This window comes from Mesoplodon bidens, assembly GCF_964165515.1.
Source record: "Mesoplodon bidens genome assembly, chromosome: X".
Lineage (NCBI taxonomy): Eukaryota > Metazoa > Chordata > Mammalia > Artiodactyla > Ziphiidae > Mesoplodon > Mesoplodon bidens.
This window is the reverse complement of record NC_138163.1, coordinates 82,778,233-83,323,088: the sequence shown is the minus strand read 5'-3', so window position 1 is coordinate 83,323,088 and position 544,856 is coordinate 82,778,233. Positions and strand designations below refer to the sequence as shown.

Sequence of the window (544,856 nt, the reverse complement as noted above, 5' to 3'; positions counted from 1 at the left end):
CGAGAGGCTTGTCTGCTCACCCGCCGGGGCGGGCAGGGGCTGGGAGCTGAGGCTCCGGCTTCGGAGGTCGGATCCCAGGGAGAGGACTGGTGTTGGCGGCATGAACACAGCCTGAAGGGGTTAGTGCACCAGGGCTAGCCGGGAGGGAGTCAGGGGAAAAGTCTGGATCTGCTGAAGAGGCAAGAGACTTTTTCTTCCCTCTTTGTTTCCTGGTGCGCGAGGAGAGGGGATTAAGAGCGCTGCTTAAAGGAGCTCCAGAGATGGGCGTGAGCCGCGGCTAACAGTGCAGACCCCAGAGACGGGCATGAGACGCTAAGGCCGCTGCTGCCGCCACCAAGAAGCCTGTGTGCAAGCACAGGTCACTATCCACACCTCCCCTCCCGGGAGCCTGTGCAGCCCGCCACTGCCAGGGTCCCATGATCCAGGGACAACTTTCCCGGGAGAACACACAGCACACATCAGGCTGGTGCAATGTCATGCTGGCCTCAGCCGCCACAGGCTCGCCCCACATTATGTACCCCTCCTTCCCCCTGGCTTGAGTGAGCCAGAGTCCCCGAGTCAGCTGCTCCTTTAACCCCATCCTCTCTGAGCGAAGAACAGGCGCCCTCAGGCGACCTACACGCAGAGGCGGGTCCAAATCCAAAGCTGAACTACGGGAACTGTGCGAACAAGGAAGAGAAAGGGAAATCTCTCCCAGCAGCCTCAGGAGCAGCAGATTAAATCTCCACAATCAACTTGATGTATCCTGCTTCTGTGGAATACCTGAAAAGACAACGAATCATCCCAAAATTGAGGAGATGGATTTTGGAAGCAACGATATATATACTTTTTTCCCTTTTTCTGTTTTTGTGAGTGTGTATGTGTATGCTTCTGTGTGTGATTTTGTCTGTATAGCTTTGCTTTTACCATTTGTCCTAGGGTTCTTTCTGTCCGGTTTTTTTTGTTTGTTTTTGTTTTTGTTTTTTTAGTATAGTTTTTAGCTCTTGTTATCATTGGTGGATTTGTTTTTTGGCTTTTTGCTCTCTTCTTTCTTTCTTTTGTTTTAATTACTTAAAAAAATTTTAATAATTATTTTTATTTTAATAACTTTATTTATTTTATCTTTTTCTTTCTTTCCTTCTTTCTTCCTTCCTTCTTTCCTTCCTCTCTTTCTTTCTTTCTTTCTTTCTTTCTTTCTTTCTTTCTTTCTTTCTTTCTTTCTTTTTCTCCCTTGTATTCTGAGCCATGGGGATGACAGGCTCGTGGTGCTCCTGCCAGTCGTCAGGCCTGTGCCTCTGAGGTGGGAGAGCCAACTTCAGGACACTGGTCCACAAGAGACCTCGCAGCTCCACATAATATCAAACGGCGAAAATCTCCCAGAGATCTCCATCTCAACACCAACACCCAGCTTCACTCAACGACCAGCAAGCTACAGTGCCAGACACCCTATGCCAAACAACTAGCAAGACAGGAACACAAGCCCACGCATTAGCAGAAAGGCTCCCTAAAATCATAATAAGGCCACAGACACCCCAAAACACACCACCAGACGTGGACCTGCCCACCAGAAAGACAAAATCCAGCCTCATCCACCAGACCACAGGCACTAGTCCCCTGCACCAGGAAGCCTACACAACCCAGTGAACCAACCTTAACCACTGGGGACAGACACCTAAAACAATGGGAACTACAATCCTGCAGGCTGCGAAAAGGGGACCCCAAACACAGTAAGTTAAGCAAAATGAGAAGACAGAGAAACACACAGCAGATGAAGGAGCAAGGTAAAAACCCACCAGACCTAACAAATGAAGAGGAAATAGGCAGTCTACCTGAAAAAGAATTCAGAATAGTGATAGTAAAGATGATCCAAAATCTTGGAAATAGAATGGAGAAAATACAGGAAACATTTAACAAGGACGTAGAAGAACTGAAGAGCAAACAAACACGGATGAACAACACAATAAATGAAACTAAAAATTCTCTAGGTCTTCCCTGGTGGCGCAGTGGTTGAGAGTCCGGCTGCTGATGCAGGGGACACAGGTTCGTGCCCCGGTCCGGGAGGATCCCACATGCCACGGAGTGGCTGGGCCCGTGAGCCATGGCCGCTGAGCCTGCACATCCAGAGCCTGTGCTCCAGAACGGGAGAGGCCACAACAGTGAGAGACCCGCGTACCACAAAAAAAAAAAAAAAAAAAAAAAAAAAATTCTCTAGAAGGGGTCAAAGCAGAATAACTGAGGCAGAAGAACAGATAAGTTACCTGGAAGATAAAATAGTGGAAATAACTACTGCAGAGCAGAATAAAGAAAAAAGAATGAAAAGAATTGAGGACAGTCTCAGAGACCTCTGGGACAACATTAAACACACCAACATTCGAATTATAGGGGTCCCAGAAGAAGAAGAGAAAAAGAAAGGGACTGAGAAAATATTTGAAGAGATTATAGTTGAAAACTTCCCTAATATGGGAAAGGAAATAGTTAATCAAGTCCAGGAAGCACAGGGAGTCCCCTACAGGATAAATCCAAGGAGAAACACACCAAGACACATATTAATCAAACTATCAAAAATTAAATACAATGAAAAAATATTAAAAGCAGCAAGGAAAAAACAACAAATAACACACAAGGGAATCTGCATAAGGTTAACAGCTGATCTTTCAGCAGAAACTGCAAGCCAGGAGGGAGTGGCAGGACATATTTAAAGTGATGAAGGGGGAAAACCTACACATGTGTATGATGGAATATTACTCAACCATAAAAAGAAACGAAACTGAGTTATTTATAGAGAGGTGGATAGACCTAGAGTCTGTCATACAGAATGAAGTAAGCCAGAAAGAGAAAAACAAATACCGTATGCTAACACATATATATGGAATCTAAAAAACAAACAAAAAAATGGTCATGAAGAACCTAGGGGCAAGACGGGAATAAAGATGCAGACCTACTAGAGAATGGACTTGAGGATACGGGGAGGGGGAAGGGTAAGCTGGGACAAAGTGAGAGTGGCATCAACATATGTACACTACCAAATGTAAAATAGATAGCTAGTGGGAAGCAGCCACATAGCACAGGGAGATCAGCTCAGTGCTTTGTGACCACCTAGAGGGGTGGGATAGGGAGTCTGGGAGGGAGGGAGACGCAAGAGGGAAGGGATATGAAGATATGTGTATATGTATAACTGATTCACTTTGTTATAAAGCAGAAACTAACACACCATTGTAAAGCAATTATACTCCAATAGAGATGCTAAAAAATATATAAATAAATAAGTTAATTTTTTTAAAAAAGAAATAATACAGGGAAACACTATGTACTCTTCATCTAGTTTCTCCCAAAGGCAACATCTTGCAAATGATAGTACAAATCACAACCAGGATACTGACATTGATACAGTTCATCTATTTGATTCAGATTTCTCCAGTTTTACTTATGCTCATTTGTGTATGTGTGTGTATTTACCTCTATGCAGTTTATCATGTGTAGGTTTGTGTATCCACCACAGTAGTCAGGATAGAAAATAGTTCCAACACCACAAGGATCCCTTGTGTTGCCTTTTTAACCACACCTTCTCACCTCACTAAGGAAGGGGATTGGCTTTTTTCACTCCACATAGTTTCCCGAATATCTATCCAAGTTATTGTATCAACAGTCTGTTCCTTTTATTGCTAAGTAGTATTCCATGGTATGGATGTACCACAGTTTGTTTAAGCATTCGCCTGTTGAAGAACATCTGGGTTTTTTCTAGTTTGGGGCTATTATGAGCAAGGCTTCTAGGGTACATTCGTGCACAGGTTTTTGTGTGAATATAAGTTTTCATTTCTCTGGGATAAATGCCCAAGACTGCAATTGCTGCTCCATATGGATTTAATCTCTTGTTTGCATACTATATTTCTTCCCTTTTCTCCTCTGGTTGTGGTGGTATGTTGGCATGGTAGCCATGCCATTTCTTTTCCCTTTGCTAATGCTTAACATGGCCAGGTCTGGCCAGAGCTTTTATTTGTTTTCATATAATTTGGTTGAATTCTCCACAACAGCCTTCCTAGCGTATCTATGATCTTTTCATATTCCTTTCCAAGGTCTTGTTCGAAAGCAGAATGTTCTGTTCAATCCATTATTCTGGAGCTAAAGCTCTGCCTCTCTTGCTGAGGGACCTGACTCTGATCTCTGTCTCCTGATGTCTTATTAAATATCCACACATGGCCCATTTCTACCTGGAGGGGTATATTCCACTCCCAAAGCTTTTGTTCAATACTCCTAAGAAATAGGGAAGTAAGGAACCTCCATAAAATGACAAGCTCTGGCAGCACCCACTGCCTTGGCTGTGATCCTGCAATAATATGTTGGGACTCTCCTCCTGGAGGTATTCTCTGGACTCTTCCCCAACTGCTCTGTTCTTCAACCCCTCCCCCCATCCCCTGCCCATTCCAAACCCCTGTTGACTACTCTCCAAATTGCTGGGGTTTAGTGATAACTTACAGGATTTTGTTGACTTGCCTTTTCCCCTAAGTGCTGCTTCTGGGGGTGGGAACAGAGTTAGGAACCTTGTAACACTGTCCCAAGGTCTTCAATTTCCATCCTTGGCTGTCACTTTGGGCAATTTATAGTTTGAAGTTTTACTCTCTGTTTGCTGCTATTCAAATGGTTAGTGGTTTTTTTAAAATTATGATTTAGTTTTGTTCACTTTGTTAGGTATTTGGCAGCAGTGGTAGTGGATTAAGAGTCTGTAGGTCAGCTTTATTCTATCAGCTTTCCCAGGAAATCTCAGATGGCATTTTTAAAAAAAAATCCTGTTTGTGCTGAAGGGCCTGAGGCTGGATTTTTAGGAAAGCAAGAAAATATAACAGAGTTGGGAAGTCACTGCATCCAGAACCAGGAAGGGAGGACATAAGTTGGCAGGACACACCCAAACATGGAGCTCACCTGGGACCCCTAACTGAGTACGAACCTTCCTTTCCTTCATCGCCCTTACCCAACTCTTTCCTAGTTCTGTCAATTTGCCTCCAAATTCTTTCTCATGTGTGTCCCTTCCTCTCTATCTTATTGTCACTGGCTTTAGTCAAGCCCTCCTCTTTCTCCTGGATTTCTGCAATATTCTCCTAACACAAGTTCATGCCTCTAGTTTCTTTCCCATGGAGGCCATCCTCCCCACACTGTCACTGAGTCAATTTCTCTAAAGCACCATTTTGTGTATACCCTCTCCATTCAAAGGCCATCAGAGAACTCCCAATTGAAAAAAAAAAAAGAAAGAAAAGAAAAGAAAAAAAATTAAGTTCAAACTTATTAACATGGTCTACAATAGTCAGAGGAGCTAACATTTATATGGTACTTCCTAATTCTGAGGGCACTCTAATTGATTTTTACATATTGAATGATTTTATCTTCAAACCTTTGAGGTAGATGTTGTAATTATGCTCATTTTGCATATGAGGAAACTGAGGCAAGGAGGTCCCATAATTTCCCTAAGACCATACAGTTAGTAAATGGGAGAAATGGGATTCAAATGCTGGTAATGTGGCTCCAGAGTCCATGCTGTTAAACTACCTCATGACATTGCATCCCTACAATGCCCTTCATCATCTGCCTTTGTAGCCTTATGACTGTCTCATTACCATGCATACACCAACATTCTGAGCAAACGACTTGCTGTTCCCCAAGCACACCATATACTTTCACACCTCTGTCCCTTTTCACATGCTGTTCTCTCCATGGACCACTCTCACTACCTTCTGCCAAACCTACTTGGTAAACCCCCTTCATCATTTTTTCTCCTGCTGTTTTTTACTAAAGTGCAAATCTAATTTTGCAGTTGCTGCTTTGCCCTTCAGCGAGGCCCCATTGCCACTAGGATACCCCCAACTTTCTCAGCACAGAAGATAAGGCCCCGCCCGATCTAGCCCTTACCTATCCTGTAAGTATCATCTTTCCATTTTTCCCTTCATGCCTCACACTCCACCCATACCAAACTACTTGAAGTTTCCTGAACACACCATTCTGTTCCATGCCTCTATGTTTTTGTCCCCCGTTCTTCCTTCTGATTGGAATCCCTGTCTGCCTGAAAGACTCCTACATATACTTCAAGACTCAGTGCAATCATCTTCTGTGTGGTGAAGCTTTCCCTGCCCTTCCCTTCCCCTGCCCTCTCCTCCTTTATTCTCTTCCAGCAGAACTGGCTATTCTCTTCTCAGTGTCACCCATGCACTTTGTACATTACTTCGATTGTAGTATTTATCACACCATTGTACAATTTTTTTTTACACAGTTGTCAGCTATCTCCTTTATAAACCTTCTTGAGGGGAATGGCAGGTTGCTTTATTTCTTTAAAGTTTACTCTAACTTGTACTTAGCACACAACAGACACTCCCAAAATATGTGTCAAATGAGTGAATTTTAATAGCACCAGCATCTAGCACAGTGCTAGGACACAGTAGGTGCTCAATAAATATTTGTTTAGTTAACAAATACATGCCTAAGCCCTTTTCTCACTGTTATGTGCTTTCCTTCTAAGTACTTTCCCTCTTCTTCAAACAGATCCTTTAGTAGGAGCCCCCAGTGCCTCTGAGCCAGCTTGTGGGTCTATTTTCCAGAGCAAAAGGTTACCTTGAAGGAAATAGCATGACCTGTGGAAGCATGGCTAGAAGAGAGAGACTGTCAAGCTGGCAGGAGCAAAGAGGGGTAGAATATCTGCCAGCACCTAACAGGCTTGGTGCAAAGGTAGCCCTGAAGATAATGGCTAAATCTTTCTAGGGCAGTGATTCCCAAACTTCAGTGGGCATCAGAATTACTGGAAAATATTTCTCCATGGGTCTCCGCATGTGTTGTGAGTAGAGGCACTGACTTTTAAAGGGTGATTGCACAGTGAAAAGTCTTGGAAGATAGAGACAGTATATCCCTCCAGAAAAAAAGACAAGTTTATTTCTCCCCTGTATAATAAAGATAATCTCTCCTTCTAAAGCTCAGGCATGCTTATTGCCCATTATAAAAGATTCAGCTTCCCTAAGCTTGGTGTTCTTCTGTAACACAACCCACTGCATGTGTTTGCATCGCTTAGCCCTCTTCGTGTCATCTGTGAGAATTAGGGCATGGGAAACTGACACGGATGCTAACACTCTGGCAACTGGTACTGCTGAGTAGTAATGATACTAACCATATAATCTAATAATAACAATAATAACAACAACAATAACAACTCTTGACTCTGACTCAGGAATTTCATGTCTTCTGCCAGAATCCATGAAACCATGACAGACAAGCTTGTTAACATGCAAGTAGAGTAAAATCTCACACCCTTCACAGTTCTTGACAAGAATCACGTGAATAGCTTGCTTAAAATGTAGGTTCCTGGTTCTCCCCCAGACCATGATATGATGATTCTAGAATGAGGCCCAGTAATATGCATGTTTGATAAGTAATTCTGATGTCAGAGATCTTTAGAACTCCCTTGAGAAATACTGTTTTTAGGATTATGCTAGCCTAGATTTGACTACAGACAAGAGACATCACTTTCTTCTTGCACAGCTAGAGGTCATCATAGATTAGCACTGGCAGATCTTAGGTTCAAATGAAACTGTTGAAATAGAAAATATCTACTCACTATAAGAAATATATAAGAGAAAGTTAGCTACTGGCTAGAGTACAGTTGAAAGAAATGGAAACACAAGAATAAACTCATACATGTGTCATTAAGCTCAATTATTTAATCACTGTGTAAGTTAAGCTTGAGCTTTTCTTTGTCCTCTGAGAAAAAGTGGGAAGTGGTTCTTACATTCACACTTAATTCTTTATTAGGTTCGTTCCTCCAGCCTGAGTTTCAACAAATATTTATTGAATAACTGTTGTGTGTCCAGCACTGTTCTAGGTGTCAGAAATACAGAGATGAATAAGACAAAGTCCCAACTTTTGTGGCATTTATATTCTAGTGGAGGGACACAGACACTGAACCCATAGACAAGTACCTCACATTTTTCAGATGGCAAAGAAACTAAAACAGAGTAAAGGGATAAAAACTTGGTGAGTGTTGAGGGACATTTTAGCTATTGTGTCAGAGAAGGCCTGCCTGAGGAGGTAGCTTCTGAGCTATGTTTTTTTTTAATAAATTTATTTATTTTATTTATTTATTATTTTTGGCTGCGTTGGGTCTTTGTTGCCGTGCACGGGCTTTCTCTAGCTGCGGCGAACAGAGGCTACTCTTCGTTGCAGTACGCGGGCTTCTCATTGCAGTGGCTTCTCTTGTTGTGGGGCACGGGCTCTAGGTGTGCGGGCTTCAGTAACTGTGGCTCGTGGGCTTCAGTAGTTGTGGTTTGTGGGCTCTGGAGCGCAGGCTCAGTAGTTGTGGTGCACGGGCTTAGTTGCTCTGTGGCATGTGGGATCTTCCTGGACCAGGGCTTGAACCCATGTCCCCTGCATCGGCAGGCAGATTCTTAACCACTGCACCACCAGGGAAACCCTGAGATATGTTTAAAGGAGACTTTGTAGCTCTAGCTGTCAGTTTCTGCCTGCTAGAGACTTGCCCATTTTGTAGGAACTGAAACCCTTTAGCCTTCATGGTAAGCCTCACCTAGTTCCTGCCAAGCTTGAAAACATATCAGGGGCTTCTTCTCGCTTGTGGTTGAAGTTCGGAATTAGCCTGCTGCCTGGGCTAATTCATTTTGCACGTATTTATGGAACAGATACCTTGTCAAGACTTATTCTAGGCACTGGGAATAGAGCAGTAAATAAGAGAGACCCTAAATTTCCTGGCACTTCTAGTGGCTTCTACGGCAGTTGCTAGCTTGAACTACCCCCTACATACACACATCAGCCTAGACCTTGCCTAGTTAAAAGGGGAACTGGATCATGTCATGATTCTCCAGCTGTGGGCTTGAATCCTCTTCAAACCAGATCAACCCCTGGAATCCAGACATTTCCACACAAATTTCTGCGATTATCACCACTATGCAAATACTACTGTTCCTGGTCATCAGACTCCAAATTCGCTCTCAAAACCAGTGCAAATAAGACCTGAATTAGCCCCATCCTCTTTGATAGGGATAGAGTAGGATAATTAAATAGTTAGTTTAGAAATCCCACTCGGGGATTAAAGATAGAAAGGGAATTTTAAAAGAGTCTGGGAGACTGTTGTAAGCTAACGACCACTCAGGAAAAGAATCCAGTAATGAATTACCACCCTTCTGCTAATATATATATGATTTAAATAGAGCCATGAGAGTCCCGGTTAGACCATATATGGTCAAAGGAAGAACAAATGATGTAAGCCTTGACATCTACACAAGAAAGAGGAAGAAAGTGGTTTTCTTCCCTCCCCTCTTTTTCTTTGATTATAAAAAATGTAGCCCCCTTTGTTTCCGGGACTCCCTTCTGTGCTCCCTTTCCTGCCCCTTTGTATCTCTCACAAGTGTCCTATGCTAATAAGCTCACACTATGCCTCTTGCTGAATTCTTTCTGCACCAAGACAAAAGAACCTGAGCTTCACTAAGTCCTGAGAACTAGTGTGTGGTTTCGATCAAAAGATGGCAAGTTTGAGTCCCCTCCTAAGTCAGGGATTATGGGTTCAAGTCCCAACTGAAGTGCGGTTAGGTTTGAGTCCCATTGGAGGAGTGCGGTTTCACCTTGAACCCTGCAACTTGGACTTTTGGTCAACTCCCTTCTTCAGGTTGTGCCCTGTACCCTAGAGGTTCCCATCTCCCCATCGCTGCCTGCCACTTTACTCTTTCCTCTCTCCCTGTCAAGGTTCCAACAAGCCTGTTGCTTTGGTTATGACACTGACTCCTAGAAAGGCTTCTAGTTGGCTTGCTCATTGCCTGATGATTGAAGCTAAATGAAAACAAAGATAAGTGCTTGCAGTGCTTGTCTCATCAGCTCCTCTCAAGTGAAGGGTTCTTTCCAACCAGGAAGAGGTTGCTCTGGCAACCAGACTTCTCACTTACTCTAATCCCTCTCTTATTAATTTCTGTTACAACGGAATGCGTTTTCTTTCCTGAGACAAGTTTCTCAACCATTTTTACAACCTGCTTTGTGGCACCAATTTGTCTTTTCTTAAGGGGAACAAGTCCATTCTCTTTCTGAATGCTTCCCAACAATTATCTCAGTGCTTATTATATGTAAGGCAGCATGCTGGACCTTGGTGGTAGATACAAAGATGGAAATATATTTATGATGTACGAGAAAGAGCACTGGATTTTGGAGTCAGAATACCTGGTATTGTTAAATAACTTCTTAAATTTATAGAAGTCATACAAACACATGACCAACAGCTAGAACAACACAGAGAAGCATAAAGTGAAGAATAAAAGTATTCACCTCTCATTCCCATTTCTCACATATAAGTAATATTTTTTTCTTGTGTTCTAGTAATTTTCTGGACATATATACGCATATACGCTTTTCTTGTTTCCCCTCACAAATGGGATTGATATTGTACATATGATCCTGCTATTTGACTTTTTGCTTCCTCTTTATTGAGCATTTTCTCTATCATCAAGAATCTATCACATTCTTTTTAATGGCTATATAGTATTCCATTGTATGGATGTACAGTCCCCTTTTGATGATCATTTATTTGTTTGAATAGTTTTTATTATAATGAATTTACAATAAACATCTTACTGCACATATTCTGGTAGAAGACATAGTATTTGTGCTGGGTAAATTCCTAGATGTGAAACTGCTGGGTCATAGGTGTGCACATTTTAAAATGTATTGCCAACTTGTTCTCCAAAACAATTGTACCAATTTAGTCTCTTGACAACAATAAATGAGAGTGGCTATTTCCCAAGAAAATCTGGTTTTGAATTTTTTCTGGCAGCAATGACTTTGAACAAATTACTTAAACTGGTTAAATTTCCATGCCTCCTCTGTATAACGGAGATGATAATGCCATCCTTACAGAATTTTGAGAATTAAACTTAAACAAGATAGTCTCAAAAGGTTAGCACAGAGTTACCAAGTGACCCAATAATTCCATTTCTAGGTATATACCCAAGAGAAATGAAAGCACGTGACCACACAAAAATTTGCAAATGAATACTCATAGAAGCATTATTCATACTAGCCCAAAAGTAAAAACAACCCAAATGTTCATCAGTTGATGAATTAATAAATAATATGTATATCCATGCAATGGAAAGTTATTTGGCAATAAAAAATAATGAAGTACTGATACATGCTACAACACAGATGAATCTTGAAAATATTATACCATGTAAAGAACTAGTCACAAAAGACCACTTATTGTATACAACCAATTATATGAAATGGCCAGAATAAGCACATTTATAGAGACAGAAAGTAGATTAATGATTGTCTAGGGCTGGGGAGGGGGTGGGGGGAAATGCAGAGTGATTGCTAATGGGTAGGATATTTCTTTTTGGCATGGTGAAAATGTTCTAGAATTGATAAAGGTCATGGTTGCACAGCTCTGTGATATACTAAAAACCATTGATTTGTACACTTTAAATAGATAAGCTGTATGGTCAGTGAATTATATCTCAATAGAGCTCTTATATAAAAAATATTAAATAACATAATACTTCTGCTTCCAGCCAAGATGGAATAAGAGGTAACGAATTTACCCTTCCACTTGAAACATCACTGCCCCCAAAAAATCCAGACAAAATATACAAAACTAGTGTTTTCAAGACACTAGCTATCAAACAGTGAACAATAGTGATCCCTGAGAAATGGGGAAAAAAATAAATGAGCCCTAATGTTGCCAGCTTACTGCTAGAAGAGAGTTTTCAGGTCATGACACAATGAGGGGAAGTCCAGGTGGATCCCAGCACACTTCAAGTTGAGATGGAGCTGACAGTCCAGGGAGACTAAAGTGGCTAGTGTTCATAGGTCAGAGTACTGAAGAGAACAGAGTTGCACAAAAAGAGACCCTGGAAGATCTTGAAGAGGTTCTCCCTTGAGTATTCAGCAGAGTACTGATCAATGCATGCATGTGAGGAAACTACCCAAAGCCACGGAAAAAGCCATAAAAAAGGATTAAAGGGAGTATAACATTCATATGGGGCCAAGAATAGTGCCTGTTCCCACCAGCCAGAATAGAATAACTCGTAATTCACAAGGCATTCGATAGAGTACTCAGGAAGGTCTTATCTCAGTAATGGGAAATAATTAGCCTTAGATTGAGTACTATTCCAGACTCACATAACAAATCATAAAAGCAAGACCTTTAAGGGTCTAAGTTTTTCCAAGTAACATAACTGTATTCCAGAGTAAACTGCAAGATTTATAAGAATACAAAAATATCTAGCACATGACAAGGTGAAATTAACAATACCTGGCATCCATCAAAGCTTATTGGGCATGCAAACAAGCAGGAAAACACAAACCACAATGAGGATAATGATCAGTCAACTGAAACTGACCCTGAACTGACACAGATGTTACAATTAGCAAAGAAGTGCACACGAAAATGTTTATTATAACTGTATTAAATATGTTTAAAGAATTAATTACTGATATAGAAAATGTAAAATAAACCCTAATTGAACTTTAAGAGATGAAAACTACAATCTGTGAGATGAAAAATACACTGGATGGGGGTAACAACAAAGTGGACTTGGCACAAAAATAGATCGGTGAACCTGAGGGGATAGCAATAGAAAATATCCAAAATTAATCATAGAGAAGAGGATTTTAAAGAGTTAAAAGAACATCAGTGAACTGTGGGACAACTTTAAGCAATTTAACACACATGTAATTGGAGTCCCTGAAATCATAAGGGGGAAGGGGTACAGAAAAATATTTGAAAAAATGATAGCCAAAATTTTCGAAATTTGATGAAAAATATAAACCCACAGAATAAGAAGCTCAAAGAACTTCAAGAAATATGAAGAAAACTAAGCCAAAACGCATCATAATTAACTCACTGAAAAACAACCAGAGGGGGGAAATAAACAAATTAAATGCTGAGGAAAATGTTAACAGCACCCAGAGGAAAAAAGACACATTATATTCAAAAGAACAGAGAATGAGAACCGACTTGTTATCATAAAAATGCAAACAAGTAGATAGTGGAGCAACATCTTTAAAAGACTAAAAGAAAAAAAAAACTCTCAATCTAGAAATCTGTGCCCAATGAAAATATCTTTCAAAAATGAAGATGAAATAAAGAATTTTCAGACATACAAGAGCCAAACTAATTCAGCACCAGCAGAACTGGACTATAAGAAATGTTTATTTTTATTTAATTGTAGTGGGGTTTTTTGGTTGTTGTAGTTGTTGTTTTTTGCGGTACGCGGGCCTCTCACTGTCGTGGCCTCTCCTGTTGCAGAGCACAGGCTCCGGACCACAGGCTCAGCGGCCATGGCCCACAGGCTCAGCCGCTCCACAGCATGTGGGATCCTCCTGGACCGGGGCACAAACCCGCGTCCCCTGCATTGGCAGGCAGACTCTCAACCACTGCACCACCAGGAAAGCCCTAATTTTAGTTTTTTATACAGCAGGTTCTTATTAGTTATACATTTTATACACATTAGTGTATACACGTCAATCCCAATCTCCCAATTCATCACACCACCACCACTCCCCCACCACTATGCCCCCCTTGGTATCCATACGTGTGTTCTCTACATCTGTCTCTCTATTTCTGCCCTGCAACTCGGTTCACCTCATTCACTTTTCTAGGTTCCACATATATGCGTTAATATACGATATTTCTTTTTCTCTTTCTGAATTACTGCACTCTGTATGGCAGTCTCTAGATCCATCCACGTCTCTACAAAGGACCAATTTCATTCCTTTTTATGGCTGAGTAAGCTTCCATTGTATATATATACCACACCTTCTTTACCCATTCATCTGTCAGTGGGGATTTAGGTTGCTTCCATCACCTGACTACTGTAATACTGCTGCAATGAACATTGGGGTGCATGTGTCTTTTTGAATTATGGTTTTCTCTGGGCATATGCCCAGTAGTGGGATTGCTGGATCATATGGTAATTCTATTTTTAGTTTTATAAGGAAACTCCATACTGTTCTCCATAGTGGCTGTATCAATTTACATTCCCACCAACAGTGCAAGAGGGTTCCCTTTTCTCCACACCCTCTCCAGCATTTGTTGTTTGTAGATTTTCTGATGATGCCCATTCTAACGGGTGTGAGGTGATACCTCATTGTAGTTTTGATTTGCATTTCTCTAATAATTAGTGATGTTGAGCAGCTTTTCATGTGCTTTTTGGCCATCTGTATGTCTTATTTGGAGAAATGTCTATTTAGGTCTTCTGGCCATTTATATATTGGGTTGTTTGTTTTTTTAATATTGAACTACATGAGCTGTTTATATATTTTGGAGATTAATCCTTTGTCCGCTGATTCATTTGCAAATATCTTCTCCCATTCTGAGGGTTGTCTTTTCATCTTGTTTATGTTTTCCTTTGCTGCGCAAAAGTTTTTAAGTTTCATTAGGTCCCATTTGTTTGTTTTTATTTCCATTTCTATAAGAGGTGGGTCAAAAAAGATCTTGCTGTGATTTATGTCAAAGAGTGTTCATCCTATGTTTTCCTCTTAGGGTTTTATAGTGTCTGGTATTACATTTAGGTGTCTAATCCATTTTGAGTTTATTTTTGTGTATGGTGTTAGGGAGTGTTCTAATTTCATTCTTTTACATGTAGCTGTCCAGTTTTCCCAGCACCACTTATTGAAGAGAGTGTCTTTTCTCCATTGTACATCCTTGCCTTCTTTGTCATAGATGAGTTGACCATAGGTGCGTGGGTTGATCTCTGGGTTTTCTAGCCTGTTCCACTGATGTATATTTCTTGTTTTCTGCCAATACCATACTGTCTTGATTACTGTAGCTTTGTAGTATAGTCTGAAGTCAGGGAGCCTGATTCCTCCAGCTCTGTTTTTCTTTCCCAAGATTGCTTTGGCTACTCGGGGTCTTTTGTGTTTCCACACAGATTGTAAAATTTTTTATTCCAGATCTGTGAAGAACACCATTGCTAATTTAATAGGGATTCCACTGAATCTGTAGATTGTTTTGTATAATATAGTCATTTCACAATGTTGATTTTTCCAATCAAAAAACATGGTGTATCTCTCGATCTGTTTGTATAATCTTTAATTTCTTTCATCAGTGTCTTACAGTTTTCTGCATACAGGTCTTTTGTCTCCTTAGGTAGGTTTATTCCTAGGTATTTTATTCTTTTCCTTGAATTGTAAATGGGAGTGTTTCCTTAATTTCTCTTTCAGATTTTTCATCCTTAGTGTATAGGAATGCAAGAGATTTCTGTGCATTAATTTTGTATCCTCAACTTTACCAAATTCATTGATTAGCTCTAGTGGTTTTCTGGTGGCATCTTTAGGATTCTTGATGTAGAGTATCATGTCATCTGCAAACAGTAGCAGTTTTATTTCTCCTTTTCCAATTTGTATTCCTTTTATTTCCTTTTCTTCTCTGATTGACTTCGAAAACTATGTTGAATTATAGTGGCAAGAGTGGACATCCATGTGTAGTTCCTGATCTTAGAGGAAATGCTTTCAGTTTCTCACCCTTGAGAATGATGTTTGCCGTGGGTTTGTCATATATGGCCTTTATTATGTTGAGGTAGGTTCCCTCTATGCCCACTTTCTGGAGAGTTTTTATCGTGCATGGGTATTGAATTCTGTCAAAAGTTTTTCTACATCTATTGAGATGATCATATGGTTTTCATTCTTCAATTTGTTACTATGGTGTATCACATTGAATGATTTGCATATATTGAAAAATCCTTGCACCCCTGGGATAAATCCCACTTGATCATGGTGTATGATCCTTTTAATGTGTTGTTGGATTCTGTTTCCTAGTATTTCATTGAGGATTTTTGAATCTATATTCCTCAGTGATATTGGTCTGTAATTTCCTTTTTTTTTTTTTTGTAGTATCTTTGTCTGCTTTTTCTATCAGGGTGATGGTGGCCTCACAGAGTGAGTTTGGTAGTGTACCTTCCTCTGCAATTTTTTAGAAGAGTTTGAGAAGGACGGGTGTCAGCTCTTTTCTAAATATTTGATAGAATTCACCTGTGAAGCCACCTGGTCCTGGGCTTTTGTTTGTTGGAAGATACTTAATCACAGTTTCAATTCCATTACTTGTGATTGGTGTCTTCATATTTTCGATTTCTTCCTGGTTCAGTCTTGGAATATTATACCCATCTACGAATTTGTCCATTTCTTCCAGGTCGTCCATTTTATTGGCATAGAGTTTCTTGTAGTAGTCTCTTAGGATGCTATGTATTTCTGCGGTGTCTGTTGTAATTTCTCCTTTTCCATTTCTAATTTTATTGATTTGAGTCCTCTCCCTCTGTTTCTTGATGAGTCTGGCTAATGGTTTATCAATTTTGTTTATCTTCTTAAAGAACCAGCTTTTAGTTTTATTGATCTTTGCTATTGTTTTCTTTGTTTCTATTTCATTTATTTCTGCTCTGATCTTTGTGATTTATTTCCTTCTACTAACTTCGGGTTTTGTTTGTTCTTCTTTCTCTACTTCCTTTAGGTGTAAGGTTAGGTTCTTTATTTGAAATTTTTCTTGTTTCTTGGGGTAGGCTTGTATTGATATAAACTTCCCTCTTATAACTGCTTTTGCTGCATCCCATGGGTTTTGGATCATCGTGTTTTCATTGTAATTTGTCTCTACATATTTTCTTTATTTCCTCTTTGATTTCTTCAGTGATCTCTTGATTATTTAGTAATGTACAGTTTAACCTCCATGCATTTGTGTTTTTTACATTTTTTCCCTATAATTGATTTCTAATCTCATAGCATTGTGGTCAGAAAAGATGCTTGATATGATTTCAATTTTCTGAAATTTACTGAGGCTTGATTTGTGACCCAAGATGTGATCTATCCTGGAGAATGTTCCGTGTGCACTTGAGAAAAAAGCGTAATCTGCTCTTTTTAGGTGGAATATCCTATAAATGTCAATTAAGTCTATCTTCTCTATTGTGTCATTTAAGTTTGTGTTTCCTTATTAATTTTCTGTTTGGATGATCTGTCCATTGGTATAAGTGAGGTGTTAAATTCCCCCACTATTTTTGTGTTACTGTCGATTTCATGTTTTAGAGCTGTTAGCAGTTGCCTTATGTAGTGAAGTGCTCCTATGTTGGGTGCATATATATTTATAAGTGTTATATCTTCTTCTTGGATTGATCGCTTGATCATTATGTACTGTCCTTCCTTGTCTCTTGTAACATTCTTTATGTCTCTTGTAGGTAGCATATATATGGGTCTTGTTTTTGTATCCATTCAGCGAGCCTGTGTCTTTTGGTTGGAGCATTTAATCCATTCACGTTTAAGGTAATTAATGATATATATATTCCTATTACCATTTTCTTAATTGTTATGGGTTTGTTTTGGTAGGTCCTTTTCTTATCTTCTGTTTCCCACTTAAAGAAGTTCCTTTAGCATTTGTTGTAGAGCTGGTTTGGTGGTGCTGAATGCTCTTAGCTTTTGCTTGTCTGTAAAGCCTTTGATTTCTCCGTTGAACCTTAATGACATCCTTGCTGGGTAGAGTAATCTTGGTTGTAGGTTCTTCCCTTTCATCACTTTAAATATATCATGCCACTCCTGTCTGTCTTATAGAGTTTCTGCTGAGAAATCAGCTGTTAACCTTATGGGAGTTCCCTTGTATGTTATTTGTCATTTCCCTTGTTATTTTCAATAATTTTTCTTTCTCTTTAATTTTTGTCAATTTGATTACTATGTGTCTCAGCATGTTTCTCCTTGGGTTTATCCTGCCTGAGACTCTCTGCACTTCCTGCACTTGGGTGGCTGTTTCCTTTCCATGTTAGGGAAGTTTTTGACTATAATCTCTTCAAATACTTTCTTGGGTCCTTTCTCTCTCTCTTCTCCTTCTGGGACCCCTATAACACGAATGTTGTTGTGTTTAATGTTGTCCCAGAGGTCTCTTAGGCTGTCTTCATTTCTTTTCATTCTTTTTTCTTTATTCTGTTCCACAGCAGTGAATTCCACCATTCTGTCTTCCAGGTCACTTATTCGTTATTCTGCCTCAGTTATTCTGCTGTTGTTTCCTTTTAGTGTATTTTTTTAACATCTTTACTATAGTATAATTACTTTACAGTTGTGTGTTAGTTTCTGCTTTATCCTTCTAATGTATTTTTCATTTCAGTTATTGTATTGTTCATCTCTGTTTGTTTCTTCTTTAATTCTTCTAGGTCTTTGTTAAACGTTTCTTGCATCTTCTCGATCTTTGCCTCAATTCTTTTTCCGAGGTCCTGTATTGTCTTCACTATCATTATTCTGAATTGTTTTTCTGGAAGGTTGCCTATCTCCATTTCATTTAGTTGTTTTTCTGGAGTTTTATCTTGTTCCTTCATCTGGTACATAGCCCTATGCCTTTTCATCTTGTCTATCTTTCTGTGAATGTGGCTTTTATTCCACAGGCTGCAGGATTTTCGTTCTTCTTGCTTCTGCTGTCTGCCCTCTGGTGGATGAGGCTATTAAGTTGCTTGTGGTCTATAAAAAATATTAAAGGAAGTCCTTTACCAAGAAGGAAAATGATACAAAATGGAAATATGGAATGAAAAAAAAGAAATAAATAGCACCAGATAAGGTAAATACATGAATTAATATGTAATATTTTCCTTATTACTTAATTCTATTTGAAAGACAATTGAGTGTTTAAACAAAAATAATAACAGTGTACTGTGGAATTTATACTTAAAAACAATATGTGTGACAATAATGCAGAAGTTAAGAAGGGAGAGATAAAAATATACTATTTTAAGGTTCTTATAGTATCTGTGAGGTGGTATAACATCCTTTAAAGGTAGATTGTGAAACGTTAAAGATGTATAAAACAACCAGTAGCATAACAAAACAAAGAATTATAGCTAATAACCTCTCAAAGCAGGTAAAATGGAACAATTTAATGTACTCAATCCAAAAGGAGGCAGAAAAAGAGGAACAAAAACTAGATGGAACAAACAGAAAACAACCAGATGATAGATTTAATCCTAGTTATATCACCTAATTACATTATATATAAATAGTTTAAAAGCCCCAATTAAAAGTCAGATAATGTCAGATTGGATAAAATACCAAAACCCAGTTGTGATTACTATTTATTAATGTTAATTTTTTTCTAAACTGCCATTCTTTATTACATGTTTGAAATCCTTAATTTTTATGATTAGTTATTAGTTGTTCTTATTAGTTTTTCTACCTTTTAGAGCTCACATTTCTTTTTAAAATTTTTAATTTGTTTAGAACACAACATGAGATCTATCCTCTTAACAGATTTTGTTGACAAATATAAATTGTGTAGATTTAAGTTGTACAATGTGATGATTTAATATATGTATACACTGTGAAATGATTACCACAATCAAGTTACCTGTTTTTTTGGTGGTGCGAACACTTACGTTTATTTTCTTAGCAGATTTCAAGTGTACAATACATTTTTATTAACTATAGTCACCATGCTGTATATCAGATGTCCTGAACATATTTATCTTATAACTGAAATATTTTACCCTTTGACCAACATCTCCCCATTTCCCCCTCTCCCCAGCTCCTGCCAAACACCATTCTACTCTCTGCCTTTATGAGTTTGACTTTTTTAGATTCCACATATAAGTGAGAGCATATAGTATTTTTCCCTGTCTGGCTTATTTCACTTAGCATAATGTCCTCCAGGCTCATCCACGTTGTTGCATAATGACACAATTTCTTTCTTTTTATGACTGAATGATATTCCATTATATATATATATATATGTGTGTGTGTGTGTGTGTGTGTGTGTATCACATTTTCTTTATCTATTCATCCCTTGATAGACATGATGTTGTTTCCATATCTTGGCTATAGTGCTTCAATAAACATATAAGGGCAAATTTCTCTTTAAGGGAGTGATTTTATTTCCTTTGGGTATATATCCAGGAGCTGGATTATTGAATCATATGGTAATTCTATTTTTAAATTCTCAAAGAACATCTATTCTGCTTTCCTTAATAACTGTGACAATTTACATTCCCACCAACAGTGTATGAGGGTTCCCTTTTCTCCACATCCTTGGCATACTTATTACTTGTTGTCTTTCTGACAATAGCCATTCTGACAAGTGTGAGGTGCTATCTCATTGATTTACATTTTCCTGGTGATTAGTGATGCTGAGCACCTTTTCGTACACATTTTGGTCATTTGTATGTCTTCTTTGGAGAAATGTCTATTCAGGTCCTTTGCCCATTTTTTAATCATTTTTATTATCATCATCATTATTATTGCAATTGAGTTATAGGAGTTCCTTATATGTCTTGATATTAACCCCTTGTCACATATACAGTTTGCAAATATCTTCTCCTATTCTGTACATTGCCTTTTTAAAAATAAATTTATTTATTTAATTTTGGCTGTGTTGGGTCTTCGTTGCTGCACATGGGCTTTCTCTAGTTGTGGTGAGCAGGTGCTACTCTATGTTGCAGTGCGCAGACATCTCATTGCCATTGCGTCTATTGTTACCTCACAGGCTCTAGGCATGCGGGCTTCAGTAGTTGTGGCACGTGGACTCAGTAGTTGTGGCTTGTGGGCTCTCAATCACAGGCTCAGTAGCTGTGGTGCATGGGCTTAACTGCTCCATGGCCTGTAGGATATTCCCTGACCAGGGCTCGAACCTGGGTCCCTTGCATTGGCAGGTGGATTCCTAACCCCTACACCACCAGAGAAGTCCCTGTACATTACCTTTTAATTTTTTTTATTTCACTGTGCAGAAGATTTTTAGTTTGATGTAGTACTTTTTATTGATGGACTGATTGATTGATTGACTGATTGATTACCTGTGCTTTTGATATCATTACCAAGGAATCACGGCCAAGACCCTTGTAAAGAAGACTTTCCCTAATGTTTTCTTCTTGGAGTCTTAGAGTTTCAGGGATTATATTTAAGTCTTTAATCCATTTTAGTTAATTTTCATATATGGTGTAAGATAAGGGTCCAATTGCATTTCTATGTATGTGGGCATCCAGTTTTCCCAACCCCTTTTATTGAAGAGATGATCCTTCCCTACTGTGCATTATTGCCACCCTTGTCAAAGTTCAGTTCACCATATATGTGTTGGTTTACTTCCGGGCTCTCAATTCTGTTCCATTGGTCTATGTGTCTCTTTGTATGCCGGTACCATACTGTTTTGATTAATATAGCTTTGTAGCATAATTAAAAATAAGAAGTGTGATGCCTTCATCTTTGTCTTTTTTCAAGACTGCTATGGCTATCCATGGTCTTTTGTGGTTTCATGCAAACTTTTGGATTTTTTTTATTTTGGGGAAAAATACCAATGGAATTTTGATAGAGATTGCACTGAATCTGAAGGCATCCAAATTGAAAAGGAAGAAGTTGAATTTCTATTTTTGCAGATGACATAATCTTATATATAGAAAATCCTAAAGACTCCACCAAAAAACTGTTAGAAGCAACAAACAAATTCAACAAACATACAGTATACAAAATTAACATACAAAAATCAGTTGCATTTCTATACACTAACAAAGATCTATTCAAAAAAAAAATTAAGAAAACAATCCAAAGATGGCGGCGGAGAAGGACGTGCTCTCACTCCCTTTTGTGAGAACACCAGATCACAACTAACTGCTGGACAATCATCTACAGGAAGACACTGGAACTCATCAAAAAAGATACCCTACATCCAAAGACAAAGGAGAAGCCACAATGAGACGGTAGGAGGGGCGCAATCACAATAAAATCAAATCCCATAACTGCTCGGTGGGTGACACACAGACTGGAGAACACTTTTACCACAGAAGTGAACCCACTGGAGTGAAGGTTCTGAGCCCCACGTCAGGCTTTCCAACCTGGGGGTCTGGCAAAGGGAGGAGGAATTCCTAGAAAATCAGATGTTGAAGCCTAGTGGGATTTGATTGCAGGACTTCAACAGGAGTGGGGGAAAGAGACTCCACTCTTGGGGGCACACACAAAGTAGTGTGCACATCAGGACCCAGGGAAAGGAGCAGTGACCCCAGGGGAGACTGAACCAGACCCACCAGCTAGTGTTGGAGGGTCTCCAGCAGTGGGGGGGGGTGGCTGTGGCTCACCATGGGGACAAGGACACTGGCAGCAGAAGTTCTGGGAAGTACACCTTGGCGTGAGCCATCCAAGAGTCTGTCATTAGTTCCAACAAAGAGCCCAGGTAGGCTGCAGTGTTGGGTCGGCTCAGGCCAAACAACCAACAGGGAGGGAACCCAGCTCCACCCATCAACAGTCAAGCAGATTAAAGTTTTACTGATATCTGCCCACCAGAGCAACAGACAGCTCTACCCACCACCAGTCCCTCCCATCAGGAAACTTCCACAAGCTGCTTAGATAACCTCATCCACCAGAGAGCAGACAACAGAAGCAAGAGGAACTACAATCCTACAGCCTGGGGAACAAAAACTACATTCACAGAAAGATAGACAAGATGAAAAGGCAGAGGGCTATGTACCAGATGAAGGAACAACATAAAACCCAAGAAAAACAACTAAATGAAGTGGAGATAGGCAACCTTCCAGAAAAAGAATTCAGAATAATGATAGTGAAGATGATCCAGACCTAGAAAAAACAATGGAGGCAAAGATCAAGAAGAAGCAAGAAATGTTTAACAAAAACCTAGAAGAATTAAAGAACAAACAGAGATGAACATTACAATAAGTGAAACGAAAACTACACTAGAAGGAATCAATGGCAGAATAACTGAGGCAGAAGAACAGATAAGTGACCTGGAAGACAGAATGGTGGAATTCACTGCTGCAGAACAGAATAAAGAAAAAAGAATAAAAAGAAATGAAGACAGCCTAAGAGACCTCTGGGACAACATTGAATACAACAACTTTTGCATTATAGGGGTCCCAGAAGGAGAAGAGAGAGAGAAAGCACCCGAGAAAGTATTTGAAGAGATTATAGTCGAAAACTTCCCTCACATGGGAAAGGAAATACCCAGCCAAGTCCAGGAAGCACAACGAGTGCCATACAGGATAAACCCAAGGAGAAATATGCTGGGACACATTGTAATCAAATTGGCAAAAATTAAAGACAAAGAAAAATTACTGAAAGCAGCAAAGGAAAAATGACAAATAACATACAAGGGAACTCCCATAAGGTGAACAGCTGATTGCTCAGCAGAAACTCTACAAGCCAGAAGGGAGTGGCATGATATACTTAAAGTGATGAATGGGAAGAAACTACAACCAAGATTACTCTACCCAGCAAGAACCTCATTCAGACTAGATGGAGGAATCCAAAGCTTTACAGACAAGCAAAAGCTAAGAGCATTCAGCACCACCAAACCAGCTCTACAACAAATGCTAAAGGAAGTTCTGTAAGTGGGAAACACAGGAGAAGAAAAGGACCTACAAAATCAAACCCAAAACTATTAAGAAAATGGTCATAGGAACATAAATATCGATAATACCCTTAAACGTGAATGGATTAAATGCTCCCACCAAAAGACACAGACTCACTGAATGGATAGAAAAACGAGACCCATATATGTGCTGTCTACAACAGACTGACTTAGATCTAGGGACACATAGAGACTGAAGGTGAGGGGATGGAAAAAGATATTCCATGCAAATGGAAATCAAAACAAAGCTTAAGTAGCAATACTCATTTCAGATAAAATAGACTTTAAAATAAGGAAAGTTACAAGAGACAAGGAAAGACACTACATAATGAACAAGGGATCAATTCAGGAAGAAGATATAACAATTATAAATATATATGCACCCAACATAGGAGCACCTCAATACATAAGGCAACTGCAACAGCTAAAAAAGAAGAAATCGACAGTAACACAGTAATAGTGGGGGACTTTAGCACATCACTTACACCAATGGACAGATCATCCAAACAGAAAATTAATAAGGAAACACAAGCTTTAAATGACACAGTAAACAAGATAGATTTAACTGATATTTATAGGACATTCCATCCAAAAACAACAGATTACACTTTCTTCCCAAGTGCACACGGAACATTCTCGAGGATAGATCACATCTTTGGTCACAAATCAAGCCTCAGTAAATTTAAGAAAATTGAAATCATATCAAGCATCTTCTCTGACCACAATGCTATGAGATCAGAAATGAATTACAGGGAAAAAAACCTAAAAGACACAAACACATGGAGGCTAAACAATACGTTACTAAATAACCAGGAGGTAACTGAAGAAATCAAAGAGGAAATAAAAAAATACCTAGAGAAATATGGCAATGAAAACACGATGATCCAAAACCTATGGGCTGCAGCAAAAGCTGTCCTAAGAGAGAAGTTTATAGCTATACAAGCCTACCTCAAGGAACAAGAAAAATCTGAAATATACAATCTAACCTTATACCTAAAGGAACTAGAGAAAGAAGAACAAACAAAACCCAAAGTTAGCAGAAGGAAAGAAATATTAAAGATCAGAGCAGAAATAAATGAAATAGAAACAAAGAAAACAATAGCAAAGATCAGTAAAACTAAAATCTGGTTGGTTCTTGGAGAAGATAAACAAAATTGAAACCATTAGCCAGACTCATCGAGAAAATGAGGGAGAGGACTCAAATCAATAAAATTAGAAATGAAAAAGGAGAAGTTACACCAGACACCGCAGAAATACAAAGCATCCCAAGAGACTACTACAAGCAACTATATGCCAATAAAATGGACAATCTGGAAGAAATGGACAAATTCTTAGAAAGGTATAACCTTCCAAGACTGAACCAGGAAGAAATAGAAAATATGAACAGACCAATCACAAGTAATGAAATTTAAAATGTGATTAAAAATCTTCCAACACACAAAAGCCCAGGACCAGATGGCTTCACAGGCGAATTCTATCAAACATTTAGAAAAGAACTAACACGTATCCTTCTCAAACTCTTAGAAAATATAACAGAGGAAGGAACACTCCTAAACTCATTCTATGTGGCCACCATCACCCTGATACCAAAACCAGACAAAGATGTCATAAAAAAGAAAAAGTACAGGCCGTTATCACAGATGAATATAGATGCAAAAATCCTCAACAAAATACTAGCAAACAGAATCCAACAACGCATTAAAAGGATCATATGTCATGATCAAGCAGGGTTTATCCCAGGAATGCAAGGATTCTTCAATATACTCAAATCAATCAATGTGATACATCATATTAACAAATCAAAGGTCAAACACCATATGATCATCTCAATAGATGCAGAAAAAGCTTTTGAGAAAATTCAACACCCATTGATCTTAAATACTCTCCAGGAAGTAGGCACAGAGGGAACTTTCCTCAACATAATAAAGGCCATATATGACAAACCCACAGCCAACATCGTCCTCAATGTTGAAAAACTGAAACCATTTCCACTAAGATCAGGAACAAGACAAGGCTGCCCACTCTCACCAATCTTATTCAACCTAGTTTTGGAAGTTTTAGCCACAGCAATCAGAGAAGAAAAGGAAATAAAAGGAATCCAAATTGGAAAAGAAGAAGTAAAGCTGTCACTGTATGCAGATGACATGATACTATACATAGAGAATCCTAAAGATGCTACCAGAAAACTACTAGAGCTAATCAATGAATTTGGTAAAGTAGCAGGATACAAAATTAATGCACAGAAATCTCTGGCATTCCTGTACACTAATGATGAAAAATCTGAAAATGAAATCAAGAAAACACTCCCATTTACCATTGCAACAAAAAGAATAAAATATCTAGGAATAAACCTACCTAAGGAGACAAAAGACCTGTATGCAGAAACCTATAAGACACTGATGAAAGAATTTAAAGATGTTACAAACAGATGGAGAGATATACCATGTCCTTGGATTGTAAGAATCAACATTGTGAAAATGACTATACTACCCAAAGCAATCTACACATTCAATGCAATCCCTATCAAACTACCAGTGGCATTTTTCACAGAGCTAGAACAAAAACTTTCACAATTTGTATGGAAACACAAAAGACCCCAAATAGCCAAAGCAAACTTGAGAAAGAAAAACGGAGCTGCAGGAATCAGGCTCCCAGACTTCAGACTATACTACAAAGCTACAGTAATCAAGACAGTATTGTACTGGCACAAAAACAGAAATATAGATCAATGGAACAGGATAGAAAGCCCAGAGACAAACCCACGCACATATGGTCCACTTATCTTTGATAAAGGAGGCAAGAATATACAATGGAGAAAAGACAGCCTCTTCAAAAAGTGGTGCTGCAAAAACTGGACAGGTACATGTAAAAGAATGAAATTGGAACACATCCTAACACTATATAGCAAAATAAACTCAAAATGGATTAGAGACCTAAATTTAAGGCCAGACAATATAAAACTCTTAGAGGAAATCATAGGCAGAACACTCTATGACATAAATCACAGCATGATCCTTCTTGACCCACCTCCTAGAGAAATGGAAACAAAAACAAAAATAAACAAATGGGACCTAATAAATCTTAAAAGATTTTGCACAGCAAAGGAAACCATAAACAAGATGAAGAGACAACCCTCAGTTTGGGAGAAAATATTTGCAAATGAAGCAACTGACAAAGGATTAATCTCCAAAATTTACAAGCAGCTCATGCAGCTCAATATGAATAAAACGAACAACCCAATCCAGAAATGGGCAGAAAACCTAGACATTCCTCCAAAGAAGATATAGAGATTGCCAACAAACACATGAAAGGTTGCTCAACATCACTAATCGTTAGAGAAATGCAAATCAAAACTACAGTGAGGTATCACCTTACACTGTTCAGAATGGCCATCATCAAAAATCTACAAACAGTAAATGCTGCACAGGGTATGAAGAAAAGGGAACCCTCTTGCACTGTTGGTGGGAATGTAAATTGATACAGCCACTATGGAGTACAGCATGGAGGTTCCTTAAAAAACTAAAAACAGAACTACCATAGGACCCAGCAATCCCACTACTGGGCATGTACTCTGAGAAAACCATAATTCAAAAAGAGTCATGTACCAAAATGTTCATTGCAGCTCTATTTACAATAGCCAGGACATTGAAACAACCTAAGTGTCCATCAACAGATGAATGGGTAAAGAATATGTGGCACATATATACAACGGAATATTACTCAGGCATGAAAAGAAACAAAATTGAGTTTTTTGTAGTGAGGTGGATGGACCTAGAGTCTGTCATACAGAGTGAAATAAGTCAGAAAGAGAAAATGAATACCATATGCTAACACATATATAGGGAATGTAAAAAAAAAAAAAAAAAATATATATATATATATATATATATATATATATATATATATATATGGTTCTGAAGAACCTAGGGTCAGGACAGGAATAAAGATCCAGACGTAGAGAATGGACTTGAGGACATGGGGAGGGGGATGGTTAAGCTGGGACAAAGTGAGATAGTGGCACTGACATATATACACTACCAAATGTAAAATAGATAGCTCATGGGAAGCAACTGCATAGCACAGGGAGATCAGCTCTGTGCTTTGTGACCACCTAGAGTGGTGGGATATGGAGGCTGGAAGGGAGAAGCAAGGGGGAATGGATATGGAGATATATGTATACATATAGCTGATTCACTTTGTTATACAGCAGAAACTAGCACAACATTTTAAAGCAATTATACTGCAATAAAGATGTTAAGTTAAAGAAAAAAAGCAATACCCAACTATATTTGCTTCTTATAAGAAACACACATTAAATATAATGATACAAAGTGGTTAAAAGCAAAAGGATGGAAACAATGTACCATGGTAAACCTATTCAATAGGAATCTGGTATGGCTATTAATATCAGATAAAATAGATTACGTAGCAAAAGATATTAATAGGAATAAAGAAGTTCATTTCATAGTGATACAGGGTTCATTTCATCAGGAGGAAATAATATTCCTAAATGTTTATACATCTAGTAAGAGAACTTCAAAATACATCAAGCGAAAACTGATAGAACCATGAGAACAAATAGACAAATTCGAAATTTTGATTGCAGATTTCAATACCCTTCTCTCAACATTTGGACAAAAAAAATCAGTAAGTATATGGATTTGAACAACACCATCATGCAACTTGTTCTAATTAACATTTATGGAACACTCCACCCAATGACAAAAGAATACAAGTTCTTTTAATGTGTACATGGAATATTCATCAAGATTTACTAGGGCTTCCCTGGTGGTGCAGTTGTTGAGAGTCTGCCTGCCGATGCATAGGACACGGGTTCATGCTCCGGTCTGGGGAGATCCCACATGCCGTGGAGCAGCTGGGCCCATTAGCCATGGCCGCTGAGCCTGCGCATCCAGAGCCTGTGCTCCACAATGGGAGAGGCCACAACAGTGAGAGGCCCGCGTACCGCAAAAAAAAAAAAAAAAGATTTACTATATTCAAGGCAATAAAAGAAACCTTAAGAAAATTAAAAGGATTCAATTCATACAAAGTATGTATTCTTTTAATGGAATTAAATTTGAACTCAATAGCAAAGAGATACCTGGAAAATCTCCCAATATTTGAAAACAAAATAACACTTTTCCAAATAACCCATGAGCCAAAGAAAAAATTTTATGTTAATTAAAACATATTTTAATCTTAATGAAAAGGAAAACAAAACATAAAATTTCTGGGATGCTGCTAGAGCAGTAAGAAGTGGGAAATTTACAGTAATAAAATAGCTATATTAGAAAAGTCTAAAGTCAATGACCTCAGCTTCAACCTTAAGAAACTAGAAAAAGAAGAGCAAATTAAACCTAAAATAAGCAACAGAAAAGAATATAATAATGATCAGAGTACAAGTTAATGACAGGAAACAGGGGGAGACGAGAAAATCAATAAAACCAAAATCTCATCCTTCAAAAAGATCGATAAAATGGATAAACCTCTAGCCAGGCTAACCAGGAAAACAGACAGAAGACATGCATTACTAATACCAGAAATGAAAGAGGTGAAATTACTACAAGTTCACCAAATATTAAAATGATAGTGGAATATTATGAACAACTATATACCCATAAATTTGACAATTTAAATGAAGCACAAATTCTTTGAAAGAATACTAAAGCTCGTATAAGGAAAATTAGATAACCTGAATAGCCTTATATTAATGAAATTAAATTGATAGTTACAAACCTTCCCACCGAGGAGAGGTGGACAAGAAGATGGAGTATGAAGACCCTTAACTCACCTCCTCCCATGGACGCACCAACTTACAGAGCAACTATCTGTGAGAACAACCTGAAAACTAGCAGAAAAAAATTTCCATGAGTAAAGACATAAAAAAGGAAACACAACAAGACAAGTAGGAGAGGCAGAGATGCAGTATAGTCAGTAACCACACCTCCAGGTCAGCACCCCACAAACAAGAGGAATGTCACAAATGTAAAGGGCCTCCACAAGAAGCGAGGGGTCTGAACCCAACATTGAGCTCCCCAGTCCTAGGGTCCCACACCAGTCAAATGAGCCCCCAGAATGTCTGTCTTTGAATACTAGCAGGGCTTAGGTTTTGGAGAGGAAGAGGGCTGTAGAAAACAGAGACTCTGCTCTTAAAGGGTGTATACAAAATCTTGCATGCTCCAAGTCCCAGTGCAGAGACAGTAGTTTGAAAGGAGCCTGGATCAGACCCACTTACTGATCTTGGAGAGCCTCCCAGAGAGGTAGGAGGCAATTGGGACTTCCCCTGGGGACAGAAACACTGGTGACAGTCATTTTGGAGAGTGTTCTACCATGATAACACCAGCACTAACAAACACCATTTTGGAATCTTCCCTCTAGCCTATCAGTGCTAGGATATTGCCTGCCCACCAGCAGGCTGGCACCAACTCCAAGACCCCAGGCTATGCAGACAGTTGCACAGGGACCTGGACCCAATCTCCAGCAGGCCAACACCAGTCCCATGCCTCCACAGGCCATGTGGCAAACCACATTGGAAGCCTACCTCACACTCCAGCAGGGCCACAGTCACTGCAAAAACCAAGAGCTCACAGCCAACCAGGCTGAGGTCCAGTACTGCCCACCAGCATGCCCATGGTAGTCAGCACCACCATAAAAGAAAGGCTCACACAGCCCACATGGGGGCACTCCTAAAGCATATAGTTCTGGTGGCAAGAAGGGAACACGTTGCTGGACCTCATAGGACATCTTTGACATAAGGCCACTTCTTCAAAATCAGGAAATGTCACTGACCTACATAATACATAGACAAAAATACCCCCAAAAAATGGCAAAATGAGGAGACAGAGGAATATGTTCCAAATGAAGGAACAAAACAAAACCATGGAAAGAGGAGTAAATGAAGTAGAGGTAAGACATCTACTCATAAAGAGTTCAAGGTAATGATCATAAAGATGCACACTGAACTCAGGAGAAGATTGGATGAACACAGTGAGAATTTCAACAAAGAGTTAGAAAATATAAAGAAGAACCAAACATAGCTGAAGAACACAATAACTAAAATAAAAAATACACTAGAAGGAATCAACAGTAGATTGATTCCTTGATTCTGTTTCAACAGAAACAAATCAGTGAACCAGAAGACAAAGTAGTGGAAATCACCCAAACTAAGCAGACAAAACATAAAAGAATTTTTAAAAGGATAGTTTAAGAGACCTCTGAGACATCATCACACATACTAATATTTGCATCATAGAGGTTGCAGAAGGAGAAGAGAGAGAAAAAGGGACAGAGACTTATTTGAAGAAATAATAGCTGAAAACTTTCCTAACCTTTGGAAGGAAACAGACATCCAAGTTCAGGAAGCACAGAGAGTTCTAAACAAAATGAACTCAAAGGGGTCCATACCAAGATACATTACAATTAAAATGGTAAAAGATAAAGAGACAATCTGAAAAGCAGCAAGAGAAAAGCAACTTGTAACTACATTCAAGAACTCCCATAAGACTAGCAGCTTACTTTTCAGGAGAAACTGCAGGCCTGAAGCGAGTGGCACAATATATTCAAAATGATGAAAGGAAAAAACCTACAACCAAGAATATTCTACCTGGAAAAGCTATCATTCAGATTTGAAAGACAGATAAAGATTTTTACAGAAAAGCAAGACATAGATGGGTTCAGCATCACTAAACCAGCTTTATAAGAAATGTTAAAGGGACTACTCTAAACAGAAAAGAAAATGCCACAAATAGAAACATGAAAATTATGAAAGGACAAACCTCACTGGTGAAAGCAAACATACAGTACTGGTCGTAGATCAACCACATATAAAACTAGTAGGAAAGTTAAAAGACAAATGTAGTAAAATTATCTATATCCATAATACATAGTTAAGTGATACACAAAACAAAGTTGTAAAATATGATGGCAAAAACATTAAACATGGAGGGGAGGAGTAAAACTGTAGGGTTGTTAGAATGTGTTTGAACTTAAGAGATCATCACCTTAAAATATGTGGCTGAATGGATAAAAAAAAAAGACCCATATATATGCTGCCTACAAGATACTCACTTCCAATCTAAAGACACACACAGAGTGAAGAGATGGAAAAAGGTATTCCATGCAAATGGAAATGAAAAGAAAGCCAGGACAGCAATACCTATATCAGGGAAAATAGACTTTAAAACAAAGACTAACATGCAACAAAGAAGGAGATTACATGACGCTAAAGGGACCAATCCAACAAGAAGATATAACAGTTGTAAACATATATGTACCCAACATGAGCACCTATTACATAAAACAAATATTAACAAACATAAAGGGAGAAACTGACTGTAACAAAACAGAAGGGAACTTTAACACCACATTTGCATCAATACACATATCACCCAAACAGAAAACTACCAAGGAAACTCTGGCCTTCAAAGACACATTAGACTAGATAGACTTAATAGATATATACATAGAACATTACACCCAAAAGTAGTAGAATACACATTCTTTTTAAGTGCACCTGGAACATTCTCCAGGATAGATAACATGCTAGGCTACAAAACAAGCCTCAATAAATTTGAAGATTGAAATCATATGAATCATGTTTTATGGCCATAAGGATATAAGGCTAGAAATCAACTACAGGAAAAAAAACTGCAAGAAACACAAACATGTGGAGTCTGAACAACATGTTGTTCAACAGTCAATGGATCACTGAAGAATGCAAAGAGGGAATTAAAAAATACATGGAGACAAGTGAAACTAGAAACACAATGGTTCAAAACCTATAGGACACAGCAAAAACAATTCTAAGAGGGAAGTTCATAGGGATGCAAGCCTACCTCAGGAAACAAGAAAAATCTCAAACAATCTAATATCACACCTAAAGGAACAAGAAAAAGAAGAACAAACAAAACCTAAGTTAGTAGAAGAAAAAAAATAATGATCAAGTGGAAATAAGAGAAATAGAGACTAAAAAAATAGAAAATATCAATAAAACAGAACTGATTCTTTGAAAAGCTGAAAAAAATTGGTAAACCTTTAGCCAGACTCATCAAGAAAAATAGAAAAAGGGCCCAAATAAATAAAATCAGAAATGAAAGAGAAGTGACAACAGATATGACAGAAATACAACGCATCATAAGAGATTACTATGAAGAATTATACATCAATAAAATGGGCAACCTAGAAGAAATGGACAAATTCCTAGAAAAGTACAATCACCCAAGTCTGACTCAGGAAGAAACAAAATATTAACAGAACAATTACCAGTAATGAAATTGAATCAGTAATAAAAAGAACTCCCAACAAACAAACTACAGGACCAGATGGCTCCACAGGTGAATTCTACCAAACATTTTTTTTAAAGTTAAAAGAGAAATGAACACTTTTGAAATCATTCTACAAGGCCAGCATCTCCCTGATACAAAAACCAGTCAGAGGTGCCACAAGAAAAGAAAATTACAGACCATTATCACCAATGAACATACATCCAAAAATCCTCAACAAAATATTGGCAAATTGAATTCACCAATATATTAAAAGGATTGTACACCATGATCAAGTAGGGTTATCCCATGGATGCAAGGATGTTTCAATATCCACCAATCAATCAATGTGATACACCATATTAATATATTGAAAAATAAAAATTATATTATCATTTCCATAGATGCAGAAAAAGTTTTTGACAAGATTCAACATGTATATATGATTTAAAAAATCACTCAACAAAGCTGGTATAGAGAGAACTTACAAATGCCAAATATGACAAACTCGGATCCAATATTATACTACCAAGTGAAAACATGAAAACATTTCCTCTAAGTCAGGAACAAGACAAGGATGCCCACTCTTGTCACTTTTATTCAACATCATATTGGAAATCCTAGCCACAGCAATCAGAGAAGAAAAAGAAATAAAAGGAATCCAAATTTGAAAAGACTTAAAACTGTCACTGCTTGTAGATGACATGATACTATATATTGAAAGATGCTACCAAAAAAACTATTAGAACTAATCAATGTATTCAGTAAAGTTACATGATACAAAATTAATATACAGAAATCTGTTACATTTGTACACATTAATAAGGAACTTTCAGAAAGAGAAATTAAGAAAACAATCCCATTACAATTACATCAAAAATACTAAAATACCTCAGAATAAATCTAACCAAAGAAGTAAAGACATACTCTGAAAACTATAAGATTTTGATGAATGAAATTGAAGATGACACAAATAAATGGAGAGATATACTATGCTCAAGAATTGGAAGAATTAGTATTTTTAAAATGACCATACTCCTCAAGGCAATCTACAGATTCAATCAATCCCTATCAAAATACCAAAGGCATTTTTCACAGAATTTGAACAAATAATTCCAAAATTTGTATGGAGGCACAAAGACCCCGAATAGTTAAAGCAATCTTGAGAAAGAAGAACAAAGCTGAAGGCACCAAACTCCCTGATTTCAAACTATACTACAAAGTTACAGTAATCAGAACAGTATGGTACTGGCACATAAACATACATACATCAATGGAACAGAATAGAGAGCCCAGAAATAAACCCACACTTCCATGGCCAATTGATCAATGACAAAGGAGGGAAGAATATACTGGGGGGAAGACAGCCTCTTTGAAAAATGGTGTTGGGAAAACTGGACAGCTACATGCAAAATAATCAAAGTGGACTACTTTGTCACACCATATATACAAAAATAATTTCAAAATGGACTAAACACTAAAATGTAAGACCTGAAACCATAAAATTCCTGGAAGAAAATGTAGGCAGTACACCCTTTGACATTGGTCTTAGCAATATATTTTTGGCTATGTCTCTTCAGGCAGGAAGCAAGAGCAAAAATAAGCAGAAGGGACTACATCAAACTAAAAAGCTTTTGGACTGCAAAGAAAACCACCCATAAAATAAAAAGGCCATCTGCTGAATGAGAGAATAGATTTGCAAATGATATATCTGGTAAAGGGTTAATATCCAAAATGTAAAAAGAACATGTACAACTCAACATCAGAAAAACAAACAACCCAGTTAAAAAATAGAGGACTTGAATAGACATTTTGCCAAAGAAGACCTATAGATGGCTAACAGACACATGAAAATATGTTCAACATTACTAATCATCAGGGAAATGCAAATCAAAACCACAGTGAGGTACCACCTCACATCTTTCAGAAGGCTATCATAAAAGGAAAAAAAATAACAAGTGTTGGTGAGGAACTGGAGAAAAGAGAACCTTCAGGCACTATTCGTGGGAATGTAAATTGTAGCCACTAAGGAAAACAATATGAAGTTCTTAAAAAAATTAAAAATAAAATTACTGTATGATCCAGGAATTTGACTTCTGGGTATTGGACTGAAGAAAACAAAGACACTAAGCTGAAAAGATATATGCACTCCAATGTTCATTGCAGCATTATTTACAATAGCCAAGATTTGGAAGGAACTTTAGTGTCCATCAACAGATGAATGGAGGGACTTCCCTGGTGGTCCAGTGGTTGAGAATCCGCCTTCCAATGCAGTGGGCGTGGGTTTGATCCCTGGTCAGGGAACTAAGATCCCACATGCTGCAGAGCAACTAAGCCTGTGCACCACAACTACTGAGCTTGCATGCCACAATTACAGAGCCCACATGCCCTGGAGCCCATCTGCCACAAGTAGAGAGAAGCCCACACACTGCAACAAAAGATCCTGTGTGCCACAACTAAGACCAGATGTAGCCAAAAATAAATAAATATTAAAAAAACCAAAAACAGATGAATGGATAAAGACACTGCGAGATATATTGGGCTGGCCAAAAAGTTCGTTCGGGTGGCAAAATAGGTGATGGGGATTCAGAGGTATAAACATCCAGTTATAAAAAAAAAAATAAGCCATGGGGTCATACTACACAGCATAAGGGGTATGGTCAATAATATTGTAATAACTTTGTATGGGAACATATGGTTATTAGACTTATAGTGGTGACATTTCATAATGTATGCAAATGTCACATCACTATGTAGTATGCATCATTATTTAGAAACTAACGTAATATTGTCTCAAGTATATTTCAATTAAAAATAAATAAATGGACTATATAGTATTTTAATGATATTAGTAAAACACATGAAACCATTTTGAAATAAAACAAGACCAAAAAGTCTTCTCAGGAAAGAAGAAAAATATTTTACAAAGCAAACTTATTTAAAAAGAAGAAAAGATTCTTCAGAAGAAAAAAAAACCCTTCCCACAAAAAATGTCAGGCCCCAAATGACTTCACTGATGAATTAATTCTACCAAAAATTTCAGGAAGAAGCAATACCAATTCTATACTAACTCTTCCTAAAGAATGAAGCAGAGGGACTATTTCCCAACTCATAACAACTGATAACAAAATATTTTCTATGAGGTCAGCATTACCTTGATATAAAATTTTCTTAACAAAATTTCAGCAAATTGAATCCAGCAATATATAAAAGGATAATAAAACACCAAGATGAGTGGGGATTATCCCAGGAATGCAGAGATGGTTTAACATTGGAAAATCAGTCAATGTAATTCATTACATTAACAAACTAAAAAGGGAAAACCATACAATCATCTTAACAAATGCAGAAAAACACTTGACAAAATTCAATGTCCATTTCTGATAACAAATTTTCAGCAAAGTAGGAAGGTAAGGGAACCTCCCTCAACTTGATGAAAAGCTACCACAAAAGGCCTACAGTTAGTATCATACTTATTGGTGAAAGATGAGGATTAGGAAAAGGAATGTCTACTTTTACCCTTCTATTCAACACTGTATTGGACATTCTAGTCAGTGCAATCAGACAAGACAAAGAAATAAAAGACATCAAATTGGAAAAGGAGTAAAATTGTCCTTATTCACAGACATAATCACCTAAGTAGAAAATCTGATGGGATTTTCAGAAAATCTCCTTGAACCATTAAGTGTGTATATCAAGATTGCAGGATATAAGATCGATATATAAAAATTGTGGGGCTTCCCTGGTGGCGCAGTGGTTGAGAGTCCGCCTGCCGATGCAGGGGACGCGGGTTCGTGCCCCAGTCCAGGAAGATCCCACATGCCGCGGAGCGGCTGGGCCCGTGAGCCATGGCCGCTGAGCCTGCACATCTGCAGCCTGTGCTCCGCAGTGGGAGAGGCCACAACAGTGAGAGGCCCGCGTACTGAAAAAAAAAATTGTGTTTCTACATACCAGCAATGAAAATAACTTGATAATCAAAATTAAGAAAGCAGGGCTTCCCTGGTGGCGCAGTGGTTGAGAGTCTGCCTGCCGATGCAGGGGACATGGATTCATGCCCTGGTCCAGGAAGATCCCACATGCCGCGGAGTGGCTGGGCCCGTGATCCATGACTGTTGAGCCTGTGCGTCTGTAGCTTATGCTCCTCAACGGGAGAGGCCACAACAGTAAGAGGCCCGTGTACCACAAAAAAAAAAAAAAAAAAATTAAGAAAGCAATATCATTTAAAATAGCAATAAAATACTTAGTGATAACTAATCCAATAACTAATCCAAAATATTTAGGTATGAGTCTGACAAAAGTTGTGAAAGATTTGAACATTGAAAACTACAGAACATTGCTGTGAGAAACTGAAGAAGACCCAGAAAAACTGGGGAGTTATATCATGTTTATGCAACAGAAGACTTAACATTATTATTGTGTCAACTCTCCCTAAATTGATCTATAGATTCAAATGCAATTGCAACCAAAATCCCTGCAGGATCTTTTATAGAAATTGACAAGTTGATTCTAAACTTCATATGGAAATGCAAAGGACAAAGAATAGCTAAAAACAACTTTGAAGAAGAACAACATTAGAGGGCTAATATTACCTGATTTCAAGATTTAAAGTTACAGTAATATAGATATCATGATATTGATGCAAAACAGATAAATAGATCAATGAACAAAATATAAAGTTCAGACTTACAAGTATATGGACAATTGCTTTTTAACAAAGGCAAATAGGCAGTTCAGTGGAGATATAATAATCTTCTCAGTAAATGATGTTAGAAAAATTGGATGGATACCTGTATGTGAAAAAAGAACTTCCATCCATACCTTGCAACTGTAAAAAAATTAACTTAAAATGGATCATAGACCTAAATGTAATACTTTTAGATAGAATATCATAGACCTAAATATAAAACTTCTAGGAGAAAACAGGAAAAAGTTTGTGAACTTGGGTTAGGTAACAAATTTCTTAGACATGACACCACAATCATAATCCATAAAAAATAGATAAATTGGACTTCATAAAAATGAAAAATTTGTGTTCTTCAAAGACACAGTAAAGAAAATGGGTAGACAACCCATAGAATGAGAGAATATACGTGCAAAGCATATATTTGATAAAAGACTTGTACCAGAATATATAAAGAACTGTTGAAACTTATCACCAAGAACACAAACAACCCAATTTAAAAATGGGCAAAAGGTATGAACACACATTTCACCAAAAAAGATACATAGATGGCAAATAAGTACATGAAAAGATGCTCAACATCATTAGTCACTGGGGGAAGTATAAATAAAACTGCAATAAGATATACACTATCAGATTGGCTAAAATTTAAATTTTGACCATACCAAAAGTTGACAAGGATGTAGAGGAGCTGGAACTCTCATACATTGCTGATGGGAATGTACATGGTACAACCATTTTGGAAAACAGTTTAGCAGGTTCTTAAATAGTTAAAAATACATTTGCCATATGCTCTAGCCATACTACTCTTAGGTTTTTACCCATGAGAAATTAAAGCATGTGTCAAAATAAATACTTGAACATGAATGTTTATAGCAGCTTTATTTGTATTGGTGAAAAACTGGAAACAACTCAAATATCCTTCCATTAGGGTATGGTTAAACACACTGTGATATGTCCATACAATAGGACACCATTCAGCATTAAAAAGGAATAAACTATTCCATGTGATTACTTTTATATAAAACTCTAAGACATGCAAACTAATGTATAATGACAGAAATCAGATCAGTTGCCTTGAGACAAGGCCGAAGGTGGAGGGATTTACAAAGGAGCATGAGGAAGCTTTGGAGGGTGATACATATTTTCAATATCTTAATTGTGGTGGTGTGTATATATGTCAAATCTTATTAAACTCTATACTTTTAATATGTGCAATTTTATGATATGTCAATTATATCTCAATATAGCTATTAAATTAGATTATCCCAGAAAGCTTTTTTTGCAGACTTAGACAAGCTTAATCTAAAATTTAAATGGAAAGACACCGGACCTAGATTAACTAAAGCAACCTTGAAAAAGAAGAATAAAGTGGGAGGAATCACTCTACGCATTATTAAGGTATACCATATAGCTGTGGCAATCGAAACAGTGTCATATTGGAAGAAGGATAGACACATAGATTGATAGAACAGAATAGAGAACCTAGAAATAGAACCACATTGATTTTTGACAAAGGTGGAAAACCAATTCAATTTAGAAAGCACAGACTTTTCAACAAATGTTGCTGGAGTAAATGAACATCCATAGACAGAAAAATGAACCTCTATCTAAACCTCACAACTTATACAAAATTCACTGAAGATGGATCACAGACTTAAGTGTAAAATGTAAACCTATAAAAAGTTTAGAAGAAAACAATACAGAAAACCTCCAGGATATAGAACTAGTCAGAGTTCTTAACCTTTACACTGGATGCGTCATCCATAAAAATTTTTTTGATAAATTGGACTTTATCAAGGTTAAAAAAACTTTTTCTCTGTGAAAGATTATGTTAAGAGAATAAAAAGACAAGCTATAAACTGGGAGGAAATATTTGCAAACCACATACTTGAAAAAAGGACTTGTATCTAGAATATATAAAGAACTCTCAAAATTTAGTGAAAAAAAATCTAATTAAGAAATGGGTAAAAGACACCAAGAAGATATACAGATGGCAAAAAACTCGTGAAAATATGTCAATATCACTAGGAATTAGAGCAATTTTGCTCTAGGTTGTGGGCACAAGACATCACTACATACCTATCAGAATGGCTAAAATTAAAAAAAAAATAGTGACAAAACCAAGAACTGGTAAGGATACAGAGAAACTGGATAACTCAGACATTGCTAGTGGGAATGTAAAACAGTACAGCCACTCTGAAAAACAGTTTAAGACTTTCTTATAAAACTAAACATGTAACTACCATATGACTCAGCAATTGGACTCCTGGGCAATTTCTGTCCCAGAGAAATGAAAATTTATATTCACACCAAAACCTGTAAATGATATGATGACTATACTTAACAATATTGTATTGTATATTTAAAAGTTGCTAAGAGAGTACATCTTAAAAGTTCTCATCACAAGAAGAAAAATGTAACTATGTGAGGTGATGGGTGGTAACTAAACTTACTGTGTTATAATTTTTTGTTTGTTTCTTTTTTGAATTTTATTTTATTTATATTTTTAAACAGCAGGTTCTTATTAGTCATCCATTTTATACACATCAGTGTATACATGTCAATCCCAATCACCCAATTCATCACACCACCACAACAAGGCCAGCCACTTTCCCCCTTGGTGTCCATATGTTTGTCCTCTACATCTGTGTCTCAATTTCTGCCCTGCAAATTGGCTCATCTGTACCACTTTTCTAGGTTCCACATACATGCGTTAATATACGATATTTGTTTTTCTCTTTCTGACTTACTTCACTCTGTATGAGAGTCTCTGCATCTATCCACGACTCTACAAATGACCCAATTTCGTTCCTTTTTATGGCTGAGTAATATTCCATTGTATATATGTACCACAACTTCTTTATCCATTCATCTGTCAGTGGGCATTTAGGTTGCTTCCATGACCTGGCTATTGTAAATAGAGCTGCATTGAACACTGGGGTGCTTGTGTCTTTTTGAATTATGGTTTTCTCAGGGTACATGCCCAGGAGTGGGATTGCTGGGTCATATGGCAGTTCTATTTTTAGTTTTGAAGGAACCTCCATACTGTTCTCCATAGTGGCTGTATCAACTTACATTCCCACCAACAGTGCTAGAGGGTTCCCTTTTCTCCACACCTTCTTCAGCATTTTTTGTTTGTAGATTTTCTGATGATGCCCATTCTAACTGGTGTGAGGTAATATACCTCACTGTAGTTTTCATTTGCATTTCTCTAATAATTAGTGATGCTGAGCATCCTTTCATGTGTTTGTTGGCAATCTCTATGTCTTCTTTGGAGAAATGTCTATTTAGGTCGTCTGCCCATTTTTGGATTGGGTTGTTTGTTTCTTTAATATTGAGCTGCATGAGCTGTTTATATATTTTGGAGATTAATCCTTTGTCCGTTGACTCATTTGCAAATATTTTCTCCCATTCTGAGGGTTGTCTTTTCGTCTTGTTTATGTTTTCCTTCTCTGTGCAAAAGCTTTTAAGTTTCATTAGGTCCCATTTGTTTCTTTATGTTTTTATTTCCATTACTCTAGGAGGTGGATCAAAAAAGATCTTGCTGTGATTAATGGCAAAGAGTGTTCTTCCTATGTTTTCCTCTGAGAGATTTATAGTGTCCGGTCTTATGTTTAGGTCTCTAACCCATTTTGAGTTTATTTTTGTGTATGGTGTTAGGGAGTGTTCTAATTTCATTCTTTTACATGTAGCTGTCCAGTTTTCCCAACACCACTTATTGAAGAGACTGTCTTTTCTCCTTTGTATATCCTTGCCTCCTTTGTCATGGATTAGTTGACCATAGTTACCTGGGTTTATCTCTGGGCTTTCTACCTTGTTCCATTGATCTGTATCTCTGTTTTTGTGTCAGTACCATATTGTCTTGATTACTGTAGCTTTGTAGTATAGTCTGAAGTCAGTGAGTCTGATTCCTCAAGCTCCATTTTTTTCCCTCAAGACTGTATTGGCTATTCGGGGTCTTTTGTGTCTCCATACAAATTTTAAGATCTTTTGTTCTAGTTCTGTAAAAAATGCCACTAGTAATTTGGTAGGGATTGCATTGAATGTGTAGATTGCTTTGGGTAGTATAGTCATTTTCACAATACTGGTTCTTCCAATCCAGGAACATGGTATATCTCTCCATCTGTTCGCATCATCTTTAATTTCTTTCATCAGTGTCTTACAGTTTTCTGCATACAGGTCTTTTGTCTCCCTAGGTAGGTTTATTCCTAGGTATTTAATTCTTTTTGTTGCAATGGTAAATGGGAGTGTTTCCTTAATTTCTCTTTCAGATTTTTCATCAGTAGTGTATGGGAATGCAAGAGATTTCTGTGCATTAATTTTGTATCCTCAACTTTACTGAATTCATTGACTAGTTCTCATAGTTTTCTGGAGGCATCTTTAGGATTCTCTATGTAGAGTATCATGTCATCTGCAAACAGTGACAGTTTTACTTCTCCTTTTCCAATTTGTATTCCTTTTATTTCTTTTTCTTCTCTAATTGCCATGGTTAGGACTTCCCAAACTATATTGAATAATAGTGGTGAGAGTGGACATCCTTATCTTCTTCCTCACCTTAGAGGAAATGCTTTCAATTTGTCACCATTGAGAATGATGTTTGCTGTGGGTTTGTCATATATGGCCTTTATTACTTTGAGGTAGGTTCCCTGTGCCCACTTTATGGAGAGCTTTTATCATACATGGGTGTTGAATTTTGTCAAAAGCTTTTTCTGCATCTATTGACATGATCATATGGTTTTTATTCTTCAGTATGTTAATATTGTGTATCACCTTGATTGATTTGCATATATTGAAGAATCCTTGCATCTCTGGGATAAATCCCACTTCATCATGGTGTATGATCCTTTTAATGTCTTGTTGGATTCTGTTTGCTAGTATTTTGTTGAGGATTTTTGCATCTATATTCATCAGTGATATTGGTCTGTAATCTTCTTTTTTTGTAGTATCTTTGCCTGGTTTTGGTATCAGGGTGATGGTGGCCACATAGAATGAGTTTGGGAGTGTTCCTTCCTCTGCAATTTTTTGGAAGAGTTTTAGAAGGATGGCTGTTAGCTCTTCTCTAAATGTTTGATAGAATTCACCCGTGAAGCCATCTGGTCCTGGACTTTTGTTTGTTGGAAGATTTTTTTTTTTTTTTTTTGCGGTACGCGGGCCTCTCACTGTTGTGGCCTCTCCCGTTGTGGAGCACAGGCTCAGTGGCCATGGCTCACGGGACTAGCTGCTCCGCAGCATGTGGGACCTTCTCAGACCGGGGCACGAACCCATGTCCCCTGCATCGGCAGGTGGACTCTCAACCACTGCGCCACCAGGGAAGCCCCTGTTGGAAGATTTTTCATCACAGTTTCAATTTCATTATTTCTGATTGGTCTGTTCATATTTTCTGTTTCTGTTTCTTCCTGGTTCAGTCTTGGAAGGTTATACCTTTCTAAGAATTTGTCCATTTCTTCCAGGTTGTCCATTTTATTGGCATAGAGTTGCTTGTAGCAGTCAGGATGCTTTGTATTTCTGCGGTGTCTGTTGTAACTTCTCCTTTTTCATTTCTGACTTTATTGATTTGAGTTCTCTCCCTGTGTTTCTTGATGAGTCTGGCTAATGGTTTATCAATTTTGTTTATCTTCTCAAAGAACCAGCTTTTAGCTTTATTGATGTTTGCTATTGTTTTCTTTGTTTCTTTTTCATTTATTTCTGCTCTGATCTTTATGATACCTTTCTTTCTGCTAACTTTGGGTTTTGTTTGTTCTTCTTTCTCTAGTTCCTTTAGGTGTAACGTTAGATTGTGTATTGGGGATTTTTCTTATTTTTTGAGGTAGACTTGTATAGCTATAAACTTCCCACTTAGAACTGCCTTTGCTGCATCCCATAGGTTCTGGATCATCCTGTTTTTATTGTCCTTTGTCTCTAGGTATTTTTTCATTTCCTCTTTGTTTTCTTCAGTGATCTCTTGGTTATTTAGTAGAGTATTGTTTAGCTTCCATGTGTTTGTGTCTTTTACGTTTTTTTCCCCGTAATTCATTTCTAATCTCATAGTGTTGTGGTCAGAAAAGTTGCTTGATATGATTTCAATTTTCTTAACTTTACTGAGGCTTGATTTGTGACCAAAGATGTGATCTATCCTCGAGAATGTTCCGTGTGCACTTGGGAAGAAAGTGTAATCTGTTGTTTTTGGATGGAATGTCCTATAAATATCAATTAAATCTATCTTGTCTATTGTATCATTTAAAGCTTGTGTTTCCTTATTAATTTTCTGTTTGGATGATCTGTCCATTGGTGTAAGTGGGGTGTTAAAGTCCCCCACTATTACTGTGCTACTATCGATTTCTTCTTTTATAGCTGTTAGTAGTTGCCTTATGTATTGAGGTGCTCCTATGTTGGGTGCATATATATTTATAATTGTTGTATCTTCTTCCTGAATTGATCCCTTGTTCATTATATAGTGTCTTTCCTTGTCTCTTGTAACTTTCCTTATTTTAAAGTCTATTTTATCTGAAATGAGTATTGCTACTTAAGCTTTGTTTTGATTTCCATTTGCATGGAATATCTTTTTCCATCCCCTCACCTTCAGTCTCTATGTGTCCCTAGATCTAAGTCAGTCTGTTGTAGACAGCACATATATGGGTCTCGTTTTTCTATCCATTCAGTGAGTCTGTGTCTTTTGGTGGGAGCATTTAATCCATTCACGTTTAAGGGTATTATCGATATTTATGTTCCTATGACCATTTTCTTAATAGTTTTGGGTTTGATTTTGTAGGTCCTTTTCTTCTCCTGTGTTTCCCACTTACAGAACTTCCTTTAGCATTTGTTGTAGAGCTGGTTTGGTGGTGCTGAATGCTCTTAGCTTTTGCTTGTCTGTAAAGCTTTGGATTCCTCCATCTAGTCTGAATGAGGTTCTTGCTGGGTAGAGTAATCTTGGTTGTAGTTTCTTCCCATTCATCACTTTAAGTATATCATGCCACTCCCTTCTGGCTTGTAGAGTTTCTGCTGAGCAATCAGCTGTTCACCTTATGGGAGTTCCCTTGTATGTTATTTGTCATTTTTCCTTTGCTGCTTTCAGTAATTTTTCTTTGTCTTTAATTTTTGCCAATTTGATTACAATGTGTCCCAGCATATTTCTCCTTGGGTTTATCCTGTATGGCACTCGTTGTGCTTCCTGGACTTGGGTGGCTATTTCCTTTCCCATGTGAGGGAAGTTTTCCACTATAATCTCTTCAAATATTTTCTCAGGTCCTTTCTCTCTCTCTTCCTCTTCTCGGACCCCTATAATGCGAATGTTGTTGTGTTTAATGTTTTCCCAGAGGTCTCTTAGGTTGTCTTCATTTCTTTTCTTTCTTTTTTTTTTTTTAATTCTGTTTTGCATCAGTGAATTCCATCATTCTGTCTTCCAGGTCACTTATCCGTTCTTCTGCCTCAGTTATTCTGCTATTGATTCCTTCTAGTGTAGTTTTCATTTCACTTATTGTATTGCTCATCTCTGTTTGTCTGTTCTTTATTTCTTCTAGGCCTTTGTTAAACATTTCTTGCATCTTCTCGATCTTTGCCTCCATTCTTTTTCTGAGGTCCTGGATCATCTCCACTATCATTATTCTGAATTCTTTTTCTGGAAGGTGCCTATCTCCTCTCCATGTAGTTGTTTTTCTTGGGTTTTATGTTGTTCCTTCATCTGGTACATAGCCCTCTGCCTTTTCATCTTGTCTATCTTTCTGTGAATGTGGTTTTTGCTCCACAGGCTGCAGGATGTAGTTCTTGCTTCTGCTGTCTGCCCTCTGGTGGATGAGGCTATCTAAGCAGCTTGTGGAAGTTTCCTGATGGGAGGGACTGGTGGATGGTAGAGCTCACTGTTGCTCTGGTGGGCAGAGCTCAGTAAAACTTTAGTCTGCTTGTCTGCTGATGGGTGGCACTGAGTTCACTCCCTTTTGGTTGTTTGGCCTGAGGTGACCCAACCCTGGAGCCTACCTGGGCTCTTTGGTGAGGCTAATGGCAGATTCTGGGAGGGCTCACACCAAGGAGTCCTTCCCAGAACTTCTGCTGCCAGTGTCCTTGTCCTCGCGGTGAGACAGAGCTACCCCCCACCTCTTCAGGAGACCCTCCAACACTAGCAGGTAAGTCTGGTTCAGTCCCCTGTGGGGTCACTGTTCCTTCCCCTGGTTCCCGATGCACACACTGCTTTGTGTGTGTCCTCCAAGAGTGGAGTCTCTGTTTCCCCTATCCTGTCAAAGTCCTGTAATCAAATTCTGCTAGCCTTCAAAGTCTGATTGTCTATGAATTCCTCCTCTTGTTGCTGGACCCCCAGGTTCGGATGCCTGATGTGGGGCTCAGAACCTTCACTCCAGTGGGTGGACTTCTGTGGTATAAGTGTTCTCCAGTTTGTGAATCACCCACCCAACAGTTATGGGATTTGATCTTATTTTGATTGCGCCCCTCCTAGCATCTCATTGTGGCTTCTTCTTTGTATTTGTATGTGGTGTATCTTTTTTGGTGAGTTCCAGTGTCTTTTTGTTGATGATTGTTCAGCAGTTAGTTGTGATTCCGGTGTTCTCACAAGAGGGAGTGAGAACACGTCCTTCTACTCAGCCATCAAATCACAATTTGCATTTTAACAAGATCCCCTGGTGATTGGGGTTATTCATATAAACGTGAAAGTTTGAGAAGTCCTGCTTACAACTGCCATCCATAAAGCAAGCAGCTCTTTGTTGGTCAGTTGAGAACTGTTTATAAGGCACTGTCCAAGTGATGACAGAATCTGGCGGCTCCTCATACAGTTTCAGTGTCAGTCCGGACACCAAATCTGCTGACACCTTGATCTTGGACTTCCCAGGCTTCTGAAATTCGCTTATTCACTGTGGTATAATTTTGCAGTACATACATATATCAAATCATTATGTTATACACCTAAAACTATACATATTACATGTCAGTTATGTCTCAATTTTAAAAAACCCTGTATACATGTTCATGCAAGGCTCATAGCAGCTTTATTCCTAACAGAAAAAAGCTGGAAACAACCCAGATAGCCTTCAACAACGCAGAGAACATTCATGTGAATGATTAAACAAACTAGTAATCTATATCATGGAATACTACTCAGCAATAAAAAAGAGTGAACTATTGATACACACAACAACTTGGATAAATCTCTGTGTAATTATCCTGAATGAAAAGCTAACCCCACAAAGGTATACACTCTCTTACTCCTTTTGTATAATATTCTTGAAATGACAAAACTATAGAGGTGGAGAACAGATTTGTGGTTGCCAGGGGTTTGAGATGCGTTGCAGGAGGGCCGGTGTGGGAGGATAGTATGTATGTTTTTAAAGGGCTGACATGAAAGATGGATGTATTGATGGAACTGTTCTGTACCTTGACTTTGGTGATGGGTACAAGATCCTACACATGTGATGAAATTGCATAGAAGTAAATAGGCATGCATGCACACAACAGAGTCCACGTAAAACTGGAATATCTGCATAAATTTGGGGGATTGTATCAATGTCAATATCAAGGTTGCAATAGTGTACTATAGTTTTGCAGGACGTTGCCATTGGAGGAAACTGGGCGAAGGGTAAATGGGATCTCTGTATTATTTTCACAAGTGCGTGTCAATCTATGATTGTCTCAAAATTAAATTTTTAAATGTTTAATTTTAAAACACCTCTGCTTGGACTTCCCTGGTGGTCCAGTGGATAAAAATCAGACTGCCAATGTAGGAGACACAAGTTCAATCCCTGGTCCATGAAGATCCCACATGCCATGGAGCAACTAAGCCTGTGAGCCACAACTACTGAGCCCACATGCAGCAGCTACTGAACCACGCATGCCTAGAGCCCGTGCTCTGCAACAAGAGAAGCCACCACAATGAGAAGCCCACACACTGCAATGAAGAGTAGCCCCCACTCACCACAACTAGAGAAAGCTCGTGCACAGCAATGAAGACCCAGTGCAGCCAATAAATAAATAAATTAATTAATTAAATTAATTAATTAAATTTATAAAAATAAATTAAAAAATTAAACACCTCTGCTTAAAACACCTCCAGAAGAATTCAATGATATAATTTATGTAAAAGTGTCTGGCACATTTTATGTACTTAACAAACATTCAGGAAAAAATCACAATCATAATGTCATTCATTCAATCAATTATTTAACATATATTTGTTGAGGGTCTACTACATGTCAAGTACTGTTCCAGGCTCTGGGTTATATAGCAATGGACAAAATAAAAATGGTCTCCACTCTCTTAGAACTCGTAGTCCAGAGAAGGAGACAGACAGTAAACCAAAACGCAAATAAATAATTGAAACTACAAATTTTGAGAAGTGCTCTGAAGGAAACAGGGTGTTGTAATACAGAATAACATGAATGGGCCTCTTTTGACAGAGTGATCTGGGGAGGACTCTATAGGAGATAATTTGAGGCTGAGAGCTGAAGGATGAGAAGGAAGAAGCTATATTCTCTCATGTAGAAAGATGGGAGTGGAGGGTTGGGGGAGACTAAATGGCAGTCAAGGCAGAGGGAACAGCATGTGTCAGCCTCTAAGCAAGCGAGAAGTTGTAGGGGGTTGGGGGGAAGGGGTACAGAAAGAAGACAGTTCAAGCAGAAGACATCACCAGGAGGAGATGAGCTCAGAGATGCAGCTAAGGTCAAGATTATGTAGTGCCCTATAGGCAATGGTAAAGACTTTGGATTTTATTCTGATTGAGATGGAAATCATTAGAGAGTTTTATGGAAGGGAGTAACATAATCTGCTTCATATTTTAAGCAGATCATACACACAGGTATATGAACAGAATGAGGAAGAAAGTGGAAAGACCAACTAGAAGTTGCAGTTATACAGTTAAAGAATGGTGGCTTAGCTTAGGGTGAAAAGAACCTACCTGTTATATTTGGAGAGTGAAGAGATGGCCAATGTTATGGATATGTTAAGGTTTCTTACTAACATCTCAGATAGAAGGATGGTTTTGAATGTAAAATTGTAACAAGTCCCTCCAGATGGTACTTTCCAGCAGGTGGCTAGAAATCCAAGAGATCAGCAGGGACTAAAGATATAGATATGGGAGTTATTGTCATTGAGGGTATGATTGAATGCATAGGAATAGATGACATCACCAAGGGAGAAAGAGAGGCAAGAAAGGACAGAGAAGACCAAGGGTAGAATTGAGGATAGCACACATATTTATTTTATTTTTCTGTTAAAAACTACTTTTAGTTATAAAAGTAATATAACCATACTACAGGACATTTTGAAAGTAGAAAAGAAGAAATCTAACCACCTAAATCAACCATTTTATCATTTGTAAGTATTTCTTCTTCCTAAGCTTTCATGTACATCTTTTAACTAGTATGCATTTAATCTTATATCCTACTTCCTCACTTAACAGTATGTTTCAAAATAACCTACTATTGGAAGTGGGAGAAGAGTTTCCAGCAAAGCCAAGAGAAGTAGTAGTTAGCAGAGGAGAATAATTTAAGGGAATAAGTACCATTAGACTGTTATTGGTGACCTTGAAGAGGAAATACGAACATGTGTATGAATGACCACTTTTTACTTTGGTGGCAAAGGGATAGGGAAGGACAAAATTTTGAAGTGGTGACTGGCTCCAGGGATGGTATTTAGAGAAATATCTGAGAATGGTTATAGACAGAGGAAGGAAGCAGAAGAGAGGGAGAAATTTAAAATGTTGTTGACAGGATATAATTAATGGAGCACAGTCTCTATAGAAGTAGGAGGGGTTGGGATTAAAAGCAGGGAATGAGAAAAATTTCTTTCTCTAACATTGGAGAAAAGAGACTGGGTAAGGGAAGAAGCTGAAATAGCTCATGCTGGAAGATGACTAGAGAGACTCAGTCAAGTAGAAGGTGAGGTCAAGGTTATTGCCTGAGAGTGAGGGAGACAAAACTGGATCAGGGGCTTTGGAAAATGAATAATGTTTGAATTGGTTAAACAGGAAGTCAACAAGATTGCAGAGCAGACAAATGGATAACTAGTCATAGCATATCAGAATTAAGCAGGACCTCCAATATCATTGAGTCCAGTTTCTCATTTACACATGAGGGGTTGAGGCCCAGTTTAAGAAAGGTGTGCCAGGGACTCCCTGGTGGTCCAGTGGTTAGGACTCCATGCTCTCACTGCCAAGAGTCCAGGTTCAGTCCCTGGTGGGAGAACTAAGATCCCACAAGCCACACGGTGCGGCAGAAAAAAAAAAAGAGGTGTGCCAATTACACAGCTGGTAAGAGCTAGATCTAGCATGTGAACCTGCGTCTACCTAAATGCCTGTCCAGCCCAGGAAAACAAGCTTAATGCTTTCCTTCTGATCTATCCCGTGGGAGGGACTTTTCCCTATTTAGCCAGAGACAGAACAGGGCAAAACCAGCAGCAACTTTGTTCCAGCTGCCAGCACTCTCCCAAATCTGCATGTTGGCTACCCAGTCTCAGAGAGTCATCTTCATGGACAATCCCTGGCCTAGAATGTTGGAAAGCCAAGTACAGGCTTTCAAAAAAGGGTTGGAAGCCTTTTAGCTTAATCAATTAGACAATCCTCCTCAAAAGAGCTTCTTTCCTTTTCATCAGAATGGAATGGAGACTAGCAAAAATTTGAAAACAACCTAGAATGATCAACACTAGGGACAAGGTTTAACAAATGATCAATAAGGAATACTATGCAGTCATTAAAATAAGTGTGAAGACTATAGAAGTGAAAACATGCTTGCAGTTCAATGGTAAGAGAAAACATAGAATTCAAAATGGCATGTATTCCATAATTGCAATATGTAAAAGTCATTAATGCTCACTGAAGGTAATATTCAGAAAGGGAAACTGTTCACATGATGGAAATGTTATGACTTTTAAATGTCCTTTATTTTTGTTATAACATCTCTTCAGATAAACACTGAATAAATAAAAAGTAACTATTAAGTCCTCTGGAAAAGAAATATTTATTTTCATAGTTGCTGAAAATAATGTTTTCTATTGTTAAACAAGTTTAAATGGAGACACTGAGAAACCTAATGCATTGAAATGCTCAACTTCTTCAGCACAGTAAGCAGAGGCATTCAGCAGCAATAAATCTTCTGGCTGTCTCAGGCACATTTTCTTGGGTACCTCTCCTTTAGCGACACCCTTTTTTCTCCCTTTTCCTCCTCCAGCATTAGAAGCAGATGGCTGGTAGATCTCAAAGGGCAGCTCAGTGAGAGAAGAGATTCTAACATTAGACTCCTAGGTGTTAGGACAGCACTTGTTTCATTTATTTATTTGCTTTAACATTATTTTTAACTTATTTTAGAAACTGTACTTTATAAAAGGAAAAAAGAAATTATATTCATCTGTAACCCCATCATTAAACAATTGTTTCTGGAGATACATTTTTATAGAGTCACAATGAAAATGTCTATACAATTATGTGTTCTATTTGCCTCAACCTCTTAATGTTATTGTATTTAGGCTTTTCTATGTTTATTGCAGTCCTCAGAATTATGATGTTTATTGCCCACATAATATTCCATTCAATCTATGTGTCTTTTTTTTATGTATCTTAAATCACTTAACTACTCTGATTTTGTTGGACATTTAGCTATTACCAGTTTTTTTGAGATTATGCATAATGGCATGTAAAATGTATTTGCATATATAGTTATTTCCTGCTTTTGAAAGATTACCTTAACGACAAATTGCCACGAGTGGAATTACTATGTGAAAGAACATGAATATTTTTTACGACTTCTGATATGTATTGCCAACTTGCCTTTCAAAAAAATTGTCCTAATTTATCCTTCTCCTGAAGCAGTGTTGAGGATATCTTTCCATCCTCTCCCTCCAAGCCAAACCAACGTTGCATTTGATAATATTTGCAACTTTAATATGTATAAAATGGTTATTTTTCTTTAGTACCAGCATGGTTGAATGTGTTAAATCACACCATCTAAGATCCAGAAGGAATCTTAGATCGGGGGTTAGATGTGGGTGGCTCTTGAATCCTAGTCCAGTGCTTTTATTTCCCCTCTATTTTTGTGTGTGTATGAATTGCCTGTTTCATGCCTTTTCCAGCTTCCTAATGGTGTGGGTTGTTGCTGGAGAGGGATGAAGGGGAAAGGGGCAACTATAAAAGCATTCAGGTTATCCCATGCCATTGCTTTTCCACACAACATAAGGGATGCCAAGATGCCAGTTATCTCCAAGCTGGTCAATGAAGGGATGAGGAAAAAGGCAAGTTGATGAGTACTGCTGAAGAATGGAGAAAAGCACCAATGAAAAGACTCTGGCTTGCTTTTGATTTCTGGACCTCTACTCATTTTCAGGCATATATAAAACCCAAAGGTGTACAGGCACTTAATAGAAAATCTGTTACACAATACGTGAAGTGCTAGAAAAATTGGCAGAATTTTTCACAATCCTCCCTAATGTGTTCCTGAAGTTTCCCAGTGGGTCTGCTCATGGGGAGTATATTTACTTGTACTTTGTTGCCAGGCAAGAATCAAGGTGTTGTATTTCAACCAGATGTCCTGAGTTGGGCTCTGCAAGATAGAGTAGCAAAGGGAGACATGTGTTTTCCTTTACACAGACCTTCTCAGGCCATCACCAGCTGCTTTCAGTCTCATGGGTGGATCTCTCTACTTGTCAGATTTTCTAGCTCCTAAGGCTTTGGAAAAGCCACCAGTGGGTTTCTCTAATCCACCTTGGGCATTGCTAATTTTCTTTTAAGTGTCAAGTTACACGTCCAAGGGTTTTCTTAGGCCATCCCCCTGGCTGCCTCCTGACCTGGGCCCCCAAGGGTTATGGAGCTTGCTGACCTTAAAGCAGTCTGATTGCAACGGTTCTTTCTAGTGTCAAGGAAATTTGTGAGACTTTGAACGGGCAAAAAAGATTATTGGATGCCCTGACTTGTGCACTCTTCTGTGTTACGTGCCTTTCATTGGCTTTGAGCTATTTAACAACTCTATAAATTGTGGAAAACTAAGGGTAGTGCAAAATATTCTTATTCATAGAAATGCGAATGAATTTTGCCTGGTGTAATGCACTTGGTTACTGTCCCATGGATACTGACCAGTTTTGCATCTATTTGAAAATTCACTGCAGCATTCCTAATTGCCTATGGGAATCTATGTCCTTTGAATTCTCCTTTGAACTGGTTGTAACATCTTACTGCTTCCCTCATTAATTAATGAATTGACTACAATTGTGACATGTGTTCCTTTTATATTTGCATGAGAGTCATGATTTTACCTTTAAAAAATTATCGTAGCTTGCCTTTCCACAGGGACTTACAGGACCAAGTGGGTCGTTTTCTCTGAACTGAATTCATTCAGCTCTGTTCACCATAATATTTTCAATTTAACTTTTTCTTTTTAAGGAGAAGAATTGACATATATACCCTAATATGTATAAAATAGATAACTAATAAGAACCTGCTGTATAAAAAAATAAATAAAATTAACTTTAAAAAGAAAATCAAAACAGCAACTATATTAGTTATAACTTTAACCAATGCTAACTCCAGCCAGCTTTTCTCAGAATTCTGTTCTCCAGCTTCCCCAAAAGACATTTTTGGAAGAAGCAATTTACTTTGACAGTAAGTTTTTGGACCCATCAGAATCTGCAGAAAGAAGCTCCCTGGCTTGTCCAGAATAGGTCTGATCACCCCCTCAGATGTTGGGGCTTCTCATAAGTTAAGTGGTACTTTGTCAGTGGGTTTCGACCTTTCCAAAAGGGCAGTTTTGTGTAGAAACCACTTATACTAGAAACTTCTCATTTCTCCCTCAAATTTCAAAATTTTAAGAGTGTGTTTAAGCACAGCTTGCCAGCTGCTTCTTCAAAAAAGAAATGTTACTAATTAAATAACAAAGACAGTTGCACAGAGCCTTTTTTGGTGGTGGGATTCTGAAACAGTCAAGGTAAGATTAGTATTTGCACTCAGTTGAATACAGGAATGAGAAAATGGAAGAATACCTCAAGGCAAAGTACAAACCAGGAAAATTATTGGGTGTTCGTAGGGAATAAGACTAAGAGTCAGAAGCAAGGCCAGTGATTTCTAGTCAATTTCCTGTTTCATGCTTTTGGTTCAGAAGAAGTAAAATGGAAGTAATTCATGTGCTTTGAAAATGCCTTAAGATGGTCAGGTATGGATACATAAGCTAGTGGCTTGGGGGAGAAAGGGGGGGCAATTGGTTCTAGTCTAGTTAATTCATTAACCTGATGGGCGTGATTGTTGGCCTTTCTGGGCTTCAGTTTCTTCTGAAAAATGGATGGGTTGGACTAGGTAGTCTCCAAAGGGCCTTCTAGTTCTGACCTCTTTAAGTCAGCTGTAGAGGCTAAGAAAGAAAATGGCTGTGACTTTAGAAACTCTGGGGGTTAAACAAAGTGGAGCTCTGTGAAACTAACGGTGTCCCACCTGTTCTTGCAAGGCTAAGGCCTTTGGGCCTGAAAACAAGTCCCCCCTAAAACCAAGTTCCCCTGCTGAGTTTATGATTAACCTCTCTATCCAAAACTTTATTCCCTTTCTTATCCCTCCCCCATTCCCCTCAAGATTGAGAAGCATCAAAGAAAAGAGGAGATTGCAACCAAAAAGGACCCTGCAGGGCCTTCTCAAGTACAAAGGGCCCTCCATGTCCCCCGTTTCTTGTTTGTAGAGAAAGGCTTTAGTTTCCAGGCCTTCTCTGAGTTCCAAAGAGCAGGCACATGCAGTTATTAATTAGGGAAGTGAGGGAATGCAGAAACAAAGGAAAAGCAGTTAAGCAAGAAAAGTAATAATAATAGTTCAGTGATAAAACAGAATCCTAGTTCCTGCTCAAGGGATATACGTAACAATTTTACGCATATCTTTGAGTTGTTATGCAGAAACTAAGACCCCCCCACCCAGATGAAGGCGGGTGACTATGAAACAGGATAGAAGAGGGCAGGGCAAAACCTTTAAAGGAATGACATAGCCATAGGACATAAAAACTGGTTAGAATCAACTAGGTCCAAGATGGTGGAAGATTCTCGACTTCCAGTGGAACTTGAGCCTCATTATACATTCACTGTAATACATTAACATCTAAATGACACACCCACCAGCACCATGACAGTTCTGAGGCTAACCATAAAAGAACAAAAAGTGTGCAGTGGCCCAATTCCTGGAAATCCCCACCCCTTCCCCGAAATAGTTGGAATAATCCCCCCACTCATTAGCATATGAAATCACTCAGCCCATAAAAACTAACCACACCATATTTGGGGGCCTCTCGCCTTCTGAGATGGCCCACACTCTGTCTGTGGAGTGTGTTTCTCTCTAAATAAATCCACTTCTTACCTACCATTTTGTCTCTCACCGAATTCTTTCTGTGATGAGACATCAAGAACTTGAGATTTATCAAGTCCTGAGACCAGGTGTGTGATCTCAATTAAAAGACCATGGGTTCAAGTCCCAATCTGAGTTGCACAGTTTCCGCTACATGCTGACCACAGGCAGCCCAGATGATTAAGATTCCTGAAACATCATCCTGTTACCTCATTACCAACCAATCATGAACCGTGCAGTCCTTACCCCAGATGTTGCCTTTAAAAACTCTTTGCTGAAGTCCATTGGGGAGTTCAGGTCTTCTGAACATGAGCCACCCATACTCCTTGCTTGGTGCCCTGCAAATAAACGTAATAAATGTGGTACTTTGCTTCACCACAACCCGGTGTCAGAAAATTGGCTTTGCTGTGTGGTGGGTGAGCAGACCCAAGTTCAGTTCAGTAACAGGCCCAAGTGCGTAAGTGCTGGTGGGCAGTAGTGACACTTAGGCAACTTCTCTGGGCTGCCACCTTCTTCCCCCTCAGAGATCAGTCTTCTTTCTCAAGCAATTTCATACATTCCTAAGGGCAGCTCCTTTCCTTTAAGCACGGGCTTGGTCTCAACTCCATTTTCTATGGATCCCACTTTCTATTGCCAGGTAAAACTTAGCTTCCAGACTCCTCACAAAGGAGTAAGTTGATGGAAGCAAAACCTGCACTCCTGCAGTTAATTGGAGATAGGTTCCTACAAGAAAAATGAAATTCCTACATTAAAGGAATTGAACTTGTATGAAAAGAAGTGTTAAGTTGGTGGTCACGACTGCCACAGGCCTGTAGCCTGCTGGATCCGGCCTCCTGAGTATTCATTCCTTAGTTCCCACAGTTCATGGAAGTTCTGTGATCTATGTGTGCCTACAGCCAGTGCTCAATAACTCTTTGAAAAGTGGAGGGATAAATGAATGAAGTTACAAATGGACAAATGAAAGAATCAATACATTGCCTTCTGGGAAGTTTTTGCTGAGAATATTCTTTTGTAATAACACTTTGAAGACCCCCTCTGCCACCAGACACACCACCATTTCTCCTTGGCTCTATCTCATATAATCTCCTGGGTCTATATTTTCTACTGTTAGAATTTTCTTATTTGGTTTTGTTATTTTCAAGACCTAATTTGATTTGGCTTTAGTATTAGACCTTCCCATTAGACTGTAAGATCATATTGGAGTAAAGAAAGGGTACCACCATCTAATATCTAATAGATTTCAGCTTGAAAATTATGGAAGACTCCTTATTTCTTGGGTTCCTGTGTGTGCAAAATAAGCTGTTCATCATGGCATAATGGATAGAGTGTGGGCTTTTCAATTAGGACAGACCGTATATGAATCTTAGCACTACCAATTTACTAGCTGGGGGGTGTTAGGCATGTTACTTCACTTTTCTTTGGGACTGTTTTTTTTTTCTTTTTCTTTTTTTTTTAACCTGTAGGAAAATGAGCAATTTACCTCAAAAAGTTGTTCTGTAATTAAGCAGCACCCTATGGGTCCTTCCTGGGACAGACCCCTCCCCTGTATCCTCTGCTTTAGCTCCTCTCTGAAGTACCTAGATAATAGTATCTGATGCTCATTTTCTGAGTTGTTTTACAAATGTTAAAATCTCCACCAAATGGAAGATGTTAACTACTTGATGACCATGAGCACATGGCCCCCAGGCCTACTGGAGCCTAAGGATTGATAATGTTAACCCCTGTGACATAGCCCGGTTACCTCACTATCAACCAATTAGAGAATTGTGCATGAGCTGATCACACACCCTGGGATACCCCTCCCTCACCTTGCCTTTAAAAATGCTTTGCTGAAACCCATGGGGAGTTTGGGTGTTTTGAGCATGAGCTGCCCTGGACTCCTTGTTTTGTGCCCTGCAATAAACACTGAACTTTCCTTCACCACAATGTGGTATCAATAGATAGGCTTTACTGTGCATGGGCGAGGAGACCTGAATTTGGTTTGGTAACAGTTCCTGAAGATTAAGCGAGATAAATATATCTAACTTTGCCTAGCTTAGTGCCTGGCACATGGTAGGTACTCAATACAAGGTAGCTATTATCTTAATATCTTACATTTGCATAGCACATTCCATTTTACAAAGTATTCTGCCATACCTTCTCTTACTCTTTTCATATATATAAAATACACACACACACACACACACACACACACACACACACACAAGTATCTATCAGACATTGATGCCCTAAGACTCAAGTTGAACCAGAGCTTATCTTCAGGCCCTGACTCTTCACCTTGGACATAGGCTTCCATGCTTCCTGTCCTTCCAGGAGCCAGACTATTACCCATAGATTCCTGGACTTTTATTCAGTAAGTGCTAAGCAGGTAAGAGGGGTGCTTAAATTCTAACAATAGGCCGTTTCCTTAGCATTTCTTAGCTCAGGGCTGCATTTGCTAGTTTTCCTGAGTTATTTAGAGGAAAGCCTTTGAATTGGGGAAATCTGTACATTTGTTTAACTTTTGCAGACCCTGAAACTCTTAGGACAAGGCCCTTCCCAAAACCTAGGAGTGTTCCTGTGAGTCTGGCCTAGCTCAGAAGTGTAGGGGGAAGAGGGATAAGGCCATTTAAAGGCACTTTGCTGTTAAACTGTATTTGTGAAAGACAAAGTTCTTATTTTTCAAAACAATAATTGTAGGGCAGACAAAAAATGATGCCTGCCATTTCAGTAAATAACGAATGTTGCCTGCCATCAAGCCATCAGCCACTGCAGTCACCCCCGAGGGTGTACCCTGAGGGGAATTCAAGATGGAGGAAAACAGGAGACTGGACCTAGATAGTTAAGATGCATATCAAAGGAATAATTTCAATGAGCCCAGGCTCTTGCATCTTCCCATACATAGAAAAGCACTAAAACCATTAACTTGAGATGTCTGTATTGTGTGATTAGCAGTCATCTTTTGATGTTCCACTACATGTTTGTTTTTTTTTTTTTCTAGTCAAAAACACCTATATATCCTGGCTCCTCCTTTACCTCTTTGGAAAATTCCTCAGAGCTCTCTGAGAGGCTTTCTATAGGGCTCAGTAAGGTCCCAAAATAAAACATAACTCACAACTTTTAGGTTGTGGCTTTTTTTTTCAGTCGATAGTAGATTGTATTAACTGTAGATTGTATTAGTTGTTTTTTCCACTGGTGTATCCCCAGCACTTAGAATGGTGCCTGGCACATAGTAGACACTCTCTGAGTATTTGTATTTGTTGAATGAATATGATAGTTCAACCACTGAAAGCCAATAGTATTCCCTCAATATAATCTAGTGGGTGGGAGGGTGGGGTGGGGGGAGCTGGGGCAAGTTTGGGAAAGTTATTATAGCTCCAGAGTCTTCCAAGTCCTGTCACAGATTGCTTATCACAGAGCCAAGATCCGATCCCCAAAATGCCTGATTCTCTGGGTTTGAGCCCAGATCAGATTTAAGGATCTGAATTCCCTAACTCTCATTCTCAGGAAATGTATATTATGGGCAGAGTCAATAGATTCTTTGGCCAGATCAACCAGGCAAACATAAGTGTGATGAACAAATATGAAAGTTTAGTAAGAAAAGGAACCCTAGGCTAAAAGTCAGGTACCCTGACTGTATTACCTTGGAAAAGTCATTCTATCTCTATGGGCTTCAGTTTTCTCCCCTCTTAAATGAAGGCAAATGGCCACTCTGTCTACCACAAATAGTTGTTTGGAGGATGTGAGAACCTGTAAAGACACTGCCAAAGATTCTCTTAAAGCCCTACTCTGCCAAAAACTGAATCCGTGATCTCACAGTGGTCCTAATGTGCCATGTATCAATGGCTCTGTGGAATATGCAGTTTGTTTCTAGGCTTCTTGGTGGTCTGAATGGTGGGACTGACACAAATTGCAAGGGACATAGATGCAAATGACATTTTGCCAGCAACAAGATCTTCTATTTTTGAATGAAAAATTCCTCTCATGAAGTGAGAGCCTCCCCATATGCTCAGCCACCCTGTGAGTAGCCAAAGACTTTATTGCAAAAATGAATACTCCATGTTAATGTTGTGCCATCTTGCTCCCTTACAGCAAGAGGAATGTTTATCACCTTATCATTGCTTCATGGATTTCTGCAAACATTTCTATGCCAGTCATGGCTACAGTCATTTCCTCCATCACGTTAGAGGTCTGTTGCTCTTTCCCTTCTTCAGTGTGTGTTTTACATTTTTTTTCTAAATATTAAATGTGCTCAGCATTTTATTTTACTTTGCTTTCCATCTAGAACAGTTGTCTCCATCAAACCCAGACCCCTTCTGCCTTCAAAACTCTGCTTAAAATTCATCTCTGCAGAATCTTTAATCCATTAACAAAGATTGGGTAAGCACTTGCTCAAGGTAAGCCCTGCCGGGGTTTGAGACAAGGTCTTACCCTTTGAAGAGCATCGGCTGTAATCTGGGGGAAATGAGACCCTCACACAGAATGGGGGAAGAATTAGCAATTGTGAGTGGCATATTCTAAATGCCAGAGGAGTTGTATAGACAGAATGTGCCGGTGGAGAGCACTGTGGGCTGGCAGGGGTGGGTGGGGGAGGGGAACTTGAGCTGGGCCTTGAAGAATGTGCTGATTTTAAATAGGCAAAGGGGAAGGGACAGGATATTGGAAGGAGGAAGGGGAGTAATGTTAGCAAAAGGCAAAGAGGCAGGAGTGTAGGGTTTGTTCCTGGACAATGAGAGACACAGTAATGCAGACAGAATTTTGTCAAGGCCTAGCAACAGCACAGCTGGAATGGTAGTTTAGGTTCAAACTGAAGGGCTTTGGATGTCGGGCTAAGGAGTTATTTTACTATTCTATAGTCCATGGGAAGTTATTAAGGCTTACTGTACAGAAAGGTTACCTGATTGGGAACCAGATTTAAGCACATTCATCTAATCAGTACGCACAGTGGCCTTTGAGTTGGAGCAAAAGGGTGGTGGCTGTGCAGCCAGCCTGGTGGGAGAAGAAACTCTGACTTCCATCTGGTTTATAACTCTGCCACCCCAAGAATCTCACGGTCTCTGCAGGTCTAGCTCTATAAAGCTGAATTTTGAATCTATCTGCCAGTAGTCGGTGGGAGGTAAGGCTTAGAATGGAGTATGGAATTTTTGAGCCATTCAGACCTGGATTCAAATTCAGATTCTGCCACTTAGTTGCTATGCAAATTTGAGCTAGTCATTTGACCTGTCTGTTAAATGCCTCAGTTTCCTCATCTGTGAAATGTTCATAATACTAACTTCACACAGAAGTTAATGAGAAAGGCTGGCGCATAGGAGATAGATGTTCAACCAATTTTCCTTTCATTCCTGATCCCCTCTTTTAATTAGCTGTATGGCCCTTTGTGTCTCTTTCTCTGGGGGAGTTGCCTCACGTAAAATGAAAGAGATGTTCCTTCCTGCTTTACTATGCTGGAAGAAAAGTCCTTGGCTATCCACTAACCCATCTCACCAGTCCTCCTTTCTCCTTCCTCTTACTCTACCAGGGGAGGAATTCAACCATTCCATCAACAAATATTTATTGAGAGTCTATTGTGTGCCAGGTACTGCTCTTCATCTGGTAGATAAAACAGTGAACAAAACCAGACAAAAATCTCTGCCCTCCTGGAACTGATATTCTAATTGTGGTTGCAGGGGAGACACACAATAAACAAACACATAGATAATACGTCAGACGATGATAAGTGCTAAGAAGAAAAACACAACCAAGGGAGGGGATAGAGAGTGATGGGGAATTGGCCAGGGAAAGGTTCTCTGATAAGGTGACACCTAAGAAGAGACCGGAAGAAGTGAGGGAGAAGCCATGCAGTTAGCTGGGAGAATAGCATTCCAGGCAAAATGAAATGTAGGTTAAAAGACTCTTAAGTGGGGGCATGCTTTTCAAGTTCAAGGAACAGCAAAGGGGTCAACGTGTCTGGAGTAGAGGGCAAAGAGAATAGTAGTAGGAGAGGAGCCCAGGAGGTGGCCAGCAATCAGATCATGTAGGGCCTTGTAGGCCAAGGCAAAGACTCTGAGAGAAAAAGGGAACCATTGGAGGATTTGGGGCAAAGTGATAGGATCTGACTTGACATTTTAACAGAACGCCTCTGACTAGGGTAGGGTAGGGAATAGACTGCAGAGTGGCAAGGACAAAAGTAAAAAGCATGGAGGAGGCTAAAGTAGTAATCCCGTGAGAGAGCATGGGTGATTGGACTAGGGTGGTGACTAGGTGGTGGTAAGAAGTGGTCAGGTTCTGGGTATATTTTAAAGGCAGAACTGACAGGATTCACTGACAGATTGGATGTGGGGTATTCGAAAAAGAGAGGATTCAAGGATGACTTCAAAGTTTTTGTCTTGATCAATGAGAAGATGAAGTTGTCATTTGCTGAGACACAGAAGACCAAGGGATAAACACATTTGGAGAACTTTGGTTTTGGTCATATTGAGTTTAAGATGTCTACTAGACATCAAGTAGAAATGGAGAGGAGGAAGTTGGATACAAGTTGGAATCAAGAGTTGGTAAGAGGGTGGTGGGAACTTCCATAAGGGGTCTATGTCAAACTTTAAGAATACAAAATGGGGGCAGGCATTTGTCAAGGGCAAAGTATGTAGATGCTCTTCTGCATTTCTGCCATATTCTTGAGAACTGTTATATGTTTTTCCTCTCATCTCTTTTTGATGGAAGTCTCTTAGCAGAGACTAATGTTTACTGTGCATTTATTATGTGCCAGACACTTTGACATATAGCATCCCATTTCAGCACAGTTATCTTACAAAACATATGTTGTCATCTCCATTTTACAGATGGGCAAACTGAGGCTCTGTAAGACAGGCAAAAATCACTTGTCCTAAGTCACACAGCTGGTAAGTGAGGATCTTAAGTCCTAAGCCCACGTTGCTCCCAACTATATGCTTGTCACTAAGTGGGTCAGAGAGTCAACTCTGTGATCTCTATGTCAGTGATTTGTTCTGTGGATTAACCAGAGCTACAAGGTATTTAAAAAGCAGTCCCTGCCCAACTCCTTAGCATCTTCTGCCCAACTGGTGGGTGTTCAGAGGCTGTCAACTTATTTTGAACATTTATTCTTCATATATTGTCAACTAATATTTTTTTAATATTAGGACCAGACAAATAAAATTAGGAGGGGAAATTTGATGGGACAGAAAGCCAGTGAGGTATTACAAACCAATTATATTTGAATTCCTGAATTATCCACAACTCCAACAGTGGCACAAATAAGAGGATAATTGCACAACTGGTTCTATTTCCTTTATATCTTTCGATAGTGTGTTATACAGCTCTGCACACAGTAGGTGCTTCATAAGTGGTACTGACAGGCATCCTTTTGCTCAGTACCATTTTTGGAATTCTAGGCAGTCCAGGTTACCATAGCAGATTCATGCCCCATTCACTTGGCAAACAATACTGGTATCTACTATGTGGTAGATGCTATGCTTTGCACTGGGACTACCAAAATGGAAAGGACATGATTTTTACTATCACATTGTTCACAGGTTAATGGTAAGAAAGCTTGCAAATAAATACAAATACAATGTGGTCAGAGATATCACTGAGATATGTTCAGGGTGCAGTGAAAGCAAAAAGGGAAATCTGTTTGGAAGGAGTTGTGGGAACACATGATTTGATTCTTGAAGAATTTATCAGTTTTCCAAGGTGAGGGCATTCCTGGCAAAGAAACCAGCTTGTGCAAACACACGTAAGTGTGTGAAGTGTCAGTGACTTTAGGATTGTGGGAGTATGGGTTCCTTGTAGGGTGGCAGAAGATGAGGTTGGAAGGGCAGTTTATAGGTCATGCTAAGGAGCTGATATCTTGTCTCCTAGAGTACTTGGGGCCAGACAGGTAAGGGAAATGGGTGACAAGGACAGTAATGGAGACTAAAGGAAGGAGGTGGGGATGACTGTGTGGAACTTGATTGCTATGCTTGTCTCAAGGGGGCAATTCTAGCTGACTGTAGCCATATGGGAATGTGGATCCAGTGTTACAATGCTTTAAAGAAATAGGGATTTTTTTATGTGTAATCTCCTGATTTCTGGATCCTGGCAATTTTTTTTTTATCCAAAATTTTAGCCAACACTGCACCAAACACAACACATCTGTTGGCTGGATGTAACCTGCAGGCTGTCATTTTGAGACCTGTGCTGTAGAGGATGGGGTACTTATGGAAGTATAGAAGTGAACTGAATTAACACTTCAAAATACTTTTTAAAACTAACCATGTAGGGCTTCCCCAGTGGCGCAGTGGTTGGGAATCTGCCTGCCAATGCAGGGGTCACGGGTTCAAGCCCTGGTCCGGGAAGATCCCACATGCTGCAGAACAGCTAAGCCTGAGTGCCACAACTGCTGAGCCTGTGCTCTAGAGCCCGTGCCACAACTACTGAGCCCGCGTGCCTAGAGCCGGTGCTCTGCAACAAGAGAAGCCACTGTGATAGGACTGCGTGCTGCAACAAAGAGTAGCCCCCTGCTCACTGCAACTGGAGGAAAGCCCATGTACAGCAACGAAGACCCAATGCAGCCAAAAATAAATAAATAAATTTATAAACAACAACAACAAAAACAACTAACCATGTACATTCCTCACTGGATTACCCCATTCCAATATTTCTACTTCATATTAAGCCATATGTTCTTCCTCTCGGGAACCAAAGTGAGGTCCCAGATCAAATGCAATTTGCAGGACTTCTGAAGGCAATGGTGCAACCCAGGGTCTTCAGTCAAGCTGTGAAAAGCCTGGTAGAACATGGTAAGCTGAGACTAGTCAGGACCCTGAGCACCACCACCACTCCCAGGAGTGGCTGTTATTTGTTCCCTTTTCACTTTAGGGGAAGAAGAGGCAGCCTCTTTGAACCCTTTATGCAACCAAGTCAAAATAGTCAGTGATAACACAGATAAAACACAATATTATAAATGTTTACGTTCAAACTCGTCATTTTACAGTTGGAGAAACTAAGGTCCTCAAAAGCAGTGACTTTCTCAGAATGACCCAGCAAACCAGTGGCAGGGTCAGGTCTACTGACTCCTAGTCTAGCATTCTTTCTAATAATCCTGGGCTGTGATAATTAAGTTAAATCAGCCTGGCAGTTCCTCCAGCCAGCATCTAGAATTCTTTGACTGAATAAGCAGAATTTGAGATTAGCTAAGTGCCCCTTTTTATTTTCTTATTTGCATGATGATGATATTCTTTGCAAACTTTATATTTCATACATAAGGGCTAATGAGGAGACACAAAGATGTTTCTGAAGCACTGAGGCCATTCCCAAAGTGTCTGAAAGAAAAATTGGCTGTGGCTAATATATTTAAGGTTTATGACCTCTGTAATCTTTGGACTGACCTCCCCACCATATGCTTTGCTTTTGTTTTGTTGTTTCTCTTGTTTTGTCTTTTCTATTTCCCCCTATTTTTCTTCTTTTTCACCAGCCTAGGTCTTAGGCCTACCCTTTTCAAGTCAATAAAACTGCTAATTATTCATAACATGGGAATGGGAGTGCATAGTGACCAAGAAGCATACATATTTCCCCTGCTATGGTCATTTAGCTCTCTATAATCTCGGACTAGTAACTCTTGTCAATTTCGACTCAACTAATCCTTTCCATCTTTCATTTCAGGGTCTATTGTTCTGACATTTGCCACATTTTTTGTTTGTTTTTTTGCTCTGAACCCTTTTCAGAGGGTTGAAGATGCTGCGATTGCAGCAGTGTACATCTGGAACATTTGGCTGAGTTGTTGAACTTCCCCCAGGGACTACTCCAGGGAGAGGAGGAGAGGGGTGGAGAGGCCAGAACAGTTGCCTGCAAATAGAGATGCCAATACTGTCTGGCCATTCTGTGGATCACCCTTGTAAAAATCCACCTTATTCTGGCCCTCAGTTTCCCCATTTGCTCATTGAAGGCACTTGTTCTCCACTCAAAACTCCTGCTGCGGTGGAAGAAGAACTGGCTGTAGATTCTCTCGTACAGCACTTTCTACATGTAAAGGGATCAATACTTTGAATTAATTAATATACCAAGAAATCCTAGGGGACTGTTTTATCCTGCGTGAAGCAGCATCATTTCAGTTCCACCTGGCACAGATGGACTTCTTCGTCACTTAGATTGAGGCCCCAGACTCACTCCAGGAGTGGGACTGTCTCAGTCCCACCTCATTCTCACTCCCTTTGGCTCTCAGGCTACCGGGTCTCCTTTTCTTTTGGCGCGCCATTGGATTGCAAACCCAGCAGTCATGGTTTCATTCTAAACCCAAAACTGTTTTAATTAGTTTAACGTCTGTTAAACCCTTTGAAGATTGAAAGCAACAGATAAGTACTGGATGATGTTATTAACAACTGCAGTTAATTGCAAACATTTCTATTAATACTAGTTTCCGCCTCTTTTTCTTTGCTCTACTTTCCTTCCCAGGTTCCCCAATTCTTCTCAGCCTCCCCCTCCTTCCCTCCATTTCCCCCTCCCCCCCCACCCCGTACTGGCGCTCAAGGGTTAAATTGGGGCGGAGTCCAGGGATGAACGACAGCCGCAGTCACCAACTGGAACGGGGTGAGCGAGAAGAGCTGGGTGGGGCCACGGGGCAGAGGCGAACCCACACGCCCCCAGACCCCGCCCCGCAGCTGGAGGCCCCGGGTGGAAAGGCATGGGGCGGGGCGCCAAGGCTTGGCGGGCTCGGTGGTTGGGCATCCCGGCAGCCGCTTGAGGCACGGGGCGGGGTCGGCCGGGGCCTCCTCCCTCATTCCCTCCGCGGGGCCGAGCCGCCCGTTTTTGCCGCCCCTCCTCCTTCCTTTTCCACCCCTCGGAGTGGAGCTGCACTTGCGGCTGCTCCCTCCTCGGTCCCGCCCAGCCTCCGTCGCGCAGGAACGGGTCCCTGCAGTCCCCAGCCGATGGCAGGACGGTAGCCGCCTGTCAGGGGTCGCGAAGGGCTGAGACAGACGCGGAGGCTCCCGGGCCTCAGAGAGTGGGTTTCTCCGGAGGCCATGGGCTACCCCGAGGTGGAGCGCAGGGAACTCCAGCCCGCGGCATCGCCGCGGGAGCGCGGGAGCCAGGGCTGCGGCTGTCGCGGGGCCCCTGCCCGGGCTGGCGAAGGGAACAGTTGCCGGCTCTTCCTGGGTTTTTTTGGCCTCTCGCTGGCCCTCCACCTGCTGACGTTGTGCTGCTACCTAGAGTTGCGCTCCGAGTTGCGGCGGGAGCGGGGAGCCGAGTCCCGCCTCGGCGGTCCCGGTAACCTCGGCACCTCGGGCACCCTGAGCAGCCCCGGTGGCCTCGACCCCGACGGTTCCATCACCCGCCACTTCGGGCAGCCATCCCCGCAGCAGCAGCTGCTGGAACGGGAAGAAGCTACGCTCCCCCCAGACACCCAGGACGGACACCAGGTGAGTCACCCTGGAGGGGCAGGGCCCCCTCCCCATGTGCGCAGGGCGGGGGCCCGGGGAGAACTTTGCCACCTCGAGCCGAGTTCGACGGCGGTATCGGGGAGGGGGCGGGCGAGCTGGGGAGAGGTCGCCCCGGGGCAGGTTGTCCTCGGTCCCTGGCCCAGCTCACCCTGAGTCTCTCAGGACCCCCGGACTTGGGAACTGTGGCCGGCGCCCGCCGCCCCCAGCTCCGGCTGCCTCGGGAAAAGTTGGCGGCGCTCCCGGCCGAAGGTGCGGGCGCTGCCCCCCTGGCTGACTAACGGCAGCAGCCTGGCCCTTCTGCTCCCGGTGAGATTCTCCGCCCGCGGTGCTTGTTTTTTCGTGTCCAGAGCTGATGCCAGCACTAGCAGGCTCTCTTTTGGAGTTGGAGCTGTAAACAGCTGTAATAACTGCTCCACGCCCGTTGAAACAACTTTGAACCGTGTTTTCGGCGCCGGGGTGCTGGTGCACCGACCAGATCGTGGGCTTGTTCACACCTACCTGCAATTTGAGACGGATTGTCCTCGGTGTTCTAGTGAGGATCAGCGCCCCTGAGGAATTCTGGTAGAAATATGCCGTCTTGCTAGACAACTTCTGAAACAGCAGTTTAAAAAATCTTTGGAATAAAACTCACCCTTTGCATGCCGGTTCTGACTCTGTTTTGGGGAGTGGGGTGGGGGGGTTTGGTGTGAAGTGTCTTCACTCCTGCTTGCTTGTAAGCAGGAATCTACTGATGGAATAATGACTCAAGAATAGTCTCCCAGTTTTTTTTGTTTGTTTTTGTTTGTTTTTTGTTTCTTTTGTTTTTTAATACAATCTTTATGGTGTTTGTGCCCTGGTTAGCAAACTGTTAGCTTTGGTGTTTGTTTTCTACTTTTTCTAGCTCTTTATTAAGGAAATTTAGTGCCCTTAAACTAAGTATTCTCTTGTTTGCCATATTTTGTCTCACGTAAAACTTAAGAGAAGCAGCTGAGGATCCTTTTGAGGTGGTTAAAGAATAACAGTCAGTTTGTTCCTCTTGGGGACGAGGGCAAGTTGTACAAATAAGTTCCTTGAGGTGAGTGACCCAGGCCTTCTATATTTACTACCACATCCAGAGTCATTGTCATACTCTGTAAACATTGACTACCCATCCAAAGCTGGTGTCACATTCATGATAATGCTTTAATATTAGGGCCGACACTGTTGCTACATTTTGCGTTGGAAGGTTGTCCTGAGCCTTAAAATGTTTTGCTAGCACACTTCAACTTATATAACAGCTGATCAAAGAAGAGAATCAGTAGACATGCTTCTCATACTTGAAACTTTAAACAAAGTAGCTAAATGATAATTAACTAGGATTCTGGTTCCGTTTATCTATCCACCTCCCAACAACAACCCCCCGCCCCTGCCCCACGACTATGCCCAGTAGAAATACTTAGCAGCTGAACATTGGTTTTCTGTGAAAAGGTGAAGGAGTTGAACTTCCTTAGTCAAATGGTGGCAAGGCCTTTTGGCATTCAGAATGGACAGACCCCTGTTTGTAGGCTGAGGATTAGTAGAACAGCTGTATTCTGGGGCTTCTGTGATGGTATGGGATTCTCATAGGGTCTGTAATGGCATTTAGTTGCCTTTGCGTGGTGCTTCAAATAGTTCTGTCTAGGTTTAAATACAGCGCCCTATCTTCTGTCCTTTATTTTTTCCGTTTTAATCTTTTCGAGAAGTAATAACAAGCATACTGGCTTTTTACATTTGCTGACATCAATTGGAGTCAGAGTTTTTTAGAGTTACGAGGGGCCATGAATCCATTTGATCATTCCCCTTGGAGAACACATAGTTCCTATGGGGGAAATGACTTGTCCAAGGTCATACAACTCTGATCAAAATTAGAATGGAAGTTGGTCTCTTTACTCCCAGTTCAGTGCCCATTCCCCTATAATATTACTACTTCCTGGAGCCTTTTGTCTGGTAGCTGGGTAGAGCTATGGAATTTTTGCAAAGGAGAGGGCTCCGATCTGCATCATTTTCTTCTACTCTACCTGCATTTTGGTCAGACTACGTTTAACCATGTATTCCTTATTCTTCCTGAACTTCACTTTCAGAAGAATTAGAGTATGCTTTGAAGGAATTTTAGCCCAGATTCAACATAAGTTTTTCTTGAGGGTGTTAGTTTTAGTATACCAAGAAAAGAAAAAAAAAGGAAACATTGATTGGCTATTAAATTAATATGGCTACATCTTGGATAAAATTTCCAGTGCCCTGGTGCACCCTCTGCTGGCTTTGCAAGGACATTTAATTGCAGTATTGCTGACAGTCAAGATTCTAAGTTGTGCTGACAGAATCTGATTCATAAATAAGGAAGTAAACAGCCTGTGGGACTTGGCCACGTAGGTCATATTTTTATATTTTAGTTTTCAACACAAACAGCTGCTGTTACAGCAGCTCTTAGATGGAGAGGAAAAAAGATAAAAATATACACCCTTCAATGAGCAGAACATTCAGGTTTCTCACCAGTTTATCTGCAAGGAGTGAAGGCAAACTGATGAGAATAAATTACAGGAAGATCTCATGAGACCAAGTGGGCAGAATAGTCAGAGGCACTTCATTGTATAAGGTCATGCAAACCTATTCATGCTTATGAGATGATGGGCTCAGTTATGACTCAAGAAAGGGATCTAGAAGTCACTGAAGATGTATATATGTCATCCCTCAATTTAAAAACTTTACAAACAGAATACAGAAGGAAATTAGGGCAGTCAGGATGCATAGCAGAGAGATCAGCAAAGTTCTCCTAGGGGCTTATTAGAAAAGCCTTCCCAGTGGGGGCACAGTTGCTCATGATAAAAAAATGAAAGGGTTACTTTGGACCTTCTGGAATCATACCTGTCTCCTTCAGCTGGAGTAGCTGAGTATCTGTAGGTTTATCTGGATACTCACTGGAGATGATCTCAGGAGCTAAATACATCTCATCAGTCTCTGCGTTAGACAATACACAATGTTATTGTTAGAGTAAAAAAGATTAAAATAAAAATCACTGTTTATCTGTCTATGAAGAAGTTGGCCCAGTTGTGATTGTGGTCCTCAAAGCCGAGAATATGGTGGGCATTATCAGGAAGGGTGTTGAAAATAATGATGCAACAAAACTCTTATCTTTTCCATGTAAAAGACCAAAAGTGAATTTGCATTCACAATCATATAGGTAATTCTGGTGGCTGCTCATCAAGAAAAACTTAACAGCTGATACAAATCCCCAGAAAACAAATTAAATTGATCAAAAGGTTAGAGGGACTTTCTAGTTGTTTTTTCAGTCTGGAGAGAGAGGTTGAGAGAGGGTGATGATCAAACTCTACTAAACCATGAGAGAGATGAGTAAGGTTAATATACTGGTGTAATTTAACAATCTAGTTCAATAAATAGAAAGCCTGCTATGGGTCAGCCACTATATTAAGTATTAGATATCTTTTAATGGTTGAAAGATTATTTTGTGGGGGAGGCAAATAAAGGTAGTGTCTCATTCAGATGATTTCCCCAAGAGATACTCTAACTGAAACTGTAAGGTTTAAGTGTTTAGAAAAATATGTTTGTGTAGACTTATAAGGGCTTATTGGGGACTGTTAGCAATATTTGGAATATGTCCCTAATTATTTGAGGTGATGTCATAGAAGTCAACCTTAACTTTGCACAGAACATCTCTGGTTTAACTAGATAGGACATTAGTATATCTAGATTTGATGTTAATTATTAAGGGCTGTTGATCAAGAAAATGACTGGGAATCGCTAAATCCAAGAATTTTTTAGGGGAGTGGGATCCAGATAAGATCATTTTCTATAGGTTTAAATCTAGATTTTTTCAGTGTGACATTCAAGGCTTTTGATCAACTGGCTGCATTATACCTATCCCATTTTCTCTCTTAGCGATTCTACTCCTGCAACCCACCCACCATATCCTGTCTTGGAATCATTCTCCAGTTATTGTTGTTATTGTGTTTAATAAAACTTGTGCCTTTATATTAGAGCTCCTTGGAAATCTGCCTTCCTTTTTGTCTTTTTCCACAATACGTGGTACACAGTGCTGATTATAGTTAGGGTACTTAAACACTTGTTGGCTTGAATATTATTTGGGGCCTTTAGAGATGTTCATGTAAAACAAAGACATTTTTAACAGGCCTGTGTTCCTCAGGCCTTGCTAAGCCTGTGAGTTGTCAAGTGTGCTTAGGTGAGTAAATAGTTCCACTGGCAATGTTTCACTGGTTTCTAGAATCTTTAGATAGTAAAATGGAGAAAAGCCCTAACTACATTACCTCTATGATGGTGCAAAAAGTTTTTTTGTAATGTATTATTTGATGTTCTGTTTTATATGCATGTAGGTCTCATCTTTCTTTCTCTCTTAGATCTTGTGAAAAATAACTTGTACTTTATCTGTGATTACGTTATAGAGAAGATCTCTTTATACCAGAGAACTTCTGAAGCCATTTAATCCCCAAGAACATGACCAAGAGAAACCACTTGCGTTGCCTGCAGGGTGGCCCTCATAGAGGACCAGTTTTATCTGACTAGTCTATAAATACCCATCACTTAGCTCTTCATTTCTTTTTCCCCCACTTTTCTATTGAAGTGTAACATACATACAGAAAAGGTCACAAATCATAATTGTACAACTGGATGAATTACTCTAAAGTGAATACACTAATGTTACCAGAACTCAGGCAAGAAATAGAAATAGCATCTCAAAACCCCCACCTTATCACTATACCATCCTCCTCCAAAGTGAATGACTGTCCTGATGTCTAACATCACAGATTAGTTTTGCCCATTTTGAACTTGATATAAATGAAATCAAATATTATGTATTTTGGGGAGGAGCTTTTTTTTTTTTTGCTCGATGTTATGTTTTTTGATATCCATGATGTTGCATGCAGCTGTAGTTTTTTATTTGTATTTTTGTACATTATTCCGTTGTTTGAATATACCACAGTTTATTCATTCTACTGATAATGAATATTTGGATTGTTGATTGTTTGGGGTTATTATAAATAACAGTACTATGAATATTATTATACATGTCTTTTGGTTATATGTACTTGAATTTCTGTTGGGTATATACCTAGAATTGGAATTTCTGGGTCATAGGGAATGCATATTTTCAAATTTATGGATAATGACAGCTTTTCTCAGTGATTGAACCAATTTGCATTCCCACTGGCAATGTATGAGAATTCTAGTTGTTCTACATCCTTGATAATACTTGTTATTATCACTCGTTAAATTATAACCATTCTGGTGGGTGGGTTTGTAGTAATATCACATTGTGATTTTAACTGGCATTTCTCAGAAGACTAATGCAGTTGTACTTCTTTTCATATGTTTATTATCTATTTGGTTATCTTCTTTTGTGAAGTGCCTATACAAGTCTTTTGCACATTTTTATTGGGTTGTTTATTCTTATAGATTTGTAGGAATTTTTTATGTACTCTGGCTACGAACCACTTTTGAATTTTTTTGTTGCAAACCCTTCCCAAATCTCTTTATAGTATCCATTGATGAACAGAAGTTTTAAATTTTAATGTGTCTCGTTTTTCAGTATTTTCCTTTATGGCTAGTGTTTTTTGTGTGCCATTTAAGAAGTATTTTCCTACCCTGAGAGCATTTAGATATTCTCCCATATTATCATCTAGAAGCTTTATGCTTTTGCCATTCACATTTAGATCTGCTGTCCACCTGAAATTGATTTTTGTGTATGATGAGATACAGGGGCCAAGTTTTGTCTTTTCCATATAGATATTCAACCCAGTGCCATTTATTATAGGGAATGTCTTTTCCTCCCCATCTCTATTGTGTCATTTTTGTCATAAACCAAGTGTCTACATATGTGTCAGATTGTTTCTGAATTGTTTGTTCTGTTCTATTAGTCTATTTTAAAAATAAATTTATTTATTTATTTTTGGCTGCGTTTGGGTTTTTGTTGCTGCACGTGGGCTTTCTGTAGTTGCGGCGAGTGTGCTTCTCATTGTGGTGGCTTCTTGTTGCGGAGCACAGGCTCTAGGCGCACAGGCTTTAGTAGTTGTGGAATGTGGGCTCAGTAGTTGTGGCTCGTGAGCTCTAGAGTGAAGGCTTAGTAGTTGTGGTGCATGGGCTTAGTTGCTCCGCAGTATGTGGGATCTTCCCAGACCAGGGATCAAACCCGTGTCCCCTGCATTGGCAGGCAGATTCTTAACCACTGTGCCACCAGGGAAGTCCCCTACTAGTTTATTTGTCATTGCACAAATACCATAGTCTTAATTATTGGACTTTATAATAAGCTCTTGATATCCTTCTACCTTGTTCCTCTTCTTTAAAAGTATCTTGGATGTTCTTGGCTCTTTGCCTGTCTGTATCTGTTTTAGAATCAGCTAGTCACATCTGACCAAAAAAAAAAAAAAAAAAAGTAATTCTTAAGAGAATAACATCAGCAAGATGGTGGATTAGGAAGTCCTGGACCATCCTTTCCCCCACAAACACACCAATTCAGCAACAATTCATGGACAAATTTCCTTTGTGAGAAATCCAGGAACTAACTGAAAGGCTCCTGTACCCAGGGCAAACATGAAACCAGACACACTGAAGCCAGTAGGGAGATTTGAGACAGCCTCTCACCAGAGTCCCTGCCACCACCACAGCACCCTGTGATAAGGAAGACAGCCCCTAGCTTCCAGCTTCTCCTAGGGAGGGAAGGGATTGATTCACACATCTAGCACCCTAGTTTTCTGAGGAATGGTTTCTGTCCTGCCAGTCTTAGAAATCTGATGGATCTCCCTAGGGGAGAACAAAGATGGTGGCTTGGGCTGGTAGACACCATAGATCTTTCCTCCTGCTGAGCACAGAGCAAGAAGACAAAAAATCCTAGCTCTCAACATTCCGCTGGGGAAGGAAAGAGTTTATCTGTGCATCTAGTGCTCCAACTTCTCCAGGGCTGCCCAGAGAACTGGCATCTGACTTGCCAGTCTAGGAGCTTTAAGGGATCTAGCACATTCTAGCCTCCTGGGGGAGAACAAGACAATGGTTGGGGTGGGTAGATACCATATATCCTCCCCCCTGCTCAGTATAGAGTGAATGGATGAAACATTCCAGCTTTCAGCTTATTCCTGGAGATGAAAGAGTAGATCTGTGCATTCAGTGCGAAAATTTCTCTGGGACTTCCCAAAGAACTGGCATCTGTCTTGCCAGGCTTGGAGCTCTGATGCATCCAGCACAGTCCGGCCATGTGGAAGAGAATGGAAATGGCCTTTTGGACTGGTAAATGCCATAGCTCCTTCCCCCTCAGCACAGATTGAGTAGAAAGAAACCAAAGCTTCTTGCTTCTCCCTGGGGAGGGAAAGAGTTGTTAGAGGCCCTCAGAATCTCTGACTAGGCTAACTGGTGGAGATCTTCTCCAGTGCAAGCCTAGTCAGTCCATGAAGACTGGGAGAGGTACTTGCTTTGTGTAATATGCAGACACCAACATAGAGAGTAAAGGAAGATGAAAAATCAGCAAAGAAGTTCCAAATAAAGGAACACATTAAGTCTCCAGAAACTGACCCTAATGAAACAGTTATGAGATTTATCTGACAGAGAATTCAAAATAAGTGTTATAAAGATGCTCACCAAGATCAAGAGAACAATGCATGAACAAAGTGAGAATTTCAACAAAGATATAGAAAATATTTGAAAACTGCCAAACAGATGGAGCTAAAGAGCACAATAATCGAACTGAAAAACTCATGAGAGGGATACAACAGCAGACTAGATAAAGCAAGACAAAGTATCAGTGAACTAATGTCACTGGAAATAATTCAGTCAGAGGAACAAAAAGAAAAAAGAATGAAAAAGAGTGAAGAAGCTTAAGGGACACCATCAAGTGGACCAATAGAGGCAGTAGGGGAATCTCAAAAGAAGAGAGGGAAAACTAGAAAGCTTATTCAAAAAAATTAATGGCTGAACACAATCCAAATCTTGGGAAGGAAATGGACAACCAGATTCAAGAAGCCTAAAGGGCACTGCTAAATAAATAAACCCAGAGAAGTCCACACTAAGACATATTATAATTAAATTGTCAAAAGTTAAAGACAAAGAGAAAATCTGAAACTAGCCAGAGAAAAGGAATTTTTTCATATACAAGGGAACCCTCAAAAGACTATCAGCAAATTTTTCAGTAGAAACCTTGCAGGCCAGAAGGGAGTGGGATGATATACCAAGTGCTGAAAAAAAAAAAAAACCCTGCCAACCAAGAATACTATACCTGTCAAAAGTAAGGACAGATAAAGATATTCCTAGACAAATAAAAGTTGAGGAAGTTCATCACCACTAGACCTGCCTTACATGAAATGCTAGAGGGAGTATATCAACTTGAGATGAAAGGATATTAAACAGCTACATGATAGTATAAGAAAGTATGAAACTTGTTGGTAAAGATAAATATATAGACACATACAGAATACTATATTACTGTAGTGGTAGTGGATAAGTCACTTTTATTTCTAGCATAAAAGTTAAATGACAAAAGTATTAAAAGTAACTATAAAAATATGTTAAAAGACACAATCTAAATAGATGTAAGATGTGGGAAAAGTAGCACAGTGTGTATGGGGAAGAAGCTAGAATGTAGAGTTTTTGTATACAATTTAACTTGAGTTCTTATCAGATTAAAATAGACTGTTACAAGATATTTTAAATCCCAAGGTAACCACAAAAAATACCTATAGAAAAAAGAAAAAGAAAATAAAGCTTATCAATACAAAAAAATCAACAAAACACAAAGACAGCAAGAGAGGAAATACAATCAGAAGACTCTAAGACTAACAGGAAACAACAAAATGGCAATAGTAAATCCTTCCCTATCAATAATTACTTTAAATGTAAATAGATAAAACTCTCTCAGTCAAAGACATAGAGTGGCTAAAAAGATAAAAGCAAGACCCAACTATATACTTTCTACAAGAAACTCACTTTAGATTTAAGGACACAGGCTGAAAGTGAAAGAATGGAAAAAGATAGTCTATGCAAATGGTAATCAAAAGAGAGCAGGGGTGGCTATACTTATATCAGACAAAATAGACTTTAAGTCAAAAACTCAGACGAGACAAAGAAGGACATTATATAATAATAAAAGGGTCAATCCAACAGGAAGATATAACAATTATAAATATATATGCACCAACATCAAAGAACCTAAATATATAAAACAAATGTTGACAGAATCAAAGGGAGAAATAGACAGTAATACAATTATATGGGAGACTTCAATACCCCACTTTCAGTAATGGATAGACCATCTACACAGAAGAACAATAAGGAAACAGAGTACTTCAACAACAGTATAGAGTGAATGGACCTAACAAAAATATACAGAACATTCCATCCAACAGCAGCACAATGCACATCCTTTGCAAGCATACATATCTTTCTCCAGGAAAGATAACATGTTAGATCACAAAACAGGTCTTCACAAATTTAGAAAGATTAAAATCACACCAGGTATCTTTTCTGAACACAGTGGAATGAAACTAGAAATCAATAGCCAAAGGAAAACTGGAAAATTCACAAATATGTGGAAATTAAACACTACACTCTTTAACAAAGAAGAAATCAAAAAGGAAATTAGAAAATACCTTGAGACAAACAAAAACAAAAATACAGTATACCAAAACTTATGGGATGTGGCAAAAGCAGTACCAAGAGGGAAGTTAATAGCAGCAAATGTCTACATTTAAAAAGAAGAACAATCTCATATAAACAACCTAACTTTATACTTCAAGGAGCTAGGAAAAGAAGAACAATGTCCAAAGTTAGAAGAAGGAAGGAAATGACAAAGATTAGAGCAGAAATAAACAAAATAGAAGCTAGAAAAATCAACAAAATGAAGAATTGGATTTTTGAGAAGATAAACAAAACTGATAAACCCTTAGCTAGATTAAATACAAAAAAAGAGGACTCAAAATCAGTAATGAAAGAAAAGACATTAAGACTGATGGCAAAGATATAAGAAGGATCATAAGAGACTACTGTGAACAATTAATTGTATGTCAACAAATTTCTAGAAACATACAACCTACCAAGACTAAATCAGGAAGAGTTAGAAAGTCTGAACACACCTATAACTAGTATGGAGATTGATTTAGTAATCAAAAACCTCCCAACAAAGAAAATCACAGGACCAGATGGCTCCACTGGTGATTTCTACCAAACATATAAAGAAGAAATAGCACCAACATTTCTTAAACTCCTCCAAAAAAATTGAAGAGGAGGAGCACTTCCAAACTCACTTTATGAGATCTGCATTACCCTGATACCAAAGTAAGGCAAATACACCAAAAGAAAAGAAAGCTACCAATATCCAGGCCAATATCCGTGATGAATATAACTGTAGAAATCCTCAAAAAATACTAACAAACTGAATACAACAGCATATTAAAAGGATCATATACTATGACCAAATGGGATTTATTCCTGGATGTAAGGATGATTCGACATATGAAAGTCAATTGATGTGATAAACTACATTAACTGAATAGATGCAGGAAAAGCATTTGACAAAATTCAACACTCTTTCATGATAAAAACTCTCAACAAACCAGAAATAATAAGAAAGTACCTCAACATAATAAAGGCTATATAGGAAAAGCCCACAGGTAACATCATACTCAATGGTGAAAAACTGAAAGCTCTTTTTCTAAGATGAGGAACAAGGCAAGGATGCCACTCTCATCTGTTCTCTTCACTGATATAGAACAGATATAGTAGGAGTTGTTGCTTGAGCAATTAAGCAAGAAAAAGTAAAAGGCATCCAAATCAGAAAGGAAGAAGTTAAATTGTCCCTCTTTGCAGGTGACACGGACTGATAAACAAATTCAGTAAGGTTGCAGGATACAAAATCAGCGTAACAAAAATCAGTTGCATTTCTGGCTTCCCTGGTGGTGCAGTGGTTGAGAGTCCGCCTGCCGATGCAGGGGACACGGGTTCGTGCCCCGGTCCGGGAAGATCCCACATGCCGCGGAGCGCCTGGGCCCGTGAGCCATGGCCGCTGAGCCTGCACGTCCGGAGCCTGTGCTCCACAACGGGAGAGGCCACAACAGTGAGAGACCCGCGTACCACAAAAAAAAAAAAAAAAAAAAAAAGCAAAAATCAGTTGCATTTCTATATACTAACAATAAACTATCTGAAAAGGAATTAGGAAAACAATCCCATTTATAATAGCATGAAGAAGAATATCATACGTAGGAATAAACTTAACTAAGGAGGCAAAAGACATATATTGAAAACTACAAATATTGATGAAAGAAATTAAAGAAGATACAAACAAATGGAAAGACATATTCCATGTTCATGAATTGGAAGAATTAATATAGTTCAAATGTCCATGCTACCCAAAGCAATGTACATATTCAGTGAAATCCCTATCAAAGTTCCAATGGCATTTTTCAAAGAAATAGAACAAACAATTCTAAAATTTGTATGGAACCACAAAAGACCCCAAATATCTGAAGCAATCTTGAGAAAGAGGAACAAAGCTGGAGGCATCCCACTCCTGATATCAAACTATATTACAAAGCTATGATAATCAAAACAGTATGGTGCTGGCATAAAGACAGGCATATAGACCAATTGAACAGAACAGGGAGCCTAGAAATAAATCCATACATATACAGTCAACTGATCTTTGAAAAGAGTGCCAAGAATACAGTGGGGAATAGTCTCTTCAACAATTAGTGTTGGAAAAACTGGATATTCACATGCAAAAGAATGAAATTGGAACCTTATTCACAAAAATCAACTCAAACTGAATTAAAAACTTAAACATAAGACCTGAAGCTGTAAGACTCCTAGAAGAAAACATCAGGGATCTTGATCTTGGCAATGATTTCATGGGTATAACACCAAAAGCACAGGTGACAAAACCATACATAAACAAGTGGGACTACATCAAGCTACAAAGCTTATGTACAGCAAAGGAAACAATCCACAGAGGGAAAAGGCAACCTATAGAATGGGAGAAAATATTTTCAAACCATATATCTGAGAAGGGGTTAATCTCTGAAATATATAAGGAACTCCTACAACTCAATAGCAAAAAACAAGTCTCAATAACTTGATTGAAAGATGGGATAAAGACTTGAATAGATTATTTCTCCAAAGAAGACATATAAATGTTCAACACATATATGAAAAGATGCTCAGCATCACTTATCATCAGGAAAATGCATATCAAAACCACACTGAGATATTACCTTACACCTGCCAGGATAACAATGATCAAAAAACAAAAACAAAAACAAAAGACATTGTTGGTAAGCATATGGAAAAATTGTAACCCTTGTATACTATTGGGGGGCATGTAAAGTGATGCAGCCACTGTGTAAAACAGTATGGAGGTTCCTCAAAAAATTAAAAACAGAACTACCATGCAATTCAGAAACCTTAATTCTGGATGCTTATTCAAAAGCTTTGAAATCAGGATCTCAAAATGATATTTGCACTTCCATGTACATTACAGCATTATTCACAATAGCTAAGATGTGGAAACAATAGAAATGTCCACTGATACATAAATGGATATAGAAAATGTGGTATATACATACAATAGAATACTATTCAACTTTAAAAATGAAGGAAATTCTGCCACATGTGACAACATGGATGAACCTTGAGGATGTTATGCTAAGTGAAATAAGCCAGAAACAGAAAGGCAAATACTGCATGATTCCACTTATATGAGGTATCTAAAGTAGTCAGGTTTATAGAATCAAAGAGTGGCATGATGGTTTCCTAGAGCTGGGGGTGGGGAGAGAAAATGTAGAGTTACTAATCAACAGGCATTAAATTTCACTTAAACAATATAAGTTCTAGAGATCCGCTGTAGAACATATATATATAGTCAACAATAATGTATTGTACACTTAAAATTTTGTTAAGAGGGTAGGTCGCCTTTTAAGTGTTCTAACCAGAGTAAAATAAAATTAAGGGAAAAAACCCTCCTGGGATTTTGTTTTGATTGGATTGAATCTAAAAATCAGTTTAGGGAGAACTTATATCTTTATAATATTGAATCTTCCAATCTGTGAATATGGTATATATCTCCATTCATTTAGGTCTTTAATTTTTCTTGGTAATATTTTATAGTTTTGTGTGTAGAACTCTTGCACACCTTTCATTAGATTTATTCCAAGGTATTTGATATTTTTGAAGCCATTTAAAATGTTATCTGCAGTTGATGCTGTGATCCATTTCCTCAGTCCATGTCTTGGTTGAAGAAAATTGTCTCACCCAAGGAGATGCTTCCTTCCAGGGCATCCTGCATCCAGTCAGTGCCTGATTAATGAGGAGGTATAAAGGCTTGCCCCTTTCTCCCCAAATCCAGAAACTTTTGAAGGGCCATACCAGCTCCAGGGCTACCTATGAATTTGGCCAGGGTCTTTTGGGGATTGCTTTTTTCCTCTTACACATATGTTGATCCCAAAAGCACTTCCTAATAAAAGTAGTGCTTGATAATCTATGTCTCCCAGTCTGCTTCACAGGAAAACCAACCTGGGACCATATCATTTTAAAATCTCATTTTTAAATTGCTTCTGGCTGATGCTTAGAAATATAGTTTACATATTGACTTTGTATGCAGCATTGTGCTGAACTCATTTTTTTTTTTCTTTTGCGGTACGCGGGCCTCTCACTGTTGTGGCCTCTCCCGTTGTGGAGCACAGGCTCCAGACGCACAGGCTCAGTGGCCATGGCTCATGGGCCTAGCCGCTCCACAGCATGTGGGATCTTCCCAGACTGGGGCACGAATCCGTGTCCCCTGCATTGGCAGATGGACTCTCAACCACTGCACCACCAGGGAAGCCCTGAACTCATTTATTAATCCCAATAAATTATCTGTAGGTCTTGTGGATTTTCTACATACACTATCACACTGTTTGTGAAAAATGACAAGTTTTTTACTTTTTCCTTTCCAATATGTATACTTAAACATGTTTTTCTTACCTTATTGCACTGTCTTGAACCTTCAGAACTGTGTTGAATAGAAATAGTAATAGCAGGCATCTTTGTCCCATTCCCAATCTAAGAGGGATAAGTGCTTAACATTTTACCTTTAGGTATAATGTTTGCTGTAGTTTTTTGTTTAAGTTTTTTCTAGTTCTTTATCAATTTAAAAGTTCTTTTTTAGTCCTGGTTTACTGAGAGTTTTGTTTTAATCATGAATGGATATAGCATTATATCAGATGGTTTTTCTGCATCTATTGAGATAATTATATGATTTTTTTCCCTTTATTCTTTTAATGTGGTGTTAAACCAACTTTGCACTTGTGGGATAAACCATACTTAGTCTTGATGTTTTATTTATTTATTTATTTAGGACTTTCAGTTTATTTTATCATTAACTCAGATTGTCATATTTCTTCTCATGTACAAAATGCAAAGCCTAGAAATTAAGGCTTTGACATTCATATAGAATCACCTGTAATAATCCTCTTTGTTTAAAGAATATCCATTTGCAAACATTTACAGTGGGTGACAGTCTACATTATGTCCTATTTTTCACTACATTCAGCACTTACCTTAGCTCCATTCTAAGCATTGATATATAATTTCATAATTCTGTTTGAAATGCATACTGTTATTTCTTTTTCTTGATTTCATTTAGTTGTATACATTTCTGATCATCTGAATATTTATTTTCCTTATAAAACTATATCATCAACATAAAGAGATGCTTGAGATTGCCTCAGTGTTCAAGTTTGCTTGTTTTTCTTTTTCCTAGCTTTTCTTCAGTTGTCCTAAATTTAATGTATTATTTATTTTATATATTGCTGAGTTGGTTTGCTAAAATTTCATTTAGGATCTTTGCATCTATATACATGATTGAGATTAACATGTAATTTTCCTTCTTCATCAGGTTTGGACAAGGTCAAAATGTTCTTGTAAAATTAGTTGAAAGTGTTTCTTCTTTATGTTTTGTCTGTACGAGTTTATGTAATATTAGTAATATTTCTTCCTCAAATGTACTGAAACGTCTGGGCCTGGAATTTTTTGGGTGGAGGAAGGGGAGATTTTAAACTCTAGATGTGCTATCTTAATAGATGTAAGATTTTCTGATTTTCTGATTTTATTCAGTTTTGGTAAGTTTTGTGTCCTAGAAATATATTTAGCAAAAATTTTAAATTTATTCACATAAAGAGTTTCATGATATCCTCACTTATCTTTTGTTTAATTATGGTAAAATATACATAACATGAAACTTACCATTATAACCATTTTTAACTATACAGTTCAGTGGTATAGAGTACATTCATAATGTTGTGTACCCATCATCGCTATCTATTTTCAGAACTCTTTCAATCCTCCCAAACAAAATCCATACCCATTAAACAGTAAATCCCTATTTCCCCCTACCTGTGGTCACTGGTAGCCTCTATTCTACTTTCTGTCTCTTTGACTTTGCCCATCTTAGATACCTCATATAAGTGGAATCATACAATATTTCCTCTTTTGTGTCTGTGTTATTTCATCAATGTTGTAGTATGTATCAGAATTTTATTCCTTTTCAGTGGCTGAATAATATTCCACTGTGTTTTTTGTGTGTGTGTGTGTGTGTACACCATATTTTGTTTATCTGTTCATTTGTTGATGGACATTTTGCTTGTTTGTGTCTTTTGGCATTTGTGAATAATATTGCTATGAATATCGGTGTTCAAGTATATGTGTCCCTGCTTTTAGTTCTTTTGTGTGAAATTGGTGGATCATATGGTAATTCCGTTTAATTTTTTTTTTTTTTTTTGCGGTACGCGGGCCTCTCACTGTTGTGGCCTCTCCCGTTGCGTAGCACAGGCTCCAGACATGCAGGCTCAGCGGCCATGGCTCACGGGCCCAGCCGCTCCGCGGCATGTGGGATCCTCCCGAACCAGGGCACGAACCCACGTCCCCTGCATCGGCAGGCGGACTCTCAACCACTGCACCACCAGGGAAACCCCGTTTAATTTTTTTGAAGAGCCGTTAAATTGTTTTCCACAGTGGCTGCACTATTTTATATTCCCACAAGCAATGCACAGTTTATTCCATACCCTACCAACATGTGTTCCAATTTCTCCACATCCTCACCAACACTTGTTGTTTTATATATTTTTGAAAATAACTATCCTAATAGGTGTGAAGTCTTTTCTCATTGCAGTTATCATTACCTGTTTTAAAAACTGTGTCTTAAAATAATTATAGATTCAGAGGATTCTTACAGTGGTGTTACAAAGAGATCATGTGGATCCTTTAGCCAGTTTCCCCCTTTGGTTACATCTAATGTAACTATAGTACAATTTAAAAACCAGGAAATTTATGTAGATATAAAGTATGTGTATAGTTCTATCATTTTATCACATATAGATTTTTGTAGCCATCATTGCCAAATACAGAACTGTTTCAGCACTGCAGAGATATCCCTTGTGCTGTCCCTTCTATTCACATCTCCCACTCCCTATTATTTCTAACCCCTGACAACTAATCTCTTCTCCATCTCTGTAATTTTGTCATTTTGAGAATATTATATAAATGGAATACAGTATGTTAACATTTTGAGGTTGGCTTTTTTTCACTCAGTATAATGCCCTTGAGATCCATGCAAGTTGATATATGTATTGGCAGTTTGTGTACTATAGTGTGTTTAAATCATTAACCTCTAATCTGTATGATGTGTAGTGTTTTCCCCTTTTCATTCCTGATATTGATTATTAGTGTATGCTCTCTTTTTTCTTGGTTAGTCTTCCAGGAATTTATTGTTTTATTAGTTGATTCACATTATGGATTGTTTGATTTCTATTTCATTAATTTCTGCTATTATCTTTTTAAATTTTCTTATTTCTACTTTCTTTGGCTTTAATTTGCTGGTTTAAAAAACTCTAATTTCTTGAGAAGATGCCTACATCATTCTTCTTTTCTAATATATGCATTTTAGAATATAAATTTCTCTCTAAGCACAGTTTTAGCATGTCATATAAGTTTTGATATACTGTATTTTCATTATTCAGTACCAAAAATATTTTCTGATTTCCATTGTGGTTTCTTCTTTAGACTTTTTAAGTTTATTTATTGATTTCCAAACATGGAAATCTTTTTGTTATTGATTTTCAGCTTAATTCCACTGTGGTTAGAGGACACCTCTGTATGATTTAAAGTATTTGCTATTCATGGGAACTTCATGGCCCAGTATATCATCAATTTTTATAAATGCTCTGTGTGTAGTTGAAAGAATATATGTCCTATAGTATCAAACATGTATCAAAATGTATCAAACATTTGTCTACCTGTTCTATCAGTTGCTGAGATATTTGTGTTAAAAATCTCTCATGATATAAAAGTTGAGAAAACTCATAAGAGTAGATGGAAGAGAATTTTCTGAGATTTAAAAAAATTTAATCAGATTCAGCTGATATGTTTTCCTGATGCTTTTCTATTTTAATCCATTAAACCAAATACATGAAATAAAAATTTCTCATGATAATTATGTATTTATCCATGTCTTCTTTTAGTTCTGGTAATTTTTGATTCATATATTTAGAGATCATGTTATTAGGTGCATACAAATTTAGTACTGTTATATCTTCCTGTTGAATTGAACCTTTTATTATTATGAAATGTCCTTGTTTATCTCTAGTAATGCATATTACCTTAAAGTCTACATTGTTTGATATTAATATTGCTTCTTTCTTTTGGGTACCATTTGCATGATATATCTTCCATCTTTAAAATATTTAACCTTGGGCTTCCCTGGTGGCGCAGTGGTTGGGAGTCTGCCTGCCAATGCATGGGACACGGGTTCGTGCCCGGGTCCGGTAAGATCCCACATGCCACAGAGCAGCTGGGCCCGTGAGCCATGGCTGCTGAGCCTGCGCGTCCAGAGCCTGTGCTCTACAACAGGAGAGGCCACAACAGTGAGAGGCCCGCGTACCACCAAAAAAAAAAAAAAAAAAAAAAAAAAATTAACCTTTATGTATATTTTAAATGCATCTCTTGTAAACAGACATAATTTCCTTTTTTAATTCAGTCTGTCTCTTTTAACTGGCACATTTAATCAATTTTCATTTAGTGGAATTAATTATATATTATCTTTAAATATGCCACATACTGTTTGCATTCTATTTATCCTGCCTGTTCTATGAACCTTTTCTCTCCTTATTGCATTCTTTTGGATTTTTTTACTCACTTTTTAAAATCTTTTGTTAACTTTGTAGATATACATTCTTTTACTATTGGCTTAGTAAAGATTACAGCATGCATTCTTTTTTTTTTTTTTTTTTTGCGGTACGCGGGCCTCTCACTGTTGTGGCCTCTCCCGTTGCGGAGCACAGGCCCTGGACGTGCAGGCTCAGCGGCCATGGCTCACGGGCCCAGGTGCTCTGCGGCATGTGGGATCCTCCTGGACCAGGGCACGAAACCATGTCCCCTGCATCGGCAGGTAGACGCTCAACCACTGTGCCACCAGGGAAGCCCCACAACATGCATTCTTGACTTATTATACTCTGATATAAATTAGTTCTTTCACCTCTTCCTATAAAGTGAAAAGGCCTTATTTACCCCCTGCTAACTATATGCTACTGTTGTTTTGTAATTTAATTATCTATATAATTTAAACTGCACATAACAGTGTTGTTATTGTTTTATAGTCAATATTCATTTAGATTCCCCCTATGTCTACTCTTTTCCTTACTCTTCATTCCTTCTTGTCTTCCCAAGCTTCTGTTTGGGATAATTTCCTTCTGCCTAATAACACCCTTTAACATTCTTTTTTATGTGTTTCTGCTGTTGATTATTTTTTTGTTTTTGTTTGTCTGAAAGTATATCTTTATTTCATCTTCATTTTTGAATGACATTTTTACTGGGTATAGAATTCTAGGTTAACAGTTATTTTTATTTCAAAATTTTGAAGATACCCTGTCATTTCTTACTGGCTGCTATTATTTCTGCTGGGAAATCAGCTGAAAATTTTATATTTGCCTCTTTGAAGGTAATGTGCCCTTTTTCTTGTGCTGCTTTTGATGTTTCTATTTATCTTTGGGTTTTAGTCATTTTACCATGACATGCTTAAGTGTGATTTTCTTTATATTTATCTTCATTGGGGTTCAAAGAACTTGGATCTGTGGCTTTATTGTTTTTTGTCAGTTTGAAGCATTCTCAGTTATCATCTCTTCAAATGTTGTTCCTGCCTTATTCTCTTTTTACTCTTTTTAAGATTCAGTTACAGTCTCTTTAAGAAATTTTCTCTGTGTCTCTGATGTCTCTTAAACAATTTTTTTTCTAAATTCCATCCTTTCTTTTCTCTGTAGTTCATTCTGCATATTTTCTTCTGACTTACCTTCCAATTCATTGATTCATTAGCTTTGTCTAATCTCCTGTTAAACTCACCCACTGAATTCTTAATTTCACTTCTCACATATATTTTTTATTTCTAGAATTTCCATTTGGTTCTTTTAAAAAATACTGTTCATTTCTTTGCCATAATTTAATTTAGTCTTTTCTTTTTTTGAACTTGTTAAGCATAAGAATTTGAAATTCATCATTGGCACCTCTATTATCTCAATCCTTTAAGGTATATTTCTGTTGTCTATTGTTTCTCTTGATGGTCTATAACTTTTCCTTGTTTCCTCAAATGCCTGGTTAGTTTTGGTTGAGTGGCAGACACTTTATATGAAAAACTATAGTAGAGATGGTTTGAGGCCTCAGTTGTTTTAATTTTTATCCAGAAAGGATTGATGCTCACTTCTGGTAGGTGGTTATGGGTAGTAACAATCCCATATCACCTTAATCCAATTTGAGGCTGAGATAATTTGAAGCTGTCCTTTATTTTAGACTTCCTTTAAGTATCTTTCCTTTCTCAGTTGAAACTGAACATCTGAGGATTTTTCTATGGTTCCCCCTCATGATGGGCCCTGAATTCCTATTTTAGCTCCATGAGCCTATCAAAAGCTCTGCTGTCTCTCTAAGCTGACTCTTCTGTGATGAGCCAATGATCTGAGGAGAAAAACAGCCTCTCTGAGTTTTCCTTTTATCCTGACTCTTGGCTCCATAATATTTCATTGCTTTGTTAGAACTTGGATGCCTTTAAATATATGTATTATTTATATTTTATCCCTGTTTTCTTATTGTTTTCAGCAGGAAATTTGGTCTGAATTACTTAGTCTTCCATTACTAGAAGCAGAATCGGTTAATCATTCCTTCAATAGGTATTGATTATCTCCTATGTATCAGGCACTGTACAAAGCAGTGAAGAGGCAACTGTTGAACTTGTTAGAGAGGATTTTTGCTATCATAGAGTTTACAGTCAAGTGAACAGGCAATTATAATACAATATGATAATGCAATGGTAACGTTAATCATAAGATCTGGAGCACGAAGGAGGAGTACTTGACCCAGACTTTTGAAATCAAGCAATGATTTCTGGACAAAGCATTTTCTGAGCTTAGACCTGAAAAATTAAGTAAGTTATCTATGATAAGACTGTTTTAGGCAGAAGGATTAACATGTGCAAAGACTTGGAGGTGAGAAATAACATGGCATATTCAGGGAACAGAAAACTCAGCTTCTATAAGGCTACAGTTATCAAGACAGTGTAGTACTGGCATAAGGATAGGCATATAGACCAATGGAATAGAATTATTTGGTTAGAAACAACCCTTACATTTATGGTCAATTGATTTTTGACAAATGTACAAAGATTTCACTGGGAGAAAAGATACTCTGTTCAACAAATGGTCCTGGGACATTTGGACATCCACATGCAAAAAGATCATCTTAGACCCTCACTATGCACTGTACCCCCAAATTAATTCAAAATGTATGATAGGCTCACAGGTAAGTGCCAAAACAATAAAACTTTTAGAGGAAAATATAGGAGAAAATCTTTTAGACTTTGGACTGGACAAGGATTTCTTAGGTACAACACTGAAAACACAGTCCAAAAAAGACAGAAATTGATATACTGGACCTTATCAAAATATAAAAACTTCTGTTTTTCAAAAGAATCATTAGTACATAAATGTGACAGACTAGGAGAAAATGTTTGCAAAACAAATATTCAATAAAGAATTTGTATCCAGAATTTACAAAGGACTCTTAGAACACAATAATAAGAAGGTAACCCAAATTTTAAAAATGGGCAAAAGAAACAAATATTTCAGCACAAAAGATACTCAAATGGCTAAATAAAAAATACATGAAAAGATGCTCAGCATCATTAGCCATCAGGAAAGTGCAAATTAAAACCAGAATAAAAAAAAAAACAGAATGAAGATAAATACGTTGTGATCTCACTGCTATGTGGAATCCAAACAAAAACAAGCTCAAAGATACTGAGAACAGATTGGTGAGTGCCAGAGGCAGAGGGTGGGTGTGGGTGAAATGGATGAAGACAGTCAAAAGGTACAATCTTCCAGTTATAAAATATATAGGTCATGGGGGATGTAATGTACAGCATGGCAATTACAGTTCATAATACTGTGTTACATATTTGAAAGTTGCTAAGAGAGTAGATCTTAAAAGTTCTCATCACAAGAAAAGAATTTCTGTAACTATGTATGGTGACAGATGTTAGATAGACTTACTGGTGATGAACTCACAGTATATACAAATATTAAATCATTATGTTGTACAGCTGAAACTAATACAATGTTGTATGTCAATTATAACTCAATTAAAATTTTTTTTAAAAAAACCACAATGGAGTTACCATTTCACATTCACTAGAATGGCTATAATGAAAAAGACAGTAAGAAGTAGAGGTGTTGAGAAGTGGAAACCTTTATACACTGCTGGTGGAAATGTAAAATGATGCAGCTGTTTTGGAAAACAGTTTGGAAGTTACTCAATAAGTGAACATAGAGTTACCTCATGAGCCAGCAATTCTACTCCTAGGTATATAACAAAGATAATTGAAAACATATGTTCACACTAAAACCTCTACACAAATGGTCCTAGCAGCATTATTCATGATAGCCAAAAAGTGGATCAACTCAAATGTCTAATGGGTAAACAAAATGAGGCATAATATTCTCTACAATGGAATATTATTCAACTGTAAAAAGGAATGTAGTACAGATACATGCTACAACATGGATGAACCTCAAAAATATTAAACTAAGTGAAAGAAGCCAGCCACAAAAAAACATAATGTATGATTCCATTTATGTGACATGTCCAGAATAGGCAAATATGTAGAGATAAAAACTAAGTTTGGGGGCTTCCCTGGTGGCGCAGTGGTTGAGAGTCTGCCTGCCGATGCAGGGGACACGGGTTCGTGCCCCGGTCTGGGAAGATCCCACATGCCGCCGAGCGGCTAGGCCCGTGAGCCATGGCCGCTGAGCCTGCGCGTCTGGAGCCTGTGCTCCGCAATGGGAGAGGCCACAACAGTGAGAGGCCCGCGTACCACAAAAAAAAAAAAAAAAAAACTAAGTTTGTGGATACCTGGTGGAGGAAATGGGGATTAAGTGAATATAGGCATGAGAGGACTTATTGCGGGAGCTTGTTGGAGGGATGAAAATATTCTAAAACTGATTTACCACAGTCAGGGTGGTTGCAGTGGAACTGAAAGGAAAGGAAACGATGGAAGAGATAGCATGCTTATATAATTTGGTAAAGTTACTAAAAATCACTGAATCACTTAAAATGGGTAAATTCTATGGCACATGAATTATATCTCAATAAAGCTGTTATTTTAAAAAGTGTAAGGCACATAGAATATGGTCAATAAATGTGTAAGAGGTATTGGTTGTTTCTGATACCTATCTTTAGAGGAAGAGAATGTTCAAGACTGTTCACCCCAATTACCCTGAGATCTATCTCCCCGTAATCGATATGTCCAAGACCCCAACCCAGAATCAACTCGGTAAGGAGCTCCAGGGGTGGGGATTTGGTCATGTGTAATTTTAAAAAGCTCTATAGGTGATTCTGGTGTGCACTCTAGGGTGAGAATCTTTGACTCATGGAATTGTGTGCATGGCTTGGTATGGTTAGAAGCCAGAGTGCATATGGGCCCAATGGCTACTTGCATTAAGGTGGGCATACAGTAATCAGGAATCTTGGCACAGAATGACCTCTGTCTCTGTTTCTCTTTCTCTTACTCATTCTGTCTGAAATAGCTAGCTATTCCCAAGTTCTACTAAGAATCTTTTCCAGAATTGTAGGGCTAAAATATGTTATACAGATCATTTATTGCAGTGGTTCTTAACCAAGAGTGCATCTTAGTCTTACCTAGGGAACCTTTTCAAAATGCACATGTCCCTGACCACACTCAGACATATATCATCAGAATTTGTAGAGTGGGACCATGAGTATTTACTGTTTGGAAAAAAGGCTTTTCAGGTGATGCTGATGCTCATTTCATTTGAGAACTAAGGCTCTAAAGGAAGAAATGAAGGAAAGAGTATAAAGGAGATAACATTTGGTTCCCTGTGACTAACTTCAGCTCCCCTGTTATGGATCATTAGGTCTTTATCTGTGATACTACCTTTGAAGACTACTGGACCGTGAGCTTGGGTGGTAGTGAATGCTTAATGAACATCTCTCTGTAGAATACCATTTGGGAAATCAATTCATAAACTCTGTGTCTTTGGGGGAAGAGAGGGATCTCAGTTGCCAATTCCTCAGCTAGATAATAGTCCTGTGTGCTTGGAATAGCCAAGGGAGGAGGGTGGTTCCTTGTCTCTTATGGCTTCACGGGGACTCCCCTGCTGCTAGCTGCTGAAATTACTTTAAAATTATAGGCTGCTGAGTAAACTTCCCCATGCACATCCACCTGTCAATGGGCCTGCACTTCAGTGACGAAGAGTAATTTTTATTGGAGTGATGGCATACAGCAGGGGTTGAAACTAAACAGCCATAATGAAATTGATTTTCAAAAGACTACTTCTGAATTTTATTTTGTGGTTTGTGGGTCATTATTCATTTCATCCTGCCATGCCAGTGGTCTACAGGGGCAGCAATAGCTTGAACATTTGTAAGGTTTTGGATCAATCCACATGGCTCTGTGCCTAGAAGCATTACATGCTTCTAAAGCACTTTTGCTATGTAGTCTAAATGCTTAGTCTGGGGAAACTGAAGGTGTTTTTGTTTGTTTGTTTGTTTTTGTGGAAGAAGTTTCTTAACACTTGTCATGGTTAGTCAGACTGAGAGGAAGAAAGAAGAGGGGCAGAGTTCATGAGTTCCCTTGACTCAACCACGCCTTCACTGAGTTCGTATTATGTACAAGACACATTGCTAGTGGGGATTCTATTCCTTAAAGATGATTTAGCCAAGATGAGTCAACCAAGGAGTACAAACCTACATTGTTCTTAATAATATTAAACAATTCCTTTTGGTGCAGTTTGTTTCTGCCTGGATTTCCAGCTGACATCTCAAATTCAATAAGTTAAACTGGACTCATCTCCATTCTTCTCCTCTCTGCACTCCCCACCTCAGCACACTGAATTTTACAAAATTAAACCTCAGTTTCATTCTCTCAATCATTCAGGTGTGAAACTTTGGAGGCTTTTTTATTCACTTCCCTTTTTCCCTTGCTACTCGTATTTGGCAATCAATTGCTAAGTTGATTCATACTCTGTGGAGTTGATTTATACTGTTCATGATATCTCTTGATTACTCCCTTTCTTTCCAGTTACTCTGCCACTACTCTGGTTGTGTTTGGCATAGATGATCTTCAAGGTCCCTCCCAACCAAGAAAATTTGTGATTCTGCCTCAGTTCCTTATTACCTCACTCCTGCAGTGGTTGTCCAGATGAGAGCTGCTTTATTCTCTACTCCATATGCACACCTCAGCTAGATTACTTTTCTTCAAGTGCCACTTTGTCATGTCACGCCCTCCTCAGAAATCTTTTGTGTCTCCATACTGCCACTCTTCAAACTTCTTAACCTGGCATTCTAAGCCCCTCTGTATTCGGGCTTGAGCTGCTCTGCCACTCTTCTTGCTGCTCTGCATCTGAATCCTGTTCCATCCAGACTGGTCCATTCATAGGTCTCTCACATTCTGCCCTTTGTTTACCCATTCCCTAAAGTAGAATGTCCTTTCTTCCAACCTGCCTCTCCGATCCCTTCAGGTCCTTAACAGCTCAACTTAAACCTTACCACTAAAGTGAATTCTTCCTTGCCTACCCATCTCAGCACTTCTCTAAACCCCTCATTTGACACTACGTTATGTTGTAGGTTATCTTGTTCCCTCAAACAGATGGGAAGGTTTTCGAAGGCAGAGACTGAGTGTTATACTTCTTTGTATCTTCTACAATACTGATCTGTACTCCTTTAGTTAAATATGAAAGTAAATCTTAACATATTAAAACATTCTCCCTAATATTGGACTCTAAAACACAGTTGTACTCATTTATTGAGGGGAATATCATGCTACCTTAAGGATCGGGTGATTTTTTTTTTTTTTTTTTTTTGCAGTACGCGGGCCTTCTCACTGTTGTGGCCTCTCCCGTTGCGGAGCACAGGCACTGGACACGCAGGCTCAGCGGCCATGGCTCACGGGCCTAGCCGCTCGGCGGCATGTGGGATCTTCCCAGACCGGGGCACGAACCCGTGTCCCCTGCATCGGCAGGCGGACTCTCAACCACTGCGCCACCAGGGAAGCCCAGGATCGGGTGATTTTTAATGGGGTCTGTCACTAAGGCTTCTTTTCTTTTAGAGCCCTGCTTAAGGTTAAACACCCTCACAGAGGGCATATTGGACCCTAGAGCCTCCACCTGCAGTTCCTTTCCTTCCTTCAAATCTTTAAAAGCCTTCCATATAGCAGGCATTCATATTCCACTTTGACCTGCTATGTACTTCTTGATTTCCTCAACCCAGCAAGTTTTTGCCTTTACAATGGCTTTGGAATTAATCTTCCCCACTTACTAGTAAAGGTACCTCAATTTCTTGGCCTTCAGATTCTAACTGATTTGCCAGGTCATGGGAGGCTCCATACTGTATTTTCCTTTCAAGTCAAAGGCCCTTCTCCATCATATATCAGAGTTCCCTAACCTTGACCTTGTTTGTATTTTTAACAATATCTCATTTAATGTGTAAATATGGGTAAGCACTTAAGGCAAGGGCTCTCCATATCTTGTATAACATGAAATATACCAGTGTTCCCAATAATAAAGACCTAGGGAAAAGCCAGAGTTGTGGTTAGGTGCATGTGCACCTGTTGTGAGTGTATGTATGTGTGTGTATTTGTGTATGTGAGAGAGAGAGAGAGAGAGAGAGAGAGAGAGAGAGGAAGAGAGATTGATTGTGTTTGTGTGTGTATACATTTAACTATTAAACACTAGAATTCTATTCATTGGGAAACGTTGTGTTATATATCATAGCTGTGTAGTTAATATAATTTTGCCTTTTGACATCATGCCAGTAAAAGAAATTTCAGAGTTTTTCCCATCTTTTAGCAGGACTTACAAAGCATATGGTTTGTGACCTGAGGATAATGACATTATAACCAACCACAGACAATGTGTATATAGATTGAAATTTGTGCCATTAAATTATTTAATTAAACAAATAATTACTCGGTTCGTACGGATAAAAACATAAGACCAAGTAGTACTACTATTTCATAAAGTACTCTTTCACACTTTCAATGAACTCATTTTCTCCTCAGCCCCTGCCTTTATCTATTCATTCACAAAGTCTTGCTTCCACCTTCGAAACCAGAGTTGCCTCATGCTTGTTTTGGTCTGTTTTAGAGATTTGTATTGTCCGGGAACTTGTGGAAAGAGTACTGGAATGAATTCTGGCTCTTCATTTAGCCAGTTAGCACATTTCAATGTCCTTATTTGTAAAATGGGAAAGGTAATACCTTCCCTATCTCCTTCACAGTGTTTTTCTGAGGATCAAATACAAATATATGTAAAAAATATAAAACTGTCCAGTTATGATTTAAAGGGCTTATTGATAAATGTCTTTTTGTCTCCTTAATTGTGTAAAACTTTTATTCTGATTGTTACCTTATATATCCCATGTATTTGCCCCATCTGTTGACAAAAATTCACAAGAATTGTTGACGGCATTGCGATTCTTCAAGTTACATGCTTTTATTTGTACTTCCTTTTTATATTTGCAAATGCTTTCTTTCAGCCTGGTCATGTGACAGTTTCTTTCCGTATGTGGTAGAAGGAGGACTAGACTGGAAATTGGGAGGCAGGGGTTCTGGTCCCAGGTATGAGTCTAGTTGTTCTTCCCTAGTTAAGTTGGGTCACCTTAGGTAGGTCACTTTCCCTTTCTGGCTATCAATTTCCTTACCTGTAGAATGTTGGAAATTGAAGTTGGTGACCTATAAGATCTCTTCTAACACTAGCAATTTTATCACTGCAGCTAAATTGAATCCCCATTGCTCCCCCTCCCCATTTTTCTTACCCTGTTCCTCCCCCTTGAGAATCACTGGCATAATAAATATAGTCCAAATGCTTTAGCTAGCCATTCAAGACCCACATCAATGTTGGTTTGCCAGCATTATCTACTATTCATAATAGAAACCACCAGTTATATATAGATTGGTTTTCTTACTGCATATTCCTACTTTCACTGTCACTTGTGTCATCGCTCCTGTTAGAATTCTCTTTTTGATGGTAGAATACTCCTCATCTTTAAGGACAGGCTTAAATTTCACTTTCCTGTGAAGCCTTTCCTGATCACTCAGCCCTCAGTGATTTTTTTTCTATTTCATCTGACCTCAAATCAGCATTTATGACATGCCAGACACTCTACATGGCATTGTAGGAGATAGAAAGATAAAATAAGTCCCTGACATTAGAGAGAAGCTGAAATTGCAAATGAGCATTGTGAGCAGAGGGAACAGCATGAACAAAGACTTAGAGATAGTAGAGTGGAGGGTGTGTTTGGGTAGAAGCTTAGAGCCCGTTGACCTTACTTATTTGGTCTATATATTGTCTAACAACAGTTCTTGTGATAGTATGCCACCATATAATATGAAATTATGGTTCATTTGTTATTTATTGGCTACCCAGTTTCCATTTCCTTTTCTTAATAGTACTGCAGTTTCCTTTTGGAGTAGTCCGTCTCCATTATTGGACAGTTTTGGTGGTATGGGAAACCTCAGTGCCTGTATTCCACAAAAGAAGCCAAAAGGATCTCGTCTTTCTTCTTTATTACCCCAATAAAACTGAAGAGCAGTGGCCACATGATGTAAGGTCAACCAGCTTACATTCTCTTTTGGACCTGGCTTGACTTTTTATCTTACCTGTCTAGATCCTTTTACCTATCACTCCAATCACCCTCTTGAAATCACCCTCAAGTCTCTTGACTCCTTGTCCCTAGTTCTCCCTGCCTTGACAAAGCCCCCAAAACTGTAGGTGTTCTATTCCCCTCACTCACTGGAATGCCTACAGGCTGAACTCCATTTGCACCCACTCTTATTTTCCTGTCTCCATAGAGAAAGTATGTTCCTTTGGTCCAAGACCAGTCCTTTCACCTAGGCTTTGGATCCTCTCCCTCCCACTTTTTAAATAATCCTTTCTATATCAGTCATTTTCTTTCCCTCCTGTATCTTTGAACTCTCTCAAATGCCTTTTTCTTCTTAGTATATAATCATGTTCACATCTCGCCTTGGTAGGGAAGAACTTTCTTTGGTCTAACATCTCCCCAAAACTACTCTGTTTCTCACTTCTCTTAATAGTCAAGCTTCTGAAAGGAATGGAATAAACTTGCTGTCTACATGTTAACAAGCCATTGATTCTTTTTTTTTAATTGGGGTATAGTTGCTTTACAATGTTGTGCTAGCTCCTGCTGCACAGCGAAGTAAACCAGCCATGTGTATACACATATCCCCTCCTTTTTGGATTTCCTTCCCATTTAGGTCACCACAGAGCACCAAGTAGAGTTTCTTGTGCTATAGAGCAGGTCCTCATTAGTTATCTCTTTTATACCTAATGGTGTATATGTCAATCCCAATCTCCCAATTCATCCCACCACCCCCCTTTCCTGCCCTGGTGTCCAGACGTTTGTTCTCTATATCTGTGTCTCTATTTCTGCTTTGCAAATAGGTTCATCTGTACCATTTTTCTAGATTCCATATATATGCGTTAATATACGGTATTTGTTTTACTATTTCTGGCTTACTTCACTCTGTATGACAGTCTCTATGTCCACTTGTTTCTACAAATGACCCAATTTCGTTCCATTTTATGGCTGAGTAATATTCCATTGTATATATGTACTACATCTTCTTTATCCATTCATCTGTTGATGGACACTTAGGTTGCTTCCATGTCCTGGCTATTGTAAAAGTCATTGATTCTTCATTTTCCTATGTTTAGGTTTTTGTGCCCTCCGCATCACTGAATCTATTTTTCCTAAGGTCACTAATGACCTCCACATTGCATAATTTAATGGGGTTCTTGTAATCATGTTTCACTTTCTGTCATGTTTGATATTGTCCAAACCTTTATTCTCTTTTTTATTTGTTATTAAAAATTTTTTTTAATAATCAGAGAAAGTCATTTGACATTTTGAATTTACTGGTGATAAGATAGAGTTATTTCATTTATTAATGTTCCTCAGTGAATATTTATTGAATGTAAAGTTTTGTTTTAAAATTTTGTAATTGAGTTATAATTCACATACCATAAAATTCACCCCTTTAAAGTATACAATTTATTGTTTTTAAAGTGTAGTCACAGAACTGTGCAACCGTTACCACTATCTAATTCCAGAATCTTTTCATATCCTCAAAAAGAAGCCCTGTTCATTATCAGTTCCCCTTCCCCCTGGGTCCTATCAAATACTAATCTAGTTTCTGTCTGTATGGATTTGCCTGTTGTAGATAGTTCATATAAATGGACTCATATGTATCTGGCCTCTTTCACTTAACATAATTTTTTTTTTTTTTTTTTTTTTTTTTTGCGGTACGCAGGCCTCTCACTGTTGTGGCCTCTCCCATTGTGGAGCACAGGCTCCGGACGCGCATGCTCAGCGGCCTGGCTCACAGGCCCAGCTGCTCCGCGGCATGTGGGATCTTCCCAGACCGGGGCACGAACCCGTGTCCCCTGCATTGGCAGGTGGACTCTCAACCACTGCACCACCAGGGAAGCCCCTAACATAATATTTTCAATGTTCATCCTTATTGTAGCTTGTATTGATACTTTATTCCTTTTTATGGCTGAATAGTAGTCCACTATAACAACATACCATTTTTGTTTATCCATTCATCCATTGAGGGACATTTGGATCATTTCCACCAAATGGAATAATAACGAATAATTATTATAATCATTCATTATAATAATGAATAATTATTATAATCATTCATTATAATAATGAATAATGCTGCTATGAACAATAGTGTACAAGTTTTTGTTTGAACACCTGTTTTCACTTCTTTTGAGTATATACCTAAGAGTGAAATTGCTGGGTCATATGATAATTTTATGTTTAACTTTTTGCAGAACTGCCAAACTGTTTTCCACAGTTACTGAACCATTTTACATTCTCATTATCAGCGTATGAGAGAGAATTCCAGTTTCTTCACATCCTTACCAAAACTTGTCTTTTTGATTATATCCATCCTAATGGGTATGAAGTGGTATCTAATTGTTATTTTGATTTGCATTTCCCTAAAGACTAAGGACATTGAGCATCTTTTCATATGCTTATTGGTCATTTGTATATCTTCTTTGGAGAAATATCTATTCAAATCCTTTGCCCATTCTAAATTGCATTATATGTCTTTTTACTGTTGAATTGTAGGAGTTTTTGATGTTTTCTAGATACTGAACCCTTATCAGAGATGTGATTTGCAAATATCCCTTCCCATTCTCTGTGTCTTTTTTCCTTTTTAAATATTTATTTATTTATTTAATTGACTGCGCTGGGTCTTCGGTGTGGAATGCAGGTTCTTTAGCTGCGGCATGCAGGATCTTTAGTTGCGGCATGCAGGATCTTTAGTTGTGGCATGCAAACTCTTAGTTGCAGCATGTGGGATCTGGTTCCCTGACCAGGGATCAAACCCTGGCCCTCTGCATTGGGAGCACGGAGTCTTAGCCACTGGACCACCAGGGAAGTCCTGTAGTCTTTTATTCTTTAAACTCTCTCTTTTATTTCTATGGCAATGGGCTTTCTTGTTGGTTTTCCTACCTCTCTAGCTGTTCCTTCTCAGGTTCTTTTAGAAGATCCTATTTTCTGCTAATCTCTTTAAAAAATGTTGACATTCCCTAGGTCTCCATTCTTTTTTTTTGTTTTTTAATTTTTTTTATTAATTAGTTAATTAATTTTTTGGGGCTGTGTTGGGTCTTCGTTTCTGTGCGAGGGCTTTCTCTAGTTGCGGCAAGCGGGGGCCACTCTTCATCGCGGCGCGCGGGCCTCTCACTATCGCAGCCTCTCTTATTGCAGAGCACAGGCTCCAGACACGCAGGCTCAGTAGTTGTGGTTCACGGGCCTAGTTGCTCTGCAGCATGTGGGATCTTCCCAGACCAGGGCTTGAACCCGTGTCCTCTGCATTGGCAGGCAGATTCTCAACCACTGCGCCACCAGGGAAGCCCTAGGTCTTCATTCTTGGCCCCTTTCTCTTGTTATTCTATACATTCTCCCAGCGTGACCTCTTTAAAAATCATGGCTCTAATTACCACCATCTAAGTGGGAATGACTTTGAAATCAAGATTGCAGTCCATACCGTTTTGTTTTTACTCCATACCCACTGAGCTCCAGTATAATTTCTTTTGGAATTCCTTTTGGTTCCCAAAGGCAGTTTAAAATCAGCTTATCCAGGACTTCCTGGCGGTCCAGTGGTAAAGGGTCCGCCTTACAATGCAGGGGATGCGGGTTCGGTCCCTGGTCGGGGAACTAACATCCCACATGCCGCTTGGCAACTAGGCCCATGCGCCACAACTACTGAGCTCCTGTGCCTCAACTAGAGAGCCTGTGTGCTGCAAACTACAGAGCACACGTGCTCTGGAACCCACACGCCACAACCACAGAGCCCACGTGCCCTGGAGCCCACACGCCACAACTAGAGAGATAAAACCTGTGTGCCACAACTAGAGAGAAACCTGTGTGCCGCAATGAAGAGCCTGCATGCCTCAACAAAGATCCCACGTGTCATAACTAAGACCTGACGCAACCAAAAATAAATAAAATAAATAAAATAATAAATAAATCTTAAAAAAAAAATCAGCTTATCCCAAACTGCATGTATCTTCTTTCCATCCCAAACTTGCTCCTCCTCCCCTGTTTACTATCTCAGTGAGTAGCACTATTGTCTATTTATTTATCCAAGCCAGAAATGTGTGTTCTAAATTCCTCCTCTCACTCTTTCCCCACCCGAATTATAACGCCAAGTCCCATAGAGTCTCCCTTTAATGGTTCTTCAATCTCTCCTCTCATTTCTTACTGCCTCAAATGCCACCCTCACCCCAGTTTAGTTTAACTTCTACCTTTTTCCCCTGAAACTCAGTTTAAATGTCACCTACTCCAAAAAGTTTTCCCTGACTACTCATTGCCAAGTCTAAAATAGATGCTCTTTTGTGATCTCATAGAATTCTAGGCTTAGTCCTGTCACTGCACTTAACTATAATATACCATACACTATGAATGTTATTTAATCAATCTGCCTTTTCTACTAAACCCTGTCTTATATGACTTAAGATCTTTAGTGCCTAGAATGATGTTGTACACACAGTTGCACAGACTTGTTTTGTTGTTATTGCTCAAACTTTTGAAGGAAAGAATGAGAGTGTGATACTTTATTATGAATTCCTAGGCAAAATAATGTTCATCCCTGGGCAGAATAATGCTCAGGGAAATTGTTCTTTTTTGAGACTGTAGCTTTTTGTTACCATAGCTATTCATTTATTAAGAGGATTCTGTTCTTGGTGGGACCTGGGCTTGTGTGAGGTGAACGAAAGAAGATGAACTGTGCTCTGTCAGACATACCATCTCACTTTTCCCGTTTTGCTTTAATAGGCTGTTACAAGGTTGTGGCATTGTTACATGTGGGACAAGGGACTGGAAGGATGGGACAAACAAACTTTTCAATCAGCAACTTTTTAGTGTTGCCCCGGGAGATCACACAATAGTAGAACTGAGGATAATTTGAAGAGACTGTCTTGTCCAGGCCCTCTGCCTTGAAGCAGGTCAATTCTAAAGCATTAGTGACAAATGGTCGCTCAAGGATATTCAATGTGGATGGGATGAAAAAGTATAAAGAACATACAGTATACAAAAGCACAGAAATTATGCATGCCAAGTAGTCTACAGGTGTACTTCAACATAGAGAAGAAATAAACTAGGAAATGACTGACTAAGGGGCAATTCTATATGTAGAACGTTGTTTTCTCATTGCCTTCCATTAACACATGGGAGGTTTCATTCTTCAGAGAACTGAGCACTTTTTCTGGTGTGGAGTCAAAGAAAAGAAGGAATTAGAGAACAAAGACTCTTGAGTTGCTCCTAGGATCTGGGCTAAAGGAATGGTGAGCCAGCTGCTTTGGGAAAGACCCATATCAGATAGATGAGTTACACTGTTTCTGGCTGCTTAATTAATGAGCTTGAATTCTGTAATGGATTCGTGGATATAAAATCTGAAGACTGAGGTTGGAACATAATGTTGTAAAAAGATTTTTTCATTCTAAGTGGAGTATTGTGGGGAGGTAGTCTACATGGTACTTAGATACATGGGCTTGGCAGCCTGAAATCAGGATTTGAATCACAGCTCTGCCATTTACTACTAATCTACTACTCTTCTCCATTTCCTCATGTATAAAATAAAAAATAATAAGATATCTACTCTGTAAAGCTTTTATGGGAATCAAAGAGGAAATGCATTTCAACCTTATAGCACAGTGCCTGGCATATAGTAAGTGCTCACTAAATGTTAGCTAGCAGTAGTAGTAGTAGTGTTGTTTTAATTATCATTGTGCTGTACTAAAGAAACGGTGAAAAAGCAAAGGGGGAAAATCTTGGTCAGTCTTGATTAGATGAAATTTGGTAGTGGTTGTGGTGGTGGTGGTGATGGTGGTAATGAAAAAAGGCTACCAATAGTGTAAAGTGGCACATTTCCAACGTTAGACAACATTGGCCCGTAATATGATGGTTACAGCTATCACATGGGATTTAGCTTAAAAAACATTTCTATTGTCTTAGTACTTTAGGTTCTGCCTCTCCTTCCAAAAATCAATACAAACCAAAAAAAAATTTTTTTCTGAAAACTATTTCACTTTTGATTCTTAATTTAAGAAATACTGTAGTTCTCCCTCCCCACCACCAAAAAATGTTGACAGTTTGCCAATGAATTAAACAAAAAAGGAGAGAAGACAAAAAATAATCATGATGTACCAGAAACAGCCAGTGTTTCCATCTGATGGGTCTGTGGCTTACAAGCAAGAGAAGTTCATGAATAGTTCAGTATTTATAATAACTCATGTAATAGGTTTTTTTTTTTTTTTAAAGAAGATGTTGGGGGTAGGAGTTTATTAATCAACTTACTTATTTTTGCTGTGTTGGGTCTTCATTTCTGTGCGAGGGCTTTCTCTAGTTGTGGCAAGCGGGGGCCACTCTTCATCGAGGTGCGCGGGCCTCTCACTATCACGGCCTCTCTTGTTGCGGAGCACAGGCTCCAGATGCGCAGGCTCAGTAGCTGTGGCTCACGGGCCTAGTTGCTCCGCGGCATGTGGGATCCTCCCAGACCAGGGCTTGAACCTGTGTCCCCTGCATTAGCAGGCAGATTCTCAACCACTGCGCCACCAGGGAAGCCCTCATGTAATAGGTTTTAACCCCAGTTTGAGGGAATTGTTTTAAAAACAACTTCTGATAATCATTTACAGTCGAGTTAGCTGTTTTCCTATTTGCAGTAAGGGTTTTTATTCAGCTTGGCTCATTTAAAATTGGTTTTCAGTAATGCATTGGGGCTTGATAACGAAGTAAAATGATTTTCTCAAATAGTATTGTGATGATGCCAAGTGCTCTGTGTGCTTTTTATGGCTTCACCACAATTTTACATTTGAACCTGAATGTACTGAACCGAAAGTTCTCTGGACTAAGTCTAAGCAGCAACTACTGGGCATGGTACTATAGTAGATAAGATATAGGTAGAAGAGTTGTAGATCTGCTTTTTTGTTTATTTTTTTATTGTAGTAAAATATACATAACATAAAATTTACCATTCTAACCATTTTTAGGTATACAATCCAGTGGTGTTAAGTGCATTCACAATGTGCAACCATCATCACTATTCACTTCCAGAATGTCTTCATCCCCGCAAGTTGAAACTTTGGACCCATTAAACAATAGCTCCCCATTGTCCCCTCCTCCCAGACAACCATCATTCTACTTTCTTTCTGTGAGTTTGACTACTTTAGATACCTCTTATCAGTAGAATCATACAGTATTTGTCCCTTTGTGACTGGCTTATTTCACTTAGCATATTGTCCTCAAGGTTCATCCTTGTTGTAGTATGCATCAAAATTTTATTCCTTTTTAAGGCTGAATAATATTCTGTTGTATGTATATACTACATTTGTTTATTCATCCACTGATAGACACTTAGATTGCTTCCATCTTTAGGCTATTGTGAATAATGCTGCTATGAATATAGGTGTACAAATATTTATTTGAGTCCCTGCTTTTAATTCTTTTGGGTATATACCCAGAAGTGGAATTGCTGGATCATATGGTAATTCTACTTTTAATTTTTTGAGGGATTACCAAACGGTTTTCCCTAGCAGCTGCACTATTTTATATTCCTACCCCCAGTGCACAAGGGTTCCAATTTCTCTATATCTTTGCCAACATTTGTTACTTTCGTTTTCTTTTTCTCTCTTTTTTTTTTTTGACAGTAGTCATTCTAATGTGTGTGAAGTGGTATCTCCTTGTGGTTTCGATTTGCATTTCCTTAATTATTAGTGGCACATTGAGCCATCATCTCTTGTGCTTCTTGGTCACTTGTAATATTTTCATTGGAGAAATGTCTATTCAAGTTCTTTGGCCATTTTTTAATTGTTTTTTTGGTTTTTTTGGTTGTTAGTTGTAAGAATTCTTTATATATTTTGGATATTAACTCCTATAATCAGATATGTGATTTGCAAATATTTTTTCCCATTCTGTGGGTTGCCTTATTCTGTTGTTAGTGTCCTTTTATCAACAGTTTTTAATTTTGATGTAGTCTAATTTATCTATCTTTTTCTTTTGTTGACAGTGCTTTTGGTGTCATAGCCAAGAAATCATTGCCAAATCCAATGTCGTGAAACTTTTCTCCTATGTTTTCATCTAAAAGTTTTATAGTTTTAACTCTTACACTTAGGCCTTTGCTCCATTTTGAGTTAATTTTTTCTATATGCTATAAAGTAAGTGTCCAACTTCATTATTTTGTATATGGATATCCAGTTTTCCATTTTTTCCTTATAAATTTATTTTATTTATTTATTTATTTTTGGCTGCATTGGGTCTTCATTGCTGCACACGGGCTTTCTCTAGTTGTGGTGAGCGGGAGCTGCTCTTTGTTGCGGTGTGTGGGCTCCTCATTGCAGTGGTTTCTCTTGTTGTGGAGCATGGGCTCTAGGTGCACAGGCTTCAGTAGTTGAGGCGCACAGGCTCAGTAGTTGTGGCCCACGGGCTCTAGAGCACAGGCTCAGTAGTTGTGGTGCACAGGCATAGTTGCTCCATGGCATGTGGGATCTTCCCAGACCAGGGCTCGAGCCCATGTCCCCTGCATTGGCAGGCTGATTCTTAACCACTGTGCCACCAGGGAAGCCCCCAGTTTTCCATTTGTTAAAAAGACTGTCCTTTCCCCATTGGATAGTTTTGGCACCCTTGTCAAAAATCAGTTGACTCTATATGCTAGGATTTATTTCTAGGCATTCTATTTCATTTATAGATCTGCTTTTGAACCTTGGCTTTGTTACTTACTAGGTGATAATCAGTGGGTTACTCAAGCATTCTGATATCTCCCCACAGTAGAAAGTAAACTCCATGAGGGCAGAAATTTTAGTCCCTTTTTTTATTATTATATTCTTAGTATTTAGAACAATCAATCAATAATTAATTTATAATCAATAATATTCACTGTTGAATAAATAAGCAATAACTTCTTTCAGAAGACTTTTGAAGAATTCAATGAAATAATATATGTAAAACATTCAGCATACTGCCTGGCAAAAAGTGTGTGAGAAATGATAGTTATTTAAAATATTCATATTAATTGCATAACTCCTATGAATAAATTAAATGGTGAATATTAAACAGGTACTATAATTGGTTGGGTCTCTCTTCAGATACAAGCCACAGGTTGGTGTCAGTATGGAGTTACCTTGAATTGAATGGCTCTCAACTGGGGAACACACAAGAAAGCACAGCCATCTTCCCTACTCCTAAATTGTTGAGACTGGCTCCCTTATATCTGGCACCCCAGAGACAAAGGCTAGATGAACACTGTTCCTAGGATGTCAAAGGAGAAAATGAGGAGTTTATGGTAAAGTGGAGGGGGGAAAGCAGGCATCTGGCAGGCAGCTTCTTAGGTCTGAAAGGAGCAACATCAGTATCACCATGATTCTGTAACTACTCTGCACTAATACCAGGCCTGTCAGGGGGATTAGAGGGATTTGGATCATTGAGGGTCTACCATGTGCTAAGTGCCAACCATTGGACTAAGAGATTTACATATATTCTAATTCAGTCTTCACAATTTCCCTGCAAAGTAGATATCCCCATTTTACAGATGAGGAAACAAGCTCCGAGAGATTAAATAACAGACAGTAAATAGCAGGCCTGGGATTGGTGCCATCTTCATAGAAAGATAGGCTGTTGTTCAGATGTATGCACGTGTATCGATAATGGTGTAGAAAGAGTTATGGCAGGACTTCCATGGGTGCTTTCCATGTGGACTGTGAGAGGACAAGAGCTCAGACTTCAGAGCTGGACTGCATGGCTTTTGAATCCTTGTTCTGACACTAGCTTTGTGACCCTGAACAAGTTACTTAAGGAAACCTAGGCTTAAAGTTTATATGAAAAGTGGGAATAATAACAGGCTATCTACCTCATAAGGTAGTTATGAGAATAAAATAACACATGCAAAGCCCTTAGAAAAGTTCACAGAAAGTTCAATAAGTGTTAGCTGCTGTGGTTATTACTGTTGACTACTGTTATTATTGCTGTTAGTAGTAGTAGTAGTAGTATAGATCTGCCACAGACTGATAATGGGTGGGGAGGCAATACCATGTAACTGCAAAATTATAGTTTTTGAGACTAGATGGCCTAGGTTTGATTACTGATTTTACTATTTATCAGTTTTGTGAGTTAGAACTTACTTGGTTATTCCTTCATCATACTATGAATGTTTATTTATGTTACAGAATTATTGTGAAGACCAAATTGAAATCACATATGTTAAAGTACTTGGTAAGGGAAATACTATATGTTATGTATCTGTATTGCTATTTACCAGCTCTCTTGTAAAAAACCCAAGAGCATTGAGAATGACTTATTTAAAATGACAAAATGTAGATGCTGCCAAAATTCGTATAGTATAAAAGATAAGCCATGAGTAGAAAGCTTTGGATTATTACTTATACTATTTGTTGAGTATTTTCTTTGTGCTAAGTACTGTGATAGACATTTTATAAATCTTGCTTCATGTATTCCTTGTACCAGCTCTGTCAGTAGGAGGGTGAGGAAAGACCATCTCAGGGAGCCAAAACAACATGTGCAAAGGCCCTGGGGTAGGAGGGAGATGGCACATTTAAGTAGAATTGCAGATAAAATACTGAGTGCTCAGTTAACTTTGAATTTCAGGTAAACTGAATAATTTTTTAGTAGAAATTACAATATATCATATAATATTGAGGACATACTTCTACTAAAAAAAGTTGCTGTTTATCCAAAATTCATATTTAACTGGGCATTGTGTATTTTTATTTGCTAAGTCTGGTAACCCTAATGTAAGAGACTGAAAGAAGGTCAGAGTAGCTAGATGAGAGAAGGTAAGAGGTAACATGGTATGAGAAGAGGTCAGAGAGGTAGGCAGACAGGAGACTGCAGGGCCTTTGGAAGCCTTGAGGAGGGAGGACTTTGGTCGCCATTTTGAGGGTAATGGGAAAAACTATTGAAGGGTTTTTAGGTAAGGCAGGAGCTTGATCAAATTTGAGTTTTGAAATAATAAATAGTACTGTGGCTGCAGCATGAAGACCACACAGAAGAAGAAACTGAAGTTCTTAGAGGTTAACTTACCTGTGGCCACAAAGCTAATAAGCGACATAGCCGGGACTGAAATCTAGCCCTGATTCCAAAGCCTGTTCTCTTACCTGAAATTGGAAGATGGCAGTGGGAGGTGAAAGCTAGACATATACAGAATTATTGAAGATATTGTGATATTGGGATTTATCAAAAGAAATATATATTTGATCTTCACCTCCTTTCTGGCACACAGCTCCTAAAACCGTTGGAATTTCCTAAATGTTGAGCCAATCAGGTATCTTTTGTTATGTCAATGAGGTGACTTTTGGAAAGCCCCTAGGTAACATAAGGATGGGGGCTGGTTATCAGTGGGGCCAACCAAGTGATTAGAAAGAAGGTTGGCACTTTCAGGCCCACCTCCATGCCTCCTAGGAACGGAGAGGGGCTGGAGATTGAGTTCAATCACCAATGGCCAATGATTTAATCAACCATGACCATGTAATGAAGTCTCCATAAAAACCCAAAAAGGACAGGCTTCAGAGAGCTTCCAGAGTGGAGATTCTGAGAGTGTCTCAAAGAGGGCAAGGAAGCTCTTTGCCCTATAAATCTCTTCCATCTGGCTGTTCCTGAGCTATATACTTTAATATTTAAAAAAAAGAAAACAGGGCTTCCCTGGTGGCGCAACGGTTAAGAATCCGCCTGCCAATGCAGGGGACACGGGTTCGAGCCCTGGTCTGGGAAGATCCCACATGCTGCGGAGCAACTAAGCCTGTGTGCCACAGCTACTGAGCCCGTGTGCCACAACTACTGAAGCCCGCTCGCCCTACGGCCCGTGTGCCACAACTACTGAGCCTGCGTGCTGCAACTACTGAAGTCCATGTGCCTAGAGCCCGTGCTGTGCAACAAGAGAAGCCACCATAATGAGAAGCCCACACACCGCAACGAAGAGCAGCCCCCACTGGTCGCAACTAGAGAAAGCCCACAGGCAACAACGAAGATCTAATGTGGCCAAAAATAAATAAATAAATAAAATAAAACAAAAGAAAAACCCCACAAACAAACAAACAGACAAAAATGATAATCGAGTAAGTAAAGTGTTTCTCTGAGTTTTGTGAGCTAATGTAGGATATTAATCTAACCCAAGGAGGAGGTCCTTGGAATTGCCAATGTATAGCTGTTAGGGTTAGAAGTACAGGTGGGAACCTGAACTTATAATTGGCCTCTGAAAGGAGTGGGGGGCACAGTCTTATAGGACTGAGCCCTTAACGTGTGGCATCTGATGTTTTCTCCAGGTATAGTGTTAGAACTGAGTTAAATTATAGGGCACCCAGGTGGTGTCAGAAAGTTGCTTGGTTTGGAGAAAGAACCCATACACTCTGGTGTCAGAATTGTGGATACCCTTAATAAATGTCTTTCTCCTTCTGTTTTCAACCTTAGTAAAAATGTTATTGGGGAAAATCTAAAACCTAGTGAAGAACCTGGGGAAGCCAAAATATGTAAGTTTCAATGTGAGCAAGAACTATTCTTTTCCACTGTATCCCCTGTGCCTGTAATAATGCCTAGTACATAGTACGCTCTCAACAAATAATAGCTATTACTTTTTTGTATAAAATGCATCAAAACACATATGACAACACAAAGAGTCATATTTTGAATTCTTATGAAATAGAATATTAGATACTGCATACGATAGTTCCTGAAATGGTTTCAGTAAATTTTGAGTGCATGTAAATGTGAGCCTTTGTAAATTATATCCTGTCTTGTCTATTTAGTCCAATGGTCAGGGTCGATAGGAAACTGGTAACTCTATTAACTTGTATAAGCAATGCAATTCTAGTATCTATCTGGGGACTAGATACTGGGAACCTACTTACTGACAGATTTATAAGGTAGGGCTATTATTTCTTTACTTTTATTGGCTTATAGCAAGCTTCCCAGTAGAATCACGTTACATGCTATGAAATAAGCAAATGAATACCCAAACCTGTTTCCTTTGTCTCCTTGTACTACGTGAAATACAGTCTCCCCCCCTCCCCACCCTCCCCCCCGCAGGGTGAGGAAAGAGTAGTGCTTACGTCAGAGAAATTCTTAAAGTCAAAGATGTGGAGTTGAGGTTGCCACATCTTTATAGGAAATGTGACTTAATGAGTTTAGTATGGTATTTGTGTTCATAGGACAAAGAACACTCCCTATTTGATGAGGTAGTGTAATACAAGAGCATTGGATTTGGAGTAAGAAGACTTTGGTTTTACTACCTGCTGTGTGACTCTCCTTATTTCATAGGTTATTGGCAAGTTCAAAAGGAAATGATGAATGTTTATTCATTCAATTCCTTTCAAAGATGTTATTGAGTTACTAGTTTATATAAGGTATTGTGTATTAGATGCTGGGTATATGACAGTAAACAAATAGATAGTGTCCCGGCCCTGATGTAACTTATAGTCTAATGGCAGAGACAATCAGTATATAAGTAAGTGTATGTTTACAAAGAGCCATGAAGTGTGCTGTGAGAGAATAACAGGGGAGGATCTGCTTTAATTAGAATGAACGGAAAAAGAGAAGAGGATTGGAGGGTCCCATACCAGTAGTAAGAAAGCTTGGGTGGAGGTTGTAAAGCAAGGAAGATCTTGGAATGTTGAAGGAACTGAAAAAGGAGCAGTGTGACCTGGACATAGTGAGTAAGGTGGAAAGTCATGCAAGATGAGGTTGTAAAGGCAGGAAGGCAGGAAGATCCATGTCTTCCTGACCAAAGTTAGCAGCAGAGTTTGGATTCTGCAAACTCCTAAGACAGGAAAGAGTTTGGCATGTTCAGGTACAAGAGGATACCAGTGCGACTAGAGCATACTGTGAGTAAATGGGAGGTTGGTGGGGATAAGGAGTTTGGATTTTTATGTTAGTGTCTGAGATTAATTTACAGAGAAGGAGAGATTGATGATGTGGGGTAACCAAAGAGGTGAAGGTGGCATGGGGAGAAGAATGGGATACATAGTACAAGTGGAAGGTTTAGCCTTTGAGAGAGAGAGAACTTTATCTACTACAACAGGAAAAAGGAGAAAATGTGCTCAGATGTAGACCTGCTGATAAATTTAGTGGTGGGAAGAGGGGACATGCCCACCTCTGATGGTACTTTTTTCAATGAAGTATGGGGCAAGATCATTTTGAGGAGAGAAAAAAAGATGTAAAATAATTGTCCTGGAAAATAAGCTTAATTGAGAAAGGTAGTAGATTTCAAACAGGCAGCATTTAGTATTGTTTGAGGTCTGTGATCATGAATTTAAGTGCAACCTGTCAGCAGGATTGTGTGATTTCTTCTGTAAACATTCAGCTGCTCAGGTGCAAATCCAGAACTATTTACCAATAGTTGAATTTATCCAGGATCAAGGATTTGCCAGACTAGTTTACTGACCAGTTGAGAAAGGCAAGGACACTGAGGAAGTGATTATAATGGTAGGCCATTGAATATACTGGATAGGGAGGGACAAGAAGACAGGAAGAGGTGAGAACAGGCTCAATATACTGGAGTATTTTTATTTTATTTTTTTTGCCGTACGCGGGCCTCTCACTGTTGTGGCCTCTCCTGTTGCGGAGCACAGGCTCCGGACGCGCAGGCTCAGCGGCCATGGCTCATGGGCCCAGCTGCTTCGCGGCATGTGGGATCTTCCCGGACCGGGGCACGAACCCGTGTCCCCTGCATCGGCAGGCAGAGTCTCAATCACTGCGCCACCAGGGAAGCCCTATACTGGAGTCTTGATGAAGTTCATCCATTTATTCATTCAACAAAGAATTTGAGGGGTAATATATACAGTGTAAAGGTAAAGTTTTTAAATACGAAAATTAAGCTAAATGTAAAAATTTATTAAAATTAATATATAACTATACACGTAAAAGACTGATGGACCAGAGAAGACAGAAATTATAGTACATGATATTGACTGGAGCTAAAGGGCAAGTACAAAAGGTAAAGGGCTCATTAGGGACAGCAGGGAGATGTTTTTGGTGCAGGTAACGGAAAGAGCTTTTAAACTTCTCAATATATTTTATATGTGACTCCACAGTCCTTCCTCTTGCCTTTTTTAGCAGGCTTCCAGCTTAAATATTCTCAATAGAAAGTAGGTTCACTGTTGAAAAAGTTCATCATTCTTGTCTTTGACCTTTTGCCTCTGGCCTCCATGGAGCTGGTCCAGGAAATAATTTTAGAATTAACTGCTTAAACTTTCCAACTGTCCTTGCTGAGCTACTGCCAGTCCGTAGCTATCTCATAAGAAAGAAATAAGATATAGTGCTTAAAGATGTCATATCAAAATATTAGAGAATTTTATGTTGCTATAATCATAGAAACAGCTTTCATTTCATATGAATTATTGTTAAGAAGAAAAATCCATACTTGAGATTTGTGTAGAATTCTCAGATATAAAATCACTCTCCTATACTCATTCACTTAACAAATATTCATAAGCACCTGCTATGTGCCAGGTTAAGTGCTAGGTATACAGTATCAAACAAGACAGTAAAGGCCCCTGCCCTCAAGAATCTTACATTCCTATGCACAGACCTTATGATTGTGTAGGGAGGGTGTCATTTACCTTCTTTTACAGATGATGAAAGTGAAACTCAGATTGCTCAACTTGGACTAGCAGCCAGGTGTTCAGACACCCCAGTTTTGTCTTCTGTTCTGCACTGTTTCCTTGTTAGCATGATAATACCTACGTTTAGTGACCACTTTTGGATAAATTTGAAAATTTTTTGACCACATGCTTTCCTCATGTGTCTGAATTCATTCCAGCTGTGTGTATATGCCTGTGGGATATCTTAAGAAGGTTCACCATTATTTACATCACTAGAGTATATATTGCTCTTTGTGATTTAAATTATGCTGCAAAGTTTAGGGGGGTGAGAGGAAACAAGCATAATCACACACAATAAAATACTTGTTCCCTGACCCATGATTCCAGTCTTCATTACTGATCCTGTCCTAGGAGTCCATTCTGCTTTTCCATCTCATTGCTAGGTGATAATCTCCTCCACTGTCCACTGACCTCTTTGCCCACTGTCGAGGAAGAAGAAATTTTCCTCTACCCTTCTAGGTTCTTCTGGCTGGTCTAAGAATTAAAATTGACATGAGACATATTCACAGGAGAAAATCAAAGTTTAATAATATGTATACATGTGCGGACAACCATTTCTGTAAACAGAGAATGTTGCCTGCCATTCCAGCAAACAGTGAATGTTGCCCCCATCAAGCCAGCAGCCACTGCAGTCTGCACGCCCCCAGCTCCCCCCACGGTGTGCCTTGAGGGGAATTCAGATGGAGAAAAACAGGATACTGGCCCTAGATAGTTAAGATGCATATCAAAGGAAATTTTCAATGAGCCCAGACACTTGTATCTTCCCATACATAGAAAAGCACTAAAATCATTAACTTCAGTGTCTGGTTTTTGTGATTAGCAGTCATCTTTTGATGTTCGATTACATGTTTTTGTTTTTGTTTTCAGCAAAAACTCCTATACATCCTGGCTCCTCCCTTACTTCTTCAGAACAGTTCCTCAGAGCTATCTGAGAGGCTGTTTATAGTCCTCAGTAAAGTCCCCAAATAAAATGTAACTCACAACTTTTATGTTGTGCATTTTTCTTCAGTCACACATGGGAGAGACCTAGGCAAACAGATTAACTCACCAAAATGGCCAAAGCCCTCACCTTAAATACCATCCTCAGCTAAAGAAAATGTTGAAGGTGGGGAGAGTAAGTTATGGGAGGTTACCAGGAAAAGCACAGCAAACAAGGGTGATTGTGATGCAAACTTAAGTCCTGCTTTCTCCATTGATAAGAGTTTCTAGGGATTTGGTCGTCCTCCTCTTCCTGGAACTGCCAGGGAGATAACCTTGTAAGTGGAGATTTCCCTTACAAATGTAAATGTTGGGCTTCCCTGGTGGCGCAGTGGTTGCGAGTCCGCCTGCCAATGCAGGGGACACGGGTTCGTGCCCCGGTCCGGGAAGATCCCACATGCCACAGAGCGGCTGGGCCCGTGAGCCATGGCCGCTGAGCCTGCACGTCTGGAGCCTGTGCTCCACAGCGGGAGAGGCCACAGCAGTGAGAGGCCCACATACCGCAAAAAAAAAAAAAAAAAAAAAAAAAAACAACAAATGTAAATGTTTCTTACAAAAGGCTAACTCCTACTTGGTTTTCAGTTTTTCACTTCTGCTGTTTCTTAGAAAATAACCCACTGAAAATAATTAATATTCCGAAGAGACTTTGGGGTGGCAAATTCTGCTCCTTACACCACCATCAAACCTATTGCCAATTTAGGCAAAATTACTTTTGCCTTCCTCTCCTAATTTCCCTAGCCCACTGTTTGCCAGGTATATGCCTTGTCTGTGCATCTCAGGTAGCTCTGATCTACCTGAGGAAATTTAGACTACAGCTGAGCTCTAAAATCTCACCTGTGCAGTACTCTGTGCCCAGCAAGTGTTCAGATGCCATTGCCTGACTTAAACCTATATTGAGGCATTTTTGAGCCTCTTATGCTCCTTAGCTAAATCGTATTAATCTGATCTTCAGGAGATATCTCAGTCTTATCCTTTTCTGTTTCTAGTGCCACCACTCTAATTCAGGCCTCTGACATGCATATACCCTTAACTCCCTTTCCTCCTCTCACTTCTTTTTATGTACTTGGTAAAATCTCAGTCCTAGTAACTGCCTACTTGGTGCTTGTACCCATGCAGTTAAAGAAGCTAAGAAAAACACATGACCTGGTCTTACTTTAAATTCGTGACGACAGAGCTCAGGTTAGACCGTTAATGTTACCCTCCCAGTCCATTTCCTCCCTCCCTTTTCTAGATTTTTTTTCATATATTCTCTCTCCCTAAACCCCCAACACCACTGCCCCCATCCTCACTCTCTACTGAGAACTTTACCTCCTATATTTGCATAGTATTTAAGAGTTTACAAAGTACTTTGGCATGGCTTTTCTGACAATCTTTCTGTCTCTGCCCTAGGAAATGGCTTGTCTGAGCAGCATTCTTTAGAGCAAATAATTTTTGTTATTCAGTTGGTTCATGTATTTAGTTTACCGTCTGCAGTTCAGAAGTCCTCACCATTTAAGCTACACAGATCAACCTGTGCTTATATTTCTGATTCTGAAAAAGGAGGATCCTCACACCTGCCATTTTCAGTTACTCACAGGAACATTGTGTGAGCATTTGTCTGTGCTCTGATCCCTTTAAATCTTAGAGTACAAAGAAACAGACTTGCCATCCACATTCTTTGCTAGATTAATGCACCAACACTACAAAAGATAACCTCCTTGGACTGGAGATTCAGTGAGCTTTTGGCTCCAAAGTATATGATATGCAGTTTGATATTCAAGAGAAATACCATTTGTACTGTAGCCTGGACTAGCTTTTACTTAAACATTAGTGTGCCCTGTTTTAATATCTCTCCATGTATTAAATTGAAAATTTCAGAGCAAATAAAATAAGCTTTAAATTTCTAAAATTATTCCTTTCTTTACCAAAGAGTTCCTTTTATGTTAAGCAAATCCTTGATAGATTCTAAATGACTTGACTGATAGAAATTCAGTTTATACCACTTTTCAGGAACATACCTTTTCTGAAAACTGAGCTACACTTGTACAGGCAGGCCCTGATTTTTTACCACCATGATGTTCCTGGAAACTGTGTCATAAATGGATCATATTATCCTACAGGAACGATATTATAATTGGGGGCTGTGTACCTGACCAAAGTCTCCGCATCAAATAAATCATAGCAATAACCAACAGTGTGGCATAAAAGCAAAGTGATAGGAACTATAAATCTCTAATCATTTAAAGTAATTAAAAATTATGCTCCAAGTCTTAGAAAATGGACATGAGTGTTATATATGCAAGGGACACCAATGCATTATAAACTGTGCAGAAGTCACTTAAAGTACAACCCAATTGTATAGTAAATTTTATTTAAAAGTAACCTGCTAACCTCAAGAAATCTATTTTTAGCAATAAATCAATAAGTTATTTTGCTATTCTGTGAGACAGAAATTCTTGTGGGGTTGGGGGTAGTGAATGATCTAAATGATCTGACCTTGGTTCTCAAACCTGGCAGTGCATCAGAGTCTCCTGAGGAGCTTTGAAGATGCAAATTTCTGGGCTCAAACCCTGAGTAGGGCTGGGGTGGGGATGGGGGCCAGGACTATGTATTTTAAAACATTCCCTAGGGAGGGACTTCCCTGGCGGTCCAGTTGTTAAGTCTCCCTGTTCCCAATGAAGGGGGCTCAGGTTCGAGCCCTGGTCAGGGAACTAAGATCCCGCATGCTGCGTGGCGTGGCCAAAAAAAAAGGAAAAAAAAATTCCCTAGGTGGTTCGAATGCATGGTCAAGTTTAGAACCCTAAGCATGGATATTTCAGTACCTATTTTTCTTTCTCCTTCCTTCTCTTTTTTCGGCAAGCTGATACATTCAAAATCATTCCACTGACCATAAAATTTGTGCAGAGATAGGTTTAATAAATGTTTCCAAGGTGTTCCTTCCATTGAAAAACATTTTAAAAAGTATAGAATGTCGAAATTTGAAAAACATTTTAATAAGTCAGGACTAACTCCACATTTCTCTACTCACCCACTCCTAAATGTGGTTTTCAGGACTTTCAAGAAATGCATGTTGTTAAATCATATCTTAGGAAGTGACAGTTTCTTGACAGCCATCAGAGTTTTTCACAGTTGATTGGGAAGTAATAAGAATTGCTAGGTCATTAATCACTAGTCTTTTTATTTTTATTTATTTATTTGTTTTTACGGTACGCAGGCCTCTCACTGTTGTGGCCTCTCCCGTTGCAGAGCACAGGCTCCGGACGTGCAGGCTCAGCGGCCATGGCTCACGGGCCCAGCCGCTCCGCGGCATGTGGGATCCTCCCGGACCGGGGCACGAACCCGTGTCCCCTGCATCAGCAGGCGGACTCTCAACCACTGCGCCATCAGGAAGCCGAATCACTAGTCTTTTTAAAAGGAGCTGCACATGTCACCTAATAGAGATATTTATGTAAAGTCTTTCTTCCCCTTGTAGATTGAAAGCTCCATGAAGGCAAAGACTAGGTCTTACATAGCCTTTATTTTCCCCTGTAAATCTTTACACATAGAAGGTATTCAGTACAGTAGACCCTTGTACAACACGGGCATTAGGGGGGCTGACCCTCTGCTCATTCGAAAATCTGAGTAGAATTTATAGTTGGCCTTCTGTGTCCAAGGATGGTGTAGTACTGTAGTTTTACTTTTGAAAAAAAGATCCCAATATAAGTGGACCTGCTCCGTTCAAACCCATATTGTTCAAGGGCTAATAGTAAATATTTATGGAATAGTGAATTATAGCACCTACCCCAACTGGGATAAGATGCTATTTCCTGGCTACTGCTTGTGCACTTTTTTTTTTGACCTCGCTACGTGGCAAGTGGGATCTTAGTTCCCCGACCAGGGATTGAACCTGTGCCCCCTGCAGTGGAAGGGCGGAGTCTTAACCAGTAGACTGCCAAGGAAGTCCTGTGCTTGTGCACTTTTGAGAAAATCTTTCTCTGGACAGGTTGTACTCATAGGTCCTGACATGTGAGCCTAAATTTTATTACCATAGCATTTAGACCTGGGGGCCACTTAAATAATGTTAAATAATGTTATATACCTACCTCTTTTTTATAATGAGAAAACCGAGGCTTACAGAAAAGGAAGTGCTATGTTTAAGGTTACCATGCCAAGTTTTTTTTCTTTTCATGTTTTTGTCCTTTTTCCCCTCCATTTATCATATATTTGAGTACCTGCTATGTGCCAGCCTTAAGGAGATAACAGTCTGTTTCTTCTAGGAAAGAAGAAAGTCTGTTTCTTATTTTCTGAAAAGGGGTAATGCTGGGGGATAGTGCACTGGAGCTTTGAGGAGAGTGGAGAAAATTTGAAAAAGTTGTGATGGAGAGTGAAAAAGAGCATACTGACCAGAGAAACACAACAAGATTGGTAAGCAGTGTTCAGGGCCCTGCTGTAGGTAGTGATTTTGATTTTATGTACTAAAACCCATCTGCCTGTTGTGTGATTTGCCCCATACTTGGCCACTGGATACTGGTGCAGAGAAAGTAGATGGTAGGAGTGATCAATGGTTGGACTTTGGCTAGATGAGTACAAAAACATCATTATCCTTGTCAACAACAACATCAGAGTCAGGAGATTTGTGGTTTTAGCAATAGTGTTACTGCAGCGACGCACCATGGAATGGTTACTGAATGCAAGTGTGTGCGCCTGATGCATAGTGAGGCCAAACAAACTGAAATTTCGGAGTTTGGAGCAGGGAAAGGTATACTGCAGGGCCAACCCAGAGAACGGGTGGCTTGTGCTCGAAAAAACCCGAACCCCCCAATGGTTTTGGGGAAGATTTGGGGTGAGGGCTGCAGGGCATGCGACTTTCTTCTGATTGGTTGGTGGTGAGGTAACAAGGTGGTGTTCCAGGAATCTTGTGCTTAGCCTGAAGTTACCATCCTCCACCTGGGTGGAGGATGGAGAAAATTTGAAAAAGTTGTTCTTGCAGAAGAACTCAAAGATGTATATCCCTTGAGCAGGAACCAGGATCCTGCTTTAATGACTGCCACACTATTGTTTCTTGATTGCTCCTCCTTTGTTTTTGCATTCCCTTACTTCCCTGATTAGTAACTGTTTGAACCTGCCCTTCGGTACTCAGGAAGAGTCTAGGAGGCTAAGGCCTTTATCCTGCAAATAAGAAATGGGGGACCCGGTAGGGCCTTTGTGCCCAGGCGGGCCCAACAGAGTCCTGATCAGTTTCAGAACTTAAGCTGGAGAAGGAAAGAAATGAAGAAAATTCCGATGAATAGGGAGAAAATAGAGGAGGAGGGATCAGTGAACTGGAAATCTTGATGAGCTGAAAGAATAGTGATAGTGGAAGTAATTGAACCAGAAACCTGGAAGGTTGTGGTCAGATAATGTCATATTTGAATTAGTGATTTTGGAGGAGTGTTAACGAGTGATGATAACAAGGTGTGGGGAGTGGGTGGCTGACATAGAATGGAGATTGAAGATGAGGAGGTTAAGGAACTGAGAGGTTAGCGTATTAGATGTGCTATCCCACACTTTCATTAAATTATTTTCCTTTTAAGTGGTAATAAAAATATATCCCACTCCCAGCCAATTTTTGCTCTATTAAAAAAAATCATTTAGAAGCAAAGTTATTGGAATGAGGTGAATACATTCTGTAGTCTGAGGCAATTCCTGAGAGCTAATAATGTTCAGTAACTGTTTCCTCCATGTTCAGTACTTCTATGAAATTTATTGTCCGAATCAAGCTTTTTTGAAGTGGAGGGTGGGATCTTTATTAGTGTTCACAAGAGACATGTTTAAATGTCAGCCCTAGGACAGCTATTCTAGGCTATTCAAAGTCCATTCTCCAAGGAATTTGAAGAGCTCTCAGAATGGGTATGTTAAATTAGCTGTTGCAGTAAGAAAGACGTGTGAATTTTCAAGCTCTGCCTCTGTGCTATCTCCTTTGTCTTGGCACATGCTCAGGTTCCCAATTCTGGAAAACATTTCTTCAAACCCTGCTAACCTGTCAAGTCACCTCTCGTCTTTCTTTCATTGCTATAAAGATTTACTTTTCTCTTTATTTATTGGAAAGAGTTATTTTTCTTCAAATATATTGAGGAGAAAAGCCATAATCCTATCATCATAACATACAGCTTTTGTCATTTGAGGGTATACTTTTCTCTGTTTGCATACATGTATACTTTTTCTCACAGTTTTAATCACAGACTGTAAGTCTTATGCGGGTAAAAGTCCTGTCGGTTTTGTCTGCCACTGTATATCTAGTATGTGTATATCACATTAGGAGGGGCTCCATAATTAAATGTCAGATGAATGGATGGCATACATTTTAAATTCAATTTAAAATTCAATTTAAATTAAAATTTTTTCTATGTAACATATCAAACGTCCCTTTTTTCATATTCTTTATAATATTTAACAGGTATTTTATTGTTTTACTATATCATACATTGCTAAACTATTTTCCTTTGGTTGGACATTTCAAATAGTTTACACATTTTTATAATTACTGACAACAGTGAAATGTACATCTTCCTGCATTCATGTATTTGTTTACTTTTATTCTTTTGTTGAACCATTTTTTAGGATAAATTCCAAGGAATGGGATTATTAAGCAAAAGGGTATGAGCATTTTAATTCTGTTAAGCCTACTGACAGAACTGTACCTTTCTAAAATGCCTTGGAGTTCGGCTTCTGCCCCTGCCACTTCAATGAAACACCTCCCTCAAAGGTCACCAATGGCTTCCTAATTGCCAAATCAACCTGCTTGTTCTAAGAAGCCTTTTGACTCCTCTTCCAACATTTAATACGAATTTACCATCACCTTTTTGTAACTCTTTCCTCTCTTGGCTTGAGGACATGGCATTATTTTGGTTCTCTTTCTACCTCCCTGACTGATTTCCTTCCTTGGAACGCCCCCCACCTCCCCCGCCATGTAGCTTTTCCCAAGGTTCTGTCCTATTTGTTCTAACACTATTATCTCTATATTAATAATCCCCAAACCTATGTCTTTACCCCTGACCTCTTTCTTAAGCTCCAGGCTTGCATCGCTTGATCTCTCATTAGTGTCCATACCATATACTCATCATGTCTAAAAATGAATTAATTTTACCTCTCCAGTCAGTTTCCCCTTACTATTCTATTTCTGCTAATGCTACTTCCATTCCTGGAGTCTGGACACCATGAAGGCATTTTGATTCTTTTTCCTTCTTTGCTTCATCCATTCCATCAGTTGCCTTCTTATGTAAATTCTAATTCTTCAGTGTCCCTTGTTTCTTTCCCCTTGTTATTCCTGAATTCATTCATTCATTTATTCAGTAAATGTTTATTGAGAACTACCATGTGCCAGGCCCTATTTAAGGCACTGAGGATATAACAGCGAACACAACAGACAAAAATCCTGGCCATCTTAGAGCTGATACTGCAGTGGAAGAAGACACACAAGCAGATAAGTAAAATATATAGAATGTCAGATAACAAAAAGTTATATGGAGAAAAATTAGGGAAGTTGGATAGGGAATATGGTGACAGAGTTGTATGTGCCCACAATTTTAAATGGTATACTCCAGGAAAGCTAACTTTAGAAGGTGACATTTGAATAGAGATTTGAAGGAGTTCAGGAGAGAGCCAGGCAGATATGAGAAGAGACAAGTGGAACATTCCAGGCAGGACTAGCAAGTATAAAGACCCTGAGATGGGGGAGAACATAAATGTTCCAGAAATAGCAAAGTGGCATTCTGACTGAAGCAGAGTGAGTAAAAGGAAGAGTACTAGGAGGAGAGGTTAGAGACATGAGGGAAGAGGACCAAATCATGCAGGCTGTGTAGGCCATTGTAAAGTCTTTCACTTTTTATTGGGAGTGAAATAGGAAGCCAGTGCAGGGTTTTGTGAAAAGGAGCAAGCTGGCTTGCCTTTTTTTTTTTTTTTTTTTTTAGCAGGATAACTCTGGCAGCTGGGTTGAGGCTAGACTGTAGTGGGGCAAGGGTAGAAGCAGGGAGTAAGGAAGGAAGCTATTGCAGTAAGCCAGGCGAGAGTTCATGATGGCCTGGACTAGGGTAGTGGTAGTGAAAGTGCTGAAACATTGTTGGATTCTGGATTTGCTTTTTTTTTTTTTTTCCAACTTTATTGGAGTATAATTGCTTCACAATGGTGTATTAGTTTCTGCTTTATAACAAAGTGAATCAGTTATACATATACATCTGTTCCCATACCCCTTCCCTCTTGTGTCTCCCTCCCTCCCACCCTCCCCATCCTAGCCCTCCAGGTGGTCACAAAGCACCGATCTGATCTCCCTGTGCTATGCAGCTGCTTGCCACTAGCTATCTACCTTACGTTTGGTAGTGTATATATGTCCATGCCTCTCTCTCGCTTTTTCACAGCTTACCTTTCCCCCTCCCCATATCCTCAAGTCCATTTTCAAGTAGGTCTCTGTCTTTATTCCTGTTTTACCCCTAGGTTCTTCATGACATTTTTTTTCTTAAATTACATATATATGTGTTAGCATACGGTATTTGTCTTTCTCCTTCTGACTTACTTCACTCTGTATGACAGACTCTAGGTCCATCCACCTCACTACAAATAACTCAGTTTCGTTTCTTTTTATGGCTGAGTAATATTCCATTGTATATATGTGCCACATCTTCTTTATCCATTCATCTGATGATGGACACTTAGGTTGTTTCCATCTCCTGGCTATTGTAAATAGAGCTGAAATGAACATTTTGGTACATGACTCTTTTTGAATTATGGTTTTCTCAGGGAATATGCCCAGTATTGGGATTGCTGGGTCATATGGTAGTTCTATTTGTAGTTTTTTTAAGGAACCTCCATATTGTTCTCCGTAGTGGCTGTACCAATTCACATTCCCACCAGCAGTGCAAGAGTGTTCCCTTTTCTCCACACCCTCTCCAGCATTTATTGTTTCTAGACTTTTTGATGATGGGCATTCTGACTGGTGTGAGATGATATCTCATTGTAGTTTTGATTTGCATTTCTCTAATGATTAATGCCGTTGAGCATTCTTTCATGTGTTTGTTGGCAGTCTGTATATCTTCTTTGGAGAAATGTCTATTTAGGTCTTCTGCCCATTTTTGGATTGGGTTGTTTGTTTTTTTTGCTATTGAGCTGCATGAGCTGCTTGTAAATTTTGGAGATTAATTCTTTGTCAGTTGCTTCATTTGCAAATATTTTCTCCCATTTTGAGGGTTGTCTTTTGGTCTTGTTTATGGTTTCCTTTGCTGTGCAAAAGCTTTGAAGTTTCATTAGGTCCCATGTGTTTATTTTTGTTTTTATTTCCATTTCCCTAGGAGGTGTGTCAAAAAGGATCTTGCTGTGATTTATGTCATAGAGTGTTCTGCCTATGTATTCCTCTAAGAGTTTGATAGTTTCTGGCCTTACATTTAGGTCTTTAATCCATTTTGAGCTTATTTTTGTGTATGGTGTTAGGGAGTGATCTAATCTCATACTTTTACATGTCCCTGTCCAGTTTTCCCAGCACCACTTATTGAAGAGGCTGTCCTTTCTTCACTGTACATTCCTGCCTCCTTTATCAAAGATAAGGTGACCATATGTGCCTGGGTTTATCTCTGGGCTTTCTATCCTGTTCCATTGATCTGTCTTTCTGTTTTTGTGCCAGTACAATACTCTCTTGATTACTGTAGCTTGGTAGTATAGTCTGAAGTCAGGGAGCCTGCTTCCTCCAGCTCCATTTTTCATTCTCAAGATTGCTTTGGCTATTTGGGGTCTTTTGTGTTTCCATACAAATTGTGAAATTTTTTGTTTTAGTTCTGTGAAAAATGCCAGTGGTAGTTTGATAGGGATTGCACTGAATCTGTAGATTGCTTTCAGCAGTAGAGTCATTTGCACAATGTTGATTCTTCCAATCCAGGAACATGGTATATCTCTCCATCTATTTGTATCATCTTTAATTTCTTTCATCAGTGTCTTATAATTTTCTGCATACAGATCTTTTGTCTCCGTAGGTAGGTTTATTCCTAGATTTTTTTTTTGCGGTATGCGGGCCTCTCACTGATGTAGCCTCTCCCGTTGGGGAGCACAGGCTCCGGACGTGCAGGCTCAGCGGCCATGGCTCACGGGCCCAGCCGCTCCGCGGCATGCGGGATCCCCCCGGACCGCGGCACGAACCCGCGTCCCCTGCATCGGCAAGCAGACTCCCAAACACTGCGCCACCAGGGAAGCCACATACTCCTAGATATTTTATTCTTTTTGTTGCAATGGTAAATGGGAGAGTTTTCTTGATTTCACTTTGAGATTTTTCATCATTAGTGTACAGGAATGCCAGAGATTTCTGTGCATTAATTTTGTATCCTGCTACTTTACCAAATTCATTGATTAGCTGTAGTAGTTTTCTGGTAGCATCTTTAGGAATCTCTATGTATAGTATCATGTCATCTGCAAACAGTGACAGCTTTACTTCTTCTTTTCCGATTTGGATTCCTTTTATTTCCTTTTCTTCTCTGATTGCTGTGGCTAAAACTTCCAAAACTATGTTGAATAAGAGTGGTGAGAGTGGGCAGCCTTGTCTTGTTCCTGATCTTAGTAGAAACGGTTTCAGTTTTTCAACATTGAGGACGATGTTGGCTGTGGGTTTGTCATATATGGCCTTTATTATGTTGAGGAAACTTCCCTCTGTGCCTACTTTCTTCAGGGTTTTTATCATAAATGGGTGTTGAATTTTGTCGAAAGCTTTCTCTGCATCTATTGAGATGATCATACGGTTTTTCTCCTTCAATTTGTTAATATGGTGTACCACGTTGATTGATTTGCGTATATTGAAGAATCCTTGCATTCCTGGAATAAACCCCACTTGATCATGGTGTATGATCCTTTTAATGTGCTGTTGGATTCTGTTTGCTAGTATTTTGTTGAGGATTTTTGCATCTATGTTCATCAGTGATAGTGGCCTGTAGTTTTCTTTCTTTGTGACATCCTTGTCTGGTTTTGGTATCAAGGTGATGGTGGCCTCTTAGAATGAGTTTGGGAGTGTTCCTCCCTCTGCTATATTTTGGAAGAGTTTGAGAAGGATAGGTGTTAGCTCTTCTCTAAATGTTTGATAGAATTCGCCTGTGAAGCCATCTGGTCCTGGGCTTTTGTTTGTTGGAAGATTTTTAATCACAGGTTCAATTTCAGTGCTTGTGATTGGTCTGTTCATGTTTTCTATTTCTTCCTGATTCAGTCTTGGCAGGTAGTGCATTTCTAAGAATTTGTCCATTTCTTCCAGGTTGTCCATTTTATTGGCGTAGAGTTGCTTGTAGTAATCTCTCATGATCTTTTTTTTTTTTGCGGTATGCGGGCCTCTCACTGTTGTGGCCTCTCCCGTTGTGGAGCACAGGCTCCAGACGCGCAGGCTCAGTGGCCATGGCTTACGGGCCTAGCCGCTCCATGGCACGTGGGATCTTCCCGGACCCGGGCACGAACCCGTGTCCCCTGCATCGGCAGGCGGACTCTTAACCACTGCGCCACCAGGGAAGCCCTCTCATGATCTTTTGTATTTCTGCTGTGTCAGTTGTTACTTCTCCTTTTTCATTTCTAATTCTATTGATTTGATTCTTCTCCCTTTCTTTATTGATGAGTCTGGCTAATGGTTTATCAATTTTGTTTATCTTCTCAAAGAACCAGCTTTTAGTTTTATTGATCTTTGCTACCATTTCCTTCATTTCTTTTTCATTTATTTCTGATCTGATTTTTATGATTTCTTTCCTTCTGCTAACTTTGGGGTTTTTTTGTTCTTATATCTCTAATTGCTTTAGGTGCAAGGTCAGGTTGTTTACTCGAGATGTTTCCTGTTTCTTAAGGTGGGATTGTATTGCTACAAATTTCCCTCTTACAACTGCTTTTGCTGCATCCCATAGGTTTTGGGTTGTTGTGTCTCCATTGTCATTTGTTTCTAGGTATTTTTTGATTTCCTCTTTGATTTCTTCAGTGATCACTTCGTTATTAAGTAGTGTATTGTTTAGCCTCCATGTGTTTGTATTTTTTACAGATCTTTTCCTGTAATTGTTATCTAGTCTCATAGCGTTGTGGTCGGAAAAGATACTTGATACAATTTCAATTTTCTTAAATTGAATTTCTTGAATTGAATTAAATTTCTTAAACCAAGGCTTGATTTGTGACCCAAGATATGATCTATGCTGGAGAATGTTCCATGAGCGCTTGAGAAAAATGTATATTCTGTTGTTCTTGGCTGGAATGTCCTATAAATATCAATTAATTCCATGTTGTTTAATGTATCATTTAAAGCTTCTGTTTCCTTATTTATTTTTATTTTGGATGATCTGTCCATTGGTGAAAGTGGGGTGTTGAAGTCCCCTACTATGAGTGTGTTACTGTCGATTTCCCCTTTTATGGCTGTTACTATTTGCCTTATGTATTGAGCTGCTCCTACGTTGGGTGCATAAATATTTACAATTGTTATATCTTCTTCTTGGATCGATCCCTTGATCATTATGTAGTGTCCTTCTTTGTCTCTTCTAATAGTCTTTATTTTAAAGTCTATTTTGTCTGATATGACAATTGCTACTCCAGCTTTCTTTTGATTTCCATTTGCATGGAATATCTTTTTCCATCCACTTACTTTCAGTCTGTGTGTGTCTCTAGGTCTGAAGTGTGTCTCTTGTAGATAACATGTATATGGGTCTTGTTTTTGTATCCATTCAGCCAATCTGTGTCTTTTGGTGGGAGCATTTAGTCCATTTACATTTAAGGTAATTATCTATATCTATGTTCCTATTCTCATTTCCTTAATTGTTTTGGGTTCGTTATTGTAGGTCTTTTCCTTCTGTTTTGTTTCTTGCCTAGAGAAGTTCCTTTAGCATTTGTTGTAAAGCTGGTTTGGTGGTGCTGAACTCTCTCAGCTTTTGCTTGTCTGTAAAGTATTTAATCTCTCCATCAAATCTGAATGAGATCCTTGCTGGGTAGAGTAATCTTGGTTGCAGGTTTTTCTCCTTCATCACTTTAAATATGTCCTACCAGTCCCTTCTGGCTCGTAGAGTTTCTGCTGAAAGATCAGCTGTTAACCTGATGGGGATTCCCTTGTGTGTTATTTCTCCCTCCTGCTTTTCATATGTTTTCTTTGTGTTTAATTTTTGACAGTTTGATTAATATGTGTCTTGGTGTATTTCTCCTTGGATTTATTCTGTGTGGGACTCTCTGTGCCTCCTGGACTTGAATAACTATTTCCTTTCCCATATTAGGGAAGTTTTCAACTATAATCTCTTCAAATATTTTCTCAGTCCCTTTCTTTTTCTCTTCTTCTTCTGGAACCCCTACAATTCGAATGTTGGTGCGTTTAATGTTGTCCCAGAGGTCTCTGAGACTGTCCTCTGTTCTTTCCATTCTTTTTTCTTTATTTTGCTCTGCATCAGTTATTTCCACTATTTTATCTTCCACCTCACTTATTCGTTCTTCTGCCTCAGTTATTCTGGTACTGATCCCATCTAGAGTATTTTTCATTTCATTTATTGTGTTTTTAATCGATGCTTGATTCATCTTTAGTTCTTCTAGGTCTTTGTTAACTGTTTCTTGCATTTTGTCTATTCTATATCCAAGATTTTGGATCATCTTTACTATCATTATTCTGAATTCTTTTTCAGGTAGACTGCCTATTTCCTCTTCATTTGTTAGGTCTGGTGGGTTTTTATCTTGCTCCTTCACCTGCTGTGTGTTTTTCTGTCTTCTCATTTTGCTTATCTTACTGTGTTTGGGGTCTTCTTTTTGCAGGCTGCTGGTTCGTCGTTCCCATTGTTTTTGGTGTCTGTCCCCAGTGTCTAAGGTTGGTTCAGTGGGTTGTGTATGCTTCCCGGTGGAGGGGACTAGTGCCTGTGTTCTGGTGGATGAGGCTGGATCTTGTCTTTCTGGTGGACAGGTCCACGTCTGGTTGTGTGTTTTGGGGTGTCTGTGGCCTTATTATGATTTTAGGCAGCCTCTCTGCTAATGGGTGGGGTTGTGTTCCTGCCTTGCTAGTTGTTTGGCATAGGGTGTCCAGCACTGTAGCTTGCTGGTAGTTGAGTGAAGCTGGGTTCTGGTGTTGAGATGGAGATATGTGGGAGATTTTCGCCGTTTGATATTATGTGGAGCTGGGAGGTCTCTTGTGGACCAGTGTCCTGAAGTTGCCTCTCCCACCTCAGAGGCACAACACTGACTGCTGGCTGCAGCACCAAAAGCCTTTCATCCACACGGCTCAGAATAAAAGGGAGAAAAAGTAGAAAGAGAGAATTAGTAGAAGTAGAAAGACAGAAAGAAAGGAGGGAGGGAGGAAGGAGGGAAGGTAGGAAAAAAAGAAAGAGAGAAGATAAAATAAAAGAGAATAAAGTATGATAAAATATAATAAAGTTGTTAAAATAAAAAATAATTATTTAAAAAAAAAACGTATAGATTGAACCGTGGGACAAATGGTGGAAGCAAACCTATACAGACAAAATCTCTCACAGAAACATACACATACACACTCACAAAAAGAGGAAAAGGGAAAAAAATCATAAATGTTGTTCTCAAAGTCCACCTCCTCAATTTGGCATGATTCATTTTCTATTCATGTATTCCACAGATGCAGGGTACATTAAGTTGATTGTGGAGCTTTAATCCGCTGCTTCTGAGACTGTTGGGAGAGATTTCCCTTTCTCTTCTTTATTCTCACAGCTCCCGGGTCTCAGTTTTGGATTTGGCCCCGCCTCTGTGTGTAGATCGCTGGAGGGCGTCTGTTCTTCGCTCAGACAGGACGGGGTTAACGGAGCAGCCGCTTCAGGGACTCTGGCTCACTCAGGCCGGGGGGAGGGAGGGGTACGGAGTGCGGGGAGAGCCTGCGGCGGCAGAGGCCAGCGTGACGTTGCACCAGCCCGAGGCGCGCCATGCGCTCTCCCGGGGAAGCCGTCCCTGGATCCCGGGACCCTGGCAGTGGTAGGCTGCACAGGCTCCCCAGAAAGGGGGCGTGGACAGTGACCTGTGCTTAAACACAGGCCTCTTGGTGGCGGCAGCAGCAGCCCTAGCGTCCCATGCGTGTCTCTGGGGTCCGCGATTTCAGCCGCGGTTTTCGCCCGTCTCTGGAGCTCCTTTAAGCAGCCCTCTTAATCCCCTCTCCTCGCGCACCAGGAAACAAAGAGGGGTAAAAGGTCTCTTGCCTCTTCGGCAGATCCAGACTGTTTCCCGATCTCCCTCTCGGCTAGCCATGGCGCACTAGCCCCTTCAGGCTCTGTTCACGCTGCCAACCCCAGTTCTCTCCCTGTGCTCCGACCGAAGCCCGAGCCTCAGCTCCCAGCCCCGCCCGCCCCTGCGCGTGAGCAGACAAGCCTCTCGGGCTGGTGAGTGCAGGTCGGCACCGATCCTCCATGCGGGAATCTCCCCACTTTGCCCTCTGCACCCCTGTTGCTGTCCTCTCCTCCGCGACTTGGAAGCTTTCCCCCTCCGCCACCCGCAGTCTCTGCCCGTGAAGGGGCTTCCTGGTGTGTGGAAACCTTTCCTCCTTCTCGGCTCCCTCCCACTGGTGCAGGTTCCGTCCCTATCCTTTTGTCTCTGTTTATTCTTTTTTCTTTTGCCCTACCCAGGTACGTGGGCAGTTTCTTGCCTTTTGTGGGGTCTGAGGTCTTCTGCCAGCGTTCAGTAGGTGTTCTGTAGGAGTTGTTCCACGTGTAGATGTATTTCTGGTGTATCTGTGGGGAGGAAGGTGATCTCCATGTCTTACTCTTCTGCCATCTTCCCCGAGTCCGGATTTGCTATTGATTGGATATGAGATGTGAGAGGAAACAGAGGAGTCAAGAATGACTTCAAGGTTTTGCCCTGAACTGGAAAGAATGAGTTTTAAAATTACTGTTTGTATGTTTTATCTCTTGTTACTTGGAAATCCTATAATTTATATTATTTTGTATTTTATTATGTCATATCATATCATATTGTATTCTATTCCTTAATTACTTTTCACGTGTGCTCTGTCAGTAGTCTTAATAAATGTTCAGTGGTAAATCTGGACTCCTGGCCTCTCTCCTCACTCCAGTTCATCCTTTATAAAGTGAGGCACTATTTATATGACTATCTTCAATGGCTTCAAATTGCACTTAATTCAGCAGGCAGACTCCTGTCTTGTACTCAAGGCCCTCCATAGTATGAGCCCAACCTATTTCTTTAGCTCTATCCTCCACTATTCCCTTATGCGTTCCAGATAAATTGGCCTACCGCTCCTTGAATATAGTGTTTACATCAATAACATGTTACAGACCATGCTTATTTGCTGTAGCATAATGATTAAGAAAACAGAGTCTATAGCTTGGACACCCCAGGTTTGAATAATGCTTCCATTTCTCCTATGTGCTTTTGGGTAGTTTATTTAACCTCTGCTTTCAGTTTTCTATCTGTAAAATAGAGACAATAGTAATCCACTTCACAGAGATGTTTTGAAGCTGAAAGGAATTTATATGTTAGGCACTTAGTGCCTGACATGTTAAGTGAGCTAATGTGTTAGCTGTTGTTGTTATTACTGTTAGTATTTTTGTTTATTCCACGCCCCCACCACTGTAATATCAGCTCCTTGAGGACAGGGATTTTTGTCTTTTTGTTTACCGCTCTATGCACAGTAACTACAACAGTACCTGACACATGATAAACTCTCAGTAAATATTTGTGGAATGAATGATTGCAGTTTCCTCAGCCCCAGACGCCTACTACTGCTGCCTCTTCTACTCTCTTAAGAACCCATACAGCCTGTAAGGCTCATCATGAATGCCATTTATTCCATGGAATGCTTTGTGATTTTCTGATTCTTCTCTGCATACTAAATTTAATCTCTCATTTCTTTGAACTCCCATGATATCTTGTTTATGTTTTTCTTACATCCCTCACCTTTCTTTGCCTTTCGTCTTAGTCATTTGTATTCAGTCTTCCTTATTAGATATTAAGTTCTGAAAGCACGGACTGTGTATTACTCATTATTATATCCTCTGTGGTGTCTAGTATAATGCCTTGAACATTAGATGCTCACTAAACGTTTACTGATTAAAACTGAATTGAATTTGTTCTACTATTTATATAGTTAGTTTTATATGAATTTTCAGATTTCTAAGTCATGCTTCCAAAGTATTTATTCTCTATGCAATTTGTTTCTTAGGTTATTCTGAGTGTTCCAGCTTAGAAAGACTATACTTTTTTATCTGCAGTTGCCGAAGAAGTAGATTTGTCTTAATCCAACCTTGTTTTAATTGCCTAGGGACTTTGTACCAGATCGTAAGTTGTTCTGATGGTAAAGGAGGTTTTATCAAACCTCCCCAGCTGTGTGATACAGCTGTGTATCACACAGCTGGAATTCAGTGGTCTAGTAACCTCACCTAAGAACTAGGATGGAGAAAAAAGGCTTTTGTATAGATAAAGTATGTGTCACAAAATCCATACACTTAAGCTCGTACACTTTATAGGGTAAGCTCCTCAAATCTGTACTCATAATTCATTTACTTGTCATTATGCTTAAATCATGATTATCGGATTTCCCAGCCAGCAGCTGTGTAGAAGCAATTTAGAAATGTTAGAAAGGCTCATAGACAATAGTAGGAGGGAAGGACAGCTGATTATAAGGGTAGGGACAGAAAAAACAAAAACAGGCCAAGGACTCACAGCAATGTGGGACTAATAGCCCTATATAGCTTAAATAAGCCTTGAGGGCATCAGTGCATTATAATACAGTGCAGTAATTGTTGTTCATAATAAAGGCCCAAATTCATCAAAAATTGATTAAATTGTGATCATCCACCTTATTATGCTTATGAAGATAAGCAGTGAGTATTGTGTTTAGTTTCTAGTCAACAGATTAAATTAAAAATAGTTTGTTTCTGAAGTATGTTTAAACTGTTAACTAGCTGGACAGCTTGGCTAACTCATTCCTGAGAGGTTATGGATAATCAAGTTTTTCTGCATTCAGTGTATTCTTTCCCGTTCAAGTCCCTCTAACTGGAATTGAAATACAATGGTGAAGCAGCAAGAGGCAGTAAATCCATAAAAATGAATTGTTCATTCACACTACATTTATAACATAGGAGGTACGATTATAGAACAGATGTTGACTGATTGAAATGCTGTATGCTCAATCATGTTAGTGTTTATTTGATAAGGAATGCCATTTGTTTAGCTTTGCTCATTTATTCAGTGACTGTGGCCTGGAATTTTACTAAATGTTGTATACCTGTACATCTCTACCCACCAGAATGCTGAGAGAATGAGATTGGATAAGAACTTGGAACTTTTTAGTTTGGAGAGTGAAGATGGAACGAAGTATTTATTTTAGAAGATTTTCAATTTTAAACCTCTTGGGTTTGTCTTATTTCATTTATATATGGGTGCTGGAACAAAGAAACAGTAGTTTCGCAGTATTCATTACTTGCTTAACTTTTTTTCTGAAAACTTGCATCTTCCTGAAGGTCTTTTCAGGGATTCCCAGGGAGAGAGAGAACCAAGAAAATTTCCTGAAATGGAACTATTTACAACAGATATGTTTCTGAATAATGGAGGAAACTAAAATTTAATTTGAAAAGTACTGCAATACTTAGCAGCTCTTATATTTGAACTAAATTATTCAACTAATTTTTTATTGTCCCTTGGAGCCAGCTAGCAAATATCTTTTGTGTTGTAACAAGATTACAGCAAATGATTTCATGGGAACATTTATTCAAATATTGTATTTTATTTGCTGATAATATCTGGGCCTTTAGGATATAGAAACAAGTACAATAAATATTTGAATGAATAGATTTAGGACCTAGGTAATTTGGAAGAATCATGTTAAAATTTGTATTAACTATGACATCTAGAACTAGCATATTAGACCATATTACAACATATTGTACAGTTCAAGATACAGTGAAACAGATTTCAAAAATTAAGACCTTAAGCAACATGTTTTATAAAGAACTTTCTTCATTTTTAAGAATAAAATAAACAGGTTTCTAGCACCCTCACCCAAATACATTTGGGTATATTGTACCTCTTGAGAAAGGCAGAAGAGGATTTTTAATTATTGCTAACACAGATGAAGAGTTTTTAACCTCTACAAGCTACCTAACCAAACTAAAGTCAGTTGAGAAGGATGTGGTGTGTTATATTAATGTAGTATGTTATGGGCATTACAAGTTTCTTATAATTTCTATAGTCTTGAAAATTTTATTAATTTATTTAATAATCACAATAACAAACCCAATGCATATTAACATAAATAACAGTTAAATGAACAATAACTATAATTTCTACTGCTTCATCAAGAACATTCTTAAGTGAAATGGTATTTCTTTTCTCACAAGTTCATGGCAGTAAAGAATATAGCGGCCACTAGCATAGTTTGGTGCCCTGCCTTAATCCATGCCAAAGTGCCAGCAGTTTTACTCACCCCTGCTTTTATGTTAAACAACAGACTTATTAAGATAAAATTCACATACCATATACTTAACTCAGTCAAAGTGTACAATTCAATGATTTTTAGTATATGCACAGAATAGTGCAACTATTATCAAAATCAACTTTAGAGTCACAATAAGAAGCCCTGTATCCATAACCAGTGACTCCCCCATTTCTCCCTAATCTTCCTCTCCTCCAATCCCTAGAATCATTAATCTACTTCCTGTTTCTATAGATTGGACTATTCTGGACATTTCATATAAATGGAATCATATAATGTGTGTTTTTTAAGTATTGTCTTTTTCACTTATAATAATATCTTCAAGGTCATTCATGTTGTAGCATGAATCAGTATTTCATTCTTTTTATGGTTAAAGAATATTCCATTGTATGGTTTTTACATTTTGTTTATCCATTCATCAGTAGATGAACATTTGGGTTGTTTCCACTTTTTGGCTATTATGAATAATGCCGCTATGTACATTGATGTACATGCTTTTGTGTGGACATTTGTTTTCAGTTCTCTTGAGTATATACCTAGGAGTGGAATCTCTGGGTCATATGGTAACTCTATGTTTAACTGTTTGAGGGGCCGCCAGACCTTTTTAAAGTGACTGCACCATTTTATATTTCAACAAGGAATATATGAGGGTTCCAGTTTTTCAACATTCTTGCTAACACTTGTTATTATCTGTCATTGTTATTATATCCGTCCTAAAAGTCTGAAGTGGTATTTCAATTGTGGTTTTGATTTACATTTCCCTAAAGATTAGCAATATTGAACTGACTATGAAAAATCTATGTGAGGACACCAGCTGGAGCAGAGATGAGGAGCCTCACTCAGCCCTGTCCTCATCATAAATGTATGGCGGAGTAGAAGGAAGTGCTCGCATTCCCTCTTGTGAGAACACCAGACTCACAACTAGCTGCTGGACAATCATCGACAGGAAGACACTGGAACTAACCAAAAAAGATGCCCACATCCAAAGACAAAGGAGAAGCCACAATGAGACGGTAGGAGGGACACAATCACAGTAAAATCAAATCTCATAACTGCTGGATGGGTGACTCACAGATAGGGAACACTTATACCACAGTAGTCCACCCACTGGAGTGAAGGTTCTGAGCCCCACGTCAGGCTTCCCAACCTGGGGGTCCGGCAATGGGAGGAGGAATTCCTAGAGAATCAGACTTTGAAGCCTAGTAGGATTTGATTGCAGGACTTTGACAGGACTGGGGAAAACACAGATTCCACTCTTGGAGGGAACACACAAAGTAGTGTGCCCATTGGGACCCAGGGGAAGGAGGAGTGACCCCAGGGGAGACTGAACCAGACCTACCTGCTAGTGCTGGAGGGTGTCCTGCAGAGGAGGGGGGTGGCTGTGGCTCACCGTGGGGACAAGGACACTGGTAGCAGAAGTTCTGGGGAGTACTCCTTAGCATGAGCCTTCCCAAAATCTGTCATTAGCCCCACCAAAGAGCCTAGGTAGGCTCCAGTGTTGGATTGCTTCAGGCCAAACAACCAACAGGGAGGGGACCCAACCCCACCCATTAGCAGTCAGTCGGATTAAAGTTTTACTGAGCTCTGCCCACCAGAGCAACAGTCAGCTCTACCCACCACCAGTCCCTCACATCAGGAAACTTACACAAGCCTCTTAGATAGTCTCATCCACCAGAGGGCAGACAGCAGAAGCAAGAGGAACTACAGTCCTCCAGCCTGTAGAAGGCAAACCACATTCACAGAAAGATAGATGAGATGAAAAGGCAGAGGGCTATGTACCAGATGAAGGAACAAGATAAAACCCTAGAAAAACAACTAAATGAAGTGGAGATAGGCAACGTTCCAGAAAAAGAATTCAGAATAATGAGAGTGAAGATGATCCAGGACCTCAGAAAAAAATGGAGGCAAAGATCGAGAAGATGCAAGAAATGTTTAACAAAGAACTAGAAGAATTAAAGAACAAACAAACAGAGATGAACAAAACAATAACTGAAATGAAAACTACACTAGAAGGAATCAATAGCAGAATAACTGAGGCAGAAGAACGGATAAGTGACCTGGAAGACAGAGAGATGGAATTCACTGCTGCGGAACAGAATAAAGAAAAAAGAATGAAAAGAAATGAAGACAGTCTAAGAGACTTCTGGGAGAACATTAAACGCAACAACATTCGCATTATAGGGGTCCCAGAAGGAGAAGAGAGAGAGAAAGGACTCAAGAAAATATTTGAAGAGATTATAGTTGAAAAGTTCCCTAACATGGGAAAGGAAATAGCTACCCAAGTCCAGGAAGCGCAATGAGTCCCATACAGGATAAACCCAAGGAGAAACACGCCGAGACAAATAGTAATCAAATTGGTTAATTAAAGACAAAGAAAAATTGTTGAAAGCAGCAAGGGAAAAACGACAAATAACATACAAGGGAACTCCCAAAAGGTTAACAGCTGATTTCCCAGCAGAAACTCTACAAGCCAGAAGGGAGTGGCATGATATACTTAAAGTGATGAAAGGGAAGAAGCTACAACCAAGATTACTCTACTCGACAAGGATCTCATTCAGATTCCATGGAGAAATAAAAGCTTTACAGACAAGCAAAAGCTAAGAGCATTCAGCACCACCAAACCAGCTCTACAACAAATGCTAAAGGAACTTCTCTAAGTGGGAAACACAAGAGAAGAAAAGGACCTACAAAAACAAACCAAAAACAGTTAAGGAAATGATCATAGGAATATACATATCGATAATTACATTAAACATGAATGGATTAAATGCTCCAAAGAAAAGACACAGGCTTGCTGAATGGATACAAAAACAAGACCCATATATATGCTGTCTACAAGAGACACACGTCAGACCTAGGGACACATAGAGACTTCAAGTGAGGGGATGGAAAAAGATATTTCATATATTTCACCATATTAAATTGAAGAATAAACAGCATATGATCATGTCAATAGATGCAGAAAAAGCTTTTGACAAAATTCAACACCGATTTATGATAAAAACTCTCCAGAAAGTGGGCATAGAGGGAACCTACCTCAAAATAATAAAGGCCATATTCGACAAACCCACAGCACACATCATTCTCAGTGGTGAAAAACTGAAAGCATTTCCTCTAAGATCAGGAACAAGACAAGGATGTCCACTCTCACCACTATTATTCAACATAGTTTTGGATGTCCTAGCCATGGCAATCAGAGAAGCAAAAGAAATAAAAGAAATACAAGTTGGAAAAGGAGAAGTAAAACTGTCACTGTTTGCAGATGACATGGTACTATAAGTAGAGAATCCTTAAGATGCCACCACGAAACTACTAGAGCTAATTAATGAATTTGGTAAAGTTGCAGGATACAAAATTAATACACAGAAATCTCTTGCATTCCTATACACTAATGATGAAGAATCTGAAAGAGAAATTAAGGAAACACTCCCATTTATCACTGCAGCAAAAAGAATAAAATACCTAGGAATAAACCTACCTAGGGAGACAGAAGACCTGTCTGCAGAAAAGTATAAGACACTGATGAAAAATTAAAGATGGTACCAAGAGATGGAGAGATATACCATGTTCTTGGACTGGAAGAACCAATCTTGTGAAAATGACTATACTACCCAAAGCAATCTACAGATTCAATGCAATCCCTATCAAATTACATGTGGCATTTTTTATGGAACTAGAATAGAAAATCTTAAAACTTGTATGGAGATGGAAGAGACCCCGAATAGCCAAAGCAGTTTTGAGGGAGAAAACGGAGCTGGAGGAATCAGACACCCTGACTTCAGACTATACTACAAAGCTACAGTAATGGAGACAATATGGTACTGGCACAAAAACAGAAACATAGATCAATGGAACAAGTTAGAAAGCCCAGAGATAAGCCCATGCACCTATGGTCAACTAATCTATGACAAAGGAGGCAAGGATATACAATGGAGAAAAGACAGCCTCTTCAATAAGTGGTGCTGGGAAAACTGGACAGGTACATGTAAAAGAATGAAATTAGAACACTCCCTAACACCATACAGAAAAATAAACTGAAAATGCATTCGAGACCTAATTGTACGACCGGACACTATAAAACTCTTACAGGAAAACATAGGAAGAACACTCTTTGCCATTAATCACAGCAAGATCTTTTTTGATCCACCTCCTAGAGTAATGGAAATAAAACCAAAAATAAACAATTGGGACATAATGAAACTTCAAAGCTTTTGCACAGCAAAGGAAACCATAAACAAGACGAAAAGACAACCCTCAGAATGGGAGAAAATATTTGCAAATGAATCAACGCACAAAGGATTAATCTCCAAAATATATAAAGAGCTCATGCAGCTCAATATTAAAGAAAGAAACAACCCAATGCAAAAATGGGCAGAAGACCTAAATAGACATTTCTCCAAAGAAGATATACAGACTGCCAACAAACACATGAAAGAATGCTCAATGTCATTAATCATTAGAGAAATGCAAATCCAAACTACAATGAGGTATCACCTCACACCAGTTAGAATGGGCATCATCAGAAAATGTACAAAGAACAAATAAATGCTGGAGAGGGTGTGGAGAAAAGGGAACCCTCTTGCACTGTTGGTGGGAATGTAAATTGATACAGCCACCATGGAGAACAGTATGGAGGTTACAGAAAAAACTAAAAATAGAATTACCATATGATCCAGCAATCCCACTACTGGGCATATACCCAGAGAAAACCATAATTCAGAAAAGCACATGCACCCCAATGTTCATTGCAGCACTATTTACAATAGCCAGGTCATGCAAGCAACCTAAATGCCCATCAACAGATGAATGGATAGAGAAGAAATGTTACATATATACAATGGAATATTACTCTGCCCTAAAAAGCAGCGAATTTGGGTCATTTGTTGAGACGTCGATGGATCTAGAGACTGTCATACAGAGTGAAGTAAGCCAGAAAGAGAAAAATGAGTATCGTATATTAATGCATATATGTGGAACCTAAAAAAATGGTATAGATGAACTGGTTTGCAGGGCAGAAGTTGAGACACAGTTGTAGAGAACAAATGTATGGACACCAAGGGGAGAAAGCTACGGGGGGGTCGGGATGGTGGTGTGATGAATTGAGCGATTGAGATTGACATGTATACACTGATGTGTATAAAATTGATGACTAATAAGAACTTGCTGTATAAAAAAATAAATAAAATAAAATTTAAAAATTAAAAAAACCGACTAGCAATATTGAGCATCTGCTTTATGTGTTTACTGGCTAATTGTATATGTCCTTCGTAGAAATCTTTGTGCACATCCTTTGCCTATTGAGTTGTATGAGTTCTTTATATAGTCTGGATATGTGTTCCTTATCAGATATATGTATGACTTGCAAATATTGCCTCCAGTTTTGTGGGTTGTTTTTTTTTTCACTTTCTTAATGGTGTCCTTTGCAGCATAAAATGTTTTAATTTTGATAATGTCCAATTTATCTATTTTTTCATTTGTTGTTTGTTCTATTGGTGTCGTTTCTAGGAAATTATTGCCTAACCCAAGTTCACAAGTGTGTACTCCAGTATTTTCTTCTAAGGATTTTATAGTTTTAGCTCTTACACTGAAGACTGTGATCCATTTTGAGTTAATATTCCTGTATGTTATGAAGAAGGGGTCCAATTTCATTCTTTTGCACATGGGCATACAGTTGTCCCAGCACCATTTGTTTATAGACTATTATTTTCCCCCATTGAATAGAATTGTCTTGGCACCCTTGTGAAAAATCAGTTGATTGTAAGTGTAAGGGTTTATTTCTGGATTTTCAGTTCTCCTCCATTGATGTACATGTCTATCCTTAGGCCAGTTCCGCTGATAAATATGTCTATCCTTATGCCAGTAGCACACTGTCTTAATAACTTTGTAGCTTTGTAGTAAGTTTTGAAATCAGAAAGTGTGAGTCCTCTAACTTTGTTCTTTTTCAAGATTATTTTGGCTATTATATGTCCCTTGAATCTCCATATGAATTTTAAGATTAGCCTGTCCAATTTCTGCAAAGATTCTGGTTGGGATTTTCATAGGAATTATGTTTTTCCACCTTTATTGCAATATAATTGACATATAACGTTGTGTGAGTTTAAGGTATACAACTTATGACCTGATATATGTATATATCACAAAATGACTACCGTAGAAAGGTTAGTAAACACATCCATCACCTCACATAGTTTCCCTTTTTTGGGTGTGTATGTTAAGAACTTTTAAGATGTATTCTCTTGGCAGGTTTCAAGTATACAATATAGTATTGTTGACTAGAGCCACTATGCTATTCATTAGATACCCAGAACTTATTCATCTTACAACTGGAAGTTTGTACCCTTTGACTATGACTACCTCCACCTATTCCCCACCACCTGTTTCCCCGCTCCCCTTGCAACTACCAATCTACTCTCTGTTTCTATGAGTTCAGGATTTTTTCAAATTCTACATATAAGTGAGATCATAGGGTATTTATCTTTCTCTGTCTGATTTATTTCACTTAGGATAATTCCCTTCAAGTTTATTTATATTGTCACAAATGGCAGGATTTCCTTCTTTCTTATGGCTATATATATACACATATATATATAATTATCACATTTTCTTTATCCATTCATCCATTGAAGGATACTTAGCTTGTTTCCATGTCTTGGTTATTGTGAATAATGCTGCTATGAACATGGGGGTTCAGATATCTCTTTGAGATAGTGATTTCATTTCCTTTGGATATTGTGGGATTGCTGGATCATATGGTAGTTCTGTTTTTAATTTTTTGAAGAACCTCCATATTGTTTTTCATAGTGGCTATACTAATTTATATTCCCACCAATAGTGCGTAAGTGTTCCCTTTTCTCCACATCCTCACCAGCACTTGTTTATCTCTTGTTTTTTTATAATGTTACTGAATTGGTGGACCCCATGCAGGGTCCTAGCCTGGGCCAAGAGCCCCTGTCTCAGCCAGGGAGGTTCTTTTTCCAATTGGATTCATGCGGCCAATAACAAAATCGATGCTGAGACTGGAACAGCACAAGCTTTATTCAATGGCCAAAGAATGGAGAAGCAGGAACCTAGTTCATAACTCAACTTCTCAACCCAATTTGGGTGGAGACATGAAATATATAGGAGGGTCAAGGTAAAAGGGAGGGAATTGAAAAAAGTAGAAGGAATATATATTCATGACTTATCTGAGAACAGGGGAGTGATTTGGACCCGGAACTGATGCAACTGTCCTTTTCAGTCCTTGTATGGGCTTTTCTGATTGTTGTCATGGCAATCAGTCTACTGTCATGGCACAGCTGGGTGTCCCATTTAGCATGCTAAAGTATTACAATGAGCCTATAATGAGGCTCAAGGTCTACTGGAAGTCAGATCTTCCACCATCTTGGGCCTAGTTGGTTCTAACCAGTTCTTGTTTTGTCTCTTTGCAGCTTCCTCCTGAAACAGATAAGAGTAATTGGTTACTATTCGAGTGAGGGGCAGGGATATGATTCTGGGCAACAGCCTTGGTAACAATAATAGCCATTCTAACAAGTGTGAGGTGATATTTCATTGTGGTTTTGATTTGCATTTCCCTGATGATTAAAGATGCCGTACACCTTTTCCTGTATCTGTTGGCCATTTGTATATCTTCTTTGAAAAAATGTCTATTTCAGTTCCTTTGCCCACTTTTAAATAGGATTATTTATTTGTTTTTATTTTGTTTTTGATGCTATTGGAAGTGAAATTATTTTAAAATTTCATTTCCAATTGTTCGTTACAAGTATAAACATACAACTAATTTTTTTATATTGACTTTGCATCCTACAAACTTGCTGAACTCATTTATTAGCTCTAATAGTTTTTTTGTGGATTCCTTAGGGTTTTCCTTATAAAATATCATGTCATCTGCAGGTAGAGATAGTTTTACTTCTTCATTTCCGATATGGATCCTTTTTATTTCTTTATATTGCCTAATTTCATAGCTAGAACCTCCAGTACAATACTGAGAAGTGTTGAGGGCAGACAACCTTGACTTGTCTAGTCTCACCATTTAGTACAATATTAACTCTGGGTCTTTCCTTGATACCTTTTATCCAGTTGAGGAAGTTCCCTTCTATTCCTAATTTGTTGAATGTTTTCATTATGAAAGGGTGTTGAATTTTGTCAACATGTTTTTATGTCTTTTGAAATATTTATTTTTCCCTTTATTCATATGGTGTATTTCATTAATTGATTTTCTGATGTTAAACCTGAATTCCTGGGATAAATCCCAGTTGGTCATGGTGTATAATCCTTTCTCTATGTTGCTGGATTCAGTTTGCTAGTATCTGGTTGGGAATTTCATGCCTACATTCATGAGATATTGGTCTATAGTTTTCTTGTCTTGTGATGTCTTTGTCTGGTTTTGGCATCAGGGTAATACTGACTTCATAGAATAAGTGGGGAAGTGTTCCTTGCTCTTCTGTTTCATGGAAGAGTTTATGAAGGGTGGGTGTTAATTGTCCTATAAATGTTTATTAGAATTCACCGGTAAAGCTATCTGAGCCTAGGCTTTTTTTGTGAGTTGTTTTTTCATTACTAATTTAATTTCTTTACTTGTTATAGTTATATTCGGGTTTTCAATTTCTTCTTCAGTCAGTTTTGATAGTTTTTTTCTTTTTAGGTATTTGACCATTTCAGTTAAGTTATCTAATTTGTATACATACAGCTGTTCATAGTATTCCTTTATAATCCTTTATATATCTTTACAGTCAGTAGTATTGTCCCCTCTTTCATTCATGATTTTAGTAGTTTGAGTCTTCTTTATTTTTTGCTTCATCAGTCTAGCTAAAGGTTTGTCAATTTTGTTCATCTTTTCAAACAATATAAATAGCCTTTTGAGAAGGGAAACATCAAATTAATAATTAGAAGGTGGCTAAGTAACCTCTATATAATGGTCTCGCTGGCAGTGTGTTCTTGGCTAGTTGTTTCTTAACATCTTGGGGACTCAGTTGCCTTATTACAAAATGGGGTGATGAGGCTTGCCTCACAGATTTGACTTTAAGATTAGATGAAATAACATGTAAAATCTCTAGGACAATGCCTATTCATGGTAGACTTTCATGAAAGGCTCATATCCTTTTCTTCCACAACATTATCCTGACCCTAATTTTACTGCATTATTCTTTGGTTACCAGGTCTAACTTAATAAAGAAAACACTAGAGGTGACTTCTCTTTTAAAGTCTGAAAATATATTTTTCTGTGCTGTCTGCCTGCCATAGAACCAAAATGATAACACATCAACTTCTGAATGTAATCCTGTGAAACAATGATAGTTTAATATTAATAACCATAGCTTAGTCTATAAGCACAACTGAGATCCTATATAATAAATTACCATGCTCTGTATTATTTTCATCTTTTTCTCATCTCAGTTGTTACTTCATTTTCCCATCAAATCTCCATAGAGATAATTTCTCTCTTCTTGAAGGGGAGTGCTATCTCTAAGATAACTCTAACATTTTTGAGCAACAATTATGATCTTTTAATGAACTTTTATGAACTTTATGATAATTTCATAGTTACAAAAATTATCAAAATTCCTTTCAAATCATGGTATACAGTATTCAGGTAAAGAACTGTATCTCTGATCCAATTTTACTTTTTTTTTTTTTTTTTTTTTTGGCGGTATGCGGGCCTCTCACTGCTGTGGCCTCTCCCGTTGCGCAGCACAGGGTCTGGACACACAGGCTCAGTGGCCATGGCTCACGGGCCCAGCCGCTCTGTGGCATGTGGGATCCTTCCGGACTGGGGCATGAACCCGTGTCCCCTGCATCGGCAGGCAGACTCTCAACCACTGCGCCACCAGTAAGGCCCCCCAATTTTACTTTTTATTAAAAGTTTCTACATCCTGTTGTTATGATTTGCATTCACTCTTTCCTGAGTATCCTTTGGCCTAATCTCCTCCGTAGGTGTGCACCGTCATGGCTTGCTAATAATTTGGGGAAGTAAGAACATTTTTCTTGTAAACTTTGGGTCAGTGAAGAGTGACTCCTTTGGAAATAGGAATTGAATGTTATCATCGCATATATGAACTCAGTGTTTAGCCCATATATTTTCCATTCTTCTGAAGTGAGGCAGAATTGATAGTGCCTCATTTCACATGGAGGAAAAATTAAATTGCAGAGTTGGGGTTATGGTGTGGTTATGATATGATATCTGTGGCCCAGCCTGATACAAGTAGATCACACAACATCATGATTCTAACATGGATGATAGGAAAGCACTCCTTCCCCCCAAGGTGCATGTTAGTAGAGTTCTCAGGAGCAACCTCTTATCTCAATAAGTCCCTAACTCCAATCAGAAGACATTTTTTTTCCTATGGGATATGGACAGTGAAGACTGAATGGATATGAAGAATTCATTCTTAAGAGACCTGCCTTAGCTCATGTGCTTTACTAGCAATGTGATCTTAGGCAAATTATTCAGTTTCTCTGAGCTTCAGTTTCTATGTGCATAAAATGCTGATGGTGATAAAGAGTTGTTGTGAAGTTTTAGTAAGTAATGTGTGTAAGTACTTAACACAGTGCCCAGCTTATTGTAAGGAATCTTTATCAAAATAACTTCTTTCTTGTGACCCACCTGTGTGTTGCAACAGGCTCATTAAAGCTTTCTCTGCATTTAAAATTTTGGATTTTGGACTATTTGATCTTAAGTATTGTTTAATTTTTTTAGATTCATACAGTTTAAGTTACTACTGGTAACAAACCATGTTTGTTTACCCTATCCTATTATTGCACTAGCTCTGCCATTGCTGGTCTCTTATTTTGGTTTCTGTCCAGCCCATGCCTATACTAACTTATATATTGCCACCAGCTCTTATAATCCTGCTGTGTCCCAGACAGTGTTCCCTACTTGTCTGATATGGCTCAGGCCCCAATTCAGCCAGACCAAATGGTATCTTACCAGGAAAAGTAGACCCTGTTGGCTGGCATGTTGTTGTGATGGCAGGAAATGAATCTCAATAGATGAAGAGACTCTTGCATTATAACAGGCAGGAGATTTACATCTGCTTTGGTGATATTACCAAAGTTTGTTTATGGACCCATAGGCTCTTATAATTGGAAGATACTTTAAAGATTATCTAGTCCCATTCAATAATAATGGTATCAGACATCTATTGAGTTTTCATTGTATGTCAGGCACAGTGATAAATGCTTACCTGCAGTTTTTTACTTAATCTTTTCAACAACTCCTAGAAGTATCCTATTTTTGTCTGCATTTTTATAAATGAGGAATCAGATTCAGAGAGGTTAACTCACCTAGGTTTATATAGCTAAGAATCAACAGATCCAGGTGTCAAACTGAAGTCTGATTCTGGAATTGCATTCTTCAGTACATTATATAGTGACCCTCCTACACTGCAAGTAACCCTTCTAGAGTATTCCTGAAAGATTATTCTGTATTTTGCTTGAATATCTTCAAGGATGGTCACTTTACTCTTCTTTTGAGGCAGCTCCTTCCATTATTTGACAATTTTAGTGGCTTAGTGGGAAAGATGTTAAAATCTGATTCTTTCTAACAACAAAATCATAGACAGAGTAGGAGGGACTGGAAGATTGTCTCATTCATTCCCTTCATTTTACATTTACTTTTAATACTTAAGATAGGTTTTATGATTTCTCTTAATTTTACCTTTATGCTAAACATTCCCAGTTTTTTCATTCCTTCCTTGTATGAATGATTTGCAGGATTTTCATTATGCTGGAAACACTATTTGGAACCTACTCTTAGGTGTTTACTTCTCCTTTAAAATGGAGCACAAAGAACTGGACCTCATACTTTAGAGATTATTTGTCTGGCTCTGAGTATAGTGGAATTGTGCCTTTCTTTAATCCAGTCATTAGACTTCTCCTAGTATAGACTAACATTGCTCTAGGCTTTTCTTTTCAGCAGTCATGTCATGAACTTGTGGCCAGATCAAAGAAACCATTTTTGAGACAAGAGGCATTTCTGAAATCATAGTTCTGAACCACTGATTCAAGAATTATTTTTTTCAGCTCTGAATCTCTTCATGCTGGTTTCATCGGTAATCTGTTTGCTTAGAGATTGATTTACTGGACAAATGAAATGGCATTTGTAATTGCGTATTAAACCTTTTATTTTTATACTATATACCTACATTTGGTTAATTTATAAGCACCAACATTTTCCACATTTGCTGTTCAAATCTTAGATGGACTAGCTTATAGACCATTGACTTCAAATGGAATTGTGAAGCTAGTCCTTATCTGAAGCCTAGGTGACGAAAGGCTTTCTTTCCCAAGCAAAAGGAATGATACTCCTGTTGCCTTCTCAGTTCTGTACTCTTTCTCTGCTCTCTAGGAGAAAAGGAGAGGGCAGCATAGCCTGTGGGAAAAGAGTGCAGGAGTCAGAGCAGCCGACCTGTAGCTGACCTGAACAATATTGTTAAAGGAAAAAGAAATTGCAGAATGAAGAGAGGATCAGTTTTGATTGGAATTTAGACATCTTTACTAGTCCTTGGATGATTCAGGTCAGACTTTTAAAGGAGAAATCTTGGAGAATAGGAGGGAAGCACTAGGGATTGAACCTCTTTTTACCACACTTTAGATGACACCAGAATTATTTTGTTACATTAATGTTTTTAGGATGTAAATGCTTACCCATTGTAGTATATAGAAGGACTGTCATTTGCAAATATTTGAGGTTTTTTGCCTTTGAAAACCTCAACTCCCTAGACTATACTCTGTACCTCGATCTCCTTATCTATAAAGTGAGGATAAGAGTACTTACAGTGCTCCCTAGTTTCCCAATCACCCCATACAGAAAGTCCTCTGTCTCTCCACTTAACTTTTCTAGTGCTTTAAACTACTCTTCAGACCTAACATAAATTGTATAAATTGTGCTTACATATATAAGTGTTTTATGTCTCCTACTAAATTATAATCTTCTTGAGGTCAGGGGCTAGTTGAGTTTTCATCCTTTTTAACCTTCATAATTCCTGATCTAGTGCTTATATATTTAATACACTTAAATATTTATTGTAATAATTTTAGAGGCCTTCTTTAAATCATGATTTTGTCTCAACTTTTTCTGATAGAACAGTGAGAATTTATTTAGGCATGTGGAGAAGCATGCACAAGAAATAAGTAGAAAAAAGGAAAGGGGAACAAAATAAAGTATACTTGACATAAGAGAAGAGCCAAGTTAGGAAGCACACAAGGAATGAAAAATTATGTGGATGGTTTAAAATTTAAGCAGAAATGTGTCAGTGACTATTTAGAGAAATCAGTCATCAATGTGAGAAAGCATTCAAGTCATAGTTGTTTTTAATCTCTACTAGTTAATTAGTACTAGTTCTCAAGTGCTCTGAGTATGAGGAATCTAAGGAAGGCAAGTGCTTTGGAATCAAACAGCCTGGCTCTGCTGCTTACTAGCTGTATGAAGTTTGCCAAATGACTTAGCCTCAGTTTCCTCTGCTGTAAAATGAATTTTATAGTATCTATTTTAGGGGATTATTGTAAAAATCAGATGGAGGAGTATGTGTCAGTGTAATGGTATAAGCATTCAAAAAACATTAGCTGTTGCTGGTTTTGTCTTCATGAAGTTTGCTTACAGTGAGAAAGCAAAAAGGTGTGATTAAGTAGAAGGGTATAACTAGAGGTATTGTCAGAGAGCTGGACGACGTGGAAGATAATAAAGTTTGACTGGGAGGAGTTAGGTAGAATTATTATTAATAATGTATGTTTAGCACTTAATTTACAAAGTGTTTTCTAGTACAGTGTGTCATTTGGTCCATACTTCACTTCAACCCACTTAAACCATCCTCTGGAGATCTGATTGATTTTGGCATGTGTGTGGAAGAGCTGTTGTTTAGTCAGGTTCGTTAAGCAGCCAGAGAAAACAGAGTGGTGATTGTCAAACTTGTTACCTTCTCCCCCTCTCCCACTCCCCCGTATTTCCCCCATTGCTATTTCCCTAATCCCTTTGATTGGAAAGGGGTTGATGTTAGTCAATTTGCTTACCAAAGGACATGACAAACACATTCACCTTTCCCTTGCTCCCATTTTTGTCACCCCCACACAACCTTTACTCTTTTGAGCAACACTTAAATGGAGCAGTGTTTCAGAGTTTATTTGAGGAGCATAGTCTTTGAGGGATGGATTAAAAACTTCAGTGAAAGCACAAGAAAGTAATAGGGAGCATAACTGAGCAGGTGGAACAAATGTGTTAAACCTGTTTTGAGAAAACAACAACCGGTTTTAAAGTATTTAATAAATCAGCCTCAGGCTCACTGTTCCATAATTAGGGTGGGAATGAGGGAGGAAAGAATGTATAGGTTTCCTGAAGACATCTGAGAATGCAAGTGCTGCCTCTAATATGGCTGATTCCAGTAGGGAATGGAGGAACCTCTTCCTAGTCATGTCCAGAAAAATTGGGAAGCTTGTCATTAGCTCTATTGTGATGCAGATGTGACTTCAAAGAACCTGTTCACTTCATCTTGTATATGTTGTGGTAGACAGAAATATTTCAAACTACCACAAAACAAGGGATTTGGAGGATGAGATTAAAGATTAACATGTACTACGTGGAGACATAATTTCTGTTAAGTATTGATCTTTTACTTAAGACATTAGCTGGACAGGTATATTTAGTATAGGATTCTTGTATGAAAAGATCGATTATTTTCCCTCTCGCTAAAGCATAGGCCAAAAGTATCAGAGAATTTCTGAATTAGAATGGACACAAAGGTTATCCAGCTCAAGTCCTCATCTCCTCTGTTCATCACTTCAGCAATACCTCTGGGGCTTCCCTGGTGGTGCAGTGGTTGAGAGTCCGCCTGCCAATGCAGGAGACACGGGTTCGTGCCCCAGTACAGGAAGATCCCACATGCCGCAGAGCGACTGGGCCTGTGAGCCATGGCCACTGAGCCTATGCGTCTGGAGCCTGTGCTCCGCAACGCGAGAGGCCACAGCAGTGAGAGGCTTGCGTACGGCAAAAACAAACAAACAAACAAAACAAACAAAAAAAAAACAATACCTCTACCAAGTGGTCATCATCCTAGGCTTGAAATGTGTCAGTAATGGAGAACTTGCCCTCACTGGAGCCAACCCATGCCATTTGCAAGCCGACCTAATTGTTATAAAAATCTTTGTTATTTAATAGTGCAGTCAGCAGTCAGCTACTTCTGTCCCTCCCCTCTATGGAGTCATAGACTGTCTTCCACTTGATAGCCATTCAGGTGGAAGACAGAAATCACCCTGTCCTCCTGAATTGTCCCCCACCCCCCCAATCCCCCTCTCAGCTAAATATCTTCTTTCAACTGTTCCTATGTTACTTTGTTGCACTTTCCACACTGTGTGTTATGGTCATAATTTTGAAGCTATATTTTCACACATCTTCTGAGTTGTGAGCTCCTTGAGGGCATGGACTATATCTTATATTTGAATGTATCTCATATAACAAGTGTTTGAATAAGAAACATGGTATCAAATTTCTTCACTACCTAGGCTACTCTTGTTTGGACATTCTCTGAATTATCCTTCATTACACAGATATTTACTGAATGCCTTCTCTGTGTTAGATACTGTGCCAGCATTTAGGAATGTAACAGTGAAATAGACAGACATAGTCCCTGACTTCATGGAACTTAATATCTAGTGTGAGTTACAGACATGGGAACGGGTAGTACAAAACAAGGTGATAAGGCTGCAATACAGGAAAGACATAGCACATGGTTTTCAATCCAGGCTTTTGGGGTCAAAGAAGGCTTTTGTTTCCTATTGTTGAAGCAGGAGAAATATCCTAGATGTGGTCTGACCAGGCCTGATGATCACATTCTTCATCTGGATATATGTCTGTTATTGTACCTTCAGATGATACTAGCCTTTTTTATGCTACTACATTATTGTTCATTCATTCATTCAATAAGTTTTTATTGAACACCTACATGCATAAGGAACAGTGCTAGGAACTGGGGCTACAGCAGTGACTAAGAGGTAGATTTACTATAAAGGTAATGAAGATTAAGTTCCAAGGCCCCTCACTTGCAGGGACCCCTTCCAAGGCCCTGTAGCTAATTTTGTATTTATAATTTTGTATTATTTTTCTTAAAGAGAATCTTGCAATTTATACATACTTCAAGTCCAACAAAACCTGTATCTGCCTCTGACTAGCATTCCATGGCGTGGATGTACCATAGTTTGCATAAGCATTCACCTGTTGAAGGGCATCAAGGCTGATTCCAATTTTTGGCAGTCACAAATAAAGCTGCTATGAACATCCATGAACAGGTTTTTATATGAACATAAGTTTTCATTTTTTCTAGGATAAATGTCCAGGAGTGCAGTTGCTAGGTGATATGGTAGTTGTATGTTTAGGTTTTTTAAAAGAAACTGCCAAACTGTTTTCCAGAGTGGCTGCATTATTTTACAGTCCCACCAGCAAGGAATATGTGATCCTGTTTATTCACATCCTTGCCAGCTTTTGGTGTTGCACTGTTTTTTATTTTAGCTATTTGGATAGTATAGTGATATCTTAATGTGGTTTTGATTTTCTTTTTCCTAATAGCTAATGGTATTGGATATCTGTTAATGTACTTATTTGCCATCTTTATATCCTCTTTGTTAAATGTCTCTTCATGTCTTTTTCCATTATCTAATAGAATTATTTGCTTTTTAAACAAATTACTGTTGAGTTTTGAGAATTCCTTATATATTCTAATTATAAGTCCTTTTTCAAATATGTGGCTTGCAAATATTTTCTCCTAGTCTGTAAGCTTGTCTTTTTATTTGTTTACATAGGCTTTCATAGAGCAAAAGTTTCTAATTTTGGTGAGGTTCAGTTTACCAATCTTTCTTATTATGGAAAGGATCATGCTTTTGGTGACATGTCTGAGAACTCTTTGCCTAGCTCTAGGTCCCAAAGACCTTTCCTATGTTCTTTTCTAAAATTTTTATAATTTTGCTTTTATATTTAAGTCCACGATCTATTTTGAGTTAACTTTTATATAAGATGTAAGGATTAGGTCAAGGTTACTTTTCTTGCCTATGAATATTCATTGTTCCAGCACCACTTGTAAAAAACACTATGCTTCCTCCATTGAATTGATGCTGAATCTTTGTCAAAAATCAGTTGAACATATTTATGTGTTCCTATTTATGGGTTCTCTATTCTTTTACATAGATCTATGTTTATTCCTCCACCAACAGCACACTGTTTTGATTATGATAGCTATATACTAATGCTTAATATGTGGTAGAGTGATTCCTCCCACTTTTTTGTTCTTTTCAAAGATTGTTCTAGCTATTCTAGTGCCTGTGCTTTTCCATATAACTTTTAGAGTAAGTTTGCCTATGTCTACAAAAATTCTTGCTGAGATTTTGATAGGAATTACAATAAACCTGTGGATCAATATGGAGAGAATTGACATGTTTAATGTATATCTTCTATTCCATGAACACAGTATCTCTCCATCTATTTATGTCTTTGATTTCTTTTATCATCATTTTGTAATTTTCAACATTATGCATCCTGTACATGTTTTATTAAGTATATACCTAAGTATTCCATATTCTTTTTTTTTTTTTTAACTGATAACCCCATACCCTGGGGTTGCTCTTGCTTTCTTTTTTTTTTTTTTAGATGTTGGGGGTAGGAGTTTATTAATTTAATTTATTTATTTTTGCTGTGTTGCATCTTCGTTTCTGTGCGAGGGCTTTCTCTAGTTGTGGCAAGCGGGGGCCACTCTTCATCGCGGTGCGCAGGCCTCTCACTATGGCGGCCTCTTGTTGCAGAGCACAGGCTCCAGACGCGCAGGCTCAGTAGTTGTGGCTCACGGGCCCAGCTGCTCCGTGGCATGTGGGATCTTCCCAGACCAAGGCTCGAACCCGTGTCCCCTGCATTAGCAGGCAGATTCTCAACCACTGTGCCACCAGGGAAGCCCAGTATTCCATATTCTTCAGAGCAATTATAAGTGGTATTGTTTTTAATTTTGCTTTCTGCATGTTCATTGTTAGTATTTAGACAAGCAATTGAATATTTGTGTGTTGATCTTCTATGCTGTGAACCTTGGTGAACTCACTTATATCTTCTAAGAGTATTTCTATGGTTTCATTGGGATTTTCTACACATACATAGCATCTGAAGTAGAGATAATTTTATTTCTCTGTTCTAATCTACATGTCAATTAGGGTATCGAGAGCAGATATTTTAGCCATGTTTCTATCTTAGGGACAAAATTCAGTCTTTCACCATTAAGTATTATGTTAGCTGTAGAGTTTCTGTAGATGCTTTTTATCAAGTTGAGGTACCTTTATTCCAAATTACTGAGAGCTTTTTTCCCCCTGAATGAGTGTTGGATTTTGTCAAATACTCTTTCTGCATCAATTGTTATAATCATATGATTTTTCTTCTTCAGCTTTTTCATTATGATGGATTACGTTGATTGCTTTTTGAATGTTGAAAATGCCTTGTGTAGTTGGAATAAACCCCACTTGGTCATGGTGAACAATTATTTTTATATATTGTTGAATTCAATTTGTTAATATTTTGATGAGGAGTTTTGCATCTAAGTTCATAAGCAGTATGTGTTCTTAGTTTTCTTTCTTTTTTTGTATTTTGTCTGGTTTTGGTATGAAAGCAATATTGGCTTCATGAAATGAATTGGGTAGTATCACCTCCTTTCTATTTGAAAGAGATTTTGTAAAATTAGCATTAATTCTTACTTAAATGCTTGGTAGAATTCTCCAGTGAATCCAGCTGAGGCTAGAGATTTCTTTTTCAGGAAATTTTAAATTACAAATTGAATTTTTCTGTTGGTTATAAGGGTATTCAGATTGTCTATTTCATTTTGGTTGAGGCTCAGAAGTGTTTGTGGTTTTTGAGGAATTGGCCCACTTCTTCTCAGTTGTCAAATTTATGACCATAAAGTTTTTTGTAGTATTTCTTTATTGTCTTTTTAATGGCTGTAGGATTTAGTTTCATTATTGATATTGGTAATTTGTGTCTTCTCTAGTTTTATTTTTGTCATTCTTGCTAGAGTTTTGTCAATTTTACTGTTTTTTTTTCCCAACCAGATTTTTGCTTCATCGATTTTTCTATTTTGTTTTTCTATTTTCAGTATCATCGATTTCTGATCTTATCTTTATTTCCTTTCTTCTGCTTCCCCTGGGTGTATTTTGCTCTCCTTTCCCTAGTTTCTTGAGGTAGGAACATAGGTTATTGATTTGAGACCTTATTTCTAATGATGGCTTTTAGTGCTACAAGTTTGCCTCTCAGTACTACTTTAGCTGCATCCCAGATATTTTGCTATGCTGTATCTTCATTTTCACTCAGTTCTATGTATTTTTTATTTCCTTTGATGCTTCCTCTTTCACTCATGGATTATGTAGAACTGTGTTTTATAACTTCTATGTATTTAGAGATTTCCTTTTGCATTTTTTTTGATTTCTAGTTTTATTCCATTATGATCAGATAACACACTGTATGATTTTAATTCTTTTAAGTTGTTGAGGTTTGTTTTATAGGTCGTTCCATGAATACTTGAAAAAAAATGTGTGTTCTGCTGTTTAGTTAAGTAGAGAGTTTTGTATATGGAAATTAGATCCAATTGGTTGTGTTTTTCTGATCTTTTCTATCCTTGTTAATTTTCTCTTGTGGTTCTATCCGTTGCTGGAGGCAGGATGCTTAAGGCCCTAACTGTAATCCTTGATTTTCTATTACTACACTTAGTTCTATCAGTTTTTTTTTTTTTTTTTCAGTACACGGGCCTCTCACTGTTGTGGCCTCTCCCATTACAGAGCACAGGCTCCGGACACGCAGGCTCAGCAGCCATGGGTCACGGGCCTAGCTGCTCTGGGGCATGTGGGATCTTCCCGGACCAGGGCATGAACCTGTGTCCCCTGCATCGGCAGGCGGATTCTCAACCACTGCGCCACCAGGGAAGCCCTCTGTTTTTTGTCATGTGTTGTAAGGTTCTGTTGTTTGTTGTACACACATTTAGAATTGCTATATCTTCCTGGTGGATTGATCCTTTATCATTATGTAATATACCTGTTTGTTTGTAGTAATTTTCTTTGCTCTGCAGTCTACTTTATCTGATATTAATATAGTCATTCTTGCTTTTTTGTAAAGTAATGTTTATATGGTATATCTTTTTCAGTAATTCTACTTTAACTTACCTGTATTATTGAGTCCAAAGTGAGGTTTTTTTGTAAAGAATATATAGTTGGGTCATGTCTTTTTATTCACTCAGTAAATCTCTATCTTTTGGTATAATTTTTTAAATTGAAGGCTAGTTGATTTACAATATTATATTGGTTTCAGCTGTACAGCATAGTGATCAGTATTTTTACAGATTATATTCCATTAAATGTTATTACAAGATAATGGCTATACTTCCCTGTGCTATACAATATATCCTTGTTGTTTATTTTATACATAGTAGTTTGTATCTCTTAATCCCATACCCCTAACTTGCCCCTCCCCCCTTTCCTCTCCCCTCTGGGAACCACTAGTTTGTTTTCTATATTTGTGAGTTTATTTTTGTTTTGCTATATACATTTGTTTGTATTATTTTTTTAGATTTCATATATGAGCAATATTATACAGTATTTGTCTTTCTAAGTCTGACTTATTTCACCAAGCCTAATATTCTCTAGGTCTATTCACATTGCTGCAAGTGGCAGAATTTCATTCTTTTCATGGCTGAGTAATATATATATATCTCACATCTTTTTTATCCATTCGTCTGTTTATGGACACTTGGGTTGCTTCCATATCTTGGCTATTGTAAATAGTGCTGCTATGCATGTATCTTTTTGAATTAGTGTTTTTGTTTTTTCTGGATATATACCTAGTGCTGGATCATGTGGTTATTTTTAAGGAGCCTCCATACTGTTTTCTGTAGTGGCTGCATCAACTTATAGTCACACCAACAGTGCACAAGCGTTCCCTTTTCTCCACATCCTCACCAATATTTGTTATTTGTGGTCTTTTTGATGATAGCCATTCTGACAGATGTGAGGTGATATTTCATTGTTGTTTTGATTTGCATTTCTCTAATAATTAGCAATGTTGAGCATCTTTTCATGTGCCTGTTAGCCATCTGTATATCTTCTTTGGAAAAATGCCTATTCAGGTCTTCTGCCCATTTTTTGATTGGGTTGTTTGTTTTTTGATTTGATTGGTATATTTAGACCATTTACATTTAAGATTATATATATATATATACATATATATGTATATATATGTATATATGGTACCACCAGTTTAATAAAAGTCCACCATTTCATTATTCATTTTATCTGTTGTTTTCTGTGGTTCTCATTCTTCTGTTTTTGTTTTCTTGAGTTTTCATGGGTTACTTGAGCATTTCAGCTTGATTTATTTATAGTGTCTTTGAGTGCATCTCTTTTTTAGTAGTTGCCCTTGGGTATTATCATATACACATGTGACTTGTAAGTCTACCAGTAACATTTTACCACTTCGAGTGAAAACTTCACTTACATTTAGGTCTCTTTACCTTCCCCACATTTAAATACCATTGTCTTGAGTATCAGATGGTGTTATAATTTTTGTTTCAATCATCAAATAAGATATATGCAATTCATGAGAAAAAGAATAATTTATTGTGTTACCTATATTTCTGCTCTTTCTGTTGTTCCTTTCTCCTTCCTGATGTTCCAAGTTTACTTCCTTTATCATTTACTTTGTGTTTGAAGAACTTCTTTTGTCCAGTCTTTCAGGGTAGGTCTGCTAGCAGTAAATTCTTTTAGTTTTTCCTTATTTGAGAATGTGTTTATTTCCTTTTCACTTTTAAAGGATAATTTCACCTGATATAGAATCTATGGTTGACAGTCATTTTCTTTCAGAACTTGAAAAGTATTGTGACAATTTCTACTAGCCTCCATAGTTTCAGAATAGAAGTCCTCAGTGTTTTGAATTGGTGTTTCCATATAGGTAACATGTCATTTCTTTCTTTCTCTTTTCAAGATTTTTTATAGTGTTTAACTTTCAAAATTTTAATTATGATGTGTCATGGAATGGATTTCTTTTAAGTTTATCCTGTTTGGAGTTCACTCAGCTTCCTATTTCTATTTCCATGCTGAGGCTTTTCTGTTTTCCTTTGTTTTAAGAGAATTTGTAATTGATTTTTGAAGCATTTTTTTTGATGTTTGCTTTAAAATCTTGTGAAATAATGCCAACATCTGATTCATCCTTATGCTGGCCTCAATTGATTGTTTTTTCCCCTTCAAGTTGTTATTTTCTTGGTATGATGGGTGATTTTTGACTGTATCATGGATGTGTATCTACTATATTAGGAGACTCTGGGTTCTATTTAAATCTTTTATTTTAGCAGATAGCACATTGTTTAGGTTTAGCATGTGGGCTGTGGTTCCAATGACAGTTTGCTTTTTGTAGACTTTGTGGTATCATTTTAGTTTGCTTGGTTTATCTGGTGCTGCTGGGACTTCTACTGGTCCTTGCTGATGATGCCTTAAGGGGCAGAAAGGGTTTCCCCAGGCCTGTCACTGGATGTCTCTGAGTGAAGGAGGGGCACAGTGGGATTCTTCATCAATGTCCCCCTTACCCCAACACTGGTCCAAAGTCACTGCACAGGGGAGGAGAATGTTGGGTCTGTGAGACAAAGAAGCTTCCTGGAACTGGGGTGTTTTTTGTGACTTGAGTCCCATTTCTCATTCCATCGTCCCTCCCATTGTCTTTGGGTAGGGGTGGAGAGTTTGGGACCCATAGGGATAAAGAGGCTTCCCAGACTGGCTTTCTGCTGTAGCTGGGTCTCTCTTATATGCTCTGCCTGACAGCCTCGGTATCTCTGGGTGGGCAAGGCATCTCAGGCCTGGGGGGAAGGAGAGTACTTCCCCTGGCTACTTATTTCTGGCTAGGCTTCTGTGATATTTTGATTTATAAGAAATATATATTTGGTCATTCAGATGACTAAAATATATTTCTCATATATATTTGGTCTTCATCCATTGTTCCTGGCTCACACTCCCAAAACCCTTGTAATTTCCTGAGTGATAAGAGCAATGGGAGCATCTTTTGTTATAAAATTTGGTCTTTGTCCTCAGATCCTGAAATCACTTCAGAGCAATAAGGTGAAATGGGTGTCTAATTGTTCATAACAACCTCTTTTCCACCACTACTGTGTTTCTGTTAATGAGGTAACTTTTGGAAAGCACCTAAGGATGGGGGCTGGTTGCCAGGGGAATCAACCTTGATTAAAGCTTAGAGTGTTGGAACTTTCAGTCCCATCCTATGATTTCCAGGGATAGGAGAAGGGCTGGAGGTTGAATCAATCACCAATGGCCAATGATTTAATCAATCATGCCTATTGTAACAAAGCCACAATAAAAACCCAAAAGGAGTGGGTCAGAGAGCCTCTGAATTGGTGAACACGTGGAGATTTGGAGAGAGTTGCATGCTCAGAGAGGGTATGGATGCTCTGTACCCTTTCCCCATACCTTGCCCTATGCATCTCTTTCATCTGGATTTTCTGAGTTAAATCCTTTTATAGCAAACTGGTAATCTAGTAAGTAAAATATTTCTCTTGAGTTCTGTGAGCTACTCTAGCAAATTAGTCAAGCCCAAGGAGAGGACCGTTGGAACCTCCAATCTATAGGTGGTCATTCAGAAACACAGGTGACAACCTGGATGTGTGACTGGTGTCTAAAGTTGGGGAGAAGGGACCGTTTGTGAGACTGAACTCTTAACCTGTGGAATCTGATGCTATCTCCAGGTAGATAATGGCAGAATTGAGTTTAATTATTGGACACCTTGCTGGTGTTGGAGAATTTTTGGTGTGGAAACAACCCCCCTCTCCCTACATGTTGGAGTTGGGACCAGCACCCCTCTAGCGCCCAGTTGATCCTCTGTACTGATAATGTTGGGCTTGCCTAATGTTGTCAGAGAGACTTCTGTTTGACTCTGGAGAGCAATGAGCCTACCTGGGCTGACTTTTTTTTGTTAGGATGGAGAATCTAGAAATACCAGGTCTGGGTGGCCTTTCTTTGTTGGACGTGGGGATGCAAAATATCCTGTTGTTGTGTTGTTCCTCCATTTATAGGGTCCCAAAACAGCTCAGCTTCTTAGCACCCTTTAGATTTCTCCTTCAGTTGTTTCTTGTGCCATTCCCAGCAGGGAAAAACACTATACTGCCCAGACCAGAAGTCTTCCTATTAAACAGAAGTTTAATAATGTGTTTTATACAACTTGCTTAGAATTGAGATTAAATTCACCAGCTTGCAAACATTACTTTCTTCTTTTTGAAAATCAAAAGTACGTTTGCCTCCCTCCAGACTTCTGTCCCTCTCTCTTTATTCACAATTTGTCTAGACAGCAGTTTGGAAATCTTAGCCCAAGGTCTTTCCAGTATTATTCTAGGACAAGTACTTCTTGACCTGTTCTTGTGTCTCTGTTTTTAGTTTCTTTCTAATGTTTGTTGTACCCTTTCGTGTCCTAACTTTTCTTAACTGAGGATACATGGAAATAAAGTAGGAATTGTTTTTTGTTTGTTTGTTTGTTTTTTCTCTTTGTAACCTAACATTACATTTCTTATTATTGTTGATGGCAATTTGAAATCCCTGTTTGTTATCCTTGGACTATATCTCCTTCTAAGGCTCATGTCATTCTGAACCTTGGATTTTTTAGTGTTTTACAGGTACATGGCACTCTTTTGTAATTATCATTGGTTATGTCTCCTTTGTTACATCAGTAGACTGATGTATACCAGCTTGAGAGTCAGACAGACTTGTGTTTGAACCTCTCCTCTACCTTTTCCTAGATGTGTGATTTGGGATTGCTTTTTTAACCTCTGAGCTTCCATTTCTTTATCTATAGAATGGAAACAATACTACTATTAATAATAAGAGATAATGCATATTAGGCAGGTAGCATAGCTCTTGACACAGAGTAAGTACAGAATAAATGCTATTACTGTTGTTATTGTACATTAAAAAAAAGTCTGAGAGTATAGATAACTTTTTATAGCTACCTCTTTTGATACCTATCCTTTTCTCTTTTGTAATTTTATAGTTGGAATTTCATTTTTGAGTGACTTGCAGTCAGCTTATGTAAATTAAAGTTCTCAGGGAAGGAGATTGCATATCTTTTAAATTGTGAAATTTCATCTAATTTAATTGCGACTGGCATTCTTATGCCAATGCTGGTGATGGTCCTCTTACTGAGTAGTAAATGCAACTATTTCACAGCTCTGTCTACATGCAATTGCTGTGTAGGTGTTAAATTAGCCTTTCTGGTTAACCATCCATAAATATTTCAAAATACATACTCATGTGGGTACCCAGCTTGCTTCTACATGCTACAAAAATTCTGGCTTGTTAGACATTTCATATTATCATATATCCTACCTGTATTTCTTGTTATATTTTAAAATAAGTTAATGGTTATAGTACATCAGCATACTTTTCTAGTGAAAAATGAAATTTATCAGATGCTTGATTTGAACTCTCTGGGCAAGAATCATATTGAATTTTATATTTTGTACAATGCCCAACCCATTGTCATTCAGGTGTTTTATCACTGACGATTGTACGTAAAGTGATGTAGCAGTTGTCTGAAGGTCAGCAAAGTGACATCATTACCATTGTGTTCTAACTAACCTGTTTCTTCCAGTGTGTTTTTCCTCTGAGTTAAAGTTGGTAATCCTTTTAATCTTAGTAAATTCTTTAGGTTTCATGTTTGATAGCTATAATTCTGGAACCTCCCAAAACTATCTTAATTAAAGGCATGTTGGAATGTGTTTGAAATTTTTCTGCTATAGTTCTTTACTTCTGGGCAGTAATCTTAAGGATGTGAGTTTTCTTCAGGATTCAACCTTTGCTGCTTCCCTCTGTCTAGTTTTTTCTTTTCTTTTTTTCTTTTTAATCTCTTCACCTCCTACCCTAGGGAGAATAGGTATCCAGATTGTTATTAGTCTTTTGGAGATGATTGGAACTAGGATCTTGATAACTCTAACCTTTGAATGTTCTAGATTGTTTTTGACGGCTAACATTGGCATTATGGCCAAATTCTAACGGGTAATTTAGATTCTGCCATCAGAAATCTAAATGAAATGGCACAAGGTTTAGTTTTTTCCTTCTTGGTATCATGAAATGGTGGTGTGCCATGGCTAGGTACTATGCTTTCTCAGTAATGTTTCATTGGTGAGTTGATTCCTAGATGTGGTTTGTTTATATGCTTGTAGAGTGTTCTTGAGTTCTTTGGAGGAATAAAGGATTGATTCATGGTGGCTGGGGATGCTTAATGTTCAATTATAGAATTGTAACTTGCCAGCAGAAATATAGATAAAAGGGAAAGAGCCCTTGTGCCTGAACTGCAAATGACCCCTCTCTGGGCTCTATGGCCCATTGCTTTTTCATCATCTCTTCCTTTAGTGCAATACATAACTTTGCTTTTCTTAGAGAGACATATTCTGGCTTCTTCTTTGTGCAGGCTCCTCTTGCTTAGACTGCTTCCACATTATACCATGTGTCTGGAATAATGCCCTCTCCTTTGTCTGCCAAACCTTTTCTCTGCTGTCAGCCTGAGAGAGCTAGAATTCTCATCTCCTTTATTAAACTCTGCTGACCTGAGCGTCACAGAAGTGACAGCTCCCTGAGGCATAGATCATGTAAACACTTCTTCTTATCAGTTTATGTAGATGTTCAGTGTTTTTATAGTGCTGTCTTGGTATCTTTGTGGGATAGTTATCTGTGTTGTCTGGCATCTTAGATTTTTAAATCCACAAAAGGGAGAAATCCTATTAGACTTATGGATATTCGTCTCACAAGTAAGTAGGCATTTGATAGATTGCTTTTTGAAGGCAATGTCATTGAGGGTGAAAGTGGACAGATAGCCTCTGAAAAATTAGAACTCTTGTTGTTGCTTGTTGAACTTTGTAATAGATAACTGACCTTATAAGCTTAGGAAATGAGACTTGAATCATTTCAGTTCTTGGCCACACAGTATCTATTTCAGTGTTTTAAAGGTTTTATTTCGGGCCTTCCCGGGTGGCGCAGTGGTTGGGGGTCTGCCTGCTGATGCAGAGGACACGGGTTCGTGCCCCGGTCTGGGAGGATCCCACATGCCGGGGAGCGGCTGGGCCCGTGAGCCATGGCCGCTGAGCCTGTGCGTCCGGAGCCTGTGATCTGCAACGGGAGAAAGTTTTATTTCCTTTCCCCATAAACTAGTCAGCTGACTCAAAGACTTGACTTTATTGCTTAGCAATTCTACTACATTACTTAGTAAGCATGATAATGCTGCCTTCGAATTTACAAGCCATTGGCTGGAGAAGTCTTAAATTTCTGTTGTTAAATTCTCCACAAATCTGACTGAACTTGAACCTCTGGGAATGCCATTCGTTACCCATTAACTATGTGAACAATAACTTTTTGGACAGAGACAGAGCCCTCCACAATCAGAACTCATTCTTTCCCTCATCTAGTTCCAACAGTACCAAACTATTCATAATTTCCCATGCTTACTGTCATACCTTTACTCATATGATGTTATCTCCTCTTGAAGTGCCTTTCTTCTTTCTCTCTGACTCCTTATTCACCTGGCATATTCTTGATTTACCTTAAATGTCTTCTATTCTGTGATCATTTTCTGACCTCTGCATCAGACAAAGATAGTTACTTCCATTTCTCCCATGTAACATCTTCTACACACCTCTAAACACTTGAGCATTATATTTTTACCACTTGTATTTGTGGTCTTCTTTGTGATCTTACCCCCACTAATTCCACTGTGAGTTTCTTAAAGACAAGAACATTTTGTTTTCCCAGAGTCTTGCAGAGTTATTGGCACATCTCATGTGCTCAATACATCCTGGAAAGAATGAATGAATGAACCAAGGCAGGCATGCCAGTGGAATTAGAAACCATGGCTGTGGGGACTTCTGTTTCTGGCTTTGACAGACTAACTTGTATCAGACTAACTATCCCTCAGGAAGGGCTAGAAAAGCTGCATAAAATTACAGTATACTTATTTGAAAGCATCAGAGAGCTATCAAAGGAAGTAGGGATCAAAATCCTAGAGAGGAGAGATGTATTGAGGTGTGCCCAACATTCTGTGCTACAGTTCCCTTTAAGGCATTTGCCAATGTAAGTGGTATGGGTAGAGACACTGAGAAGCCAAACTGTAAATAGCAACTAAGAGACAGAGAAGCTGAGCAGAGGTTTCAGTAGTCTCACAGGGCTATAGAGACAAAAATTAGAGTTCAGGGCTCCCATAGTAATCAGGACTTGAAGGTTCAAGATACCAGAGAAAAAGAAAGTACAATGAATTTAGTCCAATATTTTATGCTACTTTTTCTCTTGTGTCATTTGCTGATTTGTAAGTGGTACAGGGCAAAGAAGTTGAGAAGTTAAGCAGAAAGTGCCAGATACAAATCTGAGTAGTTAAGCAGAGCTTTCAGCAATTTCACAATGCTGGAGAGACAGAAATTGGAGTTTAGAGACTGCCAAAGAAGAGGAACCCTGGTAATTACCCCAGGTTTTCAGTTGGGATCCCCAAAGGGCTAAACTCCAGGAGTAAGGATGAACTAGAAAAAATACCATTCCTCACAAAGACTAAAGCATGGCTTTGAATCAGCTCAATCTCAGGCAGTATTAAGGTGATTTGTCCTTCATCACCTGGCAGAAACAAAAGTAAATGTTCTCTGGAGGAAGATAATATCATCTAGAGCTCCTCTAACTTTTAACATGCAATGTCTGGCATTTAATCAAAAATTACTAGGCTTACCAGTATGAGTTTGCTAGGGCTGCCATAACAAAGTACCACAAATTGGGTGCCTAATCAACAGAAATTCATTGTTTCATAGTTTTGGATGCTAGAAGTAAAATATCAGGATATTGGCAGGGTTGTTTCCTTTTAAAGGCTGTGAGAAAAGGATCTGTTCCAGGTCTCTCTCTTTGGCTTGTAGATGGCTATCTTTTCCCAATGTCTCTTCATATTGTCTTCACTCTATGTGTATCTCTTTGTCCAAATTCTCCCCCTTTTATAAGGATACCAGTCATATTGGATTAGGGCCCACCCTAATAACCTCATTTTAACTTGATTATTTCTGTAAAGACTCTATCTCCAAATAAGGTAATATTCTGAGGTAATAGGGGTTAGGACTTCAACATGTGTATTTTGGGGGACACAATTCAACCTGTAACATCAGGTCATAGGACTATGAGGAAAAACAGACAATAGAAAGGCCTTGACATGTGGCCGAGATTTAGAGTTAGGAGGCTCAGACTTAACTGTGCTTAATATGTTCATAATACTTGACAAGATGGAGAATTTCAGCAGAGAACTAGATTCCATATGAAAGAAAGGAAATTCTGGAACTGAACATTATAATGACTAAAATTAAGATTTTAATAGATGAGATTAACAGTGGATTAGATACAGCTCAAGAGAAGATTGGTCAACTGGAAGATAGGTCAGTAGAAAATAGTCAGACTGAAGAACCAAGAGAAAAAAAAGATGGAAAACACAAAAACCATGTCAACAATTTATTGGTTTCATTTTAGTGTACTTGTTGGGAAGCCATGAAAATATCACTTAGCCTGTATAGTGAACAATAGACTTATAGTCAAGCACACCTGAACTAGAAACCCAGCTGTGCCTCTTATTCTCTTACTGACTGTTATCTTGGATTATGGATTTTCTGAGCCACAGTTTCCTCATCTGTAAAAGGAAGACAATAATACTTACCTGACAGGGTTTTTGTGGGAATTAAATGAGATAATACAAGTGAAAGTGCTTTATAAACTACAAAGTCACACAATGACAGCATTTATTCTTCATTGTGTGTACACAGTAACTTGGACATTTCTACTATTCTGAGCAGAAATCTACAGATTTGCCTTAAAAACACTTCAGAGTAAAAGCCTATTCCATCTGTTGCTGTGACTACTTGGTGAAAAGAGAGGGGTGTTTGCTGTGTTGTGCATTATCCTGTCAGGTCTCACTTTACCATCTTTGTCAAAAATTAAATTTGCTTCTTTAAGATTGGTGAGATTTTTCTGTTTTCTTTTTTCCTATTTCTAAAACACTTCATAGAAATATATCTTGTTTGGGTACATTAAAGAATTTTTATTTGTGTTTTAGTCTATTTGTATTTTTTTGTTTTTTGCTGTTTGTAATCTATTCACTTCTATAATAAACTCATTTGTAAAATATTTGTTTATGTACTACGTGTTGGGCACTGTGCTAAATGCTTGTGATAAAAGATGAGTAATAGAGCTAGTGGGGAAGTTCAATACCTAAATATTTTTGATACTAAGATGAATGCTATAGGGGATGCATGTGAGCACAGAAGTGAAGTTACCTTTGCTTGTGGTGCCACTGAGAAGGTGACATTTGAGCTAAGTCTCTAATGATTAGTGAAAATATCTGGTGGAGTAAGGGCAGATGTGCATTTCATGTAGAGGAAACAGGATGTGCAAGGGCACAGGATAATTGAAAGATTTGATGTATTCAGGCATTAAATGTAATTTGGCATGGCTAGGGTGTAGGATGTGAAGCACGAAAAGGGGATGGAGTGACAGATACAACTGGAAATTTGACAGGTCCCTGAAAAGTAAATGAACAGGGATAATAATGGAGATTAAGCAGGGGAGTTGCATAAATTCTGTGTATTGACAGTGGTGTGGAGAATGGACTGGAGAGAGGTGAGAGGAAAGGTAGTTAGGAGGCTGGTACAGTAGTCCAAGTGAGAAATGATAAAGGCCTGAACTAGGGCAGTAGGGATGGAGAGTAGAGTCCAGATCCAGGAGGTGTGACAGAGGTAGCAGATAGGACACATCTATACTATTTGGTGTGGAGGTTTCTCCCCATAAATAAATGGGTAGTTTGTATCTCTTATTCTCTTCCTAGTAAACTGCACATATAGAGTACCCCATTGGTGAGGTTTTAATGAAGGAGCCATAGCAAATATAGAGCATAGAAGGACATATATCAACTAAGTAAAATGAATACAGCTGTGTAGAAGTTGATGTGTAGGTGTTTAGGATTTGGTGAAGTGAGTAACTGGATCTGGGTGAGTTTGGTCAGAGTGGATATCCTTGGATGACTATTCCCTGGCCTCTTTTCTCTCCTTAATTCTCCATCATATCTCTCCTCTTCACCCTCAATTCCAAATTTCGCCTTTCACTGAGAAAAGAGAAAGCAATCAGTTTCCAACCTCCAAAAGTTATCACTCACACCTATGTGCATCTGTACCTGTTTTCTCTATCTTCTCTCTTGTTACTATAGATGAACTGTCTGTGCTTTTATCTAAAGCCAACCCCTTCACCTGTGTTCCAGATTTCATCTCCTCTTGCCTACAGAATGACATTGCTCCAACAGTTATACCCTAGTTCTCCTCTTTCTCTCACATCCCACAGCAAATCCCTTTGCAATTCTATCATCTCAACATTCTAAATATATGTAAACTAATTCTTCTCCAGTGCTACCACCCTGATATAAACCAACATCAGCTCTGAAATAGATTATTTCTATAGTTTCCTAACTGGTCTTTTGCTTCCACCCTTGCCCCTCTACTTAATTTTAATCTCCACACAGCAGCCATAATGATCCTTTAAAAACATAAGTCAAATCATGTCACCCTTCTACTCCCATTGGCTTCTTATCTCAACAATCCTTAACATTTCATACAGAGTTACCTCTTTGACCACATTTTCTATCACTTCCACCCCTTACTCTTAATACCAGACATGCCAAGCATGCCTTGGGGCTGTTGCACGTTCTGATCCCTCTGTCTGGAATGTCTCCCCCTTCACAGATATGCACTGTACACTTTGCTTCCTAACTTCCTTTAGGTCTTTCCTCAAATCACAGATATCCTTCCCAGACTACCCTTTATAGCACACAAAACTCTTCTGCCTACCATCTTTGTTTGACATCGTCTCTTGCTTTGCTTTTTTTCATATCATTTATCTACCACTTTACATAGTTTTCATTCATTCATTCATTCATTTATTGTATGTTCTCCCCTTAGAATGACAGAGTTCTTTGAGGGTGGAGATTTTGTTTTGTTTCCTGCCATATCCACAGTACTTAGATGTATTAGGTGCTTGATAAATATTTTTTTGAATTTTATTTTATTTATCTTTTACGTAGCAGTTTCTTATTAGTTATCTATTTTATACATATTAGTGTATATATGTCAATCAAAATCTCCCAATTCACCCCCCCCCCACTTTCCCCCCTTGGTGTCCCTACGTTTGTTATCTACATCTGTGTCTCTATTTCTGCCCTGCAAACTGGTTCATCTGTACCATTTTTCTAGGTTCCACATATATGCGTTAATATACGATATTTGTTTTTCTCTTTCTGACTTACTTCACTCTGTATGAGAGTCTCAAGATCCATCCACGTCTCAACAAATGACCCTATTTCATTTCTTTTTAGGGCTGAGTAATATTCCATTGTATATATGTACCACATCTTCTGTATCTATTCATCTGTCGATGGGCATTTAGGTTGCTTCCATGACCTGGCTATTGTAAATAGTGCTGCAATGAACATTGGGGTGCATGTGTCTTTTTGAATTATGGTTTGCTCTGGGTATATGCCCAGTAGTGGGATTGCTGGATCATATGGTAATTCTATTTTTAGTTATTTAAGGAACCTCCATACTGTTCTCCTTAGTGACTGTATCAATTTACAATCCCACCAACAGTGCAAGAGGGTTCCCTTTTTTCCACACCCTCTGAAGCATTTGTTGTTTGTAGATTTTCTGATGATGCCCATTCTAACTGGTGTGAGGTGATACCTCATCATAGCTTTGATTTACATTTCTCTAATAATTAGTGGTGTTGAGCAGCTTTTCATGTACTTCATGGTCACCTGTATATCTTCTTTGGAGAAATGTCTATTTAGGTCTTCTACCCATTTTTGGATTGGGTTGTTTTTTTTAATATTGAACTGCATGAGTTGTTTATATATTTTGGGGATTAATCCTTTGTCCATTGATTCGTTTGCAAATATTTTCTTGTATTCTGAGGGTTGTCTTTTCATCTTGTTTGTAGTTTCCTTTGCAAAAGCTTTGAAGTTTCATTAGCTCCCATTTGTTTATTTTTGTTTTTATTTCCATTACTCTAGGAGGTGGATCAAAAAAGATCTTGCTGTGATTTATGTCAAAGAGCATTCTTCCTATGTTTTCCTCTAAGGGTTTTTTTTTTTTTTTCTTTTTTTTGCGGTATGCGGGCCTCTCACTGTTGTGGCCTCTCCCGTTGCGGAGCACAGGCTCCGGACGCACAGGCCCAGAGGCCATGGCTCACGGGCCCAGCCGCTCCGCGGCATATGGGATCCTCCCAGACCGGGGCACGAACCCGTATCCCCTGCATCGGCAGGCGGACTCTCAACCACTGCGCCACCAGGGAGGCCCTTCCTCTAAGGGTTTTATAGTGTCCGGTCTTACATTTAGGTCTCTAATCCATTTTGAGTTTATTTTTGTGTATGGTGTTAGGGAGTGCTCTAATTTCATTCTTTTACATTTAGCTGTCCAGTTTTCCCAACACCACTTATTGAAGAGACTGTCTTTTCTCCACTGTATATCTTTGCCTCCTTTGTCATAGATTAGTTGACCATAGGTGCATGGGGTTATCTCAGAGCTTTCTATCCTGTTCTATTGAACTATATTTCTGTTTCTGTACCAGTACCATATTGTCTTGATTTCTGTAGCTTTGTAGTATACTCTGAAGTCAGGGAGTCTGATTCCTCCAGCTCCGTTTGTTTCTCTCAAGACTGCTTTGGCTATTTGGGGTCTTTTGTGTCTCCATACAAATTTAAAGATTTTTTTTGTTCTAGTTCTATAAAAAATGCTGCTGGTAGTTTGATAGGGATTGCATTGAACCTGTAGATTGCTTTGGGTAGTGTAGTCATTTTGACAATATTAATTCTTCCAATCCAAGAACATGGTATATCTCTCCATCTGTTTGCATCATCTTTGATTTCTTTCATCAGTGTCTATTAGTTTTCTGAGTACAGGTCTTTTACCTCCTTAGGTAGGTTCATTCCTAGGTATTTTATTCTCTTTGTTGCACTGGTGAATGGGATTTTTTCCTTAATTTCTCTTTCTCATCTTTTGTTGTTAGTGTATAGGAATGCCAGAGATTTCTGTGCATTAATTTTGTATCCTGCTACTTTACCAAATTCATTGATTAGCTCTAGTAGTTTTCTGGTGGCATCTCTAGGATTCTCTATGTATAGTATCATGTCATCTGCAAACAGTGACAGTTTTTACTTCTTCTTTTACAATTTGTATTCCTTTTATTTCTTTCTCTTTTCTGATTGCCACGGCTAGGACTTCCAAAACTATGTTGAATAATAGTGGCGAGAGTCGACATCCTTGTCTTGTTCCTGATCTTAGAGGAAATGCTTTCACTTTTTCACCATTAAGAATGATGTTTGCTGTGGGTTTGTCATATATGGCCTTTATTATTTTAAGGTAGATTCCCTCTATGCCCATTTTCCAGAGAGTTTTTTTTTTTATCATAAATGGGTATTGAATTTTGTCAAAAGCTTTTTCTGCATCTATTGAGATGATCATATAGTTTTTATTCTTCAATTTGTTAATATGGTGTATCACATTGATTGATTTGCATATACTGAAGAATCCTTGCATCCCTGGGATAAATCCTACTTGATCATGGTATATGATCCTTTTAATGTGTTGTTGGATTCTGTTTGCTAGTATTTTGTTGAGGATTTTTGCATCTATACTCATCAGTGATATTGGTCTGTAATTTTCTTTTTTTGTAGTATCTTTGTCTGGTTTTGGTATCAGGGTGATGGTGGCCTCACAGAATGAGTTTGTGGGTGTTCCTTTCTCTGCAATTTTTTGGAAGAGTTTGAGAAGGATGGGTGTTAGCTCTTCTCTAAATGTTTGATAGAATTCACCTGTGAAGCTATGTGGTCCTGGCCTTTTGTTCGTTGGAAGATTTTTAATCACCGTTTCATCTTCATTACTTGTGATTGGTCTGTTCATATTTTCTGTTTCTTCCTGGTTTAGTCCTGCAAGGTTATACCTTTCTAAGAATTTGTCCATATTATTGGCATAGAGTTTCTTGTAGTAGTCTCTTATTATCCTTTGCATTTCTGCAGTGTCCATTGTAACTTCTCCTTTTTCATTTCTAATTTTATTGATCTGAGTCCTCTCCCTCTTTTTTGTGATGAGTCTGGCTATTGGTTTATCAGTTTTGTTTATCTTCTCAAAGAACCAGCTTTTAGTTTTGTTGATCTTTGCTATTGTTTTCTTTGTTTCTGTTTCATTTATTTCTGCTCTGGTCTTTATGATTTCTTTCATTCTACTAACTTTGGGTTTTGTTTGTTCTTCTTCTAGTTCCTTTAGGTGTAAGGTTAGATTGTTTATTTGAGATTTTTCTTTCTTCCTGAGGTAGGCTTGTATTGCTATAAACTTCCCTCTTAGAACTACTTTTCTGCATCCCATAGGTTTTGGATCATTGTGTTTTCTTTGTCACTTGTCTCTCGGTATTTTTTTTATTTCCTCAGTGATCTCTTGGTTGTTTAGTAACATATTGTTTAGCCTCCATGTGTTTGTGATTTTACATTTTTCTTTTCCTGTCATTGATTTCTAATCTCATAGCATTGTAGTTGGAAAAGATGCTTGATATGATTTCAGTTTTCTTAAATTTGCTGAGGCTTGATTTGTGATCCAAGTTGTGATCTATCCTGGAGGACGTTCCGTGCGCATGTGAGAAAAAAGTGTAATCTCCTGTGTTTGGATGGAATGTCCTATAAATATCAATTATATGTATCTGGTCTTTTGTGTCATTTAAAGCTTGTGTTTCCTTATTAATTTTCTGTCTGAATGATCTGTCCATTGGTGTAAGTGAGGTGTTAAAGACCCCCAGCATTATTGTGTTACTGTCAATTTCCTCTTTTATAGCTGTTAGCAGTTGCCTTATGTATTGAGGTGCTCCTATATTGGGTTCATTTATATTTATAATTGTTATATCTTCTTTTTGGATAGATCCCTTGATCATTATGTAGTGTCCTTCTTTGTCTCTTGTAAAATTCTTTATTTTAAAGTCTATTTTATCTGAAATGAGTATTGCTACTCCAGCTTTGTTTTGATTTCCATTTGCATGGAGTATCTCTTTCCAACCCCTCACTTTCAGTTTGTATGTGTCCCTAGGTCTGAAGTGGGTCTCTTGTAGACAGCATATATATGGGTCTTGGTTCTGTATCTATTCAGCGAGCCTGTGTCTTTTGGTTAGAGCATTTAATCCCTTCACGTTTAAGGTAATTATTGATATGTATGTTCCTATTACCATTTCTTAATTGTTATGGGTTTGTTTTTGTAGGTCGTTTTCTTCTCTTGTGTTTCCCACTTAGGGAAGTTCCTTTAGCATTTGTTGTAGAGCTGGTTTGGTGGTGCTGAATGCTCTTAGCTTTTGCTTGTCTGGAATCTTAATGAGATCTTTGCTGGGTAGAGTAATCTTGTCTGTAGGTTCTTCCCTTTCATCAGTTTAAATATATTGTGCCACTCCCTTCTGGCTTGTAGAGTTTCTGCTGAGAAATCAGCTGTTAACCTTATGGGTGTTCCCTTGTATGTTATTTGTCATTTTTTCCTTTTTGCTTTGAATAGTTTTTCTTTGTCTTTAATTTTTTCAATTTGATTACTATGTGTTTCAGCATGTTTCTCCTTGGGTTTATCCTGCCTGGGGCTCTCTGGTCTTCCTGGACTTGAGTGGCTATTTCCTTTCCCATGTTAGGGAGGTTTTCGACTATAATCTCTTCAAATACTTTCTCGGGTCCTTTCTCTCTTCTCCTTCCGAGAACCCTATAATGCGAATGTTGTTGCGTTTAATGTTGTCCTGGAGGTCTCTTAGGCTGTCTTCCTTTCTTTTCATTTTTTTTTTCTTTATTCTGTTCCTCGGCAGTGTATTCCACCATTTTGTCTTCCAGGTCACTTATCCATTCTTCTGCCTCAGTTATTCTGCTATTGATTCCTTCTAGTGTATTTTTCATTTCAGTTATTGTTTTGTTCATCTCTGTTTGTTCTTTAATTCTTCTAGGTGTTTGTTCTTTAATCCTTCTAGGTCTGTGTTAAACATTTCTTGTATCTTCTTGATCTTTGCCTCCATTCTTTTTCTGAGGTCCTGGATCATCTTCACTATCATTATTCTGAATTCTTTTTCTGGAAGGTTGCCTATCTCCACTCCATGTAGTTGTTTTTCTGGGGCTTTATCTTGTTCCTTCATCTGGTACAAAGTCCTCTGCCTTTTCATGTTGTCTATCTTTCTGTGAATGTGGTTTTCCTTCCACAGGCTGCAGAATTGTCATTCTTCTTAATCGTGCTGTCTGCTGTCTGGTGGATGATGCTATTTGAGGCTTGTGCAAACTTTCTGATGGGAGGGACTGGTGGTGGATAGAGCTGGGTGTTATTCTGGTGAACAGAGCTCAGTAAAACTTTGATCCCCTTGTGTGCTGATGGGTGGGTCTGGGTTCCTTCCCTGTTGGTTGTTTGCCCTGAGGCGACTCACCACTGGAGCCTACCTGGCTCTTTGGTGGGGCTAATGTTGGACTCTGGGAGGGTTCATGCCAAGGAGTACTTCCCAGAACTTCTGCTGCCAGTGTCCTTATTCCCAGGATGAGCCACAGCCACCCTCCACCTCTGCAGGAGACTCACCAATACTAGCAGGTAGGTCTGGTTCAGTCTCGTATGGGGTCACTGCTCCTTCCCCTGGGTCCCAATGTGCACATTACTTTGTGTGTGGCCTCCAAGAGTGGAGTCTCTGTTTCCCCCAGTCCTGTCGAGGTCCTGTAATCAAATCCCGCTAGCCTTCAAAGTCTGATTCTCTAGGAATTCCTTCTCCCATTGCTGGACCCCCAAGTTGGGAAGCCTGACATGGGGCTCAGAACGTTCACTCCAGTGGGTGGACTTCTGTGGTATAAGTGTTCTCGTTTGTGAGTCACCCACCCAGCAGTTATGGGATTTGATTTTATTGTTATTGCACCCCTCCTACCATCATCTCATGGCTGCTTCTCCTTTCTCTTTTGATGGGGATATCTTTTTTTGTGAGTTCCAGTGTCTTCCTGTTGATGATTGTTCAGCAGTTAGTTGTGATTCCAGTGCTCTTGCAAGAGTGTGTGAATACACGTCCTTCTACTCGGCCATCTTGAACCAATCTCCAATAAACATTTCTGAATGAGCAAGTTAATTAATCAGTCAGTGATTCCATCCTGGCGGAGGTGAGATTTTGTTTTTGTTTTTTTTAAAGATTTGTAGGGCTTCCCTGGTGGCACAGTGGTTGAGAGTCTGCCTGCCGATATAGGGAATACGGGTTCGTGCCCCGGTCCGGGAAGATCCCACATGCCGCGGAGCCGCTGGGTCCGTGAGATATGGCCTCTGAGCCTGCGCGTCCGGAGCCTGTGCTCTGCAACAGGAGAGGCCACAACAGTGACAGGCCCACATACTACAAAAATAAATAAATAAATAAAGATTTGTAATTGGTTTCTTTTTTTTCTTAAATTTATTTAATTAATTAATTTATTTTTGGCTGCATTAGGTCTTCATTGCTGCACGTGGGCTTTCTCTAGTTGTGGCAAGCTGGGGCTACTCTTCGTTGCTGTGCACTGGCTTCTCATTGCGGTGGCTTCTCTTGTTGCGGAGCATGGGCTTTAGGCATGCGGGCATCGGTAGTTGTGGTGCGCAGGCTCAGTAGTTGTGGGTCGTGGGCTCTAGAGCAGAGGCTCAGTAGTTGTGGCACATTGGCTTAGTTCCTCCACAGCATGTGGGATCTTCCCGGACCAGGGCTTGAACCTGTGTCCCCTGCATTGGCAGGTGGATTGTTAACTACTTCACCACCAGGGAAGCCCAGGAGAGAAGTCTTGAGGAAGGTGTTCAAGCATGAGGGGGTATGACTTAGTTGAAAAGAGAAGAAAGGGCCTTTCAGACAGAGGCATTGTCATTTACCAAAACAAGCCTGTAAGAATAAGCTTCTGAGGTTTTAGACAGCAAGCGTATTACTACTACAAAATGGCTGTAAGGTGTGAGTGGAAGTGGTAGCATTATCTTCTTGCTTTTAAAATCCTATTCTGTTCCTGGTGTTAGGAAGAAAACATTAAATCACTGTTAAGTATCTTGGTAGCTCTAGATTCTTTTATAAATGCTCTTTATCAAACTGAAGAAGTTTTCTTCTATTCCTAGTTTGCTTAAAGATTTTTATCAAGAATAGATGTTGAATTTTGTCAAAAATCTTTTGTATCTATTGGCAAATTCGTCTGCTTTTCCTTCTTTATTCTGTTGCTATGATGAATTATGTTGATGAATTTTTAAATATTTTATTGAAGATTTTTACATCTATGTTCATAAGAGATTATTTTTCTGTATTTACTTTCTTGTAATGTTTTTGTTTGGCTTTGGTATTAGGATATTACTAGCTTCATATAAAATGAGTTGAGAAGTTGTCCCTTCTCTTGTATTTCCTGGAAGTTTGTGTGAAATTGGTATTATTTCTTCCTTAGATGTTTGGTAGGATTCACGGGTGAAAACATCTGGGTTTGGGGATATTTCTTGTTGAAAAAATTTTAAGAATATATCAATTTTTAAAATAAATATACAACTCTTTGTGTTATCTATTTTTCTTCAGTGAGCTTTAATAATTTATGTTTTTCAAGGAATTGGTCCACTTTGTCTAAGTTGTCAAATTTATATGCATAGTTATTTGTTGTATTCCTTTATTATCTTTTTAATGTTTGTGGGGTCAATAGTGATGCCCCCCTTTTATTTCTAATATTGGTAATTTGTGTCTTCTCTCTTGTTCCCTTGGTGTGTCTGGCTATAAGTTTATGAATTTTATTGATTTTTTGAAAGGACAACCTTTTGGTTTGATTAAAAACAGAAAATAAACAGAGACAATTTCATTGATTTCTTCTCCTATTTATATCGTTTCTTCTTCTTGCCTTGGGTTTAATTTGCTTTCTCTAGTAATTTATGTTGCGAGCTTAGATTACTAAGTTTAGTCTTTTGTTCTCTTCTAATATAAGCATTTAATGATGTAATTTTCCCTGTCCACACTATTTTTAACTACATCCCAGAAATTTTGATATGTTGAATTTTTATTAAGTTCAAAATGTTTTAAAAGTTCTTTGAGAATTCTCCTTTGACTTATGGGTTATTTAGATGTTTGTTTGATTTCCAGGCAGACATTTTGAGGATGTTTCCTGCATATCTTTATGTTATTAATTTCTGTTTAATTCCACTGTGGTTAGTGAACATCCTTTATATGATTTCAATTCCTGAAAAACATTTTGTCACACCTGTTAGAATGGCTACTATAACAAAACATAATAAGTATTGGTGAAGCTGTGGAGAAATTGGAATGCTTGTGCACTGTTGGTTACATTGTAAAATAGTGCAACCACTATGGAAAACAGCATAGAGTTTCCTCAAAAAATTATAAATAGAACTACCATAAGATCCAGTATTGTCCCTTTTCCATATATAGTGAAAAGAATCGAAAGCAGGGTCTTGAAGAGATATTTGCACACACATGTTCATAGCAGCACTATTCACAATAGCTAACAGGTGGAAGCTACCCAGATTTCCATTGATGGATAAATGGATAAACAAAATTTGGTATATAGGTACAGTGCACTATCATTCAGCCTCAAAAAGTAAGGAAAACCCCATGGCACATAAGATTGTGTTGGCTTTATAGCCTCTATGCTTATGCTAAAATGGTGATAAGCTGAAGGTCTTAGAGCTGCAATTACTTGAGGATTTCATCATGCTGTATTCATTTGTTCAACTGATTTTCTGAGAAGCATTAGCATTAGCATTAGCATTGGAAGCAGACCAGCTAGATTTGAATCTCAATGCAGGTATTTATCATCTATATGACACTGAAGATATTACTCTGTAATCTTTGGTTTTCATGTTTATAAAATAGAGTTCCTCATAATCAAGTACCTATTTTATAGAAGTGTTGAGGGAATTGAGCATATAAAATTATTAGCAGAGGACCTAGTACAGAGTAAGTGTCCAATAAAGGCAGCTCTTGTTATAGTTATTGTTGGTAGTGGTGTTGGTGGTGTTATTGTTGAAATGTAAACATGGGAATTTACATTGATTAATGTATTATTACATTCATTAATAATCTCATTGATTTGGACTCATTGCTCAAATGTGTTTGGAATCTGGATCATGTAATATAACTACAAATCCATTTAGTTGAGCCAGCATCTTAAAAAAAAAAAGCAAGGAAATCTTACTGTCACCTGCTACAGGATTGATGGACCTTAAGGACATTATACTAAGTGGAATAAGCCAGTCGTAAAAGGACAAATACTGTATGATTCCACTTATAAAGTGTATCTAAAGTAGTCAAATTTCTAAAAACAGAAAATACAATAGTGATTACCAGGGGCTGGAGGGAGGAAAAAAAGGGGAGTTTTTGTTTAATGGGTATAAATGGAGAGTTTCAGATTTGTAAGATGAAAAAGTTCTGTAGATCTGTTGCACATCATTGTGAATGTACTTAATAGTACACAGCTGTACACTTAAAGATGGTTAAGATGTTAACATTTATGTTGTGTGTTTTTTTTACCACGATTTAAAAAAATAAACTTTTTGAGGTTTGTTTTATGGACCAGAATGTGGTCTAACTTGGTGCATACTTCTTGTGCACTTGTAAAAAGACTGTGTAACCTGGTCTTGCTGGGTAGAGTGTTCTATAAATGTCAATTAGGTAAAATTGGTTAATAGAGTTGAGCAGTTCTACATCCTTACTGATTTTCTGTCTATGTGTTTTATTGATTGCTGAGAAAAGAGCTTTAAAATCTCCCACTATAATTCTCAATTTCCCTATTTATCCTTTTCAGTTTTATCACTTTTTGCTTCATGTACTCTGAAGCTCTGTTGTTACCTGCATACATATTCAGGATTGTTATGACTTCTTGATGAATTGATCATTTTATCAGTACATAATGTCTTTATTTATCCCTGGTAATATTCCTTCTTCTGAAGTCCACTTTGTCTTATTTTATTTTATTTTATTTTATTTATTTATTTTTTTTAATTTTTTAATTAGTTTCTGCTTTATAACAAAGTGAATCAGTCATACATATACATCTGTTCCCACATCCCTTCCCTCATGCATCTCCCTCCCTCCCACCCTCCCCATCCCACCCCTCCAGGCGGTCACAAAGCACCGAGCTGATCTCCCTGTGCTCTGTGGCTGCTTCTCACTATCTATCTACCTTACGTTTGGTAGTGTATATATGTCCATGCCTCTCTTTCGCTTTGTCACAGCTTACCCTTCCCCCTCCCCATATCCTCAAGTCCATTCTCAAGTAGGTCTGTGTCTTTATTCCCGTTTTGCCCCTAGGTCCTTCATGACTTTTTTTTTTTAAAATTCCGTATATATGTGTTAGCATACGGTATTTGTCTTTCTCTTTCTGACTTACTTCACTCTGTATGACAGACTCTAGGTCCATCCACCTCATTACAAATAGCTCAGTTTCGTTTCTTTTTATGGCTGAGTAATATTCCATTGTATATATGTGCCACATCTTCTTTATCCATTCATCCGATGATGGACACTTAGGTTGTTTCCAGCTCCGGGCTATTGTGAATAGAGCTGCAATGAACATTTTGGTACATGTCTCTTTTTGAATTATGGTTTTCTCAGGGTATATGCCTAGTAGTGGGATTGCTGGGTCATATGGTAGTTCTATTTTTAGTTTTTTAAGGAACCTCCATACTGTTCTCCATAGTGGCTGTACCAATTCACATTCCCACCAGCAGTGCAAGAGTGTTCCCTTTTTTCCACACCCTCTCCAGCATTTATTGTTTCTAGATTTCTTGATGATGGCCATTCTGACTGGTGTGAGATGATATCTCATTGTAGTTTTGATTTGCATTTCTCTAATGATTAATGATGTTGAGCATTCTTTCATGTGTTTGTTGGCAGTCTGTATATCTTCTTTGGAGAAATGCCTATTTAAGTCTTCTGCCCATTTTTGGATTGGGTTGTTTGTTTTTTTGCTATTGAGCTGCATGAGCTGTTTATAAATTTTGGAGATTAATCCTTTGTCAGTTGCTTCATTTGCAAATATTTTCTCCCATTCTGAGGGTTGTCTTTTGGTCTTGTTTATGGTTTCCTTTGCTGTGCAAAAGCTTTGAAGTTTCATTAGGTCCCATTTGTTTATCTTTGTTTTTATTTCCATTTCTCTAGGAGGTGGGTCCAAAAGGATCTTGCTGTGATTTATGTCATAGAGTGTTCTACCTATGTTTTCCTCTAAGAGTTTGATAGTTTCTGGCCTTACATTTAAGTCTTTAATCCATTTTGAGCTTATTTTTGTGTATGGTGTTAGGGAATGATCTAATCTCACACTTTTACATGTCGCTGTCCAGTTTTCCCAGCACCACTTATTGAAGAGGCTGTCCTTTCTCCACTGTACATTCCTGCCTCCTTTATCAAAGATAAGTTGGCCATATGTGCGTGGGTTTATCTCTGGGCTTTCTATCCTGATCCACTGATCTATCTTTCTGTTTTTATGCCAGTACCACACTGTCTTGATTACTGTAGCTTTGTAGTATAGTCTGAAGTCAGGGAGCCTGATTCCTCCAGCTCCGTTTTTCGTTCTCAAGATTGCTTTGGCTATTCGGGGTCTTTTGTTTTTCCAAACAAATTTTGAAATTTTTTGTTCTAGTTCTGTGAAAAATGCCAGTGGTAGTTTGATAGGGATTGCATTGAATCTGTAGATTGCTTTGGGTAGTAGAGTCATTTTCACAATATTGATTCTTCCAATCCAGGAGCATGGTATATCTCTCCATCTATTTGTATCATCTTTAATTTCTTTCATCAGTGTCTTATAATTTTCTGCATACAGGTCTTTTGTCTCCTTAGGTAGGTTTATTCCTAGATATTTTATTCTTTTTGTTGCAATGGTAAATGGGAGTGTTTTCTTGATTTCATTTTCAGATTTTTCATCATTAGTGTACAGGAATGCCAGAGATTTCTGTACATTAATTTTGTATCCTGCTACTTTACCAAATTCATTGATTAGTTCTAGTAGTTTTTCGGTAGCATCTTTAGGATTCTCTATGTATAGTATCATGTCATCTGCAAACAGTGACAGCTTTACTTCTTCTTTTCCAATTTGGATTCCTTTTATTTCCTTTTCTTCTCTGATTGCTGTGGCTAAAACTTCCAAAACTAGGTTGAATAAGAGTGGTGAGAGTGGGCAGCCTTGTCTTGTTCCTGATCTTAGTGGAAATGGTTTCAGTTTTTCACCATCGAGGACAATGTTGGCTGTGGGTTTGTCATATATGGCCTTTATGATGTTGAGGAAAGTTCCCTCTATGCCTACTTTCTGCAGGGTTTTTATCATAAATGGGTGTTGAATTTTGTCGAAAGCTTTCTCTGCATCTATTGAGATGATCATATGGTTTTTCTCCTTCAACTTGTTAATATGGTGTATCACATTGATTGATTTGCGTATATTGAAGAATCCTTGCATTCCTGGAATAAACCCCACTTGATCATGGTGTATGATCCTTTTAATGTGCTGTTGGATTCTGTTTGCTAGTATTTTGTTGAGGATTTTTGCATCTATGTTCATCAGTGATATTGGCCTGTAGTTTTCTTTCTTTGTGACATCCTTGCCTGGTTTTGGTATCAAGGTGATGGTGGCCTCATAGAATGAGTTTGGGAGTGTTCCTTCCTCTGATATTGTTTGGAAGAGTTTGAGAAGTATGGGTGTTAGCTCTTCTCTAAATGTTTGATAGAATTCGCCTGTGAAGCCATCTGGTCCTGGGCTTTTGTTTGATGGAAGATTTTTAATCACAGTTTCAATTTCAGTGCTTGTGATTGGTCTATTCATATTTTCTATTTCTTCCTGAGTCAGTCTTGGCAGGTTGTGCATTTCTAAGAATTTGTCCATCTCTTCCAGGTTGTCCATTTTATGGGCATAGAGTTGCTTGTAGTAATCTCTCATGATCTTTTGTATTTCTGCAGTGTCAGTTGTTACTTCTCCTTTTTCATTTCTAATTCTATTGATTTGAGTCTTCTCCCTTCTTTTCTTGATGAGTCTGGCTAATGGTTTATCAATTTTGTTTATCTTCTCAAGGAACCAGCTTTTACTTTTATTGATCTTTGCTATCGTTTCCTTCATTTCTTTTTCATTTATTTCTGATCTGATTTTTATGATTTCTTTCCTTCTGCTAACTTTGGGGTGTTTTTGTTCTTCTTTCTCTAATTGCTTTAGGTGCAAGGTTAGGTTGTTTATTCGAGATGTTTCCTGTTTCTTAAGGTGGGATTGTATTGCTATAAACTTCCCTCTTAGAACTGCTTTTGCTGCATCCCATAGGTTTTGGGTCGTCGTGTCTCCATTGTCATTTGTTTCTAGGTATTTTTTAATTTCCTCTTTGATTTCTTCAGTGATCACTTCGTTATTAAGTAGTGTATTGTTTAGCCTCCATGTGTTTGTATTTTTCACAGATCTTTTCCTGTAATTGATATCTAGTCTCATAGCATTGTGGTCGGAAAAGACACTTGATACAATTTCAATTTTCTTAAATTTACCAAGGCTTGATTTGTGACCCAAGATATGATCTATCCTGGAGAATGTTCCATGAGCACTTGAGAAAAATATGTATTCTGTTGTTTTTGGATGGAATGTCCTATAAATATCAATTAAGTCCATCTTGTTTAATGTATCATTTAAAGCTTGTATTTCCTTATTTATTTTCATTTTGGAAGATCTGTCCATTGGTGAAAGTGGGGTGTTAAAGTCCCCTACTATGATTGTGTTACTGTCGATTTCTCCTTTTATGGCTGTTAGTATTTGCCTTATGTATTGAGGTGCTCCTATGTTGGGTGCATAAATATTTACAATTGTTATATCTTCTTCTTGGATCGATCCCTTGATCATTATGTAGTGTCCTTCTTTGTCTCTTCTAGTAGTCTTTATTTTAAAGTCTATTTTGTCTGATATGAGAATTGCTACTCCAGCTTTCTTTTGGTTTCCATTTGCATGGAATATCTTTTTCCATCCCCTTACTTTCAGTCTGTATGTGTCTCTAGGTCTGAAGTGGGTCTCTTGTAGACAGCATATATATGGGTCTTGTTTTTGTATCCATTCAGCCAATCTGTGTCTTTTGGTGGGAGCATTTAGTCCATTTACATTTAAGGTAATTATCGATATGTATGTTCCTATTCCCATTTTCTTAATTGTTTTGGGTTCGTTATTGTAGGTCTTTTCCTTCTGTTGTGTTTCTTGCCTAGAGAAGTTCCTTTAGCATTTGTTGTAAAGCTGGTTTGGTGGTGCTGAACTCTCTCAGCTTTTGCTTGTCTGTAAACGTTTTAATTTCTCCATCAAATCTGAATGAGATCCTTGCTGGGTAGAGTAATCTTGGTTGCAGGTTTCTCTCCTTCATCACTTTAATTATGTCCTGCTACTCCCTTCTGGCTTGTAGAGTTTCTGCTGAGAGATCAGCTGTTATCCTGATGGGGATTCCCTTGTGTGTTATTTGTTGTTTTTGCCTTGCTGCTTTTAATATGATTTCTTTGTGTTTAATTTTTGACAGTTTGATTAATATGTGTCTTGGCGTATTTCTCCTTGGATTTATTCTGTATGGGACTCTCTGTGCTTCCTGGACTTGATTAACTATTTCCTTTCCCATATTAGGGAAGTTTTCAACTATAATCTCTTCAAATATTTTCTCAGTCCCTTTCTTTTTCTCTTCTTCTTCTGGAACCCCTATAATTCGAATGTTGGTGCGTTTAATGTTGTCCCAGAGGTCTCTGAGACTGTCCTCTGTTCTTTTCATTCTTTTTTCTTTATTTTGCTCTGCAGCAGTTATTTCCACTATTTTATCTTCCACCTCACTTATCCGTTCTTCTGCCTCAGTTATTCTGCTATTGATCCCATCTAGAGTATTTTTTATTTCATGTATTGTGTTTTTAATCGATGCTTGATTCATCTTTAGTTCTTCTAGGTCCTTGTTAACTGTTTCTTGCATTTTGTCTATTCTATTTCCAAGATTTTGGATCTGGGAAATAGAATCTTGGATCATCTTTACCATCATTATTCTGAATTCTTTTTCAGGTAGACTGCCTATTACGTCTTCATTTGTTAGGTCTGGTGGGTTTTTATCTTGTTCCTTCTCCTGCTGTGTGTTTTTCTGTCTTCTCATTTTGCTTATGTTACTGTGTTTGGGGTCTCCTTTTTGCAGGCTGCAGGTTCGTAGTTCCCGTTGTTTTTGGTGTCTGTCCCCAGTGGCTAAGGTTGGTTTAGTGGGTTGTGTAGGCTTCCTGGTGGAAGGTACTAGTGCCTGTGTTCTGGTGAATGAGGCTGGATCTTGTCTTTCTGGTGGGCAGGTCCACGTCTGGTGGTGTGTTTTGGGGTGTCTGCGGACTTTTTATGATTTTAGGCCACCTCTCTGCTAATGGGTGGCGTTGTGTTTCTGTCTTGCTAGTTGTTTGGCATAGGGTGTCCAGCACTGTAGCTTGCTGGTCGTTGAGTGAAGCTGGGTGCTGGTGTTGAGATGGAGATCTCTGGAAGATTTTCGCCGTTTGATATTATGTGGAGCTGGGAGGTCTCTTGTGGACCAGTGTCCTGAAGTTGGCTCTCCCACCTCAGAGGCACAGCACTGACTCCTGGCTCCTCAATTTGGGATGATTTGTTGTCTATTCATGTATTCCACAGATGCAGGGTACATCAAGTTGATTGTGGAGCTTTAATGCGCTGCTTCTGAGGCTGCTGGGAGAGGTTTCCCTTTCTCTTCTTTGTTCTCACAGCTCCTGGGTCTCAGCTTTGGATTTGGCCCCGCCTCTGCGTGTAGGTCGCCGGAGGGCGTCTGTTCTTCGCTCAGACAGGACAGGGTTAAAGGAGCAGCCTCTTCGGGGACTCTGGCTCACTCAGGCCGGGCGGGAGGGAGGGGCCCGGAGTGCGGGGCGAGCCTGCAGTGGCAGAGTTCGGCGTGACGTTGCACCAGCCCGAGGCGCGCCGTGCGTTCTCCCAGGGAAGCCGCCCCTGGATCCCGGGACCCCGGCAGTGGCGGGCTGCACAGGCTCCCGGAAGGGCGGTGTGGGCAGTGACCTGCGCTCGCACACAGGTTTCTTGGCGGCGGCAGCAGCAGCCCCAGCGTCCCACGCCCGTCACTGGGCTCCGCGCTCTCAGTCGTGACTCGCGTCCGTCTGTGGAGCCCCTTTAAGCAGCGCTCTTAATCCCCTCTCCTCGCGCACCAGGAAACCAAGAGGGAAGAAAAAGTCTCTTGCCTCTTCGGCAGCCCCAGAGTTTTCCCGGACTCCCTGCCGGCTAGCTGTGGCACATTAGCCCCCTTCAGGCTGAGTTCTCGCCGCCAGCCCCAGTCCTTTCCCTGCGCTCTGACCGAAGCCCGAGCCTCAGCTTCCAGCGCCGCCCGCCCTGGCGGGCGAGCAGACAAGCCTCTCGGGTGGGTGAGTGCCGCTCGGCACCGATCCTCTGTGCGGGAATCTCTCCGCTTTGCCCTACCCAGGTATGTGGGGAGTTTCTTGCCTTTTGGGAGGTCTGGGGTCTTCTGCCAGCATTCAGTAGGTGTTCTGTAGGAGTTGTTCCACGTGTAGCTGTATTTCTGGTGTAGCCGTGGGGAGGAAGGTGATCTCCGCGTCTTACTCTTCCACCATCTTACCCGGAAGTCTGTCTTATTTTAATATAGCTACTTCAGCTTTATTTGAGTTAGAGTTTACATGGTATATAATCTTCCTTCTTTTTGTTTTTAACTTAAATATATCTTTACATTTAAAGTGGGTTTCTTGAGACAACATGTATTTTTCTTAAACTAGTTTGGCAATCTCTGTCTTTTGTTAGGTATATTTAGACAATTTATATTCAATGTAATTATTGGTATGGCTGGATTTCTACATTTATTATTTGTTTCCTGATTTTCCTCCCTATCCTTTGTTCCTTTGTTTCCCATTTTCTGCTTTCTTTTGGAATATTAGAGTGTTTTTAATAGTCCATTTTAATTTATCTATTGGTGTTTTTGTTTTATCTTATATTTGTATTTTGGTGCTTGTTATATGATTGACAATTCATATACCTAATATTGCATTGTCTACTTTGAGTTAATATTGTACCCCTTCAGGTATAATATAGATACCTTACAACCATATGGATTTGTTTACCCTGCTCCACTTTACCTTTATCATTGTTATATATATTACATCTCCATACTCTGAAAATTCCACACACCATATTATGAGTTTGCTTCTAATAGTTTTACAGATTAAAGAACTTGAGTGTAATTTTTAATATTTATCAGGTATTTACTATTTCTGTTGCTATTCTATCACTCTTGAAGATCTAAGATTCCCTCTAATACCACTTTCTGTCACCTAGAAGAATTTCCTTTAGAGCAGATCAGCTGGTGATGATGAATTCTCTTAGTTTTCACTCATCTGAAAATGTCTTTATTTCACCTTTTTTTTTTACATGCAGATATATTTTATTTTATTTTATTTTATTTTTTTAAATTTTTTTACATTAGTTTCTGCTTTATAACAAAGTGAATCAGTCATACATATACATCTGATCCCACATCCCTTCCCTCTTGCGTCTCCCTCCCTCCCACCCTCCCTATCCCACCCCTCCAGGCGGTCACAAAGCACCGAGCTGATCTCCCTGTGCTATGTGGCTGCTTCCCACTATCTATCTACCTTACGTTTGGTAGTGTATATATGTCCATGCCTCTCTTTCGCTTGAAGATTATTTCACTGTACATAGAAGTCTTGGTTCACAGTTTTATTTGTTTAGTATGTTAAATATGATTTTCTATGGTCTTCTGACCCCCATGGGTTTTTTTGTGAGAAATCCATGGTTTTTTGAATCTTTGTTCTCCTGTATGTAATATGTAATTTAAGAAAACTGATTTCAAGATTTTTTTTAAAATCTTTTTAGTCAGCATTTTGGTTATGATGTACCTAGGCATAGTTTTCTTTGAGTTTATTTTGTTTGTGTTAGCTGAACTTCTTGAATCTTATAAACATGCCTTCACCAAATCTGAGTTTTCAATCATTATTTCTTCAAATATATTTTCTATACCCATTTCTTTCTCTTCATCTGAGATTCCAATGACATGAATGTTAGAACTTTAGATGTTGTTCTACAGGTCTCTGAGCATTTGTTAATTTTTTCTCTACATTTTTTCCTCTCTGTCTCTCTTACTGGATAATTTCTGTTGATCTAAAAGTTCACTGACTCTTCTGTCATTTGCATTGTACTATTGAGTCCATCCAGTCAATATTTAAAAATTTGAGATCTTACATTATTCAGTTCTAGAATTTGCATCTTTTTCTTATAGCTTCAAAATTTTTCTGCTGAAACTACTATCTTTCTATTCATTTAAAGTGTATTTACCTTTACTGCTTGGAGCATAATTTTAATAGCTGTGTATTAGTTTTCTATTGCTTCATAACAAATTGCCACACACTTAGCAGCTTAAAACAACATGCACTCCCAGTTTCTGTGGATCAGCAGTCTGGGCATGGCCTAACTGTTCATGGTCTCACAAGTCTGTAATCAAGGTGTCACCTGAGCTACGTTCTCATTTGGAGTTTGGGGTCCTCTTCCAAGTTACATGGTTGTTGGCAGAATTCAGCTCCTTGCAGTCTGCGGTTCTCTCCCACATGGCCCTCTCCATAGGTAGTTCACATCATAACAACTTGCATCTTCAAGGCTAGCAAAGAATCTCTCTCTGTAGTCTGCTAAGATAGAGTCTTAGATAACACAACATAGTCACTGAAGTGACATCTCATTACTTGTGCCATAGAATGTAATCTAACTGAGGAAGTAGTGTCCCATCACCTTTGCCATATTCTATTGCTTAGAATCAAGTCACAGATCCTGCCTGGACTCAAGGGGAGAGGATTACATAAAGCCATGGCTACCATGAGGCAAGAAATAATTGGGAGGTCATCTTAGGATCTGTTTCCCATAAGCTGCTTTCAAGTGTTTGATAATTCCAACATCTGGATCATATAGGGTGTGGTATCTTTTGATTGGCTTTTCCATTGGGAATTGGTCACATTTCCTGGTTCTTTGTATGTTGAGTTATTTTGGATTGTATCCTAGACATTGTGAATGTTATGTTGTATAAACAATGGGTCACATTATAATCCTCTAGATGAATTTTTGGAAGATACTTAACCAAGATAGGTTCAGACCACAAGTTCTGTCCTGCCTTCTGTGGATTGGAGTTCTAATTTCAGTTTTTCCAAGTCATTAGTTTACTGTTTTATTTCTGTTCCATGCTTGTGCCCCTCAGGTGTTTGTCTGAGTGTCGGGGTGGTAGTTTATATCTTAGTTCATTCTTGAAAGCTTTCGTTATGATCCTTTGGGTCTTTCCTCCACATGCACAGCTTAAAGATAAGTACGGGACTCGTGTGGGTTCATTCGCAGAATTATAGGATCCTTTTCTCCAGCTCTCTCCTGTATGGAATATCCTTCATGAGCCCATTCTTGAGGCAACAGATACCCTCTTTCCTGGTTCCTCTGGCCAGAAAGACATGGTATCTCTTGGCTTTTTAGCTGTTCACACAGTCACCACTGCCAAACAACTCCATGACTGAGCAAACTGCTAGAAAAAACAGAACAAAAACCCAAAAGAATTACCCCCATACTCTTTGGCTCCTAGTAGTCCTTTTTTTGGTTACTCTGCCCTGTAATACAGGATTCCTACTGGAACTTTCACCAATCATGCCGCTGCTCTGCTGTGCAGTTCCACAACTGGGATCCACCCTCAGAGAATCTGCAGGAGGAAAAAAAATATGGGACATCACTTTGATGCAGGCTACTTCTCTAAGTTTTAACTTCCTTTCACAATCTACCTGCTTTTGGTTACTTTTCAGTCTTCAGGCACTTAATTTTTGTGTTTTGTCCATCATTTTTAGTTGTATTAACAAGAGAGATAGGCTATAGTGGGCTTACTTCATCTGAGCTCCAACTGGAACTTGTCCTTTCATTTGTAAACTATTTATATTTCAAGCAGGTTTCTTATAGACAGCAAATAGTTTGCTTGTGCTTTTAAAATCCAATCTGACAATATAAAGCTTTTAATTTGAATGTTTAGATAATTTTTAGCTATATTTGTAATTGTGGCTATATTTGGGTTTGAATCTACGATTTTGCTATTTGGATTCTATTTTGTTCCATCTGTTCTCTAATTCTTTTTTCCTTCTCTTCCTGCCTTCTTTTGGAGGAGTTGAATTTCTATGATTTCACTTATCTCTACTCTTGGCTTATTAGCTATATGTCTTTGTTTTTGATGGTTGCACTTATACAGTCTTCCTCAAAATAATATTGTTACTTCACATATAGTGTAAGAAGCATACAAATATATACTCTTATTTTGCCGCCCCCATCCTTTGTGCTATTGTTGTTATACATACATTTTACTTCTATGTGTGCTATAAACCCTGCAATGCATTGTTATTATTTTTGCTTTAAACAATCATTTATCTTTTAAGGAGTTTTCTTTTTTGAATGATAAAAGGTCTTTTATATTTACCATTTATGGCACTCTTTATTCCTTTATATAAATCAAAGTTTGCTTCTGGTATCATTTTTCTTCGCCTGAAAAGCTTCATTTAAAATTTCTCATAGTGTAGATCTGCTGGTGATGGATTCTCTCAGCTTTTGTTTGCCTGAAAAAGTCTTTATATAGCACTGAATTTTGAAAGGCAGTTTCACTGGGTAAAAAATTCCAGGTTGACAGATTTTTCTTTCATCTCTTTAGAGATGTCACTCTACTTTCTTCTAAATAGTGTAGTTTCTGATGAGATGTCTGTGATCATTCTTACATTTCTTCCTCTATATAATATGCCTTTAATTTGGATGCTTCTTAGCATTTTTTCTTTATCACTAGTTTAAAGGACTTAGATTATGGGTGCGTTAGTGTGGTTCTCTTTGTGTTTTAGCCTGCTTGAGATTTATTGACCTTCTTGAATTTTCAAGCTTATCATTTTTAATAAATTAGTAAATTTTTGGCCATTGTTTTTTCTGCCTTTATCTCCTTCTGGGAGCCCCATGATCTGTTCATTTCTTTAATTTTTAGTCATTTTTCTTTCTGTGCTTTATTTGGATGGTTTTTATTGCTTAGTCTTTTAGTTTATATATCTTTTCCTGCAGTGTCTAATCTCTTGTTAGTCCCATCCAGTATTTTCATTTTAGATATATTTTTAATCTCTAGAAATTCTATTTTTCATTTCTATAAGGTCAGTAGTGGTGTCCCCCATTTCTTTCCAGATTCTACTAATTTGATTATTGTCTTTGTTTTGCATTGTTAGTCTAGTTAAAGGTTTCTCAATTTTGTAGATCTTTTCAAATAACCAACTTTTGGTTTTATTGATTTTTTCTATTTTTTATTCTCCTTTGATTTTCTCTATTCACTACCTCATTAATCTCCATTCTAATTTTTACTATTTCCTTTCTTCTGCTTGCTTTGTGTTTAGTTTACTCTTCTGTTTCTAGTGTCTTAAGGTAGAAAGTTATTGATTTGAGAATTTTTTTAATGTAGGCACTTACAGCTATAAATTTCCCTCTAAGCATTGTTTTAGCTGCATCCCATAAGTTTTGATATGCTGTGTTTTCCTTTTTATACATTTCAAAATTCTGTAATTTCCGTTGTGATTTCTTTATTGCCCCATGGGTTAAAAGAAGTGTATTTTTAATGTCCACATATTTGTGCCTTTCCCAAATTTACTTCTCTATTGATTTCTAATTTCATTCCATTGTAGTCAGAGAACATACTTTGTATGATATATGTCCTTTTAAATTTACTGAGGCTTATTTTATGGCCTAATATATAGTCTAACCTAGAGATGTCCCGTGTACACTTGAGAAGAATGTATATTCTGCCTGTTAAGGTTTATTTGGTTTATAGTTTTGTTCAATTATTCTATATCCTTCTATATCCTTGTTGATCTTCTGCCTAGTTGTTTCAATAGTTATTGAAAATGGGGTATTGAGGTTGGCTATTATTGCTGAATTGTCTATTTCTCCCTTTAATTCTGTCAGATTTTGCTTCATGTATTTAGGGGCCCTGTTTTTAGGTACACAGATGGTTTATAATTATGTCTTCCTGATGGATTGGCCCTTTTATTGTTATATAATATCCATGTTTATCTCTAGCAATGTAAATTTTTTGTTCTAAAGTTTATTTTGTTTGATATTAATATAGCCACTTAAATTTTCTTTGGTTGCTATTTGCATGATATATTTTTTCCATTCTTTTATTTTTATTTGTTTTTAGTTTTTGTTAGTATTTTCATTGCTTTTTATTTATTTATTTATAAAATTTTTGGCTGTATTGGGTCTTCATTGCTGCACACGGGCTTTCTCTAGTTGTGGCGAGTGGGGGCTACTCTTCGTTGTGGTGCGTGGGCTTCTCATTGTTGTGGCTTCTCTTGTTGCGGAGCACAGGCTCTAGGCACATGGGCTTCAGTAGTTGCAGCACACAGGCTCAATAGTTGTGGCACACGGGCCCTAGAGCACATGGGCTTCAGTAGTTGCGGTGCACGGGCTCAGTTGTTGTGGCGCACAGGGTCTAGAGTGCAGGCTCAGTAGTTATGGCGCAGGGGCTTAGTTGCTCTGTGGCATGTGGGATCCTCCTGGACCAGTGATCAAACCCATGTCCCCTGCACTGGCAGGCAGATTCTTAGCCACTGCACTACCAGGGAAGTCCCCATTCTTCTATTTTTAATTAATTTATAACTTTGAATCTAAAGTATATGTACGCTCTCTAGACAGCATTTACTTGAACCTTATTTTTAATACAATCTGACAGTCTCTGACTTTTGAGTGGATTGTTTAAACCATTCATATTTAATTTTATTGGTGTAGTTGGATTTACACCTATCACTTTACTTTTCGTTTTCTGTATGTCTTGTCTCTTTCTCCCCTCTATTTGTCCTTTGATGCTTTCTTTTACATTAAATGAATATTTTCTAGTGTAACATTTTAATTACTTTTATGAATTTTTCACTATTTTCGAGTTAACTTTCCCATTTGTTACTCTAGAGCTTACCATATACATCTTAATTTATCATAATCCAGTTCACATTTTTACTAATTTAATTCCTGTGAGATATAGACACTTCACCCATATCCCCTTTTGTGCTATTGTTATTTTACATACTACAGCTATATATGTTACAAACCCAACAACCCATTATTATATTTATACCTTATATAATTTATATTGTTTAAAAAAGCAGAAAAAATAAAAGAGAGCAAGTATATGTTTATAGAATTTGTTATATTAAGCTTCCTACTACCATTCTGGTTCTCTTCATTTTTTTCCTGTAGATTAAATTACCATCTGGTGTCATTTCCTTACTTCAATACAGCTTGTTCTTGACTACCTTTCTGGTGCTGTTATTGTCAAATTTATTATATTTCTATATGTTATATTCCCAACAATTGAATAATATACATCTTGTTTCATACAATTAAATTAGTTAAGGGAGAAAAATGTATACTGTATTATCATTTATAATTATATAATTACCTTTACCAGTGCTCTGTGTTTTTTTGTTGTGGGATCAGATCACCATCAGGGGTCACTTTCTTTCATCTTGAATAACTTCTTTTAGTGTTTTTTATAAGGCAGGTCTGCTAGCAATGAATTCTTTCAGTGTGTTTTCTGGGAATGTCTTTATTTCACCTTCAGTTTTGAAAGATAGTCTTTCTGGATAGAAGGTTCTTTGTTGACAGTTTTTCTTTTCTTTCATCACTTTGAAAATATCATCCTAATGTCTTTTGGCCTCCACTGTCTTTGATGGGACTTCAGCTGTTAAATTTATTGGGTTCCCTTGGATGTGATGAGTTGTTTTTCTCTTGCTGCTTTTAACGTTTTAACTTTGTCTTTCAGCATTTTTGCTATGATTTGCTTGGGTTTGGATCTTTTATGTTTATCTTAGAGTTGAACTTGAATTCATGTGTGTGGAGGTTAATGTTTTTCACCAAATTTGGGAAGTATTCAGTTATTATTTCTTCTAGTACTTTTTCTGCCCCTTTTTTCTCTCTTCTTCTGTTACTCCATTACGTATATGTTGGTGTTTTTAATGGAGTCCTGCATTACTCTGAGGCTTTGTTCATTTTTCTTCATTCTCTCTGTTCTTTGGATTGCATAATCTGCTCCTCTTTCCTCAAGTTCACTGATTCTTTCTTCTGCCAGTCAAATCTATTATTGAGCCCCTCTAGTGAATTTTTCACTTCAAATTATTGTACATTTCAACTCTAGAGTTTTTGTTTGGCTCTTCTCCTTTTTTAAAAAAATAATTTATATCTATTTAGTTAGATTCTATATTTGATGAGGGCTTGTTACGATAGCTTCCTTTACTTTTTTTTTCTTTTGGCTGCATTGGGTTTTTGTTGCTGCACATGGGCTTTCTCTAGTTGTGGTGAGCGGGGACTACTCTTCGTTGCAGTGCATGGGCTTCTCATTGTGTTGGCTTCTCTTGTTTCAGAGCACAGGCTCTAGGCACATGGGCTTCAGTAGTTACAGCACGCAGGCCCAGTAGTTGTGGCATGTGGGCCCTAGAGCACGTGGGCTTCAGTAGTTGTGGTGCACAGGCTCTAGAGCGCAGGCTCAGTAGTTGTGGTACATGGGCTTGGTTGCTCCATGGCATGTGGGATCTTCCCGGACCAGGGCTCTAACCCATGTCTCCTGCATTGGGAGGCAGATTCTTAACCACTGCGCCACCAGGGAAGCCCAAATTGTGTGATTTTAAAAAATAGAGGTATAACCAAAGATAGAATTAACTGCTCACATGAAGTCTTAAAGTAATTCACCCTAGCTAGGTGGATGTGTTCAGTACCCAGGCATTAGCAGAATATCCATGGCTGTTTATATATTATAAAGATCTGGCAATAGTTAAGGTGGCTAATTTTGGAAATGTATTGCATTTCCATCTGGTCTGAATCAATGAACTTAAACTTCATGCTACGTGAGATGGAGACATTTAATGGGACACCAGATTTAGAGACTGTTATATAATGTTCCCAGAATCTTATTCTGGTGTTATCAGAGAATTTTAATTACTTACCTGGGCACAAGTGATGTGGTATCAGTAATATTTGATGAAGAAAGCAAGTAGATACTTCCTGTTAACTTCGTACCCTGCTTTGAGCCCTCAAGCCTTCCTTGTATGAATGATATGCTCTGTCAGGAGAACAGTGCATTGGTGATATACTGTAATATTCTTTATCATATCAAGGTGATACTATAATAAAACTGACAACTTGTTATTGAACATCTGTGTGCCAGGCATTGTGCTACGCCATTTACATGTATTATCTCATTTAATCTTTACAGAAACATTAGGAAGTAGATATTATATGCCAGTTTTACAGAAGAGGAAACTGAGGCTCAAAAAGATGAATCATCTTTTCCAAGATTATATAGCAAAACAGGGTAGATATGGAATTCTGACCCAGGGGGTCTGACTCTGAAGCCCTGTGCCTCCCGTAAGGAATTATTACTGTGATCTTTGGTCAGAGCACTGCTATCTAATACATGTCTCTACTGCATGAACTCTTAAAGGCAATGTTATAAAGATACTCCAGCATATCTTTGTACCTAGAAGATCAACAGGGGAAACAGGTAATTAAAGATTACATGTTAGATAAGACTTTGGTGAAAGAACACAAGAAACTAGAGAAGTACTATGGACTATGGTGCAGTTCAGCTGGACTCCTGAATGGTATCCACCCATTGGTTTTACCAGCCTGCAGGTTATCTTTGAGAAAAGGGTATGTTAGAGGCTAAGGAAAAAGATATTGTGGTTTAGAGTAATAAGGGTCGGGGGTTGGGGCGAGTAGTGTCGCTGGGAGCTTTATATACTTCTCATCTGATTCTCATAATGGTGTTTTAAAGTAGGTGATATCATCCCCATTTTCTGATAAAAAACTTGAAACTTAATAACTTGCCTAAGGGCACAAGATGGTATATTCTTGTCATAGAATTTGGCAGTCACTCCCCTTCCCCCCACCCCAGGTCTGCCTACTCTAGAGCACATATTTTTTTCCTCTCTGTCTGCCTACAGTGGTGTCCAGATAGCGCCAACCCTGCAGCTAGCTCCTCTTCCTCTGACTTGGACTTTTGGATAATTTTTCAATAAATAGAAAGATGTATTTCCCCATCACTTATTTTTTTTTCACTGAAGACCTATATGGGATTGTTTAGATCACACTGAATTCATCTGGAGTCTGTGAAGGGCAGGAATGGGGATTGCAGAGCAGTTTTCACATGCTAATTAACATGTCCAGTTTCTGTGCTTTGCCTTGGAATTCTGTCAACTCGTGATAACACTCATTATCTCACACTGATCACAAGTTCTGATGGGTAGCTATATGTTTTCAATTGATAAAATCTAAAGAATGATTAATTAATAAATGCCATTTTTGTAGGAGATTAAACCTTTCAAAAATGGTGTTCTTTGGGGGAAAATAGAATGAAAGCACCTTTGATAGAAAGGTTTGGAAGCCACTGCACTGATAGATCAGAGCAGCAGTTCTTATAGTTAATACTATTTGAGATTGGTGATCTTGCCAGCTAATGATTCTGCCTCCTGTCTTCCATGAACTAACCTTTAATTGAAACTATCACAAAGGAAAAAAAAAAACAAATACATGGCTTTGAGCTCCTAAATCTTTTTACTTTGGCTCTCTTGCGCTCTGGAGCATCAAAGTAGTCTATTCTTTGCTCATTAAGAAGGAAGAGACCCCACAAATAAGATACTAAAAGCCTCCCTAATGGAGTTGACTTATCTCATCAGTGTTCCAAAATATTGACTGCCCCCTAAACGTTCAGCCATAAAAGCTAAATTCCGAAAACCAAGATCCTCCACCCTCCCTCCCTCCTTCCTTTCTTCCCCCACCTCATTCTATCTTTTCTCTCATTCTCTTGCTTTCATTCTGTCTCTTTTGTGCTCTCTCATTTTCTGTCTCTTTCGTTCTCTGCCTCCCCTCTCATTCTGTCTCTAATCTCTCTCTTTTTCTTGTTCTCTCTCTCCCATTGTTTGCATTGTAGCTGCCTCTCCTTTATGCAAACACTAAGCAAGAAGTCATGTTTGCTCCAGGTTGCCATGGAAATGTTGCAAGTAGGCCTTTTAAGGAAACTGGCCAGCTCCATTAGTGATATCATACCCAGATAGTCTTAAGGTTGATAATTTAGGGAGATTTTCTACATAGAGATTACGACTCTCTGAAGTTTAACCACCCCTACCAACCCGAACATCTGTTTTGCTACATATAGTTTTTTTCTTGGAGACTTGGATGTAATTTTATTAAGGGAAATGGTGGATTTCAACAGACTTCTATTATGATTTGATTTTTTTCAAGCCCACAAAAACATCTTCTGTGACTTCCAGTGGACTCTTTTCCAGAGCAGAAAAGTGGGTACAAATTGGAGTCTTGGGCATATGAAACCTGGCTTACAGTGGAAGCAAAGGTGTTTTGGAGTGAGAGGAGAGAAGTCTTAACTCCTGCAAGGGGATGCAGATAGGAAAAGAAGGTTTTCTCAGGCAAAAGGGAATTCTTCTCCCCTCTCCTGGTACCAGAAGAAAGAAGTTGAATAGAGGCACAAGCTTCTGAATGGTGGGAAGAAATGTAGCCACCATATTTCCCTAACTTCTAGAAGTAGAGTGAGGGGAAATACTTGGTACTGCTGAGGCCACAAGTGGAAGGAAATTGATGTTCATTACTGCACTCTGGAGTGCGACCTCAGGAAGGCCCAAGATTCAGTAAGAGGTCTAGCACTAGCAGAGGCTCCTCCATGCACTGCAATGGGCAGCTGTTTCCTCACTCCCAAAAACATACTCTGAGGGTCTAGGCACTGGAGCTACAGTGATGAATAGAATTAGTCCCGGGGCTTCCCTGGTGGCACAGTGGTTGAGAATCTGCCTACCAATGCAGGGGACATGGGTTCGAGCCCTGGTCTGGGAAGATCCCACATGCCGCGGAGCAACTAGGCCCGTGAGCCACAACTACTGAGCCTGCGCGTCTGGAGCCTGTGCTCCGCAACAAGAGAGGCCGCGATAATGAGAGGCCCGCACACTGCAATGAAGAGTGGCCCCCGCTTGCCACAACTAGAGAAGGCCTTCGCACAGAAACGAAGACCCAACACAGCCAAAAATAAATAAATAAATAAATTAATTAATTAATTAATTAAAAAATAAAAAGAAATAGTCCCTACTCTTTTAGAGCTTGCAGCTCTACTGGGGAGGGAGGGGCAGTAAATTTCAAAAATAGCTTAAAAATTGTCAGATGGTAACAAATATGAGGAAAGAAACAGGGTAGTAAGATAATAATGATGGAAAGGAGACTTATGATAGGATGGTTAGAAGACCTCTTTGAGGAGATAGCATTTAAACTGAGACTTATAGATGAGATGGATTTAGTTAGAAAAAGAGCTAGGAGAGAGTGTTCCAGGTGAAGGAAAAGACGAGTTCATAAGCCCTGAGAATAGGCAGAATGTGGCCTTTCTTAGGAACCAAAGGAAAAACATGAGTGGAGTGAGATGTCAGCAGAGGCCAGATCATTCAGAGTGGCATTTATAGGCCGTGGTAAGGAAATTGGATTTTATTCTGCACACAGTGGGAGACCATTGGAGGATTTTAAGGAGGAGTGCAACTGAGCAGATTGTGCTTTAGCAGAATTACTGTCTGCAGAGTGGACAATGGATTGTAGGAGGTCAAGTGGAAGCAGGGAGACTAGTTAGGGTGGTAACAATGGAGAATGAGAGAAATGGAAGGATTTGGGTTATGAATGAAGATAGAGTCAACAGGGCTTGCTGCTGGATTGGATATGGAGGTAGAGGAACGGAAAGAATTAAGACTGTCTTCTCAGGGATTCCCTGGTGGCACAGTGGTTAAGAATCCACCTGCCAATGCAGGGGCCACGGGTTTGATCCCTGGTTTGGGAAGATCCCACATGCCGCAGATCAGCTAAGCCGGTGCGCCACAACTATTGAGCCTGTGCTCTAGATCCTGTGAGCCACAACTACTGAGCCCCCGTGCTGCAACTACTGAAGCCCGCGTGCCTGGAGCCCATGCTCCACAGCAAGAGAAGCCACCGCAATGAGAAGCCCATGCATCACAACAAAGAGTAGCCCCTGCTCACCGCAACTAGAAAACGCTTGCGCGCAGCAACGAAGACCCGATGCAGTAAAAAATAAATTAATTAAATTAAATTAAAAAAAAAACTGTCTTCTCTTTCTAGTTTTAGTAACTGGGTAGCTCAAAATGTAAAAGGGTGGTGGTTAGGATTATTGGGGGAGACACTGATTTGGGAAAGTAGAAGCCCAAAGGAGACTGGCAAAGCCCTGGAACTGGCAGACTTAACAGCAGTCAATGCAACAGCTGTCATGCTGGTAAGGAGGGCAAGTGTAAGAAGTAGCCCCTTGGAGGAGACTGAAGGTGGGAAGTTGCTTAGCTCACCCCTGTGGTTGGGGGGAGCAGTTAGCAGATACAGATGAGATCCTGCTTGGACCAGGAGAAAATGGGAAAACCTAGACTTCTAGGATTTGAGGGGAAGGACTTGATGTTTCTTGTTGCCTTCAGTGTGATCCAGATATCTCGATTTTAGCCCTCAGGCTAATAGGATCTAGAGAAACACCTGTTAAACCTATAATAGAAAAATACTTGGGAATGAAAACCACACCCTTCTGTTTATAAAAGAGAGTTGATTAGGTAAAGGGACAAGAAATAAGATGATTTGCAAAGTTCTATTCCTGCCCATCCCCAAGAGTGTGCAAAGCTTTATTACTAAGGGCTGTGCTAAAAAGCCCTGTTATGTGATATGTTGTAAGTATGCATCGTGTAAACAAAGTTAGGAATGGTAATGATGGCTGCCTTTAAAGAATTATAGCTTTAACGTTATTGCACATTTAAAAAAAAGAAAAGCAGGGAATCGAGGAAAATTGGTAAGCCAACAACCATCATATGACTGTCTCCTTTGTGAAGACAGCACAGTATAGTGGTTATAAGCATGGTCTCTTGAGCTGCCTGGGTTCTAATCTCTGCTCCACTGCTTACTCGCAGCATGGTCTTTGGGTCAGTTAATTAACCTTCTCCAAATCTAAGTTTTTATCATTTGTATAATGAGGATAATAGAACTTCCCTCATAAGGTTGTGTTGATGATTAAATGTGTTGATATTTGTAAAGTGCTTAAAACAGTACCCATATTAGTTTGTTGTATAAGCTAAAATAAGTCAGCACTTGGATGGGAGGCTAATCAATGAATGTAAGACTGGCTTAGGATACTAGGTCATTGGGTAGAGTAGGCAGGACAGAGAAAGACACAGGTTTAGAGTGGCTCTGAAGTAGGACCAGAGGTGCCTGCTATGCCTTGATTAGTCTTTTCCTGGCTGCAGGACAGGAGCTGATACAGACCTCTTGAAGCCCAGAGACAGGTGAAGAATCCCTAGATTCTCTAAGAACACTGAAGTATGTACAAGCAATGTAGATAAATCCCTGTTGACATAAGGTCTAATAGGATATTAGTCCCTGGAAACCACTGTTTTTCAAAAGCTAAATTATGTGTCCTTTTAGAAACTATTCCTCTCACTGAGGTTTCTGTTTTCTTCCTTCCTCCCTCCCTCCCTCCCTTTTCCTTCTTTCCTTCCTTCCTTCCTTTCTTTCTTTCCTTCCTTCTTTCTTTCTCCCTTTCCTTTCTTTTCCTTCCCTTCCCTTCCTTTCTTTTCCTTCTTTCTCTCTTTCTTTCTCCCTTTGTCTTTTTTTTTTTTTGGAGGGGAAGGGGCTATCACTTCTGTCAGAAGAATGGATGAAGTAAAAAACCCTTTCTCATATAATTTATCTTTTTCTTGAAGAAGTGACTCTAAAGACTTTATAACATATGTAATGTGTAATTTGTTCCTACTAACCAGGACTTTTCCTCCTGCCTCCCATTTTGTTCCAAGTATTCCCAACCAAAAGACTAATAATTGCATTCTTTATATATTAGAAGAACTACCAAGTGGTGCTTTGTGGGCATCAAATGGCAAAAGTCAGGATCTGTGGATGGATCACATTAGTAATTATAAGTGGCACATTTATCTTATTCCATTTGTGGAATGCAGTGAAATTGAGACCCTTTTTATTTTATTTTTTTTAGCCTGGAGAAATTTTATTTTATTTTATTTATGTTATGTTATGTTATTTTATTTTATGTTATTCTCTTTTATGTTATTTTAGGCCCCTTTTAGTGTTATAGCACTGCATGGGTTTGGAGAGGTCTCATGCATCTTCCTCCTTCTAGGCTCAACTCTACCTAAACCTTTCTTGAAAGATGAATATCTTATTTTTAAAGGGCGCTTGGCACAGTGGTTAAGAATCCGCCTGCCAATGCAGGGGAGACACGGGTTCGAGCCCTGGTCCGGGAAGATCCCACGTGCCGTGGAGCAACTAAGCCCGTGTGCCACAACTACTGAGCCTGTGCTTTAGAGCCCGCTGAGCCACAACTCCTGAAGCCCGGGCACCTAGAGCCCGTGCTCTGCAACAAGAGAAGCCACCGCAATGAGAAGCCCGCGCACCACAACAAAGAGTAGCCCCCCGCTCACTGCAACTAGAGAAAGCCCGTGCACAGCAACAAAAACCCAACACAGCCAAAAATAAATAAATAAATAAAATAAGTAAATAAATTTTAAAAATAAATAAAGAGCCCCTGGGAATGAAATTCTGTAACCTCCTTCTTAGTCATTTCTGTGTTTAGGACTTTCACAGGTCATTTTTCCTTTTATTCAAGTAAAATCCTATTACAAAGACAAAGATCTTTCCATCCCCTCCTGGACGCTTTATAGTTATGGTGCTTTGTTGCATTGACTACAGTGGACTACATTACCGTATAAACCTATACAAGCAAGTGTTTTTTTTTTTTTTTCTGGCCCTGATTCAGTAACAGCTAGTTTATAATACAAATATCTGGTTTTGTGTCTGCTTTGTGGAGGGAAGAAGAGAATTCAACTGGGGAAGAGATGTGAGGGGTTTGCTTTTATAACCTTTCCTCTTTACTGCTAGGTTGTGATCAGTTGCTAATTTACCATAGCATGAGGTGAGCTCTCTTTCTGTTTCTATGGGTTGGGAATGTGATTTCTAGCAACATGCCAATTAGAAGAAAAATTTCTACTCAAACCAAAGAAATGGAAGGATTGGTTGAGAGAAGATCAATTAGTGATGAACTCTTACCTGTGTTTAGCATTAGTCCCTTTTCTCTTTCCCAGTGTTTGTTAGTCTCCTGGTCCTTTTGATTTTCTCATTTTTCTGAATGTAGCCCATGCGAAAGTCCTGGTAGATCCTGCTGGACTTAGAGGAAACTAGTTAAGCTATGTCTCTTTACTATTTAAAGGTGTGCGGCAAATAATTTAGTAATTAAAGGGGATGCAAACCAACCGTGGTTGGTCATGTATGATAGCCCACAGTTAACATTTGTTTAGCCAGCTGAACTCCAAGGTTGAGCCTTCACTGAAATCTCTCTTTTCAAAATAGTATTGCTTGTATGATCCTGAGTATTCAGTATTAAATCATCTTAACCCAATGTATTTCTTTTAGGAAGTAAAAGATTATCATCTGGTATACATTAAAGACTTACTATAGTCCATACCTCTTTCTTTATAACTGAAAAGATATTCTAACTTCATCCCAGCAGATACTATGTTAACTGCTTAACAGCAATGTTTTCATAACGAAGAAAATATTACACATTTAATTCTGCCTGGAGGGACACTGCAAAGCATTGTGAACAGAAGCTGCACTTTCATACTAAACCCATTGTAGATAGTCAAGATATTTTAATAATCCAAATTTTAATCATCTTGACTTCACCTGTCATATCATATTTTATTTTGTTTAGACACACATTTCTGAAATCCTTACTAAGGGGCACTGGTGGTGGAATCTCCGAGACCTGTCCTGATATGTTTACAATGCCAGGTATTGATAAAAGAAGTTTAACATTCTTTGTGCAAAGATCTCAATATGGGCTGTTTCTCTATGGAATATACTCTTTATGTAGCTACAGATATGAACTTATCTTTTGGCTATGGAGTCATCATTTTCAAGCAATTTGTCTTCATTTTTGTTATCACTCAGAGGTATGGTTAATACAGAAATGTACTTTGGATGCTAGAATAATTGATGTTTGTATCCCTCCAATTCTACTACTACCATATGCTCTTCTTTGGAACTTTCCTTTAAGACTACTTGCAAATGTCAGGTACAGAGTTTAGAGGGTGTCCATCTTTGTCTGTATACACAAAGAGCAAGGGTTAGATGTTCTGATTCATCCAGATAATTGAGCATAAGACAGAACTTCTAGTGGGATAGAAGGGAAGACTATTGCCCATGAATTGGATGAAATAGGGGTCTTGGATGAAATGCTTCGATGACATGGACTAGATTTTCCTAGAGAAAGAAGAAAGAACTGGTTTGACAATCATAGTTTATGGATTATCTTAGTGTGCTTGCTTCTCCCTCTTCTGTTGCCTACATTTGGGTCTTTTTACTGTTGCTTAGATCTGGGGACAGCATTTATAATCAGGGAATATTTTTTGAGAAAATTCTTTAGTACAAACTTTGAGACAAGTTTGTTCAATAAATAAATAAATAAGAAATCTCATCTTTTCCTTTCCATATTGATACTTATGAATCCATTTTCTGAGGTTAGGATTTTGGATTATATCTGATTCTTGGTTTCACACAAGAATTTATGTACCATTTGATCTGTTTATCCTGGAATGCAGTATGATTTTTAAAGTTTACTTCAAGTAATTAAATATTTGCATTAATTGAAGACTGGGATTTATTATTCAGTAACTCTGTGTATCTTAAGGTTTCTTTACCCTCTGCTTGTTCTAGGGAAATCAATGACTTTATTTTTTTAGCCAGCATCATTCCGCTTATACAGCATTGTAACTAATGATAGCTAGAATATACTCGATTCCAAGTGAACCAGTGTAATTTTTTTCTGTACAGCAGGAATGAATAAGATTATCTGTAGGTTAGTCAGAAGGAAAATGGCTTTGTGTTTTACCTTTGTAGCAGCCTCTTGGAAGGTTTTTAATTTGATACTGTTATCTGTAAGAAATAGAATAAAGCAGGAAGAAGCGTGTACATTCAAATGTGTAGTTGACAGCACTCTTGGAAGCAGAAAGTGCTGATTTTTTTCTTTAAAAAAATTTGGAAGAGGGCCCCAAATAATTCAGGAGAAGGAAAATGATGCCCAGGTGAAGTCACATGACTCAGTGGATAATTCCAGTGAAACCCAGGAAGAACCGCATTAGTGGTAGTCTATAAGTATACACAGTTCTTTACACTAGGTTGATTGCACTAAACAAAGAGGAAAATCCTTTCTCTGAGGAGTTTACAATCTAAAGATACAAGTTAGTGCGCTACAGTATGGAATGAGAACAATAAGCAAGCCCCATGGTGGGTGGTCTTCATAGCTGAAATGCTTCAAAAACAAGTGCCTTCTTGGAAAGGTGGAGGTTGGAGAGGGAGTGGCCCAGGCGTGCAAAGAAGTGGGAGAGTGTTCTTTTGGGGCTGGGCATAGGGAGAAAGAAGGGGGGTTGGATCAGCTTTCTGAAAGGAGGCTCAACATAAGAATGGGTAAAGAGATCAGACTGACATTGGCATAGTAGAGTGTGGTGATTTAGAGAAGAAGGTAAAATGCCAGCAGAGGAGGATTAAGAGAGGGGCAAACAACATACCATATGAATCTCTATTACAGCAAATACCACATCTTTAAACACCCAGATATGGAGAATGCTGCTTGCAACAGCTTCTTACCAGTGTGAATGGCTTCTACAACAGAGAAAAGAATAGTCCGGAATGGTTCCCATGAGATACTGTATGTGAAAGGGCTTTGTAAGCAGCAAAGCAGTACAAATGTAAGTCATCATAATATTCTGCTTAGCTTTGACTTCATTTAATTTTTTTTGTTTGGTAAAATATCTTAAGACAAAAGATTAGCAATAGAACTTTCTATTTTCAGAAATGTTGTCAGGAACAGATTTGTTATTATAAATGCTTCATTTGTTTCCATGTTAGCTCATGACAAATTCTCATAGTAAATGTTCCCCAAAGGGCTCTCTCTATTTTCTTTACAATTGAACTAATACTGATCTTAACATCAGTGAAGATCCTCATTCTCATCCTCATCCTGTTCCCTCTCTTGCTATCCAGCCTCTTTTCCACCTCTGTTCATATGCATGTATTTTCTTTAGTCTCACAGTATCATTTTATACACTGCCTGATTCTAACAAGGATTTGAGTTGGTTTACCGAGAAATTAATCAGTAACAGGATGAGCAAATTGGCAGAGAAATGAGTACGAAGGGAAAATAAATATAAGAAACTAAGATGAGGCCAGGGTAAGGTTTATACAAAGTATCCAGCACTGGGGACTTTATAGCCTTGCTGTTAAGTTTGGCTCTTAGTATCTAAGGAGATAGCTCAAGGAGGGAAGTAAGATTTGCAGGTGTCGCAATAAGAAGCCGGCGCACCCCAACAGAGTAGTCCCACTCCCCTCAACTAGCGAGAAAGCTTGTGCACAGCAACGAAAACCCAACACAGCGCCCCCCCACAAAAAAAAAGAAAAAGAAAAGATTTTTAGGTGTCCATGTGGTAAAAACGAATCAATTTCTGAGAAGAGGCACAATTTTCTTTTTCTTTTTTTTTTTTTTAAATAAATTTATTTCTTTGTGGCTGCGTTGGGTCTTCGTTGCTGTGTGCGGGCTTTCTCTAATTGCGTTGAGCAGGGGCTACTCTTTGTTGTGGTGCGCGGGCTTCTTATCGCAGTGGCTTCTCTTGTTGCGGAACACGGGCTCTAGGCGTGTGGGCTTCAGTAGTTTTGGCTCGTGGGCTCTAGAGCGCAGGCTCAGTAGTTGTGGCGCACGGGCTTAGTTGCTCCACGGTATGAGGGATCTTCCCGGACCGGGGCTCGAACCCGTGTTCCCTGCGTTGGCAGGCGGATTCTTAACCACTGCGCCACTGGGGAAGTCCTGAGGCACAATTTTCTTGAGATCTGTGAGAAATTCCTCCCATGGGTTTTTATAGATGCCTGTTTGGTGAGTTTGGATTTTATCCTGAGAGCACTGGGAAGCCAGTGAAAGCTTTTGATCCAGGGAATAACATACGGAAAGCTGTATTTAGAGCAGGTATAGAAAAGCTCAAATGAGTGGGGGAAACTACATGTAGGAGGACCAGTTAGAGATGAGCTCTAAGGGTCTGGACAAAGATGTATTGGAGGGAATGGAAAGGAAGGGAAAGCTATAAGAGGGATTAGGAAGGTGGAGAGGGTCACTGCTTAGCTATGAATGGCAAGGGAGGAATCAAAGATGTGTGCAGGGTTCAGGTCCACCTAGAATGATGGTACCATAATCCCTTGCAAATATGAGGGGAAGAGAGATGTGTTAAACTACAAAGCACAGAAAGTTATGAAAAAGGAAAGATAACCACTATGGAATTTCATAGTCATATTTCAGAGCAAGCAGAACAAAGAAAATGGAAAGCTATCATTTATTTAGCACTTTATATTTTATAAAGTACTTTACATACAGTATCTTATTTTGTCTTAATGACAGTCTTGTGAGGGAAGTAGTATGTATCCACATTTTACAGATAAAATATCTGAGACTTAGTGATTAACTGATACCTCTAAAGCTAGGTAACTAGAAAGTGATTTGTTTTCCCTCCACTGTCTCACACTGCCTCAAGAAGGCTTTCTGCTTGGAGCTATTGGTGTAATATTACCAGATGACAAAATCAGGACAAGGTTAGAGTTTTTCCATCATTATGAATCTCAGTTTTTGGCTTTGCTTTACTATAATTGTTCCAGTGGGGACATTTGATATGAATAGGACTGTTTGCCCCATACACTAAATGTCCCCAGACTGCAATGTTTTAAAATTTTCATATCTGCTTTTGTTTTTTTAAACTGCTGTCAGCTGTTACTACTTCATGTATTTGGCAGCTCCCCTACTCCTAGTCATTTTTACCTCTGGAAACCAGATAAATATGCTTGTTGCTTTTAGATACAACTTTAAGAGTGACTATACATTGAATGAGGAATAGGGAATCCTCTTATGAAAACCGAATCCTAATGTTATACTATGCTATGTTTTTATGAGTGAAGAACGTAAGTCTTAATGCTTGATTATCCTTAGAATGTATATTTTTGGCTGTCTTCTATGTTATTGGGTAATTCTGGGTAGTTGAAGGTGCTGGGTAAGTTACCTAGAAAGGTGAGGTTATCAGTATGTATATTTAGTATGTAACCCGTGACCCTTAATTTTTTTTAAAAAAACAGATGCTCTTAGTGGCAACAGGGAAATGTAATAATGCTTTACAAACAGGAGGTTGTGAATTTTTGGTGAATAGCAATCTAGTTGCCAAAGGTTTGGAATGACTGCCTAATCTGCTTTATTCCAAAATGACTTATCACTCCTTCTCTCAGTCCCCACTCCCCTCTGCTGGAAAGGTTGCAGACATTCCCTTTTGTCTGCGATAAGTCTTCCCTCCTAAAACAGTCACAGAAACTTCCAACCAGCCCTCCCTTTGTTCACTTGTCTCTCCCTTTTCCCCTCTGTGAGGAAGGCTTTTAATAAAGATTTATTGACTATCCACAGGGGCATTGTTCCTGTAGGAAGCACTGCACTCCTCAGCGTGAAATCTGTGTCTCCAGCTGGCTGGATAAAGCTGGTACACTGTGTGCATAATTCAGATGTGTGGACTGTGGATAGCCCAGGGTTCATGAGCACCCCAGTCTACCTCCAAACAGAAATGATGTTTTTCCAAATCTAGTTTTCTTTCTTTCTTTTTTTTTTTTTTTTTTTTTTTTTGCGGTACGTGACCCTCTCCCGTTGCGGAGCACAGGCTCCGGATGCGCAGGCTCAGCGGCCATGGCTCACGGGCCCAGCCGCTCCGCGGCATGTGGGATGTGGGATCTTCCCGGACCAGGGCACGAAACCGTGTCCCCTGCATCGGCAGGCGGACTTTCAACCACTGCGCCACCAGGGAAGCCCACAAATCTACTTTTTTTTTTTTTTTTTTTTTTTTGCGGTACGCGGGCCTCTCACTGCTGCGCAGGCTCAGCGGCCATGGCTTACGAGCCCAGCTGCTCCACAGCATGTGGGATCTTCCCAGACCAGGGCACGAACCTGTGTCCCCTGCATCGGCAGGTGGACTCTCAACCACTGCGCCACCAGGGAAGCCCCCAAAAATCTACTTTTCAAATTAGTTTTTTTTTTTTTTTTTTTTTGGTGGTACGCGGGCCTCTCACTGTTGTGGCCTCTCCCGTTGTGGAGCACAGGCTCCGGATGCGCAAGGCTCAGCGGCCATGGCTCACGGACCCAACCACTCCGCGGCATGTGGGATCTTCCCAGACTGGGACACGAACCCGTGTCCCCTGCATCAGCAGGTGGACTCTCAACCACTGCGCCACCAGGGAAGCCCTCAAATTAGTTTTTAAGATGATGGATAATCAGTGACTAATCAGCACATGTATTAAGCAACCTGACTGGGTGGAAATGATGGAGGAGGAAGAGGAAAGGTGATTTCCCTTTACACTTTGCTGAAGGGTGAAATTAATAAAAATTGATATCATTAGAACTCAGTAAGGTCAATAGCTAAAACTCTTGGCCTTTCAAATGTTGGTAGGTAAGATTGTATTCTTCATGCTGTTGGGAAGGGAAAGTGTTTATTTCTTTGCATAGGTAGTTTGGGAAAAAGAAGCTACTTTTATCATTAGCTAGAGGTACCTGCATATCACCTTGTGCCCAGAAAAATAGAAATGATTTTGGGTTAGCTGTGGTCTATGGAAAATAAAGCTGTGACTCTAGCATCTTATGGCTCTGAATTGGGCTTTGGTAGAAAGTGTTTTTTTTGTTTTGTGTTTTTTTTTTTTCTGTACGCGGGCCTCTCACTGCTGTGGCCTCTCCCGTTGCGGAGCACAGGCTCTGGACGCACAGGCTCAGTGGCCATGGCTCACGGGCTTAGCCGCTCTGCGGCATGTGGGATCTTCCCAGACCGGGGCACGAACCCGTGTCCCCTGCATCGGCAGTCAGACTCTCAACCACTGCGCCACCAGGGAAGCCCGAAAGTGTTTGTTTTGGTGCTCTTTGGAACTCCTGACCAAGGGTATGAGTCACAAAGATGACTGGTAGAATACAATTCCTGATGCCCTTACAAGAGTGCATTTAAGGCATGAACATATTTTCTAGAAATAGGCAGGGCATCCAGGCATCAACGAGAGTGAGGGAGATTTCCTAGAAGCCCTTGGGGTTTAATAGTTTCCCTGCTTTGCATGTGACCATGTCAATATATCCATTTTAGACACCTTTCAGAAGGAGAGACATTTGTTCCCCCCAACCACCTTTTTTTTTTTTTTTGATTTTGTCTAAGTATCTATCATAGGAATATACATTTGGTGGGCATTCAGATTTTTTTATTGAGATGTTTACTGGTGAATGAAAAATGTTTTCTGAAAGGAGCAAGTGGTATGCTCTCTAAAGATCATCAGGTTTATCAGTTTGAAAATATGACAATCCAACTGAAGTGTCTAGATTGAATGCAAAGCTCTGAATTATGCCTACAGAATGCTGCAACTGCTCCCTATGTGACCTCAACTTTGGCAGTATAATGAAAGTAAATTATTAATAGCCTTACTTACTGAATAAAAACAATGAGTGGCTTGATGTGTTATCTTTGAACCTAGCACTAGAGAGGCTTTCACTCAGTATAGCGCTTGTCAGCACTGAGTCCAGCCCCTGGTATTTGAGGAATGTTACGCCAGTTTCCCCAGAGCAGCATGGTTAGGAGTTCTCTGTCTGATGCATTAGTTAGCGTCAGTGCCCTCTGACTAAAAAAAAAAATATGACGATGAGTAAGTATCAGATGTAAGATTTAAAATAAACCAATGAGATTCGAGGCTTTAGAGTTTAATTGCATTTTATCTCAACTGCCTCGAACTTTCCTTTAGAAAACCAGACTAATATTTATCTGCTATAATAAATCTTGATTAAGTATTCATAAATATAATAGGGACAAGCAACTAGCAGCTAGTCAGAAAGGGAGAGGTGGGCATAAGGGACATTTTTTGAACTGAGAAGGGGATAATGAGATTAGACCAAAAGAAAGTTTACATCCCTCCTTGTCATTCCTCTCTGCCACTACCTTGGTCTAGAATTGAGCCCTATTAATAGGTCTCTGCTTATCCTTCTTTATTTTAACTTTCTTCCACCACTACCACCCCTATTCATTCCTTACTCTTGAGAACCTTCCCTATTAAGGTATTAATTGCATGATAAGAGGACACCAAAAAAAGCTGTTAGTTTTTCTTTGTTTTTGTTGTATTTTTGAAAAATACTTCCTGCTTTTTTCCCCCTTACCTTTCTTTATGGATGCTACCCAAATAAAACCTTTATCAGATAATCTCTTCTCCTGTATTTTAATGAAGGGACTCTGTTGTAAATGGCTGGAGCTGAGGTTATTGTGTTTTTCCAAGGAATAACATTCTCTGGATGGCATCTCAATCACTCTGACATCTTGTCATCTAGAGTAGCATCCCAAGGTATTTATAATCGTATCAATGGTTAGCATGAAATTCCCAAACCAAAATTAATTTGAAGTCACTTTAACATAAAATGATTTGGATAAGATCCCCAAATCAAATTGTCATAGGCATGGTACCACGTAACAGTTAAAAATCGGTGCTTTAGAACAATGGTTTTTAACCATTTCAGTTCTGGAGGAAACAAAATTCTAGCACTCTACCCTAAGGAGAGGAGCAATCATTTATCTCCAAACAGCCAAAATCCTGCTCTCCCTTTGGACCCCTCCTCAAAAGAAGTTTTTAAAGGTTGTGAGAGTTGTAACAACAGTGACATAGATAAGAAGGAAACTGGATTGCCCATTCATCCATTCCACAAATATATTCGATAGCCTACCTTGTACCAGGATTGTTCTATCTACCTTGTTATCCAAAAGACAATGTTTCCTAATTTGAAAATGACCATTCTCTAGTGTTGAATAACCTGTAGTTGAATTAGTGTAAACCTCAATAATACTTCTCTTTGGTAGCCAAAAACTCAGTACTGTGTAGTCTGGATGACTGAAGTATAATACTTCTGTTTTCCCACTTTAGGATGTCTCTGTAGCCTGCAGGATCTTACCCATCATTCATAAGCATCATTCAAGTTTGTTGAATTATGCTTCTAGTTGCTTCCAATGTAGATTTTATTTTTTCTTTTTTAAACATTTTGTGTTAAAATAATAATTTATTGTTAATGACATAATTTAATATAAATTTCAATGTAATATATTTTAAATTAATATAAAATTTAATATAAATTTCAATATAAATTATTAAAATATTTTTAAAAGTTCACACGAAGTTGCAAAAATAATAAAGAAGTCTGATCTTTCCCTTCATCCAGTTTTCCCCAATGGTTACATTTTACATAACTAGAGTGGAGTATCAAAACCAGGAGACTGACATGAGTACAGTGTGTGTATATAGCTCTATGTCATTTTACCACATGTGAAGACTTGTATAACCAATCAAGATATAGCACTATTCCATCACCACAAAGATCTCCCTCTTGCTACCTACCCCTTTGAAGTCAAAGTCACCCCTCCCATCCATCACCATCCTTAACCCCTGGCAACCGCTAATCTGTTTTCCATCTCTAAAACTTTGTCATTTTAATAATATTATATAAAAGAAAACATACAGAATGTAACCTTTTGAGATTGACTTTTTTTTCACGGAGCATAATACTCTTGATATACATCCAAGTTGTTGCCTATATCAATAGTTTGTTCCTTTTTATTGTTGAGTAGTATTTCCTATATGGATGTACTATACTTTGCTTAAACTTGTGCCCATTTTATTGTTCTATTTTCAAGGCAGTGATTCTTCCTCTGTTTTCTCCCTTCTGCTGTTGAGCCCATCCATTGAGTTTTTAATTTGGTTAGTTTTTTTCAGTTCTAAAATTTACATTCAGTTCTTATATATTCTTTTTCTTTGCCAAGACTTTCTATTTTTTTAACTTTGTTTCAATTGTGTTCGTAATTTGTCCTTGAAGAATGTTATGATAGCTGATTTAAAATTCTGGTCAGATCATTCTAATCTCTTGTCATCTCAGTATCGGTGTCTGTTGATTGTGTTTTCTTTTTCCAGTTGAGGTTTTCCTGATTCTTAGTATGACTAGTGGCTCTTAATTGAATCCATGACATTTGGGATATTATGCTGTAAGTTCTGCCTCTTATTTAAATCTGTTTTAGCAGGCCTCCTCTGACATTGCACCTGTGGGAGAAAGGGGACACTGCCTGGTTCCCATCATGCAGACGTGGATGTCTAGGTTCCCCACTCAACCTTCCTTGACAGGCAGAAGATGCTTCATTACTGCTAGGTGGAGGTGGGGGTTCAGGCTCCTCACTAGGCCTCCAGTGACACCACCCTGTCAGGGAGGGTGAGGAGTGCCTTCTTACCATTAGGTAGGGCTGGAAGTCCAGGTTTACCTACTGACAACAAAGGAGGGTGGGGAAACATCATTACTGCCATAAAAGGATGAATGTTCCAACTCCTCACTCAGTCTTTTGACACCTCCTCAGTGGGAGGTAGTAGGGGCAACTCTTTATAGCTGGGTTAGAGTGGAAATCTAGGTTTCCTACTTGGCCTTTGTTGAAGGTGATATGGGTAAAGCCACAGTTTTATCTGTTGTTTGCGTGGAGTAGGGAGATGATGGTCTAAAAGTTTTCTATCTTGCTAGTCTGCCATTTTCCTGGACTTTGTCTAGAAAGAGCTGGCTTTTCTTGGGTCTTGACCTTAAACACTTAGAAATCCTTAAAAGTAGTAACGTAGTTGTGAATAAAATTATAATTGTGTTAAGTATGCCATATAATTTCCACACTTTTATTGAGGTATAATTGACATGCAAGAAAGCACATTTAAAGTCTACAATTTGATGCATATACCCATCACCACAATCCAGATAATGAACATATCTATTACCTCCAATAATTTCCTGGTGCCCTTCTGTGTTCCCTCCATTCTCTCCCCCTTCACCTCCTCCTCTCCCAGGCAACTACTAATTTACTTCCTGTCACTACAGATTAGTTTGCAGATTCTAAAAATTTTTTATAAATGGATTCAGACAATATGAATTCTTTATCTGGCTTCTTCCACTCAGCATAATTATTTTTGTATTCATCCGTGTTGTGTGTATAAATAGTTCATTCCTCTTTTACTGTTGAGTAGTATTACATTATATATAACAATTTGTTTTTCCCTTCAACTGATAGATATTTGACTTGTTTTCACTTTTTAGCTATTACAAATAAAGCTGCCTATGAACATTTGTGTACAAGCATATACCTATGCTTTTATTTCTTTTGGATAAATAGATAGTGGAATTTCTGGAACATATAGTGGTATATATTACCTTTTTAGAAACTGCCAAAGGTCCAAAATTTTCACTACCACTACCAAAGTATGAGTTCCAATTGTTCTACATCCTTTCCAAGACTTGGTATAGTGAGGTTTTTTAACTGTAGCAATTTCTGGTGAGTGTATAATGTTCTCATAGTGGCTTTAATATGCATTTCTTTGATGACTAATGATATTAAACACCTTTTCATGTGCTTAGTGAAGTGCCTGTTTAAGTATTTTGCCTATTTTTTATTAAGTTCTTTGTCGTCTTATTATTTAATTATAAGAGTTCCTTATATATTCTAGATACAAGTCCTCTGTCAGATACATATTTTGCAAATATTTCTCCCAGTCTGTGGCTTGCTTTTACACTTTCACAATGGTGTCTTCTGAAGGGCAAACTTTTTTGTGTGTGCAAACATTTTTAATGTTGGTTAAATCCAATTTAATTATTTTTCCCTTTTATAATTTTTGGGTTTACATCATAGTTAGAAATCTTCGGTAAACTCAAGGACACAGAGATTTTCTCCTATGTTTTTGTCTGGAAGTTTTATAGTTTTAGCTCTTACATTTAGTTCTGTGATTCATATTGACTTAATTTTGTATATAGTGTGTGGTAACAGTCAAGGTATATTTATTTATTTTTTGCATATGGATATCTATTTGTTTCTGCACCATTTGTTAAACAGTTTTTTTCCCCCAATGTATTGCTTTGGCACCTTTGTTGAAAATCAATTGACAATAGAAGAGCAGGTCTATTTCTGGACTCTATGATGTTTAATTGACCATTTTGTCTATCTTTACACAGTTACAAACTGCTTTGATTACTGCAGCTTTATATTAAGTCCCAAAGTAGTGTAAGTCTTCCAGCATTGTTCTTTTTCAAAATTGTTTTGACTATTCTAGGTGCTTCACATTTCCTTATAAATTTTAGAATCAAATTGTTATTTTTTACAAACATTTCTTCTTATGTGGATTTAATTTGTTCTTCTTTTACTACTTATTTAATGTAGGATGCTGAGGTTATTGATTTGAGAACTTTCTTGTTATTTTCAAATATAGCCATTAGTGATATAAATTTTCCCCACATTATTGATTCTGATGTATTGCATATTCATCATCATTCAGATCAAAATTTTTTGCTAATTTTCCTTTTGATTTCTTCCTTGACCAATGGAATAGTTAGAAGTATATTATTTAATTTCCAAATACTTTATGATTTTCCAGACATATTTCTGTTCTTGATTTCTATTTTAATTTCACTGTGGTGAGATAATATTTCTTGTGACTTGAATACTTTTAAATTTATTGAGACTTATTTTATGGCCCAGAATATAGTCCATCTTGGTTCCATGTGCAGATGAAAAGAATGAGTGCTCTTCAAATGCTTAGTGAAGTGTTCTATAAATATCAATTCACCTTGGTTGATAATAAGTTTGCAAAGTATTCTGTTCCCTTACTGATTTTCTGTCTACTTATCCTGTCAATTATTGAAGAGGGAGTAATGACATCTCTGAGTGTAATTGTGATTTGTCTATTTCTCCTTCCAGTTCACTTTTTTGTTTATGTATTGTCAAGCTCTGTCATTAGGTGCATAAATATTTTGAATTGTTGTCCTCTTTATGAATTGTTCCCTTTATTGCTATAAAATGACCTTCTTTGTTCCTGACTATATTCATTGGTCTGAAATCTACTTTGTATGATTAATATAAATGCTCTTTCTTTTGATTGATGAAAGCATGGTATATCTTTTTTCAGCCTTTTACTTTTAACCTTCTTGTGTGTTTATATTTAAAGTATACTTCTTGTAGGCAGCATATAGTTGAGTATTGCTTTTTTATCCAGTGTGATAGTCTCTGCCTTTTAATTGAAGTGTTTAGACCATTTACACTTAATATGATCATTGATACGGTTAGGTTTATGTCTATCATCTTGTCATTTGTTTTCTATTTCTCCCATCTATTCTTTGTCCCCTTTTCCTTATTTTTCTGCTTTCTTTTGGATTAAATGAATATTGTTATGAGTCTATTGCATTTGTTAGGTTAACAGCTATAATTCTGTTTTATTACTATAGGATTGCTTTAGGGTTTATACACAATAAGAAAAAAACCTTATGTTTTTACACATGTAGTTACCATACCTGTTGCTCTTTATTCCTTTGAATAGATCCATGTTTCTCTCTGTTGTCATTTTACTTTTTCCTGAAGGATATGCTGTAACATTTCTTGTACTTTAGGTATGCTGGTGATGAATTCTCTCAGCTTTTGTATCTCTGAGAAAGTCTTAATTTCCTCTTCTTTTTAAAAATCAAAATACAGTAATTCCTCTACGTACAAATCTTCAAGTTGTGAACTTTCAAAGATGCCAGTGTGTGTTCCATCTACGTCAGCCATGAGTGAAATTGCAGCTTGCCCTCCATCTCCTATTGCTGACGATCCTTCAGCTCTACCATCTCCCACCTCCTCTCCCTCCTCTAGTCGGTAACTCTTCTTGCCTGTTCACTCGATGCCAACCGCTGTATGCCAGCTGTGGAATTGTACTGCTGTACTTTTCCAGGTACTGTACTGTAAGATTAAAAATGTTATCTTTATTTTTTGTGTTTGTTTGTTTGTTATGTGATATTTGTGTGAAAAGTATTACAAACCTATGAAAGTACAGTACTATATAGCCAATTGTGTTAGTTGGGTACTTAGGCTAACTTTGTTGGACTTACAAACAAATTGGACTTATGAATGCGCTCTTGGAACTGTACTTACTGTAAACTTTTTATTTTGAGGTAATAGTAGATTGGCATGCATGTGTAAGAAATAATACAGAGAGATCCTGTATACCATTTACCCAGTTTCCCCCAATGGTAACATCTTGTAAAACTATAATACAATATAACAACCAGATATTAGCATTGATATGGTAAAAATACAGAAAAAAATTCATTACCATGAGGATCCCTCCTGTTGCTATTTTATTAGCCACACCCACTCCCCCTGCCCTATACCTAACTTATGGCAACCACTAATCTATTCTCCATCTCTATAATTTTCTCATTTCTAGAATGTTACATAAAAGGAATCATAAAGTGTATGTCCTTGAGATTGGCTTTTTCATTCATCACAGTTCCAAGTTGTTGTGGGTATCAGTAATTTGTTCTTTTTATTGCTACAGTTTAACCATTCACATGTTGAAGAACATCTGGTCTGTCTCCAGTTTGGGGTTATAATGAATTAACCTGATATGAACATTTTTATATAGGTTTTTATGTGAACATAAGTTTTCATAAGTCTGGGATAATTGATCAAGAGTGCAGTTGTTGGGTTGTCTGGTAGTTGTATGTTTTGTTTTATAAAAAACAGCTAAGTTGTTATCCAAGCTAGTTGTATTATTTTCCATTCCCACCAGCAACATATGAGTGGTCCAGTTTTTCCACATCCTTGCCAGCATTTGGTGATATCACTGATTTTTATTTTAGCCACCTGGATAGGTGTATAGTGATATTTCATTTGTGATTTGAAGTTGCATTTTCCTAATAGCTAATGAGGTGGAACATCTTTTGATGTGCTTATTTGCCACCTGTATATCCTCTTGGGTGAAATGTCTCTCTCTTCATGTCATTTTTTTCATTTTCTAATTGGATTTTTTGTAAACCATTACATCTTGAGAGCTCTTTATATGTTCAACATACTACTCTTTTGTTGGTTCTGCAGTTTGCAAATATTTTCTCCCAGTCTGTAGCTTATCTTTTCATCCTTTTAAGGGGGTATTTGATGAGCAAAAGGTTTAATTTGGATGAAGTCCAATTTTACCACTTCTTTAAAAAATGGATCATGCTTTTGGTGCCAACCCTAAGACCTTTTTACGTAGTCTTAGGTTCTGAAGATTTGCTTCTATGTTTTTTTTTTCCTAGAAGTTTTGTAATTTTACATATTACACTTAAGATAGCAATCCATGTTGACTTAATTTTGTATAAGGATGAAGTTTAGTTCAAGATGGATTTTTAAAAAGTCTATGGATGTTCAATTGCTCCAGCATTATTTGTTGAAAAAACTATACTTGCTCCATTGAACTGTTTTTGCTTCTTTGTCAAAAATCGGTTGCACCATTAAAAAGTAAGTATTTGTACATGCTACAACTTGCATGAACCTTGAAAACGTGATAACTGAAAGAAGCTAGGTGTAAAAGGCCACATATTGTATTATTCAATTTGTATGAAATGTTCAGAATAGGAACGTCCATAAAAACAGAAAGTACATTAGTGGTTGCCGTGGCTAATATGAGAAGAGAGTGGGAAATGACTGTATTAGGGCATGAGATTCCTTTTTGGAGTGACAAAAATATTCCAAAATTAGATACTGGTGATGGATGCACAACTCTGAATATACCAACTACCACTGAATTATGCACATAAAAGGTTGAATTTTTTTTTTGGCTGCGCCATGTGGCTTGTGGGATCTTATTAGCTCCCCAACCAGAGATTGAATCTGGGCCCTGGGCAGTGAAAGTTTGGAGTCCTAACCACTGAACCGCCAGGGAATTCTCAAAAGGGTGAATTTTATGGTATGTGAATTATACCTCAATAAAGCTGTTAAAAAATAAATTCGGCATATTTTTTAAAGCTTTTTTAAAAAATTTATTTTATTTTATTTTATTTATTTTTGGCTGCATTGGGTCTTTGTTGCCGTGTGGGAGCTTTCTCTAGTTGAGGCAAGCAGGGGCTTCTCTTATTGCGGAGCACAGGCTCTAGGTGTGCCGGCTTCAGTCATTGTGGCTTGCGGGCTCTGGAACGCAGGCTCAGTAGTCGTGGCGCACAGGCTGAGTTGCTCCGCGACATGTGGGATCTTCCCGGACTAGGGCTTGAACCCATGTACCCTGCATTGGCAGGTGGATTCTTAACCACTGCACCACCAGGGAAGCCTGGGCATATTTTTTGTAGGCCCATTTATGGGTTCTCTGTTCTGTTGGTCTGTGTACATATCACGCTGTCCACACCACACAGTATGATGTTAGCTATAGTCATTTTGTAGATGCTCTTTATCAAGTTGAGGAACTTCCTCTCTATTCCTAATTTCTGAGAGTTTTTTCATGAATGGATGTTGGATTTTGTCAGATGTTTTTTATGTATCAGTTGGTATGATCATAGTGATGTTCTTATTTATCCTGTTATGATGGATTATTGTATTAATCATATAATCAAACATATTAATTGATTTTCAAATGTTGTACCAGCCTTGCATACCTGGAATAAGACCTACTTGGTCATGGTGTATAATTCATTTTATAGAATGGTAGCTTCAATTTGTTAATTTTTTTTATTGAGGTAAAATTCAAGTAACATAAAATTCACCATGTTAACCATTTTAAAGTGTACAACTCAGTGGCATTTAGTATATTCACAATGTTGTACAACAAACACCACTATCTAACTTCAGAACATTTTCAGCACCCCCAAAATAAACCCTTTAGCCGTTAAACAGTCACTCCCCGTTTCCCACTTTCCCCAGCCCCTGGCAACCACTAATCTATTTTCTATCCCTATAGATTTGAACATTTCATGTAAATGGAATTATACAATATGTGGTCTCTTGTGACTGGCTTCTTTCACTTAGCATAATGTTTTCAAGGTTTATCCATGTTGTAGCATGTATCAGAATTTCATTTCTTTTTACGACTGAATAATATTCCACTGTGTCAAAATAACACATTTTGTTTGTCCATTCATCTGTTGATGGACATTTGGCTTGTTTCCACATTTTGACTTTTGTGATTAACGTTGCTATGAACATTGGCGTACAAGTGTCTATTTGAGTCCCTGCTTTGTATATCTGGGAGTGAAACTGCTGAATCTTATGGTAATTCTGTGTTTAATTTTTTGAGGAACTGCCACACTGTCTTCCACAGTCGCTGCACCATGTTATATTCCCACCATTAATGCACAAGGATTCCAATTTCTCCATATCTTCACCAACACTTGTTATCTTCCCTTTAAAAAAAAAAAAATAGCCACCCTAATGGGTGTGAAGTGTATTGTGAAGTCTCGTATTTTGATTTGCATTTCCCTAATGATTAGTGATGTTGAGCATCTTCGTGTGTTTATTGGCCGTTTGCATATCATCTATGGAGAAATATCTATTCTAGTCCTTTGCCCATTTTTCATTGAATTATTTTTTTTGTATGTCAAGTTGTAGACATTTTTTATATATTTTAGATATTAATCCTTTATCATAGATATGGTTTGCAAATGTTTTCCCCCATTCTGTGGGCTGTCCTTTCATTCTCTTGATATGAGAATTTTGTCCTTGGATGTACGAAAGTTTTTAGTTTTGTGGGTGCTGGATATTTTTGTATTCCATTAATATTCTTTAGCACTGTCTGGGAGGCAGTTAAGTTTTTAAAAAACAGTTTAATCCTTTCTGGTATTGCTTTTAAGATTAGTTAGTGGAGTACAGAGAAGAGCTCAGTCTCTCTAGTACTAATTATTCCCCAATCCTTAGTGGTTAGTCTACTCAATGACTCATAAGTATGGGTTTTTCCACCAGCAGACATATTCCTGGGCCCTGCTTGATCACTGGGTGCTATTCCCTCTAATCTATTTGGATGTTTCCCCCCGTCTTAGGTAGTTTTCTCACATTCATGCACTGGCACTGATCAGTACTCTGCTGAATACTCAAGTGGGAATCTTTAACAGACCTCTAGGATTTTCTTTCTGTGCTGCTCTCTTCTCTCTGGTACACCATCCTGTGATTAAGAATAAGATACCTTGGTCTTCTCAGACATTCAGCTCTGTCTCCTCAACTCAGAGAGTCTGCCAACCTACACCTGGGTTCTTCTTCTCTCATAGCACTAAGCTGGGACAATCACTGCACTTACTTCATTTGTTTCCAGTCTCTCATGGATCATTCTCTTTTGTTTTCTGATGTCCAGGGTCTTGTAAACCCTTGTTTTATATGTTTTGTCTTTAAAAAAGCTTTATTGCTTTGCTGTGGTTGTTGCAGGCTGTTACTCTATCTTGACCAGAAGTGAAGCTGTCATATTGGTTTCAATTTATAATTTCTACTGGTAGCTTAGAGAAACGTCTGACTCCAGAGACTTCCCTGAACTTGCACAACCTCAAGTTCTTTAGACATATCATATTTGAAAGGTTAAATATAAAAATGTAATAGGGAGATCAACCTAATCATCGTGGTTCCAATCCTGCCTACTCAAGTAACTGGAAACCTTTTTCCCTCTGCAAGGCACTCCTCAAATTATTATTCTACGTTGAACAGAAAGAGGTGTTAAGGAATGTGTTGTAGAATGGCATGATTGCTTCTGCTGTCCCCAACCTCCTGTGTTTTGGATAAGCTCCATGCATCCTAGTTCTCCCAGTAAAATGACTCCATTATCCATGAATCTGACTTTTTACAAACATCATTTATATTTATATTCTAAACCATCTTTGGAGAGTCTCTTAAGTTTACTGCCCACCATGAGAAGTGTTCCTTCTGTTTTTGTTAACATTTTCTAAACTCAAATCCAGGAAATTTCAAACAATTCATTTGTTCCAGTATTTTTGACAGACATGTTTGGGTTCACCTCTCCCATGCTGTTCATGTTATGGTCTCACTATGATAATATCCCATTTTAGTCATCATCTTTAAAACTAAAGACACCTCACTCATCCTTTTAATCTACTATTATCATCATATAGCAACCTTCCCTTGTGTACCCAAACTAATCCCTTTGATCATTTCTCTATTTCTATTCCATCTTAAGATGTAAACTCAGAAATACATTATAATATTCCATATTGTGTCTAAAATATTTATATCATAGTACGACAGAGAAGAATAATATCCTTCTTTTTGCTTTTCTTGAAAATTCGCAGTATTTTCAAAAGAAACTCTTTAAAGTTTTGAAAACATCACAGAGAGTTGACATCACACAGATTTGATGTCTTCTAGATATATTCCCACGTTTCTTTTTTGGCTTATACAGTTAACATAGAACACATCACATTGTAAGTTATTTATATCATCACTCACCAAGTTTATCCCATTATTTGTATAAAAAAATCACCTAATTGGTATAATTTATTTTATAAGCTCAATTTTTATCCTTTGTTATAAAGTCAATAAATTAGAATAGCACTGCTTTAATGAACACCAAAATTTGAAATAAGGACATTATAGATGGTTAGTTACATCCTATATCTGTCTCAACATTTGTTGTATTCTTTATGTTGGTTTTGATGCATATTATGGATAAAATCCTAATTCATACAGATAAATAACTCTAACTGCCATCAAATTTTAATAGCTCATCTTGTAACCATAGATTATTATTTAATTAACTGATCTTGAAACCTGAAAGAAGAGTAGTAGGAAACTTTTATTTTGAAGTTGAATCATCTTCTGACAAGTGCTCATATTCTTTAACAAAAGTATAAGAGAAACACGCCTAGACTCAAATAAGTGCATAAATGGTAATGCAGTATATTACATCTTCACTTGTTATTTTACAACAGACTCTTATAACATGTGCACAAGCTCAATTTGATGCCAGGCAATCTTAGACACATATGGACACGGGGAGGGGCAAGAGTAAGCTGGGACGAAGTGAGAGAGTGGCATGGACATATATACACTACCAAATGTAAAATAGATAGCTAGTGGGAAGCAGCTGCATGGCACAGGGAGATCAGCTTGGTGCTTTGCGACCACCTAGAGGGGTGGGATAAGGAGGATGGGAGGGAGATGCAAGAGCGAGGGGATATACGTATACATGTAGCTGATTCACTTTGTTATACAGCAGAAGCTAACACAACACTGTAAAGCAATTATACTCCAATAAAGATGTTAAAAAAATTTTTTTATATGAGCAGGGACTTCCCTGGCATCCAGTGGGTTCAGACTCCACACTTCCAATGCAGGGGGCATGGGTTCAGTCTCTGGTCGGGGTACTAAGATCCCACATGCCACGCAGTGCAGCCAAAAAAATTTTTTTAATTAAATAAATAAAAATAAAATTTTATATGAGCAGAAATGTAGATCCCTAAGAGGAAGGGAGTGACCTTCCTAATTGTAAACCCATCCAAACAAATTTAAATAAATACACAGAAATGGCAAGACAAGATTTATTCTGCGGTTTGAACAAATACTAGTTGACTTGCTAAAACAAGTTAAGGAATAGGTGGCCTTCAACATAGGTATATAGATATGGTATGTAACTTTTTTCTATAGCTTTTAAAATAACCAAAAGTGTTTCAATGATTTTCATATTAAATATTGGCAGAACCTCTGAAGTACCTCTGTATCCTAGAATTCTGTGGAATATATTCTTAAAACCATTCAAGGTCTAAATATTTATTATTATCCTTTGGCTAACTTATTATTTTCCTCAAAAAATTCAAATGCTTTTAGTCAGGGATTATTTTCCTTTACAAAACCTATAAGCCTTTTCTCCAATGTCTTATGACAATGGTTTCTTTTTAAAAAATATTTATTTATTTATTTATTTATTTATTTAGGCTGCAACGGGTCTTAGTTGCGGCACACAGGATCCTCGTTGCGGCATGCGGACTATTTAGTTGCGGCTTGTGGGCTCCTAGTTGTGGCATAGATTCAGGATGGAGTTCCCCAGATCGAACCCGGGCCCCCTATGTTGGGAGCACAGAGTCCCACACTGGACCGCCAGGGAAGTCCCAGCAATGCTTTCTTTTTATTCTGTTTGACAAGTTTTTATAAACTTGCTAGTGTGTGGTTCTGTACAGATCTCTAATGAATGTTGGGGATGGGTGGGTTGGTATTTTGTTGACAGCTTCTCAGACCTTTGGTATAACAGCCCTAAATCATGGTAAGTTGTACTTTTATAAATGGTAATTTTGATTTCTCACCTATGTTTCTTTTAAAATATTGGGTGAATGAGACCCTAATTGATGTAATTATATATAGCTTGTCATTTTGGGGCCAGGAGTTACCATCAGTGAATTTAGTACATCTAACCTGTGTGTTTCATAAGCCAATTTGTGAATAAAAGACTATCTAATATCCTCTAGTTTAGTAGTGACTCACAGAATTTATTTCTTTAATCTCTCTGATAGTCCTTTTTCATCTCTGACTGTATCCTTTTCACAATGATCTTCAAGTGGCCCCTGTCACTTTCCTGTAGGTCATGTGGTATGACCAGAGCCATGAACCGAGCTAGACTACATTATTTTACTTGTGATGCTAAATGAGTTTTATGGAGAAAGAGACGTTTTGTGAAATTGTCCCCAAGTTAAGGGAAAGCCATTTCCATATGACATAGTTTTATGACATTGAAGATAAATTAGCATTTGAGAAAAAAAATTGCTAAAAATACATGTAAATATTGAATATGCAGCATACAAAAACAAGCTTATACCTTTTCTTGTTTAGGGAATGAATTTTACATGGGCCTCTGGTAAATAAGCATTCCTGTAGATTGATTCCTCTTTGTGTGATTTACGATTCCTGTCATAAGAGACACTGCTGGTTTTTTGTAACAGTCTAAATTCCTGTTCTTGTCAAACCTATATAATGATCATATGTAGTTGAGTTTCTGAGGTTTATCTTTTAATTCAAACCTTTTGTATAATCTCAAATGTATAAGTTTTTCCGAGTTTTATTTACATTTGATTATAGCAGTGTAATACAAAAGTCAAAGTTAATATGCTGGGATTTTAGAAATGCTGACAAGTAGAGGCTCCCCTAAATACAGTTGGGACTTTTATAAAACATTTGAACTCAAGCTGGTAAGCCAAAACGAGAATCTTTATAGCTACAGATAAATGAAAGGAAGTATGGTTTTGCTATCAATATTATTATTGATTGAGGAAAGAATAACCAGAAGCTGGAGGTGAGCCAGACTCCTAAACAGTGATAAATAGTCATCTGAAACCCATACCACTAAAGGTTTAAGAGTCGGAATGCCAGGGAAGTACTTGTTAAATGCCTCCTCTGTAATCTATTTAGACAGTTCTGGCTTTTGAGTGCCCCTTCATTTTCCTTTCTTGAAGAGCTTGCTAAGTAAACCTTCTAAAATATCTGTGGTAAACCATGATTACATGCTATGGTTTTGACAATTGAAGGGTGCATTGGATTTTTATGCTGGCAGTTAAGTACAATAATCATTAGTTTAACAAAGTATAAGAGGTCTGGCTATCTAGCTCCCTTTACTTTTGAATTGGCTGTTAAGGCAACCTTCAGTGTGAGCTTGAATCTTGCCACTCCAAGTTTTCTTAGTGAGGAAATTGAGCAAACCAGTGAATGACCCATGAACCTTTACAATGGTGCAGTAAAAACACTTCCTACAATTTTTTAGTCCAACCTTCTACCTCGGAGTAGGTAAACGCTTCTGTAAAGGACCAGATAGTAAATATTTTGGGCTTTGTTGAGCCATCTAGTCTCTGCCACAACTACTCAAGTCTGTTCAGTGCATAAGTAGCCATAGACAATACATAAGTAAATAAACATAGCTGTGTTCCTATAAAACTGCATTTACAAAAACAAGCAGCAACATTTCCCTGAAGAGTATATACAAATGGCCAACAACACATGAAAAGATGTGGAACATTATTAGTCATTAGGGAAATGCAAGTCAGAATCACTTTGTACCTCACTAGGATGGCTATAATTTAAGAAAAATGGAAAATAATAAGTGTTGATGATGATCTGGAGGCATTGGAACCCTCGTATGTTGCTGGTTAGAGTGTAAAATGGTACAGCCACTGTGGAAAACAGTTTAGCAGTTCCTCAAAAAAGTTAAACATAGGGTTACCATATGACCCAGCAATTCCACTCCTAGGTATATACCCAAAAGAGTTGAAAACAGATAGTCAAATACTGTTACACAGATGTTCATAGAATTGCTATTTGCAATAGCCGAAAGGTGGAAACAACCCAAATGTCTATCAGTGGATGAATGGATAATTAAATAATGGTGTGTCCATACAAAGGAATATTATTCAGCCATAAAATGGAATGAACCTCCAAAGCATTATGCCAAGTGAAAGAAGCCAGACACAAAAGGCCATATATTATATTATTTGATTTATATGCAATACCCAGAAGAGATAAATTCATAAAGGCAGAAAGCAAATTAGTGGTTGCTAGGAACTGTGGGGAGACAGGAATGGGGAATGACTGCTTAATAAGGTGTGGGGTCTCCTTTGGGGGTGATAAAAATATTTCAGAAGTGGATAAAAGTGATGGTTGCATGACACTGTGAATGTACTAAATGCCACTGAATTGTGCACTTTAAAATGGTAAATTTTATGTTATATGAATTTCACATCAGTAACAAATTTAAAACAGGCAGTGACTCTGATTGACCATAGTTTTCTGACCTCTGCTCTACCTAATACATGAATACCTTCTATTTTCTATCTCTGTGAATTCTCTCCTTCTCTGATGTCATTTTCATTACTCATGAATATGTTGTGAAGCAGCAGAGAAGGTTTCATGGCCATGGTGCAACTTGACTACCAAGAACTGACAAAGCATGGAACACCACAATTTTCTCTGAGGACTTTATCAGTCACTTTAGTGTTTGTGATTTAAAGACAAAAACAAGGGGCTTCCCTGGTGGCACAGTGGTTGAGAGTCCGCCTGCCGATGCAGGGGACGTGGGTTCGTGCCCCAGTCTGGGAGGATCCCACATGCCGCGGAGTGGCTGGCCCGTGAGCCATGGCCGCTGAGCCTGCGCGTCCGGAGCCTGTGCTCCGCAACGGGAGAGGCCACAACACTGAGAGGCCCGCGTACTGAAAAAAAAAAAAAAAAAAAAAGAAACAAAACTTGTGGCTACTGGTCTTAACAAAAAATATCTATTAAGCTACCTATATATGTTTATGTATATGTGTATTTGTGTATATAAATGCATTTATAATGGAAGACACAAACATTAATAGAGCATATGCAGGTGAAATCCTATATATGTACATAAAAGTTTTATGTATGTAATGTAAAGAGTATCTCCAAGAGGTGTTTTACATCTGTATCCTTATAGAGTAGGGGTTGGCAAACTGTGGTTCTCATGCCATATCCAAAGCACTGCTTATTTTTGTAAATCAATGTTTTTTAAATAGCAGCTTTATTGAGATATAGTTCATTCATTTAAATTTTATGGTTCAATGATTTTTAGTATACTCACAGTGTTGTGCAACCCATTATCACAATCAATTTTAGAACATTTTCGTCACCCCAAGAAGAAACCCCATACCCACTAGTAGTCACTCCCCATTCCCCCTAAAGCCCCCAGCCCCTGACAACCACTATTCTACCTTCTATTTCTATGAATTTGTCAATGATGGAGATTTCATATAAACGAAATCATACAATTCATGGTCCTTTGCGGCTGACTTCTGTCACTTAGCATGTGTTTACAAGGTTCACCCATGTTGTAGCATGTATCAGTACTTAATTTCTTTCTATGGCTGAAGAACAGTCCATTGTATGAAAGCACCACGTTTTATTTACCCACTCATCAGTTCATGAACATTTGTGTTGTTTCCATCTTTGGGCTATTAGCAATAATGCTTCTAAGAAAATTTGTGTACAAGTTCTTGTGTAGACTTAAATATTTATTTCTCTTGTATATTTACCTAGGAGTAGAATTACTGGATTATATGTCAACTCTGTGCTTAACCTTTTGAGAAACTGCCAGATAGTTTTCCAAGGTGGCTGCACTGCTTTACATTACCACCAGTAGTTTACAAGGGCTCCAATTTCTCCACACTCTCGCCAACACTTATTATTATCTGTCTGTAAATAAGGTTTTATTGGAACACCACCATGCTCATTCATTTACATACTGTTTATGACTACTTTCACAATGCAATGGCAGAGTTGAGTAGTTGTGAAAGACACTGTATGACTCGCAAAGCCCCAAATGTTTACCATCTGGCCCTTTACAGAAAAAATTTGCCAGCTGCTGCTATAGAGGTATTCTCATGAAGTTGAAGTTAATCATGTTTTGAATATCTTAGTGGAGTTTGCTAATTAGAGGAATTTCTAGTACATTGCTTTGTATGACTTTCTTCAGTGGTCTAATAAACCTATAGTTGCTTAAAACGAAGTATACCTGTATGACCAGTATCCAAGATACCCAATTATATCTGTTAGACAGAAGCTAGATGATTAAAAAAGAGAAGACAATTTATTGTCATAGTTGATTATCAAAAGCCTTGTGATAAATGGTAAAAATACCAGAAAAGATAAGTATAGTATCAAAACATTAAATAACAATAAACATGATGTCCCAGAACATGTAAAATATATATCTTGGAATATCATAGAATGGGGAGTTCTTAAGACAGGATTGGTTTGGGGAGGGAATTTTCAGGGAAAAGACTTTGGAGGATAAGGCAGGTGCTAAATCTTAGAAAAATCTTCAGTGCTCATTTTGTTCCCAGAAGCAGCTATAGCCAAGTCACTCCCTGGTTTGTTTTCCAGTAAGGGAACTGAATACAGGCTGTGTTGGCTAGAGATGTGGAAAGCTTCTATCAAGATCTTTCCCTTTTTTTGATAAGGGAAAAAAGATGATAAATTAGAAGCACCACCAAGATGGGAATGGGGGAGGGGCGGGGTGAGGAGGAGTAGAAAGGTGAGTCAGTCACACAAAAAATTTGATTTCTTGGCCCTTGAACAGTTTTGTCTACTTTCAATTATGTGTAGACAAATAACATTAAATGTGATAGAAAACATTAAACAGCCGTTAAGGAGCCTTGGACTGAAGGGAAGGGGAGGGTTTAAGGAGCTTTGCCCAGAAGTTATTTTGCTCTTCTATGACCACACAAATGTGTAGCTTAGCAACTGTGTTTGACTGTGAGGCATACTAGTGCTGCTTTGTGTGATTATGAAGTGGTGCTTATTTTAAGCAGAGCCAATTTCATTGTAGAGGAGCTTTATTCCTGGAAGATTTGTTAATTGAATTGTCCCAGTAATCGAGTTTTAAATATATTGTAAGAAATCACAGGTCTAGGCTAGGGAGCAAGCCAATAAAGCATACAATGCCTGGTTTCTCTGTTGTCAATTAACAGGTGAAAAGATCTTTGAAACCAACCCAGGAGTGGAAGACTTGACATAACATCTAAAATATAACCTGTCTGAACTCTCAGACTATTACTGGAGCAAAACAACATGTACATACACTTGAAATGAAAAGAGTTTTGAGTAACTGATATGGGATATTTTCTTCTTGCTTCACTTGTACTGCAGAATTACTACTTGTATATAATGAATTGAGGCCCCATCAACAAATTATTTTCTGTGGATCATTCACCAGGTTATAGAAGTAGTCATATTCTTCAGAATCTGAGTCTTACTTTGCTAGGTATGAAGTATAAATGTATCTGTAGATCAATAAAGAATTATAGAATAAGGAATTAACATCATTATATGTCAGAAATAAGTTCAGTTAAAATTTAACATAGTGGGGCCTGGGGAGAGTACAGTAATGTCATTGGAGTTAAAAGTTTAAGCAAAGCAATGAAATAGTTTTCATTGGACAAAATAAGGATGGTTTCCTGGAGGAGATGAAAATCTTAGAGCAGTCTGAATGAAAGAGATGTTTCGTGGGCCATGGTGGGGAACACAATCTGATCTTATTTCTGAGCAGAACCAGAGGTAGCAGCAGCATGACCAAATGAAAGGATTTATGAAAATTAACAGATATTGGGTGAAGAAGTCATCTCAGATTTCTTGGGGCAAATTCATTCCAAATGAATGCTCTGGACTGGCTATCCCATTTCCTCTCTACCCTCCTTCCTTAATACCTTACAGTATAGCTCTCATCCACTCTCACCATTATATTAAAACCAGTGTCAATGTGATTCCAGGCTAAATTCCCAAACCCATTGGCCTTTACTCAGTCCTCGTTCTTCATGATCTTTTTGCCATATTTGATGTACCTTCTCAAAAATATTCATTGATCTTGGTAATACTGTTTCAACCTAGCTTTCCTTCTGCTTTTTAAAAAGTGTTCAATTTGCATCCCTCCTTATCCTTTTTTCCCTCCTTTTCTGTATTCATTCTCTTATAAGACTATCTACTTTTCAGGTTGCAGTTATATAGTCTCTTGTCATAGACTCAGAAAATAGGTGATCTGTTAAAATAGTTTAATATATCAAGTGGCTGATGGCAAAGCTTTCCTAAATGAAGAGGGGAAATCGAAGCAGAAAGATGCTTTGTAATTTGGTAAACGTTAAAATAACGTATTAATGTTGCTAGCTTGAACATAAGGTTACTGATTCCCAGGCTTATTTTAGAGCCCTTCAGAAGATGTTTCTCTAGGTTTATTCAATTAGCCCATCTTGAGCATCTTGAGCACTTTTTGATTATCAGTCTCATGGCTGCTTTACTAAACTATCCAATCCTTAACAAACCCTAATAGCTCTGATTCAGGAGTATTCACACAAGTTTGGTGAAAATATATAAAGGAAACCTAGGAAGTCAATAGGAGAAGGCATTTTAAGCCCTCTTTGAGAAGGGGTGCCATGAGAAGGCATTTTAAGTGCCATAAGAAGGCATTTTTTGTCCTCTTTGTTAAGGTGTGTGTGTGTGTGTGTGCGCGAGACAGAGAGAAAGAGAGCGAGCGAGCAAGAGAGACACAGAGAGAGATGGGGTGGTGGGTGGGGGGTGGTCAGATCGTACTTTTGCCCAGTAAGTTGCTTAGCTACATAGTTTATTTAATCCTAGTTCTGTTGATAGCACATTAATCAAGACAGCATATCCAGTGCATGATCAACTTAATAACTGAAATAGCTTGCTGCCAGGAGTCCCTTAATATGTGTAGCATGCCTTGTATATTTAGCAAAACTGTTTGGGCCTGAAAGTACAGCAGAACAAAGGATGAATCACTTGGCAACCAACTTTTGTTGTTGCTGTTCTCAACTTTGTGTGATGTTATTGAATAATATGTTAAACATGAACCAGTGTCTGACTGTCTTCTTGGAGTAAGTGGAGCAAAGCTTCTAGATGGTCTGCTCTACAGTATAATATTTAAATATACCATTGGTGCCAACTGTTCACCTGTAGTCCAGGGCGCCTCAAAGAATTTCTTGGATGAATTATAAATTTTGGCAGCCAGGAATTTTCTTGTTGCTTATTTACTTAGCAAATGCTCTAAAAATGTGCACACATACCACCCCCCCCAAACAAGCAATTGAAGTAGTATAGTAAGTGAAATACAGTGCTTTGATTTTCATTTTTTTAAAATTTAATTAATTAATTAATTTATGGCTGTGTTGGGTTTTCCTTGCTGCGCGCGGGCTTTCTCTAGTTGATGCAAGCGGGGGCTACTCTTCATTGTGGTGCGCAGGCTTCTTACTGCGGTGGCTTCTCTTGTTGCGGAGCACGGGCTTTAAATGCGCGGGCTTCAGTAGTTGTGGCACGTGGGCTCAGTAGTTTTTGGTTCGTGGGCTGTAGAGCACAGGCTCAGTAGTTGTGGTGCACGGGCTTAGTTGCTCTGCGACATGTGGGATCTTCCCAGACCAGAGCTCGAACCCCTGTCTTCTGCATTGGCAGGCGGATTCTTAACCACTGCACCACCAGGGAAGCCCCTTTGATTTTCATTTGAATAAAATATTGCCCTTTAAAGGGTACATATGCTTGTACTTAATTTATGACAGGGAAGAGTGCTTCCTTTAAGCCTTTTTACTTTGTATTATGGAAAATTCAAACATAAAGACAGATAGACTAGTAAAATGGACTCCCCCTGTATGTATATATCACCCAGCTTCAAAAACTATCAAACAATCATTTTTTAAAAACAAAGCTTCGGGCTTCCCTGGTGGCGCAGTGGTTGAGAGTCCGCCTGCCGATGTATGGGACACGGGTTCGTGCCCCGGTCCGGGAAGATCCCACATGCCACGGAGCGACTAGGTCCATGAGCCATGGCCACTGAGCCTGCGCGTCCGGAGCCTGTGCTCCGCAACGGGAGAGGCCACAATAGTGAGAGGCCCGCGTACCGCAAAAAAAATTTAAAAAATAAAATAATAAATCAATAAATAAAAACAAAGCTTCAATTTACAAAATTGGAAAATTAATTATGGATTCTGTATTTACATCTAAGAACTGGATAGAATTTAGAAATAATTTGGGACGTTCTGGAGATAAAAATAATAGAATAATAACAAAATTAAATGCTTATTGGTACCAAGCCCTTTTTAAGTGCTTTATTTGTGTTAAAGGCTTAATTTTCACAAAACCCCATTTTGCCGGAGCTGTATTATTACAGTTTTTAAGTAAAAAGATAATCTGAGGTACACAAAGGTAATGTGTCTAAGGTACCCAGCTTGTAAGTGACAGAACTGGGATTTGATCTCAGGAAACCAGACTCTAAAAATCTATCTTCTTAACCACCACAAGAGGGATAAGAGGCAGACAATAAAGGTGATATCGATTTGAAGGTCAGTCATCAATGAAAACTGTGTTGTATGAAATTATAATGTAAGCCAATAGGCAAATTCTAATTTTATAAAAATTTGATTAACTCAACTTTTCAGGGCTACATCTGGTCCATAAAGTAAAGGCATACCTGTATTTTGAAAGGGAATCCAATTAAGATGGCAGAAACCCTCTGATAAAAGTTTTATTCTGTAGTCTGAAGCTTACCACACCATATCATCAGTTAAGATCTTTTTGGCTACAAGTAACAGAAAACCCAACTCTGAAATAAGGACTAGGTTTGTGAGGGGATGATCAGAATCTCACCCTTGGATAGACAGGTGGAACTGCTGAGTAGACAGTTGGATGTGAAACTCTGAAGCTCAGAAGGGGGCTACTTAGTATTCTATCAAATGGATGTGCCCTGACATTTAATAACTCATTCCTGTTAGACATCAGAATTGTTTCCAAGTTTCTTGTCTTACAAACAATGGTGCAGTAAACATAATTGTAGCTATATCTTGGTGTAAATCCTTAATTATTTCCTCAGGATAAATTCCCAGAAGTGCAAGTTCTGGGCCAAAGAACGTGTATATTTTATTTTTATTACTATTCTCTGAATCATTAAAAGCAACCTGATATCTCATTAGCAGTTTTTAAGCTAGACTACTTGATGTGGAAAGATCTCTGGTAGACGGTAATATTGTTGTTAAGCACCAAAAGACATCATAACAAATCAAAAAAGTTCGTGGTGCTGTCTGTGGAATCAGTGGGTTCCCAGGCATGGAGAAAAGTTCAGTGTTCTGAAAGGCTAGAGGCTGGTCAATAATGGAAAGGAACTGAGAAAATTACACAAAGGAAAAGCAGTGTCCGAAGTTCTACCGATACAGTATGTTATGATATTAACCACCTTAATCCATTCCTCACTACATATTTTTAATTTAAAATATTAGGGAATTTCTCTACTTTTTAGGAAAGTAAATTTTGTTGGTAGAATTCATTTGGTATCAAACTTTTGCTGTTCCTTGAAGCAAAGCATATTTGAGAAGTTACTCTTAAAGAGATTCATGAAGTCTCATATTTTCCGTGACCTCTGCACATTTTCCAATGCCAGAACCATGTTGTACCTGAGAGTATTGTGGAGACTCTTTTTTATCACTTAAAAGGTCATGTATAGTTCCAAATTAGATCCAGGGAGTGCCTTGTTTAGCCGCATTTATGATGTGTCGTTGGCCAGAGCAGAGCCTGACACCTCAGTAGAATGAAGGGTGTTTCTTGCATTCAGAACATTCTTTGAAACAAGTAACTTCAGCGCAATTAAAACTGCAGTGCATTAAAACAATACTTTAAGAAAATTAGGTAAAAATATAGGAAAATGTATTTATGACCTTGGAGTAGGGAAATTCTTGAGATAAACCAGTGATCAACTATAACATAAAAAGTTGATAAGTGTGACACATTAAAATTTTAAGTTTCTGTTCATCAAAAGACACCACTATAATGTGAAAAGATAACCTACAAACTGAGAGAAGATACTTGTAACACATGCAACAAAGGATTGTTACCCAGAATACATAAAGAATTTCTCAAATCAGTTAAAAATAAAAGACACCCATTAGAAAAATGGTTTTACCGGGACTTCCCTGGTGGTGCAATGGTTAAGAATCCAACTGCCAGTGCAGGGGACACCAGTTCGATTCCTGGTCCGGGAAGATCCCACATGCCGTGGAGCAACTGAGCCTGTGCTCTAGAGCCCACATGTCACAACTACTGAAGCCCATGCACCTAGAGTCCGTGCTCCACAGCAAGAGAAGCCACTGCAATGAGAAGCCCGTGCACCGCAACGAAGAGTAGCCCCCGCTCCCTCCAACTAGAGAAAGCCCGCACACAGCAACAAAGACCCAATGCAGCCAAAAATAAATAAATAAAAAATTAAAAAATTAAAAAAAAAAAAAGAAAAATGGTTTGACCATAGTGATGGAGAACAGATCAGTAGTTGCCAGGGGTTGGGGTGGGGGAGGACGTGAGTACAAATGGGTAGCCTGAGAAGGTGTTTTGGGAGTGGTGGAACTATTCTGTATCAGATTGTGGTGATGGTTACACAAATCTATACATGTATTAGAATTTATGAAACTTTACATCAAAAAAGATTAATTTTAATGTATGATAATTTAAAAAAATAAAAACAAAAATAGAAAAAAATGGTTTGAATAGGCAGTTCACAGAAGAGAAAACCTGTATTATCAAGAGAAAGCCTGTATGATCATTCTTACTAGTAATCAGCAAAATACAAGTTAACACCAAGTTAACATTTCACGCCATCAAATTTGCAAAAATTACCATGTTTTGGCCGGGATATAGAACAGAGACATTTTCTACACTGCTGGAGGGAGAGTAAATCAGTCAACCCTTTTGGAGAACAGTATGGCAATATTTATTAAAGTTGAATATGTGTATAACCTGTGACCCAGCACTTCTACTTCTAGGTGAATTCCTGGAGAGATTCTTTCATGATAAGTTCAAAGACATGCACATGAATATACACCTGACCCTTGAACAACATGGGTTTGAACTGCATGGGTCCACTTATACACGGATTTTTTTTCACTAAATATCAATACATACTAAAGTACAATACAGTCTGTGGTTGGTTGTGTCCGAGGAGGCGCCCCTAACCCCTGCATTGTTCAAGGGTCAACTATATTTTTATATATATATATATATATATATATATATATATATATAAAATATATAATATATATATATTTATTTATTTATTCATTCATTCATTCATTCATTCATTCATTCATTTTGCAGTATGTGGGCCTCTCACTGTTGTGGCCTTTCCCGTTGCGGAGCACAGGCTCCGGACGCGCAGGCTCAGCGGCCATGGCTCACGGGCCCAGCTGCTCCACGGCATGTGGGATCTTCCTGGATCAGGGCACGAACCCGCATCCTCTACATCGGCAGGCGGACTCTCAACCACTGCGCCACCAGGGAAGCCCTCAACTGTGTTTTTAAAGGAACATTATTTATAATAGCAAGAAATTGGAGACAACTTAATTCCCAGTGAGCAGGAGAATGGATAAATAAATTAGAGTGTATTTACACAGTGGAATACTACACAGTAGAAGAAAATGAATGAACTAGAGCTACATGAATCAATATAGATGAACATCACAAAAGGTGCTGAACGGGCTTCCCTGGTGGCGCAGTGGTTGAAAGTCCGCCTGCCGATGCAGGGGACACGGGTTCGTGCCCCGGTCTGGGAAGATCCCACATGCCGCGGAGCGGCTGGGCCTGTGAGCCATGGCCGCTGAGTCTGCGCGTCCAGAGCCTGTGCTCTGCGACGGGAGAGGCCACAACAGTGAGAGGCCACAACAGTGAGAGGCCCACATACTGCCAAAAAAAAAAAAAGGTGCTGAACAAAAAAAGCAAGTTGCAGAATAATATATGTATATAATGCAACAGTTTATATAAAGTTTAACAATGTCCCAAATAATTCTATATATTACTTAGACATATATATATACACATATATATGTGTGTGTGTGTATATATATATATATATATATTTACTTAGAAGTGTACAAAGGAAGGCATGAAAATGGTAAGCAGGAACTTTAAGATGGCATTTAACTTTTGGGCAAAGAAGGGCAAAGTGGTCAGGGATGAGGCACACAATAGGAATTCAACTGTATTGGCAATGTTTTATTTCTTAAGTTGATAGGGATATGGGTGGTCATTGTATTATCCTTTGTGATGTTTTATAAATTTTAAACATTAAAAAGTGTTTTGTTAAGAGTATTAGATTGGATTTAGTCAGGAGGACACCCTAGCTTGCAACTCACCAACTGTATGACCTTAGGCAAGTCACTTCCCAGAGATACTTGGAACAACTTTTATGACTGCAAATGTTGAGCCTATTTAAACTCACTGTCAGTCTATAACAAGCACTTGCCAATGACTGTTTGGCAATATTTGTGCTGGTTTTCTCGGTTTCACCTAAATTCATTAAAATAAAAAGAATGTCATTCATAAAGGGCATAGAATACTAAAAAAATACCTTTGCAATTTCAGAAACCTTGCCTTTTGTCTAACACCTACCTGTGTTTAAATTGTTTTGAGTTCTTTATTCTATCCCTGACTACCATGATATCTTGTAGACAGGTGCTAGGCCTACAAATAGAAGTTTCTACATGATTGAGAACAAACCACCTATATTTAAAGACCCAAAGCAAGGAAACCTAAGTGATCAAAGAGAAGATTAAGTAGTTGCTGTTTTTTCCCTTAGGTATGTTAACATTTTTGTGGGTGACTGAAATAGTTATATATAGCTGATATAGACACTAAGATTTATGAGATGAATCCATACCAACCTTTCTGTGAACATTCTCAGTATTGAAATGCACTTTGGCTTTTTAACGTTTGAAAAAAATTATTCAAAGGATGACTTTTTTCAAAACTTGTTTTAGAAAAATGGTTCACCTACCATGCATGATACCTAACGTCACTGAATTATGGTGCTCTTAATTATCACTATTCAAACTTATATTTGAGAGAGGATGTGCTTTACTTTCTAATATTTAATTTATGTAAAATAGACAAGATTTCTGATTATATTTTTGAGATGTGCAACTCAAAGCATCATAGAAATCAGAGTTGGAAGCAAAGAGTTATTTAGTTTGCTTAGAAGACTGAGATTGTTATTTAATCATTGTCTCCATATCTACGAGGTATTATTACAAGAGAATGTCAACCACCAGTTCTCCTTCTCTCCCAAGGACAAAGCTAAAAGAAACAGGCTTAAACTATTTTGGGAGTTTTAGGTTACACGTGAGGAAGAAATGCTCAATAATGAGGTTTATTAATTACTTTATTGGTAAACCAAAGGAGATGGCTGAATCTCACTCCTGAGAAGAGCCTTATGAATTAGGATAGGCAATCATCTAACATGTTTGGCTAGTGGGAATGACCTTCATGTAACTAAATGGTCTCTAAGTACCACTTCTAAACTTTGGATTTTATAAAAATAATTTAATTAATATTTATTACCAAAATAAATGTGTAGTTTTTAATACTATGTAGAATGGTTTAAAAGTTTACAATAAGTATCTACCAAATTGGTATAGAAATCTAGAATACCCTGCTCCTCATTATAATGTTGTTATGGAATCTTCGTTATTGATATTGTTGTTATTGTTTGAGCTGGAATATTATCTAATAGATGAGGAAACTGAGAGGATCAGTGGTAACTAACTTGCCTAAAGTCATAAAGTGGCCCAAGACTAGAACCTAGCTCCTTATTTCTGCTCCTGGTTTTTCAGAGCTTTCTATCTCATCACCCTAGTGACCTTTGACTGTCTGTTCTGGAACTGCTTGGAGGTGAGGATTTCTTTAACAAGGGCTTTCTGAAACATCCTAACTAGTTCTCCTGAGATATGTCCTGGACCAACTTACTTTATGTCAAATTCTGTTCTATATCAGAGCTATAGGAAGTGTAGGAGCTTCGGCAACCTTGAAATTAAGAAACTCTCTGGCCTTTTCTGCCTCTGGAGGGGCCTTGGGTAGTTATGTGTAGTCAATCTCCCCCACTGCATTCAAAGGAATCATGTCTGATTTTGCTTACTACTGAATCTACAGTGCTTGGCACAGAGAAGGTACTCAAATATCTGTTAAATGTGTGAATAGGTATGAATGAAATTAACCTTCTTTATTATCAACTAGACATATGTTGTTGCATTGAGCCACTGGCTATTTTTAAAACTGGGTGCATCTTATCTTCTATTTTTCAAAACTTCTTTCCAAGATAAATTTCTTTAACTTTCTACCCTCTCTTCTTAGAAAAGTGAGACAAAGCTACACTAAACTACAAAAACTTTTTACTATTTCCCAGGTAAGAGCTTCCATGTTGGTTTGCCTCTTGGGGTAAAGTCAAACTCATTGCAGCAATTAACAACACATTGTGCTATTAAACTCAGCACCAACACAAAATGGTTTAATTAAGCAGCCATGTGCCCTAGATGCTGGTTGAAAGTAAACAGCTGTGGTCCCTGCTTGTACTCTAACTCTGGACTGATCGGGACATGCTGTATGTGTAAAAGGACTAAAAACTATATAAATGACAAATAGGTGTTCTAAATTATTTATATGCATGTGTTTGCCTTGGTGTATAATATGCTCTGATATAGGAAAACACAATGCACAAAAGCTTGAATTTTAAGATGGATAAACTGAGATTTAGGTTACAGCATATCTACCATGTATTGACTACCTACCATGTTCCAGGCATGATGCTGGTGGCTCTCTGTATTTTTTCTCATTCTCACAAAAAAACCCATATGATAGATATTATCCTCAATATATTGACTGAAACAGGCTTGGATAAGTTAAGTATTTTATCCACTGTCCCATAGTAAATAAAACAGTTCAAGGCCAGGTTACCTGAATTGATAATCCATGATTTTCTTATTGTACCATCTACTTTTTTTTTTTTTTTTTTTTTTGCTGTACACGGGCCTCTCACTGTTGTGGCCTCTCCCATTGCGGAGCACAGGCCCCCGACGCGCAGGCTCAGCGGCCATGGCTCACGGGCCCAGCCGCTCCGCGGCATGTGGGATCCTCCCAGACCGGGGCACGAACCCGCGTCCCCTGCACCGGCAGGCGGACTCCCAACCACCGCGCCACCAGGGAAGCCCACCATCTACTTTTTGTGATGTAGTAGAAGGAACACTGGATAAGTAATCAAGATATCTGAATTTTAAGCCTTGTTCTGCCTTGAGGAAGTCACCTAATTACTCTAGACTTCAGTTTTTCTCTTTGTATAATGGAGAAGGATCATTTATTATCAATGTTAGGGCACGCCTGTGGTGACAGTATTTCCTAAATGAATAGTATTGACTGCTTCTGTGAGCAGGAGAGAGTATTTAATATTGGGATTATCAACAAAGCTAAGGCTCTTTTGTATTTCGTTGGAAATACATGTTTATTCATCCAACAAGTATTTGTTGAGTACTTAGAATATGCAGGGCACTGTGCTATGATTTGGAGATACGGTGGTGTGGGGGAGCCAAAAAGACAAGGAATCCCACACTTGTGGAGCTTACAGTGGTTTAGTGGGAGAGAGAGATATCAGAAATCACCAATAAATGTAAATTTTACAGCTGTGTTACATGCTACAAAAGAAAGAAATATGATGGCATGAATGCATATGATAGGATGCCTTAACTCTGTCGTGACAGTGAGGGAGGCTTTCCTGAGGGAGCGATGATAAGGCAGAGATCTGCAGGAAGAGTAGGAGTTAATTAGATAGAGGAGGGAACTGGTAAGAGAATTCCAAGCAGAAGGAATGAGATGTACAAGGTGCTGTGCTGGAGGGAGCATGGCAAATCTGAACAGATGAAAGGATTCAAGGATTCAGGTATAGCTGGAGCAGAGAGAGGAGGAGGGAGAGAATGAAGCAAGAAGAGGCTTAAAGAGTAGGTAGAGACTAAACCATCCCAGGGCTCATAGGTCATGTTGAGAACTTGGTTAAGTACTGGTTAGATGCAGCTTGCTTTGGACTTTATGAAAACAGAATGATGTAATTTATATTGTATTACTTATGTTTAACCAGCGTTTTTATGGAGAAGTTGTATGATTATATGCCCTCCACACCTCAACCAATTAAGAAGAGTAAACAATAGTTGGAAACGTGACTGAGTAATGAATGGCATGCAGTTATGAATGGGAACTAGGAAGAAAATTCTATAGATAAGGAGAATTAAAACTCTGACACATAGCATCTTAAGAGGATTCAATCCACTAAGTAGGCAAAGTACAACATGTAGTTTTTGACCAGCTATTGTATGAGATACTGCTAAATAAGAAAAACAATGCTGTATATGAGTAAGAGCTAAAATGAGTGGAATGGATAAGTACTGATGGAAGTGAGAGAAAGAAGAAATGGCTGTGGACTAACATGGTCTGGGAAAGCATTATGAAGATAATTAGAATTGAATTCATCTCTGGTTACTGGGCAGGATATGGAATACTGGAGGAGGGCACACTAGATACCTGTTACCGTGTCTCAAAAACACAAATAATTTCAGATTTTGGAGCACAGACGAGAGGAAATTGATTTCTTAGTCTTTGCTTCTGCTACCACAATTCTCCCATTTACAGTAGATCATCTAAAGACAAGTTGGGGAGTTATTTTCTAGACCAGATCCTGTGTGTGACCACCTAGCATCCACTTCTAGTGCCATACACTTTCAATGTATAACAGTACCTTAGAGACCATCTGGTCTACTTCCTTTATTAAATAGATCGGGAAATAGGTTCCTGTCATGCATTGAATCAGAGCTATCAGTTTCCACCCATCTGATTATTAAAAAGGAATACTCAACGTTTATTCCCGTCCTGCACCTAGGTTCTTCAGAACCATTTTTTTTAAAGATTCCATATATATGTGTTAGCATACGGTATTTGTTTTTCTCTTTCTGACTTACTTCACTGTATGACAGACTCTAGAGGGGTGGGAGAGAGAGAGTGGGAGGGAGACGCAAGAGGGAGGAGATATGGGGATATATGTATATATATAGCTGATTCACTTTGTTATAAAGCAGAAACTAACACACCATTGTAAAGCAATTATACTCCAATAGAGATGTTTAAAAGAAAAAAAAAGGAATACTCAGAGATATCATTTAAAGATAGAAGCAGGGGCAGGAGAAAACCTGAGTGTGTTAGTATAATTAATGTGAACTTTAATCAGAAGACTTGGCTTCCCAGCCCTGGTGCTACCAGGAACCTTAAATAAATCACTCACTATCTCTGAACTTAAATTTCCTCAAGTATAGAATGGGGCTAGGAAAAATACTTCCTCTACAAGTAGATACAAGGGGTAAATACGATTATAAGTAAAATTTTTTATGATAAAAAATACTTTGTAAATTATGAGACTTTATGCAAATATAAATCACTGTCTTGACACGATGCACCAAACCAAATTGTTTAACCAGTGACAGCAACTGTACTGACCTTAGAGTTGTATTTTGGCTTCCTCTTTTTTCTCATCCGTATTTTGTTAATTTTATTATTTTTATTATTTGTATATTTATTGTTGTGCTTTATTACAAGGAAAGGTTGCAAATTATAACCAACCAAAGGAAGAGACCCATAGAGCAGAGTCAGGGAGGATTCCAAACATGAAGCTTCCATTGTCCTTAGGATGAGTAACGCTCCCAGTTACACACAGAGTATTGCCAATCCAGGAAGCTAAAACGAGGCTTGGTGTCCAGACTACTTATTGAGGCTTCATTATCTAGACATGATTGATTGATTGATTGATTGCCCATGTCGCTGAACTCAGTCTTTAGGTCAACTGGTACTGCATGACCCAAAGTCCCCATCCTGCGTGATATGGTTGGTCTTTCTGGCATGGCCAGCCCCTACCCTAAGATTCTCAGGTGTGTAATATCATACCTGCACTTCTGGAAAAAGTCGGATGCAGTTAGATCTTGCTGGCAAATACTGTGTTTGATAACTGGGCTGTTGAGGTATGCCCCATGAGTAGCCAGGTGAATATGTATTGTATCAATTTGAAGGTGAAGGCAAAATGCAGCTGAGAGGTTATTGAATATTAACTGAATATTAACCAAATCTGTGAAAGCAAAATATTTTCCAATTGTTGATTGGAGTCAGTAATTTAAGTATTATTGGGTATGGGGGCCTTAATCAGGAGTACCATGACATTAAGGGCGGTAATCCACTGTTAGATGTCACTCATTTTTATCAGGTTTATGCATTGGCCAAATTTGGCTGTTCAAGGGGAAGACTGTGGGAATAACGTTCTCTTTCTTCAGTAGGCTTTGTTTTAGTCATATTGGGCCATATTAACTATTTTAACTGTGTATGTGGAGGGGAGGTCCTTGGGGTACCATTTGTCAAGCTTATAGTGAGTGCCAAATGCTTAATTTTATTTCGATCTATTACTCTTTGAGTCAGAGCATCAATGCCCATTATGGGATATTTTAGGTCAATGAGCACTATGACTTTGGGGAATTTAGGCAAGGCAATAGTTCCACTTGTTAAGGAGAGGCATACCCGTTTGTCCTCTGTTTTGTGTTTGGTAATTTCCCTAAAAGTATAAGGGGTACCTTGTTTAAATTTAGTGGGATCTTCAGGTATAATTATAACTGGAGGCCATGAAGATTGGCCAGCTGGTGCATCGTGGTAAATGTTAAAATTAACTTAGAATCTATATTTTAGAGTAAAAGTCAATTTGCACCTTGTTTGTCTTTCTAATACATAAAATTGTTTAGTAATTTTTGGATTTCTAATTGGGGTAAAATAATGGACCTCTGCTTTAGTTTTCATATCCTTTCTCTCCATCAAGGTTTTTCTTTTTGTTTTTGTGGTTACTGGACATACTTTGATGGGAGGATGTTCTCTCTACCCTGCTCATATTTATAAGTTTCTTCCTGCAGAGAGTCCCAATTCAGTACCCTCAGGATTAAGGTTAATCTCCCATGGTGATTGTTGCTTGATTGAGTTTAAGAACCACGGGCTTAAGTCAAGTTTGATTTATCCTCTCAGCATGTTGACAAGCCATGGCACTCAAATGAACCCAGAGTCTTTGTTGCTCCTTTTTACAGTTGTCCAATAAGGTGATGGTATATTCTGGACCTTTAAAATGAATGGGAGTAAAGCATTCAAGGCTGCTTTTCATAAGCAGCCACTGGGTGCCATGGGTGTCTTTCTATAACCCTGAGGCTCAGGATCATTTTTTGTAATGTAAGCAGCAGCAGTAGTAGCAGAGGCATTTCATAGGTTCTCGTGAGCCATCTGATTTTTAAGAGTGTGGACTTCAGCATGCCACATGGTAACTACTATTTGTCATATAACCAACCACCGAATGGACTCACATATTGTACACGATATAGTCTTTCCCCTGAACACTCTATAAAATGAGGACCAAGGCCTCGTTAACAGATAAAACCAAGTCATAGGTTAAGAGTCATTTTCCTGAGCCTAGCATCAGCCATGCCTTATGCTAGAATCAAAACATGTGATTCAATATGAAACACACAAATAGGCCCCTGCTAATACACACAACCCAGGGATGCTTTAATGAGGGCCCCAATCCCATACTCTGATCCTTAAATGTCATTTATTGAAACTTCTGAATTAAGTTGGTTAAATCCATAGCAGAGGCTCAGTAAGACTTGGCAAATACAGTATAGTGCAGCACAGATCATAGCACAAGCTGGCCAACAGGCAGAAGCACAGCTCAAAGTGTACCCTAGCCAGCAAACAGCAAACCAAAAGCAAGAGAATGAAGACCCCCAGGTGGTGATGGCTGTTGCTTCAACATCCTACTCACAGTGCTGATTGTGTTGTAGTTGCCCTGCAAGTGGTGGGATCAATTCCCCCCCGCAAATGTTGATGTCTGATGATGCCATACATGTACTAATAGGCTATGAAAAGGTTTATTAATGACATAATGAGGTTTTCTGGGAGACAGTAGAGCTGGCTTCCCAGCTGGTCTGAAATGGCTTGAGTAAAGGGAAAGGCGAGTGGCTTTGGTTTTTATGGTTGTTAGGTGGTAGGGTTTACTATGCTGGCTGTGACTTGCATGGTTTGAACTTACTTGTCAGCACTATGAGAAGGAGTGCCCAGGCCTTTCTTATCAGCTTGCCCTGATGCAGGGCAAAAAAAGGGAAAGAAAAGAGGGGTGGGGCTTGAAAGCTATCATTGGTTATACATCAAAAATGGAATCAGACTCTATTATAATTTTCATCTCTATAAACAAATTCCAGTGCCATCAGTAGAAGGCAAAGAAGAAGCCTGCCAGCTAAACAACACTAGAATGAAAAGGAAAACATGTTTAATTTTTTTTACTACTAGTGTCTTTAAGGTATTGATATTAATAATCTCAGATTTCTTCTTGTCAATTCATCTGCCTCCTTTTTGCCATTATACTGAAAATTAAAATGTAATAGTGATATTTATTTCCCTTCCACTATGTAATTTCTATTTTTAGGAGTCATATATAGCATTAATGTTGTACTTTATTTTGAAAATATATGGTTTTATTTCTAAAGGATTCTTTTTTAAATGTTATTTTATGTTGATTTACAATATTGTGTTAGTTTCAGGTGTACAGCATAGTGATTCAGTTATACATATACACATATTTATTCTTTTTCAGATTCTTTCCCATACAGGTTATTACAGAATATTGAGCAGAATTCCCTGTGCTATACAGTAGGTTCTTGTTGGTTACTTATTTTATATAATAGTGTGTGTATGTCAATCCCAAGCTCCCAATTTATCCCCTGCTCCATGTTTCCCCTTTGGTAACCACAAGTTTGTTTTTGAAATCTGCGAGTATGTTTCTGTTTTGTAAATAAGTTCATTTATATCATATTTTAAAAGTTAGCTTCCTTGTCTTTATCTGACTTACTTCACTTAGTATGATAACCTCTAGGTCCATCCATGTTGCTGCAAATGGCATTATTTCATTCCTTTTTATGGCTGAGTAATAGTCCATTGTGTGTGTGTGTGTGTATCTGTATATATCTATATATCACATCTTCTTTATCCATTTCTCTCTTGATGGACATTTAGGTTGCTTCCGTGTCTTTATCTATCTTAAAATAAAGCCAAATATTGCCTCACAGGAACTGAGACCTCTGGTCTGCGTCAGTGGACTACATTCAATAACACAAACTAGTTGTGCTGTCTTGGGGAAACCATTTGTTCTGTGCCTCATATTATTCATCTATAAATTGATCCATCCAACAAAAGGTTTTTAAGTGTCTTCTATAAGATAGATATTGAACAAGTTGCTGAGGGTACAAAGCTGAGTGGGGCATGGTCCCTGCAAAGAGCTCACAATAATTGTGGGGTACATATATGTCCGCAATTGCAATCTGGTATGGTAATTGCCATATTAGAAGTATGCATATGGTGCTGGGAATAATAATTATATGGATAATACCTTTACTATCTTCCTCACAAAGAAGGGAATAAATTGAGAACAACCATATTAAAGTACTTTGAGATATACAAAGCAAAACAAAAGCACAAATAGATACCCTGCCTCCTTTAGTCTAATTTATTCATTTTGAGCTTAAGTACTTAGAGCTTTCAGTACTCTTAAAATTATTTTTGAAATTTGAATTACTTTTGGGAGAGTATTTGATGTATTTCTAATTAAGATTCAATTTTCATTTCTAATGGTCTTATTCTCCAGATTATGGAACTGTGTGTTCCTCTTATCATAATGGTTGAATGCTACTCGAGCAAATGACACAATTGTGGAGGTTGCTAATACTATAAAATTATGGTTTGCAAAGACAACTGGGCCCTTCGCACACCATTTAGCGATACTGTATGGATCCTTAATTATTCCCCTCTCCTGTTGGCAGTGGCTGCCATTGCAAACCTTTACCACTTTTCTCATGACCACTGCTTCATGCATGCACCTTGATATGACCATTGCCAGCCTCATCAGTCTTTCCTCCCATCATTCTCTAAGACACAGTTATTCTCCATCCCTGTCTAACTATTGAGTGGGCCATGTTGCTTTAAGTACCTTTGCACATGCTAGTCCTCTGCCTGGAATAAACACCCTGACACTAAACTTAACTAACATCTACTGTTTTCAAGACTCAGCTCATGAATCTCCACTCTGTGAGGCCTTCTTTGACAGCCCAAGCATACTGGCCACTCCTTCCTTTGCACTATCACTAGATATAATATTTTTTGCTACTATAGAATTATGGTATTGCACTTGTTTAATTTTATAACTATCTCCTCTAATAAACTCTGAAGTCCTAGGGATCAGGTACTACCTCATTTATCTTTGAATCCCCAGCTCCTAGTATAGTGCCTGGCACAAACATAAATATTTATTGAGGGAGAAAAGGGAAGGAAGCAACATAAGTATTAGAAATATACAGCTTCTTTGAGAGCACAAAACCACTTTTTTATTACTCTCAACTTTCAAGTTAATTTTCAATGGTATATTCCTGTTTCCCTTTTCTCTCAACCTTTAGGAAAATTTCTTTCCGTTTAATAGATGCTGAAATTTTCTTTTAAAGAACTTCAACAAAGACAGCTGTTTGACAGCTGTACACCATCTGTGCTTTCAGGCCTGGATAAAAACATCTGGCTACTTGAGAATAGAAGCTCTGTACTAAAGGAGTTTCCCAGGCTGGTGGTGATTAGTATTCTACAAATATCCCTTGCATTGTCTCGCTTTGACATGATAATGTATACAACTTGTCCCTCTAAATTACAAAGTTTCTTTTTGCTTGTTCAGGTCCATGAAAGTAAAAAAAGAAAAAAAGGTATTAGCATGTTGCTACATTTTGCTCATAAAAATTGCTTTTATAGTAAAAGACATCACAATACAGTACGTGATTAATCCAGAGAAGTATGTACATGTATACCCACATACTTATGCTGTTAGGCAACAACTTATGCTGTATAGAAATTTCTTTTCAAACAAAATAAACTAAATTTCAAACACCCCTTTCTTTATTTCCCTGATTTAGAACTATCTCAGAGACTATTTCCATTAAAAAAGACTGGGAATAAATGAAATATAAAAGATCTGGTTCCCTATGTCAAAAGACTTGCAATGCTTTCTAGCTATACTTAACCCTCCTTCATCAGCCTCCTCTAACTTACTTGTACAGACCTGTTCTGAAAAATACCTTATTAATCACCATTAGCATCACACACATATGCACACACACACACATACACAGAGAGAAAGAAAGAGTCTATTTCAAATGTTCTGCTTTTAATAAAGCTGTGAGTAGCTATCAGTAATGGTAGTGTTTCAATTTCCAAAATTGTGTTCAAATACCATGTCTCTTAGATTTCACAACAGTGATCCAGATTCATCCAATATAATTTATGTTACATTCTGTAATGAGGGAGTAAAATGCATCTTAAGTGGTTAGTCTCACTGATAATTTAAAAGGAAACTGAATTTATTAATTTGGTAATTACTCTTCATTAGCTTAACTTTAAAATTAGTACAGAATGGACAGCACTTCAAATTTTAGTGACACAACTCTGACGTGTGTATGTAAAGATAGGAGTAAGCATACAGATGGAAGTCTGATATTCCAGCAAGTGGTTAATAAAATTAGGTAGCATGGCAGTGGTGCCTAGACCATTTGCAAGACATTTTTTCTTCTGGGTGCCCATTTTATTGTATCTATACTTATTTTAGGGCACTAAGTCCATGACTCTTGCTCCCACTAGAGTGCAAGTTTCTTGAGAGAAGGACCATTTTTAATTCAATCTTAAATCTTCCTAGCACCTAACATCATGCTCTGCATATATCAAGTGATCAACAGATGATTGTTGAACATACTTAGTGAAAGTGCTGCAATTCTGTTTTTGAGAGTTGGAGCCCAAGTCCTTACCTTACAAAATTTGTAGGTGTGTCTAGAGGCAGTATGGCTTTAAAATAACTTACCAAGAAACTATAGCATGTCCATTTTTTTCCTCAAGATTGCTTTGGCAGTTTGGGGTCTTTTGTGGTTCCATATAAATTTCTTTGTTCTAGCTCTATGAAAAATGTCATGAGCATTTTGATAGGGATTGTGTTAAATCTGTAGATTGCTTTGGGTAGTATGGACATTTTAACAATATTAACTCTTCCAATCTTAAAACATAGAATACCTTTCCATTTCTTTGTTTCATTTTCAAATTCCTTTATCAATGTTTATAGTTTTCAGCATATAGGTCTTACACCTCCTTGATTAAGTTTATTCCTAAGTATATTATTCTTTTTGATGCAATTTTAAACAAGATTGTTTTCTTGCTTTCTCTTTCTGATAGTTCATTTTTACTGTATAGAAAAGCAACAGATATCTGTATATTAATCTTATATCCTACAACTTTACTGAATTCATTCATTTATTAGTTCTAATAGTTTTTTGATGGAGACTTCAGGGTTTTCTATATATAATATCATGTCACCTGCAAATAGTGACAGTTTTACTTCTTTCCTTCCAATTTGGATGCCTTTTATTTCTTTTTCTTCTCTGATTGCTGTGGCTAGGACTTCTAATACTATGTTAAATAGAAGTGGCAAAAGTGGGCATCCTTGTCTTGTTCCTGGTTTTAGAGGAAAGGCTTTCAGCTTTTCACCGTTGAGTATGATGTTAGGTGTGGGTTTGTCATAAATGGCCTTTATTACTTTCAGATATGTTCCCTCTATACCATCTTTGATGAGCGTTTTTATCATGAACAGAGGTCGAATTTGGTCAAATGCTTTTTGTGTGTGTCTATTGAGATGATCACTTGCTTTTTATTCTTCCTTTTTGTTAATGTGGTGTATCACATTGACTGATTTGCAAATATTGAATAATCCTTTCGTGCCTGGAATAAATCCCACTTGATCATGGTGTTTGATTCTCTTTATATATTGTTGAATTTGATTTACAAATATTTTGTTGAGGATTTTTGCATCTATATTTGTCAGAGTTATTGGCCTGTGATCTTCTTTTTTTGTAGTGTCTTTGACTGGTTTTGGTATCAAAACAGCATGGTACTGGCACAAAAACAGACACATAGGTCAGTTGAACAGAATAAAGAGCCCAGAAATAAACCCATGCAGTTAGGATCAATTGATCTACAATAAAGGAGGCAAGAATTACAATGGAGAAAAGCTAGTCTCTCCAATAAGAGATGCTGGGAAAACTGAACAGCTACATATAAAAGAATGACATTAGAACATTCCCTCACACCATATACAAAAATAAACTCAAAATGGATTAGAGACCTAAATGTAAGACCTGAAACCATAAAGTTCCTAGAAGAGAACATGGGCAGAACCCTCTTTGACATAAACCATAGCAATATTTTTTGGATCGGTCTCTTAAGGCAAAAGAAATAAAAGCAAAAGTAAACAAATGGGACCTAATTAAACTTAAAGCCTTTGCACAGCAAAGGAAGCCATAGACAAATTGAAAAGATAACCTACTGAATAGGAAAAAGTATTTGCAAATGATATGACCAATAAGGGGTTAATATCTGAAATATATAAACAACTCATACAACTCAATATCAAAAAACAAATAACCCAATTAAAAAATGGGCCAACGACCTGAATAGATATTTTTCCAAAGAAGATATACAGGTGGCCAACGGGCACATGAAAAAATGCTCAACATCATTAATCATCAGAGAAATGCAAATCAAAACCACAATGAGGGGGCTTCCCTGGTAGCGCAGTGGTTGAGAGTCTGCCTGCCGATGCAGGGGACATGGGTTCGTGCCCCGGTCTGGGAAGATCCCACATGCCGTGGAGCGGCTGGGCCCATGAGCCTTGGCTGCTGAGCCTGCGTGTCTGGAGCCTGTGCTCCGCAACGGGAGAGGCCACAACAGTGAGAGGCCCACGTACAGCAAAAACAAACAAATAAAACAAAACAAAAAAAACCACAGTGAGATATCGCTTCACATCTGTAAAAATGGCTATCATCAAAAAGAACACAAATAACAAATGTTGACAAGGATGTGGAGAAAAGGGAACCCTAGTACACTGTTGGTGGGATTGTAAATTGGTGTAGCCACTATGGAAAACAGTATGGAGGTTTCTCAAAAAATTAAAAATAGAACTACCATATGATCCAGAAATTCTACTGGCTGATATATATTCAAAGAAAATGAAAATACTAATTTGAAAAGATACATGTACCCCACTGTTCATAGAAGCATTATTTACAGTAGTGTTCATCAACAGATGAATGGATCAAAAAGATGTGGTATATTACTCAGTAATAAAAAAGAATGAAATTCTGCCACTTGCAGCAATGTGGATGGCCCTAGAGATTATTATGCTTAGTGGAAATAAATCAGACAAAGACAAATATTCTATATTATCACTTATGTGTGGAATCTAAAAAATAAAACGAATGTATATAACAAAACAGAAACAGATTCACAGATATAGAGAACAAACTAGTGGTTACCATTGGGGAGAGGGATGGGGGAGGGGCAAGATAGAGGTGTGGGATTAAGAGATACAAACTACTATGTATAAAATAGGTAAGCAACAAAGGGAAGTATAACCATTATTTTGTAATTTTAAATGGAAATATTGAATCATTATGCATACCTGAAACTAATATAGTATTATAAATCAACTATACTTATTAAAAAAAAACTATAGTGTGTCCAGAGGAATCATAATATCTAGATGATCTGCAATCTCTAAACAGTGGTTGAAGGACCACTGTCCTAGAGCAGAGAGAGCACTGTGGGGAAATATACTACTTGCCTTTGAATATTTGAAAGGGCAGGATTAGATAGAGTCAGTGAGAGATTGACAAAAAGCCAATTTTAGTTCAGATTAAGAAAAAACTTCCTAGTATCTGAGATGCCTCACAATTGAGTGGGATGCCCTAAACACTGAAGGTGTTTAAGCAGTAGAGCAATGACTATCTGTGTGCAATACACTGTGTGGGAAATTAGGCTAAATGAGTTCTAACATGTTGTGGTCCGAGCACGGGTTGGAAAAGAATTTCCAGACACAAGGCAGAATGCAAAGAAGATAGAATCTATTAGAGGAAAGGGTTGCTGCCAGAACAGCGGGCCGACTTCCTAGTAGTCTGGGAGAGTAGAGCCCGGACATGTGCAATAATCAGTTTTTATAGCCAGAGAACAAAAGAATGGTCTGAGGTGAAAATTTTGTTTACTGATTGGTCGAGGCACATATACCTTCCTCCTATAGGGTGGGAGTGGGGCAGGTCATATGCCTTTCCTTATTTGGGACAGGTCCCATTGCTCAGGTGGGCATCGCCCAGGTGGGCTCAGGAATTTCTTAGCCATCTCAACATGGTGAGGAGGGAGATTAAGCATCCGGTAGGGGTTGTAACAGTGAAACTTTTTCAGGCAGGGTCACCTTTTGTCCTTGAAGCACCATTGTCCTTGGAGCACCACAGAACATCCTTCTGTGATTTCAGTTAAAGATGGAAAGGCATTGAGTGGAAGCCATGTTACCTGTTATATCAAAATTTTCATTAACCCATCAATGAAACAGTCTTCTTTACCTTTTTAGATTGTTATACCATGTTATTCAGTGACAGCCAGTGTTCTCTTTAGCTCTTTCTGTTTGCTCTGCCTAGAGTATTCTTCCCTTAGATAGAGCTTCAAATAACAGTGCCATTTTTATCACTCATATCTCAGCTCAAATGCCATCACTTTAGAAATGCCTTCCCAGACCATTCTATTTAAAATTCCATCCCTACCCCTCCATCACCATCCCCCATTACTCTCTATCATATCACCATGTTTATTTCCTTCAGAGAAATGATTATACTCTGTAATTTCCTTGCTTGCTTTTTTCTGTCTTTCTCTGCTCACATATAAGCCCCATGAAGGCACGAACCTTGTCTTCTTATTCATAGGTAAATCCCTAGTTCCCAGCACCGCACCTTGCATGAAGTAGGAACTTGGTTAATCTTTGTTATGTGGATAGAAGAAGACCCTCTCTCACAGGTTGGGTTTTGTGTTATGTTAACACCGTTCTGGGGCTCGAAGGTCCTTGCTCTGAGGTATTCTGCCCTTCTCCACCACCCAAAATCAGGTATTTGGATGTCCAGGGTTGATAATTTTTCAATTTTTCTTATGTGTCAAAAAGTGATCTATTTTCTGACACTGCTTTCAATGATGATAGGTTTTCTAAAATGTAAATGCAAGAGCTCAAACATTCATGGGAATAAATGTTATTGCAATTAAAATTTTGTGTGCTATATTTAAGAATAAATCATGACCATAACAGATGGTTGTTTGCAAAGGTATACGTGAGTGCTTGCTTACTTGGGCTTTATCCAGTGATTTGCCATAACTTAATTACTTAACTGATGGAATCAAAAATAGAAACACCTGAGACATTATAGTAGCACCTGCTTGTCAAACCACTATGGAAATGATCTTTATGGCATTTTCTTCCCCAGGGTCTAGTGAAGCTACACCTCCTTGCCTTGGCCTGTCCTTACTACAGTGCTCACTAGTCCTGTTTCTTTCAGTTTCTCCTCTTAATTTTAATGATCCTTGAAGATAATTTCATTATATCTTTAAATATGTTTAAATTTGTTATATGTGGGTGCTACTAGCATCAAGCCACATTTCTCTTTTCATAAATTATCCAAAAGTACATCGTTTTATCAAAACATTTCAGTTTTCAATGATCATGTGTTATAGTTTGCCACTACTTTATTTTCTATATTCAACAGTATGACCTAATGTATTTTGGGCAGACGTTTTGATCAGTTTTTTACTGACAGTAAAATGAATATATTTCTATTAGTCCTAGACTTCCTGCTCCTTTTACCTCTGTGTTCTTTATTCCTATCTTTTCATTTTGCTTCTTCCCAATACATTTTTTTTCTATTTATCTTAAAAATATTTTTTCTTGAGTGATATAGCATAAATTGCCTTGGACAAAATGGTTTCTATCAATAAATGACTTCTTGAATTTACTGCAATTTTAACTGAATTATTCAAAGCCAGAATGGCTCCTTGTTTCCTCCCAAAGACAAAAAGCTGTTAATGTACACACCTGCTAATGTGAGCCTTTAATTCTAATCCTATGAAAGCCACAAAGCAGTATTCAGCAAAATTTGTGGTTTTCTTCTAAATTCCAGAATACCAGCTGCTGATGAGGTAATGATTTATTAGGCAACTTAGCCACATGTTGTATATGTTGTAATTGTGGCTGTTAGCTCCAAGTATGAGAAATCCTAGAAGCTGAAAAAAATAACCCAATTATGCAAAAACCTCAAAATATTAAAGTTTCATAAAAATTATTTGCATAGCTGCCATGTAAGATTGCCGTTGAAAATCAAAAAGAAAGGAAGGAAGCCCTGGTGGTCCAGTGGTAAAGAATCCACCTTACAGTTCAGGGGATGCGGGTTCGATCCCTCGTCAGGAAACTAAGATCCCACATGCCACGGGGATGCAACTAAGCCCGCGGGGCGCAACTATTCAGCTCGCGTGCCTCAGCTAGAGAGCCCACATGCTGCAAACTACAGGGCCCACATGCGCTGGAACCCGTGTGCTACAACTAGAGAGAAGCCCTCATGCCACAATGAAGAGCCCGCATGCCTCAACGCAGCCCCTGCTTGCCACAACTAAGACGGGAGGCAGCCTAAATAAATAAATAAATATAGATAGATAGATAGATAGATAGATAAATAAATAAATGCTTTAAAAATAAATAAATAATAAAAGAAAAAAAGAAAGGAAGGAAGAAATGAATTTAGAGAAAAGTAATACTTGTGTAACATCATAAGTGAATTTTAACCACTAAAAATATTAAAAGTATGACGACTGATAGTATATCTTTTGTGTATCCCATGGAAATTTTGCTTAAAATACTGAGTAGGACAGTATTGATATGAAATAAGCTTGCAGAAATGATCAGGTGACTAACTGGGTATTTGTTTCCTAAATGCCAGCCTTTGGTGAAATATTCTGAGGCCTTGAATGCGTACATGTGTAAAGCAGCTTTACTCAAACTGGGGTCCTAAACCCCAGTGTAACATAAGATATGAATAATTTGCTTGAGAGGAATAGATGATCTCATAGCCAAAGAGGTTTGGAGAACACCACATTAACATATTAAAAACAGTAAAAATACCTGTTGTTTACCTTTATTTTACCCATTGTTTTCAAATTTCCTTGATGAGGAGTTCTTTTATTATATGTCAACTATTAGTATCTTATGAGACACTAGTTTTTCTCAGAGCACAGTTTGGAAAATTCTGTTTTAGAATACCCTCCAAAATTTACTGGCTAGATAAGCTATTCTCTTAGTGCTCTAATTGGATACCTGCCATCTTTTCTTTAGCAAGTTTGATAATGTGTCTGATGTACCTCATCAGCAAACTGGAAAAATAAAGTCTGGATAACAGTCTAAAGGTAAGTGTGCACAGTTGAATCAAAGACTACAATCAGATTTATGGCCCACTCCAATTCTCCATTCCTTATTTCTAGTCAGTCCATGGTGTTACAACACAACTCTGTGTCACTGCCACAAAACCTATCTTCTTGTTTTTGTCCCAGATCCTTTTGTTTTCATTGTTCCATGGGATGATGACTTTTCATTGTGTTAAAGACTAGCTGAACTACCTGACCCTGCTTAAGAGACTCACAAACCAGAATCAAATGAAGGCTTATAGAAAACAATTTAAAAATGGAGTTGTAATATTTTTTATAATTGTAACACAGCTTTTTTAAAGACCATGTTTCTCTTTCTATTCCACAAGGCACATACGAATAAATCCCTGTTTCTACTCTATGACATGCTACAGAGAGTTGTCTATGTGACAAGTAGCTCAACTGAAAGTCAATTGCTACAATTCAAAGTGCCTGCCCTTGTGATTTATGAATAGTCCTGGAGATACCCACTCACCAGGAAATGCAGATTTTTGAAAGCAAAAGCGTCATCAAAGGGAATTGTTGTGTCTATGGCATTAATTGTCCCTTTTACCTTACCCTGTTGAAATGTGCTTTGGTAGAACCCAGTGCTGTGTGAATTCCATATTTTGTCCTTCGAATTAAGCTTTCAAGGGGACCTGAGAATTCAGGAACAGATCCCAATATGATCTTACTATTTCATGTTTAAGCTGACCTTTTTATTTTAGAGCTTAACAATGGTGACACATGACATTAAACAGATGTTGGATTCCTTTGGGGCTCCTCTTTGAAATCACTGTTTGCTTTCTCTGCTGTAGTATCTCAACACTGTAAGGAGGATAGATAGCCTTTGATAGCCACATATCTCCTCATGTTGAACTTCAGAGTCTACTTTATGGTAAAAGTTAGGGTTTCCCTTTCAGTAAACCTCTTAGTGGAACTCTGTTTTATCTACTCTAGTAGAGGATGCTCTCTTGCACTTTGGGTGATCAAACATTCCTTACACATCAGTTGCCCTTGAAAGAGCATACTAATTTTCCAATCAACTACCAAATGATCTTCACATCATACATCTCTTTCATTTTCCCTCAAAACTGCCTGTCTCTCATGTTTGGCCATTAAGTGATTTTTCTTTTTAGACTAACTTTCAGATTCTCAAAATTCTCATTTGCTTTTAGTGTTTGCCAATCCAGATTTGTTCATTTCAAAATGGCATTTTCTTCATCTAATTTCTTGAGTCTCCACAATTAAAAAATTGTCCTATATTGTAAATATTTAGAAACCCCCTCCTATCCATATTATGACAGATACAGAAAATATAAATTTATGAATCCAACTAATCAGCATTTTATTTTTTTAATTAAATTAGAGTTGATGTACAATATTATAAAAGTTACAGGTGTGCAATATAGTGACTCACAATTTTTAAAGGTTATACTCCATTTATAGTTATTATAAAATATTGGCTATATTCTATGTGTTGTACATCAACATTTTAAATGAGATGCATCCTGGCCTATATTTTAAGTCAGACTATATCAATTTTGTTAAATTGTTGAATTTCTATCCAGCTATTTTCAATAGTATGGGTACAAAGAGGCAGAAAGTTACTTTTTATTTATAGAGATTAGGTCCAAATGGCTTCAGAGCTACTCATCAGGCCACTTCAGACATGTTCATTTCCTTTTGCTTCTATTCATCATCTGTCCACCCCTCTTAGTGAAATGGATCTATTTATCCCCTTCATCTTTTAAATCTACATCCACTGTTGAACCTTTCCAAAAACTATAACTTGGGTTTGGAACTTATTACCCTAAATACCCCAGCCTCTTCCATTCATTCATCCAGGAAGCTCCTGAAATCCTATATGCTCATTTTATCACATGGCATTACCTAACTAATTGAGACAAGGATCATGCACACTTTGCCTAAAAGTACTAGGCTACTTGGCTTTAACTTGTCACATCACAATATGCATTTATTCCTTTGCCTAGTTAGAAGAATAGTATGTATTTCCTTTTGAAGATATTCTGTTCAATACTCAGTTATCTATATGCTCTTCATGACCATCTATGTAAGTTTTCCCTTTACTTTTTAGAGAGTATCCCACGAATGTTTGCTACTGACAAAGAACTGTATGAGGGGAAGCCAACTCTGGCATGAAGAAGAGTTCATCAGTCAGATGATGAATTAGTTGAAGAATGGCATTATTAGCTAGGGTTGGGGAGCAACATGTGATCTAACTGGTTATGAGCCTAAAACTAGTATTTCAGTGTTAGAATGTGCCAACCCTCTATATCAATGTTTCCCAAACTCTGCTGCAGTATGTTAACAAGTATTATTAAAAAAACAAGGGAGATATGATAACATTTAATCTGCTGTGTTTACTTATCTATCCCTTGCCTAAAATTTTTCAGTAGCTACTCTCTGCAGTTGGAATAATTTTCAACTTCCCTAGCATCAACTCTAGGTCCCCATCTTCCTCTAGAATCTCATGGGGTGCTATGCTCCTCTGAATTTAACTATGCTCCAGTCACACTGGCCTTTTCTCTCTTTTCCTTAAACTCGCCAAGCTTGTTCCTAATTCAGGCTTTGCACATGATATTCTTCCTGCCTGGAAATCTCTTTACCAAGCTTATTCATGACTGGTGGGAGAGATCACTCCTCTTATAGGTCTTGGCTCACACAGTACCTCCTCAGAACAAACATATTCATTTCTGCTTATTTCCCTCATAGAAATTATCATGTTTAATTAATTTCCTTGTTTATTTTCTGTCAGTCTTCCCCTACTAGAATGAAAGCAGGGTTCCTGCTTAACTTGTTTACCTTAGCATGTCCAGAACATAGAACACTGCCTGGCATATGGTGGAACCCAATAAATATTTGTTAAATAAATGAATGAATGAACAAAATGAGTGAAACATTGTCAAAAAGAATGTAGAAAATAACCTAAGATGTCCAAAAATAAGAAAAACAATAACATGGATTGTTTTATTAAATTCAATATAGTATTTTACAGTTATTATAGATAGAAGGAATATTATGCCAAAACATAGATATTTTTGTTAGGATAAGTGAGAAAGGTGTGTATGCTATGGTGAAATGCATATATATATATATATATATATATATATATATATATATATATACACACACAATAAAAGGAATTTTCTACGGGCATGGTGGGTTCAGCTATTTTTTCCTGAATTTTAACATGTTTGTATTGTTTTCAAAATAAAAACAAATAAGGTATCTTAGGAGTCTAGTTGACTACAAGAAATGTCAATGGATTAGCCTTATTACTGTGGATAATAGTGCTAAAAAAAACAGCAATAGGAATTTCAAAAACCCTTGTTAGTGTGCCAAGATTTGTGCTCCAAATTTTGTCTTGAGGAATATGGAGTATTTGGAGAGGTTTAGGAGAGCTGGGATACAGTATTAGTGGAGAAAAACCAAAGAAACTCATTTTCTTTCTCAGGTAGAATAATTCTACTTTATTGTCTCCGTTGGAAGATGAATAAGAATTAAGGAATCTAAATTATAGTAAATTATAGAAGTATAGAAATCAACTTTTGGAAATGAGAGTTTTAAAAGCAATGAATTTGTGACAAAAAGAGCTGTAGCATCTCTTACCCATGAGAGCTCTTAGTAACAAGAGACCTAGATGATTGCTTTTTAGTCTAGACTGTGCTGAGTGTAATCCCACCTAAAGGCAATGAAAAGAATAGGTTTTCCACAAGATTCTTTCAGTCTTGTTATTCTGCTTCTCTGACTATGAGAAGAAGAAAAAAAATTTTTACCATCCCTATATAGATCAAATTAATTTCTTTGAACAGCTTGTTTACTAAGCATCTATCTTGTTCAAGGGTAGAGATTGTAAGGTGAGGGATACAAAGATACATATAATGAGAAAAGTTCCTTAAAGGAGCTTATGGATTAGTATAATACATTTGATAAAAATAAATGAACAAAAAGAATATACTTCCTCTAAAAAATTAAGATAAAATCTCTTCAAACCATCCTGGCAATCCTTCAACAGTCCAAATTCGCTAATTTAACTCTTTCACAGACACTTGAATTTTAAATAGGTTGTCTTCATTCTCTTCTATTTGATCATTTCCCTCTTGAGAGATATTCACTATACCTTTTATTTTATTATATAAAATATTTCTCAGTCAGTGCAGTAGAGTGGAAAGAACACTAGATTTGGAGTTAATGGATCATTATTTTTCCATCCTGACTTTGCTCTATATTAGCTGGGAAGTCAGTTGCCTTATCTGTAAAATGGGGATGATGAGACTTGCCTTGCTTACCTCAGATAAATACTTTGTAAGCCAAAAATTATCATATATATGGAATGGGATTATGAAGACTTCATTAAAATGAAGCAGAGTATAAATGAGATAATACCCTTAAAAATGAGGGGGGAGAATAAAATAAAATGAGAAAGAAATGTAATTTATAGTGAATTTTTAACCTAGCGTTTTATGGTCCTTAGGCACCAAGAACAGATCTCTGGTCCAGTTTTGGCCCAGTCAAGATGGAAAATTTGAAGAGAGGATGAGAAAACCTCAAATATTCTCATGTCTTTGAAAGATAGACTCTGAAAAAACTTATTGATTAGTATCACTATTTTCTGACTTCTGAAAAACTCAAATGGACTTTTGATTAGCCTCTTTTATATAAGTGCCAGGAAATAAAGGAGCTTTCCTAAGGCTGCTGTTGTGTTGATCTTCTAATAGAAATCAAGGTGTTTGAGTTTCTGGTGGAGAGTTATGCTCCCAATCCTGGTGAGTTTTCTCTGCTTTGGCAGAACCACCCAGTACTCTTTAAGTGTTGTGTGCCTATCCCTTATACCTCAGCTTTGAGGTACATTGGAAAAAATGTATCAGCCTACCTAACTGTCACAAGCGCAGACCTCCTAGACGTAGCAGAACAAATTCTGTAGTGTGGGGCCCCATCTCTCAAAGGTTTTAGGCTGGATCTCTGCAAACTTTGGCCACTACTTGCATATATTTTTCCTTTGCAGACATTTGCTTAGAACACTCCACATCTGCTTTTGTCTCCCAAGTCCCACAAGCACAATTCATACAATCCTATATAAAAATGGCATGAAATGAGGATGATGAAACCTGTTGTAATGATGACCAGTGAGTTCTTTCCCACTGCCACCTGACATAATTGGCATTAGCTACAGCCTAGTTCCACTCATTGTTTCCCAGGAGTGACCTCAGCATAAGTACATTTCTCCTCTTCAGGCCTAAATTTGATTCTCATGGAATGTGTAATTAAAGTCTTGATGAGTTGAGAAGAAGGAAATGAGGGAAAGGAAAATAACTAATTATCACCAGTTGGTAATCTCATAAATTTGGCTTTTCATGGGTCTCATAAAATAGCATGCAGAGCATATTCAACTACAGTTATTCTTCCAGAAACTCCAGACATTCTCAAGCATGTTCATGTATTAGAGTAGCTCTAGTTCAAACACAGTTGAATAGGAAAATACATTTTCAGTTTACCCCTTTAATTTGAAACAGAGACTTTGCTTATATGACCATTTAACTGTGGATAACTTTTCACATCTAGTTTTGTTACTGTTGGTTTTAGTGATGGTCTTTTTAACACAGAGATCTGTCATTTTTGTATACATTTTTCATACATTTGGCTAATTGGAAAACCAGTGAAATTTGTCTCTGCTCATTTGTGGATTTTCAGGATACATATTCTTCACTTTTCTCTTTGACATGCTTTTGTCTCCTGGTGCCTAATTATAGCATCAACCTTACCTGTACAAGGCTTTATCTGTCAAATACTTGACACACTAATGAGAAAGAACAATTAGCAACCTAAGGTGTCGTATCCCTGTTAGTGTTCTTTTGCCAGGGTTAATTGGATAGCCTTTGGCCTTGATATTATATTGTTTAGTTTGAGAAGTTATAAAGCTCTTTCCTTGGTCTGGAGTGGTATTAGCCAGCTTCCAAGATGGCCCCTATTTAGCCCTATTTCCTGGTATTTTAATGCATTTGTTTTTGTTCCTTCCCACAATGAATAAGGCTGATCTGTGAGGACATTGTAGAAATGATGGAGTGTGACTTTCAAGGTGAGGTCATAAAAATCATTGAGACTTCCACCTTGCTCCCTTTTGGACTGGAGGAAACCAGTGCCATGGCATGAGGGTATTCAAGCATTCCATGGAGAGCCTAGAATTGAGGTTTCCTATGAATAGCCAGCAAACAGCTGAGGCTTTCTGCCAATAACCATGTGAGTACACCATCTTAGAAGAATCCTCCAGCCCCAGTTAAGTCTTCAGATGACTGCAGCCCCAGCTGATGTCTTGATTGTAACCTTAAAGGGAACCCAAGGCCAGAACTACTTAGCTAAGCTGCTCCTGAATTTTGGAACCCAGAAACTGTATGTGATAATAAATGTTTGTTGTTTTAGGACACAAGTTTTGAAGTCATTGGTTGAGCAGCAATAGATAACTAATACAGGAGTCAAGGTTTGTGAAATTCAAACATGGTCTGCTTTATTAATAGGCTGGATTATTACTAAAGGCTGAGGGCTTAATGAAGAGGTTTTCAAATAAACAGTTTTTAAATGAGCAGCTTTTCTTGAAAACAGAGGGCTAAGGAGACATATAATTCATGAAAGTTCCACTTTTTCTTAATGTTATTGTTTGTGTTAATTCCATCAGTCACCAGAAAGAAAAATTAAAAAGTTGAGAAGGGACTGCCATGTTAGAACAACAAAAATGTGATTCCCCTGCCCCCACTTGACTTGTTAGTGTTGAGAACAGGAATATAGGTTTGTCCCCATTTTACCAAATATATGACTGTCAAGAATATTTGGGAGATTCTGGGCATCCGGGAGGTTCCCAGAAACATTTGTCTAATTAATTCCTTGAATGTACGGAAAGGAAATCTTGATCTCTTCAGATTCCAGGCAAAAAGAGTGCTTTGGAACCCATTGATACCAGCCCCAAATGTTATTGCTCCCTCACTCTTACCTATAATCTTCACTGCAAAATTGAAGGAAGAATGCAGAAAGTTTTGAGTATGTGAGAGTGGCAGAGACTAAAGTAGCTTGTTCAGGTGCTGATGCGAGTAAGAGGACTGGGTACCTCTGAGTTTTGATTGATATGAGAATCAACCTTCCATTCCTAAGTCATGTGTATGGAATTTGGAAGAATGAAGTGCAACTCAGGATTGTGATAAGAGTTATTGGTGCTTATTGCAACATCCAAGACAGGAGTAACACAAATACATTTCTTTTTTTTTTTTGCCTTTAAAACATCATAGTCTTTATTAGTATCATCTGTTCTTAGTATCTTATGACACTTATGGAAAAAAACAAACATAATGCCATCCACATCTAACAATGCAGTCTGCTCATTTGGCAACTACAGTATTACCCTTGTTAGATAAGGCCAAACCAGTTTCCTCAGATCATTCTTTTGCTTTCTAGCCACTAAAATCTAGATAGGAAGCTTGTTTTCTTCTGAACAGTTTTAAGTCCATGAGGTGCTTGCATGTGTTTGCTCACCATGAACATTTGTAAGTAGAGCTCCATCTCCATCCTTATAGAGTGAGCTGTTCTAGGTTCTTCTTTGAGCACAAAAGTCCTCAGCTGCATATGTGAGTTTTTTCGCTTTTTAGTACACAAGTACATTTGTAGCACCAAGGAGCAAGGTTCTTAAAGACATCTGCCCCTCAGTGACTTATGCCAGACATACCAGACAGTTGGACAAGCATGATTTACGAAATATTGGGGGAACTGATGAATGAATGCATACTATTTAATTTTTTTAATTAACATACAGTAAGATTTTCTTGTAGGGAGGGGTTGGACCATTCAATGAGTTTTAATACATGTATAGATTAATTTACCTATCACCATAATCAAGATACAGAACAGTTCCATTCCCTCAAAAAAACTCTTTTGTACTACTTATTTGTAGTCATAACTCATCTCTCTCCACTTATCCCTAGCAATCACTGATCTGTTCTGTCACTCTAGTTTTGTCTTTTTGAGAATATTATATAAATATATGTAAATGCATAAATACAGCATGTAGCCTTCCGAGACTGGCTTCTTTCATTCAGTATAATGCCTTTGGGATTCATCTAATTTTTTGCTTATATCAATAGCTCATTCCATCTTTGCTGAGTAGTATTCTTTGGTACGGATATACCACAGTTTGTTTATCTACACACAGCAAAGGATGTTTGTTTGTTTCTGGGTTTGGGTGATTATGAATAGAGCTACTGTAAACATTCATGTACAAGTTTTTGTGTGAACTTAAGTTTTCATATCTCTGGGATAAATACCTAAGAGTATGATTGCTGGGTTATATGGTAAGTGTATGTTTTGCTTTGTAACAAACTGACAAACTGTTTTCCACCAGCAATGTATGAGAGTACCACCTTGTTCACATCTTTGCCATCACTTGGTACTGTCACTACTTTTTCTAATTTTAGCCATTTTAATAGGTGTATGGTTGAATATTCATAGTAATTTTAATTTTACATTTTCCTAATGGCTAATGATATTGAATATCTTTTCATATGCTCAACTGCCTACTTTATATTTTACAAAGGACTTTCAATAAATTAAGCATAAGAGGATATGTTAACACCAAAAAAAAGTTAATAATTGTAGCTCACCACATTGTCTTGATTATTTTCATTTTACCTCAGGCCAGTTGAAATTTGATTGTGATCGCACATTGGTCTACTGACAAGCCTTTGGGAGCCCTACAGTCCAGGGTTGTTCTTTTGGCATTGGCATTATTGTAAGCATGCATGGATCAGTGTAGTCAATTCCCCTTACTAAAAGGTCCTACTAGGTAAACCTTCATTAGCTCTACACCATTTAAAGGGTCACATGTAAACTTTCTCGCACGACAGTTGAGATACTTCATAATTTTTCTTCCCGCTCCCTTTTATTTATTTATTTATTTAGGCTGCATCAGGTCTTAGTTGCAGCATGCAGGATCTTCGTTGCAGCATATGGGATCTTTCGTTGTGGCACACGGGCTCTTCACTGTGGCACATAGGCTTCTCTACTTGTGACATGAAGGCTTCTCTCTGGTTGTGGTATGCAGGCTCCAGAGCACACGGGGTCAGTAGTTGCGGTGCACAGGCTCTCTAGTTGTGGTGCGTGGGCTCCAGAGCATGTGGGCTCAGTAGTTGTGGTGCGAGGGCTTAGTTGCCCCGCACCCCCATCCCTGGCAAGTGGGATCTTAGTTCCCCGACCAGGGATAGAACACGCGTCCCCTGCGTTGGAAGGCAGATTCTTAACCCCTGGACCACCAGGGAAGTACCCCCACTGCCTTTTTTTAGCTTTATATTCTACCATTTCCCCCACTACTTTGCTTCCAGCAAACTCACAAACTTTACTGACCCCCTCGGAATCCCAGTTTCATCCCTCATCTAGAATGTCTATCAAGCCTATTCAAGTTCTATTTATTCTTCAAGCTGTTAATGTTTCACAGTGTATTCTGAGGAACACCTTCATTGGAATCATCTGAAATTATTAAATATGCAGACCTCTGGGCCCTGCTCTGGACTTACTAAATTAGACTTTCTGGGGATGGGAAATCTGCATTTTTAACAAATGTTCCATATATGATCTTTAGGTACAACTGAGTATGATTTAGAATCTAGATGCTCAAATGTTACCTTGGTGAAGCTATCATATGTGACTCCAAGTCCACAGTGATTTCACTTTCTTCCAAAAGACTGTTGAACTCACTTCCTATTTCAGTTTGTCAGTGGCACTCATTTTGGCATTTCCTCTATTATGTTATATTGTGATTTAAATATTAAGTATGATTTAGTTTATAATCCACTGAAGGATAGGGATGCTTTTCATACTCTCTTTAACATGTAACATAATATAGCATGATATAATGCACCAGAGTCTTAATATATATGTTTATTGAATTGAGCTAAAGAAAGTAAGTCAAAAAGAGAAAGTGAGAGTGATAGAGGAGAAAAGACAGTGCAAGAGAAAAAGTGTAAGCATGTGCACACATGTTCATGCGTGCACACACACATATTTCCTGTTTGTATACTGAATTCCTATGTATGCTTTTTCCTCTTCCAGCACTCATTCTTTGAATTTGTCTTTTTTTCTACCCTCCTGACCCTTTAGGAAAATAAAAGTCACATGCACATACAGAATAGCTAGAAAAGATCATTTTATGTATAGTAAATGAAACTAGTGCATCCTTCTGGGAGAGGGGCCCACACACTTTCTTTTGCATCTAGGTACTTTAAATGTGTCAGGAACTTGGTGAAATATGAAAATACACTAACCTTCACTTATAGACATCTAAATATGGACATATTTTTATCCTTTCTTATACTGAAGTTCTGAAATTCAAGGAGAACAACGATTGTTTCTGTCATTTTTTCAAAGGCATAGTTACTTTGTGAACAATGATGATGTAAAGCTTTGGGAATCTTGCCTTTGAGACATTTTCTTCTCGCACTGCTAAATTGTTTTAAGCCTTTGAATATCCTATTGACACTTTAAAATATCTTAAGTATTTGTGATATGAAAGGGTAGCTGTGTCTCACTGCTTTTGTAGTGCATTTACTAGCCAAGCGTGATTGTCCTGAAACATACCATGTTCGTTCCACTTGCTTACCCAGTGTTTTACTCATACCACCAAAATTTTGTATGCTATCCTCCCTTCCTACCCAAATCTTTCCCATTATTCAAGTCCCACAGCAATTTCCACCTCCTCCATGAAACGTAATATTACCTCTCAAGCCCATGAGGATTTCTCCCTCCTGTGAACTCCTAGTACTTCCTGTCTTTAGCTCTCATTTGACACCTAATATATAAATTTTCTGGTAGTATTGTTTAACTCTTTCACTGTTTAGTTTGCCATAAGTGAGTGTCTTAATTTGCAAGCTAGCCAAAGGTCCTTGATGTTAGGGATCTTTTTAAAAAAAATACTTTTCTAGCGCTAAAGAAATGAATGAATGAAGAATTAGGTAGTTGTAATTGTACAGGTAGTTGTTAGGTAGTTGTAGCAATACACTGACCTTTGTAAAGATACCTGTTGGTAAGAACTGGTAGAGAATGCTGCAATGCCAGTTTCTTAAAGAGACAACCTGTGCAAAGACAAATTTATATAGGCAGATCTACTGGGACATGACACACAACTTTAAATCATGTGTATTTTTCATTCCTTGCTTGTAAATATGTTCACAATTTTCAGTGGATGATGATTAATGATGTGAGGGTGTAATTGAGGCCATATCTATATTTGATCTGCATACTGATCCATGACAGGCATGGCCAAACTGCTCATTTTTGCCATCTTTCTAATCAATATTAATTGCTGTGGCTGAATCCATCATGTGATGAGTCCCATTGGTTGTTAAGACAATTCTAGAAAACAGATGGTGGGTGCATTGGTCTGTTGGTTCCACACATATGGATGTGGCCTTATATTCTGAAGGACAAGACAATAGTGCACAACACTGCTGTGGCTTGTTAGTAGAGTTGATCTGCTTCAAAGGTTACCTCCAAAGGAGTAGGAAAGGTTGAATCCGTGTTATCTTCTGAAACTCTCTTTGCTTCAGAGGCTGCTTATCCAACCCAGAAACCTAAGAGTCACCCATAGCTCTTCCCTTTCTCTGACTAACTTATTCCAATCAGAAAGCAGGTCCTATGCAGTCTAGCCCTATGACATCTCTGGAGTCAATGCTCTATGCCCATCCTTACTGCTACTGGCTTAGCTTATTTCAGTTTCCTATTTCATCAAGATTAACTTTTTCCCTGCCTACAGTCTCATCTGCCTTACTAATACGTCCTTCATATTGTCATTGTGGGGGTATCATGTTATTCATGCATAAAATACTTCCATGACTCTCATTGCTTAAATGATAAAATCTTTAGCTGGCCCCCACTGGTCCCTCAGCCAGCCACCATGAGACCCAGTTCTACCCATCAGCATGCCAGCAGCCACTGCACTGAAGCAGGACCTAGCAGCAAACTGGGCCAGAGACCAGCCCCACCTAAAAGCATACCCACAGTAGTTGACCCCACCACAACAGAAGGGCCCTCACAGTCCACGTGGGGGCACCCCTAGAGCATATAGCTCTGGTGACCAGAGAGGAGTGTGTTGCTGGGCCCCATAGGATATCTCCTACATAAGGCCAATTCTCCAGGATCATAAAATGTAACCTGCCTACCTAATATATAGAAATAAACACAGAGAATTAGGTAAAATGAGGAGACAGAAGAATATATTCCAAACAAAGGAACAAAACAAAACCTCTGAAAAAGAAATAAACAGATTGGGTATAAGCAATCTACCCAGTTAAGAGTTTAAGGTAACCAAGCACCTACTGTGTAGCACAGAGAACTCTGCTCAGTATTATATAACAACCTAAATGGGAAAAGAATTTGAAAAAGAATAGATACATGTATATGTATAACTGGATCACTTTGCTGTACACCTGAAACTAACAGAACATTGTTAATCAACTGTACTCCAATAAAAAAGTTAAAAAAAAGTTTAAGGTAATGATCATAAACATGTACACTGAACTCAGGAGACGAATGGACGGACACAGTGAGAATTTTTAAAAAGAGTTAGAAAATGTAAAGGAGAACCAGACAGAGTTGAAGAATATAATAACTGAATGGGGAAAAAGCCTCTTCAATAAATGGGATTGCGTAAACTGGACAGCTACATTGCAAAAAAATCAGACTCATATCTCATATCATATACAAAAATAAACTCAAAATGGATGAAATACTTAAATGTAATACCTGAAACCATAGAACTCCTAGAAGAAAACATAGGCAGCATGCTCTTTGACATTAGCCTTAGAAATATTTTTTTTGGATATTTCTCCTCAGGCATGAGAAGCAAAAGCGAAAATAAACGAATGGGACTGTATCAAACTGAAAGGCTTTTTGTACAGTGAAGGAAACTATCAACAAAACAAAAAGGCAGCCTATCAAGTAGGAGAAGTTATTTCCAAGTGGTATATCTGATAAAGTGTTAATATCCAAAATATACAGGGAAATCATACAACTCAACATCAACAAACAAACAAACAACCCAACTAAAAATGGGCAGAAGGGGCTTCCCTGGTGGCGCAGTGATTGAGAGTCTGGTTGCCGATGCAGGGGACACGGGTTCGTGCCCCGGTCTGGGGGGATCCCACATGCTGCGGAGCGGCTGGGCCCATGAGCCGTGGCCGCTGGGCCTGCGCGTCCGGAGACTGTGCTCCACAACGGGAGAGGCCACAACGGTGAGAGGCCCGCGTACCGCAAAAAAAAAAAAAAAAAGGGCAGAAGACCTGAATACACATTTTTCCAAAGAAGACATACAGATGGCTAACAGGCACATGAAAAGATCTCCACGTTGCTAATTATTAGGGGAATGCAAATCAAAACCACAAGGAGGTACCGCCTCATGCATGTCAGAATGGCTATCATCAAAAAGGCAACAAATAACAGAAAAGAAAATCCTCGTTCACTGTTGGTGGGGATGTAAATTGATGTGGTCATTATGGAAAACAGTATGGCAGTTCCACACAAAATTATAAGTAGAACTGCCTCATGATCCAGTGAGTCCACTTTCAGGTATGTATACAAAGAAAACAAAAACACTAATTCGGAAAGATATATTTACTCCAATGTTCATTGCAACATTATTTACCATAGCCCAGATACAGAAGCAACCTATGTGTCCATCGATAGACAAATGAATAAAGAAGTTGTGGTATATATATATACAATGGAATATTACTCGGCCTTAAAAAATGAAATCTTGTCATTTGCAACAACATGGATGGATCTAGGGGATATTATGCTAAGTATAACAGACAAATACTGCCTGATCTCACTTATATGTGGACTCTAAAAAGCAAAACAAACAAGCAAAACAAAATGAAAATGGGGTCAAACATAAAGAACAAATAAATGGTTGCCAGAAGGGAGGAGGGTGGGAAAAATAGGTGAAAGTGATTAAGAGGTAAAAACCTCCAGTTGTATAATAAGTCATGGGTATGTGATACACAGCATAAGGAGTATGGTCAGTAATATTCTAATAACTTAGTATGGGGACATGGTTACTAGACTTATCATGGTGTTCATTTTATAATGTATGCAAATGCAAAATCATTATGTACTACACCTGAAACTAATATAATATTGTACATCAACTATATTTCGACTAAAAAAAAAATCTGGTCTCTAGGATGGCACACAAAGCCTTTGGTTATCTGGTCCCCGTCTATGGAAGATTCCATTTGTATTCTCTAGCCATATTGAATTAGAGTTCCCTGGATGAATAATGTGGTTTCATTCCTCCATGCCTTTGCACACACTGCTCTTTATAATTGGAATGCCCTTCCCTACCCTGCCATTTCACCCCGTAAAGGCTCTGAGCAAGTACTATTTCCAAGCTGAAGCTTTTCCTAACCACCAGTCTGTCGTCTGTGCACCCACTTCATCCCATACACACTTCCATCTTTTTTTTTTTCTTTTGGCCATACCTCACAGCAGGTGGGATCTTAGTTCTCCAATCAGGGATTGAACCCATGCTGCTTGTAGTGGATGCTCAGTGTCTTAACCACTGGGCTGCCAGGGAAATCCCCACACTTCCATCTTTGCATCTGTAAAATCTTTATTAACTGTTTATATGTCTGAGTTACCCAATTAGTTTATAAACTTTTGGGGGGTATAAAAGTAAACATTTATTTAGAATGAGAAAAGAAATTACAAAAATTTACAAATTTTCAGAAGCTGACACCAAAACATCACAAAAACTGGAGCTGTTTTGTATATGTATATACACACATAAGGTTATGTATATATATTATATATATCATTAACAGGTCAACACACTTCTATAATGCTTTCACTATGTATTTTTGACTACCTTTTTTTTTTTAATTGTGGTAAGACCACTTAATATGTGATCTACCCTCAACAAAATTTTAAGTCTGTAATACAGTATTGTTAACTGTAGGCACAATGATATACAGCAGATTTCTAGAAATTAGTCATCTTGCCTAATGGAAACTTTATTTATTTATTTTTTTTGCGGTACGCGGGCCTCTCACTGTTGTGGCCTCTCCCATCGTGGAGCACAGGCTCCGGACGCACAGGCCCAGCGGCCATGGCTCATGGGCCCAGCCGCTCCGCGGCATGTGGGATCTTCCCGGACCGGGGCACGAGCCCGTGTCCCCTGCATCGGCAGGCGGACTCTCAACCACTGCGCCACCAGGGAAGCCCCCTAATGGAAACTTTATACCTGTTTAAAAGCAACCCTAACTTCCCCCTTCCCCTAGAACCCAACAACCACCGTTTTATTCCCTGCTTGTATGTGTTTACTATTTTAGATATCTCATATAAGTGGAATTGTGCAGTATTTGTCCTTCTGTAATTGGCTTATTTCACTTAGCATAATGTCCTCCAGGTTTATCCATGTTGTCACATATGGCAGAATTTCTTTTTTATGACAGGATAATATTCCATTGTGTGTATATACCATATTTTCTTTATCTATTCTTTTGTTGATGGACAGTTAGGTTGTTTCCACGTCTTGGCTGTAATAATGCTGCAATAAACATGGGTGTGCAGATATCTCTTCAAGATCCTGATTTTAATTCTTTCAGATATCTACCCAGAAGTAGGATTACTGGATCAGATGGTAGTTTCATTTTTAATTTTGGGGGGCAGCTCCATACTGTTTTCCATAGCAGCTGCACCATTTTACATGCCCACCAACAGTGTACAGGGTTCCAATTTCTCCACAACCTCATCAATACTTATTTCTTGTTTTGTTTTGTTTAATAATAGCCATCCTAAAAAGTGTGAGGTGACATCTTACTTTGGTTTTGATTTACATTTCCCTGATGATTAGTGATGGTCAAGCATCTTTTCATATACCTGTTGATCATTTGTATGTCTTCTTTGAGAAATGTCTATTCAAGTCCATTGCCCATTTAAAATTTGGGTCCTTTGTGTTTTTTCTATTGCACTGTAGGAATTCCTTGTATATTATGAATATTAATTCCTTATAAAATATATGATTGCAAATACTTTCTCCCATTCCATAGGTTGCTTTTCACTCTATTGTTTCCATTGCTGTGCAGAAGCCATTTAGCTTGATATAGTCCCACTTGTCTATTTTGCTTTTGTTGCTTGTGGTTTTGGTGGTGTATCTGTGAAAGCATTGCTTTAGGCCAGTGTCTTGAAGATTTCCCCCTATATTTTCTTCTAGAAAACTTTTACAGTTTCTCATCTTACATTTAAGTACTTAATCCATTTTTACTTGATTTTTGTGTACAGTTGTAAGATAAGGATCCAATTTCATCCAGTTTTGCCAGAACCATTTTTTTTAACATCTTTATTGGAGTATAATTGCTTTACAGTGGTGTGTTAGGTTCTGCTTTATAGCAAAGTGAATCAGTTATACATATACATATGTCCCCATATCTCCACCCTCTTGCATTTCCCTCCCACCCTCCCTATTCCACCCCTCTAGGTGGTCACAAAGCACCGAGCTGATCTCCCTGTGCTATGCGGCTGCTTCCCACCAGCTATCTATTTTACATTTGGTAGTATATATGTGTCCGTGCCTCTCTCTCACTTTGTCCCAGCTTATCCTTCCCCCTTCCTGTATCCTCAAGTCCATTCTCTAGTAGGTCTGTGTCTTTATTTTATTCCTGTCTTGCCCCTAGGTTCTTCATGACATTTTTTTTTTAGATTCCATATGTATGTGTTAGCATACGGTATTTGTTTTTCTCTTTCTGACTTACTTCACTCTGTATGACAGACTCTAGGTCCATCCACCTCACTACAAATAACTCAATTTCGTTTCTTTTTATGGCTGAGTAATATTCCATTGTATATATGTGCCACATCTTCTTTTTCTATTCATCTGTCGATGGACACTTAGGTTGGTTCCATGTCCTGGCTATTGTAAATAGAGCTGCAATGAGCATTGTGGTACATGACCCTTTTTTTTTTTTTCTTTTTTTTTTTTTTTAATTAGTTTCTGCTTTATAACAAAGTGAATCAGTCATACATATACATCTGTTCCCACATCCCTTCCCTCATGCATCTCCCTCCCTCCCACCCTTCCCATCCCACCCCTCCAGGCGGTCACAAAGCACCGAGCTGATCTCCCTGTGCTCTGCGGCTGCTTCCCACTATCTATCTACCTTACGTTTGGTAGTGTATATATGTCCATGCCTCTCTTTCGCTTTGTCACAGCTTACCCTTCCCCCTCCCCATATCCTCAAGTCCATTCTCAAGTAGGTCTGTGTCTTTATTCTCGTTTTGCCCCTAGGTTCTTCATGACATTTTTTTTTTAAATTCCGTATATATGTGTTAGCATACGGTATTTGTCTTTCTCTTTCTGACTAACTTCACTCTGTATGACAGACTCTAGGTCTATCCACCTCATTACAAATAGCTCAGTTTCGTTTCTTTTTATGGCTGAGTAATATTCCATTGTATATATGTGCCACATCTTCTTTATCCATTCATCCGATGATGGACACTTAGGTTGTTTCCAGCTCCGGGCTATTGTGAATAGAGCTGCAATGAACATTTTGGTACATGTCTCTTTTGGAATTATGGTTTTCTCAGGGTATATGCCCAGTAGTGGGATTGCTGGGTCATATGGTAGTTCTATTTGTAGTTTTTTAAGGAACCTCCATACCGTTCTCCATAGTGGCTGTACCAATTCACATTCCCACCAGCAGTGCAAGAGTGTTCCCTTTTCTCCACACCCTCTCCAGCATTTATTGTTTCTAGATTCCTTGATGATGGCCATTCTGACTGGTGTGAGATGATATCTCATTGTAGTTTTGATTTGCATTTCTCTAATGATTAATGATGTTGAGCATTCTTTCATGTGTTTGTTGGCAGTCTGTATATCTTCTTTGGAGAAATGCCTATTTAAGTCTTCTGCCCATTTTTGGATTGGGTTGTCTGTTTTTTTGCTATTGAGCTGCATGAGCTGTTTATAAATTTTGGAGATTAATCCTTTGTCAGTTGCTTCATTTGCAAATATTTTCTCCCATTCTGAGGGTTGTCTTTTGGTCTTCTTTATGGTTTCCTTTGCTGTGCAAAAGCTTTGAAGTTTCATTAGGTCCCATTTGTTTATCTTTGTTTTTATTTCCATTTCTCTAGGAGGTGGGTCCAAAAGGATCTTGCTGTGATTTATGTCATAGAGTGTTCTACCTATGTTTTCCTCTAAGAGTTTGATAGTTTCTGGCCTTACATTTAAGTCTTTAATCCATTTTGAGCTTATTTTTGTGTATGGTGCTAGGGAATGATCTAATCTCAAACTTTTACATGTCCCTGTCCAGTTTTCCCAGCACCACTTATTGAAGAGGCTGTCCTTTCTCCACTGTACATTCCTGCCTCCTTTATCAAAGATAAGTTGGCCATATGTGCGTGGGTTTATCTCTGGGCTTTCTATCCTGATCCACTGATCTATCTTTCTGTTTTTATGCCAGTACCAGACTGTCTTAATTACTGTAGCTTTGTAGTATAGTCTGAAGTCAGGGAGCCTGATTCCTCCAGCTCCGTTTTTCGTTCTCAAGATTGCTTTAGCTATTCGGGGCCTTTTGTTTTTCCAAACAAATTTTGAAATTTTTTGTTCTAGTTCTGTGAAAAATGCCATTGGTAGTTTGATAGGGATTGCATTGAATCTGTAGATTGCTTTCGGTAGTAGAGTCATTTTCACAATATTGATTCTTCCAATCCAGGAGCATGGTATATCTCTCCATCTATTTGTATCATCTTTAATTTCTTTCATCAGTGTCTTATAGTTTTCTGCATACAGGTCTTTTGTCTCCTTAGGTAGGTTTATTCCTAGATATTTTATTCTTTTTGTTGCGATGGTAAATGGGAGTGTTTTCTTGATTTCATTTTCAGATTTTTCATCATTAGTGTATAGGAATGCCAGAGATTTCTGTACATTAATTTTATATCCTGCTACTTTACCAAATTCATTGATTAGCTCTAGTAGTTTTTCGGTAGCATCTTTAGGATTCTCTATGTATAGTATCATGTCATCTGCAAACAGTGACAGCTTTACTTCTTCTTTTCCAATTTGGATTCCTTTTATTTCCTTTTCTTCTCTGATTGCTGTGGCTAAAACTTCCAAAACTATGTTGAATAAGAGTGGTGAGAGTGGGCAGCCTTGTCTTGTTCCTGATCTTAGTGGAAATGGTTTCAGTTTTTCACCATTGAGGACAATGTTGGCTGTGGGTTTGTCATATATGGCCTTTATTATGTTGAGGAAAGATCCCTCTATACCTACTTTCTGCAGGGTTTTTATCATAAATGGGTGTTGAATTTTGTCGAAAGCTTTCTCTGCATCTATTGAGATGATCATATGGTTTTTCTCCTTCAACTTGTTAATATGGTGTATTACATTGATTGATTTGCGTATATTGAAGAATCCTTGCATTCCTGGGATAAACCCCACTTGATCATGGTGTATGATCCTTTTAATGTGCTCTTGGATTCTGTTTGCTAGTATTTTGTTGAGGATTTTTGCATCTATGTTCATCAGTGATATTGGCCTGTAGTTTTCTTTCTTTGTGACATCCTTGCCTGGTTTTGGTATCAAGGTGATGTCGGCCTCGTAGAATGAGTTTGGGAGTGTTCCTCCCTCTGCTATATTTTGGAAGAGTTTGAGAAGGATAGGTGTTAGCTCTTCTCTAAATGTTTGATAGAATTCACCTGTGAAGCCATCTGGTCCTGGGCTTTTGTTTGATGGAAGATTTTTAATCACAGTTTCAATTTCAGTGCTTGTGATTGGTCTATTCATATTTTCTATTTCTTCCTGAGTCAGTCTTGGCAGGTTGTGCATTTCTAAGAATGTGTCCATTTCTTCCAGGTTGTCCATTTTATTGGAATAGAGTTGCTTATAGTAATCTCTCATAATCTTTTGTATTTCTGCAGTGTCAGTTGTTACTTCTCCTTTTTCATTTCTAATTCTATTGATTTGAGTCTTCTCCCTTTTTTTCTTGATGAGTCTGGCTAATGGTTTGTCAATTTTGTTTATCTTCTCAAAGAACCAGCTTTTAGTTTGGTTGATCTTTGCTATCGTTTCCTTCATTTCTTTTTCATTTATTTCTGATCTGATCTTTATGATTTCTTTCCTTCTGCTAGCTTTGGGGTATTTTTGTTCTTCTTTCTCTAATTGCTTTAGGTGCAGGGTCAGGTTGTTTACTCGAAATGCTTCCTGTTTCTTAAGGTGGGATTGTATTGCTATAAACTTCCCCCTTAGAACTGCTTTTGCTGCGTCCCATAGGTTTTGGGTCGTCGTGTCTCCATTGTCATTTGTTTCTAGGTATTTTTTAATTTCCTCTTTGATTTCTTCAGTGATCACTTCGTTATTGAGTAGTGTATTGTTTAGCCTCCATGTGTTTGTATTTTTTACACATCTTTTCCTGTAATTGATGTCTAGTCTCATAGCATTGTGGTCGGAGAAGATACTTGATACAATTTCAATTTTCTTAAAATTACCGAGGCTTGATTTGTGACCCAAGATATGATCTATCCTGGAGAATGTTCCATGAGCACTTGAGAAAAATGTGTATTCTGTTGTTTTTGGATGGAATGTCCTATAAATATCAACTAAGTCCATCTCGTTTAATGTATCATTTAAAGCTTGTGTTTCCTTATTTATTTTCATTTTGGATGATCTGTCCATTGGTGAAAGTGGGGTGTTAAAGTCCCCTACTATGAGTGTGTTACTGTCGATTTCCCCTTTTATGGCTGTTAGTATTTGCCTTATGTATTGAGGTGCTCCTATGTTGGGTGCATAAATATTTACAATTGTTATATCTTCTTCTTGGATCGATCCCTTTATCGTTATGTAGTGTCCTTCCTTGTCTCTTCTAATAGTCTTTATTTTAAAGTCTATTTTGTCTGATATAAGAATTGCTACTCCAGCTTTCTTTTGATTTCCATTTGCATGGAATATCTTTTTCCATCCCTTTACTTTCAATCTGTATGTGTCTCTAGGTCTGAAGTGGGTCTCTTGTAGACAGCATATATATGGGTCTTGTTTTTGTATCCATTCAGCCACTCTGTGTCTTTTGGTGGGAGCATTTAGTCCATTTACATTTAAGGTAATTATTGATATGTATGTTCCTATTCCCATTTCCTTAATTGCTTTGGGTTCGTTATTGTAGGTATATTCCTTCTGTTGTGTTTCTTGCCTAGAGAAGTTCCTTTAGCATTTGTTGTAAAGCTGGTTTGGTGGTGCTGAACTCTCTCAGCTTTTGCTTGTCTGTAAAGGTTTTAATTTCTCCATCAAATCTGAATGAGATCCTTGCTGGGTAGAGTAATCTAGGTTGCAGGTTTCTCTCCTTCATCACTTTAATTATGTCCTGCCACTCCCTTCTGGCTTGTAGGGTTTCTGCTGAGAGATCAGCTGTTAACCTTATGGGGATTCCCTTGTGTGTTATTTGTTGTTTTTGCCTTGCTGCTTTTAATATGATTTCTTTGTGTTTAATTTTTGACAGTTTGATTAATATGTGTCTTGGTGTATTTCTCCTTGGATTTATTCTGTATGGGACTCTCTGTGCCTCCTGGACTTGATTAACTATTTCCTTTCCCAAATTAGGGAAGTTTTCAACTATAATCTCTTCAAATATTTTCTCAGTCCCTTTCTTTTTCTCTTCTTCTTCTGGAACCCCTATAATTCGAATGTTGGTGCGTTTAATGTTGTCCCAGAGATCTCTGAGACTCTCCTCTGTTCTTTTCATTCTTTTTTCTTTATTTTGCTCTGCATCAGTTATTTCCACTATTTTATCTTCCACCTCACTTATCCGTTCTTCTGCCTCAGTTATTCTGCTATTGATCCCATCTAGAGTATTTTTCATTTCATTTATTGTGTTTTTAATCGATGCTTGATTCATCTTTAGTTCTTCTAGGTCCTTGTTAACTGTTTCTTGCATGTTGTCTATTCTATTTCCAAGATTATGGATCATGGAAATAGAATCTTGGATCAGCTTTACTATCATTATTCTGAATTCTTTTTCAGGTAGACTGCCTATTACCTCTTCATTTGTTAGGTCTGGTAGGTGTTTATCTTGCTCCTTCACCTGCTGTGTGTTTTTCTGCCTTCTCATTTTGCTTATGTTACTGTGTTTGGGGTCTCCTTTTTGCCGGCTGCAGATTCGTAGTTCCCGTTGTTTTTGGTGTCTGACCCCAGTGGCTAAGGTTGTTTCAGTAGGTTGGGTAGGCTTCCTGGTGGGGGGGACTAATTCCTGTGCTCTGGTGGTTGAGGCTCGATCTTGTCTTTCTGGTGGACAGGTCCACGTCTGGTGGTGTGTTTTGGGGTGCCTATGGCCTTATTATGTTTTTAGGTAGCCTCTCTGCTAATGGGTGGGGTTGTGTTCCTGCCTTGCTAGTTGCTTGGCATAGGGTGACCTGCACTGTAGCTTGCTGGTCGTTGACTGAAGCTGGGTGCTGGTGTTGGGATGGAGATCTCTGGGAGATTTTCGCTGCTTGATATTATGTGGAGCTGGGAGGTCTGTTGTGGACCCGTGTCCTGAAGTTGGCTCTCCCACTTCAGAGGCACAGCACTGGCTCCTGGCTGCAGCACCAAGAGCCTTTCATCCACCCGGCTCAGAGTAACAGGGAGAAAAAGTAGAAAGAAAGAATTAGTAGAAGAAAGAAAGAGAGAGGGAAAGAAAGGAAGAAGGGAAGAAAGGAAGGAAGGAAGGAAGGAAGAAAGAAAGGAGGGAGGGAGGGAGGGAGGAAGGATGGAAAGAAAGGAGGGAGGGAGGGAGAAAGGAAAGGAAGAAAGACAGGAGGGAGGGAGGAAGGAAAGAAAAAGAAAGTGGAAAGAAGAAGGGTGGGAGGGAGGAAAGAAAAAGAAAGAAGGAAAGGAGGAGCGGAGGGAGGGAGGGAGGAAGGGAGAGTAGGAAAAAAAGAAAGAGCAGGTAAAGTAAAATAGAATAAAGTATGAAATATAGTAGCGTTATTAAAATTAGAAAGTAATTATTGAAAAAAAAAAAAAAAACCGGACCGATAGAACCCTGAGACATATGGTGGAAGCAAAGCTATACAGAGAGAATCTTACACAGAAGATTACACATACACATTCACAAAAAGAGAGCAGGGGGAAAAATCAAAAATCTTGCTCTCCAAGTCCACCTCCTCAATTTGGGATAATTCGTTGTAAAAAGAGGAAAAGGGCGAGAAGTCTGAAATCTTGCTCTCTAAGTCCACCTCCTTAATTTGGAATAATTCGTTGTAAAAAGAGGAAAAGGGGGGAAAGTCTTAAATCTTGTCCTCAAAGTCCACTTCCTCAATTTGGGATGATTCGCTGTCCATTCATGCACTCCACAGACGCAGGGCACATCAAATGGACCGTGGAGCTTTAATCCGCTGCCTCCGAGGCTGCACAGAGAGATTTCCCTGCCTCTGCTCTCACAGCTCCCGGGTCTCAGCCTTGGACCTGGCCCCGCCTCTGCGCGTAGGTCGCCGGAGGGCGTCCGTTCTTCGCTCAGACAGGACGGGTTTAAAGGAGCCGCTGATTCGGGGGCTCTGGCTCACTCAGGCAGAGGGGAGGGAGGGGCGCGCAGTGTGGGGCGGGCCTGCGGCGGCAGAGGCCGGCGTGACGTTGCAGCAGCCCGTGGCGCTCCGTGCGCTTTCCCGGGAAAGCCGTCCCCGGGTCTCGGGGACCCCAGCAGTGGCGGGGTGCACAGGCCCCCCGGAAGGCGGGGCGGACAGTGACCCACGCTCGCACACAGGCCCCGCGGCGGCGGCGGCGGCGGCGGCGGCGGCGGCGGCGGCGGGCCGCGGCGGGCGGGCGGCGGCGGCGGCGGCGGCCCACGCCCGTCTCCGAGGTCCGTGCCTTACCCGCGGCTCGTGCCTGTCACCGGCGCTTCCCCAAGCAGCCCTCTTAATGCCCTCTCCTCGCGCACCAGGAAACAAAAGGGAAAAAAGTCTCTTGCCTCTTCAGCAGCTCCAGACCCTTTCCCCGGACTCCCTCCGGGCTAGCCGTGGTGCACTAACTCCTTCAGGCTCTCTTCCTGCCGCCAGCCCCAGTCCTCTCCCTGCGCTCCGACTGAAAGCCGATACCCGAGCCTCAGCTCCCAGCCCCGCCCGCCACGGCGGCCGAGCAGACAAGCCTCTCGGGCTGGTGTGTGCCTGAGGGCACCGCTCCTCTGTGCCAGAATCTCTCCGCTTTGCCCTCCGCACCCCTGTTGCTGTGCTCTCCTCCGCTACTCCGAAGCTTTCCCCCTCCGCCACCTGCAGTCTCCGCCCGCGAAGGGGCTTGTAGTGTGTAGAAACCTTCCCCCCTTCACGGCTCCCTCCCACTGGTGCAGGTCCCGTCCCTATCCTATTGTCTCTGTTTATTCTTTTTTTCTTTTGCCCTACCCAGGTATGTGGGGAGCTTCTTGCCTTTTGGGGGGTCTGAGGTCTTCTGTCAGCGTTCAGTAGGTGTTCTGTAGGAGTTGTTCCACGTGTAGATGAATTTCTGATGTATCTGTGGGGAGGAAGGTGATCTCCGCGTCTTACTCTTCCGCCATCTTCCTCCGGGGTCCTGAAGCATGTCCTTGCCTCCTATCACACTGGAATCCCATCAAGCCTTCAGGCTTCCTACCAGCTTACAGGATGGAATCTGCTGGCGTCTCCCCGCTTTTCCCCTCCATTAATGGCAGGGTCCCAATGTGTACTTGCGACCCATGCTTTTCTCAAACCAGTGCTTCTCCCGTTTAGCGCGCGCCCCATGACCCTTTTTGAATTATGATTTTCTCAGGGTATATGCCCAGTAGTGGGATTGCTGGGTCGTATGGTGGTTCTATTTTTAGTTTTCTAAGGAACCTCCATACAGTTCTCCATAGTGGCTGTATCAATTTACATTCCCACCAACAGTGCAAGAGGGTTCCCTTTTCTCCACACCCTCTCCAGCGTTTACTGTTTGTAGATTTTTTCATGATGGCCACTCTGAGTGGCAGCACCATTTTTTGAAGGGACTATCCGTTCCCCATTGTGTATTCTTGACACCTTTGTTGAAGATGAGTTGACCATATATGTATGGGTTTATTTCTGGGCTCTCTTTTCTGTTCCATTGGTCTATATGTCTGTTTTTATACGAGTATCATACTGTTTTAATTACTGTAGCCTTCTAATATATTGTTTGTGAAATCAGGAAATGTGATGCGTTCATGTTTGTTCTTCTGTCTCAATATTGCTTTGGCTGTTTGGGGTCCTTTGCTGTTTTTTATGTATTTTAGGATTGTTTTTTTTTATTTCTGTAAAAATAATGCCATTGGAATTTTGATAGGAATTTCATTGATTCTGTAGATTGCTTTGGATAGCATGGATATTTTAACAATATTAAATCTTCACTAGCGTCTTTCCACTTGTTTGGCTAATTCTGGAAACTTCTCTTTTTCCCTTTTATACATCTGGAAACTGAAGCAAGGAAGGATGAGTTATCCCCACCAGCACACCTGGGCTCCCTTTCAGCCCTTTTGCTACAGTTGCTTAGCTGTACGCCTCTACCAGATTCTTGCATTTGGGCACCCCCCAAATGTAGTTTTTCAGCTTTCTCCATTTCACAGCCATGATGCCTGAGGATCTTTTTCTTTAGCATTGATGCAGTTGTTTCTCCTTAAAACAAACTCAGCATCTATTCATTTTTAAAAACCCTAATATGATACCATTTGGAGTTCTCCCAAGCCATATAGGCATCGCATCCTGAGCAGATTGAGGCAAGAAGGCCAGTAATTACCAAGGCATAAAGGGTCCTTCCCTCATGACCAGAGCATGACTTGTGGCTGCACGGTCTAAGCATGTAAAGGTTGATCACTTGCTCTACACACTCTGGTACTTCTCAGAGATGTTACTCCAGCCGGCTCTGCAATGCTGTGCAGAACATCCCAGCAGCCAGTATGCATTCAGGACTGCCTTAATTAACGTTCTCCAGGGTCTGTCTAGGAATAAACAGGTCTAAGAAGGTATGAGTCAGGTGAGTAGGTTGAACTCTAGTTAAAGTTCCAATTTACTTTGAAATGAAGGGGCTACAGGAGACAGAAGCATCCCAGTGTTTCCAGTAGAAGTGTTGATCACCTATTTATTTCAGTGAACTCCAAGTACTTAGAAACATCCCCTGCTCATTAACTAGTAGGGGTGTCCATTGCCTTAACGTAACTTACAGGTTAATTCAGTGGAAATGTACACTGATTGTGCAAAATCAGTTTTGATAGTCAGTAACCACCTTTAATGCTAGGAATATGCAATAATGGTATCGTCATGTCAAAGTGGTTACTCAAATGCCTCAGCACTTTTTTAACGTAAAGGATATAACCTTTTCCCCCCTTCCACTTAGCAAGCATGGCCTGCATTTCTCAAAAATAAGTATTTCCATGGCTACCTAGAAAGCGTCTCCTCAGAGGAACTTGATATTAATTATGATACATCTCTTCCAATCCCACATGTCTCCAATGTCCCAGCCAGCTCTTCCATTTTCATATTTAAACCAGTCATCCATTCCCAGTGAATGTTGTCTCCAAAGTCAGAGCCACATTAGGACTAGAAGTTCTCAGATTGGGAGACTGCAGTGCCCTACAACCAACATTGCCTTTGGCTGGCTACTGCCACCATCCCCCCACCATTGCCCCATGGGGAGCAGATGCATTCCAGAAACCCTTAGGGAGACAGGATAATTGGGAACCACATCTGTATTGGCCATGTGGACAACAGGCACTTGTCTCAGGTTCTTGATTTTGCAGACTCTTCAGGGCTCCATGAAAGCCCCATCTAGAGGTTGGTGGCCAGTGACTCCCATTCTTCTTCATGAAGAGTTAGTAGGAATCAAATTGGGATTCCTTTGATTTAATTTTTTTATTGGGAGTGAGGGGAGGTGATTTTGTTTCTGATAAGAAGAGGAAACCATGGCGCTTCTAAGGCTTTGTAGAGTACCAAGTAGTGTTTAGCCAGAAATAAGTAATTTTGGAAGTATTTGATCAACTAAGCAGTCTTCAAAATGTGTTTTTCCTAACTCCTTTTGCAGGTTACTCTGTGCAAAAGAATAGGTTTCTCTATTTTATTCAAAATAGTAAGTAGTTTCCCTGGATCTAGATAATAATAGTTGACATATTTCCTCAAACAGCAATCAGGAAACCCACTCTAGCATTTGTTTGCTGGTCAGCTTACATAGAGAAACGTGACTGTGTACTCCACATATTTCTAGTTTAATTACCAACTTGATGTTTTAAGGAAATCTCGGTTCTGTGCACAGAATTTCTTTTACTCCTCACAATCATTTTTCTGGTGCCATCACCACCTTCAATTATCAGAACAGAGGATTATCCATGGTGATAAATTATGGTGCAGTGCAGTCATCCCAGTGAGAGGCACAAGAGGATAGCTGTCCTGACTGACCCTCCAACTCCATTTTTCAGGGTAGGTGAGACATTTTCAGTGTTCCTCTTCATGAGATCCAGAGCGCACCCCAGGCCAGCCCTTGCCCCCAAAACCTCTTTCAAAGAAGCTTATCACTCTGTAAGGAAAGTGTCAGGAAATGGGAGCCATTTCTTTGGGGGGAAATATATTTACAGAGTGTGTGATTTTCGTGTGTGTGTGTCTGTGTGTCTGTATGTCTGTGTGTACTCATCTATGTGCATTTCACTTCCATAAAAACTCATAGCCCAGGCTGCTGGGGACCATGTGTTCCTGAGTGTTCTTGGAAGTAAAAAAGGAACAAGTGAGCTTTTCATATGAGGGTTCCAGCAAGCTGGCTCTGAGAATGAGCCCCATTTATCAAGCAAAGAAAAGAATAACAACAGGGGCTTCCCTGGTGGCGCAGTGGTTGAGAAGTCCGCCTGCCGATGCAGGGGACACGGGTTCGTGCCCCGGTCCAGGAGGATCCAACATGCCACGGAGCGGCTGGGCCCGTGAGCCATGGCCGCTGAGCCTGCACGTCCGGAGCCTGTGCTCCGCGACGGGAGAGGCCACAGCAGTGAGAGGCCCGCGTACCGCAAAAAAAAAATAATAATAATAATAATAACAACAGAAAAGATAGATGAAACCAAAAATATTATAACCCCCCAATGGAAAATAATGTTGATTTGGCAATTCCCATTGGATATATTACATGCTGTAATTTATTATATTATTATTTTGTCTGTTTCTTTAATCTTTGCTCGTTCTTTTAAAAAGATGTTGGGATGCTGATTGCAATTTTTAAAAAACTAGATAATATATAAATCAGCTATGGAAATCAGTTTTTTGGGTTTTTTTTTTAACATCTTTATTGGAGTATAATTGCTTTACAATGGTGTGTTAGTTTCTGCTTTATAACAAAGTGAGTCAGGTATACATATAAATATATCCCCATATCTCTTCCCTCTGTGTCTCCCTCCCTCCCACCCTCCCTATCCCACCCCTCTAGGTGGTCACAAAGCACCAAGCTGATCTCTCTGTGCTATGCAGCTGCTTCCCACTAGCTATCTATTTTACATTTGTTAGTGTATATATGTCCATGACACTCTCTCACTTTGTCCCAAGAAGATGTGGCACATGTATACAATGGAATGTTACTCAGCCATAAAAAGAAATGAAATTGAGTTATTTGTAGTGAGGTGGAGGGACCTAGAGTCTGTCATACAGAGTGAAACAAGTCAGAAAGAGAAAAACAAATACCAAAGGGAAATCAGTTTTAATTGATGCATGGATGTGTCTGATTACTGTTAAATACCTTTTTAAAAAAAATTTTGTTTTAGTTCAATACATAATGTTGTTTCATAAAGCCTGACACTGGTTGCAAAGCTCAGCTGTGAAAATGTAACAAAGTATTCTTAAACATAAATGTCAATTTCAAGTTATTTGAAATGATTCCTCCAGCGGTATAGTTACTGTATTTGATCTGAAACCAGAACCCATCTATTTTTGCTTTAGACAGTGTGATCTTTTACAATATTTTAAAGTAGGAAAAAATATATCCTTTATGTTGACCTTCATTTTAACCATCTTCAGAGATCTTCATTTCTTCGTGTATCCAGGTTACTGTCTGAGCATATACCTCTGCCTGAAGGAATTTTTTTAACATCGAGTGTAGTGCAGGTCTTCTTGTAATTACTTCTTTAAGCTTTTATTGTCTAAAAATTTATTATTTCACCTTAATTTTGAAAGATATGCTTTGTTGGGCATAAAATTCTAGATGACAGTTTTTTCTTTTTGTTTGTTTCTTTCAGTACTTTAAAGATGTCACTTCTGGCTTAACACAGTTTCAAATGAGAACTAAGCTGTAATTATTATCTTTGATTTTGCTAGGATTGTGTCTTTTTCCTCTGGCTGCCTTCAAGATTTTCTCTTTATCTGTGATTTTAAACAGTTTTAATATGATATGTTTATGTGTTTTTAAATGGTATTTATCCTGCTTGGCACTTTCCAAACTTCTTCGATGTGTGATAAATTTTCTTACATTATTTTTCCAAAAATGTCAGCCATTATTTTTCTTTAACATCTTTTCAAAAATATTTATTTATTTATTTAGGCTGCGCTGGGTCTTAGTTGCGGCATGCATGCAGTATCTAGTTCCCCGTATAGGGATTGAACCCACCACCCTGCATTGGGAGTGTGGAGTCTTACACACTGGACCACCAGGGGAGTCCCCATTATTTTAAAAAATTATTTCTTTTGCCCAATTCTCTCTCTTTTTAGTCTTGATACCAGTTACATATATAAAAGACCATTTGATATTGTCCCTCAGCTCTGGGATGCCCCGTTCTGGTTTGTCTTTTTTTCTCTATGTGCAATTACTACTGATTTATCTTCAAGTTCACTGATGAGTCAGTTAAAGGAATTCTTCATTTCTGTTACTATGGGTTTTTTCTTAATGCCTGAGATATCATTTTAAATTTTACATACAATTTTAATACTATGGTAAGATAGGTTAATTTACAAAGGTGAAAAAATATTTCCTTTTTCGATTGTGGTAAGACACTTACCAAGAGATCTACCCTCTTAAATGTTTAAGTGCACAATACAATATTATTAACTATAGACACCAGGTTTCACAGATCTCTAGGACTTAATCATACATGCAAAAATCCTCAACAAAATACTAACAAACCAAATTCAATAGCACATTAAAAGGATCATAACTCGTGACCAACTAAGATTTATCCCTGGAATGAAAAGATGATTTACCATACCCAAATCAATTAATGTGATCCACCACACTAACAAAATGAAGGATAAAAATCACATGATCATCTCAATAGATGGAAAGAAAGCATTTGACAAAATTTACCACCCTTTTGTGATAAAAACTCTCAAACTATTTATAGAAGGAATTTATCTCAACATATTGTAGGACAGATATGTTACTGTGTGGGGTTTTTTTTTACAACTTTATTGGAGTATAATTGCTTCACAATGGTGTATTAGTTTCTGCTTTATAACAAAGTGAATCAGTTATACATATACATCTGTTCCCATATCCCTTCCCCCTTGCGTCTCCCTCCCTCCCACCCTCCCTATCCCACCCTTCCAGGCAGTCACAAAACACCGATCTGATCTCCCTGTGCTATGCAGCTGCTTCCCACTAGCTATCTACCTTACGTTTGGTAGTGTATATATGTCCATGCTGCTCTTTCACTTTGTCACAGCTTACCCTTCCCCCTCCCCATATCCTCAAGTCCATTCTCTACTAGGTCTGTGTCTTTATTCCTGTCTTAACCCTATGTTCTTCATGACATTTTTTTTTCTTAAATTCCATATATATGTGTTAGCATACGGTATTTGTCTTTCTCTTTCTGACTTACTTCACTCTGTATGGCAGACTCTAGGTCCACCCACCTCATTACAAATAGCTCAATTTCGTTTCTTTTTATGGCTGAGTAATATTCCATTGTATATATATGCTACATCTTCTTTATCCATTCATCCAATGATGGACACTTAGGTTGTTTCCATCTCTGGGCTATTGTAAATAGAGCTGCAATGAACATTGTGGTACATGACTCTTTTTGAATTATGGTTTTCTCAGGGTATATGCCCAGTAGTGGGATTGCTGGGTCATATGGTAGTTCTATTTGTAGTTTTTTAAGGAACCTGCATACTGTTCTCCATAGTGGCTGTACCAATTCACATTCCCACCAGCAGTGCAAGTGTTCCCTTTTCTACACACCCTCTCCAGCATTTACTGTTTCTAGATTTTTTGATGATGGCCATTCTGACTGGTGTGAGATGATATCTCACTGTAGTTTTGATTTGCATTTCTCTAATGATTAATGCCGTTGAGCATCCTTTCATGTGTTTGTTGGCAGTCTGTATATCATCTTTGGAGAAATGTCTATTTAGGTCTTCTGCCCATTATTGGATTGGGTTGTTTGTTTTTTTTGTTATTGAGCTGCATGAGCTGCTTATAAATTTTGGAGATTAATCCTTTGTCAGTTGCTTCATTTGCAAATATTTTCTCCCATTTTGAGGGTTGTCTTTTGGTCTTCTTTTTTTTTTTTTTTTTTTTTTTTTTTTTTGTGGTACGCGGGCCTCTCACTGTTGTGGCCTCTCCCGTTGCGGAGCACAGGCTCCGGATGCGCAGGCTCAGCGGCCATGGCTCACGGGCCCAGCCGCTCCGCGGCATGTGGGATCTTCCCGGACCGGGGCACGAACCCGTGTCCCCTGCATCGGCAGGCAGGCTCTCAACCACTGTGCCACCAGGGAAGCCCTTTTGGTCTTCTTTATGGTTTCCTTTGCTATGCAAAAGTTTTGAGGTTTCATTAGGTCCCCATCTTTGCTGAAATTACCCATGTGTCTTTGCATGCTGTCCACCTTTTTCAGTAAAGTCTTTAACATATTTATTGTAATTTTTTTAATTCCCTGTCAGAACCTGGTTCTATTAATTGTTTTGTCTCTTAACAATGAGTTGTTTTCTTCTCTGTGTATGTGTGTGTGTGCATCTCATAATCTTTGATTGATGGCAGACTTGTCTGTAGGGCAGTAGATATTGACATAAACAATCATCATCTTAAAAAAATGACAGTCATCTTTATGTTCACTATTTCAGTTAGTATAATTAAAGAGTTAAATTGTTGCCACAGGCATTGTGAAATTATATAGAACTACTTCTGTTGAAAGCTTGTGTTTCTGTACTTTGCTTGGCTAATCTTAAAGAATTATGACTGTTTCACATTTATTTTACTTCAATATAACTTGAGCACAGAACTTACAGTGTCAAAGTAAATCGTTTATATATGGTAGTAAAGATAACGGTAGCTGTGGTGAGGAATAACTAATCGCAACGTGACATCTTCGCTGAGATAATTTCTTGGCCTTAGCTGTTATACTTAATATTTGAAACTGAATAAATTCCAAAAATACTAAGTTGAGAGATACATACATGAATTTTCTCTTTGCTCTTTCAGAATTGAGAAATAATTCATCCATTAAAAGTATACTGTTCATTGGTTTTTTGTATGTTCACTGAGTTGTGCAGCCGTCACTAAAATCTAATTTTAAAATGTTTTTATCTCCCCAGCAGGAAACTCCGTGCCTATTAGTTGTCATTCCACATTGCCACACCTCCCTCCCCGCAACCCTAGGCAGCCATTAATCTATTCAGTAGATTTGCCTGTTCTGGATATTTCCTATAAATGGAATCATATAAAATGTTGTCTTTTGTGATTGGCTTCTTTCATTTAGCATAGTATCTTCAAGGTTTATCCAGGTCATAGCATCTATCAGTACTTCATTCAATTGTATTGCCTAAAAATAATCCAGTGTATGGGCATTCCACCTTTTGTTTATCCATTCATCAGTTGATAGACATCTGGGTTGTTTTCACCTTTTGGCTATTGTGAATAGTGATGCTATGAACATTTGTGTACAAGTTTTTGTTTGAATATCTGTTTTCAGTGTTCTTGGGTATATATCTAGGAGTAGAATTTCTGGTTTTTGTGATTACTCTATGTTTAACTTTTTGAGGAACTGTCAAGCTGTTTTCCAAAGTGATTGCAACATCTTCCTTTCCCACCATCAATGTCTGAAGATTCTAATTTCTCCACATCATCACCAAGATTTATTTTTTTCTCTCTTTTCTTCTTTTTTTTTTTTTTTTTTTTTGCAGTACGCGGGCCTCTCACTGCTGTGGCCTCTCCCATTGTGGAGCACAGGCTCCGGACGCACGGGCCCAGCCGCTCTGCGGCATGTGGAATCTTCCCAGACCGGGGCACGAACCCGTGTCCCCTGCATTGGCAGGCGGACTCTCAACCACTGCGCCACCAGGGAAGCCCTCTCTTTTCTATTAAGGCTATCCTAGTGGGTGTAAAGTGATACCTCCTTGTGGTTTTGACTTGCATTTTCCTAATGACTAATGATGTTAAGCATCATTTCAGGTGCACATTTGCTCCTTGTATATCTTTGAAGAAACATCTGTTCAAATCCTTTGCCCAATTTTTAATTGGTTTACTTGTCTTTTTTATTATGGCAAAATATATACAACATAAGTTACCATTTTAACCTTTTTAAAGTATATGGTTCTGAGACTTTAAAGTACAGTAAGTACGTTCACATTGTTGTACACCCATCACCACTATCCATCTCCAGAACTTTTTCACCTTCCCAAACTGAAACTCTATACCCATTAAACACTAACTCTCTGTCCCCCTTCACCTCAGCCCTTGACAGTTACAGTTCTACTTTCTGTCTCTCTCTATTTGACTACTCTATGTACCTCATCTTAATGGAACCTTAAAATATTTGTCCTTTTGCGACTGGTTTATTTCACTTTGCATACTGTTTTCAAAGTTCATTAATATAGTGTATATCAAAATATCCTTCCTTTTTAAAGCTGAATAATATTCCCTTATATGTATATACCACATTTGTTTATCCATTCATCCACTGATGATTGCTTTCACCTTTTGGCTATTATGAATAATACTGATGTAAACATGGGTGTATTAATATCCAATTTCTCCACATCTTTGCCAACAGTTGTTATTTTCTTCTTTTGTTTCATTTTGTTTTAATAATAGTTAACCTAATGGATCTGAAGTGATATCTCATTGTAGTTTTGATTTGCATCTCCCTAATGATTAGTGATATTCAGCATCTTTTCATGTGCTTTTATTGGCTGTTTGTATATATTCTTTGGAGAAACATCTACTCAGATCCTTTGTCCAATCTTTAATTTGGTGTTTTTTTGTCTTTTTATTATTGATTTGTAAGAGTACTTTGTATATTTTGGATACAAGTGCCCTATCAGGTATGTGACTGTAAATATTTTCTCCCATTCTGTGGGTTTTCAGTTTACTTTCTTATTGTGTTCTTGATGCACCAAAGATTTTACTGCTGACAAAGTCTAATTTATCTCTCTTTTTGCTGTTGTTTGTGCTTTTAGTATTGTATCTAAAAAGCCATCCCTAGCCCAAAGTCATGAAGATTTATTTCTGTTTTGTTTTAGCAGTTTTATATATAGCTCTTTCATTTAGGTCTCTGATCTACTTCGAGTTAATTTTTGTTTATTGTATGACATAGGGGTCCAACTTCATTCTTTTGCATGTGGATATTCAGTTGTCCCAATACCTCTTTTTTTTTTTTTTCGGCCACGCTACATGGCATGCCGGGATCTTAGTTCCCCGACCAGCAATCGAACCCACGGCCCCTGCAGTGGAAGCTCCAAATCTTAACCACTGGACTGCCAGGAAAGTCCCCCAGTACCATTTTTTCAAAAGACTGTTCTTTCCTCATTGACCTGTCTAGGCATTCTCTTCCCTTTTATTTAATTCAAAGTGAGTGCACAAGGTGTATGGGTTGTTAGAAAAGGTGAGGGAGGAAAAATTTGTATGTGGTGGTCTTCAGAAGCTAAACTTTAAGCAAGTTAAATATTCACGTTTCTTTTGAGTACAGTCTGATAATGAACTTAATAAGATACTGTTTCACAACAAAGTCTTGGAGGGTGCATTTCACATTTTCAGAATGGGTTTAACTTTATCATTTGCAAGTATAAGCCACATGTTTGCTTCTTGGATAAGTACTTGCAAATATGAGTATACAGAAAGTTAACTGAGTTTTTAAATGCATTTTCTGCTGAACAGGATAGATTCAGGTATAAATGTATTTTGCCAAATATAAATTAATATTACATTCTCCTTCAATTTTTCTTTCATACTCAGTAAGGCTTTTAGTAAATGGAAATGATGCGGCTAGATATCACACTTCCTGTGGTGTGTTTTAATGGGAAAAGTTTCTGACCCATCAATTATAAATAATCCCAGAAAAGAAGTGTTTACCATGACTTCTCTTTTACACATGAACAGACAAAAATGTCATACTTATGCTCTGATCACAGCTACTATTGTCCCAACAATGCTAGTGAACAAAAAATTTTCCAGCTCTCATAACATATTACAATGCTAGGATGAGCCAATTGAAACACAGAAGACCAAAGCCATAAGATCATTAAAGACCATCTAATATTTAGCCCTCAAATTAGTTTGTTTGACACATAGTGTTTTAAAAATTAAAATTAGTTTCCTTCTTTTTTTTTGAATAGAGAGATTTCATATAAAAGATTGAACTTTAAATTTTCCTTGAAATCTAAACCCTCTGGCAATACTGGGTCTGCATTCCCCAGTAGTAATGATAGGCTGGAACTGAAAATTGTTCTTCAGATCATCACTCTATTTTCTCTCTGACACTAAGATGCTTGTTTCATTTCTATTAATTATTACACTTACACTTGTGTTTCATGTAGCAGCCCATTTCATTCATTTATGTTACCTGCCTGGACCTTTACACCTGATCCATACTCACCCAAGTGTATTTTCCTAAGCCTGTCATAACAAATTACCATAAACTTGGTGGCTTAAAATAACAAAAACTTATTTTCTCATACTTCAGGAGACTAGAAGTCCAAAATCAAGATGTTAGCAGGTTTGGCTCTTTCCGGAGGCTCTGAGAGAGTCTCTGTTCCATGCCTCTCTCTTAGCCTCTGGTGGCTACAGGCAATTCTTGGCATTGTAGACCCATCATTCCAATCTCTACATCTGTCTTTGCATCACTTTCTTATCTGTGTTTGATTGTCTCAAATCTCCCTCTGCCTTTCTTCTATAAAAATAACTGTCATTGGATTTGGGGAACCCACACTAAATCCAAGATGATCTAATCTCAAGATTCTTAATTACATCTGTAAAGACCCTTTCTCCAAATAAGGCCATATTCTCTTCTTCCAGGGGTTAGGACTCTTTGGGGGGCTACTCTTCAACCCACCACACCCCCATTGTACAGATAAGAAAACTGAATCCAAGATAGGTTAAGTAACTCATTCAAAATCATACAACTAGTTTATGATACAGAGTTGATTCAAGAACCCTAGTTTACTGACTCCAAAAAGTCCTTTCTTCCATCCTGTGCTGCTGTTTTACTTCTCATCAGTTTATGTTCCAAATAAATAGAGAATAAACAGAAATAATAAGTTGCCTCTAGCTCTATTGCTTTGCCATTTTGTTATTTTGCCTGATGGAGACCTTCAGAAGTCACATATACATTTCAAAATGATCACCACGATAAGTCTAGTTATGATATGTCACCATACAAAGATATTATGGAGTCATTGACTATATTCCTGTGGAATTCTGTTTTTGTTGAATTATTCTGAGTGTGGTTAGTCAGCCACTTTGAGGTTCAATTATCTGGCTAAGCTATTGGTAAGAGTAGTTTCCAGTAGATAAAATCTATTCTACCACCACCCCTATTTTGTTGGGGGTACCTTAAGTTTAGTTTTCAGTGGTGAGAGTGGATTTGGACTGAGCCATCCATATCCTCTGCCCATCCTCTCTTTGTAGCCCTCTCTGACCTACACACACAGAGACACACTGATGCACAAGCCCTATCATCGTCTTCCTGCCCCAGTATAGCCATCAAAGAACAAGCCGACTGGCAGACCAAGGTATCAAACCCTGATTTTAGACACATTAACACTATCTTGAAGCCAAAAATAAATGCCATTTTCATTATAAGTTCGGTAAAAGAGTAAAAATAAAATGTTGTTATGATAAACTGTTCTTACCCTGGTTTCTCTTCATTGTGCTCTAAGGTTTCAGTCCCCTTGACACTTGACTTTATAGGCTACAACCTTCCACAATGGCAATTATCATTTGTTCTGTGTCTAGTTTGGGAAACCTACAAGTTCTGGAATGAGGAGCTAGGAAATTTGAACCTCCAGCAAAATCACCCTGTACAATTCATTACCTGAGATGTAGAAGTTTATTCCTTTTGGAATAAATTACTTGAGTTTTTACTCAAATGATGCAGTGTGTTAGTTTGCTAGGGCTGCTATACAAACTACTACAAACTGGGTTGCTTAAAAACAGAGGTTAATTTTCTTACAGTTTTAGAGACTGGAAATCTGAGATCAAGGTGTCAGCCACATGGGTTTTTTTTGAGGTCTCTCTCCTTGGCTTGGAGATGGCCACCTTCTTTTTTTTTAACATCTTTATTGGAGTATAATTGCTTTACAATGTTGTGTTAGTTTCTTCTGTATAACAAAGAGAATCAGCTATATGTATACATATATCCCCTTATTCCCTCCATCTTGCAGTCTCCCTCCCACCCTCCCTATCCCACCCCTCTAGGTGGTCACAAACACAGAGCTGATCTCCCTGTGCTATGCGGCTGCTTCCCACTAGCTATCTCTTTTACGTTTGGTAGTGTATATATGTCCATGCCACTCTCTCACTTTCTCCCAGCTTACCCTTCCCCTTCCCCGTGTGCTCAAGTCCATTCTCTACATTTGCGTCTTTATTCCTGTCCTGCCCCTAGATTCATCAGAACCTTTTTTTTTTTAGATTCCATATATATGTGTTAGCATATGGTATTTGTTTTTCTCTTTCTGACTTACTTCACTCTGTATGACAGACTCTAGGTCCATCCACCTCACTACAAATAACTCAATTTCATTTCTTTTTATGGCTGAGTAATATTCCATTGTATAAATGTGGATGGCCACCTTCTTGCTGCCGTTTCACATGGTCTTTTCTCTGTGCACTCATCCCTAGTGTCTCTCTATGTGTCTTAGTCTCCTCTTTTTATAAGGACACCAGTCATACTGGATTTTGGCCTATGCTGACAGCCTTATTTTAATTTAATTACCTCTTTAAAGACCCTATCTCCAAGTAAAGTCACATTCTGAGGTACTAGAGGGGTTTAGGGCTTCAACACATGAATTTGTGGGGGAGGGAAGGGAGGCACAATTCAACCCATAACATATACGATATTATTTCACACATTTTGAAATATTATAGTTAGAAGGGAATTTAGAAACTTTAGTATGGTCCCCTCATTTTGCAGGGGGTGGAGACTGAGGCACAGGGAGGTCACAACACTTGCCTATGGCAAGCCACATGGAGTTACTGGCAGAGGCAGGACTAGAAATCAGGTCTCCTGGCTCCAAGTTCCATGCCCTTTCCACCATACCATGTTGCCTTTAACCTCTCTCTCTCTCTCTCTCTCTCTCTCTCCTGACTATTTGTGATAGACTTGACAAAAATATATAATTAGTTGTTTTCAAAACTATGTTTACTTTTTTTTTAATTGGGGTATAGTTGTTTTTACAATGTTACTTTTATTTTCCTATACTTACTACCGTGTACAACTCACCTTTGGAAAAGAAAAAAATTAAGGAATTTTCTGCTTAATTTCTTATCACTTTTTCATTTTATATGTACATTTTTCATCCTTGCTTTGAAATAACTGGATTTTTTTCAAGGTAAATGAACTTGTCCTAGCCTGGTTAGACAAAGGACTAAAATCAAAGCGGCCTCAGCTTTTTTCTACCTTCTTGAGATCTGAGGTAGAGAAAGAAGATTAGCATAAACCTCTGCTTCTCCCGTTTCTGTTTACCTGTCCTCTTTCCTTACAGCAGGAAGTCAAGGCTTCTAGAAACCTTGATATATATACATCCTTCTTCTCCACTCGCATTCATACCCCTACCCCTTCCAAGACAATAGATACCAACATTGAACTGGTGTTGTAAAAACTGCCCAGTTGTTCTTCCTTTATCCTGAGGTAATTAAGTTCAAACCTCAGAAACTGATAGGAAAGAAAATTCTGAATGCAAATGTACCTTTTCTTCACTTGTAAATCTTCTCCACTCTGCCTTTTGAGAATGAAATATCAAGAGAGAAATAAGAGAAGATCTGAGTTATAAAGTGCAGGATCTGAGCATTCAAAGATTTATTAAAATTAGGTGTGCTCTTCCATTTAATCCTTGAGGAGTTTACTTTTACTTAAATTACTAGCCGAAGCTATTTGTTCTCAATGGTCAGTTAGTTACCTCAGTGGACCAGAGAACACTCTACTGCCTCTAAATCCCCAGTTATTTGCTTCTTGAGAGATAGATGTTTAATGACTAAAAGCCTTTCTTCAAATGAGTCCCTTGGGGTAACATAGCCCCCATGCTGCCCCTCTCTTGCCCTGCAGATTACTAAGGGACTCATCTGGTTAAGTCATCCCCTGTGAAGACATTAGAGGGGCAGGGATTCATCCCTTATTGCCTCTACTGCGATGTGTCAGAGCTTGATCCTATTGCCCACTTAGTATAGACGGAAACACTAGAAGGCACTAAAATAGTACAGATGCCTGTGCCATTGACGTACAAAAAAAATTAAATCCACGTCTTCCAAGCAGCTATGTGTGGTACCACAGCCTTAATGATTTTGACTCTCCAGGAGGTAGGAACATAGATAAATTGGTCTGGCATGTTCTCATATGGGACATGAATGTGGGGGTGAAAATAAGCACAGTATCATATTATTTAATAAACAATTTGGACAACATGACATAATAGAGCAGCAAGTTCTTTTGCAAACAGTATTCCAGAAATTCCTGATTTGGGGGGTGGGGTTTGGCTACATGGCTCTAGTCCTTCCACTATTGAAGTCACTTCAACTGGAGTTTTCCATTTTATACATGTGTGTGTGTGTGTGTGTATAAAGTGGGTGTGGTTAAAAAACATTTAATATAAAGTTCCACTTTTTATGTTTTAAAATTTTAGTTTCTGTTTAATACTTCATTTGAACAAAAATTTCTCACCCTGTAAAAAATGTTCTAAAGTACTAAGGAAGAGAATTTCTTCCCGATTTTTGAGTATATTTACATTAAAAATCTTAGGTATATAAAACAAAAAAGAGTAGTGTTATATCCTTAAATATTTTTTACTGAAAACAATAAAATTGGAACTTCCCTGGTTTTGCTGTACCTATTGAACAAGTTTCCTTCCCAGAGTGACAATTCACATGCATCATCAGCCTTTCCCCATTCTTGTTTTCAGCAGTCGGAATAACAAGTGCCACTATGATGTCTGTTGTATCTGGAGCCAGGCTCTGACAGAAACAGAGTTCTCTTGCTTTCATCTCTTTGCAATTACTAAGGCTTTCAGCAGACATTTGCACCTGTGTACTTCAGTGGCTGCCACTCTTACTGTGATTTTTAAGTGTTTTCCTCTATTATTATTATTTTTCTAACATCTTTATTGGAGTATAGTTGCTTTACAATGGTGTGTTAGTTTCTGCTTTATTAACAAAGTGAATCAGCTATACATATACATATACCCCATATCTCTTCCCTCTTGCATCTCCCTCCCTCCCACCCTCCCTATCCCACCCCTCTAGGTGGTCACAAGTCACCGAGCTGATCTCCCTTTGCTATGCGGCTGCTTCCCACTAGCTAGCTATTTTACGTTTGGTAGTGTATATATGTCCATGCCACTCTCTCACTTTGTCCCAGCTTACCCTTCTCCCTCCCTCTGTCCTCAAGTCCATTCTCTAGTAGGTCTGCGTCTTTATTCCTGTCCTGCCCCTAGGTTCTTCATGACCATATTTTTTTTTACATTCCATATATATGTGTTAGCATATGGTATTTGTTTTTCTCTTTCTGACTTACTTCACTCTGTGTGACAGTCTCTAGGTCCATCCACCTCACTACAAATAACTCAACTGGTTTCTTTTTATGGCTGAGTAATATTCCATTGTATATATGTGCCACATCTTCTTTATCCATTCATCTGTCAAAGGACACTTAGGTTGCTTCCATGACCTGGCTATTGTAAATAGTGCTGCAGTGAACACTGTGGTACATGACTCTTTTTGAATTATGGTTTTCTCAGGGTATATGCCCAGTAGTGGGATGGCTGGGTCGCATGGTAGTTCTATTTTTAGTTTTCTAAGGAAACTCCATACAGTTCTCCATAGTGGCTGTATCGATTGACATTCCCACCAACAGTGCAAGAGGGTTCCCTTTTCCCCACACCCTCTCCAGCATTTATTGCTTGTAGATTTTTTGATGATGGCCATTCTGACTGGTGTGACATGATACCTCAGTGTAGTTTTGATTTGAATTTGTCTAATGATTAGTGATGTTGAGCATCGTTTCATGTGTTTGTTTGCAATCCGTATATCTTCTTTGGAGAAATGCCTATTTAGGTCTTCTGCCCATTTCTGGATTGGGTTGTTTATTTTTTTGATAATTATCTGCATGAGCTGCTTGTAAATTTTGGAGATTAGTCCTTTGTCAGTTGCTTCGTTTGCAAATATTTTCTCCCACTTTGAAGGTTGTCTTTTGGTCTTCTTTATAGTTTCCTTTGCTGTGAAAAAGCTTTTTAAGTTTCATTAGGTCCCATTTCTTTATTTGGGTTTTTATTTCCATTTCTGTAGGAGGTGGGTCAAAAAGGATCTTGCTGTGATGTATGTCATACTGTGTTCTTCCTATGTTTTCCTCTAAGAGTTTTATACTGTCTGGCCTTGCATTTAGGTCTTTAATCCATTTTGAGTTTATTTTGTGTATGGTGTTAGGGAGTGTTCTAATTTCGTTCTTCTGCATGTAGCTGTCCAGTTTTTCCAGCACCACATATTGAAGAGGCTGTCTTTTCTCCATTGTATATTCTTGCCTCCTTTATCAAAAATAAGGTGAACATATGTGCGTGGGTTTAACTCTGGGCTTTCTATCCTGTTCCATTGATCTATGTTTCTGTTTTTGTGCCAATACCATACTGTCTTGATTACTGTAGCTTTGTAGTATAGTCTAAAGTCAGGGAGCCTGATTCCTCCAGCTCCATTCTTCTTTCTCAAGACTGGTTTGGCTATTCAGGGTCTTTTGTGTTTCCATACACATTGTGAAATTTTTTGTTCTAGTTCTGTGAAAAATGCCAGTGGTAGTTTGATAGGGATTGCATTGAATCTGTAGATTGCTTTAGGTAGTAGAGTCATTTTCACAATGTTGATTCTTCCAATCCAAGAACATGGTATATCTCTCCATCTGTTTATATCATCTTTAATTTCTTTCATCAGTGTCTTATAGTTTTCTGCATACAGGTCTTTTGTCTCCTTAGGTAGGTTTATTCCTAGGTATTTTATTATTTTCTTGCAATGGTAAATGGGAGTGTTTTCTTAATTTCTCTTTCAGACTTTTCATCATTAGTGTCTAGGAATGTAAGAGATTTCTGTGCATTACTTTTGTATTCTGCTACTTTACCAAATTCATTGTTTAGCTCTAGTAGTTTTCTCATAGCATCTTTAGAATTCTCCATGTATAGTATCATGTCATCTGCAAACAGTGACAGCTTTACTTCTTCTTTTATGATTTGGATTCCTTTTATTTCTTTTTCTTCTCTGATTGCTGTGGCTAAAACTTCCAAAACTATGTTGAATAATAGTGGTGAGAGTGGACAACCTTGTCTTCTTCCTGATCTTAGAGGAAATGGTTTCAGTTTTTCACCATTGAGAATGATGTTGGCTGTGGGTTTGTCATATATGACCTTTATTACGTTGAGGTAAGTTCCCTCTATGCCTACTTTCTGGAGGGTTATTTATCATAAATTGGTGTTGAATTTTCTCAAAAGCTTATTCTGCATCTATTGAGGTGATCATATGGTTTTTCTTCTTCAGTATGTTAATATGGTCTATCACGTTGATTGATTTGCATATATTGAAGAATCCTTGCATTCCTGGGATAAACCCCACTTGATCATGTTATATGATCCTTTTACCTTGCTGTTGGATTCTCTTTGCTAGTATTTTGTTGAGGATTTTTACATCTATGTTCATCAGTGATATTGTCCTTATTTTTCTTTTTTTTTGTGACATCTTTGTCTGGTTATGGTATCAGGGTTATGGTGGCCTCATAGAATGAGTTTGGAAGTGTTCCTTCCTCTGCTATATTTTGGAAGGGTTTCAGAAGGATGGGTGTTAACTCTTCTCCAAATGTTTGATAGAATTCGCCTGTGAAGCCATTTGGTCCTGGGCTTTTGTTTGTTGGAAGATTTTAGATCACAGTTTCAATTTCAGTACTTGTGATTGTTCTGTTTATATTTTCTATTTCTTCCTGGTTCAGTCTCAGAAGGTTGTGCTTTCATAAGAATTTGTTGATTTCTTCCACATTGTCCATTTTATTGGCATATAGTTGCTTGTAGTAACCTCTCATGATCCTTTGTATTTCTGCAGTGTCAGTTGCTACTTCTCCTTTTTCATTTCTAAGTCTATTGATTTGAGTCTTCTACCTTTTTTTCTTGATGAGTGTGACTAATTGTTTATCAATTTTGTTTATCTTCTCAAATAACCAGCTTTTAGTTTTATTGACCTTTGCTATTGTTTCCTTCATTTGTTTTTCATTTATTTCTGATCTGATCTTTATGATTTCTTTCCTTCTGCTTACACTTGGGGTTTTTTTGTTCTTCTTTCTCTAATTGCTTTAGGTATAAGGTTAGGTTGTTTATTTGAGATGTTTCTTGTTTCTTAAGGTAGGATTGTATTGCTATAAACTTCCCTCTTAGAACTGCTTTTGATGTATCCCATAGGCTTTGTGTTGCCGTGTTTTCATTGTCATTTGTTTCTAGGTATTTTTTGATTTCATCTTTGATTTGTTCTGTGATCCCTTGGTAACTAATTAGTGTAATGTTTAGCCTCTATGTGTTTGTATTTTTTTACAAATTTTCCCTGTAATTGATATCTAGTCTCATAGTATTGTGTTCGGAAAAGATACTTGATATGATTTCAATTTTCTTAAATTTACTGAGGCTTGATTTGTGACCCAAGATATGATCTATCCTGGATGTTCCATGAGCAGTTGAGAAGAAAGTATATTCTGTTGTTTTTGGATGGAATGTCCTGTAAATATCAATTAAGTCCATCTTTTTAATGTATCATTTAAAACTTGTGTTTCCTTTTTAATTTCATTTTGGATGACCTGTCCATTGGTGAATGTGGGGTGTTGAAGTCCCATACTATGATGGTGTTATTGTGGATTTCCCCTTTTATAGCTGTTAGCATTTGCCTTATATATTGGGGTTCTCCTATGTAGGGTGCATAAATATTTACAATCGTTATATCTTCTTCTTGGATTGATCTCTTGATCATTATGTAGTGTTCTTCTTTTTCTCTTGTAATGGTCTTTGTTTTAAAGACTATTTTGTCTGATATGAGATTTTCTACTCTAGCTTTCTTTTGATTTCCATTTTCATGGAATATCTTTATCCATCCCCTCACTTTCAGTCTGTATGTGTCCCTTGGTCTGAAGTGGTCTCTTGTAGACAGCATATATATGGGTCTTGTTTTTGTATCCATTCTGCCAGTCTGCATCTTTTGGTTGGAGTATTTAATACATTTACATTTAAGGTAATTATTGATATGTGTGTTCTTATTGCCATTTTCTTAATTGTTTGGGGTTTGTTATCATAGGTCTTTTCCTTCTCTTGTGTTTCCTGCCCAGAGAAGTTCCTTTAGCATTGGTTGTAAAGCTGGTTAGGTGGTGCTGAATTCTCTTAGCTTTTGCTTGTCTGTAAAGGTTTTAATTTCTCCAGTGAATCTGAATGAGATCCTTGCTGTGTAGAGTAATCTTGGTTGTAGGTTTTTCCCTTTCATCACTTTAAATATGTCCTGCCACTCCCTTCTGGCTTGCAGAGTTTCTGCTGAAAGATCAGCTGTTAACCTTATGGGGATTCCCTTGTATGTTATTTGTTGTTTTTCCCTTGCTGCTTTTAATATTTTTTCTTTGTATTTAATTTTTGACAGTTTGATTAATATGTGTCTTGGCATGTTTCTCCTTGGATTTATCCTATATGGGACTCTCTGTGCTTCCTGGACTTGATTATCTATTTCCTTTCTCATATTAGGGAAGTTTTCAACTCTAATCTCTTCAAATATTTTCTCAGTCCCTTTCTTTTTCTCTTCTTCTTCTGGGACCCCTATAATTCGAATGTTGGTGCTTTTAACGTTATCCCAGAGGTCTGTGAGACTGTCGTCAATTCTTTTCATTCTTTTTTCTTTATTGTGCTCTGCAGTAGTTATTTCCACTATTTTGTCTTCCAGGCCACTTATCCGTTCTTCTGCCTCAGTTATTCTGCTATTGACTCCTTCTAGAGAGTTTTTAATTTCATTTATTCTGTTGTTCATCATTGTTTGTTTGCTCTTTAGTTCTTGTAGGTCCTTGTTAAATGCTTCTTGTATTTTCTCCTTTCTATTTCCAAGATTTTTGATCATCTTTCCTATCATTACTCTGAATTGTTTTTCAGGTTGACTGCCTATTTCCTCTTCATTTTGTTTGGTCTGGTGGGTTTTTACCTTGCTCCTTCATCTGCTGTTTGTTTCTTTGTCTTCTCATTTTGCTTAACTTACTGTGTTTTTGGTCTCCTTTTTGCAGGCTGCAGTTTCGTAGTTCCCATTGTTTTTGGTGTCTGCCTCCAGTGGGTAAGGTTGGTTCAGTCGGTTGTGTAGGATTCTTGGTGGAGGGGACTAGTGCCTGTAATCTCATGGATGAGGCTGGATCTTGTCTTTTTGGTGGGCAATTCCGCATCCAGTGGTGTGTTTTGGGATGTCTGTGACCTTATTATGATTTTAGGCTGCCTTTCTGCTAGTCGGCGATGTTGTCTTCCTGTCTTGCTTGTTGTTTGGCTTGGTGTGTCCAGCACTGTAGCTTGCTGGTCGTTGAGTGATGCTGGGTCTTGGCATTGAGATGGAGATCTCTGGGAGATTTTCGTCATTTGATATTATGTGGAGCTTCGAGGTCTCTTGTGGACCAATATTCTGAACTCTGCTCTCCCACCTCAGAGGCACAAGCCTGACACCCGGCCAGAGCTCCCGGACTGTGTCATCCACACGGCTGCTAGTGTTGCATGGTCTCCTGCAGAGGCAGGGGGCAGATGTGTCTCACCATGGGGAGAAGGACACTGGCAGCAGAAGTCTGGGAAGCACTCCTTGGCCTGAGCCCTCCTAGAGTCCTCCATTAGCCCCACCAGAGTGCCTGTAGCTTCCAGTGCTAGGTTGCCTCAGGCCAAAAACCCTTTTCCTCTATTATTAAGTATGGTCCTGAAGAAGAGCTATTGTGTAGTGGAAATAGAAGTGTTGAGCTCTAGTGGATGGTTCTTCTGTGAGAGCATACCATTTTTTTTTTTTTAGTTAGTATTTTTATTTATTTATTTATTTTTTAATTTTTTATTTTTTTATTAGTTTCTGCTTTATAACAAAGTGAATCAGTCATACATATACATCTGTTCCCACATCCCTTCCCTCATGCGAGAGCATACCATTGAGCAAGCCACAGAGGAACGTATTGGATGGAAATATTTGAGAACCACTTCTATTCTTCTCCAGCACTACTGCTTATTCACAGGGATAGAACTAGTTTTGTGAAAGACACACAACGTGGGGACATCTGGTGGGCTAGATTTGCTGCAGTGGCCTCGTCAACTGGTTCATATTAATCATAGCAACCATCCGTGGCTTTAGCATTGCTCCAGTTTGCCATTTGCAGCAGTCTTTGTTTGGTAGTGAACTGTCCTTTGCCTAAGTGCAGACCTCAGATCTGTTTAGCAGACCTGAGAGATTGTCAGAAATATATTATTTCGAGTAGTGTGACCTAAAATTCTAAGAGACCATGTTGCAAATAGGAGGGAAGTAATAATTTCTGAGTATTTGATGTTCCAATTATTACAGTTTACATATATACACATAAAATTTCTTAACTGTTCCTACGCACTCTGTTTATTAATTCCATACAATTATATAGCACTTTACATTCTCCAAAGTAGTTTCCCATACATTCTTGTTTAATCCTTACACTATACCTGTGAGTTTAAAATTACTCTCTGTTTTATAGGTAAAAGAAGTGAGGTTAAGAGAGGTAACATATGTTGTAAGATTTCAGAGCTAGGAAATAGTTGGTCCTGAATTATTTTTCTAAATCCCTAGCCTACTACTTTTGCCTATTACACCCCACCTATCTTTGTTACAGAGGTAGTGTGTTATAATAGAGCCAGACTGCCTGCATTTGAATTGCAGATCATTTACTTCCTAGTGATATGACCTTAGATAAGTCATTAAACCTCTCTGTGCCAAACTTTCTCATTTGATAAATGGGAGTGATAATGGTACCTACCTCATAGGACTGTTGTGAGGATTAAATGAGTTGAGATGTGGAAAGTACTTAGAACAGTGATTTGAATAGTCAATGTTATATTAGCATTTGTTGCCATCATTACTTTTATTATTATCATCCTTGTTATGAGCAGCAACAGCATTATTGCATAGCACGGTGGTTAAGATCTCATTCGTTTAACACAGACTTCCTGGATTCAAATCCCGACTCCACCACTGACCAACTGTGTGACTTTGGACAAGTTACTTCAGTGCTCTGTGCCTCAGTTTCTTTTTCTTATATCTTTATTGGAGTATAATTGCATTACAATGTTGTGTTAGTTTCTGCTGTATAACAAAGTGAATCAGCTATATGTATACATATATTCCCATATCCCCTCCCTCTGGCATCTCCCTCCCACCCTCCCTATCCCACCCCTCTAGGTGGTCACAAAGCACCGAGCTGATCTCCCTGTGCTATGCAGCAGCTTCCCACTAGCCATCTATTTTACATTTGGTGGTGTAATATGTCAATGCTACTCTCACTTCATCCCAGCTTCCCCTTTCCGCCGTGTGTCCTCAAATAATTTTCAGTTTCTTCATATATAAAATGCTAGTCACACAAGGAAGGCTGCTATGACTATTAAATGAGTTAATCCATGCAACATGCTTAGCCCAGTGCTCGATGCATAGAACTCCCACTTGCCTATTCTTAATATCTTGGCTGCAAACTCAACCCCACAAAGTGTCTGTATGGCAGTTGTGTATTGTATGTGGCATATGTAATTCATCAGTTCTCTATAGTCTAATCACACAAGCCAGTGGTTTGGTTGTCATGGCAGTTCTTCAGTAGGAATGTATTTGTCATATAAAAGTTATTTTTGGTCAATCAGTGTGGTGTGGTGAAATGAGCATTCACTGGAGATCTGGTTCTATTACTGAGTGGCCTTCCAAGTGAAATTCTAGAGCCTAGAGAAATTATTTTAGCAAGAGTAAGAAATAACTTCCCCATCACCCTCTTTTCTGTCTGCTGCTTAGCTGTGATGCTATAGTTTCCAGCTTATAGTTGAATGAGCCTATACTGGGAAGGCAGTGTGGTATTATTATATTTAGGGACAAAAAGTGTTTCTAGTTTGAATTTTTTTCCAGTACTATACTACAAGTCAATTGGAAAATGAGATATACTTAGCAGTTACTTGAGAAGTAACTTTGCTAGACCCCATTTGTTAAGCACTCAAAGGGTTCCTATGCACAGCTTCACAAGTAAACCCTCAGTTTATGGGATGATTTTATTCTAAAAGATCATTTTTAGGTAGTTTGTTGGGCAATTTCATGTTTTCTTGTAAACAAAAATGATATTATGGTGGGGAAGATCACAGATTAGCCCACAAAATTGGATTTAACCTGTGATAGGGTTGAAATATTGTACATGCAGTTCATAAATCATGTGCAAGAATGCTGTCTCGGTAGTAGTAATTAAAGCAAAAATATAATTGAGTAAGAAGTAGCACCTTGAATGCTAAAGCATGAGAATAGCAGAGTTAACTACAGGTTGAGGAGATAGATGGAGGCTTTGGGAGATTGTTTCTGAAGAGCACTTCTGGGTACTTTCAATGGACATTGGAAGTTGATGACACAGGTTTTATGTATAATTTCACTTCAGAAAAGATGGCTTTCCTTTTCCTTGATACAGGTATCTCACTAACAGTGCTGTTACAACTATCCAGCCATGATTATGGTCATTTGGGGCTCACAAATAGAACAAATTGACTGAGAGAGAGGTTATCTTGAAGTAACTGGGCAAAAGAGAGGGTAAGGAAGAAAGATTTAAAGGGGCATTTTTGGTCCATGAGAGAACATGATTGTTTAAGGTGGAGTTAATGAACCACTATGAATGATGGAAGAAGAGAAGTGGGCGCTCAGCTCGTACACAGGATCCCAATGGAAAGAAAAAAGTGAGATGCTTTCCATGGTACCCCAGCACCTTTTAAATTTCTACTCAAACATTCTTCCTATAATATAGTTCTTCATATATGTCCTCTCTCCTCTGCTAGACCACCTCTTGGAGGGAGAAATGATTTCTTCTCCATCACTCTGCTGCCAGTAATACCTAGCACATAGTAGGTGTATAACACATTGTATGTTGAAATGAAATTAGATGTGATCTCAAAGCTGAAACTGTTTGGTTTTTATTTGACCAGGACATTAAAAGGCTGTAAAACTCTACCCTCAACTAGCATGTGGTACATTATACTAGTATTTGCCCTAGCTGAATTCTGACTTGCAATATTCCAAATAGAGAACTGAGAATTCACACATAAATCATCTCTGTTTGGTTATAGACATATTCTCTTCTCTCCATGTCATGGGTGACACCTTTATTCAGCCTTTATTTCTCTAATCTCCCTCCCTTGGAGCAGAGTCTGGCCAAACGGAATTTGCAAACACTCTGTACATGGAGCTTTGGAGGCTCCCTGATTGACAAAGCTCTTTGGAGACACACATTTTACTTTATAGCTTCCCTCAGGAACACAAAGCATCATGCTGGTTCCGAAGAGGTTTGACTATTGATTCTTTGTCTTCCTCTTTGCTTTTGTTCATCTGACCCCTTCCCTGATTCATTCCTGCTGGAGACAAACCACATGCTGAACCATGGAGAACAGTCTGTAATGAAAAAATAAGCTGCTCCCAATTTTAAATATTGCATGTGGGGGCAAAGGCAGATTTCCTTTTCCTCTAAAGCTATAACATTAAAAAAATTCTGTTTGATATTCAGAGTTATTTGATCTGGCAGTTTAACAACTCTTGATGTTTTAATTGCTTCTTTAAAGGATTTCATCTACATTTCTAGGTTTATTTTTATTTTACTCTGAAGGAATGTCAATATTAGCCATCACTTTGCCCAGTAAGTTACCATTGCAGGATCTTGGAGTAAAATCCAGTAATTACTGGAGCTGGTAATTTAAGACCCTGCTGAGAAACTTGGCAATTTCCCTTTTGCTGAGGAGGCATCTTTTTCCATGGGGCTAGCAATCATTTATTGTTCTGAATCAATTTTTCCCCCAGTTTATTGTGAAATAATTGACATACACCACTGTATAAGATTAAGGCATACAGGATGATGGTTTGATTTACATATATTGTGAAATGATTATCAATAGGTTCAGCTAACATCAATCTTCTCACATAGATATAATAAAAAGAAAAGAAAGAAAAAAGAAAACAAAAATATTTTTCTCCTTCTGAGGAGAACTCATAAGATTTACTCTCAGCAACTTTCAAATATATTATACAGCAGTGTTACCTATAGTCATCGTGTTGTATATTACATGCCTAGTACTTATTTATCTTACAACCAAGATATATAACTATTTATCTTATAACTAAGATATATATGTACCTTTTGACAACCTTCCTCCAATTTCTCCTCAGCATTTGGTAACCACTAGTCTGGTCTTTTTATCTAGGAGTTTTGGGGGGGGGGGGTTTGTTTTGTTTTGTTTTTGTTTTTGTTTTTGTTTTAGATCCCACATACCCACATAAACGAGATCATACAGTCTTTCTCTGACTTATTTCACTTAGCATAATGCCTTCAATTTCCATCCATGTTGTCGCAAATGGTAGTATTTCCTTGTTTTTATGGCTAATATTCCATTGTATATATACACCACAACTTCTTTATACATTCATATATTTTGTTTTTGTTTTTTGTTTTTTATAATTTATTTTATTTTATTTTTAATTTTACTTATTTTTTATACAGCAAGTTCTTATTATCTATTTTATACATATTAGTGTATGTATGTCAATCCCAATCTCCCAGTTCATCCCACCACCTGCCCCCTTCCACTTTCCCTCCTTGGTGTCCATACATTTGTTCTCTACATCTGTGTCTCTATATAAGAGTTATAAAGCTGCAGAATGTTGTTATTTTTATTGTGATATTTAGCATAATGTCAACTTAATTATGGATTAAATATATCTAAATTAAAGACACCATCATCCACTTTGTGAACCAAGCCTGGGTCCAAGGATTCTTTTTTTTTTTTTTTTTTTTCCTTTATAACAAATTTAATCAGTTATACATATACATATGTTCCCGTATCCCCTCCCTTTTGCGTCTCCCTCCCACCCTCCCTATCCCACCCCTCCAGGCGGTCACAAAGCACCGAGCTGATCTCCCTGTGCTATGCGGCTGCTTCCCACTAGCTATCTACCTTACGTTTGGTAGTGTATATATGTCCATGCTGCTCTTTCACTTTGTCACAGCTTACCCTTCCCCCTCCTCATATCCTCAAGTCCATTCTCTACTAGGTCTGTGTCTTTATTCCTGTCTTAACCCTATGTTCTTCATGACATTTTTTTTTCTTAAATTCCATATATATGTGTCAGCATACAGTATTTGTCTTTCTCTTTCTGACTTACTTCACTCTGTATGACAGACTCTAGGTCCATCCACCTCATTACAAATAGCTCAATTTCGTTTCTTTTTATGGCTGAGTAATATTCCATCCTATATATGTGCCACATCTTCTTTACCCATTCATCCGATGATGGACACTTAGGTTGTTTCCATCTCCGGGCTATTGTAAATAGGGCTGCTATGAACATTTTGGTACATGTCTCTTTTTGAATTATGGTTTTCTCAGGGTATATGCCCAGTAGTGGGATTGCTGGGTCATATGGTAGTTCTATTTGTAGTTTTTTAAGGAACCTCCATACCGTTCTCCATAGTGGCTGTACCAATTCACATTCCCACCAGCAGTGCAAGACTGTTCCCTTTTTTCCACACCCTCACCAGCATTTATTGTTTCTAGATTTTTTGATGATGGCCATTCTGACTGGTGTGAGATGATATCTCATTGTAGTTTTGATTTGCATTTCTCTAATGAGTAAAGATGTTGAGCATCCTTTCATGTGTTTGTTGGCAGTCTGTATATCTTCTTTGGAGAAATGTCTATTTAGGTCTTCTGCCCATTTTTGGATTCGGTTGTTTGTGTTTTTGTTATTGAGCTGCATGAGCTGCTTATAAATTTTGGAGATTAATCCTTTGTCAGTTGCTTCATTTGCAAATATTTTCTCCCATTCTGAGGGTTGTCTTTTGGTCTTGTTTATGGTTTCCTTTGCTGTGCAAAAGCTTTGAAGTTTCATTAGGTCCCATTTGTTTATTTTTGTCTTTATTTCCATTTCTCTAGGCGGTGGGTCAAAAAGGATCTTGCTGTGATTTATGTCATAGAGTGTTCTGCCTATGTTTTCCTCTAAGAGTTTGATAGGGTCTAGCCTTACATTTAGACCTTTAATCCATTTTGAGCGTATTTTTGTGTATGGTGTTAGGGAGTGATCTAATCTCATACTTTTACATGTCCCTATCCAGTTTTCCCAGCACAACTTATTGAAGAGACTGTCCTTTCTCCACTGTACATTCCTGCCTCCTTTATCAAAGATAAGGTGACCATATGTCCGTGGGTTTACCTCTGGGCTTTCTATCCTGTTCCATGGATCTATCTTTCTGTTTTTGTGCCAGTACCATACTGTCTTGATGACTGTAGCTTTGTAGTATAGTCTGAAGTCAGGGAGCCTGATTCCTCCAGCTCCATTTTTCATTATCAAGATTGCTTTGGCTATTCGGGGTCTTTTGCGTTTCCAAACAAATTTTGAAACTTTTTGTTCTAGTTCTGTGAAAAATGCCAGTGGTAGTTTGATAGGGATTGCATTGAATCTGTAGATTGCTTCGGGTAGTAGAGTCATTTTCACAATGTTGATTCTTCCAATCCAAGAACATGGTATATCTCTCCATCTATTTGTATCATCTTTAATTTCTTTCATCAGTGTCTTATAATTTTCTGCATACAGGTCTTTTCTCTCCTTAGGTAGGTTTATTCCTAGATATTTTATTCTTTTTGTTGCAGTGGTAAATGGGTGTGTTTTCTTGATTTCACTTTCAGATTTTTCATCATTAGTCTATAGGAATGCCAGAGATTTCTGTGCATTAATTTTGTATCCTGCAACTTTACCAAATTCATTGATTAGCTCTAGTAGTGTTCTGGTAGCATCTTTAGGATTCTCTATGTATAGTATCATGTCATCTGCAAACAGTGACAGCTTTACTTCTTCTTTTCCGATTTGGATTCCTTTTATTTCCTTTTCTTCTCTGATTGCTGTGGCTAAAACTTCCAAAACTAGGTTGAATAAGAGTGGTGAGAGTGGGCAACCTTGTCTTCTTCCTGATCTTAGTGGAAATGGTTTCAGTTTTTCACCATTGAGGACGATGCTGGCTGTGGGTTTGTCATATATGGCCTTTATTATGTTGAGGAAAGTTCCCTCTATGCCTACTTTCTGCAGGGTTTTTATCATAAATGGGTGTTCAATTTTGTCAAAAGCTTTCTCTGCATCTATTGAGATGATCATATGGTTTTTCTCCTTCAATTTCTTAATATGGTGTATCACGTTGATTGATTTGCGTATATTGAAGAATCCTTGCATTCCTGGAATAAACCCCACTTGATCATGGTGTATGATCCTTTTAATGTGCTGTTGGATTCTGTTTGCTAGTATTTTGTTGAGGATTTTTGCATCTATGTTCATCAGTGATATTGGCCTGTAGTTTTCTTTCTTTGTGACATCCTTGTCTGGTTTTGGTATCAAGGTGATGGTGGCCTCGTAGAATGAGGTTGGGAGTGTTCCTCCCTCTGCTATATTTTGGAAGAGTTTGAGAAGGATGGGTGTTAGCTCTTCTCTAAATGTTTGATAGAATTCGCCTGTGAAGCCATCTGGTCCTGGGCTTTTGTTTGTTGGAAGATTTTTTATCACAGTTTCAATTTCAGTGCTTGTGATTGGTCTGTTCATATTTTCTATTTCTTCCTGATTCAGTCTTGGCAGGTTGTGCATTTCTAAGAATTTGTCCATTTCTTCCACGTTGTCCATTTTATTGGCATAGAGTATTTTGTAGTAATCTCTCATGATCTTTTGTATTTCTGCAGTGTCAGTTGTTACTTCTCCTTTTTCATTTCTAATTCTATTGATTTGAGTCTTCTCCCTTTTTCTCTTGATGAGTCTGGCTAATGCTTTATCAATTTTGTTTATCTTCTCAAAGAACCAGCTTTTAGTTTTATTGATCTTTGCTATTGTTTCCTTCATTTCTTTTTCATTTATTTCTGATCTGATTTTTATGATTTCTTTCCTTCTGCTAACTTTGGGATGTTTTTGTTCTTCTTTCTCTAATTGCTTTAGGTGCAAGGTTAGGTTGTTTATTCGAGATGTTTCCTGTTTCTTAAGGTGGGATTGTATTGCTATAAACTTCCCTCTTAGAACTGCTTTTGCTGCATCCCATAGGTTTTGGGTTGTCGTGTCTCCATTGTCTTTTGTTTCTAGGTATTTTGTGATTTCCTCTTTGATTTCTTCAGTGATCACTTCGTTATTAAGTAGTGTATTGTTTAGCCTCCATGTGTTTGTATTTTTTACAGATCTTTTCCTGTAATTGATATCTAGTCTCATAGCATTGTGGTCGGAAAAGATACTTGATACAATTTCAATTTTCTTAAATATACCAAGGCTTGATTTGTGACCCAAGATATGATCTACCCTGGAGAATGTTCCATGAGCACTTGAGAAAAATGTGTATTCTGTTGTTTTTGGATGGAATGTCCTATAAATATCAATTAAGTCCATCTTGTTTATTGTATCATTTAAAGCTTGTGTTTCCTTATTTATTTTCATTTTGGATGATCTGTCCATTGGTGAAAGTGGGGTGTTAAAGCCCCCTACTATGATTGTGTTACCGTCGATTTCTCCTTTTATGGTTGTTAGTATTTGCCTTATGTATTGAGGTGCTCCTATGTTGGGTGCATAAATATTTACAATTGTTATATCTTCTTCTTGGATCGATCCCTTGATCATTATGTAGTGTCCTTCTTTGTCTCTTCTAGTAGTCTTTATTTTAAAGTCTATTTTGTCTGATATGAGAATTGCTACCCCAGCTTTCTTTTGGTTTCCATTTGCATGGAACATCTTTTTCCATCCCCTTACTTTCAGTCTGTATGTGTCTCTAGGTCTGAAGTGGGTCTCTTGTAGACAGCATATATATGGGTCTTGTTTTTGTATCCATTCAGCCAATCTGTGTCTTTTGGTGGGAGCATTTAGTCCATTTACATTTAAGGTAATTATCGATATGTATGTTCCTATTCCCATTTTCTTAATTGTTTTGGGTTCGGTATTGTAGGTCTTTTCCTTCTGTTGTTTTCTTGCCTAGAGAAGTTCCTTTAGCATTTGTTGTAAAGCTGGTTTGGTGGTGCTGAACTCTCTCAGCTTTTGCTTGTCTGTAAACGTTTTAATTTCTCCATCAAATCTGAATGAGATCCTTGCTGGGTAGAGTAATCTTGGTTGCAGGTTTTTCTCCTTCATCACTTTAATTATGTCCTGCCACTCCCTTCTGGCTTGTAGAGTTTCTGCTGAGAGGTCAGCTGTTATCCTGATGGGGATTCCCTTGTGTGTTATTTGTTGTTTTTGCCTTGCTGCTTTTAATATGATTTCTTTGTGTTTAATTTTTGACAGTTTGATTAATATGTGTCTTGGTGTATTTCTCCTTGGATTTATTCTGTATGGGACTCTCTGTGCCTCCTGGACTTGATTAACTATTTCCTTTCCCATATTTGGGAAGTTTTCAACTATAATCTCTTCAAATATTTTCTCAGTCCCTTTCTTTTTCTCTTCTTCTTCTGGAACCCCTATAATTCGAATGTTGGTGCGTTTAATGTTGTCCCAGAGGTCTCTGAGACTGTCCTCTGTTCTTTTCATTCTTTTTTCTTTATTTTGCTCTGCAGCAGTTATTTCCACTATTTTATCTTCCACCTCACTTATCCATTCTTCTGCCTCAGTTATTCTGCCATTGATCCCATCTAGAGGATTTTTCATTTCATTTATTGTGTCTTTAATTGATGCTTGATTCATCTTTAGTTCTTCTAGGTCCTTGTTAACTGTTTCTTGCATTTTGTCTATTCTATTTCCAAGATTTTGGATCTTGGAAATAGAATCTTGGATCATCTTTACCATCATTATTCTGAATTCTTTTTCAGGTAGACTGCCTATTACCTCTCCATTTGTTAGGTCTGGTGGGTTTTTGTCTTGCTCCTTCTCCTGCTGTGTGTTTTTCTGTCTTCTCATTTTGCTTATGTTACTGTGTTTGGGGTCTCCTTTTTGCAGGCTGCAGGTTCGTAGTTCCCGTTGTTTTTGGTGTCTGTCCCCAGTGGCTAAAGTTCGTTCAGTGGGTTGTGTAGGCTTCCTGGTGGAGGGGACTAGTGCCTGTGTTCTGGTGGATGAGGCTGGATTTTGTCTTTCTGGTGGGCAGGTCCACGTCTGGTGGTGTGTTTTGGGGTGTCTGCGGACTTTTTATGATTTTAGGCAGCCTCTCTGCTAATGGGTGGCTTTGTGTTCCTGTCTTGCTAGTTGTTTGGCATAGGGTGTCCGGCACTGTAGCTTGCTGGTCGTTGAGTGAAGCTGGGTGCTGGTGTTGAGATGGAGATCTCTGGAAGATCTTCGCCGTTTGATATTATGTGGAGCTGGGAGGTCTCTTGTGGACCAGTGTCCTGAAGTTGGCTCTCCCACCTCAGAGGCACAGCACTGACTCCTGGCTCCTAAATTTGGGATGATTTGTTGTCTATTCATGTATTCCACAGATGTAGGGTACATCAAGTTGATTGTGGAGCTTTAATCTGCTGCTTCTGAGGCTGCTGGGAGAGGTTTCCCTTTCTCTTCTTTGTTCTCACAGCTCCTGGGTCTCAGCTTTGGATTTGGCCCCGCCTCTGCGTGTAGGTCGCCGGAGGGCGTCTATTCTTCGCTCAGACAGGACAGGGTTAAAGGAGCAGCCTCTTCGGGGACTCTGGCTCACTCAGGCCTGGGGGGAGGGAGGGGCACGGAGTGCGGGGTGAGCCTGCAGCGGCAGAGGCTGGCGTGACGTTGCACCAGCCCAAGGCGCGCCGTGCGTTCTCCCAGGGAATCCGCCCCTGGATCCCGGGACCCCGGCAGTGGCGGGCTGCACAGGCTCCCGGAAGGGCGGTGTGGACAGTGACCTGCGCTCGCACACAGCCTTCTTGGCGGCGGCAGCAGCAGCCCCAGCATCCCACGCCCGTCTCTGGGCTCTGCACTTTGAGCCGCGACTCGCGCCCGTCTGTGGAGCTCCTTTAAAGCAGCGCTCTTAATCCCCTCTCCTCGCGCACCAGGAAACCAAGAGGGAAGAAAAAGTCTCTTGCCTCTTCGGCAGTTCCAGAGTTTTCCCGGACTCCTTCCCGGGTAGCTGTGGCACATTAGCCCCCTTCAGGCTGAGTTCTCGCCGCCAGCCCCAGTCCTCTCCCTGCGCTCTGACCAAAGCCCGCGCCTCATCTTCCAGCGCCGCCCGCCCCGGCGGGCAAGCAGACAAGCCTCTCGGGCTGGTGAGTGCCGCTCGGCACCGATCCTCTGTGCGGGAATCTCTCCGCTTTGCCCTACCCAGGTACGTGGGGAGTTTCTTGCCTTTGGGGAGGTCTGGGGTCTTCTGCCAGCGTTCAGTAGGTGTTCTGTAGGAGTTGTTCCACGTGAAGCTGTATTTCTGGTGTATCTGTGGGGAGGAAGGTGATCTCCGCGTCTTACTCTTCCGCCATCTTCCCCGGAAGTCTACATTCATATATTGATCGACATTTAAGTTGTTTCCATGTCTTGGCTATTGTAAATAATGCTGCTATGAACATGAGGGTGCAGATATCTTTTCAAGTTAGTGTTTTTGTTTCCTTTATATGTATTCTCAGATGTGGAATTGCTGGATCGTATGGCAATTCTATTTTTATTTTTTTGAGGATCCTCTGTACTGTTTTCCATAGTGGCTGTACTAATTTACAATCCCATCAACAGTGCACAAGGGTTCCCTTTCCTTCACATCCATGCCAGCATTTGTTATCTGTCTTTTTTGAAAATTTATTTTATTGAAGTATAGTTGATTTACAATGTTGTGTTAATTTCATCTGTACAGCAAAGTGATTCAGTTATACATAATATATATACATTCTGTTTCATGTTCTTTTCCCCTGTGCTATACAGTAGGACATTGTTGTTTATCCATTCTATACATAATAGTTTGCATCTGCTAATCCCAAACTCTCATTCCATACCTCCCACCCCCCGCTTGGCAACAACAAGTCTGTTCTCTATGTCTGTGAGTCTTCTTGTTCTTTTGATGATGGTCATTCTAACAGGTGTGAGGTGATATCTCACTGTGGTTTTATTTTACATTTCCCTAATGACCAGTGATGTTGAGCATCTTTTTATATACCTCTTGGCCTTTCATGTATCTTCTTTGGAGAAATGTGTATTCAGGTCCTTTGCCCATTTTTTAATTGGGCTGTTTTTTTGTGGGGGTGATATTGAGTTGTATGGTTTCTTTATATATTGTGTTTATTTAACCCCTTATCATATATATGGTTTGCAACTGTTTTTCCCATTCTGTAGGTTTTCTTTTCATTTGTTGATGGTTTCTTTTGCTGTGCAGAAACTAACTAGTTTGATGTAGTCCTACTTGTTTATTTTTTTATTTTGTTGCTTGTGCTTTATGTGTTATATCCAAGTAATCATTACCAAGACCCATATCAAGGAGCTTTATTCCTGTTTTCTTCTAGGAGTTTCATGGTTTCAGGTCTTACATTTAAGTCTTAAACCCATTTTGAGTTTATTTTTGTGACTGGTGTAAGATATGGCTCCAGTTTCATTCTTTTACATACAAATATCCAATTATCCTAACACCATTTATTGAAGACTATCTTTTCCCAATTGAGTCTTCTTGGCTCCCTGGTTAAATAATGGTTGACCATATATGCTTGGGTTTATTTCTAGACTCTCAATCCTGTTCCATTGGTCTATTTGCCTGTTTTTATGCCAGTACCATACTGTTTTGATGACTATAGCTGTAGAGTATAGCTTGAAATCAGGAAGTGTGGTGCCACTACTTTGTTCTTCTTTCTCATGATCTCTTTGGATATTTGGAGTCTTTTGTGGTTCCATATAAACTTTAGGAATGTTTTTTTTTCTATTTCCATAAAAAATGCCATTGGAGTCTTGATAGGGTTTGCATTGAATCTATAGATGACTTTTGATGGTGTTGATATTTCAACAATATTAGTTCTTCCAGTCCATATACACAGGATACTTTTCCATTTATTTGTGTCTTCTTCAATTTCTTTCATCAATGTCCTATAGGTTTCAGAATAGCGATCTTTCACCTCTTTAGTTAAATTTAATTCCTAAGTAGTTTTATTATTTTGTTCTGAGTCTATTTTATTTTATTTTATCTTTTAGATATTTTTTATGTGAACCAATTTTAAAGTCTTTTATTGAAATTGTTACAGTATTGCTTCTGTTTTATGTTTTGGTTTTTTGGCCATGGGGCGTGTGGGATTCCAGCTCCCAGACCAGGGATCAAACCCACATCCCCTGCATTGGAAGGCGAAATCTTAACCACTGGGCCACCAGGGAAGCCCCTCTCAATCAGTTTTAAATAAGTGTTGTACCTTCAAGATCAGCTTTCTATGTTCCTTTGGAAGAGATTGGAGTCATTCTATTCTGGGTGTTATTTTTAAGTCCCTCTCTTAACTCAGATAAATGTGCAATTATAAGATGTGTTAACAAAAAAGACTTAGTGAACTTACAATCTCCTAGGGTATTACTTCATTTTTGTCTATTCATATTCTTCCAGGATCAAATAGAATACTTTGTTGGCATGCTACTTATATGTATGCATCTAGCCATTTGAATTCTCTGAACCAAACTACTTATATTCAAAGATGAAAGGGTCTTCTGAGATCATCTAATCTAGCCACCTCTAAATGTTTTAACTTGTATTCATTAATAAAAGGGGGGCTGGTTGAGCTGACATCTTTGCTCTTTTGTTATATATCCTTTGAATTTTTCCCATTAAGAAATGTTTATTAAATGCTTACATGGTGAACCCAGTCTGAAGTAATTTGCTTCAGGAGGCATGGTTCTTGGGAGTTTTGTATCCTACACGCTAAAACCAATGGCACTGACTTTTACATTTTCTCTTCTAAACTTTCTAAACTCCCTCACCACCACCACCCACCCCATAGCATGCATTTTGAGGTGATGAAAACAAATCTCCTAAACATTTATTTTCCTGCTTTGAAGCAGCACTGCCAGAAGAGGCTTCCTTTTGCATGACATGCTTTACCCTTGACAGGGATAATCAAAGGTTAAATGAAAGGACCAGCCAACTGATTGACAAGGGGGGCACTGGCTAAGATGGTTGGGGAGAAGTGGACTTAAGCAACTAGGCGTATTGTTCAGCTACCCATTATCTTTTCCTGCCTTTACCCTCTCTTCCAAACACTAGGAATATAAGACCTTATACTTAAACCTTTATACATATATACTTTATACTTGTACAATACTATCAACAACATTTTTTGAGAAACGGAACCAACTACTAATTCAACTGTCTGGTTCCTCCTCTGAAATTTAAAAAAAGTGCTTAAAATCCAGCAATTTCCAAATGAAGCTCACAAGTTTTTCTACTGGTCATTTCTTCTGCCACTTCACTGGGCTTAAGGTCAATCTCTTCTTTGGTCTTTCTGGACTATTTTATTCTTGGCATCCATTTTCAATAGCTAACACTCAGTCATTGAAAATTTCAGAGACTGCTACCATGTGAGGAATTTCAGAATATGAATTATGGTAGTTGGAAAATCAGATGTACACAGTATAATGTTAGAACGTGTTCTTGCCTGGGTCAGTTTTACTGAGTCTGCCCCTTTCTGCTAGTGTTCACCCATCTTCACCATTCCCAGCCCAAGTGTTTTTTCTTTTCTCTTGACTTCACCAGACTGTAAACTACATGAAGGAGGAGACTACCCAGTCTGTCTGATTCACGGGTATAAATCTGTATATATCATATGACTAACATAATACATGGCACATAGAACACTCAATAAATATTTATTGACTGAACTGAGGCCAATAGTCTTATCTTAGTTCTTGTATTTGCCTCTCCCACCAGCCTAGAGTCTTCTGGCTGAACTCTGCCTAGTTATTGATGAAACAAGGTCCTTTATGGTTCTCTGTTTATCTTTGAGTATAGACTACACCCCAGCAACCCTCAACTACCTTCTTAGTTCTAATGGCAATATTTCTCTGATCACCCACTCTTGAAACTCTTCAAGTGCCCCCTTCTCACAACAGATTTCTCTCCTAACTATCCATCCACTTTCCTTTCGACTCATTCTTTCCTTTTTTTTTTTTTATTGTGCACTGTTTTTTGAAGATTGCCTGGGCTCAAAACATTTCATGCACTGTGCCATCCTCACCGTCTCCTGCTTGATCTCCTACAGAGCACAAATGTACATTTATACTTTCATTTGCATAATAAGGGCCTACTCCTTTCTACCCTGAAGAAGGGCTACCCCAACTCACAAACAGTGGGGTGGGGTATCTTTTGAGCACAAAGACACAAAGAAGCAGGGTAATTCCATTCTTTTAAGGCAATTTTTAAAATATCACATTGAAGTGATGGTGTTAAAGTACTTTCCCAAAGTTAAATTTGCAAGTGTCTGCCTTCCTCTTCTCTTCTCTGGATATCATACTGACACGTCTGCCATTCAAATTGGATTTTGTGAAGCTGTCGAATTGGGAATGGTAACGTGGAATGCTGTGGCATTCAGAATGTCTTTCTGTTGTTCCCTCCTGAGAGCCAGGATGATGGGATGATATTACAGAGGTTCTGTCTGTATTCCCAATCATCAATGCAAATTGACAGCAGTACCCTAAAGTCAGGCTTACTGGGGGGAAAAACAAATCCCACAGATTGCTAGAGTATGAGTTCTATAGCATTTATGTAGAAGAAAAAAGAAGTACTTTTAGCTAATTATGTCTTGTCATTTCTGTATTACAACACATAGCTGAGAACATAGAAGGTATTCAGTAAGTATATGGAAAAGTTAAAATTGTTGCCTTGATAACAATTCCATTTCTCAGGTTGTAGAATAATTCAAGCAAGGAATTGCTACTGTGGTCATAATTCTGAACAGGAAGGAAGAGCTGTCTGGTAACATAGTGGTGATAGGAATCTTGGGATAAAGTGAATTTCTCATCTTAGAGTTTGTAGTAATGAAGGAAGGAACTGTTGTTTATGGTCCCACATCTATTATAGGCTTTAGAAAAGCTTATTTCAAAAATTAGGGGAATAAAAGATACATATGTCCCCATTGTCGTGACATACTACATTTTTTAAATGATGAGAGATTCTCAAAATCAAAAACTCCCTATTTCTGGGCAATAAAGAAGGGAAAGAAATATCTAAAACAGTCATGCTCAACCTTCATTGTGCCTCAATGCAACAAAAGTGACACACACCGGAAGGGACATGACATATAGCTAGTAATATTGCTCACTCCAGAAGCTACAAGAACATACATCACAATTTGTAGAGAAGAATGTGTACAGTCATCTTTCATTATCCAGAGGGGATTGGTTTTAGGACCCCCTCTAGTAGTAAAATCCACAATGCTCAAGTCCCTTATATAAAATAGCTTAGTATTTTTATATAATCTAGGCACACCCTCCTATATACTTCAAATCATCTCTAGCTTACTTATAATACCTAATACAATGTAAATGCTATGTAGTTGCCAGCAGATGGCAAGTTCAACTTTCACTTTTTAGAACCCTCTGGAATTTGTTTTTTTATATATTTTTTGATCCGTGGCTGGTTAAATCTGTGGATGTGGAACCCGTGGATACAGAGGCCAGCCTGTAGTTTGAACCCCCCCCCCAAAAGGGCATTCTCCCTTCCCTAGCTCCTACACAGCACCATTGATCTGTGTGACCACACAGGAGGTTCTTTTTTTTTCTTTTTTTATACAATTTTTAAAGGTTACTTTCCATTTATGGTTGTTACAAAATATTGCCTATATTCCCCACATTGTACAATACATCCTTGGAACAAATGTTGGCAAGGATGTAAAGGAAAGGGAGCACTTGTACACTGTTGGTGGGAATGTAAATTGGTGCAGCTACTGTGGAAAACAGTATGGAGGAAGTTCTTGGATAAGATCAGATGGGACATGATAATTGGAAGAGCATAGATCCAAGTACACATTGCAGAGAAAGGCAATTTTAAGAATAGTGTCAGGAAGGCCAGAGCCTTGTAAAAAATGCGAAGGACCCCTAAATGTGTGCATATATTTAGTTTTATTTAGAGCAAGTACAAGGCCAAGAGCTAGGCCTGCTTGGCATGCTATGAAAAGTATCAGCTGACAGAACTATTCACCCAGACTTCTCTGTCAATGGGAATGATGTTCAAACAAAAAACAGATGGATGGAACATGGTTAAGAAGGAATTTGAAGCTCAAGGTAGATGAAAAATTGGAAAACATGTATCTATTCCCTTTGAGTAGTTTGTCTCCATTCCCAGAAAAACTGGATCTATGGGCACTGAAAAAATCTGCAGAAGTAATCAGAAAACTACTATTACCAGTTTTTGAGGCATGATAGAGGGCAAGTTTCATGACTAGAGGTGGACAAATAAATGCTCTGATTTTCTCAAAAGGGGGGTGGTGGGACTGGCGGTGGTGGGAGTGATTTGCTGAAACTATGAATCTGGAAATCTAACAATTATTCCCAGCATAATTCTAAAGTTGATTTTCAATCAAATAGTTTATTAAAGCCTGAAGTTTATCAGACATTCATTAAAGAAAATAATGGTCACCAAGATCTCCAAGTTGTTTCGCTAAGAAAAGAATATTTATGTGTCATTTCTTGATAGTATTGCAAAATTAGACGTTAAAGGAAAGACATCATAAAATAGGGATCCAGTAAGAAAATTAACCCTATATCTTGTGTTATCTTTGTGAAAAAGAGGGCATAAGAGAAGTTTAATAGCAGGGGAATTTATAGTTAGTTGAGCTCTATGTTAATGATTTCAACCTTGAGATTATTATGCGATGGCTTACTGTAGAGCTCTATCCTTTTTGACATTTTATCAATAACTTGGACAAAGATATAGAAGGTATACATATTAAATTTTTGGATCACATAAAACTAGAAACAATAGCTAATATGTGCATGACAAAATCAGGACTCAGAGGATTAAGAAAGGCTTCAATTTTAGCCAACAAGATTAAAGTCACAGTTGCCATGTACAGTTGACCCTTGATCAACACAGGGATTAGGGGTGCCAACCCTCCATGGAGCCAAAGATCCACATATAACTTTACAGTTGGCCCTTTGTATCCGCGGTTCCACATCTGTGGATTCAACAAATCATGGATGGTGTAGTACCGTAGTATGCATTTATTGAAAAAATCCCCTGTACAAGTGGACCCATGCATTTCAAACCTATGTTGCTCATGGGTCAACTCTACTCTTCATTGGCTAGTCTGGTGTTAACCAAGGCTGGGTACCATTCTTCAAGAATCATTGGAAAACATTGCATCTGGAGGATGATTTACTTAGAGTCTGGAAAACATGTCCAATGAAGAATAATTTTGGTCTTTTTTTTTTCAGTCTGGAGAATAAGAGACTTTAGTGGGACATGGTAGTGGTCTTTAAATATTTGAAAAACTGTTGTACAGTTTTAGAAGAATGAGGAAAGAATTGAGACCAATTGGAGGAAGTATCGGAAGGAAGATTTTAGCTTAGCTTAAGACAAATTTTCTAACAGTTTTACCTATTTAACATTGCAGTGGTCTGTCTAGTAAGGTAGTGAGCGCTCTGTCAATAGAGGAATTCAAGCAGAAGCTAGATGACTATCTTTTGGACTGGTAAGATAATTCTTTCATTGGAAGAAAATTTAGACAAGATGAGTTCTAAAGTCCCAACTCTGAGGTCCTATGATACTGTCTGTATTAGCAGTTTTCTTTGTGAACAACTTCTATCGAAATTTTTAAGGGGAAACTCAGTCATTCCGAAAGCCATGTTACAGATCTCTATAAATTTTTTTCCCTGAATATTTTCCCTCTTCTCATATCTTTCCTCCTTTCTTTCCTTCCCATATACCCACTTAAAGATATACTAAATTAGTAACACACCCATAGTGATAATCAGAACCCTGCTGATTTGTACAAAAGATTGTTTGTGTCATCAAAACAAACTATAAATGTACTTGCTCTTGTCTTTTGTATGTATGTGTTTGAGGAAAAGAACAGTCACAGCTACACTTTTAAAGGAATAAGTCGATAATTATTCTGTAGAAGTGTCTCCACCATTGATACAGTATTCTGTCTTAGAGATGTATCAAGCACTGTTTTGTAATTTAGAATATTACCTGAAAAGATTAAGGATACAGTGCAAGCATTCTAGAATCCCGTATTAAACCACTATGGATTACCTCTTGTCTACAAATGTATATAACTTCTCTTGAACCTTTTTTAAGCACAATTCTATTGTCAGTATAAATCATTTTTAGTATAATAATGATAATAAATTCACAAGCCTTGGGTTAAGTAGGATGTATCTTATTTGGCACAAATGTTTAAGTATTGTTGCATATCTCTCTCAGGTGAGTAGTTCAACAGTATTGAACTATGTGCCAATTATTGCCCATATGCTAGGCAGTTTCATACCCATTATCTTGGTCCCTTTTTGAAAGTGCTTGTGATGTAGATGACATTAGTTTTTGGGTTTTTTTTTTAGAAAAAAGTTTTGAAGTTTTGAATTTTATTTAATTTATTTTTTTATACAGCAGGTTCTTATTAGTCATCAATTTTATACACATCAGTGTATACATGTCAATCCTAATCACCCAATTCATCACACCACACCCCCACCCCCTGTCGCTTTCTCTCCTTGGTGTCCATACATTTGTTCTCTACATCTGTGTCTCAATTTCTGCCCTGCAAACTGGTTCATCTGTACCATTTTTCTAGGTTCCACATATATGCGTTTTTCTCTTTCTGACTTACTTCACTCTGTATGACAGTCTCTAGGTCCATCCACGTCTAAACAAATGACCCAATTTCGTTCCTTTCTATAGCTGAGTAATATTCCATTGTATATATGTACTGCACCTTCTTTATTCATTCATCTGCAACTGGGCATTTAGGTTGCTTCCATGACCTGGCTATTGTAAATAGTGCTGCAATGAACACTGTGGTGCATGTGTTTTTTTGAATTATGGTTTTCTCTGGGTATATGCCCAGTAGTGGGATTGCTGGATCATATGGTAATTCTATTTTTAGTTTTATAAGGAAACCCCATACTGTTCTCCATAGTGGCTGTATCAATTTACATTCCCACCAACAGTGCAAGAGGGTTACCTTTTCTCCACACCCTCTCCAGCATTTGTTGTTTGTAGATTTTCTGATGATGCCCATTCTAACGGGTGTGAGGTGATACCTCATTGTAGTTTTGATTTGCATTTCTCTAATAATTAGTGATGTTGAGCAGCTTTTCATGTGCTTTTTGGCCATCTGTATGTCTTATTTGGAGAAATGTCTATTTAGGTCTTCTGGCCATTTATATATTGGGTTGTTTGTTTTTTTAATATTGAACTACATGAGCTGTTTATATATTTTGGAGATTAATCCTTTGTCCGCTGATTCATTTGCAAATATCTTCTCCCATTCTGAGGGTTGTCTTTTCATCTTGTTTATGTTTTCCTTTGCTGCGCAAAAGTTTTTAAGTTTCATTAGGTCCCATTTGTTTGTTTTTATTTCCATTTCTATAAGAGGTGGGTCAAAAAAGATCTTGCTGTGATTTATGTCAAAGAGTGTTCATCCTATGTTTTCCTCTTAGGGTTTTATAGTGTCTGGTATTACATTTAGGTGTCTAATCCATTTTGAGTTTATTTTTGTGTATGGTGTTAGGGAGTGTTCTAATTTCATTCTTTTACATGTACCTGTCCAGTTTTCCCAGCACCATTTATTGAAGAGGCTGTCTTTTCTCCATTGTATATCCTTGCCTCCTTTGTCATAGATTAGTTGACCATAGGTGCGTGGGTTTATCTCTGGGCTTTCTAACTTGTTCCATTGATCTATGTTTCTGTTTTTGTGCCATTACCATATTGCCTTGATTACTGTAGCTTTGTGGTATAGTTTGAAGTCAGGGTGTCTGATTCCTCCAAATCCATTTTTTTCCCTCAAGACTACTTTGGCTATTTGGGGTCTTTTGTGTCTCCATACAAATTTTAAGATTTTTTGTTCTAGTTCTGTAAAAATACCACGGGTAATTTGATAGGGATTGCATTGAATCTGTAGACTGCTTTGGGTAGTATAGTCATTTTCACAAGATTGATTCGTCCAATCCAAGAACATGGTATATCTCTCTCCATGTCTTGGTACCATCTTTAATTTCTTTCATCAGTGTCTTATACTTTTCTGTATACAAGTCTCCTGTCTCCCAAGGTAGGTTTATTCCTAGGTATTTTATTCATTTTGTTGCAGTGATAAATGGGTATGTTTCCTTAATTTCTCTTTCAGACTTTTCATCATTAGTGTATAGCAATGCAAGAGATTTATGTGCATTAATTTTGTATCCTGCAACTTTACCAGATTAATTGATTAGCTCTAGTAGTTTTCTGGTGGCATCTTTTTTTTTTTTTTGCGGTACGCGGGCCTCTCATTGTTGTGGCCTCTCCCATTGCGGAGCACAGTCTCCAGACGCGCAGGCTCAGCAGCCATGGCTCACGGGCCCAGCCGCTCCGCGGCACGTGGGATCTTCCCGGATCGGGGCACGAACCCGTGCCCTCTGCATCGGCAAGCGGACTCTCAACCACTGCGCCACCAGGGAAGCCCTCTGGTGGCATCTTTAGGATTCTGTATGTATAGTATCACGTCATCTGCAAACAGTGACAGTTTTACTTCTTCTTTTACAATTAGGATTCCTTTTATTTCTTTTTCTTCTCTGATTGCCATGGCTAGGACTTCCAATACTATTTTGAATAATAGTGGTGAGAGTGCACCACCTTGTCTTGTTCCTGATCTTAGAGGAAATGCTTTCAGTTTTTCACCATTGAGAATGATGTTTGCTGTGGTTTTGTCGTATATGGCCTTTATTATGTTGAGGTAGGTTCCCTCTATGCCCACTTTCTGGAGAGTTTTTATCATAAATGGGTGTTGTTTTGTCAAAAGTTTTTTCTTTATCCGTTGAGATGATCATATGGATTTTAGTCTTCAATTTGTTAATATGGTGTATCATACTGATTGATTTGCGTATATTGAAGAATGCTTGCATCCCTGGGATAAATAACCACTAGATCATGGTGTGTGATCCTTTTCATGTGTTGTTGGATTCTCTTTGCTAGTATTTTGTTGAGGATTTTTGCATCTATATTCATCAGTGCTATTGGTCTGTAATATTCTTTTTTTTTTGGTAGTATCTTTGTCTGGTTTTGGTATCAGGGTGATGGTGGCCTCATAGAATGAGTTTGGGAGTGTTCCTTCCTCTGCAAATTTTTCGAAGAGTTTGAGAAGGATGGCTGTTTCCTCTTCTCTAAATGTTTGATAGAATTCACCTGTGAAGCCATCTGCTCCTGGACATTTGTTTGTTGGAAGACTCTTAATCACAGTTTCAATTTAATTACTTCTGATTGGTCTGTTCATAATTTCTGTTTCTACCTGGTTCAGTCTTGGAAGGTTATACCTTTATAAGAATTTGTCCATTTCTTCCAGGTTGTCCATTTTATTGGCATAGAGTTGCTTGTAGTAGTCTCTTAAGATGCTTTGTATTTCTGCAGTGCCTGTTGTAACTTCTCCCTTTTCATTTCTAATTTTATTGATTTGAGTCCTCTCCCTCTTTTTCTTGATGACTCTGGCTAATGGTTTATCAATTTGGTTTATCTTCTCAAGGAACCAGCTTTTAGTTTTGTTGACCTTTGATATTGCTTTCTTTCTTTATATTTTATTTATTTCTGCCCTGATCTTTATGATTCCTTTCCTTCTGCTAACTTTGGGTTTTGTTTGTTCTTCTTTCTCTAGTTCCTTCAGGTGTAAGGTTAGATTGTTCATTTGAGATTTTTCTTGTTTCTTGAGGTAGGCTTGTATTGCTATAAAATTCCCTCTTAGAAGTGCTTTTGCTGCATCCCATAGTTTTTGGATCATCGTGTTTTCATTGTCATTTGTCTCTAGGTATTTTTTCAGTTCCTCTTTGATTTCTTCAGTGATCTCTTGGTTATTTAGTAGCATATTGTTTAGCCTCCATGTGTTTGTGTTTTTTACGTTTTTTTCCCTGTAATTCATTTCTAATCTCATAGCGTTGTGGTCAGAAAAGATGCTTGATATGATTCCAATTTTCTTAAATTTACTGAGGCTTGATTTGTGACCCAAGATGTGATCTATCCTGGAGAATGTTCCATGCACACTTGACAAGAAAGTGTAACCTGCTGTTTTTCAATGGAATGTCCTATAAATATCAATTAAATCTACCTGGTCTATTGTGACATTTAAAGCTTCTGTTTCCTTATTTATTTTCATTTTGGATGATCTGTCCATTGGTGTAAGTGAGGTGTTAAGGTCCCCCACTATTATTTTGTTACTGTCAATTTCCTCTTTTAGAGCTGTTAGCAGTTGCCTTATGTATTTTGGTGCTCCTGTGTTGGGTGCATATCATTATATCTTCTTCTTGGATTGATCCCTTGATCATTATGTAGTGACTTTCCTTGTCTCTTGTAACTTTCTTTATTTTAAAGTCTATTTTATTTGATATGAGTATTGCTACTCCAGGTTCCTTTTGATTTCCATTTGCATGGAATATCTTTCTCCATCCCCTCACTTGCAGTCTCTATGTGTCCCTAGGTCTGAGATGTGTCTCTTGTAGACAGCATATATATGGGTCTTGTTTTTGTATCCATTCAGGAAGCCTGTGTCTTTTGGTTGGAGCGTTTAATACATTCACGTTTAAAGTTATTAATGATATGTATGTTCCTATGACCGTTTTCTTAATTGTTTTGGGTTTGTTTTTGTAGCTCCTTTTCTTCTCTTGTGTTTCCCACTTAGAGAATTTCCTTTAGCATTTGTTGTAGAGCTGGTTTGGTGGTGCTAAATGCTCTTAGCTTTTGCTTGTCTGTAAAGCTTTTGATTTCTCCATCGAATCAGAATGAGATCCTTGTCGGGTAGAGTAATCTTGGTTGTAGGTTCTTCCCTTTTAATCACTTTAAGTATATCATGCCACTCCCTTCTGGCTTGTAGAGTTTCTGCTGAGAAATCAGCTATTAACCTTTTGGGAGTTCCCTTATATGTTATTTATCGTTTCTCCCTTGCTGATTTCAACAATTTTCTTTGTCTTTAATTTACCAATATGATTACTATTTGTCTCGGCATGTTTTTCCTTGGGTTTATCTTGTATGGGACTTGCTGCGCTTCCTCGACTTGGGTGGCTATTTCCTTTCCCATGTTAGGGAAGTTTTTGACCATAATCTCTTCAAATATTTTCTTGAGTCCTTTCTCTCTCTCTTCTCCTTCTGTGACCCCTATAATGAGAATGTTGTTGCATTTAATGTTGTCCCAGAGGTCTCTTAGGCTGTCTTCATTTCTTTTCATTCTTTTTTTTTATTCTGTTCTGCAGCAGTGAATTACACCATTCTGTCTTCCAGGTCACTTATCCGTTCTTCTGCCTCAGTTATTCTGCTACTGATTCCTTGTAGTGTCGTTTTCATTTCACTTATTGTATTGTTCATCTCTGTTTGTTTGTTCTTTAGTTCTTCTAGGTCTTTGTTAATCATTTCTTACATCTTCTCGATCTTTGCCTCCATTCTTTTTCCAAGGTCCCAGATCATCTTCACTATCATTTTTCTGAATTCTTTTTCTGGAAGGTTGCCTATCTCCACTTCATTTAGTTGTTTTTCTTGGGTTTTATCTTGTTCCTTCATCTGGTACATAGCCCTCTGCCTTTTCATCTTGTCTATCTTTCTGTGAATGTGGTTTTTGTTCCACAGGCTGCAATTCTTTTTGCTTCTGCTGTCTGCCCTTTGATGGATGAGGCTATCTAATAGGCTTGTGGAAGTTTCCTGATGGGAGGGACTGGTGGAGGGTAGAGCTGGCTGTTGTTCTGGTGGGCAGATGTCAGTAAAACTTTAATCCACTTGTCTGCTAATGGGTGGGGCTGGTTTCCCTCCCTGTTGGTTGTTTGGTATGAGGCAATCCATCACTGGAGCCTAACAGGGCTCTTTGGTGGGGCTAATGGCAGACTCTGGGAGAGTTCACACCACGGTGAACTTCTACTGCCAGTGTCCTTGTCACTTGGTGATCCACAGCTGCCTCCTGCCTCTTCCGGAGACACCCCAACACTAGCAGGTAGGTCTGGTTCAGTCTCCTATGGGGTCACGGCTCCTTCCCCTTGGTCCCGATGCACACACTACTTTGTGTGTGCCCTGCAAGAGTGGAGTCTGTGTTTCCCCCAGTCCCATCAGAGTCCTGCAATCAAATCCCACCAGCCTTCAAAGTCTGATTCTGTAGGAATTCCTCCTCCCATTGCTGGACCCCCAGGTTCAGAAGCCTGACATGGGTCTCAGAATCTTCACTCCAGTGGGTGGACTTCTGTGGTATACGTGTTCTCCAGTTTGTGAGTCACCCACCATGCAGTTATGGGATTAGATTTTACTGTGATTGTGCCCCTCCTACCGTCTCATTGTGGCTTCTCCTTTGTCTTTTGATGTGGTGTATCTTTCTTGGTGAGTTCCAGTGTCTTCCTGTCGATGATTGGTCAGCAGTTAGTTGTGATTCTGGTTTTCTCACAAGAAGGAGTGAGAGCACCTCCTTCTACTGCGCCATCTTTGTTCAGGGCCCAGATGGCATTAGCTTTAACTTTATTTTTTCAGCAAGTTGTCTATGATGTGCCTAGGTAGTGTGTGTGTATGCATGTGTGTGTGTGTGTGTGTGTGTGAGAGAGAGAGAGACAGAGAGAGAGAGAGACAGAGAGACAGAGAATCTTGCTAGGGGTTTACTGTACTCTTGAATCTTTAAATCTATAAATTTATATCTGACCAAATTTGTGAAAATTGTGACCATTTCTTCAAATTTTTTCTCCCTCAATTTCTCTCCTCTCCTAGGATTCCAATTACATATATGTTAGGCCATTCGATATCTCACAGGTCACTGAGGCTCTGCTTATTTTTTCCAATTTTTTTTCTCTATATTGTTCAGATTGGACAATTTTTCTGAGTCTGTCAAGATCACTGACTATTTTGTCATTTTCATTGACTGCTGTTAACTGCATAGAGTGAATTTTTATTTCAGCTATTGAATTTTTCTGTTTTGAAATTGTCATTTGGTTCTTTTTTATATGTTACTGTTTCTTTGTTGAGATTTTCTATCTTCATTCATGACAAGTATATTTTCCTTTATATCCCAGAGCATAGTTAAAATAGCTGCCTTAAAAGTCTTGTTTCCTGGGCTTCCCTGGTGGCACAGTGGTTGTGTCTGCCTGCGGATGCAGGGGACGCGGGTTCGTGCCCCGGTCTGAGAAGATCCCACATGCCGTGGAGCGGCTGGGCCTGTGAGCCATGGCTGCTGAGCCTGCACGTCCGGAGCCTGTGCTCTGCAATGGGAGAGGCCACAACAGTGAGAGGCCCGTGTACCGAAAAACAAAAAAAATCTTGTTTCCTGATTTCAAATGTATGTATCATTTCAGAGTTGGTCTCTGTTGATTGTCTTTTCTCTTTAGAATGGATCACATTTTCTAGTTTTTTTTAATATGTTAAATAATTTTGGATTGTATGCTGGATATTAGGGAAGATTACATTATAGAGGCTTTGGATTCTGTTATGTTCCTCTAAAGAGTATTTTTTTTCAGTAAGCATTTAACTTGGCTGAATTCAAACTGTAAACCGTATCTCCTCTGCAATGAGATATAGCTCAAGTCTAAGTCCCGTACTTTTAGGTTTTACTGGGCTGTTTGTAGTCTGCTCTGCACATATACAATTCAGGGGTCTGCAAGAGATTCAGAGAGAATTATTAAGCAGAATTCAGGGTACCCCTCTGTCTTTCTCCTTTGCAGGATTTCGTCTCATTTCCCAATGGCTGTGGTTTCCCTTGAACTTGGTCCTCTAGTTCTTCAAGCCATATGAGTTGTAACCACCCCATGAGGTGCTAAAAACCATTTTTCAAAATGGGAAGCTCACTCCATTTCTCTTTTTTTAAAATATCAATTCTCCCTATATCTGCCATCTACCTGTTTGTTTGTTTTTTTTATTCCCCAGTGCTTTCAGGTAGTTTCTGTTTTCTATTTTATCCAGAGTTTACACTTGTAAACCAACCTGTCTGCAGGAGGGTTGGTTTGACCGGAGCTTACTTGGTTATTATCAGCAGTGGAACCATCCTGCAATATATCTACTCAGACATTTTAGAAGAGGAGACTGAGACTCTGTGCTCTGCAACGGGAGAGGCCACGACAGTGAGAGGCCCGCATACAGCAAAAAAAAGAAAAAAAAAGAAAAAACTGAAAAAGAGCATTACAGCAGGTGTATGTACATGTAACAACTATTTTCTGAGTGCCTACTCTGCACTTGTCACTTTGCTGAGTGCTGGAGAAGTGTAGTCATGATGGGTTCTATGGGAGCTCATAATAGTAGCACCTTACCTGGCTTCGCTGGGGGAGGGCAGATAAAGTGAAGACTTAGATTCTGATCTCAGTTCTAACTTGTGTGGCTTCCTTGTCATATCTCCTCTTTTGGCCTCAGTTTTCCTGTGCATAAAATAAAGTTGTTGGGCAAGAGAGTCTTTAGCATCTTTTCTAATTAGTTAGTTCTTCAATCTAAGTGATGTACGATCCCATAAGTAGACTTTGAAGGCAGATATACCTGAGTTTAATAATCTTTCTGAGACCCAAGTTCCACATCTACAAAATGGGAATAACAACTACTTCAGGAAGCTAATGTGAGAATTAAATGAGATCAGACATACGAGTCTGGGATTACAGAAAGTTTATAGGATAAACATGCACCATTTTCCTTCTGTGACTGTTTTAATTAATGGTAAATAGTTTAAAGCATTATTTTTCTAGTAAAACATATTCATCATGAAGTAGAGTGCAAAATTTATGTGAATTTATAAAATAAACCAAAGGAATTTTCTATTTTAGTACATACTCCCAGACATTAGTAGCATTAATCTCTTCTGCTCTTAAGCCTACTTTCATAGAAAAATTTTGAGAAGCACTTTGTGAAAATACCTCGAATGGTGCCTGGTGCATAATGGGAACAATAAATAATGGTCATCAGAGTCAGTACAGATCTGGGGAGTGCTCATCCTTTACATTTTTTCTAAAGCAGTCCCCTTTGTTTAATATCCTTAAAGTTGTCCTCCCACAACTTCTGTGTGAACTCATTTTTATTTTTATGCAATCTTTGGTGTATGATCTTGAAAAAAAATATTGAAAACCCAAGTAAATGGCATCCATTGGTTTCCCAATGGCCACATCCTTATTTACCTCCTCAAAGAACTCTTGTAAATGAATCAAGATATGATTTCTACTTACAGAAAATGTGTTGCTTTTTCCCCACTGGGCAATATTTCCATTTGTATATTTGATCTCATATAGATTAAGGTGTTTGAACTCCAAACTAAAAGAATATTTCAGAACCACAGTAAGCTTATAAAGCCCAATTTCTAGTGTTTGTGCTAGTAGGCAAAGGAATATCATATCAGAGATAAATATGATCCACAGATAATCCTCAAACCTTTCTTTAGCTATTTTTTTGTACACACTTTCTCATCAGAAACTACATACCAGAGGAGGAAAATTGTCTAATTTCACTTTCATTTTCTCCCTCAAGTCATCCCAGATTAACTTTATTTTATGCTAATCACTCCTTTACTCCTAATTCCCCTGCCACTTTAGTTTTCTGTTTTGTAATAATAGCATTTTTAATGCAATATGTTTTAAGTCAGTGTCAGGTTTTTATATGCCTTCTGTTTTACTACCCCCAAAAGAGCACCAACCCCTATGCAAATATGAAATGTATTTTGAGGTTGTCTTTTCATATATATCCTCTTCTGTAACCTCTGGTAATTTACAATTTTTGCACAATGTAGACGTTAGTAAACATCTGTTAACTAACTATATACCTTCTTGTGGGTGTAACTACAGTAAAAAAGGCAAAGAAATGTCGGCAGGAAGGAAATGGAAGGGAATTAATGATGGTAAGTACTCATGGGGATGAATTACCCCCAAACTGAATTATTTCCTGAATATTAAGAGTAGACTAACCCATCACTTCTGCTAAAGGGAGCTGGATACCTATTGAAAGTGAAAAGGAAGTTGAACTCTCTGGAAAGAAATCATTATTCTGAAATAGTCTGCCTTTACCATGAAGTGACAGTTCTCTAAAAGTATTACCTTTTTCCTACAAAAATAACCTTCATTCCTTTAGCAGTCCAGTAGGTTAATTTCCTTTCCGTTTTTTCAAAACCATCTCTAAACTTCTTCTTAGTTTCTCCAATGAAGGCACTCAACTCTGTTGGTGTCTGTATACACAGACTGGCTTGCAAAATAATCTCTGGAAGAATTAAACATAAGGTTCTTTTGAAAATAACTGGTTGGAGTCAATCTAAATAGATTTATTTTTGACAGATACTTGAAGTATTTGTGACTGGTTAACAGCAGGACTATAATAGTCTAACAGAAGTTGAACTTGAAAAATGGCCATTGATGATAAATACCCATAGCTGAAGGATAATTAACCATTTTTCAGTACTATAAAAAGCAAAAAAGCCACTGTTAATTTATTACATTTTTTTGGTCCCTATTACAAAAGACCCTTGGGTGCATTTACAAATACGTAGACACCAAACATAACTAGGATCACACCTGGGCTCTTCAGCTTCTCAAAACTCATTAACTGAAAAGATAGATTAATTGGAGAGAGTTCAGAGAAGAGTAACAGAAATGATTAAGGGGCCAGAGGGATTGATTTATGAGAAAAGATTAAAAGAATTTTGTCTCTACAATTTAGCTGAGTGATGACTAAGGGGGAAAGGGGTGGGGACACAACTGTCTGATGGGTGAAAACACCAAGGAGAGACGAGAATAATTTACTATGCAGCATGAGAATGTAACTAGGGCTAATAAGCTATAATTACCCAAAGGAATAATAGAATAAATATTTCAGGGAAACTCAGAACCATAAGACTGCCAACTTGTTTCTCAAGGAGACAATCGCAGACACTTACAACCCTAGTCTCATCCAGATTAACAAGTATATGTGATGTGAAATAATCATCTGATGCCATTGAGCTCCTGCCTCCCCCCACCCTCTCCAACGGCCTTGCTTTTTACATTATATTATGGTTACTTCAAGTCCAGTGTAGTACACAGGTCTACAAAATTTTGTGTTTATTGGTGCTGGTGGTTCTTTCAAAGTTCAATTCTAATAGTAGCCATAGAAGAGCCCTTCTTTTTGGATGTATCATGAATTCACTGGTAAAGATCAAATCTGGAGGTGAGAAAATATTGGATTCTGCTTGGGGTTGTAAACAAATCAGAAGTCATAGTGTTTTTCTTTGGAATTTCGAATAACGAACTTTCAAATTGTATTCCATGTCTTAAAAAAGTGCAATTTTATCATTATCTGAAAGAAAAAAACAGACACAAAATAAATCTTTGTAGGCTTCATGATTTGTGTAAACTTTGGAATGTGGTTCTTCAGAAAACAAATTAGTCTGTGGGTAACTGCAGGCTAAGTTCTTTGGATAATTCCTATTGTGCTATCATGACATTCCAGAGCACTGCTGCTTAACCTTGCCAGGTGAGATTTTGCATGTCACTGCAGTGAAAGCAGCTTTTTTTGTATGCATACTTTTCTCCTTCCTTTCCTTTGTGCAGGGAATCTTCGAAGGATAATCCCACTCTGGAAATACCTTTTTCTAATTCTTCACCCATTGCTTTGACAAGGTCTTCTGTTTATTTTAGGTTATATATTTGTCCACTATTTTTCTAGATAAATAATAATGCAATATTTTATTTTATTTATTTTTTTTACCTTTTGGTCACGCTGTGGCATGTAGGATCTTAGTTCCCTGAACAGGGATCCAACCCGTGCCTCCTGGACTGGAAGAGCAGAGTCCTAACCTATGGACCACCAGGGAAGTCCCTTAATGCAATATTTTATTTTATTTTATTTATTTATTTTTATTTATTACTTTTACATCTTTATTGGAGTATAATTGCTTTACAAGGGTGTGTTAGTTTCTGCTTTATAACAAAGTGAATCAGTTATACATATACATATGTTCCCGTATCCCCTCCCTTTTGCGTCTCCCTCCCACCCTCCCTATCCCACCCCTCCAGGTGGTCACAAAGCACCGAGCTGATCTCCCTGTGCTATGCGGCTGCTTCCCACTAGCTATCTACCTTACGTTTGGTAGTGTATATATGTCCATGCTGCTCTTTCACTTTGTCACAGCTTACCCTTCCCCCTCCCCATATCCTCAAGTCCATTCTCTACTAGGTCTGTGTCTTTATTCCTGTCTTAACCCTATGTTCTTCATGACATTTTTTTTCTTAAATTCCATATATATGTGTCAGCATACAGTATTTGTCTTTCTCTTTCTGACTTACTTCACTCTGTATGACAGACTCTAGGTCCATCCACGTCATTACAAATAGCTCAATTTCGTTTCTTTTTATGGCTGAGTAATATTCCATCCTATATATGTGCCACACCTTCTTTATCCATTCATCTGATGATGGACACTTAGGTTGTTTCCATCTCCTGGCTATTGTAAATAGAGCTGCAATAAACATTTTGGTACATGATTCTTTCTGAGTTATGGTTTTCTCAGGGTATATGCCCAGTAATGGGATTGTTTGGTCATATACTAGTTCTATTTGTAGTTTTTTAAGGAACCTCCATACTGTTCTCCATAGTGGCTGTACCAATTCACATTCCCACCAGCAGTGCAAGACTGTTCCCTTTTCTCCACACCCTCTCCAGAATATATTGTTTCTAGATTTTTTGATGATGGCTATTCTGACTGGTGTGAGATGATATCTCATTGTAGTTTTGATTTGCATTTCTCTAATAATTAATGATGTTGAACATTCTTTCATGTGTTTGTTGGCAGTTTGTATACCTTCCTTGGAGAAATGTCTATTTAGGTCTTCTGTCCATTTTTGGATTGGGTTGTTGTTTTTTTTGTTATTGAGCTGCATGAGCTGCTTGTAACTTTTGGAGATTAATCCTTTGTCAGTTGCTTCATTTGCAAATATTTTCTCCCATTCTGAGGGTTATCTTTTGGTGTTGTTTATGGTTTCCTTTGCTGTGGAAAAGCTTTGAAGTTTCATTAGGTCCCATTTGTTTATTTTTGTCTTTATTTCCATTTCTCTAGGAGGTGGGTCAAAAAGGATCTTGCTGTGATTTATGTCATAGAGTGTTCTGCCTATGTTTTCCTCTAAGATTTTGATAGTGTCTAGCCTTACATTTAGATCTTTAATCCATTTTGAGCTTATTTTTGTGTATGGTGTTAGGGAGTGACCTAATCTCATACTTTTACATGTTCCTGCCCAGTTTTCCCAGCACCACTTATTAAAGAGGCTGTCCTTTCTCCACTGTACATTCCTGCCTCCTTTATCAAAGTGAAGGTAACCGTATGTGCGTGGGTTTATCTCTGGGCTTTCTATCCTGTTCCACTGATCTAATTTCTGTTTTTGTGCCAGTACCATACTGTCTTGATTACTGTAGCTTTGTAGTGTAGTCTGAAGTCATGGAGCCTGATTCCTCCAGCTCCAATTTTCGTTCTCAAGATAGATTGCTTTGGCTATTCGGGGTCTTTTGTGTTTCCATACAAATTATGAATTTTTTTGTTCTAGTTCTGTGAAAAATGCCAGTGGTAGTTTGATAGGGATTGCATTGAATATGTAGATTGCTTTGGGTAGTAGAGTCATTTTCACAATGTTGATTCTTCCAATCCAAGAACATGCTATATCTCTCCATCTATTTGTATCATCTTTAATTTCTTTCATCAGTGTCTTATAATTTTCTGCATACAGGTCTTTTGTCTCCTTAGGTAGGTTTATTCCTAGATACTTTATTCTTTTTGTTGCCGTGGTAAATGGGAGTGTTTTCTTGATTTCAGTTTTAGATTTTTCATCATTAGTGTATAGGAATGCCAGAGATTTCTGTGCATTAATTTTGTATCCTACTACTTTACCAAATTCATTGATTAGCTCTAGTAGTTTTCTGGTAGCGTCTTTAGGATTCCCTATGTATAGTATGTCGTCTGCAAGCAGTGACAGCTTTACTTCTTCTTTTCCAATTTGAATTCCTTTTATTTCCTTTTCTTCTCTGATTGCTGTGGCTAAAACTTCCAAAACTACATTGAAGAAGAGTGGTGAAAGGGGGCAACATTGTCTTGTTCCTGATATTAGTGGAAATGCTTTCAGTTTGTCACCATTGAGAACAATGTGGGCTGTGGGTTTGTCATATATGGCCTTTGTTATGTTGAGGAACGTTCCCTCTCTGCATACTTTCCACAGGGTGTTTATCATAAATTGGTGTCGAATTTTGTCAAAAGCTTTCTCTGCATCTATTGAGATGGCCATATGGTTTTTCTCCTTCAATTTGTTAATATGGTTTATCACATTGATTTGCTTATATTGAAGAATCCTTCCATTCCTGGAATAAACCCCACCTGGTCATGGTGTATGATCCTTTTCATATGCTGTTGGATTCTGTTTGCTAGTATTTTGTTGAGGATTTTTGCATCTATGTTCATCAGTGATATTGGCCTGTAGTTTTCTTTCTTTGTGACATCCTTGTCTGGTTTTGGTATCAGGGTGATGGTGGCCTCATAGAATGAGGTTGGGAGTGCTCCTCCCTCTGTTATATTTTGGAAGAGTTTGAGAAGGATAGGTGTTAGCTCTTCTCTAAATGTTTGAAAGAATTCGCCTGTGAAGCCATCTGGTCCTGGGCTTTTATTTGTTGGAAGATTTTTAATCACAGTTTCAATTTCAGTCCTTGTGATTGGTCTGTTCATATTTTCTATTTCTTCCTGATTCAGTCTTGGCAGGTTGTGCATTCCTAAGAATTTGTCCATTTCTTCCAGGTTGTCCATTTTATTTGCATGGAGTTGCCTGTAGCAATCTCTCATGATCTTTTGTATTTCTGCAGTGTCGGTTGTTACTTCTCCTTTTTCATTTCTAATTCTAGTGATTTGAGTCTTCTCCCTTTTTTTCTTGATGAGTCTGGCTAATGGTTTATCAATTTTGTTTATTTTCTCAAAGAACCAGCTTTTAGTTTTATTGATCTTTGCTGTCATTTCCTTCATTTCTTTTTCATTTACTTCTGATCTGATCATTATGATTTCTTTCCTTCTGCTAACTTTGGGGTTTTTTTGTTCTTCTTTCTCTACTTGCTTTAGGTGCAACGTTAGGTTGTTTATTCGAGATGTTTCCTGTTTCTTAAGGTAGGATTGTATTGCAATAAACTTCCCTCTTAGAACTGCTTTTGCTGCATCCCGTAGGTTTTGGGTTGTCGTGTCTCCATTGTCATTTGTTTCTAGGTATTTTTTGATTTCCTCTTTGATTTCTTCAGTGATCATTTCGTTATTAATTAGTGTATTGTTTAGCCTCCATGTGTCTGTATTTTTTACAGATCTTTTCCTGTAATTGATATCTAGTCTCATAGCGTTGTGGTCGGAATAGATACTTGATACAATTTCAATTTTCTTAAATTTACCAAGGCTTGATTTGTGACCCAAGGCATGATCTATCCTGGAGAATGTTCCATGAGCACTTGAGATAAATGTGTATTCTGTTCTTTTTGGATGGAATGTGCTATAAATATCAATTAAGTCCATCTTGTTTAATGTATCATTTAAAGCTTGTTTCCTTATTTATTTTCATTTTGGATGATCAGCCCATTGGTGAAAGTGGGGTCTTAAAGTCTCCTACTATTAATGTGTTATTGTCGATTTCATCCTTTATGGCTGTTAGTATTTGCCTTATGTATTGAGGTGCTCCTATGTTGGGTGCATAAATATTTACAATTGTTATATCTTCTTCTTGGATCGATCCCTTTTTCTTAATGTAGTGTCATTTGTCTCTTTTAATAGTTTTTATTTTAAAGTGTATTTTGTCTGATATGAGAATTGCTACTCCAGCTTTCTTTTTGTTTCCATTTGCATGGAATATCTTTTTTCATCCCCTCACTTTCAGTCTGTATGTGTCTCTAGGTCTGAAGTGGGTCTCTTTTAGACAGCATATATATGGGTTTTGTTTTTGTATCCATTCAGCCAATCTGTGTCTTTTGGTGGGAGCATTTAGTCCATTCACATTTAAGGTAATTATCGATATTTGTGTTCCTATTCCTATTTTCTTAATTGTTTTGGGTTTGTTATTATAGGTCTTTTCCTTCTCTGGTGTGTCTTGCCTAGAGAAGATCCTTTAGCATTTGTTGTAAACCTGGTTTGGTGGTGCTGAACTCTCTCAGCTTTTACTTGTCTGTAAAGTTTTTAATTTCCCCATCAAATCTGAATGAGATCCTTGCTGGGTAGAGTACTCTTGGTTGTAGTTTTTTCTCCTTCATCACTTTAAATATATCCTGCCACTCCCTTCTGGCTTGCAGAGTATCTGCTGGAACATCAGCTGTTAACCTTATGGGGATTCCCTTGTGTGTTGTTTGTTGTTTTTCCCTTGCTGCTTTTAATATGTTTTGTTTGTATTTAATTTTTCACAGTTTGGTTAATTTGTGTCTTGGCGTGTTTCTCCTTGGATTTATCCTGTATGGGACTCTCTGTGCTTCCTGGACTTGATTAACTATTTCCTTTCCCATATTAGGGAAGTTAGCAACTATAATCTCTTCAAATATTTTCTCAGTCCCTTTCTTTTTCTCTTCTTCTGGAATCCCTATAATTCGAATGTTGGTGCTTTTAATGTTGTCCCAGAGGTCTCTGAGACTTTCCTCAGTTATTTTCATTCTTTTTTCTTTATTGTGCTCTGCAGTAGTTATTTCCACTATTTTATCTTCCAGGTCACTTATCCATTCTTCTGCCTCAGTTATTCTGCTATTGGTCCCTTCTAGAGTATTTTTAATTTCATTTATTGTGTTGTTCATCATTGTTTCCTGTTTAGGTCTTCTCTGTCCTTGTTAAATGTTTCTTGCATTTTCTCTATTCTATTTCCAAGATTTTGGATCATCTTTACTATCATTCTGAATTCTTTTTGAGGTAGACTGCCTATTTCCTCTTCTTTTGTTAGGGCTGGTGGGTTTTTATCTTGCATCTTCATCTGCTGTGTGTTTTTCTGTCTTCTCATTTTGCTTATCTTACTGTTTTTAGGGTCTCCTTTTTGCAGGCTGCAGGTTCATAGTTCCCGTTGTTTTTGGTGTCTGTCCCCAGTGGCTAAAGTTCATTCCGTGGGTTGTGTAGGCTTCCTGGTGGAGGGGACTAGTGCCTGTGTTCTGGTGGATGAGGCTGGATTTTGTCTTTCTGGTGGGCAGGTCCACGTCTGGTGGTGTGTTTTGGGGTGTCTGTGGACTTTTTATGATTTTAGGCAGCCTCTCTGCTAATGGGTGGGGTTGTGTTCCTCTCTTGCTAGTTGTTTGGCATTGGGTGTCCAGCACTATAGCTTGCTGGTCGTTGAATGAAGCTGGGTGTTCGTGTTGAGATGGAGATCTCCGTGAGATTTTCACCGTTTGATATTATGTGGAGCTGTCTCTTGTGGTCCCGTGTCCTGAAGTTGGCTCTCCCACCTCAGAGGCACAGCACTGACTCCTGCCTGCAGCACCAAGAGCCTTTCATCCACACGGCTCAGAATAAAAGGGAGAAAAAGAAGAAAGAAAGAAAGAAAGAAAGAAAGAAAGAAAGAAAGAAAGAAAGAAAGAAAGAAAGAAAGAAAGAAAGAAAGAAAGAAAGGAAGAAAGGAAGAAAGAAAGAACGAGGGAGGATGGAGGGAGGGAGGAGAAAGAAAGAAAGGGAAAGAAGATCAAGGAAAATAAAATTAAGGTAAAATAAAATAAAGGTATTAAAATAAAAAATTATTATTAAGAAAAAAATTTCTTTGAATAAAAAAAAAAAAACCTACGGATCGATTGAACCCTAGGACAAATGGTGAAAGTAAAGCTATACAGACAAAATCTCACACAGAAGCATACACATACACACTCACAAAAAGAGGAAAAGGGAAAAAAAATAATATATCTTGCTCTCAAAGTCCACCTCAATTTGGGATGATTCGTTGTCTATTCAGGTATTCCACAGATGCAGGGTACATCAAGTTGATTGTGGAGATTTAATCCACTTCTCCTGAGGCTCCTGGCAGAGACTTCCCTTTCTCTTCTTTGTTCCCACAGCTCCCGGGGTTCAGCTTTGGATTTGGCCCTGCCTCTGCGTGTAGGTCACCGGAGGGCGTCTGCTCAGACAGGACGGGGTTAAAGGAGCCGCTGATTCGTTGCCTCTGGCTCAGTCAGTCCTGGGGGAGGGAGGGTTATGGAGTGCGGGTCGAGCTTGTGGCGGCAAAGGCCGGTGTGACGTTGCACCAGCCTGAAGCACGCTGTGCTTTCCCCTGGGGAAGCTGTCTCTGGATCCTGGGACCCCGGCAGTGGCGGGCTGCACAGGCTCCCCAGAAGGGAGGTGTGGAGCGTGACCTGTGCTCGCACACAGGCTTCTTGGTGGCAGCAGCAGCAGCCTTAGCGTCTCATGCCCGTCTCTGGGGTCCACGCTGATAGCCGTGGCTCGCGCCCGTCTCTGGAGCTCCTTTAAGCAGTACTCTTAATCCCCTGTCCTCGCGCACCAGGAAACAAAGAGGGAAGAAAAAGTCTCTTGCCTCTTCGGCAGGTCCAGACTTTTCCCCGGACTCCCTCCCGGCTAGCCGTGGTGCACTGACCCCTTCAGGCTCTGTTTCACCCCGCGAATCCTCTCCCTGTGATCCGACCAAAGCCCGAGCCTCAGCTCCCAGCCCCCGCCTGCCCCAGCGGGTGTGCAGACAAGCCTCTTGGGTTGGTGAGTGCTGGTCAGCACTGATCCTCTGTGCGGAAATGTCTCCGCTTTGCCCTCTGCACCCCTGTTGCTGCGCTCTGCTCCGTGGCTCCGAAGCTCCCCGCCTCCGCCACCTGCTGTCTGCACCCGTGAAGGGGCTTCCTAGTGTGTGGAAACCTTTCCTCCTTCACGGCTCCCTCCCACTGGTGCGGGTCCCATTCCTATTCTTTTGTCTCTCTTTTTTCTTTTTTCTTTTGCCCTACCCAGGTACGTCGGGAGTTTCTTGCCTTTTGGGATGTCTGAGGTCTTCTGCCAGCATTCAGTGGGTGTTCTGTAGGAGCTGTTCCACATGTAGATGTATTTCTGATGTATCTGTGGGGACGAAGGTGATCTCCGCATATTACTCTTCTGCCATCTTCCCCCTCCAATGCAATATTTTAAATAAAGTTTTTAAAATAAACTTTCTATTTTTTTTTTTTTTTTTTGCGGTACGCGGGCCTCCCACTGTTGTGGCCTCTCCTGTTGCGGAGCACAGGCTCCGGACGCGCAGGCTCAGCGGCCATGGCTCACGGGCCTAGCCGCTCCGCGGCATGTGGGCTCTTCCCAGACCGGGGCACGAACCCGTGTCCCCTGCATCGGCAGGCGGACTCTCAACCACTGCGCCACCAGGGAAGCCCCTAAACTTTCTATTTTAAAGTAGCTTTAGATTTACAGAAATATTGCAAGGATAGTACAGAGTTCCTGTATACTGTATCCCAGTATCCCCTATTACATTAGTATGGTACATTTGTCACAACAAATGAACTAATACCAATATGTTATTATTAACTAAAATTCATAGTTTATACACATTTCCTTAGTTTCAATCTAATGTCCTTTTTCTCTTACAAGGTCCCATACAGGATGTCATAAGGTACACCTTGAGTCTTCTCTTGACAATGGCAATTTCTCAGACTTTCCTTGTTTTCAGTGACCTTAACAGTTTTGAGGGGTACTGGTCAGCTATTTTGTAGAATCTCCCTCAACAGGAGTGTGTCTGATGTTTTTCTCATGATTAGATTGGGGTTATAAGGTTTGGGGGAGGAAGACCACAGAGATAAAATACCCTTCTCAACTTATATTAAAGGTAGATACTATTAACATGACATCACCGTTGATATTAATCTTGGTCACCTGGCTGAGCTTGTGTTCACTGGGTTTCTCCACTGTAAAATTATTACTTTCCCCCTTTTCATGCGGTACCCTTTGAAAGGCATGGTGTGCAGCCCAGCTTAAGGAGTGGGGAGTTATGCTCTACCTTCTTGAGGGTGAAATATTTACATAAATTATTTGGGAATCTTGTATATGGTCGATTTGTCACCCAGCTATTTGTTTGCTTCATCATTAGTTTATATAAACATAAACATAAGGATATTTATTTTATACTTTGGGTTATAATCTAATACTACTTTATTATTTTTAAAATTATTTTATTCATTTATTTTTGGCTGTGTTGGGTCTTCGTTGCTGCAAGTTGGCTTTCTCTAGTTTTGGTGAACAGGGGCTACTTTTTGTTGCAATGCACAGGCTTCTCACTGCGGTGGCTTCTCTCGTTGCGGAGCACGGGCTCTAGGCGGGTGGGCGTCAGTAGTTGCAGCACGCGGGCTCAGTAGTTGTGGCTCATGGGCTCTAGAGTGCGGGCTCAGTAGTTGTGGCACACGGGCTTAGTTGCTCTGCAGGATGTGGCATCTTCCGGGACCTGGGCTCGAACCCGTGTCCCCTGCATTGGCAGGCCCATTCTTAACCACTGTGCCACCAGGGAAGCCCTAATACTACTTTATTTTGTTGCTCAAACTGTTCAAGCTTTGGCTACCGAGAGCTCTTTCAGTTGGCTCCTATGTCCATCTAACATGCCACCATCCATGTGGACTTTTACTAAATACTTCTTTATGGAACTACAAGATGCTAAAGGCTCATATGTATATTTCCTACTTCTGGCAGTCCTGTCATTAACCAATTCTCCAAGGATCTCTGATTCTTCTTACTGGAAAATGGTGTTAAAAAACAAGATCTGAGTGCTTGTTCCTACTGAGGTTTCATTATTTCTAGGACTTCTCAACTGACAGAGGTAAGAAACGTGTATATACTAGCCAGTATTTATGCACTTATCTATAAACATTTCTATACATAACCATTTTTACCTATATTAAGCTAAACATGAGTTCATACTGATGTCTCCAACTGTAATCCATTACCATATGGGTTATTCTAGCCTTCTCTCCTGCTTGCCTATAACCTCCCACTCCCATCCACCATCCACTTCATCATCCAATTCCAGTACCCAACAGTGGTTTCAGAATTGTTAACCCACACCTCCAATGGGACAACTTTATCAAATGGAGTACATGCTTATCTATATTTCCTTTTGTCCTTAGTCTGACAAAGCTACTGATTTCCAAAGTTACTTAGGTCAGCTCTTTTTCTCCCCACCCCTTTCAGTGAGGTTGTTTCATACATATGTAATATAATTAGTTTTTTGTCGCATTCTCCATTCCATCCTGAGATCAATCTCCTGATGACTTCTTAAATGACTTTTTTACTTTTGCATACATAAGATTCACTCTTTGTGCTGTAAGGTCCTAGGGGTTTTGAAAAATGCATAGTGTCATGCATCTACCATTACAGCGTCATACAAAATAGTTTCACACCCTTAAAAACAAAAACAAACAAACAAACAAAAAACCTGTGCTTCACGTATTCAGCCTTGCCTCCTCCTCCTCAAACCTCTGGCAACCAACCACCAGTCATCTACTTATCTAAGATCTCTATAGTTTTGTCTTTTCCAAAATGTTATATAATCGGAATCATGCAGTATGTGGCCTTTCCAACTGGTTTCTTTCACTTAGCAATATATATTTTAGATTCATCCACATCTTTGTGTGGCTTAATAGCTTATTCCTTTTTTATCACTAAATAGTATTGCACTATATGTATGTATAAAGTTTGTTTATTCATTTACCTATTGAAGGAAATCTTGATTTTTTCTAGTGCTTTGTGATGGTGAACAAAGCTTCTATAAATATCCGCATGCTACTTTTGTGTGAAAGTAAGTTTGAAATCAGTTGGGTAAATATTTAGGAGTGCAGTTGTATGTCAAAAGCTTTGTAAGAAACTTCTAAACTGTCTTCTAAAGCATCTGTACCATTTTGCCTTCTCACTGGCAATGAACGAGAGCCCCTATTGCTTTGCATCCTTGCCCGCAACTGGTACTGTCAGTTCTTTTTTTAAATTTTTATCCTTTCAAATTGGTGTGTAGTTGTACCTAATTGTTGCTTTAATTTGCATTTCACTAGTGACAATCTTACCCACTTTTGATTGGTTACAATCTATGAATGTTTTAAACAATAGTTTTTGTTTTACTGACCAATTCTCCCTTTACTGGAATTGAGGGAACAAATGCTTATAAAATGTTAGGCTTTATTAATATTGGAAAACAGTGTTTAAAATTCAAGCTACTACCATTTTATGAATGTATAGATTTTGTGCTTCTGTATGAATTAGCTACAACATAGGCTAAGGAAGCATCTGCTAAAGTGAATGTTAATTACTGGTGGCAGAGAATCAATCCAATGTGATAATTGTGCCGAAAGTAGAGGGAGTTTTATTGGTAAGCAAGATGCCTATAAGATAATTGTATCTCTGGATATATCCACAGCTTCCCTTTATTCTCCCCTCCCTCACTACCATTACCACACACGTGCCCATGCACGTGCGTGCGTGCACCCACACACACACACACACACACACTCTACTTTTTATCCTTGCCTCCTGAACATGGAAATAGTAGCAAGAAAGACTAAAATGTACTCAGAATATATATGCAGCATAATTTCTCGCTTTAGGACCAGCTAACCAGAGTGACTTTAATTCATTTTCCCATCACAGTATGACTCATAGATATATAATTTCTTCTAAAACTCTTAGACGCATCTGATTTTGATTCCCCTGTAACCCTAACTTAGCCTCCCTCTCTGGGTATGCCCAGCCAGTACTGCCATGTTGCCCCTATCTCTTCCAAGCTGCAAACTTGTCTTTCCCCTTTTAATCCTGATTACATCTTATCCATTCCATGTGTCATTTCTTCAGGGTCACACTAGGTGGAAAAACTAAATTTCTTTTTTTTTCTCATTTTATTTATTTATTTTTTAAATGTCTTTATTGGAGTATAATTGCTTTACAGTGTTGTGTTAATTTCTGCTGTATAATAAAGTGAATCAGCTATATGTATACATATATCCCCATATGCCCTCCCTCTTTCGTCTCCCTCCCACCCTCCCTATCCCACCCCTCTAGGTGGTCACAAAGCACCAAGCTGATCTCCCTGTGCGATGCAGCTGCTTCCCACTATCTATCTGTTTTACATTTGGTAGTGTATATACGTCAATGCTACTCTCTCATTTCGTCCCAGCTTACCCTTCCCGCTCCCCATGTCCTCAAGTCCATTCTCTACGTCTGCGTCTTTATTCCTGTCCTGGCCCTAGGTTCGTCAGAACCTTTTTTTTTTTTTTTAGATTCCATATATATGTGTCAGCATACGGTATTTGTTTTTCTCTTTCTCACTTACTTCACTCTGTATGACAGACTCTAGGTTCATCCACCTCACTAAAAATAACTCAGTTTCGTTTCTTTTTATGGCTGAATAATATGTAAATTGATACAGCCACTATGGAGAACAGTATGGAGGGTCCTTAAAAAACCAAAAATAGAACTACCATATGACCCAGCAATCCCACTACTGGGCATATACCCTGAGAAAAGCATAATTCAAAAAGAGTCATGTACCACAATGTTCATTGCAGCACTATTTACAATAGCCAGGACATGGAAGCAACCTAAGTGTCCATCAACAGATGAATGGATAAAGAAGATGTGGCACATATATACAATGGAATATTACTCAGCCATAAAAAGAAACAGAATTGATTTATTTTTAGGGACTACATAAAGTATTAAACACTTATTAAAGTGGGCATAGATTAAATTTTTAAATAGTTGAAAAATGCTACAGTAGGAACTCAGAAAAGTTTTGGTAGCCTAATATTCTTTACAAAAAGGTAACTCCTTGGTGATTGAAATCCTTTGGTTATCTTGACCTCTATTTTACTGAATGCTGCTGGAAATAAATGTGCCACCAACTTACACTTAGAAGTTTCTTCATTCTATAAAACCTTCCATTATATGTTAAAGGTATGTGCTTTAACAGAATTTGACCTTTATTGGCAAGAAGTAATGCAAAACATTTCTAATCAACTCTCAAGCAGGATATGGCAACACTTTCCATACATCTAGGTATCAGCTGATGAGAGATGAGGTCTCTGATCACTCTTTCAACAGATACTTAGTACAAGTCAAAAATTGTGACTAGTGGGTGCTCAGGGACCTCAGTACTAACATAATTCATCACATTATTTATTTCTTAGAACTGGGCTCTGCACAACCCCAGTTCAATGTCAGCTGAAGACCCCAGCATGATAGTATACTGCTGACTTGATTTGCCAAAGAAATTTGAAAACTTGTTTTAAGCAACTAAAAGCATTCTTGCTATTTTTTGTTAGTGCTAGGTAGATCTTGGCTCATCATGGAGCTGGGGTAATCAGAGAGTGAGTGAATGGTAATTTAAGTCCTTAGGCAAACATACAAGCTTTGAAACTAGAGTATTTCTAATTGCATGCCTAATGCTTGATTGACATGATTCTGAAGTTAGATGACTACCCCAAGAAGCTGCTCCTAGTTTCTGATTGTTTACCAGTGACCATCAGCTCCTTCACACAGAGCCAGGCCTCACAAACTGGCAGTGGTCTGCCAGCGTCCAGCATGTGTCTTCCTGGAGCATATATTCTACTCTGGGTTATAGAAAAGCACTTCATTATATTTAAACAAATATATATTTGAGATATATATATATATATATATATATATATATATATATAGTAAAATAATGCAAAATTTCTCTAAAATGAGTAGGGAAGGCATTGGAAGTATGGAAAAACTTCTAAAGCACTGCCCTAAGTTATAGCCACTTCTCTGGAATGCTCTTCTCACTCACGTCAGTCTAGAAATCTCCTGCTTACTTTTCAAATGCCAGCTCAAAAGGCATCCGCCCCAACTTCCTTACCCGAAACAGAATAACTCCCTCCTCTGTGATCTCATTGACTTTCCTCCATGACTTTACTATGGCATTCATCCCATGAATGTGATTAGCTGTTTATTTCCTCACTAGGTAGATTGTAAGCCTCAGAAGAACAAGGTCTACAAGGTTCATTATATCTCCAGTGCCTTGCACACTCTTTGACTAGAACAAGTGCCTAGCAAACAGTGGATGGATAGATGGATAGGTGAATGGATGGATGATAGGACAGACAGACAGGAAAATGTCCATTCATGAATGTCTGCCCACCTCAACAAGATTTTGAGCTCCTCTCCTAATGTTTTAGTTGAAGCCTCTGAATATAGAACTAGATTTCCACTGGGTAGTTTTTAACTTGTATGTCAGTTACACTTTAGTTTTTTTAAAATGGGGGGAAAATCAATGTGATTAACCCTATTAAAAGACCCAGGAAGGAAAATCGTATCACCATATCAATCAATGCAGATAAAATGGTTACCAAAATCCAATACAAATCCACGATAAAAATTCTCAAAATACTAGGAGTAGAGGGAACCTTCCTCAAAAACCCTAGGGCTAACATCATACTTTATGATGAAAGAATGAATGCTTTCCTTCTAAGATTAAGAACAAGGTAAGGATGTCTACTCACATCATTTCTAGTCAGCACTGTGCTGGAGGTTCTAACCAGTGCAATAAGGAAAGAAAAAAATAACAAGCAACCAGTTTTGAAAGAAAATTCAACTGTCTTTATATGCAATGTGATCATCTTTGTAGAAAATCATACAAAATCTACAAAACAACCACTAGAAACTAGTAAGTGAATATAACAACTTCACAGGACACAGACTTACTATTTAAAAAATCAATTATATTCATATATACCAGCAATAAACAATCAGAAATTGACACTTTGAAAATATATATTTCATAATGGCATCAAATATATGAAATAATGTTAAGATGCCAGGTTTCCCCAACTTGATCTATCCTAATTTTTTTTGTCGAAATTGACACTTCGATTCAAAACTTTTTTTGGAAAAGCAAAGGACTTTGAAACAAAACAACTTTGGAAAAAAACAAACTTGGAGGACTACCTGATCTCAAAGCTCATTAGAAACCAGCAGTTATCAAGACACAGTGTTCTTCATATGACGATAGATGGTAGATCAAGGAGCAGAATAGTGAGCCCAGAAATAGACCCGCACATATATGGTCAATTAATCTTTAACAAAGGTGTAAAGCAATTCAGTGGAGAAAGCATAGATAGTCTTTCTAATAATAATCATGCTGGAACATTTGGACATCATTATTTTTTAAAACCTTGATTAATATCTCACACTCTACAAAAAATAACTCAAAATGGATCATAGACTTAAATGTAAATTCTAAAACTATCAGACTGAATTCTGAAACTAATGACGACTCAATCTTTTTAATGGGTGAAAGATATGAACACGTACTTCAAAGAAGATATATGAAAAGATGCCCAACATCATTAGTCATTAGGGATAAGCAGATTAAAACCACAATGAAAGAGTACTACACACATATTAGAATAGCTAAACTTAAAAAGACTGACCATACCAAGTTTTGATGAGGATGTGAGAAACTGCAACTCTTCATACATTGTTGGTGGGAATATAAAATGGCACATCCACTTTAGAAAACAGTTTGATAGTTTCTTATAACATATGCTTATAAGAAAACCAAGAGTTCCACTCTGATGTCCTATGAGAAAGGAAAGCATATGTCCATATGAAAACTTGCACACCAATGTATATAACAGTTTTATTTGTAGTAACTAAAAACTGGAAAAAAACCTTTATGTCCATGATCAGGTGAATGCATAAACAAATTCTGTTACATCCATACAGTGGAATACTACTTATCAATAAAAAGGAATGAACTGCTGATATATATTTGATATATGTCATTACATGGATGCATCTCAAAATAATTAAGCTGAGTGAAAGAAATCAGACCTCCAAAAAAGTACACATTGTATGATTCTATTTATATAAAATTCTAGAAGATGAAAACTAGTCAGTAGTACCAGAAAGCTTATCAGTGGTTGCCTGGGAATGCAGAGGGCATCAGAGATGTGGCTTAGTGGGAAGGGAATACCAAGGAGTATGGGGAAAATCTGGGAGAGGGGGCGGGTGGATATCTTCATTCTTTTGATTGTGATGATGGTTTCACAGGTGTACATATGTACATACATATGTCAAAACTTAAGTTGTACCCTTAAATATGTACAGTTTATTGTATCCCTATAAAACAATTAAAAGTAATCTTCGTGGCTGAGAATGAAGCTGGTTGTAACTTAATCTATAGTTCGTGTTGAGAGAAAGAACATGGGCTTTGGGGCAGGGGTTGGGGGAAAGAGACAGATGGAATGAGAGACAGGAGCTATGCTTAGATGGCCCCTTGCCAGCACTCTTTTTCAGGTGAGGAGTCTCAGAGGCTGGTTTGAGTTTAGTAGTGGCAAAAGTTTCCTGTTTCAAAGTTCCTGGTTGCTTTTGGAGTAGCCAAGTAGTACATGCATGTGGTTTTTAAAAATATGAACTATGTACGTAAAGGCTTATAATTTAAGCAACATTTCACTGTTCTAACCCTCTGTACTCCCAGTTCCAGTCCTCCGAGATTATTACTTTTAACTCTGTTAACAGTTTGTTTAGTTCTTCTGTGATTGCCTCCATACATACAGCTGTACTACTTGATTTACCTATTTTAGACTATTAATTTTCTACTGTGATAAATGAGTCTTTACCTCAATTATTTTACCTCTCTTCCTAGTGTAGTTATCGTGCCTTTTTGTCCCTCTGTTTGTTTGTTAGAGAAATATACTTAGACCTTTATTTCTTGTTCCATAAACTGTGGACAGTATTTAACTCTTATTTGTAAGATGAAGCCATTAGTTCTTCCCTTTATCTCTCATCTTTTCTACCTACTAATTCTTGTCATTTGTACTTTTACTTTTCACATTGCCAAAAGGGGTAATATATATGTATTGTTCTTTATCTATAATTAAGTATCTCTATAATTAAGTTATCCTGTGCTTTTGTAATTGGTTATTTGTGAAAGTTGAAAATCAGTATGCAGTGTTTATACTATTGTGGCTCGTTAAAATTTTCCTCTTTTCTGGCAAGGGTTATGAGAGATTGATCATTTCTTAATTCGTATGATGTTTTATTTTTTCTTGATTTTTAAATTGCCTTTATTTTTTCCTCACATTATCTGCAGCATCCACAGCTTCTCTAATTTCTAAAAGTAGTATCTTGAGCACCCCCCTCCTCTTATTTTCTGGATTCTCCCCTCCTGGAGGCCTCCTTCCTTCCATTCTGAATGAATGTTCCTTAGGCCTGTTGTGTAGCTATCATCCTTGGTCTTACTTTTATTAGTCTCTAGTTTTTTTTGTTTCTTGGGATATTTTTTAAATTATTTTTTTAACATCTTTATTGGAGTATACTTGCTTTACAGTGGGGTGTTAGTTTCTGCTTTATAACAAATTGAATCAGCTATACATATACATATATCCCCATATCTCCTCCCTCTTGCATCTCCCTTCCACCCTCCCTACCCCACCCCTCTAGGTGGTCACAAAGCACCGAACTGATCTCCCTGTGCTATGTGGCTGCTTCCCACTAGCTACCTATTTTACATTTGGTAGTATATATAAGTCCATGCCACTCTTACTTTCTCCAAGTTTACCCTTCCCCCTCCCCGTGTCCTTAGGTCCATTCTCTGCATCTGCGTCTTTATTCCAGTCCTGCCCCTAGGATCTTCAGAATCTTTTTTTTTTTTACATTCCATATATATGTGTTAGAAAACGGTATTTGTTTTTCGCTCAGACTTACTTAACTCTGTATGACAGACTCTAGGTCCGTCCACCTCACAACAAATAACTCAATTTCATATCTTATGGCTGAGTAATATTCCACTGTATATATGTGCCACATCTTCTTTATCCAACATCTGTCGATGGACACTTAGGTTGCTTTCATGTCCTGGCTATTGTAAATAGTGCTGCAATGAACATTGTGGTACATGACTCTTTTTGAATTATGCTTTTCTCAGGGTATAACCCAGTAGTGGGATTCCTGGGTCGTATGATAGTTCTATTTTTAGTTTTTTAAGGACCCTCCATACTGTCCTCCACAGTGGCTTTATTAATCTACATTCCCACCAACAGTGCAAGACGGTTCCCATTTCTCCACACCTTCTCCACCCTTTATTGTTGGTGGATTTTTTGATGATGTCCCGTCTGACTGCTATGAGGTAATAGCTCACTGTAGTTTTGATTTGCATTTCTCTAATGGTTAGTGATGATGAGCATCCTTTCATGTGTTTGTTGGCAATCTATATATCTTCTTTGGAGAAATGTCTACTTAGGTCTTCTGCCCATTTTTGAATTGGGGTGTTTTTTTAATATTGAGCTGCATGAGCTGCTTGTAAATTTTGGAGATTAATCCTTTGTCAGTTGCTTCATTTGAAAATATTTTCTCCCATTCTGAGGGTTGTCTTTTCGTCTTGTTTATGGTTTCCTTTGCTGTGCAAAAGCTTTTAAGTTTCATTAGGTCCCATTTGTTTATTTTTGTTTTTATCTCCATTTCTGTACGAGGTGGGTCAAAAAGGATCTTGCTGTGATGTATGTCATACAGTGTTCTTCCTCTAATAGTTTTATAGTGTCTGGCCTTACATGTAGGTCTTTTATCCATTTTGAGTTTACTTTTGTGTATGGTGTTAAGGAATGTTCTCATTTCGTTCTTTTCCATGTAGCTGTCCAGTTTTTCCAGCACCACTTATTGAAGAGGCTGTCTTTTCTCTATTGTATATTCTTGCCTCCTTTATCAAAAATAAGGTGACCGTATGTGCGTCGGTTTATCTCTTGGCTTTCAATCCTGTTCCATGTATCTATATTTTCTGTTTCTGTGTCAGTACCATACTGTCTAGATTACTGTAGCTTTGTAGTATAGTCTGAAGTCATGGAGCCTGATTCCTCCAGATCCATTTTTCTTTCTCAAGATTGCTTTGGCTATTCGGGGTCTTTTGTGTTTCCATACAAATTGTGAAATTTTTTGTTCTAGTTCTGTGAAAAATGCCAGTGGTAGTTAGATAGCGATTGCATTGAATCTATAAATTGCTTTGGGTAGTATAGTCATTTTCACAATGTTGATTCTTCTAATATAAGAACATGGTCTATCTCTCCATCTGTTTGTATCTTTAATTTCTTTCATCAGTGTCTTATACTTTTCTGCATACAGATCTTTTGTCTCCTTAGGTAGGTTTATTCCTAGTTCTTTTATTCTTTTTGTTGCAGTGGTAAATGGGAGTGTTTCCTTAATTTCTCTTTCAGATTTTTCATCATTAGTGTATAGGAATGCGAGATATTTCTGTGCATTACTTTTGTATCCTGCTACTTTACCAAATTCATTATCTCTAGTTGTTTTCTGGTAGCATCTTTAGGATTCTCTATGTATAGTTTCATGTCACTGCAAACAGTGATGGCTTTACTTCTTTTCTGATTTGGATTCCTTTTATTTCTTTTTCTTCTCTGGTTGCTGTGTCTAAAACTTCCAATACTATGTTGAATAGTAGTGGTGAGAGTGGACAACCTTGTCCTGTTCCTGGTCTTAGAGGAAATGGTTTCAGTTTTTCACCATTGAGAATGATGTTGGTTGTGGGTTTGTCGTATATGGCCTTTACTATGTTGAGGTAAGTTCCCTCTCTGCCTACTTTCTGCAGGGTTTTTATCATAAATGGGTGTTGAATTTTGTTGGAAGCTTTTTCTGCATCTATTGAAATGATCATATGTTTTTTCTCCTTCAGTTTGTTAATATGGTTTATCACATTGATTGATTTGAATATATTGAAAAATTCTTGCATTCCTGGGATAAACTGCACTTGATCATGGTGTATGATCCTTTTAATGTGATGTTGGTTTCTGTTTGCTAGTATTTTGTTGAGGATTTTTGCATCTATGTTCATCAATGGTATTGGCCTATAGTTTTCTTTCTTTGTGACATCTTTGTCTGGTTATGGTATCAGGGTGATGGTGGCCTCATAGAATGAATTTGGGAGTGTTCCTCACTCTGCTATATTTTGGAAGAGTTTGAGAAAGATAGATGTTAGCTCTTCTCTAAACGTTTGATAAAATTCACCTGTGAAGCCATCTGTGCCTGGGCTTGTGTTTGTTGGAAGATTTTTAATCACAGTTTCAATTTCAGTGCTTGCAATTGGTCTGTTTATGTTTTGTATTTCATCCTGGTTCAGTCTCGGAAGGTTGTGCTTTTCTAAGAATTTGTCCATTTCTTCCAGGTTGTCCATTTTATTGGCATAGAGTTTCTTGTAGTAATCTCTCATGATCTTTTGTATTTCTGCAGTGTCAGTTGCTACTTCTCCTTTTTCATTTCTAATTCTATTGATTTGAGTCTTCTCCCTTTTTTTCTTGATGAGTCTGGCTAATGGTTTATTAATTTTGTTTATCTTCTCAAAGAACCAGCTTTTAATTTAATTGATTTTTGCTATTGTTTCCTTCATTTCTTTTTCATTTATTTCTGATCTGATCTTTGTGATTTCTTTCCTTCTGCTTACACTGGGGTTTTTTTGATCTTCTTTCTGTAATAGCTTTAGGGGTAAGGTTAGGTTGTTTATTTGAGATGTTCCTCGTTTCTTGAGGTAGGATTGTATTGCTATAAACTTCCCTCTTAAAATGCTTTTGATGCATCCCAAAGGTTTTGGGTCATCGTGTTTTCATTGTCATTTGTTTCTAGGTAAATTTTGATTTCCTCTTTCATTTCTCCAGTGATCTCTTGGTTATTAAGTAGTGTATTGTTTAGCCTCTATGTGTTTCTCTTTTTTTACAGATTTTCCCTGTAATTGATATATAGAGTCTTAGCGTTGTGGTCAGAAAAGATACTTGATATGATTTCAATTTTCTTAAATTTACCAAGGCTTAATTTGTGCCCTGAGATACGAGGTATCCGTGAGCACTTGAGAAGAAAGTGTATTCTGTTGTTTTTGGATGGAATGTCCTATAAATATCAATTAAGTCCATCTTTTTTAATGTATCATTTAACGCTTGTGTTTCCTTTTTTATTTTCATTTTGGATGATCTGTCCATTGGTGAAAGTGAGGTGTTAAAGTCCACTACTATGATTGTGTTAGTGTCTATTTCCCCTTTTATGGCTGTTAGTATTTGCCTTGTGTATTGAGGTGTTCCTATGTTGGGTGCATAAATATTCACAATCGTTATATCTTCTTCTTGGATTGGTCCCTTGATCATTATGTAGTGTCCTTACTTCTCTCTTGTGATAGTCTTTATTTTAAAGTCTATTTGTCTGATATGAGATTTGCTACTCCAGCTTTCTTTTGATTCCATTTGCATGGAATATCTTTTCCAATCCCCTCACTTTCAGTCTATATGAGTCCCTAGGTCTGAAGTGGGTCTCTTGTAGACAGCATATATACAGGTTTTGTTTTTGTATCCATTCAGCCAGTCTGTGTCTTTTGGTTGGAGCATTTAATCCATTTACATTTAAGGTATTTATGGATATGTATGTTCCTATTTCCATTTTCATAATTGTTTTGGGATTGTTTTTGTAGGTCTTTTTCTTCTTTTGTGTTTCCTACCTGAAGAAGTTCCTTTAGCATTTGTTGTAAAGCTGGTTTGGTGGAGCAGAATTCTCTTAACTTTTGCTTGTTTGTAAACGTTTTAATTTCTCTGTCAAATCTGAATGAGATCCTTGCTGGGTAGACTAATCTTGGTTGTACGTTTTTCCTTTTCATCACTTTGAATATGTCCTGCCACTCCCTTCTGGCTTGTAGAGTTTCTGCTGAAAGATCAGCTGTTAACCTTATGGGGATTCCCTTGTATGTTATTTGTTGTTTTTCTCTTGCTGCTTTTAATATTTTGTCTCTGTTTTTAATTCTTGATAGTTTGATTAATATGTATCTTGGCATTTTTCTCCTTGGATTTATCCTGTATGGGAGTCTCTGTGCTTCCTGGACTTGATTAACTATTTCCTTTCCCATATTAGGGAAATTTTCAACTATAATCTTTTCAGATATTTTCTCAGTCCCTTTCTTTTTCTCTTCTTCTTCTGGGACCCCTATAATTCGAATGTTGGTGCGTTTAATGTTGTCCCAGATGTCTCTAAGTGTGTCCTCAATTCTTTTCATTCTTTTTTCTTTATTGTGCTCTGCAGTAGTTATTTCCACTCTTTTATCTTCCAGGTCACTTATCCATTCTTCTGCCTCAGTTTTTCTCCTACTGATCCCTTCTAGAGAATTTTTAATTTCATTTATTTTGTTGTTTATCATTGTTTGTTTGCTCTTTAGTTCTTCTACATCCTTGTTAAACTCCCCTTGTGTTTTCTCCATTCTATATCCAAGATTTTGGATCCTCTTTACTACCATTACTCTGAGTGGTTTTTCAGGTTGACTGCCTATTTCCTCTTCATTTGTTCGGTCTGGTGGGTTTTTCCTTGCTCCTTCATCTGCTGTATGTTTCTCTGTCCTCTCATTTTGCTTAATTTACTGTGTTTGGGTCTCCTTTTCACAGGCTACAGCTTTGTAGTTCCCATTGTTTTTGGTGTCTGCCCTCAGTGGGTAAGGTTGGTTAAGTGGGTTGTGTAGACTTCTTGGTGGATGGGACTAGTGCTTGTGTTCTGGTGGATGAGGCTGGATCTTGTCTTTCTGGTGGGCAGGGTGCATCTGGTGGTGTGTTTTGTGGTGTCTGTGACCTTATTATGATTTTACGCAGCCTGTCTGCTAATGTGTGGGGTTGTGTTCCTGTCTTGCTAGTTGTTTTTCGTAGGGTTTCTAGCACTGTGGATTGCTGATCGTTGAGTGGACCTTGGTCTTAGTGCTGAGATGGAGATTTCTGGGAGAGTTTTTGCTGTTTGATATTACATGCAGCCAGGAGGTCTCTGGTGGACCAATGTCCTGAACTCAGCTCTTCCGCCTCAGAGTCACATGCCTGACACCCGGCCGGAGCACCAAGACCCTGTCAGCCACACGGCTCAGAAGAAAAGGGAGAAATAAATAAATAAATAAATACGTAAATAAATATAATAATATATAATTAAGAATAAATAAGTTTAAAACAAAGGATAGAAAGAAAAAAGAGAGCAACCAAACCAAAAAACAAATCCACCCATGATAACAACTGCCAAAAACTACACTAAAAAAAAAAAAGAAAAAAAAAAAAACAGACAGAACCCTAGGACAAATGGTAAAAGCAAAGCTATACAGACAAAATCACACAAAGAAGCAAACACATACACATTCACCTAAAGAGAGAAACGAAAAAAAAAAATTAAAAAAAAAATATATATATATACACACACACAAATTGGAGGAAGAGAGCAATCAAATCAATAAACAAATCTACCAATGATAATAAACTCTAAATACTAAACTAAGATAAACATAAAACCAGAAACAAATTGGATGCAGAAAGCAAACCCCAAGTCTACAATTGCTGCCAAAGTCCACCACCTTAATTTTGGGATGTTTCATTGTCTATTCAGGTATTCAACAGATGCAGGGTACATCAAGTTGATTGTGGAGATTTAATCTGCTACTCCTTAGGCTGCTGGGAGAAATTTTCCTTTCTCTTCTTTGTTCGCACAACTCCTGGGGTTCAGTTTTGGATTTGGCCCTGCCTCTGGGTGTAGGTCGCCTGAGGGCATCTATTCTTCACTCAGACAGGACGGGGTTAAAGGAGCAGCTGATTAGGGGGCTCTGGCTTACTCAGGCCGGGGGGAGGGAGGGGTATGGAATGCGGGGCAAGCCTTTGGTGGCAGATGCCAGCGTGACGTTGCACCAGCCTGAGGCATGGCATGTGTTCTCCCAGGGAAGTTGTCCCTGGATCTCAGAACCCTGGCAGTGGCGGTCTACACAGGCTCCTGGGAGGGGAGGTGTGGACAGTGACCTGTGCTTGCACACAGGCTTCTTCGTGGCTGCAGCAGCAGCCTTAGCATTCCATGCCCGTCTCTGGTGTCTACACTGATAGCCGCAGCCCGTGCCTGTCTGCAGTTCGTTTATGCAGTGCTCTGAATCCCCTCTCCTGATGCACCCCAAAACAATGGTCTCTTGCTTCTTAGTCAGGTCCAGACTTTTTTCCGTACTCCCTCCTGGCTAGCTGTCGCGCACTAGCCCCATTCAGGCTGTGTTCATGCAGCCAACCCCAGTCCTCTCCCTGGGATCTGACCTCCGACTCCCCAGCCTCAGCTCCCAGGCCCCACCCATCCCAGCGGGTGAGCAGACAAGCCCCTCAGGTTGGTGAGTGCTGGTCGACACCGATCATCTGTGCGGGAACCTCTTTGCTTTGCCCTCTACACCCTTGTTGCTGAGCTCTCCTCCGTGGCTCTCCACCCCCGTCTCTGCCAGTGAAGGGGCTTCCTAGTGTGTGGAAACTTTTCCTCCTTCTCAGCTCCCTCCCACTGATGCAGGTCCCATCCCTATTCTTTTGTCTCTATTTTTTCTTTTGCCCTTCCCAGGTATGTGGGGAGTTTCTTGCCTTTTGGGAAGTCTGAGGTCTTCTGCCAGCGTTCAGTAAGTGTTCTGTAAGAGTTGTTCCACATGTAGATGTATTTCTGATGTATTTGTGGGGAGGAAGGTGATCTCCACGTCTTACTCCTCCGCCATCTTGAAGGTCTCCCCCGTTAGTCTCTAGTTTTAAGTTCACTGTTACCAGAATCCAGTGTGTATCTCTGTCTTTCTTTACTCATTTTTCTGTCTCAGTTTTCTGGAGTACATGCCTAAGGAACTTCCTAAGAAAGCGGTGAGAGGTAAAATTTGAATCTTTGCAATCTGGAAATTTCTTCTTTTTTTTTTTAACTATCAAGTTCAATTTATAGTTGGCTACAAATAAAACTGTAGGTTCAAAATAAATTTCCCCAGGAGCCCTGAAGGCATTTCTCCACTGTTTTCTCGAACACCCAGTGTTGCTGTTGAGGTGACCAATCTATTCCAATTCTTCTTCCTTTAACTGTTAATGTTTTTTATCTCCGGGAGCTTTGGGGTTCTTTTTTTTTTTTTTGATCTTTGATGTTCTGAAATATCATAATGTGTCTAGGGGTTGAGCAAAATGGCTGGATGCTCCAAATATGAAGCCCCACCCATGTACACAGAGCCATTATGTTAGGGGGGACCTCTAAATCCCAAAATGTGGATGTCTTTGCTCCCCAGAGCAAATGCCCATACTAGGTACTTCAATTATTCAATTGTTCTTAGATGACAATCTCTTTAGAGAAGAATGTTCTGATTTAATTTTTTTTTTGGGGGGGGGGTCTTGGGGATAAATGCCTGAATACTAGGGTATCTATACTCTGGGGCAGGAGATGATTATTCAGTACACATGCTTTCAGTGAATTTCTCACATTTCATTCTCACCCTCTCCCTTACTTGCCATTTCCAAGTTTCAAATTTCTCTGGAGTCCTACAGGGCAGATCAGCATCCTCCAGGCTGTAAGCCCCCTCTGTCACTTTCTCGGCCCTTCTTTATCAGTCAGCATCCTATCCACTTTCTGTCTTTCAGAAACATGTTGAAATCTCTTTACTGCTGATTCCCTCTTTTAGTCTTTTCATTATATCATTTTTTTACTTGCTTAATAGGATCTTGGGAAAGAGAGGAGCTAAAATTGTTTGGTCAGTCAGCCACCTTGATCCAGATGTCTATATGCTTGTCAAATTTTAAAGTTTATAAGCTTTTAATGATTGGGGAGATACTTGTAATTAGGAGCAATTAGCTATAAATTGTACAGGCCTGTATTGTTTACCCATTAATAGAAATTAGAGGACTCACTGGGGTTAAAGTTCTGTGAAAGAGAGCAGTAGATAGCAATGAAATCTAATTCTCCATTGCTCCATGAAAATATGACTTTAGTCCCTAAACTAACAATCAATGGATACGCATAAAATTTACTTTAATGAATAGAGTATTTTGCTATACTTCATTTCATTTGTTTATATTTTATCCTAATTTCTTTTTGAGTGGGTAGCTCTGTTGAGATGCTGTAGAAGTGATTTATGAGACAATACTCAGCATGACATTTCCTTCACTCACTGTCATGGTCATAAGCAAGAGTCAGGAATTTTCTTCTGAGAAAAGAAGATTTGCATAGAAACACCCTAATGCTGAATCTAATCAACAGCCATATTTTAAAATTTTTTGGTTTTTTCCCTCAGTTTTACAGCTACTGAAGCAGTATTGGTCTACCATTATGTCTCATGACCAGTTTTGTATTTACTTCAAGCGAGGCCCTGTCCCCACTTGGATATAGGAGGTACTAAAATGACATGTTATCTAAGGACAGCATTACAACTTTAGATTTATCTAATCTCACAGTGCAATGGTCTTCCTGGCCTTGCAGTTTTATTGCCAGTCCTTTTCTGCCCTTGGTGATTGAGTTTTACATTGTTTAAAGTTCTGGACTTGTGTCCCCGTCCTTTCCTTTTTCCCCCAATCCTCAGGTTTGTGCGTCACGTATATTTATTTCAGGCTGAATCTCTGCTGATCGTATCACCACTGATTACCTGCTTGCCCCTAAGATACTTGTATTGAATTCAGTTTTACAGTACTTACACCCTATCCTGCCTGACCTTTTCCCTTTGAGATTCGCTTTCTATACTCACATTCTTGTGAGCCAGTCCTAGATTAATGGTTCACTGGCCACATATCTATGTTCATATCCTTGTTATCTGCCCGACCCCATGGGTATGTTTGGATCATTGTTTCTAGCCTTTCTTTCATTATGAGCCCTACCTATAATAGTTGAACTTTTGTCTAAAATGTATTTCAGCATCAACTTAAACAGAATATGATTCATCTTTCCCTAAACTCCTTCTCACAGCTTAGTTTTTCCACAATGTTTAGAACATTTTTGCCCTCTTAGAAATGATAGCCATCTGTTTCTTAATTTGCTCCTTACCTGTGTCCTATTCCCCTCCCCCTCAAGTTTGGAACGTTACAACTCTCTTTTCACTAGCTACCTCACTCTTACCCTTCCTCCATACTTGATCTTGAATGTTGTGGACAACATGATTTAGAGATAGTTTATGAAGTTTAGGTCTCCACTGGGAACCAGAAGCGATTTCATAGCGAAATTTTGGACAAGGGAAAAAATCCTAGTTTAAACTTGCACAGGCAATCTCCTTTTGGTCATAATGTGCCTCTATCCTACGTTAGTCCAGCTTTGTAAAGATAAATTGCAACATTGTTATAAAATTTTCAAGAGCCATTTAAGAATTCATAACTAAGAGAATGTATTAAAGCTAATATTTTCTGAATCCCAAGCTCAGTATTGGCTGAGATGGTTTTATACTGGCACTTATATAAGTTCTATAGGTACATTCTAATGTATAAACTGATCCCATTCACAAATGATAGCCTTAAGTGATTTCCAGGTATTACAACTGGAAGTGTATGTTTTTCTCCTTATGTGTCTAAGTGCCTTTCACTTTAAAAGTATGGGGAATTATTATACATATTAAATAAGCAGATTCTTCCAAGGGAAGGCAGTCACATCCAATATATTTTGCTGCCCTTCTTATTCAAACATGTCACTTCTGATTTCACCCACACTTGTAGGGAGCAAAGACTAAATCTTCAACCAAAAGTCCTTTCTATATGACATACATACACACTGCTTTTTGATTTGTGGCTGCAGCTGCCATTTGTAGAGCCTGTCACTGTCTGTATTTCTGTGTTCAACTTGTGTTCAGCTAAAAAAAAGCCTTTGCTCAGAAAGTTTCCAAATTCCATACTATTGCATTCCAAGCTGGTCTCGGCTGCTGTTTTCCCAAGCAGCCCACAACTATGTCATGTTATTTGAAGCTATGGTTCAGTTCATCCTTTAGAGTATTTCCTATGCCACTCCTACTTATGGGTATGCCATAAAGCTCACCATACCGAATATGCTTGGGTATCCCTCTGTCTTTGCATCTTTGCACACGTCAGCAGTGAACATTGTTTTAATGCTCATAGACTAGCTGACTTCCAGAATCTCAGTAGTGGTGGTCCTCTCTTGCTATTTCACATTAAGCATGACTCCAACTCTGACACTAAAACAGTTCAACGAAGTAGATGTGCCATCTTTGGCAGGTGTGAATTTCAAAGTCATACAAAAGCTAGACACAACTTGCATTGTCCATTGATGAGAATCAATTCCATAATAGTCTGTTCTTCAGCTCTGTTCTGGATGTTAGGAATAGGGCCAAACGTAGGAAACACATGATCAGAGCAGGAGTCCGTTTTCCCCCTTTGCATTAGTAGTACTATGTTTTAAAATAACTCATCTTTGATTTCATCTTATCCAGAGGACAAGTCCATACAGGTTCTGAATCTACAAGTATAGCCACATTTGAGGAGCTTACTACCAATGTGGGAAAGAAAAATTTATATTAAAAATATATAAGGCATTATTTGATGTGTTAAATGATCTTTAGAGGCCAAAATGGGAAGTGAGAAAAGTCAGAAATTGAACTGGTCTTTAGTATAATTTTCCAATGCCACACTATGGTAATTTCTTCAAATAAAGATACTATTCTTTTTTTTTTTGAAGTATAACTATACTTTTTTTTAACATCTTTATTGGAGTATAATTGCTTTACCATGATGTGTTAGTTTCTGCTTTGTAACAAAGTGAATCAGTTATACATATACATATGTTACCATATCTCTTCGCTCTTCTGTCTCGCTCCTTCCCACCTTCCCAATCCCAACCCTCTAGGTGGTCACAAAGCACCGAGCTGATCTCCCTGTGCTATGCAGCTGCTTCCCACTAGCTATCTACCTTACGTTTGGTAGTGTATATATGTCCGTGCCACTCTCTCACGTTGTCACAGCTTACCCTTCCCCCTCCCCATATCCTCAAGTCCATGCTCTAGTAGATCTCTGTCTTTATTCCCATCTTACCCCTGTGTTCTTCATGACATTTTTTTTTCTTAGATTCCATATACATGTGTTCCCATACGGTATTTGTCTTCCTCTTTCTGACTTATTTCACTCTGTATGACAGACTCTAGGTCCATCCACCTCACTAAAAATAACTCAATTTCGTTTCTTTTTATGGCTGAGGAATATTCCATTGTATATATGTGCCACATCTTCTTTATCCATTCATCCGATGATGGACACTTAGGTTTCTTCCATGTCCTGGCTATTGTAAATAGGGCTGCAATGAATATTTTGCTACATGACTTTTTGTGAATTATGGTTTTCTCAGGGTATACGCCCAGTAGTAGGATTGCTGGGTCATATGGTAGTTCTATTTGTAGATTTTGAAGGAACCTCCATACTGTTCTCCATAGTGGCTGTACCAATTCACATTCCCAAAAGCAGTGCAAGAGTGTTCCCTTTTCTCCACACCCTCTCCAGCATTTATTGTTTCTAGATTTTTTGATGATGGCCATTCTGACCGGTGTGAGATGATATCTCATTGTAGTTTTGATTTGCATTTTTCTAATGATTAATGATGTTGAGCATTCTTTCATGTGTTTGCTGGCAATCTGTATATCATCTTTGGAGAAGTGTCTATTTAGGTCTTCTGCCCATTTTTGGACTGGGTTGTTTGTTTTTTTGTTATTGAGCTGCATGAGCTGCTTATAAATTTTGGAGATTAATCCTTTGTCAGTTGCTTCATTTGCAAATATTTTCTCCCATTCGCAGAGCTGCCTTTTGGTCTTGTTTATGGTTTCCATTGCTGTGCAAAAGCTTTTAAGTTTCATTAGGTCCCATTTGTTTATTTTTGTTTTTATTTCCATTTCTCCAGGAGGTGGGTCAAAAAGGATCTTGCTGTGATTTATGTCATAGAGTGTTCTGCCTTTGTTTTCCTCTAAGAGTTTGATAGCTTCTGGCCTTACATTTAGGTCTTTAATCCATTTTGAGCTTATTTTTGTGTGTGGTGTTAGGGAGTGTTCTAATCTTATACTTTTACATGTACCTTTCCAGTTTTCCCAGCACCACATATTGAAGAGGCTGTCTTTTCTTCACTGTACATTCCTGCCTCCTTTATCAAAGTTAAGGTGGCCGTATGTGCATGGGTATATCTCTGGGCTTTTTATCCTGTTCCATTGATCTATATTTCTTTTTTTGTGCCAATACCATACTGTCTTGATTACTGTAGCTTTGTAGTGTAGTCTGAAGTCAGGGGGCCTGATTCCTCCAGCTCCGTTTTTCGTTCTCAAGATAGATTGCTTTGGCTATTAGGGGTCTTTTGTGTTTCCATACAAACAATGAAATTTTTTGTTCTAGTTCTGTGAAAAATGCTAGTGGTAGTTTGATAGGGATTGCATTGAATCTGTAGATTGCTTTGGGTAGTAGAGTCATTTTCACAATGTTGATTCTTCCAATCCAAGAACATGGTATATCTCTCCATCTATTTGTATCATCTTTAATTTCTTTCATCAGTGTCTTATAATTTTCTGCATACAGGTCTTTTGTCTCCTTAGGTAGGTTTATTCCTAGATATTTTTTTCTTTTTGTTGCAGTGGTAAATGGGAGTGTTTTCTTGATTTCACTTTCAGATTTTTCATCATTAGTGTACAGGAATGCCAGAGATTTCTGTGCATTAATTTTGTATCCTGCTACTTTACCAAATTCATTGATTAGCTCTAGTAGTGTTCTGGTAGCATCTTTAGGATTCTCTATGTATAGTATCATGTCATCTGCAAACAGTGACAGTTTTACTTCTTCTTTTACAATTTGGATTCCTTTTATTTCCTTTCCTTCTCTGATTGTTGTGGCTACAAGTTCCAAAACTATGTTGAATAAGAGTGGCGAGAGTGAGCAACCTCGTCTTGTTCTTGATCTTACTAGAAATGGTTTCAGTTTTTCACCATTGACGACGATGTTGGCTGTGGGTTTGTCATATATGGCCTTTATTATGTTGAGGAAAGATCCATCTATGCCTACTTTCTGCAGGGTTTTTATCATAAATGGGTGTTGAATTTTGTCAAAAGCTTTCTCTGCATCTATTGAGATGATCATATCGTTTTTCTCCTTCAGTTTGTTAATTTGGTGTATCACATTGATTGATTTGCATATATTGAAGAATCCTTGCATTCCTGGAATAAACCCCACTTGATCATGGGGTATGATCCTTTTAATGTGCTGTTGGATTCTGTTTGCTAGTATTTTGTTGAGGATTTTTGCATCTATGTTCATCAGTGATATTGGCCTGTAGTTTTCTTTCGTTGTGACCTCCTTGTCTGGTTTTGGTATCAGCGTGATGGTGGCCTCGTAGAATGATTTTGGGAGTGTTCCTTCCTCTGTTATATTTTGGAAGAGTTTGAGAAGGCTAGGTGTTAGCTCTTCTCTAAATGTTTGGTAGAATTCGCCTGTGAAGCCATCTGGTCCTGGGCTTTTGTTTGTTGGAAGATTTTTTATCACAGTTTCAATTTCAGTGCTTGTGATTGGTCTGTTCATATTTTCTATTTCTTCCTGATTCAGTCTTGGCAGGTTGTGCATTTCTAAGAATTTGTCCATTTCTTCCAGGTTGTCCATTTTATTGGTATAGAGTATTTTGTAGTAATCTCTCATGATCTTTTGTATTTCTGCAGTGTCAGTTGTTACTTCTTTTTCATTTCTAATTCTATTGATTTGAGTCTTCTCCCTTTTTTTCTTGATGAGTCTGGCTAATGCTTTATCAATTTTGTTTATCTTCTCAAAGAACCAGCTTTTAGTTTTATTGATATTTGCTATTGTTTCCTACATTTCTTTTTCACCTATTTCTGATCTGATCTTTATGATTTCTTTCCTTCTGCTAACTTTGGGGGTTTTTTGTTCTTCTTTCTCTAATTGCTTTAGGTGCAAGGTTAGGTTGTTTATTTGAGATGTTTCCTGTTTCTTAGGTAGGATTCTATTGCTATAAACTTCCCTCTAAGAACTGCTTTTGCTGCATCCCATAGGTTTTGGGTCATCGTGTCTCCACTGTCATTTGTTTCTAGGTATTTTTTATTTCCTCTTTGATTTTTTCAGTGATCACTTCGTTATTAAGTAGTGTATTGTTTAACCTTCGTGTGTTTATATTTGTTACAGATCTTTTCCTGTAATTGATATGTAGTCTTATAGCGTTGTGGTCGGAAAAGATACTTGATACAATTTCAATTTTCTTAAATTTGCCAAGGCTTGATTTGTGACCCAAGATATGGTCTATCCTTGAGAATGTTTCATGAGCACTTGAGACAAATGTGTGTTCTGTTGGTTTTGGATGGAATGTCCTATAAATATCTATTAAGTCCATCTTGTTTAATGTATGATTTACAGCTTGTGTTTCCTTATTTATTTTCATTTTGGATGATTTGTCCATTGGTGAAAGTGGGGTGTTAACATCCCCTGCTATGAATGTGTTACTGTCGATTTCCCCTTTTATGGCTGTTAGTATTTGCTTTATGTATTGAGATGCTTCTATGTTGGGTGCATAAGTATTTACAATTGTTATATCTTCTTCTTGGATCGATCCCTTGATCATTATATAGTGTCCTTCCTTGTCTCTTGTAACAATCTTTATTTTAAAGTCTATTTTATCTGGTATGAGAATGCTACTGCAGCTTTCTTTTGATTTCCATTTGCATGGACCATCTTTTTCCATCCCCTCACTTTCAGTCTATATGTGTCCCTAGGTCTGAAGTGGGTCTCTTGTAGACAGCATATATATGGGTCTTGTTTTTTTTATCCATTCAGCCAGTCTGTGTCTTTTGGTGGGAGCATTTAATCCATTTACATTTAAGGTAATTATTGATATGTATGTTCCTATTCCCATTTTCTTAATTGTTTTGGGTTTGTTATTGTAGGTCTTTTCCTTCTCTTGTGTTTCCTGCCTAGAGAAGTTCCTTTAGCATTTGTGGTAAAGCTGGTTTGGTGGTGCTGAACTCTCTCACCTTTTCCTTGTCTGTAAACATTATAATTTCTCCGTCAAATATGAATTAGGTCCTTGCTGGGTACAGTAATCTTGGTTGTAGGTTTTTCTCCTTTATCACTTTAAATATGTCCTGCCACTCCCTTGTGGCTTGCAGAGTTTCTGCTGAAAGATCAGCTGTTAACCTTATGGCGATTCCCTTGTGTTATTTGTTGTTTTTCCCTTGCTCCTTTTAATTTGTTTTCTTTGTATTTAACTGTTGATAGTTTGATTAATATGTGTCTTGGCGTGTTTCTCCTTGGCTTAATCGTGTATGGGACTCTCTGTGCTTCCTGGACTTGATTAACTGTTTCCTTTCCCATATTAGGGAAGTTTTCAACTATAATGTCTTCAAATATTTTCTCAGTCCCTTTCTTTTTCTCTTCTTCTTCTGGAACCTCTATAATTCGAATATTGGTGCGTTTAATATTGTCCCAGAGGTATCTGAGACTTTCCTCCATTCTTTTCATTCTTTTTTCTTTATTCTGCTCTGCAGTAGTTATTTCCACTATTTTATATTCCAGGTCACTTATCCGTTCTTCTGCCTCAGTTATTCTGCTATTGATCCCTTCTAGAGTATTTTTAATTTCATTTATTGTGTTGACCATCATTGCTTGTTTCCTCTTCAGTTCTTTTAGGTCCTTGTTAAATGTGTCTTGCATTTTCTCTATTCTATTTCCAAGATTTTGCATCATCTTTACTATCATTATTCTGAATTCTTTTTCGGGTAGACTGCCTATTTCCTCTTCATTTGTTAGGTCTGGTGAGTTAATGTCTTACTCCTTCATCTGCTATGTGTTTCTCTGTCTTCTCATTTTGCTTATCCTACTGTGTTTGTGGTCTCTTTTTCGCAGGCTGCAGGGTCTTAGTTTCCGTTGTTTTTGGTGTCTGCCCCCAGTGACTATGGTTGCTTCAGTGGGTTGTGTAGCCTACCTGGTTGAGGGGACTCTAGTGCCTTTGGTCTGGTGCATGAGTCTGGATCTTGTCTTTCTGGTGGGTACATCCACGTCTGGTGGTGTGTTTTGGGGTGTCTGTGGACTTTTTATAATTTTAGGCAGCCTCTCTGCTAATGGGTGGGTTTGTGTTCCTGTCTTGCTAGTTGTTTGGCATAGGGTGTCCAGCACTGTAACTTGCTGGTCGTTGAGTGAAGCTGGGTGTTGGTGTTGAGATAGAGATCTCTGGGAGATTTTCACCGTTTGATATTATGTGGAGCTGGGAGGTCTCTTGTGGACCAGTGTCCTGAAGTTGGCTCTCCCACCTCAGAGGCGCAGCACTGACTCCTGCCTGCAGCACAAAGAGCCTTTCATCCACACGGCTCAGAATAAAAGGGAGAAAAAGTGGAAAGAAAGAAAGAAAAAGAATGAAAGAAAGAGGATAAAATAAAATAAAGAGAAAATAAAATAATGTTATTAAAATAAGAAATAAAATAATTATTAACAATAAAAATTTTTTAAGTAAGAAAAACCAAACAAACAAAAAAAGAACCAGACAGACAGAACCCTAGGACAAATGGTGAAAGCAAATCTATGCAGACAAAATCTCACACAGAAGCATACACATACACACTCACAAAAAGAGGAAAAGGGGAAAAAATAATATATCTTGTTCTCAAAGTCCACCTCAATTTGGCATGATTCGTTGTCTATTCAGTTATTCCACAGATGCAGGGTACATCAAGTTGATTGTGGAGATTTAATCCGCTGCTCCTCAGGCTGCTGGGAGAAATTTCCCTTTCTATTCTTTGTTCTCACAGCTCCCAGGGTTCAGCTTTGGATTTGGCTCTGCGTCTGCATGTAGGTCACCTGAGGGCGTCTGTTCTTCGCTCAGACAGGACGGGGTTAAAGGAGCAGCTGCTTCTGGGCCTCTGGCTCACTCAGGCTCGGGGGAGGGAGGGGCACGGAGTGCGGGGCGAGCCTGCGGCGGCAGACGCCGGCGTGACGTTGCACCAGCCCGAGGCGCACCGTGCGCTCTCCCGGGGAAGTTGTCCCTCGATCCCGGGACCCTGGCAGTGGCGGGCTACACAGGCTCCCCGGAAGGGAGGTGTGGATAGTGACCTGTACTCGCACACAGGCTTCTTGGTGGCGGCAGCAGCAACCTTAGCGTCTCATGCCCGTCTCTGGGGTCCGTGTTGTTAGCCGCAGCTCACACCCATCTCTGGAGCTCTTATAAGCGGCACTCTTAATCCTGTCTTCTGTCGCAGCAGGAAACAAAGAGGCAAGAAAAAGTCTCTTGCCTCTTCAGCAGCTCCAGACTTTTTCCTGGACTCCCTCCCGGCTAGCTCTGGTGCACTAGCCCCCTTCAGGCTGTGTTCACACAGCCAACCCCAGTCTTCTCCCTGGGATCCAGTAAAGCCAGAGCCTCAGCTCCCAGCTACAGCCCGCCCTGGCGGGTGAACAGACAAGCCTTTTGAGCTGGTGAGTGCTGTCGGCACCGATCCTCTGTGCGGGCTCCACTTTGCCCTCCGCACCACTTGCTGCGCTCTCCTCCGTGGCTCCAAAGCTTCCCCCCTCCGCCACCCACAGTCTCCGCCCATGAAGGGGCTTCCTAGTGTGTGGAAACCTTTCCTCCTTCCCAGCTCCCTCCCACTGGTGCAAGTCCCGTCCCTATTCTTTTGTCTCTGTTTATTCTTTTTTCTTTTGCCCTACCCAGGTACGTGGGGAGTTTCTTGCCTTTTGGTAGGTCTGAGGTCTTCTGCCAGCGTTCAGTGGGTGTTCTGTAGGAGTTGTTCCACGTGTAGATGTGTTTCTGATGTATCTATAATTGTACCGGCCCGCCGTCCCCACGACTGTCGCGGCTTCGGCCGCCGGGGCCCCTCCAGAGCCGGTAGCCTCAGTGAGGCCACCCTCCCCTTGGGCTCTGGGGCAGTTCCGTGACGGCGGAGGGAAGAGGCCCCGAGCTGGGTGTTCCAGCTCTGTGGAATCACGGGCTCCGTTCTAAGATACTATTCTTTTTTATTTTGCTTTCTACTTTGCAGTTTCTTGTATTGTTGTATTTTAAGTCAAATGGCATAGAGAGCAGAATCCAGTGACTGCTTTTAGCTCTATGTGAAAAGTGTTCGTTCTCTTTAGTTTCCATGTTTAATTTACTATATAATTTCAGTCATCATCAGATATATTTACAATAGGGGATAGTAATACCCAACATTCACACCAGAGATGTCCAGGGTGCCACTTTCCTTTGGCATTTGTGATGATTGCTGCCACCTCTACCCTGACCCCAGTGGTGCAAGCTCCAATGAGATGCTGTGATCAATGTTGAGTGTTCTTGTTTGCTGTCTCTCCGGAACTGGCACACTCCATTTGGCAACAGCACATACTGTGCTTCCCTTCTTGTCACATTGCTTTTAAAACCTTACTACCTCCTGCTATGTAGTGGTATCAGGCATGGCAAAGCAACTCAGGATTATTTGGATGTTGTTTGTGTATGTTAAAATAGTGTTCACTGCCCTCCAAATGGTAAATACTCAGTGTTTGTTCAGCATACAAACCTGAGTTACCCTCTCCAGATCTTTTGTTGAAAATCAAAGCATATTAAATTAAGGGTTCCTTTAAGATTGAAAGTATATTCAATGCCAGCTCCTATATTCATTTTATCCATGACATACCCATCAAACTAATTTGGGCAACCTACTTCACTCATTGGTACTGGGATGCTCACATATTGCTGTGGTGGAATCACTTGGAGATTTTGTTAAATATCCCAGGGTGTAAAAGTTTTTATTTTATTTTATTTGAAGGTCCCAGCTCATTGCTGATGAGTGGTGGTAGTGATGGCAGTGATTGCAATAAGAAAAAATAGATGTATTCAAGAACATTGAAAGAGAAATCTTAAAAAAAAAAAAAACAGGTGAATTGCCAGTTTTAGAAAGCCTGGTATGCCTCCTCTTCAGGGAGATGAAGTACCAATTTCTATAAACAGATTAACTCCAGGAATGACAGAATAAAAGGCAAGAAAAACCACTATCTATGCGAGAGCCCTATTTTACCAGTGGCAAAAGAGGACTTCGTCTTTTTAGTCTCCAGATAATGAATCAGTTGAGGAATGAATAATATAGCAGTTTCTCAAAATGTGTTTCCGGAGCTACCTGCATCAGAATCCCATAGTGAGCTAGTTGAAAAGCCAGATTCTCATGTCTCACTTCAGCTTACTCAATCTAACTTTGCGGAGGGGAAGGCCGGGAATTCTATATTTTAACACTCATGCCTACTGACTCTGATGCACACCAAAGTTTGAGAGCCACTGACCTTCAGAATCTCACACTCTTAAGATCCATTTGATTTGATTACTGCCAGTATTGTTACATGTCCTTAGTCTACCTAGCCATGGTTGATCCTAAGAAATGTGGTCTAATTCAAGTCAAATAAAATCCTGGCTTTATAGAATGGATTACTGATAGTTCTATCATTCTTTTGACAGATAGATACTTATTAGGGGCCTACTATGTGCCAGGTACAGAGCTAGGCAATAGGGTTACAAAAATGGACAAAATGTGGCCTCTACCCTCAAAAATCTTATGAGTAATTTCCTATGGATCATCTAATACAATCACATACATTACCATGAAATATAAAATGAATCAAATTTATTCTATGTCATGGTAAAATGAAAAAAAGTGCCCAATAATTTTGCGGAGTGAGATATTAGACAAAAAATATTTTTGTAGCAATATCTGGAGAGTCACTAGAAATAATGGATGTATCCCTCATGTCTCACTATTAACGAATTTTTTCCAGCTGACATCCCTGTCATCTGCAGGTGCTGTTTACCATGTAATTTTACCATAGGAAACAAGGGTGTAATCAGTTAATAAAGTGTAAAGAATTAGATTTTTTTCCCCTTGAGCAAAATGCCTGGCTGTAGCCAACATTCCTGATGCCTTTTCCCTTGTGCAATAGGAAAGGAATATTTGAAGAGAGAAGGCTGTTTCCTTCATATTCTACAGCTTGCCTCTGGAGGCCATGCTAATGAATGCAACACTCAAGCTAGAATTCCAGACTTTTTCTGTGAGCAGCCACTGATTTTTTAATAGTTATTTTAATTGTTACACTAATACTACTACTACTAATTATATTATTATTATTATTATTATTAAAATCGGTTGAGCCAGGTCTTACTTGTGGCAAGTGGGATCTTTTAGTTGCAGCATGTGGGTTCATAGTTGCGGCATGTGACTTCATAGTTGTGGCGTACGGACTTCTTAGTTGCACCATGCAAACTCTTAGTTGCAGCATGTGGAATCTACTTCCTACCAGGGATCGAACCCGGGCCCCCTGCATGGGGAGCAGAGAGTCTTATCCACTGGACCACCAAGGAAGTCCCAGCAGCCACTGATTTTTTTTCTCCTTAAATGCTTTTATTATTTATTTCTTTGTTTGTTTGTTTGTTTGTTCATTTATTTATATTTAACATCCTTATTGGAGTATAATTGCTTTCCAATGGTGTGTTAGTTTCTGCTTTATAACAAAGTGAATCAGCTATACATATACATATATCCCCATATCTCCTCCCTCTTGCATCTCCCTCCCACCCACTGAATCCAACCCCTCTAGGTGGTCACAAAGCACCGAGTTGATCTCCCTGTGCTATGCAGCTGCTTCCCACTAGCTATCTATTTTACATTTGGTAGTATATATAAGTCCATGGCACTCTCTCACTTCTTCCCAGCTTACCCTTCCCCCTCCCTCTGTCCTCAAGTATATTCTCTACGTGTGCGTGTTTACTCCTGTCCTGCCGCTTAGTTCTTCAGAACCATTTTTTTTTTAGATTCCATATATATATGTTAGCATACGGTGTTTGTTTTTCTCTTTCTGACTTACTTCACTCGGTATGACAGACTCTAGGTCCATCCACCTCACTACAAATAACTCAATTTCGTTTCTTCTTTATCCATTCATCTGTTGATGGACACTTAGGTTGCTTTCATGTCCTGGCAATTGTAAATAGAGCTGCAGTGAACATTGTGGTACATGACTCTTTTTGAATTATGCTTTTCTCAGGGTATATGCCCAGTAGTGGGATTGCTGGGTCGCATGGTAGTTCTATTTTTACTTTTTTAAGGAACCTCCATAGTACCTGTATAAATTTACATTCCCACCAACAGTGCAAGAGGGTTCCCTTTTCTCCACACCCTCTCCAGCATTTACTGTTTGTAGATTTTTGCATGATGGCCATTCTCACTGGTGTGAGGTGATATCTCATGGTAGTTTTGGTTTGCATTTCTCTCATGATTAATGACATTGAGCATTCTTTCAAGAGTTTATTGGCAATCTGTATATCAACTTTGGAGAAATGTCTATTTAGGTCTTCTGCCCATTTTTGGCTTGGGTTGTTTGTTAATTTGATAGTGAGCTGCATGAGCTGCTTGTAAATTTGGGAGATTAATCCTTTGTCAGTTGCTTTATTTGCAAATATTTTCTCCCATTCTGAGGGTTCTCTCTTAGTCTTGTTTATGGTTTCCATTGCTGTGCAAAAGCTTTTAAGTTTCATTAGTTCCCAGTTGCTTATTTTTGTTTTTATTTCCATTTCTGTAGGAGACGGGTCAAAAACGATCTTGTTGTGATGTATGTCATACAGTGTTCTGCCAATGTTTTCCTCTAAGAGTTTTATAGGGTCTAGACTTACATTTAGATCTTTAACCCATTTTGAGTTTATTTTTTTTGTATGGTGTTAGGGAGTCTTCTAATTTCATTCTTTTACATGTAGCTGTCCAGTTTTACCAGCACCACTTATGGAAGAGGCTGTCCTTCCTCCATCATATATTCCTGCCTCCTTTATCAAAAATAAGGTGACTGTATGTGCGTGGGTTTGCCTCTGGGCTTTCTATCCTGTTCCATTGATCTATATTTTTTTTGCCAGTACCATACTGTCTTGATTACTGTAGCTTTTTAGTATAGTCTGAAAATAGGGAGCCTGATTACCCCAGCTCCGTTTTTCTTTCTCAACATTGCTTTGGCTATTCAGGATCTTTTGTGTTTCCATACAAATTGTGAAATTTTTTGTTCTAGTTTGTGAAAAATTCCATTGTTAGTTTGATAGGGATTGCAATGAATCTGTAGATTTCTTTAGGTAGTATAGTCATTTTCACTGTGTTGATTCCTTCAATTCAAGAACATGGTATATCTCTCCATCTGTTCATATCATCTTTAATTTCTTTCATCAGTGTCTTATAGTTTTTTGCATACAGGTCTTTTGTCTCCTTAGGTATGTTTACTCCTGGTATTTCATTCTTTTTGCTGCAGTGGTAAATGGGAGTGTTTCCTTAATTTCCCTTTCAGATTTTTCATCATTAGTGTATAGGAATGCAAGAGATTTCTGTGCATTACTTTTGTATCTTGCTACTTTACCAAATTCATTGATTATCTCTAGTAGTTTTCTGGTAGCATCCTTAGGATTCTCTATATATAGTAGTATCATGTCATCTGCAAACAGTGACAGCTTTACTTCTTTTCTGATTTTGATTCCCTTTATTTCTTTTTCTTCTCTGATTGCTGTGGCTAGAACTTCCAATACTATGTTGAATAATAGTGGTGAGAGTACACATCCTTGTCTCCTTCCTGATGTTAGAGGAAATGCTTTCAGTTTTTCACCATTGAGAATGATGTTTGCTGTGGGTTTGTCATATATGGCCTTTATTATGTTGAGGTAGGTTCCCTCTATGCCCACTTTCTGGAGAGTTTTTATCGTAAATGGGTGTTGAATTTCATCAAAAGCTTTTTCTGCATCTCTTGAGGTGATCATATGGTTTTTATTTTTCAATTCATTAATATGGTGTATCACATCGATTGATTTGCATATATTGAAGAATGCTTGCATCCCTGGGATAAATCCCACTTGTTCATGGTGTATAATCCTTTTAATGTCTTGTTGGATTCTGTTTGCTAGTATTTTGTTGAGGATTTTTGCATCTATATTCATCAGTGATATTGGTCTGTAACTTTCTTTTTTTGTAGTATCTTTGTCTGATTTTGGTATCATGGTGATGGTGGCCTCATAGAATGAGTTTGGGAGTGTTCCTTCCTCTGCATTTTTTGGAAGAATTTGAGAAGCATAGGTGTTAGCTCCTCTCTACATGTTTGATAGAATTCACCTCTGAAGCCATCTGATCCTAGAGTTTTGCTTGTTGGAAGATTTTTAATCACAGTTTCAATTTCATTACTTGTGATTGCTCTGTTCATATTTTCTTTCCCTTCCTGGTTCAGTCTTGGAAGGTTATACCTTTCTAAGAATTTGTCCATTTCTAACAGGTTGTCCATTTTATTGGCACAGTGTTGCTTGTAGTAGTCTCTTATGATGCTTTGTATTTCTGCGGTGTCTGTTGTAACTTCTCCTTCTTCATTTCTAATTTTATTGATTTGCGTCCCCTCGTTCTTTTTCTTGATGACTCTGGCTAATGGTTTATCAATTTTGTTTATCTTCTCAAAGAAACAGCTTTTAGTTTTATTGATCTTTGCTCTATTGTTTTTTTTGTTCCTATTTCATTTATTTCTGCTCTGATCTTTATGATTTCTTTCTTTCTGCTAACTTTGGGTTTTGTTTGTTCTTCTTTCTCTAGTTCCTTTAGGTGTAACATTAGATTGTTTATTTCAGATTTTTCCTGTTTCTTAAGGTAGGCTTGTACTGTTATAAACTTCCCTCTTAGAACTACTTTTGCTGCATCCCATAGGTTTTGGGTCATCAGGTTTTCATTGTCATTTGTCTCTAGGTATTTTTTGATGTCCTCTTTGATTTCTTCAGTGACCTCTTGGTTATTTAATAACGTACTGTTTACCCTCCATGTGTTTGTGTTTCTTAGGATTTCTTTCCCTGTAATTCATTTCTAATCTCATAGCATTGTGGTCAGAGAAGATGCTTGACATGATTTAAATTTTCTTAAATTTACTGAGGCTTGATTTGTGACCCAAGATGTGATCTGTCCTGGAGAGTGTTCCGTGCGCACTTCAGAAGAAAGTGTAATCTGCTCTTTTATGATGGAATGTCCTATAAATATCAATTAAATCTATCTGGTCTATTGTGTCATTTAAAGCTTCTATTTCCTTATTTATTTTCATTTTGGATGATCTGTCCATTGGTATAAGTGAGGTGTTAAAGTCCCCCCCATTACTGTGTTACTCTCTATTTCCTCTTTTATAGCTGTTAGCAGTTCCCTTATATATTGAGGTGCTCCTATGTTGTGTGCATATATATTTATAATTGTTGTAGCTTCTTCGTGTATTGATCCCTTGATCATTATGTAGTGTCCTTCCTTGTCTCTGGTAACATTCTTTATTTTAAAGTCTATTATATCTGATATGAGTATAGCTCTTCCAGCTTTCTTTTGATTTCCATTTGCATGGAATATCTTTTTCCCTCCCCTCACTTTCATTCTGTATGTGTCCCTAGGTATGAACTGGGTCTCCTGTAGACAGCATATATACGGGTCTTGTTTTTGTATCCATTCAGCAAGCCTGTGTCTTTCGGTTGGAGCATTCAATCCGTTCACGTTTAAGGTTATTATCGATATGTATGTTCCTATGACCATTTTCTTAATTGTTTTGGGTTTGTTTTTGTAGCTCCTTTTCTTCTCTTGTGTTTCCCACTTAGAGAAGTTCCTTTAGCATTTGTTGTAGAGCTGGTTTGGTGGTGCTAAATGCTGTTAGCTTTTGCTTGTCTGTAAAGCTTTTGATTTCTCCATCGAATCTGAATGAGATCGTTGCCGAGTAGAGTAATCTTGGTTGTAGGTTCTTCCCTTTCATCACTTTAAGTATATCATGCCACTCCCTTCTGGCTTGTAGAGTTTCTGCTGAGAAATCAGCTCTTATCCTTATGGGAGTTCCCTTGTATGTTATTTGTCATTTTTCCCTTGCTGCTTTCAATAATTTTTCTTTGTCTTTAATTTTTGCCAATTTGATTACTGTGTGTCTTGGCATGTTTCTCCTTGGGTTTCTCCTGTATGGGCCTCGCTGCGCTTCCTGGACTTGGGTGGCTCTTTCCTTTCCCATGTTAGGGAGGTTTTTGACTATAATCTCTTCAAATATTTTCTCTGGTCCTTTCTCTCTCTCTTCTCCTTCTGGGACCGCTATAATGCATATGTTGTTGCGCTTAATGTTGTCCCAGAGGTCTCTTAGGCTGTCTTCATTTCTTTTCATTCTTTTTTCTTTGTTCTGTTCTGCGGCAGTGAATTCCACCATTCTCTCTTCCAGATCACTTATCCGTTCTTCTGCCTCAGTTATTCTGCTATTGATTCCTTCTAGTGTAGTTTTCATTTCAGTTATTGTATTGTTCATCTCTGTTTGTTTGTTCTTTAATTCTTCTAGGTCTTTGTTAATCATTTCTTGCATCTTCTCGATCTTTGCCTCCATTCTTTCTTTGAGGTCCTGGATCATCTTCACTATGATTATTCTGAATTCTTTTTCTGGAAGGTTGCCTATCTCCACTTCATTTAGTTGTTTTTCTAGGGTTTTATGTTGTTCCTTCATCTGGTACATAGCCCTCTGCCTTTTCATCTTGTCTGCCTTTCTGTGAATGTGGTTTTTATTCCACAGGCTGCAGGATTGTAGTTCTTCTTGCTTCTGCTGTCTGCCCTCTGGTGGATGAGGCTATCTAAGAGGCTTGTGTATGTTTCCTGATGTGAGGGAATGGTGGTGGGTAGAGCTGACTATTGCTCTGGTGGGCAGAGCTCAGTAAAACTTTAATCTGCTTGACTGTTGGTAGGTGGGGCTGGGTTCCCTCCCTGTTGGTTGTTTGGCCTGAGCCAACCCAATACTGCAGCCTACCTGGGCTCTTTGGTGAGGCTAATTACAGCTTCTGGGAGGGCTCATGCCAAGGAGTACTTTGCAAAACTTCTGCTGCTCTTTTCCTTGTCCCGACGATGAGCCATAGCCAGCCCCCACCTCTGCAGGAGACTCTCCAACACTAGCAGGTAGGTCTGATTCAGTCTCCCCTGGGGTAACTGCTCCTTCCCCTGTGTCCTGATGCACACACTACTTTGTGTGTGCCCTCCAAGAATGGAGTCTCTGTTTCCCTCAGTCCTTTCGAAGTCCTGCAATCAATTCCCACTAGGCTTCAAAGTCTGATTCTCTAGGAATTCCTCCTCCCATTGCCATACCCCCAGGTTGGGAAACCTGAGGTGGGGCTCAGAACCTTCACTCCAGTGGGTGGACTTCTCTGGTATAAGTGTTCTCCAGTCTGTGAGTCACCCAACCAGCAGTTATGGGATTTGATTTTACTGTGATTGCACCCCTCCTACCATCTGATTGTGGCTTCTCCTTTGGCTTTGGTTGTGGGGTATCTTATTTGGTGAGTTCCAATGTCTTTGTGTCGATGATTTTCCAGCAGCTAGTTGTGATTCTGGTGTTCTCGCAAGAGGGAGTGGGAGCACATCCTTCTACTCCGCCATCTTGGTTCCACTCTGTGTTTGTATTTTTACAGATTTTTTCCTGTAATTTATTTTCTAGTCTCATAGCGTTGTGGTTGGAAGATACTTGATACAATTTCAATTTTCTTAAATTTACCAAGGCTTGATTTGTGACCCAAGATATGATCTATCCTGGAGAATGTTCCATGAGCAGTTGAGAAGAATGTGTATTCTATTGGTTTTGAATGGAATGTCCTATAAATACCAATTAAGTCCATTTTGTTTAATGTATCATTTAAAGCTTGTGTTTCCTTATTTATTTTCATTTTGGATGATCTGTCTATTGGTGAAAGTGTGGTGTTAAAGTCCCCTACTATGATTCTGTTACTGTCAATTTACCCTTTTATGGCTGTTAGCATTTGCCTTATGTATTGAGGTGCTTCTATGTTGGGTGCATAAGTATTTACAATTTTTATGTCTTCTTTTTGGATTGATCCCTTTATCATTATGTAATGTCCTTCTTTGTCTCTTGTAATTGTCTTTATTTTCAAATCTATTTTGTCTGATATGAGAATTGCTACTCCACCTTTCTTTTGATTTCCATTTGCATGGAGTATCTTTTTCCTTCCCCTCAGTTTGAGTCTGTATGTGTCTGTAAGTCTGAAGTGGGTCTCTTGTAGACAGCATATATATGGGTCTTGTTTGTGTATGCATTCAGCCAGTCTATGTCTTTTGGTTGGAGTATTTAATCCATTTACATTTAAGGTAATTATGGATATATATGTTCCTATTACTATTTTTTTAATTGTTTTGGGTTTTTTATTGTAGGTCTTTTCCTTCTCTTAAAAATATTTATTTGTTTATTTTTATTTTTATTTTTATTTTTTTGGCTGCATTGGGTCTTTGTTGCTGCAGGTGGGCTTTCTCTAGTGGTGGTGATTGGTGGCTACTCTTGATTCAGTGCACAGACTCCTTATTGTGGCAGCTTCTCTTGCTGTGGAGCCTGGTCCCTAGGCACTCGAGCTTCTGTAGTTGTGGCTCACAGGCTCTATAGCATAGGCTCAATAGTTGCGGTGCCTGGGCTTATTTGCTCCGCGCCATGTGGGATCTCCCTGGACCAGGGCTCAGACCCATGTCCCCTGAATTGGCAGGCAGACTGATAACCACTGCACCACCAGGGAAGTCCTCCTTTTCCTTCTCTTGTGTTTCCTGTCCAGAGAAGTTCCTTTAGCATTTGTTGTTAAGCTGGTTTGGTGTTGCTGAATTCTCTTAGCTTTTACTTGTCTGTAAAGGTTTTAATTTCTCTGTCGAATTTGCATGAGTTCCTCACTGAGTAGAGTAGTCTTGGTTGTAGGTTTTCCCTTTCATCGCTTTAAATATTTTCTGCCACTCCCTTCTGGCTTGCAGAGTTTTTGCTGAAAGATCAGCTGTTAACCTTATGGGGATTCCCTTTTATGTTATTTGTTGTTTTTCCCTTGCTGCTTTTAATATTTTTTGTTTGTATTTAATTTTTCATAGTTTGTTTAATATGTGTCTTGGCATGTTTCTCCTTGGATTTATCCTGTATGGGACTCTCTGTACTTCTTGGACTTGATTAACTATTTCCTTTCCCATATTAGGGAAGTTTTCAACTATAATCTCTTCAAATATTTTCTCAGTCCCTTTCTTTTTCTCTTCTTCTTCTTGGACCCCTATAATTCGAATGTTGGTGCGTTTAATGTTGTCTCAGAGGTCTCTAAGAGTGTCCTCAATTCTTTTCATTCTTTTTTCTTTACTCTGTTCTGCAGTAGTTATTTCCACTATTTTATCTTCCAGGTCACTTATCCATTCTTCTGCCTCAGTTATTCTGCTATTGATTCCTTCTAGAGAATTTTTAATTTCATTTATTGTGTTGTTCATCATTATTTGTTTTCTCTTTAGTTCTTCTAGGTCCTTGTTAAACATTGCTTGTATTTTCTCCATTCTATTTCCAAGAGTTTGTATCATCTTTACTATCCTTACTCTGAATTCTTTTTCAGGTAGACTTCCTCTTTCCTCTTCATTTGTTTGGTCTGATTGTTTTTTACCTTGCTCTTTCATCTGCTATGTGTTTCTCTGTCTTCTCATTTTGCTTAACTTACTGTGTTTGTGGTCTCCTTTTCACAGGCTTCTGGTTCATAGTTTCCTGTTGTTTTTGGTGTCTGCCCCCAGTGGGTATGGTTGGTTCAATGGGTTGTGTAGACTTCCTGGTGGAGGGGACTGGAGCCTGTGTTCTGGTGGATAAAGCTGGATCTTGTCTTTCTGATGGGCAGGACCACGTCTTTTGGTGTGTTTTGGGGTTCCTGTGACCTTATTATGATTTTAGGCAGCCTCTCTGCTGATAGGTGGAGTTGTGTTCTTGTCTTGCTAGTTGTTTGGCATAGGGTGTCCAGCACTGTAGCTTGCTGGTCGTTGGGTATAGCTGAGTCTTAGCATTGAGATGGTGATCTCTTGGAGAGCTTTCACTGTTTGATATTACATGGAGCTGGGAGGTCTCTGCTGGACCAATGTCCTGAACTCAGCTCTCAGAGGCACAGGCCTGACACCGGCCAGAGCATCAACAGCCTCTCATCCACACGGCTCAAAAGAAAAGGGATAAAAAAAGAAGGAAAGAAAGAAAAAAATAAAATAAAGTTATTAAAATAAAAAATAAATCATTAAAAATAAAAAATAATTTTAAGTAATTTTTTTAAAGGAGAAAAAAATGGTCAGACGGAACCCTAGGACAAATGGTAAAAGCAAATCTCTACAGACAAAATCACACAAAGAAGCATACAGATACAAACTCACAAAAAGAGAAAAAGGAAAAAAATATGTATATCTTTTGGGAAGTCTGAGGTCTTCTGCCAGTGTTCAGTAGGTGTTCTGTAGGAGTTATTCCACATGTAGGTGTATTTCTGATGTATCTGTGGGAAGGAATGTGATCTCCACGTCTTACTCCTCCACCATCTTGAAGGTCTCCCCCAGTCACTGATTTTTGTCTTTACCATTATAGTACACAAACGTTAGTTTTCCCTCCTATCTCTAATTGAGACTCAAATAAAATCACTGTGAGTCGGGATCCTCTTTCAGTTTAAGCAGTGTTTTGTGTTGTTTTCAATGAGAAAATAGAAGCTATGTTCTGTTCAAAGCATTTTCATGTACAGGCAGTCCCCTTCTAATGAACACTTGACTTATGAATGTCCCATACTCATCAACAACCTCTCTGAAAGGACTTTAAGCTACTCCTACTAGCCATGGAAGCTGGAGTTGTTTCTTCCATCTGCAGGAGTTGGTTTCTCCCTCAGCTCTCCTCTTCTGGGAGCCTGAGTTCTCACAAGCTCCCATCAGACCTTTTGAATCAATTAATATGTGAGCACATTCTCCTACTGCTGCCGCCAGGACACAAGAAGGTGCTGGTGACCCTGCCAAGAATCCCCATAGGAGCTGAGCCCATGAAGGAAAACAAAGAGTATAAAGAAAATTCTGGAATTCTGGTTGGTGATGGTGGGGAGGTTCTCCATTTGTGCTTCAAAATTCCTTTCCCCTAGAAATAGCATTATACTATAATAACATACCTATGTAAAACAGTTCTCTGACTGACTCACTTATCCAGACCACAGCCAAGAATAAGCAGTAAACAAATGGCCTCTAAGCCGTCAGAGAATATGCATCTTACTTATTGGAAAAGCCAATCAAAAACCCACTAATTGCCTATTTATTCTGTTTGTACATGATTCTAATTAGTTTTAATGAGATGTGAGATGTTAAGCCTATAGGAGTTTATAAGCAGCAAATTTGAAGAGACTGGAAAAGATGTTATAAGTAGATGAAGTGAAATCTGATAGTTGACAGCAAGGTAAGAGACCAAAAAAGCATTAAAAAGAAGTTTAAGAACTCAAAAGCCAACCACAATGAAAAACTCCTTTACATCCACAAGCATGACTAAAGTGAAAAATTGACAACACCAAACGTACTGAAGATGCAGAGCAGTGGATTGCTCACACATTACCAGTGGGAGTAGAAAAAGGTACAGTCCCTGGAAAATAGTTTGACAGTTCCCTTAACAGTAAATACTTACCATGTAACCCAGAGGTTCCACTCTTAGGTGTTTACCCAAGAAAAATGAAGACATATATCCCAGACCCATGTCCCTTGCTTTGGCAGGCGGACTCGTAACCACTGCACCACCATGGAAGTCCTCCTTTTCCTTCTTTTGTGTTTCCTGTCCAGAGAAGTTCCTTTAGCATTTGTTGTTAAGCTGGTTTGGTGTTGCTGAATTCTCTTAGCTTTTACTTGTCTGTAAAGGTTTTAATTTATCTGTCGAATCTGCATGAGTTCCTCGCTGAGTAGAGTAATCTTGGTTTTAGGTTTTCCCTTTCATCGCGAGACTCATACTCATATCAGCTTTATTCATTATAGCCCCAAACTGGAAATAACCCAAATGTCCCTCAAAAGGCAAATGCATTAAAAAGTTATAGTATATCCGTACAATTAAATACTACTCAGGAAGAAAAAGGAATGAACTACTGATCCTCACAACAATGTGGATGAGTCTCACAGACATTGTGCTGAGGGAAAGAAGCAACACAAAAATCATATAAACATATTGTATGATTCCATTTATGTGAGGTTCTAGAATGGGGAAAACTAAGCTATGGTGATAGAATCAGAACAGTGGTTGCCTGAGGTTGGAGTAGCACTGAAGAATGACTGGAAGGGACACAAGGGAAAATTCTGGGGTGATGGAAATGTTTTATATCTTGATTTGGGTGGTGGTTAGAAAGGTGTGTATTTTTCAAACTGTATGGTTAAAATGTGTGCACTTTATTGTATGTAAATTTTAGCTAAAATTTTCATAAAGTACATAATTTACAAAGGGAGAAAATCCTTCAGAGGACCCCCCTGCTACAGGGTAAAATCTTAACTCCTTAACATGATCTGGCCTTTGTTTAATGTCTCTTGGCTCATTCCTTACCATTCCTCCCCAACTCCTACCACTTACTTTATGCTACTTGTATTTCCAAAAACTGCTTCTCTGTCTATTTCCTCTGAACCTTGAAGCACAACGCTCCCTTTGCCTGGAATTCCTTTTTATTTTCTCATTCATCACTAAATCCTCAATATCCTTCAGGACTCACAGAGGTAGCACCTTCTCCAAAAAGCCTTGTCCACTCCCAGTCTGTATTAGGTACTTTTCCTCTTCCTCCCAGAGAACTTTATGCTTCTCTCTAACAAAGCATGTATTGCTCTCTAATGTTAAGTGTAACTTAAAAAAACCCTCAAAACCATAGTGGACTGGTGCCATTTAATGTATAAGCAAATAGTCTTCTACGTATTCAGTAAACCCTGAGTGAAATCATATATTGTAGACTAATTTCTATCCAAAATAGCTGAAGTGAGTTTCAGCACTCAAATTTATCATGAAAACTCTTCTATCCAGAATTACTTGTTCTTCTAGAGTTGCAAATGATTGAGATTTTAGTGTAAATAGCAGTTTGGTATTATATTATTACTAGTATGATAGCTTATTTATATTGTGGGTTAAGTAACTTCCTATGGGCTTTATCTGGAAACCTAGCCAGACTTTATTACATTGATTCTACAGGAAAGTGCATTTTACATTCCAGTCAAGTGACAAAAACACTGTTCAGTTGAACCATGTGAAATTGCTGATATTCAACCATTTTTGACATACTAAAATGGCAGTTTCATATGATTCAACCCAAATATTTTTAAATACAACCCTATGGCAAGTTGGAGATTGTTAATTATGTATTTAATGCATGAATATATTCTGTAAGATGCTAATCTTATATATTAAGGCTATTGGATATAATTGTTTTACATAAACAGTAAATCACAGGATTTTCAAGAAAGTTTGTGTAGAATGTTAAGGCTTACTTGAGTTCTACCCATCTTTCTTCCAATTAATCACAGATGCAGCAGACATGAGGATATTCTGGAACTTTATTTTTTGAACCAACAATAGGGTGAAAATGCAGATTCATTTCTTCTTTTTAACCTCCAAACTATCTAACCAGTCTATTTTTTTTTTTTTAATAAATTTATTTATTTTATTTATTTATTTTTGGCTGCATTGGGTCTTCCGTTGCTGTGCGCTGGCTTTCTCTAGTTGCGGCGAGCGGGGGCTACTCTTCGTTGTTGTGCGAGGACTTTTCATTGCAATGGCTTCTCTTGTTGTGGAGCACAGGCTCTAGGCACGCAGGCTTCAGTAGTTGTGGCACACGGGCTTCAGTAGTTGTGGCTCACGGGCTCAAGAGCACAGGCTCAGTAGTTGTGGCACACGGGCTTAGTTACTCGGTGGCATGTGGGATCTTCCCAGACCAGGGCTCAAACCCGTGTCCCCTGCATTGGCAGGCAGATTCTTAACCACTGCGCCACCAGGGAAGCCCTAACCAGTCTATTTTTAATATTAATTTTAATTACAATAATAGCTAACATTTATTGAGTGCATATTACATGCTGGGTACTGTGCAAACCCAACTACTTTATGAGCAAAGTACTATTATTGTCCCTATTTACAGATGAGGAAATTAAAGCTTAAGGACCTTGCCCAGGGTTACACAGCTATAAGTGGCAGAGTCGGGTTTGGAATCACTTTCAGTCCTACTACTCTGTCCACTGTTTACCTCAGGCACATTTTTTTAAACCACAAGTAAGCACTCATGCTGAAAAATTATGATTCAATTCAGCAAGTATATAATTAAGCTGTGATTATCATTAGTGATACCAGGCCCATTCACATATGAAATATGTTGTATTATTATGAGAGACCATCATAAGACAGTAGAGGACTGAGTACCAAAATGCTGTAAGAGTTCTGTTGGAATCTAGGAAAGGGAGAGAATAATTGTGCGCTTTGTCATTAACTCCCAGAAGAGCGTTGGTATAAATGGTACCATCCAATCATAATTGGATGCACAGCATTCTGGGAACAAGCCAAAAGTTCAGCATAAATAGGAATGTGGAGAAATCATGGATGTATAATAATGAGGTCCAAGAGGGAGTAGCAAGCCCAAGTCTAATTCCGGGCAGACATCAGTAGTATGTAAGGGAAGTTAAAAATCTATGACTGGGCTCTCTGAACCCCAGAACTATACTGACAAGTAGGACTGAATGATTACTCATTAGGTATTTGGGGCAGATGAGAGGGGGGCAGAAGAGATTAACCAAAATTTCCTGCCTACATTTTTGGGATAATAATGGTATCAAAAATAAAAGAATTTGTGCAGTGGAGGGGATGATGGGCTCAGGCTTTAGACACTCTGAATTTTTTTTATTGGAAGTATAGTTGATTTACAATGTTGTGTTAGTTTCAGGTATACGGCACAGTGATTCAGATGAAAATATATATATATATTCGTTTTCAAAGTCTTTTCCCTTCTAGGTTATTACAAAATATTTATAGGTCCCTGTGCTATACAGTAGGTCCGTGTTGTTTTCCTATTCTATACACAGTATGAGTATATGTTAATCCCAAACTCCTAATTTATCCCTCCCCCTCTTTCCCCTTTGGTAACCATAAATTTGTTTTCTATGTCTGTGGGTATATTTCTGGTTTGTAAATAAGTTCATTTGTATCTTTTTTTTAGATTCCAATATTATATGATATTTATCTTTGTCTAGCTTACTTCACTTAGTGTGATAATCTCTAGGTCCATCCATGTTTCTGCAAATGGCAATGTTTCATTTTTTATGGCTAATATTCCATTGTATATTCCATTCCATATATATATTATATTATATATATATATATAATATATATATATACACACACTACATCTTTATCCATTCATCTTAAACACTCTGAATTTAAAGTGAAGGCAGACTGTCTACAGAAAGCCAGTTTTTTATGTTGGCTATAGTTGACTGGGGTCAACCTTTGACTTATCTACTTGTTATTTTTTAGATGGCCCTTCTGAATTTCTTCATCCCTGAAGAAAAGTCATACTCTGAAGAGGAGAGTAGGCGTGTTCGCCGCAATAAAAGAAGCAAAAGCAGTGAGGGAGCAGATGGTAAGTCTATTTGGGTGATCCTTTATCACATATCAGTTGATGAGAGTACCATTCTGAGAACTACCTTTTCAAGTGTACTTCACCATCTCCTATATTTTCCACAGACGCAAGGTCACAGAAGGTTTTTCTAGCTTAACCTACCTAACCTACTCTTTTGACATAGAATTGACTATACAAGGATCCTGTTTCCTCTAACCCCAGTACCTTTAGTCCTTTCACAGTATGTCTGATAGCCATGGTAGCAGTTTTACCTCTCAAAATCACCCTGCATAAGGACTTCACCTCTCCTGGGGACATCCTATATCTACTAAGGCCACCAAGAGGATTCAGTCCTATTCTTGGAATTGACAGAGTACTGTGCCATGGTGGCACTTACATGATATGTTAAATCCAATGATAATCATGTCACTGTTGGTGTCAGCTACCATGCCTCTAGAACTCATCTGTAAGTTCCTTGAGGGCAGGGATTCATTTCTCTTTGTAAAGCTCCAGAATCTAGCCTAGTATCTAGCAAATTGTTGGTGTTTGTAATGTAAGTTGGTAATGTTGATTGCCCCTTCAGCTGGGTTATGATGTGCCATGAAAACCATCCCTATTGAAGGTGAAACAGATTTGAGTTAACTAGCAATGCATTTTGTGGGGCATAACAAAGTGTTGAGCTAGCTCCTGGGCAGGGTCTTTGAATCACTCTATTTTAACATCATTCTGTCAATTGACAGAATGCTACCTCTTTAGAGTAGGAGTTTGTAGAATGCATAGCTATGGGCTGTTGTAAAGCCATCTGGATTCAAAGACAGCATGTGGCTGGCTAAATCTGCCAAAGATATATGTTCTGGAGGGTTACAAAGCAATGTGACTTTATGAAGGTGAAAATGGGATTTTTTTAAAGCTGATATTTGTCAATGTAAGTAAGGGCCAGCGATGGAAGCAGTTCCAGACTGCATGAGCAATTGAAGAAATGGGGCCAGGACTTTGTCATTTGGGACAAAAAGAGGTAAAACTGGATGAAGTCTGAAAAAGAGCTCAGAAGAAGGACCTGTAATAAAGAAAAGAGAGTCAGAAATAAGTAGAGGCTGTTTTTAGTCAATGGAGGTGGCAGCAGCTTTGAGCCCTTCAATTGAGAAATGGCCCAGCGGGGCCATTCTCTAGAGCAGATACTTTGCATACAATTCATGACCAAGTTCAAGCCTAGGAAATGTGGTCCATGAAGTAATAGGCACCCATTATTCATATACTGGTTGCCACCAGTTTCCTGGAAGTCTTCAGAAAGCTATGTAGAAACTGAGAACTGAGAATCAAGGTCCCTTTCCTCTCCTTATCATCTTACTCTTTGAGGCATGTAGGTCTTTCCACCTTTGACTCTTCCCCTGAACTATTCCCAGTACCACAAAATCTTTCATATTCCCTGATTGCTAAGGAAGAGAAAAGAGAGGTGGTAAGAGCAATATCACCTTCTGTAGTGGGCATGGTCTTCCCTTCCTCTCCACGGGGGAGGTCTAATAGCTTCTAAAGTTTCATCTTCATCTGGCCTTCCAAGTTTTCTCGTAAAGAAGGCAGCTTCCTCCACTCTCCCAAACCACTTTATCTGGATCTGGCTACTAGCATCTCTGCTACTGATTTTCCTTACAGTGTTTATTCTGTTTTGATACAAAATAGTTTTTCCCTCTGTTGAAGGCCACAGGATCTCATTAATTTTTAGTACTTCTTATCTAATTTCCTCCTGTTCTGATACTCTTGTCAGTCACTAGACACTAGTCACTTTGTGCCAATGCGTAACTTCTCATGCAATCCCAGATATTTTCTTTAAACAGTATAGCAGGGAGGAATCCAAGAGCCCCTTAGAGTTAGGAGAATAGAATGCTTTGGGGTTCTGGGATTTGATTAGATTTCCAGCCTTTCACCTGGGAGGCTATAGCACCATTTCTTTAGATGTGGTGGGTGCTCCAGTGATTTAGAGGGTGACAAGCCGATCCAAATCTCCTTTACTTTTGAACCATTCCTCTTACTCTGCTGAGTGTATGGTATATTTATTGAAAACATTCTTCAAATATTTACTGAGAAAATACAGCAGTTTCTATAATACTAGAATGAAAATGCCATAAGGATAATCATGTTTATTTACTTTTACATCCTCATTGCCCAGGAAAGGACCTGGCACTTAGTAGACCCTCAATAAATATTTCTTGTTGCCCTCAAAAACTTAACTTCCAGTGTAAAGAGACAGATAATAAACAAAATTGGTGGTGGTAAGTGTTGTGGAGAAAAATATACCAGGGCAAGAGGGAGAGAACGTGATGAAGTGTGCTGTAAGGTGATCAGGGAAGGTCCCTCTAATAAGGGAACATCTGAGAAGAGACCTGAATGAAATGAAGGTGTGAGCCATGTGAATATCTGGACCGGGGCAGGGAAAGGAGGAGAGAAGAAGCAGTAAATGCAAATGCTCTGAAGTAGAAGAATGCTTGATATGTTCCAGAAAGATCAGTGTGGCTGGGAGCAGAGGGAGCAAGAAGGAGAAGGAAGGAGATGAGATCAGAGGGGGAAGTCAAATTTAGAGCCTTGTTGTAGGCCAAGCTAAGGACTCTGACCTTCACCCTGCATGAGATGGGGAACCATTGGAGAATTTTGAGCAGAGGCATGACAGGACCTGACTTATGTTGTAAGAGAATCCCTCTGGCTGCTGCAGGGAGAAAAGACAGAAGCAGAAAGATGTGTAGGGGAGTGTAACAATAACCCAGGCGAGAGATGATGGTAGTTTAGACCAGGATGGAAGCAATGGAGGTGGGTGGGGAGGAGTGGTCAGATTGTGGACAGATCTTTGAAGGAATAGCTGACAAGATTTAGAGGTTCACTAGATAAGGGATATGAAAGAGAAAATCAAGGATGACCCCACAGTTTTGAACCTAAGTAACTAGACTAGTATTTGCCATTTCTGAGACAGAGAAACAGGAGAAGAGGAATGTAAAGGGGTGTAAAGAAGGAATCAAGAATTCAGTTAGGCATGCTAAGTTTGAGGTGTCTACTAGGCACCAAGTATATATGTTAAAGAGGCAGCTGGGTATATAAATCTACACCATATATCAAGACAGTGTGTCTCAAGACAATGAGCTGACTCTGTTTTATAAGAATAAAGAACTTCTCATTGAAGAAGTGAGTGAGTCTATAAACCATATGAACAGAGTAAGAGGTTGGATGGGATAGGTAAATCAGAGGGGGGTGAGTTAAGGCCAAAAAAAAAAAAAGCCTATTAGGTGTTGTTTCTAAATCCACAAGTTACTTGATATATTATAATAAAAATTTAGCTATCCAGGGACTTCCCTGGTGGCACAGTGGTTAAGAATCCGCCTGCCAGTGCAGGGGACACAGGTTCGAGCCCGGGTCTGGGAAGATCCCACATGCCGTGGAGCAACTAAGCCCGTGTGCCACAACTACTGAGCCTGTGCTCTAGAGCCCACGAGCCACAACTACTGAAGCCAGCGCACCTACAGCCCATGCTCCGCAAAAAGAGAAGCCACCGCGATGAGAAGCCCGCACACCGCAACGAAGAGTAGCCCCCGCTTACCACTAGAGAAAGCCCGTGCAACGAAGACCCAACACAGCCAAAAATAAATAAATAAATTTTTTTTTTTAATTTACCTATTAAATAAATAAATTTATTTTTTTTAATTTACTTATCCAGCTCAGGTTTGCATCACAAATATTCAAAAAGAAGAAAAAAGTCATTTACCTTGAACATTTAACAGCCTGACAGGGATTTCAGGACGAAAACATTTTTCAAAGGTCAAAAATAGAGATAAGTTTAAAAAGAGAGCAGGAAAATCAGTTCTAATTCCTTGTACAATTTTTTGATGTTACTATCCTTTAATTTCACTTCTCAAAACTTTATTTTATTGTCATTTAACAAGACTTCTAGGCACTACCAGAAGTATAAAGATGAATAAGACCCTCAGAGAAGCTTACATTTTAAGGAGGGAGCAGATACATTTATTGGCAACAGGTAAAAATTAAGCAAAGGTAGGGTGGTGAAGCTGAGTCCTAGAGTTTTACCTTACACAGTACATAGAAGACACTCAAACATTTGTTAAATGAATAACCAAACAAGCAAATGGGCAGGGGGTGGAATGAGTCTAGATTTTTTTCTGTCTAGGAACTATAGGCATTAAGCTTGATGATCTTCACTAATCCCTGTGGGAGAAAAAAAGTCTTAACAAATGGTTCATTAACACTTAGGAAAAGCAAGGGACGTCGGGATCCTTAGGAGCCTGCATAGGTTCACCAAGAATAAATCAGACTGTTTTCCTGTTTTCACCAGACTGCTAAACTAGTTGCTTAGGGGCATAACATAGACATAGTCTACCTTTTTTTAATTTATTTTTTATTGAGGTATAGTTGATTTACAATGTTGTGTTAGGTGTACAGCAAAGTGATCTAGTTTTATATATATATGTGATATTTATACACATATATAAATAATATTTATACACACACATATATCTCTCTTTTGCAGATTCTTTTCCCATATAGGTTATTACAAAATATTCAGTATAGTTCCCTGTGCTATACAGTAAGTCCTTGTTTTTTATCTATTTTATACATAGTAGTGTGTATATGTTACTCCCAAATTCCTAATTTATCCCTCCCCCCACATTTCCCCTTTGGTAACCATAACACATAGTCGATCTTGCCTTAAAAAAATGTCAGTGGCTATATCCAGGTCATACCCAATCTTTCTGACCCACCATTCAAGAAATGATTGGATTCATCTCATTTTCTTCCTTTGGATTACTCTGTAAATGAAGGCATTGACTAGGAAGCAGGAGTCCCAAACACAGCGTTAGTTTTCCTCCAATATAAATCGTGGCACTTTATAACTTAAAGAAAATGCGTGAGATCTTTTTCTTTACTACATCTCTATCTTAAATTTACTGCTCCTGTTTTGAGTTGGCCAAAAATAATTGATATCAGCTTTAAGTTCATTTTTGCTAATTATATGAGGCCTTTCACTTATTGTTTTTCTGCAAGGAAAGCACGATCTCTTCATTAAAGGTGTTATGAGTCACGACAGTTCCAAAAATCTGTGCCAGGATTTCCTGCTGAGATCCATCTTTGTGATATGTTTCTGAAGTAATAATAGTTCTAGGTGGCTTGCTTAAACATCTCTTGCTGGGTACTCCAGAAATCTGCGAACGTAACTTTCTAGTTAGAATGAAATGTAGAATATATTCAGAGGGTCAGGAGGTCTTAGAAGCAGATAACGTGAATCCAGAATTCCCACAGAGATAGTGTCCATATTTTATAAATATTATTGTAAAACCATCTGTTCTCTTCCTGTAGGAGCATTTTCAGAAATCAAGCACAATATTAATATCTCTCCATACCCACCATCCTGCCATATTTCTGTCCTAGTAAGAGAATAAAAATAAAAGTGCAGCATTGTGTAATAGAAAAGGTATTAGATTGAGTCACAATTTCTGGATCCTGGTCCTGATGTTACTGCCACCTCATCAGGCATGTGACCTTAGAGGAGTGACATCCCTCTGAGCCTCAGTTTCCTTAGCTATAAATGGGAATAATTAGGCTTGCTTACCTCATGCAGTCATTGTAATAACCAAAACTGTTAATGTATGCAAAAGCTTCAGAAATTAGCAGCTATTAGTAAATTCTCTCTGGAAAATGAACATAGTAGCATGGTCTCCGAGGCATTTTAGGCACTCATATTTATTAATTTATGAATAACCACTCTAATGTCTACAGAGGTACTCTCTTTCAGACAGACTGTCCTTTTTTGTACTCACTGATACTATCGAAGCCCACAGAAAGAAGACTCCAAGCCTCAAGTTATGGCCTACCTCATCACAAGAAATGATCACATCTGTACACTTCCATGTCACTCTCTTACTCTGGCTGGCTGGCTGTGTATATGTCTCTTTTTTCAGTATCTCTTCTTTGTAGTTTTCTTTACCTTTGGACAGATCAAGAAAAACTTAGTATTCATTTTTGGTATTATAAAAGAGTAAAGGGAAAAAACAAATAAGATTGAAATATATCCTTTGTCCTTCATTTCTTAAAAATAATAATGGAATAAGACTTAGCCAGCATTAAGTTGATACAGATGAAAATGAAAGACTATGATCTCAAAGAAACAGACTTCTGCCTATACAAATATTAACTAGAGTTAAGAAGTGCCCTCATTCTAGTATTGCTCTTGTATTTACTGCTTTTTAGTGAGCCATCTCTGTGCTATTATCAAATGAGAGAGATGAAAATCGTTTTGAGAACAGATAGAGTGTCAGGGACTTGTTCACAAGACAAAATTAAAGGTTTTGAGGGTTTACCATGTGTGTAGACTTGAAGAGAATTGTTGATTTCAGCTGTACAGTCCCCAAGGTTGCCTACTGGTCATGGAAGCCAACAGCTTAAGTACCTACAGGACAACACTCTGGAAAGTGGCTTTATATCAAATATGATATTAAGTAAGCTAAAACGTCTTAGCTTGCTCATACTCCAAAATGCACTTTAAAGTTATATTTTCATTCATGGAACTAGCCTCGCAGTAAATTATCTCAACAGGCTTTCACCACTGACACTTGGTTAACAATCAGTTTTAGAATACTAACTACTCGTAAGACGTTGTATCAGGCTCTGTAGTTGGTACAGCTACCAAACTCCTGTCCTTAGCATTGAAGTCCTAAAGTGAACTGGGTATAGAGGTTAGTTAAAGATTAGGCTGCTTAAAAATATTTGTGAGACATTTTTAATTACCAAAATAATACATACTCATTATAACAAACATAAGCAATATAACATCATGTAAGGTAAAGTGTGAACATGCCCCACTAGAAAAATGCTGTAAAGGTAAGATATCTTTGAGGAATATCTTACTTGCCTAAAGGAGGTCACAGGTCCAGCTGATCTGAGGTTCTTGAAAGGTACTTCTGGTCCTCCTCATTCTCTCTTAAATTCCTTCTACTTATTTGTTTCTCAATATTAGAAAAAATTATGAACTCTAGGCCAGGAGACCAGGATTCTAGTCCCAACTCTGCCATTAGTAGTTATACTAGTAATGACCTTCAAGTCTTTACTTCTCACATCTTAGCTTTTTCTAAAGGTTAGACTAGAATCACTGATTTTCAACTCAGGCTTAAGAGATTCAACATTATCTAAGGAGTTCGTTCAAGGTATACACACCCCTGGAAATTCTGACCACTGCACCCCATTAAGAAGACGACTGTTACTGATGAGATTATATCATATCCTTCAGATATGTTAGAGTAAGAAAAAGATGTCGAACTTCTAGAATAGATGGTCTAATTGTTATAATTTGCTTCTAACTATTCCTGATTTCTATATATAATGATAATAGCTAGGGTTGTTTTAGCCAATTAAATGATGTCGGGACGATTAAATACTCAGGGTTTCAGTTTGGATGGTCAAATGAGCCTTGTCATTAGCGTCCATAAAAGGCTCAGTAAGGATTAAGAGCACACATTTGGTTTCAAGAAGATGTGTAGGCAGAAGACTCCTGTTGGCTCTGTAGTGTAGTACTCATGCAAACTCACCTTACTCTAAATTCTACCCCTCGACCTGCAGGGCCTCTTGTGTCTCACAGGTGAGGAACTACTACAACTTCCTTTTGTTCATTTATTCATTTAATAAATGTTTATTAAGTACCAACTAGTTATTGGATAAATGTTTATCGATCACTGTCTGGAACACTAGGGACCCACTGGTGAACAAGATAAGACCCTACCCTCATCAAACTCACAGGTGGATGTTTTTGTATAGTATAGTAAGTGGTATAATAGGATAAGCACAGGGTGCTTGGGATACATCAGCATGTGATCTAGACCCAGGAGATCTGTGAAGGTCTCCTAATGGGGGTAATATCTGAGCTGCAACCTGACCAATGCTAAAGAGTTACCTTAGTGAAGATTTGAGGGAAGGATAAACCACGCAGAGAGAACGTACATGTTGGAAGGCTTAGCATAAAGGGGAGCTTGGCTCATTTGAGGAACCAAAAGAAGTTAGTACGGTTAGTGTAGATTTCTAAAGGAGAAGTGATAATAAATGAGCTGTCCAACAGGGGGCAAATCATGCAGGGCCTTGGCATCCATTTTATGGAACATAGAAACTATCCTAAAGACAATGGGCAAGCACAGGATCAGTGTCAAGAATAGATCATATCTACAAAACAGAAACAGATTCATAGACATAGAGATCAGACTTGTGGTTGACAAGGGGCAGGGAGGGAGAGGGAGAGGGATGGACTGGGAGTTTGACATTGGTACACGCAAACTATTATATATAGGACGGATAAACAACAAGGTCCTACTGTATATAGCACAGGGAATTATACTCAATATACTGTGATAAACCATAATGGAAAAGAATATAAAAAAAGAATGTCTATATATGTATAACTGAGTCACTTTGCTGTACAGCAGAGATTGGTACAACATTGGAAATCAACTATACTTCAATAAAAATTTTCTTAATTAAAAATAAAATCTTAAAAATATGCTGATATGTCATTTTTCTACCCATAGCCCAAATACAATAGTAATAATTTTATAATGCAGTAACATCCTATGCTAATTAGGTGGGGAAACCCATGTATTTGTGGAAAGAAAATAAATTGGGTGTTTTTCCAGCTTTACTGAAGTACAATTGCGAAATAAAAATTGTATATATTTAAGGTGTATAATGTGATTTTTTTTAAATAACTTAGTTTTGTTTATTATAGAACATTATTGTTCATGACTGTATCCTCACCACAGGGTTGATACACAGTAAGTTCTCAAAAACTACTGTTTCTATAAACGAATGAGTAAAAAGAGATCATGTTCTTTTTTTTTAATTTTTTAATTTAATTTTTTTTTAAACAGCAGGTTCTTATTACTCATCAATTTTATACACATCAGGGTATACATGTCAATCCCAATCGCCCAATTCATCACAGCACCACCACCACCACCCGCCGCTTTCCCCACTTGGTGTCCATATGTTTGTTCTTTACATCAGTGTCTCAATTTCTGCCCTGCAAACCGGTTCATCTGTACCATTTTTCTAGGTTCCACATATATGTGTTAATATACAATATTTGTTTTTCTCTTTCTGACTTACTTCAGGCTGTCTGTATGACAGACTCTAGATCCATCCACGTCTCAACAAATGACCCAATTTCGTTCCTTTTTATGGCTGAGTAATATTCCATTGTATATAAGTACCACATCTTCTTTATCCATTCGTCTGTCAATGGGCATTTAGGTTGCTTCCATAACCTGGCTATTGTAAATAGTGCTGCAATGAACATTGGGGTGCATGTGTCTTTTTGAATTATGGTTTGCTCTGGGTATATGCCCAGTAGTGGGATTGCTGGGTCGTATGGTAGTTCTATTTTTAGTTTTTTAAGGAACCTCCATACTGTTCTCCATAGTGGCTGTACCAATTCACATTCCCAAAAGCAGTGCAAGAGGGTTCCCTTTTCTCCACACCCTCTCCAGCATTTGTTGTTTGTAGATTTTGTGATGAAGCCCATTCTCACTGGTGTGAGGTGATACCTCATTGTAGTTTTCATTTGCATTTCTCTAATAATTAGTGATGTTGAGCAGCTTTTCATATGCTTCTTGGCCATCTATATGTCTTCTTTGGAGAAATGTCTATTTAGGTCTTCTGCCCATTTTTGGATTGGGTTGTTTATTTCTTTAATATTGAGCTGCATGAGCTGTTTAGATATTTTGGAGATTAATCCTTTGTCCGTTGATTCGTTTGCAAATATGTTCTCCCATTCTGAGGGTTGTCTTTTCATCGTGTTTATGGTTTCCTTTGCTGTGCAAAAGCTTTTAAGTTTCATTACGTCCCATTTGTTTATTTTTGTTTTTATTTCCACTACTCTAGGAGGTGGATCAAAAAAGATCTTGCTGTGATTTATGTCAAAGAGTGTTCTTCCTATGTTTTCCTCTAAGAATTTTATAGTGTCCGGTCTTACATATAGGTCTCTAATCCATTTTTAGTTTAATTTTGTGTATGGTGTTATGGAGTTTTCTAGTTTCATTCTTTTACATGTAGCTGTCCAGTTTTCCCAGCACCACTTATTGAAGAGACTGTCTTTTCTCCATTGTATATCCTTGCCTCCTTTGTCATAGATTAGTTGACCATAGGTGTGTGGGTTTATCTCTGGGCTTTCTATCTTGTTCCATTGATCTATGTTTCTGTTTTTGTGTTAGTACCATAGTGTCTTGATTACTGTAGCTTTGTAGTATACTCTGAAGTCAGGGAGTCTGATTCCTCCAGCTCCGTGGTTTTCCCTCAAAACTGCTTTGGCTGTTTGGGGTCTTTTGTGTCTCCATACAAATTTTAAGATTTTTTGTTCTAGTTCTGTAAAAAATGCCATTGGTAATTTGATAGGGATCGCATTGAATCTGTAGATTGCTTTGGGTAGTATAGTCATTTTCACAATATTGATTCTTCTAATCCAAGAACATGGTATATCTCTCCATCTGTTTGTATCATCTTTCATTTCTTTCATAATTGTCTTATAGTTTTCTGCATACAGGTCTTTTGTCTCCCTAGGTAGGTTTATTCCTAGGTATTTTATTCTTTTTGTTGCAGTGGTAAATGGGAGTTTTTCCTTAATTCCTCTTTTAGATTTTTCATCATTAGTGTATAGGAATGCAAGAGATTTCTGTGCATTAATTTTGTATCCTGCAACTTTACCAAATTCATTGATTAGCTCTAGTAGTTTTCTGGTGGCATCTTTAGGATTTTCTATATATAGTATCATGTCATCTGCAAACAGTGACAGTTTTACTTCTTCTTTTCCAATTTGTATTCTTTTATATCTTTTTCTTCTCTGATTGCTGTAGCTAGGACTTCCAAAACTATGTTGAATAATAGTGGCGAGAGTGGACATCCTTGTCTTGTTCCTGATCTTAGAGGAAAGGCTTTTAGTTTTTCACCATTGAGAATGATGTTTGCTGTGGGTTTGTCATATATGGCCTTTATTATATTGAGGTAGGTTCCCTCTGCCCGTTTTTGGGAGTGTTTTTATCATAAATGGGTGTTGAATTTTGTCAAAAGCTTTTTCTGCATCTATTGAGATGATCTTATGGTTTTTATTCTTCAGTTTGTTAATATGGTATATCACATTGATTGATTTGCGTATATTGAAGAATGCTTGCATCCCTGGGATAAATCCCACTTGATCATGGTGTATGATCCTTTTAATGTGTTGTTGGATTCTCTTTGCTAGTATTTTGTTGAGGATTTTTGCATCTATATCATTAGTGATATTGGCCTGTAATTTTCTTTTTTTGTAGTATCTTTGTCTGGTTTTGGTGTCAGGGTGATGGTGGCCTCCTAGAATGAGTTTGGGAGTGTTCCTTCCTCCACAAAATTTTGAAAGAGTTTGAGAAGGATGGGTGTTAGCTCTTCTCTTAATGTTTGATAGAATTCACTTGTGAAGCCATCTGGTCCTGGACTTTTGTTTGTTGGAGATTTTTAATCACAGTTTCAATTTCATTACTTGTGATTGGTCTGTTCATATTTTCTGTTTCTACCTGGTTCAGTCTTGGAAGGTTGTACCTTTCTAAGAACATGTCCATTTCTTCCAGGTTGTCCATTTTATTGGCATAGAGTTGCCTGTAGTAGTCTCTTATGATGCTTTGTATTTCTGCGGTGTCTGTTGTAACTTCTCCGTTTTCATTTCTAATTTTATTGATTTGAGTCCTCTCCCTCTTTTTCTTGATGACTCTGGCTAATGGTTTATCAATTTTGTTTATCTTCTCAAAGAACCAGCTTTTAGTTTTATTGAACTTTGCTATTCTTTTTTTTTGTTTGTTTCTATTGCATTTATTTCTGCTCTGATCTTTATGATTTCTTTCCTTCTGCTTACTTTCGGTTTTGTTTGTTCTTTGTCTAGTTCCTTCTGGTGTAAGGTTAGATTGTTTATTTGAGATTTTTCTTGTTTCTTGAGGTAGGCTTGTATTGCTATAAACTTCCCTCTTAGAAGTGCTTTTGCTGCATCCCATAGGTTTTGGATCGTCGTGTTTTCATTGTCATTTGTCTCTAGGTATTTTTTCATTTCCTCTTTGATTTCTTCAGTGATCTCTTGGGTATTTAGTAACGTATTGTTTAGCCTCCATGTGTTTCTGTTTTTTACGTGTTTTTTCCCTTTAATTCATTTCTAATCTCATAGCGTTGTGGTCAGAAAAGATGCTTGATATGATTTCAATTTTTTTAACTTTACTGAGGCTTGATTTTTGACCCAGGATGTGATCTAACCTGGAGAATGTTCCGTGCGCACTTGAGAAGACATTGTAATCTGCTGTTTTTGGATGAAATGTCCTATATATATCAATTAAATCTCTCTGGTCTATTGTGTCATTTAAAGCTTCTGTTTCCTTATTTATTTTCATTTTGGATGATCTGTCCATTGGTGTAAGTGAGGTGTTAAAGTCCCCCACTATTATTGTGTTACTGTCGATTTCCTCTTTTATAGCTGTTAGCAGTTGCCTTATATATTGAGGTGCTCCTTTGTTGGGTGCATATATATTTATAATTGTTATATCTTCTTCTTGGATTGATCCCTTGATCATTATGTAGTGTCCTTCCTTGTCTCTTGTAACATTCTTTATTTTAAATTCTATTTTATCTGATATGAGTATAGCTACTCCAGCTTTCTTTTGATTTCCCTTTGCATGGAGTATCTTTTTCCATCCCCTCAGTTTCAGTCTGTATGTGTCCCTAGGTATGAAGTGGGTCTCTTGTACACAGCATATATATGGGTCTTGTTTTTGTATCCAATCAGCAAGCCTGTGTCTTTTGGTTGGAGCATTCAATCCATTCACGTTTAAGGTTATTATCAATATGTATGTTCCTATGACCATTTTCTTAATTGTTTTGGGTTTGTTTTTGTAGGTTCTTTTCTTCTCTTGTGTTTCCCACTTGGAGAAGTTCCTTTAGCATTTGTTGTAGAGCTGGTTTGGTGGTGCTGAATGCTGTTAGCTTTTGCTTGTCTGTAAAGCTTTTGATTTCTCCATCGAACCTGAATGAGATCCTTGCAGCAGCGTAGAGTAATCTTGGCTGTAGGTTCTTCTCTTTCACCACTTTAAGTATATCATGCCACTCCCTTCTGGCTTGTAGAGCTTCTGCTGAGAAATCAGCTGTTAACCTTATGGGAGTTCCCTTTTATGTTATTTGTCATTTTTCCCTTGCTGCTTTCAATAATTTTCTTTGTCTTTAATTTTTGCCAATTTGATTACTGTGTGTCTCAGCATGTTTCTCCTTAGTTTTCTCCTGTATGGGACTCGCTGCGCTTCCTGGACTTGGGTGGCTCTTTCCTTTCCCATGTTAGGGAAGTTTTTGACTATAATCTCTTCAAATATTTTCTCTGGTCCTTTCTCTCTCTCTCTTCTCCTTCTGGAACCCCTATAATGCATATGTTGTTGCATTTAATGTTGTCCTAGAGGTCTCTTAGGCTGTCTTCATTTCTTTTCATTCTTTTTTCTTTATTCTGTTCCACAGCAGTGAATTCCACCATTCTCTCTTCCAGATCACTTATCCGTTCTTCTGCCTCAGTTATTCTGCTATTGATTCCTTCTAGTGTAGTTTTCATTTCAGTTATTGTATTGTTCATCTCTGTTTGTTCTTTAATTCTTCTAGTTCTTTGTTAAACATTTCTTGCATCTTCTTGATCTTTGCCTCCATTCTTTTTCCGAGGTCCTGGATCATCTTCACTATCATTATTCTGAATTATTTTTCTGGAAGGTTTCCTATCTCCGCTTCATTTAGTTGTTTTTATGGGGTTTTATCTTGTTTCTTCATCTGGTACATAGCCCTCTGCCTTTTCATCTTGTCTATCTTTCCGTGAATGTGGTTTTTATTCCACAGGCTGCCAGACTGTAGTTCTTCTTGCTTCTGCTGTCTGCCCTCTGGTGGATGAGGCTATCTAAGAGGCTTGTGTAAGTTTCCTGATGTGAGGGACTGGTGGTGGGTAGTGCCGACTGTTCCTCTGGTGGGCAGAGCTCAGTAAAAACTTTAATCCACTTGACTGTTGATGGGTGGGGCTGGGTTCCCTCCCTGTTGTTTGTTTAGTTAGTTCTTCTTATTTCTGCTGTCTGCCCTCAAGGATGTGATATTTTGATATACATATACATTGTGAACTAGTTACCACAGTCAAGCTAATTAACATTTCCATCACCTGACATAGTTCCCCTTTTTTTGTGGTGAGAACCCCTAGTCTCTTGCAAATTTCAAGTATAGAATACAGTATTATTAACTATAGTCACCATGCTATGCATTTGCTGTCCAGAACTTACTCACCTGCGTAACTGAATCTTTGTACCATTTGATCAACCACCCCTCACCACCATTTCCTCTACCCCCCAGCTCCTGGCAACCACCTCCTCTGTGTGTGTGTGTGTGTGTGTGTGTGTGTGTGTGTGTTCATCACATTTTCTTTCTTCATTCATCTGTTGATGGATACTTGCATTGTTTCCATATCTTGGCTATTGTGAATAATGCTGCAATGAATATGAGAGTACAGATATCGCTTCAAGATACTAATTTCATTTCCTTTGTATATACACCCAGAAGTAGGATTGCTGGCTCCTATGGCATTTCTATTTTTAATTTTTGAGGAACCTCCATTCTGTTTTGCATACTGGCTCTACTTATTTACATTCCTCTCAACAATGTACAAGGGGTCCCTTTTCTCCCCACCCTCATCAACACTTGTTGTCTCTTGTCCTTATGATAACAGCCATCCTAACAGATATGAGGTGACATCTCATTGTGCTTTTTGACTTACATTTCCTTGATAATTAGTAATGTTGAGCATCTTCTCATATATCAGTTAGCTATTTGTATGTCTTCATTATAAAACCATCTATTCAGATCCTGTGCCCATATTTTAATCAGGTATGTATGTATGTATGTATGTATGTATGTATGTATGTATTTGCTATTGGGTTGTTTGAATTCCTTACATATTTTGGATACTAACCCCTTATCAGATATGTGGTTTGCATATATTTTCTCCCATTCTATAGGTGGTGTCTTCACTCTGCTGATTGTTTCCTTTTTTGTGCAGAAGATTTTAGTTTGTTGCTATCCCACTTGTTTTTGTTGCCTGTGGGTTTTTTTTAATAAATTTATTTTATTTGTGTATGTATTTATGGTTTCATTGGGTCTTTGTTCCTGTGTGCAGCCTTCTCATTGCGGTGGCTTCTCTTGTTGCAGAGCACAGGCTCTAGGTGCGTGGGCTTCAGTATTTGCAGCACGCAGGCTCAGTAGTTGTGGCGCACGGGCTTAGTTTCTTCACAGCATGTGGGATCTTCCCGGACTAGAACTCACACCCTTGTCCCCTGCATTGGCAAGCAGATTCTTAACCACTGTGCCAGGAGGGAAACCCTGCCTGTGGTTTTGAGGTCGTATCCAAAAAATCATTTCCCAGACCAATGTCAAGAAGTTTTTCCCCTGTATTTTCTTCTAGTAGTTTTACAATTCCAGGTCTGTATTTAAGCCTTTTATCCAGTTTGAGGGGTTTTGTTGTATACGCTATGAGATAAGGGTCCAATTTCATTCTTCTGCATGTGATGTCCAGTTTTCCCAGTACCACTTACTGAAGAGACTATTCTTTCTCCCTTCTGTGCTCTTGGCACCCTGGTCGAAAATCAGTAGCCCATAAATGCATGGATTTATTTCCAAGCTCTCTATTCTGTTCCATTGGTCTATATGCCTGCTTTTTTGCCAGGCCCATACTTACAAAGTTGAGTACTGTAACTTTGTAATGTATTTTGAAATCAGTACATGTAGTGCCTCTAGCTTTGTTCTTTTTTTTTTTTTTTTTTTTTGCGGTACGTGGCCCTCTCATTGCTGTGGCCTCTCCCACTGTGGAGCACAGGCTCCGGAGGTGCAGGCCCAGTGGCCATGGCTCACTGGCCCAGCCGCTCCGCAGCATGTGGGATCCTCCCGGACAGGGGCATGAACCCGCGTCCCCTGCGTCGGCAGGCGGACTCCCAACCACTGCGCCACCAGGGAAGCCCTCTAGCTTTGTTCTTTTTGCTTAAGATTGCTTGGGCTATTTGGGGTCTTTTGTGGTTCCATATAAATTTTATGATTGTTTTTTCTATTTCTGTGGAAAATGTCATTGGAGTTTTGATAGGGATTGTATTGAGTCTAAAAATGGATTTGGGTAATATGGACATTTTAACAATACCAATTCTTCTAATCCATTTTTTGTGTGTCTTTTTCAATTTCTTTCATCAGTATTTTGTACTTTTTAGTGTACAGCTATTTCACTTCCTTGGCTAAATTTATCCCTAAGTATTTCATTATTTTTGATGCTATTATAAATGGGACCTTTGTCTTGATTTCTTTTTTTGGATAATTCCTTGTTAGTGTGTAGAAACACAATTGATTTTTGTATGTTTATTTTGTATCCTGCAACTTTACTGAACTCGTTTATTATTTCTAACAGGTTTTTGGTGGAGTCTAGGATTTTCTATATATAGGAACATACCATCTGCAAACAGAATCAATTTTTCATTTTTATTTCCAATTTGGATGCCTTTTATTTCTTTTTCTTGCCTAATTGCTCTGACTATAGGACTTCAAGTACTGTGTTGAGAATAGGCATCCTATCTTGTTCCTGATCTTAGAGGAAAGGCTTTCAACTTTTCACTGTTAAATATGATTTTAGCTGTGGGTTTGTTGTATATGGCCCTTATTAAGTTGAGATGCATTCCTTCTATACCTAATTTGTGAAGAGTTTTTTTTATCAGAAAAGATGTTGACTTTTGTCAAATGCTTTCTGCATCTTTTGAGATGATCATATGATTTTTATCTTTCATCCTGTTAATGTGATGTATCACATTTGAGAATATAAGTTGTTTCGCCCGTTTTTGGATACTAATCCAACTTTCTAGTAAAATTAAACATTAGAATACCTTTGATACAGTTTTGGGAATTTATCCTACATGTATAACAACACTACATAGATCAAATATATATAAGGATGTTTATTATAGCACTGTTTTAGTGGCAAAAGAGGGATAACCCTAATCTCTATAAATAAGGAAATGGTTGATTGACTAAATTGTGAGATAGCCATAATATTGAATATTATACAGCTGTTAAAAGGAATGAGTTAGAGTTTTATAGATGCATCTGAAGGAGTAGGCATATTCTTCTGCTTCAAGTTTCAGAGTAATATGTATAATACTGTCACATTTTCGTTGAAAAGGGAAAGATTTTTACCATATGACCCATCAATCCCAGTACTGGGCATATATCCTGAGAAAACCATAGGTCAAAAAGATACATGCACCACAATGTTCATTGCAGCACTATTTACAATAGCCAGGACATGGAAGCAACCTAAATGTACATCGACAGATGAATGGATGAAGAAGATGTGGCTCATATATACAATGGAATATTACTCAGCCATAAAAAGGAACGAAGTTGAGTTATTTGTAATGAGGTGGATGGACCTAGAGACTGTCATACAGAGTGAAGTAAGTCAGAAAGAGAAAAACAAATACCATATGCTAATGCACATATATGGAATCTTAAAAAAAAAAATGGTACTGATGAACCTAGTAGCAGGGCAGGAATAAAGACACAGATGTAGAGAGCGGACTTGAGAACACAGGGAGGGAGGGGAAGCTGGGACAAAGTGAGAGAGTAGCATTGACGTACATACGCTACCAAATGTAAAATGGATGGCTAGTGGGCCATCAGCAAGGAGATCAGCTCGATACTTTGTGACGAACTAGAGGGGTGGGATAGGGAGGGTGGGAGGGAGGCTCAAAAGGGAGGGGATATGGGGATATACGTATACATATAGCTGATTCACTTTGTTGTGCAGCAGAAACTAACACAACGTTGTAAAGCAATTATATTCCAATAAAGATGTAAAAAAAGAGACAGAAAGATTTTTAAACCCTAAGAATGTTTATAACTATATAGTTATAGCTATAGATATATAGATAATTATGTAGAAACAGTGGTGGGAAGCAGAGGCACCGAGTGAATTAATGATTACCTCAGGTAGAAGGAGGTTGGATAGGAAAGCGAGAACTGTTTAGTGATTCTTTGTACAGTTCTGAATTGTTTGACTTGTTATGTTTGGCTTGTGCTACTGTAATTTATTTTTTAAATGTAACAAGAAAAATTATATAAAATGGGCAGAAAAATGGACTGGAAGGGGCATGAGGGAGACAAAGAAGGCAGTTAGAAGGCTGCTGCAATGATACACATAAGAGATGGTGGTGGCTAGATTAGCATAGCTGCAGTGGAGACTGACATAGACAGATTTAGTTTAGTTAGTAGGTAGAAAAAATTAAGACTGGTGATTTGATTGAGGGGAGAAAAAGAGGAGCCAAGGAAGCCACTCAGGTTTCTGGCAAGGTGCTATACTATTTACTGCGATAACGATCTGAGTAGGAAAATGTGTGGTTTTAGACAGGTTAAGTGTCAGGTACCTATGGGCAATTCAAGAGGAGAAAACCTATAAACAGTTGGAGATATGTATCTGAAGCTCAGGAAAAATATCTGGACTGGAAATATAGATATGGAGATCATTAGCTATGTTAAGACTCTCTCAGTTACAAGTGACAGATAGCTGGCCTAAACTGGATTAAGGGGTTTTTTTTGTTTGTTTTTTTGTTTTGTTTCTTTGTTTGTTTGTTTGTTTTAAAGAGGGCATAGGATTTATTAGCTCATTTCTAACTATAAGGTCTCTGACAAAGTTGCCTTAAAACATGGCTGAATCTTGGAGCTCAAATGATGTCATCAGGACTTTCTCAGTTCTGCTTCCCTTTATATTGGCCTTATTCTTCAGGAAGGTTCTTCATATAAGGTGGCAGAAATAGCTACTAGCAGCTCTAGGCTTACGTTTTACCAATTTAGCAGGCCTAATGGAAGAAGTGTGTCTCGTCCATCCATTGAATTCAATAAGAAGTTTGTTGTTGGCAACACTGGTCAGGGCAGTCTGAGTAAAGTAATAGGGACCAAAGGATTGAGAATCAAGTCACAAGAGTAAGTAGAAAATAGCAAATATAAATGAAAGGGAGAGAGAGAATAGCTAGAGATTTATTAACCCTCTACTATGTGCAAGGCACTGTATTATATTACACCCAGGGATACACAAATGGGTAAGATAAGTTTCCTTAGTTCTGGAAGCACATTGTTTTCATAAGAGAGAATCTTATAAATACTTTCCAGAGGTGATAAATACTTATTTGGAGGTGTGATAAGATTGCAGTGGAAGCACAGAGGAAGGGGCCACAGAATGGCCAAATATATTAAATACATCTCCAAGAAGTGCACAATGGCTGGCACATACTAGGCATGCATATATGAATGAATGAAGTGACATTTGAATTGAATTTTGGAGGATGAATGAGACTTTGATGAAGAAAAGTAGAAGGTGCATTTCTGACAAAGGAAACAGCAAGTGCAAAAGCTAACCAATCCCCTGTGTTTTTTGGCTCTCCTCTTGGCTTAGGGAACCTGATATGTAACATAAGAGACTTGGAGGAAGGACTGAGGAAAGCCAGAACCTTTGGGCAGAGAAAGTGTGACTAGAGCGCAGAACCACCTTGGCTTTCCAATGCTCACTCAAGCATTTGATCAATGGTATTTTAATCCCAAATTATTTTGGCATCTTACCCATCTCACTACATCTCTCCCCTACCCTCCATACACTTGAGAAGTAAATATTAGCAAGGCAAATATAATTCTTCCTTGTTCACTAAAGGTAAGACATGTATAATTGTTCTTAACTTTGGTAGCAGTTTTAATTTTCCTGATCTTCTACTTACTAATCTCTGGTGCAAAGTAGCACCATTTAGACCCTCAGTGTAATTTAGAAACAGTGACTGATCCGATCCTACTCTCTTTCTTGTTGAGGACTTCAAACTGACCTAGAAGACATAGATCCTATGCCATTAACATCTTCAGAACTTTAGTGAAAGCTATTTTTGAAATGGTGACGTACCAAGGATGCTTTGCTGTGGGCTTATGAATCTTAGCTGCATTTTACCACTGCTTCCAGTATACACCCCCTTTAATGAACTTAGTACTGTGGTACATTAGGTCAGTTGTTTAGGGTGTAGCCTCACTGCAGTTCTATATACCCCAACTCAGGGGTCTAACCAATCTGTGCTATTTGTCAAGTGGTGTACTAGGAAGAAGGTGACTTTGTGCAGATCTATTCTCCCTATAGCAAAACAACTCATGGGCCTGGCCTGCTGCCAGAAAGTTAGTAGTGTCATCTTTATAAATGAAATTCAGCTCATCATTATCTTACATTATGCCAGAAGAGCGGGAAGAAGATTGACTTGGTAATTCACTATGTTTTGATCCTAATCTGTTTAGAAATATGATTTCTTAAAAAGGAAGTGGAAAAAGAATGTGTTTCTCATGATAGCTTCATGGTATCTGCTGAGAGGATGTTCAGTTATTGTAAATACAGCAATTTGATTCCCCGAATTTCAGATATGTTTCATCACTCTTTTAAAAAAAAGCTATACTGAAATGATCAAATTTTAAAGTATGAATTGCATGCTTCCAAAGATGAAATTTTATATTTCAGGTCACACATTTAAATCTCTATTTTGTTCAAAAGAAGCAACAAATTTCTTACCGGAGTCACAAAGTCATTGATCCGTATAGCACATTATCTTTGTAAGTCATCTCCAAAGCTCTTTAAAAGCACATGTTTACATTGTCACCTATTTAAAGGAGAAGGGTGTATATTTGTGGTACAAATATTTTATCTCAGAGGTTGTTTTCAAGTTTCAGTTCAGCAGTTTGAATATAATCTGTTCTTCCTACCCCCTAGCATAGTATGCAAAATCCAGAAGCTATCAGAAACAAAACCCAAATGTAGTACAGTAAAGCTCCAGGTGCCTGGAAGAAATCATACATACAAGAAAGAAAAACTCTATTGATATCAAGATGCAACCTTTCTGACCCTTGGTTTCTCTCTCTCAGATAGCTTGGGGTAAGGAAAGAGCATAGAATTTAAAGCCACATAGACCTGATTTAACATTTAAAATCACAGAGACCTAATTTCAAATTCTAGCTCTACTACTTTTAGCTTTGTGGCCTTGGTCAAGTCATATAACCTAAGTTTTCTCATGACCTAAATATAGTAATAATACTTCCTTTAATGCTAAACAGACTAGAGATAAAGTAAAATGCCTAACTCGATGCTGGCACTTACAGATGCTCAATAGTTAGTAATTATTAGTATTAACTATAAAATGAGAATAGTACTAATCCATCTGTTTCTCAGGTTTGGGGTAGAAAAATGAGAATGCTTTTTCTCAAATATCACAATCTCTTAGCCACTTTTATAGTTGAGAAAAGAAGCTATCCTGTTTATTTCACAGGATTGTGATGATGATCAAAGAGATAATACATGCTAAAGCACTTAGAAAAATATAAAGCTGTGTTAAAGATTCAGGTAGAGTATTTGTTTTAAATAAGGTTTGTCTTAAGAGTTCTCTTTTTCTTCTCCCACCAATGAATTAAGAATTAAAAATTGGATATCACAAGCTGCTCTTACTACTGATAGTTTAAGTTACATCCGCTTTTGTCCATCTTGGAGAAATATACACAATGTGAGTTTTGTAAATAAAATATAATTATTCTCAATATACCCTGATAAGTCAGAGCTCTTTTATTTAGCAAGCTCCAAAATCCAGAACACAACCTAAAACCCCAAAAGGAGAGAGAATGAAACCCAGTGATCTGGGAACAAAATCTCAATCCACTGAGGCCTCTTACTCGTGAGAGAAGGGTGGCAACCACCTCACTAAGCCTTTTGGTTTAGCGTTGTATATAAAATAAATGTTACTTACTGATATACTGAGTTTAGTTGTCTGATGACCAATGAGAATGGGAAAAGGGGTCTACCAGATGTGAGAAAACTGATACCCTAAGAAGGCACAGTTAGCAGCATAAAGAAAATAAGAATTCTAAAAACAGAATAACCAGAAAAGTGAAGTCACTTGGGACTATTAATGTAGGGGTTCAAACTTCCCTGTATGCCTTGGTAAGACACTGAGCACCTCACTGTATGGTCCAGTAGGGGATTTTCATAGTGATGCTTATCCTGTAATAGACAACTCTAACATGACAAGACAGGGAAGTCTCAAAATATATTAGAAAGATTTCTGCCAGATCTCAAAGTTTGCTGTCAGTGGAGTAAGCTTTAATTACCCAGAAAACTCACTTCTGTGGAACCTCTTATCCTATGTGGTGCCAAGTAAGTGAGGTGTTCACTGTGCATGAAGCCGCCAAGTGAGGACTGTATAGCATTGTAATTGAAAAGAAATCTGAAGGACGGTATTCAACCAACTCTACTAGCAGCCATCTTAAAGATTATATGTTCTAAAATATTTCATACGAGTTTAAAAAATCTTGAATAACAACCAAATATGCTAAACATAAAAAAATGACCCAAGGCATAATTTAATAATTGCTGATGCAAGATATACATCAGAATCTTAGGACCTTAAGAATATCATTTATGAATATCAATTATTGGTCAAAACAACATGTAAATGTTAATGATTGGACTGAATCTGATCTGGACTGATGTCCTGAGCTCTGCACTTGCTAGTCCTCTAACTTGTAGCAAGTCAGCCTCCATGTCATTACACAGGATTGCTGTAAGCGTCAAACAAAATGATGTATATGCAGATATTATATAAACTATACAGTGATGTACAGATATGAATTGTTACTTCTCATAAAAGTTGAACACATAAAACAACATAGTTTATATGAGTTTATTGGTTTGGGAATTTCAAAGAAATAGGGAATTCCAAGAAAATGAAAGGTCTACTTAGGCTTAGTGTATCATATAACATTGGCATGGTGGCAACCATAGCAGCAATGTAAGTGGTCTTACCTTTTTCACCAGATCTTGCTGGTTACAGCCTCTTGATTTTACTAAATCAATCCCCTTCCTGGACTACCTTCTTACTTCCTTACTTCTAATCCTTATCCATCCTTTCAGGATCCAGTTCTAAAGCTTCATGGCTTTAATGAACCTCCAGCCAGATAGCTTTATCTCCTTAGTTTACATTCTTCCATGTACATGCTTGAAACAATTACATTTTCTAGATCTCTTTCATGTACTTCTCTCATCTTCCCAGCTAGATGATAAGTCACAAGAGGTTAGGGATTCCTTCTACCTCAGCATGGCAACTAGCTAGGACAAGCAAACAGTCAAGTAGTTAATGAATGTTTGCAGATTGAAAGAAAACATACTACAGGTCCATGCTAAAGCATTCCCCTCTTTGAATCGAGAAAACTGCATTAGAAAGATCTTAAGAGACAGGCAGTGGACAATGCACATGTCTGTGAAGCCACAGGAGTTGTATATAATAACAAATACCTGGTAAGCCATTGAGAGATTGAGGGAAGGAGTTGTTAAAAAAATTTGTTCATGAGAGAGCAACTTGTGGGTCCTTTCCAGTTCTATTCCTGCACAAACAGCTTCTTCAAAGGGCAATTCTGGTCAATGTACACAATGTTCCATTCTCAAAGTTAAACAAAAATGAAGAAATAAAAATTACATTGTATATATTTATTATTCCACCTTTCATTCACCAAATTAGATTACTTCTCTGACTGCTATGGTATATAGTGTGACAGATCTTGACCTTTTATCAGCGTAATTCAGAGCTTGAATAGACATGCGAGACTCCCTTCCTGGGGTCCCTGGAGTTCTACGCATTTTTCTAGCATGCTGGCTATAACTAGGTTCCTTTCTTTCCTGCTCAAGAAAACCTATCAGAATGCAAATGAGAGTGGCACTATTACAGAAACACCATTAAATCTATTCGAGTTTTTATTTAAGTAAATCATTACTTCAGTACTTAGCAGCAAAGCATTAGCAACACACTTTAATACCTCAGCTATAAATCACTGGAGCAATAAAACAGTTCTTGGTTTTGTGTTTAGGGACCTGGGTTCAAGTTGCATGTCTGCTACTTAACTTGCTATGAAACTTTGTGAACATGCATATTAATCTTTCAGCCTCAGTTCCTATAAAGTGGCATAATGGTAATACCTACTTCACTGGGTTACTGCAAGGATTAGATATAGTGTGATTTGAAAAGCGCTTTTCAAAATGTAAAGCCCTGGGCAAATGTGAGTTCTGTATCCCCATATGCACCTGTGTAATTCCCCCTTTCTTCATCACCAGGCCATTGGCTTAGGCCTTAAACTTCCTACTGCTGTTTCTCATTCCTCACTTTATATAAATTCCTCAGCCCCTCTTCCTTCAGAATCAGTCCCTTGTAGCTAATCCAGCTACCAATCCCAGATTCATGTTTTTCCATTAGAACCAGCTATGCTAAAGCCCTAACTCCTAGAGGTTATTTTTTACTGTGCTCATAGGGATGAATTTAATGCAGTCTAGGACAGAAAAACAACTCTATTTTAGAATTTTCCATCTTTCCCCCACTCTCAGAGAATGCTTTCATATACATACACCAAAAGTCAAGTTTTTGTCTTACCCCGCCAGTACCTCCAGTATATACCTGCACATAGCCCAGTGCAGAAAGACAATTTAAGGGATGCAGAGGAAAGAGACTGACCACCAAAAATCGGACAAGGGTGGAGAGTTTGGGAACACAGGACCCAAGTTCTCTAGATGTGTTGGCATTGCCAAAATCTGTATGGGAACCTTGATCAGTAGGGCCTGGCTTTACTCACTGCTACTGTTCAAAGCTTTAACTGCACATGGTGCAGCCCAGTAGAGCAAAGTAAGACTGGAAAACTAGAACCAACTGCCACTCACAACGTTTCTTGGGCCTCCACAAGCAATGCCATCCCTACCAGTTGCTCTTCCTACTGGTTCTAACCCATACTGGAACTCTCTCTGGCTGATCTCTGTCTGTCTTCTCCCTCATCCACTGTATAGCTGTTTCATTTGGGTAAGAATTGTGAATTCCTAGATCTCTACCCAAAAGAAACTGTTACGTGTATACAATAGTAGATTTAAACAAGAATATGCAGACAAAAATATAAAACCTAGGGCTTCCCTGGTGGCGCAGTGGTTGGGAGTCCACCTGCCGATGCAGGGGACACGGGTTCGTGCCCCGGTCCGGGAAGATCCCACATGCCACGGAGCGGCTGGGCCCGTGAGCCATGGCCGCTGAGCCTGCGCGTCCAGAGCCTGTGCTCCGCAACGGGAGAGGCCACAACAGTGAGAGGCCTGCGTACCGCAAAAAAAAATATATATATATATATATATATATATATATATATATATATATATATATATATATATATATATATATATATATAAAACAACCTAAATGCCCATCAACAGTATAGTGTATGGATAAACTGTGATATAGTCATACAATGAAATATTAGACAGCAGTCAAACCAATGAACTGTAACAACACTTAGAGGTATGGATGAATCTTACCAATGTATTTTAAGCTTATAAAAAGTAAGTCCCTTATGTTGAAGTTGTCACAAAAAACCTATATATGTTCTAGGTATATATCCAAAGGAAACGAAATCCCTATCTCGAAGAAATATCTGCACTCCCATATTCACAGCAGCACTCTTTACAATAACCAAGACATAGAAACAATGTAAGTGTCCAGCAACGGATGAATGAAAAAAGAAAATGTGGTGTATATATGTATGTGCATACAAACACACACACACACATATATGTATATATAATGGAATATTATTCAGCCATAAAATAGAAGGAAACCTTGCCATTTGCAGCAGCATGGATGGACCTTGAGGGCATTATGCTAAGTGAAATAAGTCAGACAGAGAAAGACAAGTACTGTATAATCTCACTCATATTTGGAATCTAAGAAAACCAAATTCAAAGAAACAGAGAACAGATTGGCCAGAGGCCATGGCTAGGTAGTGGGGGAAATGGGTGAAGGTGGTCAAGAGGTACAAACTTCCAATTACAAGATAAATAAATCCTGGGGATGGTAATGCACAGCATAGTGACTATAGTTAACAATGTTGTGTTGTGTTGTGTATTTGAAAATTGCTAAGAGTAGATCTTAAAAGTTCTTATCACAAGAAGAAAAATTATAATTGTGGAGATGGATGTTTCCTAAACATTGTGGTAATTATTTCACACTTTATACATATATCAAATCATTGTATTGTACACCTTAACTGAATACAATGTTATATGTCAATTATACCTCAATAAAACCGGAAAAAAATGAAAAACCCATGTATGTATTAAATGCAATTAAGAAACAAGTCACCTTGGACCTATAATAATGACAAACCTAATTGAATACTGAAAAAAAAAGTAATTCCCAAAATATTAAACACAGTCTAATAACTTTTATATGAAGTTATAAACAGCTAATACTCTTTTAGGAGTTCATATCAATGTGATGCGATTATATGAGAAGGAGATTGAGGAAATGATGAACACAAGCTTTAGGATAAAGGATGGAGGAGAGAGGTAGGGAAATGAGAGTAAGAAGGAAACATGTAATCAGATGTATGTTGTTTACAAAGTCCTAGCTTTTGTGTTGGGTGATTAGTTCCCAGGTGCTTATTACATTGTTTTTTAAAACTAAATAAATAAAGATACACATAGCCATTGTGAATTAAGATATGCTGTAAATGTAAAATACCTAGCAGATTTCAGACTTAGTACTCAAAAAAGCAGTATTTTGGATATATTGAGTTAAAGTGTAACATTAATTTCACCTGATTTTTTTTTTTTTACTTTTGAAAAATGGCTAATAGAAAATTTTAAATTATATATGTGGCTCAGATTTGTGGCTTACATTTCTATTGGACACTGGTGGTATAAGAATTCTGTAGCACTAGTCTTTATATTATAACCAGCTGTTTTCAGAATTAAAGCTATTTAGTCTGTCTTTTTAGGCTTAATAATTCTGATTTATTTTATTTTTGGCTTCTGAAACCTCAGTTGAAGTTTTAATGAATACAAGAGCAATACGTGCTCCTTCTAAAATCAAGTTAAAGCATTAGAGGAATTTATGATGTAACACAGGGAAAGCAACACCACAACCTCAGTTCCCAGACGTAGCCACTATTAACAATTAAGTATTATAGAATTTCTAGATATATGTGTTTTTAAGGTTTTAAAATGTGAGCATCAAAATTATCCCTCTTCTTTTTCCCTTTCTCTGACACCAGAGAAGCAATGGAGGGTCATGGCTTGATATTGGTGCCAAGCAGAGAGCTAAAGCTGCAATTCCCACCCCTGGAGTTACAATACTCTATTGTTAGCTGGATTTTGGATTTCTTCTCCTGGCCAAGACTCCTTCTCCTCCCCCAAAGAAGTGCCATTTGGCATATATTTATACTAAAAGCTAAAGTGAACTGAAATTAATGTTTCAAGAATTTCCTAATACCCCTGGGAAAAAAGTCAGAGTCCCAATGGGATATTGTAAAATGAGAACTAAGAATCACTGTTTCAGTGTATCGATCTCCAGCAAAGTACCTGATCATTTCTCCCAGTGGCTATGAAGCAGGATTCTGATGGGCATGTAATGATCTGGAGAAAACAAGATGAATCCATTTTTCTTTAGTCATAGATTTCTCTCTATTCTTAGGAAACAGTTTAATGGAGGTAGTTATAAGGGGTAAAAAGAATCCAAAGGTCAGACTTAGTTGGATTATGTGTGTGATCTTGAAAATGTTCTTCCCAGATTGCCTGAGGCCCTATATAAAAATCATTGATAAAGGAATAAGGGTTTTTTTTTTCCCCTGGGTTAGGCTAAGTGCCATGGAGATTAGAGAAGCTATTTTCTTTCTTCACATTATTGATTGACAAGTTCAGAGATTTTGGATGCATTTCTTGGAACAAACATCAAATAATTTGACATTTTTCCTCGTTGTCCATTCAATGAAATAAATTCATTCAACATCATATTCTTAGGAAACATACCAATAAATTTTTAAATCATATTCTGTATGATTCCAGTCCTTGCATTTGTTGAGACCTGCATGAGAAAAATAAATGCAAACTGCACTCTTACTGATGTGCTGATTAGGATCTCTTTCCTCTCCCTTTTACAGTGAAATGGCAGGCTTGAACTAGGCATTCCAATCGAGACTTTTTCTGAAATTCTCTCTGTCATTGTTCAGAGCCATCCTCTCTACCCTCCAGCCCATTATCATTTTTCTTCTAACCTGACTCTCTTTACTCCTCAATTCAAATTTATTCGTTTCTTTATTGGTCACTTGTTTTTGTCTTGCCGCCTCCTCCCATTACATTGGCAGTTCCATGAAGTAAGAGACCATGTCTAGGTCTAATTCCAAAGTAATACAATGCACATGTTCAGAAAATGCTTAACAACAAAATTATTACCTAGAACCCATGTGCCCCAAACCCCGTCTGAGTTTGTCTTATGCTATTCATGCCTTGTTTAAAAGCCTTAAGTGCACATAAAATAGTGCACTTGTTCAGAGATCACAAAAAGATAAATTGAAGTTAGAAACACAAATGGACAACTTGTGAGAGTTCTTTATATTAATGGCCTATTTATATATTTTTCACGTTTTTAATTTGCTTTTGCTATATAGAAATGCGTCCTGTTTATGGAGCACTGTGTGATCTAGTTTATTGAATAGAATGGTAGATTAGTCAGAGCATTGGTTGAAAATAGATTTAGTATTCAGATCTAGTTCAGCCACTAACTAGCTGTGGGACTTGGGTGGATCAAACCTCTGTTTAATTTCTTGGGCAAGGGAAAGTGATGGCCTAACACCCATCCTGATCACCTCACAAGGGTATTAACAGGATCAGTACATCAGAAATATATCAGAAAGTGCTTTGTAAATTAAACACCATGTAAATATGAGGTTCTTAAGATGTGATTTTATTTGCAATTCCAATGTTCAGAAGAACATTCATTTCCTGTTGGCTTCTTTTGTAGTTTGCAGATATAGTGACAAGGTACTTTGACCTTTATCAGTATAGTCAAAAATGCCAGCCTTTAGACACAGATGGAATTTATTTGAGAAAATGATATTAGCTCACTTTTATCTTTTTAAAAAATTAAAATAGAACACGTTATTAAAATAGCTAAACATACTAATATACATATATTACATATGATAACATTCACAGCAAAATCCCAACGCACCTAAGTAATACATTGTTCACTAATCATTGACTGTTATAATCCTCATTTTTTAAAAAGCAGCTTAAATTGAGATATAATTCACATACTATATAATTCACCCATTTAACATGTACAGCCAGGTAGTTTTTTAAATGTTCACAAAGTTGCACAACGACCGCCAAAATCAATTTTAGAACATTTTTAACACCACAAAAAGAAACCCTTAGCTGTCATTCCCCAACTCCTCCATTCCCTCTCTCAGCCCTAGGCAACCACTAATCCACTTTCTATCTCAATAGATATACCTGTCCACTGATATGTGGACTCATAAAGTATATGGTCCTTTGTGTCCGACTTTCTCTTAGCATAATATTTGCAAAGTTCATCCATTTTGTAGCATGTATAAAGACTTCATTCCTTTTTTATTGTGGTAAAATATATATAACATATGATTTACCATTTTAACCATTTTTAAGGATAAAATTCAGTGGCATAAAGCACATTAACAATGTTGTGCAACCATCACCATTCTATATTTCCAAAACTTTTTCATCCTCTCAAAGAGAAACTCTGTATTCATTTAACTACTACTCCCCCTTCTCCACTCCCACCAGTACCTGGTAACCACTATTCTTTCTGTCTATGAATTTAACAACTCTAGGTACCTCATATAAGTGGAATATTTGTCCTTTTGTATCTGGCTTGTTTCAATTAGCATAGTGACTTCAAAATTCATCCATGTTGAATCACATATCAGTACTTCATTCCTTTTATGGATGAAGAATATTCCATTGTGTGGATATACCATATTTTATCCATTCGTCGGTTGGTGGACACTTGAGTTGACTACACTCTGGGTTGTTATGAATAATGCTGCTATGAGCATCCACGCACACGTTTTTGATGAAAATGTGTTTTCAGCTTTCTTAAGTATATACCCAGAAGTAGAATTTCTGGGTCAAATGGTAACTCAATGTTTTAACTTTTAAGAACTTTCAGAGTGTTTTCCAAAGCAGCTGCACCATTTTATACTCCCACTAGAGTATATTAGGGTTCCAATTTCTCTATATCCTCATCAACACTTGTTATTATCTGCCTTTCTGTTTATAGCCATCTATAGTGGGTGTGAGGTGATCTCTCACTGTGTTTTTTTTTTAATTATAGTTGATTTACAAAACTGTGTTACTTTCAGGTATACAGCAAAGTGATTCAGTTACATATATGTTTCAAGTTATTTTCCATTATAGGTTATTACAAGATATTGAATATAGCTTTCTGTGCTAAACAGTATTGACTTTTTTATTTTTTGGCCGTGCCGCGTGGCATGTGGGGTCTTAGTTCCCTGACCAGGGATCCAACCTGCACCCCCTGCAGTGGAAGCACAGAGTCTTAACCACTGGACCGCCAAGGAAGTCCCTGTACTAAGCAGTAAATCCTTGTTCCTTATCCAGTTTACGTATAGTAGTTTGTTGATCTCATACTCCTAATTTATCCCTCCCCCCTTTCCCCTTTGTTAACCAAAAGTTTGTTTTCTATGTCTGTGAATCTGTTTCTGTCTTCTGTATAGATTCATTTATATTATTTTTCAGATTCCACATATAAGTGATATAATATTTGTCTTTGTCTGACTTACTTCACTAAGTATAATATTCTCTAGGTCCATCCATGTTGCTGCAAATGGCAATATTTCATTCTTTTTTATGGCTGAGTATTATTAGATTGTGTGTATGTGACATCTTCTTAAGCTAATCATCTGTCAGTGGGCACTTGGGTTGTTTCCATGTCTTGGCTATTGTAAATAGTGCTGCTATGAACATTGGGGTACTTGTATCTTTTCGAATCAGAGTTTTCATTTTTTCCAGATATATACCCAGGAGTGGGATTGCTGGATCATATGGTAGCTCTATTTTTAATTTTTTAAGGAACCTCCATACTGTTTTCCATAGTGGCTGCACCAATTTATATTCCCACCAACAATGTAGGAGGGTTCCCTTTCTCCACACCCTCTCCAGCATTTATTTGTAGACTTTTTGATGATAGTCGTTCTGACCAGTGTGAGGCGATGCCTCATTGTGGTTTTGGTTTGCATTTCTCCAATAATTAGTGGCACTTTTCATGTGCTTATTGGCTATTTGTATATCATCTTTGGAGAAATGTCTATGCCGATACTTTGCCCGTTTCTCAAGTGGGTTGTCTTTTTATTGCTGACTTTTTATATATTCTGGATTCAATTCTCATAAGTTATATGATTTGCAAATATTTTCTCCCATTCTGTGGGTAGTCTTTTTACTTTCTTGTTGGTATCATTCATAGCACAGAAGCTTTTAATTTTTATGAAGTCCAATTTATCTATTTTTTCTTTTGTCATTTGTGTTCCTCATTTTTTTTATTGCTTTTGTTACAACTTAGAAAAGAAAAATCCAGGATATGTTTTGACTCCCCATGTGATTTGATATTCGGTCACAGTACAAGTAGCTCTGTTTTTACTATGATTTTAGGTCTTCATAACGTTTTTGACAATGGTAATCTATCTTTACCATCTTAGTTTTTCTGCAGAACTGGTTGTCTAAACCACGAGACAAGGAGTCAGTATTTCCTCTCCCTCACCGTTCTGTAAGCACTGATCCTTCCTGTCTTGTTGTTGGCAGAAATAGAGTGAGATTATAGTCGTATAGATATATCTGTGCCTTAACATGTAACCAACCTATAGGTGTCTCAATAATTGACTGAACTTTGCCTTCAAAGACTTACTATAGTAAATGTCCTGTAACACTTAACTATGGCATTAGCTGTTAGTCTCTTGCAATATGTGCTTTTTCTGAGGAGCTTAGTTACAGAAAAGCTCAGCAAAAGAACTTGTCTGAGCTGATTTCTTTATGAGATCAAATTTCTGCCAGAATAAAACTCTTACACATTTAAAGAAAAAAAAACTTGGATGACCTCTATGGTTCCTTTCAGCTGTGAAATTATATTAATTTTAAGCAGAGTTGAAATTATTGCATAAAAATTACTGCATCCCTACTATGTTTCAGGCCCTGTGCTAGGCACTCTAATCTTCACATCATCCCTGCACATGAAATAGAGGTTATTTTCCTTTTACATGCATATTTTACATCAACCTCAGGGATGTTAAATAATTTGAGCAGAAGTTACTGGTGGTGAGAAAAATAAGAACAAAAATAAAGTCTTCCTGGTCTTAGTTTGCTCCTCTGGGCAGGTGTTCATTTTGTCTTTTTGATGCTTCTAGACCTAATCTTAACCTTAAAGTATTCATATTGATCTTCTTTTGCCTGAATCTTGAGCAGGCTGGGCTTTCTTTAGAGCTGCTTGGCTGGAAGCTTTTTCTAGCCATAAGCATTCCACTGGGGTTACAGGGCATCAGCTTGCCTTACTGTCTCTGGGTGGAAAAAGCTAAAAGTGAATTTTTTGAATGAAAGTTTAAAATCTTAGTAAAGCCACAAGACGTAGACCCACCAACAAACTGCTGTTTTGGTGATGTCCATCTCTCTTTAGCACTAAATCCTTTTAGGTTGGTTGGATAGAACCTTGGAGATTATTGCCAGTGATGTACAGTATCATTAATATACCATTAAAACTCAAAATTTAAGTTCAATTCCCCCATTTCTACACCAGAAAAACAATCTTGTACTATAGAAACAAATCTGTACTATAAAATAGAAGAGAATTGAGCATGAAATATTTAGGTTGCATTGAAAATTTTTTAAGTTTTTATTGTTTTTTTCCCTTCTTTGAGCATCTTGGGCTTCTACTCTGGAGACTAGAGATATCAACTAATTATAAATACCAGGGTAAAATGAGCATATCAATCTTTTCTGATCTGAGTGAATTATGGCTCTTTGTCCCATAAGCTGTAGCATACATAAGCACAGAGATTGAATTTAAGGCATGGGAGAAGCAGGAAACAGAAGCATGATCAAACGGGAGAAATATTAGATGAATATAGATATAACTGCCAGATTGGCCATGTTCTCTAGAAGCTTTTTCAGAGTTGTTGAGCACCAACTTTGGGCCCTTACTTTATGTGCATTATGTCATTGAATTTTCACAACAATCTTGTAAATTAGGCATTATTCCCATTTTATAGATGAACAAACTGTAGCTCAAAAAGATTATGTAATTTGCCCAAAGCCATACAGCTAGTTAGTGTCAAATGCAAGAATTGATCTCCAAGGTCTTTTTGACTCCAAAGTTCTTTCAACTATGCTGCCTCCAAGTGACTTAGCGGGCTCAGACACTTGCTTTTTCCCTGTAATATCCAATGCTGTAATCACCGTGGTACTAATAATGCAGTAGCATCTGAAGCATACTGATTTGGGGGGGAGAGGAGTGTTTAAGGACCAGAAAATGGCATCTAAGACAGGAGTTGTAAAGTGAAGATATGGGCCTCTTCTGAAATGATGAATTTTAAATTGTATCCTTTATAGCAAGAATCCCAACAAGTAAAAGTCACTAGTACTTAGAGTTGGAAACGTGAGTATGGAAAAATGTTGCTGCTATTACTTTTGAGATTTAAAGCAGCTGCTATTGCAACCCCCTATGGGACCCTACTTCTACCAGTCTTAATTTTACTTAACAGTAACTGTGAATGTCATATCTTGTTTTATATATACAAGGAGCCAAAGCTTCCCTGCCACTCACATCTTTTCCCCCGCAAAACACAAAGAGCTTTACAAACCCACAAAGGATCATTGTATAGAAAGAGAACCTGGGCCACACTAAGAGTGATCAGTTTAATATTCCACAAATTTCCAGTGAAATTAGGAAAGGTATTTTGCATGGCTTTCCAAACCTAGTAAGTCCACCTCTTTAAGTTTTCCCAGATACTCTTTCACTATGGTTTATTCCTTAAATTAGTAGTAATGCTACTAATAGTAGTAATGCTATCAGAAATCCCCTTAGATATTAAAAAATCCATTTTTGAGGATGTTGTGTGCTCTGCCACTTTTTTTCTTAAAAAAGAAATTAAGAGGACTTACATTATTGCCAAGGTGAAGAAACTCCATTTCTTCTAGGTCCTCCCTCTTTCAACCCAAAACTCCTGAACATAACACAACAGATAAGACTGAAAGGTGGAAAGAACAAGACAGCCTGCCTCAGAACTTAAGAAACAATACAGCAGTGAACTCCTTTGGTTTCCTTTTTGCCTCCAGTATATCCCAGACAAGGCACTGCAGAAGCCTCCAAGCCATAACTGTCAACAGGCACAGACAAAAAGAGCTCTAAGAAAAGCCTGAACCTCATATCTAAAGGAAATAGAGAAAGGATCACCTAACAACAGAAAGCCTTTTTGGCAATACCTGCCCTACTCCAACAAAACACTAATGGAAAAAATAAAATGCACCCTCCCAACTGCCCCACAGCTTCAATGGAGCCTAGTGAGAAGTTAATCTTCCACTCCGTTCCTTCCCACAAAAAAAAAAAGTGGTATGCTCCTATTCCACTGCTGGGGTAGTGTTGACAGAACTGAGCAGGCAGTCCTAATCCATCATTTGGCAGAAAGAGACAGTGCTCTTATGCTCCTTCCAGAGTAGTGTCAGCCCAGTACAGTAGCAACCTAAGTTGCCACACTCACCCAGAAGCAAGGAGACTTAACAACTTGGTGCAGTGCAGGGCTAGTCATCACTGGACTTCAGCTCCATCTCCATGTCAGTGGGGTCCAACAGGGAGGCTGAGCTTCCACTCTCTCCACATCAAAAAGACTGAGCAGAAGGATATATGTCAGGGCTAGTAAGCACTCCACTTTTCCCCCCACCCTGGTGTCAGGGAGGCCCAGTGGGAAGCTGAACCTCCACACCTACCTGGCAGCAATGAGACTGAAAGAGGCAGTGTCAGGCAGGGTTGGTCAGCACACTTATCCCCCTTCCCCTGGTATCAGCGTGGCACAGTGTGGAACTGAGCCTCCACCCCCAGTCAGCATGAATGAGGCTTAACAAGGTGGTAAAAGGTGGAGCTAGTTGGTTCTTTGCTACTCCCCCCTTCCCCTGGTGTCAGCAGGGCCCACTGGGGAGCTGAGCTTACACTCCCATTCAAAAATAACAGAAGCCAGAGAGCCCTGTGAGTCAGTGCACCACTTTCACTGGGATAGTGTCAGCAGAGCCAAGGGGGTAGCTGAACTTCCACTCTACCCATTTGCAATAAGGAAGTGTGAGTCAATGCCCCACTTTTGCCAGGGTCGTGTCAGTGGGATGCAGCAGGAACATACACAAATATCCAGCCCTCACAGTATACGTCATTACAGGGACTGCCTGCTTTAAAAAGAAGAATAAATAGGTTCCAGAGTCTCATAATGTAGTATACAAAAAGCTCCAGTTTACAGCCAAAAATCGTTCATGAATGAGAATAGACACCAACACTGTGATGAATCAGATTTTATCTGACAAGAATTATGAAGCATCCATAATAAAAATGATCCAAAAAGTAATTACAGATTCTCTCAAAACAAATAAAGACATATAAAATCTCAGCAAAGATAAAGAAGTTATATAAAAAAGAAGCAAATAGAAATTATAGAACTGAAAAGTACAATAAATGAAATAAACTTAGTGGATGGGCTCAATAAGAGAGTGGAGATAACAGAAGATAGAATCAGTGAACTTGAGGTCAGAGCAGCAGAATTTACTCATTCTGAACAACAGAGAGAAAATAGACTGGAAAAAAAGAACAGAGCCTCGGGCAATCTGTGGGACAGTAACAAAAGATCCAGCATTCATATCATCAGTGTCCAAAAGGAAAGCAGAGAGAAAGAAGTACTGAAAGAGGACTCGAAGAAATAATGGCTGACTTAAAAAGGAAAGAAATTCTGGCACATGCTACGACAGGGATGAATCTTGAGGACATTATACTAAGTGAAATAAGCCAGTCACAAAAAGACAAATACTGTGTGGTTCCACTTATATGAGGTATTGAGAGTAGTCAAATTCATAGAGAGAAGAAGAACAATGATGACTGACAGGAGCTGGGGTTAGAAGAGAATGGGGAGTTGTTGTTTCATAGGTATAAAGTTTTTGTTTTGTAAGATGGAAAGAGTTTTGGAGATTGCACAACAATGTGGAGGTATTTAACACTACTGAACTGTACACTTAAAATGGTTAAGATGGTAAATTTTATGTTATGTGTATTTTACCACAAGTTTTTAATTAAAAAAAAAGAAATAATGGCTGAAAACTTCCCAAATTTGGCAAATAAATAAAGCTACAGATTCAAGAAGCTGAGTGAGGCCCAAATATAATAAATCCATGCCAAGACACAACATAGACTTATGAAAATTAAAGATAATGAAAAAATCTTGAGAGCAGCCAGGAAAAAAAAAAGAAGAATTCATTACTTATAGGGAAACACCAATTCAACTGCCAACAGATTTCATATTTGAAAGCATAGCAGCCAGGAGGAAATGGTACAACATTTTTCAAATGCTGAAAGAAAAATGTTAACCACAGATCTTCATCAAGAGAATCCCTTCAGAAGTTAGGGGGAAACAAAGGAATTTTCAGATGAAGAGTATTTGTTGTTGCTAGCAAACCAACACTTAACGATGGGCTAAAAGAAGTTCTATAAACAGAAATGATAACAGCTGAAGGCTTGGAACTTCAGAAAGGAAAGAACTACACTACAATGGTGAAAATAGGGGTAAATACCATAGGCTGTGTTTGTTCTCATGAGTTTATTAAATAATTTCTGATAGTTGAAGCAAAAATTATAACACCATCTGATATAGTGCCCAATTTCCTGTAGGTACAGGAAATACTTAAGACTATTAAGAGGTACTTATATTGAAAAAGTGGAGAGGATACTCAACATTATTAGCCATTGGGGATATGTAGCTCAAAACCACAGTGAGATACAATTTCACACCCACTAGGGTGACTGTACTCAACAAGATAGATCATATAACAAGAGTTGACAAGGACATGGAGAATTTGGAACTATCATACACTGCTGGTGAGAATGTAAAATGATGCAGCCCTTTTGGAAGAAAACAATCTGGCAGTTCCTCAAAATGCTAAACATACAGTTACCATATGACCCAACACTTCTGCTCCCAAGTATATAACCAAAAAATTCAAACAGATATTCAAGCAAAGACTTGTACATGAATGTTCATAACAGCATTATTTATAATGGCCAAAAACTTGAAACAACCCAAGTATCCATCAACTGTTGGGTGGATAAATAAACTGTGGCATATTAATACAAGGGAGCATTATTTGGCAATACTACTGTTGTGTGGTACAACATGGATGAATCCTGAAAATATGCTAAGTGAAAGAAGCCAGTAACATATTTTTTATTCAGTTTATATGAAATGCCCAGAATAGGCAAATCCATAAAGACAGAAAGTAAATAAGTGGTTTCTTGGGGGTGAGGGGACTTGGACAGAAACTAGAGGTGAACTGCTAAAGGGTTTCTTTTGGGGATGATGAAAATGTTCTAAAATTGATTGTGGTGATGTTTGCAGAAGTCTAAGAACCATTGAATTGTACATATTAAATGGATATATTGTATGATATATGAATTATATCTCCATAGAACTATTTTTTTAACTAAGGAGCGTAAATGGACCTAAAGAGAAGTAAAGTTTCCACACTTCACTTGAAGTGCTAAATCACTGACACCAGTAGACTGTCATAACTTATGTATGTATTGTAAAACTTAGAGCAACCACTAAGAACCCTATACTGAATGAAATACTCAAAAACATAAAGACAGAATCCTTTAAAAATGTTCAAATTACCCACAATAAGGCAGGAAAGAGAAAAAGGAAATTATAAGCACAGGAAACAAACAGAAAACAAAGTGTAAAATGGCAGACTTAAGTACTAACAGATAATAATTACATTAAGTGTAAATGGTCTAAATATAGCAATTAAAAGACAGAGATTAGCAGAGTGGATTATAAACTATTACCCAACTATGTGCTGTCTACAGAAAACTCATTTCAAATACAACAAAATAGGCAGGTTGAAAGTAAGAATGGAAAAGAATACACCATGCAAAAATTAATGAAAAAGAAGCAAGAGTGGTATGTGAATATAAGATAACATGCAATTCCGAGCAAAGAAAAACTACTAGAGACAGGAGGGACATGGATATGATAAAGGAAAAATCCATCAGGGTGACCTAACAATCCTAAATTTGTACACACCAAACAACAGAGCCTCAAAATACATGAAACAAAGAAGAAATAGAAATATCTACAAATATAATTGGGGACTTCAACAACTTGCAACAATTGATAGAACTACTGGATGAAAAATCAACAACTATATAGAAGAACTGAACAACACGATGAACCCACAAAATCTAATTGATGTATATAGAGCACTACTCCCAGCAACACCAGAGTACACATTTTGTAAGCACCCATGGAACATTTATCAAGATAAAAATCTATCCTGGGCCATGGAACAAGCCTCATCAAATTTAAGAGAAATGTAATAATAGAGTATGTGCTCTGATCATAATGGAATCAAACTAGGAATCAATAACAGAAAAAAACAACAGGAAAGTCTCCAAATACTTAGAAATTAAATAGCATGCCTCAAAATAATCCACAGGTCTAAGAGGAAGTCTCAAAGGAAGTTAAAAAATACATAGAGCTCAATGTAACTGAAATCTCCCCATCAAGAAATCTCCAAGTCCAGATGGTTTAACTGAATAACTACCACATATTTTAAGAATTAGCACCAATTTTACACAATCTCTTTCAGAAAATAGGTGAGATAGAATCATTTCCCAACTTATTTTATGAGACCATGATCACCCTGATAACAAAACCAGAGAAAACAACACTAAAAAGGAAACCTAAAGACCAATATCTCTCATCAAATTAAATGCAATATCCTCAACAAAATATTAGCAAATCAAATGCCATGATGTATAAAAGAGTTAAGCACCATGACTAAGTGGGATTTATTCCAGCCTTTATTTAAGGCTGGTTCAACATTTGGAAATCAATACATTTAGCCCCACATATCAACAGGCTAAACAAGAAAAATTATATGATTATATCAATTGACACTGAAAAAAACACTTGACAAAATCCAACATGCATTCATGATTCAAACCCTCTGCAAACAAGAGGGCCACTTCCTCAAATTGATCAAAAGCATCTACCAAAAAAGCTACAGCTAACATCATGCTTTATGGTAAAAGGATGAATGTTTTACTCCTAAACTGGAAGAAGACAAGAATATATATATATGTTCTCAACATTTTTACACAATGTAGTACTGGAAGTTTTTTTTCTTGCCAAAAAGTCATACTGATCAGAAAAATGAAATAAAACTATTTCTATTTGCGGATGATATAATCATCTATTTAGAAAAACCCAGGGTATCTACCAAAAAAAATCTTAAAACTAATATATGAGTTTAGCAGAGTCTCAGTCTACAAGATCAGAATGCAAAATTCAATTACATTTCTGTGTATTCTTGTCATATTTAAAGTGACTTTCTTGTATACAGCTGTAGTTGAATCATGTTTTCTTTTTATTGAAGTATAGTTGATTTACAATATTTCAGGTGTACAGCAAAATGATTCAGTTATATATATATATATATATATATTATTTTCGGGTTAGTTTTCATTATAGATTATTGCAAGGTACTGAATGTATTTCTCTGTGCTATACAGTCGGTCCTTGTTGTTTATCTATTTTATATATAATAGTGTGTATCTTTTTTTTTTACATCTTTATTGGAGTATAATTGCTTTAAAATGGTGTGTTAGCTTCTGCTTTATAACAAAGTGAATCAGTTATACATATACATATGTTCCCATGTCTCCTCCCTCTTGCGTCTCCCTCCCTCCCACCCTCCCTATCCCACCCCTCCAGGTGGTCACAAACCACTGAGCTGATCTCCCTGTGCTATGTGGCTGCTTCCCACTAGCTATCTATTTTACATTGGGTAGTGTATATATGTCCATGCCACTCTCTCACTTTCTCACAGCCTACCCTTCCCCCTCCCCATATCCTCAAGTCCATTCTCTAGTAGGTCTGTGTCTTTATTCCCATCTTACCCCTAGGTTCTTCATGACATTTTTTTTTCTTAGATTCCATATATATGTGTTAGCATATGGTACTGGTCTTTTTCTTTCTGACTTACTTCACTCTGTATGACAGACTCTAGGTCCATCCACCTCACTACAAATAACTCAGTTTCGTTTCTTTTTATAGCTGAGTAATATTCCATTGTATATATGTGCCACATCTTCTTTATCCATTCATCCGATAATGGACACTTAGGTTGTTTCCATCTCCTAGCTATTGTAAATAGACCTGCAGTGAACATTTTCATACATGACTCTTTTTGAATTATGGTTTTCTCAGGGTATATGCCCAGTAGTGGGATTGCTGGTCACATGGTAGTTCTATTTGTAGTTTTTTAAGGAACCTCCATACTCTTCTCCATAGTAGCTGTACCAATTCACATTCCCACCAGCAGTACAAGAGTGTTCCCTTTTCTCCACACCCTCTCCAGCATTTACTGTTTCTAGATTTTTTGATGATGGCCATTCTGACTGGTGTGAGATGATATCTCATTGTAGTTTTGATTTGCATTTCTCTAATGATTAATGATGTTGAGAATTCTTTCATATGTTTGCTGGCAATCTGTATATCATCTTTGGAGAAATGTCTATTTAGGTCTTCTGCCCATTTTTGGATTTGGTTGTTTGTTTTTTTGTTATTGAGCTGCATGAACGGCTTGCAAATTTTGGAGATTAATCCTTTGTCAGTTGCTTCATTTGCAAATATTGTCTCCCATTCTGAGTGTTGTCTTTTGGTCTTGTTTATGGTTTCCATTGCTGTGCAAAATCTTTTAGGTTTCATTAGGTGCAATTTGTTTATTTTTTATTTTATTTCTATTTCTCCAATAGGTGGGTCAAAAAGGATCTTGCTGTGATTTATGTCATAGAGTGTCCTGCCTATGTTTTCCTCTAAGAGTTTGATAGTTTCTGGCCTTACATTTAGGTCTTTAATCCATTTAGAGCTTATATTTGTGTGTGGTATTAGGGAGTGTTCTAATCTCACACTTTTACATGTCCCTGTCCAGTTTTCCCAGCACCACTTATTGAAGAGGCTGTCCTTTCTCCACTTGACATTCCTGGCTCCTTTATCAATGGTAAGGTGATCATAAGTGTGTGGGTTTATCTCTGGGCTTTCTATCCTGTTCCATGGATCTATATTTCTTTTTTTGTGCCAGGACCATACTGTCTTGATTACTGTTGCTGTGTAGTATAGTCTGAATTCAGCAAGCCTGATTCCTCCAGCTCCGTTTTTCACTCAAGATTGCTTTGGCTATTCAGGGTCTTTTGTGTTTCCATACAAATTGTGAAAATTTTTCTTCTAGTTCTGTGAAAAATGCCAGTGGTGGTTTGATAAGGATCGCATTGAATCTATAGATTGCTTTTGGTAGTAGAATCATTTTCACAATGTTGATTCTTCCAATCCAAGAACATGGTGTATCTCTCCATCTATTTGTATCATCTTTAATTTCTTTCATCAGTGTCTTATAATTTTCTGCATACAGGTCTTTTGTCTCCTTAGGTAGGTTTATTCCTAGATATTTTATTCTTTTCGTTGCAGTGGTAAGTGGGAGTGTTTTCTTGATTTCACTTTCAGATTTTTCATCATTAGTGTATAGGAATGCAAGAGATTTCTGTGCATTAATTTTGTATCCTGCTACTTTACCAAATTCATTGATTAGCTCTAGTAGTTTTCTGGTAGCATCTTTAGGATTCTCTATGTATAGTATCATGTCATCTGCAAACAGTGACGGCTTTACTTCTTCTTTTCCGATTTGGATTCCTTTTATTTCCTTTCCTTCTCTGGTTGTTGTGGCTAAAAATTGCAAAACTGTGTTGAATAAGAGTGGTGACAGGGGGCAACCTTGTCTTGTTCCTGATCTTAGTGGAAATGCTTTCAGTTTTTCACCATTGAGGATGATGTTGGCTGTGGGTTTGTCATATATGGCCTTTATTATGTTGAGGAAAGTTCCCTCTATGCCTACTTTCTGCAGGGTTTTTATCATAAATGGGTGTTGAATTTTGTCAAAACTTTCTCTGCATCTATTGAGATGATCATATGGTTTTTCTCCTTCAATTTGTTAACATGGTGTATCACGTTGATTGATTTGCGTATATTGAAGAATCCTTGCATTCCTGGAATAAACCCCACTTGATCATGGGCTATGATCCTTTTAATGTGTTGTTGGATTCTGTTTGCTAGTATTTTCTTGAGGATTTTTGCATCTATGCTCATCAATGCTATTGGCCTGTACTTTTCTTTCTTTGTGACATACTTGTCTGGTTTTGGTATCAGCGTGATGGTGGCCTCGTAGAATGAGTTTGGGAGTGTTCCTCCCTCTGCTATATTTTGGAAGAGTTTGAGAAGGATAGGTGTTAGCTCTTCTCTAAATGTTTGATAGAATTCGCCTGTGAAGCCATCTGTTCCTGGGCTTTTCTTTGTTGGATGATTTTTAATCACAGTTTCAATTTCAGTCCTTGTGATTGGTCTGTTCATATTTTCTATTTCTTCCTGATTCAGTCTTGGCAGGTTGTGCATTTCTAAGAATTTGTCCATTTCTTCCATGTTGTCCATTTTACTGGCATAGAGTATTTTGTAGTAATCTCTCTTGATCTTTTGTATTTCTGCAGTGTCAGTTGTTACTTCTCCTTTTTCATTTCTAATTCTATTGATTTGAGTCCTCTCCCTTTTTTCTTGATGAGTCTGGCTAATGGTTTATCAGTTGTGTTTATCTTCTCAAAGAACCAGCATTTACTTTATTGATCTTTGCTATCGTTTCCTTTGTTTCTTTTTCATTTATTTCTGATCTGATCTTTATGATTTCTTTCCTTCTGCTAACCTTGGGGGTTTTTTGTTCTTCTTTCTCTAATTGCTCTAGGTGCAAGGTCAGGTTGTTTACGTGAGATGTTTCCTGTTTCTTAAGGTAGGATTGTATTGCTATAAACTTCCCTGTTAGAACTGCTTTTGCTGCATGCCATAGGTTTTGGGTCGTCGTGTCTCCATTGTCATTTGTTTCTAGGTATTTTTTGATTTCCTCTTTGATTTCTTCAGTGATCACTTCGTTATTAATCAGTGTATTGTTTAGCCTCCATGTGTTTGTACTTTTTACAGATATTTTCCTGTAATTGATATCTAGTCTCATAGCATTGTGGTCGGAGAAGATACTTGATACAATTTCAATTTTCTTAAATTTACCAGTGCTTGATTTGTGACCCAAGATATGATCTAACCTGGAGAATGTTCCATGAGCAATTGAGAAAAATATGTATTCTGTTGTTTTTAGATGGAATGTCCTGTAAATATCAGTTAAGTCCATCTTGTTTAATGTATGATTTACAGCTTGTGTTTCCTTATTTATTTTCATTTTGGATGATCTGTCCATTGGTGAAAGTGGGGTGTTAAAGTCCCCTACTATGAATGCGTTACTGTCGATTTCCCCTTTTATGGCTGTTAGTACTTGCCTTATGGATTGAGGTGCTCCTATGTTGGGTGCATAAATATTTACATTTGTTATATCTTCTTCTTGTATCAATCCCTTGATCATTATATAGTGTCCTTCTTTGTCTGTTGTAAAAGTCTTTATTTTAAAGTCCATTTTGTCTGATATGAGAATTGCTACTCCAGCTTTCTTTTGATTTCCATTTGAATGGAATATCCTTTTCCATCCCCTTACTTTCAGTCTGTATGTGTCTCTAGGTCTGAAGTGGGTGTCTTGTAGACAGCATATATATGGGTCTTGTTTTTGTATCCATTCAGCCAGTCTGTGTCTTTTGGTGTGAGCATTTAATCCATTTACATTTAAGGGATTTGTTGGTATGTATGTTCCTATTACCATTTTCTTAACTGTTTCGGGTTCGTTATTGTAGGTCTTTTCCTTCTGTTGTGTTTCTTGCCTAGAGAAGTTCCTTTAGCATTTGTTGTAAAGCTGGTTTGGTGGTGCTGAACTCTCTCAGCTTTTGCTTGTCTGTAAACGTTTTAATTTCTCCATCAAATCTGAATGAGATCCTTGCTTGGTAGAGTAATCTTGGTTGTAGGTTTTTCTCCTTCATCACTTTAAATATGTCCTGCCACTCCCTTCTCGCTTGCAGTTTCTGCCGAAAGATCAGCTGTTAACCTTATGTGGATTCCCTTGTGTGTTATTTGTTGTTTTTCCCTTGCTGCTTTAGATATGTTTGCTTTGTATTTAATTTTTGACAATTTGAATAGTATGTGTCTTGGCGTGTTTCTCCTTGGATTTATCCTGTATGGGACTCTTTGTGCTTCCTGGATTTGATTGTCTATTTCCTTTCCCATATTAGGTAAATTTTCAACTATAATCTCTTCAAATATTTTCTCAGTCCCTTTTATTCCTCCGTTCTTCTTCTGGAACCCCTATAATTCGAATGTTGGTGTGTTTAATGTTGTCCCAGACATCTCTGAGACTGTCCTCAGTTCTTTTCATTCTTTTTTCTTTATTCTGCTCTTCAGTAGTTATTTCCACTATTTTATCTTCCAGGTCATTTATCCGTTCTTCTGGTTCAGTTATTCTGCTATTGATCCCATCTAGAGTATTTTTCATTTCATTTATTGTGTTGTTCATCGTTGCTTGTTTCATCTTTAGTTGTTCTAGGTCCTTGTTAAAAGTTTCTTGCATTTTCTCTATTCTATTTCCAAGATTTTGGATCATCTTTACTATCATTCTGAATTCTTTTTCAGGTAGACTGCCTATTTCCTCTTCATTTGTTAGGTCTGGTGGGTTTTTATCTTGCTCCTTCATCTGCTGTGTGTTTTTCTGTCTTCTCATTTTGCTTATCTTACTGTGTTTGGGGATCTCCTTTTTGCAGGCTGCAGGTTCGTAGTTCCCGTTGTTTTTGGTGTCTGTCCCCAGTGGCTAAAGTTCGTTCAGTGGGTTGTGTAGGCTTCCAGGTGGAGGGGACTAGTGCCTGTGTTCTGGTGGATGAGGCTGGATCTTGTGTTTCTGGTGGACAGGTCTACGTCTGGTGGTGTGTTTTGGGGTGTCTGTGGACTTAGGCAGCCTCTCTGCTAATGGGTGGTGTTGTGTTCCTGTTTTGCTAGTTGTTTGGAATAGAGTGTCCAGCACTGTAGCTTGCTGGTCGTTGAGTGGAGCTGGGTGTTGGCATTGAGATGGAGATCTCTGGGAGATTTTCGCCATTTAATTTTACATGGAGCTGGGAGGTCTCTTGTGGACCAGTGTCCTGAAGTTGGCTGTCCCACCTCAGAGGCACAGCACTGACTCCTGGCTGCAGCACCAAGAGCCTTTCATCAACACAGCTCAGAATAAAAGGGAGAAAAAGTAGAAAGAAAGAAAGACAGAAAGAGGGAGAGAGAGAGAGTAAGAAAGAAAGGAAATAAAATAAAGTAAGATACAATAAAGTTATTAAAATAAAAAATAATTATATAAGAAAAATATTTTTTAAGAAAAAAAATGGACCGATAGAACCCTAGGACAAATGGTGAAAGCAAAGCTATACAGATAGAATCTCACACAGAAGCATACATGTACACACTCACAAAAAGAGGAAAAGGGGTAAAAATAATAAATATTGCTCTCAAAGTCCACCTCCACAATTTGGGATGATTCGTTGTCTATTCATGTATTCCACAGATGCAGGGTACATCAAGTTGATTTGGAGCTTTAATCCGCTGCTTCTGAGGCTGCTGGGAGAGATTTCCCTTTCTATTCTTTGTTAGCAAGGCTCCCGGGGCTCAACTTTGGATTTGGCTCCGCCTCTGCGTGTAGGTCACCGGAGGGCGTCTGTTCTTCGCTCAGACAGAATGGGGTTAAAGGAGCAGCTGCTTCGGGGGCTCTGGCTCACTCAGGCTGGGGTTGGGAGGGAGGGGCTTGGAGTGCAGGGCGAGCCTGCTGGGGCAGAGGCTGGCGTGACATTACACCAGCCTGAGGCGCGCCGTGCGTTCTCCCGGGGAAGTTGTCACTCGATCCCGGGGCCCTGGCAGTGGCAGGCTGCAAGGGTCCCCAGAAGGGAGGTAGGGATAGTGACCTGTGCTCGCACACAGGCTTCTTGGTGGCAGTAGCAGTGGCCTTAGCGTCTCATGCCCGTCTCTGGGGTCCGCGCTGATAGCCGCGGCTCGCGCCCCTCTCTGGAGCTCCTTTAAGCAGCGCTCTTAATCCCCTCTCCTTGTGCACCAGGAAACAAAGAGGCAAGAAAAAGTCTCTTGCCTCTTCGGCAGGTCCAGACTTTTTCCCGGACTCCCTCCCGGCCAGCCGTGTTGCACTAACCCCGCAGGCTGTGTTCACGCCGCCAACCACAGTCCTCTCCCTGTGCTCCAACCGAAACCCTAAATCCGAGCCTCAGCTCCCAACCCCGCCCACCCCGGCGGGTGAGCAGACAAGCCTCTCGGTCTGGTGAGTGCTGGTCAGCACTGATCCTCTGTGCGGGAATCTCTCCGCTTTGCCCTCCGCACCCCTATTGCTGCGCTCTCCTCCGTGGCTCCGAAGCTTTCCCCTTCCACCACCCGCAGTCTCGGCCCGCGAAAGGGCTTCCTAGTGTGTGGAAACCTTTACTCCTTCACAGCTCCCTCCCACTGGTGCAGGTCCCGTCCCTATTCTTTTGTCTCTGTTTATTCTTTTTTGTTTTGCCCTACCCAGGTGTGTGGAGAGTTTCTTGCCTTTTGGGAGGTCTGAGGTCTTCTGCCAGTGTTCAGTAGGTGTTCTGTAGGAGTTGTTCCACGTGTAGATGTATTTCTGGTGTATCTGTGGGGAGGAAGGTGATCTCCGCATCTTACTCTTCTGCCATCTTCCCCCTCTCCCAATAGTGTGTATCTTTTAATCACAAACTCCCAATCCACAAGTCTGTTCTCTATGTCTGTGAGTCTGTTTCTGTTTTGTAAATAAGTTCATTTGCAGCATTTTTTTAGATTCCACATATAAGTAATATAATGTGATAGTTGTCTTCCTCTATCTGACTTACTTCACTTAGTATGATAATTTCTAGGGAGTCATGTTTTTTTATCCACTCTGCCAATCTCTCTTTTAACTGGTGCTTTTAGGTTATTTACATTTAAGGTAATTATTGATATGTTGCCGATTAAATCTGCCACTATTTTCTGTTTTCTCTTTATTCTCTAATTTTCATTCATACTTTTTTTTCTGCTTTCCTCTGGGGTGCTTGACAGTTTTTAGAATTCCATTTTAATAGTGCATTTGAATATATCTCTTTGTGTAGATTGTTTAGTGGTTGCTCTTGACATTACATTATGTGTACATAACTTATCAGTCTACTGGTTTTGACATTCTACCAGTAAACTGTAGAAACCTTTCCTCTCTTTATGTCCCTTTACTCTCCCCCCCCAGGCTATATATAATATGATTGTCTTAAATATTCCTTGGCATATGATGTGAAACGTATAAGACAGTGTTTTAACTTTTGATTCAATTTTCAAAGGTAATTCAGAAAATTAAAGAGGACAAAGTCTATTGTATTTTTACCTTATTTTTACTCTTTTCTTTTGTCTTTCTTCCTTCCTGATGTTCCAAGATTCCTTCTTTTATCATTTCCTTTCTCTTTCAGAACTTCCTTTAGCCATTATTTTAGGTTAGGTATGCTGGTGATAAACTCTGTTAGTTTTCCTTCATCTGAGATGCATTGATTTCCCTTTAATTCCTGAACAATATTTTCACTGGATATAGGGCTCAGTGTTTGACAGTTCTTTTCTTTCAGCCCTTGAAAAATCTTGTGTCACTTCCTTCTGGCCCTCCTTGTTTCTTATAAGAAATCCACTGCCATTTGAATTCTTTTTCCCCCATAGGAAAAGTTCCGATTTTTTACTGACTGCAAATGTTTTTCCTTTGTCTTTAGTTTTCAGAAGTATGATTTGATGTGACTGCTATTGAGCCCATCACCTGAGCCTTTTATTTCAGCTTTCCTTTTTCACTTCAGTTACTACCATTTGGTTCCCCTTTATACCTTCCATTTCTTTGCTGAGACTTTATTTCTTTGTGAGGCTTCCAATTTTTTTATTTGTTTCAAGCATGTTTATAATTACTCATTGAAGCATTCTTAAGATGGCTACTTTAAAAATCTTTATCGTAAAGTCCTATCATCTCTACCATCTCACTGTTGACTTCAGTTGATTATCATTTTTCATTCAGTTTGAGATATTTATTCTTGGTTCTTGCTATGACGATTTTTTTTTTCATTGAAACCATAACATTTTGCATTTTGTTTTAATGCTCTGGATCTTATTTTAACCGTCTTCTTTAACTGGGTTTTTGTGACAATGTTCTGTCAGGGGAAGAGGTGGTTGCCACCTCATTACTGCAAGGTAGAAGTAGAAGTGCAGGTCTCATCCTTTGACACCTGAGAGAGAAGGGGCTTCTCATTATTTCTGGGTAGGGATGGGAGTTCCAGCTTACCACATGCTCAGTCTCTTCTGACCCTGCAGGTGGGGAGTCTAGTTACCTGCTGGCAAGGATGAAAGCTTCAGCTCCCTATTAGACATTCTCTGACACCACACGAGCAGGGGTCTGGGGCACCTTGTTATAACTTCATGAGGGAAGAATTCTAGGGTTCCACTTGGACTTTGATGTTGTGGTGGAGGGTAAGGCTGTAGGTATTTTTCTGTAGTGTTTGTCTGGAGTAAAGAGGTTATTATCTAAAATTTTCTTTCTTGGATTGCTCCTTTCCTGGTACTTGGGCTCAGAGAGGAGGATTTTGTTAGAGCTTTTTCCTTGTCTTCTGTTCTCCTTTCTCAAGATTGTTTTGGCTATTTGAGGTCTTTTGTGTTTCCATACAAATTTTAAACTTATTTGTTCTAGTTCTGTGAAAAATGCCATTGGTATTTTGAGAGGGATTGCATTGAATCTGTAGATTGCCTTGTGTAGTATGGTCATTTTAACACTATTAATTCTTCCAGTCTCTGAATACGGTATATCTTTCCATCTGCTTGTGTTGTCTTCAATTTCTTTCATCAGTGTCTTATAGCTTTCGAGTATAGGTCTTCTACCTCCTTAGTTAATTTTATGTGTATGTATTTTATTCTTTTAGATGTAATTGTAAATTGCATTGTTTTCTTAATTTATCTTTCTAATGGTTCATTGTTAGTGTATAGAAATGCTACAGATTTCTGTATATTAATTTTATATTGTGCAACTTTACTGAATTCATTGATGAGTTCTAGTAGTTTTTTGGTGGTGTCTATAGAGTTTTCTATGTATAGTATTATGTCACCTTCAAATAGGGACAGTTTTTCTTCTTCCTGTCCAATTTGGATTCTTTTTACTTCTTTTTCTTTTCTGACTGCTACGTCTAGGACTTCCAATACTATGTTGAATAAAAGTGGCCAATACCAACTTTGGGACACCCCAGGCCACATGGGCCATGTCAGGAACTGGCCCCACCCACCAGCAGGCTGGCACTACATCTGAGATCCCCAGCTCCACAAACACCCATCCCGGATCCAGGCTCCACCCACTCCTGGGCCAGCACTAGCCATGAAACCCACAGGGCTCCATAGCCAGCCACCTCATGACCTTGCCCAACCCACCAGCTGCCAGCTGCCTCTGCACAAAGCAGGAACTAAAAATCTACCAGACTGGATGCCAGCCACACCTACCAGACACCCACAGTAGTCATCCCACCACAAAAGAAGTACTTATGCAGCCCACATAGGAAACACCCCCAGAGCAGATAGTTCTGGTGACCAGAGGGGAGTGCACTGCTCGGACGGAAAGGACATCTCCTACACAAGGCCATTTCTCCAAGGCTGAGAAATGTAACCAACATACTGAATACATAGAAATAAAAACAGCAAATTAGACTAAATGAAGCAACAGAGGAATATGCTCCAAAAGAAGGAAGAAGATAAAATCCCCAAAGAAGTACTAAATGAAGTTGAGATAAGCAATCTACCCAGTAAAGTGTTGAAGGTAATGATCATAAAGATGTTTAAAGAACTCTGGAGAAAGTTGAGCAGAGCAAGAAGGTAGAAGCTTTTAATGAAGACTTAGAAAATATAAAGGAAGACCAAACAGAGATGCAGAATACAATAACTGAAATAAAAAATACACTGGAAGGAACCAACATTAGATTAGATGATACAGAGGAACAGATCAGAGACCTGGAAGACAGAGTAGTGGAAATCACTGAAGTTGAACAGAAAAACAAAAAAGAAAAAAGAATAAAAACAAATGGCGACAGATTAAGAGACCTCTGGTACAGCATCAAACATACTAACATTCTCATTATAAGGGTCACAGAAGGAGAAGAGAGAGAGAAAGGGGCAGAGAACATATCTGAAGAAATATTAACTGAAAGTTTCCTTAACCTGGGAAAAGAAACGTACATCCAAGTCCAAGAAGCACAGAAAGTCCCAAACAGGAAGAACCCAAAGAGATCCACACCAAGGCACATTGTAATTAAAGTGGCCAAAATGATAGAGAATATTAAAGGCAGCAAGGGAAAAGCAACAAGTTACATAAAAGGGAACTCCCATAAGGCTAACAGCTAACTTTTCAGCAGACCACAGGGGGATGGCACAATATATTTAAAGTGATGAAAGGTAAAAACCTACAACCAAGAATACTCTACCTGGCAAGGCTTTCATTCAGATTTGATACAGAGATCAAAAGTTTTACAGACAAGAAAAAGCTAAAAGACTTTGGCACCAACCAAACCATCTTTACAAGAAATGTTAAAGGGACTTCTCTAAGCAATAAAGAAAAGGCCATAACTAGAAATATGAAAATTACGAAAGTAAAAGTCTCATGAGTAAGGGCAAATATACAGTAAAGGTACTAAATCAACCATATATAAAGCTAGTAGGAAGGTTAAAAGACAAAAGTAGTAAAATCATCTATATCCCCAATATGTAGTTAAGGGATACACAGAACAAAAAGGCGTAAAATATGATGCTAAAAACAGTAAAGGGGGGGTGGGGAGAGTAAAAATGCATTTGAATTTAAGAGATCAGCAACTTAAAATATTCACGTATATCAGAGAAAAAATATAATTCGAAAAGATACATGCACCCCAATGTTCATTGTAGCACTGTTTACGATAGCTAGGACACAGAAGCAACCTAAATGCCAATCAACAGAGGAATGGATAAAGAAGATGTGGTGCATACATACCATGGAATATTACTCTGCCATAAAAAAGAACAAAATAATGCCTTTTGCAGCAACATGGCTGGACCTAGAGATTGTCATACTGAGTGAAGTAAGTCAGACAGAGAAAGACAAATATCATATAATATTGCTTGTATGTGGAATCCAAAAAAAGGGTACAAATGAACTTATTTACAAAACAAAAATAGAGTCACAGATGTAGAAAACAAACTTATAGTTACCAGGGGGTAAGGGGGTGGATAAATTGGGAGATTGGGATTGACATATGCACACTACTATATATAAAAGTAATAAGGACCTACTGTATAGCACAGGAAACTACTCAATACTCTGTAATGGCCTATATGGGAAAAGAATCTAAAAAAGAGTGTATATATGTATATGTATAACTGATTCACTTTGCTGTACACCTGAAACTAACACACTGTAAATCAACTATACTCCAATAAATTTTTAAAATCACGTATACATATAGATTGTGTATACATATATATAAACCTCATGATAACCACAAACCAAAAATCTATGATAGATACACAAAAAAGAGAAAGGAATCCAAACATAACACTAAAGATAGTCATCAAATCACAAGAGAAGACAGCAAAAGAAGAAAAAAGGGATAAAAAAGAACTACAAAAACAATTAACAAAATGGCAATTAGTACATACCTATCAATAATTACTTTAAATGTAAATGGACTAAATGCTGCAATCAAAAGAGTGGCTGAATGGATACACAAATAAGACCCATATATATATGATGCCTACAAGAGGCTCACTGAAGATCTAGACACACACAGACTGAAAGTGAGGGGATGGGAAAAAATACTTCATGCAAGTGGCAAGAAAAAGAAAACCAGGGTAGCAATACTGATATCAGAAAAAAATAGACTTTAAAACAAATACTATATCAAGAGACAAAGGAAGACCTTACATAATGATCAAGGGATCAATCCAAGAAGATACAACAATTATAATATATATGCAACCAACATAGGAGCACCTAAATACGTAAAGCAAATATTAACAGACATAAAGGGAGAATTGACAGTAATACAATAGTAGTAAGGGACTTTAACACCCCACTTACATCAGTGGACAGATCATCCAGACAGAAAATTGATAGGGAAACACTGGCCTTAAATAACACATTATGCCAAATGGAATTTATAGCTATATAGAGAGCATTCCATCCCAAAGCAGCAGAATACACATTCTTTTCAAGTGCACGTGGAACATTCTCCAGGATAGCTCACATGCTAGGCCACAAAACAAGTCCCAGTAAATTTAAGAAAACTGAAATCATATCAAGCATCTTTTCCAACCACAACACTAGGAGACTAGAAATCAGCTACAAGAAAAGAAAATACTAAAAACACAAACATGTGGAGCCTAAACAATATGCTACTAAATAACCAATGGATCACTGAATAAATCAAAAAAGAAAATAGTATACCTGGAGACAAATGAAATTGAAAGCACAGCAATCCAAAATCTATGTGACACAGTAAAAGCATTTCTAAAAGGGAAGTTCATTGTGATACAAGCCTACCTCAGGAAACAAGAAAATCTCAAACAACCTAAGTTTACACCTAAAGGAATTAAAAAAAGAACAAAACCCAAAGTTAGTAGAAGGAAACAAATCATAAAGATCAGAACAGAAATAGATGAAATAGAAACTAAAAAAGAAATGGAAAAGAGCAATGAAAATAAAAATTGATTCTTTGAAACAGTAAACAAAATAGATAAACCTTTACTCAGATTCACCAAGAACAATAAGAGAGGGCCCAAATCAATACAATCAGAAATGAAACAGGAGAAGTTACAACCAACATCACGGATACAAATGATCATAAGAGGTTACTACAAATAGTTATATGTCAATAAAATGGACAACCTAGAAGATATGAACAAATTCCTGGAAATGTACAATCTCCCAAGACTGGATCAGGAAGAAACTGAAAATAGGAACATGCCAATTACCAGTAATGAAAATGAATCAGTAATAAAAACAACTTCCCAAAAACAAAAGTTTTGGACCACATGGCTGCACAGGTGAATTCTACCAAACATTTAGCAAAGAATTAACACCTGTCCTTCTCAAACTATTCCAAAAAATTGCAAGGAAGGAATGCTTCTGAACTCACTCTACAAGGCCAGCATCACCCTGATAGCAAAGTCAGACAAAGATATCACAAAGAAAGGAAATTAAGGCCAATATAACTGATGAACGTAGATACAAAAATCCTCAAAAAAAATACTAGCAAACCGAATTCACCAGTACATTAAAAGTATCATACACCATGATCAAGTTAGATTTATCCCAGGGAAGCTAGGATGGTTCAATGTCTGCAAATTAATCAATGAGATACAGGACATTAACAAATTGAAGAATAAAAATCACATGATCATCTCAATAGATGCAGAAAAAGCTTTTGACAAAATTCAATATCCATTTATTGCCAGAACTCTCAATAAAGTGCTTATAGAGGGAACATACCTCCACCTAATAAAGGCCATATATGACAAACCCACAGCTAACATCATACTTGATGGTGAAAAGCTGAAAGCATTTCCTCTAAGATCAGAACAAGACAAGGATGCATCCCATAAATGTTTAGGTGTTTTGTTTTCATTTTCATTCCATTCTATGTGAGTTTTTTTGTTTCCTTTGAGATTTGTCTTGCTCAATGGTTGTTTAAAGTGTGTTTTTTAGGGCTTCCCTGGTGGCGCAGTGGTTGATAGTCCGCCTGCCGAAGCAGGGGACACGGGTTCGTGCCCCGGTCCGGGAAGATCCCACATGCCGCGGAGCGACTAGGCCCGTGAGCCATGGCCGCTGAGCCTGCGCGTCCGGAGCCTGTGCTCCGCAACAGGAGAGGCCACAACAGTGAGAGGCCCGCATACCGCAAAAAATAATAATAATAAAAATAAATTAATTAATTAAAGTGTGTTTTTTAGTTTGCAAGTGTTAGTACATTTTCATATTTTGTTTTATTACTTATTTCTAGTCTGATTCCCTTTTGCTTGGAGAACACACTGGATTCTTTCAATGCATCTAGATTTGTTGAAATTTGGCTTTTGACCCAGGATATGAATGTTCCATGAATGTCTTTGTGAATGTTCCATGGCACTTGAAAAAAAAATGTGTATTCTGCTGTTGTAGGGGGGAGGGTGTTACATAAATGGAAATGAGACCCTGTTGGATTATTCTAGTGCTCAGTTCTGCTTTATCTTTGCTAATTTTCTGTCTAGTAAGTCTATCAATTGCTATGACTCAGGTGTTAAAGTCCCTAACTATAATTTGGATTTGTCTCTCAGTCTTTTCAATTCTATCTTGGTTTCATGTATTTTGAAACTCTATTGTTTGGTGCATACACATTAAGGATTGCTATGTCTTCTTGATATATTCATTCTTTTATCATTTTATGTTGTCCCTTTCTGTCTCTGGGAATTTTCTTTCTTCTAAAGTCTACTTTATCTCATAATAATGTAGCCATTACTCCTTTTTTTTTTTTTTTTTTTTTTTGCGATACGCGGGCCTCTCACTGTTGTGGCCTCTTCCGTTGCGGAGAACAGGCTCTGGACGTGCAGGCTCAGCAGCCATGGCTCACGGGCCCAGCCACTCCCCGGCATGTGGGATCTTCCCGGACCGGGGCACAAACCCATGTCCCCTGCATCGGCAGGCGGACTCTGAACCACTGCGCCACCAGGGAACCCCATTACTCCTTTTTTGATTAATATTAGCATGATATGTCTCTTTCCATCCTTTTAACCTATGTCATTGTGTTTGAAGTGAGTATTTGTTGACAGCATATAATTAGGTCATGTTATTTTTCAGTCCACTCTTCCTGCATCTGTCTTTTAATTAATATATTTAGACTGTTTATATTTTAAGTAATTGTTGATATGTTAGGGTTTGAGTATGCCATTTATTTACGTTTATTTTTGTTTCCTCTGTTTCTTTGCTCTTTCCTTTTTTTTGCACATTTTTTTCTTTCCTGGATTTTTTGCACATTTTTTTGGATCTCATAGTTCTATTTATACAGTTTTTAGTATATCACTTAACATAATTTTCTTAGTGGTTGCTCTAGATATTAGTATATGTCTGTGTGTGTGTGTAAAACTTAACACAATCTACACCTATTAACAAGTTACCAGTTTGAATTAAGTATTGAAGCCTTACTATATTTAGGACCATTTAAATCCTTCCCACTTTTTAAATATAATTGTCTCAAGTATTTCCTCTACATACATTGAGCACTGCAACAGACATTGTCATAATTTTTATTTAAACCATCAAATATGATTTAAGAAACTTGTGAACATTAGGATAGTTTATTATATTTACCCTTATTTTTTCCCATTCCATTGTTCTTTTCTTTCTGAACTCTGAGCCTTCTGTTATCCTTTTTCCTTTTTGTTTGGAGAGCTTCCTTTAGCCATATTAAAGGATAAATCTGCTAGCAAGAGATTCTCCTAATTTACCTTTGAGAAGCTCTTTAATTTATTTTCATTCCTGAATGTTAGGTTTGCTGGATATAGAACCCATGGTTAACAGTTCTTTTCTTTCAGTATATAAATAATGTTGCGCCACTTCCTTCTAACCTCCATGCTTTCAGATAGGAAATTTGTTTACCCTCTGATCTGTGTTCCTTTAAAGGTAATGCTTTGATTCTGTCTAGTTGCTTTCAAAATAATTTTATTGTTTTTAGTTTTTAGATGTTTAATTATGATGTTTATTGGTGTGGGTGTCTTTGGACATATCTTACTTGATGTTCATTCAGTTTGTTGAATCAGTATGTTTAAATCTTTCACCAAGATATGGGGAGTTGTCAGCCATTATATCTTTGAATACATTTTCTGTTCCACTCTTTCTCCTCTCCTTCTGGGCCTCCATTGATATTAACTTTAGCCATTTTGTTGTTCTACAGGTCCTTGAGGCTCTCTTCACTCTTATCAGCGCATTGGTCAGATTGAATAAACTGTTGCACATATTGAATAAACTCTACTCATCTGTCCTCAAATTCGTTGTTTCTATCTTCTGTCATCTCCACTCTACTGTTGAGCCTCTTTAAAAGAGTGAGGATCTTATTTTAGTTATTTTAATTTTTAGTTTTATAATTCCCATTTCATTCTTTTTTATAACTTCTCTTCTTTGCTGAGGTTTTCTGTTTTTTTCATTTGTTTCAAAGGAATTTGTAATTAATTGTTGAGACAACTTTATGGTGGCTGATTTAAAACCTGTGTCAGACAGTTTTAACAATCTGATTCATCTCAGTATTACATCAGTTGATTTTCTTTTCTTACTCATATTGTGATTTTTATGGGTTTTGGTATGATGAGTTATTTTATTATATCCTTGGATATTATATGAGAAGACTCTTGGTCCTATTTAAATCTTCTGTTTTAGCAGGCAGCATGCCTGGTTAGGTGTAATGTGTTCATTTTGGCCTACTACCGTGAGCTGTAATTTCAACAACAATTTCATTTTCTGAGGGCTTACAGTGCTACTCTGGTCTGCTTCATGATCTAGCTCTATTTCAGCTCCTGCTTGGTCTCCACTGGTGCCACCTATGGGAGCAGAAGGTGCTTCTATGGCCCACCCAGTGTCATTAGGTAGAAGGCCAGGAATGCCAGAACTGTAGGGTAGAGAGTATTTTCCCTTGCCTGTTCTCTAGACAGCCAGTGCTGGTGGACTCTTCACTTCATCTCTCCTGGTGCCTACAGAGGAAGAAATCACCTAACTGGGCTGCCTTATGCTGCATAGAATAGCAGGAAATACAGGTTCTGTATGGGTCTTTGCCACCGGGTAGAGGTTTAGGAATTCCTGACCCTGGTTCATCTTCTGCCACTCATTGGAGGGACAGGAAACACTTTGTATAGGAATGGATTTCATATTTTAAAGTTCCCTAATGTAATGCTGATGTATATCTGCCTTTGTGTGATTTTTATCATATTGCCACCACTGGATGTTTCTTTCTTATTGAGTTATCATTTTTCCCTCCTTTGAACCCAATATCTATTGCTTTCCAAGACTGTTACAAAGAAAGTTGTAACAAGTGGAAAAAATGAAAGATTTGGCATCAAATAACCCGAGTTTGAGTCTTGATTCTGCCTTTGACTGTGGGATACTAGACAAGTGATCTTCTCTTCCTTGAGTTTCTATTGTATTCCTTGTAAAATGGACATACTGCCACCCACCCACAGTTAATGGAAAGATTAAGTCAAAAAATAATTGCAAATTCACTTTGTAAAATGATATGGAAAGGGGGTGGCACTTTTCTAACTCATCTGCTGTTCTCTGTAATCATTTCTGTTCTTGTCATCTCTGTACCATGAGCACCCCACTAGATGATCCTATTGTGCCAACGCTGAAGCTCTTGTTCTTAAATTCTAATCCTTGGACTGATGCCAGGCTGACTACATAAGAATCACCTAGGGTTTGCTTCTGAAATACAGATTCCCTCACTCTACCCCCAGATTTTATTTAGTAGATCTGAGGCCCAGATTTTTTAACTCTGTATTTCTAAAATTCTCTCCAGACAATTCTTCAGACACAGCCAGTTATGAGACCCACTTTGTCTGAAACACTTAGCACCATACCCTGCATATGGCAGACAGTCAGAAAATGGTCATTAAATTAAAGAAATTCTGGAAAAGAGAAATCCATATGACTAAAAAGAAGTTGGATCTTAGAGAGGAGAAAGGAGCTCGAGTATATGAGACAAAAGAAAGGGAGACATTTCATGGCTGTTTTCTATTCCACAGTGAGTTATTTTGAAGACTCAGACAAGTTGTTCTCCATTTGTGGAATGAACTAAACAATAGACAATATGTGTAAATGATAGCAAGAGCAACTTCCATTATATACCAGGAAGAATTTCTTGACCCTGGGTGGGATTCAGGGTTAAATCGGATTACAGCAACATGTTGCAAACTAGCCATCCATAATGTTTCAAACTCCTACCCCTCCTAGGTCAAAGGGGACCTAGCCACATGATCTCTTAACATTCCCTTCCACTTCTGTGGTTCCAGCTACATCATGAGTCCTTACAAGCAAAGTAAATTAAACTAGCAATTATTGCCTTTTAAATGCTAGTGATTTTAAGAGTTTTCTTTGAAAAGTCTTAGTCAATAGGAACATAAGACTATGAATAACACCAAAATATTTAGCTGTCTATTGAAACTTATTCAGAGTATCAAATAAAATGGGAACAGATGCAACTGGACCAGAGCTTGGTTAAGTAAGTAACAGATTTATTGGACTTGCTCATTTTTTAAATTAAGGTTATAAACAACATATGTCAAAAATCTTATAAAACTGCTCTGGAAATCATCTTCCTGGAAAGCCAAAATCCCTGCTAATGTTCTGAATTTGCTTTTCAGAACTGAAAGATGACATCGTATACATCTGCAGCACTGTTTGAAACAATGCTTCTTTGAAACAGAGCTTACTCTGTGTGGGTGTGCATTCAGTAGCAACCCCAAAGTTTCAAAAACCTGGTCTCTCCCCAGAATGTAATCCAGCCAATCCCTTGAGAGAAGACAGCTTTTCTATTTACAAATACAGGTGGTGTTGCTATGAGTTACAGTTTTCTGGAAGTTTTCATACATAGTTCATGATTTTAAAGCAAAAGGAAATCATATGAGAGTGAAATCACCAGATCTTCGGTCTATCCTGAAGGCTAGAGACTTGAGGAGAATCTCAATTGGCTCTTTTTATTTTTGCTGTCACATATGTAAGTCTCCTGTTGAATCTCTCTGGTCCACTGTTCCCTCTAATGAAGTCATGTTCTGTGCTAAGGGTAGTAATATCCTCAGAAGCAGATGTCTCCCATAAAGCATGACCTCATTCATTGGAATGGGAAGAGCCAGCAGTAGACTGCTGGGGTAAAATGGAGGGAAGGGCTTTGTTTAAAAATACTTTTCTTAAATAATGTGTTCAACTTTTAATGAATTTCTATAAAAAGGCAAATCTAATTTGTTACAGTTTTTTGTTAGACTCATTCCTCAAATACAGAAGGGGCAACCACTAGGCCAGAAGGAACAGAGTCCTCACAGAGCAAAGACACTTCCATCCAGTTGTTTGTTATAGTGTGAGAGATTTGGGTATAAAAGGGTGAAATTTGGGCTTCTCCAGATGCCAAATCTAGGCTCTGTATCAGACCCCACTGAATCACAACCTAGATTTCAACAAGCATTTTATAACAGCCCTGGAGCTCAGAGGAGATAAACTTAAGTGCTCAAGGAAAGTTACTGACCCAGATGCTCTCAGCAAATTAGGCAAGTGGGGACATTGCTAGAGAAGGAAAGGGTAGAGGAAAAGAGTGGACCAGTTAGAAAGATGCAGTTTGAAGCAATCCAAACTTGCTCAGGAGAATGGGCTTTCCAGATTATTCCTGTTCCAGTTGTAGGGCAGCTCCTGAGCACTGACTTCTCAAATTATTAGGAATAATTGAAATTTATGACACCCTATAACCAGGCCTTTCAGTCACAGCCCACATGTTCTGGAGTGCACTTTGCTTCTGTTTGTGTCTATGCAGAAAGTGAGCATCCTAAGGAAAGAAGCTACAAAGAGCTAATTTCCTAGACAAAAGGCAAAGAACTTTCCACAAACAGCATCACAAAGAAATATAAGGTACTTATCATCAGAGCTCAGCATCTGTAATTTGTAAGTTTAATCACTACCTTCCCGTAAGAAGTCTGTTTCAGGGGAGTTTGAAGATGGCAGAAGAGTAAGACATGGAGATCACTTTCCTCCCCACAAATACATCAGAAATACATCTACATGTGGAACAACACCTACTGAACGCTGGCAGAAGACCTCAGACCTCCCAAAAGGCAAGAAACTCCCCACGTACCTGGGTAGGGCAAAAGAAAAAAACAGAGACAAAAGAACAGGGACAGGACCTGCACCAGTGGGAGGAACCTGTGAAAGAGGAAAAGTTTCCACACACTAGGAAGCCCCTTCGTGGGCCAAGACGGGGGAGTGAACGGGCGGGAAGCTTCGGGGCCATGGAGGAGAGCGCAGCAACAGAGGGGAAGAGGGCAAAGCGGGGAGATTCCCGCACAGAGGATCGGTGCCAACCAGCACTCACCAGCCCGAGAGGTTTGTCTGCTCACCCGCCGAGATGGGTGGGGGCTGGGAGCTGAGGCTCAGGCTTCGGAGGTCAGATCCCAGGGAGAGGACTGGGGTGGGCTGCATGAACACAACCTGAAGGGGGCTAGTGCACCACAGATAGCTGGGACGGAGTCCGGGAAAAAGTCTGGAGCTGCAGAAGAGGCAAGAGACTTTTTCTTGCCTCTTTGTTTCCTGGTGTGCGAGGAGAGGGGATTAAGAGCACCGCTTAAAGGAGCTCCAGAGACAGGCGCGAGCCGCAGCTATCAATGCGACACAGAGGCGGGCATGAGACGCTAAGGTTGATGCTGCCGCCACTGAGAAACCTGTGTGCAAGCACAGGTCACTATCCACACCTCCCCTCCCAGGAGCCTGTGCAGCCCACCACTGCCAGGGTCCCGTGATCCAGGGACAACTTCCCCAGGAGAACACACAGCCCCTCAGGCTGGTGCAATGTCACGCTGGCCTCTGCTGCCACAGGCTCACCCCGCACTCCGTACCCCTCCCTCCTGCCAGCCTGAGTGAGCTAGAGGCCCCAAACCAGCTGCTCCTTTAACCCGGTCCTCTCTGAGCGAAGAACAGGCGCCCTCAGGCGACCTATATGCAGAGGCAGGTCCAAATACAAAGCTGAACACCAGGAGCTATGCAAACAAAGAAGAGAAAGAGAAATTTCTCCCAGAAGCCTCAGGAGCAGAGGATTAAATCTCCACAATCAACCTGATATACCCTGCATCTGTAGAATACCTGAATAGACAACGAATCATCCCAAATTGAGGCAGTGGACTTTGGGAGCAACGATATATTTTTTTCCCCTTTTTCTCTTTGTGAGTGTGTATGTGTATGCTTCTGTGTGTGATATTGTCTGTATAGCTTTGCTTTTACCATTTGTCCTAGGGCTCTGTCTGTTTTTTTGTTTTTTTTAGTATAGTTTTTAGCACTTCTTATCATTGGTGGATTTGTTTTTTGGTTTGGTTGCTCTCTTCTATCTTTCTTTTTCTTTAATTTTTTCATTACTTTTTTAAAATAACTTTTTAATAATTATTTTTTATTTAAATATCTATTTTATTTTACTTTATTTTATTCTATTTTATTTTATTGTATCTTCTTCTTTCTTTCTCTTTTTTCTCCCTTTTGTTCTGAGCCGTGTGGATGACAGGCTCTTGGTGCCCCAGCCAGGCATCAGGGCTCTGCCTCTTAGGTGGGAGAGCCAAGTTCAGAACACTGGTCCACAAGAGACCTCCCAGCTCCATGCAATATCAAACGGTGAAAATATCCCAGAGATTGCCATCTCAACGCCAAGTCCCAGTTCCACTCAACGACCAGCAAGCTACAGTGCTGGACACCCTATACCAAATATTTAGCAAGACAGGAACACAACACCATCCATTAGCAGAGAAGCTGCCTAAAACCATAATAAGGACACAAACACCCCAAAACACACCACCAAACGTGGACCTCCCCACCAGAAAGACAAGATCCAGCCTCATCCACCAGAACACAAGCACTACTCCCCTCCACCAGGAAGCCTACACAGCCCTCTGAACCAACCTTAGCCACTGGGGACAGACACGAAAAACAACGGGAACCACGAACCTGCAGCCTGCGAAAAGGAAACCCCAAACACAGTAAGTTAAGCAAAATGAGAAGACAGAGAAACACACAGCAGACGTGAAGGAGCAGGGCAAAAACACAGCAGACCTAACAAATGAAGACGAAATATGAAGTCGACCTGAAAAATAAATCTGAATAATGATAGTAAAGATGAACCAAAATCTTGTAAATACAGTGGAGAAAATACAACAAATGTTTAACAAGGACCTAGAAGAACTAAAGAGCAAACAAACAGAGATGAACAACACAATAAATGAAATTTAAAATTCTCTAGAAGGGATCAATAGCAGAATAACTGAGGCAGAAGAACGGATAAGTGACCTGGAAGATAAAATAGTGGAAATAACTACTGCAGAGCAGAATAAAGAAAGAATGAAAAGAATTGAGGACAGTCTCAGAGACCTCTGGGACAACACTAAGTGCACCAACATTCGAATTATAGGGATCCCAGAAGAAGAAGAGAAAAAGAAAGGGACTGAGAAAGTATTCAAAGAGATTATAGTTGAAAACTCCCCTAATATGGGAAAGGAAATAGTTAATCAAGTTCAGGAAGCGCAGAGAGTCCCATACAGGATAAATCCAAGGAGAAACACACCAAGACACATATGAATCAAACTATCAAAAATTAAATCCAAGGAAAAAATATTAAAAGCAGCAAGGGAAAAACAACAAATAACACATAAGGGAATCCCGATAAGGTCAACAGCTGATATTTCAGCAGAAATTCTGCAAGCCAAAAGGGAGTGGCAGGACATATTTAAAGTGATGAAGGAGAAACACCTACAACCAAGATTACTGTACCCAACAAGGATCTCATTCAGATTTGATGGAGAATTTAAAACCTTTACAGACAAGCAAAAGTGGAGAAAATTCAGCAGCACCAAACCAGCTTTACAACAAATGTTAAAGAAGCTTCTCTAGGCAGGAAACACAAGAGAAAGAAAAGACCTACAATAACCAACCCAAAACAGTTAAGAAAATGATAATAGGAACGTACATACTGATAATTACCTTAAATGTAAATGGATTAAATGCTCCAACCAAAAGACATAGACTGGCTGAATGAATACAAAAACAAGACCCATATATATGCTGTCTACAAGAGACCCACCTGAGACCTAGGGACACAAACAGACTGAAAGTGAGAGGATTGAAAAAGATATTCCGTGCAAATGGAAATCAAAAGAAAGCTGGAGTAGCAAATCTCATAACAGACAAAATAGACTTTAAAATAAAGGCTATCACAAGAGACAAGTAAGGACACTACATAGTGATCAAGGGATCAATCCAAGAAGAAGAAATAAAAATTGTAAATATTTATTCACCCAACAGAGAGGCACCTCAATACATAAGGCAAATGCTAACAGCCATAAGGGGAAATTCACAGTAACACAATCATAGTAGGGGACTTTAACACCCCACTTTCACCAATGGACAGATCATCCAAAATGAAGATGAACAAGGAAACACAAGCTTTAAATGATACATTAAGCAAGATGGACTTAATTGATATTTATAGGACATTCCATCCAAAAACAACAGAATACACTTTCTTCTCAAGTGCTCATGGAACATTCTCCAAGTTAGATCATATCTTGGGTCACAAATCAAGCCTTCATAAATTTAGGAAACTGAAATCATATCAAGTATCTTTTCTGACCACAATGCTATGAGACTAGATATCAATTACAGGAAAAAATCTGTAAAAAATACAAACACATGGAGGCTCAACAATACACTACTAAATAACCAATAGATCACTGAACAAATCAAAGAGGAAATCAAAAAGTACCTTGAGGGCTTCCCTGGTGGTGCAGTGGTTGAGAATCTGCCTGCTAATGCAGGAGACACGGGTTTGAGCCCTGGTCTAGGAGGATCCCACGTGCTGCGGAGCAACTAGGCCCGTGAGCCACAACTACTGAGCCTGCGCATCTGGAGCCTGTGCTCCGCAACAAGAGAGGCCGTGATAGTGAGAGGCCTGCGCACCATGATGAAGAGTGGCCCCCACTTGCCACAACTAGAGAAAGCCCTCGCACAGAAACGAAGACCCAACACAGCAAAAATAAATTAATTAATTAATAAACTCGTACCCCCAACATCTTCTTTAAAAAAAAATACCTAGAAACAAATGACAATGAAAACACGACGACCCAAAACCTATGGGATGCAGCAAACGCAGTTCTAAGAGGGAAGTTTATAACCATACAACCCTACCTTAAGAAACAAGAAACATCTCAAATAAACAACCTAACCTTACACCTAAAGCAATTAGAGAAAGAAGAACAAAAAAAACCACCAAAGTTAGAAGAAGGAAAGAAATCATAAAGATCAGATCAGAAAGAAATGAGAAAGAAATGAAGGAAACGAAAGCAAAGATCAATAAAACTAAATTCTAGTTCTTTGAGAAGATAAACAAAATGGATGAACCATTAGCCAGAATCATTAAGAAAAAAAGGGAGAAGACTCAAATCAATAGAATTAGAAATGATAAAGAAGGAACAACTGACACTGCAGAAATACAAAGGATCATGAGAGATTATTACAAGAAACTATATGCCAATAAAATGGACAACCTGAAAGAAATGGACAAATTCTTAGAAATGCACAACCTTCTGAGACTGAACCAGGAAGAAATAGAAAATATGAACAGGCCAATCACAAGCACTGGAATTGAAACTGTGATTAAAACTCCTCCAACAAACAAAAGCCCAGGACCAGATGGCTTCACAGGCGTATTCTATCGAACGTTCAGAGAAGAACTAACACCTATCCTTCTCAAACTCTTCCAAAATATAGCAGAGGGAGGAACACTCCCAAACTCATTCTACCAGGCCACCATCACCCTGATACCAAAACCAGACAAAGATGTCACAAAGAAAGAAAACTACAGGCCAATATCACTGATTAACATACTTGCAAAAATCCTCAACAAAATACTAGCAAACAGAATCCAACAGCACATAAAAGGATCATACACCATGATCAAGTGGGGTTTATCCCAGGAATGTAAGGATTCTTCAATATACGCAAATCAATCAACATGATACACCATAGTAACAAACTGAAGGAGAAAAACCATAAGATCACCTCAATAGATGCAGAGAAATCTTTTGACAAAATTCAATACCCATTTATGATAAAAACCCTGCAAAAAGTATACATAGACAGAACTTTCCTCAACATAATAAAGGCCATATATGACAAACCCACAGCCAACATTGTCCTCAATGGTGAGAAATTGAAACCATTTCCACTACGATCAGGAACAAGACAAGGCTGCCCATTCTCACCACTATTATTCAACATAGTTTTGGAAGTTTTAGCCACAGCAATCAGAGAATAGAGAGAAATAAAAGGAATCCAAATCGGAAAAAAAGAAGTAAAGCTGTCACTGTTTGCAGATGACATGATGATATTCATAGAGAATCCTAAAGATGCCACCAGAAAACTACTAGAGCTAATCAATGAATATTGTAAAGTATCAGGATACAAAAGTAACGCACAGAAATCTCTTGCATTCCTATGCACTAATGATGAAAAATCTGAAAGTGAATTTAAGGAAACACTCCCATTTACCATTGCAACAAAATGAATAAAACACCTAGGAATAAACCTACCTAAGGTGACAAAAGACCTGTATGCAGAAAATTATAAGACACTGATGAAAGAAATTAAAGATAATACAAATAGATGGAGAGATATACAATGTTCTTGGATTGAAAGAATCAACACTGTGAAAATGACTCTACTACCCAATGCAATCTACAGATTAAATGCAATCCCTATCAAACTACCACTGGCATGTTTCACAGAACTAGAACTAGAAAATCTAACAACTTGTATGGAAACACAAAAGACCCCGAATAGCCAAAGCAATCTTCAGAAAGAAAAATGGAGCTGGAGCAATCAGGCTTCCTGACTTCAGACTATACTACAAAGCTACAGTAATCAAGACAGTATGGTCCTGGCACAAAAACAGAAATATAGATCAATGAAACAGGGTAGAAAGCTCAGAGATAAACCCATGCACATATGGTCACCTTATCTTTGATAAAGGATGCAAGAATATACAGTGGAAAAAAGACAGCCTCTTCAATATGTGGTGCTGGGAAAACTGGACAGCTATATGTAAAAGAATGAAATTATAAAATTTCCTAACACCATACACAAAAATAAACTCAAAGTGTATTAAAGACCTAAATGTAAGGCCAGACACTATCAAACTCTTAGAGGAAAACATAGGCAGAACACTCTATGAGAGAAATCACAGCAAGATCCTTTTTGACCCACCTCGTACAGAAATGGAAATAAAAACAAAAATAAACAAATGGATCCTAATGAAACTTCAAAGCTTTTGCACAGCAAAGGAAACCATAAACAAGACCAAAAGACAACGCTCAGAATGGGAGAAAATATTTGCAAATGAAGCAACTGACAAAGGATTAATCTCCCAAATTTACAAGCAGCTCATGCAGCTCAATATCAAAAAAACAAACAACCCAATCCAAAAATGGGCAGAAGGCCTAAATAGACGTTTCTCCAAAGAAAATATACAGATTGCCAACAAGCACATGAAAGAATGCTCAACATCATTAATCATTAGAGAAATGCAAATCAAAACTACAATGAGATATCATCTCACACCGGTCAGAATGACCATAATCAAAAAATCTACAAGCAGTAAATGCTGGAGAGGGTGTGGAGGAAAGGGAACCCTCTTGCACTGTTGGTGGGAATGTAAATGATACAGCCACTATGGAGAACAGTATGGAGGTTCCTTAAAAAACTAAAAATAGAATTTCCATATGCCCCAGCAATCCCATTACTGGGCATATACCCAGAGCAAACCATAATTCAAAAAGAGTCATGTACCAAAATGTTTATTGCAGCTCTACTTACAATAGCCAGGACATGGAAGCAACCTAAGTGTCCACTGAGAGATGAATGGATAAAGAAGATGTGGCAGATATATACAATGGAATATTACTCAGCCATAAATGGAAACAAAATTGAGTTATTTGTAGTGAGGTGGATCAACCTAGAGACTGTCATACAGAGTGAAGTAAGTCAGAAAGGGAAAAGCGAATACCATATGCTGAAACATATATATGGAATCTAAAAAAAAGAAGGAAAAAATGGTTGTGAAGAACCTAGGGGCAAGACGGGAATAAAGACGCAGACCTACTAGAGAATGCACTTTAGGATATGGGGAGGGGGAAGGGTAAGCTGGGACAAAGTGAGAGAATGGCATGGACATATATACACTACCAAATGTAAGACAGATAGCTAGTGGGAAGCAGCCGCATAGCACAGGGAGATCAGCTCGGTGGTTTGTGACCACCTAGAGGGGTGGGATAGGGAGTGTGGGAGGGAGGGAGCTGCAAGACATGAGAGATATGGGGACATATGTATATGTATAAATGATTCACTTTGTTATAAAGCAGAAAGTAGCACACCATTGTAAAGCAATTATACTCCAATAAAGATGTTTTTTTAAAAAAATAAAAATAGAATCCTTTAAAAAAAATAGAAGTGTGTTTCAGTTAGAGTTGTGTGTTAAAAAGTGAAGGCGTGCCAATAATTCTCTAAATATGAATTGATGGTGATACATACTGAAATTATATTTATTTCACCAACTGCTCCATTAGTCATCTTGGCTGGCAACTAGCCCTCCTCCAAAGATCAATTTAAGCTCATCTCTACCATAAAGCAAACCTTCCCAGAGAAAACCTCCCAGACTTCATTTCTCATGCTCCTTGAGCCCATCCATCTCCTTCCTCCTTCCACATATCTCTCATCCTTCCCTCTAGAGGCAATGACATTGGTACCTGAAATGAAAATACACAGAAAACAGGTAAGAAGAGATCAATGGACTTTTTCCTAAGTTAGTGTGGTGGGGTAAACTGTTACAGGAAAACTGAGACTACATATCAGTTGTCCCTCCAGGAAGCGCTACAAACCAGGAGTAACTGTAAATGTTTTAAATGAAAGCTATTGTACATTTTTTTCCACCACGGAGAAAAACCACCCAGTGACATCCTAGGAAAAAAAAGGAGTTAGGCCCAAATCAGGATATTATAGAACTGATACTTCCCTTGCTCTATAAACCTGCAAAGTAAGCAAAGAGAAGGAATACTTCTCAATACAGTTAATGAAATTGGTATAACCTTGATAACAAACCCTTCCAAAAAGCAGCACCAAAAAGAAAGCTAAAGATGTCTCACATAAAAAATCCTAAATAAACTACTACCAAATCAAACCCTGCAAAATATTTAAAGTATAACATGTCATGACCAAGTAGCATTTGTCTTAGGAAAGCAAAGATGCTTCTATAATAGGAAATCTCTTAATATCACGTTACATCATTGGCTCAAAGGATATGTTATATGATCAGTTCAGATAGATTTGATAAAAATTTAACACCATTTTCTGATAATCCTTAGTAAACTAGGAATAAAATAAAATAGAAGGGTATTGTTTAATACAATAAAGAATTTCTTGTGCTTTATAAGAAATAGCATAGTACTTACTGGTAAATATATTAGACACTTTCCTGCCAAAGTCAAATCAAATCAAAGATGCTCATTATAGCTGCTGATGTTCAACATTATTCTTTTTTTTAATTAATTTATTTATGTATTTGGCCACACCACACAGCTTTGGGATCTTAGTTCCCCAACTAGGGATTGAACCCAGGCCTCCTGCAGTAGAAGCATGGAATCCTAACCACTGGACCGCCAGAGAATTCCCTTCAATATTATTCTTGAAGTGGTAGCCAATACAATGAGGCAAGAAACTGAAATAAGAAGTGTTAACTATTGAGCAATTATACAAACTATCATTATTTTTACAGATATGATTCTATAGCTAGAAAACCCAAGATAGTTGATCGAAAAGATAAGACAAATAAGAGAGATCACCAAGGTGGCCAGGTCTTATATTGTCTGTTTCATGTAGTACAAATATAGTGTTAAACATCTTGCATTCAAACAACATTTATGAGTTGAATATAATTGAAAGAATTAACTGAAAAGAAAAGAACTTTCTACAGGAAGCTGAACCCTTCAAGACCATTTCAGAATGTTGCTGTGCCTTAGGATTTTCCCTCTGAACACTAATTTTTTTAGATTAAAGTCTTGGTTATTTGAGCTTTCTGTTTGCTTGGTTTGGGATGAATTAAATTTATATGCTTATGAAATTTTGCAACGAACTTATATTTATTGTGTGCCTAAAGAATGTCTTTTACATGTTATTTATGTTATCTTTTATAATCCTTAAAACTCTCTAAGGTAAGTAGTATATCCCCATTTTACAAATGAGGGTGCCCTCAGAGAGATGAAGCAATTTTCTGTGTCATTACAGCACTAGTAAGTGGTGGAGCTGGGGCTTGAATGCAATTCTGTGGCTTACAATAATGTATCCAATATCCCTGCAAAGGAAAATATATTTCCTGGAATAAAGTTCTGCAGAATACAATGTGTAGAACATGGCATGCACAATTGGGGTGGCAATACTGAAAATAGAAAAGCAAGCTCACATTTTCCATGTTGAAGGATAACCTCAGGTGAAGCCAGATAGGTATACCCTTTTTGGGAAAAAAATAAAATTGAATTGGCTCTTCCTAAATTAAAGTATTGAGCAGCACTTCCATCCTAGGGCAGGTACTAATGTAAATGACCGGAGAGTGCACACAAACTGAGCATTGGAAGTTCCCAGTTTGTCCTGTTATAAGAAGAATCCAATGTGACTCAGGTTGAGCCTTGTCTCTGATTAAAGGGACATTATATGCACAGCAGGACAACATCTAGCCACCTCGGACTATTCTGGGACCCAGTCAAGAGCCATGTTGCATATGTGGGGTTCTCAATGTAACTGCTATGTGTGGTTTGGCTGGTCAGCTGTCATGGCTGCACTCCTCCCCAGTGAAAGGGAACCAGAGGACCACCCGCCCACCCTTAGCAAGGCTGACAAAATTACTTCTGGGGATAGCACATGTCACCGCCATCTGGGCCCATTGATGAGGTTGACCTGCCCACAGGAGGATAGGGTAGCTCTGATGATTTATGTCATGCCACCAGATCAGATTCTCTCTCATTCCTCTGCTTTGCCCAACAATAAGGTTAGGATGATAAATTGTCAGTGTAACCTTTAACATGTTTAATGAGTTAACACATCTCAACTGCTAAAGCAATCCATATGATTCATGTGCATACTGCATACAACAATTTCTTGCATTTTCTTAGCACCTCACACTTTCAAAAATTTGATTTTGTTTCTATCTCATTTATCCCCAGAGCTGAAGGTTGAATGCCCCAGATTTCAAGCCCAAGTGAAGAGGAGAATCGTGCTACCATTAACAGAAATGAAGGAAGTGGCACTCAAGGCTTTACCTAGAGCACTGGTTCTCAAGCTTGGCCACACATGAGAATCACCCCCAGGTGCTTTTAAAAATTCTCATGTCCATGTCCAGCTCCAAACCAGTTGCATCAGAATCTCTAGGGGTGGGGTCCAGGCATTAAGAGTTTTTGAAGTTTCCCAGGTGATTTCAATGTACAGCCAGATTTGAGAACCACTAACTTAGAATATGAGTTCAATCTGAAGCATGTGAGTTCCAAGAAACAGGAATGTGTTCAAGAGGCAATGTCACAATGGTAGTTGGAGACATGGGCTGTGATTTAGGAAGTATGATTCTCCATAGGTGTTGAAGCCCTGGAAATAAATATACTCATGAGAGAGTATATAAGTAGAGAAAAGCAAGAGCCTGAAGGCTAACCTTTGCTATTAGTAAGATTTCTGTGTTAACCTAGTTTAAAATTTTTTTTTAAGCCACGTGGTTTCAAAATGAAAAAGACATACTTGACTAATAGAGGCCTTTGTGGAAGGAACTGTGCATGTATCTAAAGGTAACTAAGGGTGTAATGTATTTAGACATTAAAAAAACCTTTAATTGAAACTCTGCAGCAAAGGTTATCATGCTTTAAGTTGTGTCACCATGCACCATGCAATTAGAGGGACCATCCTATGAAGAGGGCTTGAATGCAGGGATAAAGGGTAATGACAAACACACATCTTACTTGGTTGGGAAGCATAAACAGTAGAGTTTCTCTAATAGCCATTTCTGGTTTCATTTAACATTTTTATATATGGTCTGAATGAGAGTTTGCAGTGATATGTCTAAGTTCTTAGATGATGAATCATTTAGTCCAAACACCCATTCAAAGCTCTGCTACTTACTGGCTGTGTGAGCCCTGACAAGTTACTTAACCTCTCCTGTCCTGTTTCCTCGGCTCTAAAATAGTGAAATTGGACATAAACGTCTCAGCTAGAAATTCTATAGCTTAGCTTAACTCAGCTCCCCTCTCTGTGTCTACAAAGAAAACAACACATAATCAAGTTCTTTAGTTGATTAGAGCAATGTTAGAGCGTGACGATTCTGGGGTCAAGGATCAGAGAAAGCAATTGTTAGAATTATTCACTATACAGAGTTCATTGTAACCAGATTGGCAAAGCACTATTTCTGCCAGCCATCTGCTGGATCATAAAAATAGCTTTGTTATACAGGACCATACTTGATAATTGGATTTAACCTGTATCACAGATTTCTTCAACAATAAATTTATAAATCTCTTATACAGCATTTTAGAGCTGAGGTTCACAGGATTTTAGAGTAAGAGGTCACCTAGTCCATACCTATATTTGGCAGAAGGAGAGAGAAATGGCAGACAGGTGAAGTGCTTTGCCCAATGTCAGACAGCAAATAAGTCATGGAGCAACTAGTCCAGTTCTCTTCTTACACTCAGTTCCCAAAGCAGTCAGAAATACAGCCATTTGTGTCCTCAGGCCCGACCTATTTTGAAGCTGTTTGGCAGGCCTGTCAGGCACAGATGTGGATTGATAATAATGGTGATGAGAAATGAATGTGATGATTATAGCTGCTATTTCTTGAGTACCTATACGTTCCAGGCATTGTGCTAAGTACTGTGCATTATCTCACTTAATCCTCCTGACATTTCTTTTGAGGTGGATATAATTGTCCCAATTTTCATAAATGAAAAAATTCAAAGGAGTGAAGTAACTTGCCCAAGATCACACAGGTATTGAATGTTAGAACTAGAATTCCAGCCCAGTTCTGAAAGAATAGCAAAGCTCAAGCTCTTTCCACAATCTTAGTATTTACCAAATAGTATAATCCAGAACATTAATTCAACAAGAGATAGATAGGTCTTTTTCGAAAAATGTTCTCTGGCCAAATAGGTTTGGGAAATGCTGCATTTCATATTCCACTCTGGAGAGTCACATTTCTTGTTTGTGTATTAAAAGATTTGAGAAGTCTTCAATGAAGAAATCTGTTTATTTTTCCTTAACCCTATTTTTTCCCAAACTCTTTTTGATCAAAGCATCCTTTTCCTGAGGACATCTGTTAATATCACACAGGACCCTGGTACTGTCTGGAACGTAGTGTAAAAACACTGCACTAGATGACACAATCCATTCCATTCATCTATACAATCCTCCTCACAGACTGCTGCTCTTAGGCCTGGCGTTTTCATCCTAACCACGAAAGTGACCAAAGACTTGATGTCACAAAATATTTCTTTACCAAAAACATACGTTTGTCACTTTGGGAACATCTCTGGTGACATGAAGGAATCTATACTTCGTGGAACTTTGAGAGACCATTAGGCATCTAAAATGTCAGCAGTTAGTGTGACTGTTTTAGTGTTGCCTGAACCACAGTAATATTTTGATATTCTTGACAATATTTTTGAGTCTTTCCCAAACCAAACCAGAACTGAGCCAGAAAAGTTTCACAGCTGATCATAACTTAACTCATGGAGTCAATTGCTTTGTGGAGCCTGAGGCCTCAAGCATGAGCCTCTGCTGCAAAGGCTAGAGAGGAAATCCTTGAATGAAGAATGGAGGCCTTCTCACATCGGAAATACTTTAGAGATTGGGATGTGATGGGTTGGGGTGGGAATCAACTTGCACAGCCCTACCTTTTCTTGCCTTTTTGTCATGCTTAGAGCAGATGTTGGAACTGTAATCTGGGCTCTGAACATGGGCATTCCATGTGTTGCTCATTCAAAATTCTCACTCTTCTTTGAATCTAATGGCTTCCATCTTCTTCTGTATTGAACTTGCCACATGTATTTGTGCATTCTCTCTGTTTACAATTCTTATGGTGTGAGATAGAACATGAAGTAAACTCTTAAGGTTATAAGATTTGAAGATACAGAGTATGTTGAAGGTTGTTTTTCTTTTTTTTTTTTCTTAATAAAAATTTCCAATCCTCATCTGCCAGCCATTATCCTTACTCTCCTCCTTATTGCTTATGACTGAAGAAATCTTGGCCATCTCCAGTCTTCTGGTGTAGCTCTCTATATAAAGGGAGGGAAGCATGAAAGTGAGGAGCCTACTACCTATATAACCAAAGAACAAATGAAATTAAATTAACTTTTATTGAGTACCTACTATGAGCACATCACTTTCACTTATTTAATCTGCAAAACAACTCTGTAAATTGACTGGCAATTTTTGATGCTGTTATTGGTATTCTTAGCATGACTATGATTCAGTAGAAAGCACAGTGAACTTGGAGTCAGAAGAATCTTTGTCCACTTCCTTCAGTCGTTCATTTATTCATTCAACAAACATTGTACTGAGCACTTACTATAAAAGATATGCTTTAGGTGCTGGAGATACAGAGATGAATAAGGCATAGCCCTTGCCCTCAAAGAGTTAAAAATTTAGTAAATTGAACAATCACATAATCAGAAAATTATAATTTGATAGGTGCAATAGTTTATTAGGGGAACACAAAGGAATTGTGGCCTGAGCTGAGTCTTAAAGAATGAGTAGGGGGACTTCCCTGGTGGCGCAGTGGTTGAAAGTCCACCTGCCGATGCAGGGGACATGGGTTCATGCCCTGGTCCGGGAGGATCCCACATGCTGCAGAGCGGCTGGGCCCGTGAGCCATGGCCGCTGGGCCTGCATGTCCGGAGCCTGTGCTCCGCAATGGGAGAGGCCACAACAGTGAGAGGCCCGTGTACCAAAAAAAAAAAAAAAAAAAAAAGAATGAGTAGGCACTGAGAAAAAGATGGACTGAAGGAGGGCACTTCAGGCAGAGGGTATGGCATGAAGGAAGGTACAGAGGCAAGAGGTGTATGGAAGGGGGGGGCATAGTGGATACAGAGCCAGGGCTTAGAGGTCTATGTTGAACTATATGCAGTTCAGTGTTGCTTTTAAACTAGTGGATGTTTTATAAATTTATTTTCATAGTTAATAGAATATGTTTTAGAGCAGTTTTAGGTTTATAGGAAAATTGAGCAGAAATAGTCCCCATATACTCTCTCTCCCCCAATCCTTTGCAACCACTTATCTTTTTACTGTCTCCACAGTTTTGCCTTTTCCAGAATGTCACACAGTTGGAATCATGCAGTATGTAGCCTTTTCAGACTGGCCTCTTTCACTTAGCAATATGCACTTAAAGTTCCTCCATGTCTTTTTGTGGTTTGATAGCTTATTTCTTTTGATTGCTGAATAATATTCCATTGTATGATGGACCACAGTTTGTTTATCCATTCACCTATTGAATGATATTTTAATTGCTTCCCATTTTTGGCAATCATGAATAAAGCTGCTATAAACATTCATGTGCAGGTTTTTGTTTGAATATAAGTTTTCAACAAATTTGGGCAAACCTAGGAGTGTGGTTACTGGGTTGTATTGGTAAGACTATTTTTAGCTTTGTAAGAAACTGCCAAACTTTCTTTCAATGTGCCTATACTATTTTGCATTCCCACCCGCAATGAATGAGAGTTCCTGTTGCCCTGCATCCTTGCCAGCAGTTAGTATTGCCAGTATTTCGGATTTTAGCAGTTCTAGTAGGTGTGTAGTGCTAGCTCATGCTTAATTTGCAATTCCCTAATGACATATGATGTTGAGCATCATATGCTTATTTGTAATCTATGTATCTTCTTTGGTGAGGCATCTGTTTCAATCTTTTGCCCATTTCTTAATTGGATTATTTGTTTTCTGATTGTTGAGTTTTAAGTGTTCTTTTTATATACTGGATACCAGTCCTTTACCAGATACGTGTTTTGCAAATAATCTCTCCCAGTCTGTGGCTTGTGTTTTGATTAACTTAACAGTGTCTTTCTCATAGCAGAAGTGTTTAATTTTACTGAAGTCCAGGTTTAACAATTTTTTTCTTTCATGGATTGTGCTTTGGGAGCTCTACCTGAAAATCCACTGCCAAACCCAAGGTCAGGTAGATGTTTTTCATATGTTATTTTCTAGGAGGTTTTTTGTTTGGTTTTGCTTTGTTTTGTTTCAGGATAAGGAACTTTGGCTTTTTAATTCCTTTTAAGAGTTTCTGTAGTTGACTACTTTTTTCCTGCTATGCTATTCACTTTGAATCTGTATTACCTCAACTCCTCAAAGAGAAAAAGGATGGAGAGTCCTTATTTAGAAAACATTTCCTAAATTTTTTTTTTTTTTTTTTTTTTTTTTTTTTTGCAGTACTCGGGCCTCTCACTGTTGTTGCCTCTCCCGTTGCGGAGCACAGGCTCCGGACATGCAGGCTCAGCGGCCATGGCTCACGGGCCCAGCCACTCCATGGCATGTGGGGTCTTCCTGGACCGGGGCATGAACCCGTGAGCCCTGCATCGGCAGACAGACTCTCAACCACTGCGCCACCAGGGAAGCACCATTTCCTAATTTTACATTTTAAACGTTAATATTTAAAAAGAAGGGCTTCCCTGGTGGCGCAGTGGTTGAGAGTCCGCCTGCCGATGCAGGGGACACAGGTTCGTGCCCCGGTCTGGGAAGATCCCACATGCCGCAGAGCGGCTAGGCCCGTGAGCCATGGCTGCTGAGCCTGCGCATCCGGAGCCTGTGCTCTGCAAAGGGAGAGGCCACAACAGTGAGAGGCCCGCCTACCGCAAAAAAAAAAAAAAAAAAAAAAAAAAAGAAAAACCTTCTTCAACCCCCAACCCCTAAGCCCATCATGAATAATCTGGTTTAATACAAGTTAAGTCTATAAATAAATGTGTTCATTTTCCTCAGAAATCACTTAAACAACTTTACAAGAATTACTTTTTTAATAAAATTAGAAATGAAAAAGGACAAGTTAAAACAGACACCGCAGAAATACAAAGCATCCTAAGAGACTACTACAAGCAACTCTATGCCAAAAAAATGGATAACCTGGAAGAAATGGACAAATTCTTAGAAAGGTATAACCTTCCAAGACTGAACCAGGAAGAAACAAAATATAAACAGAACAATCACAAGTAATGAAATTGAAACTGTGATTAAAAATCTTCCACCAGGGTCTTCCCTGGTGGCGCAGTGGTTGAGAGTCCTGCCAATGCAGGGGACACGGGTTTGTGCCCCAGTCTGGGAGGATCCCACATGCCGTGGAGTGGCTGGGCCCATGAGCTATGGATGCTGAGCTTGCACGTCCGGAGCCTGTGCTCCACAATGGGAGAGGCCACAACAGTGAGAGGCCCGTGTACTGAAAAAAAAAAAAATTTCCAACAAACAAAAGTCCAAGATAAGATGGCTTCACAGGTGAATTCTATCAAACATTTAGAGAAGAGATGCAATCTTTGGGACTTGCCCGGTGATGCAGTGGTTAAGAATCCACCTGCTAAAGAAGGGGACAAGAGTTCGAGCCCTGGTTCAGGAAGATCCCACATGCCGCGGAGCAACTAAGGCCATGCACCACAACCACTGAGCCGGTGTGCCACAACTACTGAAGCCCACGCACCTAGAGCCTGTGCTCCGCAAAAAGAGAAGCCACCACAGTGAGAAGCCCGCGCACCGCAGTGAAGAGCAGCTCCCGCTTGCCTCAACTAGAGAAAGCCTGCGAGCAGAAATGAAGACCCAATGCAGCCAAAAATAAATAAATAAAAATAAATAAATCTATTTAAAAAAATTTAGAGAAGAGCTAACACCCATCCTTCTCAAGCTCTTCCAAAAAATTGCAAAGGAAGGAAAACTCCTGAACTTATTCTGTGAGACCACCATCACCCTGATACCAAAACCAGACAAAGATACTACCAAAAAAAGAAAATTATACACCAATATCACTGATGAATATAGATGCAAAAATCCTCAACAAAATACTAGCAAACAGAAACCAACAACACATTAAAAGGATCATACACCATGATCAAGTGGGATTTATCCCAGAGATGCAAGGATTCTTCAATATATGCAAATCAATCAATGTGATACACCATATTAACAAACTGAAGAAGAAAAACCATATGATCATGTCAATAGATGCAGAAAAAGCTTTTGACAAAATTCAACACTAATTTATGATAAAAACTCTCCAGAAAACGGGCATAGAGGGAACCTACCTCAACATAATAAAGGCCATATATGACAAACCCACAGCAAACATCATTCTCAATGGTGAAAAACTGAAAGCATTTCCTCTAAGATCAGAAACAAGACAAGGACATCCACTCTCACCACTATTATTCAACATAGTTTTGGAAGTCCTAGCCACGGCAATCAGAGAAGAAAAAGAAAGAAAAGGAATACAAATTGGAAAAGAAGAAGTAAAACTGTCACTGTTTGCAGATGACATGATACTATACATGGAGAATCCTAAAGATGCCACCAGAAAACTAGTAGAGGTAATCAATGAACTTGATCAACTTGCATGATACAAAATTAATGCACAGAATTCTCTTGCATTCCTATACACTACTGATGAAAACTCTGAAAGAGAAATTAAGGAAACACTCCCATTTACCATTGCAATAAAAAAAATAAAATACCTAGGAATAAACCTATCTAGGGAGACAAAAGACCTGTATGCAGAAAACTATAAGACACTGATGAAAGAAATGAAAGATGATACAAACAGATGGAGCGATATACCATGTTCCTGTATTGAAAGAATCAATATTGTGAAAATGACTCTACTACCCAAAGCAATCTACAGATTCAATGCAATCCCTATCAAATTACCACTGGCATTTTTTACAGAACTAGAACAAAAAATCTTAAAATTTGTATGGAGACACAAAAGACCCCAAACAGCTAAAGCAGTCTTGAGGGAAAAAAACAGAGCTGGAGGAATCAGACTCCCTGGCTTCAGACTATACTACAAAGCTACAGTAATCAAGATGATATGGTACTGGCACAAATACAGAAATATAGATCAATGGAACAGAATAGAAAGCCCAGAGATAAACCCATGCACCTATGGTCAACTAATCTATGACAAAGGAGGCAAGGATATACAATGGAGAAAAGACAGTCTCTTCAATAAGTGGTGCTGGGAAAACTGGACAGCTACATGTAAAAGAATGAAATTAGAACACTCCCTAACATCATACACAAAAATAAAGTCAAAACGGATTAGAGACTTAAATGTAAGTCCGGGCACTATAATACTCTTAGAGGAAAACTTAGGAAGAACACTGTTTGACATACATCACAGCAAGATATTTTTTGATCCACCTCCTAGAGTAATGGAAATAAAAGCAAAAATAAACAAATGGGAGCTAATGAAACTTAAAAGCTTTTCACAGCAAAGGAAACCATAAACACGATGAAAAGACAACCCTCAGAATGGGAGAAAATATTTACAAACGAATCATTGGACAAAGGATTAATCTCCAGAATATATAAACAGCTCATGCAACTGAATTTTTAAAAAACAAACAACCCAATCCAAAAATGGGCAGAAGGCCTAAATACACATTTCTCCAAATAAGACATACAGATGGCCAAGAAGCACATGAAAAGCTGCTCAACATCACTAATTATTAGAGAAATGCAAATGAAAAGTACAGTGAGGTATCACCTCACACCAGTTAGAATGGGCATCATCAGAAAATCTACAAACAACAAATGCTGGGGAGGGTGTGGAGAAAAGGGAACCCTCTTGCACTGTTGGTGGGAATGTAAATTGATACAGCCGCTATGGAGAACAGTATGGAGGTTCCTTAAAAAACTAAAAATAGAACTACCATACACCCCAGCAATCCCACTACTGGGCATATACCCAGAGCAAACCATAATTCAAAAAGACACATGCACCCCAATGTTCATTGCAGCACTATTTACAATAGCCAGGTCATGGAAGAAACCTAAATGCCCATCGACAGACGAATGGATAAAGAAGATGTGGTACATATATACAATGGAATATTACTCAGCCATAAAAAGGAACGAAATTGGGTCATTTGTAGATACATGAATGCATCTAGAGACTCATACAGAGTGAAGTAAGCCAGAAAGGGAAAAACAAATATCGTATATTAACACATATATGTGGAACCTAGAAAATGGTACAGATGAACCGGTTTGCAGAGCAGAAATTGAGACACAGTAGTAGAGAAAAAACATATGGACACCAAGGGGGGAAAGCAGCAGGGGGCGAGGGTGGCAGTTGATGAATTGGGAGATTGGGTTTGACGTGTATACACTGAGGTGTATAAAATGGATGACTAATAAGAACCTGCTGTATAAAAAAATAAATAAAATTAAATGTAAAAAATAATAATAAAATTTCATTTCAACTGTTAAAAAGAAAAAGAATTATTGTTTTAAAAATTTACCTAGAGAAATTAAAGTACCTGTCATTTTCCCCCTGTAACAGATGGTGCTCAAGGATTCACGTATCAAGGCCATTTGCTTAGCTCATCACACTTTAGTTGTTCTGTTTGCAGGCAGGCTTTGAATGTTCTTAATCATTCTTTTCTCCTCCTTGATAATGTCTGTACTATGGATTCAGCTCCCATGTTTTTGTGGAGCCCTTTTACATTTTGAATACGAATTGCTTTTAAGATTTCCTTCAGGTACGACACAGGCTGTTTTGTGATGTCCACCAAGTCCTTAAGATTATAATATTGATGTTTCTCAAAAGCTGAAAACAGCATGTCTAAAATGTGTTATCAGCTTGAGCTCATTTTCCATCTTCTTTCTTTTTCCTTTCATATTCAATATTGTATTGATGATTAGCAACAGGTTTGTAATTGGTTGTCACAACTTTGTTCAGTTGCTGTAATAGCCTTACAGGTTTGGAAGATTCTTCTGTTTGTAATCTCTTTAATCTCATGTACTTTTCACTGGCAGTGGGTCAGCATTCAGCTCTTTGTACCACTATTCCTTCCAGTGAAAGCTTATCCGATGAGCTCTTAGTAGACACTGTAAATGCCTGTCCCCCAACACTTTGCAAGACAAATATATGTACTCTAGGAGCACTGCCTGAAGCTGATTTTCCGCCAATATCATGAATATTTGCAAGAGCCTCATTCAAAGTAAATGACACCTCCATCCTTCCTTGATTTTTGGCAATCCACAGTTTCCCAACTTCACCTCTTCCAGGACATCTAGCCCATTGCTGTGACAAATATTTAGGAACCTTCACCAGCCACACTCCAGTGTTGTGTTTGGCGCCGGTCAGGCTGAGTTCCCCTCTTTCCTCCATGGGTCTGTTGCCAACGGAGGCGTGCAGGCCAGTGCAGTGGCCCCAGGAGCTGGGTGGCTGCGGAGCAAGGGACCAGAGCACAGGGCTAGCCCTGGCCGGAGGCTGATTGTGAAGAGCCGGGGTCCATCTGCCCAGATGCTGGGAGCCCAGGGGACTTCTAGGAATTTTAGAGTTTTCTGTTTTACATTTAGTTCTGTGATCCATTTTGAGTTTATTTTTGTGAAATTTATAAGGACAGTGTCTAGATTCTTTTTTGCATGGGCATGTCCACTTGTTCCAGCACCATTTGTCGAAAAAACTATTCTTTCTCCATTGGGTTGCCTTTGCTCCTTTGTCAAATATCAGTTGACTATATTTGTTTGGGTCTATTTCTGGGCTCCCTATTCTGGTCCATTAATCTATATGTCTATTATTCCACCAATACCACACTATCTTGGTTACCATAGCTTTATGCTAAATTTTGACTCGGATAATTTTAGCCCTCCAACTTTGTTCTTATTCTTCAATATTGTATTGAATATTGTGAGTCTTTTTCCTTTCCGTATAAAATATAGAATCAGAGGTTTTTGTATCCACAAAATAACTTGCTGGGAGTTTTACTTGGTGTTACATTGAGTCTATAGATCAAGTTAAAAAGAAATGACATCTTAACAATACTGAGTCTTCCTATCCATGAACACAATATCATTCCATTTATTTAGGCTTTTATTTCTTTCATCAGAGTTTTATAGTTTTCCTCATATAGATCTTGTACATATTCTGTTTGATTTATGCATAAGTATTTCTCCTTTTTTTGGTGCTAAAGTGTGTTTTTTTAATTTCAAATTCCAGCTGTTCATTGTTAATATAGGAAAATAATTGACTTTTGTATATTGGGCTTGTATCTCACAGCCTTATTATATTTGCTTATTAGTTCCAGGAGCTTTTTGATCAATGCTCTGGGATTTTTTACATAGAAAATCATGTCATCTGCAAACAAAGACAGTTTTATTTCTTTCTTCCCAATCTGTATGCCTTTTCTTTTCTTGTCTTACCTTATTGCATTAGCTAGGAGCTCCAGTGTGACGTTGAATTACAGTGGTGAGAGGGGACATCCTTGCCTTGTTCTCAGTCTTAGGGCGAAGTCATCTAGTTTCTCAGCATAAGTATGATATTAACTATAGATTTTTTTGTAGTTTTTTTATTGAATTGATGAATTTCCCCTCTATTCCTAATTTGATGAGAGCTATTATCATGAATGGATCTTGGATTCTGTCAAATGATTTTTCTGTATCTATTGATACAATCATATGATTTTTCTTCTTAAGCCTGTTGCTGTATGATGGATTAAGTTAATTTATTTTTGAATATTGAATCAGCCTTGTGCACCAGGAATAAATTCCACTTGGTCGTGGTGTATAATTCTTTTAACGTTGTTGAATTTGACTTGCTAATATGTTGTTGAGGGTTTTTGCAACTATTTTCAATGAGATGTTGGTCTATAGTTTTCCCTTCTTATAATGTCTTTGGCTTTGACATTAGTATACTGCTAGCTTCATGGAGTGAGTTAGGAAGTGTTCCATCTGCTTCTGTTTTCTGCAAGAGGTTGTAGAGAATTGGTATAATTTCTTCCCTAAATGTTTGGTAAAATTCACCAGTGAAACCATCTGGGCCTGGTACTTTCTGTTTTAGAAGGTTATTAACTGTTGATTCAATTTCTGTAATATATATAGGCCTATTCAGATTATATAGTCAATTTCTTTAATATATAAACAAGTTATCCTTTACATATTATATATACAGATTATATATTTCTTCTTATATGAGTTTTGATAGATTGTATCTTTCAAATAATTAGCCAATTTCATCTAAGTTATCAAATTTGTGGGCAGATTTGTTTTGTTCATAATATTATTTTATTATCCTTTTAATGTACATGAGATCAGTAGTAATGGCCCTTCTTTCATATCTGATATTAGTAATTTGTGTCTTCTCACTCCCTTTCTTGGTTAGCTATCAATTTTATTCATCTTTTCAAAGAACCAGTTTTTTGTTTCATTGATTTTTTTTTTCTATTGCTTTCCTGTTTTCAATTTCATTTATATTTGCTCTGATTCTAATTGTTTTTTCTCTTGGGCTTACTGTGAATTTAATTTTCTCTTCTTTTTCTAGTTTCCTGAAGTGGAAGCTTAGATTAAATATTTTCCAAAATTATTTAGATCTTTTTCCTGTTGTAATATATATGATTTTCCAGCTACTTTCTGTTATGGATTTCTATTTTAATTCCACTGTAATGTGAGTATATAGTTTGTATGATACCTTTTAAATTTGCTAAGGTATGTTTTATGACACATAATGTTTATCTTAGTGAATGTTCCATGTGAACTTGAAAAGACTGTATATCCTGCTATTGTTGGATGAAGTATTTTATAAATGTCAATTAGATCTAGTTGATTGATGGTGCTTATTCAGCTCAATATATCCTTACTGATTTTATGCCTGCTGGATATTTCAACTACTGATTGAGGGATGTTGAAGTCTCTATAATAGTGAGTTCATCAGATTTTGCCTCAATTTTGTGACACTCTTTTGTTAGCCACATACACATTAAAAGATCTTATGTCTTGGAGAATTGACACCTCTATCACTATATAATGCCTCTCTTCCTTCCTGATCATCTTCCTTCCTCTAAAGTCAGCTTTGTCTGAAATTAGCTTGCTTTTGATTAGTGTTAGCATGGTATATCTTTCACCATCCCTTTACTTTTAATCTACCTTTATCTTTATATTTAAAGTGTGTTTCTTACAGATAACATATAGTTGGTTATTGGTTTTTTATCCACTCTGGCAGTTTCTGTCTTTTAATTGGTGTATTTATACCATTCACATTTAAAGTGATTATTGATATAGTTGGATTAATATCTACTATATTTGTAACTGTTTTCTGTTCATTGTCCATTTCTTTGTTTCTTTTTCTGTCTTCCACTCTTTCTGCCTTCTCTGGTTTTAATCAAGCGTTTTATATGATTCCATTTTCTTTCCTCTCTTATATCAATTATACTTTTAAAAATTTGTAGTGGTTGCCCTAGAGTTTGAAATACACATTTATGACTTAATCAAGTTCGTTTTCAAATAACATTATACCACTTCAGAGGTAGTGCAAGTACCTTATAGCAGAGTATTCCCAATTCCTCCCCCCATCCCTTATAGCATTGCTGTCTTTTGTTTTACTTATCCATAAGCTATAATCACTGAACACATCTTTGCTATTATTATTTTGAGTAAACTATTATCTATTAAATCAATTAAGAATAAGTAAAATAAAAGATTTGATTTTACTTTCATGAATTCCTTCTCTAGTGCTCTTCCTTTCTTTATGTAGATCCAAGTTTCTGACCTATATCATTTTCCTTTTCTGAAGAACTTCTTTTAACATTTCTTATAAGGCAGGTCTCCTGGCAACAAATTCAATCAATTTTTGTTTGTCTGAGAAAGTCTTTATTTCAACTTCATTTTTGAAGAATAATTTTGCTGGATACAGAATCCTAGCTTGGTGTTTTTTTCTTTTAACACTTTAAGTATTTCACTGCACCCTCTTCTTGCTTGAATGTTTTCTAAAGAGAAGCCAATGTAATTTTTATCCTTTTACCCACCTCTAGCTTCTTTAAAGATTGTCTCTTTGTCTTTGATTTTCTGCAGTTTGAATATGATATGCCTAGGGGTCAACTTTTTGGTATTTGTCCTACTTGATATTCTCTGAGCTTCCTGGATCTGAAGTTTGGTGTCTGACATTACTTTTAGAAAACTCTTATTTGATATTACTTCAAATATTTCTTCTGTTCCTTCCTCTCTTTCTTCTTCTGGTATTCCCATTACGTGTATATAACCTCATTTGTAATTGTACCACAATCTTTGGACATTCTGTTCCATCTTTTTCATTCTTTTTTTTTATCTGTGCATTTCATGTATAAAGTTTCTATTGACATCTTCAAGCTCACTAATTCTTTACCATCAAAGACATTCTTTTATAGTGGGTTGGTTTTTTTTTTTAGCCAAATTTTTATCTTTTAATTCAATGTATTTAAACTTAAAAACAGTTCACCCATTTCTCCTACCCCCCAACCCTCACCTATGGCAACCATCAGTCTGTTCTCTGTATCTATGAGCTTGGTTTGTTTGTTTGTTTGTTTATCTATCTATCTTTTAAAATTCTGCATATAAGAGAGATCATACATATGGTATTTGGCTTTCTCTGTCTGACTTATATCACTTAGAATAATGCCCTCAAGGTCCATTTATGTTGTTGCAACTGACAAGATTCCATTCTTTTTTATGGCTGAGTAATATTCCATTGTGTATGTTATACCACATCTTCTTTATCCATTCATCTATTGATGGACACTTAGGTTGTTTCCACATCTTGGCCATCATCAGTAATGCTCCAATGAACATGGGGGTGCATATATATATATATCTGGGTTAGTGTTTTCTTTCTCTTCAGATAAATACCCAGGAGTGGAATTGCTGGATTAATTGGTAGTTCTATTTTTAATCTCTTGAGGGACCTCCAGACTCTTTTCCATAGTAGCTGCACCAATTTATATTCCCATCAACAGTGCACAAATGTTCCCTTTTCTCCACATCCTCGCCAACACCTGTTATTTCTTGTCTTTTTGATAATAGCCATTCTAACAAATGTGAGGTGGTATTTCATTGTGGTTTTGATTTGCATTTCCCTGATGATAAATGATGTAGAGCATCTTTTCATGCACTGGTTGGCCATCTGGATGTCTTTGGAAAAAACTGTCTATTCAGATGTCCTGCCCATTTTTAAATTGGGTTGTTTGGGTATTTTGCCATTGAGTTGGATGAGTTCTTCATATATTTTGGGGGGGTTTTTGTTGTTTTTTTTTTATTACTCAAAGAAGCTTCATTTTTTTATTTAGCTTTCTGACTTGCGCTTGTGCTTTCAACACTTTCACAACGATTTTCTGCTCCTCAATGAGGAAAGCACGCTTGATCCTGTCACGGACACATTTAGCACACATGGAACCACCATAGGCCCGGCTAACATGTTTTTTCGTTTTAGACAACCTCATAAGAACTTTAGGTCTCATAGCACGAACTCCTCGAAGTCAGCCTGGGCACACGCCACATGCAGATTTTGGTGCTTTCCCAACTTTCTTGGTATAAAGGTAAACAATTCTATTACTAGGGGTTCGGGACAGTCTGGTTTTGTCAGAGGCTGTATTGAAGGACAGCCTATGACGGTATGTCAAACACTGAACCATCCTGAATGCCTCTAGGTACTGCCCCCGGAAGAGGAAGAAGAGACTCTTCATATATTTTGGATGTTAGCCCTTATCAAATATATGATTTGAAAATATTTTCTCCCATTCAATAGGCTGCCTTTTCATTTTGTTGATGGTTTCCTTTGCTGTGTAGCAGCTTTTTAGTTTGATGTAGTCCCACTTGTTTATTTTTGCTTTTGTTTCTTTTCTTTTGGTGTCAGATTCAAAAAATTGTCACCAAGACTTATGTCAAGTAGCTTACTACCTATGTTTTCTTCTAGGAGTTTTATGGTTTCAAGCTTTCAAGTCTTTAATCCATTTTGAGTTAATTTTTGTGTATGATGTAAGATAGTGCTCTGGTTTCATTCTTTTGCATGTGATTGTTCAATTATATGAACACTATTTATTGAAGAGACTATCCTTTTCCCATTGCATATTCTTGGCTCCATTGTCATAAATTAATTGACCACATATGTGTGGGTTTATTTCTAGGCTCTCTATTCTGTTCCATTGAGCTATGTGTCCATTGTTATGCAATACCATACTGTTTTAATTACTATAATTTTGCAATACAGTTTGAAATCAGGGAGTATGATGCCTCCAGCTTTTTTCTTCTTTCTCAACATTGCTTTGGCTATTTGGAGTCTTTTATGGTTCCATACAAATTTTCAGGTTGCTTGTCCTATTTCTGTGAAAAAAATGCCATTGAAATTGTGATAAGGATTGCACTGAATCTTATATTTCTTTGGTCAGTATGGACGTTTTAACAGTATTAATTCTTCCAATCCATGAGCATGGAATATCTTTCCATTTATTTGTGTCTTCATTTTCTTTCATTAATGTCTTTTAGTTTTCAATATACAGGTCTTTCACCTCCTTGGGTTTTTTTGTTTGTTTGTTTGTTTGTTTTTTGTGGTACACGGGCCTCTCACTGTTGCGGCCTCTCCCATTGCAGAGCACAGGCTCCGGACGCACAGGCCCAGCGGCCATGGCTCACGGGCCCAGCCGCTCCACAGCACGTGGGATCCTCCCGGACCGAGGCACAAACCTGCATCCCCTGCATCAGCAGGCAGACTCTCAACCACTGTGCCACCAGGGAAGCCTTCCTTGGGTTCTTTTAAATGAAAATATACTTTATTGCTGAAAAATGCTAACCATCATCTGAGCCTTCTGAGTGAGTCACCACCTCCTTGGTTTAACTTATTTTTAGGTATTTTATTCTTTTTAGTGCAATTTTAAATGGAATTGTTTTCTTAATTTCTCTTTCTGATAGTTCATTATTAGCGTATAGAAACAGAAGTGATTTTTGTGTATTGATTTTTGTATCCCACAACTTTATTAGTTCTAACAGTTTTTTGATGGAGTCTTCAGGGTTTTCTGTATATAATATCATATCATGTACAAATAGTGATAGTGCTGCTTCTTCCTTTCCAATTTGGATGCCTTTTATTTATTTATTTATTTTGCCTAATTACTGTGGCTAGGACTTCCAATACTGTGTTGAATAAAAGTAGCAAGAGTGGGCATTCTTGTCTTTTTCCTGATCTTAGAGGAAAAGCCTCCAGCTTTTCACCATTGAGTATGAAGTTAGCTGTGGACTTTTCAGCTAACTGGTCAGCTAATATGGCCTTTATTAAGTTGAGGTAACACACTTTTTGAGAGTTTTATCATAAATGGATGTTGAATTTTGTCAAATGCTTTCTTTTCATCTATTGAGATGATCATATGGTTTTTATCACTCATTTTGGTAATGTGGCATATCACATTGATTGACTTGCAAATGTTGAATCATCCTTGCATTCCTGGAATAATTCTCACTTGATCATAGTGTGTATGATCTTTTTAATGTATTGTTGACTGGTTTCCTATTATTTTGTTGAGGACTTTTGCATCTATGTTCATAGGGAATATTGTCTTGTATTTTTTTTCTTATGGCATCCTCATGTGACTTGGATATCAGGGTAATGCTGGCCTCATAAAATGAGTTTGGGAGAGTTCCTTCCTCTTCAAATTTTTGGAAGAGTTTGAGAAGGATAGCTATTAATTCAATTATCTTTGAATGTTTGGCAGAATTCAACAGTTAAGCCTTCTGTTCCTGGACTTTTGTTTGTTGGGAGGTTTTTGATTACTGATTTAATTTCCTTCTAGCAATCGGTCTGTTCAGATTTTCTATTTTATCATTATTCAGTCTTAATACATTGTATGTTTCTAGGAATTCATTCATTTCTTCTAGGTTGTCCAAATTGTTGGCACATAATTGTAGTCTCTTAAGATCCTTTGTGTTTCTGTGATATCAGCTGTAATATCTCCTCTTTCATTTCTGAGTCTGGTTCTGATGCTTGGTTTATCTCTCCAGACTGTATTTCTAGCCTTTTAATATGCCTTGTAATTTTTGGCTGAAAGCTAGACATGATATACTGGGTAAAAGTAACTGAGGTAGGTAGGCCAGTAATGTAAGGTTTTATGCTCATCTGACTCTCAGAGTTAGGCTGTGTTTACTGTTTGCTGTAACTGTGGTGTCAGAGGCTAAAATTGTCTCCATAGTTCTTGTCTTAGTCTCTTCATGTGGTCTTTGGATGTCCCTAGAAACTTCTTAAGTAGGGTCTGAGACTTGCAGTGTTTTTGTTGTTTGTTTGTTTTTGTTTGTTTAACATCTTTAATGGAGTATAATTGCTTTATAATGGTGTATTAATTTCTGCTTTATAACAAAGTGAATCAGCTATATATATACATATATCCCCATATCTCCTCCCTCTTGTGTCTCCCTCCCATCCTCCCTATCCCACCCCTCTAGGTGGTCACAAATCACCGAGCTAATCTCCCTGTGCTATGCGGCTGCTTCCCACTAGCTATCTATTTTACATTTGGTAGTGTATATACGTCAGTGCTACTCTCTCACTTCGTCCCAACTTACCCTTCACCTTCCCCGTGTCCTCAAGTCCATTCTCTACATTTGCATTTTTACTCCTGTCCTGCCCCTAGGTTCTTCAGAACCTTTTTTTTTTTTTTAGATTCCATATATATGTGTTAACATACGGTATTTGTTTTTCTCTTTCTGACTTACTTCACTCTGTATGACAGATTCTAGGTCCATCCACCTCACTACAAATAACTCAATTTCATTTCTTTTTATGGCTGAGTAATATTCCATTGTATATATGTGCCACATCTTCTTTATCCATTCATCTGTTGATGGACACTTAGGTTGCTTCCATGTCCTGGCTATTGTAAATAAAGCTCTGGCAGTGTTTTTAGCTGTAATCCCCTGTTATACAGGAGTGCTGTTAATGTGGTGATAAAGTGTGGATAGAATAGAAGCATTCATTAGTCTTATGATTAGGTCTCAATCTTTTAGTGTGCCTGAGTTGGGTCTTTCCTATCCCCCAGGTCAGTTCAGCTCTGGTAAAACCCCAGTCAGTTAGGTTCTGATAAAAGTTTTCCTTGGGGCTTCCCTGGTGGCACAGTGGTTGGGAGTCTGCCTGTCGATGCCGGGGGCATGGGTTCGTTCCCCGGTCCGGGAGGATCCCGCATGCCGGGAGTGGCTGGGCCCGTGGGCCATGGCCGCTGAGCCTGCGCGTCTGGAGCCTGTGCTCCGCAGCGGGAGAAGCCACAGCAGTGAGAGGCCTGCGTGCCACAAAAAAAAAAAAAAAAAAAAAAGTTTTCCTTGAGGGCAAGCCTTGTTAAAGAGAATAGAGAGGTCTGGATATATTTCAAAATGGCTGCTTTTCCTCTCCCCTTGCTAGAAGGACAAGAGAATTTTTCTCCAGTCTTCACTATGAGAACCTGGTAGCACTCTTGAAGGTAAAATGCATGAAAGTGTGGAGAACCCCGTAAGGCTGGGCCCACTGGGGACTTTTAGCCCTTGAGCTAGTCCACACTGAGCATCTAGCAATTTGTCAATTACAGTTTTAAAGTCTTCTTACTGATACTGGCTTCAGCTGAAGGCTTCTCTTCCTAGTCTGCTATGAGTCTCCATATCCACTGGTCTGTCTCTCCATCTTACAGAACAGCAGTTTGCCTTGTGACCTTAATTCTCTGATGGATCTAAGAAGTGATTTTAAGTTTGCTCAGCTTTTTTCTTATTGTGAGTATGGGGGTGATGGCTTTCAAGTGCTTGACACATGAAGCCAGAAATTGGAAGTATATACATTTATTTTTTAATTTTCAAAACACATCTAGAAAAACATGAATCTTTCTGAAGTTTCAACTTACCTGAAAATATGTACAGGCTGTGTGGCTTTGTGCAATTAATTTAATCCATCTCTTCATCTATAAAATAAGCATAATAATAACTACTTTGCTGGATTGTTATAAGACCCAAATGAGATATGTAAAGCATCTAGCAAAGTGCATGGCTCACATATATTCAATAAATGTTAGCTTTAGTTATGGTGTCATTTATCTTCATCAGAACCCTAGGCTTGAATAGAGACAAAGTGTACAAAGTATTCCTCATTTAGAAGATGAAGAATCAGAAAAAAATGGCCCACTTGCCTTATTGTCAGTTTGTGATTGAGTCAGGACCAGACTCAGGCTAGGACTGCTGCTGGCTCCCATGGCCCTGATGTTATTACAAGACACCTTTTCTTAATATCAGATAGCAAACAGCCTGGCCACATTGATCAAAACCTGTCAGATCTCAAATTTACTACTATAAAAGCAGTCCCAGGGACTGCACAGCTGTCTGTCCCACTCTGATGTATTTGTGGGGTTTGCCTGCAGAAAGCATGATGTTTACAAATAGAGGGTATTAGAATGATAGAGAAATGTAGCCTGTTACCACGGAAACAGACATGTGACAGTGGTAGTGCTCTGAGTAGGTGTGAAAAAGGTTCTGGAGCATATAGAGAAAATAAATCAATATATCTAAAAAGGTATAGAACTCAGCAGAGGTTACTGCTTTTGCTCTGGTCAAGATGTTCATATCTAATATGGGATAGTTCTAGCTCCCTGGTATTTTCTTTCTAGAAGACGGGAAACCACAATGGCCTCAAACAAAAGAAATGAGAATGGCGGATATAGAACCAGAGCTTAGAGGACCATGTTGAAACTCATAAGAATTATTTATTGGCCATGGTGGTTTTCCATCTTCTAGAGAGAAAATACCCGGGAGCTAGAACTCCTATACTGCTGAGATGATGTACTCACTAGCACCTATGAGAAGTGCGATACAATCTAAGGATAATCTTGTCCATATTTTTTCATCCTCATTTTTTTCTGAGGGATATGCCAAATGTCCACTGAATAGATGGAAGCTCTCTGGGAGCCCTTCTGTGACACAAGAAGAAGTGGAAGACAGGGCTTTGAGCCCCTGTTATTCTCAACACTCTTCATGGCATGGCCATTTTGGAAAATAAAGATAAAAAATTTAGTTAGCTCCTTGCCTCCCACTGTATGCCAAATCTATACCAGATTAATTAAAGATTTAAATATGAAAAATGAAATCATGAAAGAACTAGAAAAATATAAAGAGCTACCTATATAATGCTGTTGTATCCAAATTTAAAATGATAATGTAAAAATGTAGCTATTGACATAGAAGAAAGTTATCAAACAACATTTTTATTTGATCCCATTTTGTAAAAATACGTATTTATATGCATAGGAAATTTCTAGATATGCAGAAAATGTTAATAGTGGTTATTTGTAAGTAGTTTTTTTAAGCTATTTTTTTCCTTTTTGCTTCCCTTTTCTATGTATGTAGGTGTGCATGCATTTAAGTATGTATAATGAGTAGGTATTTCTGGTATAAAAATAATAAAAGTTAACAAATTTTTTTTAACATCTTTATTGGAGTATAATTGCTTTACAATGATGTGTTAGTTTCTGCTGTATAACAAAGTAAGTCAGCTATACGTATACATATATCCCCATATCCCCTACCTCTGCGTCTCCCTCCCATCCTCCCTATCCCACCCCTCGTAAGTGGTCACAAATCACCGAGCTGATCTCCCTGTGCTATGTGGCTGCTCCTACTAGCTATCTGTTTGACATTTGGTAGTGTATATATGTCCATGCCACTCTCTCACTTCATCCCAGCTTACCCTTTCCCCTCCCCGTGTCCTCAAGTCCATTCTCTACGTCTGCGTCTTTATTCCTGTCCTCCCCTACGTTCATCAGAACCATTTTTTGTTTAGACTCCATATATATGTGTTAGCATATGGTATTTGTTTTCCTCTTTCTGACTTACTTCACTCTGTATGACAGACTCTAGGTCCATCCATCTCATAAAGGTTAACGAAAAATTTTTAACTTCCCTTTCCCTCTTTTCCCTTGTAGATATAGGTCAGACTTCCTCCAGGAATTTATTTTTCCTCAGCTAGCCAGTATAATTCCTTAAGTCTCCCCCCTTTAGTACTTTCCTATTCAACTGTAAGTTCTCTGAGGATAGAGTTGTGTTTCATTATTTACTGTGCCTTCCCTAGATGTGCTCAATAAGGACTAGGTACATGGTGATCGTCTGATTTCCTCAAAGCCTGCTTTGAAGTCTGATGTAATAGTACTTACCCTTTAACCAGCTGAAATGGTCAGCAACTTGGCCAGGGCTAACACAATCTGTCTGTGAGGCCAGTCGCTGCAATGGCTGTCATCTCACTGCTTTCCCAGGCTGAGGTGGCTGACTGGTTGGCTGGTAGCTGGTTAATGGGGTTGTAGGCTTTTCTGTGTAAATCCTTCCCCAGACAGCTTTCTGGTTCAAGGAGGTGGCCCTTCTCAGGCTGCCTCTTAGTCAATAGTATCTGTGTAGCTGTGCTTCCTTGCCAGAACCTCTGTGTACATTCTCAGGAGCTCTCAATGTTGTTAAAAACATACAAGATAGGCAGTAAAGAAAGAAGACCAAGAACTGGGAGGAGAGAAAGAGAGAAAAAAATGAGGATAAAAGAATGGAGGATCATGACCTTAAGTGCAGCAGGTTGCTTAACCCAACCATAAACATCCCCTGCGCATAATAATACCTACTGTTGCACGTGAAATTACTTTGCCAGGGAAGTCTACACAGACATTGGTTTTCGAGGGACCTGTGCAAGCTCTGATGGCCACGCTGGCAGCCCTCCAAGTTAGAGACTTTACTGACTTCTGATTGAAGTCTGCTCAGACAGAATCTTTGATAGAGCCTGCTCTTATAGGTAAACACCTTTCCAAGCTTGTTGCAAGAATAAAATGAGATGATAGATGGAAATAGATTTTTTAGTCTATAAAACAGTATACAAATGCTGGTCTTTTTGTGAGCTCCTGAGGGCACTGACGGGTTTAATTGTTGCCCAGTAGGGTCTTCATGGGAATTTGGAACCGATTTTTAAATATGTGCACTGAAAGAAAATCAAATCCACCTACAGAATGAAGTGAATTGAGTCCACAGTAGGGAAAAACATGCCTGCATGTCTGGGAGACACCTAAACTGCGTATGTCTGAGGAGTGATTGTTACCTTACTATATGAGAAAAGCCTTGGGTTTTCTGAGTGCCCTCAATTGATTAGAAATGTTTTCTTTAGAAGTAGTTCCCCAGAAAATGCTTGTGATTTCATTGTCGATGAAACTGTTGACACTTCTTTTAAAGCGTCTGTTAACTTATGTTAAATTACAGTAGGAGTGCATGTGGCCCCCAGATGAATGTTTTATGGTTGCACCGTTTTCATAACTAACTATTTGAATAGCTCCTTCCATGAAAATGACCCTTTTCTCCTTCCAGCTTCAACACATGAGACTTCACATCAGTTCCTGACCTGAATGCGTGACTCTTCAATCTCAGGACTTGCATAATTAATGGAATGCCGTCCTAAGGTTGTTGAGTTCTGCATTTCTGGGCATTTCATCTTTATGGCGAAGTACCCATTCCCTCACTCCAAAGACTAAGCCTGAAAGATTTTTCTTCCTAGGGAAGAATCTTCCTCGTAACTTTATTGTTACGACAGTCAGAGACAGATTGGGGAGGTTTGATAGTTGGGCGATATCTTGCCAATAACCTGACCCTTGGCCTGGGGCTCCCTCAAATTTGCAGTGTCTTGGGGATTCCTCCTGTTACTGTCTTGAAGAATAAACACTTTATGTTAATTTCCAGTGACTTAGTTTTCCATTTTCTCTTTTTAACAGGTCCAGTTAAAAACAAGAAAAAGGGTAAGTCAAGCTCCTGATTTTGTAAAATTGCTGTCGTCTTTTCTAAAATTAGAAGAAAAAATCAAGGGAGAAGGATTTTTATATTCGTTCAGCGCTAGTTGTCCATTATTTTACTCAATCACGTGTGATCTTCTTGGGTATTGTAGCTTCCAGGAATAAGAAATATATATCATTTTTCAGTGATGATCCATGAAAGATAGAATTGCTTCCTAGCAACATGCGAAAGTTGTTTTTGCTTTTCTTTCTTGCTACCTCTTCCATACAAGTCATTTTACATATGTTTCCTTCATTCTTCCTTACTCTTTCCCCTGCCCTTCTCCTTTCTCCTTTTTTTCTCCTCCTTTATCAAATCAGTGTCCAGGTATGAATGAAGTCCTGAGACTGCTTGTAGGGACTAGGTATACTACCTCTTGAGAGATGTCAGTACCCTATTTTTTGGCCTAAAAGCTATCCCTCTCCTATTTCTCAGATAGTCAGGGAAGGTATTTCTTGCTCTGGGGTTTCAATATCATTTTCTCTGTGATGGAAAAACTCAGCTGTAGTAGTACCCTGATCATTTAGTCTTTTCCAAGAATCTCCTAGTTGAGTGGATCCATTGTGCCATTGTTGGGTCTGTAAGTCTCCAGTGTACTTGCAATGGGAATGGCCCATGAGTTTGTACAAGTGCTTGCCTGCCTGAACAGGAGAACCCAAACACAGAACAGGTTCCAAAAGACAGGACCAGGCAATGTGGTCCACTCCTTAGGACTAAAAGAACCAATCACGAAACGAGTTTTAAGTACCTATTTTTTTCTTTGTTCTGAACTGGGAGGAAAATAGAGTGAAATTCATGAGTTTTCATTAAAATGCTCTAAGCAAAATGATTCTGTCTGTTAACATTTCTGGAGCTTTACAGAGTAGATTATCAACCCCAGACTAGGCCCGAAAGACTGGCTTCAGCGCCTCCTGCCACTTCTCTGAGTACTAGGGTACTCTGGTGGCTTGAGATGCCATGGCCCACATGGGAAACCTGTGTCCCTGTTGTAAAGAAGCTGAAGAATGGCCTGGCCCCTAAGGACCTGAGCTGAGCAAAATTGGGAAACAGCCAGAGAACTGGAGTCAGTGAGGAAACCCTTCTTTGTGGAGCCTGGACATTCACCAAGCTATTCTGTCTTTTAAGAAAGTAAATGTGACTTTCTTTTTTTATATATAAATTTATTTGTTTGTTTGTTTGTTTGTTTTTGGCTGCGTTGGGTCTTCGTTGCTGTGCACAGGCTTTCTCTAGTTGCAGCGAGCGGGGGCTACTCTTCGTTGCGGTGCACGGGTTTCTCATTGCGGTGGCTTCTCTTGTTGCGGAGCATGGGCACAAGGCACGCGGACTTCAGTAGCTGTGGCTTGCGGGATCTAGAGCGCAGGCTCAGTAGTTGTGGCGCACGGGGCTTAGTTGCTCCGCGGCATGTGGGAACTTCCCGGACCAGGGTTCGAACCCCTGTCCCCTGCATTGGCGGGCGGATTCTTAAACACTGCGCCACCAGGGAAGCCCAAATTTGACTTTCAAGTGTGTAGTTTTCCATTCTTATCACATCCCTTTAAGACAGAAATTTTAACAAACCTAGAAAACTCCCCTGGCCTGGACAAGGACACCCTCTGCTCCTAGCACAAGCCCAGGGATGACTTCCTTTCTTTCTTTCTTTTTTTAAATAAATATATTTATTTATTTATTTATTTCTGGCTGCATTGGGTCTTCATTGCTACACGCGGGCTTTCTCTAATTGCAGCGAGCAGGGGCTATTCTTCGTTGCAGTGCGTGTACCTCTTATTGTGGTGGCTTCTCTTGTTGCAGAGCATGAGCTCTAGGCATGTGGGCTTCAGTAGTTGTGACACACGGGCTTCAGTAGTTGTGGCATGCGGGCTCAGTAGTTGTGGTGCACTGGCTTAGTTGCTCCGTGGCATGTGGGATCTTCCCGGACCAGGGATCGAACCTGTGTCCCTTCCATTGGCAGGTGGATTCTTAACCACTGCACCACCAGGGAAGTCCCCTTCCTTTCTTTCTTAATAGGTAGACTTGAGAGCACTGTCTAATGACAGCTACTAAGTTTTTTTTCCACTCACTCATTCACTAGATAGTGAATAAGCATCTTGTAATGATCAAGAAGAGAGATACAGAGATGAAGAAAAATGGTTCCTGCCCTCCAAAATCTCCCGGTATAGTTGGAGTCACGGAAGCACACACAAATAATTGAAGTACAGTATTTTAAAAAGTGCAATCATAGAAGCATGAGCTTCCCATGCTTGGTCCCACATCTCAGATAAAACATTATCTAACCTAGACTTTGAAGGATGAGGAAAAAAGAAGGGGAAGAATATTCCAGCAAAGAAAACTACATACTGAAATCTCTCAGAGCCATGAAAGAACATGTCATGTCTGGGGGAACAGCAAGTAGGCTAGTGATTTACCCAAATATAGGGCATGTGTGTGGTGGGGAGCAGCACCCATTCGAAGTGTCATCCAAGGGGTGAGCACTGAGAGAACACACTTGCTGGTGGTAATGGAAGGCAGTTGTCTAGGCGAGAAGCTCTGAAATTACAAACTCAAGAAATCCCAATGCCTCTGGCAGTGACTTGGATCACTGCCCAGCACTGCTACCTTGTATGTGGGCCACTATTGGGAAGAGAATGCACATAGGCTTTAAACATTTGCCTTGGCTGAAAGTGATTTAGAAGCCATTTAATACTGATTTCCTTGGACACAGTGAATAGACACATGCCTGAAGAGGTAATTGAGTTGTTCATTTAATTTCCATCCCTTAATGGAATTTTCCCCCTCCCATAACTCTCTCTCTCTCTCTCTCTCTCTCTTTCTTTCTCTCTCTCCCCCTCTCTTGCTTTTAGTTCATTCTTTCAATAATTTGAGCTTCACTAAAAGAACGTGTGTATTCTTGCATCTACGACTACACAGGGTAACTTGATAAGTACAAAAGTCTCTGGGCTTTTGTATCGTGAGGTGCTCTGTTAAAGTAAGGAAATCCAGAGAAGGAATGCAGTCCTCTAAAGTCATCTTCTTGGTCCAGGGGCCAACTTTCTGTAAGGATGCAGGGATGAGAAGCACAGTTACCTAAACCTGGTTGCAGAGGAGCAAAGAGGACCAGCTGCAGAACTAGATCCTAGCAGGAGCTTGTTCCCAGATGCCTTCTAGCATTTTCATAAGTGAACATTCTCTGTTTACACTGCGACCATTATTCACTTTCACTGCAGGAGTTTCTGGCTCTAATTCTTCCAAAATTACATTCACAATCACAGGAGACTCACAGTCTTGACACTAAAGTTCACACTACCCACAGAAGCCCCTCTAGCTCAAAAATCACTGTTAGGCCTGGACATTCTGGGACAGAGGACAGCCTACTATGCACCATCCCCTGTGTCTGTGCCACTCAGAGAAGAGTGAGAGAGAAGCAGACTTTATAACCAGGCTAGAGAAGTTTCCTGACTGCCAGGGGTAAGTCAGTCCTTCTTATGGAACCTCCGTCTTGGGAGGAAACTTAGAGAAATCATTGAGGCCAAGCGCCTCGTTTTACCGATGGAGAAACTAAGGCTCAGGGAGAGGAAGGGATTTACCCGAAGTATACGTCCGTGGCAGAGCTGAGGCTTACAGCCTTATCTCCTGACTACAGATTCCTTGTTTTTTCCACTACACTAGCCGGAATTGAAACTTGGGCGCTGAATAAGCCTGACTTGGAAGCTGCCCAAATCTGAAGGGAGATGGCTTTCCTGTTCGGCATCTTAAAATTTGCTAGATCTCGAAACTGGGCAGATTCAATCTTTTGCTGCTAAGTGCAGGGAAAACGCTAAGACTCCTGTCTCTCCGTGAGAGAGAAGCTCTATGCACCTTCCTTACTTTCCTCCCTGGGGAAGGGGCCCCGCAATGACCCTGTTGTTTCATTGCAAATGCAGATGTGGTTAGACATGGACAAGTGACTTGAATGGCATTGCCATGGGGATTGGGTTTCTTGAGCATGCGGCATTCTTCTTAAAAGAGGACCTGATAAATCAGAACAGGATTCTCCTCCCTGAGAGCCCAGGGAGCCAGAAGGCAGAGTCAGGAAGGAGGTATTTAAATGAGACTTGACAGGGTTATATTTAAAAAGGAAGAAAGTATCACAGGTGAAGACACCATGATGGAGTCTGGGGAAAGGCTCCCATGCCTGAGACTTCCACAAGATTGTGAAAAAGCGGGGAAGGGAGGAAGCAGTCACCCACCTGTGACCACCTGCAGTGCGTGAATTGGACTGCACAGAGCAGAGGAGGTTAAACAGGAGGAACTGGAGGTTTTGGTTCAAAACCACAGTTATGACTCTTAACGTAGCTACATTTTGGCGGGGATGTGGGAAGGACTGGAATATGGAATAAGAAGGCTGAGACTGCTCTGAAAGGATAGCGAGGAGGAAACGGGGAGGATCTGGTGGCGTGATTAATAATACATTCAAGAATAGGGCCTCTGAGAAAAGACTTTGGGAAGCCAGATTATTTAGCCTATAAAAATAGAGGTCGAGGGCTTCCCTGGTGGCGCAGTGGTTGAGAGTCCGCCTGCCAATGCAGGGGACACGGGTTCGTGCCCCTATCCCGGAAGATCCCACATGCCGTGGAGCGGCTGGGCCCGCGAGCCATGGCCGCGGAGCCTGTGTGTCCGGAGCCTGTGCTCCGCAACGGGAGAGGCCACAGCAGTGAGAGGCCCGCATACAGCAAAAAAAAAAAAAAAAAAAAAAAAAAAAAAAAAAAAAAATAGAGGTCGATAGGTGACTTAATGTCTTTGAGCACATGAGGGTTATTGTGTGCATGATGGTAGCTACTCTTCTCTATCTATACAAACAATAGAATAAGAGCTTAAACTGCCACAGGAGGAATTTCAGTTCAATATACAGAAGAACTTCCTAACAGTGAGGGGGTAATAAACATTGGAACATGTTACCAAGGGAGTATGAAGAATTTCCTTTCCCAGAGATCTTTAAAAATAGGGTTTAGAGGGGTCAGCCGAGAAAGCAAAAGCCTGCCTGCTGCTTCCTCCTCAGCTCAGCTCTCTGTGCTCTCCACTGCCCCTTCTTTCCTTATGGTGCTTGAGCCCTCTCTCTCCCTCTCTCTCTCTCTCTCTCTCTACCCTCCTTCCCTCCCTCGCCCTCCCTTCCCCCACCTCTCATCTCCCAGACTCCTTCCAATCCCACATTCCCACCTCCATCCCAAGCCCAAGTCCCTGTACATCTCGACTCCTATAGGAAACCTTCCTGGAGCCGATATTCTTCCTAAGGCCAGGCCTGGACAGTAAACGTGAAAGCCACACTCTTCACCAATAGCCCAGTTCTCAATTCTAAAAAGTGACCCATAGGTCTAGCCACTTGGCAATTCTGATCCTTTGGACTTAGCTGAACTGTAACCTCCTTTTTGAAGCCTTCCCTGACCTCTCCAGCATTTTGTCCCTACCACTAATGCAGCACTTCTACTATCGTGTGATTGTGTCTGTTTCCCCACAAGGACTGAGCTCCTTGAGGGCCATTATATCTTCAAACCCAACCTGTAAATGATTATTCATGAAGCAGGGTAGGGTGTGTGTGTGTGTGTGTGTGTGTGTGTGTGTGTGTGTGTATCACGTATGATAAAAGCATCCACCTCTTTAAGAGCAGGAACTCCCAGAGGGCCGACTTTGTGTCATTAGAAGGCTGAGGAACTCCTGACAGTGCATTCTCAGTCAATAACCACAAATGTAATACCTAATCTTGTCTTTCAGGAAAGAAGGCAGGACCTCCTGGGCCCAATGGCCCCCCAGGACCTCCAGGACCTCCAGGACCCCAAGGACCCCCAGGGATTCCAGGGATTCCTGGAATTCCAGGAACAACTGTTATGGGACCACCTGGCCCTCCAGGTCCTCCTGGTCCTCAAGGACCCCCTGGTCTCCAGGGACCTTCTGGTGAGTTCTTCCGTCTCTCCACCCTCCTAGGCTCCTTAAAAGTTCTCTAATAGGGCTTCCCTGGTGGCGCAGTGGTTGAGAGTCCGCCTGCCGATGCAGGAGACACAGGTTCATGCCCCGGTCCGGGAAGATCCCACATGCCGCGGGGCGGCTGGGCCCGTGAGCCATGGCCGCTGAGCCTGCGCATCCGGAGCTCCACAACGGGAGAGGCCACAACAGTGAGAGGCCCGTGTAACACACACACACACACACACACACGCACACACACACAAAGTTCTCCAATAGAGCAAGAGTGGGTGATCCCAAGATGTGCAGTGGTGTGCAGTAAGAAATGCAGGTCTCCTAGTTCAGTAGAGAGCTAGGAATTGAGCAAACCCTGCTCTAACTTCTTACTTATACCAGCTTGTCAAGGAAGAGACACCTGTTCTTGACCTGTCTCAAGCCTTCCATCATAAGCCCTCCCTGACTCTAGGCCTCCCTGTAAACTCATGAGCCAGAGACAGAGGCCCTAAGGGTTCACCGGAGTCCCCACAGGGGATGGATTTGGTCTGCTCTGATTCTCAGCGTTCAGCTTCACATACTGATGTTTCATTAGAAATAGGCTATGAGGAGGAATGCTGGGGACTGGACAGAATGACAAGCCCTAGAGCAGTCTCATCCCTTGAACTCTGAAATGTCTTTCCCACAGAGGTAGACAAGTAGTCACTGACGGTCAAGGAGTTGGCAACTTATGAATCACTCAGGCTGTGGAAGAAGCAGACACAGGCACCAAGACCAACTTGTTGAGGAACCAAGTGCTTTTTGCACCACCACATTGCCCAATTGAAGAGCATTTAATCTCTTTGCATCTTTCCCTTTGGGCCCAGAAGGGCATCCAAAAGATATAGATCCAGATCCAAACCTGCCTAATTGAAGTTGACAGGAGTCAGACTATCTGGGCTTAGGTCAGTTGTTATTTCCTTCTCCTGTTCCCCTCTTGTATCTTGGGGCTTTACAGAAATGGAGTCTTTACGGCTGATTTCTCTGGGTCTTTACTGCCACAAGACTCAGATTCTTTGACTCATAGTTCAAACAGGGCTAATCAGTGTCACCGTGGCCCCAAGAGATGCAGTTAGGGGGGTTTTTTTCATCCAATCTTTCCACAAATATTAATTGAGCACTTTCTATGTGCAAGAGATATATTGATAAGTGGTCCCTGTTCTCGTGGAATTTATGTCCTACAGGAGGAGAGAGACAATTAAAGAAGCAAGATATTTACAAATGGCAATGCGCTCTATGAAGAAAATTAATAGAAAGGGAGCAAAAGGTTAAAGAAGCAAGCACCGTCGTCTCAGGGTCACGTGGCGGCAGGAAAACACTCTCCTTTGTCTCCATAGGTGCTCGGTGGCACTTCCCTTAGACCAGCGTTGGTGAGAGGCCAGTATCCCTGCTGGGTGCTAGGCCCACTGAAGATGCAGGTCGGGAGCAAGTAAGAGAAGGAAGGGGTGTCCTCTCCTATCCCAGTGCCCTGCATCACACCCTGACTCTCCCTCCATTTCTGAGCCCTGGAAAATAACACTCAGACAGGGCTTCACTACAGGGAGCAAAAGCCCAGTGCCACTGGCTGCCTAGGTGAGGAGTAAAGGAAGTAGAAAGAGCACGCCCTCTGACTGGCCTGTCCTATTTTGCAGGTGCTGCTGATAAAGCTGGAACTCGAGAAAACCAGGTTGGCTGGGAATTGCTCTCTTGCTGGAGAGGAGGGAAGACCACAGGCTAGAGCCACCCTTGAGTTTGCTCCCTATTAAATTTGCTGAGGCTTTATCTTGTGAGGAGACCCTGGAGGTTCTGAGGTTCTTCATTCACAGCCTCCTCCCATCTCTATGAATAGAAAAGCTTTGCCCCAGGGCCTGCCTTTAGCAAGGGAACTGAGTCTCCTCATGGCCATTTTTCCCCATTCCCCAGGAGACAAAGGGTCACCATAGCCACACCCAATAGTCAGCTGCCAGTCAGGCCTATTCACCTAGACCTCCGCCTCCCCGGCCACCCCAGACACCTTGTCGGCCCTCAGACCACCTGACATCAGCAGCTTAGAAGTTTAAGAGTATGTCCTTGAAAGTCAGCCAACCAGCTCTGGGTCAAGCCCAGCCTAGACTTCTGCCTCCATGGCCTGAAGGGCTCCTCCCTAGTCTCTGAGCTTCCTGATCCGTCTCTACTGGCAGGTTCCGCCGCTGAGCCTTGTCTCATCTCAGCCTCGCCTCACTACAGCTGTTTGGTCACGGCAATCAATCTACACAGCTGCACGGTGCTGGATGGCTTGCAGGGCATTTTATATTCGTCACCTCAGTTGATCTTCAGACATCCCTGTGAGAGAGGTCAGACAGAGATTCTCAAGATCCCCGTTTCACAGTTAGCGAAATGAGGCTCAGAGGCATTACATTTGGCTGAGGTCACCCAGCTATGACGTGGCAGAGCTACAAAATCATATTACCCTCCAGTAGAAGTGTGGTACTCGCATCCCAAGGAAGGGGAGAGGAATCAGAATTGGGATACAAATGAAGACTAGAAACCAGAGGTGGAATCCTGGCAACTGGTGGCTGAACAAGTATCCATTTCTCACAGTGACTACTCTCTCTGTCCTTCTCATCCTCCCAGCCAGCCGTGGTGCATCTACAGGGCCAAGGGTCAGCAATCCAAGTCAAGAATGGTAAGAGTCAAAGTAGGCTCTCTCCCTAAGGAGAGTTTCTCCTCCCCTTACCCCCAGCCTTCAAATAGTCACCCAGCCTTGTTCCTCCCAGGCCCCTGAGGTACCCTTGACATTAGGAGCCATTCTCTACTCCATTTTGCCCTCTGCTGGCTGTCCTGAGTCATTGCTTGCCCTAAGGTTACTATAAATTGCATTTAGAATCGCTGATGAGGAAGCTGAAAGGGACTTGAGACATTGTCTAAACCAGGGATTCTTGGGAGGTGGAGGCTGAATCAGAGTCACCCTTGGGGATATGTGTAGTTTTATCACCATTTTCACAATACAAATTAGAGAAAGTAGAACGACATAAAATCGAATCTTCTTGTCTGATGGGTCTACACAGAAAATGGGTAGAGGAGGCATTTCTCTCAGGGAAGTGGGGGGCGTGTTAGACTCTCCAGGGAGTATGAGATGCTAGTGTCTATAAAAAAGGGGGATGGATTTCAGGAGGTTAGCAACCCTAATTCAGTGTAATCCCTGCACTTAAAAGGTGGGGAAACAGAGTGCCAGACAAATTGGACAACACCATACTAAATCTACTGCCTTATATCTGTATGGTACTTCAGAGTTTTCAACACACTTTCTTTGTCTTTGATTTGATTTGATCCTCACGCCAAAGGTAGGCATTAGCTCCTTTTTACAGAGACAGAAATTGAAGCTCAGAGAGGTTAATTAACTGGCCCAAGATTTCTGTTAAGTGTAGGAGCTGGGATTCAAAACCACATCTGTCTGACTCTCTCCACCGCACTATGCCACTTCAGAGATGCGTGTGTATACTCCACTGAATGATTAGCTTCATTTTCTTCCTCAAAGAGACCTGAACGTTCATTAAAGAACAGCGCTTTGAAATAATGTCCAGTCCCCAGGGTGCACAAAGCCTAAAATGCACGAACCCCCAGGAGCCTCGGGAAGCAGCAAGCCAGCCAAGATGCCAGACGCTTACTGGGAGGGGCTGTGAGTACAGAAACAGTAAATGAAGCTTCAGAAACCTGCTGCATGGGGACAGCTTCTAAGAGCCCAGTCAGTCCTGAACTGGCTGTGCCCTGCTTCCTTAATGATCGGGCTTGGCTACATCCTGGAGAGCCACCAGGATGCCTGACTCAATCACCTCAGAAATATAAGTAGGAACAGAATGGCACCAAAACCTAAGCAGTCCTTCTGGGACCAAGTACCTTGGGCCCCAGGGCCCTGGATGGGCCATGATCACCATCTGTCCAGGGAAGGGTGAGACAGGCAGGAAATAGATTTGTTTGGGTGTCTCGATGGGTGGCCTCAATGTTTATGCCAGAAGCTACTGATTTTGCTCCCACCACATAACAAGACTGGTTCCAACCCCTCTGGGCCAATCCCCAGTAGTAGTCTCTGCTGATCTTTAGTTCCAACAGAAGCAAGAGTGAGAGCATCAGGGCTTCCCTGGTGGCTCAGTGGTTAAAAATCCACCTGCCAATGCAGGGGACACGGGTTCGAACCCTGGTCCGGGAAGTTCCCACATGCTGTGGAGCAACTAAGCCCGTGCGCCACGACTGCTGAAGCCTGTGCGCCTAGACCCCGTGCTCCGCAACAAGAGAGGCCACCGCAATGAGAAGCCCGCGCACCGCAACACAGGAGAGAGTAGCCCCCGCTCGTCGCAACTAGAGAAAGCTCGCGCGCAGCAACAAAGACCCAACACAGCCAAAAATAAATAAATTAAAATTTAAAATAAAGAGTGAGGTCATCAGGGGTAGGAAGATACCATGCAGAGCGGTCCTCCGTGAGGAGTCAGAGCCAGGGCATCTCCTCCAAACTCCTATCCCATCTGCTTATCACCTTAAGGGAAGATGGGCACCTTTTCCAGAAGGCCAGTTTCCTTACACCTCAGAAAGGCAGACCTCCTGAGACTAGCCAAGGATGGACTTTCAAAACATATTTTCTTGAATTAAGAATGGATGGTTTTGAGGCGAAAAGGCTCCCTAGGCCTGGACTCCCTCCTCTTGAGGTGGGAAGGAACATCCCCCTTGCTGCAAGATGGAAAGGGAAGCTTTTCCTCCTCCCTCACATGCCAGCCCCCACCGTCCAGCCCAGGTGGAGTGACTGACCCTCTGCCCCATACGGGGTATTACTGAGAGACATGCTTTGCTGGGGTGCCTCAGTGCCCAGACACCCTCTCCATCCCTTTGGTTGGTTCTAGGGCTGCGTTGCGGTCTATCCCTCACTCTCATAAGGATCCCTCTCCCCTACAGGGCTTTATTACTGGTGGTCACTTGCTCCGGCTGCCATGAAGTCTGACTCACACCTGATCCCTAAGGTTCTCCAGGTAGACAGTGCCTTGGGCCGAGTGGTTTCCTGGGGGCCCAGCGAGGCTTTCCAGAAAGGAGTGGTGTGGAGGTACTATAGAAAGGAATCTCTTAAGGACAAGGAGAAAACCCCTGAAGCTATAAGACAGGAGAGGGATTCAGGAGCTATAGCTGGTGAGATGAAATGGAATAATAAGACCTAGCCTGCCCCTCAGTGTCTGGATTTTGCCTGTGCAGGCCCCAGAACAACAAAGAAAATAGGGCAGCGTGCCCGCCCTCTTCTTACCTCCCCCCCCAATTCCAGCTAGAAGGTGTTGGTTAAATATCCATCCAGACAGAGGGGTCAGGAAAGGAGAGAGGAGGAAGGACAGGCAGACCCCAGGGGCCTGAGGCAGGCCTAGCTGCCACTTTACAAACAGACCGCTTTCTCTGCTTCCAGATGCTGTTCTTAAAGCTTGGCCTCCTGGGCTATGCAGGTTGTATTGGGATGGGGCTGGGGGTTGTGCACGGCTTGATATTTCTTGTGTTTATTGCCCAGATAGTTCTGACATGTACTGAGTGACCGCCCTTCTCTCATACTGAGATCTTTCAGGTGGAGTGCTCAACGATTGGTCTCGCATCACCATGAACCCCAAGGTGTTTAAGCTACACCCCCGCAGTGGGGAGTTGGAGGTACTGGTGGACGGCACCTACTTCATCTATAGTCAGGTAGAAGTGAGTACGGTCTCAGGCCTAACTCTTCTTATATCCAGAATGCAGATCTCGTGCAGGCCACAGAGGGGCACTGTGGAGCCAGCCCAGACCAGCCAAGGGCTAACGTTCTGCTTTGGGCGGGGGGCGGCGGGGAGGGCGCACTGGGAGGGAGTTGAAAAGAGGGAGGAAAGAGAGAGTGGGCTGTCTGGGGTTTGTTCCTAGCCAGATATGATTGAAAAACTGGAAAGAGGCCCATCCCACGCCCTGCCATCTGATTCCCTCCTACAGAGCCCCAGGCCCTAGTTTCCCCACTGAGTTGTTTGGTTCTACTGCCAAACTTGAACTCTGCCTTAGTATGTATTCTTTGCAAGTCAGTTCCAGGGCTGCTGAGGACCCCTTCCTCCCACACTACTGGCTTTATAATGAAGACTGAGAGGGCCCCTTCGGACCTTCTCTCCACCTTAAAAAGATTTCTGTCTTTCCTCTTCTTTCTCCCATTTGTTTCTCTACCTTTCTGCTTCTCTGTAGTTCTTGCCTCCCCTCTGCTTGTCGTCCTCCCAGCCCTTTTCTCCCTCTGTTTTTGTCCTTGTCCTGGCCCGGGGCGCACTCCCCAGGTCGACCAGTGCCCATCCACTTCCACCCCTGTTGTTTGTTTCCAATGGGGTGGCTCCTCAGAGCTAGCGGTGGGCGTGCCTTGAGGCCGGGGCTTCTGAGGGGCGGGCAGCAAGCAGGTGGATGGACAGAAAGATGCTGAAGCCGGCAGAAGGGTCTCCCATTAGAGTGGCCGGAGAAGGTGGGCTCACGAGCATTTGCTGAGCCTACTGAGCACCTTGGCACAGCTTGGGTCCTGACCCAAGAGGCTGTATGGCACCTGAATACACTGCAGCCTCCTGAACAGCCTGTGGTGGGAGCAGCCTTCCATAAAGTGAGTTAGGGCAACAGATGAGTGTCCCAGTCCCCAGGGGTATGATCCCAATGTCCTAAGTGCCATTTGGTGGGGGTGGGGATCAAAGCTGGGGGTGGGGTGTGAAGGATAAGGGGAGTGAAGAAGAGAAAAATTAATTTTCTGGGCCTGGGAGAGAACTGGGAGTGGCCACAGGCCTTGTACCCCACGCAAACTGGGAAAATGCCCTGGACATCATGCCACTGAACACAGCTTAGCACTTCCTTCTGGCCACGAAGTTAGTTTTGCCCTTCCACATTCTTTATCTCATTTATGACGGATAGTTCTCCATCCCTCTGCATCTGTTTCCTCAGTCATCAGACGAGAGTGCCAAGGGGCACTGGGAGAATCAGTGAGAGAAATTCAGCCGCAGGGGAGTGGGGTGCAAGCGGAGAGAACTGAAGAACTCACAGATTGTTCCTGTGCCCTCTCTGGGGAATCAGTAACTGCTAAGTTTATCTACAAATGGTCCCTGGGGCTGGAAATTGGAAATTGATTCGCATTCGTTTGTGTCTGTAGCACTGATCCAGCACCTAATGTGTGCCGAGAACTGTGCTTCACGCCAGGGTCAAGGAGGGCAGGGGGCGGGGAGGGGGTGCTGGGGGAGGTAAAGGGGTGAATGAGGCATGGTCCTGGCTCTCGCAGAGTCTCCCACCCATGTGCTGTTGAAAGAGGTTTGCTTAACCCCCTGAGCCCAATGGAGGGGAAGCAGGACAGCGAATAAGCCTGTCGCCCCACCCGTCCTGTTGGCCGACTAGCGTGCCTTCAAGAGGTGCAGTGGCAGCTCGCGTGAGCAGGTCGCGTCTGCTGGTCACCGGGGAGGGCCCACCTTCTCCTTCCGCTCGCCCCCAATCCCTTCTCGTTGCCTCTCCCCCAGGTATACTACATCAACTTCACTGACTTTGCCAGCTATGAGGTGGTGGTGGACGAGAAGCCCTTCCTGCAGTGCACCCGCAGCATCGAGACAGGCAAAACCAACTACAACACGTGTTACACGGCGGGCGTCTGCCTTCTCAAAGCGCGGCAGAAGATCGCCGTGAAGATGGTGCACGCCGACATCTCCATCAATATGAGCAAGCACACCACCTTCTTCGGGGCCATCAGGCTGGGCGAGGCCCCTGCATCCTAGATTCCCCCCCCCTCCCCAATCCCGTTTTGCCCTTGCCCGTGCTCCTACCCCAGGTTACGGAGCCGGGACTTCCAGAACCTCTCAGTGCTGCTGTGGAGTGAGGTGTGTGGGTGTAGCAGCCACAGAGAAAAATGCCCCAGTGCTGTTTATTCCCCGGTGACTCCAGGATGACAAGGCCTGCTTGACTTTCCAGAATGAGTGAACAGGACATGAAGCAGAACCTTCCTCCTTGGCTCCGTGTTGACTGCTTCTGGCATGACTCTTCAACCTCGAGGTCCCGGGTGTCATTTTGTTGCACTAAAGTGAGGGGCTCAGGCAGCAGGCGAGAATTAGCAAAGGTGCAGCCCAGACTGTGGGGCAAGCCTCTGACCCCGAAGGGTGGGGAGGGGGCGGGGCAGGAGGGGAGCATTGCAACCTAAGGAGAGGGGCAGGGAGGGAAAGGCAGGTGCTTGTGGCAGAGCCACGGGGAGAAACCTGCCAGCTGGTTTTTCCACTCTCGCTGAGCCGCGTCCCGGCAGCTGGCAGGGCTTTGAGGACAGGAGGTTTGCTTTTCCTTGGAGCTATTGCAGGGCACGGCCAGAAACCTGCCTGCATAAGAAACAGAGGCCATGCTTGGGGCCACATGTCTTTCACTTTGTTTACAGCTGTGCTCCAAGCTCAGAAGACTCCTTGGGTCCCCCCCAATTGTCCCCTTCCCAACCTCGCGAGAACCCCTGTTTTCTTCCTCCCCAGAGCCTACCTCTGTCTGAGACAGGTGCCTATCCTGGGACCTGTGTTTATGTGAGTCTGGGATACTCTTTAGATTACCTGGGCACAAAGGAAATTTTCCATTTATTAAGCAACACAAATATTCATCTAGTCGAGTCGTGTCTGGGGGCAAAGGGTTGGACTGGATGACCTCCAGAAGTTCCTTCAAATTCTAATATTTAGGCAGCTGCCAGGCTAGCCTGCTAACATTCCCAAACCCTAGACTGACCCTGGGCCTCGGCAAGACAGAGCTTTTCTACCTGACCTGGAAAGGGTAAGAGCTGAGGATAGGACAGGGTTTTCTTCAAGTGTGTTGCAACCCAAGTGGTCATTAGCCCAGGCCTTGTCTGAAAGGACAGCAGCTGATGCCCTACTAACCACATCCCTCTTTCTTCTCTCTGGCTCTGGAAAACCACAGCACAGCAGAGTCACCATAGATTCCAGGGCTGCTCCCCTGAATCCAGGCTCAGGAGGAGGCAGCGTCTAGGCACGGGGCAGGGCTCTGCCCTCTAGTCAGACCCAAAGACACCTGCCCCTGCAACCCCAAGCTTCCCATCAAATCATATGACAAGATCATTCAAGGGCCTTATTTCTAACTGCCTGGGCCCAGTCTAGGTGCTGGGTCTAACCCAAAGCTGGGAGGGCCAGTCTTGTAGAATCTGCTACTCTTACTCCTGAAACAAGTTTCCTTTTGAGGAGAGAGGGAATAAGCTCCTTCAGGCAGCTGAAATCCACCAAGAACAAGAGGTACTCATTTCTCTGCTGTGCCTTCCCTTTCTAAGCAAATACACTGCTTGACCCTTCAAGGGTCAGGGCAAGAGGGGGTGAGCTACGCCACCATCGTCTGGTTGCTAGTGACAGCCTTGCCACCCCAGCTGAGGCGAACTTGAGGCATGTGTTTGGCCCCAGCTCCTATAAAGTGCCTTAGACAGTCCTCAGTTATAGCAGGATCTGATGAGAACGTCTCCTTAAGGTTTGTAAAGTGCTTTCTCTCGTATCTCCTTTCATAATATTACCAATCCCATTGTTTAGACGAGGCTCAGAGAGGTTAAAGTGCTTTGACCAGCTTAAGTCACAAACCTGGGGCTTTCAACCAGGTCTGATTACAAAGCTATTCTGTTCTGCCCCAGCATTGTGTTGAATTTGGAATCTAGAGAGAACCAATAAAAATGGTAATATGGAGCTCAAATCCTTGAGGGACCTAGGGAGAAACCCAAAGAGGCTAGTTTTCATTCCTTGATGGTAACGCCTCTTCTCTTGGCTGCCAGGGGCTCTGGGGCAAAAGAGTAGGCAATTTCTTTGGAAAACACCCATCAGCCTTAGAGCTCTTGTGTCCAGAAGAATCATCTTGGTACCATGTCCAAGCAGCAGGCCTCCAGTACCCACAGAATGGATGCCCCTCATGTTCTTTCATCCACCCAATAAACCAACCAACCATTGTGTATGGAGCCCCAACTGTGGACAAGGACCTCCTCGGGTTACCCTTCAGCCAGGTTATAGGAACTAGCCACTTCCTACAGCTACTAAGTGACTCCTTATCTCTTTCTGCCATACCACAAAGACCTCTGTACTACCAGGATCTCTCAGGGATGCAGGGAAGACCTGAGAGAGGTCTGGTTCTAAAGCCAAAAGGGTGTGAGATGAAGGAAGGAAAAGGCTTCTTCATTGTTCCCCTAAAGGAACATTCTGACATCTACCCTATTCTCCAGATATGGAGGGGATTAGAGGGGAAGTAGGATTCGCACAGGACTCCTTTATTCATTGCGACCCCTCAAAAGGAACCCTGGAGGGAGAGGGGTGATGAGGGAAGCAAGAAGTAGCCCTGTTGCTGCAAAGTTATGGAAGCAGTTTACTCTTAAGAGAATGTGGAACTAGATTCACACCTTGGAATTATGCCGATGTGGCTTTTCCAGAAGGCCAAGGCTAGCATAGAGAATGGGATGAGGACATTTGTGAGCAAGTGGATGACAGAGGTTTGAAGGAGAATTGCATGGCGGGGGCTTTGCCAGCTGCTTCGGCTTCAACAGCCAAAGCTAACACAAAAGGCAGCTGCTGAGGGCTGCTCAGCTACTGGTTCCTCGGAAAATGTTCTCTTTGCCTTATTTCCCCCTTCATCCACCCTGAGCCAAATTTCTTTTGACGAGCAGTAAAGGGCTAGGGACCCTGGAGGTGAACAAAGACTTTGAGCCACGTGTGAGTATGTGTGTTTTATGTAACTTGTGGTGGATGCAAATAGATTCAGAGAAACAGAGTTTGAGAGGCCCTTAGAGGGAATCTAGCCCAACCTACGTTCTACCCCATGTTACTCATGTGGAAACTGAGGCCCAGAGACGGAAGGCGACCTGCCCGAGGTGAAGGAGCCCCAACCTCCAGACTCAGCAGGGTGAGGGGGAACAGTCCATGTCCCACACGGCCCCCTTATTTCTACCACCCACAGACTCGAGGCTGGAAGTTCTTGGCCCCCATCAGGATCCCGGCCAGGCAGGGAAAGCATGGCCACAGCCTTGGTCAGAGTGCTTCCTTCCTCAGGGCACTCTCCCAGCTTCTGCCTCTGGATGGAAGGCTCCAGATGGGCCCAACACCACAGAGTTCTGAGGCCACCCTGGTGTTGCCTCAAGCCCCGTCCCTGCCTGGAGGCTTCCCTAGGCCATATGAGCACAAAGACGGAACTGGATTTTTTTTTTTTTTTTGGTAATCCTTTTCAGGACTCTCTCCAAGTGGAGTTGGGGTATGTCATTTCTTTAGTCAAAAAGCTTCCAGCTGGGGGGTGGGGGTGGGCTTTGTGGTGAGGATGGCCTGAAGCAGGCCCAGTGCTGCTTTGGGGGTCAGCATTCAGTGTGAGATACTGTGTATATAAACTATACATAATGTATATAAACTGGGATGTAAGTTTGTGTAAATTAATGGTTTATTCTTTGCAAATAAAGCTTTTTCCCCTTGTTCTTAAGATCGGCTTAAGCACTTCCTACCTGCTAGGTGCTTCTTTTTTTTTTGCTGTTGTTGTTCTGGTGGTGGTGCTGGCGGTTGGCCGTGCCCTGTGGCTTGGGGGATCTTAGCTCCCCGACCAGGATTGAACCTGTGCCCTCAGCAGGGAAAGCCCAGAATCCTAACCACTGGACTGCGAGGGAATTCCCACTAGGTGTTTCTTTGACACCACACATGAGCTTGGGGAAGGACCGAGGCACCCATTTCAGAAGCAGGAGGAAGGTGGTCTGAATTTCCTGTCAGAACGTCCCGCATCCTCTCTGCGCCCCAGCTCACACGCACCCATCCCCATCACCTAGGTCTTTTCCTGTAACCGCATGTCTGATAGGCTAGAGGTCCTGCAAAAAGGAACATTGTCCTGAGGCAAAGACACAGCAGGGAGTCACCCTCAGCTTGAGACCATAGCATCTATAACATTCTTCAGGCCTCAGCCCAAAACAGCTTTGGTAGATCCAGCCTCCAGCTCCCCATGATGTATCGTCCCATTTTGCAGATGAGGGGACCAATATTAAAGAGTTTAAGTAGCTCCCCCAAGGTCACCCAACTAGAAAGTTTACTTAAACTTTCAAACAACTGTTGACAAGGTCCTACACTGTAAACTTTCTTTTTTAAAAAATAGATTAGGGATTTCCTTGGCAGTCCAGTGGTTAATTCTCCACGCTTCCAACGCAGGGGGCGTGGGTTCAATCCCCGATTGGGGAACTAAGATCCCACGTGCTGTGCGGCCAAAAAATAAAATAAAATAACAAACTTTAAAAAATAAGAATAGATTAGAATGTTTTTTTAATTGGATAAACTTTCTTTAAACATTGAGATACCATGAAATTTAGGGCACTGCTTGCTCAGGGACAGGAAGTGTGCAAAATGGTTGGTGGAGGATAATTTTGTGTAGCTCTCCAGTTTACAAAGTTCAATCACATTCGATATCATCATCCCACCAGCCTTTGAGGTAAGCAGGGGAGGGACTATTTGTCCCATTTTACAGATGAGGAAACAGGCTCAGAGAAGACTGATCCAAGTCACAGGGCATGAAGGTGGAGGGGCCTAAAGTCAAAGCCTACTGGATCTCAAGGCCGCCAGTCCTGGAGGAGCCTTGATGCCAGAAGATGGGGCTGCTTAAGAGCTGGCGAAGAAGAGACAAGTGCAGGGATACTAGGCCCTCAGAACAGGCTGGGTGGGGTACAGGCAGTATCAGAAGGTGGGCTTTTTGTTCTGTGCCTTGTTTTCCTCAGTGCTGATGCTGAGTGGGCATGTGTGAGGGAGCTTTCAGGACCCCTCTCCCCTAGGGCCTTCCCTGGCTTTGGGGCCATCTCCTTGTAACCCCGAGGAAAAGGCAGAGAAGAGCTAGAAAGAGAGAAATGAAGGAGGAGGAGGGATCCAGAAAACAGCCCAACAGGCACCCACACACACGTACCTGTCACAGTGAGGACCGGCCGAATCAGGACTTTTGTCCTCCTGTTCACCTGTCTCACTCCTTCCAACCAGGCTGAGGGACCTCGGGGGGATGTCTGTCAAGTTAGCACCAGCTCCTGGGTCTCTGAGAAGCCAAACTTGGTCTTGTGCTGGCCAGTTTGTGCAGGGCATCGATATAGACCACATGGTATTTTATCACCGTCTCCTTGCTCGGGTTCTCAATCTTGGGCGGTGGTAGAGGCTTCCCAACTGCCAGGGGAGACGGAGAAGGGAAAGGGAAAGCATCAGAATGGCTCACTCTTCAGAATAGGCCGCAGCCCTCAAGCCCGGGTTCTCCCCACGCTTCCCCCACCCCTGCACTCATCCTGGCCAGTGACCCTGCCTCTGGACATGGCCAGAGCCAGGGTCCAGCCTTGGAACTGGATCCTGTGTACCAGATGAGGCTGCCAGCACAAGGGCCAACTCACCAATGGTGGTTACAGGCCGAGTGTAGGGCAGAAGGCCCCAGAAGTTCTCAATGAAGCCGTGCCCGTAGAAAGCACAAGGGTAGATGTGTACCATACTCTGGAACCACTTTTGGAGGCGATTAATGAAGCCCCCGGGAGTGAAAATCTGCTTTATGTAGAGTTCTGTCTCCCCAAAGGCGTAGGCAGGGATTAGAGCCACCCTGCAGAGGAAAAGCATGTTCTCTGATGGCCAGAAAGGTAGGGACCCTGCTGAAAACCAGACACGCTGACCACCAGTGGTCCCTGGGTCTCCCTGTAAGCTCCTCAGCCCCTAACCCAGCTGGGCCCAGGTCCAGGCTAGGTGGGAGGGCCTCATGGTCTACCCCAAGCTGCCTCTGGGGGCAAAGTAGCAGCAAGCTAAGGGAAGCGAGTCCCAGACCCTCCTGTAAACGCACAAGGTCTGAAACACTGGAAGCTAAGACCCTTTAGCTCACACGGTAATTTTGGCTTTCTCTGAGATAGGGTTGCAGCCAGTCACCTTTCACAAAGGGACTGGCCCAGATGAGATGCTAGTCTGAGGCAGATCAGGTTCCGGTTGGCCTGCTGGCCCTTCTTCAGAAGCAGAAATGCCTCTAGAACGCGACCCAGGCTCTACCCCACCACGGAAGCGGCTTTCCCCCTCCCTCTTTATATATCATTTCCTCAAAACCTCTTCCTCCTTCCCCACTGGGCTTTTGGAACCCTTCTCCCCAGTCTAGACCAGAAGTGTCCTTACCCATGCCGAAGGGCCGTGCGTACAAAGCCGGTGCGGTTCTTCAAGACCAAGGTGGTAGATCCTGGCAGGCTGTATCTGCACACAGCCAGGCCACTGACCACCACGATCAGCATGTTGCCTGTGCCTCTACGGATAAGCAGGAAGTCCATGGAGGACTGGCTCGCAGAGCAGGCCCCTAGTGGGCAGAAAAAACAAAAGATCATTGGTAATCTCCCAAACCTCCTAACTTTCCTCCCTACCTCTTCAAAGGAGGGGAGAGCCTCACATAAGGCAGCTGAACATATGGTAGCTTTTCAGACCAGAGGGGGTCACAGAATTGGCCTTGTTCTCACCCATTCACCCAACACCTCTTCCTCAGGGAGCCATTTATTTCTTTGGCTTTACATCCTAGGAGCCAACTCACCTGTAGACATGACATTTTCTCTGAGGAAAGGCACCCAGAAAAAGGCCCCCAGTGTGAGGATATAAGGAGTGATGCCAGGAAAGATCTTGCAGAAGCCTGACTTCTCTGTGGCAAAGTGGCCAAAGCATGAGTGGGACATGAGCCCATGAGGATGGCAGGCGAGGATGTAGTTGAGGCTGGGGGAGAGATCGTGAGTCTTCAAAAGCTGTGGAGGAACGTGGAGTCAAGAGGGGTATAGCCAGGGAAGAGGACGCCTCTTCTGGCCAGAGACCTAGAAAGGAAAGGGCTGTCATGTCTGGCTGGCCATGCAGGTAGCGTAACACACAGCTCCGGGGAGCGTCATCCACATGGGCCTCGATGTGAATGATGCCCCACCCTGACCCAACCACTGCCACTGGAGTCGGGGCTGGGCCTGGGGCCCAAGTGGAGATCTGCAGCTCCTCACCTTGAGTGGGAAGTAATCACAGTACTGTTTCCACAGGCACCAGTGCCTTACGCAGGTAAACCGGCAGCCACCTGAGAACAGAGCCAGTGTAGCTGAGCTTGGGCCACCTCCGTTGTCTTCAGAGCCCTTTAAGGCCTGCCTCAGCGTGCCCTCACCACCCCCTGCTGTTTCCTGCCCTCTTAATTAACACCTAGGCTGGTAATGAACATCTGGGCCAGTTTAGGACAGGCCTAGTTCTCTCCTGTACTAGCCGCCCCTCCCCTAGCCTACTCCAGTTCCTATCTGGGCCTCGCTGGCACCTTGAAAAGACCCCTTCCCTCACCTTCTCCAGCCCAGGCAAGGTCAGGCTGAAGGGCTGCCCGGAATTGGCCACAGTATAAGCAGAGAAAGAAAGAGCATGTGGTGGGTGGCAACACAGCCCTTGCAGGGCCCTCACCTCGCTCAGGGGTCTTCCAGTCAAAAGCCAGCCAGGTGAGCATGAGCACAGTGACAGGCCAGTATGGCGTGAACACTACCAGGTAGAGGTTGACAAGGATCACAGTGCTTACCGGAGGAAGCCCAGGCCAGAGTCAATGAACTGTGAACAGTCCCTCACACTTGCCCGCCCTCTGGGGCTCTGTCCACCCCCAAGGTCACACACCCCCTCAGCCAGGCTCACACGACACTCTTACCTCCTCACCCAGCACATGGCCTGCGTGCCTGTGGCACCAGCATCCCCGCTCTGGCCTTGGGAACCTATTTTAGGTCTAGAAGGCAAGGTGTTTTCCTCCCCCACTTTGCTTGACGCAGTTAGCCTTCTCCCCCCAGGACCTGCTCCAGCACCACTCTGGGCTGCATTCAGTGACAGGGAGCCAGCGGTGGGTCAGGCTGATTTGGCCACCAGAGGTTGGGAGTCCTGGAAAGACAGAGCCAGGAATAGTCTTCCTCCAACTCACATTTCCTTCTCCACATCTCTGCGAGACATCAGTGGAGGGAACACCAGAGAAAGAGTATACCCAACTTCAGACAGGTTTGGAGCACACGAGTTGGCAAACAAGAAACAAAGGAGAACCCACGCTGGGCTAGAATAAGGTATGGACCATGTTAAGCTCCAACAAGACAGGAACAATGTAGGTTAGAGTAGTTAGGACAGACTTCATGGAGGTGAGCACAGGGAGCCACGCTCAGGATTCTTACTGGACTCAGTTTTTTTTTTTTTTTTTTTTTCAACTTTTATTTTTATTTATTTTTTTATTTTTTTTGCGGTACGCGGGCCTCTCACTGTTGTGGTTTTTCCTGTTGCAGAGCACAGGCTCCGGACACGCAGGCTCAGCAGCCATGGCTCACGGGCCCAGCTGCTCCGCGGCATGTGGGATCTTCCCGGACCGGGGCACGAACCCGTGTTCCCTGCATCGGTAGGCGGGCTCTCAACCACTGCGCCACCAGGGAAGCCCTGGACTCAGTTTTTAAAACAGATGTGAATAAGACTGTGTGAGAGAAAGTGGGTCAAAAGAAAGTTTAGAAAAGACAGAAAATACTCCTAACTGAATGCGGCAAAATAAACACACGTTTTTATCGTGACTCCTTGCTGGAGCCTCATGAAAATTACCACAGGGATGTTTTAAAAGATAGAGATTCTGCAAGGAAAAGGAGAGACGCCAACGGTGGGCGAGAGCTAGCAGCAAAATGTTTGCGTTCTGGACAGCGGATGGAAGAAGGATTAACTGAGAACCAGAAAGTTGAAATGCAGTTACCTGCAAGGTGTATGCCCACAAGAGCAAGCCTGTTTCCGCTGGAGAATCTAGGAAAGACTCAGAATTTGGAACAACCAGGTGTCACAAAAAGCAGATGTGGGCCACGGGGCTTGATTGAAAGTCTATCAAAGAAGTAGTTAAAACCCCAGACCCCTTTCCCTCCACTACACAGCTGGGCGATGGGAGGATAATTCTCTGAAAAAATGAACCAAAGAGACACTAGACTCAGATACTTACACTGGACACAGCTAAGATATTCTATATGCAGCCAAATTATTAATCAAGTATGAAGGGAGAGTAAAGACAATCTCAGACATATAGTCTCAGAGAGTTTGTCTCCCACGTTCCTTTCTCAGGAAACGACTGGAGGATGTGCTCACCAAAATGAGGGAATAAAGCAAGACAGGATGGCATGGGATTCAGGTAAAGAAATCCAACAGAGAAAGGAAGTGAGCAGGGCCAGGACTAAGGTGAGGAGAGCAAGGTGCCTTGGGCCCAAAATTCAAGGAGACATTCACTCTCAGGGTCAGGCAAGTGCTGATCCAACACTTGTACAACACTGAGAATGAATACCTTCTTAGATTGTGCACCCAAGGTGCCTCACGGGCCCTGGAGGTGACAGCGCTGCATGAGACCGGACTGTAACAGGAGGATGCTGGGCTCCAGCAGCTAGGTCCCCAAGGAAATTAAAAAAACAGTGGGGGTGAGGAGAAGAGACTTCTAGATTCCCGATGTGTTTGTGGAGAGTGTGGGGATGAATTAGTGACAACTGATAGATATCTAAGAGATAACTAAAGAAATTTAAAATGAAGCAACTATCCCAATCAAAAAATGTACAGAAGACCTAAATAGACATTTGTCCAAAGAAGACGTACAGATGGCCAAGAAGCACATGAAAAGCTGCTCAAGTCCACTAATTATAGAGAAATGCAAATCAAAACTACAGTGAGGTATCACCTCCCACCCCTCAGAAGGGCCATCATCAAAATATATACAAACAATAAATGCTGGACAGGGTGTGGAGAAAACGAACCCCCCTACACTGCTGGTGGGAAAGTAAATTCGTACGACCACTATGTACCAATTTACAGCACAGAGACTGTACAGTACAGCACATAGGACAGTATGGAGAACAGTACGGAGACTCCTTAAAAAACTAAAAATAGAACTGCCATATGATCCAGCAATCCTACTCCTTGTCATATATGCAGAGAAAAACATGGTCTGAAAGGAAATATGCACCCCAATGTTCATTGCAGCTCTATTTACAATAGCCAAGACACGGAAGCAACCTAAATGTCCATCGACAGATGAGTGGATAAAGAAGATGTAGTACATATGTACAATGGAATATTACTCAGCCATAAAAAGGAACAAAGTTGGGACTTGACTTTTTCAAGAAATAAAGGGACACATGGGTCTAGTCCATGTTTCTTTTAGGTTTTGCTTGAACCCAGACAGAGTTGGGGACATCTTGGGAGGCAGTGTGGTCTCAGGTGGGGTGCCCTGTGGTGACACAAATCCTGGATCTGCCCCTTAGCATGAGTGTGACCACAGACAAGCCGTTGAACTTCACCAGCCAAGTGGGGATTACAACACCAGCTTCCGCCTTATCTTTCTCACAGACTACGTGTGAGGGTCTTCTCTCAAGGCCATTAGGGTCCAAATGGATACGATTCCATTGCAGACTCGTAGGGTGAAGAGCTGGGAAGGCTCTGAGGGACAAACCCTGGAACCGTCACCTCCTGGGAGCCCAGGCCCAGTGCTCTTCTGCCTGCTCCAGGGTACCTCCCCATACAGCCCAAAGTCAAGCTCTAATGAAGAGGCCTCTGGGACACTTCTCCGTCCTCACCCCCCTTTCAGCCACTCTCCCTCTCTGTTCCATCTGCCCCTCCTCCAACTCACACATACACCTGAACCCTCAGTCTCGCCTCCCCTCTTTCTCTCTCCCACATCTTCTGATCGTCAAGTCCTTCTAATTCTACTCCAATTTCTCGAATCTCTGCTCTTCTCCCGTTCACAATTACTTCTGAGCTGGCTGAAATCACCACAATCTCTGACCTGAACTAGAGCGACAGCCTCGCCCTATAATCCAGTTTGCTACCCAGAACTAACTGTAGTGATCTCTCAAAAACACCAATCTGATGCCGTTGCCCTGTGCCCAACCCAGTTATGGCTCCACATGGAAAAAGTCCAAACACTTTTCCATGGTTGATAATGCCCTACACAATCTGTCCCCTGCCTCTTTTGCCAGTCTCCTCTGTCTTCTCTCTCCCATTCATTCATTCACTATGTACTGAGCGTCAGTTCTGTACCTCTTACCCCCTCATCCCACTTAACCACTGACTACTTCTTGAATGCTTTACACTCTCCCCTCAGCCCAGCCTTGTCAGCTGTTGCCCAGTCTCTGCCCTGAACACTTTTCCTTCTTCATTTATTTCTTATTTGTCCTCTAAGAGTCAACTCAAATTTAATAGAAAAATGGACAAAGGTCATGAATGGGCCCTTAACAGAAAAAGAAATACTAATTGCTGATAAATACATGAAAAGATCTCAACCTCATAATTAACGAAGTTCAGAATAAGGCTCACTGTTGTTTACACCTGCCATTCTGGTGGTGGCAGAAAGGAGTGTGCGTGAGGCCCCTGTTCCCTTTCCTGCCAACTTGGTGGTCATCTCTGAAGCCACATTTTGCAGCCTCACAGTTTGGCGGGGCCTCCATCAGTCTGAACATTTGTGTCCACAGAGAGCAGAGACTCCCACCAACCTGTGTTGGATGTTTAACATGAACAAGAAATAAGCATGTGTTGAGTTAAGCCGATGAGATCTCCACATTACTTGGTTACCACAGCGTACATGGCCCAGCCCAATTAATACACTCTCACACGCCCTTTTTACAAATGAAGAAAACAAGACTCAGAGGAAATCAATAACCTGCTAAAGGAACACAGATAGTAAGGAGTACAGCTGGGATTTGAACACAGGCAATCTGCCTCAAAGACTGTGTTGTTTTTCTGTTTGTTTGTTTGTTTGTTTGCAGTACGCGGGCCTCTCACTGTTGTGGCCTCTCCCGTTGCAGAGCACAGGCTCCGGACGCGCAGGCTCAGCGGCCATGGCTCACGGGCCCAGCCGCTCCGTGGCATGTGGGATCCTCCCGGACCGGGGCACGAACCCGTGTCCCCTGCATCGGCAGGCGGACTCTCAACCACTGGGCCACCAGGGAAGCCCAAGACTGTTTTTAACATCCATATTTTTCTGCCCCTTGGCTATATGTGTATGTGCATGCACACTCATGCATGTGGTGAAATATATATACTTTTTTATATCCGTAATCTCTGGCTACATACACACAAACTATTAACAGTGGTTACCTCTGAGGAGCAACATTCTGGACAAGACTGAGGAAGGGGAACTACCAGCCTAAAGGCTCCAGCCCCCGACGTGGGCCTGGCCTGGGCTGGCCGTCCATAATGGTCATACTTCTCCCTCAACGCAGTGTCAGCTCCTAGGCCTTGGGGACCCTGCTCTCTCATGGGAACATGGTGGCAGTGAGGGGAGGCGGTGGTAATGAGGCAAGTCTGTGGAGATAGGACAAGAGCTCAAGAAAGGGGACTCAGCTCTCACTGAGGAGACGGCCTCAAGGCCTGGGCTGCATGGAGGGAGAGAGCAGAGGCCCGGCTGGGGCCCTGGTCCTCAGCAAGAGGCCATTCGGAGCTGACCTTTTTCCCCTTTCAGTCGAGAATGTTTATATACGCAGAAGGCCTGGCTTCCTCCTTCCTCTCTGGCCTAACATGTACTCTAGGGCCACGTCCACACCCAGACTCCCAGTCAGCAGTAAGTAAGGAGATGCAGGAGCTAGGGACAGGAGCTCATAGGCCAGAATCAGGCCCTTGTGGATTCAGCTCCCAGGCCAGCTCCTCCACTTGCTAGCTGTGCAGTCTTGGATGGCCCACTTGTGCTGCATGTACCTCAACTTCCTCATCTGTGCAGTGGAGACGATTAGGCATGTCAGGTGCTTAGAAGAGCGTCTGGCATGAAAAAAAAAGTGCAACAGATATTAGCTAATACTATATGAGTGCAAGCTATCATTATGTGTGTGTGTAGCTATTAGTGTGTATTGTTATGCATAACAATAGCTTCTACCTCATAAGGTTGGCAGGAGGCTAAAATGAAACCATAGGTATGCAAATGCCTGGCACAAAGTAAGTAGCTGGTACATATGAATTCCTTTCTCCTGGTCTCTTCCAGCTCTGATTGCCCATAATTCCTAGGTTAACGCTGCTCTTCTTAGCATTCGGGCATCCTGATACCCACCCCAGGCAGGCATCTGAGCCCCCCAATCCCTGTTCTCCAGCCCACTCTCCCTATTGACTGGTAAGTCCCAGGCTCCCAGGGCCCACCTGCATTCTTCCTTCCCAGATATCTTCCAAGGTCATTTAGGTCATGACCCTGCCTCCAGAAGAGTACTCACCTAAACCACTTAAAAAATGAGAATTTTGGGCTTCCCTGGTGGCGCAGTGGTTGAGAGTCCGCCTGCCGATGCAGGGGACACGGGTTCGTGCCCCGGTCCGGGAAGATTCCACATGCCGTGGAGCGGCTGGGCCCATGAGCCATGGCCCCTGAGCCTGCGCGTCCAGAACCCGTGCTCCTCAACGGGAGAGGCCGCAATAGTGAGAGGCCCGCATACTGCAAAAAAAAAAAAAAAAAAAAAAAAAAAAATTAGAATTTTGTTCCAGGCCCCCCCTCCCATAGGGATGGTTTGCTTCAGCACCTACAGTACCATAGCAAGCATCTAAGGAACTTTCACCAAGTATTTGTGGTGTGGATAGAAGGGGAAAATGGATGGATAAATGGATGAATTATTTTGGACAAGAGGTTTTCAGAGCTCCCTCTGCCACCAGGACAACTGTCTCACATCGATGGTCTGTTCAGGTCCCCAAGGTTGCAGCTAAGCCCATTTGCTTGGCAGGCCTCAGCGGAGCTGCTCCCCATCTTCCCCAGACATGCCTTCCAGGCCCCACTGACGACCCAGGAGGGCTCTCTACACACACTGGCCACAGCGCTGGCTCACACACACGTGCACACACATTCCTGCACAGGCAGGCACCCATACCCATGTGCGCACTCACAGATTCCACGCGGACCATGCCCAAGCGCGTCAGGCTAGAGGCCCGGGTGGCCAACTGTCCTGCTTTGCCTGAGATAACCCAGATTTCAGCATCGAGAGTCCTGCTAAACCCTATAAGCCCTCAGTCCCAGGCAAACCAGAACTTTTGGTCACCCTGCCAAAGGCCAAAGACTCACCGATAACCAAGGCGCTGAGGGCCCACTGGAAAAGAGCAAAGACCTCCAGGGCGGTCTTGAGGTCCTTCTTGGAGGGCAAGAGCATTATGGCCAGGGTCCCGGTGGCTCCCGGTAAGTGCAGTTGGGCTGGCCAGTCCCACCTGCTCAGGGGCTGGTGGGGTTTCCTCCCTTTGTGCTTTCTTCTTCAGCCCCTGCCTAGTCTCCACCGCTGTCTAGTCTCCACCCCCTGCCTAACCTCCACCCCCTTCCTAGTCTCCACCCCCTAACCTGCCCTCCCCCCACCACAGGACCACAGGACTACACGCTGCATCTGCTTGTCCAGCTCCTTCCAACCATCTACCCACCTGCACTTTACCCACTTGGGCATGGCCCTGGCTGTGATTGTGACACCCCCTTGCACACTTGTGCAGAGGAGTGTAGATGGAGCTCTGGTGTGGGAAGTGAGTGGAGGCGAGGGTGGGGCTGCTGAGAGGCCTCCAGAGCCAGTGTGGATGAGGGGAGAGGGGGCAGGGAGGAGCCCAGGGCACACATGGCACCACGAGCCTACATTTCGGTTTATGAGGCCCAGCTGTCTATGGTCTTTCGGTGACAACGTGATTGGGGAGGAGGAGGTCACAGGTGGGGTGTGCCTGGCAGGTGCGGAGGAGCAGAAGCCTGGAGCTGAGTGAGTGAGAGGAGCTGAGGAGTTGACGTCAGAGAGCTTGGCAGGGCCAGAGGGTGTAATGCCTTGGCCTTCTCCTCTGACTGAAATGGGGAGTCAGTGTGGGGTTTTGAGCAGAAAAAGGAAAGGATTGCCTTCTGGTTTTAAAGGGCCAGGGAAGAAGAAGGAGCCTTTTGAGGGAGGATGGCAATAATCCATGCAGACATGACGGTGGCTCAGGGCAGGCTGGCGGGAGTCAGGATGGTGGGAAACGGTTGGATCCTGGGTGTCTCGTCTGATGCAGAGGCCCCACGTAAGCACTGTCCTCTCTGAGTCTCCGAAGCCTCTACAGGGGAGCCTCGCTGGTGAGCAGCCACCATGCACTCCGCCTTGGCCTGCAAACCTTCCTTGCTTTCAGTTTCGTCCCATCCAGTTCTTCAGGAAATGTGTGGAGGGTGTTGAATGATGGTGAAGGGGCTGCTGGGAAGGGAGGCTGAAAAGGGCAACAGAGACAATCTCCGAGTCAGGACACAGGGATGAGGAGTTTGGGCTTAATCCTGGGGACCCGGACGAGGTGCCATCAGCTTCTGACCAGGGATGGTGACTTGTGCCAAATGCCACAGAAGGACGACTGTCAGGCCCAGGGTGACTGTCAGGGCCCAGGGACCTATTTGCCCCCATGATAGACACACAGGTTCATCCCCCTCCTCCTCTCTAATACCTATTTGCAGGTCCAGTTCTGCAGCCACATAATGTAAGTGCATGGGCTCATGGGGACTTTCCCCAGCACTGCAAGGCCTGCTGGCCCACATCTCTCGCCCCGCTAAACTGACTTCATTGTTTGGGGTAAGGGCAGCCCACTCCTTAGCCCGCCTCCTGTTGGGGAAACTTCCTGAGACTATCCTCCATCGGGGAACAAAGCTCCATAAACACTGAACACAGGAGAGAAGCAAGGGACAGAAATAGCTCTGGCAGGTAAGAAACAGTCCCCCTAGGAGTTTAGGATTAACAGATACACACTACTATGTATAAAACAGATAACCAACAAGGTCCTACTGGACAGCACAGGGAACTCTACTCAGTATCTTGTAACAACCTATAATGGAAAAGAATCTGAAAAAGGATGTGTATATATATATATATATATATATATATATATATATATATATACACACACATATGTATATACATGTAATATATGTATACATATGTATCTATATATACCCACATATAACCAAATCACTTTGCTGTACACCTGAAACTAACACAACATCGTAAATCAACTATACTTCAATAAAAATTTTTTAAATTAAAATTAAGAAAAAAAGGGCTTCCCTGGTGGCGCAGTGGTTGAGAATCTGCCTGCCAATGCAGGGGACACGGGTTCGAGCCCTGGTCTGGGAAGATCCCACATGCCGCGGAGCAACTAGGCCCGTGAGCCACAACTACCGAGCCTGCGCGTCTGGAGCCTGTGCTCCGCAACAAAAGAGGCCACGACAGTGAGAGACCCGCGCACCGCGATGAAGAGTGGCCCCCGCTTGCCACAACTAGAGAAAGCCCTCGCACAGAAACGAAGACCCAACACAGCAAAAATAAATAAATTAATTAATTTTTTAAAAATTAAGAAAAAAAGAAAAGAAACAGTCCTGCCTGGGCCTCTGGTGTGGAGGGGGTGGGGGACAGGAGCCACTGGTAACGGCCAAGATTCTGACTCGGTCTCTGGGTGGATAGCAGGGAAGGAAATGCAAGAGGACGAGACATCTTGCAAGGCTGACAGAGCAAATCAGCAGCTTAGCTCGGGACACCATTTGTGAGAGGTGCCTGTGGGGCAAACAGGCCCTGTGATGTCACATGAAGCTGGCTGCCGGTTTCTAAAGTGTGTTCTGCTGACCCTGGGCTTCCAGAGACCTGCTGCCGGGGCAACTGCAGCGGGGGCTGAGCAAAGGGCTCTGGAGTTGCCAGCTCCCACTTGGAAGAGAGCACCAGCTCTCTTTTACTCTGCTTCCAATTGGAATTCCAGGAAAGATTCTACTGGACAAAAGGATGGGGGTGGGGGCGGGGAAGAAGCCTCCACGAGGCCCTGGGGAGCCTAGCAGGGAAAATATCTGCACTTCCCTGCCAAGGAGAAGCTGCCTCCATCTGGCCCAGGTGGGCTGTGGGCCGAATGCATGGGGCCCAGGGACACGTCCAGGGGCAGAGCCATGGCAGCAAGTGGAGACTGCAGCCAGCCCGAAAAGAGAGGACCCTCTGCCCACCACAGAGGAAGAACGCCTGGCCGCTGAGTGGTCTCTGTCTCCACAGAGCTGGCCCTGAGGGGGGTCCTCATTCATACTCAGCCCAGCCCTGAGGACTTGGGTTTTGTTATTCTTGCCTCTTCATGCATCTGTCCATCCACTGACCTTGACTCTTCCACCTCCCACCCTGGTCTGGGAGCTCTCAGGGGCAGACACTGGGTGGTACTGGGTCTTACTCTTCTCACGTGCTCAGCCCCTAACACAGGCTACATGGCAGGCACGCACTGGTGTTCATTATAAAAATGCCTGAGTGGGTGGAGGCCTGACCCATTTGCCTGGCACTGGGCAAATCTCTGGGGTTTGTCTTCCTCAAATGTAAATAGGAGATGAATACTCCCTCTCGGCCCAGCTGTCTATGGTGAGACATATAGACAAGGAACTTGTGAGAATCCAGACAAGGAACAGATGGTCAGTCACTTTGTGAGCTGTGAAATGATGTCCACATGTAGGTTGCTGTTGTCACTGTCCTTAAGAGGAGGGGATGGGCACTGAAGTAAGAAAGCCCAGAGTCTGGGCCTGCCCTGGAATGGGTTTCCCTCCAAGCAGTGTTACCTTGGAAAATGGGTGTCAAAAACGTGAGAGCAGAATCAATGACAGCAGGAGTATTGGAATATTACAGAAACTCTGACTTCCCATCTGCACAGAGAAAGCCATATGCCCAGCTGATGCATCTTCATGCATCCCACCATCCTAACACCAAAGAGAAAAATGGTGAAGGCCCTTTGGGGGCTTCTAATTCTTAGTCTTATCCTCCTCCATCATCTCCCCACCCCATCCTTTTAAAATCCCTAGAGATTCTGAGGCTCAGAGACTGTCAGAGCTAGAAGGACTCTCCGAGGTTTCTAATTCCAAGTTACTCATGGAGGGCTCCTCATGGCTGTCATCGAGTGCCCTGCCAGTGAAATCCTTCCTCCTGCTCTCAGACGGAGGCCCCGCTCTCCACTGGAAACAGACAAAAACAACAAAGCTAGTCCTTCCCTAACATAGCAGTTTTTACCCCACCCCCATACGGTTCCCAGATAGAATACAGGATGCCAGTTAAATCTGAATTTCACATAAACAACGAATAATGTTTTAGTATAAATATGTCCCAAATATTGCATGGGACATACTTATACTAAAACATTGTTCATTGTTCACCTGAAATTCAAATTTAATGGAGTCTTGTGTCTTTATTTGCTACTTGGTAACCCTCAGTCCCAGGATCATGTGGTCAGCAGTTGACTTTTTCTGTCACATCCAGAGAGCAGACCCCACTCAGTGACCTAGGGAGGCCCGTGGGTCACCTCCAATTTCTCAGCTGACCCAGAGATCATGGTAGCTCCCATCTTCTGCACTTAATGGTTTAGTCAAATTCTTTCAAAGGTGTCCTCACTGTGCTAGCAGGGTTTTCCTGCACACTTCACACCCACGCCCATCCCATCCAACTCTTCTGCTTGTTGGGCAGGGCTTTCTGGTTCAAGTGCCAGTCTCCCTTTCTCACAGCTGGCAAACTAAGAATGATCAGGAGGTGGAGGCTGACCAAGAAACCAAAGCAGAACGTTAGGGATGGGGGCAGGAAAAGCCAAGACTGACTCAGCTGGAAGGTGCCAGAGGACTGGAGATGGCTGCTCTCCTCTGCCCTGGTGGGCAACAGGGACCTTTTCTATTTCCAAAGGGACCCCAGGATTTGGGGGGCTCACATGGCCATTTCTCCCGGAAGACTCACCCTTACATCTAACCTCATGCCACTGGTGACAGTAACGAGTCTCACACTCTCCTACATGAACGCATGTGATCCCTTAGCAGAGGGGGAAGGAGAAGCTACACTGAGTATATAGACCATTGATAAGGAGGAAAAAAGGGAGAAACAGGGCTGGGACCCTAGTCAAGAGCAAGATTATTCCAAAGCTCAGCTTTAATTTTGCATGCCATTCTGCAGTTCCTTGTTTTTTGTTTTGTTTTGTTTTGTTTATTTTAGGTACAGTTCTTATTTTATTGCAAGGTACACAATCATATATACAATGCATAATTATCACCTTTTAAGTATAAGATATAAAGAATATACACTGAGTAAAGACTATATGGATATGCTTCTGTTTCAGAGAGGAAAACTGCCTTAGGGCAAGCAAGTTCATGCCCTTTTGGAAGAGATTTTCATATTTATGCTGAATCTTCCAAACAGCTCTTGCTTAGAAAATAAACCTCACTGAGTGGACATACAATCTTGTCACAGTTTTCTCCTTAAAAAGCTCTAATTTAAAGCCAGCCAATGTATTCCTTTTATTCCAGTTATTCTTCTTATGTCCCAGTACTATATAAAACACCTATAAATTGCCTGATAACAGTTATACAGATTTAAGAACTTTATTTCTCAGTAATGCATCATAGAATGAAACCATTTTCTTAAGACTTATGTGAATTTTCCTTGATTTTTTCAAAACTATCTTTCCGGGGCTTCCCTGGTGGCGCAGTTGTTGAGAATCTGCCTGCTAATGCAGGGGAAACGGGTTCGAGCCCTGGTCTGGGAAGATCCCACATGCCACGGAGCAACTAGGCCCGTGAGCCACAACTACTGAGCCTGCGCGTCTGGAGCCTGTGCCCTGCAACAAGAGAGGCCGCAATGGTGAGAGGCCCGTGCACCGCGATGAAGCGTGGCCCCCGCTTGCCACAGCTAGAGGAAGCCCTCGCACAGAAATGAAGACCCAACACAGCCAAAAAAAAAAAAAAAAAAAAAAAACTATCTTTCCAAACTATGCTTCCTTTTTAGTATTAAGTCTGGAGTTTTGACTTAAACTCTACATAGGGGATGCATCCAGATTCATAAGAGTAATACAAGACGCTAACAGTGGTTCTACTCTTCTTCCTTGGAATTATGGTTTTTCATCCTCATTGCCGCCTTCTGCACAGTTTTATTTCTCTGCATTTTTCTGATCCCTCATTAGGTCCTGTCTTCCAGTTCTTGCCAGGGAGAGGAGAAGGGACTCATGAAGGAAGCTGAATTCAAGGTTAGATACGTGCAGTTCTTGTCCCAAAGAGACACAGTGGACAGTACATTCCTTGCTGTGATTGGAGAACAGGAACATGACGAGATGGGACACAGACACACACTCTCACACACTGTGCATGCACACAGTATCCATGCATGCACACACACACAATGCACACACACACATACACTCAACTCTCACACACATGCATACACACCTTTGACAAAGAAATATATTTGTGTAAGAGATATTTTTCCTAACGTACATGACTCACTTTAACATCCTTTAAAGTACTGCCCTAAAATGACCCTAAAATTACATACCCGTCCTCTCGTCTTCTGCTTTGGGGACTCTGGTGCTTCCAACCATGGAGACGCTTGGAACACCATGACCTCACGGGCACTGAGAGCTGTTTCTCTCTCTCCTGGGGCTGCAAACTTAGACACGAAGAGATGCAGGACGCTCAGGCTAACCTTTAGACTGCAATAATGGCAAGATGCTATGAGGGCATGTGGAGTGTGAATTTAAAGAGATTGTCATATTTCCCACATCAGCAGGGTTTGTTCCTGGAACCCTCCATTTAAATATCCCTCCCGTATGATGGCCAAAATTTTTAACCATGGGGTGAATGTCAACCAGTATTTAAGCCATGCCTAAGTACTTTTAGTTATAAGAATACAAGGACACCTAAGAAAATCAATGAAATGTGAGAAATGCTCAAAAGAACACTTCATTTTCATCAGGGAAAACCTTGCCCCACTGCCTTCACTCAGCTATGCTAGGTGCCATGAAAATCTGCAAAGTAGACAAACATCATCATAGTAAAATTCTGAAACCACGTACAAACTCTTCCACGCAAGGTATGTTTCCAAAAAGAGAGAGTACGCACACAAGAGAGAAAGTACTCGGTGAACAGAACCTATCGATGTAGTGATGTTGGTAGTTATATAGTCTATACATTTGATTTTCCTATAAGTTCCAGAGGATGCTGCCCTAATAACGTACAGGCTTAAAGAAGAGATGGGTGTTATTTATAAATTAGCCCTTTCTTCTGCCCAGGCAAATTGCAGAAAAAGCCATTACCTTGAAACCATACGTTTCTGCAGTTCCTTGTTTTTTGACTGTCTTCCCCTACTTGGCTGTAAGCTCCTTGAGGTTAGGGATCTTTGTCTACTGTGTTCATGGTTATATCCACTGTGCCTAGCACAGTGCCTGACATCTCGTAGGACTGATAAATGGTGGCTGACTGAATGAGCAAAGCAGTTCAAGCATAGGAGTACAGTCAAGGACAAGGTTGGGGTCAGTATAGAAACCCAGCATGAACAGAGCAGGAAACACTTATCACCTTAGAGCCTGAAGGGACAGGTGGGAGGGTGCGGAAAGAACAAATCCTCAGAAAGATACCCAAAACACCTCCAGTGAGGTTGGCTTCCTGTTGCTCAATCTCCCCGCCTCCTTACTCACACTCCAACACCTATACCCCAGCGATATAATCCTGCATCTCCGAGTGCTGGCGAGTGATTCTCCAGATGCATAGGAGCTGTGAGCATCTGGAGCATCCAGGATGAGATGATTTCCTCACATCTTCTCTCTTTACACCAAAATATCACTGTATGCTGTTGTTTCGAATTAGGAAAACTTGAATATAATGGCTTGTGTTTGACAATTTCTCAACAGCCCTTGAGCTCACTGGAAATCTCCCTCTGACGTGAGTTAGGAACCCAGTCCAGACAGACACTTAAGGACCAATAAACTCTGAACTAATGAGTATGCTGATTACCATGGAAACTGCTGTCTCTGTTGGCCTCTGAAGGGGAGGAGGACTGGCGGTGGTGAAATGGAAAGGGGAGGATGTGTGAGAATGGAGTGGGGGCAGGTGCTGGGAGGTACAGACTGGGGTAAGTTAGAGGAAAGGAACTTCCGTTTATTACTGTCTTCCTCGGTGCCGGACACTGAACTGGGTGCCTGACATACATTTGATCATCACAGCCCCCTGCAAGACAGGCATTAATTCTTTTCCCCTCCCACCTCACCAACTGGCAAAGCATATGCTGTTAATCAACAAGATGACCTATCACCATTCCCAGTGCCTCTTATTGGAAAAGAAAACCTTGAACTCCCTGCCATCTAATCATTATCAAAAACTCAGCTGTGGACATTACTGAGCTCTGCCCACCAGAGCAACAGCCAGCTCTACCCACCACCAGTCCCTCCCATCAGGAAACTTGCACAAGCCTCTTAGATAGCCTCATCCACCAGAGGGCAGAAAGCAGAAGCAAGAAGAACTACAATCCAGCAGCCTGTGGAACAAAAACCACATTCACAGAAAGATAGACAAGATGAAAAGGCAGAGAGCTATGTACCAGATGAAGGAACAAGAGGAAACCCCAAAAAAACAACTAAATGAAGTGGAGATAGGCAACCCTCCAGAAAAAGAATTCAGAATAATGATAGTGAAGATGATCCACAACCTCAGAAAAAGAATAGAGGCAAAGATCGAGAAGATGCAAGAAATGTTTAACAAAGAACTAGAAGAATTAAAGAACAAACAAACAGAGATGAACAATACAATAACTGAAATGAAAACTACACTAGAAGGAATCAATAGCAGAATAACTGAGGCAGAAGAACGGATAAGTGACCTGGAAGACAGAGAGATGGAATTCACTGCTGCGGAACAGAATAAAGAAAAAAGAATGAAAAGAAATGAAGACAGTCTAAGAGACTTCTGGGAGAACATTAAACGCAACAACATTCACATTATGCTGTGAATAGGGGTCCCAGAAGGAAAAGAGACAGAGAAAGGACCAAAGAAAATATTTGAAGAGATTATAGTTGAAAACTTCCTTAACACGGGAAAGGAAATAGCCACCCAAGTCCAGGAAGCGCAGAGAGTCCCATACAGGATAAACCCAAGGAGAATCACGCCGAGACACATAGTAATCAACTTGGCAAAAATTAAAGACAAAGAAAAATTATTGAAAGCAGCAGGGGAAAAATGACAAATAACGTACAAGGGAACTCCCATAAGGTTAACAGCTGATTTCTCAGCAGATACTCTACAAGCCAGAAGGGAGTGGCATGACATATTTAAAGTGATGAAAGGGAAGAACCGACAACAAAGATTATTCTACCCAGCAAGGATCTCATTCAGGTTTGATGGAGAAATCAAAGGCTTTACAGACAAACAAAAGCTAAGAGAGTTCAGCACCACCAAACCAGCTCTACAACAAATGCTAAAGGAACTTCTCTAAGTGGGAAACATAAGAGAAGAAAAGGACTACAAACACAAACCCATAAAAATGAACAAAATGGTAATAGGAACTTACATGTTGATAATTACCTTAAACGTGAATGGATTAAAGGCTCCAACCAAAAGACACAGGCTCACTTAATGGATACAAAACCAAGACCCATATATATGCTGTCTACAAGAAACCCACTTCAGACCTAGGGACACATACAGACTGAAAGTGAGGGGATGGAAAAAGATACTACATGCAAATGGAAACCAAAAGGAACCTGGAATATCAATACTCATATCAGATAAAATAGACTTTAAAATAAAGAATGTTACAAGAGACAAGGAAGGACACTACATAATGATCAAGGGATCAATCCAAGAAGAAGATATAACAATTATAAATATATATGCACCCAACATACGAGCACCACAATACATAAGGCAACTGCTACCAGCTATAAAAGAGGAAATGGACAGTAACACAATAATAGTCGGGGATTTTAACACCTCACTTTCACCAATGGACAGGTCATCTAAACAGAAAATTAATAAGGAAACACAAGCTTTAAATGACACAATAGACCAGATAGATTTAATTGATATTTATAGGACATTCCATCCAAAAACAGCAGATTACACTTTTTTCTCAAGTGCGCACGGAACATTCTCCAGGATAGATCACATCTTGGGTCACAAATCAAGCCTCAGTAAATTTAAGAAAATTGAAATTATATCAAGCATTTTCTCTGACCACAATGCAACGAGATTAGAAACGAATTACAGGGAAAAAAACCTAAAAAACAAAAACACATGGAGGCTAAACAATACGTTATTAAATAACCAAGAGATCACTGAAGAAATCAAAGAGGACATCAAAAAATACCTAGAGACAAATGACAATGAAAACACGATGACTCAAAAGCTATAGGATGCAGCAAAAGCGCTTCTAAGAGGGAAGTTTATAGCAATACAAGATCACCTCAAGAAACAAGAAAAATCTCAAATAAACAATCTAACCTTACACCTAAAGGAACTAGAGAAAGAAGAAAAAACAAAACCCAAAGTTAGCAGAAGGGAAGAAATCATAAAGATAAGAGCAGAAATAAATGAAATACAAACAAAGAAAACAATAGCAAAGATCAATAAAACTAAACGCTGGTTCTTTGAGAAGATAACCAAAATTGATAAACCATTAGCCAGACTAATCAAGAAAAAGAGGGAGAGGACTCAAATCAATAAAATTAAAATGAAAAGGAGAAGTTACAACAGACACCACAGAAATGCAAAGCCTCCTAAGAGACTACTACAAGCAACTCTATGCCAATAAAATGGGCAACCTGGAAGAAATGGACAAATTCATAGAAAGGTATAACCTTCCAAGACTGAACCAGGAAGAAAGAGAAAATATGAACAGACCAATCACAAGCAATGAAATTGAAACGGTGATTAAGAATCTTCCAACAAACAAAAGTCCAGGACCAGATGGCTTCGCAGGTGAATTCTATCAAACATTTAGAGAAGAGCTAACACCTATCCTTCTCAAACTCTTCCAAAAAGTTGCAAGGAAGGAAAACTCCCAAACTCATTCAATGAGGCCACCACACCCTGATACTAAAATCAGACAAAGATACTACTAAAAAAAGAAAATTACAGACCAATATCACTGATGTATATAGGTGCAAAAATCCTCAAAAAATACTAGCAAACAGAATCCAACAGCACATTAAAAGGATCATACACCATGATGAAGTGGGATTTATCGCAGGGATGCAAGGAGTCTTCAATATACGCAAATCAATCACTGTGATACACCATATTAACAAATTGAAGAATAAAAACCATATGATCATCTCAATAGATGCAGAAAAAGCTTTTGACAAAATTCAACAACACATTTATGATAAAAACTCTCCAGAGAGTGGGCATAGAGGGAACCTACCTCAACATAATAAAAGCCATATACGACAAACCCACAGCAAACATCTTTCTCAATAGTGAAAAAGTGAAAGCATTTCCTCTAAGATCAGAAACAAGACAAGGATGTCCAGTCTCACCACTCTCACCACTCTTATGCAACATAGTGTTGGAAGTCATAGCCATGGCAATCAGAGAAGAAAAAGAAATAAAAGGAATACAAATTGGAAAAGAAGAAGTAAAACTGTCACTGTTTGCAGATGACATGATACTATACATGGAGAATCCTAAGGATGCCAACAGGAAACTATTAGAGCTAATCAATGAATTTGGTAAAGTTGCAGGAGACAAAATTAATGCACAGGGCCTCCCTGGTGGCGCAGTGGTTGAGAGTCCGCCTGCCGATGCAGGGGATACGGGTTCGTGCCCCGGTCTGGGAGGATCCCATATGCCGCGGAGCGGCTGGGCCCGTGAGCCATGGCCGCTGGGCCTGCGCATCCGGAGCCTGTGCTCCGCAACGGGAGAGGCCACAAGAGTGAGAGGCCCGCATACCGCAAAAAGAAAAAAAAAAAAAAATTAATGCACAGAAATCTCTTGCATTCCTCTACACTAATGATGAAAAATCTGAAAGAAAACACTCCCATTTACAATTGCAACAAAAAGAATAAAATACCTAGGAATAAACCTACCTAGGCAGACAAAAGACCTGTATGCAGAAAACTAGAGGACACTGATGAAAGAAATTAAAGATGATACAAATAGATGGATATATATACCATGTTCTTGGATTGGAAGAATCAACATTGTGAAAATGACTATACTACCCAAGCAATCTACAAATTCAATGCAATCCCTATCAAATTACCAATGGCATATTTTACAGAACTAGAACAAAAAATCTTAAAATTTGTATGGAGACACAAAAGACCCCGAATAGCCAAAGCAGTCTTGAGGGGGAAAAAAAAAAACAGAGCTGGAGGAATCAGACTCCCTGGCTTCAGACTATACTACAAAGCTACAGTAATCAAGACAATATGGTACTGGCACAAAAACAGAAATATAGATTAATGGAACAGGATAGAAAGCGCAGAGATAACCCACGCACCTATGGTCAACTAATCTATGACAAAGGAGGCAAGGATATACAACGGAGAAAATACAGTCTCTTCAGTAAGTGGTGCTGGGAAAACTGGACAGCTACATGTAAAAGAATGAAATTAGAACACTCCCTAACACCATACACAAAAATAAACTCAAAATGGATTAGAGATCTAAATGTAAGACCGGACACTATAAAACTCTTAGAGGAAAACATAGGAAGAACACTCTTTGACATAAATCACAGCAAGATCCTTTTTGACCCACCTCCTAGAGAAATGGAAATAAAATAAAAAATAAACAAATGGGACGTAATGAATCTTAAAAGCTTTTGCAAAGCAAACTACAAACAAGACGAAAAGACAACCCTCAGAATGGGAGAAAATATTTGCAAATGAATCAATGGACAAAGGATTAATTTCCAAAATATATAAACAGCTCATGCAGCTCAATATTAAAAAACAAACAACCCAATCCAAAAATGGGCAGAAGACCTAAATAGATATTTCTCCAAACAAGAAATACAGATGGCCAAGAATCACATGAAAAGCTGCTCAACATCACTAATTATTAGAGAAATGCAAATCAAAACTACAATGAGGTATCACCTCACACCAGTTAGAGTGGGCATCATCAGAAAATCTACAAACAACAGATGCTGGAGAGGGTGTGGAGAAAAGGAAACCTTCTTGCACTGTTGGTGGGAATGTAAATTGATACAGCCACTATGGAGAACAGTATGAAGGTTCCTTAATAAACTAAAAATAGAATTACCATATGACCCAGCCATCCCGCTACTGGGCATATACCCAGAGAAAACCATAATTCAAAAAGACACATGCACCCCAGTGTTCACTGCAGCACTGTTTACAATAGCCAGGTCGTGGAAACAACCTAAATGCCCATCGACAGACAAATGGATAAAGAAGGTGTGGTACATATATACAATGAAATATTACTCAGCCATAAAAAGGAACGAAATTGGGTCATTTGTAGAGACGTGGATGAATCTAGAGACTGTCATACAGAGTGAAGTAAGTCAGAAAGAGAAAAACAAATATTGTATATTAACGCATATATGTGGAACCTAGAAAAATGGTACAGATGAACCAGTTTTCAGGGCAGAAATTGAGACACAGATGTAGAGAACAAATGTGTGGACACCAAGGGGGGAAAGCGGCATGGGGTGTGGGGGTGGTGGTGTGATGAATTGGGATATTGTGGCTGACATATATACACTAATGTGTATTAAATGGATAATTAATATGAATCTGCTGTATAAAAAAAAATTAAATTCAAAAAAATGCAGGTTCATGGGCCCCACCCAATCTAAAAAAAAACAAAAAACAACTCAGCTGTGAGAAATGATATTCATACAGAGATGCCTGAAAAACAGGCAGCCCATCCGCTGCTGAGGATGTGTGGCTCTACAAGGCAGGGCATGTGCTGGGGTAGTTGGATCGTAATCTCTAGATGGGATAGATGGGAGAGTGTGTGCTGGGGAAAGTTGGAGGAGGGGTGGAGTGGGTGAAGGTAGAGAGGGTGGTAGGCTTCAATGCAGAGCTGGAAAAGGCACATTGGGTGTTATAATGACTATGGTTTCCTTAACACAAACTATAGGCAGTAAAGCTCAACATTTGCAAAGCTGGTTTTTCTGCACTTTGGGCCATAAAAGCAAGCCCACGTAATGGGGCTTGACATACAGAGGGACCTGTCATCCCTTCTGCAGCATCTTAAAAAGCAATTTTGATTGCTGCAAACGAGCAGACTCTATGAGACCATTTCTATCATGTTATCAAAGTCCAAATGATGTCTCTTTCACGATCAGCATAGTGGTTTTCTAAAATTATCATCTCTTTGATTCATTTTAAGTCATGGTATTTAATTTCTTTGAAACATGCAAATGACAGTAAGGGAGGGTGTGAAGTATTTCTGTTTATTTAAAAGAAGATGGAGGAAGATGGAATAACTGTACTTTGCCCTATTCCTCTTGCTATTACAACTAAGATCCCTGGACATTGTGTATAAAACAAACATAAGAAGACTCTGACAGGTGGAGAATGCAAGCCCCCTAGTCCTCAGGATGGGAGGAAAGACATGAACTTTCTTTTTGTCTCATATTTCCCATACTTGGAGCCGAAGAAGCCAGCAACCCAGACACACCAACAGGCACAGACAAAAAGAGCCCCAGCCAAAACCTTCTCTCTCTAGCCAAAGGGCTAGGGAAAGATCAACCTAGCAAGACAGGAAATTGTTAGACACTAACCACTCTGCTCCAACCCAAACCAGAGAACAAACTGTGGCCCTGCTGCCACCCACACTAATAAAGGCTATGCAGGCAGCTTGGACTTCCACCCGCCTGAGGCTGTAATGATATGTCCCAATACCCCCAACCCCCTGCCTGCTGGTGTGGTGTCAGAGAAGGCCAATTACAGAGAAGAGACTTTCATGCCCACAGGCCACCCACACACTATGTCAGTAAAGACTATGTGGGGAGCCTACAATTCCACCCCACTAGGCAATAATGAGGTGCCCGCTCTTTCCAGCCCTGACATAATGTCAGAGAAGACCTAATGGAGAGCCAGGAATTTCACCACTCCCCAATGGTAAAGAGGTCAACCTCCCACCCAAGTGTCAGAGGAGGTAGTAACAAAGGAAGAAATAACCTGGCACTCTGACCCCTCCCACGCAGGAAGCTATCAGTGGGAGCCTACTGTGGAGCAGAAACTGTCAACCCTGCCCAGTAGAAATGAGGAGTCCCCCTTTGGATCAGTTGAGGCCAAGTGGGAAACCTAGACTTCTACCTCCACCTGGTAGTAATGATGTGACAGCCCTCTTCCCTACTGGTGGCAATGTCAGAGGAGGCCAGCTACAATAGATGGTTTAAGTGAGGTTCGGAGTCTCAGTTATCCCCATGACATAATGACATAATACCCAAACGCCCGATTTCAAACAAATATCACTCAAGAACCAGAAGATAGGGCTTTCTTCATGGCACAGTGGTTAAGAATCCACCTGCCAATGCAGGGGACACGGGTTCAAGCCTTGGTCGGGGAAGATCCCACATGCCGAGGAGCAGCTAAGCTCATGCACCACAACTACTGAGCCTGCGCTCTACAGCCCACGAGCCACAACTACTGAGCCCATGTGCCGCAACTACTGAAGCCTGTGTGGTTAGATCCCATGCTCTGCAACAAGAGAAGCCACCCCAGTGAGAAGCCCACACACTGCAATGAAGAGTAGACCCTGCTCACCGTGGCTAGAGAAAGCTCACAGGCAGCAATGGAGACCCAACACAGCCCAAAATAAATGAATAAAATAAATTAATTAATGTTTAAAAACTTAAAAAAAAGGAACTAGAAGATCTCAAACTGAATGAAAAAGACAATAGATAGACGCCCAAACCAAGATGACAGAGATGTTAGAATAATCTGATAAAGATTTTTAAATGGACCATCTTAAGAATGCTACAACAAGCAACAAATGTGCTTGAAACAAGTGGAAGAAAAGAGAAAGTCCTAGCAAAGAAAAGGGAAAGAGAAAGAGAAAATTAGAGAAAAAGAGAAAGTATCAAAATAGAAACAGAAGATATAAAGAAGAACCAAAGGGAAATTTAAGGAGTAAAATGCAATAACCAAAATTAATTCAATGGATAGGCTCAATAGGGAGTGGAAGGTACAGAGGAAAAAAATCAGTGAACTTGAAGACAGAACAATAACAATTACCCCACCTGAACAACAGAGAGAAAATATACTGGAAAAAAAAATGAATTATGAGAATGAGAAGACAAGCCACAGACTGGCAGACAATATTTGCAAAACACAAACTTGATAAAAGACTGTTATCCAAAATACTAAAAGAATCTTAGGGAGATTCCAAAACTACTGAAGCCCGAGTGCCTAGTGCCTAATTCCACAACTACTGAAGCCCGAGTGCCTAGAGCCTGTGCTCCACAACAAGAGAAGCCACCGTAATGAGAAGCCCGTGCACCACAACGAAGAGTAGACCCTGCTTGCCACAACTAGAGAAAGCCTGTGCGTAGCAACGAAGACCCAACACAGACAAAAATAATAATAATTTAAAAAAAGAAAATGGGGCTTCCCTGGTGGCGCAGTGGTTGAGAGTCCACCTGCCGTGCAGGGGACATGGGTTCGTGCCCTGGTCCGGGAGGATCCCACATGCCACGGAGCGGCTGGGCCCGTGAGCCATGGCCGCTGAGCCTGCGCGTCCAGAGCCTGTGCTCCGCAACGGGAGAGGCCACAACAGTGAGAGGCCCGCGTACCGCAAAAAAAAAAAAAAAAAAAAAAAGAAAGAAAGAAAAAAGAAAGAAAATGAACAGCCTAATTAAAAAATGGGCAAATGACCTGAACAGACATCTCTCCAAGGAAGATATACAGAGGGCAAGTAAGCATATGAAAAGATGCTCAACATCATATGTCATTAGGGAACAGCAAATTAAAACAATGAAATAGTACTATGCACCCATTAGAACAAAATACTAAAATACTAAAAACAAAATCGAAACAAAATCCCAAATACTAAAAACATCCAAATACTGGCATGGATATGGAGCCAGAGGGACTCTGATTCATTGCTGGTAGGAACACAAAATAGTATAGCCACTTTGGAAGACAGTTTGGTGGTTTTTTACAAAACTAAGCATACTCTTAGCATCCAATCCAGCAGTCACGCTCCTTGGTATTTATCCAAATGAGTTGAAAACTTAGATCCACACACAAAAACCTGCACATGAATGGTTATAGCAGCTTTATTCATAATTCCCCAAACTTGGAAGTACCCAAGATGTCCTCAGTAGGTGATGGATAAACAAACTGTGGTACATCCAGACAATGGAATATTATTCAATGCCAAAAAGAAATGAGCTATCAAGCCATGGGGGAACTATAAGTGCATATTGCTAAGTCAAAGAAGCCAATCTGAAATGGCTTCATGTTGTAAGAATCCAACTATATGACATTCTGCCAAAAAGTAAAAGGATTAGTAGTTGAGAGGGGTTACAGTGGGAAGAGCGTTGGATAGGTAAAGCATAAAAGATTTTTAGGGCTCTGAAACTATTCTGTAAGATGCTATCTTGGTGGATACATGTCATCATACATTTTCCTAAATCCATAGAATGTACAACACCAAGAGTGAACCCTAATGTCAACCACAGATTTGGGGCGATAATGATGCATCAGTTTAGGTTCATTGATTGTAACAAATGTACCATTCTGCTGCAGGATATTGATTGGGGGTCAGAGAGCTATGCCTGTGTGGGGCAGGGGGGATAAAGGAACACTATATACTTTTCCTTTCAGTTTTGCTGTGAACCTAAAACTGCTCTAAAAAATACAGTCTATTAATTTTTAAAAATTGAACGAGACTCAGGGACCTGTGAGACAACAACAAAGGATCTAAAGTTCCTGGCAGAGTCCCAGAAGAAGAACAGAAAAAGTGTAGGGCTGAAGAAGTACTCAAAGAAATTATGGCTGAAAACTTCTCAAATTTGGTAAGAGATATAAACTTACAGATTCAAACAGCTGAGCAAAACCTAAATGGGATTAAACCCAAAGAAATCCACACAAGATACCTCATCATCAAATATCAGAAAACTGAAGACAAATTAAAAATCTTGAAAGCAGAGAGAGAAACAACACCCTATCAATAAAGGAAATATAACTCAAAAGATAATAAATTTCTCATCAGAAACCATAGAGGTCAACAAAAAGTGACACAATATTTTTCAAGTGCTGAAAGAAAAGAACTATGAACTCACCTACCTCCAGCGAAAATATCCCTCAGGAATGAATAAAGGTGAAATCAAGACATTCTCAGATGAAGGAAAACCTTGGTCACAAGGATACCTACCTGAAACTGTCACAAGGATACCTACCTGAAAGAATGACTAAATGAAGCTCCCTAAACAGTAAAGATAAAAGAAGAAATCTTGGAAAATCAGGAAGGAAAAAAAAAAACATAATAAGCAAAATTTGGGGTAAATACAATAGACTTTCCTTCTCCCCTTGAGTTGTCTATTATGTTTGAAGATTGAAGCAAAAATTAGAAAACTAATGTGGTTCTGAATGTATATAGAGAACACTTAAGACAGTTGTATTATAAATGGGTGAGGGGAGGGTGGGTGGGTGGGATGAACTGGGATATTGGGATTGACATATATACACTAATATGTGTAAAATAGATAACTAATGAGAACCTTCTGTATAGCACAGGGAACTCCACTTTGCTGTACAGTAGAAACTAACACAACACTGTAAAACAACTATACCCCAATAAAAATAAATAAATAAAATAAATGGGTGAGGGTAAAGTGATGCAAAAGACGTAAGATTTCTATGTTTCACTCAAACTGGTAAAATGACAACATCATAGATTTTGCTAATACACACGTGTGTCCACACACACACACAAATGTACCTAGAGCAACCACTAAAGAGGTATACAAAGAGATACACTCAAAAACGCTATACAGGCATACCTCATTTTATTGCACTTCACAGATACAGCGGTTTTTACAAATTGAAGGCTTGTGGCAACCCTGAGTCTAGCAAGTATATTGGCCCCATTTTCCCAACAGCATTTGCTCACTCCATGTCTCTGTGTCACATTTTGGTAATTCTTGCAATCTTTCAAACTTTTTCATTATTATTATATTTGTTATAGTGATCTGTGATCAGTGATCTTTGATATTACTATTGCAGTAAGATTGCAACTCGATGAAGGCTCAGATGACTGTTAGCATTTTTTAACAATGAAGTATTTTAAAACTAAGGTATGTACGTTGTTTTTTTAGACATAATGCTATTGCACACTTAATAGACTATAGTATAGTGTAAGCATAACTTTTATATGCACTAAGAAACCAAAAAATTGGTGTCACTCACTTTATTGCAATATTCACTTTATTGTGGTGGTCCAGAATGAAACCTGCAATATCTATGAGGTATACCTATAGATAAATCAAAATTGAATTCTAAAAAACGTTCACATAACCCAAAGGAAGGGAGGAAAAGAAAACAAAGAAGTGAACACAGAATAAACAGAAAACAAAAATTTAAGTATCAGACTTAAGCCCTAACATGTTGGTAATTACCTTAAATGTAAACGATCTATATACACCAGTTAAAAGTCAAAGATTGGTAGAGTAGATGAAAAAACATGACTCAACTATATGCTATCTACAAAAAACTCACTTCAAATATAATGATATTGGGAGACTGAAAGTAAAAGGATAGAAAAATATATATCATTCAAATATTAATAAAGGAAAGGGAGTGCTTATATTAATATCAAATAAAGATGTTAGAGCAAAAAAAATTACTGGAGACAGAGGGGGCATTACATAATGATAAAAGGGTGAATACACCAAAAAGACAAAGCAATCCTAAATGTGTAAGATTTGCAACAGAGTTGCAAAATATGTGAAGCAAAACCTGATAGAACTGAAAGGAGAAATAGAAAAAGCTAGAATTACAGTTAGAGACTTCAACACACCTCTCTGAACAATAAATAGAAGATTCTAACAGAAAATCAGGAAGGATATAGAAGTCAACAATACTATCAACCAATGGAATCTAAACAACGTGTATAGAACACATCACCCAACCATAACAGAAAATACATTATTTTCAAGTGCCCATGGAACATATATCAAGATAGAACATACCCTGGGCAATAAACAATACCCCCAAATTTAAACAAATTGAAATCATAAAGAATGTGTTATCCAACCACAAAAGAATCAAAGTAGAAATCAATAACAGAAAGATAGGAAAATCTGCAAACACTTGGAAACTAATAATTCACTTCTAAATGATCCATGAGCCAAATAGTCTCAAGGGAACCCAAAAATACATTGAATGAGAAAGAAAATAAAATATATCAAGACATGTGAGATACAATTAAAGTAGTACTGAGAAGGAGATTTATGGCACTAAAGTACACATTAGAAAAAAGAGGAAAAGCCCGAAATGAATCATCTAAGCTTCCACCAAAAAGAATAGTAACATACACCCAAAGAAAGCAGAGAGAAGGAAAAATGACAGCAAAAATCAATGAAATTGAAAACAGAAAAGCAATAGGGAAAATCAATGAAACTATGAGCTGGTTCTTTGAAAAGATCAATAAAATTGACAAATCTCTGGCAAGACTGACAAAGAGTAAATAACATAAGAGAGAAGACACAAATTACTAATATCAGGAATAAAGCAGGGAATATCACTACAGATCCTGCACACATGAAACCACAATAATGGAATACTAAAAACAACTCTACACACACAAATTTGATTACTTAGATGAAACCGACCAATGCCTCAAAAAACACAAACTACCAAAATCCAACCGATATGAGATACATAATTTGATTAGCCCCACAACTATTAAGGAAAACAATTTTGCAATTTTAATGCTCCCCCAACAGCAATCTTTTGGCCCAGATGTTTTCACTGAAGAATCCCACCAAACACTGAAAGAATTAACACTGCTACATAATCTCTTCTAGAAAAACAGAAGAGGAAGGAACACTTCCAAATTCATTTTATGAAGCTAGTATTACCCTAATATCAAAACCAAACAAAACAGTACTGAAAGAGAAACCTACAGGCAAATATCTCTCATGAAGGTAGATTTTTAAATCCTTAATAAAATATTAGCAAATACAATTGAGCAATGTATATAAAGAATTATAACCCATGACCAAGTGGGGTTAATTTCAGGAATGCAAGACTGGTTCAATACTTGACAATCCATCAGTGTAATCCACCATATTAACAGGCTAAAGAAGAAAAATCACACAAACAATTCAATTGATACAGAAAAAATATGTGACAAAATTCAATACCCATTCATATTAAAAAAAAAAGTCCTCACCACTCTTATTCAATATAGTGTTAGAAGTTATACTCAGTGCAATAAGGAAAAAAGGGAAATGAAGGGATACAGACTGGAAATATGAAATAAAACTGTCCCTATTCACAGGCAACATGATTCTCTACATAGAAAATTCCAAAGAATCTACCAAAAAAATGAAATAAAATAAAACACCTAGAAATAGTAATGTCAGTTGAACAAGGTCATAGAATACAAGATGAACATACAAAAGTCAACTGTATTTCTGTATGCTAGCAATGCACATGTGAACAACAAAATTAAAAATACAATACCGTTTACAATCACTCAAAGAATGAAATGCTTAAATGTAAATCTAACAAAATATGTGCAAGACATATATGCTGAAAATTATAAAACATTCGTGAAAAACATCAATAAAAATTTAAATAAATGGAGATACATACCCAGGTGTTCATGGATTAGAAAACTCAACGTAGTAAAGATGTCAATTCTCCTCAAATTAATATATGGCTCTAACACAATTCCTATGAAAATCCCAGGAAGATTTTTTTGTACATATAGACAAGATTATTCTAAAATTTATATGGAAAGACAAAGGAATTAGAATAGATAAAACAATTTTCAAAAAAGGATAAAATTTAAAGAAAGGGTCTACCTATATTCAAGACTTATTCCATAGTAATCAAGACTATGGCGTTGGAGGAGGGATAGACACATTGATCAACGGAAAAGAACAGAGAATCCAGAAATAGACATACACAAATATGCCTAACTGATTTTTAACAAAGACGCAAAACCAATTCAATGGAGGAAGCATAGCAATTCCAGCAAATGATGCTGGAGCAACTGGACAACCACAGGCAAAAAAATGAACCTTGGCTTAAGCCTCAAACTTTAATTGAAAATAAACACAAAACAGATCACAGATTTCAATTTAAAACCCAAAACTATAAAAAACCTGTATATGGATGTTTCTAGAAGGGGTTGTAACAACCCCAAACTGGAAACAGCCCAGATGTCCTTCAACAGGTGAATGGTTAAGTGAACTACAGTACATCCATATCATGGAACCCTAGTTAGCAATAAAAACGACTGAAGTTTTGATATATGTAAAAACTTGGACAAATGTCCACTTTCCTCATTTGTAACAGGGAGGAGGTTGTCTCAAGAGCCTTCCTGTTTGGGAATTCACGATACAGATGAGCAGAGTGGGGCAGGATGAGAGCATGTTTGAAAGAGCTTAGGGATTTTATTTTACTTTATTTTATTTTATTTTTTAGAACTTTTAGAGATTCAAAATAATCAGAAGGAAGTGGCTTGATGAAGGCCAACCGTCATGCTTCATGGGAGCCCATTTTGGAAGCTGGGAACCCAGGAGAAGGGGAGTTTAGGGTAGGTGCATTCTGTTGGCACAAGACGAAGTCTGCTCAGCTGTAGTGAACTTTAAGGTTGTTGCTTTCTCACACTGAGATGGGACAGGGTGGATTTGAGGCCTAAACTGAAAGGATTCTGTGTTCCCAGGAACATAAGGGAATATCTTGTTCTGATACACAAAATTAAGGGTTCATCAGTCAAGGCAACTAAAGAACTGGAGAGAGCCACATTGCCTCCTGAACACTGGGAGCAATGGGCAGTCCGGTGTCAGAGCACATTCATCTGGCGTAACAGTATTTGTCATGTGATTCTCAAGCACGACCGGTGTCTGCACTGTGTTCAGGCTAGGAAGTGAAGTACGCAGTTCAGAGCCCACGAAAATCTCCACAAGCTCAGTTGCTGCACATAATGCGCCAAGGCGGGATTTTACATCCGGGACAGGAACCCCGCTAAAACCGGAAGCACCCCTTGCTACGGGGTCTAATGGGGGCATATGTAGTGTCTCCCAACAGCCAATCCTAGTGCCAGGAGTGTTTAGGAGGCGTAGCCGTGGAGAGACAGTGGCCAATGGCAGAGAGGGCCGTTAATAGAGTGAGGGCAACCGCGGGTGAGGGGAAGAGGGCACAGCCGCCACGGGAGGCTGAGGAGCTCTAGCCAGTTGGGTGGTTAGACTGTTGACGCGAACTGTAGCGGTACTTCAGCCACCAAACTTCGATACTCGCCTGCCCTTAAACATCATGGAAGATTCACAGAGTGAGCATCAGCGGATGTTACGACGCCACAAGCGCGAGAAGGCAGAGCTGCAGGCCCACATTCAGGGCATGAAGAGCTCGGTCCCCAAGAGCGACAAGAAGAGACAAAAGCAGTTGCTCCTCGATGTGGCCCGCCTCGAGGCCGAGATGGAGCAGAAGCACCAGCAGGAGCTGCAGAAGTTCCAGGAGAGTTTCCCTGATAACAGCAACCTCGATTCAGTCACTGAAGATCTGGGCAAGCTGGATCTCGAGGACAAGCCTCCTCACCTCTCGAGGGCACAGAGAAGGCGCGAAAGAAAGGTGGCCCTCGAGAGAGAAAGGCAGGAGAGGATGGCCAAGGCTGAGATGGAGCATCTGGCCAGCTTCCGCCATGACGAGGAAATGAAGCTCGACGCCATCCTGTGGGCCAGGAATCTGGAGATGAAGGATATCCCGGTCGGCGGCCACTGCATGTACCGCGCCATCCAAGACCAGCTGGTGTTCTCCGTGACCGTGGAGAGCCTGCGGAGGCGCACCGCCGAGTACATGCGGAAGCATGTCGAGGACTTCCTGCCCTTCTGCAGCGACCCCGAAACCGGCGACGCCTGCAGCCGCGACGACTTCTTGAGCTGCTGCGACGACATCGTGTTCAGCGCGTCGTGTGGAGGCCAGCTCGAGCTGAGTGCCCTGTCGCACGTCCTGCAGACCCCCATCGAGGTGATCCAGGCCAACTCGCCCGCCGTCGTCTTCGGAGAGGAGTACACCAAGAAGCCGCTCACCCTGGTCTACAGGAGCTACTCCATGTGCGGGGAGCACTACAACTCGGTGAAGCCGCTCGACGCCGGCTCCGTCAGGTGCCTGGCCTGCCGTCTCTTGTAGGCCCGCTGCCGCCATCGCCGTGGCGGCTGCCGTTGGAGCCGAAGCTGCCGCCGCCGCGTCTCCTCAGCAGGCTCCGCTTTTTTCCTTCGGTTTTCTCAGGGTTTTGTTGATTCATTTTACTCAGAGTTCACCCCCTCTCTCCACCCCCGCCCCCCCTTCTTCCTCCCTCGCTCTTCTATCCTCCTCGATCGTCCCTGGGTTGCTTCTTTCACGGGGTTAGGGGAACCGGGGAGGCCGGTGACCAGGAAGACATCTGCACCGTCCTACCCTAGCGGAGTGACTATGCCAAGTTCCCACCTTTCTTGCTCCGCGGCATGTGGGGTTGGGTCTTCCCCGACCAGGGCTGGAACCCGTGTCCCCAGGATTCTTAACCACTGAGCCACCAGGGAAGCCCTAGTATTTTGTTTTGTTTTTCCATAAAACCTTGTATGGTTGCAAATTAATTACAGTTGTTTAGATGTTTTCTGAATTCTAAATAATGTTTGTTAACTTTAGAAGTTAAATGTAAGCGTTAAATGTAGAAAGTAGATTTACCTAAACTGATAGGCTAGATAAGGCTTGCTCTGAGATGTGAAAGATCTCAATTTAATTTCCTTTATTAAATATAAGAAAGGACATGACTTTATTCAAGTAGCTGATTCATTTCATTATATCTGCAATTGATGTGACGTAAGAAGAGACAAACTGATAGGTAGTTTAACTTACTGTGAGGGGTGACATCAACTAGTAAGTGTCCTTTATTCTCAGACATAAAAGGGTATAACTTTGTTCAAGCACTTGGTCCACTTTGTTCTATCTACAACTGGTATGAGTGTGAAAGATCTGAACTTAGTCGTTTTCCTTAATTCTTAGAGATAAAAAGTATTTAAAGAGAGATTTTAAAAAGTATTAAAGTAGTTGATTCATTTTGTTATATCTGCAACTGCTATGAAGCACAAAAAATGAGCAATATACTTTTGTTGATATTTGAGACTTGTTGATATATCTTGAATTTGCCCCAAAAAAGTAAAAGTGAAATGATTTGCAGTGAACAACTAAAAAAAATTTAACCTTTAGGTCCTGTACTTCAGTGAGATTACTTAAGTTCATTTAAAAATTCTTTGTACACAGCAAATGTTCTAAACTAAAACATACGAAGGGGAAAAGGCGAACAGTAGTTTGTTTAAAGAATAAAAGCAGTTTAAAAAAATACCTGGTTTTCTATTTTTGTATAGCTGACTGAGTTCATATAGAGTTTGTATCCCAGGATCGACTTCAGCAAAGGAATCCTGGAGGGTTAGGGAGCAGGAGTGAAGGGGGAGGACACAGTGACAGATGAGGCTTTTGGAAGGAGGAATGGGCCTGCAGTCCTGATGGTGGTCTGGAGTGGAATATCTCCCAGGGAAGGATATAGGGAGGAATAAGATAGTTGAAGCTGTCCTGAGTTGATGTTTCACTCAGTGAAAACATCATGAAATGGCTCCAGTTAAGGATGTTCTCATTGCTATGCATGACAAAGTACTTGCACTTTCAAAAACTTGCCAGTCCAGGGCTAGTTGCAGGAGGGAAAGAAGTGCCACTGGTTTTTTCTTTCTTTCTTTTTTCTTTTATTTTTTTTTTTGAAGGCAGGGTGTGTGTTGGGGGGAATCTCTTTTCAAAATACAAATATAGAAATCCTGCCAGATAGCTCACTGTGTAAATGTGTGCATCAGATACATTTTCAGATAGCCAGCTGTCTGAGAAGAGGAAGTCCCTGAGAAAACTAGGTATTTGGACGCATTGTGAGAAGAGCGCCTTTTATAGGGATGAGAATGCTGGCTGGGGAAGGAAGAATAGGCCAGGAAGGGAGGCATAATCTATAGAAGGGGGCCTGGCTGGGACAAAGGGTGAAAACTGGGGAAGGGGTCAGTCTAGGAGGATGAATGGGCCGTGGCAGGGGAAAGGGGAACAGGCAGAAGAAGGGGAGACGGCGAGGTAAGGACACCTGTGTGGACTGGGGCACAGGGTGAAGAAGGAGGCCAGGCTAGGAAGGGGATAATGGAGTGGGGGCTGCTTAGGGAAGGAGGACTCGGCTGGTCAAGGGAAGGAGGCTTAGTTGAGTTAGGAGGCAAAGGATGAGAGAGGAATCCTTGAGTGTTAAAGGGTAAAAATCCTGGGGAATGGCACCTGACCAGGGAAAGAGATCTGGCTGGGAAAGTAGGCTTAAGCTGGGGAAGAGGGTGAGGCTGGGGAAGGGGCCTGGATGTGGGAAGGGGCCTGTCTTGTAAAAGGAGCAGAGACTTGATAGGGTGGCACAAGCTGAGGATGGGAGACTGGCTGGGCTGGGGGAGATTGGGGGGAGAAAATATCCTGGCAGGGAAAGGTGGCCTGCCTGGGGAGGGGCTCTGGCAGGGGAATGGGGCCTGGGAAGGAGGCACAGGCAAGGAAAGGAAGCTGGTGGCGGGAGAGGTTCGAATGCTGAGACCAACATAGGCTGGGCATGGGATAATCGGTGGGTTGATGGACCTGCCTGGAAGAGGGGGATTAGCAGGTGGGGAGGGCCTGCTAGGGCAGGGATCCTGCCTGGGAAGGAAGGCGTGTGTCCTGGCTGAGGGAGGGCACATGGTTGAGGAAAGGGACCTAGCTGGGGGCACAGGCTAGGGATGGGGAAAAGGTCTGGCTGAGGAGGGGGAATAAGCTAGGGGAGGGGTTTGGTTGAGGAAGGGGTATACCGGTTGAGGAAAGGTACCTTACTGGGAAGGAGGCCCGCCTAGGGAAATGAGCTTAGACTGGGGGAGAGGCTGTTAGGTCCCTGGGTGAAGAGAGCCTGGCTGTGGGGAGGAGTCTGGCTGGGAAAGACTTCCCAGCTGGGGGCATGTGTGTGTGAAGGGGTCCCGGCAGGGAAATGTCACATGGTTGGGGAGGGGACTTTACAGGTGTTGGAGAGCTGAGAGAGGAGGATGCTTGGCCAGGGAAGGAGGCCTTTTTTTTTTTTTTTTTTTTTCTGGGGGTGGCAGAAGTGTGTTTGTTCTGGGTCCACCCACCGAGCCAATTAGGGTGCTGGGGGTGCGAAGCGGATGTAAAGGGTGGGCCGAGACAGTCCCGGGGACGGCCTAGGCCTCCACGGCCCGGCCGTTGATGATGCGGATGTGGCGGATGATGTCGTGGATGGCTTCTGACGTGGTGCCCTGGCCCCCGATGTCTGGGGTGTGCGTATTTTCATTGTCCATGGATGCCAAGACGGCCTTGCGGATGGAGGTGGCGTAGGAGTGGAGCTTGAGGTGGTCGAGCATCATGCGACTTGGCACTGGCTATGAAAGGCCAGTGAAGGGGGAACTCCTTGGAAAAGTGGTCCAGCTGAAAAGGGAAAAGGCTGGGCACAAGCACCTGGCTATCAGAAGGGGGCCCTTTCTGGAGAAGGGGTCCCGTGAGGGCAAGGGGACAAAGGGTTGAAAAGGGGCTTTGCCTGGGGAAGGGTAGCCTGGCTAAGGAGGCTGTCAACAGGGTCTCGGGTCGGGGAACAGGCCCTGGCTGGGTGAGGGGCCTGCGAGCAGAAGGGTCCTGCATGGGGAATAACACAGGCTGGGGTTGAGGCCTGCCTGGGGAGGGGAGGCTGGCAGCATAGGACGGTAAAGAGGCTGGGCTGTGGCCCAGGGTGGGAAAACTTCCAGGCAAGTGGCTAGAGGCTGGAGAGTTGGACACAGGCTGGTAAGATGGCTGGTTTAGAAAGGGGGCCAATCCAAAGAAGGAGGCATAGGCTGAGGAAGAGGCTCTGGCTGGGGAAAGGGGCCTGGCCGGGCAAGGGGACATAGGCTGGGGAAGGAAAAGCAAGTTGGGTCAGGGAGCCTGGGCACGGGCTGGCGGGGGTGGGTGGGTAAGAAGCTGGGGCAGGGGCCGAGGCAGGGGCCTGGGTAGGGTTACTGCAAAAGAGGATACTGGCTGGGAATTTGACTCTGCTGGGGCGAGGGTCTAGGTGGGTATAGGGGAAGCCTGCCTAGGAGGGGAAGGGAACCAGGCTGGGGAGGTAGCCTTGGCCAGGGAAGGGGGCATAGGTAGCTGGGGAGGCAGGTATAAACGGACAAAGAGAGCCCGGCTGAGAAGAGGGCCTGGCTGGCTTGGAAGCACAGGCAGGTTAAGGGCTTCTGATGGGGGATGGGCTTATCTGCTGGGGCAGGGTGCATAATGTGGGGAAATGGGACTACCTGGGGAAGGGGGCCTGGCTCCAAGGGGGTATAGACTGAGGAGCAGGGTTAGGGAAGTGAGGAAGAGGGAATAGGCTGGTGACAAGGACCAGGGGCCTGGTTGGTATAGGGTATGAATTGGTATAAGGTGAAAAAGGGATTCCTGGCTTTTGCATGGGGAAGGGCTAGGGAGTGGCACCTGGCTAGGGGAGGAGGCACTCGCTAGGGAAGTTATCTGCACATAAAGTTGGGAGGGGCTGGATGCAGAGGGGGCACTGTTGTGAAGGCAGGGTGCACTGGCCAAGGAAGGGGGCATGGCCGCGGAAGAGGGCATAGGTTGGTGAAGAGGGCACTGCCTGGATAATGTGGGCCTTGCTGGGAGTGGGGGGAGGGCCTGGTGCTGCCCACGGAATTCCGCCCAGCAGAAGGCAGCAAACAAACCAGCAGAGTCCCATTTTACAGGCTTCTTTCTCCCTAAATACAAGAGAAATAACTATTTCTGTCTAGGGAACCCTTAAGGTCTCACTGGGCCTGCCCCAGCTTCCTCCACTGGGTTTGCCTTCAGCTGGAAGGATGGGGAAGAGTAAACCCAGGCCAGGTTCCAACCAGGCCCAGAGCACAAGCCAAGAAGGGGCCTTCGCTGTGGGATCTGGCAGGACATGAGGGATTTGCAGTCTGTTCCATTTTGTAACAGTGACCACAGTCACTGAGGACAGTTGACTGTTCTGGGCAATTGTGTGTGCAAAAGCCATGGGGTACTGTTCCCAAAGGGGTTCAATTCCAGAAGCAACTTTCATTCATTTACTTACCATTCTTCATTTACTCCTCATGATCATGCACTTTTGCCTTAGCAGCCAAAGACAAGGACACCCCTCTGGATTTGAAGCCCAGCTCATATACCCGCTTCCTAGCTTTGTGACTTGGATTAAGTCATCTAATCTTTCTGGGCTTCAGTTAGCTCATCAGTAACATGGGACAGTTAATGCCCGTCTTAGAGGTATCTCTTGGGATGTTAGGTACATTAAATGAAAATATGTATAAAATGTGCAATAAATGTATCATTACCTAGGGGCCTAACACTATAACACTATCAGCTGTGGCAGCAACCACCCCTTCATTCTGTCTACAGTAATTTTGGAGCCACTTGGCCTCTCCCCGCAGGTCCTACAGTGGAAGCCAAAACTTCTTGGGCTGCAGCGTGAAAGCAAATCCCACTGGGGCTTACCAGAGTGTCCTCTTGGGGACAGGGGGGCCTGTGTGCGGGGACTCCTCAGGCCAGTCAGTATCTTCCTTCCTTCCACCCTTTTTCTACACACACACATAGACATGCGTATTTTAAAAAAACCAAACTGGTATCATTCTATTTGAACTACTTTTTTTTTTTTAACTTAACAATACATTATAAGCATTTCCTTCTCTCCTTAGTCTTCAACACGATGATTTTAATGCCTGCATTCTAGCCTGTGAATGTGCCACAATTTATTTGTCCTATTCTATTGCTGGACGTTTAGATTGCTTTCAGTTTCTCACTGCTACAAATATGCGACTGTAATATCCTTGTAGCTGAGTCTTTGTCTATATTTCTGATTATTCCCCTTTGATAAGATTTCTAGAAGTGATCTAGGTCCAAAGGAGAGGCTTTTAATGCATACTGGTAAATTGCCCTCCAGAAAGAGTGAGCCAATGTACACTCTCAGGGTGTGAGAGTGTTATTTTCCCATATAGTTGCAAACACTGAAAATTATCATCTTTGCTCATTTGTTAGGTGAAAAATGCTGTATTAGTTGACCCTTTGTTGATTACTAGTAAGGCAGAATATTCCTCTAAGTATTTGTTAGCATGTCTATTTCATTCATGCTGGAACAAATAATTCTTAATTTATTGCCTGTTCCTGACATTTGCTTAATTTTTTATGGGTAAGTTTGTCTTCTTCTTACCGATTTTTAATAGGTCCTTCCACTTTTCATTCGGATATTTTTTTTATTTTTTATTTTTTTATTTATTTTTTTGCTTTACGCGGGCCCCTCACTGTTGTGGCCTCTCCCTTTGCAGAGCACAGGCTCTGGACGCACAGGCTCAGCGGCCATGGCTCACGGGCCCAGACGCTCCGCGGCATGTGGGATCTTCCCGGATCGGGGCACGAACCCGTGTCCCCTGCATCGGCAGGCGGACTCTCAACCACTGCGCCACCAGGGAAGCCCCCGGATATTTTTTAAAAATAGTTTCTCCCGTACATTATTAGGCTCTCAGTGTTGTTTCTGACTTTTTGCGTGTGCTCAAGTTTAAAATCGTAACGGAGTCTATCTATCGATCTTTTTCTTTATGGTTTCTGTCTTGGTATCTTGCTTAGAAAGGGCTTCCCCATCCCGAGGTTGGATCAATATTCGTATATACTTTCAAGTTTTTTATGCTTTCTCTTTATATTTAACACTATTTAACATATCCACCTGGAAATTACTTGGGTGGAAGACAAGGACATAAATTGATTTTCTCCAATTATGGTAATTAACCAGTTAGCCGAACACCACTTACTGAATAATCCACCATTTCACCACTGATTTCAAGTGCCACCTTCCACATATATGACATTCTTATGAGAGGGTAAATCTCGTTTCAGCCAGTCACACAGAATAACTGCATTCCAGTGGCCTCCATGTGAAACTGCCAGCTGTCCATTCATCCATTCACTCCATATTTACTGAAGAGAATGGTGATAAACAGTAGAGGTAGAGAGATAAAGATCCAGTCCCAGCGCTCACCATCTAGTAGAAATGGCAGATGGGAAAATAGACAGAAATAAACAGAAGGCAGCATGACCAGTGCTGTGATGAAAGGAAGCACAGAGGAAGGACACTTCATCAGACCTGGGGTGGCAGGGAGGCTTAGGAGGAGCTCGCAGAGGACACAGCCAGAGCAAAGGCAGGAGTGAAAGAACAAGGTGTCGGGACTTCCCTGGTGGCCCAGAGGTTGGGACTTTGCCTTCCAATGCAGGGGGTGAGGGTTCGATCCCTGGTCGGGAAGCTGGGATCCCACGTGCCTTGAGGCCAACAAACCAAAACACAAAACGGAAGCAGTGTTGCAACAAATTCAATAAAGACTTAAAAAAAAAATGGTCCACATTAAAAAAAAAAAAAAAAAAAAAAGAACATGGTGTGTCCGTGTTCAGTGGAGCTGGAGGATAGAGGTGACAGGTGAGGGGGCTGTGGGAAAGAAGCTGCAGAGGGAGGCTGGCATGGTCTCCCAGCTTTAGTAACCATCGGTTTTACTCGTAATATTACAAATTAAATAAATACACATTGAATGAGATACCATTTTTCATCAGTCAGATTAGCAAAGAAGTCAAGTTTGATAATATGCTGTGTTGATGGGAGAATGCAGAAACAGGCATTCTCAAACATACTGTTTCCCTTGTACATGACTAAAGAATATATTTTAAATGATACTATTGGTTGCTTTTGAGGAGGGGAACCAAGTTGCTGGGGGAAAAGGATGGGACGGAGCTTTGCACTGTGTGATCTCTTAAATGGCTGATATTTTGAACTATATGAGTTAATAAATAAATCTAAACCTAACTAACTCACTAAATAAAACGCACATAGCTTTTGAACTGGCAGTCTATATCCAGGGACCTATACTACAGGTATACGTATTATACGGCAGTATATTTCCAGGCTATTCATTAGAGTGTTGTTTGTGCAAGTAAAACTCTAGATACAACCTAAATATCCTCAGTGAGGACTAGCTGAGTAAATTTTGGATCATCCATATGAATTGTTTCCTCTAGGGAGAGGGAAAGAAATGGGTGGGTGGAAGGAGGAAGGTGTTGAGCTTTTTCCTTTTAAACTATGTCCTTCGATAGAGTTGGATTTTTTTATTGCAAGGCTATATATCTCCTCATTCTCTCTCCTGCCAGCCCCTGGCAACCAACATTCTACTCTCTGTCTCTCAATTTGACTACTCTATGTACCTCATATAAGTGGAATCATACAATATTTGTCCTTTTGTGACTGGCTTATTTCACATAGCATAATGTCTTCAAGGTTCATCCACGTTGTAGCAGGTGTCAGAATTTCCTTTTTAAAGCTGAATAATAGTCCATCGTGTGTATATACCACATTTTGTTTATCCATTATATCATTGAATTTTTAAGTAGAAAGTTGTATCTGTGTATCATCTAAAAACTAGAAAAAAATGATTTCAAAACACTATTTCCTTTCTTCCTCTTCCTCTGGGATAATTTAAATATCATAGGAATTATCTGCTCCTTGAAAGTTTGAAATAGTCCATTCACTTGTGAAACTGCGCCTGGGCCTTTCTTTGAAGTGAGACTCTGACAGTCAGGTAGAGTCCTTGGAAGAAAAGCTATGCTGTGTAAAACAACCATAATTTATCTAAAATAGATAGGGACAAAAATTAGACAAAAAAGTCAGGAGGTAAAGAGTAAATGTGAAATTTTTCTTATCTCTCAGAGGGTGAATCAAAGATACCATTTCAGTTTTGAAGTTGAAAAATTGAGAATTGTAGGCTTAAGCGTGAGGCTTACCGTCATAAAAATAACCACCAGTAGAACTAAAAGCGAATTGCCTATGCTCCCATTTAGAAGATTAAAAAAAAAAAAAGAATAAAGGAAAGAGAAAACCTAGCCCTTGGAGCAACAGATAGAAAACAAGGGAAACAGAAATAGTGAACTGGCCTTTTGTCATGGGGTCGGGGAGGGCGTGGGAGGAGCCAGGTAGCTTCTGCCTTTTTTTCCTGGCGTCTTCATTTTTACTTTGGTTTAAATTATTTTGCATATGGAGATACCAAGGTTGTGCTCTGCGTCTGTGGCCTGTTCCTAGTTGGAAAAAGAAGACATCTTCTTATCTCATTTTGATTCTGTTTTATTTCGGTGGGTATCTCCTAGGGGGATTATGCATATGCTCATTAACTCAGCCATCAAGTCCCAACTTGACTTTGAATAGGAAAAATGTGCCCCTTAAATATGTTTACTGCTCCTGAATTAATCTTGCCAAAACACTGCGTTAACCATTGACCTAGATGATCTCTGTAGGCCCTTCCAGCTCCCTCTGTGCCTGTCTTGGTTTCTCTGTCTCTCTATCTCTCTGTCTCTGTCTCTGTCTCTCTCCTTCACACACACACACACACACACACACACACACACACACACACACACACACAAATCTAGGACCTGTCTCTGAACATTGTGTATGACCCCACAGCACTACATGGCAGAAACAATAGGGAAGCAGTCTTGGTTTGGCGTAAGAAAGAAATGTTTTGATAATCAGAGCTATTCAAAGATATGAAAAACCATCTCACAAGGTGGTGAGTTCTCTGTTATTGGAGATGTGTAAGCCCAGGCTGGATAACCACCACCTCAGAGGTTTTCAGGCCATTCAAGCGTCTAATGGGGATTTAGAAGAAATTTGAAAACAAGAGAGGTTTCTTTTACTTAGAGGTGGGGAGTGAGCCAGAAGAGAACCACAGAAGCCCCTGGGCATGGGGAAGGCCTGGGCTGGGAGCTGGGGGAGCACTAAAGGAGATTTGCCAGGCCTCTTTTACTCAGTTGAGTCCTCTTTCTAGAACCACAGAAATGTTCATCCCTCCCCCAGGGATGGCCCTGATGAGTCTTGAGTTTGGAAACACAACAGTATTGTGGAGCTGCAGGAATAGCCTAAGGTGGAGACACCACAACTGCAATGTTGACTCCAGCCCTTGTTCCTAAGTGCAAAACTACCGGTTGAGCGGGCTTGCAGAGTTGCCCAAGGGACCTGTTCTAATGAATAGCCTAGAAACACTGGAATACATTCTCAAGTGTGTAAATAGTGCTTCTGACATATTTGAGGGGGCTTGAAAACAGTTTTAAGTATCCTAATCAGTTCAACCAAATACACTGAGTATCTCTACTAGCAGGCACTGCTGGCTGGGTAGGGGCCCAGGAAGGCCAGGGTAGGGGCCCCAAAATAATTAAGACTGAGTTTGTGCTCTCCATGGCAGCCTCACGGCCTCGGAGATGAGAAGCACACAAATCCAAGTGACTGCCAACCCAAGGCCCAGCCTTAAGTGCTGTGGTCCAGTTAAGAAGATGAGGAAGTGAAGTGGGAATGCTCTGGGCCAGCTTGGAGTAGGGAGGAAGAGGGAACGGGAAGCTCGGAAAGTTCATCTCAGATTTAGGGGGGAAGCCCTCAAGGGAAGAGCGTCCCAGGCTGTGAGGTCCCCAGGAGGCAAACACCAGAGGTGGCAGTGGGCGAGACACGAGTAAAGAAGGGTTGTTCGCATCTCCAGCGCCTGTTTCCCTCCATTACCACAAAAGCCTCCAATCTCCTTTTTGGGGGTGCGAACCCCTGTCACCCTCTTGGGGTGACAGCGGCTCACCTCCAGGACCCTCCCCTTTCAGGTCTGCCAATCAAAGCACCGATTCTTCCGGGCCACAGTGATTGGCTCAAGGTGAATCTATGGCTTGGGCCTGCCCAATCAGAGTGAAGCCCATGAGCACAGGTGCTCTGTTGCTCCTTTGAACCTGTGAGAAACAAAATCCGGAGCCCCTGCCGTCTTGCATCTGTGGGAGCTGGCGGGGGAGGGACTGCATTGACCAGGGTGGCCGAGGTGAAGCCACCAAGGTTCATCACCAAATTGAGTCACCTCCTAGGAAGAGGCTAATAAGGCTTTCCTGGCATTGGAGGTGAGTTCAAAGTTCTTGCAAAATCACGTCAGAAACAAAATCACGTTTGAAACAAAAGCGGAAGGAAATGGGGAGCGGCAGCGGTGTTTTCCCATGTCCACGAAGCCGCTTTATCTGGGCTTCTCAGCTACCTTGAAACCAAGAACGGGCTACTCGGGGTATTCTAGCCCCTGGGGAGTGGGCTCTCTAAGGAGTAAGTGAGAACTCGGGGGCCTGTGGCAGTCTGATGTGAATGAGTGTTTGTCCATTCCCAGGAATGCAAGCATCCCTGAGGGGTCCTGGGAGTAACCGGGTTCTGATCCCAGTCATGAGTTTCTGATCATGCGCTGCCTTCCCGTAGGGCCCAGATTCAGTGACCAGCCACATCCGAGAAGAGAGAATATTTCTGCCACTTGCTCCATCCTTTGTGGAAAAAAATCTTCTGTACTCAGGAGTTAGAACGTTACCCTAGGGGCAGTAGAATCCGTTAAAAGTTTGTTTTTCAGAAGGAATGAGACATCAGAGCTATGCTTTAGAGATAAGGAATCTTAGGGGAAAGAATGGATTGCAAGGAGAGAGATTGGAGGCAAGAAGCTGATTTGAGAGGCTGTCTTTTCATCCATGACAGACAACGCTGACGTGGCCTGGGGCTGTGGCAGCAGGGAGAGAACAGGGGACCAAAGTGATGGACACTGGGAGTAGAATTAACATTTGTTTTATGTGGAGGGTAAAGACGAAGACAGGATCAGAGGTGATTCCCTGGTTTCTGGCTGGAGTATCTCAGGAAAAGGTCCACTGAGATAGGCCCTTAAAAATCCCTTCAATTACCAATCAAGTAGAGTGTCCCCAGTTTCACGTATACAACCTTTGTACACTAAAGCTTTTTGTACCTCTGAGCCAAACTGAAAGGAGCATATGAGTGAGCACAGACTATCTTAGAAAGGATACACAAGAAACTCAAGGAGTCCAACTCAGCAGCTGAGAATAGGGTGTAAAAGCACTGATTATTCAAAATATAAATAGAGTTTAAAATTTTAAGTATATAATCAAATTTTAAGAATAAAAGCAGTACGGGATTTCCCGGGTGGTCCAGTGGTTAGGACTCCACGCTTTCACTGCCAAGGGCCCGAGTTCAATCCCTGGTCAGGGAACTAAGATCCCACAAGCCACATGGCACAGCCAAATAAATAAATAAATGAAAGCAGTAGCAAGACAAGAGTGTGTCACCCATCAGTAGTCACCAAGCTGAGAATTTTTCAGTTGATAATAATAAGACAGGAGCTTCAGCAGGACAATGCAGGGAGGGCTCTACACCCTTCCTCCTGTAGTTCTCTAGTAGGTAACTATTTGACCACAGTTCACAGCCTGTCTCTTTGTCATACACACATCCCACTGCTTCCAAGGAAAGCAAATAATCCTCAGAGACAGTAAAGTCTAAATTCCACATCTTTTGGTTAAAATGGTAAATTGTATTTATTTTACTATAATAAGAATCATATTATATATACATAGGTATACATATACACTTATACAGTTATATACATACAGATACATGCATATATAAATGAAACACTAAAAAGCTACAAGCCAAATGTCAGCAGTGAATTGTGAAGTCTGAATTGTGAGATTATGAGATTTTTACTTTCTTTTTTTTGTTTTTGGCTTTGTAGGGTCTTTGTTGCTGCACGAGGCTTTCTCTAATTGCCCTGAGCGGGGGGCTACTCTTTGTTGCAGTGTGCGGGCTTCTCATTGCGGTGGCTTCTCTTGTTGTGGAGCACGGGCTCTAGGCGCGCGAGCTTCAGTAGTTGTGGCACACGGGCTTAGTTGCTCCGAGGCATGTGGGATCTTCCTGGACCAGGGCTTGAACCTGTGTCCACTGCATTGGCAGGTGGATTCTTAACCAGTGCACCACCAGGGAAGCCCGAACACATTACTTTTTCAGGGAAAAATAAGTGTGTTTCTTTAAATCCACTTGAGTTTGCTTGAACAGGCTCTTTGGCCAAGGAGGAGGCAGGCCCTAGGGGCAGATGCACGTGTGTTCCACCGCAGGAATTTCTCCTCTCCACGCCTGCCCTCCACCTTTACAAGGCGATTTCAGGCTTGCAGAGCTCATGAAGAGTCTCTCGCTCACACGTGGGCATTGTCGGAGGGCATGTACAAGGTCTCTTTGAATCTCATAGATGAATTTACAGCCGTTTCATGAGGGATTCCTCCCGATGGCCCCAGAAGCTATGTTGGGACTGTTCTGCCTGACTTACAGCCAAGAGTCATGTCAAGGCTGTGTGTAGCAGCAGCACAGTGCGGTGGGAAACGTGACGCAGACGAGTCAGCCGTGGAATTCTGCAGTGTGACCGTCAGCCCAACACTCCCCCTCTCTGGCCCTTCCTTCCTTCATTGCTAAGATGAGGGGATCATTAAGTCCATTAAAAGCAGTATAATTTTTTCCTGAAATCGGGCCCACAATGGATTTTGAGTTTTGCATCATTTGCAAAGCAGTTTCTGTTTCTTTCTTCTGCTTCTACTGGTGCAGAGACCTGAGGCCCACTACAATGCCTTGTCTAAAAGCAGAACCACTAAACCTTGGTGACACAAAGAAATTGCCGCAGAAACTTTGAAATTTAAGAACTTTCTGCTTTGCTTTGTTGTTTGTTGTTTTAATTTTTTACTTTGAGCCAGGTCAAATTTTTAGCCTTGATGTATTTCCCTCACTGATCTTTGAAGAGAGAAGGGAGGTCCCCAGAGGCCAAGGTGGGGAGGGCGATAGGCAGACAGGATGGCAGGGAGCACCGCTTAGAGTTCTGTTAACAAACAAAATTCACCTGAGTGAATTTGCAGATCAATTGGCTTTATTCAGCAATTCACAAATCGGACAGCATCCCATCTAGCAAGCAGAGAGCAGCTCCAAGGAACTGTACAAAACGGAAGGTTTTGAAAGGCAGAGAAGGGGTGGGACAAAGAAGTCATCAACAAAATAAGGGGTTATTTCAGACAAAGGTCACCTTCCTTTTGGGGAAGGCAGGGGTCTATGTGGCAGACTACCTCACTAGTGCTGGCCAGGAAATTCCAGACTGACTGGTTAAAGTCACTTTCATGGGATGGGCTAAAACTGCAATTTGGTTACGTATTAAGTCTTGGTTTACTGATGTGGGGCATAGCACACGTGACTTCATTTTGGGTCTGTTGTTTCTTTGTTTAACAGTTCTATTTGAGTAGAATAGGCATGGCAAGAATAAACACAAAAGGTTAACAGAGGGCTTCCCCGGTGGCGCAGTGGTTGAGAGTCTGCCTGCCGATGCAGGGGACATGGGTTCGTGCCCCGGTCCGAGAAGATCCCACATGCCGCGGAGCGGCTGGGCCCGTGAGCCATGGCCGCTGAGCCTGCGCGTCCGGAGCCTGTGCTCCGCAACGGGAGAGGCCACAGCGGTGAGAGGCCCGTGTACCGCAAAAAAAAAAAAAAAAAAAAAAAAATGTTAACAGGGGTTTTCTCCCAGGAGAATTATGGAATTTAATTTCTCCAGATTATTGACAGTGAGCATATATTACAGTTTTATTTTATATTGTATTTCAATAAAAATCAATCAGTGTAAAGATTCCTAGATACTGTGAGACTCATTAAAATCATTTTGTAGTATTCTTTTCTGTAAACAAAAGACCTTTTTAAATTAAGAAAAACATCATTTAAAATTGCAAATGCTTTTCTTTTTTTAATGAAAAAACAATTAGCCATGACTTTTTTCCAGTGAATAAAAATTTCCCTAACAGGCTTGCTCTAAATGTTAAATTTTAAAAATTTCAGTATGGTAGTGCTACCTCCATACACAATAGCTAGCCTGATTAAAAGTTAAAATCTTTCTTGAAACACAGAAAATCATTATAATGAATAATTCAAGTTAAAAAAAATTTTGATTCAGTGTTTTCCTAAAAGTAGCTTCATATTTTAAGTACTCATTAGAAAAACGAAGCTGCAAAGTAATTTGTAAAATGAGACCACTACACATCTATCAGAATGACTAAAAATAAAAAATGATGACAACACCAAATGCTGGTGAGGATGCAGAGAAACCTGATTCCGCATACACTGCTGGTGAGAACGCACAATGGTACAACCACTCTGGAAAATAGCTTCTTCACAAACTAAACATACACTTATAATATGACCCAGAAATTGCACTCCTGGGCATTTTTTTCCCAGAGAAATGAAGCCTTGTGCTCACACAAAACACCTGTATATGGATGTTTATAGCAGGGGTTGTAACAACCCCAAACTGGAAACAGCCCAGATGTCCTTCAACAGGTGAATGGTTAAGTGAACTACAGTACATCCATATCATGGAATCCTAGTTAGCAATAAAAACGACTGAAGTTTTGATATATGTAAAAACTTGGACAAATGTCCACTTTCCTCATTTGTAACAGGGAGGAGGTTGTCTCAAGAGCCTTCCTGTTTGGGAATTCACGATACAGATGAGCAGAGTGGGGCAGGATGAGAGCATGTTTGAAAGAGCTTAGGGATTTTATTTTACTTTATTTTATTTTATTTTTTAGAACTTTTAGAGATTCAAAATAATCAGAAGGAAGTGGCTTGATGAAGGCCAACCGTCATGCTTCATGGGAGCCCATTTTGGAAGCTGGGAACCCAGGAGAAGGGGAGTTTAGGGTAGGTGCATTCTGTTGGCACAAGACGAAGTCTGCTCAGCTGTAGTGAACTTTAAGGTTGTTGCTTTCTCACACTGAGATGGGACAGGGTGGATTTGAGGCCTAAACTGAAAGGATTCTGTGTTCCCAGGAACATAAGGGAATATCTTGTTCTGATACACAAAATTAAGGGTTCATCAGTCAAGGCAACTAAAGAACTGGAGAGAGCCACATTGCCTCCTGAACACTGGGAGCAATGGGCAGTCCGGTGTCAGAGCACATTCATCTGGCGTAACAGTATTTGTCATGTGATTCTCAAGCACGACCGGTGTCTGCACTGTGTTCAGGCTAGGAAGTGAAGTACGCAGTTCAGAGCCCACGAAAATCTCCACAAGCTCAGTTGCTGCACATAATGCGCCAAGGCGGGATTTTACATCCGGGACAGGAACCCCGCTAAAACCGGAAGCACCCCTTGCTACGGGGTCTAATGGGGGCATATGTAGTGTCTCCCAACAGCCAATCCTAGTGCCAGGAGTGTTTAGGAGGCGTAGCCGTGGAGAGACAGTGGCCAATGGCAGAGAGGGCCGTTAATAGAGTGAGGGCAACCGCGGGTGAGGGGAAGAGGGCACAGCCGCCACGGGAGGCTGAGGAGCTCTAGCCAGTTGGGTGGTTAGACTGTTGACGCGAACTGTAGCGGTACTTCAGCCACCAAACTTCGATACTCGCCTGCCCTTAAACATCATGGAAGATTCACAGAGTGAGCATCAGCGGATGTTACGACGCCACAAGCGCGAGAAGGCAGAGCTGCAGGCCCACATTCAGGGCATGAAGAGCTCGGTCCCCAAGAGCGACAAGAAGAGACAAAAGCAGTTGCTCCTCGATGTGGCCCGCCTCGAGGCCGAGATGGAGCAGAAGCACCAGCAGGAGCTGCAGAAGTTCCAGGAGAGTTTCCCTGATAACAGCAACCTCGATTCAGTCACTGAAGATCTGGGCAAGCTGGATCTCGAGGACAAGCCTCCTCACCTCTCGAGGGCACAGAGAAGGCGCGAAAGAAAGGTGGCCCTCGAGAGAGAAAGGCAGGAGAGGATGGCCAAGGCTGAGATGGAGCATCTGGCCAGCTTCCGCCATGACGAGGAAATGAAGCTCGACGCCATCCTGTGGGCCAGGAATCTGGAGATGAAGGATATCCCGGTCGGCGGCCACTGCATGTACCGCGCCATCCAAGACCAGCTGGTGTTCTCCGTGACCGTGGAGAGCCTGCGGAGGCGCACCGCCGAGTACATGCGGAAGCATGTCGAGGACTTCCTGCCCTTCTGCAGCGACCCCGAAACCGGCGACGCCTGCAGCCGCGACGACTTCTTGAGCTGCTGCGACGACATCGTGTTCAGCGCGTCGTGTGGAGGCCAGCTCGAGCTGAGTGCCCTGTCGCACGTCCTGCAGACCCCCATCGAGGTGATCCAGGCCAACTCGCCCGCCGTCGTCTTCGGAGAGGAGTACACCAAGAAGCCGCTCACCCTGGTCTACAGGAGCTACTCCATGTGCGGGGAGCACTACAACTCGGTGAAGCCGCTCGACGCCGGCTCCGTCAGGTGCCTGGCCTGCCGTCTCTTGTAGGCCCGCTGCCGCCATCGCCGTGGCGGCTGCCGTTGGAGCCGAAGCTGCCGCCGCCGCGTCTCCTCAGCAGGCTCCGCTTTTTTCCTTCGGTTTTCTCAGGGTTTTGTTGATTCATTTTACTCAGAGTTCACCCCCTCTCTCCACCCCCGCCCCCCCTTCTTCCTCCCTCGCTCTTCTATCCTCCTCGATCGTCCCTGGGTTGCTTCTTTCACGGGGTTAGGGGAACCGGGGAGGCCGGTGACCAGGAAGACATCTGCACCATCCTACCCTAGCGGAGTGACTATGCCAAGTTCCCACCTTTCTTGCTCCGCGGCATGTGGGGTTGGGTCTTCCCCGACCAGGGCTGGAACCCGTGTCCCCAGGATTCTTAACCACTGAGCCACCAGGGAAGCCCTAGTATTTTGTTTTGTTTTTCCATAAAACCTTGTATGGTTGCAAATTAATTACAGTTGTTTAGATGTTTTCTGAATTCTAAATAATGTTTGTTAACTTTAGAAGTTAAATGTAAGCGTTAAATGTAGAAAGTAGATTTACCTAAACTGATAGGCTAGATAAGGCTTGCTCTGAGATGTGAAAGATCTCAATTTAATTTCCTTTATTAAATATAAGAAAGGACATGACTTTATTCAAGTAGCTGATTCATTTCATTATATCTGCAATTGATGTGACGTAAGAAGAGACAAACTGATAGGTAGTTTAACTTACTGTGAGGGGTGACATCAACTAGTAAGTGTCCTTTATTCTCAGACATAAAAGGGTATAACTTTGTTCAAGCACTTGGTCCACTTTGTTCTATCTACAACTGGTATGAGTGTGAAAGATCTGAACTTAGTCGTTTTCCTTAATTCTTAGAGATAAAAAGTATTTAAAGAGAGATTTTAAAAAGTATTAAAGTAGTTGATTCATTTTGTTATATCTGCAACTGCTATGAAGCACAAAAAATGAGCAATATACTTTTGTTGATATTTGAGACTTGTTGATATATCTTGAATTTGCCCCAAAAAAGTAAAAGTGAAATGATTTGCAGTGAACAACTAAAAAAAATTTAACCTTTAGGTCCTGTACTTCAGTGAGATTACTTAAGTTCATTTAAAAATTCTTTGTACACAGCAAATGTTCTAAACTAAAACATACGAAGGGGAAAAGGCGAACAGTAGTTTGTTTAAAGAATAAAAGCAGTTTAAAAAAATACCTGGTTTTCTATTTTTGTATAGCTGACTGAGTTCATATAGAGTTTGTATCCCAGGATCGACTTCAGCAAAGGAATCCTGGAGGGTTAGGGAGCAGGAGTGAAGGGGGAGGACACAGTGACAGATGAGGCTTTTGGAAGGAGGAATGGGCCTGCAGTCCTGATGGTGGTCTGGAGTGGAATATCTCCCAGGGAAGGATATAGGGAGGAATAAGATAGTTGAAGCTGTCCTGAGTTGATGTTTCACTCAGTGAAAACATCATGAAATGGCTCCAGTTAAGGATGTTCTCATTGCTATGCATGACAAAGTACTTGCACTTTCAAAAACTTGCCAGTCCAGGGCTAGTTGCAGGAGGGAAAGAAGTGCCACTGGTTTTTTCTTTCTTTCTTTTTTCTTTTTTTTTTTTTTTGAAGGCAGGGTGTGTGTTGGGGGGAATCTCTTTTCAAAATACAAATATAGAAATCCTGCCAGATAGCTCACTGTGTAAATGTGTGCATCAGATACATTTTCAGATAGCCAGCTGTCTGAGAAGAGGAAGTCCCTGAGAAAACTAGGTATTTGGACGCATTGTGAGAAGAGCGCCTTTTATAGGGATGAGAATGCTGGCTGGGGAAGGAAGAATAGGCCAGGAAGGGAGGCATAATCTATAGAAGGGGGCCTGGCTGGGACAAAGGGTGAAAACTGGGGAAGGGGTCAGTCTAGGAGGATGAATGGGCCGTGGCAGGGGAAAGGGGAACAGGCAGAAGAAGGGGAGACGGCGAGGTAAGGACACCTGTGTGGACTGGGGCACAGGGTGAAGAAGGAGGCCAGGCTAGGAAGGGGATAATGGAGTGGGGGCTGCTTAGGGAAGGAGGACTCGGCTGGTCAAGGGAAGGAGGCTTAGTTGAGTTAGGAGGCAAAGGATGAGAGAGGAATCCTTGAGTGTTAAAGGGTAAAAATCCTGGGGAATGGCACCTGACCAGGGAAAGAGATCTGGCTGGGAAAGTAGGCTTAAGCTGGGGAAGAGGGTGAGGCTGGGGAAGGGGCCTGGATGTGGGAAGGGGCCTGTCTTGTAAAAGGAGCAGAGACTTGATAGGGTGGCACAAGCTGAGGATGGGAGACTGGCTGGGCTGGGGGAGATTGGGGGGAGAAAATATCCTGGCAGGGAAAGGTGGCCTGCCTGGGGAGGGGCTCTGGCAGGGGAATGGGGCCTGGGAAGGAGGCACAGGCAAGGAAAGGAAGCTGGTGGCGGGAGAGGTTCGAATGCTGAGACCAACATAGGCTGGGCATGGGATAATCGGTGGGTTGATGGACCTGCCTGGAAGAGGGGGATTAGCAGGTGGGGAGGGCCTGCTAGGGCAGGGATCCTGCCTGGGAAGGAAGGCGTGTGTCCTGGCTGAGGGAGGGCACATGGTTGAGGAAAGGGACCTAGCTGGGGGCACAGGCTAGGGATGGGGAAAAGGTCTGGCTGAGGAGGGGGAATAAGCTAGGGGAGGGGTTTGGTTGAGGAAGGGGTATACCGGTTGAGGAAAGGTACCTTACTGGGAAGGAGGCCCGCCTAGGGAAATGAGCTTAGACTGGGGGAGAGGCTGTTAGGTCCCTGGGTGAAGAGAGCCTGGCTGTGGGGAGGAGTCTGGCTGGGAAAGACTTCCCAGCTGGGGGCATGTGTGTGTGAAGGGGTCCCGGCAGGGAAATGTCACATGGTTGGGGAGGGGACTTTACAGGTGTTGGAGAGCTGAGAGAGGAGGATGCTTGGCCAGGGAAGGAGGCCTTTTTTTTTTTTTTTTTTTTCTGGGGGTGGCAGAAGTGTGTTTGTTCTGGGTCCACCCACCGAGCCAATTAGGGTGCTGGGGGTGCGAAGCGGATGTAAAGGGTGGGCCGAGACAGTCCCGGGGACGGCCTAGGCCTCCACGGCCCGGCCGTTGATGATGCGGATGTGGCGGATGATGTCGTGGATGGCTTCTGACGTGGTGCCCTGGCCCCCGATGTCTGGGGTGTGCGTATTTTCATTGTCCATGGATGCCAAGACGGCCTTGCGGATGGAGGTGGCGTAGGAGTGGAGCTTGAGGTGGTCGAGCATCATGCGACTTGGCACTGGCTATGAAAGGCCAGTGAAGGGGGAACTCCTTGGAAAAGTGGTCCAGCTGAAAAGGGAAAAGGCTGGGCACAAGCACCTGGCTATCAGAAGGGGGCCCTTTCTGGAGAAGGGGTCCCGTGAGGGCAAGGGGACAAAGGGTTGAAAAGGGGCTTTGCCTGGGGAAGGGTAGCCTGGCTAAGGAGGCTGTCAACAGGGTCTCGGGTCGGGGAACAGGCCCTGGCTGGGTGAGGGGCCTGCGAGCAGAAGGGTCCTGCATGGGGAATAACACAGGCTGGGGTTGAGGCCTGCCTGGGGAGGGGAGGCTGGCAGCATAGGACGGTAAAGAGGCTGGGCTGTGGCCCAGGGTGGGAAAACTTCCAGGCAAGTGGCTAGAGGCTGGAGAGTTGGACACAGGCTGGTAAGATGGCTGGTTTAGAAAGGGGGCCAATCCAAAGAAGGAGGCATAGGCTGAGGAAGAGGCTCTGGCTGGGGAAAGGGGCCTGGCCGGGCAAGGGGACATAGGCTGGGGAAGGAAAAGCAAGTTGGGTCAGGGAGCCTGGGCACGGGCTGGCGGGGGTGGGTGGGTAAGAAGCTGGGGCAGGGGCCGAGGCAGGGGCCTGGGTAGGGTTACTGCAAAAGAGGATACTGGCTGGGAATTTGACTCTGCTGGGGCGAGGGTCTAGGTGGGTATAGGGGAAGCCTGCCTAGGAGGGGAAGGGAACCAGGCTGGGGAGGTAGCCTTGGCCAGGGAAGGGGGCATAGGTAGCTGGGGAGGCAGGTATAAACGGACAAAGAGAGCCCGGCTGAGAAGAGGGCCTGGCTGGCTTGGAAGCACAGGCAGGTTAAGGGCTTCTGATGGGGGATGGGCTTATCTGCTGGGGCAGGGTGCATAATGTGGGGAAATGGGACTACCTGGGGAAGGGGGCCTGGCTCCAAGGGGGTATAGACTGAGGAGCAGGGTTAGGGAAGTGAGGAAGAGGGAATAGGCTGGTGACAAGGACCAGGGGCCTGGTTGGTATAGGGTATGAATTGGTATAAGGTGAAAAAGGGATTCCTGGCTTTTGCATGGGGAAGGGCTAGGGAGTGGCACCTGGCTAGGGGAGGAGGCACTCGCTAGGGAAGTTATCTGCACATAAAGTTGGGAGGGGCTGGATGCAGAGGGGGCACTGTTGTGAAGGCAGGGTGCACTGGCCAAGGAAGGGGGCATGGCCGCGGAAGAGGGCATAGGTTGGTGAAGAGGGCACTGCCTGGATAATGTGGGCCTTGCTGGGAGTGGGGGGAGGGCCTGGTGCTGCCCACGGAATTCCGCCCAGCAGAAGGCAGCAAACAAACCAGCAGAGTCCCATTTTACAGGCTTCTTTCTCCCTAAATACAAGAGAAATAACTATTTCTGTCTAGGGAACCCTTAAGGTCTCACTGGGCCTGCCCCAGCTTCCTCCACTGGGTTTGCCTTCAGCTGGAAGGATGGGGAAGAGTAAACCCAGGCCAGGTTCCAACCAGGCCCAGAGCACAAGCCAAGAAGGGGCCTTCGCTGTGGGATCTGGCAGGACATGAGGGATTTGCAGTCTGTTCCATTTTGTAACAGTGACCACAGTCACTGAGGACAGTTGACTGTTCTGGGCAATTGTGTGTGCAAAAGCCATGGGGTACTGTTCCCAAAGGGGTTCAATTCCAGAAGCAACTTTCATTCATTTACTTACCATTCTTCATTTACTCCTCATGATCATGCACTTTTGCCTTAGCAGCCAAAGACAAGGACACCCCTCTGGATTTGAAGCCCAGCTCATATACCCGCTTCCTAGCTTTGTGACTTGGATTAAGTCATCTAATCTTTCTGGGCTTCAGTTAGCTCATCAGTAACATGGGACAGTTAATGCCCGTCTTAGAGGTATCTCTTGGGATGTTAGGTACATTAAATGAAAATATGTATAAAATGTGCAATAAATGTATCATTACCTAGGGGCCTAACACTATAACACTATCAGCTGTGGCAGCAACCACCCCTTCATTCTGTCTACAGTAATTTTGGAGCCACTTGGCCTCTCCCCGCAGGTCCTACAGTGGAAGCCAAAACTTCTTGGGCTGCAGCGTGAAAGCAAATCCCACTGGGGCTTACCAGAGTGTCCTCTTGGGGACAGGGGGGCCTGTGTGCGGGGACTCCTCAGGCCAGTCAGTATCTTCCTTCCTTCCACCCTTTTTCTACACACACACATAGACATGCGTATTTTAAAAAAACCAAACTGGTATCATTCTATTTGAACTACTTTTTTTTTTTTAAATTAACAATACATTATAAGCATTTCCTTCTCTCCTTAGTCTTCAACACGATGATTTTAATGCCTGCATTCTAGCCTGTGAATGTGCCACAATTTATTTGTCCTATTCTATTGCTGGACGTTTAGATTGCTTTCAGTTTCTCACTGCTACAAATATGCGACTGTAATATCCTTGTAGCTGAGTCTTTGTCTATATTTCTGATTATTCCCCTTTGATAAGATTTCTAGAAGTGATCTAGGTCCAAAGGAGAGGCTTTTAATGCATACTGGTAAATTGCCCTCCAGAAAGAGTGAGCCAATGTACACTCTCAGGGTGTGAGAGTGTTATTTTCCCATATAGTTGCAAACACTGAAAATTATCATCTTTGCTCATTTGTTAGGTGAAAAATGCTGTATTAGTTGACCCTTTGTTGATTACTAGTAAGGCAGAATATTCCTCTAAGTATTTGTTAGCATGTCTATTTCATTCATGCTGGAACAAATAATTCTTAATTTATTGCCTGTTCCTGACATTTGCTTAATTTTTTATGGGTAAGTTTGTCTTCTTCTTACCGATTTTTAATAGGTCCTTCCACTTTTCATTCGGATATTTTTTAAAAATAGTTTCTCCCGTACATTATTAGGCTCTCAGTGTTGTTTCTGACTTTTTGCGTGTGCTCAAGTTTAAAATCGTAACGGAGTCTATCTATCGATCTTTTTCTTTATGGTTTCTGTCTTGGTATCTTGCTTAGAAAGGGCTTCCCCATCCCGAGGTTGGATCAATATTCGTATATACTTTCAAGTTTTTTATGCTTTCTCTTTATATTTAACACTATTTAACATATCCACCTGGAAATTACTTGGGTGGAAGACAAGGACATAAATTGATTTTCTCCAATTATGGTAATTAACCAGTTAGCCGAACACCACTTACTGAATAATCCACCATTTCACCACTGATTTCAAGTGCCACCTTCCACATATATGACATTCTTATGAGAGGGTAAATCTCGTTTCAGCCAGTCACACAGAATAACTGCATTCCAGTGACCTCCATGTGAAACTGCCAGCTGTCCATTCATCCATTCACTCCATATTTACTGAAGAGAATGGTGATAAACAGTAGAGGTAGAGAGATAAAGATCCAGTCCCAGCGCTCACCATCTAGTAGAAATGGCAGATGGGAAAATAGAAATAAACAGAAGGCAGCATGACCAGTGCTGTGATGAAAGGAAGCACAGAGGAAGGACACTTCATCAGACCTGGGGTGGCAGGGAGGCTTAGGAGGAGCTCGCAGAGGACACAGCCAGAGCAAAGGCAGGAGTGAAAGAACAAGGTGTCGGGACTTCCCTGGTGGCCCAGAGGTTGGGACTTTGCCTTCCAATGCAGGGGGTGAGGGTTCGATCCCTGGTCGGGAAGCTGGGATCCCACGTGCCTTGAGGCCAACAAACCAAAACACAAAACGGAAGCAGTGTTGCAACAAATTCAATAAAGACTTAAAAAAAAAATGGTCCACATTAAAAAAAAAAAAAAAAAAAAAAAGAACATGGTGTGTCCGTGTTCAGTGGAGCTGGAGGATAGAGGTGACAGGTGAGGGGGCTGTGGGAAAGAAGCTGCAGAGGGAGGCTGGCATGGTCTCCCAGCTTTAGTAACCATCGGTTTTACTCGTAATATTACAAATTAAATAAATACACATTGAATGAGATACCATTTTTCATCAGTCAGATTAGCAAAGAAGTCAAGTTTGATAATATGCTGTGTTGATGGGAGAATGCAGAAACAGGCATTCTCAAACATACTGTTTCCCTTGTACATGACTAAAGAATATATTTTAAATGATACTATTGGTTGCTTTTGAGGAGGGGAACCAAGTTGCTGGGGGAAAAGGATGGGACGGAGCTTTGCACTGTGTGATCTCTTAAATGGCTGATATTTTGAACTATATGAGTTAATAAATAAATCTAAACCTAACTAACTCACTAAATAAAACGCACATAGCTTTTGAACTGGCAGTCTATATCCAGGGACCTATACTACAGGTATACGTATTATACGGCAGTATATTTCCAGGCTATTCATTAGAGTGTTGTTTGTGCAAGTAAAACTCTAGATACAACCTAAATAT

The 544,856-nt window shown here is 39.6% G+C and overlaps 4 protein-coding genes and 2 pseudogenes across 7 annotated transcripts; 3 read left to right on the top strand and 3 right to left on the bottom strand.

The window, feature by feature from the left end:
• Positions 1-65,337: 65,337 nt before the first annotated feature.
• EDA (ectodysplasin A) lies at positions 65,338-482,191 on the top strand. Of its 2 annotated transcripts, none has more exons than XM_081221926.1 (8): positions 65,338-65,878; positions 374,282-374,387; positions 468,198-468,221; positions 473,977-474,156; positions 475,827-475,861; positions 476,788-476,839; positions 479,744-479,865; positions 481,665-482,191. In XM_081221926.1, the coding sequence occupies exons 1-8, from the start codon at positions 65,483-65,485 to the stop codon at positions 481,914-481,916; spliced, it is 1,167 nt and encodes a 388-aa protein (XP_081078052.1). In that variant the 5' UTR covers positions 65,338-65,482; the 3' UTR covers positions 481,917-482,191. The 2 variants fall into 2 exon arrangements, with proteins under 2 accessions (XP_081078052.1, XP_081078051.1); XM_081221925.1 differs by having other exon boundaries at positions 479,735-479,865.
• Positions 454,097-454,840, bottom strand: LOC308608643 (general transcription factor IIF subunit 2-like; annotated as a pseudogene). The gene has a single exon. The product of its transcript is annotated as a general transcription factor IIF subunit 2-like (transcript).
• On the bottom strand, positions 459,542-460,121 carry LOC308608644 (large ribosomal subunit protein eL34-like; annotated as a pseudogene). The gene has a single exon. The product of its transcript is annotated as a large ribosomal subunit protein eL34-like (transcript).
• A 4,968-nt stretch (positions 482,192-487,159) lies between the features above and the next one.
• Positions 487,160-496,252, bottom strand: AWAT2 (acyl-CoA wax alcohol acyltransferase 2; the record flags this gene model as incomplete). The annotated part of the gene is given in 8 exon segments (XM_081223070.1): positions 487,160-487,215; positions 487,218-487,310; positions 487,529-487,728; positions 488,283-488,457; positions 488,686-488,890; positions 489,131-489,201; positions 489,567-489,673; positions 496,164-496,252. Coding segments are annotated over 8 exon segments (996 nt in total).
• A 22,635-nt stretch (positions 496,253-518,887) lies between these two features.
• OTUD6A (OTU deubiquitinase 6A) lies at positions 518,888-520,686 on the top strand. Its single transcript, XM_081222525.1, has one exon. The coding sequence runs from the start codon at positions 519,309-519,311 to the stop codon at positions 520,179-520,181; it is 873 nt and encodes a 290-aa protein (XP_081078651.1). The 5' UTR covers positions 518,888-519,308; the 3' UTR covers positions 520,182-520,686.
• A 15,250-nt stretch (positions 520,687-535,936) lies between these two features.
• LOC308608569 (OTU domain-containing protein 6A-like) lies at positions 535,937-537,363 on the top strand. Its single transcript, XM_081221797.1, has one exon. The coding sequence runs from the start codon at positions 536,358-536,360 to the stop codon at positions 537,228-537,230; it is 873 nt and encodes a 290-aa protein (XP_081077923.1). The 5' UTR covers positions 535,937-536,357; the 3' UTR covers positions 537,231-537,363.
• Positions 537,364-544,856: the final 7,493 nt, after the last annotated feature.

Bases quoted from the DNA above. Each gene is read 5' to 3' on its own strand.
- EDA (XM_081221925.1), top strand. From the start codon at position 65,483: ATGGGCTACCCCGAGGTGGAGCGCAGGGAACTCCAGCCCGCGGCATCG. The intron at 468,222-473,976 runs GTAAGTCAAGCT...CTTGTCTTTCAG, and splicing joins AGTTAAAAACAAGAAAAAGG to GAAAGAAGGCAGGACCTCCT. The intron at 474,157-475,826 runs GTGAGTTCTTCC...CCTATTTTGCAG, and splicing joins TGGTCTCCAGGGACCTTCTG to GTGCTGCTGATAAAGCTGGA.
- OTUD6A (XM_081222525.1), top strand. From the start codon at position 519,309: ATGGAAGATTCACAGAGTGAGCATCAGCGGATGTTACGACGCCACAAG.
- LOC308608569 (XM_081221797.1), top strand. From the start codon at position 536,358: ATGGAAGATTCACAGAGTGAGCATCAGCGGATGTTACGACGCCACAAG.